Source organism: Macaca mulatta, chromosome 11 (assembly GCF_049350105.2).
Source record: "Macaca mulatta isolate MMU2019108-1 chromosome 11, T2T-MMU8v2.0, whole genome shotgun sequence".
Classification (NCBI taxonomy): domain Eukaryota; kingdom Metazoa; phylum Chordata; class Mammalia; order Primates; family Cercopithecidae; genus Macaca; species Macaca mulatta.
The window spans coordinates 21,360,887-21,848,473 of record NC_133416.1 but is presented as its reverse complement, the minus strand read 5'-3'; the positions used below and the strand labels follow the sequence as shown (position 1 = coordinate 21,848,473).

At 38.7% G+C, this 487,587-nt stretch overlaps 1 protein-coding gene and 2 pseudogenes across 13 annotated transcripts; 1 reads left to right on the top strand and 2 right to left on the bottom strand.

Annotated features, from left to right (window-relative positions):
* Positions 1–832: 832 nt before the first annotated feature.
* Positions 833–249,808, bottom strand: PLEKHA5 (pleckstrin homology domain containing A5). Of its 13 annotated transcripts, XM_028829288.2 has the most exons (31): positions 249,462–249,604; positions 249,219–249,298; positions 246,907–246,964; positions 122,294–122,377; positions 121,140–121,260; positions 118,776–118,880; positions 115,274–115,346; positions 109,001–109,101; positions 104,929–105,044; positions 99,930–100,397; positions 91,254–91,719; positions 87,433–87,516; positions 83,866–83,985; positions 82,962–83,015; positions 59,607–59,687; positions 54,432–54,467; positions 53,859–53,921; positions 52,536–52,616; positions 52,259–52,408; positions 38,383–38,484; positions 31,944–32,055; positions 29,196–29,242; positions 27,899–28,087; positions 26,555–26,675; positions 20,825–20,943; positions 16,516–16,725; positions 15,398–15,538; positions 13,896–14,008; positions 9,318–9,463; positions 7,443–7,548; positions 1,153–1,729 (listed from the first exon to the last, which is right to left on the bottom strand). In XM_028829288.2, exons 1-30 carry the CDS (start codon positions 249,548–249,550, stop codon positions 7,454–7,456), a joined length of 3,825 nt encoding a protein of 1,274 aa, XP_028685121.1. In that variant the 5' UTR covers positions 249,551–249,604; the 3' UTR covers positions 1,153–1,729; positions 7,443–7,453. The 13 variants fall into 13 exon arrangements, with proteins under 13 accessions (XP_028685126.1, XP_028685134.1, XP_077809260.1 ...); XM_028829293.2 differs by lacking the exons at positions 54,432–54,467; positions 59,607–59,687; positions 82,962–83,015; positions 83,866–83,985 and having other exon boundaries at positions 833–1,729; positions 249,462–249,808; XM_028829301.2 differs by lacking the exons at positions 27,899–28,087; positions 54,432–54,467; positions 59,607–59,687; positions 82,962–83,015; positions 83,866–83,985 and having other exon boundaries at positions 833–1,729; positions 249,462–249,808.
* LOC114670803 (serine/arginine-rich splicing factor 11-like) lies at positions 66,185–68,149 on the bottom strand (annotated as a pseudogene).
* A 21,371-nt stretch (positions 249,809–271,179) lies between the features above and the next one.
* LOC703523 (BLOC-1-related complex subunit 8 pseudogene) lies at positions 271,180–271,508 on the top strand (annotated as a pseudogene).
* The last annotated feature ends 216,079 nt before the right edge of the window (positions 271,509–487,587 follow it).

The window sequence follows — 487,587 nt, the reverse complement described above, 5'->3', positions numbered from 1 at the left end:
GTATGTGTAAACATATTACACATATGTACACGGACACAGAGAGGGGTCCATTTTCACTTCTGTTTTCTTTCATCTCCCAATATACATTGTATCTCTTTTCATTTCATTGTGTTTGGAGAAGAATTTTTATACATTTGCATTTTGAATTAAATCTAAATCCTCTTTAACATAGGATGGGGAGGAAAAAAAGACTGACTAATGCCAATTTAGTTTCAGCCATTTTATGCAGGAATCCAAAAGCATCAAATTTCCATGTACTCTGGGAACAATATATAGCATGAACAAAAGGTTACAGAGGGAAGAAAATGTAATTGATTCTGAAGAGCGTGAACATCTGCAAAGAATATATTGTGAGAGAAAATGATCTCTGAGGGTCCTACTTATGATGAAACAGTTTCTAGCTACCCATGTCAGACAAATAGCTGCCTTACACACCTCTCTCAAAGTCCAATCCCTAAGCAGAGCACGACAATTGATGCTTAAAGTAGTCTTACTTTTACTTTCTGAAACATGGAAGCAAATAGAAACATAGTGAAAGACTTCACAAAACTAAATTCCTCTAGTGGTAATGAGCTAATGTAATGTACTTAGAGGAAAAGTCAGAAAAAACTATAGTCTGGTCAAAATTCTGTCATTAAATTGTGGCCAAGTCAATTGATCTCTTTGAGCCTCAAGGTCCTCAACTTTGACATGGGAGGGCTGGACCGACAAGGGTCTTTTAGGATGTTGTCTAGGATTATCAGATTAACAGAGTACCTTTTCTTCTAGAACTCTCTTGAGTCTTAAGACTTTCAATTTTGGATGGAAAGAACAAAAATTCTAACACAACTGATTTAAGAACATCAACATTTATTTAACATGATAAAAAAGAAATGAGATATGAACATTTGCATTTAAACAATAGTAAGTAGCCTTTAATACATTACATGTGCTCATTGTATAATATATACACAATGAACATAATTACATTTGTACACAAACTAAGTACTGGATTTGAAAACCTGCTTATTGCTGTACACATGTATTCCAATGAAATATAAGCCCAGTACTTCAAAATACCTACACTTTGTTTTTTTTTTTTTTTTTAAGAAAAGGTAAGCGCTAACATTTGTGTTTAAGCTGACAGGAGTGTGGCAGTAACTGCTGACATTGCAATCTGACCGAGAAAGAATTATAGCAGAAAACAGGACATACTTCACTTAGCAATAAAATGGCACATTTTAAATATATATATATATATATATATAAATTTTTTACAAATCAAGTGTGAAACAAAAGCACTGCAGTAGCCAAAATGGGAAGAAAAAAAAAAAAAAAAAGAAAACAAGCTTCATTGGAAATAATAACTAACTGAAGAAAATGAAAAGCAAAAAAAAATATATATATATATAAATTCACCTAGACTTCAGAAACATCGAAATCTGGAAATCAGCAACTAAGTAAGCTCTGGCAATAGACTGCACATTAAAAAGCACCTTTACTTATGTGCTCTGAAATCATAGCAGCAAGCTGGTGTCAGAATAATAACCTTGAGATTACGGAGTGTACATATGGGCCATTAAAGCTGTTTTGGAATAAACATTTTCCAGAAGTGATAAAATGATGCTCTGTGACCAAAAGCATCAGAACTATGAATTTCATAGATTTAAAATATACTGTACAATATCTTCTTACACTGCTGAAGGTCCATGTCTTTAGCTTTGAATGGTTTCAACAGAAGTCAGTATAGCTGAAAAATAAGAAAGACGAAATTACTTTGACACCTGCAACGTTAATCAATTACCATTTCCCAAAGTAACTAAGGGTGACATTCTATAACAACAGAACTGACAAGCATGGCCATGAAAATCCTAAAACACAATGCAACCAAAGGATATTTTTCTTAATTTCCATAGCTTAATTAACAAAGCAAAGAAACATAATACAATTTTTTTTTTTTTTTTTGAGACAGGGTCTCACTCTGTTGCCTAGGCTGGGGTGCAGTGGTGCGATCCTGGCTCTCTGCAACCACTGCCTCCTGGGTTCAAGTGATTCTCCTGCCTCAGCCTCCCAACTAGCTGGGATTACAGGCATGTATCACCATGCCTGGCTAATTTTTGTATTTTTAGTAGAGACGGGGTTTCACCATGTTGGCCAGGCTGGTCTCGAACTCCTGGCCTCAAGTGATCTGCCTGCCTTGGCCTCCCAAAGTGCTGGGATTAAAAGCATGAGCCACTATACTCGGCCCCACAAGGAAACATAATGTAATGCAATTCTTCTTCCTCCTCCTCCTCCTCATTATTATTATTATTATTATTATTATTTTGGAGACGGAGTCTCACTCTGTTGCCCAGGGTGGAGTGCAGTGGCGCAATCTCGGCTCACTGCAACCTCTGCCTCCCGGGTTCCAGCAATTCTCTTGCCTCAGCCTCCTGAGTAGCTGGGACTACACGTGCACATTGCCACACCCAACTAATTTTTTGTGTTTTAGTAGAGATGGGGTTTCACTGTGTTGCCCAGGCTGGTCTCAAACTCTTGAACTCAGGCACTCCGCCCGCCTCAGCCTCCCAAAGTGCTAGGATTACAGGTGTGAGCCACTGCGCCCGGCCTTCTTATTATTTTTGAGATGGAGTCTCACTCTGTCACCAGGCTGGAGTGCAGTGGCGCGATCTTGGCTCACTGCAACTTCCACCTCTCGGGGTCAAGTGATTTTCCTGCCTCAGTCTCTAGAGTAGCTGAGACTACAGGTGCACGCCACCACACCCAGCTAATTTTTGTATTTTTAGTAGAGATGGAGTTTCACCATGTTGGCCACAATGGTCTCGATCTCCCGACCTTGTGTTCCGCCCGCCTCGGCCTCCCAAAGTGTTGGGATTACAGATGTGAGCCACTGTGCCTGGCCAACATAATGCAATTATAAATAGCAATACAGAATAAAAAATGTACCACTGGCAACGGCAACCCCCAACCCCCTTTGGGTCCCCTCCCATTTTATGGGAGCTCTGTTTTCACTCTATTAAATCTTGCAACTGCAAAAAAAAAAAAAAAAAAAAAAAAAAAAAAAAAAAATCCAAACTTGTAGCTGAATCCAAAAGATCAACAAAATGAGCAAACATCTGCATAACTCCACTAAAATATGTAATGATATATTGAGCTGCCTACATAGTAGTGTCATTTGTAAAGGTTTCCTAAATCCTGCCAAAACCGCTAGTTCAGAAAGATGGCATATGCATAATAGGAAGATATAAAATAATAACTACAAGTTTTCATGCCCTTTAGTTGTTTGTGGTGGCTGCATACCATGAGACTAGAAAATATCTGACAATAATTATCCCTCATTACAGAATGCCACTGCTCTTGGAATAAGAGGAAAACAAAATAAAATCCTATAACAATTTAAGGAACCTGGAAATATGCTTGAGTTTTAACTCAGAATATCCTTTATTATTGGAAGGATATGTGTACAGTCATAATCTGTTTATTGAATCAAAATATTATATGAATGGCTCTTAATGAATCAAATGAGTCCAATGTTTATTTTTCCTATGTTTTGTGTTGTTATGTCACCAGTAGCAACCGTCACTTTTTTTTTAATTTTATTTTTTGAGACAGAGTTTTGTTCTTGTTGCCCAGGCTGGAGTGCAATGGCACGACCTCGGCTCACTGCAACCTCTGACTCCGGGTTCAAGCGATTCTCCTGCCTCAGCCTCCCAAGTAGCTGGGATTACAGGCATGTGCCACCACGCCCAGCTAATTTTGTATTTTTAGTAGAGACTGGGTTTCTCCATGTTGGTCACGCTGGTCTTGAACTCTTGACCTCAGGTGACCTGCCTGCCTCGGCCTCCCAAAGTGTGGGATTACAGGTGTGAGCCACCATACCCAGATTTTCTTCTTTTTTTTTTTTTTGGGACAGTCTTGTTCTGTCATCCAGGCTGGAGTGCAGTGGTGTGATCTTGGCTCATTGCAACCTCTGCCTCCCAGGTTCAAGCAATTCTCCTGTCTCAGCCTCCCAGGTAGCTGGGATTACAGGTGCCCAACACCATGCCCAGCTAATTTTTGTATTTTTAAGTAGAGATGGGGTTTTACCATTTTGGCCAGGCTGGTCTAGAACTCCTGACCTCAAGTGATCCACCAGCCTTGGCCTCCCAAAGTGCTGGCATTACCGTGCCTGGCCTCAACAGTCACTTCTAAACGTATTAAATTAAAAGTTTAAACACAGCCAGGTGAGGTGGCTCAATCTTGTAATCTCAGTGCTTTGGGAAACTGAGGCAGGCAGCGCGCTTGAGCTCAGGAGTTTGAGACCAGCCTGGGCAACATGGTGAAACCCCTACTCTACAAAAAATACAAAAAATCAGCCAGGCTTGGTCGCACATGCCTGTGGTCCCAGCTACTTGGGAGGCTGTCATGGGAGGATCACTTAAGCCCAGGAGGACAAGGCTCCAAGATCTCACCATTGCATTCCAGCCTGGGCAACAGGGTGAGACCTGATCTAAAAAAAGGAAAAAACAAAACAAAACAAAACAAAAAAGGCTTAAACACAAGTGACAGAGGCAAAACACAGGTAATACTGTAACAATTAGGTTATTTGTAACTCTCCAGCAAGCACTTCAATCCTGCACAGACACCAACCAACAACAAACAACAGCCTCTTTGAGGTTCCAGGTAGACATAATCTCAAATAAAAGTTACAAATATGAAAAGACAACAAAAAACTTTGGGCTGAAAAAAAGGGCACAGATTATAGTTGCTACAAAAAGGTGTGAAAGGAAGTAGATTCGAGAAAACAGGATGGGAGGAAATATTTGCCAACTATGAATCCAACAAAGGACTAATATCTAGAATCTGGAAGGAACTCAAAACAAATCAGCAAGGAAAAAAACCAAATAATCCCATCAAAAAGTGGGCAAATGACAGGAATAGGCATTTTTCAAAAGAAGATACACAACGAGATGCCTCCTTATTCCTGCAAGAATGCCATAATTGGCCGGGTGCAGTGGGTCATGTCAGCACTTTGGGAGGCTGAGACGGGCGGATCACGAGGTAAAGTGATCGAGACCATACTGGCCAACACGGTGAAACCCCATCTCTACTAAAAATACAAAAATTAGCTGGGCGTGGTGGCATGCGCCTGTAGTCCCAGCTATTTGGGAGGCTGAGGCAGGAGAATGGCGTGAATCCGGGAGGCGGAGGTTGAAGTGAGCCAAGATTGTGCCACTGCACTCCGGCCTGGTGACAGAGAGAGAATCTCAAAAAAAAAAAAAAAAATAAATAAATAAAAAGAATGGCCACAATTTAAAAGTCAAAAAACAACAGACGTTGGTATGGATGTGGTGAGAAGGAAACACTTTTACACTGCCGGTGGAGATGTAAACTAGTACAACCACTATGGAAAACAGTGTGGAGATTCCTTAAAGAATGAAAAGTAGATCTACCATTTGATCCAGCAATCCCACTAACCCAAAAGAAAATGAGTTATTACTCATTTTCTTACATGCATGTTTATAGCAGCACAATTTGCAACTCCAAGGGTATGCAACCAACGTAAGTGTCCATCAACCAAGGAGTGGATAAAGAAAATGTGGTTTATATACACCATGGAATACTACTCAGTAATAAAAAGGAATACAATAATGTATTTTGCAGCAACTTGGATGGAGCTAGAGACCATTATTCGAAGTAAAGTAACTCAGGAAAGGAAAACCAAATATCGTATGTTTTCACTTATAAGTTGGAGCTATGCTATGGGTATGCAAAGGCATACAGTGTGGTATAATGGACTCTGGAGACTCACAAGGGAGAGGGTGGAAGGTCACACAAGGATAAAAAAAAACATATTGGCTACAACATACACTACTCGGGTAATGGGTGCACTAAAATCTCAGACTTCACCACTGTACAATTCTTCCATGTAACCCAAAACCACTTGTACCCAAAGCTAGTGAAATTTAAAACATACTTGAAAAGAAAGAAAAAAGGCTAGGTGTGGTGGCTCACACCTGTAATCTCAGCACTTTGGGAGGCTGAGGCAGACAGATCACTTGAGCTCAGGAGTTTGAGACCAGCCTGGGCAACATGGTGAAAACTCCATCTCTACAAAAAAATTAGCCTGGCATGGTGGCACACAACTGTAGTCCCAGCTACTCAGGGGGCTGAGGTGGGAGGACTGCTTGAGCCTGGGAGGTCAGCCTGCAGTGAACCACTGAGCCATGATATTGCGCCACTGCACTCCAGCCCGGGTGACAGAGTAAGACCCTGTCTCAAAAAAAAATAAAAATAAAAATAAAAAAATAAATAAAAGAAATATTTTCAGAATGTAAAAATCATAGAGGCTAGGCGCAGTGGTAGGTTAGCTTGAGTTCAGGAGCTTGAGACCAGCATGGGCAACTTAGTAAGACCGTCTCTACAAGAAAATCAAAATATTAGCCAGGTGTGGTGGCGTGCACTTGTGATCCCAGCTACTTGTAAGGCTGAGGCAGGAGGACTGCTTGAGTCCAGGACGTCAAGGCTGCAGTGAGCTCTGATTATGCCACTATACTCCAGCATGGGTGACATCTCTGAAAAAAGAAATAACGTGAAAAAAAACAAGAAAAAAAATAAATAAAAGAATATGTTAGTACTAATGCTTATAATTGTTCAGCAGAAACTGGTGGTAATCCTAAAGCACCAAACTTGACTAGATATGGTAGATGCTGTGAGAAAGAAAATGCAGAAAGAGGCATAACATTCTTACTCTATACCAGAGCTTTCATAAAAAGTTAAAAAACATTTAGAGTACTCTGTAAGTACTAAATTATGGGTTAAAATTAGCAATTGTCTAGAAAGTTTAAAAGGAAGAATTTAGGAAATTATTCTCAATTATAAATCTGTGCTCTAAGGAACACTGTTCAAGAAAGGATTCCTTCTTCTCCGATACCATCCCTGGTTTTAGTAACTACCTCCGTGACTTAATAGAATGCAATTACTTAGAAATAATATCAGATAGACATTAAAGATTTTAGTATTCTATCAAGTTGGCTGTACCATAAACATTTCATTGTCATTTACAATAATTAGCAAATTCCCAGTGGGCAGACACGTCACACTAACTGTAAAAAGCATTACACAGTCAACGTGTAATGACTTAAACAGAATTCTCAGGTCAGGCTATGGAAAGGAACATTAAGTAGAAGCACAGCTGTACAACACTGCAAGTCTTGGCACAGGCCATACTCTCCAAATTTTGTTGTTTTTCTGGATGATGAAATAAGAGACAAAGAAAATGCTGTCACGCAGCAAATCCTCGGAAGAGCCAACGTTAGCAATCTGTTACTGACCCTGGTTCCAAGATACGGCCTACTTGTTCTGCCAACTATCCCTATGCACAGTCCAGAACTAATCCCAGTTTTGATTCACTAAACCAACAGATGAGTCATAAAATACAAGTGAAAAACTCTAAAGCACAAATGCAAAGGGAAATGACATACTTCTCCTGGGACTACACACACATGAAATGTGAGCCTTCTGTGAGCTGCGGCTGAGTGGACGGAACTGGCGATGCCGAGGACTCAGGAGATGGGGACAGACTTTTCACTAAAACACACAAAGAAAATGGGAGAAGATAAAAATCTTTAAGACACATTTGGAGAAGTAAATCCTGATGTTGTAATCCCACAAAAATGAGAACATGTTTTGAGAAGTAAGTAATAGATGCATTTGGTTCTACCGTGATTTTTTCTTTTTAAATAATTAAAAACAAATTTTTATTAATCAAGATGCGGTCTATGTTGTCCAGGCTGGTCTCGAACTCTTGGCATCATGCGATACGCCCATCTTGGTCTCCCAAAGTGTTGGGATTATGTGCCCAGCCTGTTATTTTCTTCTTCTTCTTCTTCTTCTTTTTTTTTTAGATACAGAGTCTTGCATTGTTGCCCAGGCTGGAGTGCAGTGGCACGATCTTGGCTCACTGCAAGCTCCGCCTCCCGGGTTCACGCCATTCTCCTGCCTCAGCCTCCCGAGTAGCTGGGACTACAGGTGCCCGCCACCACGCCCGGCTAATTTCTTGTATTTTTAGTAGAGATGGGGTTTCACTGTGTTAACCAGGATGATCTCAATCTCCTGACTTTGTGATCTGCCCGCCTCGGCCTCCCAAAGTGCTGGGATTACAGGCGTGAGCCACCGGCCACCCAACCTGTTATTTTCTAATCTGCAATCTAATTATTCAGTATAAAATGTTTCCTGAAGACTATTTAATTTTGTTTTTGTTTTTTGTTTTTTTTTGGCTGGGTGTGGTGGCTCATGTCTGTAATCCCACCACTTTGGGAGGCCGAGGCTGGCGGATCATTTGAGGTCAGGAGTTCGAGACCAGCCTGGCCAACATGCTGAAACCCCGATTCTAGTAAAAATACAAAAATTAGTCAGACATGGTAGCTCGTGCATGTATTCCTAGCTACTCAGGAGGTCGGGGCAGGAGAAGTGCTTGAACCCAGGAGCCGGAAGCTGCAATGAGCTGAGATCGCACCTCTGTATTTTAGCCTGGGCAAGACAGCAAGACTTTGTTTCAAACAACAACAACAACAACAAAACCAAAAAAATATATATAATTTTTTTTTTTTTTTGCTTTGAGGTTAATTTTCTGTTGCCACTTTTCTAGTTTTATGCAGCTATATACTATAGATGATTTAAATGCTGTGGTTTTAATATTATCATACCACTTTGATCCAGACCTGCTACATACTAACCAAAACTGGCCAGTGACAATTTTTTTTTTAACAGTGAGACCTCCTGTGCACACTACCTTATTTATTTATTTATTTACAGACAGAGTTTCGCTCTTGTCATCCAGGGTGGAGTGCAGGGGCGTGATCTCGGCTCACTGCAACCTCTGCCTCCCAGGTTCAAGCAATTCTCTGCCTCAGCCTCCTGAGTAGCTGGTATTGGAGGTGCCTGCCACCATGCCCAGCTAATTTTTTGTATTTTTAGTAGAGATGGGGTTTCACCATCTTGGCCAGGCTGGTCTTGAACTCCTGACCTTGTGATCCACCTGCCTTGGCCTCCCAAAGTGCTGGATTATAGGCGTGAGCCACCGCGCCTGGCTGAAATATTTTATTAGAAAAAGTTTACTCTATATGTTAAAATTGAAAGGAAAAAGCAAAACCAAAACCAATGTGTTGATCCCTCTGCCAGGGTAGACTCTGGCAGGGACCGCATCCCTCCTGAAGGTACACTGGGGGAGGCAAACGTTGACTAATCTATAGTCAAGGTACTTAAGTGATTCCCTTCTTAGAATCTCCCCATGGAAAATAAATTTAGAAGTTCAGAGGAAGCACCAGGTAGAAAATTATGAAATGTATACTAGCTACCTGCCATTGTTTGATTTCCTCTAGAAACCTCAGGAGTTGATTCGTAAGAAATAACAGTTTCTTCCTGTTCGTCAGCATTGTTCTTTGTATTTTCTTCAGGATGGTCTTCTGGTTTATGATTTGTGATCTGTGTTTCATCTTGAGGGCTGATGAAAACAGATTGGTATTTAAAAATTTGTCACTATAGAATACAATTAATTTTTCTTCTTTTTTTTGTTATAAAAGATGCCACCACCTATGTTTAACAATTAACATTTTCTTACAAGTAATCTTTTCTTTTTTTTGAAAGTTTCAAACAAAGGAATTAGAGCAAATAATAAACCTGTATATTCATTTCAATAATTACTCAGTTTGCCAATCTTGCTTCATCTAAGCCCTAAAACCCTCGCTCCCTAAACCATTTAAAGCAGATTCTAGATATGATATTTAATCTGTAAGTACTTCAGTACATATTTTTAATATGTTAATGCCATCAAATATCCAGTCAGTGCTTAAATTTTCCTGGTGCCTCATAATGTTATTTTAGAATTAGAATCAGGATCCAAACAAAGTCCATATATTACCTGACAAATTCCTTAAAGTCTACTTTAATCCAAAACAAACTGCCCCAGATCCCTTTTACTCTTTGCCATTTATATGTAAAAGAACCTGGTCTATCTGTCCTATATAGTTTATCACATTCTGGATTCTGATGATTGTATCCCTCAAGATTCTCTATAAAGTTGTATTATTACTATTATTAATTTTTTTTTTTTTTTTTTGAGACAGAGTCTTGTTCTGTCGCCCAGGCTGGAGTGCAGTGGCGTGATGTAGGCTCACTGCAAGCTCCATCTCCCGGGTCCCTGCCATTCTCCTGCCTCAGCCTCCAGAGTAGCAGGGACTACAGGCACCTGCCACTACATCTGGCTAACTTTTCGTATTTTTAGCAGAGACGGGGTTTCACCGTATTAGTCAGGATGGTCTCGAAGTCCTGACTTCGTGATCCGCCCGCCTCAGCCTCCCAAAGTGCTGGGATTACAGGCGTGAGCCACCGCGCCTGGCCAAAGTTGTACGATTTTAAGGTTTATTCAAATTTAGGGTTTGGAGGGGCAAGTAACACTTCATTAGGTGGGTGTCATGAACTATCGCATTAACAGATTGTTTCTCCGTTTCTACTAAAAATACAAAAACTAGCTGGGCACAGTGGCAGGCGCCTGTAAACCCAGCTACTTGGGAGGCTGAGGCAGGAGAATTGCTTGAATCAGCGGGGGCGGAGGTTGCAGTGAGCCAAGATTGCACCACTGCACTCCAGCATGTGGGCCACAGAGTGAGACCCCATCCCCACCCCCGCCAAAAAAAGAAAAGATCAGTGAGTTCAGGGGTTATTGGGTTGACCCATTCACATAAAGCTCCTTGTCAGATTTTCAGCTGACAGCTTTGGCAGCCACTGAGGAATACTATTCAAATCCAATATTTCATTAGGGTTAGCAAAGCAATGACACTCTTTTTTTTGAGGCAGATTCTCACTCTGTCACCCAGGCTGGAGTACAGTGGCAGGATCTTGGCTCACTGTGACCTCCACCTACCTCCCTGGCTCAAGGAATTCTTGTGCCTCAGCCTCCCAAGCAGATGGGATGACAGGCATATGTCACTAGGCCCAGATAATTTTTGTATTTTTAGTAGAGACAGTGTTTCACCATATTATTGGCCAGGCTAGTTTCAAACTCCTGACCTCAATTGATCTGCCTGCCTCGGCCTCCCAAAGTGCTGGGATTTCAGGCATGAGCCACTGTGACCAGCCACAAAGCAATGATACTGACTCTTGCTTGAAATTCTTCTAAAAATAAAAGTTTCCTCAAACTATTTGGTTACAGTTTGTGGAAAAAACATGATAAATACTTGATCCTTTCCCTTAATGTAGCAAGTTTTGGAATAAAAGTTGATTCTCTAGCATCCTCTAAAATGGCCAACAATTTTTTTGTTGTTGTATCATTATGAACTCATCAATTTTTAATATACCGTGTGTTTTAATCCATGCTTCTTAATACAAAAATTCAGCAGAGATATTTTTCTTATCAGACATTGTCAAATACTTTTCAAATTCAATCTTGCTATTCATTTAAGAAATAAAGGCATTCCTAATCACATTAAACCACAGCATTTCTGTTTTCTTTTTTTTTTTTTTTTTTTTTTTTTGAGACAGAGTCTCGCTCTGTCGCCCAGGCTGGAGTGCAGTGGCCAGATCTCAGCTCACTGCAAGCTCCGCCTCCTGGGTTCACGCCATTCTCTTGCCTCAGCCTCCCAAGTAGCTGGGACTACAGGCGCCCGCCACCTCGCCCGGCTAGTTTTTTGTATTTTTTAGTAGAGACGGGGTTTCACTGTGTTAGCCAGGATGGGCTCGATCTCCTGACCTCGTGATCCACCCGTCTCGGCCTCCCAAAGTGCTGGGATTACAGGCTTGAGCCACCGTGCCCGGCAGCATTTCTGTTTTCTAGTGCTGGTAATATTTTTAACGGAAGGAAAGATTGAAGATATACTCTTAGGAAGGTCAGTTAAGGCTGAGTATGGTGGCTCATGTCTGTAATCGCAGCACTTTGGGAGGCTGAGGTGGGTGAATCACCCGAGGTCAGGAATTTGAGACCAGCCTGGCCAACATGCCCGTCCCGTCTCTACTAAAAAATACAAAAATTAGTTGGGCACGGTGGCATGCGCCTATAATCCCAGCTGCTTGGGAGGCTGAGGCAGGAGAATCGCTTGAACCCAGGAGGTGGAGGTTGCAGTGTGCCTAGATCGCACTACTGCACTCCAGCCCGGGTGACAGAGTGAGACTGTCTCAAAAAAAAAAAAAAAAAAAAAAAAAAAAAAAAGACAGCTAAAAGATGGCCAGGCACAATGGCTCATGCCTGTAATCCCAGCACTCTGGGAGGCCGAGGCGGGCGGATCATGAGGTCAGCTCAAGAGATCGAGACCATCCTGGCTAACATGGTGAAACCCCGTCTCTACTAAAAATACAAAAAAAAAAAATTAGCCGTGTGTGGTGGTGGGTGCCTGTAGTCCGAGCTACTTAGGAGGCTGAGGCAGAAGAATTGCCTGAACCTGGGAGGCAGAGGTTCCCCTCTGGGAACCAAGTGCAGTGAGCTGAGATTGCGCCACTGCACTCCGGCCATGGCGACAGAGCGAGACTCTGTCTCAAAAAAAAAAAAAAAAAAAAAAAAAACAAAGAAAGAAATATAGCTAAAAGGAAAAAGAAAATCACCATAATTTCTGGAACTCTTATGAGACAGCTTAGAATTTTGACCACTGTCAATCATTACCTGGGAAGATTGATTTCAGGACCCGCTACAGGTAGCAAAATCTGCAGATGCTCAAGTCCTTTATATCAAATGGCATAGTACAGTTGGCCCTCCATATCCATGGGTTCTGAGTCCATGGATATGGAGGGCCTACTGTATAGGCAGTGCTAAACTGCTTACTCTGCCACAGTTTATATGCCTTTTGACTTTTTTTTTTTAAGGTATTTATCTCTCTTTTAAAAAATTTTTTGAGACAGGGTCTTGCTCTGTTGCCCAGGCTAGAGTGCAGTGACGTGATTATGGCTCACTGTAGCCTTGCCCTCCCAGGTTCAAGCAATCCTCCCACCTCAGTTTCCTGAGTAGCTGCAACTACAGGCAGGCACCTGGAGTGAAGTATCATTTATTGAATACTTCCTGGGTGCTAAGCACAGTGTTAAGTGTTATACATGTATTTTCTTTTTTTTTTTTTTTTTTCCTTTTCTTTTGAGATGGAGTTTCACTCTGTCACCCAGGCTGGAATGCAGTGGTGTGATCTCAGCTCACTGCAACCTCTGCCTCCTGGGTTCAAGCATTTCTCCTGCCTCAGCCTCCCAAGTAGCTGGGACCACAGGCATGCACCACTATGTCTGGCTAATTTTTGTACTTTTAGTAGAGACAGGGTTTTACCATGTTGGCCAGGCTAGTCTCAAACTCCTGACTTCGAGTGATTGGCCCCCGTTGGCCTCCCAAAGTGCTGGGATTACAGGCATAAGCCACTGCTCCCTGCCACATGTGTTTTCATATTAATCTTTACAATATACCTGTCAGATACTGCTATTATGCCTTTTTTTTTTTTTTTTTTTTTGGAGATAGCGTCTCACTCTGTTGCCCAGGCTGGAGTGTACTGGCACAATGACGGGTCACTGCAGCCTCGAACTCCTAGGCTGAAGTGATCCTCTCACCTCAGCCTCCGAGTAGCCAGGACTACAGGCACATGCCACCATGCCTGGCTAATTTTTTTTTCAGAGATGAGGTCTAATTACATTGCCCAGGCTGGTCTTGAATTCCTGGGCTCAGGTGATCCTCCTGCCTTGGCCTTTCAAAGTGCTGGAATTATAGATGTGCACCAGTGCAGCCAGCCCTATTGCCATTTTTACAAGTGAGGAATGCGTAGTTTAAGAGGTTATATAACTTGCTCAAGATTCTATAGCTCTTAGCTAGCTAGCTAAGCTGGGGCTGAAATCCAGTACTTTTGACTCTAAAGTTCACCATTTTTAAGCAGTTATACAATTTTGTGAATGATTCCTTTGCTCTTCTTAAATATTACCTGAATGTAACATCCTCAGGCATTTTTTCTTTATCCATCATTTCCACAGAATTTACTCCATTTGGCTCAGGTTCAAAAAGCATTTCATATGAAATGTTTTCAGTTTTTTTTAACTATAGAATAAAAAGAAAAATTTTCTTTTCAAAGAATTCTTATCACATTAGATTAGCAAATCTAAAATAATTCCAAAATACAGTTTATTAAACAATCATACTCTATCAAATATTTAGTGATAATAAATTTAGGTTCAAGTATATTAAGAATATTAACATTCTTTACTACTAGGATGCAAAAAGTTATTTGTCTAAAGAGATGATGCAGGCCGGGCACAGTGGCTCACACCTGTAATCCCAGCACTTTGGGAGGCCGAGATGGGCAGATCACGAGGTCAGGAGTTCGAGACCAGCCTGGTCAACATGGTGAAACCCTGTCTCTACTAAAGATACAAAAAATTAGCTGGGCGTGGTGGCACATGCCTGTAATCCTAACTACTTGGGAGGCTAAGGCAGGAGAATCGCTTGAAGCTGGGAGGCGGAGGTTGCAGTGAGCCAAGATCACGCTGCTGCACTCCAGCCTGGGCGACAGGGTGAGATTTTGTCTCAAAAAAAAGAGATGATGCATAGTGCAACAGACCTAGCTGTTGGGATATAAGATTCTTTAACAGGGATTAATGATAATTTAATCTAGCCCTGACTGATTATGTTTTACATTTTCAGTTAATGCAGTTTTTTAAAAAAATTTTTCTTTTTTCTTTCTTTTTTTTCGGAGACGGAATCTCATTCTGTCCTCCAGGCTACAGGGCAGTGGCGCGATCTCGGCTCACTGCAACCTCCGACTCCCGGCTTCAAGCAATTCTCCTGCTTCAGCCTCCCAAGTAGGGATTACAGGCATGTGCCACCATGCCTGGCTAACTTTTGTATTTTTTAGTAGAGACAGGGTTTCACTATTTTGGCCAGGCTGATTTCGAACTCCGGGCCTCAAATGATCCACTCATCTCGGCCTCCAAAGTCCTGGGATTACAGGCGTGAGCCACTGTGCCAGGCCGCATTTTTTTTTTTTTTTTTTTTGAAACAGGATCTCACTCTGTGGCCCATTTCTACTCACTGCAACTTGAGCTCAGGTGATCCTCCCACCTCAGTTTCCCCAGTAGCAGTTGGGATTACAGATGCATGCCACCACACCTGGCTAATTTTTGTATTCTTAGTAGAGACAGGGTTTCACCATGTTGCCCAAGCTGGTCTCAAACTCCTGAGCTCAAGTGATCCGCCTGCCTCAGCTTCTCAAAGTGCTGGGATTATACACACGAGCCACTGTGTCTGGCCAATTAATGCATGCTTTGATGAGGCTGAATACATCAATCAAACTAAAGAAAGCTTATTTTTTCATTTAGCTCTATGGCCTCTGTGACTGAAAGAAATATACTTTATTTTCAACCTTACCATTTGATTTAATCTTCACTAATCTATTCCTTTGGAATACCTTTCATAAAATAATCTCGCTACCTCTTTGCTGAAGTCCACATTTTGGGGTTCAGTTTCTTTTAGTTGAACAATTTCTGCTGTGGGAGTTTCACGGTCTGGCTTTACATCATTTTCTCTAATGACAATGTCCAGTTCCTTAACGTTATCATCCTTCCTTCGAGTCTGCTCAAAAGACGTTATAGCATTTTTATATTCATACTGTGCATGCATGTATATTTTATAAATAGTGCCTGTTAATTCTGAAAATAGAACAAAGCTGGATCTTCACTCATGAAGTTTTCTTATGAAAACTAACAAAGAAAATTTATATATACAGCAGTATTCCACACATTTTTCTCAACTCTTTTAAAAAAAGCATTTATTTTGTAATTTGCAGAATGTGCCATAATTCAAACTGTTGCTTTGTTTAGTCTCCTTTAGCAATGCCTGCTCTTGATTAGATGGAAAGAGGGGATGTCCATTAGGACAGGAAAGCATGTTCAGCTGATGCATTCAGTTTATGCCATTATAGACAAACTTTTAAGATACTATTGCTAGGTGACAAGTGTCTACAAACAGGGACAGACCAGACAGAAGCTACTGAACAGGTTGACTAGGCTGCTATCTCTGAATTTATAAAGAGCGGCAAAAAAAAAAAAAAAAAAAAAAAAAAAAAGAAACAAAATGGCATCACTTTTTAAGCCTGAAGTTGAGAGGTGATGGACAGCACACTTGGAACTTTATTTAGAAGCTCTCTCCTGCTACAATTTAGGTCATGTTAAATTAGGACACAGAGCAATACACATTTTATTGAGAGGGGAATTGGGGACTATCTTGGTAACCTGCATAGCATTTTACATTTGTTGAAAACCCTTTTATTTTCTTAGTGTCTGGGCAGCTGTATTATCACTGTACAGTTGAAGACATTAAGTCCACAACTGGTCCACGGGCATCCAACATGTAGTTTAGCTCTGGTATCTTGAACTCAGGGTTATTTACATTTTACTTAGCTGTTTTAGCTTATTATTACAAGAATTAAATAATATAAAATAACTATCCATACTGCAGACCTTTTAAGACCTATCAATCATGTAACTCTGATTCCAAAATTCAGTGATATTAGATTTACACAAAAGAATAATCAAATGCAATTCATATACCTGAGTAGTCCTAAATGGATTATCCCTTAAATTTGAAGGGCTTTGTAAGGGTGACTGGTCTGAAGCACCAATAACATTTAATCCTTTTTTCTTTTCCCTCAGGCACGCTTGTTGATGTCTTCTTATTCTTTCCATTTGCTCTTCCACCGTCATCCTAGGTCGAGTACTTTCAGCCAAACAGAGCTGTTCCACCGCACTTCTTGGTCTTTCCTTCAATGTAAAAATGAACATATCAATACATAGATGAAAACTTTTGAAAAGTATGATGGAATAAAAAATTTTGTAAAGTGCATTTATTTATTTTGTTTTCAAAATCACAAGAAGAGGTTCTGAGTGTCATTCAGATATCACCAGAAAGGCACATGAAATTGCTACTTAATCCTTAACTGGTAATTGGTGAGGTATGGTCAATGACAGAAAGAAAAAGTGAGAAGATATATAAGGGAGGAGAGAGAAAAGAGGAACAAAAAGTTTTTTTTTTTTGTCTTAAAAAAAAAAAAGTATATGGGCCAGGAGCGGTGGCTCACACCTGTAATCCCAGCACTTTGGGAGCCTGAGGTGGGTGGACTGCTTTAGCCCAGGAGTTTGAGACCAGCCTGGGCAACGTGGTGAAAATCCATCTCTACCAAAAATACAAAAATTACCCAGGCAGGTGTGGTGGTATACACCTATAGTCCTAGCTACTTGGGAGGCTGAGGTAGAAGGATGGTTTGAGCCCAGGAGGTGGAGGTTGCAGTGAGCTGAGATCATGCTATTGCACTCCAGAATGGATGACAGAACCAGACCCCATCTCAAACAAACAAACAAACCCCCATAATTCAGTTCCAGAAAATCTGGGTAAAACAAAAAACACCACCATGCCCACCATAAAAGAGCAGGGCAGGCTGGGTGCAGTGGCTCATGCCTATAATCCCAGCACTTTGGGAGGCTGAGGCAGGTGGATCACTTGAGGTCAGGAGTTCAAGACCAGCCTGGCCAACATGGCGAAAACCCGTCTCTACAAAAGTACAAAAAAAATTAGCCAGGCATGGTGGCTCATGCCAGTAGTCCCAGCTACTCGGGAGGCTGAGGTGGGAGAATCGCTTGAACCCGGGAGGCAGAGGTTGCAGTGAACTGAGATTGTGCCAGCCTGGGCAATGAGTGAAAGTCTGTCTCAAAAAAAAAAAAAAAAAAAAAAAAAATACACACACACACACACACACACACACACACACACACACACACACACACAAAGAATATGGTAGCTCTGGAGTAAGCCAGTCCCATGACCCTGAAACGGAAAGCTGCATAAAACTCAAACGAGGAGAAAAGCAGGGGCACGTGTCTAAATATTACAGATTTCTTTTATTTTGATGAAAATGTAATGTTTTAAGTTATACATTTACCGTGAAAAGACAAATAGAGCAAACACCCCTAGATATTTTCTTTCTTATCAGTAATAAGACTATGAAAACACTTATTTTCTATAAATCAGTCATATTTGAAAATGCTTAATGAAGTATACATATACATACACACATACCTATATATATACATACACACACATATATACACACACATATACATACAGTTGTTCCTTGAACAACACAGGATTGAGCTGCAGAAGTCCATTTATATGAGGATTGTTTTCAATAAAGGTTACACTGAGTGTGCCTGCCTCTCCTTCTATTTCTACCTCTTTTGCCTCTGCCACTCCTGAGACAGTTAAGAACAACTCCATTGCTGGGCATGGCGGCTCACACCTGTAATCCCAGCACTTTCGGAGGCTGAGGCCGGCAGATCATTACGAGGTCAGGAGTTAGAGACCAGCCTGGCCAACATGGTGAAACCCTTTGTCCACTAAAAATATAGAAATTAGCCGGGCATGGTGGCAGGCGCCTGTAGTTCCAACTATTTGGGAGGCTGAGGCAAGAGAATCATTTGAACCCGGGAGGCAGAGGTTGCAGTAAGCCGAGATCGCGCCACTGCACTCCAGCCTGGGTAACAGGGAGACACTCCGTCTCCAAAAAAACAAAGAAACCCCCCCAAAAAAAACAACTCCCTCTTCTTCCATCTAGTCAATGTGAAGATGATGAGGACGAAGATCTTTATGATGAACTATTTCCACTTAATAAATGGTAAAATATATTTTCCCTTGTGATTTTAACTTTATTTATTTATTTTTTGAGACAGGCTGTCGCTCTGTTGCCCAGGTTGGGGTGCAGTGGGGCAATCATGGCTCACCTCACCCTCCCGGGCTCAAATCTCTTGAGTAGGTGAGACCATAGGTACTGGCCACTATGCCTGGCTAATTTTTTTTGGTAAGTTTTGTAGAGATGGGGTCTCCTTATGTTGCTCAGGCTAGTCTTGAATTCCTGGGCTCAAGCAATCCTCCAGACCTGGCCTCCCAAAGTGCTGGAATTATAGGTATGAGCTACTATGACTGGCCTAAACCTGCTAGTATCTTTCTGCTTGATTTTATATTTGTGTTTTTGTTTTTTTTGAGACAGAGTTTCACACTCTCTTGCCCAGGCTGGAGTACAGTGGTGCAATCTCAACTCACTGTGACCTCTGCCTCCTGGGTTCAACTGATTCTTATGCCTCAGCCTCCTGAGTAGCTGAGACTACAGGCGCCTGCCACCACGCTTACCTGATTTTTGGATTTTTAGTAGAGACAGGGTTTTACCATGTCGGCCAGGCTGGTCTTGAACTCCTGACTTCAAATGATCTGCCTGCCTGCCTCGGCCTCTCAAAGTGCTGGGATTACAGGTGTGAGCTACAGCACCTGGCCTCTGCTTGATTTTTTTTTTTTTTTTTGAGACGGAGTCTTGCTCTGTCACCCAGGCTGGAGTGCAGTGGCCGGATCTCAGCTCACTGCAAGCTCCGCCTCCCGGGTTTACGCCATTCTCCTGCCTCAGCCTCCCGAGTAGCTGGGACTACAGGCGCCCGCCACCTCGCCCGGCTATTTTTTTGTATTTTTTAGTAGAGACGGGGTTTCACCGTGTTAGCCAGGATCGTCTCTCGATCTCCTGACCTCGTGATCCGCCCGTCTCGGCCTCCCAAAGTGCTGGGATTACAGGCTTGAGCCACCGCGCCCGGCCCTCTGCTTGATTTTAAAATGCACTTTTTGTAGTCCTTTTTCTGTAGACTTGTTATTTTAGCTTTACCATTTCCAATGAAATCTTCCAATCTGTAAAAAATGCCTAACTCTCTGAACAAACAATAGTATTTCAGAATCATGACCATTAATGTTAATGCTGATACCTTATCTTTATTCCATGATAATTATTTCTATGGATCTTTATAATTTCGTACTAACTGAAAACATTACATTTCTTATATATAAATGCAGCCGAGTTTTTTGGCATATACTTTGTCGCTGTGCTTTAATATCTTTGAAGAATAGCTAGCCTGGGCAAGAGTGAGACCCCGTCACTACTAATACAAAAGAAAAAAAAATGAGCCAAGTATGGTGGTACATACTTATTGTCCCAGCTAGCCCGGAGGCTGGGGTGAGAGGATCCCTTGAGTCCAGGAGTTGGAGGCTGCAGTGAGCTATGATCATGCCACTGCACTTCAGCCCAGGAAACAGAGTGAAACCCTATCCATTAAAAAAAAAAAAAAAAAAAAAAAAAAGACTAGCCATATATCTTATATGTAGTACCTTTCAGTCTTGTCTTATAGCTTCAAATTATCTCATACCAAATAGGTAGAGTATTTACAAAGATAAAAAGTGGAAGTATTTTTGCAGCCCGAATTTCTAGAGGATACTTGAAGAAAAGGAGTTAAGTATTCTCAGCATTTTCCAAAGAACAAACAAGACTGGTTTAGAGTTCGAATTAAATGAATCTCAGATGAAAATGTAAAATATAGGACTTATTTTCCAATCCCAACTCACATTTCTCAGAGTAACCAGAGGATTGGCAAACTCTAAAGCTATTAATACCATAGCTAAAAGGCCCTGCAACCTCATGATAGCTAGAAAATCCGTTAACTTTTGGGTGGCCACAGGACACATCTATACCTGTCATCGAGAAAATTCTTAGAGGCATCGAGGAGTGTAGCACAGTGATTAGAGAATAGATTCCACAAATCGTGGACTATGACTATGCTCCACGTCTAGGCTGATCAAAAGAAACTTAAATTAGGTATTGACTAGGTCTGTCCTCTGACGTGCTAATATAAACGAAATTTTAAGAATAACTAAGATTACTAAGTTTTTCTTCGAGTATGCAAAAATAATTTTGATAAGACACTGAAAATGAAAACATGTAAAAAAGCAATAAATAGGTCTGAGAATCTTTCTAGACATTAATTTCCAGTTAAATACCGTTCTTAGATCCATCATCTTCTTTGTTTTCCTCAAGGTTACATATGAAGCTATTGTCGAAGATTCGGGTGTTGGTGATTTTGTTCTTGGAGGGACTACTCCAACAGGAAAGTGGGAACCTAAAAATTAAAACAGCAGTAAGTTCTACAAAACATCTTTTTTCCAGCATTGCTTTCTTTTAACTTACTTAATTTCTCACACTTTTTCAAATCAGAAAGCAAATTTATTTAAAAAGAGTCAGGCTGGGTGTGGTGACTCACGCCTGTAATCCCAGCACTTTGGGAGGCTGAGGCAGGCGGATCACCGGAAGCCAGGAGTTCGAGACCAGCTTAGCCAACATGGTGAAATGCTGTCTCTACTATAAAAAATACAAAAATTAGCCAGGCATGGTGTCAGGTGCCTGTAATCCCAGCAACTCAGGAGGCTGAGGCAGGAGAATTGCTCGAACCTAGGAGGTGCAGGTTGCAGTGAGCTGAGATCGTGCCCTTGCACTCCAGCCTGGGTGACAGAGAGGACTCTGCCTCATAAATAAATAAATAAATAAATAAATAAAAAATAAAAAGAGTCAAAGTCAGTCAATGATACCACCAGATAAATTTAGGGTTACATTTAAAAATAAAATTCTGTTCATGGCTGTAATCCTAGCATTTTGGGAGGCTGAGGCGGGAGGATCACTTGAGCTCAGGATTTTCATATCAGCCTGGGTAATATAGTGAGACCCTGCCTCCACAAAAATTGAAAAGAAAAAAAAAAAATTAGGTGGGTGTGGAGGTGCACACCTATAGTCCCAGCTACTCAGGAGGCTGAGGTGAGAGGATCACTGCAGAGGTTGCAGTGAGCTGAGACTGCATCATTGCACTCCAGCCTGGGCAACAAAGCAAGTAAGAACTTGTCTCCTTAAAACAAAAAAAAGAAAAAAGATAAGAAAAAATAGTACAGATTAACTGATGATATTTTTAAGAACATTAACTATAAAATGCCCTCTTTTGGTCAGGTGCCGTGGCTCATTGCCTATAATCCTAGCACTTTGGGAGGCTGAGATGGGAGGATCACTTCAGGCCAGGAGTTTGAGACCAGCCTGCTCAGACAGACCCATCTCTATTACACACACACACAAGCCTTCTTTGTCATCCTGATACATCTCTATCATCATCCTAACATGTTAGTTCAACCTAAATGTCCTTAATTTCTGCTTGGCTTTTAAAAATCATACAATATTGCCTCAAAGCATCCACGAACAATGTTAACAATAGCTAACTATAGGTGATCATTTTCACTTTCTCTTCTGTATTTTTCTTTTTTTTTTGAGATGGAATCTTGCTCTGTTGCCCAGGCTGGAGTGCAAATGGCACGACCTTGACTCACTGCAACCTCTGCCTACTGGGCTCAAGCGATCCTCCCACCTCAGCCTCCTGAGTAGGAGGGACTACTGGCATGCACTACCACGCCTGGTTAATTTATTTTTTTGTAGAGACAGGATCTTGCCACGTTGCCCAGGCTGGTCTTGAACTCCTGGGCTCAAGCAATCTTCTTGCCTCGGCTTCCCAAAGTGCTGGGATTACAAGCACGTGCCGCTAGGCCCAACTAGTCTTTTTTATTTTTTTATTTTTTGAGATGGAGTTTCGTTCTTGTTGCCCAGGTTGGAGTGCAATGGCACGATCTCGGCTCACTGTAATTTCTGCTTCCTGCGTTCAAGCGATTCTCCTGCCTCAGCCTCCTGAGTAACTGGGATTACGGGCATGCGCCACCACGCCTGGCTAATTTTGTATTTTTAGTAGAGACAGGGTTTCACCATGTTGGTCAGGCTGGTCTGGAACTCCTGACCTCAGGTGATCTGCCTGTCTTGGCCTCCCAAAGTGTTGGGATTACAGGTGGAAGCCACCGCGCCCGGCCTCGGCCAATCTTTTAAAGTGAAGCATTCAGTCCAATTATATTTGTTGTAATTGCCAATGTATTTAGATTTATTTGTAACAATGTATTTTTTTGCTTTGCATCTTCTCCAGTTTCTTTTCTTTTTTGGATTATCTTTCTCTCCTTCGAGAGTCTTGCTGTGTTGTTCAGGCTGAAGTGTAAGTGGTACGATCACAGCTCTCTGCAGCCTCGACAATTTCTTTTATCCTATACCCTAGCATGCATACTTAAACTTAAGAAAGTCTAAAGTTAATCAAGATCATTACCATGATTCAGAACAAAAGAAAGATGTTAAAGCATATTAATATTAATAAGCTTCCTCCTCATTTATATGCTATTGTTGTCAAATAGTTGTATGCTTTAAAAAAACCAGATACATTTTTACTTTATAAAACAGAGATGAGGTCTGGTTATGTTTACCAGGCTGGTCTTGAACTCCTGGGATCAAGCAATCCATCTGCTTTGGCCTCCCAAAGTGCTGAGATTACAGGTATGAGCCATTGCTCCCAGTCCATTTAAAGTCCTTGTTGTGGCCAGGTGTGGTGGCTCGTGCCTATAATCCCAACACTCTGGGAGGCTGAGGAAGGCAGATTGCTTGAGCCTAGGAGTTTGAGACAAGCCTGGGCAACATGGTGAAACCCTGTCTCTACAATAAATACAAAAATTAGCCAGGTGTGGTGGCACACGTGTGTAGTCTCAGCTACTTGGCAGCCTGAGGATGGAGGCTACAGTGAGCCATGATCGCACCACTGTACTCCAGCCTGGGCTGACAGTGAGATCCTGTCTCAAAAAAAAAAAAAAAAAAAAAAAAAGGAAAAGAAGAAAAAAAGACTTTGAATAAGGAGACAGGATTAGGATGACAGAGAAAAGGTGTATAAATATTAAATTTTCAAGATGCCAGTATTTTTAAATTAAAAAATGGCATTAGATAACCTAGAAAAATATTCCAACTATGAAAAAAGCTATGTGAACATTACTACCACTTCGGTGCTCTTTTTTTTTTTTTGAGACGGAGTCATTGTCCAGGCTGGAGTGCAGTGGCATGATCTTGACTCACTGCAACCTCCGCCTCCTGGTTCAAGCGGTTCTCCTGCCCCAGCCTCCTGAGTAGCTGGGATTACAAGTGCCTGCCACCACACCTGGCTAATTTTTCTATTTTTAGTAAAGATGGGGTTTTGCCATGTTGGCCATGCTGGTCTTGAACTCCTGACCTTGTGGTCCGCCCGCCTCGGCCTCCCAAAATGCTGGGATTATGGGCATGAGCCACTGTGCCTGGCTTCACTTAGGTGTTTTTCTTTCTTTCTTTTTTTTTTTTTGAGATGGAGTCTCGCTCTGTCACCCAGGCCAGATCTCAGCTCACTGCAAGCTCCGCCTCCCGGGTTTATGCCATTCTCCTGCCTCAGCCTCTGGAGTAGCTGGGACTACAGGCGCCCGCCACCTTGCCCGGCTAGATTTTGTATTTTTTAGTGGAGACGGGGTTTCACCGTGTTAGCCAGGATGGTCTCGATCTCCTGACCTTGTGATCCTCCCATCTCGGCCTCCCAAAGTGCTGGGATTACAGGCTTGAGTGCCCGGCCTCACTTAGGTGTTTTTCAAACTTTACTTAGTAAAGTTTGTAGCAGACTACAAAAATCAGTCCAGTGGGTTATGATAAGCATTTATTTTTCTAAAAAGTTTTACATTTTGTCACACTTGCATTATCTCTGCATAAATACATACACACTCTTTTTGGTGAATCTTTTAAAAGTGGCACATGCTTTTGTCCTAAGTGTTTCAGAATTCACATACTACATTCTACTACATAACCACAACATCACGATCACACTACTAGCTAATATCTAGAACATGTTTAAATTTCCATAATTGTCCTACTTTAGATATTCTTCTTTTAAACCATGGTCCAATCAAGTTTCAAACACTGCGATGTATCTATCCATTATTTTTGTGTGTGTGTGATGGAGTCTCACTCTGTCACCCAGGATGGAGTGCAATGGCACGATCTTGGCTCACTGCAACCTCCGCCTCCCGGGTTCAAGTGATTCTCCTGCCTCAGCCTCCTGAGTAGCTGGGACTACAGGTGTGTGTTACCCATGTGCGGCTAATTTTTTGTATTTTTAGTAGAGACAGGGTTCTTTTCTTTTTTTTTTTTGAGATGAAGTCTTACTCTGTCGCCCAGGCTGGAGTGCAGTAGCATGATCTCTGCTCACTGCAACCTCCGCCTCCCTGGTTCAAGCGATTCTCCTGCCTCAGCCTCCTGAGTAGCTGGGATTACAGGCGCAAGTAACCATGCCCAGCTAATTTTCTATTTTTAGTAGAGATGGGGTTTCATCATGTTGGTCAGGCTGGTCTTGAACTCCTGACCTCATGATCCGCCCGCCTTGGCCTCCCAAAGTGCTGGGATTATAGGCACAAGCCACCATGCCCAGCCAAACTTTTGTACTTAGTAGAGATGGGGTTTCACTATGTTGGCCAGACTGGCAGAGTTTCCATTTCCTGGGAGAGTTTTTTGTTTTTTTTTTCTGTTTCTGGTTGTTGTTGCTGTTGTTGTTGACCTCCTGACCTCAGGTGACCTGCCTGCCTCGGCCTCCCAAAGTGCTGGGACTGCAGGCGTGAGCCACCACACCCAGCCTATCTATCTTTTTAATCTAGGACAGTTCTCTCTCTACTCTTTTCTTTATGCAATTGCCTTCTAGAAAAATGACCAGCATTAAGAAAAAAATCAGAGTATACTTTACAGAAATATTATTTCAGAATTTACTTTGTAGAAATTGTGTAAAAATTTGTTTCAGCCATCAATGCCTTACGCATAATTTTAAACACACACACAGAAAAGACCCTGTCCAGGTGTGGTGGCACATGCTTGTAATCCTGAGGTGGAAGGACTGCTTGATCCTCTGAGTTCAAGACCAGCTTGGGCAACACAGCAACACCTTGTCTCTACAAATACTTAAAAAATTAGTTGGGTATGGTGGTGTGGGCCTGTGGTCCCAGCTACTTGGAAGGCTGAAGTGGGAGGATCACCGAGTCTGGGAGGTCAAGGTTACAGTGAGCCATGTTTGCTCCAGTACAGCAGCTCAGGTGACAGAGCGAGGAGACCCAATCACAAACAACAACAACAATAACAAGAACCACCACCACCACAACAACCAGAAACAGAAAACAACATCAACATCACCAGAAACAGAAAACAACAACAACAAGAACCACCACCACCACCACAACCAGAAACAGAAAACATCGACATCACCAGAAACAGAAAACAACAACAACAACAACAAAACTCTCCCAAGAAATGGAAAACTTTAAAGTTTGACATAAACTCATTTCTCAGTAAAACCTAATCTTATGTGATGTCTTTTATTTTTATTTATTTGAGATGAAGTCTCGCTCTGTTGTCCAGGTTGGAGTGCAGTGGTGTGATCTCGGCTCATTGTAGCCTCCACCTCCTGGGTTCCAGCGATTCTCCTGCCTCAGCCTCCTGGGTAGCTGGGATTACAGGCACCTGCCACCACGCCCAGCTAATGCTTTTATTTTTAGCATTTATTTATGCCACTTGGAATGAATATTGTAGAAATAGTGTTTAAAAAAAGGGTGCTGCCTCATACCTAGCTGAGATGACATATATCATTTATGGGCCATTTTATCTTTCAATATCTGAAAATTTCTTAATTTAGAAACTCATCAGAGTCCAAAGGTTTCAGATAAAGGGTTGGACTCATATGAGTCAACATGTAAATGGAATTTACTGCTATTTTAGCAGCAAATTGTCTTCAAAAACAAAAAAACAAGAGGTAAAACATATTACAAATGCTGACTGACCTTTAACAACTGAAGTTTCTATCTCTGAAACAGGTTCTGATTTTTCTTCTCCATTAGATTCATCAACTTCTGCCACTGTTGTTAACTCTGGTTCACTCTTGTAGAGTCTATAATCTGGACCCTTGAAAGGAAGACATGTAATTACTCCAAAAAACTGCTAACAGTTCTTTTAAAATGTTTACTGCTAAAGACACAAATCAAACTCTAAAAATTAGTAGCCCTAGTGAGCCATCTGGGATATAACACAAATAATACCTACGTCACAACTACATGGAAAGAAGAAATTTGAGAAATTTTAAAGTGGCAAAACTTTGTTTTAATATTAAGAATATTTCTGGCTGGGCGCAGTGGCTCACACCTGTAATCCCAGCACTTTGGGAGGCCAAGGTGGGGGTATCACCTGAGGCCAGGAGTTTGAGACCAGCCCAGTCAACATGGTGAAACCCTGTCTCTACCAAAAATACAAAATTAGCTGGTCATGGTGGTGTGTGCCTATAATCCCAGCCATTCCGAAGGCTGAGGCAGGAGAATCACTTGAACCCAGGAGGTGGAGCTTGCAGTGAGCCAAGATTGCTCCACTGCACTCCAGCCTGGGCAAGAGTAAGACTCTGTCTCAAAAAAAAAAAAAAAAAAAAAAAAAAGAGTATTTCTGTTTCTGTTTCTCTTAGGGACAAGTCACATTTTTACCATGGAATAATTGAGGGCTAAAAATAACTATATTAATTCAATAAATTTTCATTCACAAGGTGGTATAAGTAAGGCTCATCCCAGCACTAAAATTCCTGTCACAGACATGTTGTTGTTCTCAAATTAGCTCAATTCTTATTTCCTTATTCTCTTTGCTTATTATATCCTACATTATTTGCTTAACCCTAAACGTATTTCCCATTTTTAGGGGTCACATCTCTCCTTAGCAACATCCACATCTTTGAGTAGTTTTCCTAGACCAAAACGCCCACATCCCAGCTCCTTTACCATTCCTAGTAACGGTCTTTTCCTTATCCCTTCTTTCTGATCTGAAGGTATAATTTTGCCTCCAATACCCTGAAATGGTATATCTAAAATATGGCTGCTTCATCATGGCCAAAGATACCACTTTATGAAAATATGAAAAATGCTATGAAATTATAAAATATTAAAATTATAAAAATATTAAAAATGAGAATAGCAAAACCAAAACAGGAAAGACACAAATGATGAAGTTATATATAAATAAAAAACTGTGGGCTAAAAATGAGGTTATAAAGGTTATAATAAAAAAAAGTTTGAATGTAAAATACATTAATTTTCAAAAATGAGAGGACAGGTATGATTGGTTATTCTGTGGCTATTCCAGCCACTTACACAGTGAGATCCATTTCTTGGATATCCTTGAACTTGATACATCTTCTTTTCTTCAGGCAGATGAACTGGGCCCCTGCTATAACAGAGCAAGGAGCTGCTATCACTGGGCAGAGGGGGGATTATGGGAGGCTGCTCTGTAAAGTCATAGGACCAAGGAAGTGGAGGACGAGGTGGGACTACTTCCTCTTCCTAAAGATTGTAGAACAGTCACCTTATTTAGATAAGCAGATTGAATTAAGCATATCTAAATTCTTTGCAATGGTATATTAACTTAAATTTACTTTAAGATACTAAAAGGGACACTGCCAAGCCAAAAGTCTAATAATGAAAAGTAAAATCAAAAATTTTTATCATAGCCAATAATTGGAATTTAACATATAATTACATCTGATTCTTTCCCGTAACATATAGGTTAGCTTCACACTGAAGCTCAACATTGAAAGAGATTACTATTTAAAACTAATTACTGGGTTTCATTTTAAAACTAGAAGGAAAGAACTGATTTTAAAATCCTATTCTTATATATTCACAATTTATCTATTTATTTATTTGGTAGAGATGGGGTCTCGCTATATTGCAGTGATTTGATCATACATAGCTCATTGCACCCTTGAACTCCTGGGCTCAAGGGACCCTCCTGGCTCAGCCTCCCAAGTAGCTGGGACCAACAGGAACACCATGTCTGGCTAATTTTTTAATGTTTTATAGAGATGGGGGTCTTGCTCTGTTTACCAGGCTGGTCTCAAACTCCTGGACTCAATACATCCTCCTGCCTTGGCCTCCAAAGGTGCTGGGATTACAGGCATGAGCCACTGTATCTGGCCCCCCAATTTTTAAGAGAAGAAAAGAAAAGTTATCTCTTTGACTGGCTTTTATACAAAATTAAAAATAATAGATTCTTTTGGTTAGGTTGACAGTATCTCTTTGTAGTTGTAATTTCTTTATGCTATGCATGACACACAGCCAACTTATCTATCAATCATCCTATAAATTTTACATAGTATAAGAAACAATGATAAGTATTCAAACATTACTTAGATTAGAAAAAGTATGACAATGTTAAAATTCTAACATAGATAAAAAGCAGAGATTCCATTTTTTTGCATTAAAAAGGGAAGAAAAATAATGTATTAGAAGCACCAAATTACTGATCCAATAAAATTTCAAGATTAAAACAATATCTGTTCAATATATTTAAAAAATATTTTTGTTATTAAGATTAGAGAAGACAATTACTTCTAGTTCATGTCTTAAGCATTAAAAGTAATTTATAATTAGAAAAACAATCCAAACTTACCTCACTTTTGTACTTAACTGTTGAGAAAGGCTTTGATCCTACCATACCTAGAAATATTAGAAAACGTAACTATATTAAACATATCTTTCTAATACTATAGAAAAAAGAACAATTTCTTTTGTTGTTTTGAAATGAAGTCTTGTCCTGTTGACCAAGTTGGAGTGTAGTGGTGTGATCTCGGCTCACTGCAACCTCCGCCTCCTAGGTTCAAGCAATTCTTGTGCCTCAGCCTCTTGCAGCTGGGACTACAGGTGTGCGCCACCACGCCCAACTGATTTTTTTATTTTTAGTAGAGATGGGGTTTCACCATGTTGGTCAGGCTGGTCTTAAACTCCTGACCTTAAGTGATTCACCTGCCTCGGCCTCTGAAAGTGCTGGGATTACAGGCATGAGCCACCACGTCCAGCCAAAAAAAGAACAACTTCATTTCATGTATTTTATTTTTATTCTTATTTATTTATTTATTTATTTATTTGAGACAGAGTCTTGCTCTGTTGCCCAGGCTAGAGTGCAATGGCAAGATCTCGGCTCACTGCAACCTCTGCCTGCCAGGTTCAAGCGGTTCTTCTGTCTCAGCCTCCCGAGTAGCTGGGACTATAGGTGCATGCCACCATGCCTGACTAATTTTTGTATTTTTAGTAGAGATAGGGTTTCACCACATTGACCAGGCTGGTCTTGAACTCTTGACCTCATGATCTGCCCGTCTCTGCCTCCCAAAGTACTGGGATTAGAGGCGTGAGCCACCACGCCAGGCCTTTTTTTTTTTTTTTTTTTTTTTAATTGTTTTTCACTCTGTTGCCCAGGTTGGAGTGCAGTGGCATGACCTCAGCTTACTGCAACCTCCACTTCCCAGGTTCAAGTGATTCTCCTGCCTCAGCCTTCGAAGTAGCTGGGACTACAGGTGTGTACCACCACATCTGGCCAATTTTTTTTTTTTTTTAGTAGAGTCAGGGTTTTGTCATGTTGGCCAGGCTGGTCTTGAACTCCTGACCTCAAGTGATCCACCTGCCTCAGCCTCCCAAAGTGCTGGGATTACAGGCATGAGCCATCGCGCCTGGCCCATTTCACATATTTTAAATGAAGTCTTCAGTTTCTAATCATTCACTTATTGTTTTCAGAATTGGAAACCAATTACATTAAGAAAGCAACAAATATTTAAACAAGAGTATGGGCAAGTGGGTTTTCTCAGACATTACTGGTATTAACATAATTTAATCCTTCAGGAGGGCAATTTGGCTGCAGCTATCAAAATGGAAAATGTGTGCTTATTTCTCACCTTTTGAAATCTACTAAGCACTAACATAGGTGTTTAGTTGTATATATTAATAATGTTCATTACGGCATGGCTTATGACAGCAAAAATAAAAAACTCTGGAAACAACATACATTATCCATCAATATGGAAATGGATAAATAAATTATAGTTCCCTTATACAATGGATTCTTATATTATACTGTATCGTTACGGAGAAAAAAGCAAATTATTGAAAAATAGATATAGGAAGATCCCAGTTCTTGTGGGGATAAAACTTCTAAAGTGTAAACATTGTGGGTATTAATAATTATACTCACAAGACAGTAATTAGTTTTGTTTAGGTGTGGTTGACAGAGCTTTCGCTTTTTACTTTATAAACCTGTGCTCTGATAAGAGTGCCTGTTCAGAAAAGTGCATTAAAATAACAAAAGAAACTCAATTATATGTATCATTCCATTTAGACATTCAGTCATGTGCCATATACCAATGTTTTGGTCAGCAACAGACTACATATACGGCAGTGGTCCCATATGATTATAATGCAACTGAGAAATAACTTTTTTTTTTTTTTTTTTTTTTGAGACAGTCTCCCTCTGTTGCCCATGCTGGAATACAGTGGCATGATCTTGGCTCACTGCAACCTCCACCTCCCGGGTTCAAGTGATTCTCCTATCTAAGCTTTTTTTTTTTTTTTGAGACGGAGTCTTGCTGTGTCCCCCAGGCTGGAGTGCAGTGGCGCGATCTCGGCTCACTGCAAGCTTCGCCTCCCGGGTTCACGCCATTCTCCTGCCTCAGCCTCCTGAGTAGCTGGGACTACAGGCGCCCACTACCGTGCCCAGCTAATTTTTTGTATTTTTAGTAGAGACGGGGTTTCACCGTGGTCTTGATCTCCTAACCTTGTGATCCACCCGCCTCGGCCTCCCAAAGTGCTGGGATTACAGGCGTGAGCCACCGCGCCCTGCCTGTATCTAAGCTTTCTGAGTATTTGGGACTACAGGCATGCACCACCATGCTTGGCTAATTTTTTTTTTTTTTATTTTTAGTAGAGACAGGGTCTCACCACGTTGGCCAAGCTGGTCTTGAACTCCTGACCTCAGGTGATCTGCCCACCTCAGCCTCCCGAAGTGATGGGATTACAGGCGCGAGCCACTGCACCCAGCCAGAGGTGAGAAATATCTATTGCCTAGTTGTTGCCCTCATGTCATAGTATAACACATTACCTTTTCTGTTTGGATATACAAATAACATTGTGTTAGAACTGTCTACAGTATTCAGTACAGTCACATGCTGTGCAGGTTTGCAACCTGGGAGCAATAAGCTATACTACATAGCCTAGGTGCGTAGTAGGCCATACAACTAGGTTTGTTTCAGTACACTCTGATTGCACAACACAATCACCTAACAATGCATTTCTCAGAACATAATCTGTCACCAAGTGACACATGACTGTAACACTGTGGTCAGTCACAAAATAAAATGCAAAGCTAATTTACCTATTTCTGTAGTACCTCTTTGCTGCTTGTGTTTACTCAGCCCTTCCATGACATCTTGAATTCGCCAAAGTTCTTTCTGAATCTGTGCACGCTGAATTCCTGCTGATTCCGTCTATCAGTAAAAATGGATAGACCACATATAAGAAAGAAAATCATTTACTGAAGTTAAATGATTATATATTAATTATATAAATTCTATTTTAAAAATGCAAATTGCAGTGAATTAAGTGTTATGAATATTTAATATGACTGATGTGACTCTCCCAATTTTGCAATTCCAGTGGCAAATATAAAAGACTGAGCAGAGAAAGAAAAATATTTAATTTTCATACTTAAATATACTATTTTAAATCTTTCCAATAAGCTTTGTCTTGCATTATTTATGATCCCAGGAAGGCATATTGATTAAAAGGGACCAAAAATGGAAAATACAGAGAGAATGGAAACAGAGCAGAAACAAACCCCAAAAGAAAAAATAATTTCTGGGAGGGGAAAACATGGCGGGGTATTGGGGAACAGGTGAGAAATGGAAGGTATACTAACTTCCTAGGTTCTAGAACATAAAAACAACAACAAAGGGACAACTAACAAAATATATCAAGATGAGTTTTGACTGACAGAGTTTAAATGTATTTGTTTTTTTTTTTTTGAGACGGAGTCTTGCTCTGTCGCCCAGGCTGGAGTGCAGTGGCAAGCTCTCAGTTCACTGCAGCCTCTGCCTCCTGAGTAGCTGCGATTAGAGGCGAATGCCATAATTTTTGTATTTTGTACAATGGCACAATCTCAGCTCACTGCAACCTCCACCTCCCAGGTTCAAGTGATTGCCCTGTCTCAGTCTCCCGAGTAGCTGGGATTAGACATGCGCCACCACACCCGGCTAATTTTCTATTTTTAGTAGAGACGGGGTTTCACCATGTTGACCAGGCTGGTCTTGAATTCCTGACCTCAGGTGATCCGCTCACCTCGGCCTCCCAAAGTGCTGAGATTACAGGCATGAACCACCACGCCCAGACAATTTTCTTACTTTTAATATTCCATATCATGCCCTCAGGTTAAATACAGTAACTAACTGAAACCAAAATAAGATTACATTGGTTTTCTCTGAGATTCTATTAGAATTCTATGACTCTTATTCATAAATTGGGTAATAATAACACCATTCTATAATAATAAACACCATTCTAGGAATGTAACTTTATTTTTAAAAATAGGCAATGAGATACAAAAACTGTCACATTGCCCAGAACAGTATTTTTTCACTGAGTATCAGTTATTAATGACTATAGATAATAGAATACAATCAGTATTGCATCAATATGCTAAAAAAGTCCTCTAAGGGGGTAGAAATATGTTTTCAGCCAGGCACAGTGGCTCACATCTATAATCCCAGCACTTTGGGAGGTTGAGGTGGGCAGATTGCTTGAGCTCAGGAGTTCAAGACCTCCCTGGGCAACACAGAAAAACCCCATCTCTACCAAAAATACAAAAACTTAGCTGGACGGGGTGGTGTACGTCTGTGGTCCCAGCTACTTGGGAGGCTGAGGTGAGAGAATCACTTGGGCCTGGGGGAAGAGGTTGCAATGAGCTGAGATTGTGCCACTGTCCTCCAGCCTAGGTGACAGAGTGAGACTCCGTCACGGGGGGGGGAAAAAAAAGAAATATGTACCCGGTGAAACCCCATCTCTACTAAAAAATACAAAAAACTAGCCGGGCGAGGTGGCGGGCGCCTGTAGTCCCAGCTCGAGTGGGGAGGCTGAGGCAGGAGAATGGCGTGAACCCGGGAGGCGGAGCTTACAGTGAGCCGAGATCCGGCCACTGCACCCAGCCTGGGCAACAGAGCGAGACTCCGTCTCAAAAAAAAAAAAAAGAAATATGTTTTCAAAGTCTTCCAAGCACTTGGGGGTTGATCAAAAGATTAAACAAATTAAAAGAAAATGAAAAAGAAAAAACTCAAGCAAAAAGTTCTATAAGCCTAAAGACTATGAATTAATGCTGCTTCAAAAAGGCACTACATAACCGAAGTTATCTAGTTTTCCAAGCTACAGCCTGGAAGCATCAAAAAATTAAAAAAAAGAAAGTACCCATACAAGAGCCAAACACAATGATTGCCAAGCCAATCCCAGAGATGTAAATACTGACACAGAGGATGGGAAGATCACTATAAATAAATCCTTGCGCATCTATATACAACATGTATTACTTTTATAAAATTTAAAAGATATATGCTCATTGCAACCTCTGCCTCCTGGGTTCAAGCAATACTGCCTCAGCCTCCCAAGCAGCTGGAATTACAGGTGTGTGACACTATGCCCAGCTATTTTTCTTTGTATTTTAGTAGAGATGAGGTTTCGTCATGTTGGCCAGGCTGGTCTCGAACTCTTGACCTCAAGTGATCTGTCTGACTTGGACTCCCAAAGTGCTGGGATTTCAGGCATACACCACTGTGCTTGGCCAACTTTGAACTATTTTTCAAACACTTGTTAGTAATTTGAATTTTCCTATGATTAGTTACTCATGTTCTTTGTATCTTTTTCTAATGGACTATTTCTCCAAATCAAAAAAAAAAAAAAAAAAACAAAACTTCCTTGCAAATCTAGATAGTTATCCCTTGTTGAATTTCTGAGGTCAAACATATATCCTCCCAGTAGGTCATCTTTTTACTTTGTCTATGTTGCCTTCATTGAGGGTAAATCTTTAACTTTGATAAAGCCAAATGTTGTTCAACAATTCCCTCTCTTTCTCTCTCTGCTTTGTGGATATTCATGGTCTGCTGTTAAACTCTCTATTCTGTTCCATTGGTCTATTTTTTTCCTGTACCATGTTTAACACTATGGTTTTGCATTATGTTTCCTTGTTTATTTATTTAACAAACACTTATATAGTGTGCTTTATATGCCTGGTTTTATTCTACATGCTGCAAAAATACAAACATATTTATCCTCATAATAACCTAGTAGGAGTAGGTATTAGTTTATTTTATAGTTGCAGAAACTGAGACCCAGAGTTGTTATGTAACTGGTCGAAGGCTGTATATGCAATGTCACCATTCATAGAGTATGACTTTTAGTTCTTTTATTTTTTTAAAAATTTTTTAACTACTTGTGGTCTTTATTATACCTTAAAAATATCAGAACCATTTAAGAAATTTCTTTAGAAAATTCTACTGGAAATTTGGTTGGAATAAAATTGCATTATGGGAAGAATTTTCATTGTGATGATGTTAAATCAGACCATCCATGAATATAGTATACCAATTACACTTCTCCATTAATTCAGGTCTTCTCTTATATCCTATAATAAGGTTAAATTTTCATAATAAATATATTTTTTGGTAGGTTAAATCTGGGATTGGCAAATTTCTGTGGCCTGCAGCCTCTTTTGGTATGGCCTGTGAGTTAAGAACAAATTTTACATTTTTAAGAAGTTATAGCTGGGCACGGTGGCTCATGTCTGTAATCCCAGCACTTTGGGAGGCTGAGGCGGGCAGATCACCTGAGGTCAGGCGTTCAAGACCAGCCTGGCTAACATGGTGAAACCTTGTCTCTACTAAAAATACAAAAATTAGCCAGGTGTGGTGGCACTTGCCTGTAATCCTAGCTGCTAGGAAGGCTGAGGCAGGAGAATCACTTGAACCCGAGAGGTGGAGGTTGCAGTGAGCAGAGATCACGTCACTGCACACCAGCCTGGGCGACAAGAGTGAAACTCCATCTCAAAAAAAAAAAAAAAAAAAAAAAAAAAAAAAAAAAAGTTGTAAAAAAACAAAAAACATTAAATATGTGACAGTGACACATTTGACCTTTACAGAAAGTTTGCTGACCTCTAGTTACATCTTAGGTATTTATAGCTATTTTTCTAGTGTATTTAGTATCTCATTTATGTAGCTGATTTCTTTCTTCTTTTTTTTTTTGAGATGGACTTTTGCCCATCGCTCAGGCTGGAGCGCACTGGCACGATCTCGGATCACTGCAACCTCTGCCTCCCAGGTTCAGGTGATTCTCCTGCCACAGCCTCCCAAGTAGCTGGGACTACAGGCGCCTGCAGCTGGTTATCGTAGCCGATTACTGACAGTGTTACTTCAGTGTCCGATACAGAAGTCCCAGCCACACGTGGCCATTTAAATTTAGATAAACTGGGCTTGGTGACTCATGACTGTAATCCCAGCACTTTGTGTTTTTTTTTTGAGACAGAGTCTCCCGTTGTCGCCCAGGCTGGCATACAGTTGTGTGATCTCCACTCCACTGCAACCTCTGCCTCCCAGGTTCAAGCGATTCTCCTGCCTCAGCCTTAAGTAGCCAGGATGACAGGTGCCCAGCTAATTTTTGTATTTTTAATAGAGGTGGGATTTCACCGCGTTGGCCAGGCTGGTCTCAAACTTCTGGCCTCAACTGATCCTCCCACCATGGCCTCCCAAAGTGCTGGGATTATAGGCATGAGCCATTGTGCCCAGCTGATGATCCCAGCACTTTGGAAGGCTGAGGTAGGAGGATCACTTGGACCCAGGAGCTCAAGGTTTCACCTAGGATCATGCTACTGCACTCCAGCCTGGGTGACAGAACAAAACCCTGACTCAATAAATAAGTAAATAAATTTAGATAGTTAACATAAAAACAACTGAAAGTTCAGTTTTAGTTGTATAGTAACAATAGTCACATTTCATATGCCCAACAACTACTTGTGGCCAGTACTACGCTGGACAGCCCAGATAGAGGGCAGCTGAATTTCTGATTCAACCTTATTAATTTTTTTTTTTTTTTTTGAGATGGAGCTTCACCCTTGTTGCCCAGGCTGGAGTACAATGGTGCGATCTCAGCTCCCTGCAACCTCCACCTTCCAGGTTCAAGCAATTCTCCTGCCTCAGCCTCCCGAGTAGCTGGGATTACAGGTGCTTGCCACCAAACTCAGCTCATTTTGTATTTTTAGTAGAGATGGGGTTTCACAATCTTGGCCAGGCTAGTTTTGAGGTCCTGACCTTGTCATCCTGGCTAATTTTATAATTTTTTAGTAGAGATGGGGTTTCGCCATACTGGTCAGGCTGGTTGGTCTCAAACTTAACTAATCTTTTATTCATTGTCTGTTAAGTCCACGCATTTCCAACTAAAAGGATCAAATTTACATTGGTCATAAGCATGAAATAAGTTTTATTATTTTCTTAAACATATATTATCTGCATTCCTCAGAGAAACATTTTAAGATAAGTATTATTTCTTTTTCTTTCATTTTTTTTTTTTTTTGAGATAGAGTCTCGCTATGCTGCCCAGGCTGGAGTGCAGTCATGGGATCTCAGCTCACTGCAACCTCCACCTCCTGGGTTCAAGTGATTCTCCTGCCTCAGCCTCCTAAGTAGCTGGGATTACAGATGCCTGCCACTACATCTAATTTTTGTATTTATAGTAGAGACAAGGTTTCACCATGTTGGCCAGGCTGGTCTCGAACTCCTGACCTCAGGTGATCCACCCACCTCAGCCTCCAAAAGTGCTGGGACTATAGGTGTGAGCCACCATGCCCGGCCAAGTATTATTATTTCTATTTTATAGATAAGAAAACTAACCCTTGGAACTAGGTGTCAGATCTATTTGCTTATTAACTAGATTCTTTATAGCAAATGGTGCTGTATCTTCCCCTATTCCAATAATATGTCAGTGAAGTCAACAGGCCAAATGTAATTTCACAAAATGAGAGACATTTAATATAGAAAGGATTAGAATAATTTTATTAAAAAGATGAAATATTGGCTGGGCGCAGGGGCTCAAGCCTGTAATCCCAGCACTTTGGGAGGCCGACGCAGGTGGATCACCTGAGGTCAGGAGTTTGAGACCAGCCTGACCAACACAGAGAAACTCCGTCTCTACTAAAAAAAAAAGAAATACAAAATTAGCTTGGCTTGGTGGTACATGCCTGTGATCCCAGCTACTTGGGAGGCTGAGGCAGGAGAATCGCTTGAACCCGGGAGGCAGAGGTTGCAGTGAGCTGAGATTGCGCCACTGCTCTCCAGCCTGGGCAACAAGAGCAAAACTCCATCTCAAAAAAAAAAAAAAAAAATATATATATATATATATATATACACACACACACACACACATATAAAAATATTCATTATTTGATAAATCCATATAATTCAACATCTCAATACCAAGTGACACAGATGGACTTGTGAAAGGATATGAAACCATGTTTTTAGGAACTGCAGAGCTGAGACTGCTAGGAGCACAGAACACTCCGGGGCTCACCATGTGCCCAACAGAACAAAGAACTCTTAAACAAGTGGGGATGGTCTACTTTGTGAGATAGTAAGATTCCTGTCATTAAAAGTATTCAAATCCAGGTCTCAGGTAGCCAATAATGTAAAAACTGTTAAGGGTATGCAGAAATCTAACAAGGTGGATTGTATAGTACCAGTAAAAACAGTTAAAACAATATAAAGAATATTATATTTCTGTACCTGAACTTCACCAAGGTGATCTAGCTGCTCTTGCATCTGGTTCCTGGTAACAGTTACATCGTATTCTAACTTATCATATTCTCTCCATGCTCGTTCCAATTCCTAAAACCAAAAAGCGTTAATTACTTTAATGGGGAAAATGTGCTTTTACGGTGTTATCACTCCAATTGTAACTTTCTAGATTTTAGAAAGTCGCATAGTTTTTTACTTAGCAAAACAGGAATTTTTATAACCATTTTTGTCCCTTTTTAAAACTCAATTCAACAAAAATTTACTAGGCAACCTAAGTATTACTGTGCTGCTGTTTATTTCCTAAAATGCAGAAGTGGCATAAATAAAACATTTTCTTATCTGTCTTCATTAAAAGTTCTCCATCAATGAAAATACTTTGTATTTTAGCACATTGGAATTTCAATAACATCAGAGGCTTGACATGACTTTACTTACAATAAGCTTATAGTAATACAGTAAAGCAAATGAATTTAGCTAGCTATTTAAACAATTCAGTGAATCCCATCTGTGAAGACTCAATATAGACCCTATTATCCATCTGTACTTTTCTCCTTTGGAAAAAAATCACCCCCAAACCATAATATCACAGAGAAGACTTTGATGTTTGGTCTTTAACAGCTTGTCATTTGTTGAATATAGAATAATTCTAGAGGTGCTTAAAAATACATCATCTGCTGGGCGCAGTGGCTCACGTCTGTAACCTCAGCACTTTGGGAGGCTGACGGAAGCAGATCACTTGAGTTCAGTAGTTCGAGACCACCCTGGCCAACATGGTGAAACCCTGTCTCTACTGAAAACACAAAATTAGCTGGGCCTGATGACTTGTGCTTGTGGTCCTAGCTACTTGGGAGGCTGAGGAGGGAGAATCGTTTGAACCCAGGAAGCAGAGGTTGCAGTGAGCCGAGATTGCGCCTTGGGAGGCTGAGGCGGGCAGATCACGAGGTCAGGAGTTTGAAACCACCTGACCAACATAATGAAACCCTGTCTCTACTAAAAATACAAAAAAAATTAGCCTGTAATCCCAGCTGCTTAGGAGGCTAAGGCAGGAGAACTGTTTGAACGTGGGAGGCGGAGGTTGCAGTGAGCTGAGATTGCGCCATTGCACTCCACCCTGGGTGACAGTGCGAGACTCTGACTCAATAAATAAATAAATAAAGTAAAAGGGGAAAAAAAAAGAGCTATTTTATTTTGTATATTCTGTAACTAGTTTAAAATAACTTCAGGAAATTTAGGTGATTGGCTGGGTGTGGCAGCTCTCACATGTAATCCCAGCACTTTGGGAGGTTGAGGCAGGTGGATCACTTGAGCCCAGGAGTTCGAGACCAGCCTGGGCAACATAGAGAGACCCCATCTCTACGAAAAAATACAAAAATTTTCCAGGTGTGGTGGTGCTTGCCTGTGGTCCCAGCTACTTGGGGTAGGCCTGAGGTGGGAGGATCGCTTGAGCCCAGGAGGCCAAGGTTGCAGTAAGCCAAAATTGTGCCACTGCACTCCAGCCTGGGTGACAGATGAAGACCATGTCTCCAAAAAGAAAAGAAAAGAAAAAAAAAAAATGAAGCTATCTTGCCAGTCGTTTTTTTAAAATTAAAAAAAATCTTAGGCAAAGAAAAATTATTCAAACTGTACTGGGAAAAGAGATGTGTGCCACCATCCCTATGCCCGGCTAATATTTTGTGTATGTATGTATGCATGTGTCTGTGTATACACACACACACACACACACATATATATATACACATACACACATACATACCTATACACAATATTTTGTGTATATACACACACATATATATACACACATATATACACACACACATATATATACACATACACACATACATACCTATACACAATATTTTGTGTATATACACACACATATATATACACACATATATATACACACACACATATATACACACACACACACACACACATATATATGTATTTTGGTAGAGACAGGATTTTGCCATGTTGCCCAGGTTGGTCTCTAACTGCTGGGCTCAAGAGATTCCATCAGCCTTGGCCTGTCAAAGTGCTGAGATTACAGGTGTGAGCCACCATACCTGGTCAGCAAATTCTTTTTACATGAATAAATATGAAAATTAATTTCCTTTAACAAAAATTAATTCTAGCCATGTTTTAATTTGCGTGCACTACAAAAACTGCAAATTTAAATAGTGGGTCTTTGAAGGCTTTAGGGAGGATATATAAAGACAATGGATCCAATGACAGCCCAGTGGCTAAGAGGGTATTACAGGCTAACACCTATTCTCCCTTGTGGAAATGCCAGAGTTTAGGGCAGGCTTAACTGCACTGCAGAGGCATTTAAGCATAAGAACATTTCAGGATGGTAGGAATCCCTCTCTTTCTTAAAGAAACATGAAAAATACAGATTGAGAGCTAGACATTACTTTATCAATATTTTAGAAGTGAAGTGGCACAGTATACTTTCAATTTTCCTAACCTGGAGATCCTGCCACTGAACTGGTTCAAGTCCTATAATCCTGCTAGGCCTACCTGTTTCTGTCTTTACCTCAGCTCCTCAAACATGATTACCAGGTGGGCAGGAACACAAGACAACAGAGGACAGCAAGCAAAGGGCAGCAATGGCACAACACATTTCCTCCCAAAATCTGGTATTTCATTCAAGAATTTACTAGATTATATGAATACCATGCTAATAATCTTTAAATGTGACCTTACTTACTTCTTGTCAAGAAGCTAATATAGCAAGATAATTTAAAAGGGCTAATAATTTCCAAATATACAATTACCTTAAAATCCCAAGTACTTGCCAAAAATAGTGCTTCAATAAAAAGCAGAGAATGCCAGGCCATACAGTTAAAAGAATAAATGAAGGCTGGGTGTGGTGGCTTACGCTTGTAATCTCAGCATTTTGGGATGCTGAGGCAGGAGGATCATGAAGTCAGGTGGTCAAGACCAGCCTGTTAAACATAGTGAAGCCCCATCTCTACTAAAAATACAAAAAAATTATCTGGGCGTGGTGGTGGGCGCCTGTAGTCCCAGTTACTTGGGAGGCTGAAGCAGGAGAATCGCTTGAACCTTGGAGGTGGAGGCTGCAGTGAGCCGAGACGGTGCCACCGCACTCCAGCTCGGGCGACAGCGTGAGACTCCGTTTCAAACAAACAAACAAACAAACAAACAAACAAACAAAAAAAGAGAATGAATGAACTCTTTTTTTTTTTGAGACAGAGTCTTGTGCTGTCGCCTAGGCTGGAGTGCAGTGGCATGATCTTGGCTCACTGCAACCTCTGCCTCCCGGGTTCAAGTGATTCTTCTGCACTGGCCTTTCGAGTAGCTGGGATACTCAGGACTACAGGTGCGCACCACTATGCCTGGATAATTTTTTTGTATTTTTAGTAGAGACGAGGTTTCACCGTGTTAGCCAGGATGATCACGATCTCTTGACCTCATGATCTGCACACCTCAGCCTCCCAAAGTGCTGGGATTACAGCCATGAGCCACCCGTGGCCAGCCTTCTTATTTTTTTTGAGACGGAGTTTCACTCTTCTTGCCTAGGCTGGAGTGTAATGGTGCAACCTAGGCTCACCACAACCTCTGCCTCCCGGGTTCAAGCGACTCTCCTGCCTCAGGCTCCCGAGTAGCTGGGATTACAGGCATGTGCCACCACGCCCAGCTAATTTTTGTATTTTTAGTATAGACGAGGTTTCTCCATGTTGGACTGGCTGGTCTTGAACTCCTGACCTCAGATGATCTGCCCACTCCAGTCTCCCAAAGTGCTGGGATTACAGGCCTGAGCCACCATGCCCGGCCTGAATGAACTCTTTCAATCTGGAACTATATGGATGAACCTCATAAGTTAAACGAAGACAGGCAAAGAGTATATGGTTACACTTCATATAAAGTTCAAGGCTGAGTGCAGTGGCTCATGCCTGTAATCCCGGCACTTTAGCAGGCCGAAGTGGGTGGATCCCTTGAGCCCAGGAATCTGAGACCAGTTTGTGTAACATAGTAAAATCCCATCTCTGCAAAGTATACAGATATTAGCCAGGTATGGTGGTGCATGTCTGTAGTCCCAGTTACTTGGGAGGCTGAGGTGAGAGGATCGCTTGAGCCACGAGGTGGAGGTTGCAGTGAGCCAAGATTGTGCCATTGTACTCCAGCCTGTGTGAGAGACTTTGTCTCCAAAAAAGAAAGTTCAAAAATAGGTAAAACTCATCTATAGTTTAAACGGCAGGTGCTACACTATAGCTACTCAGGAGACTGGGCAGGGGTAGGATCACTTGAGACTAAGAGTTGGAGGCTGCAGTGTGCTATGACCGCACCCGTGAAGAGCCACTGCACTCCCATCTGGGCAATGTGGCAATACCCTGTCTCTAAAACAACTAAAAAAAAATTAAGGAAAAGAAAGAAGAAAAGAAAAAAGTCTAGTAGTGTTCCTTTTGGGAGAGGAGTCTCTGGCATGCTAGTAAAATTCAATGTCTCGATATAGATGTTGGCTAAACTCCTAAACAGCGTGCTTTTCTGAGAACATGTTATATTCCAAGAAAAGAAAAAAAAAGTGTGTGAGTTGGGGTGGAGGAGGGATTGCTGCAGAGTTTTCTAGAGACAGGGTTTTGCTCTGCTGCCCAGGCTACAGTGCAGTGGCATGATCATAATTCACTGCAGCCTTGAACTCCTGGGCTCAAGCGATCCTCCTGCCTCAGCCTCCCAAGTAGCTAGGACTACAGGTTTACACCACCATGCCCAAATAATTTTTTAATTTGGGGTTTCACCATGTTGCTCAGACCGGTCTTGAACTCCTGGGCTCAAGCAATCTTTCCAAAGAACTGGGATTACAGGTGTAAGCCTTGGTGCCAGGCCAGACTTTTTTCTCACACTGTCACCTGGGCTGGAGTGCAGTGGTGTGATCTCAGCTCACTGCAGCCTCAACTCCCCGGGCTCAAGCAATCCTCCCACCTTGGCCTCCTGAGTAGTACAGGTGCACGCCACCATGCTGGGGTATTGTTTTTTAATAGTTTGTAAACTCAAGGTCTCACTGTGTTGTCCAGGCTGGTCTTGAACCCCTAGGCTAAAGCAATCCTCCTGCCTCAGCCTCCCAAAGTGCTGGGATTACACGTAGGAGCCACCATGCCTGGCCAATATTTTTTTTAAAAAATTGTCTAAGTTTAGGGTATGGAACAAGTAAATTTTAATAGTGCTTACTTCTGTATAGTCTGTACTGAGACAACACTTGGCCACTGTGTGGGGGAGAAAGTGAAGTAGGTCTAAATACTTAAATGTAATGAAATTCCAGATTTCCAAAAATATCAGTTAAGGATTTTAATATTTGGCTAGATGGCTATATAGCAGATATATACTATGTCCTTTATTAAGAAAGGATTAATGGCTGGGCATGGTGGCTTACGCCTATAATTGCAGCAGTTTGGGAGGCCGACGTGGGAGAGTCTTTTGAGCTCAGGAGTTAAGACCAGCCTGGGCAACATAGGGAGATCTCATCTCTACAAAAAAATTCTATTAAAAAAAAAAATCAAAACTAATGATGCATTTCCAAGTTTTTAATATGAGGGAAACTTTCCTTTTCTTATCTAAAATCAATGGCAATTTACAACAAAGTCTACGCAAGGGAATGGTTATACAATACACTAGACACAAATCTCAAATTGTTTTCTCTGTATTTTACTGTCACACAGCCTCTCTCTTTAATAATCAAGTAAATATTGTAAGACTATAGGTGACTACAGTAAAAAAAAAAAAAAAAGAAAATAATTACTACTATTCTTGGAGCTAATAAACTGTTTTACCCTCTGGTTTGCTTCTCAATTAGGGTTTCTAAGTTTTAATTTAAGAAATGACAATTCATTTTTCTGCTTTTCATTAAAAAATAAAACCTGTAACTTTGGAAAAGTATTGACATAGATTTTTAATATCAAAATGAGGGAGAAGCAATAGATGCAGTGTAATTATTCATTAACTTCCTAATTTAAACTCAAACATCTCTTTCAAACTTTAAGTAATATTACAAATTAATGTGCACTACTATATCTTAGAAAATTAAAGCCTTATGATATTTAAATTAATTTTACTGGTATATTTCAAGGATCAGGCAAAAAAATTAAAATGTCAATTTTTTGGTCACTAATACCCCACCATAACAGTCCTGCCAACTGGTATTAGAAGTTGTTGATTTTTCAAGTCAATCAAAATAAAGTTATGTCTGATTTATTAATTTTTTCATTTTACCTTCAGGATGTAGAGATTTCCTGGCTCACATTTAAAGAATGTGCTTAATTATTTGAGGAGATTTTTTAAAAATAATTTTTTTTTTTTTTTACAAATTTATACTTGTCATGTAACTGCTTCTCAAATAAAATCCCTCTTACTATACTATCTAATGACTATACTGGCATACTGGCTTTTTTTAACCTAAGAAGATGTTTACGTTTTATTATTATTTTTTCACTTAGCCTTGACTTGAAACACACTAAAAAGATGTTTAAAAGGGCACCAGTTCAAACCGTATATAGTGAGGTTCTACTATCAGCCACAATTATAAAGCTATCTATATTTTAAATTTCTAGTTTATGACCACAATTGTAGTCATTCTATGTTTTAGCTATTTGTAATCTTTAACTCCTGTGTTTAGTTTCTTCTCTGATGTTTTCTATGAAACAAAACAATCTTCTCATCTCAAAGAAAGTGCTTGCTTTCTATTGTTAAAAATGCTAGATATAATAAAAACAGAAAGGCTAGCACACAGGGGAAGATTTAAATAAATAACTATTATTGCGCCAAACTTCCGTTGGCTTTTTTGTGGATTTTGTTTTGTTTTGTTTTTTTGAGACGGGGTCTCAGTTTGCTGTCTGGGACCTCGCTGGGCTCAGGTCATTCTGCTGCCTCAGCCTCCCAAGTAGTTGGCACTCCAGGCACACGCCACTGTGCTCTGCTAGTTTTTTTTTTTTTTTTGTAGAGAAGGAGTTTCACCATGTTGCTTAGGCTGGTCCCAAACTCCTGGGCTCAAGTAATCTGCCCACCTCAGCCTCCCAAAGTACTATGATTACAAGCATGAGCCACCACACCCAGTCTGGGGAAACCAAAAGTTGATTCTTTGAAAAGAAAAACAAGATTGACAGACTGTCAGCTAAAATAACAAAGAAAAAAAGAAGATCCAAATAAGCATAATGAGAAGCAACCAAGGTGACATTACAATGGATTCCACAGACATACAAAGGATTCCTAGAGACGATTACGAACACCACTATGAATACAAACTAGAAAATCTAGATGAAATAGAGAAATTCCTGGAAATATACAATCTCCCAAGATTGAGTCAGGAAGAAACTGATACACTGAACAGGCCAATATTGAGTTCTGAAATTGAATTTGTAATAAAAAACCTGCCAAACAAAAAAAGCCACAGATCAGATGGATTCACAGCTGATTTCTACCAGACACAAAGAGCTGGTACTAATTCTACTGAAGCTATTCCAAAAAAATAAGGAGGGTCTCCTCTTTAACTCATTCTATGAAGCCAGCATCACTCTGATACCAAAACTTGGTAAAGACACAAAGAAGAAAAAAAACGAAGGCCAATATCCCTGATGAACATAGATGTAAAAATCCTCAACAAAATACCAGCAAACCAAATTCAATGGCATATCAAAAAGTTAATTCACCATGATAAAGTATGCTTCATTTCTAAGATGCAAGATTTGTTCAACATATGCAAATCATAAATGTGAGTCACTAAACAGAATAAAAAACAAAAAATGTATGATCATCTCAGTAGACACGGAAAAGGCTTTTGATAAAATCCAGCATCTCTTCATGACAAAAACCCTCAAGAAATAATTCCATGTTGAAGGAATATGCCCTAAAATAGTAAGGGCCATCTATGACAAATATACAGTCAACACCACACTGAGACGGGCAAAAACTGGAAGCATTACCCTTGAGAGCTGGAAAAAGACAAGGATGCCCACTCTCACCACTCCTATTCAACGTAATACTGAAGTCCTAGTCAGAGCAATTAGGCAAGAGGAAGAAATAAAATGCATCCAAATAGGAAAAGAAGTCAAATTATCTCTCTTCACAGATGATGTGATCTATACCTAGAAAACCCTGAAGACCCTATCAAAAGGTTCCTACAACTGATAAATGACTTCAGGAAAGTTTCAGGACACAAAATCAACGTACAAAAATCACTGGCATTTCTATACACCAATAATGTTCAAGCTGAGAGCCAAATCAAGAAGGCAATCCCGTTTACGATACACACACACACACACACACACACTGCTAGGAATGCATCTAACCAAGGAGGTGAAAGATATAAGAACTACAAAATACTGTTGAAAGAAATCATAGATGACACAAACTAATGGAAAAACATTCTATGCTCATGGATTAGAAGAATCAATATTGTTAAAATGGTCATACTGCCCGAAGCAATCTACAGATTCAATGCCATTCCTATCAAACTATCATCATTTTTCACAGAACCAGAAAAATTCTTAAATTCATATTGAACCAAGAGTCCAAACAGACAAAGCAATCCTAAACAAAAACAAAGCCAGAGGCATTACGCTACCTGACTTCAAACTATACTATAAGGCTACAGACTAAAACATCATGGTACTGGTACAAAAACATACGCAGACCAAGGAAACAGAATATAAAACCCAGAAGTTAAGCCACACACCTATGGCCATCTGATATTTGACCAAATTCACAAAAATAAGCAATGGGGAAAGGGCTTCTTATCTTCTTATTCAATAAATGGTGCTGCAATAGCTGGCTAGCCATACGCAGAAGAATGAAACCGACCCGTTCCTTTCACCGCATACAAAAATTAACTCAAGAGGGATTAAAGAGTTAAGTGTCAGGCCTCAAACGATAAGAATCCTTTAGCCAGGCATGGTGGCTCATGCCTGTAATCCCAGTACTATGGGAGGCCGAGGTGGGAAGATCACATGAGGCTTGGAGTTTGACACCAGCCTGGCCAACATGGTGAAACCCTGTCTCTACTAAAAATACAAAAAGTAGCCAGGCTTGATAGGGGGCACTTATAATCCCAGCTACTTGGGAGGCCGAGGCATGAGAACTGCTTGAACCTGGGAGGTGGAGGTTGCAGTGAGCAAAGATCGTGCCACTGCACTCTAGCCTGGGCAACAGAGTGAGTCTCCGTCTCAAAAAAAAAAAAAAAAAAAAAAGTAATTGCAACAAAAACAAAAATTGACAAGTGGGACCTAATTAAAGAGCTTCTGTAAAGCAAAAGAAACTATCAATGGAATAAACAGCCTGCAGAATGAGAGAAAAGACTCACAAACTATGCATCCAACAAAGGTTGAATATCCAGAATCTATAAGGAGCTTAAGCAATTGAACAAGGAAAAAACAAAACAAATAACTCTTAAAAAATGGGCAAAAGACATGAACAGACACTTAAAGGAAGACATATAAGTGGCTAAAAAACATATAAAAAATGCTCCATATCACTAATCATCAGAGAAATACAAATTAAAATCACAATGAGATACCATCTCACATTCATCAGAATGGCTACTATTAAAAAGTAAAAAAAACCAAAAAACAAAAAACAGATGCTGGCAAGACTGCAGAGAAAAGGAAATGCTTATAACACAGTGAGAGGACATATAAATTAGTTCGGCCACTATGGACACTATGGATTTCTCAAAGAACTTAAATCAGAACTACCATTTGACCCAGCAATTGCATTACTGGGTATATATCCAAAAGAAAGCAAATCTTTCTACCAAACATACCCATGCACTTGCATGTTCACCACAGAACTATTTACAATAGCAAATACATGGAACCAACCTAGATGCCCATCAATGGTGGACTGGTTAAAGAAAATGTGGTACATATACACCACGGTACTACACAACGATAACAAAGAATGAAATTATGTCCTCTGCAGCATCATGGATGCAACCAGAGGCCATTATCCTAAGTAAATTAATGCAGGAAAAGAAAACCAAATACCGCATGTTCTCACAGGTGGAAGCTAAACGCTGGTACTCATGGACATAAAGATGGTTTAACAGTGAAACTGGGGACTACTGAGGGTGGGGAAAGAATGGGGATAAAGGTTGAAATTGGGTACTATGCTAGGTACCTGGGTGACGGGCTCATTCATACACCAAACCTCAGCATCACACAATAGACCCAGTTAACAAACCTGCACATGTACCCCCAAACCTAAAATAAAATAAAAATAAATAAAAAGTATAGGGAACACTGCTTTACACGTTTCCCTTGTGCTAATCCTAGTTTTGTGTACTTTGTGGCCTACCAGGTGAGGAGAAGAGTTCTCAGAATCACAGCTTTGATCTATAGAGGTGCTAATGTTACAAGCCTTCTGCTTGGGGCTTAGATTTGAACTAGTGCTATGAATTGACTGTGACAGATTCAGTGAAATCCTTTGAGATTCTGCCAGCAAAAATGTAATTCAAATTTAAATCTAATCAACATTCACTGAGTGCCAACCATATGCCCAGTATGATGTTACACACATGCTAACATTTGAAGCCTTAAGCTACAAATATAAATAAGTTTACATAAAGGCACAAATAACATAGTTTGTATTCTATGCAGTAAGACTTGTCTTAGAAGAATATATTCTGAGGGTTTGTCATAACCATGGATTATTGCTGAAGGCAAGGAAAAAGAAACCAGGAAAGTGATTACATAAGATAAAAACCAGAAAAGGGGATACTCAGAAGATCAATTTATTTTTATTTTATTTATTTTATTTTTTTCAGATGGAGTTTCGCTCTTGTTGCCCAGGCCAGAGTGCAATGGCGCGATCTCAGCTCACTGCAACCTCTGCCTCCCGGGTTCAAGTGGTTCTCCTGCCTCAGCCTCCTGAGTAGCTGGGATTACAGGCATCTGCCATCACGCCTGGCTAATTTTTGTATTTTTATTAGAGGCGGGGTTTCACCATGTCGGCCAGGCTGGTCTTGAACTCCTGACCTTGTGATCTGCCTGTCTTGGCCTCCCAAAGTGCTGGGATTACAGGCGTGAGCCACCATGCCTGGCCTTCTATTATTAACTATTTTGTTTTAGAGACAGTGAATCACTCTATCACCCAGGCTGGAGTGCAGTGGCATAATCACACAGCCTTGACGTCCTGGGCTCAAGAGATCCTCCCACCTCAGTCTCCTAAGTAGCTAGGATCACAGGTGTACAACACCATGCTCAGCTACTTTTTGTTTCTTGTAGAGATAGGGTCTCCCTCAGTTGCCCAGTTTGGTGGTCTCAAACTCCTGGGCCCAAGCAATCCTCCTGCCTCAGCCTCCCAAAGTACTGATTACAGGTGTGAGCCAGCACTCCTGGCAACATTCATTTCTGTTAAGACATTTTTAACATATTCCCATCTGAGCTAAAGTTAACCTTGAGATGGAGCAAATTCTGAGCCTACTGATGAGATTTAATTTATTAATCCCAGTTGATAAGGGATTTCCTAAAATTAGAATTTCAAGAGCAGACATCAAATCATTAAATAGTTTCCAACTAAATGTCTGTAGAACCTACCATTTTGATTTGACTCAAGTTGTCCTAGAGACCCTGAGCTTCTCATTAGCTTGGCATTGACAGCTTAACCCCATTTTCCCTTTCTAATCTCACATTTTCTATCCTCTCACAGGAATCCTCTATCCCACTCAGGCAGTTAGTTCTATTTCCTCCTTTTCCAAACATGTCTCCTACATTCTCATCTTTGCTGTGGCTTAAGGTGTTTTGTATTATTTGAATAAACCACTCTTCATTTCTCTTCTCGTTGTATTCAAATCCTACCTATCCTTGATTAGCTTAGTGACTACTTCCTTGTAGACAGTATTTCAGGTGCTTATATTTTCTTTATGACTATATTACAGAAATTCATATAGATCTAATTCTTCAGAACTGTAGTAAGAAGATCTGGATTTGAGTTTTAGGCATATTATTTGTTAGCTTTGTAACCTTGGGTAAGTCATTCAGCTCAATCATTCATCAAATGTGAATGAGACACAGTTTCTTATTTCAAGAAACTCACAATGGAAAGGATATTAAATTTTAAAAAAGCCTATAAACATGACAATATAATTAAGAGACTCAAATGAGACAACAGCAATAACAGTATTTTAAAAATGGAAATAGAAATATAATGTATTTAAGAATTTCTCAAATTAAGTTTTCAATGATATCAAAATCATGGTATATTCCTTTAAAAATAGCTCACGTTTGGAATTCAGGGTTCAGAATAGAAGCCAAGTTGAGATTCTGGGATCTTGCCAGCCTGGAAAGCCTCCTCTAAATTAAGCTATACTGTCTGTGGCCCTTCTTAAAAGATAGCTGCTCCTTAGCCCATTGAAGTGTAAGTACAGACAAAGGTTTGGGAGCAGTTTTATATAACATGGCAGATTTTGCTAAGATTTCTCTTTCAAAGAGCTGCTTGGACTGGTGCTCTTACTATGTTTATAGAGATGACCACATCATAGGATCTAAAGCCAGCTGTTTAAACTCATAAAACACTCAATTTATAAGCTGCAAGTTAAGACTTTTAGATTTCGTCATTCCAGGAGACTCACAGTCATAGTCATATGACTATGAGTTACAAGGTTCTGTTATGTATATTTCTTTCTTTTTTTTTTTTTAAAACAGGGTCTCACTCTGTTGCCCAGGGTGGAGTGCAGTGGCATGATCTTGGCTCACTGTAACCTCTGCCTCCTGGGTTCAAGCAATTCTCCTGCCTCAGCCTCCCAAGTAGCTGGGATTACAGGCACCTGCCACCACACCCAGCTAATTTTTGTATTTTAGTAGAGATGAGGTTTCACCATGTTGGCCAGGCTAGTCTCGAACTCTTGACCTCAAATGATCCACCTGCCTTAGCCTCCCAAAGTCCTGGGATTAGAGGCGTGAGCCACCACACCTAGCCTTGCTATTTATATTTCTATTGATTGATTGATTGAGACAGAGTTTCAGTCTTGTCGCCCAGGCTGGAGTGTAATGGCATGATCTTGGCTCACTGCAACCGCTGCCTCCCAGGCTCAGGTGATTTTCCCGCCTCAGCCCCCTGAGTAGCTGGGATTACAGGTGCGTGACACCACACCTGGCTAATTTTGTATATTTAGTAGAGATGGGGTTTCACCATGTTGGTCACTTCAGGTGATCCACCCACCTCGGCCTCCCAAAGTGCTAGGATTACAGATATGAGCCACCGTGTCTGGCCTATTTATTTTCTTAATGCAATAAATTTTCACATATTTCAGAATTTTTCATTTACATGATACATAAAAACAGGAGTATTTATCTCCCCTGTAAAACACTCATTTCACAAAGACAAAATGGTTGGCTGGGTGTGGTGGCTTACACCTGTAATTGCAGCACTTTGGGAGGCCAAGCCAGGAGAATCACTTGAGACCAGGAGTTTAAGACCAGCCTAGGCAACACAGTAAGGCCCCATCTCTATGCAAAAAAAAATAAAAAATAAAAAATAAAAAAAAAAATAAAAATCTAGCCAGGTGTAGTAGTGCCAGCCTGTAGTCCCAGCTACTTGAGAGGCCAAGGCTCTCACTTGAGTCCAAGAAATTCAGGCTACAAGTGAGTTATAGTCAAACTACTGTACTCCAGCCTGGGTGACAGAGTGAGAACTTGTCTCATAAGTAAGTAAATAAATAACAGAATGCCCACTAATTAAATAATCTTTTATTTTTATGTTCCTAAAGAGAAGCACACACTAATAACAAATTACTATTTTTTGCTATAATAATAATGAAGAATCCTAAAGAGAGCCCAGTATTTAAAAAAAAAAAGAGAGAGAAGAAAATAGAACTACATATTCAAGTTACTTCTATTAGGGGAAAAAAAAATCTACTTACGGCAGTGGCTCGAGAAAGTTCTCGACACGTACTAAGCAGTCCATTTTGTAAATCATCCCTTTGTAACACCACTGTCTGAATGGCTGCTGGGTTATCTGCATGCATTTCTATCTCTTGGCTGGCTGACAGCAAAGCTTGCTCAAGCGTATACTATTATAATAAAAAGAATTACATTTAACGTTCTGCATCATCGTATTAATTCTTTTTACTTATCAGTGTCCTGATAATAATCATATTAAGTAACATCAGTTGTAGACAATAAACATAACTGTCCTACTTTCTCCTTGTGGAGTTGCTGAAGTTTCTCTTCCAGAGCATGCACCACTTTATCTTGTTCACATAATCGGCTTAACTTGGCCTAGGTTATAAGAGAAGATGTCTTGTTAGCAATTTTTAAATTTTTTCTGTAATTGGAGGTAGGCAATCATTATCTGACCAAAAATCTTTATTTCAATCCATAAAATAAAAGCTAAAATATAGCTTATAAAGACAGAATGTCTAAAAAATAGGCATGTAAGCATTTTGCCTCTACAATCTGCTAAATAGGTTAAGTGATATATGCAGTCCTTAATTAAAATGCTTACTGGATTCTATTGTTACATATTTAAAAAATCATGCTCTTGGATTCTTAAGTCAGCTGGGCATGGTGGCGTGCTCCCGTAATCCCAGCTATATGGGTGTCTGAGGCATAAGAATCACTTGAACCCAGGAGGCAGAGGTTGCAGTGAGCTGAGATCGTGATACTGCACTCCAACCTGGGTAACAGGGAGAGACCCTGACTCAAAAAGAAAAAAAAAAAAAAAAAGAAAAGGGGGTATAACTCAAAAAACTCAATGAAATAAAACCAGGGGAAATAACGAGGGAAGTATGCATAAGAATGTATGGCAAATCAGCAATCTAAAATATGATTTAAAAGAAACTAAATTTAATTTAAAAAGGAGTAGTGATAAAATTTCTAAAGGCTGATACTTTATCTGAAAAACATAGCAATTCTTCTTTGTCTCCAGTCTTCCATAACTTTTTTTTGGTTTGTTTTGAGGCAAGGTCTCACTCCATAACCCAGGCTGCAGTGCAGTGGCATGATCTCAGCTCACTGCACCTCTCCCTTCTGGGTTCAAGAGATTCTCATGCGTCATCCTCCCGAGTAGCTGGGATTACAAGCGCGTACCACCATGCCCAGCTGATTTTTGTATTTTTAGTAGAGACAATTTTTGTATATTTAGTAATTTTTGTATTTTAGTATGCTACGTTGCCCAGGCTGGTCTCAAACTCCTGGCCTCAAGTGATCCGCCCACCTTGGCTTCCCAAAGTGCTGGGACTACAGGTATGAGCCACCGCGCCCAGTCAATCTGTAACTTCTAAAAATCAGAAATAGTTTTTACTTTAAGTGATGCTTCATATGTTGGACTACTAACAATAGGGAGTAGAGGGACGTAGAGGGCAGGAAACAATAATTTAGAGCACACACATAAAATATGAATTTATCTGATGTCATTTTGGACGACTTGGGAGAAAGAAGTTTTTTGGTTATGCTTATTTCCAGTGTTTTTGGCAGAGAATATAACAGAGTACTGACAATATATATCATACTAATACTTACATCAATATCTACTTCTTCAGGTCTGTATTTGTATAATGTGCCTCTACCTTCATCTTGTGACAGCTATAAGAAAAAAATCATATAGCAACTTAAAAATCTTAATTTAAAAATATATTTAGCCTATAATTAATACTTTGGATTTATATTAAATATATATAATATAACAAAGATGGATTTTAATGATTCTTATACTTTTAGAAGTTTAATTCAAACACTGATTAACAAAGTAGAAAAATACTTAACAGTGATATAATATGCAAGATACATAAGAATGATGTATGTAACAAGCTTGTTAAACATAATAATATGCTGGTCAAACAAAACTAATACAGTATCTTACATTCTTTCTTTTAAAGACACACATTATTTTAATAAAAAAATTGACAAATACCATCATTGCAACTGTATCAAATCAAATACTTAAATCAAGCAAAGTTCAACAGTCAAAACCATCCTTCACAGTATACACATCATCACACACTGTATATGTGTACACTCAAATGTCAACACATCTTATTTAACGAAAATCTATAACATATTGTATACATATACATAATATATAAACACACATACACAATATAGACTTATCTTGTTCTTCTGTCTTAAGAACTAAAAGATAATGAAGGAAAAGGATGGGTTTAATTGAAAAGAGGAAAATCATTCGAAACCTCATAAAACTGAAAGCCTATGTTACAAACTATGGGTAGTCAAATTTCATTAAAAAGTTTATGTGTGTTTGTTGACACCATTTGTGTTACTCTATTGTAAGGAATTATTTAGTGTACTTAAATATCCTTTCTTCAGCTTCTTCCCAGTATATTTTGGTTAAAAGATATTTTGTGGTTACTTCTGATTGTGCTTAGCAAGATTTCAATAGCCATCCCAGTCAGTTATATCACAGATAACATCATAGCCTCTGCAGGCAATACTTCACTATTTTTCTTGTCTTTTGATTTTTATATTGACTGTGAGAAAGTAACAAAAACATAGTAGAAAAAATTTAAATGGGGCTCATTGTATGCTTACTAAATTGCACAATTTTTTCAAGGTGGGGTTAGAAGTAATGTGTCCCAACTATATTCCAGTTTAGAAAATTAAATTTCATATATGCATTATACAAAAGAATGTATAAATGACAATTCTGTATGTTTTCTCTATGAAAGAAACTGCCTGACAGTTACAGCTTTAAAAGGAAGCATTAAATAATGATTTAAATAGGAGATAACTTTGAATTGATCTAGAAATGTGGGAATCAGGAGAAGGTTAAAAATATAAGCATTCCAAACATAAAATAAATCCTGGATTTACATTTCATTTCAAGACATTACTTTCACATACCTCATGCAAATGAATCTGTGACTATTTAAGGGTATGCACAGTGATTGTTAAACCACAAAACTTTCATAGAAATGAATATTACATGAAAAATGAATTTAATGACAAAAGTTAGAATACTCTTACACTATTCAAAATAAGTATCCTCAGGTGTGTCCTGAGAAGTGTCAATTGTCATTGTAAATTAAAGCACCTAGATCCAAGAAAATAATTTATATTCCTATCTGGAAAAAAATAATAAAAAGTAAGTTTTAAATAGGTAGATCTATGATAAAAAATGTAAGACAATGCCAAAATTACATTTTTCACATTTATAACAAATTAAAGATGAAAGGTCATAAGCTACTAAGATGTTCAAATATAGTTTCCTTAGTATTTATTTATTTATTTTTTGAGATGGAGTCTCGCTATTGCCCAGCCTGGAGTGCAGTGATGCAATCTTGGCTCACTGCAACCTCCGCCTCCCGGGTTCAAGTGATTCTTCTGCCTCAGCCTCCAGAGTAGCTTTGATTATATGTGCACCACCATGCCCAGCTAATTTTTGTATTTTTAGTAGAGACAGGGTTTCACCATGTTGGCCAGGCTGGTCTCGAACTCCTGACCTCAAGTGATCCTCCCATCTTGGCTTCCCAAAGTGCTGGGATTATAGGCATGAGCCACCACGCCCAGTCATAGTTTGCTTAATATTTAAAGTTAAATGCAAAACAGCTTTACTAGACTACAGAATCTGAATATAACTAGCGGACAGTGTTTCATCTGGATTAAAATATCAAATATACCCTACATCTCAGAGTCAACAGAAAAAAAGACTAGTATATTAAAGTGAAAACTTAGTAATTTATAGTAAATCTTTAGGATATTGACATACTATTTTTATTTGGGGAGTCTTATTGCAGATTTATTTTTACATCAGCTAGCATATCATAATAGAGAAAAATGTTTACTGTAGTTACGACTTTAGAGTGATATCTCCTTTATAGCCATATAAATATATTACACGTATCAATCCGATTTTTGTGGTATTTCTGTTTTCAGTACCACCGAAATTTTTCTTTAAATCTTTTAAGTTATTCAATAAAGATATTCAATAGACATCAACTAACCAAATCCTTAAACCTTTCCCCACACACTGCTTTTACGACAGAATAAAAGCATAAGAAAACAAAATTATTCCTTAAACAAATAAAAACACCTTCATATAATTGAAAAGGTTGCTATTTTGTTCTCAATATGAAAATCCTGACCCCTCATCCCAACCTCCGGTCTTACCAAAAAAAGAAGGAAAATGTAAATTTCATGAGCATTCTGCTTAACTCAAGTTTTGCATGGTTAAGTTCATGGTAACACTTTTTATCAGTTTTTTCAAATACACCTTTAGCAAAAAAAAGAAAAAAAAAAAAGGTTTGGTTTGAATACTTCATTTGAAGTACTTTACCAACACTAGAAAAGCAAATGAAAAAATGGGCTATGTAGTAATTACACAAATTTGTGCAGTGCTCCAACTTCAGGTTGAGGAGTGTATTATATAGATTTTATTAACTACATAAGGACATGTGTTATATTTTATTTAGGATGTTGGAACCTTTTAAAGTATCTGATAGCTTCTTTTTTTATAAAGCTGTCCTTGGCAGTAAAACAAAGTTACTTATGTTAATTAAAATTCAACTTCAATATCCCTTAGGTATGTGAACTATATATATTTTAGAGTATATGAACATAATACATAAACTCCAAAAAGGAGTTTTGGGGAAATATTTTAAAATTTGATAAAATTAGACATTATATCCATAGAGGGCAAAAAACGCCACCATGCCTGGCTAATTTTTTGTATTTTTAGTAGAGACGGGGTTTCACCGTGTTAGCCAGGATGGTCTCGATCTCCTGACCTTGTGATCCGCCTGCCTCAGCCTCCCAAAGTGCTGGGATTACAGGCGTGAGCCACTGCGCCTGGTGGAATACAGAATGCTTTAAAAACAAACAAACAAAAAGAGATAGTATCTCATTCTGTCACCCAGGCTGGAGCATAGTGGTGTAATCGTAATCACAGTTCATTGCAGCTTTGGACTCCTGTCTCAGTCTCCTGAGTAGCTAGGACTATTGGTGTGTGCCACCATGCCTGGCTAATTTTTTCGTATTTTGTAGAGACAGGGTCTTGCTTTGTTGCCCAGTCTAGTCTCAAACTCCTGGGCTCAAGTGATCCTTCAGCTTGGGCCTCACAAATTGCTGGGATTATAGGAATAAGCCACCTTGCCAGGCCTGGATTCAGTTTTAAGTCTTTTTTATTTGACCAATTTTAAGAAAATTACTGCCTAGATAATTTCTTGGGCGTCCTCCAAGGAAGAAAAATGCAAACATTTCCATAAACTGAGTGGCTATGATTCAGAATAAAATGGGTTATAAAACATTTTGCCATTGTATTTCTAGCTAAATATCAAGAACTTATTAATACAACATTGTCAATTAACTTCAGAAAAGCAAACTGTACCAGTACATTTTCCCTGGATAATAACATGATAAGGGAAACCTGGAGAAACAAAAAATATAATTTCAGTTTGTGCAAATTTATAAACACAGTTTAAAAAAATGTGTCAGGCTGTCACTTTAATCTATTAAGGATGTCCTGCAATAATTAAGTCCTTTAGTAGTGGCTGAATAAAAGTAAGACAGTCTGAAGACTCCCTAGCCTTAACAGCACTGAGAGTTAACACTGATTTCCTGGTAACTGGTGGCTCAGCCATGCCCAGGCAAGGCTGCTGACATTAGACATTCAGATCTTTCTGTTCTGTACAATTTTAGTTTTCTTTCACGTATTAATATGAAGAAATATTTATACAAATCTATTGCTCTTTCAGTATTCAAGGTCAGTGATGCTATACTGAGCCAGTCTCATATATCTTCACTTTTTTCTCCCCCTCTCAGCCCTTCCCATTTCAGATCTCCACATTTGGGAAAACCCCAATTAGAACTTTTAATGCAACTGAATAATTTAAACTATCAGACTTCCGCATCAATAACCCTGAATGTTGAGCATTATAAAAAAGAAAAACCAACCAAACTAAATAGGAAATCCAGGCTAAAACATGCAAAACGTGATAAAAACATAACCTATTATAACAAAATCTCTTTGATCTCATGTCAATTTAGCATTACATAGATGATATATTTTACTGACAGCTTCAGACACTGCAGAATGTATCAGTTTTGGAGTAAGTATTAAGACTCTCAGTGTGGTACTTTGGAATAGAGTACCAAGGTCTATAATCTGGTGACTTTAAGAATTGAAAGATTCCAGTTTCTTTTGATAAGTAAAGCTGTTTAACTTTAAATATTTAAGTTTGTTAATCTCTTTATTGCAAATTTAAGACCATTTTCAGTCATCTAAAAATATACTTTAAATACTTTGAAAACTGTGCTGAAATATAAGTCACCTTCTGATCAACTGTACCCATTCCTCAGTTACAGGGCCCTGTGATGCAGATCCCATGGCAACTGAACCAAATAGAGGCCTAAAAAGCCAGTGTGAGCTCAAAGTCCTTCTTTTTACTAGGTGCCTTATACATTTTAATCAAAATATATATTCATTTTTCATGTTAGTTAATTTTCTTCTTCTGCATGATTTTTAAAGATTATAAAGGTCATACGCCAGAGTAATTTGAGGGTGTTGAGGTGGAAGAAGCTGATGCTGAGAAACACATAGCTAGAAACATTTAGACCATGAAATACACAAAAATTTGATAGAAACATATATGACTTCTTTTGCAGATCTGCAGATTACTAAGGTTCCTAAGTTAAAGCCAGTCAACTCCATGACACACATTTTGAGTTTGGAAAAACAATAGGGCAACTTATGATAGTCTTGACGACTGCTTAAGAATGGTAAGAACACAGGGAGAAAATACCCCCAGTATGTTAAGAAGCGGCTATCTTTAAGTTTTACCATACCACAGTACAGAAACTAGATTTGAATAACGCCCATACAAATAGAATGTATTCTTAAAACACTAGGTTGGGGGAAGTTGTGAAGGGCTACCCCTGAAAGTAAATATTTTTACAAAGCCTTTTCCCTAAAAAAATAGGTATAATGCTTTTAAAGTTAATAAAACCATATGAAAATCTAGTAATTTTGCAAATGTACTGCAGACCTCCAAGTACATATCAATCAAATACTCTGCACAAAAACTTCAGGAAAATGGCACATTTAATATTCAACAGCAAAATGTTCAGCGAAGCCATGCTAAGAATACTGCAGCATCTTGAAAAGCATGGATGAATTGTGGTTTTCCAAATAAACATAAACAAAAAATAACATAAGAAAAACACTGATGTCATGAGTAAATCTGAGAATAAATCAAAACTGTCACTGAGGGATTTTGCAGATGATAAAGCAGTATCATTCACTGTCCAAGACCTTACTTGCTGGTACAGTTGGGGTCTTAGCGCCGAGTTCTCAATCATTGTGTGAACCATGGTGATAATAGGTTCATTTTCTTTCATCTATTTCAAATCAGGAGGAGCATACAGCAAACATCAGTTTACAGCATAGCTAGATTTGAAAGACGACACTGTAAATATAGCCTCTACTTTAATATCTTCCTAACAGTGCAGTTGTTTACATTTTACCCCATGGTTGTACAGATTTAAGTCATATAAACCATTTAAACAAGTATTAAATGCTGTGAAATACTTTCAAGAAAAAAACTACTAATTACAACACTGTCACAACTAGTTTTACTTCATACATATAATCATGATATAGTCAATTAATATTGCTACACATACTAAAATAGATGATAAATCATAATTCAAAGGATAAACTAAAGGGCAAGAACCTACACATTCAGGAGAAAAACGGTATAATTTAATTGATTATGAACTCAGTAATAAAGCTGAAAATGATATTCAGTTCTGTGTAAGGTTATAAAAAATTAGTTCTCTAAAAATATTAAAATATTATAATATATTGAATGTGTCACTTAATCACATATTTTGTTAAAGGTAATCTTGACATTTATAGACACTCTATTTTGGATTTTCTCACAGTATAATACCACATGGAGAATTACTCAAGGATATGCAAACTAAGACTTATTCGGCAAAGACTTGGTATGTTTCCTCAGCTCCTAAAAAGGTAGTCTGAAACCAAGCTTAACATTTCCAGCTATGTTATACTTAATTACTGCCTCTAGAAAAATATTTGTTTTAGCAGGCTCTGTACTTGAGTTAAAGCACTCAAAAGACAATTATGATGTATACAGTAAAAGGCCAAGAAAGCTTTATCATTTGTAAGCAGACAGGTCTGCTTATAATAGTAATTTGTAACGTTTACTTTATGTAATTTTCATCTTTCATATATAGAAAATAAGGATTTCTATTGTGGCTGACAAATGCTACTTACTGATTCAGCTAAGTCTACAACAAAAGTTCATTAATCTCAATATTAATAAATTTATTAATATAATGTAAGAAAAAACTAAACCTTAAAATTATTTTTCTAGACAATTATATTTTCAGTCTAACTGCCAATGTTTCACCCAATAAAATTTGTTTAGTTATCAAATTAAAAACCTCCTATGACTGGTTTAATCTACTTTTTAGTCAATTAAGTGATAATTAAACACACACTTGTCTTTTAACAATATCTCAACTAAAAGTTTCATTCAGACTAGACCATTTGTTTTTAAATCTCTGTGCCTACAACTGCTTTTTGGAAGTGAGGATACTGAAAAAAAAAAATCTTCACTGAAGAATAAATTGACAAATTTTAGTTGTACATCAATGACTTTTGACAAAAGTATTCACATATGTTAACAGTAAAAATATACAGACTGTTTCCATTTACCCAGGTAGTTCCCTCATGTTAGTTTACCACCAACCTGATTAATAAATTAATTTTATTTGTCAAACTTTTTAATTAAATGTAAAGGTAGTTGGAACAACCATCAGTTAAACAAAAAATTCTTACTGTTATGATCCGTTGCCCAGGTTGGAATGTGGTGGCCCTATCATGGCTCTCTGCAGCCCCAAACTCCTAGGCTTAGGCGATCCTCCCACCTCAGCCTCTCGCATAGCTAGGACTACAGACACATGCCACCATGCCCAGCTAATTTATTTTTTTGTAGAGACAGGGGCCTCACTATGTTGCCCAGGCTGGTCCTGAACTTCTGGGCTCAAGCAATCCTCCTGGCTCATCCTTTATAATAGTTTTGGGGGGAGCCAGGAACCTCGCTCATAAGAGACGGTAAAATCGATAAAGGTTGCGTGCTCTGTTTCACTGAGCGGCCGTTGTCCCATCTCTCTTCCTTTCCTTGGGCCTGCCTATTCCCCCAGACACAACAATATTGAAATTAGGCCAATTAATAACCCTACAATGGCTTCTAACAGTTCAAGTGAAAGGGAGAGTTGCATGCTTATCACTTTAAATCAAATGCTAGAAATGATTAAGGTTAGTGAGGAAGGCATGTCGAAAAGCTGAGGGGCCAAAAACTAGGCCCCTTGTGGTAAGCATTTACCCAAGTTGAGAAGTCAAAGAAATAAGTTGTTGAAGGAAATTGTAAGTGCTACTTCACTCAACATACAAATGATAAGAAAGCAAAATAGCCTTGTTGCTAATAGGGAGAAAGTTTTAGTGGTCTGAAGAGAAGATCAAACAGCCACAACATTCCCTTAAGCCAAAGCCTAATCCAGAGCAAGGCCCTAACTCTCTTCAATCCTATGAAGGTTGAGAGAGGTGAGGAAGCTGCAGAAGGAAAGTTGGAAGCTGGCAGAGTTTGGTTCATGAGGTGTATGGAAAGAAGTCATCTCCATAATATATAAGTGCAAGGTGAAGCAGCAGGTGCTGATGGAAAAGCTGCAGCAAGTTATTCAGAAGATCTAGCTAAGATAACTGAAGTTGTTGGCATTCAGTGATAGATTTTCAATGTAGACAAAACAGCCTTGTATGGGAATAAGATGCCACCTAGCACTTTCATAGCTAGAGAGGGAAAGTCAATGCCTGGCTCCAAAGCTTCAAATAGGATGACACTCTTGTTTGGGGCTAATGCAGCTGGTAGTTCAAGCTGAAGCCAATGCTCATTTACTATTGTGAAAATCCTGATGTTAAATCTACTCTGCTTACGCTCCAAAAATGGAACAACAAAGCCTGGATGATAGCACACCTATTTATAGCATGGTTTACTGAATATTTTAAACCCACTGTTGAGAACTACTGCTCAGAAAGATTTCTTTCAAAATATGACTGCCCATTGACAATGAATCTAGTTACCCCAAGAGCTCCAATGGAAACATATAAGGAGATTAATGTGGTTTTCACGACCATTAATACAACATCCATTCTGCAGCCCATGGATTGAGGAGTCATTTCAACTTTCAATTCTTATTATTTAGGAAATGCATTTCATAAGGCTCTAGCTGCTATAGACAGTGATTCTTCTGATGGATATGGGTGAATTAAAGAAGAAACTTCTGGAAAGAATTCACCATTCTACATACTAGATATTCGTGATTCAAGAGAGGAGGTCAAAATAGCAACATTAACAGAAGTTTGAAAACATCGGTTCCAACTCTCATGGATGAGTTTGAGGGGTTTAGAACTTCAGTGGAGGAAGGAACTGCAGATGTGGCAGAAAGAATCAGAAGTGAAGCCTGAAGACGTGAGTGAATTGCTTCAATCTCATACTAAAACTTCAGTGGACGAGAAACTGCATCTTATGGATGAGCAAAGAAAGTTTCTTGAGATAAAATCTACTCCTGGTGAAGATACTGTAACATTGTTGAAATGACAACAAAGCATTTAGAATATATAAACTTGGTTGATAAAGCAGCAGCAGGGTTTGAGAGGATTCTGTTCAATTTTATTATTATTATTACTTTTTAATTTTTTGAGACAGAGTTTCGCTCTGCTGCCCAGACTGGAGTGCAGTGGAGTAATCATAGCTCACCACAGCCTTAACCTCCTGGGCTCAAGCGATCCTGCCGCTTCAGCTTCCCAAGTAGCTGGGACTACAGATGTGTATTTTTAATCCTGGCTGATTAAATTTTTTTTTTTTTTTTTTCAGAGACAGGGTCTTGCTATGTTGCCAAGGCTGGTCTCAAACTCCTGGCCTCAAGCAATCCTCCCACCTTGTCCTTCCAAAGTGACAGGCATGAGCCACCATGCCCGACCCCATTCCAATTCTGAAAGAAGTTCTACCACTTGCAATATATTCTCAAACACCATTGCATGCTACAGATAAATGTTTTCGTGAAAAGAAGAGTCAATTGGTGTAGCAAACTTCATTGTTGTCTTATTTTAAGAAACTGCCACAGCTATCCCAATGTTCAGCAAGCACCACCCTGATCAGTTAGCAGGCATCAACATTGAGGCAAGATCTTCCACTAGCAAAAAGATTAGGACTTGCTGAACGCTCAGATGATCATTAGTGTTTTTCAGCAATACAAGATTTTTTTTCTTAGACATAATGCTATTGCACATTTAACAGACTACAGTATAGAGTAAGCATAACTTTTACAGGCACTGGGAAACAACAACAACAACAACAACAACAACAAACACGCCCAGCTAATTTTTGTAGGGATGGGGTTTCGCCATGTTTCCCAGGTTGGTCTTGAACTCCTGAGCTCAAAGTGGTCCACCCGCCTTGGCTTCCCAAAGTGCTGGGATTACAGGCGAGAGCTACTGTGCCCAGCCTGCTTAAGTTCTTTTGTTTTGTTTTGTTTTTGAGAGGGAGCCTCGCCCTTGTCACCCAGGCTGGAGTACAGATGGGGCCATTTTGGCTCATTGCAACCTCCACCTCCCGGGTTCAAGCAATTCTCCTGCCTCAGCCTTCTGAGTAGATGGAATTACAGGAGCCCACCACCACACTCAGCTAATTTTTGTATTTTTAATAGAGATGGGGTTTCACCATGTTGGTCAGGCTGGTCTCGAACTCCTGACCTCAGATGATTCACCTGCCTTGGCCTCCCAAAGTGCTGGGATTACAGGCATGAGCCACTGCGCCTGGCTTTCAAGTTCTTAAAGAAAAAAAAAAAAAGAATATACATAATTTGCTTCTGGTTTGAATATGACAATCCTAGAAACCATTTTAAGAGTGGTGTTAACAGTCTACATACTGTGATGTAAGGAATCAGAGGAAAGACTAAATAGTACATGTAGGATGTTTAAGAATTCACTTGAAATGAGTTTAATGTTTTGCTTCTTGCTTTAATTCCTTCTTTGAAGTAATAGGTAACATAGATTTACATTTCAGTTAATTGCTAAATTATAAAGCTAATATAAAAGGCAGATTATTTCATAATAATGAGAATGTATGATTCAGGCATTACACAATTTTCTTTTTTTTTAAGTTTAAGGGTTTTATTATCAAAGTATTATAAAATAATTTCAGAAATTGTACATCAACATGGCACAGACTGTAGCCTACTTTTTACCGCACAAAAGTGGAGCTTGAAATGCCTCTAACAAAGAAAAGAGTTGCCTAACTACTTTGCATATATAACATGAAATCACTGTGTGCATAAGAATACTACTGCAGTAACACAAATTTATCGGTTTTATACAACTTGAGATTTTATTTTATTTTTTGAGACAGAGTCTCACTCTGTTGCCGAGGCTGGGGTGCAGTGGCACAATCTAGGCTCACTGCAACCTCCACCTCCCGGGTTCAAGTGTTCTCCTGCCTCAGACTCCTGAGTAGCTGGGATTACAGGAGCCCACCAGTAATTTTTCTATTTTTAGTAGAGATGGGGTTTCACCATGTTGGGCAGGTTGATCTCGATCTCCTGACCTCAGGTGATCCACCTGCCTTGGCCTCCCAAAGTGTTGGGATTACAGGTGTGAGCCACTACGCCCAGTCAATTTGTCTTATTTTAAAAGCATATGAAGGACAATTTAAAATGCACTATCCCTTTTTTCCAACACTGAGCTTAAGACAAATTAATGGAAGAGTGGAAAATTCAAAATAAGGGCAAGAGATAAGTTTTTTCTTTGTTTAAGATGGACTCAGGATAGGTAGATAGCTTTCACTGATGTAGATGTGGAATAAATTATTTCAGGAAAAAAAATTCCCAAACATCTTATGAAAAAGTATACAACTCTACTTCAAAATATACTATTTACTCACTGCCAAAGACAGTTTTACTTGAAATCTTGTTTCTGTAATTAAACCCTAGTTAGCCATCAAAAAAGGTTAGTGCATAATAACCATTCAAAGTTAAACCAAAATGACAAAAATTTTGCCACAAGGCTTAAAGGATTATCTATTTCTTTTCTTTTCCTTCCTTCTTTCTTCTTCTTCTTTTTTTTTTTTTTTTTGAGATGGAGTCTCGCTGTGTCGCCTAGGCTGGAGTGCAGTAGCATGATCTCAGTTCCCTGCAATCTCTGCTTCCTGGGTTCAAGTGATTCTCCTGCCTCAGCCTCCGGAGTAGCTGGTATTACAGGCATGCACCACCATGCCTGGCTAATTTTTGTGTGTGTGTGTTTTAGTATAGACGAGGTTTCGCCATGTTAGCCAGGCTGGTCTGGAATTCCTCACCTCAGGTGATCTGCCCGCCTTGGCCTCCCAAAGTGCTAAAATTACAGGCGTGAGCCACTGTGCCCAGCCGGATTATCTATTTCAAATGCTCATTTCCAGATGGAACTATAAGAATGTTAATTTGTCACGTCAACAAACAAGACCATAAGTAGATCCATCATGTTGGAGGATTTTAATGACATTTAGGATATTCTTGCCACAATAACATGCAATCAGTGCATTTCCTACATGGCTCTATTAACCCGATGCATAACATTCTAGAAGTACTATGAGTGAACTTAATAAAGGAAATTATATGACATAAACAATCCATTCCTGCTGTAGGAGCATGCAGCTTTTCATTTCTGTTATGAAGCAGCACCAAGAGTAAAACTGTTTGGTTATTCCATCAGATGTCACCATGACAAGAATTGCTTACGTCATACCATTTTCTAAAAGCTTTTTGATGTAAATTAGTATCAATAACGGGAGCTTTATAGCCATTAATAACTCAGAGCTGTATACATCTAGGTTTGAGATGAACAAATATAGCATTCAGAAATCACACAAAGGAATGACACTGATGCATGTATACAGTTGGATTCCCATAGAGGCAATATTCAGTCACTCATACCCATGTCTTCTTCATGATGATCATTCCCATTCACTTTGGATTCTCTTAGTGAATCATCAGTTCCCTTTTCCACAGAACATTTCTTTGTTTTAGGGGAACCTGCTTCTATTGCTTTCTTCTCTTCTTTTTTCCTCTTTCTTACTGTCATAACCCGGTTCCTCTTCATCATAAACCCGTGTAACTTTTACATCTATATCACTCTCTGATTTTCTTTCCTGATCCTTTTCCTTATCTTTACTCTTCTTCTTGTTTGTTGATCATTCTCTTTCATCCCTACTATCTTTCTCCCTACTCTTTCATCCCTACTATCTTTTTTCTTCTTTTTATGTCTCCCAGGGGATGGTGAGGGAGACAATTTTCTTTTAGGAGACTGCGACTTTTTGGGAGATCTTGTTCCACTCCTGCTTCTTCATTGTCGTCTCTGTTTGTACTTCTACAATGTCTGGCTCTGCTGTTATTTTTTGGTGGTGTTTTAGAACGTTTCTTTCGTCTTCTTTCTTTCTGTCTCTCGTTTTTGATGTGCTCCTTGATCTTCTACCTCTCTCTCTGGAATGAGATCTTCTCTGTCTTGGGCTTTTGGATCAACGACTCCTAGACTTAGAATGTGATCGCTCTCTTGATCTGTTTCTTGACTGTCTGTGTTTAGAAGATGATCTTGAATGCCTTCTTTCTTCTTTGGTTCTATAGCAGCCGAAATTAGGGACTGTGCTTCTTGTACTCTTTACATAGCTTCCTCTATTTTTTTTTGAGACAGAGTTTTGCTCTTGTTGCCCAGGCTAGAGTGCAATGGCACGATCTCGGCTCACTGCAACCTCCACCTCCAGGGTTCAAGCACTTCTCCTGCCTCAGTCTCCTAAGTACTTGGCGTTACCGGGATGTGCCACCACACCCGGCTAATTCTGAATTTTTAGTAGAGACAAGGTTTCACCATGTTGGTCAGGTTGGTCTTGAACTCCTGACCTCAAGTGATCCACCCACCTCAGCCTCCCAAAGTGCTAGGATTACGGGTGTGAGCCACCACGCAGGGCCTCTTCCTCTATTTCTTTACTAGAGGTATCCGGTTTCAGACTTGGTGAAACAAGACCAGCAGCCACATGCTTCAACTTGGGATCAACAGTACTCATAAGCTTCAGCAACTGATCTGTGGCAACAGACTGAGTTCAACTTTGCTCCAGGAAGCCCAAGGGCAGCAAGGGCAGGACCAAGAGTAGGAGCCCCCAAAGCAGCCGGTGGAAGGGCGCCAGTCTGAGTAAGTGGGTTAGGAGTAGGCTGGAGCCCAACACCAGGCAGAAGACCTGCCACTGCATTAGCTGGTGCCAACAGAGACAGGCAAGCCTTAGCCTTATCAGGAATAACTCCTTCTGCATATGGTACATTATCAAAGCTCTGTCAAGGAACACAGTGTCAGATGTGGTGCCGCAACTGCTGAGTCTGGATCATGGAACTTAACAAGACTGAGATTGGCAAAGGTGAATGATCCAGCGGGAAGAGGTGTGGTTCGTCGATCTTGCCTAGGAAACCGAAGAGAGTCCGCATCTGCTCAGAGCTAGCGCTCGGGGAGATTAGTCATCTATTACCTCGGTGCCACAGCCTCCACCGCCGCCACCACCTCCGCTACTAGGCCCGCCGCTGGGGCCCGGACCCGCAGTGCTGGGGACGATGGTAGTGTTGCTCATGGCGCTGCTCGCATTCCCGCTCCTGCTTTAACACATCAAACACACAGCGAGGAAGGGAAAGAGGAACTGGTCCGTGGGAGGAGGGTGTCCGATGCTCCAGCCTCTGCTGCTCCAGCTGCCACCGCCACCGTTTCTCCACCCAGCCAGACGCCGCGGGGGAGGGGAAGCGAGCACGCTAGCTGGAGACCACGAGAAAACAAACGGCCGCCTCCACCTCGCCTCCAACCCCACAGTTTTCATAATTAACTCTAGCTGTAAATAAGAAAACATACGTGGCAACATCTTGGAAATACACTTAGGTAATAATGCCAGTGTATTTTTGTTCACAACAAAACATATTTTTACTTGGAATGTCTAAGTCCAAATGTTTAGAAAAACTATCTAGAAAATCTGATACTTAATCCTGGCTTCTTTAACAGTTTTGAGGTCTGTTGGGCAAATATGAATAACTTGATTTATTTTTTTAGACGGAGTCTGGGACTGTCGCCCGGGCTGGAGTGCAACAGGGCGAGCTCAGCTCACTGCAACCTCCGCCTACTGGGTTCAAGTGATTCTCCTGCCTCAGCCTCCCGAGGAGCTGGGATTACAGGCACCCGCCACCACGCCCAGCTAATTTTTTGTATTTTTAGTAGAGCCACAGCGCCCAGTCTTCAAATAGGTTGATTTTCTTTCTTTCTTTCTTTTTTTTTTGAGACGGAGTTTCGCTGTTGTTGCCCAGGCTGGAGACAATGGCGAGATCTCGGCTCACTGCAACCTCGGACTCCCGGGTTCAAGCGATTCTCCTGTCTCAGCCTCCCGAGTAGCTGGGACTACAGGCATGTGCCACAAAGCCCGGCTAATTTTTTGTATTGTTGGTAGAGATGGGTTTCTCCACGGTGGTCAGGCTGCTCTCAAACTCTTGACCTCAGGTGACCCACCCGCCTTGGCCTCCCAGAGTGCTGGGATTACAGGCCTCAGCCACTGCGCTGGGCTTTTTTTTTTTTTTTTTTTTTTGAGACGGAGTCTCGCTCTGTCACCCAGGCTGGAGTGCAGCGCGCCATCTTGGCTCACTATAACCTCTGCCTCCCAGGTTCAAGTGATTCTCCTGCCTCAGCCTCCTGAGTAGCTGGGATTACAGGTGCTCATCATCCCATCAGGGCAATTTTTGTACTTTTAGTAGAGACGGGGTTTCACCATGTTGGTCAGGCTGGTCTTGAACTCCTGACCCCGTGATCTGCCCGCCTTGGCCTCCCAAAGTGCTGGGATTACAGGTGTGAGTCACCATGCCCTGCCTACTGAATAACTTCATTTTAAAATCCCATCATCAAAAACCATTTATTCAATTGAATTATATGTAACTGTACCTGCTAGGATCTTGTGCGGAATTTCCCAATTGACACCCATGGGCTGGAAATGGGTTACAAGGTCAGCTTCAGAAGGCCTAGTAGGGTCCCTGCAGGGCTAAGGCTCTTGGCATCACCTCCTGCTTGTTTCAAGGTGCTGTACAAACATCACTTTCTATGTGTTCCACACATGAAGAAAGTTAGCACCAAGACAGTGCTTGTTTCAGAAAAACTAGACTTCTTTCTTTTTTTCATTTCTAACTAAAGAATTAAAAAAAAAAAAAAAAGAGAGAGAGAGAGAGAGAACAGGTTTCGCCATGTTGGCCAGGCTAGTCTCGAACTCCTGGGCTCAAGGCATCCACCCGTCTTGGCCTCCCAAAGTGCTAGGATTACAGGCATGAGCCATCACACCCAGTTGACTTTTCTCCTTTATTTGGTGTAGTTCTCATATCTGGCAAAAGAAAAAAAAAAAGCCACCCCAAAAACCCACCTATGGAGATTTAAAACCTGCACAGGTCTGGGCCCTGGCAATTCTTACTGGGGACTGGGGGAAAGACAGCCTTGAGTACTGTACTTTGTTTTTGTCTTTCTGAAGAGTCACTGTCAGTTCTGAGAAGTCAGACTTGTGAACCACGGTCCTATCCTGGCACCAATTCAAGTAAACATGACTGCCAAAGAATTTTTCAAGGTCCAGATAAGTTGATACCAGACATTGATCAAGGTAACTGCACAACTATCAAAGACAAAAAACTTCAAACTAAGTAAACACAAGTATTGGATCTAGATTATAATATTTTCTTGTTGTCTATGTATAAGATATAGTATTAAGAGATTTTAACCCCTTTTTAAAAGCTGGTGTGCAATGGCGCCACGTCAGCTCACTGCAACCTCCACCTCCCGGGTTCAAACAATTCTCTTGCCTCAGCCTCGTGAGTAGCTGGGATTACAGGTGCCCACCACCACGCCTGGCTAATTTTTGAATTTTTAGTAGAGACAGGGTTTCACCATGTTGGCCAGGCTGGTCTTGAACGCCTGACCTCAGGCTTCCCAAAGTGTTGGGATTACAGGTGTGACCCACCGTGCCCACCTAGTAATTCTTTTTCTTAAGAGATAGGGTCTCGGCCATGCGCGGTGGCTCACGCCTATAGTACCAGTACTTTGGGAGGCCGAGTTAGGAGTACTCACTTGAGGCCAGGAGTTCGAGACCCGCATGGGCAACATGGTGAAACTCCCTCTCTACAAAAAATTAGCTGGGCATGGTGGTGCAGGCCTGTGGTCCCAGTTACTTGGGAGGCTGAGGCAGAAGGATCGCTTCAAACCAGGAGGTTGAGGTTGCAGTGAGCCATGATTGCCACTGCACTCCAGCCTGGGTGACAAAGCCAGACCCTGTGTCAAAAAAAAAAAAAAAAAAAAAAAAGCTCAAAGAAAGGATACTAAGAAAGAAAGAAAGAAAGAAATGGGGTCTCACTATCTTGCCCAGGCTTGAGTGCAGTGCTTATTCCCAGATGTGATCCCACTACTGATCAGCACGGACGTTCTGACCTGCTGCATTCCCCTCTGGGCTGGCTCACCACTCCTCAGGCAGCCTAGTGGTCCCCCGTTCCCAGGAGGTTGCCATACTGATGCTGGACTTAGTGTGGACACCTGATCAGCATAGTGCACAAAAGCCCACAACTCCTGGACTCAAGTGATCTTTTTGCCTCAGTCTACTTGGTAGCTGGGACTACACAGCCTTGCGTCATTGTGCCAGCTACTTTAGTAGCTTTTAAATGTCTGTTTCAAATCTATCTCTGGAGAAATTAGACCAGCTCTGAAGGCAGAAAAAATAGGATATTCTAACTCATGAGGTAAAATGCCCCTGAATCATTTGGGGAGGGGGGAAAAAGATGAGTTGTGAGCAGAGCCAAGATGGTCATTCATATAATTCATCCTTAGAAAAAATTAATTCTCCATACTCCCTTTAAATACAACAAGTGATTAAGCAGTAACTTAACTGCTCTCTTAAAAGTTTATATAATAAATAATCTAGAGGTCGGGTGTGGTGGCTCATGTCTGTAATTCCAGCACTCTGGGAGGCTGAGGTGGGTGGATCACCTGAGGTCAGGAGTTCGAGATCAGCCTGGTCAACATGGTGAAACTCCATCTCTACTAAAAATACCAAAATCAGCTGGGCGCGGTGGCATGCGCCTGTAGTCCCAGTTACTCAGGAGGCTGAGAGAGGAGAATCAGTTGAACCCGGGAAATGGAGGTTGCAGTAAGCTGAGATTGTGCTGCTGCATTCCAGTCTGGGCAACAGAGCAAGACTCCGTCTCAAAAAAAAAAAAAAAAATTCATCTAGAACAGTGCTGTCCAACAGAACTTTCTGTGATGTTGGAAATGTTCCACATCTGTGTAGTTCAATATTGACTACTTGAAATGGGGCTAGCGTGACTGAGGAAATGTTTTTCTTTTATATATATGTAATTACAAATTTAAATAGCCACATGGCTAGTGGCTATCATATTAGATACCAGGTCTAAAAATTCTAGACCAGTAGGCCGGGGGCGGGGGCTCACATCTATGATCACAGCACTTTGGGAGGCCAAGATGGGAGGATCACTTGAGGTCAGGAGTTCAAGACCAGCCTGGCTAGCATGGTGAAACCCCATCTCTACTAAAAACTACCAAAATTAGCTGGGTGTGGTGGTGGGCGCCTGTAATCCTAGCTACTCAAGAGGCTGAGTCAGGAGAAGCACTTGAACCCAGGAGGTAGAGACTGCAGTGAGCCAAGATCGTGCCACTGCACTCCAGCCTGGGCGACAGAGGACCAGTGAAGTATGATTTCACCCATGATCTCCAACTCATTTGCAGAAGGGGAAACCTTTGCTCAAGCTGTCTTGTAACTTAGTTTACTTGAGTCTGAATTCTGTGCTAATAGTTCCTTTATCTTGAACAGTCCAGGTGGATACAGAGCAGAGCTTCTGTCCTTCACTGTTAACTAAGAGGACCCATCTCTTGCTGTCATTTTCCATTTAAGTGGAAAAGGGACTTTTTCCTGAGTTCTTAATGACTTCTTTGGAAAAGATTTTCTAAGTTGGGAATCTGTCTTAACAAAAGCAAAAAGCCCCATAGAGTAATCACAGAATACTCCATTTTCTCAAGAATGTCCTCCTGTGTGTACATCAATAAACTCTTAAGATGTGCAGCAAAACTAAAAAGCTAAAGAATTTGACATGCCCAGGGTGAGGCTTTAGGGAATGCGGGGGTCTTTATAAATAGGTCATTTAGATAATAACAATGTAAATTTGCCTTCCACTCTCTCTCCAGGCACATCTGAAAGTCCAAGATCCTGATTGAAGGGTATGCTACCCATTGAAATCACTCTTTGTTTAACAGGAAGCAGGGAAATGTGAAGTGACTTGAGTAATAGAAGAATGTAAATAAGTCTCTTTATAACTGAAGGGGTTATTGAGATTACTTCAGAAGTTTTAAAGTAATTTGAATAAATTATCTATATGTTTTTCCTATAAGTAAAATCTGAAAACATTACTATTGTTATATAGTCCTAAGAATCAATAATATTTTTAAATATATAGCTAGACTTTATAATATTTCCCCTTTTCTTCAAGGAAGATAGATTATGTACCTGTGGTATATTTGAAAGCAAACTTTGAAGGCCTGGGCTAGTGCCATTCCAAATAATTTACTTATGTTCGGCAATGGATAAATTTTACAGATCTGATTTTTTTTTTTACTTCAGTAGCTTAATATATTTTCCTTGTTTAATGGCCTTTTCCTAATCACTGTTCTTTTAATTTCAAGCAAGGCTACTACTATGTTTATTCCTGGCACCCACAGGAAACAGGAAATAGTAAAAGAACTCAAGATCAATTAAAAAAATCTTTTACTGCAAACATAAGGTTTGAAACTGTCACATTTTCTTCTTTCAAGTATTTTAAGGATACACTAAAATCTACCATTTTTAAGCAAAAGAAATTCCTGAAGTGAAAATCTTACATCTGTTAGTCAAAAAGGTACTTGTTCTTGCCATGGATAAATCTACTCTAAAATATATGAATTTTACTTTATATTTTTGAGATGGAGTTTCACTTTTGTTGCCCAGGCTGGAGTGCAACGGCACAATCTTGGCTCACCACAACCTCCGCCTCCTGGGTTCAAGAGATTCTCCTGCCTTAGGCTCCTGAGTAGCTGGGATTACAGGTATGTACCACCACGCCAGGCTAATTTTGTATTTTTTTTTTTTTAGTAGAGATGGGGTTTCTCTATGTTGGTCAGGCTGATCTTTAACTCCTAACCTCAGGTGATCCACCAGCCTTGGCCTCCCAAAGTGCTAGGATTACAGGTGTGAGCCACCACACCCAACCAAATTTTAAATCAAAGTTAAAATAACTTCTAGACACAAGGATCTGGATTTTATTAATGGTTAACTGTGTTCTTACGAGGTTACAAATGGCACTGAGTAGCTGAATTCCTACCATTAATTCAAAGATTTATCAGCTTATATTTCAACAACATATTGATACCTTTAGGTCAATTTTAGAAATGTTTTTGGTATTTATACTCAACCTTATTTCCTTCCAGGTTTTGAACAAGAATTCTACATTGTAGGCACTAGCGTCATGCCTTACACTGAGTTCCATACATCTTTGCAGAATGAATAAACTTGCTGAAAAATGTACATGAAATTAAGATAGAGGCAAAATCTACTGTAAAATTAAGACAGAAGCAAAGCCTGATATAATGAGCTACTTTTGTAATACTGTAATTGTAAAATAATATTTATAATATTTTGTAAATAAAAATAGAACTGTATAACTACTATGCATTTTAGAATAGGTAGGGAAATTTTGTTTTCACTTTGCTGTCTTGTTAGAGCCATGGCCAGAAGCTGATATTCCTCAGGTAACAAAGACAGCAGCCTGAAACTCTAAGAACAGAATGACCCATCAATTCTGAAGGAAGTTAAAATAGAATTTTTAAAAGATGAAAGAAAATCCATTAATACAAGGTTTTCATCCTAGCTTATGATTTTGGGCAAGTCATGGAATCTGATTAAATGGGGATATGCTGCAGAGCCTGCGTATGTGAAACAAGTGGGATGTTGTATAGGATGGTGCTTTGTGAACTGTAAAGTGATACAGAATAAGGTTGAACAGGCACTACACAGGTACACCATGCAGAGAAGGGAGTGCTTTGGAAGTATCTGAGAAATGGTGAGTCACTGGCTGGAGAAACGGGTTTATGGGGGAGGAATTATTTCACAAGTTGTGGCGTGGTGGTGGAAGACTGAACGCTTAAATGACAAAAAGAGACTTTTTTTTGTAGGGCAAAAGGAGTTTGTAAAACAATTTCCTGAGTTGGCTAAAAGACATAATGTGGCAGGAGCTTTAGGAAGAGCAACTGGACCTAATTTCAATTTCAGCAGTCACAGACTTCCCATTCACTGAGGGCTTACTAGTTCCTCTTACTGTGTTAAGAAGTTTATAGATATTACCTCAATTAATCCGCAACAACCCTTACAGGTTCACATTACTACTCTGTTACAAATGTGAGAGTGGAGGCTTACAGTTAAGGAACTTATTATCCAAAGCCAGGGAAATTAAGATGAGGAATATCCAAGACTATTATAAAATAAAATGGGATACACAATGAAATCTAGATGTGAGACCACGAATATTGCCATGTGCATGCAAAGATTCAGGAGAAGCATTACAGATATTTGCTGACTAAAGATTCAGGAGAAGCACTGCCAAGATTTGCTGACTAAATGGTAATAAGGGATCTCGCATATATAAGGCGTTATGGTAGCGTTTGTTCTCCTGAGCAAACACCATGCCAACTTGTAATCAGCTAAAAAAAATCTGTTCAGATAGTACTACAGAATCTCATGATTTTTCCATTTTCAGTGAAACTATTTTTAAAGTACTTTTAATTCCAGTTTAAAGTTATCAGTTTAACTTTAATACATGCTGATATTGGGCAGACAAGATTTTAGGAGAACATAATACAACTCCAGGCACTTGTCTGACTTAATTCTGCCTTTTTCACAAATATGAAAAATCTCCACCCTGACAGTGATGGAGCGGCAGGCAGGCTGCCAAGGAGGCTGGTCACACCTTAGGTCCTTCCAGGTAGCCTGCCACTTGTTTTTCTTCTTGTTGATCAGTCAGTCAGACTGTGAAAGGCTGGTGTCAGGCAGTCCCAGCCACAGCCTGTAGAGGAGACTCGGCCTCACTTTCTCTATGTGTTATCCTCTTTTCCGTTGGGGGTTTTAAGGTGCCAGCCTTAAGTTCCAGGTCTAAGCAAACAGTAAAGCAAGAGTGCTGATGGCTCTCAAAGTCCAGTGAGTTCCTTCTGAAGGAGGATGTATTCAATAAATGTTTGTGATATGACCAAAGTTAATCTAACTGATATTCTGAACCATTTTACTGTATTATAATTTTTTTTTTGCATTAGCTTTTTGGTCAGGGACTTGAGGGATAAAGATGACAAGTTTTGGGCCAGGCGTGGTGGCTCACACCTGTAATCCCAGCACTTTGGGAGGCCGAGGCGGGTGGATCACCTGAGAGCAGGAGTTTGAGACCCAGCCTGGCCAACATGGTGAAACCCCATCTCTACTAAAAATACAAAAATTAGCCGGGCATGGTGGTGGGTGCCTGTAATAACAGCTAGTAGGGAGGCTGAGGCAGGAGAATCGCTTGAACCCGGGAGGTGAAGGATGCAGTGAGCTGAGATTGTGCCACTGCACTCCAGCCTGGGAAACAGAGTGAGACTGTCTCAAAAAAAAAAAAAAAAAAAAAAAGACAAGCTTTGTTTTGGGTACACTGAGGATGCGCTGAAGGCAGAAATTTCTTTTTTTTTCCCTTTAGAATTATTTTATTAAATCATAAATGTACAACAGCTTCTTAACTCTACACACGCAATTAAATTTTTTAAAGGAAAAACGTTATGTCTTATTACACTACGATCCTGGCTAATAGCTTTTCAAAACATTGAGAAAAATCTTAAAAAAGGTTTCACATGTCACCTGAAACTTACAAATTTAACATTATCAAAGAAGGAATGCTTCTATACTCTTACAAAGACCACTAGAAAGCAACAACTAGGGATGAAACAGCTAGGGACGAAGCTCACACAGTGACAGCTAGTAAAATGATGAATAGATGAAGACGAATTCTCGGTTAAGAGAACACCAAGAGACGGAGATCTTTCCCACTTAGCACTGAGACAGGTAAAAAAAAAAAAAAAAAAAGCGAAAAAAATGGGACAGACAACTGCTAAGAACAGACCCATGATAATAATGTAAGAGGACGAGATAGGCCAATTTAAGAGACACATATTAAATTATAATCTAATCCATTATCCATTTAGTCTTAGATTTCTGCCATTATTATTATTTCATATCCTGGTAAAGAATTTTCTGAGTTTTATCTCTGTCCCTCCTGCACCTCTTCTTTTTTTGGAGATGGAGTCTCCCTCTGTTGCCTAGGCTAGAGTGCAGTGGTGAGATCTTGGTTCACTGCAAGCTCTGCCTCCCGGGTTCAAGCAATTCTCCTGCCTCAGCCTGCCGAGTAGCGGGTGGTATGCACCACTACGCCCAGCTAACTTTTTGCATTTTTAGTAGAGACGGGATTTCACCATGTTGGCCAGGCTATCTCAAACTCCTGACCTCAGGTGATCCACCCACCTTGGCCTCCCAAAGTGCTGGGATTACATTCGTAAGCCACTGTGCTCAGCCCAAAAATGATTTTCTTACTCTCCTCACAAGAAATTGATAATTGTTTTTTAAAAAATGTACTGAAAAAAGGACACATACATAGGTGCTGACTCTGTTGACAATCTACCCCCAGTCTACTGGATCTCTGAATAAACATGAAATGTTTTTCATTCTCAAGAAAAAAAAAAGTACTGATAAATTATAAAGAAGGATTTAGCTATTGACTCTCGTAAACCTTTAACATGTTCATGCAAAAAAGAATACGTAAGTATGCTTGAACTGCATTTTTTTTTTTAACTGTACTATGGCAAACTGATTTGTCATGAAAAACTTCCTGCTTTTCCATGACTTTGAGGATAAGGTCCTTTAGTTATCTGATATTAAAAGGAGAGGCTGGTTACTGCAGTAGTATATCAGGATTCTGGGAGGGTTCGTACATGTTTGGTTTACCCACAGTAGGAAGCATGCTTACCAAAGGCATGTGAAGCATTGCTCTAAGTCTCTGGATCCTTCTGCGCATCTCCACCTACATACCTTGTAGTCACAGTTCCTAATATCTCACCTTCTGTTATCATTGCCTACTTGAAAACCTGGCAGGAAAGTTATTAGGGAAAAGGAAAAGGGGAATATCATTTGAGTTCTCTCACAACCACTCTTCAAACACTAGTAGGGAATGTTAGAAAGAAAAAGAGAAACAAATGGAAGGAAAAGCTAAAATACAGGTGAGGAAAATGGAGGGAAATATGTTCTAACTTCCCCATTCCTATTAATACTGCTTTCATGTCTGTATCAAAAAAATGCTACCTCTTCATTCATGGAGAGTTTTTGCCTGCTTCCTCTCTTCAGTGCCTGGTCTGGTTTCTAAACGCCAAATTTCATTCTTTTGCTCAACCCAACCAGTCCTGGTCTAGGCTATGGGAGCCAAGAACTAGAAACTAGTGTAGGTCTACTAAGTGACAAGAGTGAGAAACTTCAAGACCCCACTCCCAATGTTAGATCTGCCAGAGAAGGCATACATGTGCCTAAGATCTGAGGTTCGCACATTGAATACATTTTTTTTTTTTTGAGATAGAGTCTTGCTCTATTACCCAGGCTGGGGTGCAGGGCATGATCTTGGCTTACTGCAACCGCTGCCTCCCCAGTTCAAGTGATTCTCGTTCCTCAGCCTCCCAAGTAGCTGGGATTACAGGCACACGCCATCAGGCCCGGATAATTTTTGTATTTTTAGTAGAGATGAGGTTTCACCATGTTGTCCCAAGCTGGTCTTGGAGTCCTGAACTCAGGTGATCCACCCACCTTGGCCTCCCAAAGTCTTGGGATTACAGGCGTGAGCCACGGTGCCTGGCCACACTGAATTTTTTTTTTTTTGAGACTGACTCTCACTCTGTCACCCAGGCTGTAGTGCAGTGGCGTGATCTTGGCTCACTGCAACCTCTGCCTCCACCTCCTAGGTTCGAGTGATTCTCCTGTCTCAGCCTCCTGAGAAGCTGAGATTACAGGTGACCACCACCATGCCTGGCTAATTTTCATATTTTTAGTAGAGATGAGGTTTCACTATATGTTGGCCAGGCTGGTCTCGAACTCCTGCCCTCAGGTGATATACCTGCCTTGGCCTTCCAAAGTGCTGGGATTACAGGTGTGAGCCACCGTGCCCAGCCACTGAATACATTTTTAAGAGAGAGATTTTCTTCATTGTGGTTAGGGTGTGTGATACTGTTAGTCTGGTCTTCAGATATAGCACAGGGTAAAATACTGTCTTTCATGGCCTGGCTTGGGAATCTAACCATCAGGGATACTATTAAGAATCCTTAATAACCAGTAGGGTACAGGAGCCAAAACAATCAGTGTGCTCCTTCTGTATCTTACAACCAAATATCATCAAATGGTTTGGCTACAATCAGCTCCTATGGAAACCTGTTACTCTAGTTTCAAACAAATGACTTATAGTTGGCTCTGTGGAACCTTTTAGGGACTCCTAATCATAAAATGATTGCTCAACAGCTCAGCTTATGCTTGATCTGCCCTGCTCTGATAAGAAAAAAATTTTTTTCAAAATTTTCTCTTTCCCTCATAAAATAAACACCAGCCACGATTGCACTTTCAAACAACTACAACAGGATACTTCATTCTCCAGGGGAGGAGACCCCATTTTAACTGCTGATAATCTGAAATTTACTTCCAACCTCCTGGCAAGTACACAGCAAGGGCAACACTTTACTTATGGCTTCCCCCCATCCCATTTATACACTGTTAGACAGAAAAATAAACATGGAAAAAGCTAACAAATGTTAAATCCATTCAGTAGATGCAGTTTAGGATGAAGCTGGCAAGTTTCACTTAAACTGTAACCAAAAGTGTCTCCAATATTCAGCAACAACTAAGCTGGATGAGAATAAAATGAGTTACTGATATATTATGTATTTATTCATTCTCTACATAGAACATGGATGAGGTACATAAAATATATAGTTGGGATTACTGTATGTATACAGGTTCTACTTTGGGCCTGTGCTATCTTAAGATTCACAAAAATGACAAATAAACCAGGGCTAGTATTATATAAATGTAGACTTCGAATAATACACTAACTGGGCTATGGAAGCATAAATAAACTGTAATACTGTACTTCATAATAAAACAAAAAACCGAAGAAAATTCTACCATGTAATTAGTAGAGCTATTGTTATTTTAAAACCACTTTAATACATGATTCATCCTCATAAACGGTGATAGTGAGAATCAAATTATATTGCTGAAGTTACAGGCACCAGAAGTCAAGATTTTTGGATTGCCTGTTAATATGTAAATCTGTAGACTTTCAGATAAGGCAATTTTATTTTTTATTTTTTATTAAACATTCCAGTAGCATCAGAAATGAGTTGACCTCTGAAGCAACTATGAGAATACTCTTTGGGTCTATTTTTTTTGTGAATAGTGACAGCTATTAACAGAATTTAAAGAAATTACAGTTTTGCTTTTGATTATTGCAATCCCTCACAAGCGGCAGGAGGAAAACTACATTTTGTTGCTGGTCTTGTGTTATTCTGATGATTTATTAGGGGAGGCAGAATAAGTGTTAGAGTGAGAATAGATGAGCACATGTTCATTTGTTATGATATATAGTATAAAATGTGACCAGAGCCTTTTCCTCTTTCAGATTTTATAATCTACTCTTGAATTTGTAGTTATATAAAACTGATGAATCAATTCATAAATCCAGGGAACCAATAATCCCTACAAAAACAACAGACCTGGTCATCTAAAATGTTATGTTACTGGCAGTAACAAGATTAAAAGCTGGAAATGTTTGAGCTGAATGAAAAATTGTATTAAAACGCAGTTATCTAAATCATAAATTTTTAATAAAATTATTTAAAGAGAGATTTGCTTTAGGAAACCTTAAAGATATATATATTTAAGTATATCTGAGTTTTGGGGCAAAGTCTCCACCATGTTTTCATATGCTGTCTAATTATTACCTAAAAATGGCCCAATTTTTGCTATCAAAATATTCTTACTTCAAACACAAAATATCATTCAAACAATTCTGTAATTCTTCTCATTATCACAAACTTTAAAAATTGAATAACTTTATTTCAGATAAATTACCAGAAAAGCTTTGGTGACATGTTGAGAGAATAGAGAAGATCAATAACACATTGGGATGTTTAGAAGTCACCTGTAGGACCACAGCATGGAGCAATAGAAAAGGTTCAACAAAGCTTTCTTCGAGACGAGTGATGGGAACGTGAGACTCAACAGGATCTAGGTCATTTAGGTAAAGGGATAAAACACAATTTCGATCTGGGAAAGTGATTGAGGATCAGCAAATGGTGGTGTTTTTGGTATATTTACCTGTCCTTCTCTAAAATTTTCTGAAGTTCTATGTCTCTGCAATTCCAGCTTTGATTCAATGAGGTCGGTAATAAGTTACAGCAAACCACAAGGTTTATTTTCTGAGATGCCGGATAACTTCAGATTCATGTTTATATCATTGTTTTTTAAACCTATTTTTTTTGCGGCTCTAAATACAAATGAGTTTTTTATTTCCCATGTATCTTAGCAGCTTTTTGGCAGTGCAGAATTTTGAAGGAAGATGGATTTTTCTATTTTATTAGCTAACACGTCTTTATTAGACTGCTTTCAAAGTACATAATATACACTGTGGTTAAATTTCAATAGCCTGAATCTCTGGATTGAAGATCTGAAATTTGGATACATGAAATGCTCATTTTAAAAGCATTCCAATGGCCAAAATGCTGATGAAAATGTTTTGTGAACAATATATAAATTTTATATTACCAAAAGTGTGTTACTTTTAAAAATTAAAATAAGAAATATGATTTAACACCTTTCAAAGGGTTATCCTAATGCAAAATCCCTCTTTAAATACAACTAATTTAAAGTAGCACATTACTGTTTTGTTTCAAATATGCAAATATAAATATGAACGCATTTGTCTTATTTTCCACAGTAACCTCTTTATTTGATAAAATAGTCAAGTTTGGACATTTTGAAACAAGCTAGAATAAGTTTTAGCTTGATTTATATAAAAAATGCATTCAATGAAATAAATTATGTCTAATAACAAAAAATTCCCAACAAATTAAAATTAAATATTAATGGAGCATTTTATAAAAACTGAGTCACTACTTGTTCAATGCCACTTTCCTTTTTTTTTCTGAGATGGAGTCTGGCTCTGTTGCCCAAGCTGGAGTGCAGTGGCACGATCTTGGTTCACTGCAATCTCCACCTCCAGGGCTCAAGCGATTCTCCTGCCTCAGCCTTCCAAGTAGTGGGGATTACAGGTGCGCACCACCACGCCTGGCTAATTTTTGTACTTTTAGTAGAGACAGGGTTTCGCCATGTTGGCTGGGCTGGTCTCAAATTCCTGACCTTAGTTGATCCACCCGCCTCAGCCTCCCAAAGTGCTGGGATTACAGGCGTGAGCCAACATGCCCGGCCCATTGCCACTTTCCCTTTTGATCATTCACCTCAATCAGCCACACCTGGTGCCACCACTGAGTTAATGCTAGGAACGTGAGCCTCCTATAAAACTGGCTCTATACACGTTGGCAAAGACCAAACACTGGAAGTACACAGCAAACAGGGAATAAGGACAGGCAACTAAAAATCACCTCCACTACACACTTCACCCATCTTCCTTCCTCCCTCCCTCTCTCTCTTTCTCTGTTTCTTTAAGACAGAGTCTTGAGCTATAGCCCATGCTGGAGTACAGTGGTGCACGATCTCAGCTCACTGCAACCTCCACCTCCTGGGTTCAAGCAATTCTTGTGCCTCAGCCTGCTGAGTAGCTGGGATTATAGACATTCACTGTGACGCCCGGCTAATTTTTGTACTTTTAGTAGAGGCAGGGTTTCTCCATGTTGGCCAGGCTGGTCTCGAACTCCTGGCCTTCAGTGAGCCACCTGCCTCGGCCTCCCGAAGTGCTGGGATTACAGGCATGAGCCATTGTATGCAGTCAACTTCACCCACCTTTAAACTCCCCTTTGTGAATACAGAGCACACTACATTCACCCTCCTTCTTGCCTTCTAACAAGACAATTCACAGCTTGGTGTCTGTTCCTTTAATTAGGTCAACTTCAAGCTGAGATAAGCCTCAAGGAGTAGGCGTTTTAATGGGATAAGAAGAAAGAAGTCTAGAGAATTTAGGCTGTCAATTTCAGCTGACCCAACATTTGTATCCCCCCTTTACTTCCACATCTGTCCTTTCTCCCTGTTTATTACGGAATTCCTGAATCCACCTGGTCAGGGATTTCATATTCTATCACTTGTAAAAGTCATGTTATTAATTCAAAGTGACTGAAATAGCTGAGTAGCCTGAAAAACTGTATTATATTTAAGAAGTTCTATTAAGTATTAAAAGTAAGAAAATCTCTATGAATCCCACCTGGTGATCCAAATATATGGTGTTCCTTTGGAGATGATGTGAAAGAATTTCATTCTAGTAGGCACCAATTAAGAAAAAAGGGACAGAGAAAGAGGATGTGGAATTCAAGAAAAGGTCAATTTTGGAATAAGAAAAACAGGTAATTTACTACAACCTATTATATCACAGTGCACGACAACTTTCACGCACATGCTCCCCTGTAAATGGTACCACTGACATATTAAATTATAAAATTATATTTTGTTTTGTAAGAAACTAAGTAGACATGCATATGAACAATGAACTATTAAGCAGAAAAATTCCTTAAAATAGCTCTAGCAAAAACTGACTGTTAGAACTTTTACATGTCAATTATTTCCTGTAATAAAGTACTACTTCTTTCAATAAGATGCTTCTTATATAACCAGAGCTATAAACCCTTTGAGAAATGGTTATGTGTTCATTGCTTTCATTAAAAATAAAAGACATTTTAAAATTAATTTTTAACATTTAAAAGGCAGTATTATTAAAGCTATAATGAATTTTCAATTCATTGTTTTACTGGAAATTATAGGACTTCTCAATATTTGTTTTACCAGGTGTGGAAGTCACAGTATTCAGTGAATAACAACATGAAGTTAATGCATACATGAAGTACTGTATGCATTTCCTTCCTCAAAACCAAAAGCCAGTGGGTGAGCGGGTGGGTAGAAGGCTAAAAAGAAATGCACCCTACCTGCATTTTCTTTCAGTCATGTATAAATAAGTTCGATTCTCAAAGGGTTAATAGGAGATTCTAATGTTGTCACTATAATGATGGTATGGGCTCATGCTCAATACTAATGACGCTGATCATATTGACTAATGAGTGGTTCAAAATAAGTGATGATGGCAGACGACACAGACAAATCTCTCCATAGCTGACCTTTGGGCTGTGGGCCTCAAGCTTTAGCTGCATGAGCTGTGCTAACGTATGCTCCCGGATACTACTCAGTTCAGCTTGCTGCCGTCTCAGCTTTATTAGCAGCAGCGTAAGCTCCTCTGGCTGAAGGAGTACAATTTAAGAATCCAAACAGTGGAAAACAGATTAATTGTTGTCTTAAGTGACAGATATTAAACCAAGATTTCTTGGCAAGTTTCCTCTTACGGTTGACATCAAACATAGTGCCTAGGCACTATGATGATAGGTCCTACATAAATGCATAGATATCTAGAGAAATAGAAGGAACAGTGTTACTTTAAAAGATACAGCAAAACAACAGTATATTAAGGCATTTTCTCAGAACTCATGAGAATATTTAAATGTTAAGTACAAAAAAGTACGTCAAAAAACCATTATAAAGGTTTGTACATAAGTGCTACTAAAAATTATTAAAAGATATTTTACTAAGATGTCTAAAAAAATTACACCTTTTTCCAGCAATAGTACAAATACCTACATGTCCAACTTTCTAACAGAAGGTATATAAAATAATTAAAATAAATGTAGGCCGGGCACAGTGACTCACGCCTTTAATTCCAGCACTTTGGGAGGCCGAGGCAGGAGATCACAAGGTCAGGAGTTTGAGACCAGCCTGGCCAACATGGTGAGGCCCTGTCTCTACTAAAGATACAAAAAATTAGCCAGGCATGGTGGCGTGCGACTGTAATCCCAGCTACCGGGGAGGCAGGAGAATCGCTTGAACCCAGGAGGCGGAGGTTGCAGTGAGCCGAGATCACGCCATTGCATTCCAGCCTGGGAAACAGGGCGAGACTCCATCTCAAAAATAAGTAAATAAATAAATAAATAGTAAGTAAATAAATAAATAAAATAAATAAATAAAATAAAATTGATGTAAAACTTGGATATCTTCACATTATTAAACTTGGGATCTGGGTTCTATTAATTATTTCCCAGTTATATTCTGAAATGTCACTGTTAGTGCTTTCATATAGCATTTTTTAGGAACAAAAGATCAGTTTTATTTTTTAAGAAAAAGAGAAAGTTTCCATGGGCACATAAACCTTCCTTCACTCTGGGAAAAGAAGAGAACCTTTTTTTGGTTCCTGATTGGTGACTGTGATCCAAAGGAAAACAAATTTTAAATACAGTAAGGTATGGGCACTGGCAGTCTTACAGCCCATAAAATATTACTTGGTATTTCTCAGAGCTTTGTTACAATTAACAACTGAAAGCGGGCTACAGGGAGACTCTCCTCACTTGAGTGCTGCAATGTAGTCTTAAAAATTCCAGGCTAAAAAGTATTCCTGAGATTGGTTTGTTTTGCCTACACCACACATTGCACTAGCTCTCTTCTGTTCTGTTTGTTATTGCTCTTTATTTTCCTACAATTCTTTTCAAAAACAGAAATCATTTTTAACCATTATCTGAAATTGTATTAAAAATTATTGCCTTCAGACAGAAAAAGTGTTAGTAGAAGTAAACTATAGTTACTATTGGATTCCTTAGATAAAACTAGGTATCTACAGGTGAGACAACAGTTTTTTACTGTATATTAAATGGTCAAAGAAGGTTTGGTGTGTGAGATTTAAATAAACCACATAAGAGAAAAAGAACAGTTGCTTTTGCTCTGATGCCAATTCTATCTTGTGACCTCATGATGCTAGAAAGGTCCGTGTTTTATGATCATCATCTCCAACACTTGCCAGGGAGAAGGTAAGGTGGGGTAAGGGATATAGATATTCTAAGAACCACAAGAAATCAGGCCGGGCGCGGTGGCTCAAGCCTGTAATCCCAGCACTTTGGGAGGCCGAGACGGGCGGATCACGAGGTCAGGAGATCAAGACCATCCTGGCTAACACGGTGAAACCCCACCTCTACTAAAAAATACAAAAAAAAACTAGCCGGGCGAGGTGGCGGGCGCCTGTAGTCCCAGCTACTCGGGAGGCTGAGGCAGGAGAATGGCGTAAACCCGGGAGGCGGAGCTTGCAGTGAGCTGAGATCCGGCCACTGCACTCCAGCCTGGGCGACAGAGCCAGACTCCCTCTCAAAAAAAAAAAAAAAAAAAAAAAAAAAAAAAAAAAAAAAAAAAGAAATCAGAGTGATACCACAAGAAATACTGAAACTCTGATTTATTATTTATGGATCTTAAAAGATTAAGAGATTTTCAAAAGGATGAAAGACACCAATAACTTTATTTAGATTTTGAGGCCAAATAAAGAGGCACGTTTGACCAAAGAAAGCAGGAGAAGTTGTAAATAAATTTTGTGCTAAATACCCACTAGAGGGAGCAAGGAATTAGAGAAACATTTGTGGTATGCTATTTAGCATTTACTTTGTCATTAATGACTATTCGTCAGGTCAACAATCTAATGTTTTAAAATTCTAACATTTTAAAGTTCTTAGTTTTAATTAAATAATCTTTGGCAAATAAACTGCAGGAAGTTTAAAGCAAGAAAATATTTCCTTTTATCTAAACGTATAAAAGATAAAACAATGTTTTTACAAAACACGTAAGATGAATTTGATTACTGCAGAAAGGGAATTTTAAATAATGAACAACGATATACACAGGTGCTAAAATCACATCTTTACAGAAACTGAGGCTATCTACTGACAATAAAGCCAGAGCCCCTGATAAAAGAACATTACCATTAAAATAAACTGAAGTGAGGAAAAGTCATCTTTTCTCTTCAACTAGAAGTATCCTGCTAATATAACACCTTTCCAATTAACATAACACTGACAATGAAATGATAATGGTAAGTACTTTCTTTGCTGGAATGTTTGTTACAGTCTTTCTTTTTCTGCTGATAAGCAAATCAGTTTCTTTTATTAACAGCTCTAAGGAAGTTAATCTAAAAATCCACACGAAAAACTTAATACACTGGCAGTTTGACTACAAATAGCTGCTTGCTGGATTTTTTCACTAATGAATTACTGCAATTTCTGTTTTAAGGATAAGGGAATTAACAAAGTAAAGAAACCCACTTAGCTTACACAATAAAGTTTCTTTCTTTTTTTTTTTGTGAGACATTCTCACTTTGTTGCCCAGGCTGCAGTGCAATGGCCGGATCTCGGCTCCCTGCAAACTCCACCTCCCGGGTTCAAGTGATTCTCTTGCCTCAGTCTCCCGAGTAGCTGGGATTACAGGCACGCACCACCATGCCCAGCTAATTTTGTATTTTCAGTAGTGATGGGGTTTCACCATGTTGGCCAGGCTGGTCTCGAACTCCTGACCTCAAGCAATCCGCCCACCTCGGCCTCCCAAAGTACTGGGATTACAGGCATGAGCCACCACACCCGGCTGTAAAGTCTCAAAATATAATCTTTTATTTGGCCAGTCAGGCACTTAGGAAACGGTATCCACTAAAACACCGAAATGGCTACATGATTCCAAATTCTTCTGATGAGCATCTCTTGCACAAAAGCAGTAATGCTTTTTCTTTGGGAGAACCTCTGAAAATTCAAACTTATAAACTATGTTAGATATGTACCTTCCTGTGTAGCACATAAATAAAACATGGTATGGTAAATAAAGATATTACTCACCGTTTTCCCTTGGAGGCTCTGGGGACTAACAGACTGTAAAGTCAGGCCAGCTGGCACTGACCTTCTGTCAGGCACATAGACATGCTAGGAAAGTAAAGGTACAATGTAATTCTGCAATAAAGTTTTTTTTTTCTTGTCAATGTCAGCAAGGAGAAATCTTAAATTCATATTATGAAATACCATTTAAAATTGCTATTAGTGCTTATGAAAGATGATAGAGACTAAAATTTCTTGTGTCATAAAATACTAATGTGGGGCTGGATGAGGTGGCTCACGCCTGTAATCCCAATGCTTTGAAAGGCCAGGGTGGACAGATCACTTGAGGTCAGGGGTTTGAGATCAGCCTAGCCAACATGGTGAAACCCTGTCCTTTCTCTACTAAAAATACAAAAAAATTAGCCAGGTATGGTGGCATGGGCCTATAATCCCAGCTACTCGGAAGGCTGACGTGGGAGAATTGCTGGAACCTGGGAGGTGGAGATTGCAGTGAGCCGAGATAGCGTCATTGCACTCCAGCCTGGGTGACACAGCGAGGCTCCATCTCAAAAAATACTGATGTGGATGAGCAGAGTAATTCTTTTTTTTAAGGCAGAATCTTGCTCTGTTGCCCAGGCTAGAGTGTATAGCGAGATCTCAGCTCACTGCAACCTCCACCTCCCGGGTTCAAGAGATTCTCCTACCGCAGCCTCTCAAGTAGCTGAGATTACAGGCGCATGCCACCACACCTGACTAATTTTTGTAGTTTTAGTAGAGACAGGGTTTCACCACGTTGGCCAGGCTGGTCTCTAACTCCTGGCCTCAATTAATCTGCCTACCTCGGCCTCCCAAAGTGCTAGGATTACAGGAGAGAGTCACTGTGCCCGGCCTGAACAGAGTAATTCTAAAATCTGGTTTAGAGGTTGTCAAAAACTCTCTGGCCTCAGGATCCCTTTATATTTTTAAAAAGAAAATTTAGTGGCAAGAGTGGCATTGTTTAACAGTTCTGCAAAACTTTAATGTCTGGCTGGATTCTTGTATCTGTTTCTGTATTTAATCTGTTGTGATAATCTCTTTAAGTGGAAGTATGTGAAGAAAATTTACCCTCAATATACACAGTTGGAGAAAAGGAAGAAAACTTTAATAGTTTTTCTTGATAATTATAGATGTTCATCTCTGACTTTGCGCTATAGCTCAAAAAAGTGGTATTTTTTTAAAGGTTAGTAACAGTGATATCTGAAACCTTATCAACGAACTTTTGATACTCTGTTACATTAATATGCACTGGTCTATTTGAACTTTAAATGAATCTTGTGATATTAAACACTGGTCATTTGGAAAATATTGGTTCAGTGAGTTATGCAATGTTCCAAATGTTGACATATGTCAGTATACAATATTAAAAAATCACCACTGTTAATATCACCACCAATCTTTAAGCACCGGAAAGCTGTCAAGTTCAGAGTGGCAGATACATGATTTCCAAAATTCTATTTTTTGCTTGAAAACTCAAACGTTGTCATCAGTGACAAATACTGTCAGTTGTTTTCCTTGAAGTGACAGGGTAGCATTCATTTTGAGAAAGTGTGTCTATCAAATACCACGTCTGAATATTGATAGTTGTCTTTTGTTCAAATAAAAATGCATTTCACAATAAAAGGAGCTAATTCAGCTTGCAACTCCGTCACGTGTTTTACTGGGAGATAACTGTTAGCACTTTGGTATGCCATAGAAGTGCTTTATGCATTTACCATTTCATCACAAGTAAACAGTAAAAGAATATGTAACAAAATGTTACAGTTCAATAAAATTATTTTCTATTGTTTCATGAATGAGATTTATAAGTGAACCTGATACTTCTATTTTTTTACTTCAAGTGTGTGGCAGTGAAGGCTACAATGACCACTAGTATAGTCTGGAGCCACTGTCTTGATTTATGCTAAGGTGCCAGAAATGTTACTCACCATCACTTCTGTACTACTAGCGCAAGTAGGAATACAATGAATAATGCCTTATTACGATTATAAAAATAGTTTTGACTCCCTGAAAGGGTCATGGGGAGGGAACCCCCACAGGGTTCCATGAACTACACTTTAAGAACCACTGATCTAGATCAAGGAAGAGGACAGGATAGTTTGAAAGAAAAATTTGGCAATTTTGGAGAAGTCTTTTAGGAGTAGCAGTAGTAGATGGTCGGGAATCGGGTAGAGAATATAGATTCATCTCATATTTGCTGTCAAAACAGATGATATATTCTGCCCAAAACCATGAAAAATATGATTAAGAACGACAGCATGTAATTTAGAGCCAATTGTTACACCAAACACATTAATTTGTCTTACATCAGATTTTTCTTATATATTATTACTATTTTTATATCAATCATGATTTAGTCTTTGGACAAAGTGAGGAAACACTGAACTTTGTTACAATGGAGTCCAAAGTGAGCCTTTTTTGTGAGGCAAATTAAAACTTTCTTCAAAGGAAAATTCCTGATTAATTTATTAATCTTAATAAATATTTATGGAAGTATCAAGCAAATGCTTTAGGTAATAATGCAGCTGAAGGATTCAGCCTGTCACAAGGGTAAGAAAAGAGCATTTTAAAATAGTATAAAGCAATAACTTATTACTATTTTTTGAGTCAGAGTCCTGCTCTGTCGCTCAGGCTGGGGTGCAGTGGCGCAATCACAGCTTACTACAGCCTCAACCTCCCAGGTTCAAGTGATCCTATGGCCTTGGCTCCCCAAAGTGTTGGGATTACAGGCGCGAGCCACTATGTCTGGCCAAAGAATTCTTTAGTATGAAAAAAAAAAAGCAATTTAGGATAGACATTAGGGAACTGGCTGTGTACTAGCTGACTAATCAAAGCCACTGCTTTAGCATTATGAAAAGCTGATTGATACAAAGCACTTTGAATTCACTTCAAGTAATCTATACTAAGCAATGCTTAAACCAACTTAATATACAAAGTAAAACATGATCTCCATTTTTTAAATGTATATATACCATTAAGCTCTAATATTAAATTGAGTGTTTAAGGAGTTATCTGAATATGCTATTATTGTTGGCTAGAAGATAAAGTTAACACTTTTATCCTCATGAACAACAGGATGAGCTTGATACAAAATTTCAGGTATGCCAGAAGACAGTAGGTGTAGAATTTGCAAGTGTGTAAAAAGCCAATAACAATGAATGTGGTCTAGGCCAGGCACAGTGGCTAACGCCTGCAATCTCAGCACTTTGAGAGGCCGAGGCCAGTGGATCACTTGAGATCAGGAGTTCAAGACCAGCCTGAGCATCATGGTGAAACCATGACTCTACTAAAAATACAAAAATTAGCCAGGTGTGGTGGTGCATGTCTATAATCCCAGCTACTCGGGAGGCTGAGGCAGGAGAATCACTTGAGTCCGGGAGGCAGAGGCTGCGGTGAGCTGAGATTATGCCTCTGCATTTCAGCCTGGGCAACAGAGTGAGACTTCGTCTCAAAACAAAACAACAACAACAACAACAACAACAAAACCAAAAACCACCAATGAAATGCACGTGGTGTTAACCTACATGGAGAACTGATGAGACATGGTATCAAGCAGAGAATACAGAATGCATCTGCTCAAAAGAACTGCTCCTGTGTTCCTGAGGGATGAAGTGTTGCAATTAGGTACTTTTTATACATGAGATCTTAATGGTGTAAAATATTTTTATTTATTTTTTAAAACAAAATAGAGAGCTGCCTTGCTTACTTTCTCCTCATTCTTTTGTCTCTCACATTTAAAATAGTATACTAGAAAGAAAACACAGCATTTATAAGGTAGTGAGTTAACATAAAATGAGCAGCTATTTTACCTTAGGGTGATGGGCCCTGTGTCTGCGGTCTATTGTCACATCTCCTCTCTGAATTGGTGAAGACACTTCCGATCTGTAAGTTCGTTGAGGGGAGTATCCCTGATAAGCAGCTATTGACCCGTGGGATGGTGATGTGGGAATAGAGTGCATTGTCTGGTCAGAAATATTTACCATGGTTTTGGGACTACTCAAAGTACTGTGTCGAGGGAGGGTGCTCTGTTTATTATAAAACTGACGCTGCTGCCATTCGTAGAGCTGCCACATTGTGTCATCTCTCATGGACCTCCGTTTCTCCTCCGCTCCGGGTCCTAACGTCTTGTCATGAGTGGAAGGGGCTACACTGCAGATACTTTCAGGCCTTGTCTTGCTGTTTCTTGGGAGTGTTCTATAACCTTCAGGGTAGCGGGCCATAATCTGGGCTCTGTGGCTTGGCATATTTCTTGGTAATGTTTGGTAAGAAATTACTCTAAAATAAAAAAATAATTAAAATGTAAACATGAAGAAGAGTTATTTTCCAAATTCTAAATTAGAGTACATTTCTTTTGTTTCAGTAAGTAAAACATATACTAGAATTTTTTTTTTTTGGAGATGGAGTCTCGCTCTGTCACCCAGGCTGGAGTGCAATGGTGCGATCTTGGCTCACTGCAACCTCCGCCTCCCAGGCTCAAGCGATTCTCCCGCCTCAGCCTCCGAAGTAACTGGGATTACAGGCATCCACCACCATGCCCGGCTGATCTTGAATTCCTGACCTCAGGTAATTCACCTGCCTTGGCCTCCCAAAGTGCTGGGATTACAGGCATGAGCCATCGTGCCCGGCTTAGAATGTATTTTTTTTAAAGATTGAAATATTATACAAGATATACACTATTAATAGATTTTAATCTTTTTATGAAATTCAATTTAACAAATTTAACACAGGATAAACAGCATCTATATCAATTACACAAAATATTATTAGTTCCACACAATGTACAGTTTGATTTAAAGATGAAAGACTATTATACTTCGTTTGAGAAATAAGAATGTTTAAAATCTAATCTCAATTCTGTCTCTGTATTTTATTTGTTCTTATATAAATAAAGTCTCATTTTCATACATCTCATCAGAGCACTAGGATTTCTATGTATGGACGAAGTATGAAGTGAGTTACACCCACAGAGCATAAAGACAGGAAAGAAATTACTGCAAGTATATGTTGACTATTCTGTTGGATGTTTTCTTTCAGGAAGTATGGTTATTTATGGGAGTAAATACATCAGTACATTTGGTTTGAAGGAATAACTTCCTTTCATAGCTTTTCCTAACTTGAAATATAAAAATGACTTGGAGTTGACGCTCAGAATTCTATTAAAGATAAAATACTTAAATATCACAATATTTCAGATATAAAACTGCAATCTCAGCAATTTTCTAATGTTTCCAGCACAGTAATTAATATTTCACTTCATAGATGGTGGAATATTTCTCAGGAGGCTTTTTAAAGCAATCTAAAAATGCTTCATGTACATTATGCATGCAAAGTATAGTTCTTTTAAAATGCTAATTTTGGGAATTGGATATGTAATTGCATATTACTAAGCACAGAATATTACCATTTCCAAAAATCAAAGAATACAATTTCAGTTTACTACTTTTAAAAAAACCACTTTGATAAACACACTATTTTGAATTTATAAAACTATCACAGTGCCAACTTCATACTAGGTGAAATTCATGATATAAAAAAGATTTTTAAAAGTTAGTTAGGGGAGGAGTGAGCCAGAAAAAAAGAGTCAATTAAAAACTCTATGTTAAGTTAACATTTGTGTTTCTCTATTATCTTTTTTTTTTGTAGATAGTGTTTTGCTCTGTTGCCCAGGCTGAAGTGCACTGGCACAATCTCAGCTCACTGCAACCTCCGCCTCCCAGGTTCAAGTGGTTCTCCTGCCTCCGCCCCCTGAGTAGCTGGGACTACAGGCACCAGCCACCAAGCCCAGCTAATTTTTTGTACTTTCATAGGTTTTGCCATGTTGCCTAGGGTCATCTCGAACTCCTGAGCTCAGGCAATCTGCCCGCCTCAGCCTCCCAAAGTACCAGGATTATAGGAGTGGGCGCCCGGCCTCCTATTTCCTTTAGATATAGAGGTGTAGGTATAATTCAAATTCTAAATACAAACATACTTTTTTTTTTTTGAGACGGGTTCTCACTCTGTCACCCAGGGTGGAGTGCAGTGGAGTACACTGCAGCCTCGTCCTCCTGGGCTCAAGTGATCTTCCTGCCTCAGCCTCCTAAATAGCTAGGAATACAGGTATATGCCACCATGCCTGGCTAATTTTTTATTTTTCCCAGACATAACCTTTTAACCACCACCACCACCACAAGAAACATCTAGATTAGAAAAAGCAAGATTAGGCTGGGTGCGGTGGCTCACACCTGTAATCCCAGTATTTTGGGAGGCTGAGGAGGCAGATTGCTTGAGGCCAGGAGTTCGAGACCAGCCTGGCCAACATGGTGAAACCCTGTCTCCACTAAAAATACAAAAATCAGCCAAGCATGGTGATGTATGCCTTAGTTCCAGCTACTCGGGAGGCTGAGGCAGGAGAATCACTTAAACCTGGGAGGTGGAGGTTGCAGTGAGCTGAGATCGTGTCACTGCACTCCAGCCTGGGTGATAAGACAGAGACTCTGTCTCCACAAAATAAATAAATAAAATAAAATAAAGAATATGAAAAAGCAAAATTAAATTACAAGTATTCATCTAATACTATCATCTCCATGGGCATAAATTTATATCCTAACATCAAAATCAACATAATTCAATGAACTAAGTGTGTAGAAGGGTTGGGACTCCACAAACTCAGGTTTCCTGATCTCTTCTTTCAATGTTTAGTTAACAACTTTTTCCTAGTATTACATGGGCCCTTACTGGTTGTGAAAATGTCAGAGATATTGGTAATTACATGGACCAGAAGGGATTAAAGATTTGATGGGAAAATTATTTGAACATACTCTTAATAATCTGGGAATCCTTCGCTGATAATCTGGATATAAGAGCTCTCTTTTGAGCCAAATACCTGTCAGCAACAATGCACAAATACTGCTATATTATAGTTACAAAAAGATTTCAGGCTGGGTGCAGTGGCTCACCCCTATAATCCCAGCACTTTGGGAGGCCATGGCGGGTGGATCACTCAGGAGTTCAACATAGCAAAATCCCATCTCTACAAAAACTACAAAATATTAGTCGGGCGTGGTGGCGTGCTCCTGCACTCCCAGCTACTTAGGAGGTTGAAGCAGGAGAATTGCTTGAACCCGGGAGGCAGAGTTTGCAGTTGCAGCGAGCTGAGATTGTGGCACTCCAGCCTGGCAACAGAGGGAGGGCTCTGTCTCCAAAAAAAAAAAAAAAAAAAAGAAAAAAAAAAAAGATTTCATTGTGATGAGGTGTAATGAATTGAGTGCACTGGACTATGAGGCACGCAATTAATAAACTGCCTGCATAATTGGTATCTATTGGGGTAGTAAAATTATGTTACCTTTATACTAAGAGAAAATCTCACGTTAAATATACCTTCTCTTTGTGGGTTAAAGCATCCAGAGGGGATATAGTGGGAAAACAGTAAAGCAGGAAAAGTGGTTGATCAAAAATCAAGACAGCCAAGTTTTGATTCCTGCTTTCCTATTAAGTACTTAGACCTTAGATAAGTTACATATTCTGGGGCCTTCAGAATATTGGGGGCAGGGTAGGGGAGTAGGGGAGAAAAGACCAAGAGATTTTATATATATATAAAACACTTTCCAAGCTAAGCACTGTACTAAGTATTGGGGATAAAAAGAAAAAAAAAAGTAAAAAGGTTATATAGCATGCTGGGGGATGTACACATGTCAACAAATCACGACAATACGTTGTATGAAGATTGTCTAATAGAAGCATATGAAAATTACCCTATGGATATTTCAGGATGTCAGTATAGCCAAATATATATATATATATATATATATATATATATATATATATATTTTTTTTTTTTTTTCCTGAGATGGAGTCTCTCTTTGTCATCCAGGCTGGAGTGCAGTGGCATGATCTCTGCTCACTGGACCTCTGTCTCCCGGGTTCAAATGATTCTCCTGCCTCAGTCTCCCAAGTAGCTGACAGGTGCCTGCTGCCATGCCCAACTAATTTTTCTATTTTTAGTAGAGACGAGGTTTCACCATGTTGGCCAGGCTGGTCTTGAACTCCATACCTCAGGTGATCCACCCACCTTGGCCTCCCAAAGTCCTAGGATTACAGGTGTGAGCCACCACGCTTGGTCCAAGAGATCATACTTGGGGTTACAGAAAGAGCTTGTGGGTTAAACAGAACTAAAATGCAGGTCTCCTACTTTCTAAAGCAGTACTCTTTTAACTATGCCAGCGATCCCTAAACTTTTGGATTAAAAAAAAAAAAATCCCTCTATTTTAAAATTTTGCCTAAGATATGAATATTATTTTAAAAAAATCATACTCATCTATTACAATGACTTAAACATAAAAAGGCATTAAAAATTAGGAAGGATATAATCTTATAGTACCAGAGAGCCCTTTATATGCTATTAAAATCTAGCCAATGGCCAACTGATACTGGGATCCTCTTTTTTCATCTAGAAGATGATTTCATCATAAACTTACTCCAGAGCTCTAAAATTCTATGCCTTATTTTTTAAAAAAATATTTCTAATTATTTCAACCATTTCTCCTAAACTAAATTTCCTTCCTCATGCTGGTTGTTCTTCAGGATTTCAATGTCTCTACTCAAAAACAGGTTGTTCAAAATTGAACAAAATGTCTCCAGACAAGAACCCCTGCATTCAGGCCAACCATCTGATGCCTTCAGGGGTGGAGAGAGGGAGAAAGGTACCCAATTGCTCTTATATAACCAGTATAAAGAGTTCAATTTCTTGAGGCTTTCCCTCCACGGGTATTTCCCATTTTGTTTCTGCTTGGTCTTCCTCCCCCTCTTCACCTTCTCTGATCACATTAAAGCCAGAAACTGGAAAACATCCAGAGCTGGCAACCCCATGACTATGTGCAAATATGTCAGCTAGGGAAAGCTGACTCCATCAAAGAGACTGCCCTAGTACAAAAGCAATTTACCCTGACACACCTTGGTTTATCTGGTCATTTACAAATTCAAGAAATACTACAGTAGGCTTAATATGCAAAAAGCTAGAGATTAAGCACTGAGCTATATCATAGAAACATGTAAGGAAGGGGACATACATTATCAATCTAAAACACACCCAAAATTCTTATAAGCTAATGTCGAAATTATAGTTCAAAAACATAATTACACTAAAACACTTCTGTCAAGCGCTCTGAAGTATTCATAATGTGTGGGTTGGGCCCTGTTGTAGAGATGTATATTGAACCTGAACTGTCAACTATCATATGATCATTAATAGCAAGATATGTATATTTTTAGTAAGCTTGGTTAATTAATGACATTAAAAGGCTCTTCTGTCATCTTTGGAACCACATTTGGGGAATTTTAATTAAAAATTAAATTATTATCAAGCAAATTTATTTTTATCCCATATATTTCTAGCACTTTGAGACCTGTTTTTCAAAACTACAATTCCCTTTAGTGACTTTTTTCCCCAAAGAAATTCAAATTAAGCAAAGTGTGATTTACTTTTAACTGAAAGCTTAAGAAATGAACACTCTAAGCTCCTGCATCAGATTTAGTGCCCTATTGACCAGCAGCTGCCTGTCAAGCACCATAAAAACCCTTTCCCTGTGATTCTGCCATGCAGAACAATGGCTTAAGGACCATGCATCTTAACAGTGCCTGCCACTCAGAATGAAACTTTAAAGCTTTGTTCACAGATGCAGGGATCTACTATTTGACTAAATATTAAACCTTTTTCTTCCTATCAGAACTTTAATAATAAAAGGCTTTCATAAAGCTTTTTAAAAAATGATTTAGATATTGAATTACAATTGTTTCTTTCCACCAATAAAAAATCATTTCATTATAAAACACAACTATTTTTATAATGAAGTTTATATCATAATGTAGATGATATTTTCTTATGATCCAAAGTAGACTCAAGCCATTTCAAAAGAACATCTAAATAACAGTATTTATAAAAACTGGCATAACAGTTAACCCAAAAATGTAGGAGGAACCCAGAGAAAACCTTAGCTCAAAATAACCTAAAACCAGCCTTCAGAAGCTGTTGGTCTATGTCCAAAAGAAAGAAGTCACAGAAAGACTTTACTGATATTAATTACTCATAAAGGAACCTAAAACCAGTATTTATACTTAACAATTTTTAAAAAATCCTCTAATTTCAAGATATCTGTTGACTCTCTACATACATTTTTAAACTTAAGAAAGTATGATTTTTGGGGAAAAGTGATTCTTCTTTGAAGTGAGATTTAACATGGTGAGCAGAGACTCAGCAATCTTCTGATTTAGATTTTTATTATTTTCCTGAAAGTCATTACTTTCCCAAGTACTTTCAAACATCCTTTCATTTTTTTCCCCCCAGAACTGCTTCCTGCTTCTGTCTAATCAAATTGTATTAATTTATTTTCCTGCTAGTAATATACGAGCTTATTCATGTTTGTCATTCCATCCAACATTAAGTAATCTAATTTTTATTCACCTGTGCCTTCATTAATTCATTTATTTATGATTTTGGTCAATCTGGTAAGTGAAAAATAACGCCTAATTGATTCTTTAATGTGCAATTGCCTGATTACTGCTAAATTCGAGCATTTGCCAGTTCTTTTTAAAGAAAATTGACAAATAAGATTGTACATATTTATGGTGAACAACATGCTTTGAAATATATGTATTGTGGAATGGCTAAATCAAGCTAATTAACATATGCATTACCTCACATAACCCATCCAACAACTATCTTCTCTTTTCCCAAATCTTTTCTTTGCAGTAAAAGGCACCAAATCACCCTAGTTGCCCAGGCCAAAAAGGCAGGGTGCCATTCTCGATTTCCCTCAAGAAACTTCCAGATTGGGGTGCAGTGGCACAATCCTGGCTCACTGCAACCTCTGCCTCCCGGGTTCAAGAGATTCTCCTGCCTCAGCCTCCCGAGTAGCTGAGATTACAGGTGAGCACCAAAATGTCTGGTTAATCTTTGTATTTTCAGTAGAGATGGGGTTTCACCATCTTGACCAGGCTGGTCTGGAAATCCTGGCCTCAATTGATCCACCTGCCTTGGCCTCCCAAAGTGCTGGGATTACAGATGCGAGCCACCTCGCCCGACACCAAACTTAATCTTGAGCAAGACGGGTTTGCAGTCAAGCACATCAAAGCAACCAACTAGACTTGTCAATTGTATCCTGAATACATCCTCTTCCTCTTCTCACTTCAATCACTTAAGTAACTTTTGAACTTTCTCCAATTTACTCTCCAGATTTCTGAGACACCAATCTGAATATATCTCTCCTAGCTTATGTCTCTAGCCTTGTTCTTCACTCATTGTTTCCCCAGTTACAACCAAGTCATACTAGATTTCTTTTGATTTTTCTGTTCTCTACTAACCCTGGAGCTTTGCATATTTAAGCCCTAACATGCATGTCATTCTTCGTATCACAGCTTGTGTTTTGCTTCCTCTACAAAGGTTTTCCTGGACTCTGAATCCTTAAGATTGTGTTGGTTATCCGAAATGTGTTCCTACAGCACCCTGGTCTGCCTTCATTGTATCTGTCATACTAAATTGCATCTACTTATTCAACTGTCTCCTCTAGTACAGAATTATCTTTGTGAGAACCTGGACTGTATCTTTTCATTATTTTACTTTGTGGTCTCACAATTAGCAAATAGCAATTGTACAATAAATATATTAAGAAAAAGTGCATGCAAAAATGAATAAATGCTCACATAAATACATTTACTTTTCATTTTTTTTAGAGTTGGGTTCTCACTGTGCTGTCAGACTGGAGTGCAGTGGCACAGCCATAGCTCACTGCAGCTCCCAACTCCTGGGCTCAAGCAATCCTTCTACTTCAACTTCCCCCAAGTAGTTGGTACTACAGGCATGCAACACTATGCTTGACTAATTTTTAAAAATGTTTTCAGAGATGGGGTCTTGCGAGGTTGCCCAGGCTGGACTCAAACTCCTGGCCTCAAATGATTCTCCTGCTTTGGCCTCCCAAAGTGCCAGGATTATAAGCACAAACAACTGCTTCTGGCCTTGTATTTAATAGTTATGTGCATTCTTATTTAAAGAAAGCCCAAGAATAAGACTGAAAATTAGGGAGCAGTAGGCCTTTGCTGCCTCCATATTACTTGTCTCAGAAGATCCTTACATTGCACCAAGCTGCAGAAACTGGTAATGGAGGACAGTCAGAGAAGAGGTGATAATGGCAGGGGACAAGACAGGGGTGAGTTGGGAGGATAGGGCTTGCTCCCTCCCTCTCCCAAATAAACTCGATCTCTACCTGTAACCCAAGCCTTTTCTTGTGCTTGAACAGGTAGGATGACTCCTTGTCACTAACAAAGTTGAGTGACAGAACATAAGAGACAGAGAATAAATACTTATATCTGATCATCATAAACAAAAGACATAGTAATGAAGCTGTAATAGCTAAAACACAATTTAAACCAATATTTTAATCAGTAGCTCAGAAACCAATCTCCACCAACACAGCATTAAAAAAACCTGGGTTCATAATAACAAGACATATACTTACCCCCTGGTTTCTTCTTCATGACCCCTCCCCTTCTGGATTTTAATCCACTGTTCCAACTGCTGCATTGAATTTGTTCTCTGTATGACTCGATCAGCCTCTGTGTATAAGGGCCCTGTACTGGGGCGATTTCCACCTCTAAGATCTGCCAGGCTAACATTGACTATTTTGTTCTCTGAACTATTCAAGTTGACTGGTCTGTAGTGTGCAGTTTGAGCAGGGCATGCTGACCCACTCTCATATTCAGATGGCAGAGAATTCAGCTTTACACTATTAATTTTTGTTAACGGTCTATCTTGACCATCCTTCTGAAATCCGTATTTTTCAGCTTCTAATGCCTTTTTTTCTTCAATTTTGCTCATTTCCTTGTTTTTTTGATTGTTTTGGATCTCTGGTTTAATTAGAACTCTATGGTTGGGAATGTTATTGCTTTCCTTAGTTGGTGCATTTTCAGATGTAATCTTGTCCACTCTGAAATCAGAGAAGAAAATCATAGTAAATCAGATGAAATAATGCACATATTACTTCTGGGATTCAATCTAGGAAAAATTCTACTTTATGGGGGTGGGGGCAAGGGGACTGGAAAGGGTTACAGTGGACAAGTCTACACAAACACTCAATGCTGTGATATTAACATTCAAGCACAACACCAGAATGTATAAACAGAAAGGGGGGAAAAAGAAAACATAAAAGAACTAGAGGGTAAAAAGTGATGTGTGCTCCCACCATTAGGAATCTGAAAATAAAGCAAATTAAGACTGCCTTAAGACAGTTAAACCACAAAATCTACACTCCTTGTTGACTCATGAGACAAACATGACTCTGGTTGTGGAAATGGCTGCAACAGGAAATTACAGTCTGATGCTATCAAAGATCTGAACCATATGATTAACTCCTTTTGTCTGTATTCAAGAGGAACTCAGTATGATTTTAGAGCTCTTGAAGTCTGACTGCACATGTCCGGCTTGCGACTCTGTTCTTACTAGCTGTGTCTTCAGGCAAAGTACAGAACACTTAAAGTGCCCTATGCTTCCTCTTTGGTAAATGGGTATGATCATGTCACCAAGATCAGAGGGTTCTTGTGAGAATCAGATGAGTTAATAAGTGGCTGGCACAGACCTTACTACCATGATAATTCTATCACATCAAGCAAACTTGGGTTAGAATCTGGCATCCCATGTCCACTGGCCACTGAAAGAATGAGCTAGTTAACAGCATGTGTCTAGGTCACTTGACAGTTGTACTGCTCACTAATCACTTCCAGACTCTGAAAAGATCAAGCTGAGTGTCTGAACCTGCACGAAACTGCCAAGATCATGCCACTCTAGGAGGCCTCTCAGGAGCCAGCCAACCCTCCATATTCCAATAAATAAAAATGCTTCTATCAGAAACTAGGTTTGGTAATGCTGTCAATGTTTATGATGTGTGGAAAAGATGTAGATCTACATACATATATCTGTAATCAACTATAGATGAAGATATCTAGAAAGTTTGGAATATGGTCACTGAGGCAAAAAAAAAAAAAAAAGTGACTATCTTTCTTGGAGTAAACTTATGAACCATCCATATCTTTAGGTTAGATATAAACCATAGCTTCTAGATTGGAGGCAATACTAGAATTGGGAAAATTTACTAAGATAGACTATGTGCTTCTTTCTCCTGAAAAATAAAAGTTGGCCAGCGGTGGCAGCTCATGCCTGTAATCCTAGCACTTTGGGAGGCCAAGATGGGTGGATCACCTGAGATCAGGTGTTTGAGACCAGCCGGGCCAAAATGGTGAAACCCAGTCTCTTTGAAAAATAAAAAATAAAAATTAGCCGGGCGTGGTGGTGGGCATCTGTAATCCCACCTACTCGGGAGGCTGAGGCAGGAGAATTGCTTGAACCTGGGAGGCAGATGTTGGAGTGAGCTGAGATTGTGCCACTGCACTCCAGCCTGGGCGACAGAGTGAGACTCCATCTCAAAACAAGAACAACACAAAGAAGGCATAGAAAATTTACCCTAAAAGCACGTGTATCCTTGCTATTTGGGAGGGCAGGAGTTTTAACATTAAACGTAAAATAACTGAAAAGATTTTTAAAACATAATTACTGTAGTCTATCTAAAGCTACTATTATTACTGCCATCATGATTATTATCATTATTATTTGAGACAAGGTTTCTTGCTCTATAACCCAGCGGGGAGTTCAGTGATGTGATCACAGCTCACTGCAACCTCAACTTTCTGAGTTCAAGTGATCCTTCCCTCTTAGCCTCCTGAGCAGCTGGGACTACAGGTACAAGCCACCACACCCAGCAAATTTTTAAATTTTTGGGGGGATGGGGTTTCGCTGGTTGCCTAGGTTGATCTTGAACTCCTGGGCTCAAGCAATCCTCCCACCTTGGCCTTCTAAATTGTTGGGGTTACAAGCGTGAGCCACCATGCTCAGCCTAAAGCTATTATTTTAAATTAAAACTGTGGTGCGCTTTTTTTCCTTTTTCCCCAAGATTTATCATTGAAAAAGTCATCAAAAAGACACATATGATGACTTTTCTCTAAATAGAATAAAGCTGACTCAGAAAAGTATGCTAAGGTACCATAAATAATGTAAAACTTGTGATCTAATTTTAAAAAGTGACACAAGTTATTGCAGAAAATGCACTGAGATATATAAAATGAAAATAATGGGCTTAGAGATGAAAATTATTCAGAGAATCCATATTATACTTAGATTTTTTTTTTTTAATTTTGGCCATCAATGATCTGCACACTAGGAGACTATGACATTGTAGTGAACAGGTGAAATACTTTATAAAGTTAGGGAAAATGAACTCTCAAGTTAAAAACTGGATGTTCTATTAGAGTGATATGCTCTAATAAATATTTTAAGTATTTGAGTCATACAGCAAAATGAGTGCATTAGCTTAAAACCCAGCAAACAAAATCTCTCTATACTGACTTTCACTTTGAATGACTAAATCTAATGGGGTGGGATAAAAATTCCAACAACTAGGAGTAGAAGAAAACATGTAATTTCTATAGGATAATGGATGCTAAGCTGGGCACACAGGTGGTATTAATAAACCTTGTCTGAGTAGATTACACTAACACAGACGGCTGAAAATTGTATAAGCACATAACCAGTGAACTATCAGGTTGCCAAAAGACAAGCCAAACAATTGTCATCTTTATCATCCCAAATTATGGGTAATTATTAGTTTTTAGAGTGGGAAATTTAATAAAATAAAGTAGAAACATGCTGAAATTTGGAGAAAAGTATAATATACAATATTGAAATTATTTGGACAGAAATATTTTAATTATTATACAGATTTCTGTATTCTAAACAATTCCTTAACAATTTTGCTTGGAAGTTAAAGTATTGAAGTTATATTTTTATTTTTTTTGAGAGGGTCTCACTCTGTTGCCTAAGCTGGAGTGCAATGGAACAGTCACAGCTCATAGCAGCCTCAACCTCCTGATTCAAGTGATCCTCATGCTGCAGCCTCCTGAGTATCAGGGACTACAGGAGTGTGGTACTATGCCTGGTTAATTTTTGTATTTTTGGTACAGATGGTGTTTCATCATGTTGCCCAGGCTGATCTCAAAATCCCGGATTCAATTGATCCCTCAACCTCCCAAAGTGCTAGAATTACAGGTGTGAGCCACCATGTCAGCCTGAAGATTTTAAATGAATTCTTTTCACCTACACATTTTCTCTTGTTATCAGTGCTAACCACCTCATCTTTATGCTACTCAGGTAATTTTTACACATGTAACTCCAAAAACAGATTTTCCTTCTATTTGCTCTCATCCTGGAATATGCATGTGGCAAAAGTGTTTTTTCTTAAAAATAGATGTCCTAGAGCTATATCCTAGACCCTCTTTTCTTTTCAGTTTTCCCCCAGTTCTAATTACTAGTGATTGGGTAACTTGATTTAGACTTGATATTTACAAAAATAGCACAAATACACAGCATCAACCTAAGTCTTTCAGCCAAAAAGCCAAGACTTTATTAAAATGCACACTAGAATAAGGAAAACAAAGGACTAGACGTATATTGTAACAATCCCTAATTTCCTGAGAAGAGGGAAAAAAGGCTAAACTTGCACAATAGCATCTTTCTTATATAAGATACGTGCTGAGCTGTCACTGACTGGAAGAAAAATTAACTTGCATCATAATTTTTTCTTCAAATTACAGGAATATATATATATATATATTTAAAAAGCACATTATACTACTTGTATTTATGTAGTCTGAGAATCAGATTTCCTCTAGCTAGATATATTGAAGAATATTAAAATGATTCATATCTTCAAGCAGGGAAAAACACATGGGTCAATTTTAACAGCACTTATCTATATTATTCAAGGAATCTAAGTAGTGGAGTTTCAATATAAAAAAGGCACAATTCATCAAGAAGTGGATTTATTTGGAACCAATCTAAATGCTTGATGAACTATTTTCTGGAGACATTCACTACAAAACAAAAATTAATCAGAAATGTTGAAAAAATGAAACTATCAAAATTTCTTACTGTAATTTATTACACTTTAGAAATATCAACACACTATTATAGAAAAACACAACTTAACTTCATAAAAATAAACTCTCTTCTAAGATTTAGAATCTTAAAAACACTATCTCAAAGGATAAAAATCTGTGTAGCTTTAAGGTAACAATTAAAAACGTACTTACCGGAAATTAAAGGTAATTCTGTAAGAAGAAAGAACATTCAGTTTGAATGTTAGGATTCTGCATTCACCCCAGTACACTGATAGGTGAAAATGAATAAAGAAGAAAAAGAAGAAAAGTGGAATAAAAATGTAGGTGGTATCGCAAACTAACAAAATGTGTATTAATTTAATTCAGAACAGGAATTGATCCCTGCTTTCTGAGGAAAAAATGATTTCATACCATGACTATTAAAATGATATGTACTATGACAGTGAAATACTTGCAAGGCATGGAATAAAACAGAAGTGGAAATAACCATCATTTTTTTCTACAAGCCTTTACCTTTTCACAGGTTCTGTCTGTACCAGGGCAGCATCTAACATGGCTTTCATCCACAACTCCATTTCCTTTCCTGTATCAGTGCAGAAATAATAGGTCCGCATGTTTGGATGGGCTGCCTGATTGAAAATGACACGATCATTTTAAATAAAAATATAGGATTCTGTAAAAGAAAAAGAAAAAAAGATAAGTGATTCCTGACATAGAACATTGCTATCAAATTTCAGAGTAAGTAGACTTATCTTTTATATGAGATATGGAAATCAATCAAGAAAAATATAGCTATTAACTTGAAAAATATATATTAATTTTCCCCCCTAACTTCACCCTTTTTCTTTTAGTTGTGTGCACACTCTAAAATTTAAAAAAAAAAAAAATGCATGGAAAGGAAAGGAGGTGAGAAATGAAGTACTTAGTGGTGCCTCTTCCATCTCCACATTTCTAACAACTTCCATTTACTGCAATTCACACCTCTTTTTTTTTGAGACAGAGTCTCATTCTATTGCCTAGGCTGGAGTGCAGTGGCACGATCTTGGCTCACTGCAACCTCTGCCTCCCTGGTTCAAGCAATTCTCCTGCCTCAGCATCCTGAGTAGCTGGAATTACAGGCATGTGCCACCATGCCCAACTAATTTTTGTATTTTAGTAGAGACGGAGTTTTGCCATGTTGGCCAGGCTGGTCTTGAACTTCTGACCTGAAGTGATTTGCCTGCCTCAGTCTCCCAAAGTGCTGGGATTACAGGTGTGAGCCACCATGCCCAGAATAAGAATATTCCCAGCAACCAGCAACAAAATTAATAGGAATGTACATGTTATGGCATTTCCCTCCTGTGTAACCAATTTCTTTAGGCGTCAAAAGGCACTGCTGTATTTTATAGGATCCTTTAAAGATATCTACACCCAAACACAAAAGATTTATAAGTGATCCAAAGTGGTGTTTCCTTTTTGAGCTGTTCCTTAATAAACTGCTCAAATGTTCTATGTTAAGATAATTAAAACCACCTACAAAGTGTTACTGGACCCTCTGAGTGGGGTTTTGGAAAAATAAAGACCACTGCCCATATTTGTGATCAATCTAAGGAACACTGGGGCTGGTGTCAAGACGATCCAGTTCCAGCCATGACTCAAGACACTAAGAGTCCCCACCCATGCTCGCCATCAGTCAAATGGAAATATTTACTAGATGATGTCAAAGTACGCAGTCTAGCTTTAAGTTCCATGCTTGTGTTCAATAATTGTCTATAAAGTTTCTACTTACCATTCTGATAAGCACTTGCATCAATGTCAACAAACTTAGCAGTGAAGCAGCTCACACATTCAGAGGAAACAATACCACAGAAGAGAGAAAGTGAAACAGCAATTACTATTCTTTTACAGATAAAATTAAAACTAAACCAAATAATTGCAGAGAAAATATACTTAACATGCATGGTCACTTTTATTGCTATTTTAGCATTGTAGTATTTTTTAAGAGTCTAAAAACGCAGAAAAAAGTCCTACAAATAGCACAAATTGATAAACATTTGCTAAACTGATAAGCAACAAAAAAATTTAAATTCATGGCCAAATAATAGTGCTACTATCATGCACCTCTACATGTGTACTTCATAAAGTTATAATTTTAAATTTTCAAAGTGTTAACCTTTGTTATAACATCACAAAATATTTAATTATGTTTCTCTGGTTTACACTGTTGATAAAAGTTTATTTTGATAGTTAATTTAAATATGAAAATACTCCCCTCTTATCCTCAGGTCTTTGCTCAAGTTACATTACCTTCTCATTGAGGCTGTCCATCACACAACCCCTTAACCTCACCACTATACCTTTCCTGTTCATACCCGGCTAATTTTGTATTTTTAGTAGAGACGGGGTTTTTCCATATTGGTCAAGCTGGTCTCGAACTCCTGACCTCAGGTGATCTACCCGCCTCAGCCTCCCAAAGTGCTGGGATTACAGGTATGAGCCACCGCACTTGGCTTTTTTTTTGGGGGGCAGCGGGGGTGGGGGCAGGGGTGGGGGTGGGGGTGGGGAGGGAGTCTTGCTCTGTCGGCCAGGCTGGAGTGCAGTGGTACGATCTCGGCTCACTGCAACCTCCGCCTCCCAGGTTCAAGCGATTCTCCCACCTCAGCCTCCCCAGTAGCTAGGACTATAGGCAAGCACCACAATGTCTGGTTAATTGTTGTATTTTTAGTAGAGACGAGGTTTCACCATGTTGGACAGGCTGGTCTCAAACTCCTGACCTCAGTTGATCCTGACCTGCCTCGGCCTCCCAAAGTGCTGGGATTACAGGCATGAGCCACTGCTCCCAGCCTGCTAATGTAACATATTAATTAGCAAAAGTTGTAAATCAGCCTCAGTATTCTTTAAAAGTGATGCGAATTTAAAATTGAATCAATTTTATAATGGTATAAACATTTTCATTCTTAACTAGCAGCAGTTCCCCCCTCTTTTCTCTTAAAATGAGATTTCTGCAAGAACCTTATAGTTCTTACTCTAAAACAGACTGAAAAACTAGGTGACCTCTGAAATTTATTTTAGCCATAATCATGAAGCAAAGAATGCAAAATGATTTTTGAAAACAAAAATCTCCAAAAATAGCACTGAAGACCTCTTACATGAGAGTGATCCACAAACCAGTACTATCACAAAGATTGGTGGGTACTGTTAATCAGGGGGATCTCAGGTCTGCTTGGATTTAATAACAGCAGATTTCAGATCTCAACTTCAGTGGTCTCTGTAAAGTACCTGATGATCACGATGTACTTAGACCCAAGAACATCTTGAACATCTTTGCCATTACTCTCTAACTTTTTCAATAAATGTACATATATGTACATTTACTAAAAAAAAAATTGTTGTCTCTTATAGTACTCTTCCTCCAAATTTATTATTAATAATAATTATTATTAATACAGGGTCTCACACTGTCACCCAGGCTGAACTATAGTGATGCAAATCTTGGTTCACTGCAACCTCTGCCTCCCGGGCTCAAGTGATCCTCCCACCTCAGCCTTTTGTGTAGCTGGGACTACAGGCACACGCCACCACACCTGGCTAATTTTTGTAATTTTAGTAGAGACGGGGTTTTACCATGTTGGCCAGCCTGGTCTTGAACTCCTGGGTTCAAGCTCTCTGTCCGACTTGGCCTCCTAAAGTGCTAGGATTAACAGGCATGAGCCACTGTGCCTATCCCATTAATAATTTTTTTTTGAGACAGGGTCTTACTGTATTGCCCAGGCTGGACTGCAGTGGCATGATCATGTCTCACTACAGCCTTGGCCTCCCAGGCCCAAGTGGTCCTGTCACCTCGGCCTCCTAAGTAGCTGGGACTAGCCACGACACCCGGCTAGTATGGTTTTTTTGTTTGTTTTTAGAGACAGGGTCTCACTATGTTCCCCAGGCTCAACTCCTGGACTCAAGTGATCCTCCCACTTCGGTCTCTGAAAGTGTTGGACATCCTGGCTAACACAATGAAACCCCGTCTCTACTAAAAATACAAAAAAAAATTAGCCGGGCGAGGTGGCGGGCGCCTGTAGTCCCAGCTACTCCGGAGGCTGAGGCAGGAGAATGGCGTAAACCCGGGAGGCGGAGCTTGCAGTGAGCCGAGATAGCGCCACTGCACTCCAGCCTGGGCGACAGAGCGAGATTCCGTCTCAAAAAAAAAAAAAAAAAAAAAAAGAAAGTGTTGGAATTACAGGTGTCAGCCACTGTGCCCAGACCCCAAATTTATTATTAAAAAAATTCAAACATAGCGTAACCTTGAAAGAATGCATAATAATCACCAGGACATCCATAATTATATTAATCAATTATTAGCATTCTGACATGTTCATTTTATCTAAAACCATTTGAAAGCACAGAGATGAAGACACTTGATCCCTAAATATTTTAGCACGTGCTTCCTAATTAGAGGGACATTCTTCTATATAACCATAAGACAATTAATTAATATATTTTAAATACAAAAATCACTATAACTAAGATAGCTTTTTGTAATAATCTATGGCTCAATATCCATTTTTAACCAACGCAAGTTTTGAACACAGAATTAAAAACTGTATTATTTCCTTACCTTAAAAGCATATTTGCGATTAATGTGATCTTCAGAGGTAAGCAAAGCTATTTGAAAACTAGGTAACAGTATGCTTCCCAGGATACCCTCTTCTTTCTCATCTAGGAGATTTAACATCTGATTAGAATTTTAAATGTTCTCATGAAGCAAAGTTTTTCAAGATCTATTTTTGCCAAATCGAAAGGTTCTTGTATATAAATGAACTATATTCATGTTTAGGCAGGACTTTATAAGGTTTTAAATGAAAATACCAAATAGCACAAGAATTTATACTTTGGTAAATATACTGCATTCTACAAATCCCCTTTACGTGTCATTCACTGAAAATATACTGGCATGTAAGTAATGGCATTAATCCACTCACATCTCTGATAGGATTTAAATGCTCAACCATTCTAACCCCAGACACATGGCTTTCTTGGTTACACCCTTCAGGCTTTGCTCAAAGGTCTCATCAATGAGGCCTTCCTTGACTACTGTATTCCTTGACTACTGATGTTAAAATGCTATTTATTTAACGTTTTCTCTGTTCTCCTTTGGGAATGTTAACATTTCCGACTCTCAATACCTCCGGCATACTATATGTTTCAGCTATTTATTTGCTTATTATCTTTTTCTCCATGCTAGAATGTAAGTTCTATAAAGACACTTGGAATGACAGTAGTAGATGCTCAAAAAATTTTGTTGAATAAATGAAGACACATGTGAATACATATTTAAACTATCCTATAAAAATTATATGCTTTTTAAAACATTTAACTTTGAAGGTTTGCTCTTACTATCATTCGGATACACAATAGTATGACTAAATTACAGGCCTACAAGGCAAGCACATAAAATATACCTAGGAAAATGATAAACATTAATCTTGACACAGTATAGATTCACATGCTTAACTTGTTGCTTGGGGGAAGAGATGTTTATGAAACTTGAAATATGCACTTCATTGTTATAGACCTATAAGACAAGTTAATAAAGCTGTGTCATCAGGCTAATAAACTCACCAAGGAGAAACCATAAATGGGAAATCTTTTTATTATGCTTGCTGTGTGTGCTTTTTTTTTTCCCCCTAATTATCAAAAACTTAACAAGGGATTTTATTTATTTCGTCCTCATTTCCAGAGTATCTGGTGAAACATCCAAAAGGGAAAAAGTTATATTAAATGGAGGCTTTTTTTCAGTAGCTTTTCTCATAGCAATGGAACAAAATTTTGTTTTTACTATTCTGTGCTCATTCAGGTACAAATCACTAATATGTAAAAGAATGAACGAAAGTATAGATTTAATCCAAAAGGTTAAAAAGAGTTGGAAAGCAGTCATGAATTACAGAGAATGTGACAATTTAAAAGAATAAGTCAAACCCTAATTTTGAATCCAATTTTATGTTTTATGTTTATATAAAGGGTATAGTCAGAAACAGTACATGAAGTCATCTTTATTAAAAAATCATTTTAACCAAATAATACATCCTTCTATGTTCCATAATAAAATAATCTTTCCTAAAATTGCTTCAGAATAGACAGAGGCACTAAAGCACAGGGTGATTTCCCTAGATTACCTGAGGCAGTTTTCCTGCTGCCCAGCACTAACTAGCTGTGAAATCCTAGCCAAGTTATTGATGCTTAGTATCTGTTTTAAGATCTATAAAACTGAGGACAATAGGACTTACCTCAAAAGATTGTTGAGGGTTAAATGAGTTAACACATATAAAAAACTCAGCACAGAGGGTGAAGCATTAAATAAATATTGCCATTATTATATAAAATTAAAGACAGTGCATATAAAAAAATCTTCGCCTGTCAAATGACTACCCTGAGTTCTTCAGCTTCTTAAACTGCTTCTAATCATGACCTTCTTCTGTTTAGTTCTATATCAATCCTGACTGAAGCACTGTCCTAGTTTCCATCACCTAGAGAGCCTCATAGACTGACAAAGAGTAAGTACTGAGTAATGTTTGTAGAATGAAAGAACTCTCCACAGGGTCAGCCAAGGCCTTTCTGAGATTGCATGGCAGCCCATTTTCTTTTGTCTCTGCCATTTCCTTCCTTCACTTTGCCACAGCTGATGGTTCCAAGAACAACACTCTCCAAAAAGCTTTCTACATATTAATCTCCATCACGGAGTTTGCTTCCTAGGGAACACAACCTGGGACAGGAGCCAGGAGAATCTCAACATTTTACTGGATACAAGTGACATTTTAGATTCCCCATTTCTACTTAGTTTTAAAGATATTTGGGAATAAGACAAAAAAATACATGCAATTACAACTGGGTAAATATCACTAATTATCATGTATAACCTGGAATACTCCAACACTCTGTTAACTGGTCTTTTGGCTTCTAATTACAGTGCTAGAAGTGATTTTCCTAAAATGTACTCCTGATCCTACTATTATTCTTGCACTCAACATAGAGTTCATTAGAATGGCAAACAAATGCCCTCTGTGCCTTAATCTTTCATTTTTTTTCTTAAGAGATGAAATCTATGCTGCCCAGGTTGGTCTTGAACTTTTGGGCTCCAGTGATACTCTTTACTCATCCTCCTGAGTAGCCGGGACTACAGGCAGGTACCACTACACCTAGCTCGATCCATCTTTTAAACCTAACCCCTGGTGGGTCTTCTAGCAATGTAAGTTCTATACATAGTTTTACAAATATGCCAAGCATTCTCATTCATGCTTTGCACGTGATTTAAGTCCTTTGCCCAGATCACTCTTCTTTCCTGATTGCTTTCTTGTACAGACCTGGCCAACACTCATTCAACATAACTGAGAACCTACTATGTCATTCTTCCCAGACTCCTTCAGCTAATCTGTGAGTTCCATAACCATAGGGGTTTATTGTATTCATTTTTGCATCTTTACCTAATAAGGCATCTGTTGTATCAAAAAAGCTCACTGCTAGCTGCCACCTTTGTCTAAGTCATTATCACCTCTATGTAATAACTCCTAGCTAGTCTCTCTGCTCATATCCTTCAACTTTACAATCCTTCCTTCAATAGTAGCTTGAGTGAGCTTTTAAAAATGTAAACCAAAGTGCATCATTCTTATGTTAAAAACATTCAATTGTTTCCTTATGACATTTGTAGTAGAATCCAAACTCCAATAGACTCCTACATGGTGTGATCTCTATTTCTCTATCCTTTCCTATTGCTAGCTGCCTCCAGCTCAGCAGACGGGTTTCTCCCTGTTCTTTCCACAATTCAAGCACTTTCTTACCTTACAGCCTTTGCACTACTCTCTCTCTTCGCCCGGAACACTCCACACCTCTGGCTCCCCTTTGTCATTTAGATCTTCCTATCTAAAAGACCTACTCAGAGTACGGATCCATAGAGATCTTTCCCTTATGCTCACCTTTCATATTATAACCTTGCTTTCCTAAAAAGCACTTATGGTCTTGCTTAATCATATGAGCTTATTTACTGTCTCCCTGATCTCTCTGGAATGTAAGATTTATGAGAGCTCTCTCTCACGTTGTTTTGGCAGCACCTGGAATGAAGCAGGTCCTGCTCAATAAATATTTAATATCTGTTGAATGAATTAAGTTCTATGGTAAGTTTAGTCAATAGACTGACTACAGAATAGAGCAGTCAAAGTGCTCTCTTTATAACAATGGGCTCACTATATGCCTAATATGTGGCAAAGAACAGTGGGAACTTGGGCTTTCATCTGGTATTGGCTGCTAACCTATTGTTAAAAAAAATAGCAAATCAGTTATTTATCTCTGTCTTAATTTCCATATCTGTAAAACATGGACTGATCTCCAAAAAATTCTGGTCAGTAGACTAGATGCTTTGAGAAATGGAGAAGAAATGAATGGGGCCACTGCCCTCAGCATTTGAGAGAAGAGAGGATATCTGAGTGGGGGCGAAAACTTGTGATCAAGAGAATAGAAATCAACAGTGTCAGCTCTGGAGTCAGAGTGCCTGAGTTCAAATCCTGCCTGTGCCACTTGCAAGTTGTGAGACCTGGGGTAAGCACTTTGTATATCAGTTCCCCCTTGTGTGCAACGAACATAAGATTCCCCACATTATCAGGTAGCTGTGAGGGTTAGATGAAATAGATCATCTATATAACTTGCTTAGCACAGTACTCAACAAATTGTAAATATGCAAAAAAATATATTCAGGCTATTATGATCATCTCACTAAAATCTGATTATTTTAATTTAAAACCTAACATTTCTTACTGACGAAATAGTAAAAATACATAATATCATATACTTCTTTCCAACAGTCTGCACAGCAGTCATCTGAAATGAGTTAAATGATATTTCTCTTGTTTCTACAGTTTCTTCTTTTTAATATTCCTCCTGTCTGGGAAACTACTAAAATTAATAAATACATTGCATATAAAATACAGGTAGTTAATAAGGAATCTCAGACTCAGCATGGCTTTTCTTTTTTCCAACTTCTATTGTAGGTTCAGGGGTACACATGTGGATTTGTTACAAAGGTAAATTGCATGATGCTGAGGTCTGGAGTACAAATGAATCAGTCTCCTAGACAGCACAGTACCGAATTGGTATTATGTATTCAGCCCTCCCCTCTCTTGTGCTCCCCAGTGTCTACTGTTCTTATCTTCACATCCATCAGCATGGCTTCTGATTCACTTTTACATTTTTCAAATATGATCAAAAGCTTTCCTATTATAGTAAAAGTGATGAGTCCCACCTTTCCCTGAGCAACAACAATAGCAAATTACAAGGAATTCAGTGGGGTTTTTTTTTTTTTGCAAATTAACATCAACAAATTCTTGGCTGGGCATGGTGGCTCACGCCTGTAAGCCCAGCACTTTGGGAGGCCAAGGCGGGTGGATCATTTAAGGTCAGGAGTCTGAGACCAGCCTGGACAACATGGTGAAACCCCGTCTCTACTAAAAATACACACAAAAAATTAGCCGAATGTGGTGGCGCACGCCTGTAATCCCAGCTACTTGGGAGGCTGAGGCACAATAATCACTTGAACTTGGGAGGCAGAGGTTGCAGTGAGCCGAGATTGCACCACTGTACTCCAGCCCAGGCAACAGAGCAAGAATCTGTCTCAAAAACAAAACAAAACAAAAAAACAAAAAAACCCCCAACAAATTCTTATATTAGAAATTTAAAATATTAGAAATAGTAAACATTTCTTGTTATAAGTAGTCCATAAATATACTGAAAAAGAGACGAAAAGAGAAATTATAAGCTTAAGGATAATGCCTGAAATACAACTCCTAACTTTCTGAAAGAATGGGAAAACCCCTAAGGAAAATTGTAGAGCAAGCTTAGCATTTAACTAAAGATAATACCACAATTGCAGCCTAAGGAACATCTCTAGGATAAAATGCAATTTTATAGGGTTGGTTAATTCTGACTCAGCAGTAATTCTCAACTACAGTTTTCAGATGGAAACGATTTAGTAATTCCAAATTTTGAAGGTTAATATGTATTATAATGCCTCAATACACAACTATAAATTTTGCCACAGGTATTTTGTGTAGTCAAAAAACGTAAAATCAGTTCTAAAACTCTGTTATATCTTTTAAGTTATACTTCTCAAGAAAAGTCATAAATTATTAATTATGGGTTGACAATCTAATTCTTTCATGATGGTTTACAACCAAAGTTTAAAGTAGAGAAGAAGGAGAGATTATCCAGATTCATGATTTTATACTGTAGCTGAGGCAGATTTCTCTGGAGAGCACCACCTAGGTATGCCTTTAATTGGCAGTAAAAAACTTTGTATTATCTTGTAGTATCTAAGAGATCCATGTGGCATATGAAAGAACTCTGGACTTTTACTTAAAACTGAACTAATAATTTACTAACCAGAGAAAGGGTATCAGTGTTTATTAAAGTTCAAAATGAAAGTATTTCTTTGTATTTTATTTTTTTCACTTGCTGTTACATAATAGTAGTCCCTAATATTCTAATATCATTTGCTGGAAAGCAGAATTGGGTGCCTGATGGACCCATAAGCTAGATCTGACAAAACTGACATGTGAAAAGAACCTCCTCAAACTAAGGATTGTATCTATTAAACATTGAATTCAAGTGTAGCATTATAGAGCAAAGATTCGGGAAGCTGACCAAACATGGTCTGAAGCACCATATTTATTCTATCATAACCTCAAAACTCAGAATGATATGTCAAAGAAGAAAAAATCTGTTTGATATTATTTGTTGATAATAAAATAGCACGCAGAATTACAATACTTTTTTTTAGAAAAGTATCTGATACTTATATTACATATCAATTACAAAATAATACACTAAGACAGTAGGGTAAACTTACCTCTATAATAAAAGAGGCAAAGGTCAGAAAGCACAAACCAGCGTTTCTTCCACAATTTCATGCCAGTACTGTCCTGGATTAAATCAGCATATTTAAGGATTATTTCTCAAACAACAAAAACTCACATGTTGTGCATTTATTTATTTATTTATTTATTTATTTATTTATTTATTATTTTTATTGTTTTGAGACGGAGTTTCGCTCTTGTTGCCTAGGCTGGAGTGCAATGGCGTAACCTCAGCTCACTGCAACCTCTGCCTCCTGGGTTCAAGCAATTCTCCTGCCTCAGTCTCCAGAGTAGCTGGGGTTACATGCACCTGCCACCAAGCCAGGTTAATTTTTTTGTATTTTTAGTAGAGACGAGGTTTTACCATGTTGGTCAGGCTGGTCTCTAACTCCTGACTCAGGTGATCCACCTGTCTTGGTCTCCCAAAGTGCTGGGATTATAGGCTTGAGCCACTGTTCCTGGACTTGTGCATTTATTTAAAGTAAACTTTTAGAACAAGGTATGTTTGATACATATGTAATATAACCTAACTAAAAGGCCAATTAAAATTTTGGAGGTAGTTTTCTAGGGCCTTAAGATATTCCCAACTAGACTGGTCTCTGAAAATACCATTATGCAAAGGGAACATATTAAGGCAATTTGATTTGGCTTCGTATTTGTAAGCAATTTGAAATTCACTCTTCTCAACATAAACATCTGCTAGGATAAGAATGATGTAACCATGCAGCAGTGCGTGCATTCTGGTAAACCAGATTTAATAAATATGTTAAACTTCAACAAGAAGAAAAATATGTGAATTGAAGTTATTCCAAAGGTAATGCAATTTAAAATGACTGTGAATAAAGAAACCTTAATATACAAATAGGTTTTATAAACATTTTTTTTCCTTACGTCTATAGTTTGGGATTTGCTCATCATGTAAAAAAGAGAGACTATTTGGCAGCTATTTCTAAGTAATTTAGTTCTTTAAAATATCAGGCTCAAACAAAATTAGAATTTTAATAAAAATTACTTTCCCATATCCAATGTAGCAAAATTGGAAGTAAAATTAAACAGATACCCAAAAAAAAAAAAAAAAAAAGAGGCCAGGTTGGATGTGCATTGATTAGAAATAAGTTTATTTCTAGCTGTGGGCAATGACTTTAAAATTACAGAAATTAACATGGGTGAAATCTTTCAAAATAAAAGATTTGACCTTAAAATTCACAGCTATACCAAAAAAGAGACCAAAAAAAATGGTAAATGATATCTTTTTTTTTTTTTTTCCTCGAGACAGTCTCACACTGTCACCCAGGATGGTGTGTAGAGACACAATCTCAGCTCACTGCAACCTCCACTTCCCGGATTCAAGTGATTCTCATGCCTCAGCCTCCCAAGTAGCTAGGATTATGGGCATGCACCACCACAGCTGGCTAATTTTTGCGTTTTTGGTAGAGATGGCGTTTCTCTACAAGACAGGCTGGTCTTGAACTCCTGTGCTAAGGTGATCCACCCACCTTGGCCTCCCAAAGTGTTAGAATAACAGGCATGAGCCACCACACCCAGCCATCTTCAATTTCTTAATTATATTCTTTCTTTAGTACGGCTAAGGGACACTGTAAACAAATATGTGTCACACACGTATTACAAAATAAACACTTTTTTTTGGAGACAGGGTCTTGCTGTGTCACCCAGGCTGGAGTGCACTGGCATGATCATACCTCACTGCAAGCTCAAATCCTGGGCTCAAGCGATCCTCAAGCGATCCTCCCACCTGAGCCTCCGGAGTAGCTGGGACTACAAGTGTGCACCACCACCACCACACCAGGTTAATCTTTGCTTTTGTTTTGTTTTTTTTTAAAGTAGAGATGAGGTCTCACTGTGTTGCCCAGGCTGATCTTGAACTCCTGGGCTCAAGTGATTCTCCGGCCTCGGCCTCCCAAAGTGCTGGGATTACAGGCGTGAACCACTGTGTTTGGCCCAAAATAAACACTTGTTAGAGAAGCTACTTGGTAATACTTTTGCAATGCTAAATTAACCAAGGGATCAAGAAATAAGAACAAGAGCTATTTTAAATAAGGAATGCCATTAGGCTATTAGGCTCAATTTTGCACTGAAATAGTTGATCATAATTTGGACTTATTAGAAAGGCTAGCTGGAAAATATGGAGAAAATTTTCTATTAGAAACTGGGCTGGGTGTGGTGGCTCAGGCCTGTAATCCCAGCACTTTGGGAGGCCAAGGTGGGTGGATCATTTGAGGAAAGGAATTCAAGGCCAGCCTGGCCAAGGTGGTGAAAACCTGTCTCTACTAAAAATACAAAAATTAGCTGGGCAGTAGTGGCACACTCCTGTAATCCCAGCTACTTGTGAAGCTGAGGCAGGAGAATTGCTTGAGCCTGGGAGGCGGAGGTTGTGGTGAGCTGAGATCATACTGCTGCCCTCCAGTCTGGGCAGGCCATAGAGTGCCACCCTGTCTCAAAAAAAAAAAGGGAAAAAAAAAGAAACTAAATGTGAAAACACCTTTTAGCCTGGATAAGCTTAAATGTCAGATGGTTTAAATATAGTCAACCATCTTTAAATAAAAATTATGACTATTAATAAATAAAAATCATTAAGTCACCTGAAAGCAATTAGCAATATTTAACAGAATAAATTGGCACCAATGAACTAATATTTAACTTGCTTTGTATCATCTGTACGAATATATAATCAGAAAGAAAGAAACAAGCCTTGAAGATTGAGGATGTCACCTCAGTTATTTACCAGTCACTTATCACCCAGTTGCAAACTGGAAAACAGCTTCTATGTAATTGAAATGATGTCAAAATCCAAGGAGTTAACGTACATACATCTTTACTAATTCCAAAACTAATAAGGTTTCAAAATAGCTTAGATAGCAAGTTCCCCAGTCAGTGCAACAATATAAACCCCAACTTATCAGGATGCCTGAGAGTAAACCCTATATGTGCAAATTAAAAAGAAAAGAAAAAGTAAAGAAAACATAACCAAAAAACGTAAGAGAAAGAAAGAGTAGTCTCATATTATAGAATCAAAAATCTGAAAAAACTCAGAGAAATCTGAAATAATTATAAAATCTCTGTATAAATAAAGGGGGGAAATACACAACTGTATATTTCTCTAACAACTTTCATATCAATAGAAAAATGAATAACACCCTTGTATTAAGAGTTATTTCAATTTTGGCTTTTAAAAATATTCCTGTCTAGATACTTTTACCATGCTATTTCTTATCATTTTCATACAGCATATATTTAATTTTAAATCTAGAAACACCCATAACAAACACACAAGCTCTGTTCTAAGTAATGTCCACTCCTTTTTCTGCCTTCACTGTTCCCTTGATATTCTTCAGGGGTAACAAGCAAAGAACCTGGGTGGCTTCTCCATAGTTCCTTGTTAATTTTATGATTTTATAGAATTGTCTTTGGTACATTCAGTTTAAAAGGTTCCTTCTAATTTTGTCTTTTGTTTCATATCAAATAAAAAAAAAATACCTGTTTATAAAGCCAACCTCGTCTGACCACGGGTGCATTAGGATTCCTTTTAATTGAATTTGACCTCTTTCCAAAATTATGAACTTTTTTTGAAGCTCGTGAAGTCTAAATAGAAAAAGAGCATGACAGAAAATGTATTAATGTCTAGAGATTTGAGCTTATTTTCCTCTTAAAATTTAATCTCTTTTCAGATTTTCCCAAGAACTGCAGGACTTAAATCTTTTCAGAAAAATTATTAAAATTCTACTTTTGCTGGGTTAGTTTTTTGAAGTGTAAGAATTCTGCACCAAATTTTTTTTCCCAGGATATCAAAAGTTTTACAATATTTCCTTTAAAATCCAGACGGGATATACAATTTTTAGAAACACAGAGTATGTGGCAGTATTTTGTCCTATCTGCTATATAAAATGAATAGATCTTGAATAAAAACTGTTAACGAATCTTTAAGAATAAACCAAACAACAGAACTTTTCCCTTTATATCTTCATTTAATAGTGCAGGTTCAATTAAAGAAAGTTAACAGCACTCAGTCCGAGGAGAAATATACAGAGATTAAATATAAACAAATATATCACATCAAGTCAAAACAAGACAGGAAGGATCTGCTTAATGTGATGTAGTGTTTTCTTTTTCATGGACAACTCTGAACTTAAACCAGACAGATGGGGTTTACTGGATTCTTCAATGTATACATAAAGATATACAATCTTTAAAAATACTGGTATGCTTACCATGAAGATTTATTTTGGCAGGAATCATAGTGGTGACCAACAAAAATGAAAACAATGAAGCTATAAAGTAACATAAAATTATCTCTTACTTTTCTACTTGTTTAGAATCTTTGGAAATCTAGCATACTTCATTAGAATTTTGTTTTGGGAAGCTTTTATTAGTATATAAGAAAATTTTAAGGCCCGATATCAACAAAATTTTTCCTAAAGCATGTTTTCTAGATAGACTTTAATTTACTTTCAAACAGATAATGCTTAAAAACAGTATAAAACTCAAATGACATAAAAAGATACACAAAGATCAATCTACTTCTCACTCTCGGGCTCCAGCACCCAGCTAACCCCACTCGCAACTGTGGGGCAACCAATATCACTGTTATGTGTGTGTCTGTCTATCTAAAATAACCGTTCTCATGATTAATGAATATTTTTCTGAAATGATCGCATATTTTAATATCCACTCTTCTGTTCCATTATTTCTTGGAGCTCACTATATAAACAGAATGCTTATTTACCCATACTGTTGTCAATGTGCTGTGTTATGAAACTTTCTGACCTTTGGAAATCTGTAAGTGAAAATGGTGTCTTTTTCTGGTTTTAATTAGTATTTTTCATATTATGGATGAGGCTGAGTATCTTTTTTCATATATTTAAGGGTAAATTCCATTTTCTTTTCTGAAAACTGATTTCATATAATTTGCCCATTTCCAAACTGGCACGTAAGCCCTTTTCTTATTGATTCACAGTACTTCTTTAATTATAAGGAAATTATTCTTTAATCGTTATATGAATTGCAGATACTCTGCATGGATAATAATTACATGTGGTTGAATTTCTCATTATTTTATATTGTTACTTCTGGGTTTTATGTCGTATTTAGAAAGCCCATCTACATTCTGATCTTTTTTTTTTTTTAATCTTCCATTGTTTTTTTCTAGTGCTTTTATAGTTTTGTTTTTAACATTTCAACAACTGATCCATCTAGAAAATTTTTGGTGTAAAGTATGAGGAACAGATTCAACTTTCTTTCAAGACAATGACCTAGTGGCTCTCAATCCATTCATCAATTTCACCAGATTTTAATTGAAATATACTCATAAAGCATTATGCTCAGTTAGCCTGTTGGACATATGTTACTTAATAATCAAAAATTATTTATATTATTTGAAAATTTACATTCATTTATAATCTCCTAACAAAATTTTATTTCTAAAACCTTAACAGGCATTTAAATACTATTATTATAATTATCTATTTCCTTACAATAAACATAATTTACTATTACAATGGTTTTGCTGAAAAATGTTTTCTCAATCTAAGCATTCTTATAGTCAGATAATTTGATTTCTAGGCTATTACATTAATCATCACCTTTAAAACTTTAGAGTGTCCATTTTCTCTCACAAATATCATTATATTTCTAAAACTATTCCAAACTTAAAAACTTAAGTCTTTGAATTACAATCTTATTACTTTATATTTCAGGCTGCAATTGCTTCTTCTATCAATCACCTCCAAATTCATGTAGTAATAAAAATGTAATGATTATTCTATAATTTTAAGTCCACTATGAGTAATGGTATAGATACTGTTTACTCCTTATCAATAATTAATATAAAGCAAAATAACTTACTCTGCCTACAGGGCTCATTGGATGCACTGCATAATCTGAAGTCACGTTATAGTTAGAAGCTTCATTTATCATACTTATAGGTCGTTCCTTCTTTTCTTCAGATGTCATGGTTGCAACAGTCCTGAAAATATATGTCAAAATGCTAGAACTTGCTGTATATGTAACCCACTTTACAATAACACTTCCCTACAGTTAACTATGCGAGTGTACTACTTTTCCACAGTACGTGGATCCTAGTTACTCTAGAATCAGGCCTTGATACTTACAACAACTTTAAATACAGCTAACACTTTTCCTAAGTCAAAAATACATTATTATCATGTTTATTTATTATTATGTTTTAAGACAGGAGTCTCACTCTGTTGCTTAGGCTGGAGTACAGTGGCGTGGTCTTGGTTCACTGGAGAATCTGCCTCCCAGGTTCAAGTGATTTTCCTGCCTCAGACTCCTCAGTAGCTAGGACTACAGGCACGCGCCACCATGTCCGGTTAATTTTCTATTTTTTAAGTACACTCAGGGTTTCACCATGTTGGCCAGGCTGGTCTCGAATGCCTGACCTCAAGTGATTTGCCCACCTTGGCCTCCCAAAGTGCTAGGATTACAGGCATGAGCCACCGCACCCGGCCTATCATGTTTATTTTTAATAGGCATTATTGCAGATATTCTACTTGGTCATCCAACTGAAAAACTAAAAATGAATTATATGATTATTCTAATTTAAAAAGCAATAACAATTTCAGTAACTAACTGTGAATAGCTCTATAGTATAATACATTCTTACACATATTTCATTTGATGCTTATAAAACTCTTGTGAAACAGTAATTATCACTATCTGATTTAAGGACGAGAAAACTGAGCTCAAATTACTTTAATAATCTAACCAAGTTTACATAGTTTCTCTATGCTTGCATCCCAGGCTCTTGAGCTTACTGTGTTTGAAGTACTATAAAAATAGCTTCTGAGATTACATTCCTCATGAAAAAATGTTTAAGTCAGGTTTCTATATGACACATCATGAACAGCTGGCATTCTGTTATTATACTTGACTACAAATGTCCAGATAAGAAAGCTGTTAAATTGAAATATAAATAACAGCAATTTCAATGCTAACCCAATTTTGAATACAGGCATTCCATGAAACTCTTTACTTACTGTTCATTCACTACAAAAATACAATTGTCCTGTGATGGTTGTCCTGTGACTGGATGTTTGCAGGTCACTTTCCTTTCATTATGGCTGAAAAAAGAATAAAAGAAAAACAGAACGTGTAGGTATTTAAAATGCCCATTTATTTATTGTAACATTAAAGTTAGTCTACAAAGGAAATGAAATTCAAACTCCCAGGCTTTTTGTTTGTTTGTTTGTTTTTGAGATGGAGTTTTACACTTGTCGCCCAGGCTGGAGTGCAACGGCATGATCTCAGCTCACTACAACCTCTGCCTTCTGGGTTCAAGCGATTCTCCTGCCTCAGCCTCCCGAGTAGCTCGGATTACAGGCGCCCACCATGACGCCCAGGTAATTTTTTGTATTTTTAGTAGAGACAAGGTTTCACCATGTTGGTCAGGTTGATCTTGAACTCCTGACCTCAGGTGAGCCACCCGCCTCGGCCTCCCAAAGTGCTGGGATTACAGGCATGAGACACGGTGCCTGGCCACCAGCCTTTTGAGATTCCTAAATATATCTTTCCTACTATCTATTGGGAGTGCCTGTGTGTGAAAATGTTACTTATATTTTTACAAAACAGTTAAATGCATCCCTTCTCAGTCTGGTCTCAATCCTTTTTCATTATTTTATAAACAAAAGTAAGTTGCAGGCCAGGTGCTGTGGCTCACGCCGGTAATCCCAACACTTTGGAGCGCCAAGGAAGGTGGATCACTTGAGGTCAGGCGTTCAAGACCAGCCTGACCAACATGGTGAAACCCCATCTCTACTAAAAACACAAAAATTAGCCGGGTGTGGTGGCGTGTTCCTGTAGTCCCAACTACTCAGGAGGCTGAGGCAGGAGAATTGCTTGAACCTGGGTGATGGAGGTTGCAGTGAGCTGAGATTGTGCCATTTCACTCCAGTCTGGGCAACAGAGAAAGACTGTCTCCCCCTTAACCCCCTCCCCTCAAAAAAGTTAAGTTGATTTGGCTGTTTGGCTCTTTACATTGCATTGTAAAATACAAAGATTACTGTATTTTATACTTCATAGGTGGGTCATGAAAAATAAGTATGAGTGTCTACCTACCTCCACTGTTTCATGGTCCAACATGGGTGCATTACAGAGTACTAATGCCAAATTCATAAATGGAAAGAAAACCTAACAGTACTACTATATGGGCACCAGTACCTTAACAAAATAGAAGGTTCTGAAACAGGAATACTTCACAGTGTTTCTGTTTTACAAAACAACCTTTATATAGATAATGTAATGAGATTAATTTTTTGACAATTGAGGAAGGTATGTTGTAGAAAAAAAAATAAATCTGAAGGAGAAGCAAAAATCTTAAGTAGACGAAATGTGGAAACAACAACAAAAACAAAGGAACATCTGTTATGTTTACTGAAAAAATTGCTTTGAATTAAGTTATGATTATTTTTGGAGAATTAGATGTTTGCCTAAGAAATAGTATTCTTTCTAGGTTGAGTGATAAGGTCTTCAACTGTTCTTGAATGAAAGAAGGAAAAAAAACCCTATTTATTTAAGCCAAAAATACTAGATGCTCGAAATAATATGCAACATACATTGATATATTAAATAGTCTATAATAATTTTCATTAGGTCATATACCATAAAGTAATCTGTAACAGAGACCTATCATTGACATGCCTGACATTAGAAAATTTACCTTGTAAGGTCTATATTGAATTTTAGTTTTTTTTGTTAATCTTAAAATATTAGTACATATGCTCTGTATGGTGAGAAGTCTATAACCACAACCTGCAAACTTCCAGGTAAATTTCATATGCTTAAGTTCTTTTTCCAAATCCTAATTTTCATATTTTTTTGGGTAACTCAATACCCTGAAACTTAATCCATTAAATAAAATTGAAACTATATAAAGATATAGATAAAGTTTTTTTAAAATTCCGTATTGACTATGGTAAAAGTAGAATCATTAATGAAACATAGTGTTTCTATTATTCCTTAATTCAAGTGGTCTAGGAAACACATAGAGCCAACTGTTAATATTTAGAAAAATTTTAATAGATACAGCACTTGACACCCTGGGAGGTAGCTGGCTCACTGTTAGGTCCTGACCATTGTCCTTGGCACAACGGAGGAGTGACTGCTGAGGACCACAGGAAGGGCAGGGAAGGGAAGATAATGATTCTAGCCTTTTCTCAATTCTACCAAAGTTTGTCCCCTGTATTATTACAAATTGTATGTTTTCATCTTAGATCTGCCATTCTTTTCCGCATTTCACAAGCTGTTGTTGTTGTTGTTTTGATGGGCCTCAAAATCCAGATCAAGAGAATCATCAGTTCTGCTACAATGCTTGCTGGAACTGTTTCAACATGATTTGTATGTTAAAGGAACAATTTGAGCATAATATGACTTTGCACTTGCTTATGCATGATTTTATTTGTGAGAGACTCTAGATGGATGCAAAAAACTGCACCTGACAAAACCCAGCCACACAGGAATACACAAAATGTATATCTGCACACACCTCAAACATGTAGCAGCTACTTCAGTTCATTGCCTGTTTTATGAAACACACTTATCCACATCTGGTAATACAACTTTTTTTTCTTTTCTTTTTTTTTTTTTTGAGACAAAGTTTTGCTCTGTTGCCCAGGCTGCAGTGAAGTGGCACAATCTCAGATCACTGCAACCTACGCCTCCTGGGTTCAAGCGATCCTCCTGCCTCAGCCTCCCAAGTTAGCTGGGATTACAAGCATGTGCCATCATGCCTGGCTAATTTTTTCCATTTTTAGTAGAGATGGGGTTTTGCCATGTTTGCCAGGCTTGTCTTGAACTCCTGGCCTCAAGTGATCCGTCAGCCTTGGCTTCCTAAAGTGCTGGGATTACAGGTGTGAGCCACCGCGCCGGGCCTACAGCTTTCAACTCAATTTCAGATAACCTTCCCCCCAAAACTTCCCAAAAATTCACGCTGAAACCCTTTCAACACCTAGTTACTTTTCAAGCAAACTGCAGGTCTTTTTCAAGGCCAAATGTCATATTTATTATGCTACCATTTTTATTCGGTTCCTGTATGTGTTGCTAATGAAGTCTGAGTGGTGTGCTCCTAAATCCATTCCCCCCCGCCAAGCCCTGAGTTTTTTTGTTTCCAGATTTTGCATGATGAGGTGATTTTTAGAGACACACATGCTATATTTTTGCAAAATATATTGCACTACTAAATTACAAACTACCATATCACTATCCTATTAAAAATGCATTAGAATTTTAACAGACACTGAGACAAGGTGTCATTTAAAAAAATTCTTCTCAGATATTTTATGCTTAATAAAAACTGAAAATAAAAAAATTTAAAACAATTTGTATTTCTAGAAGAATCCTTATAAAAAGGATAAAATTCACGTCTTTATTTTATTTTATTATTATTATTATTTTTGAGACGAGTTTCACTCTTGTTGCCCAGGCTTGAGTGCAATGGCGCAATCTCAGCTCACTGCAAGTTCTGCCTCCCAGGTTCAAGTGATTCTCTTGCCTCAGTCTCCCAAGTATTTGGGATTACAGGCATGCACCACCATGCCTGGCTAAAAAAATTTTGTAGTTTTAGTAGAGAGGGTTTCACCATGTTGGTCAGGCTGGTCTCAAACTCCTGTCCTCAGGTGATCCACCGGCCTCGGCCTTCCAAAGTGCTGGGATTACAGTTATGAGCCTCTGCGCCCGGCCAAATTCAGGTCTTGATATAAGACATACCTATGGTCACAGAACAAACTAATTCCCACCTTGTCTCTGTAGTCACTGTGGCCTAGTAGGAAGTCCAGACTTTTCTAAATACAATGCCAGTGTTTACCTACTCTTACTTCCAGACTTCCCTTGATGATGTTTTAATGTGTAGGTCTAGATAAGTGGTTCTCAATTGGGTGATTTTGCCTCCAGGGGAACATTTGGCAATCCCTGGTAACATTTTGAATGTCACAACTGGGGAAATGTTACTGGTGTCTAGTGCATAGAGGCCAGGGTGCTGCTAAACATTTTATAATGCAGAGTAGAGCCCTCCATGTCCAAATAAACCTCCAGAAACGTCAGCAATGCTGAGGGTGGGAAGCCCTGCATTAGGCTATCATAACCCTTAAAATAACTGACTCTACTGAATAAGAAAAGCAATATTTACTATTCGTGTCCCTGTATTTCTCTAAACACAACAGAGGTAGCAGAAAACAATGGTAGTTGAAAGCACAGTTTCTGAAATCAGACTACACAGGTTTGAATCTCAGCTCCTCCACTTAATAGCTAGGTGATCTTTCGCAACTTACTTTACCTCTCCGTGTCTCAACTGAATAAACGCAGCTATGTCACAGGTTATTTCTTCATTTAGTCAACATATACATATATACACACACAAACATTTTCATAAATATAACATCTATATAGACATATATTTATATATGATAGTCCTCCCTTATCTGTGGTTTTGCTTTCTATGGTTTCAGTTACCCTCAGTCAACTGCCGTCCAAAAATATTAAATAGAAAATCCCAAAAATAAACAATTCATAAGTTTTAAATTGTGAGCTGTTCTGAGTAGAGTGATGAAATCTCTCTCCATCCTGCTCTATCTCATCTATGATGTGAATCATCCCTTTGCCCAGTGTCTCTAAACTCTCGATGCTACCTGTCCCATTAGTTACTCAGTAGTTGGCCTGGTTCTCAGATTAACTGTTGAGGTACTGCAGTTTTTGTGTTCAAACAACCCTTATTTTAATTAATAATGACCCCTCCACACACACACCCAAAGTACAAGGCTTGTGATGCTGGCGTGCTGTTACACTTTTATTAGTTATTATAGTTAAGCTTTTACTGTGCCTAATTTTTTAAAAAACAGAGATGGGGTCTTGCTAGGTTGCCCAGTCTGGCCTCAAACTCCTGGGCTCAATGATCTTCCTACTATGCTTTCCCAAACTGCTGGGATTACAGGCATGAGTCAGCATGGCTGGCCCACTGTGCCTAATTTATAAATTAAAATGTATCATAAAGCAGTAAGAAAAACATAAAAAAATCCTTGCCCTCAAGGAACCTACTTTATAATGGAGATGTAGAAAATAATAAGCACTCTATAAATGTTATTTACAATTATTATGAACTGCAGGACATTGAGTATATGTCATCATTATATTAGTATTTGGTCAATTATTTAAAAGTTTAACTTCGTGCCCACCCAAATACAGTCACATGTCACTTAACTATGGTAATACATTTTGTTTGTTTGTTTCATCATACTCAACCCCAACTATGGTGACACATTCTAAAACATATTAGGTGATTTTAGTTGTGTGAACATCATAAAGTGTATATACACAAACCTAGTTGGTACTGCCTACCATAAAAATAGAAAATATACTTATGTATAAATCTAGGCTATATAGTATAGCTTATTGCTCCTAGGATAAAAGCAGGTATGACATGTTACTGTATTGAATACTATAGGCCACTGCAGTATAATGTTAAGTATTTGTGTATCTAAATATATCTAAACATAGAAAAGGTACATTAAAAAATATGGTATTATGCCTATAATCCCAGTACTTTGGGAGGCCCAGGAGGGTGGATCACTTGAGGCCAGGAGTTCGAGACCAGCCTGGCCAACATGGCGAAACCCTGTCTCTACTAAAAATACAGAAATTAGCCAGGCATAGTGGCGCACGCCTGTAATCCCAGCTACTCTGGTGGCTGCAGCATGAGAATTGCTTGACCTCAAGAGGCAGAGGCTGCAGTAAGCTGAGATAGCACCAATGTACTCAAGTCTGGGCAAAAAAGTATGGTATTAAAGATTAAACACTCTATCCCCCAGGCCATAATGCAGTGATGTGAACACAGCTCTCTGCAGCTTCAACCTCCCAAAGTTCATGCAATCCTCTTACCTCAGTCTCTTAAGTAGCTGGGACTACAGGTGCACACCACCACACCCACCTAATTTTTAAAATAGCTACTTGGGAGGCTGAAGCAGGAGAAATGTTTGAGCCCAGGAGTTTGAGGCTGCAGTGAGCTATGATTACCACTGCACTCCAGCGCGGGCAACAGAGCAAGACCTTGTCTCTCTCTCTCTTTTTTTTTTTAAAGTTAAATTTAAGTTAAATTAAGTTAAATTTTTAAGTTAAATTTAGTTAACTTTTTTTTAAGTTAAATTTAAATTAATTTAACTTAATTTTTTTTAAGGACTCCGTTAATCTAGAGCGTTCAGGGCTAAAGAAAACAGGTCATATTTACAAGCTCAACTTGCTGATTATGCTCTAAAGGTCAGTATAAAATGAATGAATGCCTCCACTGTCACCTTTTTTTTCTTTTAAAAAAAAAAGATACCAAGGAATTGATAAATAGCAACACAGTTTGCTTGTGCTTTGGCGTTATGTCTTTTTCCTATTTATTACCAGAGTTTTAATCATTTACTATAATCAGAAGAGTAAATGAAAGGCCTGATACTTTAAAGCTTCTATGAAACTATTATTTCAGTTAATAATAATTTGGTTGTGAAGGATTTTAAGATGACTAAATCAGTGTGCATATAAAATGGTATATATATTTCCATCAAATTGTATAACACTAAAATGACATGTCTACTGGAGATAAAATAGAAATTCATTAGTTTACCTAATTCCTTTTCCAATCTTATGTATTTTATAAACCAAATAATGAATTATGTAGGTAACTACTGGAACACCTGGGCTATGCTAAACTTTTAAGCAGACATCTTAGTTCTGAGCTTTCTGGAAGCTTAGATAAAAAGAGAAAGCTAAAGCACACAGCTCCTATGAACTAGTGACGGAAGGAAGAGCAATTTACCAGGTTTAAATCAACTTTAAGTGACAGGTTTCTTTTATATAAATAACTAAAACTGTATGACAGCACTCTGAAAATGGGGGAAGTTGGTGTTTGTCTCCCTTTCCAGGGTAATTAAAGGAAGATACTTTTCGTAGAGTCTACATTGCTATGGTTTTCCCTCCTCAGGAGACATATAAAGGAGGATGCCAATGGCATTCCTTAAAAAACATCATAACCACGCACACCTTCTCTCATGAAAATAAACACATAAAGTGTACATTTCAATATAAACCCCAATTAAAATATGCTATTAGAAAAAAAACTTGTTAATATAGTGTTTCATATTTCCAGTTAAAATAATAAAAATCCATAAAAGTGAGGGGACTATTTCATTCCTAATGGAGAGTTACTTCAAATTATACAAGGAAAGAAACTCTTCAAAGCAATTAAGTACTAACTGACAAAAGAAATTTGGTATTAAAATTCCTGTCATCTAATAAGACCAAAACCATGCAGAACTTCATTGAATGCAAACATCTTTTATCTGATACCTACAGGTAAAATACCCTTATTAGAAGTTATTTAAAAATCAGAATTTGATTTATGTAGAAATGAATCCAGTACTAAATGTACTAAATTTTTTTTTTTTTTTTTTTGGTCTCGCTTTGTTGCCTAGCTGGAGTGCAGTGGTGTGATATTGGCTAACTGCAACATCCGCCTCCCGGGTTCAAGCAGTTCCCTGCCTCAGCTTCCTGAGTAGCTGGGATTACAGGCGTCCACCACTACGCCTGGCTAATTTTTGTATTTTTAGTAAAGACGGGGTTTCACCATCATGGTCAGGCTGGTCTCGAACTCTTGACCTTGTGACCCACCCGCCTCAGCCTCCCAAAGTGCTGAGATTACAGGTGTGAGCCACCGTGCCCAGCTGTAAATGTACTAGATTTAAACATTTAAAAATTCCAGTAATGTTACATATATATAACAAAGCAGTAGGCTGGGCACTGTGGCTCACGAGGTCAAGAGTTCGAGACCATCATGGCTAACACAGTGAAATCCCATCCCTACTAAAAATACAAAAAATTAGCCGGGCGTGGTGGTGGATGCCCATAGTCCCAGTTACTCAGGAGGCTGAGGCAGGAGAATGGTGTGAACCCGGGAGGTGGAGCTTGTAGTGAGCTGAGATTGTGCCACTGCACTCCAGCCTGGGCAACAGAGTGAGACTCCGTCTCAGAAAAAAAAACAAAGCAGTAAATGAGATATATTTTTAAAATCATGTATGAAAAAGAACTATTCCTGATTTTAAAATAATACTTATGATTTCAAAGAGATGATGACTCAGGATTGCTTAATACTGCAGCACTGCCATCTTTACTGGGTTGCCCTATGCTTTTTAGTTAGGCAACCTCACAAGCCCAAGCTGCTGCTGTATCACAAAGTAATACTCTGAACCACAAAGTCTAGAGTTAAAAGGAAGGTTTTTTGTTTTTGTTTTTTGACACTTGTTGGCACCTGCCGACACGCCCGGCTAATTTTTGTATTTTTAGTAGAGATGGGGTTTCACCATGTTGGCCAGGCTGGTCTCGAACTCCTGACCTAGGGTGATTTGCCCGCTAAGTTTCCCAAAATCTCTCTGGCCATCTTTCTCAAGAATCTCACTAGTCAGAGATATGAGATTCCATGTCCAAGTCAACCAACGGCAAAATAAGTGGGACTACTATGGTGAGCGAGCTAACTCCAGTCAAGATGCACAACTTTGTCTGTGGCCCACCTAGAGGAAACTGAATAAAATGAGGTTATATTGTAACAGCAAGGAAAAAGGGGAAGGAAGAGGCTATTGGCTAAGAAATATTCTGTTTTCTTAGACAAAGCAACTTACATATGGTCCAAAGGAAACATGTGCGCTAGTATATTCAAAAGTAGATTTCTGTGTTTTATATGGTAAAAGAGGAAAATGGTTTTACTAATTTCTTGCTTTGGGAAGGTAAAAGGGTGATTTAACCTGAACTTCAGATCTTTAGAGATTTTGTTTCTACCTTCAGTAATATGTTTTAATGTTTTGGCTACACACTGACTACCTGTTATAATGCAGTTCTTCCTTGTGGGAGCATGTGTTTTTGGTGGGTTTTTAAAAAAATCTCTATTTCATGGGTAACCTCAGTGACAGAGCAGTTAAAAATCCACTCTGCTTTTTTTTTTTTTTTTTTTTTTTGTGAGACGGAGTCTCGCTCTGTCGCCCAGGCTGGAGTGCAGTGGCCGGATCTCAGCTCACTGCAAGCTCCGCCTCCCGGGTTCACGCCATTCTCCTGCCTCAGCCTCCCGAGTAGCTGGGACTACAGGCACCCGCCACCTCGCCCGGCTAGTTTTTTGTATTTTTTAGTAGAGACGGGGTTTCACTGTGTTAGCCAGGATGGTCTCGAACTCCTGACCTCGTGATCCGCCCGTCTCGGCCTCCCAAAGTGCTGGGATTACAGGCTTGAGCCACTGCGCCCGGCCCACTCTGCTTTTTAATCCAAAATCCACTATGCTTTTTAAAAAGAATACTGAAATTGCTATTAACATATTGCCAATAACAGCCAATACTATTCTTCTGAGTGATACATTACAGTCAGGCAAAGCAAGCTGTATTATGCAGTGTTTCATATGTGTAACCATGGTAACATCATTGAAAATGTATCTACTGTGCAAAACGAGTAATACGTATTTTAGAATCCCACAGAAGAGATTTCAGTTGTTTCTTGCTAAACTAAGATGTCAACCCATTTATATGATTTGCTCTGAATCATGTATTTCCCTTACGGGAAAGAGAGAAATATTTAATTTAGTTTAAGAAAAACAGAATAGCATATTGGTTTGGCAGCTGCCATTTGGCAATTCTTCTGCCAATCCTGGCAACAAAAGCCAGTATTATGACTTGGACTTTTATAAAGGCCCAACCCACAAAAGCTGCCACATATCCACAATAATGTTAGACTTGAGTGGGGCAGAAGAGGTGTGGAAACTATGGAAGCTATTGTATTCCTCTGTGAAGAAAACTACGCAGCAAAAAGCTCAGATGTGTGCTTTTAACTTGTGTTTTCAGTATCCTTCTAGTGAAACCAAAAAGAGTACTATAATTTTTAACTATAATTTACTACATTCTCAAGTTGGCCTTAGTTTCATTACTCTATAAAACAATTACACTCTCCAGCTTGTCTTAAAAGTGAAGAGCTTTCATCAATAGAAATCATGCAGTGTCTTGTAATTTTGCAACTCAAACAATCAAATCTTAATTAGGTTTAAAAAACATGTTTGTAGCAGCCATTTAGTTATTAAATCAATTCAGTCTATGCTAGTCAAGTAATTTAAAAATTATTATTAAATACAAAATTTCTTAATGTTTTACATAGCTAACTATTTTAATTTATTTTCATTGTAATAAAAAGGAGAAAAATGTCCTGTTGAAATCTAGCTGCTACAAAGACTGTTTCTGCAATTTATTTTTAAACTGAAAATATGCTGGCACAGAAAATTGTGCCTACAATTAAAGGCAATGTTTTAAGAACAAAAGAAAAACATTAAAAGTGCTCTGCCTTTCTTGAAACTGAATTCTTGCATCTTGGTTATGTGAAGAAATAACCACTGAGTTAGCAATCTCAAAGATTGTAATTTTTTTTGTGGGGTAAAACATGAAAAGTATATATTTCCTTTCCCCACATTTAGTTCTAAATGCCATTTGCCTTTAACTTAGAACTAACTGCTTCCAGACATCCTGCTCAAACCTCAATGTTTCATTTACCCACCATCTACAAATTCTTCTTAAGATCTTAACCCTTTATTTTCTATTCTTTCTCCTCTCATCATTTAGAAAATGGGTAACTTCCAATTTCTTGGGGGAAAAGAAGGGATTAATCAGGTGTGAAAACCTCACTCATCCTCACCTCCAGCAATAAGTAGTATGATCACCACCATAACAGCTACCACTTAAGCATGTCACTTAGTGCTACTCACATATTCAGCTGTCACACAATGGCCTTGACAATCCTCACAGAGCCCATTTGAGGTAGGTGTTATTATTTGCAGTTTATGAATACATAAACTGAGGCTCATAGCATTTAGAAAGTTGCCAGAAGTCATACTCCAAATAGGAGTGCCTCCAAGGCTTGAGCTGCTCTCCTTTTCAGATCCCAGCCTTTCAACAGCTGCCCCTTTCTCCAACTCTTCCACAGCCAACGAGACTTCTCAGTTCTGTCTTTCATCTTGTATTCAACGACACTAGAACAGAATAAAGCCATACTTTCCTTAGAGGCCCTTTCCTTCTTCCACTGACAGCAGATGTACCATGCACATGCTGCCTCCCTCACTGTTCCTCTTCCCTCCTCCTCTCATCTCACTGCCTACCATCACCCCAGGATCATTTCTATCTGAAGCACAGCAATGAAACCTTTCCCAATTCCAGTTTAATTTTAAACCCAATGCCTCTCATCCTTGGAAGTTTCACAATCATTTTCTACTCTTAGCTGTTCAGACAAAATTACCACCAAAACAGATTTAGAAATGTTACCTCACATTTCTACCACTACCGGTATCAAAGTATTTAAATACAAATAATAACAATTGTAAAGCATGTGTTGCACCGAACAGGAACTAAAAATCTTGCTTGACTCAGAGGAGATGACTTAAACCCCAGTGAGAAAATATGAGTATGATGTAACACTGTAAGTACAAAGCTAAAACCATTATTACAGACATTAAGAACATTAAGGTGGAAAAAATTAAATGTTCAAAACATAAAAGGCTCACATACCAACTCCCCTGTTTTAGAATTTGGTTTTTCACTGATAATTTCGAAGTTACCTTTCTTAAAAGCTCTCTTGAATAAAACCAGCATACACATTAAGGATCTACAAAATGGGCTGGGTGTGGTGGCTCATGCCTGTAATTCTAGCACTTTGGGAGGCTGAGGCAGGCGGATCACCTGAGGTCAGAAGTTTGAGACCACTCTGGCCAAAATGGTGAAACCCTGTGTCTACTAAAAATACAAAAATTAGCCAGGTACAGTGACGCACACCTGTAGTCCCAGCTACTAGGGAGACTGAGGTATGCATATTGCTTGAACCCAGGATGTGGAGGCTGCAGTGAGCCGAGATCACGCCACTTGACTCCAGCCTGGATGACAGACTGAGACTCTGTCTCAAAAAAGAAAAACAACAACAACACACACACACACAAACAAAACAAAACAAAAAAAACCAAAAAAACCCACCGGAATTTACAAAATGAGCACCTTTTAATGAGTTTAAAGCAATTCTGAAAGTAATGTAAGAATGATGCTAGTTAAAAACAAAATGTACCTATCACATCCATCCCAAGTATCATGGCACAGTTACATTTTAGATCACTTGATAAATTAAAAGCAAAAGTGCTTAACATAATTTAGATAATTCTTTCAACTGTAAGTCATTTGAGTGACTCTGAACTTAACCATTTAAGAAAATGGGAAGATTAACTGGTACTATATGGTTAAAAAAGAAATATGATTCTTAAAATGTACACACTAATTTGCCAAAGTAATTTTCTGCCAAGTATTCTAGAATTAAGTGATATTGACTGCTAATAACATCTCAGCCACTGTGCAGGCACATACGGTTCCAAGACTCTCTTTTTTAAAAAAAAAATATATTTATTTTTACAATTTATTTTTCTTTTCTTTTTTTTTCTTTAGACGGAGTGTCACTCTATTTCCCAGGCAGGCTGGAGTACAGTGGTGTGATTTCGGGCTCACTGCAACCTCTAACTCCCAGGTTCAAGTCATTCTCCTGCCTCAGCCTCCCAAGTAGATGGGATTACAGGCACCACCACCATGCCCAGAGAATTTGTGTATTTTTAGTAGAGACGGGTTTTATCATGTTGTCCAGGCTTGAACTCCTAGCCTCCAGTGATCGCCTGCCTCGGCTTCCCAAAGTGCTGGGATTACAGGCATGAGCCATCGCACCCAGTTATTTTTACAATTTATTTTTCAACTGAAAAATTAAGACAGTATGTATTTATCATGTACAACATAAGACTCTCTTAACAGCATCCCAATCCATCTCATTGTAACAAGACTTTTCACTATTGAGTTTATCATCCAAGCTGAGCTTCAACTTCTTTCTGTAGAACAGGAATCAAAACCAAAAAACCAAACCAAACTAACCATAAGCAGCACAATAAAACCCCTATCCCTTTAAAAGGATAAAGTATCTGGTTACATACCAAGGCATATTAGCTGGATCTAATAGAGCCCTCACCATAGAATAGCTGAACTTAAATGTGTCAGTCGAATCAGATTTCTTAAAAACAAGTAAATTATGTCACTTCCTTGCTTTAAATAATAGTGGGCTCTCTGCATCATCTTTAATGTGAAATATAATGGCTTGCATACAATTATAATTTAATGAATAAGGAACACTGATAATGTGATCCAAGGTTAAAGTTTACTGTTAAATGATACATGGAAAAAGCACTTATAATAAAGCCACATAACAGAATAAAAATGCTCACAGGTATATTTTAGTGGGTTAAAAGAATACTTACTCGAAAAGTTGCAAAGTCACTTGCATAAAAATATTGTGTCACAAAAGTCTTACTGACTTTTAAAACTGGGCAGAACCCCAACTCAGAAACATTTCAATAATCAGAAATATTCTCGTCATTTAAAAGCAATAACATGGCATTCAAAAATATACACAGCCTGTAATCCCAGCACTTTGGGAAGCCGAAGTGAGAGGACTGCTTGAGGCCAGGAGTTTGAGGCTAGCCTGGGCAATAAAGAAAGGCCCTGTCTCTACAAATAATAATAATAATAATAATAATAAAATAAAATAATAATAATATTAAAACTTAGCCAGGTGAGGCGGTGCATCCTTATAGTCCCAATTACTCAGGAAGCTGAGGTGGGAGGATCCCTTAAGCTTAGGAGTTCAAGGCTGCAGTGAGCTATGATGGTGCCATTACGCTCCAGCCTGGGCAACAGAGCAAGACCCTGTCTTTTAAAAAAAAAAATCTCCCTAATGAATGCTAATTTGTAGTATTTTATTGTTACATGCATTAAATAGAAGTTTATTATACCTTTGGGAAGGAAGCAAAAGGCAAATTAGTAAAAGTTTAAGAATCTACTCTTGTGTGTGTGGTCACACTCCACTTTAGAAAGTTAACCAAATTATACCCTACACATAAATTACCACACAATTTAAAGAGATCTAATTATTTTACTGTAGATAAAACACATTCTTTCCAATAGAGTCAAACTGACAGAGGAACAGTTCAGTTTAAATAGGAAAAAAATTGCTAATCACTTATTCTTTATCGTGCAATATTCATTTTCATATGCTGCATGAGCTTTATCTAAACAATTTCTTCAAGAATAAAAAAGTAGCTGACTCATAAGTCAAATGATATTCCTATGATACAAAAAGGTTTTGTAAAAAACGGTTGGCTTTCTTTCAAAAGAGCTATCTCGTAGCATAACAAATACCTTTATTCATTCTATATGTGGTAGGCACCGGTGACACAGCCTTAGTAATATTATAAATACAAATAAATAAACATGAAGACTCACATAACCATAAACAAAATACAAAGGGGAAACCGACTAGGGATTGATCTTGCTTAGAAAGGAAAAGAGCAGAGAGGGCATTATGGAAGTGGCTACCATTTGAATTGAGCCTGGTGGAATCAGCGGGATTAGTCAGATGTGGCTAGAGTTCAGTGCAGATTGAGGCTGGCTAGGGCACAAAGAAATGTGGTTGAAAATCTAGGCTTTAACTAACAATATGTTTATGTATATAAAATGCATTATATAAGTTTGAAACAACGTATCTGTTCCCCTCCTAGGTTTTCTTTTACTTCAATTCCAAAATAATATATTTTTTAAAACCCTGAAAAAGCCCAAATAGTAATGCACTTCATGTGATGCACACGGCACTTAATTTAGGCTCAGTTTAGTCAATAAATCATTATCCTCAACACTGAGAAATTTCTCACTTGCAGACGAGGCATGAGTGGGACAGAAATCCAACCCAGAATAGCAGGGTAAGTAACCCAATTCCTATAGCAGTGACATTGTGAGCAGAATGGGCAATAACTAGAGACATGGGGGAAATCCAATGGCCACTGCAGGACACTGTGATGGCACTATTTCACTCTGGAGACACATTTCCTTCCAGCAGAGTACAACGCAGGGCATGCTGTCAACAGGCTAGTTAACTGGCAGGTTTTGATCATCAGAGTGAAGATGGAGTCTCTACAATGCAAAGATCAAGATATCCTCCTCAGGTATTTAACTTGCTTTGCCAATTCATTTTCTTCCTGTTGAAATATTTAGTAAGCACCCGATATATACAAGGTTTTGTACTGTCTACCAAGAGGAAACAAAAATATAGTTTAAGACTATAAGGGCCTTAAGACCAATACTATTCCATCTGAGTTTACTAGGCTAAATTTCAAACAAAGAAGAGTAGCACAATTATACTTTTTCAAGCAGTCTATAGCATTGGTGGAAAGCGTTCCTCAAAGCATACCTTATCCACTGGAAAACAGACAAATGCTCTGTTTTACTGCTTTATTCTAGAGAAAAACTTTTATGTTAAATTTCAAGTTATCCCCACAGCTCTGCTCATTGCCCTCTTCTTTTACTTTTTTTTTTTTGCCAGATATAATTTCCTGTTCATACAAAAAAAAGTTGAAATAGTTTCTCCACACTTGAACTTTCGTAGCAACCCATGACCTATGATGTCATAATGTCTCAAAAACATCTTTGTTTAAAATGTATACTGAATATTCCAATTCATCATCACCACAGTAACTTACTGATTAAGTTTAAAATACAGACTTAAAGCCATGTTAAAACATTTTCAGTGGATTCAAGATAAATTTTTAAAGAGAATAGAAATATTCTTCTGTATACTTAAACTGGGTAGAATCTTAGTTGGAATCTGAAAATTCAGCAACTTAAGGAAAAAATTGTGGATCTTAAATTAAGACTTTCAAGTCAAATAGAGCAAACTTGAAGCCCTACTTCTACATTTCTATGTTTCTAAGTATAGATGTATAATATACTGGGAGTCATAATATGAAGCAGTTATTGTTAATTCCTAAAACTTGTTATTCCTTTCACATTCACATACAAAAAGCTGATTTAGATCACTTCAATACCTAACTATACTATTCACAAAAAATATGTACAGCAAGTCATTCTTCAACTGCTTCAGAAAACTGAAGTGAAAATATTTAACACATTTAGTAAGAATTTCCATATCATGTTTTCCTCATCTAGACTTGAAAACTAGAGTAGCAAACACACAAAAAACTACAGTAGCACAATTATAAGAAAAAAACTATTCTTTTTTTATTCTTAAGAAAAAACTTTGGAAATTCTTCTAACAGACCTTGAAATCACAAGGCTGCTGCCGAAAATGCAAGAAAACAATTATGCCAGAAATGGCAAAGTGTAAGACTTTATAGGCTTTAGTTTGTACAATATAAATAGAATGAAATTACAATGGTATCATGCATCCATATGAAACAGGGAAGAATTTATAAGCAAAATAGCTATGTCTAAAAACAAAATAAAAAACTTACCCAACATAACCTACTTCTTAAACTAATGCTTTTAAAACAACAAAAATCAATTTACATAGTACAATTCAAAGAAACATGAATTGATATTATTAATAAATCTTGCCTGGCCTCTACAATTAACAGCAGAACTCTTAATTTCTTTAAAAATTAAGAAATGTCTTTAAATGCTAAATAAAATGCTATCTGTAATATATAATCTCCTGCCATTATATCGCTCTTAAATTTTAAGTCAGTAAAGATTCCTATTTTGAATCATATCACTGAAATGGCCCAAATAACTGAAGAATTAAAGAAATAGCAGCTTCTATTAATAAGTTTAGACTAATATTGATATATCTTAAAAAAATTATATAATGTATAGTGTTAGTACCTCCACAGGAACATCTGAAGAATTATTCATCTAATTCTCTTTGGAGGTCTAGGGGCAAATCAAGCATCTTCTCTGAGTAAGTTAAAAGTAAGGTATAATAAGATTTTAAATACAAACCTTTAGGTTTTAAAGCAATTTGTGACTACTATGTATTCATGTAGCCTAAAGTTAAGGAGGGAGGAAGACGAAGATATTTCCAATGCTCAAATCTTAAAATGCTCAAGCATTTGAAAACCTAATGAATATATTTATATTTCTACAACAATATAATATTTATAGTATGTAAATCCTTTGCAGTAGACATTGTGCCTGGCACTAGAGCTACAAAGACTATTTGCCATAGGATCATTAACAGAGGAAAAGGACTACTGTTCACTTAGCCATTAGCTATTTATTATTAATACATAAAAGTAACAAGAATTACTCACCAGGCTTCACCAAAATCAATTCTTAAAAGGATATTCAATTACAGGCAAAAAGGACACCGGAGTAAAAATAAGACTCAACTCTTTTGTCTTCGAGCTGTTCTCAATGAGCACTATGGGGATGAAGCACTGAGGAAATATACTGTGGTTGTGAGGCTGGCCTGCCACTCTGGAAGTCTGACACCAGACTGACGTCACACTCAAACATGTCATTGCAGCCGCAAATTAAGGCAGCTCCTCCAGGAAGAATCTGTTGTGATTATGCATGCCTTCCAGCCATAAGAGTAAAATATGATTTCAATTCCCTTAAAATTGGCATATAGCATAGGATAAAACACCAAGATACATGGCTGCAAATAGTTACTGAAGAAAGCATTTACTGAGTATTAAAATAAACTTAGCTCTAAATAAATGGATACTTCTTGTTTAAACTGTAAGCACACCAACTAAAATGACTCTAAAAAACAGTTTTTCCTGTTCTTTCCAAGACGATACATATTTGTTTCAAAAATTCAAGCAATAAAAGGTATATAAAAGGCTAAAACTGCCTGGAATTTCACCACCCAGAAATGATGATGATGGTTGCTCAGTTTTATCGATCACTTACTATGTTAAGCACTTTACAAATTCATGTGAGCCTCACAACCCAACAAGATAGATTCTGTAATAGTGATCTCCATTTTACTGAAGTAACTAAGGCACAAAGTAGTTAAGTAATTTGCCCACAGTCACAATGCTAGTAAGTTAAACAGGATTCAACCCCGGGTAGAGTGCCTGCGCTGCCCAGACATTTGATTACCAAGGTATACTAACTAGCAGAAAAGATAAGAGTTGTTAACATTTTGGTGAACATCACTTCAAACCAGAGTTTGTAACATAAACATTATGGTACTTATTTAACAGAAGGAAATAGAACTATACATGTTGTTTTGCAACATGCTTTCTTTCACTCGATAATACGCTGTGGACAGGTTTCCATGTCAGCAATTACATTCCTAACTTTGCTTTTGTAATGACTGCTCAGACATCTTTGTGCTTTTCTGTGTTTAGCTATGTAGGATAATTCTCAGAAGCGGGATGGATAGGTCACAACATGTGCATGTTTTCAACATTTACACACACTATCCTCCAAAAAGAGGTAACAATGTATATTTGCACCTGGGTGCATTAAATTTCTCCTTTCCCTACATCTCAGCTCATACTGAATACTGACAATTATTTTTCTTCTTTGCAAGAAAAGTCATCACACTGTTTTAACTGTGCGTATGTTTCAATTTAAAGTGAGGTTAAACCTTTCTTCATATGCCTATTCACATAGAAGGCAGTACGGCTTAAAGGTCAAAAGCACATCAGCTGTGAAGTCAGATGACCCCAGTTCAAGCCCAGTTCCTTTTCTCAACAGTTTTTTGACCACAGGCAGGTTACTTAGCCTCCCCGTGACTCCATTTCCTTTCAGAAAATAAACAATAATGTAATCCTCATGAGATTTTTCTGATTATTGTATAAGAAAAACCATGTCAAGCAATTTGAACAGTGCTTACCACATAATACATGTTTCATTAAATGTTGACTGACATTTAGTGGCTGACTGTATTTCTTCTACAGTTCCTGCCCTTTACCCAAAATGGGGATTTTTAACCGTGTGTGGGCAAACCATTTTACAAAACATATTGTACGTACCTTGTTAGAATGCTACTGATATAAAAATTTTTAGATACCTCAATCTGAGTTGTCTTACAACTAAATCTAGCACGCAACATAACTGGTGCTAAAACAAATTCCTTTCACATGAAACTGCTGTAACAAAAATTAAAAATAGCATCTCAAGTTGAGAAAACAAAATTGTTTCATCATGTAATTTGAAATATAGATAAGCAAGCCAACACAGTTTGCTATAACCAGAAGGGTTTGCATATGTTTTAGAGAAGTAGTGATTCATGATATTTCTCATTTTTTTTCAGTGAAGGCTTTGTTAGTTTCAAATATGTTCAAGTTTAAGCTCCTCATACAATAGAAGAAAACAAATCCATTCTCAGAAACATGAAAAAGAAGTCAATGAAACAACTTTTCCACAGTTCTAAAAGCCAAGGACAGCCCCCTTTAAAAAACAAATCAGAGAAACTAAAATTAAAAAAAAAAAAGCTATAACCTATAAACACTGTATGAAGATTAAAATATCATAATATTACTATCCTTACCCCCAAATCAATTTGATCTTCTATTATATAATAAAGTCTTCACTGTTCTCTCATCAGACAACTGTAACAAAACACCTCTAAAAACTTACTAAGAAGGAATTTTGTATGATCCTGACAGAGCTGGTTTAGGTGTATTCACTGTTGTATATGCTATAAAATCACCCCATTTGCAGGCAGACATTTTTGTAATAAAATTGCAGCATGATGTCTGCATAATCACACAGTGGCATGGTGGTTCTGCATATGGCTGCCAGGAGAAAAACAATACAACGAATCAGCAGGGATGTGTCAAGAGACTCTGGAAGCTTATGAGGGATACTAAGAAGCATCAAGTCAACCAAGTGTTTGGTTTATGAAGTTACCAGTACCCTGCACAGCTTCTCTAGAACCTGTGAGGGTCAGGCCCTTTTATACAGTCACCTTTTACAGAAGGACTACCACAGGGAAAACACAGTTGTGAAGGGGGGAATAAGATAAGGTCCCTGCTCTCAAGGCCCTAACAGCCTGAAGTGACAGTTTAATAAGAAGGAGAAAGAGCTGTAAACAGATCATTATAACACAACCTCATTTGTAGAGCACAGAGGAGGAAATGGCTAAATGCCTGGGGGAATCTGGAAAAGGCTTAACAAACTGACAGCCGACCTGACTGTTTCAAGAGGCGATTTCAGTTACAGGTAGCAGTAGCTATAAAAGCGCAAATCTAAGATGCAATCTAAATTTTACATTTAAAAAGGATGCCCTGTTAAAGAGAAACTATTCATTCAAGGAAAACAATAGGTTACAAATAGGGCAATTCTCACAAGTTCCTTGTAAACTTCTGCCCAGTTTTCCCCAAATGTCACTGACGACAAGCTTAGCTTTCTCAATTCTGCCCAAACCACATTTTAGGAAAAGAAGCTTAGGAGGACTGTGGATCAATGCTCCACTACTTCGTGGGAGCTAATAACGTCTTTAAATCAAGGGGAATGCTAAATCTCAATTAATCCTGATTCTCTTTTCATGTTATCTCTATACTATAGGTCAGGAACAATGCTTCATTAAAAAGCCACAGAAAAAAATCCCATGAGGGCCTCCAAAGTATTCTCCACCAAATAACATGTTTCAGCACATTCCTCAGCAATATTTGTGATAATGACTAAAGATCTAATTGTGATATTTATAATTTTTCAGCCCTTATGTTACTCTACTTCTCAGTGCCATTTAAAACCTTGACCACTTTCTTCTTCCAAGTGCCAGCCTTGACCTTGACTTAACCTAGTTTCCCAGCATTCACTCTAGTAAACAGGCTTCTGTTCAAACAACTAAATCCAGCATGAGGTGTTCTGAATACCATAAATTGGTACCAATTTACTCATCACACATATTCAAAGTAGTTCTTTTAACGGGTAAGAAACAGATCTCCTACCAATCTCTTTTCCATAGAGTAAGTAATAGTGCTATACAACACGATGCATGCAAATGTTTCACCAGTTGACTACTGATTTTTATTGCCTAGGTTATTTAATACAAATTGTTCAGATCAGAAAAATACTAGTACAATGAGAAGAGTACAACCGCGTATTATATCCCAAGTTGAAACAGAGGCAAAAATTAAGAATAATGATAATCTCCTTTCCCTCTTTTCCCCAAATCTCCAAATTCATTTATTTTGGTGTAGCATGTACCATTTGTTCATGACTTAAAAAAAGAAAAACCAAAGTAACATAATTACAAAAGTAAATTTTAAAATAATTTGAAAATACGGTGTCTTTCTCTCTTTCATTTCCTCATTATCGTCTGCTATAAGTTGGTAATCAGGTAAGGAGTAAATCAGCTTACAGAAATTAAACCCTTACACCTAATGATTACCTGAGGTAGGCTTCAAATATCCCATGAACTTACAGCACAGGTAACCACTATAGAAAGTGAAGTAGAGTATAAGAATAAACTCTATGCCACCAAGGAAGACAATCGATGTGGGTGTGGGGCCAACAACTTCTAAACACAATGCTAGTCTCGTCATCCTCATTTGATACTAACATAAAAGTTCAGATATTTTTCATCCACTACCCAATACATGTTCAAGGGTTGCTCCATGCTATCATCTTGGTTTTCTTTTAGAGTTGAAATTTCACTACACAGCAACCCTTAGAAAAAGTAACTGGAAGAGTTGAATGATTTAAGAATCAAATGAATCCATAAACACCTGCTTAGGAAGAGACCAATAATAATGAAAAAGCCCTTCATACATTAGAATCTTCCTCCCCAGAGAGTGACAACCTCTAAAATACATTTGCTTACTAATGGGATTCAGAACCATGTAATTTGAAAATATCAGGTTCTCAACTTATCAATGACAAGTAAGGCCATTTTAATAAGAGACTAACTTAGACATTTTTTGTTCTCCTTATTTCTTCCAAATCCTTTCTAAATTCTTTCCACTTCTTGTATGAGATTAGTAGCCACAAGTTCCTTCTTCTGAACTGTCATAACTTGCATATCTCACTAATTTACATTATTCAGGTCCAGCTTAAATGTTAGAGAGATCTACCAGCTTAAATGTTAGAGAGATCTACCCCCATCTCCCTCACTCAGGTAGTTCCAGTACTACATATTAGGAACAATCAGCATAACAAACAAAATTTGGAGACATGGGTACTTCCATCTCAAATAATCTGTCAATATAAACCATTTTCACACCAGGTGGAGAGTATATACTCATGGAGACTGGACTAACATCTAATAAGTTCATTCATACAGCCAAATACAAACCAAAATGAGAAATACAATCTAAAAAGCAGCAACACTTTGAGCAATAAAACTAATCCTATTTCTTCCCTGTGTCCTTGTTTTCATATGGCATCTCAGCTTCTGAGCTATAGGAGAAATGTGTGGTTATATTTATACCTCCTTTGGCATATTTAAACTCTATCTTTGGGTGCTTGAAGACAATTTCTCTCAATGGAAAAAAACAGACTGAGTGGTGACTCTTTTAATGGACTCTGGAATCTACATTTTCAGCTTAATCACTACAGTTCTAGAAAAATTTCCAGTCAAAGAGTATGTATGCAACAAATGTATAAAAACTTAAATTTACTGATTTTATAATTAAATATACAGTGGTAATAAAAAATTACATTTGTAAAAATTTATGCTTTATGAAAGATAATCTTCAAATTCTAGCATAATAAATTATGATTCAAGAACACACTGATGAATATGAAATCACAAACATGAATATGAAATTAACTCAAGCTTTAAGAGTAAATATATATTTATATACACATATATATTATATATGTGTGTGTGTGTGTGTGTGTGAATTCAGTTGTAGTTTCCTTACCTAGGTCCTAAGTATAACCTTTTGGATGAATATACATTTTTCAAAATTGACAAAAATTGCATATATTTATGTGAATGTACACTTGTGAATAGCAGTTTGTGACTTACACTCTAACTGTATATAAAATGACTTTCACTCTGAAGGAAATAAAATCTAACTCGTTTTCTACAGAGCCTGATTTACCAACAATATATCTATTATTCAAGTACTAACAGTCAATTCTACACTTGTACCATCTGCTTGGAAGACACATGGTATGTTTTTGATGCAGGAATAGAATTAAACATATGATAGTGTTACCAGTTTCATTATCATAAAAAAAAAAAAAAGGCCTCAAAGAAACTCTTACAATGGTTGCTTTGTGTGTTAGCTTGATTTACTTATTAAGAAACTCCTGCTTACCCTTTTGTAGGGAAGCAAGAAAATACCCTGTTTTAAAAAAGTTTTATTACCACAGTACAGGACAGACTGTGTTATGGAGACTCATGATTAAGACACAGCCTTAGGACCTAAAAGACACTTCTATCTCTACAACGGACTCAATGAAAGGTGCTGAAAAAGTAACTGACTTCATAAGTTGTCCTTGACTCACCATGATATTGCATAACAGACACAGTCACGTGGTCTCATGTCAGCAACTCCAACCAAGACCATTTGCCTGCCAACATCAAGCTTTACTGGGGTATGGCTATTTTCCCTTAAAACCAAACAAAAAACAAACTAAATACTTCTCTGCTATGAGTAACTTAAAAAACAAAAACAAGTTTTAACTGGCCACACTTCTACATTCATATTCCTGACACTGGAGGGCAGATTTCTTTTTCCTTTTTTCACTTCATTTGTATAAATTCCTTTGTCAACAAGTTTTTTCTTTCCTTTTAAATGAAACCACTTATCCTTTATTTTGGAAATTTATTGAAAATGTTACACATACTGCTGTCTAGGGTTAAAAAAATCACATAAATGGTTTCAGATTTGATTACTTGGCTAATAATAGATTTTTCATTTATTTAGCAAATATCTAGAGTGTAATGCTTTTTCCATAAAATAAGCATTTTTCTTCTAGATCCTGTAGGAGAATTAAAAAATTAAAAGAAAAAAAGAGAATGTCTAAACTAGGTGTGGGTGGGTAAAGGGGCTAGATAAGCACAGAAGTAAAATACAAGTGAGAATATTAGATATGCTACTGCATAAATGAACTTTGGAGCCAGATATGCTACTGCACAAATGCACTTTGGTTGCCTAGATCAGAATTCTGGATCAGGTCTTAGGAAAACTATTGTACTTTTCTGTGCCTCAGTTCTTCCTTCATCTCTGAAATGCGTCTAATAACATCTTCCTCATACAGTTGTTACGATGAAACAAACGAAAACATTAAAGCCTTACAACAATAGTGTCTGACATTTAATTAGAGCTCATTATGCAATAGCTATCGTTCTAAAAGACATGCAGATCAGAAAAAACAGGGAAAAATATAAATGGGCTTTGAGTTTGAATCCTATAAAGGATAGGCAGGGTCTGGAGAGTAGAAAATAGGAAGTCATGATGCAAATATATTGGGGTAAAAATGAAACGGTTAGTTTGGCTTAGTTATAATGCAATGGCTTAGTAGGTTGTGAGTATTAGACAAAGGGACCTGGGTGTAACATAGTAGGCCACAGACAGCTACTAAAGAGAGAAGGGTTATAATCAAAGGAGATTTATCAGCAGAGGACCACAAGTCACATGGAGGGTTGACGAGGGTTTGCGTTTATCACAAATGCCCTTGGGAAAGCTGATTTTCCCATGAAGTAGTTTCACTTACTGTGAAGCAGAACTTACACTAAGGACCCACCACAACAATTAAAAGCACTAAGCTGGGATCTTAGTGGGCTCCTACTGTCCAGAGGTGATGCAGAAATGAATGCGAAAGAAAATGAGATGTGATATGAACTTGAAAACAAGTTTGACTTAGCTTATATTACTGTTTAGATTTCGAATGAAATGTTCTCTTACAAAGGCTTTTGCAAAACAGCTGCTACTGAACTCTAAACCTGGTTAATCTTCAACAAATGCTGCTGTGGCAGAGATTGGTCACTGCTATCCACTGCTCATTCTTTTTTTCTTGCTCAGCTTTATTTAGGGAAGGAATGCACCCTGCAAAAGTACTACATTTCCTGGCTTCCCTTGCAACTAGGTACAGGCATGTTAATTAGGCATGGCCAGTGAGGTGGGGGACCTTTTAGTTCATTTGCCCTTCGGATTTTTATACCTTCTGGACATAATGACAGCCATTTCAGAGCATGAATTAATCTTGAGAAAATCAGTCTCATCTAGGACAGTAAAGCAGGAAAATGGAAGGAACTCTGATTCCAACCCTAGAATACTTATCTCTGGGGCTGCTTTACATGAAAGAATAAACTACTCTGTGTTTAAACTGCTCACAGAAGCTCTTCAGCTTAAACCAATTACTGGCATGGGGAATAGGATTAACTCTACAAGAATAACTATTATTTAGACCCTGGGGCCAAGGAAGCTTACCTTACCAGAGCACATGAGAAAAAAGAAAAAAGAAAAAAAAAAAAAAGAAATCATTAGAACAAAATTAGGATCCTTTCCAATAGGAAGAAAGTTGGAAGGAAGAGTGGATAGCAATTTGGTAGGCACCAAGAATGGTCTATCACATTCTGCGACCCCCCAAAAAAGTACATTTAATCAATCAAAATGTAATTTAAATGAAAAAGCCAGTTCTGTGTATTAAGTAACTGAAAACATTAACAATGAGCAACAAAAGATTAAGCTGCCAAAACTTTAAGTTTTGCATAATAGAAAACATCACAAAAGAGGTACTGAACTGGAAACTGGAAGGATATAATCGACTTCCTTATACAGTAAAATTACTGTCAATCAAGTAAAAAACAACTTAAAAATTGCTATACAGAAAGATTCTCCAATTCTAAATAATCTGTATAACTCTTTGAGATTCCTAAATTGGCTAAATATTTAAAAAATGTTACCTACATATTAGATATAAAAGACAAAATGAGAAAGGAATAAGGCATAATAATTTAAATAACAGAGCAAATTCTGTTCTTAAACACTGTTCTTAAAAAGTACGTTCAGATGACTGAAGATCACTGACATAAAAAATTATGACTATCTAAACACAAACTTTAAAAATGGACCAGTTTCACAGCTTTTCTTTGAAAAATTTCATAACAATATATGCTAGTGTTACAAAAAATTCCAGATTGTTCATAATTTCTTCTGGAAGTCCAAGAGTCAGTTCAGGATCTCAGCATAAATATTTAGTATTGACAGGAATGTAAATGGTGCAGATGCTATGGAAAACAGTTTAGCTCAAAAAGTTGGACACAAAATTGCCATATGACCTAGCAATTCAACTCCCAGGTATACATACTCAAATAATTAAAAACAGGTATTCAAACAAATACTGGTACATAAATGTTCACAGCAGTACTATTCATGATAGCCACAAGGTGGAAAGAATCCATATGTCCAATCAACAAATGAATGGAAAAACAAAATGTAGCATTTACAAATGATGGAATAGTATTCAGCCATAAAAAGGAATGATATACTGATACATGTTACAACATGAATCACAAAACCATTATGCTAAGTGAAAAAAGCTAGACACAAAAGATCACATATTGTAGAATTCCATTTATAAGAAATGTCCCAAATAGTTAAATTCATAGAGACAGAAAGCAGATTAATCTTTGGAACTGGATAGAGGTGATGGTTACATTCCATTGTGAATGAATGTATTAAATACCAATGAACTGTACCTTTTAAAATGGTTACTTTCACATGACATGAATTTTATCACAGTTGAAAAATAACTAACGTAGTATTAATATGAAATATGTAAAGATCTGAAGGAAGATGTGCGTCGGAATTTAATCAGTTCTAGTTAGTAGTATTTTGACTTGCTTTAATCACACAATTTTCTACAATTTTTCTCCTGACTGAATATATCCTGGGACAAACTTCATTACTTCCAGACCTCTAAGAAGACTTAAAATGTGGGTCTACATTCAGATTAATCCCCACAGTGCAAATGGAATTGCCAAATTGCACATCCAACTTGTTCAGAAGACAAACAGGTTAAAAAGCATTCCGATCTAAACCACAAATGAAGGAGATTCTAATAATTTACAGTTATGAAGATCACTGAGGAAACTTTTTGGTAGTTTGAGACCCTCTAGCATCACCTTATAATGCTTTTGTTGCGTCTCATGAGAAAAATGAGATTAACAGATTGTTTCCTACTATCTTGTTCATCTACAAGGATCAGAGTGGTCCTCTATAGAAGGTAGACCACACAGCATAATGTAATGAGGGAAAATAATAAGCAAGACCTGCAAATTCTATACTAAAACTCCACAAATGCTAAAATTAAAACCCCATATTTTCTAGAAGTTTACTTGTTTGCAAATTTTCAATTAAAAAAGAGACAGAAAATTAAAATCCTGCCCTCAGATGTTTTAGGTGTAGTAAGCAAATTCTGTACTGGTCCACAATTTCTGCTCTGAGGAAAGTAATGAAAAGGGCTACATACTTCTCTCCTGTGAAATGGAAGCTGGATGTGGCTCTGACACAGGCAGTAGGCATTGGTTTATCATCTCTCCCCAAAGATGAGTAAAAAGAAGCAGTTTTGTGGCCCTGAAATATTGAGACTCTCACCTATGGGGAAGCAGACTGAAAGTAGCTATAAAAGGACAAGTACTGATGGGCACTTCCTACTGTATGGAATCAAGGGATCGCAAAAACCCTTTCCACTGGTATCTGTCCTTCATTGTCCTAAAACTGCCATCCCATTGTGGCTAACAGAAGAGATAACCCCAATTTTAACAGGTTCTTTTTTCCCTTTTCAATGGCGATGGGGTCTTGCTATGTTGCCCAGGCTGGAGTAGAGTGGCTATTCACAGTCACAATGATAGCACACTATAGCTTTGACCTCCTGGCCTCAAGTAATCCTCCCACTCCAGCCTCCTGTCAGCTGGGACTAAGGGTGCACATCATCATCCCTGGCTAAAACACTATTTTTTCCAAGTAAATGTCAAAAAATTTGCTTTTAGAACGTGTATATTGTATCTATATATTTAAAGCCATATACTTTTGAAATCATTATCTAATGAAATATTACTTTTATTTAATTAGAACACTGAATGATGGTCATTGAAAATGCTTTAAGCACAAAGAGACAGTTATTGAAGCAAATTGTCTAAAATTCTGTAACTTAGTCATATTTATTTAGAGAAGGCCATTTAAACTTAAACCATTTTATGCAACAATTTTTTTTTTAAGATGGAGTCTTGCTTTGTCGCCCAGGCTGGAGTGCAGTGGCGCAGTGTCCACTCACTGCAAGCTCTGCCTCCCGGGTTTACACCATTTTCCTGCCTCAGACTCCCGAGTAGCTGGGACTACAGGCGCCCGTCACCACGCCCAGCTAATTTTTTTTGGTATTTTTTTTAGTAGAGATGGGGTTTCACCGTGTTCACCAGGATGGTCTTGATCTCCTGAACTAGTGATCCGCCTGCCTCGGCCTCCCAAAGTGCTGGGATTACAGGCGTGAGCCACCGCGCCCGGCCGCAACAATTTTTTTAAAAAAAATTTTCATATGGCCTTATTTGGTTGTAAATAAGGTAGGTGTTCCTTGGGATAATGTTTTACTATGAAATGCAGGAAATTGGTTTACACTATGTAAGAGCAAAACCCACTGATAATGGGCAAGTCAGTGGGAAAAGAAGTTAACAGTAGAATTCTGTCCCAGAAAAAAAACAAAAACAAAACCAAAGTCATTCAATTAAACCAGACTTCCAAACTTCATCATTCCTGGACCTCGTTAAACTTCTGAGTGCCACATGTACTATTAACAATACTTAAGAGTTACTTTATTAAGAAAGCAACCTAGTCTCATCCTAAACAGTATCTGCAAAATTGCAGATTTTTATTTTAAAAAAGCTATATTTTTCTAACACACAATATTAAAATGAGAAAATTTCATCCACATACTACCTTGTTACACTGTAATTACCTTTAAAATACTTCAGTATCAACAGTGGAGGAAGACAGTTAGTTAATATATTAAATATCCTATCAATGATTCACATTCAAGGAAACCTAGACAATCACACCGGCACTACAAGTATCACCAATTCTGTATTAGAGGGTTCATTAATTAGCATAAGGGATGTTGGAAATATTTTTTCACAGTGAGATGAGTGATACTCAAAGTATGTGGTTGGTTCTCTAGTCTTTACATAAATAAGAAACAAGATCCCTGGCAATCCTGGGTAGCCAAACAACTTTGGAGCAGTGGTCCAGTAGAGAATTTTATTTGGCTCTTCCTCCCTCGCAGTGAAGGATTCTGCTGCTTGACCCCATTAACTGAGCTGATCCCTCTGCCAGAATATTATGTTTTGAGTTAATCTTTGATGTAAGGTGCTTGTTGCAATGCCTAAAAAGAACAGAGAGGGACTCTACTATTCTTATAGGAACAGTTTAAATGACCATTTTGATACCTATTACAAATGCCCAAATTGGTTTATCTCAGCTCACAACATACCTAAAAATCATTTTATATACTATCGGTGATATGTATACCATGCTTTGGGAAACATCAAATTAAACCTGTACAAAGAAAAAGTGAGAAATTCAAATCTAACAAAACAAACAAGTATGGCTGTGAATTAAAAGTCCCAGATTTCCCAGGTAAGTTACTGGTGTTCTAAAGTATTGGTATATGATCTCACAATGAAAACAACTATATAAACATTCCTAGAGTACCCTACTTAATTTACCCTAATACTTTTTTAAAAAACAAAAACATTTTAACAGCTGAAATTAGGAAGCTTCTTTCATATCTGATGGATTTTATGATCACTGTCCACCAGGCGGCAATTATGATATTGTTTGTATTACCCATGTATGCTTGAATAAAAGAGGTAGAGTGTGTGTTAATGTCTCGGCAACCCTAGAGACAAGAGCAGAGCACACATTTCCACTTAGGAGCCACTGGTTGTAGGGGGAGGTACTTGGCAACAGTCTGGATACAGGGATCAAAATTAGGCTAGGTTTGCCTAACTGCAAAGCGATCTGGATGGTATCAGGTTTGATGTCACGCAATAATGAAAAAAAAAAAAAAAAAGACAAAATTTCATTCACATGTATTGTTCCTCCTTTCTCCATAAAACAATCAAATGTTTACTTAATAATATCCCTTGGATTACATGAGTTGATTCACTGAGCAAAAATTTAGGCCAAAATTAAAGCAAACTGGCAGCTACCCCCAAGTGTGGTATCCAATCAAGGAATGTCTTTGGAAGGGTAAGCAGAGACTCCAGCACCTCCTACTATATCACACTTCACCGACTGCACATATTTACAGCATCTGCCCAGCTCTCAAAGGCATTTGAGCTTGTCATTCCAGAATTAAACAGTAGCTAAAAGAAAACCTGATGTGCTGACATTTCAAAAGTTATTTACACATCCCTGTGGGTCTGACTCAAACATGTATTTTCTCTGGTACTGACTTTCCATTTCCTCTTATTTATATATTATTAATTGACTGTCTTTTTATTATAGGCCATTTCAAAATCTTCATAGGAAGAGGTTGGTTATGACTAAGTTGCTATTTCAATCAATAATTATTGAGTATACATTGTAATAAAGGATGGTGAGTGTGAGGTGTCCACATGTGTGAGTGCACTCTGTAATTCCCAAAGCTGAGAACAAACAGATCATTAAATTAGGCTCTGCTTACATTTGCAAAAGGAAATTGTACCAAGATTTTTACAAAGCACAAAATTATTTGAAGCATAAAACAGAAATTGTAGACACTAGGAAATGAACACAAATGTTCCTAAATCCAACCCATCTAACTCCAAAGGATTAAAAAAAGGTAGCTTTGTTTGAGGATCTTTCTTTGATAATCTCAAAGAAAGCTGGACTGTGGGTGTGTGTGTATAAATATATGTAAGTATGTATACCAATATAAACATACATATTCATAAATATACATAAATATATATATATACACACATATATATATTTTAGAAATGGGGATCTCGCTATGTTGCTCAGGCTGTCAGGCTGGTCTCAAACTCCTAGGCTCAAGCAATCCTCCTAACCTCAGCCTCCTGGGTAGCTAGGACTTCAGGCACGTGTCACCATGCCTGGTAATATTTTTAAAAATTAACTGAAGTCAATTGTTTATTCAGATTCCCTTAGGCTTCACCCAATGCCTTTTTCTGTTGTAGGATACCACATTATGTTTAGTCATCATGTCTCCTTAGGCTTCTCTTGGCTATGATAGTTCCCCAGACTTTCTTGTTTTTGATTATCTTACTGAAATAAAGTATGTAGTTTCGTTTGTCTTTTGTCTTACAGACTCCCTCCATTTCCAAAGTTAATTAGGTGAGCACCTTTTTGCCCCATGACGTTCAGTGAGGTTGCGTCACACATTTGTAATAGCCTCCTTTGTCATAGTCTGCATTCTACCTTGGGATCTCCTTTGACATCCCCAAGGATTTTTTGCATACAGTCAGGTTTTACTTTTTGTGTTGTAAACGTCAATGGGTTTTGACAGACAGTGTCACATAAACATAATTACAGTATCATATAGAATAGTTTCACCACCCTGAAACTCTGCTGTGCTTCACCTACTTAACCGTTCCTCCCATCCCCTAAACCCCTGATCTTTCCACTCTATAGTTTTGCCATTTCCAGAATGTGTATGGGAATAACACAGTATGTAGAGTTTTCACATTGCCTTCTTTCACTTAGCAATATGCAATTTAAGACCCATTTATGTCATTTTTGTAGCTTGACAGCCCATTTCTTCTTACTGCTGAATAATATTCCATTATTTGGATATACCACAGTTTATTTATTCATTCACCCATTGAAAAACATCTTGGTTGCTTCCAGTTTCGGCAACTATGAATAAAGCTGCTATAAACATTCAAGTGCTGGTTTTTGTGTGGACATGTTTTCAACTGATTTGGGGAAATACCTAGGAGCATGACTGCAGAATCATATGGTGAGACTATGTTTAGCTTTAGTAAGGGACTGCCAAAATGTCTTCCAATTTTGCATTCCAACCGCAATGAATAAGAACTCCTGTTGATTCACAATCTTGCCAGCAGTTGGTATGGCCAGTTTTTTGAATTTTAGCCATTTTAATGGGTGTGTAGTAGTACTTCACCGTTATTTAATTTGCAATTCCCTAGAGACAAATGTGTTAAGCATTTTTTTGTATGTTCATTTGCCATCTGTGTGTTTTCTTTGGCAAAGTGTCTGTTCAAATCATTTGCTCATATTTTAATTGGGTTGTCTGTTTTCTTATTGAGTTCAGATATTTTTAATGAAGGAATTACGCTTTCTGTTAAAATTCAATCATTTGCTAGACAACAGATTACAAATAAATTTCAACAATTTGTCTAGGTCTGCATTTCATGTAGGAACCAATAATAAACTACTCAACTTTTCAGTTTTCTTTTTAAAAGCAGCACAAAAAATGGAATCAACCCAAAGGTCACAATCTCTTACGGAGAAGATATTAAAGATATGAAGGTACATTCATAGAAATAGTGCACACCATAGCTTTTAACATGCGCACTATAAATTCTGACCACATTTTGGCTTTATAAAACATGTAAAGTTGTATTGTTTAAAATGAGTCATGAATGACACAGCTTGTCCACTACCAGGGCTCTAGCTTACATCTATGTTTCATTTTCATACCTCTGTCAAACTTAATGACACAGAGTGCAAGCTAGTTGACGTCATTTAACTGACAACTTTTCTCAAAGTATTGGGCATTTCATCTGGAAATGTGGCTAACAACTATTTAAAGACAATTAACTTCATTTTATGTAGAAATTACAACTGCATTCCATGAACACATACGATTGATGAAAGCATTTACTCAAAAGTTAAAAAAAAAAAAAAGAAAAGAGAAAAAAGCAATTGGAGAGTTTCTTGGACTTTCTCTGTGTGAAATTCTTTCTTTTTCTTTTTTTTGGGGGTTGGGGGGAGAGATGGGAGCAGTTTCCAGCATTTTATTATGAAAAGTTTCAAATATAGTTAAAAGTTGAAAAGTTGAAATAATTGTACAGTTAACATCTATACTCATCATCTAGGTTTTATAATTACATAATATTGTATTTGTTTATCACACATCTATCAATCATTATTCTATCAACTCATCTTTTGTGTGAAATTGTTTTTTGAAAAAAGAAAATCATTTTGAAAGTATTAACTGTTGTTTTATGGTATGCTTGACAAAACCAGAAAGGTACTTCTATTGTTCCTATTTTTTAAATGACTCCCCCGTCCATACCCACATCAAAACCAATTATATAAAGATCTTTTATCAGTTATTTTTCTCTGAATGACACCAGAAATTGAGCCTATACATCAGGTACAGAGAATAACCTTCCCCTCTGAAAAATCCATGGGAAAAAAATTCAATTAAAGCCTAAGATTAAAAGCAATTTAACTGTATTTTAAAAATAAAAATAAAGGTATATGTAAAATGTTATATTAGCATGCTTTTAAAATAATAACAGGTAACCTGTAAGTATTCAATGTATAGTAAACAAGTCTCTCTAAATTATGAATGCCAAGTCAAGGGAAGAATTTGAAAAAAAAAAAAAAAAGAAGGGAAACAGGAGTATCTGGAATAGCATACATCCAAATAACTCACAAATCTTTTATAATTATTTCCCAAAACAACACACACACACACACACACAAATAAAAAATAAATAAAGTCCTACCAGATTAAAAATAGAAGTGTAATCAACAGAATTGTTACTAAAATATTTGATTCCATCCCCAATTTGGAAATATAATTTAAGTCTTATTCACATATACAGTCATCCCTCGGCATGCTCGGGAAATTGGTTTCAGGACCACCTGCTTATATCCAAATCACCACCCCCGTGTAAACCCAAATCAGTGCATATGCAAGTCCTTGCGGAGCCCATGTATATGAAAAGTCAGCCCTTAGTGTATGCAGATTTTGCATCCTGGGAATACTGTATTTTCAATCCTCTTTTGGTTGGAAAAAAAATCCACATATAAGGGGACCAGCACAGTTCAAACCTGTGTTGTTCAAAGGTCAACTGCAGTTTCTTTTTCAACAAATAATATTTATTTGTGGGCTTTTTTCTTTTTTAAAAATGTAATAACATATAGAGGAAAATGTAACAAAACTGATCCCATTGCCCAGGATAATCTGCTGATATATAAAGATAAATAAACACAATATATACATATAATTAGATAATTCAAAGTTATCGAGGCAACCTTTCTATTAACTGTTTTAGATATACAAATTATTGAAAACTCCTCCACTCCTTTTTACTGGAGCAAAATCAATCATACAATTTTAGGCATGTCTTTTACAAAGAAAATATTTTATGGAGAAACACTGTTATTCTACAGGATTTTGGGATATCGCTGCAAAGACCATGAATTTATAAATACAGATGAATATGTTCTTATCTCTTATTCTTGTTGCATCTAATGAAATTTAGGTTTCTTTCATAATTGAGAATAAAATGTTATCTATTCAAGTGTTTAGCATTCAAATATTTATCCTCTGTTCCTGCCAACTAGATATACGGCATTACGTTTTAAAAAATCACTGGCATCTTTGACTTTTTAAATTACACGGACAGTTAAGAGCTAGAAGTTGGGCAAAAATAACTCCGTTTTCTTATGTGACACTGGAGGAGAAAACATTTTGTGCAAACATTACCGGTAACCTGTTATAACTCTCTGTGGAGTGATGTCCCTGATGTATCCAAAACAATGCCATTTGACAATCCTATCCCTCTCTGATTTATGTCCCCCAGACACAGAGAAGTCACTGATTTTTCCACTGTTCTTAAGCTTCTAACAAGTCCTGGCAGATAATCTTACTTTCTAATTTACTGAAATAACTTAAATCATCTGACGTCTTCTCTCAACCACCTGTGGTAGCCAGCCCCCAAGATGGTATCCAACAATCTTGAGGCAGTCATTCAGCTAAACTGTAGCAATTTCCTGACCCACAGAAACATTTATTGTTGTTTTAAACACTGTATTTTGGAATATTTGTTATGCAGCAATAGGTAAGTTAATGTAATCCATTTAACTATTCTGAAAGCTTGTAAATATTGTTAAGTCCTCAAATTTAAAAAGCACACTTCTTCCCTCCACTCTTTCATCTTTCTCCTTCTGCCAAACTCCTCTAGAGAGTCCACACCAATTATGCTACTGAAACTGTTTTCTTAAAGGTCAATCAATATTCTCATCATTGCCACATTAACGATCTCTGTTTCTTTCTCATACTGTTGATGTCTACGCAGCTTTTGACAACTGGAAATCTTTACATTCTTGGCTTCCACAGCACTGAGTTCTCCTTAGCTCTGACCCAGGGAGAATTTTCCGACTTGGACTAATTTTCCAACTTCCTTCATGTGCTGTATTTTTATTCGTACCTGTTGAACGCTTTTATTCTGATTCGCATCCCTACCTTATCCCACAATTGGCCTAATGACAGCAACAAAAGCAACTGGCACAATTAAAATTTATTAAGCACTTATGTGCTAGGCCGTATGCTAAGCTCCTAACACATATATCATCCCGTACATATTTAGCCTTTCCATTAACTCCTTGGTGCCTAAGTATATTCTGCAATTCTCGGTAATCTACTGCTTTAGTCAACCTTTCCCTTTCTGGGAGTAAACGGCATTCCACACGTGTAATTCTCTTGTTTACTATCATATCAATCATCTCCCCAGCATATAGAATACTGCTTAACACATAGTAGGTGTTTATGAAGCACAGAGTAAAATATTTGTTGCATGACTGAAAAACCCCAAGTATCCCTTTTAATACTATGTTTATTGATTATAATACTTTTAAAAATCATAATTACAACATGGGGATGAATCCTTGGCGTTGCCATTTTGAAGGTCAAAACCTGTCTAATATTGGCCATTGCATTTACTTAATATAGACAATATTGTTGTAAAGTAGTCTCATTGCTATGACTATAAGACATAATCAAAATAACGACATCAGTAATTACAGTACTAAGAAAAGAAGCCATGGAGGACATTTTCTGGAGAGAGAGAGACAAGGAAAGAAGGATTAGAAGCATTCCAGATTATGTTTAACATATTAAGAGGTAACAGTAGCAGGCAGGCAATCAGTAGTAGATCTGGAAGATAGTAATCACATTTATAAGAAAATATGATAGGAAAAACCTATGTCTCACCTTCATTTTTTCCATGTCCTAATAACAGTTCTTAGCCCACAGCCACCTACACAGTGAATCCCTTAGGTAGTCTAGGCTCTGCCCTTAGCAGAACTTTTTTTTTTGTTTTGTTTTGTTTAGATGGATTCTCGCTCTGTCACCCAGGCTGGAGTGTGATCTTGGCTCACTGCAACCTCCGCCTCCCAGGTTCAAGCAATTCTCTTGCCTCAGCCTCCCGAGTAGGTGGGACTACAAGTGCCTGCCACCATGGCTGGCTAATTTTTGTATTTTTAGTAGAGATGGGGGGTTTCAGCACGTTGGCCAGGCTGGTCTCGAACTCCTGACCTCAAATGATCTGCCCACCTCGGCTTCCCAAAGTGCTGGGATTACAGGCATGAGCCACCGTGCCTGACCAACAGAACACTTAACCACTGGAAGGATCACATTAGTTTAGGACCTCTAAGAATCACCTATATTCAGATGAGTCCAATGTTACTCTCTTAGATTTTTTCCAAAGACAGCTGTAATGAAAAACCAAAGGAAGCCTGCCTATTTTGCTGCAAAAATTTTGTACAGCAAATTGTCTATTATACCACCCAGAGTTCCTAAATAAAAATCCACATGAGAAATTCTATTCAAGGAAAAACTGTCTCTCTGGATAAACCAAAGTGCCTCTTCTTTCTGATAGCATGGTAACTTATATTTCCCTGTTACAATGGAAACAGAGCTAAAACTGAAGTTCAACTACAGCAATGTTACTGACTTTCACGTTTAGCAAGTTTGTATTTTGTGATTTTCTTTACTTCGAAACTTACCTATATCTTATTGCTTATGCTTACCTTTTAAGTTTTCTAGGAAAAAAAACAATACAAATAAATGTAATTCATACCCAACTCAACATTATACAACCTTTTCTAATACATATTTTATAAGTTAGGGGCTGACGTGTTGTTAAATTATCATTTTACCTTTGGAGATACAAATTTACTCAGAAAGCCAAAAGTCAGTGCTTCTTCAAGCATGGTATTATATTTACCATGTTGGCAATTATTGAGTGCCCATGATAGCTCATGTTGGCTAGAACAATTTTTTAAAATTTGCTGAATTACTTGAGACTAAATTTAAAACTGCTAAAATTTGTAAAGGGGTCTCAGAGAGTAGAATAAGGCTCCTTATATAGCTTATTTTATGAAATGTTCTCAGAAGAATATGATTATATGATTTCACATATAAGAATGCTTTACAATTTTTAAAAAGCATACCTTGAAGTGCGATGGGATGCTGTTATCCAAACTACTATATGCACCGCCCCTTACCCCCACACACAAGGATAAAATGTTAGCTGTTAACATGTCAGAGGCCATATTTCCTTGGCCATTTCTGCATGCTAGAAAGCACTAAACACTCAATAAATAAGTTACTCGGCATCTGGATTCTATTATAGCTTCCGTATTATTTATAACTCATAACATACTTTTATATTTTACATTTAAAAAAAAACCTTTTAGCTAGCTGGCTAACCTAAACAAGCTTAAACTGACAAGGAAGTTCCAAGTATTGCAAAAGAAGAAATAGTTTTTAGTAAGCAGATACATTTTAGAGCAATTTTTTTTTTTTTTTTTTTTTTTGAGACGGAGTCTCACTCTGTCGTCCAGGATGGAGTGCGGTGGCACATTGATCTCGGCTCACTGCAACCTCTGCCTCTCAGGTTCAAGCGATTCTCCTGCCTCAGCCTCTGGAGTAGCTGGGATCACAGGCATGTGCCACCATGCCCAGCTAATTTTTGTATTTTTAGTAGAGACAGGGCTTCACCATGTTAGCCAGGGTGGTCTCGAACTCCTGACCTCAGGTGATCTGCCCACCTCGGCCTCCCAAAGTGCTGGTGGTACAGGCATGAGCCACTGCGCTCAGCCTTTTTTTTTTTTTTTTTAAGGAAAGAAATATGCTGCTTTCAAATGAAAGGCAGCATCTACCCATGCAGATTGATTGATGTGATGAACAACTCATGGTTTTCACTTTCAGATGGGTTCTTAACACCATCTGGCAGACAACTCTTTCATTTGCTTTCATTCTCCCTTTAGCAGCTCTTCTAAAATTTTTGTCACTCTCCTTAAGCCACTATCCTAATCACTCCCATGCCCCAAGCAAATATTTGTTGCCCTCAAATCTTAGGGTAGTTAAGCCCACCCTCCATCATACGTCCCTCGATCTGTTTTCTTCCCAACTTCCCTGGCACCTTGTCCTAACAATTGGTTCTTCTCTTCCCTCCATCTTTAACCTTTTCTCTCTACTGGCTCCTACGTACCAGCTGAAAAACACACTTTAGTCACTCCCATTCTTTGATGTTGTTGAAATTTCTCTTTTCCTTCTCAGTCAAACAGGCTATTTGCACTTCTTACTCCCTCCTTCCCACCTCTTTCCCTCCTCCATTAACTGTAATCTTAATTCTATTCTCCCTACTGCCCCAGCAAAGGTCACTGATGTTTCTTTAACTAACAAAGTCAAAGGGTGTTTCTTGGTCCTCATCTCAAAGGGCTGACGTGTAGCACCTGAGACAGTTAACACTCCCCTCTCCTGGTTTTCCTAATCTCAGTCCTCTCGTTGTTTTACGCTAATCACTTCTGCTAGGTCTGCTCTGCTGATTTATCATTCCTTTACCCAGCAGCTAGACATTTGTTTCTTTTATGGTTCTACCCCCAAACCTCCTTCATTTTACACACTCCATATCCTTAGGTGGTTCAATCCATTCCTTATTAATCTTCTTATCATTCAATAACAATATTGATGTTTTAACTAAACCTATACTTTCTAAATCTATTGCTCTGATAATATTAGTATTATCATAATAATTATTATTTTGTTGTGTAGAGCCCTATATCCACTTTTTGCTTCTCAACAAAAGGAATATCCTATCTATATTTCAAACTTAAGAGGTCCAATCTTTATTCCCAATTAAACCTGTTTTTCCCCTGAAAATGTCTCATCTCAAACACAATTCAAATGCCAGAGAGAATCATTCTCCCTCTCACATTCGCCTGCCATCCCAGTTTATCAAACCTAACATTCTATCCCTTAACTTACGTTGTATCGATCTATCTCTATTTCTGCTGCCACAGTTTAAAATCCTTGTCCCATTTTCAACTGTACTATTTCAAACATTAAGGAATCTATGCCCTATCTCCTCCTCCTTCAATTTGCCCTCCACACTGCTGCAAGTTTCTCTCTCTAATATGCAGTTTGTCCTGTTCTGCCCCCCACTGAAACCCTTAAAAATGACCCTCACCAAAGCCTGCAGGATTGTCTGTGTTCCTTAGCACGAGCACAGATGTGCCTTCCTCATCTGCCTGTGCTCCCTGCCCCTAAGCACCTCACACTGAATACTCTAGCAGCACTGAATGACCTGGTCCCTGAAGATATCTATAACCTTTTGGTCTTGCTGTTCACTCTTGTCTAGAGTGCCACGCATCCCTGCTTTTCTACTTAGCAATTTTTGTTCAAAGAAACCATGCTTAGCAAATGCTTACTCATCCTTCAAAACCCAACACAGACATAATCTGCTCTGAGAAGCCACCCACTCTCATATCCTTGGGCAGAAGAAATCATTCCCCATCCATGCCACTGCACACAATACACATACTTCTCTCTCACTGTACGCAGCACCTGCTCCAGAGGGATCAGTCACCGTCTTTGAAGATTTAGGTCACCTGGGTCTGGAATGTGTAAATAATCTCATGTTTATTTCACTATCTGACATAAATGATATTCTTATAGACCCTACTTCCCCTATGTGGTAGATTAGGAGTTGTCTGAATTCTTAGAAATCTAGTATAGGTACTGGAACAAGACTGAAAACAATTCTTCAGTTTAGAGATTAAGAATTTTGGAGTTACATAGATCTGGGCTTAAATTCTAACTCTGCCACTTTCAGTCTTCGTGAACTTGAAATTAAAAAAAGAAGAAAAAAACCCACTCTTCCCATGTATTCCTCTTTCTGAAATGGGAGTATCTTCCCTGTAGATGCTGTGAGGATATGTTTGATGAATTTATGAATATACTGGTCATGCAACATTTCAAAAGTTATAAATATTTAAGATTAAAACTAAACTAGTGAGCATGGATTGATTTTTCTTTTTTTTTTGTTTTCTTTCATTCGAGACAGGGTTTTGCTCTGTCGCTCAGGATGGAGTGCAGTGGCACAATCTTGGCTCACTGCTACCTCCGCCTCCTGGGTTCAAGCAATTTTTGTGCCTCAGCCTCCTGAGTAGCTGGGATTACAGGCACCCGTCACCATGCCTGGCTAATTTCTGTATTTTTAGCAGAGACGAGATATCACCATGTTGGCCAGACTGGTCTTGAACTCCTAGCCTCAGGTCATCAGCCTGCCTCAGCCTCTCAGTGTTGGGATTACAGGCGTGGGCCACCACATGCGGCTGATTAATTTTTCAAAACCTTACTTACATTTACTTGAAAGTAATGTTTTAACAGATGCCTTATATTTTTGTTTCTCTTTCGACTTTGGTTGATAGCTGCCCCATGTTTAAAATCTTTTTTTTTTTTTTTCAGATGGAATCTCTCTCTGTCTCCCAGGCTGGAGTGCAGTGGCATCATCTCAGCTCACTGCAACCTCTACCTCCTGGGTTCAAGCGATTATTCCACACGATCCCAACTGTGACAAAGACTTAGCAGATGTGACTGAATTACCAAAGTAACCAACGTTGTGGTAATTTGTTACAGTAGTCATAGCAAACTAATACAAGCCTCCGTTAAATAAAATTTATAGGAGGTCATTGATTTGAACTGAGCTCCTGCATTAGGCTCAACAGACCAAACCAAAATGGAGTTACTCATGCTGAAGTTCACACCACCAAGCTAAAACTAAGTTGTTTATCTGACCTTCCAAGAAATCAGGAGAGGAATGGAGATAATAGCCGAATCCCCAAACAGGTCAATTTTAGCCGGCATGATAAGGCAGTACCTCCTGCTTTGAACTTTATAAGGAAAGTAACTTTGGAACAACCAATCTGCTTTTTGTTCTCTGATTCAGCTTTCTTCAGCCTTTTTTTGTCAATAAAACCAACCTCCTCTGCTCAGTTCATCACAACACTCAATTCTATTTTATAGGATGAGGTCTTACCTGATTCTAGAATTGCAAACAAAAGCCAATTAAGATCTTTAAAATAAATTTTTTGTGACTAGGTCATTTGATATCTTCTATTGACTTAAAACAATAGAAATTTATTTTCTCTCAGCTCTAGAGGCCAGAAATCAGGCCAAAATCAGTTTTAATGGGTAGAAATTAAGGTATTGAGAGGGATTCCATAGACTGTAAAGGAGAATAAGTTCGCGTTTGCCTCTTCCAGCTTCTGCATGCCTTGGCTTGTGGTCCTATGACTCCATCTCTGCCTCAGGAGTCACACTGCTCTCTGAAATCTCCCTCTGTCCACCTCCCCTTCTAAGGACACTTGTGACTGCATTTGCCACTGCCCTCCCCACCAAGATCAAGGAAAACCTCATCTCAAAGTCCTTAATTTAATGACATCTGCTAAGTCTTTGCCACAGAAAGTAGCCTTCACAGGTTCTGGGATCAGATTATCACTACACACCCTGAAGTGGGGGAATATTATTCAACTTTGTGGGGGCAGGGTATGTGTCATAAAACCAAAGGACAAAGTGTAAGGGCAACTCTCTATCTTATTCATATCTTTGGTATATCTGTAATATTTTTACAATAATTATTTCATACTTTTTAAGTATTAAAAACAAGAAAAAGAATAAAATGTAATATTCCTCCATAAACCCTAGACAACACCCCCATAAGCCTTAAAAACCATGGCTAGGTTTCATGTTAATGTCTAGATTTACAGCAGCAACTCTACTGAACATCATTGTTAAAATTTATAAACAGACCAACTCTTCAAATAAAAAAAAAATGCTTCCTTATTAACTCTTTATAAAGTGGAGAAAAGGCAGTAAAAATGACAATGTCTCTGACCAACCAGGAAACATAAACACTGATTAAGTCTCCCAACATTCCCATCCTTTGCTCTGTAATTTCTACTTCTTATTAACCTTAGTAATCCATCTCCCAGATAAATTTGGCTGGCTAGATATTAACTACTGCACTTCTTCCTTTCCTGCCTCTGACAACCTGACCTCAAAGGAAAAACATGTTTTTGATATATACTTAAAAATCATACTTTCTTACTGACTTAAATGATAATTTCAGATATTTATTCTCAAGGAAAATGTATAGCTCCAAAAAAATTATGCATATATCTAAAACATACCTTTCTGACCAAAAAAAAAAAAAAAAAAAAATCATAGCTCATCTGGAATGGAAAATAACCCAAAGATGTGTGCTGGACAGCAGACAAGCTGTACACCAGACATCAAGAAGAATGGGAAAAGATCCCGACTCCTAAAATGCAGAACCTCTTTCACTGGAAATCACTCATGTTAAATGACAGCTAGGGGGAGAAGTTCCATTTGTATTAATAAGTCACAGGTCCTCTGTTCTGGATTTACAGTCTTTTATCTTTACAAAGTAGATTTCGGACTTACACTTTTAAAAATGTCAGAAATAAAAATCTCTGAATATGTGTAGCATTTTACTAAGACATACCAGGGGACTTCAAAAACTTGTGGAAAAATGAAACTAAAAGATAAATATTATAAACTAATCCTTAACATAAACTCCATTAAGGTTAAAACACTTCTATAAATGAGAATACCAGCCATTTAGTCCATCCCTAAATAACTGAGAGTCCTAAGAATTTAACCATGTCAATGTAGTCTTTTTCACATTATTAACTGAATACAAATGGACATCCTTTAAAATCTTTAAAGATTTTTTAACATTAGGAAACAAGAAGTCAGAAGAAGCCAAATCAGGATGATGAGATGGATGCCTCATGACTTTCCACAAAAACTCTCACAAAATTCCTTTGTTTGATGAGAGGAGTGAGCAAGAGCATTGCTGTGGTGGAGAACTCTGTGAAGATGATTTCTCAGACATTTCTACTAAAGCTTTGACTAACTTTCTCAAAGCGTTCTCATAATAAGCAGATGTTATTGTTCCTTGGCCCCTGAGAAAGTCATAACAAGCAAAACGCTGTGAGCATCTTTCAAAATTGTTGCTGTGACCTTTGCTTGTGACCAGTTCACTTTTGCTTTGACTAAACCACTTCCACTTCTTGGTAGCCATTGCTTTGATTGTACTTTGTTTTCAGGACCATACTGGTAAAGCCATATTTCATCTTCTGTTACAATACTGGTAAAGCCATATTTCATCTTCTGTTACAATTCTTCAAAGAAATGCTTCAGGATCTTGATCCCACTTGTTTAAAATTTCCACTGGAAGCTCTGCTCTTCTTGAGCTAATCTGGGTGCAACAGTTTTGGCACTCACTGAGTGGAAAGTTTGCTCAACTAATTTTTCAGTCAGATTTGTGTATGCTGAACCAATCAAACTGGCTGTGGTGGAGGTTCCTATTTCTGCTGTTAACTGTCAGTCTTCAATTAGGGCATAAACAAGATTTATTTTTTCCTTGAAAACTGATGTGGATGGTCTGCTGGTGCAAGCTTCATCTTTAACATTGTCTTGTCCCTTCCTAAAATGAGTTATCCATTTGTAAACTGCTGATTTCTTTGGAGTGTTGTCCCCATAAGCTTTTTGTGAATCATCGATGATTTTACCATTCTTCCACCCAAGCTTCACCATAAATATGATGTTTATTCTTGCTTCAATTTTAGCAGAATTCATGTCGCTCTGATAGGAGTTCTTTTCAAACTGATGTCTTATCCTTCTTAGTGCCTCAAACTAGGTCCTGTTCAGACATGCTACAACACATTCACAAAAGTTGGTATAAAAAAAATTTATGAAATCCATGCATAGTTTTAACACAATATCCATTTTCCAAAAATTTTTGAAGTCCCCTCATATTTTTCACTATTTCTCTCTGAATTGCATATTTAATTTCTCATACTTTATTTTGAGATAAATATGGCTACTAAACTACCAAAATATCAATTCTATACTAAGCTTAATGGAAACTCGATCTATCTTCATTCTCAGGGACAATCATATTGATGTCAAATATTTGAGGCCAACATTCGATCTGCAGAGTACCCTGGGATCAAGAAACCGGCCCAACTCAGGCTCTTAAGTAGCTAAGAATAGGAGGTCTTGCCCCTAGATGTATTAATATTTGTATCCTCTCTTTTTGTAATAAACAAGGATTTAAGAACATGTACAGTCACTAGGTTACAGCAAAGAAAACTGCTATTTAAATTAGGTTTCAAATTTCACTGGAGTGCCAAAAAATGAAAGTTTAGTTGGAAACTGAATCCAACTATCAGTATTTCAAAATACAATTTAAGAAAAAGTCCCCTAAAGTAGGTGGGTGGGCCAGTGGAGCCGACAATAGGTATTCTACTTCCATGACTATGGTGTGTTTCAATGAAGAGGCAGAAGGTTTAAATTCAAGTGAAAAGATAAACTTTTTTTTTTTTTTGAGACAAGAGTTTTTGTCCTATTGCCCAGGCTGGGGTGCAAATGGCATGATATCGGCTCACTGCAACCTCCGACTCCTGGGTTCAAGCGATTCTCCTCCTCAGCTTCCTGAGTAGCTGGGAGTACAGGCACCTGCCACTACGCACAGCCAATTTTTGTATTTTTTTAGTAGAGACAGGGTTTCACCATGTTGGCCAGGCTGGTCTCAAACTCTTGACCTCAAGTGATCCACCTATCTTGGCCTCCCAAAGTGCTAGGATTACAGGCATGAGCCACCGCACCTGCCTAGATAAACATTTATTGAATGCCTACTTTGTGACTAACACCATGCTAGGTTCTTTAACTTTAAGAGAATGAGTGGAAACTTGTGAGAATTATCAAAATCTTTACTCAGTTACTATTTTATTATAAATCTTTCATGTTGTATTCATTGCCTACACTCCTAGTGTAATGTACACTCCTAGTGGCTTTCAAAAATGCCATTTTAACTTACATATCTATGACACTCAACTTATCTACTAATTATACATTTTACATCTCATCACCCTGTAATTCTAAGATTACAAAATATAAGATAAAAAGCAAACTGACAATTTTTCCTTTATTTATCCAGATATTTTAATATAGAAATTCATAGTTAAAATTACTGAAATGCTTGCCAAATGTTTAATATTATGTATTACAGTTCTTCCTTTCAAAAGTAAACCATATGCCAGAAAAAATTAAGTTCCAGGGTGAGGTTCTGAATAAGATATTAAAGGGTAAGAAGTTCTGCTATGAACAGTCCTTTATGGTCTGTTATTCGCCAAACGTACTTGACCACAAAATCCATTTTCATCTACCACTACTTAGGATCTTTAAGCACTACTGAGATTCATCAAAATTAAGGAAATAAGTGTTCCTTAATGGGTAGATGTTAAGTTAAACGAGTAGATAAATTTAATGATTTGGAAATGAATAAGATATATAGGTATATGCTTAATATCTAGAAACCTGGCAAAGAGACCCTTGTCATCGGTAATTTTTCTTTCTGTATTCTTCTTACATTTTCCCAGTATTTCTCCACACATTTCTTTAACAGATCTTCTATTCATTATTTCTCTTCTATTGATTTATGAAGATTTATGATTAGAGTATCTGGGACTAAATAAGTAAGAGAAAATAGTATAAAATAATATAACAGTATAATCTTGCCATGAAAATTTTGTGACCATCCAGTCTGCAGTGAATATGGGAGAAAGAAGTTAAAACCACATCTGTCACCATTACATAATACACATGGAATATGTATTTCTGAGATTAGTTTCAAAGACTACAGAGGACTTTATAGATTTTATGCACTTGAGATATTTCAGTTAAAAAAATTTAATAGAATTTGGAAAAGCAATACTTGTTTGTTTTCTTCCCACAGTGGCTATTAGTGAATGACTTATCCCCTCATGAATCTTTGTCACAGTCTGTGAAATAATTTTATTACTTCAGAAACTATAAATGAACCACTTTATCGCCATGGTAAAGTATTATACTAAAAGTAGGTAGAAATAAATAAGGTAGGCATCATGTGCAAGGTCAAACAAGTGAGTCAGTATAAAGAACTGGGAATAGATTTCTTGAGTCCTGTCACCCAGTCCTCATCTCTAAACGCTAACCCTCCCTTTTCATGAATATATAAGCTTAAGTATACACCCACCTCCTTCACAAGTGCCAATCCTGGAAAATGGCATAGTGGGGGAAGTTCACAAAATGAAGATATTTCAGGAAAGCCTCACATAATTGCCTGGCATTTGAAGGTACTAAGCTTTCAATAGTCTCTTCCTATTGTTCCCACCCCCCACATCATTTGTCTAGACCTCTTTAAAGCACCTTATATGTCTCAAATTCTCTACCTGACATTTATGTGTACTAACAAACATGATTTTCCCTGAAGGAAATAAATATGGTAATTTTATGCTTTTTCTTCAAATCTTCAAAAAATATAATGTTGTACCTTCAGCAGAGTAATGCTATTTTAATCTCCAGGAGAAGACTCTGAATATTTGGTTGCCAAGTTTACCGATTATAAATACATAATCAAAATTGTATTCATCATGAAATAACAACATATAGATTTTAAATATTATATAACATTATAAGAGCATAATATGGAGAAAATGCACAAAAATATCCCCCTTTAACTTCATGGTAAAACATGAACACTTCGGTTTTTTTAAAAATCACAAAACATTTAAATAAGATTATCTTCCTATTGATCACTCATTGATAATATGAGCTCAGAGAAAGTAACAGCCTAAACTGGCAAAACTATTATCATGCAACACTTATGTAGCTAATTCAATAAATTAAGATAGAATTCTAAATATGAATACAGAATAACTGTAACACCTTATATTTTACAAAATGTTGTCAATTTCATTTCATTTTAGGATAGTTTAAATGATCAACTGTATTACAAAGCAAACTTTCATTTTTGAACCACCTTTTTAATAATATGTATACATATTACTGTAATACACCCTCTCATTTTCTTTAAAGAATTTTTTATCTTTCTTACCTATTACTTTGGTAGATACAGTATAGAAATGTGAAAGCAAAAACTGTAATTTCATTAAGATGTAAGAACAAAAATGCTAAACTGTCCAAAAAGACAAATCCTGAAGTATCTCGGCACATAATTCTGCCAGCATTATTCAGCACAAGTGAGCAAAGAAAATTTGTGGAGAACATGAGAAAGTATCATCATAGCAATTTATGAACTTGTCACCTCAGAAATGTACTGGAAATATTTCAGAAGAAAAAGATTTAGACTGCAGAAACAATTTTCTCCCAATCTCAGCTAAGTTACTTGCTACATAAAGCTTCAGCACAGTACAAAAAAGCAGCAGATATAAGTAAAGACATAGACTAGCTAGGAATAACTGACCGATTAGAGCAAAACAGAAGAAAACAGCCAATTAACTCACCAAATAGCCTTTTGCTAAAAATCTGCGTTCTTTTCTTTGTCTCAGGCTTCTGGTTTCTAAAGACAAATTACATGCTTTCTGACAGAATGATGACAAAGGGGCACACTGTGATCTCTTTTCTGCTCTTTCCACTATAAGAAAACTGAACCACACCGCAGTCTCCAAGAGTAAGTACTTCATATGAGCATGCTCAGTATCTAATTTAAATGACTTGGTATTTCATCTCAGCATGTGATGACCTACTTCCAAAGAAACTCAGAAAGCTGCAAATTTAATAAAGATCATTAACTGACAATACAGAACTACTAAATGATAACTGATTTGTTTTTAACCTCATAATTTTTGTGGTTCATTTAACTGGAAATGATTATTTCTACAAGTTTATTAAATAACAAGTCCTTAGGTTTCAATATAGAATTAACTATGTCAACATAAGAATCCCAAAATGCTAGAATGAATTGGAAGTTGCAAAACGTCCAAGATGTGATCCCAAAATGTAAATAGGACCATTGATAAATTAAACAAACTATAAACTACCCTTATTTCACTTTTCAATCTCTTATTCTGTCCTCTTGCCTGTTCACCAAGTAAAACAATCTGAAAACTATGCAGTGGTATTTTAATTTCTCCTTTGGAAACATTAATAAAGACTAATAAACTGAAATGTTCAATGTATTTATTAAAATGTTTGCTATCTTCAAACTATGGTGATAGGATTTTTATCTGTTGTTTACATATTAAATAATTGAGTTATAAATTATACGTCACCCAAATACTGATAAACCTATAAAAAAGTCTTTAAAGAATGTTGTATTTTTGAGAAACAGTTTTACAAAAATGCCACAAAAACCAACCAAATATTCTGTGTATGCATATTTATGCCATCAAATACATAATTCACCTAGTTTGTTAAGTAAATTGCTGCAAAGGCCATTAGTTTGGGATGATGAAAATATGGTCAAGAAGTTTTTTCCTCTGCTCCATTTTAATCTTCCTCCATAAATCTAGATCTAGTACAGCCCCACTAAAACCAGCTAGACAACTCTTTCACATCTACTTCCCACTTTCACCTTGGGTAGATGAGCAAAAATAGGAAGTGTCTGAACACTTGACATGCACCCCGCTCAGGATAGCAAGTCACTGACAGAATGGGGCTGACCCATCTTTAAATGGGCCCATATGCTAATCAGAGCTTTTCCCTTCTTCCCAAGCCTTCCTGGTCACCTCTTATTACTTCCCTATTGTAAATCACCCTTCTATATAAATGTCTCATTTTTGAGAACAGTAGCCTCACAGTCCTCTACCCTCCTGCCTCCTGACAGGTAGGGTGTGGGAAGGCAAGAAGACATAGGAGATAGGCATCCCATGGGAACAGCTAAGCTAAGGCCCTTCCTGAGACAAGGTTATCAAAAGGTCACAAAAATTAAAATGTGTCAATACGCATATGTTTTGTGTCTCTAAGTACTGTATGTATGTGGGGGTAGTTCTGTAGGAAGAATAAGTTACCTACAGGACTCAAAGAAAGCTCTATGATTCCTAAATGAGAAAGTGAAAACTCTTCACTAAAAAGAAACAAATAAAAAATCTAACTGTGATCTATAACTATTATTTGAGAACATGTTATATATGAGTTACGGTACACTGCAATGCACAATGGGAACAAAAATGAGTACAACTATCTCTGCTTTTAAAGAGTTCAACTAATAGGAATGACCAGGCAAGAGTACATATAACTAATCTAAGTATTACAGTAAAAGACAGTTGCTTTAGTGTCCTAGAGAACTTACAGGAAAGAGATGAAGCATTCTAAGGAAGGCAATTAGTAAGTTCTTTATGAGAGGGTGAACTTTCTGAAATGCCTAGATGAATACTAAGGATCTAGACTAGACAGGAGAGAGAAAGAGGAGGAAACAGCCAGGTCAAGGCTGAGATGTGGCACAGTGGAGGACCTGGGAACTGGTGGTGTGGAGACTGGAGACCTTGTGGTACTGACAATGTGAATACTAGAAAGTGACGGCTGTCAACACTGGGAAGAAAGAAAGAGATAAAAACTAATTATTCTGAGATGGAATCTGGAAGCAGATGGCAAGAAGTGTTCTAGACCCTGGAAAATAGAAGAGTGAGGGAGTCAACTCTAAGAAACAGATAGATACAAAAACAGGTAAATGAAGACAGGTAAAGAGGCAGTAATTCGAGTCACACTGGCATAGTACTTACTCATTTCAAATTCACTGTATGAATTCCTCCATATCACTAAAGTGCTCTCTAACATGCATTTCCTGTCTCCCATCCATCCAACTTCAGTGTTCTGATTTAAAATTGAGATCATCTTGTAATTACATATATCCCTTAAACCTGAGGCCTTCTTTTTAAAATCCTTATATATCACTTATTTTTAACTTACTGATTTACCCTTTCTCTACCAGCAAAACCTGATATAATGTTTCCCAAACACTACCCCAGTGAGAATGAATGTTTAAAAACTCAACCAAAGATATAACTTATTTCTATGACAACTGAGTATCCTCTGAAGACTTTATACAGTGTTAGTGCATTTGTCCCACTGCATGTACATACATGAGATGGGTGGATCTCGCTCATGACTTAAATGTATCTGCCTTCCATCTGATACCTAACCAAAGGGAGGGAATGGGAGGAGCAAGACTGGAAATGACTACATGAGCCTTGTACGGCAATTATCATTATCACATCGTTATCACCCAGAGACCACAGTTTGTTAGGGTTCACAATTGGTGTTTGTACATTCTATGGGCTGAGTCTTGCACTGCAATCTGTTGTTGTTTTGTTTACCATTGGGTTATAGCAGAATCATCTGCGAAGCTGGAGAACAAACACACACATGTACTTCCCAGGGTCCAGAAACCTTTCAACCTGACCCATCAGTGGAGCCAGTCTGTAAAACCTCCCTAAAGTTTGAGTTTGCTCTGATTAAGAGCCACTCCTCTAGATGCTCACCAGTTCACAGCCTTTCAACTTATGAGTCTTGTTTTAAGGTGATGAATGACAGCTAGCACTTATAGAATGTCTCAAATATATGGTTTCATTTAATATTCACAAATCCTCATGTAATAGATTTTATTAATATTCTACCTGGTAAACAAATCTGGACACAGAGACTCAGAGGCTTATTCTGTGTCACACAGATAAGTGAATAGAGTTGAAATTTGGACCCAGATTTTGGAATTTTTTTGTGGTGATAGAAACCCATGGTCTAAATGTGATCTAAAAGGCAGTGAACTCAGGAGGCAAAACTACTGAAAATAATTTTCAATAGTAAAGAAATATGGAAAGAGGTAGGGGAAGAGTGGGGAGTAACTGTGAAGGGAATAATTAAGAATGAACAAAAAGTAATGAACCCGAGGCAAGTGGTACTAACTCAGCTTTTTATTTAGTTTTATTGCAGTATAATTCACATTTCATTAAACCCACCTATGGTTAAGTGTACTGTTCAGTGACTTTTAGTGAATTTACAGAGTTGTGCAACTATTACCACATCCAGTTTTATAACATTTCTACCACCACAAAAAAATTCCCTCATGTCCCATTTACAGTCAATCTCCACATCCACCACCAGCCCTAGGCAACCGCTGATTTGTTTTGTCTCTATAATCTGTCTTTCTGGGAAATTCACAAAAATGGAGTTATACAATGTGTAGTCTCTGTGTCTGGCTCCTTAGCATCAAGGTTTTAAAATTCGGTCATCGTATACCATTTATCAGTCAATTGTTTTTTTTTTTATTGCTGGGTAGTTTTACTGCATTGATAGCACATTTTGTCTATCCATTCACAGTAGTTGACAGACATTTGCACTGTTAGGCGATTATGAATAACGCTATCAACATTTTAGTACAAATCTTTGTGTGGACATGTTTTCATTCTTCTTAAGATACTTAAGTAGTAGAATTGCTTGGTCAAATTTACAATTAATTTTTTCCAGAAACTGCCAATCTCTTCCCAAAGTGGTTGTAACATTTTATATTTCTATTACCAGTGTAACAGAGTTTGAGTTTTTCCACATCCTCTGCAATACTTGATATTGACAGTCTTTGATTATAGCCATTCTAGTGGGTTCCTCAGTGTGGTTTTAATTTGCAGTCTGCTAATGTTTAATGACGCTGAACATCTTTTCATGTGCTCACTGGCTATTTGAGTATATTCTCTTGTGAAATATATTTAAAATTTTCCCCCATTTAAAAAATTGAGCTGTTTGTCTTTTTATTATTGAGTTGTAAAAGTTCTTTATATATTCTGGCTATGAGTTATTTGACAAATATGTGATTTGCCTATATGTTCTCCCAGTCTGTGACTTGTCTTTTCATTCTCTTCAGTGTCCTACACAGATCTTGTAAAATTTCTAAATTTTGATGTAGTTTACCAATTTTTTCTTTTATAAATCTTTAATTACATCTAAGAAATCTTTGCCAGACCCAATGTCACAAACAATCTTTTTTCTAAAAGTTTTATACTTTTTGTTTTTACATTTAAATCAATAATCCACTTAATTTTTGTGCATATGATTACAAGGGCCTAAGGTTTTTAAAAATTTTTTATGCTTACATATAGCTATCTATCTAATTATCATAATATCATTTACTGAATCATTCATTCTCCCCCAATGAATTCCTTGGACACTTCTGTCAAAATTCCTTCCTTGGTTTTGGAAAGCAGAAATAGCAAGCAAGGAAAGGGTTAAGAAAAATGAATGAAGATACAGACAGATTTGGATTGAAGAGGAAGAAAAAGCTAATGAAGTTCATGGCTGATAGTTTCTATTTTCTTCTCCAAGGTATGATCTGCGAGGAATGAGGAAAAGAGGAGTGAGACAAGCATTCTGAAGTGAGTAATCAAAGATCTGGAACATTTGTTATGAGGAATAGGAAAGCTACTGGATAATGAAGACAATTAGTTTAGAATATGCTGTTTTGTCAACTAGTATTAGTCACCAAGAAGTGAAGCTAGTCATAGGCCTGCATACAGATACTGGAACTTCCATTAAATCTTCTATTCTCAGGAAGAATGAAAACGAAATCTATTCAGCTGGAAGGATAAAGGATTAAAAAAATTTTTTTTAATGTTTAAAATTTTTTTATTGGTACATAATATTTATGCATATTTAAGGGGGACAGGCGATACTTTTGTTGCCACATGGAAACTATAATGATCAACTCAGGTTATTTGGGGGGATCCATCACCTCAAGTACTAATCATTTTTCTGTGTTGGGAACATTTTAGGTCCTCTCTTCTAGCTATTCTGAAATGCATTTAATACATTGTTGCTAACTATAGTCACCCTACTCTGCTATCTAACATTTGAGCTTCTTCCTTCCATCTAACTGTATGTTTGTACCCACTAACTAACCTTTCTTCAGCTCCCCTTCCCCCTATATTGTCATCATTCTACTGTCGACCTCCATGATATTCATTTTTTTAGCTTCCACTTAAGAATGCAAACATGTGCTATTTGTCTTTCCGTTCCTGGCTTATTTCACTTAATGACCTCCAGTTCCATCCATGTTGATGCAAATGACATGATTTCATTCTCTTTTAGTGACTCTTTTCAAAAAGTTTGAGATTTCACCTAACTTAGAGAATAAAATATAGAATCAGTTACACACAGCTTCAGAAAAAAAGCTCAGGTCTTAGAATGTGCTTTTCCTCCATGGTATCTGTGGTCACCAGGTTTAATGCTACTTTTTGCTGGGACTTGGTATCTCAACAAAGAGCATCTTGCAGTACAAATATTTACATCAAACTTTCTAAGTGTGGTTGGCTTCTGAGCAACTGCAAGCTCCTAAGATCACACTGTCATGTATTCATGAAACAACTCTGAATTTTAACCAACCACTGGGAAGAAAAACCAGTGGCAACAGGATCTTGAAAATGAGAAATAAACCACAAGTTAGAAACAGATACTGCTATCACTGCCACCACTTCGTTCTTTGGGACAAACCAATGACACTTTTCAGTACAACACACTGACAGTCATGAAGTACTGACACTAGATGTTGCTGATAAAATATTTTAATTTATATTTTATTGCTTTCTCGCCCAGATATATCTACAGAAGGCATTTTTCCAAAAAAGAAAAAAAGCATTTTGAATTTTAAATATTCAATCGTTAGGAAGATCTCTACAAAATCAGGAGCAAACATTTGCAAGAGTCTTGGGCAGAGGTGTAAGTTTTACATAATAATTTGTTACTGTCTTACAAAAAAAGAATTGTAAATTTTAAATCATATTTCCATAAAATAAATGTAATGATCCAGTGACTTTTACTGCAGTGATAAATCCTTAGCACCTACTTAGCATGTGGCAAGATAATGAATAGATCTAATTAAACATTATTTTGGCATTCAAGCTGTCTTTTGCTATAGACAATGTTTAGACTATAAGAAAATCTGTCATGTCTTGCTACAAAAACAAAAAACAAAGCCATACATGAAATAATTTTGCTGCTGAATAATGGTCTTATAGAAAATTTTTAAAAATATTCACTACGTAAATAAAAAAATGGGGATGGCGTATAACTATTCCTGCATTCTGCTAAAAGATAGAAAAATAAATATTTCTTAGTGTTCCCTTCCCCAAAATCAAAACTCATTTTTTTCCAACTCTGCCTAAGGATATTGTTAATCAGATAGTTAATAACTTAAGTATTACAAAATTTGTAATTAAAAAAAATCTGCTCCCTTTGTTCATTCACACAATCATTCATTCCACAAATATCTACTAAGCATTAACTATGAACCAGACACTGTTCTATGTATTACACACAACAGCAGTAAAAAGGTCTATGCTCTCATGGAGCATACATTCTCAGGGGGGGATGAAACTCAATAAACAAAAGACTACATGAGATAGTGGAAAAGGGTTATGCAAAGAACTAAGACAGGTTCAATGACTCAGTGAATGGATTGTCAGGAAAAGCCCCGAGGGAGCAACGGTTAAGCACTGACTTAATGTCACAAAAAGGGGAAAAGAAATCCGGATAGAGAGAGTGGACGGTTAGTTTAAAGGCCTAAGCCTGGCATATCTGAAAGAGATGAAAGAAGGCCTCTGTGACTAGAGTATGATAGGATGAGAGGAAAACAGTTGTAGAAGTAGAAAAGTCAACTAGGGTTAGATTTATAAGTCAGATAATGAACTTTGGATTTTATTCTAAGTGCTATGGAAAGCCACTGGAAGACACTGACAGGATCTGAATTACATTTTTATACTTTAAGAAAATGAATCTAGCCAGTGTGGAGAATGGATTGTACAGGGTCAAGGGTGGACAAGCAGGAGAAAAGCAAAGAGGCTGCCACAGTTGTCTGAGTGAAAGATGATGGTGGCAAAGACGGGAGGTGTGGCAGAGATGGAGAGAAGAGAGCAGATTGGGGATACGTTTTGGAGGGAAGGAAGTGTCAACGGGGCTCACTGATGATAGACTGGAGGGGAGGTGGGGTATTGTTAAGTGAAGGAAAGAGAAAAACTGAGGATGATTGCAAAGGTGGCAAAGTTGTTTTTTCGGACTGTATATATTAGACACTATATGAAAAGTCAGTGAATGTGGAGATGAAGTGGAAAAAGAGGTGGAGATGAAGATTTATGGCTGACTGGCATACGGTGTACAAAGAGCCTTGGAAGTGAATGAGGCGACTTACACACACACACACACACACACACACACACACACACACACACCCCAGATAGACTCTGTGACTTCAATAATGCCAACTGTGTGCCTAGTCCTATGCTCGGTATATCTGTGGGAAAAACAGATCTTTGTTTTCAGGGAGCTTCTAGCAGAGAAGACAAGTGCAAACAAAATAAATAATGTAGTACATTAGAAGGTGGTAAGTGCTATGAAAGAAAAACTAGAGTGTGGCTCAGGAGTGTGGCTAGGGTAGTGAAATTAAACAGGGGTCAGGATAAGCATCATTCAAAAGGTGAGACATGAGCAAAAAGGGAACAAAAAGACAGGCAGAGGAAAAGGTCAGTGTTAAGAACCTGAGGTAGGAATACATAACATCTTCCAAAATAAGTATTGCCGACATATTTGAAAAATAGCCAGAACAGTATGGGAGACTGGTCTGAATGGGAGATCAGTAGGATCGGAGCAGTGAGAAAAGGGCCAGAAAAGGAACGGTCATGAAAGCAGCATGAAACCCAGAAGGGTATGATGTCATAGAAGTCAGGAGAAAAGGGTGTTAAGGTCCAACGATGCTGAATGCTGCCAAGAAGTAAAGGAAGATCTGAACAGAGAGGTCCCCAGTGTTGGAAGTGCAGTGTGGAGTCAGTGGGGAAGAGAGCTAACTCTACAGAACGGCAGAGAAGGAGGGACAGCTGGCAGGAGGTATATTCACTTCTAAACATAATAGGACAGGTTGGCTCTTGGGATTTAACTAAATTATTACTCTATCACAGCCAGTGAACAAGGATTTGAAAGTTTTAATTATGTCAACATGGTCAATCAGTGCTGGAATCCAAAAAAACTCATTTTATTTTCTCATTCAATTACAAACTATGAAAAAAAAATCACTTCTCTAAGCTATTTCTCTAAAAAGAAACAGAGAAAACAAGTTAAAAACTCATAAGCCAGAGTAGCAGCTTTGGCAGCAACACGATAGTAGCCACCATTTGTTGAGACCCACTCTGGGTGTTGTGGATACGTTAATCATCTTTTGTTTGCACAGGAATATTGTCACAGAGGTTTTACTATTCATACTGTGTATGAGCAAAGGTAAAACAGGGTTTCACTGCTAGGAAATGGCAGGAAGGGATTAGAAGGAGCTTATGCTTTTCCACTTTGCCACAGTATCCCTCTTTCATTCATACCTGCTTAGAATAAGAGATCACATAGGGGTAGGTTTTCTTCTTGCTTTGTAAGAGACACTCTTGCTAGCTAGATATGGTATTTTTTATTCTTTATGACATCAGGAATTATGTTAGTTACCTTAATGCTCTATCGGAAAAATTACAAATTACTTGTTGACAGTTTGTGGTTCAAATTTTTTCACTATATGCATTTAACATATACAAGATTTTACAGTCTAAACACCTATGAAAAATCTACTATTAAATTGTCTTTACATGTTAATTGAAAACATTTGATTGAAATAGTTAATCCTTAATCAGTACTGACATATAAAATATAATCTCTGTTGACAACTGAGAAAGGAAGATGACAGATTTTTCAAAAAGTCTAGAAAAGACTCACAAGATCTCAAGTTGTAGAAACAAAATACTCTTCAAGAAATCACTCAATAAAATACGGTTCAATGTCACAGAAAAAAACATAACTATTGCTTTTTGAAAACTGAAACTAGATAGATACACTTCAATCATCTCAATTAGTGTAGGTAACGCAAACACCAGATGCTCATTAAGCAAAGTTATATAAATAGCAACAAAGAGAAAGATGCCAAAGTAAACAGAATAATCAATAGAGAATGGCTTCACAAATTAAAGTTCATCTGTAGTATGGAACACATCATGCAGCTGTCAAAAATACACATACACACATACATATATACACACACACACACACATGCACACATATACATTGATATATACCTAAAAGGCAGGTAACACAACAGTATATGTTAATAGCCTAGATAAAGGCTACTTTTTTTTTTTTTTTTTTTGGAGACAGGGTCCCTCTCTCACCCAGGCTGGAGTGCAATGGTGCAATCTTGGCACACTGCTGCAGCCTCCACCTCCTGGGCTCAATCAATCTTCCCACCTCAGCTCCCAGAGTAGCTGAGACTACAGGTGTGTGCCACCACGCCCGGCTAAATTTTTGTATTTTTTTTGTAGAGACAGGGTCTCGCCATGTTGCCCAGGCTGGTCTCGAACTCTGGACTCAAGTGATCCGCCTGCCTTGGCCTTCCAAAGCGCTAGGATTACAGGAACGAGCTATCACTCACCCAGTCTCCTTACTTTATATCCTTTTGTGCTATATGAATTGCTCTGATAAGCATGTATTAGTTATGTAGTTAACAATTAAAAAGAAAGAAAAGAAATGGGGGAAAAAGAGGTTGTGGGAGGAAGGGAAAGGAAATAAAAAGGGAAACAACAGGAGCCAGGAATAAGATGACAGGTACACATGCTAGCAGTGTGGTATGGAGAGATCTGGAGTGTGATGATTCAGGTTCAAGTCCTAGTCCTGTTACTAATGTTGTGCAAGTTAAACTCCAAGGTTCAGAGGTTTCGTTTATTTAATAGTCTTACTACAGTAAGACTGTTTCTCACCCTACAGAATTATTGTGAACATCACCACGAGAAAATTTTTGAAATGTGACAAATACAGTGTCTGGTACAGTATAAATACCCAATAAATGGTAGCTATTTTATGTTTTGAAAAATGCTAAAGAAAACAGCTTTACCTGTAAATCATTTGCTTTCTATAACCTTAAAGTATATTTGATATAAACCCTTTTCATCAGTTTTAAAATGTAGGTAGTAATATGATCACAAAGCCAGTTCAGTAGAATATATGCTGGTGGTACTACTAGAAATGTATTTCATCTGAGATTTCCAATTCCAGCTTTACAAGTCCCTAGAGCACTTGTCCTTGTTCATACAACTCTGAATCTGAAAATCTGTGCCTCTGATCCAGAGATTTCAATATTCAATTTGTCTGTATAATAAAACTGGTAAATACCTGTACCTCCTGAAGTCACTCTGCAGTAGATAGGTAAAAGGGGGATATTAAGGAGGGGCACGTTCTCTAGACCATTCTTTCATATTTAAAAAAATCAGTTGGTAGGGATGTAAATTTGTACCACCTCTATGGAAATCAGTATGAAGATTTCTCAATGAACCAGAAATAGAACTACCAGGCAATCTAGCAATCCCACTACTGGGTATCTATCCAAAGGAAAAGAATTCATTATATAAAAAAGATACATGCATTTGTATGTTTATTGTAGCACCATTCACAATAGCAAAGATACGGAATCAATCTAACTATCCATCAATGGAGGACTGAATAGTTAATGTGCATATACACAATGGAATACTATTCGATCATGAAAAAGAATAAAATCATGTATTCTGCAGCAACATGGATGGAACTGGAGGTCATTATCTTAAGTGAAACAACTCAGACACAGAAAAGACAAATACTGCAGTTCTCACTTACAAGTGGGAGCTAACTAATGTGTACACATGGAAGCAGAGTATGGAATGAAGGACAATGGCGACTGACACGGTTTGGATATTTGTTCTACCCCAGTCTCATGCTGAAATGTAATCCCCAAAGTTGGAGGTGAAGCCTGGTGGGAGGTGTTTGGATCATGGCGGTGGATCCCTCATGGCTTGGTGCTGTAGTAGCAACAGCGAGTTCTCATGAGATCTGGTTGTTAAAAGTGTGAGGCACCTCTCTTCCTGCCATTCTTTCAAAGCTCCTGCTCTGGCTCTGTGACATGCCTGCTCCCGCTTTGCCTTCCGCCATGAGTAAAAGCTCTGTGAGGCCTACCCAGAAGCAGAGTAAATGCCAGCACCATGCTTGGACAGCCTTGCAGAACCATGAGCCAATTAAACTTCTTTTCTTTATGAATTATCCAGCCTCAGATATTTCTTTATAGCAATGCAAGAATGGTCTAATACAGGGCCTCAGATGGATGGGAGGGTAGGAGGAGGGTGGATAACAGGAGGTTGCTTGGTAAGTACAATGTGCTGGGAGGCTGTCTGGTGGGTACAATGTGCGTTGCTCCAGTGATAGATGCACGCTGAAGGCCCTGATTTTACCACAATGCAATACATATCAATGTAGTAAAACTGCACTTGTACCCTATGATTACATACAAATTAAAAAAATCAAAACTCTAAATCAGAATAAATGTCCAAGTATAAAATTCATACCTAACTTTCCATTTGAAGTAAGAAATTGATTAAAAAGTTAAACTGCCTTCTCACATCAACCTAATTTAATCAACATTGTTTGCTTTTAAAATCTTGGCTTCATGTGTTCCCAACATGGGGAATTACCTTAATAAGCATAAAGTATCTTAATAAACAAAGTCTTACCTAATGAAGCATCATTCTTGTGAATCTTACCATAATATACCCCTCTTCTAAGTATTAAGACTTTCCTTCTTTAAAAATCAAAACCACATTAATATTGTACCCTCTTACGTTTAAAGTTGACTTACACGCTACTGTCCTTGGATTTATGCACCTCATAAACACTCCAAAACCTAATCTACAATTTAAAAGTCTAATATCTGAAACAGGGGTCAACAAATTTATTATGTACAGGACCAGATAGTAAATATTTCAGGCCTTGTGGACTGAACAGTCTGTCAAAACTATCAACTTTGCTACAGTGAGAAAGTCGCCATAGACATTACATAAACAAACGAGTATGGCTACATTCCAACAAAGCTTTATTTACAAAAACAGGCAGCAGGCTGGATTGGGTCCACAAGCCACAGTTACTGACCCCTAATCTAAAGTATTAGTTAAGTAGAATGTCTATGATAGTCTTATCACTCCTTAAAAGTTTAGTACAAGACTCTGACCAATTATTTACTAGATCATTTCACTTATTAATGATTAGTATTACTAATTTTGTAAGAATAAATTCTTTTCTTTCTGTCTTTTTTTTTTTTGAGACACAGGGTCTGACTCTGTGGCCCATGCTGCAGTAGAGAGGTGCCATCTGAGCTCAATGCAACCCCTTCCACCTCCCAGGTTTAAGCAATTCTCCTGCCTCGGCCTCCTGAGTGGCTGGGACTACAGGCACATGCCACCACACCCGGCTAAATTTTTTTTGTATTTTGAGTAGAGACAGGGTTTCAACTATGTTGGCCAGGCTGGTCTTGAACTCCTGACCTCAAGTCATCTGCCTGCCTCGGCCTCCCAAAGTGCTGGGATTACAGGTGTGAGCCACTGTGCCAGGCGAAGAGTAAATTATTTTTTCTATTCTTATAATTTCATTAGGGTTCTCCTTAATATTTAATTTTTCATAATTCCACATTTCATTAACTAAAGTGAACTTCATCAGTCTTTCCTCATGAATCTCATTTTCTAAAAGTTGTCCTTTTTACATCTTTGACTTCTCTCCAAGTTTCCTATGAAAAGTAGAAATGTCAGCACTTCTCTGTAATTATCTGCTTTTATAAAATTTAAAAGTAAAGCAAGCATTTACATGTTTACTTTTTCCTTCATTAAAATTAAAAATAAAAATACTAAAAAATTTTTTTTTAATTCAAGTCAACTGTTAATAAAGATACCCTTTTAAAGTATGGTAGCTAGCCTCTAAGATGACCCTCAATGATCCCCAGCCTATACACGGACGATACAAGGGTATGCACACCCTTGTATAGTCCCCTCCTGCAATGAATCAAGACTGGCCTTTTTCACCAATAAAATATGACAGAAGTGACACCCAAAGCTAAGTCATAATGGCAGTGCAGCTTCTGCCTTGCTCTCTTGGGCATGGTCACTATGGACAAAGCCAACCACCATGTCATGGGTCACGCAGCCTTGTGCAGAAAAACCAACTACCCACCCTCAACTTGCCAGACACGTGATCCTCCAGCATGAGCTTTCAAGCTTCCAGAGACTAAAGTCTTAGGCTCATAGGCTCATAGAACCTCGTAAGAGAACCTGAGCCAGATCCTCCAGCATGAGTTTTCAAGCTTGCAGAGACTAAAGCGTTTGGCTCATAAGGTTCATACAATCTCATAAAAGAATCTCAGCCAGAACTACCTAACCAAGCAGCTTGAGAATTCCTGACTCACAGGAACAGGGAATGTTAATAAATGATTATAGCATTATGTTTGGAGGTAATCTGAGAAACAGTTGATATTCCTGTATCTAATTAGGTTACAACGTATCTTATTTTGTATAACTGAATATTTTGGTTCTTGGCAGCAGCAGTTGAAAAACAATCATCTATATTGCAATAAGATGAGTTTAGGGGACAAGACTGACAACAACAACCACCAATTAGGCTGCATGGTAGTGATGGATGCTAGGCTGTTCATTCAACAATACTCAACATTAACTCAAAGCATTCAGTGCAGGAAGCTGTGTGCCAGGCTATTAAAGTATTAACAGTTTGATTTCTACATACTGGTCTATGACTCACAGTTATATGCAAGAAACAATCCCTACTTCACTCCCATTCTTGCCCATGTAAATCTCACTGTTTCACAGGGCACTGTGTTTTTAAATCTTGGTCTGACCCATTAGTGGATAATGATATTTGCTACCAGTACTTTAAAATAACAAAACAGAAGAGAAGGTATAGGTGGCAAAGAGAAGAAAGTATTTTCATTTTAGTATTATATAAAGTGGATAGTGGATCATCCAATAATATTTATTTCTTATTGTGGGTAATGGTCAAAAAAAATTAAAATAAATGACATAAAATACCAAATATGTTTGTATCATAGGAAACTAATTAGTCACCACACTCATCCAGTTAGCCGCCAGCTCATTTTCCTTTTCCAACTTCTCTTTTGCCTGCCCTTTAAATAGCTGGGCTTCACTGCTCATTTTGTTTTCACACTGATATTTTTAAATTCCTGTGAAAACTGGCTCTGGCTCAGTTGCTTTTTTCCTAATCTCAGATCTGCTTATCTTGAGAGGGTTGAGAATAGGAAAGTCTCTTCTCCTTTGGGACATTCCATTTAAAACACACCTAATGGTTGTCTCACAAGAGTAAGGCAAGTAATAAAAGGAAGATCAGATAGGGAACTTGCAATAACACTGAGATAACTGAAATTTCTGGCTAAATGAATCATCTTCAGTTCTCCAACATGCTAGAAATAATTAGATATGCTGGGCTTTCAAGGTTAATTTTTAACTCTAGAATGTCCAAGCAATAATTGTATTTCCTACTACGACTTTTAGATTATTATCACCCACGTGCAGCACGTAAAGCTCTCTGATCTCGTGACGAGGGCCACAGATGTAGTACACATCTTGAATGCAGTAAATTATCTCCCAGCTTTGTCTCCTGCAGCACGTGGCACAGTGCTTTGCGTTAACCTGAATAAATGAGTATCTTTTAAAAAAATTATTTGGGGAATTGAAAGACCAAAAAAGGAAATATTTATCCAACTGATAATTCATTTACTTATTTGCAATGCTTCAAGAGAAAGGCATTATTATCCATAAGGAAGTTTTCCTAGCTTTAAACCAGTATTTCTATCACTGAAAATATAATTACCAGTAAATATAATAATATATTTCCTAAAACTTTTTAACAAGATGAAGGAGGATTTCAAGATTGGGTTTTTTCTATCAAAAGGTGAAGTGAAGCTGATACTAAAAGTAAGACTTCAAAGAGTAAGACTCAGCTGAATAATAACTTTCAAAATATACGACACAAGGAGGAAATGAAGATGCAACATGTTGTAAGCAGATTTTAACAATTAATAAAAAAAAGATTAATGTCTTTGGAAAAGCGTAGAAAAGCAAGTAACCAAATTCCACTAGAATGAGATCAAGAATAGAAAGGGGGGGCATTAAATCACAAAAGCTCTAATGTAAGGAAAATCCTGGCTGCTGTCAAAAGAGCCTTTTCCTAAGCAACATTCCCATTTTTATTAATTTTTCAGAAAGGAGTTATTTATGTCAATAAAATTTTAGCAGTTATGTCACCTAGTCCTATCACTGGTCTACACAAGACTCGAGAGCAGTCTGTTTAATGGTCTGAATAGCATGAATATGTTGGTAAGTGTCAAATTGATTTTCCTAACCCATTCCTGAGTTCCAGACTGGTATACCAAACTTCCTGCCTGAAATTTCCACTGCTTTTCCCACAACCATCTCAAACTTAACCTACCAAAACCGAATCTCTTGTTGATCTCCAACCTTCAATACACAACTCCTCCCTGACCCCCTGCCCTTTCCCCCAAAAGAACATTTTTTCCTATTTCTAAGCATCAAATCAGCTGCAACAATTCAGGGACAGTGCCTGTTTTATTCATCACTGTGACCCCAAAAGCTACCAGAGGTCTTGGTGCATAATAAAAACTCAATAAACATTGGTCATTGAAAGGCTTTCTTTTACATTTAATCCCGTTTACCGTTAAGTATATATAATGCCTTTATACATAAATTATAAATGCAAACAGACAATGACAAGGTAAAATAAAAAATGAATTTAATTTGAAAAAGGAATATAATATAAATCAACATAATATGTATTATAAATCTGTTCTTTTGGGATTACAAGTTTATTAATACAGTACTTTCATAAGTTGAATCTGCAAAATAAGACCTTAAAGGTAAACAAGCATCATGGTCTGTTACAGTTATTCCATTGAAATATTTACTCTAAGAAGGCCATTGCCAGAAGCATCAATAAAATTTCAGAAGTGGGAACATCATTTCTAATCTAATATGACTGAAATCTTTACATGAAAGACAGATTAATGAAATTTTAATATTTTAAATTGTTATCTTCCTGTATTTTTCTTTCTCATACATTCATTATACTAGAAGTATAATTTTTGTCTTTTCAAAGTAAAAATAACATGCTGACCTCAGATTTTATTTATGAAAAAAATGTATTAAGATAGGATGAAAGAAAGAGCAGGGAAATAACAATTTTGGGGGAAGATAAGAGCAGAGAGGATCGGTAATTTTAAATTGCCTTTGTAATTCTACTTCAAAGTCCTTATGTCCTTAATATTAAAGTAAAATTCTAGTCTGGACACTTCTTTACTCTCAACTCTATTTGTACCTGCTCTTGACAACCTAGTAATGTTCAAACCTGCATATGTGTGAAGTGGCCACACTTTGCTTACCACCCAATCAACTTCAATTTTTTTCTATTTTTCATAATGACCTTGATGAGAATGGCAATGTTCCAACAGGTGGCAGACCAAAAATGGTTTTCATTGCTTGAAGAAAAAAACACAAATATAAGTAATTTCTTAAAGAATCTTAGCAAGCAAGTAGTTGTTTCTGCGAAGCTTGGTCAGCCACCATTTACCAAGCACTTTATCTGAAGAAATGTTTCTCACCCAACTGGGAAAGAAACCTAAATTGAAACAGATCACATTAAAAAAAAATTAAAATGGTCTAGTTTCATTTTCATAAAAATATGTTCCTGTATGTTACCTTTATGGGTTCTACACCTCAGTAAGGTAGAAACACTCATTCATCTCCATTACCATTCTTTTCCCACTTCTCTAAGTGTTCCATTTAAAAGCATCAGACAGGAACACTGAGGACTTATCTATATTCTAGTCCCCTTCTACACTAAAAAGATCTGACTTTTATATCCAGTAGGATATTGCAGAACTGGCAAAACGACCTCTGAGCTAGGTCACTGAAGCCCTTTGGCTTCTCTTTGCTTTCTCTTGGGTCACTCACTAGGGGTAAAGCCAAGCACCATGACTGAAGAACTGAAGCCACCTGCCAATAACCTGGATCAACCTGGAAACGGTTCCTCTAGCCCCAGACAACCCTGCATCTCAACTGTAATTAAGACCAACATCTTAACTATAATCTCCTAAGAGAACCTGAGCCATAACCACCCAGCTAAGTCACTTCCATAATTCCTGACTCACAGAAACTGAGATATTAAATACTTACTGTTGACTAAGACACAATATTTCCTCAGTTTTCATTCATCATGTGTATCACCAATTTGAAGTTCAGTGTATCTAGAAATTTTAGATTTAGATAGGAAAACACTTTGCAATCCAAACCTGGAGTGCAAAAAGTCAGATCTAGACATAGCAAAAGTGGGCTTTTGGAACTCCATTTGTAAGACCTCGCATATGTTAACTTGCTTCTAATGGCCAGAATGCTACTAGACAAGGCACTTTAGAGTGCTGATAAAGACAGTCATACAGAAGATGCTCATTACATGCTTGATAAATCAGTGAACCAATAAATGTAGTTGGAATAAAAGAAACTATAATGCCATGGGTGGTTAGAGTCAGAGTACACACATCTTTGTAATTACTTATTTACGACATCTCTTTCAACCACCAGAGGGCAGAAACAGCATATTGTTATTCCTTGACCTTCTGATTTAACAAAGCATTTAGAAGGAATAAAATATAAATTCTGCACAAAAAGAGAGAGAAAGAAAGGCATCCTTCTTAATAAATAGGAACATATTAAAATCTGCATACAATGCCAAAAAAAGCTTATAGATGAAAGCTCAGTTAGAATATAGGACTTCAAGGGATAGACACAAATCATAAATGGTATTCTAAAAAAGGAAGAAAGCAAAAAACAAGAGGCTGAGAGCTTTGGGTCAGTTTCAAAAAAACATGACTAGAGGGAATGTAGACTAACCTCAATTTAAATCTAAACTTTTTACTCTTACTCTATTTCTTCTAGCTACTAATTAGAAAGCAGTTGGTATTATTCTATAGAAAAAAGTAAATTTGGTATACTAAATTCAAGCTCATTTTCAGCTATTCACATGTTATCACAATCCAACTTTCTTTTTCTATTTCATCAAAACGAACATCACTGTGAACCTGCCAGGAGCTACCATCTACTGCTAAGTGCAGTGCCCAGAAAGAAATAATCACCCTCACTGTGGCCAACCTAACTTAGACCTATTATCTGACTGCAGATGTGACAATGCCCTTTGATATTATATATCAAGTACTTCCCAACTGCTCTGTTATTTTTAATGGTACCGCCCAGCAAAGTTTATTGAATTATATTTCTATATATCGTCATTTTCTACTGAATTGAAAGCTTACTCCTAACAAAATTAGCACAGCCATTGTCTTTTTCCTTCAAGTTACCTAACTAAGCTAGAGCCAGGGACAACTAGCCTTATATTAGTATTTTATGGGACCGCTGGCAAATTATGTTGTATGTATGGGTTTATGGTCTGAGTCCTAAGATACATATGCAGTTGGCAAGTATATTTATAAGCCTAGAGAGATAGATAACAAATGAAATGCAATCCAATTATTTCACAAAGGATATTCTTATGAAAGACACTGAAGATAAATGTGTTAATTCTTGATTAATCTAAAAGGCATTAATAAAAATATCCCATCCCCTCAACTACAATAAATAACAAGATTTTATATGTATGTGTGTGTATTAACTAATGGCTATCCTTGGAACAACTTGATCTTTATTACTTTTTGGTTCATTGGGCCCCTACAGATATAGAGACTCCCAAATCATTTGCATTCTTTAAGATATGTTAAGTACACAGGCATTCTTCAGGGAAATGGGACTCTTCCAGCCTCAATCAATTTGTATCAGAAAATCCAATACAAATTAGCTTAAGCAAAAGGAGGGAATGTATTGGTTCAATTAATTTAAAAATTCAGGAGTAGATTCAGAAACAGTTAGACCCAGAGACTCAACTAATACGACCAAGTGTGTATCTATCTGTCTCTGTTCTTTACCTCCTACCCTTCTCCCTCCTCCTCCCAGGCCATCCCTACCCCACCTCTCTCTGTCTTTCTCTCTGTTATTGCCCCATGAGGACAGCTTTAGGCTGACATCTTTACAGCTTCAAATCCAGCATAAGACATTCTCAATCTCCAAAGCTTAAGGAAAGTCCCAGGATCTAGTCTTACTGGTCCAGCTTACATAATGTGCACACCCCTGGTCAATGACTAGGATCAGGAGGCATGGAACAAATACTGACCAGACCTGAGTATAATAACAAGTACTGGATAAGGAGTTTTTCTCCAAGGTAAATGTGAGTTAGATTCTCAGAAGAAACAGAAGATGGACAGGGCACAAAAGAAATGTATGCCATCTCTGTATCACAGTTTCAAAGAGGTCCATGAATCTCCTCTCCAAAGTGAAGAACCAATGTTTAAAAAAAAAAAAAAAAAAGTATAAAGAAGAATAAGTACATTTCTAAAATGTCGATTTAAGTCTAACACTGCACTATATTGCTTCAAATAACTATCAAATAGTCATTTCCAGGCTAAAAATTCTTTGAAAAATTCCATTCCCACATTTTTAAAAACCAAATGTAGATCTCAAAACCTACAGCCACACTCAAAATATTCAAAACAAACATCACTTATTCTTTTCAACAAAATCAGCCTTTCCTACCTCTCAGTCTATCTGTGAAATAATCTGATCATTCAGACATTCTGTCTTCCATGAAGACTTCGTTCCCCTCTCCTCACAAGATGGGAGTATGCTTTCACAGCACCCTATCACTGGCATAGTACTTATCCCATTTCATTGTGATGACTGGCTTACTTACTGAGCTCTTACACTAGAATATAAACTCACTAGCAAGGGCATAGCTGTATCTCACATGTACACCCTACATGCCAAGTACAAACAGCCAGGACATAAAAAGTCCCCAGCAAATGTTTAATGAGAAAGAGGAAGAGGGATTCATTTTTATGAAAGATCTGTCAGCCAAAAAACCAGATTTTTGGAGGTTTACTATTCAAATAGACTGTGACTTGGTAAATAAGGTCTAAGCAACAAGACTGCAACCAAAATTTACAAAGCAAAAAGTCAGGGAATAGAATGAAAATTTGAAAATCACTACTTTCTTCTTATCTTTTTCATAGCCATTCCCTGAGGGTTTTTTAAATTACTTTTTAAATAATAATGGTAGATATTAAACACTAGGAAACTCTGTTCCTCCAAAGGACTAAAAACAACAGTCCATCCATAGGCACCCGATGTGGTTTCTGTAGAGGCCTTAACAAATTTTTCCTTATAAGACCAGGCACTGTAAACTTGTTTTGTTCATCTGTGATGAAATGACAACAGCTTTGTTTTGTGGGACCTTTATAGGCTCATGCCTGTAATCCCAGCACTTTGGGAGGCCAAGGTGGGTGGATCACCTGAGGTCAGGAGTCCAAGACCAGCCTGGCCAACATGGTGAAACCCTGTCTCTATAAAAAAATGTAAAAATTAGCTGGGCGTGGTGGTGACACACCTGTGCTTCCAGCTACTTGGGAGGCTGAGGCAGGAGAACCGTTTGAACCTGGCAGGCAGAGGTTGCGGTGAGCCAAGATCGTGCTACTACACTCCAGCCTGGGCAAGACTCCATCTCAAAAAATAAAAAATAAAAAAAGAAGGAAAAAGAAAAAAATGTTTCCTTGTAAGTATCAATCATCCCAGCTGCTGTCCCTTGAAACACCAAGAGATGGCCTTTTGGGGCAGAGCAGACTGAGAACAACTAACTCAGTCACTGAAACCCAAACCACTTGCTTCTCCGTGACATGCCTCTTAACATTGAAGTGTCATTACAATCTGAATTTTGGTTTGAGAAATTCATTAGTATCAGTTTCTGTGACACTCAACATATTACTTAATATTCTAAATTTTCTCACTTGTAAAATGTTAATACTAATAATTATCCCACAGGGTTGCTGATAATAAGTGAACATGTAGGAAAAGGACCTAAAGCACAGCTGGTGCTCATGAGAGAGAATATATGATAACAGTGGCTCTCTGGAACTCATAGAGGAAACTAAAGTTTGCTGGCTTCACTGAGCTGACACCTCTTTCCAGAGTCAGCTGATAATGATAACAACTTTCTTTAATCTATACAAGGGAGATACTATTTATACTCATCTATCTATCTATCTATCTATCTATCTATCTATCTATCTATCTATGTAAAATACAATAATATTTCCTTTTCATGACTCAAGTTGTATATAATTTTAAACAAACTAGCACACTGAATTCATCCTTGCTGTTTCCCCCACTCTCCTTTTAATCTCCTTTAAGTCAATCATGTTTTGGTGTTTATTTTCACTAGTGGTTTTTAAACTTTAATTAGCAACAGCTCTGTTTCATTGCTCTTCAGAAATTCAACTCTCAAAAAACGTAAACTTGTTTTGTTCATCTGTGATGAAATGACAACAGCTTTGTTTTGTGAGACCTTGAAAATAAACATTATTGTCTTTGATTTTCTTCTTCAGACTGTTCACACTGACACCAAACAGTTGCAGTCTGTGTTGTTGTAGTACATTACACATAACCTTAGAAACTTTATCCTATTCAGTCTGGCATTTGACAGCAAATAAGAAAGTTAAATATGCTGTATTTCTAATATTTTACTTATACTTGTTGGGTTCAGTACTTATACTTATTTTTTCTTTGTTTATTTCCAAGCAGCAGACAAAATGTTTCTGGTATTTTATTTCTTCTCCATTACTTCTGTATAATTCTGATGGCAATAATGCAAGGCAACATTAATTCAATGTAAAGCAGGTACTAGAAATATGAAAAGGGGGAAGAGAAGGGTCTAGTCAATGCTACTTCATCTTGCTATTGTCAGAGTACTCAAATTAAGTTAAAAGTACATTTCAACTTCCATTTTTAACTATAAGCAAAATTACAAATAACACGGACATTTTCTTAAAACCACCTTGGTTCCATTAAATTTTGTCATTCATTTTAAAGTTCCCATATACAACATCTTTGCAAGAAACTGAAGCTCTTCCTTTAGGAAAGGATTGAAGGAAAGGATTAATCTATGAGAATACAGCACAATCAAAACATTAAAAATGCCAAAACTATTTGTCTCACTGGCAGTAATAAAAGAAAGTAATAGCTTGGATGGGAAAAAACAAACTGCTTCACAGCTCAAATTCTAGAAATGTAAAGAAAAAGTGCCCTCATCTGGCCAAACAAAAAACTTAAAATCTGAGGAGCATGTGTTAACTCTTGCTCAAGAGTAATCTTCTGGGCTTTAACTGGTATATAAATAGGTCTTTAAAAAAGTAAAAATAAATAATAATCCAACAACATAAATTTTTGCTGCCTTAAAAAACTGTTTGCTGCTAAAAATAACTACTTAAACCATAAGACAGAAAGCAAATTACGTAATATATAATATCTTGAGAGCAAGGAATATGTAGCAGTAATCATCTTTGGGCACACCCAGATCTAGACACAGAATCCTCAGTTTTATTTCTGATGAAGCTAATGAATGTAGTCGAACTATAGTTGAATACAAATTGTCCCAACCAGCACACATCCTTGACATTACCCATTACCTTACCTTAGTTGTCTTAGATAAATAATTTGTTCTCTAAAGGGCTTTTTTTTTTTTTTTTTTTCTTTTTGAGTCAGAGTCTCACTCTGTTTGTTGCCCAGGCTGGAGTGCAGTGGCGTGATCTCGGCCCACTGCAACCCCTGCCTCCCGGGTTCAAGCAATTCCCGAGTCTCAGACTCCTGAGCAGCTGGGATTACAGATGCCTGCAGCCACATCCGGCTAATTTTTTGTATTTTTAGTAGAGACGGAGTTTTACCATGTTGGCCAGACTGGTCTCAAACTCCTGACCTCAAGTGATCCACCTGCCTAGGCCTCCGAAATTGCTGAGATTACAGGCGTTAGCCACCACACCTGGCCCTAAAGGGCTTTTTAAAATATCAAAATAACAACCAATACAGCCACATTAATACTTTTCAGTATCATCTTTTATTATAGTGAGTTAGTGGTATATTAAGACTTCAGAATCTTTATTTCAATGTTATACAATTATTGTGCTTCATTCAACAAGAGATTTCAAAAACTTTAAAAGATAACACATTTTAGGTACTGTTGTTCTACTTCATTTAACCACATTCTTTTCCTTTAATAATCTTATCTTAGCGCTAAATTTAAGTTCCTTCACAATCTAAGCAGAATTCAATTCTAATTCATACCAGTATTGGTCTGTGGCTATCCACTGTGCTATAGTCTTCCATTTCGTTATACCTAGGTTCAGGTCATCTCAAGTAAATAGTGAAATGTTACTATAGAGTTCTTTTTAATCTGATATTTTCCATTATATTAGAGAATCAAAATTGATTTTTTTTTTTTTACAATTACTACAAGATAATTAGAAGATTTATATATGTGTTTTTTCAACTATCTGCCATAACTTCAACATATAAAACTTCAGAATGGTGGTTTTGAACCCTGACTGTGCACTGGGGAGTTCTTTAAAAATAGATCCCCAGGCTGCACACCAGAGCCGTCTGACTTGGTGGGTCTCAGGTGAGCTTAGGCCTGAAGCTGTGGCTGATGTTTCTTAGGAGCCATAGGTGAATATAAAGCACAGTCTGAGGAATCAGCTTTGGAATACAGTTAAAAAAAAAAACAAACTATAAATTTCAAAGATACATATTTTTAAAATATTTATATTACTTCTATAACAAATCATTCAATTTTAAAAACTCATATGACCAACATATTTTAAATCACCACTGTATTACATGGGTCTTTAAAAATATAATGGCAACAATCACTGTCTATTTTTTTTTTGGCCAAATAATCAGTCATCATATTGGTGAGTTTCTAAAATATACTTGCAGGTGTAAAATTATTTGTGCATCAAAAATAACAACAAGGTGCATTTTAAATACCATTAATCCACAGTATCTGACAAAATTGTTCCCTATCTGCTTATTGCCAATTTAGAACTTTCTGGATTCATCCACAAAACAAATCCCCCTACATTTTTATTATTTTTCTGGGTGAAGTAGCCCAGATTTCATATGCCTCAGCCCTGAGGATGACTCCCCTCATGGGTTAATAGAGGGGTTTTCTGCTGGGCCTGCAAAACAGTCTCGAGAATGAAAATACCCTTGATTATTGGTCAAATGACCTAGTCTTTCAGAGTAAAAATTTAAATCCCAATGGTGATTTAAAGTCTATATTGAGCTGTTAATCCCTTTTAGACTTAAAGAGCAGACACACACAATAAACCTCTAAGCTGACAGTTTGAGATTTGCTTACTACCTCTGGCATTTCCGTGCTCTAAAAAATAATCACAAGCATACTGCACCTTGACACAAGGTATGAAAACTAAGTATAACATTAATCATGTGTGTGTTTTGAGGGGAGCCTGAAAGACTTTTGTTTAGAAGTCTTTTCATATAAATTTATCCTGTTAGCCAGGTGTGGTAGTGCATGGCACATGATACTCAGGAAGTCCTAGCTACTCAGGAAGCTGAGACAGGATCTTGAGTCTAGGAGCTGAAGTCCAGCTGGGGGAATATAGCGAGACCCTCTCTCTTTAAAAAATATTTTTCTAATTTTTTTTTTCAGTATCTCTAATTTTTAGCTAAAAAAGGTTATTATTGTGAGTCCTCACAAATGAGATGCTAACTTGCAGCTACTTAATTAACTCACCTGTAATTACTGCAATAAACCCACCCCTCCCCCATATACCAGGGAAAAACTTACGCTCTAAACATTTATATTTAACTAACACTTCACTGTTTAGTTTTTTCTTTCCCGAGACGGAGTTTCTCTCTTGTTGCCCAGGCTGGAGTCCAATGGTGCAATCTTGGTTCTCTGCCTCCCGGGTTTAAGCGATTCTCCTGCCTCAGCCTCCCGAGGAGCTGAGATTACAAGTATGTGCCACCACGCCCGGCTAATTTTGTTATTTTTTAGTAAAGATGGGGTTTCTCCATGTTGGTAAGGCTGGTCTCAAACTCCTGACCTCAGGTGATCTGCCTGCCTTGGCCTCCCAAAGTGCTGGGATTATAGGAGTGAGCCACCGCACCCAGCCAACACTTCATTCTTTTGTTCAATTGTTTTTTCAGGTTCCCCTCCAGTCTCTAGCCTTATGCAGTGAGCCACAACTGTTTATTCTGTTTCAATATAAATACTACATACTGTTAAACAGAGGCCCTAACAATAATGTATACGATCAAAAATGGAATAATAAAAAGAGTATTAAACAATAGTTATATAAAACAGTCAATTTCACGTTTTAAAAAACTGCAACTAAAAAACTAATTTCCCAGTGCAAAGGAATTAAATGTCTCACATAAAAACGTAATGTAATCAAATATGACTCAGGAATTTCTGAAAAGACGTAATGTGTATCTGCAATTAAAATAAAACAAATGCAAAATCTCTCCTTTACCCTAAGCATTTGGTTTCTAATCCCAAGCACAATAAACCAACTAGGACATACATGATTTCTAGGTTTCAACAAATTAGACTAACGTATCTAACAGTGCTCCACCAACCACTATAAACATTTCTACTTCTACTACTTTGTGTTTTGAGGGTTTTTTGTTTTTAGTTTTGTTGTTGTTTTAAATAAATCAATCCACAAACATCACTGCATATTAGCCCACAACTCCTCTGTATTGATCAAGGAAACTGACACCCAGTAAGGCAGACTAAGGACACAATAAAAGCAATGAAGTCATGAGCTGAATCTCAGTTTTGCCATTTTCTGCCCAGGACAGATCTACATCAACCAGAAAAATCCTGGATCTCTCACTAAAAAGAGGTAAGCAGGTTCCCAAAAGCTACAGACTATTTTCATTCTATATTTTCCCAACACCATCATATTTTAATTTATTTCATTTTATCAACGTTGTTACTTCAATCATGAAAACTAAGAATAAAATTATCTACTTGGAAAACTGCACGCTCCACTTTGTGTAGCTGCAATGCTGCACCTGTCTCTCTAACTTGTGACTTCTTTTATTTTCTACAAAATTATGCTGGTATAATCCCAGAATATGCTACAGTCTTTAATGATGGGATCAGTTTGATGTTTCAGCTCTCTCTCCTGCATTTACCTAGGGAATAATGAATTCTGAACAAAATGTAATGTACAAGAGAAAAATCAAACCAATTTCTGTGTCGTACTGATTTATAAATATGTGGCTTGGTACCAGTGAATGCATCCTCAATTTTTTTCACATGACAGCACACAAAGGAAATGACAATACTTCGGCAGCACACTGGAATAACAGACCAAGGAGATTTCTGAAAGGTGGGTGGGGGTGAGTGCTCAATGCTTCCAGAAACCTAATCACGGCACACCAGGAGCCGTGGAAGCTGTGTGCAGGAGTATGATGATGATGATGCTAATATCACAGCCTCAACTGCTATAAGGAACGGTATGCTCACTTTCAAAGCCAGAGCTTGTATTTCCACAGTGAACTCACACAGGTATCCAATTAGTCACTCAGAAGCTGATCATCAGCACTGGCTACATCACAGAAAGGTAATAATGGGAGAAAATATTTCTACCACTAGAAAGCCAAATCAAGTATTTTTGAGTAGGGAAATCACCTCTTACTGATCCCTAGAATTAAAAATGCACCTATAAGTTATAACTTACCAAAGTAAATATATATATAGCACAGGTCTGATTATCCTCAACTATAAATTGGAAATGAGGTGTAAAGGAAACCACTACTTGGGCATGCCGTAGTTCAAACAGGCTCCAGGTCCACTCCTGGTGTGCTTTAAAATTACTACGATCATTTAAGCAATATTACCAAAAGAAGAGCACAAAACTTCCTTCCGAGGGACAACATGGTACTGTGGGTGTATTAGATGTGTTGCAGTGGGAACTGATCCAAGGGCTTTGACGCTTTCAAAATGAAGCTCGTCTACATAACAACTGCTTGGCCTCCCTCGCCCTTAGTTTCCTTATCAAATGAAATATCATCTTCCTTATAGGTTTTGTTATGAGGATTACAGATAATACATGAAATCTGGTTTCTCACATGTGTCTGGTAGTCATATGCACTCAAAAAGAGTGTAATCACTGTAATATTTTGTATTGTATTTTTGTTTAACACATCATTAACATATCTCTATGTTCAATATTTTTAAAAGCTACATAAATAACAATGTATTTTATTCTTGAAAACTGGTAAGAGGGATTTTAGGTATTCTTACCACAAAAACAAAAGATAAATATATGTACCCTGCATGGTGGCTCGTGCCTGTAATCCCACCCAGCATTTTGGGAGGCTGAGGCAGGGGGATCACAAAGACAGGAGATCGAGACTATCCTGGCCAACATGGTGAAACCTCGTCTCCACTAAAAATACAAAAATTAGCTGGGTGTGGTGGTGCATGCCTGTAATCCCAGCTACTCGGGAGGCTGAGGCAGGAGAATCGCTTGACCCAGGGAGTTGGAGGTTCCAGTGAGTTGAGATGGTGCCACTGCACTCCACCCTGGTGACAGAGACTCCGTCTCAAAAAAAAAAAAAAGAAAAAGAAAAAGATAAATATGTGAGGTAATGCATATGCTAATTAGCTTGATCTGGCCATTCCACAGTGTATACACATTTCAAAACATCATATAGCATATAATAAATATATACAATTATTATTTGTCAATTTAAGTAAATATATAATTTAAAAAATGCCCTATGTCTCAAAATAACAAGGTGATTTCCTCTTCAGTTTTCTTTCCTATACCTAAGCTTACATCAATGAGAACACTTCAGTTTGGTACAAGACTTAATACCTTTACAACGCTTGTGAGTCTTTATTAATGAAGAGAAAGGGTACCAGGCATGGTGGCTCACGCCTATAGTCCCAGCGACTTAGGAAGCTGAAGCTGGAGGACTGCCTGAGTTCAAAAATTCTGGGCTGTAGTGTGCTATGCTGATAGCGTATTCGTACTAAGTTTAGCATCAACATGCTGAACTCCTGGGAGCGGGAGACCACCAGACTGCTTAAGGAGTGGTGAACTGGCCCAGGCTGGAAACAGAGCAGGTCAAAACTCCTGTGCTGATCTGATCAGTAGAGGGATTGTGCCTGTGAACAGCACTGCACTCCAACCTGGGCATAGAATGAGGCTCCATCTTTAAAAAAAGAAAAGAAAAATTATTTATCTACTTTCTTGTTTATTTCAAATAATAGAGAAAGAAGAGACAGTCTGGAGAACTCCCTCCAAAGCTATGTAACATTCTATCTTGTCATCTCATGGTTGAATAAAATAAGTCAATTGTTAGACATTTGTGTTAAATTCACTTCCCACTATTTTGAAGATTTTTTATTTAATATTTTTAACATCTAGACCCAGAAACAGAATTACAAAATTCAAAAGGGATTACCTTATGGCTTTTAATACATATTTCTTAGGCAAACCTATCTTTCTGAATGAATACTGAGGTATGGGGTACAACCCGGAGCAGAATCCTACTGATTGCGAAACTTTGTTGGTTGACTCCCACTATACTTTAATTGAATCTCTTGGTAATAAATATGTTTGTTTTCTTTAAGAGAAATTAAATTATAAAGAAATCAAGAACAAACTTTCAAAATTATTTCAAAATAAGGGAAAGATTTCCTCAGTCACAGTTACTAAGCAAAAGAGTTTTAGCAATGTATATACACTTTACTGTTTCAAATTTTCTTAACAAAATTAACACATGTGTATAGTGCACATGTATAATTTTTTTCCCACAAACTACAAAGGATTTAAAATGTAGAAGAAAATCTCTTCTGCTTCATCCACATCAAAATCCAATAAAACATGGAAGTAATTATTGCTAACATTTTCTTTTCTGTCCTACCAGAATTTTTAAATAGAAAAGCATAAATAAATGAAAATTTTATTAGTATATAACGTGCTTTAAAACTTGCTTTTTTCATCTTAATATTAGATGTTAACACATACAAATCTATTGCTACATATATTCTACTGTTCCATAATTTATAAAACTAGTTTACTACTGAAAAAAGTCTGGTTAATTTCTATTTTTGCTATTTTGTATGTATTGTGTGTATAAACAACATTTCAATGGCCATCCTTATAAACAAAATGAAAGTTCAACCTAATATCAACACTATACTATTAAATTTGAAGGATAAATCTGCAGATATAGAACTGATGAATGAGCATTTTATATTTGACTATTTTCACAGTTTATACTCCTACTAGTAGTAAAAGAGAGTTAACTATTTCCCTCTGCCTTCACTAATACAGGGATATTCCCACACTGAAATCTTTGCCAATTTGATAGAGGAATAAGATACCTCATTCCAGTTGGCTTCTAAAAAACTGGCCATTTATGTTTCTTTTTGTCTGACTTTCACTGTTCCCATCTTTTATTCACATTTCATATTAGCTTGCTCATTATTTTCTTAATGGGAATCAACTATTTTAAAATGCTATATATGCAAATAAAATTTCTCTCACTACAAAACAGTTTTGAAGACTGGCTATAGTTTCCCTGTGTTGTATGAATTGCCTGTTTAGATTCTTGAACTTATTCATCTAAATCCAACAGAGATGACTGCATGGAAATTTATGTTTACATACATAATCTATTGTACAGATAAAAATATAACCTAGTGGCCCTCTAGTATGGAAGAGGCTAACAAAGATACCGCATCATGCAAACAATAAAAGGCCTGGGGTAAATCTAATTCTGGTCTCAGCTCTGCTACAATAAGCTGAATAACCTAGGTGTCACCTTAGCCCTCAAAGTATCAGCTCCTCAGTCAATAAAATGAAAAAGTTGGGCAGAAAGGTCCCTAAACCTGCTTCCAAGTGTAAATCCCACGACTCTAAGAGCTCGCAATGCTTTTCTTAGAGCATGAAACACCTATAGGACAAAATGAAATAATTGATTATTATGAAGTAAAAAATAAATAATAATATAACATTTAAATATATGTTAAAAATAAAACTCGAATCATAACAAGATTAGCAACATGATACTACCCATGTTTGCTTTTTTAAGTCCTCAGAATATTAAAAACTTGGGGAAATATACACATACACTGAATATATTCAAAGAATTAACTTACCACCTCCAGTGTGATTTTCTGACAATCATTTTAAGAGCAGTTTAGCAGGAACAACAACAAAAACCGAAACCTATTTAAGTACCCACTGCTAACAAAAGCTCCTTGTTGCCAGAATAATACCATGCCCCCTTACATTCATTTACATTGTTTTAATTTTTCAATCCTTGTATTAAATGAGATATATCTTAAAATTAGATTTGTAGTTGGGTTTTCATAGTTCTATTCATGATATTATTAAAAACAAATCACTCTTCTCCCATCTGAAGAATTATTTCTGTGCTATGATGCCTACGCTTATTCATTTTATAGTTTTAAAAATGTGTTTAAGAAAAAATGGTCTCAAACACAAATTATATGTAGGTGGAAAATCATTGCTATAGCAACAGTAGCTTCAGTCTATGAGACCTGAAAGGTAAAAACCTCCTAATTCCAATACTTAAAGCCTAATGTTTGATTTTTGATAGTGGCTCCTAATTTTTTATCATTACTATCATGAACTAGATATCTAGACCACTATCATCCCCATGAGACCTGGCCAAATTCAAATGCTTAAAGTATAAAAACACATGATGCCTTTTTAAATGATAAGGTTAATTACAAGATATCAAACATGATACCTCAAGCTATCCCCTAGGCTGTATTCCTTCTCTTAGTCATGTTCCCTGGAGCCAAAGGGGATTTGTGGAATAATGACAGCTTCAAATGGTGAGTGATTTGAGAATCTTTGAGGTCTTACTGCTAATAAGAAGTATTAGCACCATGTCATTGCTATAAGGCGGGGGGGCGGGGGGGGGGGAAGCACTGCCCCCAGCTAGCATTGGTTTCACCCCCACCCTCAACTGTGTCTGGCTCCAAGAATGGGGCACGTTTTTTTTGGAGAATCCTTTCTTTACTATTCTGATGGGCAGAGACTGAAAAACTGGCAACAGAAAGAAATTAAAGCTATACTTTTTCATAAACAGATGGCAAAATTTTATGTATATGGGTACACGCATACAAGAAAGGGAAATCAGTAGCAATTTTCTTTAAAAAAACCTTTTTTCCCATTCTACTGCTCAGGTGCAAAACATACCTGAGACACAAGGAGAATGATCACCACCACTACTTTAACACCTCAAAGGCACAGGACACCCTGAATATGGCAGAGTAATAAATACAGTGTTCATGAAATTCTGTGATATTTTCCTGGCTTTGCCATTTTCTAGCCATGTGACTGTAGCCAATTTGATTTATCTGTGCTTCAGGTGTATCATCTGAAAATAAGAATAATGATGGTGCTATCTTAAGGGTTACTGCAAAGATCAAATGAGTTAGTATATATAAGAGAACTGTGCCTGGTAAATGATAAGCACTTAAGCAAACAGCTGTCTCCATTGTTTTGTTTTGAACCATTCTAACAGGTATGCAATGTACATAACTGTGATTTTAATTTGCACTTCCCTAATGACTACTGATGTTGAGCAGATTTTCAAGTATGTATTAGAAACCTGTATATCTTCTTGGTGAAGAGACTGCTCAAATCTTTGGACCCCCCTGGGTTGTTTGTTTTCTTACTGGTGAGTTTTGAGAGTTCTTTATGTTATTTGGATATGATTTCTTTGCCAGATATATGATCTGCAAATATAGTCATGAACCACATAATGACAGTCTGGTCAACAACAGACAGCATAGATTAACAGTAGTCCCCTAAGATTATAATGGGGCGGGAAAATTCCTATCACCTAATTAAGTTGTAGCCATCATAATATCATACCACAATGCATTACTCAACTGTTTGTAGTGATGCTGATGTAGACAAACCTCCTGTGCTGCCAATCATATAAAAGTATAACACACACAATTATGTATAGTACCTAATACTGGGTAATGATAAATGACTGTTAATGGCTTATGTATTTACCAAACTTTTCTTTTTATTGTTATTTTAGAGTGTACTCCTTCTACTTATAAAAAAATGTTAACTGTGAACAGCCTCAGGCAGGTTCTTACAGAGGTATTCCCGAAGCAAGGCATTGTTATCACAAGAGATGATAGCTCCATGAGTGTTACTGCCCCTGAAGATCTTACAGTGGGACAAGATGTGGTGGTAGAATACAGTGATACTGATGATCTGACCCTGTGTAGGTCTAGGCTAATGTGTGTGTTTGTGCCTTAGTTTTTAACCAAAAAGTTTAATATAAAAAAGTATATAGAATAAGGATATAAAGAAAAAAACATTTTTGTGTAGTTGTGCAATGTGTTTTGTGTTTTAAGCTAATTGTTATTGCAAGAGTCAAGAATTTTCAAAAATTGTAAGAATTTTAAAACATTTTAAAGGGCCAGGCATGGTGGCTCATGCCTATAATTCCAGCATTCTGTGAGGCTAACGTGGGCTGATTATTTGAGGTCAGGAGTTCAAGACCAGCCTGGCTAATATGGTAAAATCCCCGTCTCTGTCGAGGTACTGCCACTGCACCCCAGCCTGGGCAACAAAGAAAAATCCCTCTCAAAAAAAAAAAAAAATTTAAATTAAAATTGTATATCAATATAAATACATTCACATAAATTTTAGAATAGCTAAATCAAGCTTTCTTAAGCTTGGTAAATCTATATTTACAGGTAGCTATTTTTACAGGGTATGAGTGTCTCTTCATTTTTATATTAAAAGAAACATTAAAATCTTCCCAGAGGCAGATGAAGAAACGAATTATCTTCATCTTCCTCAGTCCTTTCATCAAAGTCTTGTCACAGAATGTAAATGCTCACTCCCTCTCTCAACTGATTTCTTCTTAACAATCACAGTCTTTTCAGGAATAACTGGACATCACAGTCCTCAAGCTATTAATAAAGTAGTCTCTCTCTAGATGCCCCTCTGTAAGTCAAGTCAAGGTGTCTGGGGTTCTCTGAAGTAACGGACGGGAAAAAGCAAGGAGAAATATCTCTATCACAATTAATTACTATTGTCATTTTACATATAAAACTGCAGAAAAGTTTTCACTTGATTAAAGATTTTGTAAACTTCTTGCAATTGTCTTATTAGTCAAACACCAAAAGATACAATGGTAACAGACTACAACTATAAACAAGAGTGTTACAACTGTAGTTTAATAAATGTAAGGGCTGTGGCACAGTCATCCTCTCAAGTAATTCAACTACCCTGCCCTCTCAGCCAGGTGGGATGCTTACTTTGAACCAAAGTATGTAAGAAAAGACAGCAAGTTTCAAAGAAGTATGTCATCTCCAGAAATGAAGAATGGTAAGTCAGTTAATTATAAAATTATTAGAGGGGCTGGGTGCGGTGGTTCATGCCTGTAATCCCAGCAATTTGGGAGGCCGAGGCGGGGGGATCACGAGGTCAAGAGATCAAGACTCTCCTGGTCAACATGGTGAAACTTCATCTCTACTAAAAATACAAAAATTAGTTGGGTGTGCTGGCGGGCACCTGTAATCCCAGTTACTCCAGTGCAGGAGTATTGCTTAAACCCGGGAGGCGGAGGTTGCAGGAGTAGAAATGGCACCACTGCACTCCAGCCTGGGCAACAGAGGGAGACTCTGTCTCAAAAAAAAAAAAAAAGTCTTCTGAATTATTACACTCACAAGTCTCCCTCATACAATTAAAATTTTTCACCTCACCCATTCCTACACTTTCAATTCTTATTATTTATACACAAAATATCTGCAGAAATGTCAATACTCAAGTATAGTTACTATACAAGGTTTTTTAACTCAAAGAAAAAAAAAAATTCCATATAAGTGATCCACATATTTTTAGTCATACAGCAAAGGCCAGATATTTTGATTTTATCAACGAATGAAAATAGGTAAGAGAAGCATTTCCTGATACTGGGATTGGGGTTTCTACCCGATCTGGTTTAATACCTTATTTCCTGGTTTATATGTAGGCTGATTCCTAAAAATGGTTAACTCAGGGCTAGAGGTTACCAGGCAGCTCTAGGACAGTTAGACTACACATAATTAACAACAGATATTAAGTACTGACTAAACATAAATTTGTTTCTCTTATATATTGCCTTTTCTCTACAAATAGTGATTAACATTCATTTCTTAGTGCACACCATTTAGTTGGGAATGAGAAGAAAATGATAGAAACAGTTTACAAAAAAACATTGGAGAAAAGTTACACAAAGTAGATGAGAAAGAACTGCAGGTTATCGGTAACGGCCCAGAAAGATGCTCAATCCAAGTCTAAGAGACTGTGGCCCAATTAAATTTTGACCTGGTTTCTCCCCAGGCCATTTCCCAGAAGCCACTGATGGTTTGCAGGATAAAGAAGGAAGACAAGGTTTAGGAAGACCTTAATTGAATCAATACACACAAGGTCTAAAAAGACTTGTATGAGTTCTTCCAATCACATATTTCCTGAATATATGTATTTTGTTTAACATTTTAAATGTGTATGAAATTTGGCTCATTTTAGATTCAATGTGTGCATTTAATGTGGCAGCTTGTTCTCATAGACAAGATGGTATTAAATCACTAGTGGATCTTTCAATCAGTGTGTTAGGAGGCAATGTTAGAAACAAGCCTACCACTGGTGAGCAGAGCCAACTTAGCACTGTCCTAGAAGTGAAGAGCAGAAGATGCTGGAGGCTCTGCCAGTACTAGGCAGGGAGAAAGGGCTCAGACGCCTTTCACCGTCAGCGGAAGCCACCTAGGCAAGCAACACTAACTTAATTTATCTGTGTTGGCTTTAGTTTACAACTTTTTTTTTTCTTTTTAAACTTGATAACCTTTAAATAGCAATTAACAGACCTTTACTTAAATTCAAGGATTAAAATTCAACATTGTTCCTTAAGTTAGCCACCTGGGTCTACACTAACTATAATATTAGTAAATCTGCTAAGCCAACTGCTGATTTTTTCATTTTTCTTTAAGGGTAAAAATAAGGAAAATATGCCACTTGTTTTCTAGGACTACAAACAGAATAAAATAAATCAGTAATTTGTTTTCTTTGATAAATTATTTGAATATCCATCATGTGCCAGTAGCTTAAAGAGTATCACCCTAATTCTGTATGGTGCCTGATTAAGCTCACTTCACAGAAAAAGAGACAGAAACTCCAAGAGGGCTGGAATTCAAAGCTAAGCCTGGCTGATTCCAATGCCCAGTTCTTTTCACTTTACCCAGTTACCTCTAGCATATTGACTCATTATTTCACCATTATTCATTTACCTTTTACTGTGTTTCCACTATAACACATTCTTAGAAGGAATCTTATAACTCAGTATTATCCATTACTACTATACTCATTTGAAGAGCCCTTTCTTTTTCTTTTTTCTGAGACAGAGTTTCACTCTTGTCACCCAGGAGTGCAATGGTACGATCTCAGCTCACCGCAACCTCTGCCTCCCAGGTTCAAGCAATTCTCTTGCTTCAGCCTCCTGAATAGCTGGGATTACAGGCCTGCACCACCACACCTGTCTAATTCTGTATTTTCAGTAGAGACGGGGTTTCTCCATGTTGGTCAGGCTGGTCTTGAACTCCTGACCTCAGGTGATCCGCCTGCCCCAGCCTCCCAAAGTGCTGGGATTACAGGCGTGAGCCACCACGCCCGGCCTGAAGGGCCCTTTCTTATTACTGTTATTATTTGTAGTAAAGTATTATGAAAATCAGAATGTATACATGTGTTGCGGGTGTATATATGGGAGGGGGGAATGCATGGGAAGGTGCAGAATTTTAAGTGAATTTAATATTCAAACACAGGCAAAAATACTGTTAATCGTATCAAATTTATTTCTCCTACTCCCAAGTAACTGCTAGAGTTGGTTTTTGTTTGTTTGTTTGTTTTTTTAAAATCACTGCAATAAACTGCCTTCAACTTGGGGTCTTGTGGTTTCCACAAATGTATTGGCCACGAATGATTTGTTTCATCTGTAGCATAAATAAGATATAATTCACTTTGGTTATACAAACTCTGAAGCTTTATTTTGTATTAGAATAGCCTATTTATAGCATATTTATAGTCTATTATATTTATTCCACCAGCTGAATCCAAATACAGAATTTCAATAGAATCTCAAAAACTGTAAAGTCCACCAAAGAGAATACCTCAAAAGAAATACAGCAAAATGGCAGCCAGAAGGTGGTTCCTTCTGATTATCTAAGAATAGCTTAGATCTTAAAGCCAAGCTGAAGTTTATCTCTATTTAAAACCCACGGCTTTATGACTTGAAATCTATGTTTTGAAAGTAATCAAGAACTCCTTCTGGGGACAGGATGGGGATAGGAACGAACAGAAGCTCTCAACCAGTATCAAGTAGTTTTAGTCTCTCCACTAACCGATATATATATCATACTTTCAGACTAGAACAGTAACGCAGCCAGTGATTAAATATGGAATTATCAACCGACAGAAACTAGACTGATTCACATACTACCAGGGGTGCCTTATGGAAGGCTGAGGGAATTACGAAAACCTCCAGCCATCCAATGACAAGCAGAAGAGGGAAATATCAAGTGGTGTGTCACCTTCCCCAGCAGCATTTAGCTTCCCTGGATAGGGAGTCTGATCTAGGGTTGGGGGTTTCTGGGGGGTGTGTAGCAAAATGTAAAGGCATATGAGAAAACTGAGATCTGTAGAGTCGAGAAGATCAAAGAAACATGTACTAGACATGAACTGGGGAGGTTTACCACCTCGCAATTCTCTTAACTCATTGCATGACTCATATCAGAGTCCCAACAAACTATGCCTACGCTATTAGGTTGAAGCATGAGAAACTGATGTTTTTGTGGGGTCAAAAACAGTCCAAAACTAGCAAATTAATATGATTCAATTTGCTAAATATGGTGCTATCCTCCTATACATGAAGCAAATCAGATGATCTCTCTTGGGAATTGGAATGTGACTGAAGAAATGGTCAGAGCTGTCTTTTAACAGCAGCACTCTAGAGAGTACAGAAGCTCTCACTGCTCAAGGCCCCAGATCTCTGCCCTACCCCAAAATTTAGCTGAGCAGCAATTCCTTAAAGACTGCAAACTCTCCAAGAATCCTTCCAATAACTGATTTAATAAATGGCTTACTTTGATGAAGTTAGGGCTTAGTTTCTTTGTGACCAAAGGAACTTTAACAAATACACACTGTAAACCTGGGAGGACAGAAGGGGGTTCCATGGGATCCTTGGGTACCAGTCCAGCACCCAAGTTTTGTTTTTCTTTCTGTTGTTCACCAAACCTGAGCATGGCTGCTGATCAAGCAAAGCATAGCAAGCAAGCAAAAGAAGTTTGCTCCTTTTTCTTTCACAGTCCTTACAATTGCTACACATACACAGACTTGCTCAATGCATGTTACAGAAACTGAAGGAGAGATTTCTGTTAATAAAATGTCTAGCCAGGATTAAGGACTTTGGTTATTTTCAATAGTTTAAAAGTCACACATGTTAAATAAATTAAAATGATACACAACACATCAGAAAAACACAATCCTTGAAGTTGTCATGATCTCAGTTTCCATTAAAAGAATCTGTTTTAGCTTTAGCCAGCACTCACTCACACTGGCAGGTATACTCTTCTCAGTGTGAGACTGTACAAAGAGTACATGAAATAGCAGCCAAACAGAGCCTCATGCAAATTAGATTCTCTGCTTCAAATGACCCAGTAACTGTTACTTTCTACCTTATTGTACTCTAATCACTAATTATAAGGATAAAAACAGTTCTGAATCATTTTACATATGTTCATACAATTCTCTCTGTGTGTATGTATATGTGCGTGTGTGTATATGTGTGTGTTGGGTGGGTGTATATATGTATTTTAAAAACTAATGCTACCGGGACAACTAACCAACCATTTAGCAAAAAATAAAGTTAGATTCTATATGCAAAATTATTTCCAGAGGGACTAGAAATCTAAATATAAAAAATAAAAACAAACATAAGAGAAGGAAAACAGCTATTTTATAATCTAAGGGTAGATCCAAATATGACACTGAAGGCAGAAACCAAAAAACGAAGAGTTAAAAGATGTGACTACGTCAAAACAAAAACTTTTATGGCAATAAAGAAATGACAACCAAAATACAAATGAAATGCCTTACTTAAAATCAATTTTTAAAATGACTAACATGCCAAACAAAAATGAATACTGAAGATTTATCTGGAGACTAATTTGGAAAATGTATCAAAATCTTAAAAATGGGCAAACCTTTTGACTCATCAATTGTACTTCTAATAATTTCCCCTAAAAAAAGCAGTTTTCTTATCAAGGATGTTCACTGCAGCACTGTTAGTAACAAAAATCCAAACAAACAAGCCACCAGCACGAGCGCATTCAATTATATTCCATCTCATCTGTTCGATGAAATAATCTACTGCCACTAAAAACAGTAATGAGATTTATATTCACTGATGTGAAAAGACAGTCACAATGCATTAACATGTGTGAGAAAGAAACAGATAACAAAATAGCAAAAATAATGTGTATGCCAAAGACTACTGCCTAACAAAGTATGTTCTTCCTGAGCACACAGGTGGACTGTATTTCCAACCCCAACCCCTCCCCTCACATAGTCACACAGTATGATGTGGTCATGTGATTATGTTCTTTGCAATACAATATGGGCAGAAAGTGTGGCCTTAGAGTTACATTTTGAAGATTTCTAATGGAGATAATGTCCCAAGTTCCTGAAAGACTGCATGGAATAGAAACAGCTCTCCAATCTAGGCCCAGCCTGGAATATCTATCCTGGACTGTTACATGAGTGAAAAATAAACTTCTGTTGTGTTTCTGCCATTACATATTGGGCTTATATTCAGTAACTTGGCCTACCCTAACTAATATAATATAGTAGGATACCAGCAGTTTTACTTTTTTTGTTTTCTTGAGATGGAGTCTCGCTCTGTCGCCAGGCTAGAGTGCAGGGGCGCGATCTCGGCTCACTGCAACCTCCGCCTCCTGGGTTTAATAAATTCTCCTGCCTCAGCCTCCCAAGTAGCTGGGACTACAGGCACACGCCAGGAAGCAGTTTTACTTTTTAAAGAAATCTATAAGTGTATAAAAATATCTTAAAAGATGTGAAGATATATGCATCAAAACCTGTTTATGATACTTAACCACACTGTTAAATGCAGTTGTAGATTGTTTATTTCTCACTGTTAAAAAGTATTTCATTGTGTGAATATACTACAATTTATCTGCTACTTACAGGAATTTGGGTAGTTTCCAATTGTTTTCCTATTATTAATATAACTACCATGAACAGTCTTGTACATGTCTTTTAGTAAATAAAAATATGTATTTCTGTTAGGTACTTACTGAGAGAGGAATTACTGAGTCATAGGATATATATATACATATGTTCAGTTTTAGGACCAAACAGTATCTCAAAGTGCTAGTACCAATTTCCACTTCTACTAGCAGTGTATGAGAATTCTAGCTGCTCTGCTCCACATCTTTGTTAACAGTTCGAATTTTCTGTCTTCTTTATTGTAGCCATTCTGGTGGGTAAGCACCACACACTCTTCATTACTCTCATAACATACAATATTTTCTTACGTAAAATTAAAGGAAGTTTAGTCAATTACAGTGTAACTATAAAATGGAATATTATGATTTCAAGGTTACATATAAAATGTGATCTTGGTTATGCAAAGTAATATCTAGAAAATAGGTTAACACTGTGTAAAGTAAGTCAGTTGTAGACATTTGCAACTCGACCTTCTTTAACTAAAGTAAATTATTCTCTTGATATCTGTAATTCACCTGGAAATACAGCCTGGGCTCAGGAGTCTTGGGCTAGAATCCTGCCTCTGTGACTTATTGTGCAGTGTTGACCTTGGGTTCTATCTAAACTCTCTAACCATTTTCGACCTTTCACCACTTATAGGAATGGTTACAGGCTTTTATAGTAGAAGTAAACTGTCTGAGTTCAACCTGTGCTTTGCAATTTCTTTCTTTCTTTCTTTCTTTTTTGGAGATAGGATCTTGCTCTGTCACCCAGGCTGTAGTACAGTGGTACGATATCTGATCACTGCAACTTCCACCTCCCGGGTTCAAACGATTCTCATGCCTCACGCTCCCGAGTAGCTGGGATTACACGTGTATGCCACCATGCCTGGCTAACTTTTTTGTATTTTTAGTAAAGATGGAGTTTCGTCATGTTAGCCAGGCTGGTCTCCAACTCCTTGCCTCAAGTGATCCACCCACCTTAGCCTCCCAAAGTGCTGGGAGTACAGGCATGAGCCACCATGCCTGGCCACTCTGCAATTTCATAAAGTTTCATCCTCATCTTAAGTAGAGGAAATATAAGTTCCAACAGATCATAAGACTGTATGAGAAATCAATGAATGTATATATGGAGAGTACCCAGGATGGTGTCTGACATAAGTGTGCATCTGCTACTATGACTACAATGGCCACTTCTGCTGTTGCTGCTGCTACCACCACTACCACCATATCTAACAGAAGAGAAAGCCCCAAAATAATCAGAAATCAAGATGGCACATGTAACCTCAATTCCCCTAAGCTTATCCTTGAAGAATGACAGTCGATCATCTGAGACCGGGGGCAAGACAGCTAGGGGTCTCAGGTAACTTTTACCTTCACTTACTTCCAAGTAGATTTCATGGTTCTTTGCAAGGCAAATGGAAAGATGAGCCTCCACCATGCAAAACCCAAATACAAAGCACAAAGATGGTGAAATCTGAGCACCAATTTCTAACTGAAAATTGATTTAAATGATATTTGTAAGAACGTCCTAACTGACTTTCCTATATCCATTCAGGCTTCTAATCTCTTCTCACAGGGTGAGCTTTCCAGAACAGAAGTATGATCCTGGGCAACCTTCTGCTCTTATGATAAACATGAAAGAAAATCTTTAACATGGTCGTCTTCATGGTCCTGCTTGGTATGACCCCGTACCACTTGCCTCAACCTGCCCAGACTTCTCAGTCCTATGCACTGCAGACACACATTTGAGTTCCTCAAGCCCACCATGCTTCCTCCCTCCAGAGGATTTTTGGCAAACTATTGTATGCTTGGAATGACCTATCTTTCCTTTTTTGCCTACATAATTCCTGTTTATCCTCTGGATCTCAATGTAGTCAACTTCCTGCAGACATCTTATGACACTGCATTCTTCTCCTTCACCAAGCTTATCATAGTTGTAATTTTATGTTTATTTATATGACAGCTGTTTAATGACTACCTGTCCCACTAAAATGAAGACTCCATAAGTACAACGACCATGTCTATGTTCACTCACAACAAGAAAGCCCAGGAAAGAACACACCACCTGTGCAAAGTAGAGGCCAAATAATCATCTTTGGGTAGAGTGAAGGAAATTAATGAAATAAATGAGATGAAAAAAATGCGGATAACACAGGTCAAACCAATAGGGAAGAGATAGGATTTCAAAACGTGAAAGCTGTCAGCCTAAGAATCATGCACACACAAAATTATCCCAGCTCTACCTACAACCATGCTTCCGAAGCAAAAAAAAAAAAAAAAAAAAAAAAAATTAAGCCTCAGAAGACTTGCAGAGTGCTGTTAGCAAGTATGATGCCAACATTACAATCAAGGCTTCTTTCTGCATAGGTTCCTAAACCAAATAAGCAATTGCATCTGATGTCACTTTTATATATCATATAAGTAGGCTATGTTCAGTATCCCTTTTGAAACTGACATTCTTTTTAGCTCTCTGGCTCTATTCTTCTTAGCTCCCAGAAAAATCTGAGATCAGATTACTGCTCCAAGGTTACTTTGGAGATTGCTTTCATCACTTATCTATACAAAGTATGGATTGCAAAAAGGCAAACAATCTTAACAGATACAACAGGTAAATAACGAGGTGGGAAAGGTGGGGCATGGGTGTGTAAAGAGTAATAGTTTGCTAATGAAGTGTTAAGTCTACAGGGAGTAGTTATCAACTGTCTCGATGAATATATGCTTAGTGACTTCTTTAATTTTTTATGTTTTTGGTAGCAGAAAGATAATACTTAGTAGCTTTAAAACCAATGGCTAATTTGGAAAATTTGATAACTTAATTTAAACAAATATAAAGTGGACTATACATTAATAGGAGTCACAAAGATTGACAAATCAAAGGTCAGATGATTCACATAGGAAAAAATAAATTCATGCTGCCATGGTCATTACTACTTTCAAAGAGAAGGGGGGAAAAGAGAAATACATAAGGTCTTTAAAGTTCAGTTTATCATTATCTACGTTATTATAGTTACAAACATGGAAAGTTGATGCTTAACTAGTAAATTGCAGAGAGTAGAGAAATCATGATCTGGAACTCAGAGCTGGCAGCCACTGATCTTTGCATAGGTGCCAGGGAGAAAAGTTCCTGGATCATAGCCACTAGTCAGGTAAGGTATGAAAGGACAAATTTGGGATGTGGCAGATCACTTAGGCGTGATAATCATAACGTGTGAAAGATCAGTACGGGCACACAGAACCTATGGGAAAAGACAGCCACAGACACTCAAATAAAAAGAGGCAAAAGCAGAGATAATGAGGTAACACTGTTACCTTCTGCTATTTCATTAGGTAACATTAGATGCCAGATATTTAGAACCATGACACGCTTAAATAACTACAATATGTTTCGATGAGGTCAATATTACATGGAATAAGTCAGATAAAATTCAGTCAAGTGTTAAGTTTAAGTTGAACTTTCTTCAACCCTGCTCTAATTTAAGACTTTTTTTTCCCCTTTTATATAAAGAACTGTTACTATTTTAGAAGCCCACACACAGTTTATTGAAAAAAAGAACATTATGAGAGGCAGCATAATGTAGCTGAAGAACAGGGATTGAGAGCCAGATCCCAACTCTACCACTTACTGCCGGTCTGACCTTGGACAGTTACTGCCTTCTTTTTGCCTCAGTTGCCATCTATAAAATGAAATGAAGTACAATAAAATCACTTTTTTTTATCTACCTTGTCACAAAATGACAAGGAGGAAAACAAGGTTCAAGGACTTGCTGAATGTCCTTTTGCTTTAAGTTTCTAAGAACTTACTGACAACATTAAGTGAAGATGTACTATACTTTCCCTTTTGCGAACCTTCTTCAAACCTGCTCACTGTATAACTATGATGAAACTGTACCCCAAAAAGGGTCTGGCCATTTGAATAGTATGACCAAAATATAGAGGTTTTAGAGCATAAATGACAGTACAAACTACTAAGTGTAGGAAGTTCCCCCAAGTGAATCCTACCGAGAAACTTCCCAGTCTTGGTTAAAGCACAGGTAAAACAGGTATTATAGGTTTCTAGTTTAACTCTTTTCTGTACTTCAGACCTCACCTCTGAATGTCCAAGAGCCTATCACTGCCAATTTAAAACCGATTAAATAAACACTCTCTAAAAACCTGTAAAATGATGTCTAGGATGCTATAACATAAAAAGTTCCTATCCAGAAATAAGATTCTTTTGATCCAAAATATAATTCATAAATTAAACAAAACAGAACAAAACTAGAGTACACAGAAAAGAGGTGAGGTACTCATATCCTTGGTTTCTAAATAAAACAACAAATGTTTACTGAGCATCAGGCATGTATCAGGTGCAATGATGCATGTGTGTAAGCTTGACATAAATAGTGCTGTGATCATGAGACAGACAGTGTGTGTTTCTTACATAGACTACTAAACTGGAAAACCAAACATCATGTGCTTCTTTGAAGACCTGCAATATATCCACTGGTGGGATCACCATCTCCACCCCATCAAGAAAAGAAATTTTCCGCAGCTCCAAAACTCTAACTCTTAAGGTCTTCTACATAATTTGAGTGGGTGAGTATCCCAAAGACTGTGGTCTTCATGAAGGACAGAGCAGGGTATTTTTGCTATCGCTGTTTTATTTTGGGGAGGTTAGTTGGTTTGGTGAGCTTTGTTGAGGTTAGTTGGTTGGTTGCTTTTGAGGAGAAAAAAACAGAGGGGAAATGGAGGAGTTGAGGCGGGGCAAAAGGGCAGGGAGAAAGACTGTTTACTTTGGAATGTCTTCAACTGATAAGTCTATGACATCCGCAGGTAGAAATGGAAAAAAGGGGCCGGGCGCGTGGCTCACCCTGTAATCCCAGCACTTTGGGAGGCTGAGACAGGCGGATCACAAGGTCAAGAGATTGAGACCATCCTGGCCAACATGGTGAAACCCTGTCTCTACTAAAAAAAAATACAAAAATTAGCTGGGCGTGGTGGCGTGCACCTGTAGTCCCAGCTACTAGGGAGGCTGAGGCAGAAGAATTGCTTGAATTTGGGAGGCGGAGGTTGCAGTGAGCCGAGATTGCACAACTGCACTCCAGCCTGCCAATAGAGCGATACTCCATCTCAAAAAAACGAAATGGAAAAAAGGGTTTGAAGCTGGGGAAAGAAGACAGCCAGAGATAAAACTTTAGGAGGTATCAACTGTGGCTGTGGATGATATATATTGAGAGAACAAGGCCACTCAGGGAGAACAGATATCAAGAATAAGCACACCTCAAGGATATAAGCAAGCAAGGCCACCAGCATTTAACGTAGAAGATGAGCCAAGGGACAAGACTGAGTTGTCCTCAGAGAAGCATAGAGAGATTCCACTGAGAGCAGTGCTGAGTCAGGTAAAGAAGGGGATTTTAAAGGGTGGGCAATGGTGCCAAGAAAGAAAGATTAACATAATAGCCACATTCAAAAGGTGTCAATGAATCTGGCTATTAAAAAAAATAATCTGGAAAGGCCAGGAGCAGTGGCTCATGCCTGTAATCCCGGCACTTTGGGAAGCTGAGGCGAGTGGATCACTTGAGGTCAGGAGTTTGAGACCAGTTTGGCCAATGTGGTGAAACTCCGTCTCTATAAAAAATACAAAAATTAGCCAGGCGCGGTGACACATGCCTATAATCCCAGCTACTCGGGAGGCCGAGGCAGGAGAATCACTTGAACCCTGGAGGCGGAGGTTGCAGTGAGCAGAGTTCGCACCAGTGCACTCCACTCTGGGCAACAGAGACAGACTCCATCTCAAAATAAATAAATTAATTAAAATATGGAGAGCAACAAGTGGGGAAAATATCAAGAACGAGGGCAAGTTAAAAGAAGCCTTTTCAGAAAGGGGGTGGCTTAAGCAAGTTTTCTGATTTGAAGAAATAAAGTGAAAAGAGTGTTACCCAAGTAACATCCTAAAGAGCCTTGGTCAGGGGGTGGAAATCAATAGCAAAAGGGGAAGAAGAATTTCTCGAGAGAGAAGAATAATGGTTACCCCTTCAAACAGAAAGAATGGAAGTAAAAATGGAAGAAAATTCTGAGTTTGGTTGGTAGAAGGAAAAATTTGGAGAAAGAACATTCTTATCAGCCAGCTTTTCTCTATTGAGAGAGAAGGATGTGGTTGCATAACTTCTACAGAGGTGGTTAGGGGGTTAGGGGCCATTCAAAGAGCCATTGAGTGTTTACTGAGTCCTCAGGTGAAATGTGGAAATTAGAAACTTGTAATGGCCCCAAATGAGTTATTTTATTTTTCCCAAGAGAACAGGAAAAGAGGAGACAGATAGGAAGCCCACACTGAAAAACATTAGTAATAAAATCACAAACAAGAAGTTAAACATAGTTTTCCAGGACACCGAAACTTATCAGTGATGGACAGCAGCGATAACATTTGAAGGTACATAACCTTCATCTCAGACAAAACAGACTCTCAAGGCCTCCACAGTGTGGCAGAAAATATCAAATGAAAGTGAATTCAAATTCTGGATCCTGGTTAACCAGCCATGATGTTGAACTGGCTACTTTTTTGTGTCTTAAGTTTCTTATCTGCTTAAAAGGGGGAAGGGAGAATTTACGATACCTACCTTTGTCAAATTATTTTAAGTATTAAAGGAGACAATATATAAAAAGAGCCAGCAATGTTTCTTGACACTTAAAAGGCACTAAAAAAAATTAGGTTTTTTTTCTCTGCATAAAATGAAGATACTAGATGAGTCTAGAGTCCTAGCCTACTGTAAAATTCTGTCTTAGATTTAGTTGTGTTAGCCACACCTCACACACTTTAAATATTGTGAGTTACTTTCTACCACCACCATCACCGCTCATGATACCACTTTACTTTCATGGTCTCATTAGTCCTGACAACAACGCTCTTAGGTAGGCAGGGCACTTAGCTGTCACAGTCTATGAGGAAACTGAGAGGCAGGGAGATTGAATGACTTGTTCGATATCAATTTAATGTTCATTAGGTTATCTTTGTTCAGTAAAGTTGCTGAAGTTCATTAAAAAGAAAGATGGCCTGTCCTGGTAGCAGACTCTGCTACCCGGTAGCAGGCTCTCTGCCTTTTTTTTTTTTTTTTAAAGCTAACTTACTTCCAATTTCATTTATATCTTATTTTCATTGTGCTTTAATTTGTCAACCATTTCACATGTCTTTTTTAAAGGGTATAAAGTAAATGCTACCCATAAAATAGAGAATATCTAAAAATAGATAATGTATGTAAAATTAGCCAGATCAGTACCTAGCATAAAAAACGCCCAATAAATATTTGTCGATGTGCAAAACAGCTTGATTGAACCCTAAAAATTCTTAATAATTTAATACATATTATAATCTTTGCCTGCCTCCTATGTTTACATGTATATTTCATTGGGGGAAGGCACATTATTTCAGTGTTATCTCTCCTATCCACTGAAATAAATAATTTTTAGATGAAGACAGACCATAACATATATAAACCTAGTATTCCATGGAATCCAGAGGAATCAAAGGGGTCTAGAGATGAATTCAGAAAACACACTAAGTTGGGTAGAAAATAAATTTTCCTTTATCTTGACTATTCTCTAACTAAAATTTAGCATTTCCTTCCATTATGGATGGATGCAACAAGCCACACTTGTATTAGTGACCTCTGATTCATTACCAATAGAATTTAGATATTTCATATCAAATTACAGTTACTGCAGATACCCGCTTTAAAAAGAAATATCTAATTTGAATATAATCAAGATTATACTTCTTTCCCCTGAAGGAAAGAACATTCTCAGTTCTGTTTTGAAGTTGGCATTCATATGCTCAATCTTGGTTATTTCCCAGAACACGTATGTTACAGCAAATCTTCTTTCAACACCACAAAGTTTTTGCTCCTAGAAATGGTTTTTCTGGTTATCTTCTCAATCTATCAGTATCTCAATCTCTGCTAATCCTAGAGAGCACGAACGGCCAACACACATTTAGAAAGTGAAAGTCCTATTTTTAATCTATAGACATTTGGTTTTTACTTTGAGCAAAATTTTATCATTAAATCAGTTTAAAACGGTGGTTCGCACCCTTGGTTGGCTGCACACTGGGATCACCTGAGAAGCTGTAAATTATGATGGAATTCTGTGGGGATGCCCACAAAAATGAGGGTAGTGGAGACACGGAATTGGAGTGGGAGAGGGGTGTTGATTGTGAGGTTTAATAAGCAGCTAACTGGTAAATTTGTTAGTTCTTAATACACAAAGGGTTTTCTTACAAATTAGGTATTAATATTTTTAGAGAATGTATTTTGTTCAATTCAGATGGAAGTTTTATGACATTCACTAAAGTGTTTTTCCAGCGAAGAACCAATGATTAACTCAAATAAGCTGGTGGGGCGGGGGGCGGGGAGGGAGAACAAGCACTTGGGAGCACAAGTGAGGGCAATTGGCACATTTCATTTTCTCTTCCTTTAAAATAATGGAAGTAAAGAGTGGGAAAAAAACAAAAATACATAGTTTTCCTACTCCCTTTCTTCAGAGAATTGTCCTAATCCCTTTATTCAGAGAATGATCTGAATATTTCTAACTTAAAATATTAATACAGCTCTACTAAAAAGGGACATGAACTTCTAAAAACTCAAACGGATTTACAAAACAAAACAGTGTTGGATGTTTCAACAAAAGACTAAAAGACTAGTGTTTCTATAATAAATCTTTTGATTTAAATGAAAACAAAACCTTACTCTTTTGTTTTATAAATTTAAGCTTTTCCTATTACTTTTTTTTTTTTTGAGACAGAGTCTCGCTATGTCGCCCAGGGTGGAGTGCAGTGGCCGGATCTCGGCTCACTGCAAGCTCCGCCTCCCGGGTTCATGCCATTCTCCTGCCTCAGCCTCCCGAGTAGCCGGGACTACAGGCGCCCACCACCGCGCCCGGCTAGTTTTTTGTATTTTTTAGTAGAGACGGGGTTTCACCGTGTTAGCCAGGATGGTCTCGAACTCCTGACCTCGTGATCCGCCCGTCTCGGCCTCCCAAAGTGCTGGGATTACAGGCTTGAGCCACCGCGCCCAGCCTGCTTTTCCTATTACTAATACTGTTATTACTGATTCTATTTCCATATTTATCCATAAAATCCTTGAGTAACAAATATTCTTAGGACAATATTGAGATTGTAAGCCTCTACACCCCTACAAATTAAAATTTATATTAAAATGTCAAAAATCTAAAACTCACACATTGACACAACACTGTTTATTATTACATAAAAAAGTTTCATCAGTAGTTGACAAAAGAAGGCTGAAAAGGCAGGGGAATTACCATCGATATGTATAGTTTTTCTAATAATTACTAAAAAGATGTACATCAATATTTAATAGGAAATACTCAAGATACATTAAGTGAATCAAATTATGAATGAGTGTACTATAATCCCAATTCTCTTATTATATAAATGTATAGGAAGGAAACTGAAAGAATACATGTCGGTAGTTACATATACAGTGGCAGAGTACAGGTATTAATATTTTTTGGTGTGATATTCTATACTTCCCAATAGAAGCATACATTTCTTTATATTCAGAAAAAACATATTTTTTTTCACGGAGTATATTATTATGTCCCATTTGGTTGCAATATAACAACTTAAGATTAAAAAGTTTTTGGTTTAAAAAGAATGAAAGGAGTAATTTATGACCCAAGGTATAATTTCATACTGTAAGACAGATGATGATGATGAAGAAAATGACAGGAATGGGATGAGATGACTGTCAGTGTTCAGTAACATGAACTTTATCTTAAAAATAAGAACACTAGAATTCTATGAATACATGTCACAATAAATAATTTTAAGAGAAATAAAAGAAAAAACTAAAACACAAAGTTATTTACTTAATACAAACTAAAAAATAGATTTAACAGTGTAAAAGTCAGTCCACGGATGACAGATAAATAACAAGATGTTAACTAAAATGAGAGCTATATGGGGGTCCAATCAACAAATAAATCACAGAAGCCAACTATGCTCTACCACAAGTTCGTCTTAATTCCACCATCCACAAATTGACATATGAAGGACCCACACCAGCTTACTATAATCAACAGCTTACTGCTGCCAATTATACATAATTATGTATGACCATGCATTCCTGTATATACATAAAAAATGAATTCACTCATGCATTCCTAAAGGCCTTGCCTATCTTTAAGAAGGGCTTCAAATACTTTAAGTATTTATTTCAATTGTTCAAATTAAAGTTTTTACTTACCTATACCTGACATTCTTTGAACTGAAACCTGAAGACCTATGCTAATTTGTCTAGCATAAATGGCTTTAAGAGAATTTAAACATTTAATCAGTCTAGAAAAGACATTTTAAAGTTTAAAATGTATGTTGTTCATCACTGAAAGTAATATTATTTTGGAACTAAGTGAACTGTACACAATTTTAAATGAAACGTTTAATAACAGAATAAACAGAAAAACAGAATAGCAGAGGTTAATATTATGAGTCTATAGATGTGTAAGAAAATGTTACAGCAATCATCTACTGAGAAAAGCAGACTACTGAGTGGTATCTATATTATGGGTAAACTATATGAAAATGTTTGATGGTGAGATTGTGGGTAACTATTTTTAAAAATATTTAAGATTATGAATACATCATTGTTTCAACTGAAAAGGGCAATAAAAATTAAAGATAAGGCAACTTTTCTAAGCCTAAATGCCCAATTTACTTCTTTTGGGATCCAGATTTTAAGTAAAGGAATAAAGAATAAAATGGAATGCACAGCTGTTTGCTTCTAGGAATACAAACGGTAGGAAATAAACAGAGGGAGGCTAATGTCTTTGAGACTGGGCTAACTACTTCATTCCCAGCTGTGTTTTAATCTGTCTTACCAAACAATAACAAACTCTTTTTTTATGACAGAGGCAGAGAATTTCCATTTGTGCCCAGCAAAAGTTAAAAGCACATTAGAAAATATTTGAAATGTTAGATTCAGTAATGTGTCTGGTCTTATGTTCCAAGTTGCATAACATTAGTTGAATTATTCAGGAGTTAAACAATTTTAATTTTAATTCAGAGATGATGATAGAGATGTCTGATCACTTACAAGTTAAAAAATATATATACAAAATATGTATACATATACAAAGAATGAGCAAGTTAAAATCACACCCAATTTACTACAGTAAGAAAATTAAGTCACTAATAAAGCAAGCTGGTATATCCTGAGGTCAGCTTATGCCACTGAACTGTAACTACAAACAGATCTGTTCTCTACCCTTCAAAAACTACACAAGATTTCTACTACAGCCACAGAAGTCAGGTAGGCAGGGATACAGTCAGATGGTGGTAAGCCAATACTAAAGCAGGTGAAATGTCTTTTATAGCAAATTTTAGCTACTAGTTCTTTTTTGTTCTTTTAAATGGAAAACCATAATCAGTGGAAGTCTGACTATGGAACCTGAAGAAAAAAAAAAAAAATCAAGAAGAGGACATCCACGAAGTGTACTGAAAGCAGACGTTCTTCAAGCTACCAATTTTCAATGCTACCAGCATAATACAGCCACCTTTACACAGGACGCTTGATTGTAGGACATACACTAAGTTTAAATCTAAGTTTATAAACAAATTTTAAAAACTTGATTATAAACTTGAGCTAAGTTTATGGTGATAGCCGTATTCGTTGACATGAGTAGAGGTTTTTTAAAAAGCTGCCATAACAGATATCATATATGTTACATAAAATGATGACTAATTATTTCAGATTTAGGCATCACTTAAATCTTCCATGGCCTCTTTTACTATTCGGTGAATTTTTAATAATCTGATGACCTATTGTTTATGTTATACATAAAGCACAATTGCTAAAAAATCTTTTTGGGTAGGATGCCAGCCCACCTGATTCAAGCTTGAATCCCAGCCCTGCCAGCCCTGTAAGGTTTAGGGTCCTCATTTGTAAGATTAAATGGTTGCACAGTGACAGGTACATAAATGCTCAATAACTGACAGGTAGGTTGGTATGGTGCATGCAATAAATGACATATGCATATAAAAGACCCAGCACAGTGCCTGCAACACAGTTAAGTGTTCCATAAATGGAAGATAATACACAAAACAAGTGGACAATAATTTAAAATCAGTAAAAATAGTTTCTAATTTAAATAACTTTTCTCAAAATCTAAAAAAAAAAAACAAAACATTTATTAGCATGCGGTAGCTCTACCATCTACCACCATACCTAGAAAATACTAGATATTAGATAAATTTTGCTGCATTACTAAATAATAACTATCAACAAAATCAATCACGAAGTTCTAAGAATTTGTAGACTGCTTATTTCCTCTTCGTATCCCCAGTGCCTGGTAGATTATCTGACATAGAGTATTCATTTAATTTCATCTTTTCCCACTCAACCAAAAAGCAAATTTATTTGAATTTTTAAAACTTTTTCTTTGTAATTTTAAACTCAGCATGAGGGTTTTGTATTTACACTGTAATATACACAAGGGTAAGGGCCAGCTGTGTGTGTGTGTGTGTGTGTGTGCGCGTGTGTGTGTGCGTGCGTGTGCGTGTGTGTGCGTGTGCGTACGTGTGTGCGTGCGCGCGCGTGTGTGTGCGTGCGCGTTGCGTGCGTGTGTGTGCGTGCGTGTGTGTGCGTGCATGCGTGTGTGTGCGTGTGTGTGCGTGTCCGTGTGTGCGTGTGCGTGCGTGCGTGTGCGTGCGTGTGTGCGCGTGTGTGCGTGCGTGTGTGCGCGCGTGCGTGTGTGTGTGCGTGTGTGTGTGCGTGCGTGTGTATGTGTGTGTGTGTGTGTGTGTGTGTGTGTATACAAATATATATATACACAGAGACAGATTCTCACTCTGTCACCCAGGCTAAGTGCAGCAGCTCAATCTCAGGTCACTGCAACCTCTAGCTCCCGGGTTCAAGTGATTCTCCTGCCCTGGCCTCCCAGGTAGCTGGGATTACAGGAGTGCCACCACACCCAGCTATCTTTTTTTTTTTTTTTGGATCTTTTGTTAGTAGAGAGTTTTCACCATGTTGGGCAGGTTGGTCTCTAACTCCTGATCTCAAGTGATCCACCGGCCCTGGCCTCCCAAAGTGCTGGGATTACAGGCATGAGTCACCGTGCCAGACCTGTACAGTTTTTAAAACTACATTCCCAATATATAGTCAATGCCTAACCTAAATGTATGCATTTTTTCACGTTCTGTAAAAGGGGGAAATTCTTACGATGTCCACATCATAATCTCTTATCAGAGTTCATACGAAATACGTACACGATGACGCCATACAATGAAAAATTACTGCTGGGGAGCTCTATTTTAAGAAACAGTCTTAGATGTGACAAGTAGAAGCAGCAGCAGAGTAAGGTGATCACAGTAAAGGGACTAACATCAATGTCATTTTGGATCCTAGAAACATTTACGCTAAGTGGCATACTGAACTTGTGCCTGCTTTTGTACTAAAAATAAAACATGAAAAAAAAATCAGTGCCTCATATGTATATAATTTCACCAATAATACATGGGTTTCACCTGAGAAATACTCCATAAAATCAGTTTTCTAAAGTAAAAAGCCAACTTTTCACATTGCTCTATAAAAACCTCTTTAATTATTTCTTCCTGTGTCTCACAGAAGAAGAAATGACTGGCGTGGTCATTCCCTAAGGAGAAAAAAAAAAACCAACAAATCAAGGAAGTGCTCCTAACCTTTTGACCACCCCCAACAATTCAAGAACATACTCCAGGGCGCCCCTGCAATAAGAACTTGGCGCGATAACTGATACAGGAAAGCTCAAAAAGCAAGATCATAAAATGGAAACTACTTTTTAACACAAATAATTCTCTCAAAAAGCAAACAAAAATAACATCTAGCAATTATAAAAATTACCTTCTCTGAACTGCTGGGTTTGCCTGTTTAATCTATTACAGAAAAAGGGGCTACTCAATGTATACTTTTCAGGAATGTCCCTGAGGAAAAAGATCTTCAACCACAGATGAGTCATTTTCAGAGTCAGTGATATGAGTTATTTCTAGGGGTATGTGTACATACAGGACAGTAAGGTTTTATCATATTCAAGTTCCACAGAATCCTGAAATGGTCACTCTTCTTCCCCATGTGTTTGATTTATTATGAGGATTATGAGAAAAAAAATATATATCTATAATAAGAACCTTGTCACCTAAATGAAGGCCCTTGTAATCTTAGTGCAAAGTAGTTAACAAATTCAAGATAAAGACTAATAGGCCGGGCGCGGTGGCTCAAGCCTGTAATCCCAGCACTTTGGGAGGCCGAGACGGGCGGATCACGAGGTCAGGAGATCGAGACCATCCTGGCTAACACGGTGAAACCCCGTCTCTACTAAAAAATACAAAAAACTAGCCGGGCGCGGTGGCGGGCGCCTGTAGTCCCAACTACTCGGGAGGCTGAGGCAGGAGAATGGCGTGAACCCGGGAGGCGGAGCTTGCAGTGAGCTGAGATCCGGCCACTGCACTCCAGCCTGGGCGGCAGAGCGAGACTCCGTCTCAAAAAAAAAAAAAAAAAAAAAGACTAATAATATTTTATGTCCAAGACTATGGTTCACACCTTTAAAACTGTTATCTTCAATTGCAGAGGAAAACAGATTCCATTTGATTCAAAACAGCTCACATTTAAGGCCCTAATACTGATGATTCCTAGGCTTGTATAAAAATTCACAGTTCCTCAAACTGCACTAGAAATGGCTGAGTAAAGACTAAGCAAAATGCACACATATAAAAAAGGAATGTGAAGAAAAAACCAAGGTTTGGGGACTTAATAGAAAAATCTAGCTTTCTTCCATTCCCAGCAGGCTCCTTCTTACTAAATAAATGGACTTGAGTTCATGATTCGGAAGCATATAATAGAAGTGCTTTTATATAACCTCATGGTCAAAACAGGTTTAGGATTGTCTGAATTTACTTCTTGCCAGGTAAAGCAGTTGATATTATAAAAACATATGTATTTTACATAGAGCTTGTGAGGTCTTCCCAGTGATAGTGAGCTTCCTGATGAAGACTAAGAATTCCTATGTACATCTTTTGAATAATCTGCTTCAAAACAGGCAAGTGAAGGAAACTGTGAGTGGCGCTCTTCTCCACACGCACAACTCCTATGGTATTCCTTCCTACATTTCCGACTCCCTTATAGCTTCTCACCCTTTCCTCATTTTCTTTCTGATGCCTGAGCCCCACCAGTGTAAACCCAGAGGTTTGACCTAATACTGACACATACAGAAAGGTTTCTCAATCTTATCTCGCTTTAACTTAACATCAATAGACATTGCTGGGGCATAAGAAATCCTTCAGGGCAAGGCCTGTCATTTCTCTGTACTCACAAGACTCACAGACTGTAATTCAGAAGGCACTCGGTATTGTCTGATGCCTTCATAAAAGATAACATTTTATTTTAATTCACAAAAAGGCCAATATAAATATCAGTTACCTCTAGATTCCAGTTTTTAAATCTAAAAGACACACCAAACATTCTGCTTCCATCAATGAATACAAACAAGTAAACAGAAAAATTGAAAGGCATTATTAGCATATTTAACCATTCTCACTAATAAGAGATAAGTCACCTTTATTCCAATTACTTCTTCCAAAATTATGAAGGCCTTTTATTGGGCATTTTCCCGAATAAGTTCTCACTCAATTTGTGGTACATACTGAAATCTATTCCAGTTTCTTGTAAGTCAAAGATTGAGGGGAAAACTGATTATCCATTGCTAAGTATTTTGGTTGTATACAATTTTAAAACTATATAAGTTATCTTTTAAATAATCAACAAGAAAACAAGGAAGAGAAGGAAGAACAAAATAAGGCATAAATAAACTTAAATATACCAATAATCGTAAGTTGACTGTAAGTTAAAAAAAAAGTTTATAAAACTGAAAAAGATTCATTATATGCCATTTTAAAAAGACACATCCAAATATATGGAAAAACAGATTTTTTAAAAGATTAAAAAAAATAGAGCAGGTAATGTTAAATAAAAGAAAATTTATATATCAAAATCAGACAAAACAGATAAGGTCCCAAGTATTACTGGAGGTAGAGGTCCCCTCACGATAAAAATGTTGGCTTCATTCTGATGGCACATTCTACACTTAACAGAACATAACAATTCTATACTTAAATGCATCTGATAGTATAAATTCAGAATAAAAGGACAGAGCTACACAGAGAAAGCAAGAAGTCACTGCAGCATTTGAAAACTATACTATCCCTTTCTCAGTGATTGATTCTAAACTCACACAAACTCTTTCAGAGACAAAAAAGTAGAACACCTTCCAACTCATTTTCTGAGGCTGGACCAACCTTGCTATCGAAGCCAGACAATGACAGTCCAAGAGAAGAAAATTACAGGGCAATTTCACTTTATTATCATAAATATCAAAGTCTTAAACGAAGTATCAGCAAACCCAATAGAACGATGTACAGATGATTTTAGGGGGGTGAAACTATTCTGTATGATACTATGATGATGGATACATGCCATTTACACTTGTCAAAACCCAATGAACACACAACACCAAGAGTGAATCCTAACATACACTATGAACTTTGGGTGATAATAATGTGACCATGTAGGTACAATTTTAACAAATGTATCACTGCGGGGCAAGATGTCCACGGTGGGGGAAGGGGGAAGGGTGTGTGTGTGCGTGCGCCTAACAGAGAACTTTATGCATTTTCTACTAAATTTTGCCATGAACCTAAAAATGCTCTAAAAAATACAAACTTTATTAACTTGGAAAAAAGAGTACTTCATGACCAAGTCGGGTTTATCCCAACAATGTAAGGTTTACCATTAATGGTTTAGCATTAACAAGAGTATTAATGCAATTCAGGTAATTCACTGAATAAGAAAACTAAAAGAAAAAAATCATCTCAGTGAATGCAGAACAAACAGTTGATAAAATTCAATACTTAAACTCATAATAAAAGTTCTTACTAAACTAGAAATAGAGAATTTCCTTCACCTGGAAATGATACCTTCCAAAAATCTTCATCAGATATCATTCTTAGTGTTGAAAATTAGAAGCCTTCATTTTTATGTCAGAGCTGTAGTTGCTCCTATCACTGTACTGGCAATACTAGCCAGCAACATGAAGACATGTAAGGATTGGAATGGAAAAAGATTAAAGGACTGGAAAGGAATTAAAACAAACAAACAAACAAAAAACAACCTGTGATAATTTACAGAAGACTGACAAATAATTACATCAAAATTAAGAACTCTGTTCCTCTGTTCATCAAAAGATCTCTTGGAATGTGAAGGTAAGCTACAATGTAGGAGAGTAAACTTGCCACACATATTATGGGCAAAAGATTATAATAAACAAAGAAATTCCCAAAATCAAATGCACATACTTTACAACTTCAATTACACTCCTATTTACAGATCCTAGAGAAGCTCTTCGACATAAAAAAAAATTCTGTATTTTAAGCTGAGTATCACTTGCAGTGCTTATTCATCTTATTTTCCCTCATGTCTGACAAATGTTATACTCATTTGGCATTTAATTAAATTGTCATAATGAAAGAAATAAAACACACACTCAAAGATTTTCTTTTGGTTCTTACCATCACATATAAGTAGCATATAAGAAATATCATTTGACCCCAAGTTCATACTACTGCTACCTGCATAAAACAAACTGACTTGCATTGCACGGGCAATTTATATTATATAGATTATTTTAACCTGCCTCGCTCTTTCCAAAGAAACAAATCTGACCAAAGGACTAAAGACAAGAAAGTAATTGCTATTAATTATTCTTATCTATGAGCCTAAAGTCAAAAGCCTTTCCTAAATTATTTCCAGGTGGTTCTGGGAATTTGTAAAATCTTCCACTGCTGTTCTGCTTGCTTTGTTGCCTATTAGGCAACTTTGTGGTTTAAAGATTATGAAATTTTGGTCTGGTTCATCACACAGTTTGAACTTCCAAATGACTAACAGCAAAAAAGATTAAATATTTACATTAAAATATCTACTGTTAATACCAATGTAAAAAAAAAAAAAAACCTGTATGACTAAAAAACAGAAAATGCTAATCTGAAAATCTTGATCCTTAATTTTTTTTTTTAAGTCCAGGTTCCAGGCTTAGATCTTTGAATTTTAGACTTGACAATAGTATTACTTAAATTAATTAAATCACTGCCCTTTAGTATTTGCATATATCATTCATGTTTTACATCTTTAAAGAGTTTACATTTGGAAAATGTCATTTCTAATTTAAAAAATAGTTAAAATATTCTGAAAAACCATAATGAAAACATGGAAGCTGCTAAATGAGTATGTATCTGCTTAGTATGTAAGCTACTAAGAGTTCACAATCTGCCTACCCAATACCCTTTAAGGAGCACAGACAGAACCCAGAAATTCCTGGGCTATCCCCCACTCTTGGCCAAATGAGTCATGGCCTCTGTCTGTTAAGTCCCAGGGTCACCTTTCTTTCGGAGTCTACTGAAACTAAATTCAGCAAGCCTCTCAATGCCCAAGTTAACTTGATCTCCAATTCTTCTCTCAACCCATCTACTGACCTGGCATTAACCCGACAGTAAGTCTTTGTTTTCTCCATCCCTGACCTACTGTCTACAGTCCACCTCTATCTTACAAACTTAATTACCTATGGAAATGGTGCTCCATAATTAGCAAACTCCTCTATAACCTCTACCTCTTTTCAAAGCATTACCTCAGTACCTTGGCTGCTAAGGACTTTCCCCCATCAGTTGTCCGACTGCATTCTCTCAAGGAACAGATATTTACTCCCTATGCCCCCAAGGTCCTTCAACTACCTGAGTCATCCATTCTCTTAATCCCAGAACCTTGTCATACCCATAACCTGGCACGTCTAAAATCACGACTTCAATGATCACACTGCAACACCAAACTTCCAACCTTGCAGTATACATGTTTAACTACTTCCCTGTGGGAGTTCTCTGGTCTTGGAAGAATCTCTATCCCAATTTATCAGATCACTTTTTGCTCTACTTCCCTCCTTCCCAGCCTGAAGTCTAACAGTTCAACATTTCAACAAATCTATCATACCCTAAACTCTCCTGCTCATCTGCCTTTCACCGGATTAATCTAGAAAAACCCTTTGCGGCTTCAAGTTTTCATTTTCCCCGAGCTCCTACTGACCATGGGCCTCCCTCAAGATTCCATAAATACCCAACAAGTGTCTGCAATGCACCAGTGACACAGGATTTAAACACACTGTATTTTAACAAACTGCTGACTTGTTTATTACAAAATATTTATTACAAATGTTCGACAGATATTTACTGAGCATTTCCTAAGAACAGAAAGGCACTATTCTTAACTGCGAGAATTTAGCAGTAAAGAGGGTCTGAGGAGGTCCCCACTCTTGTGAGGCTCATATCACAAGGCAGAAAAAAAAAAAAACACGTAAGTGAACAAGAATTTGAATCAGTGATAAGTGCTACAGGGAAAACAAAACAGGGTAACATGACAGCAAGTGCTTGGTCAGTGGGTGTTGGGTGTGGGCAGAACAGGGGAGGTCATCTACTTGAAAGACTTCTCAGAAGTACACTGAGACCTAAGATACCTTCCTCCATCCCCCAAAACAAAAGCAGTCAGGTCTATTTTGGACCTTAAACTGACACAGCCCCAGTGAAAGTATCAAACCAACTAAACAGGGCATCAAAAGAAAAAAACATAATAACCCTATTCTACAGGAGTTAGGAATTAACAGTTTTAATAAAGAGGGTCATTGCACACATGTCCGCATAGATTTCTATATAATCTAAGGAGTACATGTGTGATCAGCAGTGTGTCCAGGATCAAGTGTAATCCCATATTAGAGACTGAAGAACTTAAACTTCAGCTAGGTTCAGTAATTTTTTTCAGCATGTACTTTACATGGATTACAAAAATGCCTCCATCTTCCACCTCTCCTTGTATCTACAACCTTGTACAATGTTAGTCTGCAACTCCTCCCATTCAAGGATGGAGTCCATTTCTCCACTTTTTGAATCTGAACTGATCTTGTGACTGTCTCTGGCCAAGAGAAAGCAGTAAAAGTGACACTGTCCCAGTTCTGAACCTAGGCCTCAAGAGACCCTTAGGTGCTTCTGCTCACTTGGGTGGATGCCTGTCTTCATCACACAGCAAGCTGGGCCTAGCAGAGGAAGCCGGAGCCTATTAGAGGAAGAGTCATTCCCATCATCCTAGATGAGGCCATCCTAGACCAGCCAAGATCAGCAAAGCCTCTTACCTGACTAGCTGATCTCAGATAAGAGCAGGCCCCACAGAAACTAGAGAAAAAAACAAACTAGAGAAACTGCCCAGCCAACCCAGGAAAAGTATGCACAATAATATATAGTTACTGTTTTAAGCCACTGAGTTTTTGAATGGTTTGTTATAGAGCAATAACTGATACAGCAAGATTATAATGATTTACCTCTGTTCAACTCTGATAATCTATCAATTGTCTCCATTAATGTTTTTGAGGAACTGAAACCAATAATTGCGAAATATTTCAACTTCAGGGTCATCTTCTACAATGAGGCTTAAATAGTGGGTCAGAAAGGAACTGTTATATACAGTAAAGACTCACAACTCCATCAAAGGACTTTACTTCTCCTACCAATAATAATGTTTGTTTCCTTTCTAGAGCTTCTTTTAGAGAACCTGCTGAGAAAGGAATAGCAGTCAGACTTTCATAAGAACAACGGAGGGGAGGATATTGAAAAAATCCAGATGACTAGGTGTGAAAGAACCTGAGATTCTTCTGTTAACAACAACAAAATAGTTGATTTCCTTTTATTTTCATCCTTCTTTTCTGATACACAATTTTTTCAGTGAACTATTTCTGAGAAATGCATCTACTTTTCCAAATTCTCAAAAGAATTTCATTTCTTTTTTTGCAGTCTTCCACCTTCTTCAAGAGTTTAAGTAATTACGTTTTTGAAAGTAGGTATCATACATGTTACCTCCTCTTCTCATTCACCTGGGTAAGCACAAAAAGTTTACTGACTTGAACCGAACCAGGCCTGTCCTGTTTGCTACTCTGTGGGGTTGTAAACCCTGTCTCTACTAAAGATACAAATGAGAAGAGAGGCTTCAGAAGGAACGTGACCTGCTAGGCCCATCACCCACACGTAATCCCAGCCTACTGAAGCTACTATATTGGTCATGGGCTCTGCCTGTGTCAGCCAGCAGTGTGTGCCTAAGCATGCCAATCTCCAGCACCTTTGCAGAGCCTGAATATTAATACATTTAAAATAACTTCACGGACATGGTGGCTCACACCTATAATCCCAGCACTTTGGGAGGCCGAGGCAGGCAGATCACTTGAGGTCAGGAGTTCGAGACCAGCCTGGCCAATATAGTGAGACCCTGTCTCTACTAAAGATACAAAAATTAGTCAGGCGTGGTGGTGGATGCATGTAATCCCAGCTACTCAGGAGGCTGAGGCAGGAGAATTGCTTGAACCTGGGAGGCAGATGTTGCAGTGAGCCAAGATTGTGCCACTGCACTCCAGCCTGGGCAACAGAATGAGACTCCGTCTCAAAATAAATAAATAAATAAAATAAAATAAAATAAAATACTTCAAAAGCTGGGTGCAGCTGCTCATGCCTATAATCCCAACACTTTGGGAGGCCAATGCAAGAAAATGGCTTGGGCCCAGGAGTTCAAGATCAACCTGGGCAACACAGTGAGACCCCATCTCTAAAAAAAAAAAAATTAGCTAGGCGTGGGGGCACATGCCTTGGTCCCAGCTACTCAGGAGGCTGAGGCAGAAGAATCACCTGAAGCCAGGAATTCAAAGCTAAGGTGAGCTCTGATCTCGCCACTGCACTCCAGCCTGGGCAACAGAGTGAGACCCTGTCTCTAAAAATAAAATGAAACATTTCAAACCTGTTTAATTATACAGTTGCAATCCCAATTTTCTTTTCTTTCTTTCTTTTTTTTCTTTTTGAGACAGAGTCTTGCTCTGTCCCCCAGGCTGGAGTGCAGTGGCACAATCTCGGCTCACTGCAAGCTCCACCTCCTGGGTTCACGCCATTCTCCTGCCTCAGCCTCCCGAGTAGCTGGGACAACAGGCACCAGCCACCACACCCGGCTAATTTTTTTGTATTTTTAGTAGAGACGGGGTTTCACCATGTTAGCCAGGATGGTCTCGATCTCCTGACCTCGTAATCCGCCCGCCTTGGCCTCCCAAAGTGCTGGGATTACAGGCCTGAGCCACCGCGCCGGGTGCAATCCCAATTTTCTTATTCCTTCTTATTAATGATGAGGCATTCATTTCTTTTACTTCTCTCTCCACTATTCCCCTTTACTGATAATAAGTCATTCTGCAGTTAAATTCATTCATTTCCAAAAAAAAAAAGAAACTACAAAATATGTTTTTCAAACAGCAGCAACAACTTCAACTTCATTCAAAGTTGTGCTTTCATAGTCACTCCTGGGTATACTATATCACATACTGCCTTTAGTATTGCCTCCTCATACTTCATTTCCACTCAGCTATGTAAGTGTCCCTAACGTTACCAACACCCTGAATTCTTCATTCCTGTAGAACATATTGAAGCTAAGTCCTGCCTTTTATCTGCAGCCCTAAACTTTCTCTTTAAGGAAACCTCTCCTTAGTACCATGGTCTAGGCATTTCACGAAGAAACTAATTTCTAATTCCTAAGTCACAAGGCTTTCTTAAATAGAAAAAAGAAATACATATATTATTAAGTGAATGCTATACTGTCAACAAATACTTATTGACTTATGTGTAACAGTTCCTACTTTCAAGAGGTGTAAAATCTATTTGAGAGGAAGATTAAATGATCACATTTCTAAACCACTATGAGCAGGCCATGCATTTTAAGTTGTTTTTCAGCATAAATGACATTGAGGCATATTCTCTTTGAATCCCAATGGCATAAACTTGGAAAACATATACCTACGTATTTTACTTCTTTACTTAATGTTTCACAGCTTTTCAAAGTTTGTTCATATAAATTAACTCACAGCATCATAAGTCTATAAAATGGTCAAGACAAGAATTATCCCCTCCATTTTATGTGAGAGAAAACTGGTATATAACAGTATCAATTTTATCAAAGTAATACAGCTAACTAAGGTAAGAGAGTCAAAGTCTAACCCATTGCTACTTTCCACTTCACAATTCTTAGTGCCCACAGGCTTGTGAAGATGTACTTTGTGGTCACAAAACAGAGAGCATATTCCTATTGGCAACTCTAACTGGTCGAAGGCATATTATGTTCTAACTGCCTAAGTGGGTGCACACTAACTCCTAACTGCCTAAGTGGGTGCACACTGGGCTTTCCACTGGGTTGCAGGAGAAAATATTTAGTACCTCTGTTTACACTTAGTTTTAAATAAAAATAAGAAAATACAGCTTTACTAATATGTAAGACACAGACTGACAGTAATACATGTATATAATTTCTAAACAAATACATGTATAATATTCATACTTGAGGGTGTATACTCAAAACCTTTTTATTTGTAGGAGTGCACAACCAAAATATTTTCGAGATGTCTACTAAGCTAACTGGCCTTAGACATCAAAAATACAAATAAATACCTAACATAAATCACTAAGAAAAATAACTCAATAGAAAAACACAGAAAATATATGAAACAGGAAATTTACAGAAGAGATTCAAATGGGCAATAAATATTGAAAAGGATGTCACGCATGGCTGAAATCAGGAGCATGTAAATTCAAACAAGAAGATACCATTTTTGCCCATTGTACTAGCCAAAACTTAACTACAGTAATACCAAGCGCTGGCAAGGAGACAAGTAAGGATAAATAAATAAGACTTTTTGGAAGAAAGTTGCCTAACAGTAAACCAAATAGGAAAACCAGAAATTAATCTGAATGTGATTGGCAAATGTCTCCCACGATTTGGCCAACCCTAATTCTCAAAGGAGTTTAAGAAGTGAATGTATTGTCATTTGGGGCTTTTTGAATCATTATGCAGTTTTGCACAATGTGTCATATTATTACTTCTGTAGGTTTTTTGCAGCTCTACAGACTTATTAAAAAATATTATTTTTCAATCTGACAATTATGCATTTAAGCATTTCCAATGTTTTGAACTCCACGTACGGGGTTTAGCAGGATCTTACTACAACTTACCAAAGCTAAACTATAAATACAGCCTATTTCAACAATTCTACATCTAACAGCTATTTTATAAAAATATTTGCATGTGACCACAAAGATTATGTTTAAATTTGTTCACTATCACACTTCTAGGAATTGGGTGGGGGTGGGGGGCGGAAATAGGAAAAAACCTCAATGTCCAACAACAGGAGTATAACAAAACCATTAAGGCACTTTTACAGTTATTGAAAGAATGGTACTGACCTTCAACCAGTACTATGAAAATACCTAAGATATTTATTATATAAAAAGTTAAAGAAGAGTACATATAGGACAATTCCATTCTTGTTAAAAAATTTACGTATATATAAGTATGTACATGCAAAGAAAGAAGAGTAGAAGAATGGACCCTAAACTACTGATACTTATTATAACCTCGTGGGGAGCAGAGTATGGGGTAGAAGGGAAAAATCATAAAAGAGGACTTTACGCTACTGCATCAAGGAGTAGGAATATCTTCCTATAAGTCCTCTTGGAAGGCAGAGGGCTATAGTGCTACTCTTATCCAAATACTGCCACTGATAATAACTCCTAATAATCATAGAGTTAATCCAAAAGTCAAATTGACAGTTCAGTCAAGCACATAAAATCTCTGTCTCTCTCCCTCCTCTCTCTCTCTCAGACACACCCTTCACACAAATACATACGTATGTGAGATATCTGTCTACACACTCATATAACCCAAGGCACTACTATCTTGATCACTAGCATAGGTACTTTGATCCTCATGTTTGAACTCTGCTACAGTTGTGTCATTCATCAGTGGGAAACAGCAGTCCTGGTGTAAAACATGGGTATTGTGCAAAGTAATCTAGTCTTAAGATACCAATTATTTATATCTTTTACTACCAACTATATTAACTGTCAATGTGAAACTGGGATAAACTGAAGAGTCAGTTTACTCAGGTATTCAAATGGTTTTAAAGTATTTGGGCTAGCATTCAAGTTCATGACTTCCTTTGATTTTCTAAGTTTGTGACTTTATGATAAAATTAACAGATATTAAATTAGTAATGGTAAATACACCAGTATATCCACTTCCTCACCTAAATCCCTGCATATGTCACTAGCTTATCACAATATGCTTTCCCACTGATCCAGAAGTTGGTCTCCAAATTCTTCTGAATACAGTACTTCAAACAGCTATCACTAAACAGAGTTGCAATGCTGGCTGAAACTTAATTTATCATTCTGGTTGTCCATTACATTATGTCCCACACTCCGTGTATTTGCACCCCTGTGCAGCTCTCCTCCCACTTCTGACTTTGACTTACATCAACCAGGACCACATGGGCAAGCATGATACAAGCAGAAGTTTTATAAGTGCCTGAAAACTGTGGTCTGTTCTCCTAGGATAATTCCTCTTAGAAGCCAACTGCCACGCCATAAAGAAAACTTGAGACAGACTAACTGATGAGAGGCCACGAGGAGAGACGCTGGTGTTTGTTCCAGACCCATGACCTCAGTTATATATACTGCATGGAACTGAAGACCAGTACAGCTGAGCCTAGTCAACTCAAAGAAAAGTGAGAAATTGGAAATCATCATTGTTTTAAGCCACTGAGTTCTGGGGTAGTTCTTTATGTAGACATGCATAACTGAAGGACTAATCTGTGTTTCAAACCATCTGAATCTCTAGTAATAATCCACACAGACTCTCTATCAGTTACCTTTTAAATTTCATCTATTCAATCAGAAGCACTTATTGCAGTTATGGAGAAATGAAGGCACTTTCATACATTCTCATATGTTCTCAAGTGAGAACAAATCTGCACAAATTTTCTAAAGGGCAATTTGGCAAATGTTAAGTAATGAACCATCTAAAAAGCTCATGTATTTTCTCAATTCCAATTCTATAAAATAGACATGCATTCAAGAGTATTCATATAAAAATTTTTCTCACAGCAAAAACTCATAAACAACAAAGCCACCTGGAAGTGGAGGACTAAATACCACGTATTCCTAAAACAGAACATCATAGTTATTAAAAATCTTCTACCGAATAAATATATAATAAGGATACTAATACAGCTAATGAAAATAGGATTTGACACAGTATTATTAATAGCAGTAAGACTCAAATCTTTAAAAATATATATACTTATAACTGTCAATGTGAAACATTATATATGCATAATATGCGCATATGTGCCGCATACATAATTGTGCATAATTGTATGTATAATTGTATATAATACATGCATATATTATGCATATACAATACATAATTATATATGCAGCATGTATGCATATAATTGTACACAATAAGGTTTGCATATGTAATTATGCAAACCTGCCAAAATATTAGTAGAAATTCTCTCTGCATAACAGGACTGTGAATGATTTTTATTTACTCCATCTTTATACTCCTTAGTATTTTCCAAATGTTCTATAATAAAAATGAATTGCTTCTATAAGAAAAAAAACAACATTATAAAACAGGTTAAAAAGAAGCATATACACTAAATGTACACTTTTATTATTTGATTTGGAATCATTCTGTGGTATTTCTTCACTAACTTTAAAAAAAATGCCATCAAGCAAGTGCCTGCAAGGTGCAGAAAAAAGGAAATCCTCGTACATTGTTGGTAGGAACAAAAAACAGTGCAGCCATTATGGCAAACAGTTTGGAGGTTCCTCAAGAAATTAAAAAGAGAACTACCATATATGATCTACAATCCCACTTCTGGGTGTATACCCAAAAGAAATGAAATTGCCACCTCATAGGAACATCTGCGCTCCCATGTTCACTGCAGCATTACTGGCAATAGCCAAAAGAAGGTAATAACCTACATGTCCATCAAGAGATGAATGGATAAAGAAAATATGATGGAATATTATTCATCATATTCTTGTAAAAAATAAGACCTTGCCTTTTGTGACAACATAGATAGAACTGGACGACATTACGTTAAGTGAAATAAACCAGAGAGAAAGAAAAATACTGCATGATCTTACATGTAGAAGCTAAAAAAAATTTTAAAGTAAAACACATAAAAACAAGAGTAGAAATGAGGGGGGATGGGAATATGGAGATCAAAATGAGTAGAGTTGCAGTTATAGAGGACGAATAAATTTAGAGACTACAGTAGAGACTGAGATAATGTATTGGATACTGGAAATTTGCTGATCGAGTAGATTATAGGTGGATATGTTAATGTGCTTGACTACTGTAACCATTTCATTACGTACATCAAAACATGTATACCTTACATATATACACTAAAAAGCTATTGCTATCAGACTATATCTATATTGTGATAGAACAGAATAGCTTTTTCAAAATAAATATGGAGGAATTTTCCACAGAGAAAAAATTCACATTAATTTTAACATGTTATATAATTTCTTTATACTGTGAAAATTGGGCAAGGACTTCTTTATTTCTTTTCAAAATTTTGTCATACTGCCCTATTTTACTGAGTTTTATATTTTATGTTGAATAACTTTGAAAAAAATTGTTTTAGAGATGGTGTCTCGCTCAGTTGCCCAGGCTGAAGTGCAGTGGCATGATCATAGCTCACCTCAGCTTTGAGTTCCTGGGCTCAAGCAATCCTTCTGCCTCACCCTCCTGGGTAACCAGGACTACAGGGGTACACCACCATGACCAGCTAATTTAAAAAAACATTGTTTTTTGGTAGAGATCAGGGGTCACACTATGTTGCGCAGGCTGGTCTTGAACTCCTGGCTTCAAAGAATCCTCCTGCCTCGGCCTCCCAAAGTGTTGGGATTACAGGTGTGAGCCACTGCACCTGGCCTTAACATTGAACAATATGCAACTTCAACCACTTTAGCAAAATTTGGAATTTTCACCTCAGAGGCAAACTTTTTTAGAGCATATCTATTCAAAGAAACAATATATGTAAAGAATCCAAGTTACTTGGAAGGGACAGGGAACAAAAACCACTCCCCAGGTAGACAGCATCATAGCAAGCAAGCATTGGCAACATTACTCAAGCAGTGACACTGTCTAGGAATTACTCTTCAAGTGGCCAGTAATTTCAGAAGCACCAACGAGAATCCCTGGCCTCACCTAGCAGGGTGAGGTTTCCACCATAGTGAAGTTCTACTGCCACTTGTGCTATATTGGTTTCTTCAAACTCACTTGCTCAGGACAGCCAATCTAAGACTGGCTTCTACTCATTCTTCCTCAAAATTCAGCACTTTCTCTTAATCCTCCCTGGTCCTGGCCTGAACCATCCTGAACAACTTCAACTATTCCTTCTGCAACGCAAGGCAAAAGGCTTCCTTGAATATCACTGGTACCATTACTTCTTTTCTCAGAAGTTTACTGATGCTCAGATTCATTGTCTCCCTGGCCTTTAGGCATTTTACACTGTATTATAAGAAGACCTCTGATCTTCAGTCTTTCATATCTTGACTTCCAGTGATGAACTGGGCCTTCCTCTCTAACTAGATGTTTCTGGATGGCTTGCCAATATTAGGGCCTTGGCTCTAGCTAAGGACAGACAAGGACTGAAGACCAGCAGGCCAGTATCTATTCTAGGAACAGGCATGTGATCCAAGGTAGTCAAAAGTCCTTGTCCAAGATTTTTTTATTTGCAACTAGAGAAAAAAAACTTACATTTTAGGTTAAAAAGCTAAACGGGTATAATTTGGGGCAGCATGTAACCATTTTTCTGGTTAAAGAGAAGCTTTCTGTGGGGGAAAAAAAAAAAGCAGGTGAGGAAGAGCCTTGAAGAATTTTCTTGCATCACTCTTGAAATTAGTGTGAAAACAGTTTCCTGGCTGGGCACGGTGGCTTATGCCTATAATATAATCCCAGCACTTTAGAAGGCCAAGGCAGGTGGATCACCTGAGGTCAGGAGTTGGAGACCAGCCTGGCCAAACACGGTGAAACTCCCATCTCTACTAAAAATACAAAAAAATTAGCCGGGCGTAGAGGCAGGCACCTGTAATCCCAGCTACTTGGGAGGCTGAAGCAGGAGAATCACTTGAACCCAGGAGGCAGAGGTTGCAGTGAACCGAGATTGAGTCATTGCACTCCAGCCTGGGCAACAGAGACTGTCTTCAAAAAAAAAAAAAAAGAGTTGTGACTAGATGACAAATGAGAAGAAAAAAATGCCCTGGGATGTTCAGATTTAGGTAAAGAGGCTTGCTTTTCTTACGATTTGTTTTAGAGCTTCATTTCAAACACTTGTCTATTACGTTCCAGGCACTGGAAGCATAAAGATGGCTACAGTATAAGACTATCTCTGCCTTCAGAGAACTAACAGTCCGAAAGATTCTCTTGGGTGTGGGTGGCTTCCTGGCCACTTTGGAGAATTCCTAAGTAGTTCAGAGGACATTCCTTAGTGGCCAAGATGTTCCCACAGTGGCTCTGAAATGTCTATCATCTGTACCTCATGAGGACCACTTTATTTCTTTTGGGTTTCTACTGGACCCACTGATTTCAGTATTTTAACATTTAGTCTATATTCACTTCTTGCACACTAATCACGATAGTACAGACTTCAGTAATATAGTATTTCCTTGTTTTCCTGAAAACAAAGTAGACTTTTTCCTTAGAGGATTTATGTGTAGTCTAACATACTATAAAATGTACTTATTTATTGTTTACTTTATCTGACATTCTCTCCCCCATCATTCCACTCCCCAGACGTGCAGAATTTTTTGGTTTATTTCATTTACTGATACATACTAATCACTAAGGCACACAACTATGAGTTCAAAATATATTCAAGAGAATTGAAAGAATACATGAGTGAGTGACTAATTGGAAGACCTTGCCACTGGGACTCAGAAAATCATTAAAATCAGTTGGCTAAACATTGTTATCTAGTGGATGATGAAGAGCAGCTTCTGCAGCAGCTTTCTCCTTTGTATAAATTGCCATACCATACCAACCCCTCCCCCAAGTCTCTCTCTAGATATGGCAATGCTTTCACTTAGGTTGTGGTCCAATCTCAAGACCAGGAGGCTATTTATTCTTCATCTTTCCAGTGACTTTACACTGCTCTATTCTGATCCACTCTGCAGGGGTTCAGAGCTTAACTGTGAGAAAGGCCTCTCCCAGTAACCCCCACAATGGGCTAAGGCCTTTCAATATATGTAGTCAAAACATTAGATATTCTTCATAGCATTTATGACAGTCTATCTTATATATTTGTATGATCATTGTATTACTAGCTCCCCCACTAATTCAACGATAAAGTTCTTAAGAGTAGTGTCCATGTCTGTTTCATTCATAAAGCTTAAAGCACTTGGCACACAGAAAATATTCAATAAGCATTTGTTGAATGAATAATTAGATGGATGAATATGAAATTCCCAGCCTGAATCTATAAATAGGTAGATAGTCATTTAGGTAGCTGAGATAGGATAAGGGAGTGGGTTGTGTTTGCTTTTTATGAGGGGAGTAAGAAGATAATGTCAGGAGTCCTTTGTGAAAGTCGGATTTTAGCCACCTAAAATACTATGTCCTCTCAAACAGCTCAAAAACCAAACCATCATTAACATGTCCACCTGGGGCTCCCCCTCCCACACCTACTCCTTTATTCCGGTCAAGGGTCTCATCATCATTCTTGTAGCCATTCAGACACAAAGGCTTTGAGTAGCTTTTGACCTCTTTTTTTCTGTTAACCTCCTTGCCCAGCAAGACTCCTAAGGCCTGTCAACTCCTCTTTAACATCTTTGATCAATGGCCTCTTTCCATTCCTGCTGCCACAAACTTGGTTCAAGTAACTACCCAATTATGGCAACAGACTCAGAAATGCTCCCCTTGATTCCCAGGTTTGCTCCTGTCCAATCCATGCTGCCTATATTAAAATCTCCCTAAAAACCTTCATGTTGTATAATTAACCCTATACTAAAATACATCTGCAAAGGCTTGCCCAGAAAATAAAAACCTCAGCCTGACATTCAAAGCCCAGACACAGTATGGTTCCAAATAGCATTCCTAGACTCACCTCCCATCATCCTAGCATTTTCTACAGAACCATCACTAACAAGCATAGTTAGCATTGCTCATTACACATATTCACATATTATACATGTGCCCACCCCCATGAATGTATCCTGCCAGTCTTATCAACCCATCTGAAAGTGAATCCCATCCATACCCTCAGGCCTAGCTCAACTCCCACCTCTTCAAGTCTTTCCAGGACAGCCCAGCCGAGGCTGCCTCTTCCTCCTCTGAATTCTCACAACTCAAACTAGCATCATTATTATTTTTTTGTTTTTTTTTTTGGTTTGTTTGTTTGACAGAGTCTTACTCTGTCACCGAGGCTGGAATGCAGTGGTGTGATCTCGGCTCACTGCAACCTCTGCCTCCTGGGTTCAAGCGATTCTCCTGCCTCAGTCTCCCAAGTAGCTGGGACTACAGGCACCCGCCACCACGCCTGCCTGATTTTTGTATTTTTAGTAGAGATGGGGTTTCACCACATTGGCCAGGTTGGTCTCAAACTCCTGACTTCAAGTGATCTGCCCGCCTTGGCCTCCCAAGGTGCTGGGATTACAGGCATGAGCCACTGCGCCCGGCCTAGTATCATTTTTTTACACCTTTAACTTTAACTTGCATATACACATAACTTTTCACCCTTAACTTCATCTTATATTTATCTGTTATTTAAAAAAATGAAATGGTCACAACAAAACAGCATCTGCTAACAAATACAAAGAAATTCCATCTTGTATAGGACAGACAGGTCCTACGTAAAGCCCTGTCTCCAGGCCATCAACTATTCAACTCTTCAAGACTTTCTGTCTTTTTGTATTGATCACATCCTCCTGCTTCCTAAATATAGTCCAGCTTTGAGAATAAGAAGAAGCGAAGGGGTCTATACAGATTAGGGAAGAAAAAAATCCCTTGACAAATCTAGAAAGTGTTCTTAAAATGCAACCACTTGAGTTGTGGGGATTCTTCTTTCTCCATCTTGATTAACTCCTTAAATAACCAGGAGCCAGCATCATTATCATCCCAGATACCACTTCTTTAGAGGCTGACTAGATGCTGGGCATTATACTATATCACAGGAAATACAAGGAGGAAATTGAGCAAACCTGGCCCTGAGCAGTGGTCCTGGGGCTAAAATAAAAAAGAATTCCACAACAAAGTTTACTGAGGCTGGAAGTCCTGACACCCCAACTTGAAAAGGAAAGAGACAACAACAACAACAAAAAAGCTACTGTGAGGATTATAGGAGTTTAATGCTATGCTGAAGTGCCTAGCACTAAATAAGTCTATGTTCCCCACACCACCTCCCTGTTTTAATATACTGCATATTTCTCTCTACACTACAAACTCCTTGAAAGCTGAGATCATAGTTCACAGTTGTTTTATACCTAATGAATCAGCATAAAGTGCTTCATACATGTAAGGAATCACATATTAACAGCCCAAACCTCTTTTGTTATAAATATGGAAAAGAAATATAATGCCCACAAAGTGTTCTAAAGCCTTATGTAGCTCTAGTAATCAAAATTTGGTTATATTATTACAGAAAGTACAAAACAGTTTTTGGCCAGGCGTAGTGGTAATCCCAGCACTTTGGGAGGCCGAGGTGGATGGATCACTTGACGTTAGGAGTTCGAGATCAGCCTGGCCAACATGGCGAAACCCTGTCTCCACTAAAAATACAAAAAATTAGCTGGGCGTGGTGGCGGGCACCTGTAATACCAGCTACTTGGGAGGCTGAGGCAGGAGAATTGCTTGAACCTGGGAGGTGGAGGTTGTAGTGAGCTGAGATCATGCCAGCCTGGGCAACAAGAGTGAAACTCCGTCTCCAAAAAAAAAAAAAAAAGTAAAGTATAAAACAACTTTAAGTATCAAATATATAGTTAATATATTCTAATGTTTTTTATGGTAGTTATGCTAGATTCCCCATCTTCATTCATATTCTGAATTGTGAAAATCTGAAGAAACAGATTTTTCTCCTCACTTGCAACCCTAGTTTTGGTAAGTTTGGAATTAGCATACATTAGATTCAGCTATTGCAGATATTGAAACAAAACCTCATGCTCTGTTTGCATATCTAAGTTCAATTTCCAGAACTTAGAATTTTAAGTTAAAAAAAGCAGTATGAAAACATAACCTTACAAAATTTGCATAGTTTTATACCCTGCAAATATTGTTTTGATCCCCAATCCTACAATGACCTTTAAATAATCAGAATAAAGTTTCTCACTATTCAGAGAGCCTTAAGATTTACTTGGCACTCTAAGTTAACCATACGAAAACTTTGAAGCACAAAGGAATAGTAAATAACACAACCATTTTAAGTTACCATGGCCTGTCATTACAGAATCATTAAGCAATATTTTCAAGGAGTAAGCAGAAAGCTTTATAACTCAAATGTGTAAGATTTTCTTCTGTGCTTTATGGGCTAAGTTATCTGCTTTCTAGTTAAGAATACGGAATATTTAAAGCCACACCTCATAAATTATAAAATTCACTTCATGTTAATTTTCAGCATTCTTCATAAAGATAACACCATAAATTAACTTATAAAAACAATACGGAAATTCAATAATCAAACTCAAACTGTCTGTATTTACACACACAAACACACAGTAACATAATTAAGAGGCTAGCTAGCTTAAGGTACACAGAAAAATTACTTTACTCAGAAAAAAAGAATTAAATATCTTTAAAGATAAAGATTTCTGGCCAGGTACCATGGCTCATGCCTGTAATTCCAACATTTTGGGGGACCAAGGCAGGAGGATTGCGTGAGCCTAGGAGTTCAAGATCATGCTGGGCAACATAGGAAGACCCTGTCTCAATCAATCAATCAGTCAGTCAGTAAAATTAGCCAGGCATGGTGGTAAACACTTGTGGTCCCAGTTACTCGGGAGGCTGAGGTGGGAGGATCACTTGAGCCCAGGAGGTCGAGGCTGTAGTGTGTTGTGATGGAGCCCCCGCACTCCAGCCTGGATGACAGAGTGAAACCCTCTCAAAAAAAAAAAAAAAAAAAAAACAAGTAAGATTTTTCATATTTTACTGTTTTTTGGCCAAATGGATGTAAAGGAAAATATATTCTCTATGTTACGTATTTTTTTATCTAGCTGCAAACTTGAATTAAAGAATGAATTTCAAAGTGTATAAAATAAACTGATTATCTAACTGAAACCTATACAACTCTTACTCGGATCAGGTCCCTTGCTGACAATAGCAATACTATCTGTTTACATGAAGATATGTATACAAACATTTTACAAGGAAACGTTTAAGCACAAAAAGCAGCAGAAGAAAGTACACACAACTCTGGCACTACATACTTCATACTTATCTGTAGTTGTCTACTCAAAGCTTAAAGAGAGAGGATAAAATAGTTAAGAAGGATAGAAAACCTAGCTTTCCATACTTCCAGCATCATTTCTTCTTGGCACTGTGAGTTCCCTGTTTTCCAGAATATTATAAATCCCAGAACAGGATAAAATTCAAAGAAATTTAGAAATGGAATTTAGAGGTTGTCTTTTCCAGGTAGCCTAATTTAAAGATGTGAAGACTGAGCTACAAAGTCGATAAGAAGGTAAGACCACAGTTCAGTTCCTATGACTTCCCCACTACAATCTTCTCCTTCTCTTACCACCTACAGAGATGCAATTGTCAATAGCAAAATATAATCCAGAGATAAATTCTTTCTGGTAACCTGCCATTTTTAACACCGACCAACATTTGTTCAGGAGAGGAATAATTTAAGAGTTACACGTATTTCACTTCAGAACGGAAGTAGAAACAACTCAAATTATTTAGGTCTCCCTTCTTGCTGTAAGAACTTTCCAGAACACAGGATCAGGAATAGTCAAAGGGCTGACATGTCTTTCATTGGCGTTCCTGTCTTTCCACTTCCCATGTGAACAAAATCCACCCCAATAACCCTGTAACCTCCTTTACATACAATATGATCAGTAACCACCTTTCTTCATCTGAGAAAGAAACGACAATGAAAAACTATAGCCACCAACACTAAGCACTTTGCTACCTTAGACTCCTATCTTTCCCTCCACTCTGAATATTCTAAATATAGTTTATGTTCCTGGGGTTTCTCATCCTGCTGTCTTTGCAAACTGTAAGTTCCAAAAGCATGTTTCTGCTGTTTTATTATGTGTGTGACAATGGAAGTAGTAATTCTGACTACTTCATGAATGAATAATGTATGAGAAGGTACTCTAAATTGTAAAGTTTAAGATAAAAGTAGTACCTCTATCCTATTAGAATGATAAGTAACAATACAAACAAGTAAAAAGTTTCTAGGAAATTACAGCGTACATTAGGTATTTAACTAATCTTAACAGAAATTAATCTTCTGACATAACCCAGAAAAATAAAGCAGTAGCACCTAACATTCAGTACATCATACATTTGTCAATGGTTATTTTTTTTTAAAGTTTAATGAGTGATATGCTACACTATGCTCAATTTTAGGAGAAATTACTTTCATAATATTATAAATTATTTATTGCTACTTTTGGACACAATTATTGCCTATGAATACCAAAATGATTAAAACCTACAAGTTTAAAAATGTCTTTAAAGTAAAATTATTACAGCTTTCTTAATACTGTCTTAATTTTCCAGATAAACCTACTTAGGCATTAGACATGGCACTCAAATAAATTTCTAATTTGTTTAAGTAAACATAAAAGAAAACCTAATCAAAACGGCTCGTAAAACAAAAGAAACTCACTCAATGTCTTCCTAACAGCTTAGTTCTAAATTAAAACATACATACTCAGCCCACACAGAGTAAGATTTTGTACTGTCAAATAAACATTCATCCAAGAATGCATGCAAAGAAATTAAAATTTTATTGAAAATTCAAATGTTACCTCTGTTTTTATAAGATGAGCTAGGCTTAATGTACAGTAGTCAAAATTACATTGCATAAATGACCTGAAATGAAAAAACTGTTTTTCTTCACAAATATCATACTACTAGCTTGACAAAAAAAAGCAGCATCCCTTTCCGTGGCAATACCAACTCACTTTAATTTAGGACGGAAATAACCAATAGAAAAATATGTGATGACTGCATTTCACTCAAGTATTTTTTTAGGCTTTCTAATAATGTATAGTATAATCTCCAAATAAAAGATTTCACCCAAAAATATTCACAGAAGGACTATACCATGAAACTATTCCATTCCTGTATCTTCTGCTTTCTCTATTTCTACATCCAAAAGCAAGCATTCCTAATACTTACAAAAAGCCCTTGATGTTTTATATAAGTATCTTTCTAAAAGATTAAAGAACCATACAGGTAATTATAATTTACTGGAAGTATATAACATGATCTTAAAAATGTCATAGTAAAAATAACTTTCTAGGCTCAATGAAATAAAAGCAACTTTAGCTAGGTATCTGTTATTGTTAATAAACAACCGAAATCTTAACCAAGTTTGGTATTTCAGTATTCTCTTTCACGTCTCAGTTTATTAAAATTAAACAACAAATAAGGTTAAACAAAAAAAGCTCTTAGGTAAACAGTTTCTAATATAAAAACAAAAAGACAAAAACCATCTACATTTTTCCTTGGGGGATTAAAATTTTTCCTACATGATGTTGACCTCCAGCTTTGTATTTGTCTCCAAGTAGTACTAAGTTATTAAGTTTGAACAGAGATTAGTTTAATATTCTAAAGAATTGGTTTTAAGGTTGGGACTGACTGGTCATTTTTTCTCTCAAGCTCTATTAAAAGCCTTTTTTAAACAAACATATCAATAAAACATCTTGACTTTAGACATATTTAAATAAACTGATGCAAAAATACAAACAATGCTCCAATATATGCTCATGAAATATTCAGTAATTATTTCTATTTTTACTCCCTGACCACCATTGTTTACCAAATTCTGCCTAGGTTTACATCACTTTTGCTGCCTGTAAACAGCCCTGGTTAAAATATATATTAACAATATGAACAAGGTTCACTTAAAAAAAAAAAGATGTTCATGTAACTCAAAGATTTTTTTTTGTTTGTTATCTTTTAGCACAGATAATCAAAGATCAAAACTTTAAGTACCACATAGCTAATGACCAAAGAGTATAATCCTCTATTACCCAGGAATATACACAGAAGCACCAAAAAAAAAAAAAAAAAAAGGTAATTGTAGTCATATTCTGATGAATCTGGACTATTCCAAAAGAAAAAAACTGAAAAAGATACAAAATGATTTTTTAAAGTGGCCATAAATGATCTAATTTCCAAATCAATGAATCGATGAATATTCCAGGCAAATAACATTAGAAAACTAACAGTGCCATTTTTTCTCTCAAAATTCCAATACTATACAAAATAAAGAATACAGTCACCATTATATGATAAACCTTAGAAAATCATGATCAAGACTGAGCATACAACTATTCAGCTGAGGAGTAATCACAGCATTCTACTTACGAAAGAAAAAATGAAAGTCAAAAAACTCACTTTATATAGTATCTTGCACCTTCAAAAGTATATGCTTCTTCCCAGCCAGTAGGCAAATCTAAAACAATACATATATTACAATTAGTATTACTTCAATGATAGCAAAATAAGTCTCAATCAATTTTATTCATTTTCATTTATTAGCTGTTTTAAGTAGATTACTAACAAAAAAAAAAGTGTTGAGCTGCCAATACAATAGTAGATATCATTTTTTGAAAAATAGCAATTCAAATTTAAAGCCATCAGAAAAATGTCCACAATATTAGAGATTATCTGACCTGAGTACACATTGTAATATATTAGGGTGGAGAGGAACTATGTTCTGGCATCCAAGAAAGCAAAGGGAGGCCTTCTAATCCCAGGTGAAACACTCATGAATGACTAACAAAAAACCAAAACTGTGCGTAACAGGCAACGCCTGCCTCTTCTTGGGTATACTGTGTCTACTTAAGACCATTTTTTTCAGTTACACAAATGAATCCATCTAGGAAGTGTCACCGAAGAGAATGCAGAACTTCCTAAGTACTTAATTAGTGGAAAAGAAATGGCACCGAATACTTCCGTGTTTGTTTCCAAAAATTTGACTAAGAGACGTGAAGTTTCAAGTAGTAAAGTTGGAAATAATTCAGGTGAACAATGGTATCATTATGTGCTACATATTACTTATTAATGACAAGTTGTTTGGATTTCATCAAAATACCTCTTGGAAGTAAAAACAACTGATGTGTGTACAAAACCACAGAGTCCAAGCAAAATAAACCAAACCAGAAAAAAAAAAAAATAAGTGAAATCACATAAGAGAATAAAATTTTTCTGTGGCGTGAATGTTATCAAATCTGTGAGGGTAACTAGGACATATATTTATATCACACATATTTCCATAGGGTAATTATTTAATCTCGTCTTTAATGAAATATCGTCTTTAATGAAATAAATCTGTTATTATCCATAAAAGCAAAGAGGCCATCAAAGTTGTAATATGCGTGTAAAACACCAGAAAGGTATATTGAAGCAAAAGCCTGCACCGGGGAATTGAGAAACATGACGGTGTATTAGTCAGAAATGCCTTAAAAATGTAACCTCATCATGCTTGCTACACCAGCCTTTCCTTTCTTCCTCCACCTTTTTGCAAATCTGGAGACATTAGTCACTTCAGTGAACTCCAGCATTTCACAGAGAAGCAGGTTTGTTCAATATCCTGGCAACTTTAACAGATTCGCGGAATGTCAGAGTGTATCCCAGAGACCAGCTCTGAGGACTGCTGAAACTGGCCTTGCCTTCGACCCAAACTGCTCTCAAACCTTTCCAATGACCAGCACTGGAGGCAGGCCAGTAAGAGAACACATGTTACATTTCAAAGACAAACAAGTTTCACAAATGTAAACAAAGAATGATAAAAGAAACCCAGACCAGCACAGAAACTACGAGGAGCCTTTTCCAGCTCCACTCACACTGAGCATTCAAACAAGCTCCCACAGCCATCCGAGAGAGCCGCTTCCCCACGGACCCCCTCCAAACAGGGCCCGGTGCCCACACACGGGACACCCCCTCGCAGGCCCACCGCCTCCTGGCAGTCTGTGCAACCTCCGTGCGGCTGGCGGGGACTTTAGATCCGGATCGCCAACAACTGAGGCTGCGAACGCCTCCTCCGGCTCCGGCTGCTCCTCCTGTGGCAGGAGGGAACGCGCCAAGCGTTTCCCGAGCCGCTCCCTGTCACAGAGCGGATCGCAGCACCCCCGAACTCCTCTCCTCCTCCTCCATCAGCCACCTACCCACAAGTCCCACCTAAGAGGAGGAGGAAGCTGCAGGGCAGGAGGCAGCGCTCCCGGGAGGAGGGGGAGGATGTGGTTACGTTATCCCGGCGGGCGAGCAGGGTCTGGGGCTGCAGGGAGGGGAGTGGGCAAGGACTGCCTAAAGGTTGCTGAGGGGCAAGACGGCAGCTGGGGGTGGCCGGGGAGTGAGTAGCGGCCGCGGAGGAAAAACTCAGGACTCCAGGTTTCAGGGATGGGAGCGTCGCCACTCCAGGGGCGCGAGGGTCGTCTAGGCTGGGATGGGGGAGAGGGCGCAGGAAGAGGGCGCCGTCTCCAAGTTATGATGAAAGGCTGAGGAGAAAGAGGCGCCCCGAGACTGGAGAGAACTCCCGGCGGCGGAGCCCCCGTGGCCCTTCTACCTGCGGCCGCCCCCTCCCGGCCTCCGCCCCGCCTCGCCGCCTCCCGCGGCCCGCGGCACCGGGCAGGTTGCTGGGAGCCGGGCGGCCCCGGCTCTGCCGCCTCCTCCAGGCGGAGCCCAACTCCGTTCGGGCCCGGTGTTACCTGTGCTCTGCCGCCGGTGTCCGGTGACCACGGCCTCGCCGGTGACGGGGTGCAGCCAGGTGGTGCTCTTGGCCTCCTCGCTGCAGGGGTGAGAGAAGGGGCAGACACGGAGCGTGAGAGTGGACGCGGCGGCGAGCCGAGGGGCTGCAGGGGCACAGACCCGGGCTCTCCCCCATCTCGCCAGCCGCCCGCCTCCTGCCCTCCCGCCCCCGCGGGGCCCCCGTGTCGTCCCCGGCTCTTTACTTGATGAAGAAGACTCGGCCGCCCCTGGTGATCCCGTAAGTCCAGGACCGGGGCAGGGAGATCCACTCCAGGTTCAGATCCGCCGCCATGTCTGATCCCCAGCCGCCGCCGCCGCCTTCTCCTGCTGCCGCCGCGGCTGCCGAGGGAGGAGGGAACGAGCGAGCGAAGGGAGCGCGGAGCGAGCGCGGCCGGAGCGCGCCTCCCCGGCCCGGCGCGCCCCCGCGCGCGCCCTACCCCCTCGGGCGGTGCCCGCCCCGCCGCCCCGCCGCCCCGGCAGGGTCCGGCCCCCGTCACCGCCCCTCCATCCCCGCGGCCGCCGGCCGGCTGCCCCGCCGCGCGCTCGGGGGATGGGCAAGCGGCGCCGCGCCCCAGACCCCTCCCTCGGGCCCCTCCCGCGTGCCCGCCCCCTCCGCCGCGCGAAGGTTCCGGGATCGATTAAAAAAAAAAAAAACGCGTCCTGCCCCCAGGGCTTTGCCCGAAGGCTTCCCATCCCAGGGCGCGATCAAAGGGAGCCTAATAATGTCCGCGCCCCTGATTTCTCTGTCTTTCAAACAAGAAAAACACAGCGTCCGAGCTTTGTTTTATAAGAGCTGTTGGAGAGCCAACAGATTTTTCCAATATATTTATCGTTTTAAAATGGAAAGCTGTTTTTATTAAAGCACACGAAAGGCTTTTCCTGTTTGTTTGTTGTGTGCCAGATATCAAAGGTTGGACGTGATACGTGGCCCCATGAAATATAACTGGATTTAGACCTGACAAAACAAGTTTTTTCTCTTCTTAGGCCCCTTAAGTCATATCTTATAAAATAAAAAATCTGCTTTTTCTGCTACTTCTTTTTAAAGATTCACTTATTATCAGTGTGGATTTTTACGTCCCCCTGTCTCCAATAGATTACAATAATAGCTTATTTTACGGAGTCCTTGTGACGGTGTACATTTTTAAATCTTCACAACAACTGTGTGTGTGTGTGTGTATATATATATATAAACAATCTATAAAAATCCCCATTTTACAGATAGGAAAAATGAAGTTTAAAAACACAGTAGTTTGCCCAGTCATACTAATAACTGCCAAAGCCTGGATTCAAACTGGCTGTAGGATTTCAAAAGTATATTTGTATAACCTCCTTGCTGTACAAGCCTACTTTGTTTTATTGTGATTCACTTTATTGCTGTTTGCAGATATTTCATGTCTTACACATCGAAGGTTTGTGGCAACTCTGCATTAAGCAAGTCCTAGCACCGTTTTTCAACAGCGTTTGCTCACTGCATGTCTTTGTGGCACATTTTGGTAATTCTCGCAATCTTCCAAACTTTTTCATTATTGTACCTGTTACAGTGATCTGTAATCAGTGATCTTTGATGTTACTGTTGGAATTGTTTTGAGGGCACCATGAACTGAGCCCATGTAAGACAGGGATCTTAATAAATGTGTGTGTTCTGACTGCTCCACCGACCACTGTTCCTCTGCCTCTCTGCTTCATCTTGGGCCTCCGTATTCCCTGAGATGAAACACTAATAATAATGGCCTAATATTGAAATTAGGCCAACCAGTAACCCTACAATGCCCTCTAAGTGACCAAGTGAGAGGAAGAGTTGCATATCCCTTACTTTAAATCAGAAGCTAGAAATGATTAAGCTTAGATGTATCAACAGCCAAGAGAGGCCAAAAGCTCAGCCTTGTGTCAAATAATTAGACAAGTTGGGAATGCAAAGGAAAAGTTCTTGAAGGAAATTGAAAATGCTACTCTAGTGAACACACGAATTATAAGAAAACAAAACAGCCTCATTGCAGATAGGGAGAAAATTTTAGTGGTCTGGGGAGAAGATCAACCCAGCTACAACATTCCCTTTAGCCAAAGCCTAATCCAGAGCAAGGCTCTAACTCTCTTCAATCTTATGAAAGTTGAGAGAGCTGAGGAAGCTGCCGAAGAAAAGGTTGAAGCTAGCAGGGATTTAAGGAAAGACACCATCTCCATAACGCAATAGTACAAGATGAAGCAGCAGATGATGATGTAGAAGCTGCAGCAAGTTATCCAGAAAATCTAGTTAAGATCATTGAAGGTGCCCACACTAAACATATTTTCAATGTAGACAAAACAGCCTACTATTGGAAGAAGATGCCATCTAGGACTTTCATTGCTAGAGAGGAAAAGTCAATGCCTGGCTTCAAAGGGCAGGCTGACTCTTTTGTTAGGAGATAATGCAGCTGGTGACTTTAGGTTGAAGCCAGTTCTCACTGACCATTCCAAAAATTCTAAGGCCCTTAAAAATTATGCTAAATATACTCTTCCTGTGCTCTATAAATGGAACAACAAAGCCTAGATGACAGCACATCTGTCATGACTTACCGAACATTTTAAGCCTGCTGTTGAGACCTACTGCTCAAAAAAAAAAAAAAAAAAGAAACGAAAAGAAAAGAAAAAGTGATTCCTTTCAAAATATTTCTGTTCATTGACAGTGTACTTGCTTACCCAAGAGTTCTCCTGGAGACATAAAAGGAGATTAATGTTGTTTTCATGCTAGCTAAGTCAACATGCATTCTGCAGTTCATGGATCAAGGAGTCATTGTGACTTTCAAGTCTTATTATGTAGAAAGTACATTTCATAAGGCTATAGCTGCCATAGATGCTAGGTCCTTGGATGGATGTGGAAAAAGTAAATTGAAAAAATTCATCATTCTGGATGCCATCAAGGACATTTGTGACTTAAGGGAGGAAGTCAAAAGATCAACATTATCAGGAGTTTGGAAGAAGTTGATTCTAACCCTCATGGATGAGTTTGAGGGGTTCAAGACTTCAGTGCAGGCAGTAACTAGAAATGTGGAAATAGCAAGAGAACTAGAATTAGAAGTAGAGCCTGAAGATGGGGCTGTATTGCCACAATCTCATTGTAAAATTTGAAGGGATGAGGAGTGATTTCTTGAGATGGAATCTATTCCTGGTGAAGATGCTGTAAACATTGTTGAAATGACAACAAATGGTTTAGAGTATTATATAAACTTAGTCAATAGAATACTGGCAGGGTTTGAAAGGATTGATTCCAATTTTGAAAGAAAATTATACTGTGTGTAAAATCCTGTCAAACAGTATCACATGCTACAGAGAAATCCTTCATGGAAGGAAGGGTCAATCAATGCAGCAAACTTCATTATTGTCTTTAAGAAACTGCAACAACCGCTCTTACCTGCATCGACACTAGCCTGACTGGTCAGCAGCCATCAACAACATTGAGGCAAGATCCACCAGCGAAAAGACTAAGACTTGCTGGAGACTCAGATGATCCATTAGCATTTTTTAACCATTAGATTTTTTTTTTTTTTTTTTTTTAAATGGAGTCTCACTCCTGCACTTGCCCAGGCTGGAGTGCAGTGATTTCAGCTTACTGCAACCTCGGTTTCCCGGGCTCAAGCAATTCTCCTGTCTCAGCCTCCCTAGTAGCTGGGATTACAGGTGCGCATCACTATGCCCAGCTAATTTTTGTTTCACCATGTTGGCCAGATTGATCTCGAACTCCTGACCTCAGGTGATCCACCCACATTGGCCTCTCAAAGTGCTAGGATTACAGGTGTGAGCCACCACGCCTGGCTAAAGTATTTTTAAAATGAAGGCATGTACATTTTTTAGCCATAATGCACACTTAATGGATTATAGTATAGTGTAAATATAACTAATACATGCACTAGGAAACCAAGAAAATTGTGTCACTCACTTTATTGCTATGTTCACTTTATTGTGGTGGTCTAGAAATGAACCAGCAGTATCTCCTAGGTATGCCTGTAGTTACAAAATAAGTCTTGTCGGCCGGGCGCGGAGGCTCACACTTGTAATCCTAGCACTTTGGAAGGCCGAGGCGGGTGGATCACGAGGTCAGGAGATGGAGACCATGCTGGCTAACATGGTGAAACCCCGTCTCCACTAAAAATACAAAAAATTTTTAGGGCGTGGTGGCGGGCGCCCTATAGTCCCAGCTACTCCGGAGGCTGAGGCAGAAGAATGGCGTGAGCCCGGGAGGCGGAGCTTGCAGTGAGCCAAGATCCTGCCACTGCACTCCAGCCTGGCAGACAGAGCGAGACTCTGTCTTAAAAAAATAAAAAATAAAAAATAAGTCTTGTCTCCCTTCTTCCTCTTTTGTTCGTTTAACAAGGGCAGATTTCACTGCGACTGGGATCTTCTCCCTTAACGCCATCTAAGAGTAACTGCCTCTTCTCATTGTCTCTGGTCTTTTACCACACTCGGAATCGCTTATGCATCTTTGCAGCAAGATGACTCATTCCAACAGGATGCACAGTTCAGTAATAATAGTACTACTTAGTATTCTTATAGCACCTAATTTTGTGACCAGTTTTGGGTGTTTCTGAAGCATGATCTCATTCATCTTCTCAGTAACTTAAAATGGTAAATAACTTTTTTCAACAGTTAAGGAAACTAAGGCACAGAAAGGGTAAATGACCTCGGACAAAGCCATATCCAGCAAGTCAGTTGGGGCCTGGATGAGAATGCAGTTTCACTGAACTTTTTCTCCCATGCTCTGATTCCCCAAGGCCATTCTGTCTTCAGTGAAAAAGAGTCTGCAATTACTGCTATAATTTTCCTGTCCATCTGCATACATAAGGGGGAAAAAATAACATCATTTTAATGTTTTCTCTTTTGGTTCCTTTGCATTCTCCTCTTTCATTTCACTACTTATTACTTCTTGACATCTTATCTCCTGCCCAGTCTCTGGGAAAAAAAAAATGACTCTTTTTTTTTTTTTTTTTTAATCAATGAATAACTAGCAGGAAATGTTCCACATTAGCGTCAGTGGTCACTGAATATAATATAGCAAGAAAATCAGGAGTTACTGACTTTGTATTATGCTGTCATTGCAAATAAAAAATCTAAAGTCAATCTTTTAATATGATTATAACTTTGCAATTCTAGTACCAGTTAGTCCAGCTATAGCGTTTGACTTTTTGACTGTGTACTACTGGGAAGCCTGTAAGTTAACCGTATGCAGCACTGGTATTCCTTTTGGCCCTAAATCTTTTGATATTACAAGATTCATTAGTGCAAGGCACATTTCAAAAAGCAATAGAAATTCACTTCATAAAAACGTGTATCTTAAGAAATCACATTCACAGTGCTTAAATGGCAGTCTAGAATCTTACGTACAATTCTATAATGTCCCCCCAAATTTAGGAAAAGCAGTAAATAAAAAACTTAGTGACACATATACAAAAAGAGGCATGCTTCTGATTTGGGGAAATAATTGCCCTTAGGACTTCCAAGAGCCAGTAAAAGCAGCCTCAATATTAGAAAGATGGGCGCTGTGAATAATTTCCATCCTTAATGAATAAAATTGTATTTTTGTTAAAATCATTCTAGAATGCCCTCTCTCTGTCACTATGTCTTTATCTAGTTCTGCTTTATCTTGTAGTTGTGTGTATACGTGAGTCTCCTTCACTGTAGTGAGGTAAGAATCATGCCCTTCCCATCACAGAATCTCCGCAACCTTGAGTCAGCACTAGAATGGTTACTGAATTTAATTTTCTTCCCAATGCTTCTACCTACCAACAGAGTTATTTCCCAACAACATATCCCCTTTTTTTTTTTATCACCCCATACCTCTTCAATAACTGATTCAGATACAAACTAATATCTAACCTCTGCTTTTTATTGTCTTTTTTTTTTTTTTCATATTTCCATCCTCTGAGACTATTCAATTTCTTATATCATGATCTGCCTTTTGGAGCAGCATTATCCGATGACTATCACAGCACAGCCAGAAAAAGAAGAGGTTTAACAAGTACTGAGCACTAAAAATAAATGTCCCTCGCTTCATATATGAAGGAAAATCCTTGTTCTAAAGAGCTTATAGTTCAAACAAAGCAGAAAAACACACATAATAATAAGAAAAACACAAAGTTAAGTTTCCTAAAATATGTGAAAGGAAAAAGAACAAGGTGACATCTGAGAAAGCAGCTAATCAATTTGTTTCCTTTTTTTAAAGGGAATGGGAAAAATTTCTGAGTTCTAGAAAATGGAGAAAGAGGCTCATGAGAGAGAAGATAATTCCTTCTAGTATTAAGAAGCATCTATCGTTCATATATATATTAATGTTTATTAAAATATACAAACAAACTTTTGTGACTTTTATGTGGTTGTCTTTCCAAATATATTTGTGATACCTCATGTATCACATTATTGCATAAAATACCTCATACATCACATGTTGCATTATTAATTCACAAAATAAGAATTTTTTTTTCTTTTTTTTGAGATGAGGTCTCACTCTGTTGCCCAGGCTGGAGTACAGTGGCATTATCTCTGCTCATTGCAACCTCCACGTCCCAGGCTCAAGTGATCCTTCCACCTAAGCTTCCAGAGTAGCTGGGACCACAGGTGCAAACCACCAGGCCTGGCTAACTTTTTGTATTTCTGGTTAGAGACGGGGTTTCACCACGTTGCCCAGACTGGTCTTGAACTCCTGAGCTCAGGCAATGCACCCACCCACCTCGGCCTCCCAAAGTTCTGGGATTACAGGTATGATGAGTCACCACACCCAGCTGACAATAAAGAATATTGTAAACAGTTTCTGTAACTTTTAACTAGTCAGCAGTAAGGTGTTATATACCATCAAAAGTCTACAGTGAAGGGCAAACTATGTGATCCAATTAGCTTAGTGGAAATCTAGGCAGAAAGACTGGAGACTGAGGGTCTAAGGCAGAGAAGAAAAATAAAAATCTGGCCGGGCGCGGTGGCTCAAGCCTGTAATCCCAGCACTTTGGGAGGCCGAGACGGGCGGATCACGAGGCCAGGAGATCGAGACCATCCTGGCTAACACAGTGAAACCCCGTCTCTACTAAAAAAATACAAAAAACTAGCCGGGCGAGGTGGCGGGCGCCTATAGTCCCAGCTACTCGGGTGGCTGAGGCAGGAGAATGATGTAAACCCGGGAGGCGGAGCTTGCAGTGAGCTGAGATCCGGCCACTGTACTCCAGCCCGGGCGACAGAGTGAGACTCCGTCTCAAAAAAAAAAAAAAAAAAAAAAAAAAAAAAAAAAAAGAAAAGAAAAATAAAAATCTGGAAATCAATTTATTAAAGCTTTTTTTTCTGTTAAGAACTGGATACAGAGAGATACAAATACAATTATTTCTTTCACTCATTCTTTCAACAACCATAGGCTGTATGGGGTCCCTACCGTTCTGCTGGGTGATAGCAACTAAAACACTCGGCTAACTTTGGGCAGCTTAGAAAGGGAGATGGATATGTAAGTATAGTGTGGGAAGTAGCATTCCCATCCCTGTCATGTACTATAAATCTTCTGTAACGGTTATTTTTCAAGGGTGTCCCATGAACCATTCAAGGTCTATCGTGAACTATGGTCTTTTAATGTTGATGTTTTGGAGTGCTCTTCGGTTATGAAAAGGGAGAATGGAAAGAAATATGTAATAGCACTAGTTATTTTGCTGCTGGCTGATCTCTTGACTACAGCAGGGATTCTAGACAAAGTTTAGGGCATCTGTTTGGAGGCATGGAGAATAAAAGGGAAGGAGATGGTTTAAAAGCTTGCATCTGAACCCCTGAACCTGTTCAAATTAAACACCTCTTCTTTACCTCAGTCAGGGAAACTGTAATTATCTACTCCTCTCTTTGCTATAAAAGAAAAAACAAAATTCCAACAGCAGAGAATTAAGAAGTATGTTATAATGCAGGAGCAGGGGGCAGGGTAGGGAAGGGGGACACTGAGTCAGGAGTCTGGCTGAATTTTATACTTGGCCTTGCCATTAATTAGTTGTGTGACTTTAGACAACTCTTTTAACCTCCACTTCCCACTCAGACCTCTGGATCCTCATGTGGAAAGTGAGACCATAGGTCTATTTAGGACATTAAATACGACACTTTTTCCCTCTAAAGTCCTGTGCACTCCAATGACTGAAGTTGGGGATGTTTTGTCACAGTGAACAGACACGAGTAAGATGCCTGATCTGTACAATTGTTTAGGATTTTCTGCCACTTAGATGGCTTGTTAATAAAAAAGTTTGGAAGAGCAATTTACACATTTTTTTTCCCCACACACACTTGTATTTCGCTTCTACAAAGGGCTCTATAACATAGACATTATAGCACGTTGTAAGCAAGAAAACGGGCTCCTCATAGATATCATATCCCGTAGCCATTAAGTGGCAGACTTAGGGCTTGAACCACCTTCTTCTGACATTAGGTTTTAAATTTCATCCACAAGACATTCCCTTCTGAACGAAGCTTCATTCATTGTGTCTATTTCCCCAGCCCCAGTCACTCTTCCACCCACTGCAGTTGTTATCTGCTCTCACCACTTCACTGTGCCTGCTCTTCCGGGTCACCAGTTGCCCTGCTGTAAGTTACCAAGTTCAGGGGATATTGCAGTTCTGAGCTTTTCCAACCTTCATACTGTATTGACGTAGTCGCCACTCCTACTCCTTGAAACTCTCCACTTTTTGGTTTTATGACACCACTTCCTGTAGCTCTCTTGCTCTTGTGGCAATATTTATCAAAGTGTGTTCTATAGATCATCTGCAGCTGAGTCACTGGAGATGCTTTTTAAAATTCATTCCTGAGCCCTTCCCCAGACCCATTCAACCAGACCTTCTGAGGGTTAGCCAAAGAAATTGGCATTTAGCAAACACTTTGGTGATTCTTATATATACTAATGTATGAGAACTACTGCCCAATAGGATTGTAATTCCTAAATCTATATTTCCACCCTAGACCTGTCTCCTAAGTTCTAGACCATATATCAAATTTTCTTCTAGACATGTTTCTTCTGGAACATTCCTTCTGGATGTTCCTTAAGTACTTCAAACTCAACATGCCAAAACAAATGACTTTTCCTTCAAATACTTGTAACACTCCATTTACCCTCTTAGTGAATGGTACCAGCATCCAACCAAATACCCACATCAGAAACTTCAAAATCATTTCCCCACAACTAGTCAGTTAATAAATTGTATTATCTGTCCATTAAATATATCATCACATGATTATCTCTTCCTTATTTCCACATCCTAATATGAGCACTCATCACTGCCACCCAAGTGATCTTTTCAAAAATACAAATCTAATTATGTTTCTTTCTTGCTTAAAATCTTCTCATGGCTCAAAACACAGGATAAAATCCCAAGCCTGTTGTTTGTCATTTGAGGCCCTTCCTGATCTAAGCCTTGCCAGCCTACATGTTAGCCATATGGAATGGCCCACTGATCTCTGAACCAGCCAGGTTCTTTCAAGCCTTTGCACATGCTACCCTCTCTCTCTCTAAAATGCCCTCTTTCCTGTTTATGTAACAAACTCCTACCAATGTTTAAATTCTTAGCCCAAAGCTACTTCTGGTATGAAACCATCCCTGATTCCTTTGGACCAATGTCATAACACCTTCTACCATACTCACATATCTTCACTACTGAAATATTATAGCTTATATCTTTTTCTCCTCCTTAAACTTCCTAAATGAAACATTTTATTTATCTTCATCATCTAGCATTCAATAAACATTATTTAAGTGAATGAAGAATTAATATTTAACATTTACATAATGCTGTATATTTTATAAAGCACTCCATATTTGATACTTATTTCTGCTTGTATTACTGTGACCTGCCAGTGAGTTATGGTTCTACCCTTTCTTAGATTTAACACTCCATTTAGCTTTTTATAGACTGTCCCATATAGAAGAGAAAAAGTGGCATGGGCCCAAGAGCAGCATAGCAGTGTATGAAAATAGCTGCTTTCCAGAGAGCTGTCTACCTGGCTTAAAAATTACTAAGGATTTATAGATATTTTGAGTAAGACACGGAAGGACAGAAGGAATTCAGCATTATCTTTAGTTTGTTAAAGGGACCTATGGTCCTTCCTTTATGTACAAATTCTTCCTAGAGAAAGTAGTATTGATAAAAGTAATGTGTAGTACTTAGAAGATAAAATAAAATTTAGCTACATTAACTGGAGGGGAAAATGTGTACATTTATAATTGCTGAAGATGTGTGTAGCTGTAAGTGACAATGGCTATCAGATCTCATGCCCTGAGCCCAAGGGATAAGTGAAAGAATGAAGGAGACGAATTTTCTCCCTCATCATTAACATTTTACACAGTGTGTGAGTACTCTTTAAGTAGACTCTAAATGGACTATTTTTATTTAAATATTTAAATAAATATTTAAATATATTTATTTAATATTTAATATTTTCTTGCTTAAAACAAGAAAATTTTTCCCATCTGGCAATTCATATCTTTTAATAGAAAATTATACACACACACACACACACACACACACACACACACACACACATACTTATTTGATTTTAACCAATTTCCCTGAATTTCCAATTCAATGTTTGATCCAGTTACATGTGGGATTATATAAATAAAATGCAATATCTTTAGTTAATTGTAATGTATTTTATAGCCCAAATTAAGGAAAATTTAATGCAAATTTGTGCATTATCATAGGCTTTGCCTTGTGCATAGTGTGTGCTCAACAAATGTTTAATAACTGACTGAATCATAAAATAACAGTGTACAGTGCTAGGGGAAAAAATGGAGATTTTTGAACAAACTCCTCTGTCTTGGATACATTTTTCCTTAAAACCAAGCAGTTGTAAATTCAGAAGTATCTTTATCAGTTGAATTTCTGATCTGAAGAACATATGTATCCGACCTAAGAAAATCAAGAAAAAGTTATGAATAACTACAATAAGAAATGTGAACAGATTTAAACTGAAAAGGGCTGAGAAAATGAATCATATCAGCTTAAATTTCTCTTTTTCTTTACAATGCCATGTGGGGTAACAGAGGGAAGAGGAGAGACTGAGCTGTGTGGAAACTGTTTTGGTGAAAGCCTTGCTGTCCACTGCAGACCTGCCCTACTGGGATGATGTGAGAGTGTAGACCTAGGAGACAACACTGGTTGGAGAGTCAACGTGTTATTCTATTTCAAATTATGTCACCCTGAGCCCAACGTTACCATTTACATAAAGTGGATAGGATTCGCTATTGGTGTTTTTACAGAGTATTTTAAGAGAGTTTTTTTCACAACCTTGATAAAAAAAAGATTTTAAAATATTTATAATTGTCTTAACATTCGTCATTGACAAAATGCAGGTAATCCTGTTTGCCAGCAATATTTAATATGTTCAGAAGATCAGATGATAGTCTTGATTTTGATGGAATTAAAATATTCTCTTATGTTCATAAGCAAAAAAATTTGGTGCTAAATATTTTGATAGCTGGAGGAGTTCTCTCTATACTATTACTGTACAAAACCTTTATGACATTTGAGTAGAGATTTTTTGTTTGCAATTTATTCAACCAATTTAAGTAATAAACACTTTTTGTGAATCTAATGTATGTTATACCTTAGGCTAGAGATACTGGAGATACAAAAAAATATAAATTCAGGCTTTAACTGAAGGCATTATAGTCAAGTTGAGGTAAGAAACAGTTAGGAAGAGAGAAATAGACAATTATTGTATCATCCATAAATGGCATGATAAATACTGCACGAGATGGGAGATGGAAGATAAAAGCTTGTAAAAAGGGCATCCATCCTTGACTGTGAGGAGAGGTAGTTAGGGAAATCTTCCTAGAAAAAGTGGTACCTGAGTTGTGTTGTTAACTATCATCGCCTTTATAGGTATTTCTTGAAATTCATAAATTACATTTTAAGTTAACTCTGCCCTCCTTCCTTCCTCCTCCAGTTCTGTTAGGATATGAGATACTAGAGGTCTGGGGCAATAAATGGCAAAAATTGCTAACATCAGTTCTTCCTTATTAGACCTCCACTCATTTTTAAATGGATCCATTGATGCCTGAACAAAATACATATTTCTTTACTAGGCTCCCAGTACCTAGATGTGAGCCCTAGGATTGGGTTCTGCTAAATGAGAACAGATAAATGTATGGCAGGTTATGGAAAATTTCCTTAAATTGTTGGCAAATAACTTGGTCCTGCTTCCTTCCTTCTTCCTTAACTGCTGCTTGGAATGTGTATAGGAAGTGTATAGCTCTGTCTTGGATGATGAAGACAAGGGCCACACCCTAGGAATGGCAGAGCAGACACCTGGATACAGCCTGGGTCCCTAAGGACTTCAGGCAGCAGAGCCAACATAACTGCTCTGGACTGCTTCCTTCAGACTTACAAATTAAAGACAAATCAAATTCTATCTTGATTAAGCTAATGCTATTTGGGGGGCAGTCACCACTCTCAGTGAAACTTAATCTTATCTGATATATCTATCTTGTTCACCAGGACTTAGCACAATTGCTGGTACATGTCAGGTATTCAATAATCTTTTTTGAATGAATGAATGAATGAATGAATGAATCCCCACACACGCATTCAAAATCACATACATAAAAGTGGCCACATTTCAGTAAGTCTTAGATAAACCAGATTTTCTCATTGCTTACCTTGTTTCCTGAAAGAGAGGCAAACACAGAAGCTGCTTTAACTCATTCTGGTAGACTCTCAACTTCTTTGATATCTGAATTTGAACTATAACAGTCAAAAGTTAGTTGACCTTCCAAATGTTCCTACTACTTTACTCTCTTTATAGACTACCCATTACAAATATATTATTGCAATCAGAAAGCAGACTTGACAGAAAACTTGAACCAAAATAGGTACCTTTGCCAACTATGCACTGACAGACATATGTTGTGATTAAATTCTGTCTACTCAGCTTTCAGTGAAAGTCTCAGAATATCAACAATGCCAATATTAACAAAATTCTCCCAAACACATACTCTGTAGAAAAGTACTATTAATAATAATAATGATTGGCCAGGTGTGGTGGCTCACGTCTGTAATCCCAGCACTTTGGGAAGCCGAAGCAGGTGGATCACAAGGTCAGGAGTTCAAGACCAGCCTGGCCAAGATGGTGAAACCCCATCTCTACTAAAAATACAAAAATTAGCCGGGCGCAGTGGCAGGCGCCTGTAATCCCAGCTATTCAGGAGGCTGAGGCAGGAGAATTGCTTGAACCTGGGCGGCAGAGGTTGCAGTGAGCCAAGATCACACCACTGCACTCCAGCCTGGGTGATCAAGTGAGACTCTGTCTCAAATAATAATAGTAATGATGATGATGATTAGGAATAAGACAAAATTGTCAAGAAGATTTAAATCATATGGTTTTTTCTATATATAATTAAGTCTAAAGAGTAAACAACAACAACAACAACAACAAAAAATTAAAAGCCTCCCAAATTGTTTCAATCCATTAGTTGGCCATGAGTTTTTATTAAACATTTCAAGATGCAACCAAGATCATTAGACAGAAAGATCTAAGCTTCATGCAACTTTGGTGCAAAATATTTTCACTTTGTATCTCTGTAAAATGGCAGCATGTTTGCCCTCCACGTTTCATTTTGTGTGTTGAAACAGATAACATCTTAAAATAGCTTGACCTGCTCAGATAGAAACGTTTTAAAATAGGCCAGGTGTGGTGGTTCACACCTGTAATCCTAGCACTTTGGGAGGCTGAGGCAGGCGGATCACCTGAGGTCAGGAGTTCAAGACTAGCTTGACCAACATGGTAAAACCTGTCTCTACTAAAAATACAAAAATTAGCTGGGTGTGATGGAGGGCGCCTGTAATCCCCAGCTACTTGGGACGCTGAGGCAGGGAGAATAGCTGAACCCGGGAGGCGGAGGTTACAGATGAGCCATTGCACTCCAGCCTGGGCAGCAAGAGCAAGAATCCAACAAGAAAGAGGAAGGGAAGGGAAGGGGAGGGGAGGGGAGGGAAGGGGAGGGGAGGGGAGGGGAGGGGAGGGGAGGGGAGGGGAGGGAAGGGAAGGGAAGGGAAGGGAAGGGAAGGGAAGGGGGAAGGAAGGAGGGAGTTTTAAAATAAAGATAGCATTTTTCTAGGTAGAGAAGAATAGATAATTGAGATTAGTAGTAATTTACATGCAGTTCCCATCTCTGGGCAGCTTGCTGTGTTTTTTTCCTCTATAGTTCATTACTTATTTTCAAAATGATTACTCAAGAATAAACTTGGAGCAGCATTTATTTCCTTCTTAAATGTTGTATATGAGAACTGTCCCCGATGAAATTATACTTAATTTGGGGATGGAAATGAGTTGCTTTTACAAACAGTTAAACAAAATAGAAAGGAACCACATTGTACTAACATTCTAATTATCTATGACTTGCTTAGAAGCTCAAAATGATCTTTCAAAGTCTTTCTCTTTTTCTGCTCAATACCTTCATTATAGGAAACTGTATTGGATAAATCTTTCTTTTCACACCAGAAGAATTTGTCATCAAAAGGAACTTTCTCTTTTCCAGTCCCTTCATACTTAAAGGTTAATGGTTGCAGTGCTGCAGGAGTAAGTATAATCCAATGCAATTATGAAGCAGAATTAGAAGGAACGGCTGAAGGAGACCACTTGATAGAGATGGGTTAAAGAAAAGGGCTGAGTATTTCACAGAATGAAGAATCTTCATCAAGCAATTAGAATGGCTCTCAAACTTGTTCCAAGATGTTTATGTACCTAAATTGTAGCCTCTTGGGTTGAATTCAGGAGAAACTCATAGAATCAAATTGCTGTGGTGTGAATTGGCCTCATTTTCTGTACTGTCATGCTTTATGGTTGAGGAAGTAGAGGCAGCGTCAGTTACATAATTTGCAGTGCACACTGCAATATGAAAACGCTGGGCTTCCTGCTCAAAAATTATTCAGCATTTCAAGAAGGCAACAGCAGAGAAGTAAATCAATCACAGGTCCCTCTGAGTACAGGGCCCTCTGTGACTGTTCAGGTTGAATGCCCATGAAACCAGTTCTGAGAAGAGGTCAGACAGGTTAAATTATTTGCCCTTAGTGATACAATGGCTTAGCAGCAGAGCTAGCCTCCTGATTCTTTGTTTAGTTTTTCTTTTTTTTCCTCTGCATTCTATTATTTCCCCATATCCACTTCATGTTTAGCTTAAAGAATGTTTATTATTCATTCATTCTCTTGAATAAATATTTCTTGAACATGGACTATGTGGCAGACACTATTAGGAATTAGGGAAACAGTCATGAGATACAATTCCTTAAGTACTGGGTGTAGAAAAAGAACTTGAGGGGGAAATGTATCCATTTTTATAGAGGTTGTGGGGAAGGTGGAACTCTCATATACTACTAATGGGAGTTAAAATAGATATTAATTTTTGGCCGGGTGCGGTGGCTCAAGCCTGTAATCCCAGCACTTTGGGAGGCTGAGACGGGTGGATCACGAGGTCAGGAGATCAAGACCATCCTGGCTAACCTGGTGAAATCCTGTCTCTACTAAAAAATACAAAAAACTAGCCAGGCAAGGTGGCGAGCACCTGTAGTCCCAGCTACTCGAGAGGCTGAGGCAGGAGAATGGCATAAACCCGGGAGGCGGAGCTTGCAGTGAGCTGAGATCTGGCCACTGCACTCCAGCCTGGGCGACAGAGCGGGACTCCGTCTCAAAACAAAAAACAAAACAAAAACAACCATATTAATTTTCTGGAAGGCAACTTGACCATATGAGACAAATGTCTAAAAATGTGTATACCCATTGGCCCAGAAATAATGCTTCCTGGAATTTATCCTAAGGATATCATAAGAGGTGTGGGCAAAGTGATATGTGAAGAGTTGTTCATCATAGTACTTTTTTTTCCCTTATAAATGCCCAGGAATTTGAGTTTTGTTAGGCACATTTTGGTATAACTAGGCTATTAAACTGCATGGCATTAAAAGTGTGGTTTTAGAAGACCGCAAACCTGGGAAAAGGTTCATAATGTATAATTAGTGAAAAAGAAAGACTTCAAATAATATGGATAACATGATACCTATTTTGGGGGACAAGTTAGAAAATACGTTTGTAATGAGGAAAGCAGAGGAGGACATATATCCAACTGTAAGCAGTGATTATTATTATTATTATTATTTCTGAGATGGAGTCTTGCTCTGTCGCCCAGGCTGGAGTGCAGTGGTGCGATCTCAGCTCACTGCAACCTCCGCCTCCCAGGTTCAAGGATTCCTCTGTCTCAGCCTCCCGAGTAGCTGGGACTACAGGTACATGCCACCCCACCCAGCTAATTTTTGTATTTTTAGTAGAGACGAGGTTTTGCCATGTTGGCCAGGCTGGTCTCAAACTCCTGTCCTCAAGTGATCCGGCTGCCTTGGTCTCCTAAAGTGCTGGGATTACAGGCGTGAGCCACCACATCTGACCAGTGATTAGCTTCTTGTAATAGTCTTTCTCTTTGTACTTACTTGTATTTTTCAATATTTCCTTATTGAGCATATTTTCTTTTTATAACAAAAAATTTTAAGTTCTATCTGTATCAAACTATGAAAATCTGTGTTGTCTCAAATGTCTAGAGAGGAAGGCCAGCAATTCTACATTTCACCATTGGAAAAAATTAGTGCTTAAGTTTCACATGTAAAAGCTCATGGTAGACTTAACTAAATATCTATCATGAACGAATGAATTAAAATATTCCCCATATAGTGGAAAGAATCCTTATCAGTCATATAATCTAATCTTCCAACTAAAGTATAATTTGGTTCTATAATATACTTGATAAGCGATCTAAGCTTACTAGATTTAGAGATAGATTCTTTTTATTCATGAAAAACTGGATCTTAGCTAAATTATAACCAATAGAAGCCAATTTGGAATCAGAGCATCAATATTCGGTAACTACACTGGTCATTTAGGTGTAATGGTGCATGGTAAAGGCAAGAGTGGGTTTTAGTGAATAGATGCTCTTTGAAAAATCATTCTTAAATTGAACAATTGCCTTTTGGCCACTGTATTTGCTCTTTACTATGGCCAGCGTCATCATTCACCAGAGGCTCTATTTTTATTTTTTTATTATTTAATTAAGTTAATGAATTTATTTTATTTCAGACAGCATCTCCCTCTGTCACCCAGGCTGGATTATGGCGATGCAATCACAGCTCACTATGGCCTCAGACCTCCTGGGCTCAGGTGATCCTCCTGCCTTAGCCTCCTGAGTAGCAGGGACTATTGGTGCATCCCTCCACATCTGGTTAATTTTATTTGTAAAGATGAGGTCTTATTTTGTTGCCCAGGCTGTTCTCAAACTCCTGGGCTCAAGTGATCCCCCTCTCCTCAACCTCCCAAAGTGTTGGGATTACAGGCGTGAGCCACCATGCCTAGACAAGAATCTATTTTGAAATGCATGGTGACATAGTTTGGATGTGTGTCCCCTCCATATCTCCTGTTGAAATGTGATCCCCTAGTGACAGATGCTTGGGTCATGGGGGCTGATTCCTCATGAATGATTTGGTGTTGTCCCCTTCGTAATGAGTGAATTCTCACTCTATTTGTTTATGTGAGACGTGGTTGTTTTAAAGAGCCTGGCATCTCCCTTGCTGCTCTCTTTCTTGCCATGTGACACACCTGCTTCTCCCCCACTTTCCACTAGAAGTCAAAGCTTCCTGAGGCCTCACCAGAAGCCAAGTGGATGCTCATGCCATTTTTGTGCAGCCTGAAGAACTGTAAGCCAAATAAACCTCTCTTCTTTATTACCCAGTCTCAGGCGTTCCTTTACAACAACAGAAAACCAACTAACTAACATGGACAGGAAAATTAGTAAGACTTCTTGCAGAGCACTTTTTGTAGGTTCTTATCTAACAAATCCTATCCATAAAAATACCTAGGACAATAGGTCCATTCAGAACCTCACTCAGTAACTTATCTTTACATTTGTAATTGTATAGATAAAAATTATTTTTATAATCATTACCCTTTGTGAAGTAAAAAGGTAACTTTCATTTTAATATGAAGTTAAAGAAGCCAGATACACACACACACACACACACACACATACACACATACATGGGTAGTCTGGTGCTATTTTAATCTCAATTTTATTAGCAAAATAATATGCAGAGAAAAATTTCTAGAAGGATTATAAGAAAATGTTAATATTAATTATCTTTAGGGGGAAACATAATGAAATTTCAGAATAATAATAAAAGATTTCTGAGATCTACAGATGACAATTCCTTTTGAGCAATATTGAATACAACACACTACCAGAAAGAAATTGGACAAACCGGCCGGGCGCGGTGGCTCAAGCCTGTAATCCCAGCACTTTGGGAGGCCGAGACGGGCGGATCACGAGGTCAGGAGATCGAGACCATCCTGACTAACACGGTGAAACCCCGTCTCTACTAAAAATACAAAAAAAAACTAGCCGGGCGAGGTGGCGGGCGCCTGTAGTCCCAGCTACTCAGGAGGCTGAGGCAGGAGAATGGCGCAAACCCGGGAGGCGGAGCTTGCAGTGAGCTGAGATCCGGCCACTGCACTCCAGCCCGGGCTACAGAGCAAGACTCCGTCTCAAAAAAAAAAAAAAAAAAAAAAAAGAAATTGGACAAACCACAGGAGTGTGCTGCCTAAAAGAGGACTTTTTTCATTAAACATGGTCATTCCTTTATTCTAAAATCCCATATTCTTTTCTTTCTTTCTTTCTTTCTTTTTTTTTTTTTTTTTTTTTTGAGACAGAGTCTCACTCTGTTGCCCAGGCTGGAGTACAGTAGCAAGATCTTGGCTCACTGCAAACTACGCCTCCCTGGTTCACTCTATTTTCCTGCCTCAGCCTCCTGAGTGGCTGGGACTACAGGCGCCCATCGTCATGCCCTGCTAATTTTTTTGTATTTTTAGTAGAGACGGGGTTTCACCGTGTTAGTCAGGATGGTCTCAATCTCCTGACCTTGTGATCAGCCCGCCTTGGCCTCCCAAAGTGCTGGGATTACAGGCCTGAGCCACCTCGCGGGGCTGCCTGGCTTATTTTTGTACTTTTTGTAGAGACAGGGTTTCACCATGTTACCCAGACTGATCTTGAACTCCTGGGCTCAACTCGCCTGTTACCCAGGCTGGTCTCAAACTCACCTCAGCCTCCCAAAGTGCTGAGGTCACAGGAGTGAGCCACCATGCCTGGTCCCATACTGTCTAATTCTAGAAAATATTCTGAAAATTTTTATTCACTACTGGTCTCCTGGGAATTCTTTGAAACCCACACAATTCCTATAGTATTTGTTTTAACAAGCTACTTGACTAACTTTGTTACAATACAGTTAGCATGAGCTTATGCCTTAGGAATTGTATCTGTGTTAGATTACTCTCCCTGTTTTCCCTGCCTGTCTGTCAAAAAGCAAAAACAAAACAAACAACAAAAAGTCCCTTTTTAGCATCAGTGTATCTTTCTTCTCCTCTCTCCCTAGCCATCAGAGCTCATGATCCTTTTGGACTGAGTATAGTTTTATCTCATCTCCAATTTTACTTTTTTTTTCCCTCGCTTTACTTCAGTACCAATGTAATCCTAAGGACTGCTGGTGAACTTTGCCAAATCCCCGTTTTAAACCACACATCTAGAGAATATAGAAGAAAAGAAATTTGCTTTAAAACTTGTTGCTGTTTTGTTTTGGAAGTGGCAGCTCAAAGTAGACTCAATAAATTAATGTTATTTTTCTACTTAAAATTAACTCAAGGAGAACTTTTTCAGGGATAAGTGATGCTCACTAAGTAGAAGATGATAAACAGAAAAGGGGCCTATAGAACAATGATCTATCCAATCATACAAAAACTTCAGAACCTTATGTTTATTTCAAATCTCTCTCTTTTTTTTTCCTTTTTTTTTATTTGGAGACAGGGTCTCACTTTGTCACCCAGACTGGAGTGCAGTGGTACGATCTCAGCTTACTGCAGCCTCAACCTCTCCGGCTCAAGCAATCCTTCTGCCTCAGTCCCTCAAGTAGCTGCAACTACAGGCATGCACCACCATGCCTTGCTAATTTTGTATTTTTTGCAGAGACAGGGTTTCATCATGTTGCCCAGGCTGGTCTCCAACCCCTGAGCTCAAACCATCCACCCACCTTGGCCTCCCAAAGAGCTAGGATTACAGGCATGAGCCACCGTACCTGGCCCGGATCTCATTATTAAGAGAACAGATTGAAAACATTGAGAGGTATTGGTAAGATTTTTAACAAATAGGCCTATGCAGCAATGGTAGCTAATTATATAAATAAAGACTATAATAAAAGTGTGAGAAAATGAAACACTGAAGATATAAACACTCAAAGAAATAATTTATTTAGCCTTATTCTTTGATAGGTAAGAACAAAGGAATAGTCATCAAAAGAGAAAATGGAAGACACATCAGGACCGTGGATTCTATGCCAGCATACCAACTTCAGAAAGTGACGTCAGGGAAAGATTTTACATTGATGCATGTTTGAAGTTGGGAGGAAGGAGAGCATGAGGAACAGATATATTCTTACTATCTTTGTTATCTCCTGGATGGAATGTTATTTGATTATAGCAATCTCCTCTTACCACATCCCAATCTTTAGCCCGAAATATTATGAAGAACCTGCTTTTTCCTGTAAAATGATTATGATTAACTAAAACTTATGCTACATTTTACATATTGATAGTATACATTCCTGCATAGCATAGCATAGCATAGCATAGCATAGCATAGCATAGCATAGCATAGCATAGCATAGCAGAATTCAGACTTTCTTAACTTAGCAATCAAGAAAAAGATTCTGTCACATAAAAAATAGGAACACATGCCAGGCATGACGGCACAAGCGTGTAGTCCCAGTTTTTTAGGAAGTTGAGGCGGGAGGATCACTTGAGCCCAGGAATTTGAGGCTGTAGTGAGCTATCATGGTGCTACTACACTTCAGCCTAGGCGACAGAGTGACTCTGTCTCTAAAAATAAAATACATAATAAAAACACTGGTTCTTCAAAAAGTTAAATATAGAATTACCACATGATCCAGCAATTTTGCTTTACTTCTAGGTGTATACCCAGAAGGACTGAAAACAGGGACTCAAACATACCTGTACATCAATGTTCAGAGCAGCATTATTCACAGCAGGCAAAAGGAAAACAACCCAAATGTCCACTGATAGACGAGTGGATAGACAAAATGTGATCTATACATAGAATAAAATGATATTCCATAGAATGGAATAGAATTCAGCCTTAAAAAGGAGTGAAATTGTGATACTTGCTACCACATGGATGAACCTTAAAAACATGATGCTGGCCGGGCGCAGTGGCTCACGCTTGTCACCCCAGCACTTTGGGAGGCCGAGGTGGGCGGATCACGAGGTCAGGAGATTAAGATCATCCTGGCTAACACCGTGAAACCTCGTCTCTACTAAAAACACAAAATAATTAGCCGGGTGTGGTGGCGGGCGCCTGTAGTCCCAGCTACTCGGAAGGCTGAGGCAGGAGAATGGCGTGAACCTGGGAGGCGGAGCTTGCAGTGAGCTGAGATCGCGCCACGGCACTCCAGCCTGGGCGACAGAGCGAGACTCCGTCTCAAAACAAACAAACAAACAAAACCAAAAAACAAAATACACACACACACAACCATGATGCTAAGTGAAATATGCAAGATTGTACGATTCCACTTATAAGAGGTAAATGGAATAGTCAAATTCATAGAGACAGAAAATATAATAGAGGTTAGCTGGGGCTGGAGAAGAGTGGAATGTGGAGTTACTGTTTGATGGGTAAAGTTTCTGTTTGGGATGATAAAAATACTTCTGGAAACGGTTGGTGGTGATGGTTGCACAACATGGCGAATGTACTTAATGCCGTTGAATTGAACACTTAAAAACGGTTGAAACAGAAATTTTGTGCTGTTTATTTTACCATGTTTAAAACATATATTAAAAAACAAAGAGGCCGCGGTCGCTATGGAGGAACCGGAGATGCAGCTCAAGGGGAAGAAAGTCACGGACACATTCACTGAGAGCATCTGCGTCCTGGCGAATGAGCCGTCGGTGGCCCTGTACCGGCTGCAGGAGCACGTGCGCCCCTCCCTCCCGGAGCTGGCTCGGCACAAGGCAGCCATGCAGCGTTGGGAGGTGCAGAGCCAGGGAGCCATCTACACCGCGGAGTACGACCGCAGCGCCGTGAAGAAGCTGGTGGACAGCAGCGTCTACTTCCGCAGCGTGGAAGTCTGCTCAAACAGGCCATCAGCATTCGAGACCATATGAATGCCAGTGCCCAGGGCCACCGGTAGCCGCTGGGACCGCCCGCCCCCGCTGCCACTCTCAGCCGCAGGGACTGTCTCTCAGCTGCGCTGGGAACCGCTGCTTCTCGCTTATTCGAAAACTCTTTCCTCTTGTCAAAAAAATTAATTTTAAAAAATAATAAAGATACGCCGGGCACGGTGGCTCATTTCTGTAATCCCAGCACTTTGGGAGGCCGAGGCAGGTGGATCGCTTGAAGTCAGGAGTTCGAGACCAGCCTGGCCAACATGGTGAAATCCTGTCTCTACTAAAATACAAAAATTAGCTGGGCTTGGTGGCAGGTGCCTGTAATCCTAGTTACTCGTGAGTTTGAGGCAGGAGAATCGCTTGAACCTGGGAGGCAGAGGTTGCAGTGAGCCAGAATCATGCGGCTACACTCCAGCCTGGGCAGCAGAGCAAGACTCCATCTCAAAAAATAAATAAATAAAAACACTAACAGTATTTAACCACCACAGAAATTTTTTAAAATGCCATAGCTTCATACCAGAAATTGCCCTTGTTTTCAAACGTGCATTATAGTTTATATTTCTAAGCATAAATTTAATTTTAGTTTTATGTGTTTTTTAAACTTTGAGATAGAGTGTTGAACACTCTGCAAGGGACAAATGTTTCATGCTGTTAACCAAATAAAGCTAAGCAGAGTTCTTATTAAGCTAATTTTTAAAAACTCTCCACTGTATAGCATACAGCCTTTTTCAAATGCAAATGACTCCAGACCTTTTAGTAATTCCTTGGTCCAGTGTTCCTCCGGACACTGTAGACTATTGTTAACCAGTCACCTTCACAATATAATTTGAGGATTCGCCACCATGACTGATTGATTGATAATCTTATTCCTTGTTGTTTGTTCATCATTTTATTCTTTCTATAATTTATGGATCAATCTAACATTTATTTATTGAGTACCAACATTGTGCTAATCACTATTCTATTCTAAGCGCCATTCAATGTCTTGGTGAGCTTCCTATGCCTAGACATGTGTAATCTAAAGTACCTTCTGTTTACTATTATCCCTGAGCTTGTCCAATCAAAGGCTTGCCCCATTTCACATGGATCCATCTCACCTTTTGTATAAAACACGTGGGAGGAGGGGCTTCTTAGTTGGGATTGGCAGGGTCTAGCTTTGGAAGGAATATCCTCTCTTCACCCACTGTTCGCAAACCTTTTCTCCTGGGCCCTCAAGCAATGGGGTGTTCGCTTTTTCAAGCAGCGCCACAGGTTCATACCACAAAACTCTCTCTACTTTCCATTTAAGTGGATCTGGGGCATCTGGGCCGGAAACGTGGGATATACTGTTCTTTGGGACTTCTCTCTCTCTGGAATCCTGTTTTCCCAAGAGAGGAATCTCCTTGGCTATTGTGACCCAGAGGCTTACTCATTTATTCACAGAAGTATACAGAGTATCTTCTAGAACCTGTACTTTTTCTTTTCTTTCTTTCTTTCTCTTTCTTTCTCTCTTTCTCTCTTTCTTTCTTTCTCTCTCTCTCTCTCTTTCTTTCTTTCTTTCTTTCTTTCTTTCTTTCTTTCTTTCTTTCTTTCTTTCTTTCTTTCTTTCTCTTTCTTTTTAGATGAGTCTTGGTCTGTCACCCAGGCTTGAGTGCGGGGGCATAATCTCAGCTCACAGCAACCTCCACCTCCTGGGTTCAAGTGATTCTCCTGCCTCAGCTATCCCAGTTGCTGAGATAACAGGTGCAGGCCACCACACCCAGCTAATTTTTGTATTTTTAGTAGAGACAAGGTTTCGCCATCTTGGCCAGGCTGGTCTTGAACTCCTGACCTCGTGATCCACCCCCCCACAGTCTCCCAAAGTGCTGGGATTACAGGCGTGAGCCACCTTGCTCAGCCTAGAACTTGTAATTTTTTTTTTTTTAACCAGGTCCTAGAAATATAAAAATGAATACAATTTTTTCCTTGACTAGAAAAACTAGGCACATATCAGCCTAACAAAAATTCACTGTGATAATAATATGCTATTAGCAACAGCTGAGTTACAGCAATTCCAAATACCTACTGAATGCTCATTATTTGCCAAAAATTGTTCTAAGTACATTACACGTGTTATCTTGTTATATATCCATAACACACTTATGAGATTGTTACTTACATTCTTCCATTTTATAGATAAAGGAACAGGGCGCAGGTCCACAGTTACACCACTAAGAAATGGCATAGCTGGGATTTGCACCCAAGCAGTTTGGCTCCAGAGTTGGCACTGTTAGTCACTATTCTATGATGCGTCTCTAGTGTTAGCATAAGGCAGTAGAGGAGAGGCCTCTCCTTTGAAAATCACAACATAAGTGCTACTTGAGCTGGGTCTTGATGGTTGAGTCATATTTCATTAAGTAGCAGGTAGACGTATGTATGAGGAGGGTGGAGGAGGAATGGAGGGAGGGATTGCTGCACATATGGTTGTATAAGTTGTGCACAATGATGCCCAGCTAAGAAAATGCAGACAGGGGGCTGGAATCTATAGCCCCTCTGCTCACTGGGCTGTGGATCCTGGGATGGCACTTCACCACCTGGGGGAAAGGATGCAATTTGCATAAAGGTACTATATATTGCTCTTTCCATCTGGGTTCTGGAGTCATCTTGTGGGATGGATAAACTGTAGAAAATGTAAACTAGAAAAATTGAATTTAAAGGCTTTTTTGTGTTTGTCTTCCAATTCTTGTCTCATAATTCTAGCACTTCAGTACCAAGTGTCATCAACGCTGCCTTCCTGTCATAACTGGGCCTGCCTGCCCTTTAAAATACCCCCCGTTTCAAAATTAATTCTTCCTTCTCCCTAACCATGAGAACATTTACACATTTTATTTATTTATTTTTATTAATTTTTTTTTTTTTTTTCCTCAGAGACAGGATCTCATTTGTGGCTCAGGCTGGAGTACCGCGGCACAATCATAGCTCACTGTAGTCTCAAAGTCCTGGGCTCAAGAGATCCTCCCACCTCAGCTTCCTGAGTAGCTGGGACTATAGGCACACACCCCTGGCTAACTTTTTTTTTTTTTCCGTAGATACAGGGTTCCTTTCGTTACGTTGCCCAGGCTGGTCTTGAACTCTTGTATTCAAGCCATTCTCCCACTTCTACCTCCTAAAGTGCTGGGATTACAGGCCTGAGCCACTGCTTCCAGCCTATTTATTTATCTTTGAGAGACCAGAGTCTCTGTGACTCAGGCTTGAATGCAGTGGTGCAATCATAGCTCACTATAGCCTTGAACTCCTGGACAACTTCTGCCTCAGCCTCCCAAATAGCTATGCTACTACACAACAGTCCCACGTTTTAAAATATAGCTTGGAACTGACTGGTTTCTTCATAGTTTATGTTAAGGTATGAATGACATAATTTTCCTTAAAATGCCAAAAAGAGATGGTTTAATGAATAAAAAGAACATCCAGGTAGTAAAGTTTTAGGCAGGGGAAGATGTTTTTGGAGAGAAGGAACAATTAGCTTGTGGGTAAAATTCAAATGCCCAGCTACCTGTGTTCTGTTTAGGTTCGAGAACCTTGCAATGTAGTTCTCTTACTTGGCCTCTCCTTACAACTAACCTTGGAAATACACTACCAAGTGTATGTTTTAGATCGTCTCTCTTGCCCCTCCTTCAGGTCCCCTGTCAGTTCTGTTTCTTTGTTGTTCTGGGGGTTGGGCCATTGCTCCGTTGACAATGACAACTGTCCCTAGCTTACATATCCATGGATCCTTTCCCTAGATCCACACCAGTTAAAGTCATCTCCAGGCCTAGCCATGTCCCAGTTTGGGTAGATGGACCCAGACCACAATGATTTCTTGAATACTCACCATGATGACCTGTCTCACCCAATGAGCTAATATTAATTTAATGTAAACACCACATTAAATAGGGTTGTGTGTAGGTTGCTGTCCATAGCAATATAGTAAGGTGGTTGTTCTGGGAAGCCCAGAAATATTCTGTTGGCTTCCTCTCTCTTAAAGGTCTTCTTTTAAAATGCAAATACTACAAGTGTGAATAGCACTTTCAAGTAGTTTACAGTGAGGTGTTAGTGACTTTTTTGATGGCCTTTTTTTTCCTCTGGAGGAATTTAGCCAGGGAGATTAGAGAATGGGACAAGGGAGATAAAAGAAAAGGAGAAAGAAAGAGACAAGGAAAAGGAAGAAGAGGAATAAACATTATTGAAATTGAATTATGCCTAATGTCTAACTTTATCCTGTGGATACTTTTTACTTTGGGGACAACATTTTAGAATAACACCTAGGGAATGTACATTACTCGTTAACTATACTTCTAAGGAAACCAAGGAGACCTATGCAGGTTTCCAAATATACAATGTCAGAAGTACTGATCCAGACATCTCATTGTATTTGAGGCAAACTTTCCTACTTGGTAAATAAGAAACAAGTTTCCTATTCATCTATTTCACAGACCCTGTGAATTCTTTAAAATTTACAAAAAATAAAAACTTTTTCTCGAAGCGTGACAACATTATATATGCCTTTGGACATGCTTGATATGAGAAATGTATTTCCGCTGAGCTATCTAAAGAAAAAAAAAATCTCTTATAAAAACAGGCAAGGTATCTCACAGAACTCAAGGGCAAGAAATGCAGCCACATTCCTCAAGGGACTGGAACTAAGGACTGAAAAGTTGTCAGTGACTGAGGCAACACTTGGGATATTTTTCCTTTTCCTGAAACTTCCCCACTTCCCCACTACACTTTCACCATAGTTGTTAATTTTTGTTATCTCTATGTTTCTACTCCTTTTTGCAGAATAGCTTTCTTAACTCCACTTTTATATGGCGCATCATGTATGGTTGCCAGATTTAGCAAGCAAAAATACAGCAGGCCTGTATTTTATTTGGCAACTCTAAAATCATGCCAATCCAGAGCCCTCATTTCCTGAGTCTTGCTGACCCATAACCCAGAGCTCATTTACAAGACTCTCTGTTTCCTTATTCAAAAGGCAGGAGGATTAATCTAATTACTCTAGCTTGGGCCACTGTCCAGCCCTGATCACAAATTATGTTGCTGGAATTAGTGACAATGAGAGTTACAGGGCCCATCTCTTAGGTGGGAAGCATTCTTGGAAAAGGGAAAAGTGCTGATAATTCAGCTCAAAATGTTGCTGACTACATATAAATGTAGGCCCTAAATAAACATTGCTATACATACAGAAGTTGCTTTTGCAAGCTTCTTGAAGTCACAGACTATTGGTCTTTGTATGTCCTGGTGCCTGGCATCTGGTGCTCTATACCTATTGGTGAAATGCATTAAACAGGACAAATTTCAAAAATTATTCTATTAATCTGAATATCTGAAAATGGGGAGGGAAACCAAGGCAACTTACCAGAAGTGGTGTTCTAAGTGGCTGACCATGTTGCTTTTAGTGAATAGTACAATAAGGAATCAAATGGGGACCTGCCATCAAGAGTCACTGAAAAGCTCAGTGACTTAAAAATAGCTTAAATATTTTATCCTCAGCCCATTTTACCAAACAGATATCTTTTAGAAGATAAAAACATTACTCCAGCAAGATTAATGTATTAGCCAATCACTAAGAGGATAATTATTTTATTAAAATTTCAGATTAAATGCTCCTCTCTTAATAAACATTTAAAAAAAAAAACCTTTTATAATGGGCCATTGCTCTTTTATTTTCTTTCTTCTTTTTAGGCTGTTCATAACATTCTTTACATAATGATTAATGCTTTCTTTCAGGTTCCTTAATGCATAGTAGTAGCTAGTGACTTTTTACTTATTACCTATTACTTGTATGATGCTAAGTAAAGATGAGATAAAGCAGTTTGTCATGCCGGGCACGGTGGCTCACGCCTGTAATCCCAGCACTTTGGGAGGCCGAGGCGGGTGGATCACGAGGTCAGGAGACCGAGACCATCCTGGCTAACATGATGAAACCCCGTCTCTACTAAAAAATACAAAAAATTAGCCGGGCGTGGTGGCAGGCGCCTATAGTCCCAGCTTCTTGGGAGGCTGAGGCAGGAGAATGGTGTGAACCCAGGAACCAGAGCTTGCAGTGAGCCGAGATTGCGCCACTGCACTCCAGCCTGGGCGACAGAGCAAGACTCTCTCTCAAAAAAAACAAAAAACAAAAAAACCGTTTGTCTTAGCAACATCTACAGCAGTGATGGCTAAAAGTCATGGCACCATAATTTACTTGTTATGGGAGACAGAACATGGAAAGAAGAAGTTAAAGTAGGGTCACATGATCTGGGCTTGAAGACACATGATTTAGGTTTAAATCTCAGCTCTACTTGTAACTCACTGTGATGTCTTAGGTATTTCACAACCTCTCTGAGTCTTGGTTTCTACAAAGCAAAGATAAGTATGGCTGCACAGGCCACCTGCCAGGGTCATTAATCAAATGAGATAATGTAGGTGAAAGTGTTTTGTAAACTATAAAACACTTCACAGACAAGGTTTTCCTTATTGTTATTGTCCAATAAAAGATGCTTATAAGTCATATTAAGTTCTAAGAAAAAATAGCATTACTACATTGATGGCTACTATGAGCTAGAGGTACAAGCTATAAAGATAGAATTATTCAAAGAAAAATAAATATGTACTATCTTTTTTTTTTTTTTGAGACAGAGTCTCGCTCTATCGCCCAGGCTGGAGTGCAGTGGAGTGATCTTGGCTCACTGCAGCTTCTTCTCCCAGGTTCAAGTGATTCTCCTGCCTCAGCCTCCTGAGTAGCTGGGATTACAGGTGCATGCCACCATGCCCAGCTAATTTTTGTATTTTTTGTAGAGATGGGGTTTCACCATGTTGGCCAGGTTAGTCTTGAACTCCTGACCTCAGTTGATCTGCCCACCTTGGCCTCCCAAAGTGTTGGGATTACAGGTGTGAGCCACTGCACCCAGCCTGTACTATCTTTAAGGACAAAATTTTCCTACTGCTTATTATTTTTTAATGTATAAAATGAACAGAGAGCACACTAGGCTTGAGAGAAACATGAGCCCCTAAAACAACAAAAAATGTGGGTAACAAAGCCTAAATGATTTTGGGCTTTAACAACGGTCTGCATTGATAAGGGTAGGAGTCTTCGAAACCTCCCCTGTTTAATTTATATGCCTGTGCCACTGTCTCATCCCATATCCTCATTTTTGTTGGAATCTCCAGACAGAAGGCAGGGCATAGGTGTTTGTACATCCTCTGCCCTACATAGAAATATCAGTATCTACTTTCTTCTTATTTCATTTTTCTCCGTGATCTTAAGCCTCCCTACTTAGAGAAAATAAGAACTAGCTCTTCCTCACAAACGATGGGAGACCGGTGGGAAAGCAAAGGTTTCTCTACTGCTGAAAGCTCCTTTCTTCTTATAATGAGTGTGGAACATATTGGTTTTGTCTGTGGTGATTTTCAGACCCTAACTTGGCCTGGTACACATTGGTGCCCAATAAACAATTATTGAATAAACAAATTGATTGACCATCACTTGCCTGAATTATTATATTCTCAAGATGGGATATCAATATCTTTTTGCTAATTAATCCATTTAACTATATAAAGAGGATATTACCAGGACTTTGACCTTGGAGTTGCCTATGGATGCAATTCCTCAATATACACTAGTTGTGGAACAGAATACTATTATTAAATCAAATACTTATGACTTGCCTTACTTGGGAAACACTTGTAAATATCCATTTTGAATATTGATAAGGCAATGTCTTTTGTATTACAGGTTTTATTATTTTTTATCATTTAAAACGTTAAAGTCAGTTGAATTCATGTCTAACCAAACTGAACTGAATTTCAAGTCTATGCTGTTAAGTATGATTAATATTTACAAAGGAAAAGAAAGCAGGCTCTTTCCAGGCAAGTTTTATGTTTACAAGTTGTGGAAAGATTGCCTATTTTAACCAGTGGAATTGATCTTGGTGTGATGAACTTTTAAAACAAGATGGACTATGGCCAGTTAGACCCAGAGACACAGAAAATGAATTATAAAAACAAAATATAGGAAAGATAGAGTTGCATTGATGGGCGGCTTTTAATAAAAAATTTAAGCACTAATATTTTTCTATTAATTTTGTTAGATTCATGCATGAATTTTGTACTTGGAGCATTTGAACGAGTTAATATATCAGGTTTGTTCATCTACTTACTGCAGAAGCTGTAATTGCTTGTCATTTTATAGTGCTTTATTTGTTTCACGCTATTGTTTACCATCGCTATCAAGGTTTATAGAATTCTGCCCTTGTTTATAGTGTCCATTTTCTTTCCTTATTCTTGCCAGAAAAACAATTAGCTGCACCTTGTTGCTGTCCTCTGTGCCTTTTCTCTTGCTTACGTCCCAAGTTTCTGCCTAACTGGTTGGGGGAATACTTCTGGGCTTGCCACTGTAATTTGTTTAATCAGGTCCAGGTCATGGGAACAGAGCAATGATTCTGAGAATGATTTGCCCTCAGCTGAGGTCTGGCCACCCTAGAGAACAGACTTCACGTTATGGGAACAACAGCATCCTGTTTCAAAGCAGGGGACACGTAGCCCTGAGAAATCATTTGGGGAAAATAATTTGAAAATTAACCTGAAAATGGGGGATGCTGGAACAGAATACCTGCTATGCCTGAATGGCAATTGCCATTGGTCATATACTTTGCCTCAATTGTCTGGCCTTAGTTAAAATGATTATTTTTTTTGTTGCTTCTATTTCATAAGCAAGCACATTCATACATCAGTCAAATCTTTCCTTTTGGATACCACTGAAACTTTTCCTGTATTATAATTAAATTATAATTATTAATTCATTTATCAAAATACAATTTCTCTAGTAGAGAACTAGATATAACAATTACAAAAAGTTATATTATAGGCCAGACATGGTGGCCCATGCCTGTAATCCCGGCCCTCTGGGATGCCGAGGTGGGCGAATTACTTGAGCTCAGGGGTTCGAGACCAGCCTGGGCAACATGGCAAAAACTGGTCTCCACAAAAACTACAAAAATTACCTAGGCATGGTGGCACATGCCTGTAGTCCCAGCTACTTGTGGGGCTAAGGCAGGAGGATGGCTTAAGCCCGGGAGGTCAAGGCTGCAGTGAGCTGCGATTGTGCCACTGCACTTCAGCCAGGGTGACAAAGTAAGACCCTGTCTCCAAAAAAATAAAATAAAAATTTAAAAATGTTGTCTTATCAACCCGCCTTATTAATCAGAAGAAAAAGAAAGAAAAAAATGTTATAATAAGTGGAACATTTTGACATTCTCTAAAGATGTCCCGGGGTAGTAAAGGCAGACCACTAGAATAATGGTACAGTAACATAATAGCTCTATTCTCATTCTACCCCCATGTTTGCTCACATATAGAGTAGACTTAGTAATTGCATAAATGTCTTTAGCCTCAACGTGCTACAAGGGTTTTGTAAAATTATATCTGAGAAGCACTTTTGTTCCATTTGGAACTTTCCCATGGAAAGTAATTAAAGTTTCCTTTTTTCCCCCACAAACTTTTTCTGAAAGTATTATTTGCTGACCCCAAAAGGATTTGGGAAACAATAATGGATATTTACTTAAAGTGAATGCTGTGGAACATGTGAATAAAAACAAACTGTTGGGCTATGGTAATATGCTTTGGATATTACAATTTTAAATATGCTTCTGTTGGGCACAGTGGTTCACATCTGTAATCCCAGCATTTTGGGAGGATGAAGGGAGAAGATGGTTTGAGTCCAGGAGCTGGCAAGCAGCCTGGGCAACATAGTGAGCCCTCCATCTCTACAAAAAAAAATTTTTTTTAATTAACCAGATAGGCTGGGTACGGTGGCTCACGCCTGTAATCTCAGCACTCTGGGAGGCCGAGGCGGGCGGATCACGAGGTCAAGAGATCGAGACTATACTGGTGAATATGGTGAAACCCCGTCTCTACTAAAAATACAAAAATTAGCTGGGCGTGGTGGTGCACACCTCTAGTCCCAGCTACTCGGGAGGTTGAGGCAAGAGAATCGCTTGAACCTGGGAGGTGGAGGTTGCAGTGAGCCCAGGTCATACCACTGCACTCCAGCTTGATGACAGAGCAAGACTCTGTCTCAAAAGAAAAAAAAGAAAAAAAATTAGCCAGGTGTGGTGGCACTCACCTGTAGTCCCAGCTCTTGGGAGGCTGAGATAAGAGGATCCTTGAGCCCAGGAGTCCAAGGTTACAGTGAGCTATGATTGTGCCATTGTACTCCAGCCTGGGTGACAGAGCAAGACCTTGTCTGGAAAACAAACAAACAAACAAAAAAGCTGCTTATTTTCAGTTCAAAATACTATTAAAATAAACTTTGTGGCCAGGTGAGGTGGCTCACGCCTGTAATTCCAGCACTTTGGGAGGCTGAGGTGGGCGGATCACGGGGTCAGGAGATCGAGACCATCCTGGCAACATGGTGAAACCCTGTCTCTACTAAAATACAAAAAAATTAAACAGATGTGATGGCACGCACCTACAGTCCCAGCTACATGGGAGGGTGAGGCAGGAGAATTGCTTGAACCTGGGAGGTGGAGGTTGCAGTGAGCTGAGATCGTGCCACTGCACTCCAGCCTGGGCGACAGAGCAAGACCCCATCTCAAAACAAAAAACAAAAACAAAAACAAAAAACAAAAAACTTTGCCATATGCACAGGATTCCTAATGATTGACTTATGATTGTTGCAAATCCAGCTAGAACATAATATTTGGGAAAATCTGATCTTTATTGGGCAATCCAGTCAAGGGTGGGGGTTGGTATGGTAGGACATGAGGTTCTCATAACATTCTCATGAAAGTACAGTGGCCAGAGGAAAACAAAATAAGTCTTTTGTGTCCTTATCATGTTTGCGTAAAAAGAAAAAAGCTGCTCTAAAAAATTGCATAATAGAAAGTACTCATAGTTAGAACTTTAAAAGATTGCAATACACGGGACATGCATGTCATTTAATTATGCACTGATTTACCTGTTCAGACATGTCTTTGCTGTCCCTAGGTATTCATTAGAAGTTCAAATAGAATTACAATGAAGATTTTAAGTACTTAGCAACATACATATACAGCATTTGTATAATTACATGCAACAGCAAAGTTTGTTTTAGAGTTAGATACGTGCATATAAAACAAATGACATTTCCTAAGATTATGGTTCCACGTGTTAATTTTCAGCGGAAAAAAAGGCATAACTTTCCCAGTAAAAATCTATTCTTTCCCACCAGTGCTGAAATTTAGTGTATTAGGTAATGGAATTTTATCAGAATGCATGCATGTCAACTGTTGTTTAACTTGGGGAACACACATAAACTCTTAGGCAGATTTAAAATATGATAAGTGTATTGAGACAGTATCCAAACTGTTTGCCCTCCTTTGGCAATCTTTCAAAGGCTATATATATGTATATAATTACATATATACACACACACACATATATATATAAAGTCCCCTCTCTTCCTTCAACTCTTACTGAATTGGTTAAGGTTCCCAATATTACAGAATTTGTAGTATACAAAGAAAGTAGACCAAACAATTAAATACTAGCTCTGTATTGCAGGAACAACCAGAATTCAAGATAAGAATAGAGAAACTTTTAGGAGTCTTTTTTTTTCTTTATGAGTAAGTCTACCACACCCATAAGAAGATGACAAAGTTCAATGGGTGAATAAGTACAAGCTTCCCTTGAAACAATGGTTCGCAGATTTTTTTCAGTGACTCTTTGACCAGCAAAATGCCACATATCCTCTACTCTTTTTCCTGGTAATCAGTGCTTTTCTTTTCTTTTTTTTGAGACAGGATCTCACTCTGTCAACCAGGTTGGAGTGCAGTGGTGCCATTACGGCTCACTGCAACCTCAAACTCCCAGGCTCACATGATCCTCCCACCTCACTCTCCTGAATAGCTGAGACTGCAGGTGCATGACATCACGTCCAGGTAATTTTTTAATTTTTATTTTTAGTAGAGACGAGGTCTTGCTATATTGCACAGGCTGATCTTGAAACCCTGGACTTGGCCGGGAGCAGTGGCTCACACTTGTAATCCCAGCACTTTGGGACGCCGAGGTGGGCTGATCAGGAGGTCAGGAGATCAAGACCACGGTGAAACCCCATCTCTACCAACAATACAAAAAATTAGCCGGGCATGGTGGCGGGCGCCTGTAGTCCCAGCTACTTGGGAGGCTGAGGTTGGAGAATGGCGTGAACCCGGGAGGCGGAGCTTGCAGTAAACCGAGATTGCGCCACTGCACTCCAGCCTGGGAGAGAGAGCGAGACTCCCTCTCAAAAAAGAAAGAAAAGAAAAGAAAAGAAAAGAAAAGAAAAGAAAAGAAAAGAAAAGAAAAGAAAAGGAAAGAAAGAAGGAAGGAAGGAAGGAAGGAAGGAAGGAAAGAAGGAAGGAAAGAAAGAAAGAAAGAAAGAAAGAAACCCTGGGCTCAACTGTTCCTCTGGCCTCCCAAAGTGAAAGAAAGAAAGAAAGAAAGAAAGAAAGAAAGAAAGAAAGAAAGAAAGAAAGAAAGAAAGAAAGAAAGAGAGAGAGAGAGAGAGAGAGAGAGAGAGAGAAAGAAAGAAAGAAAGAAAGAAAGAAAGAAAGAAAGAAAGAAAGAAAGAAAGAAAGAAAGAAAGAAAGAAAGAAAGAAAGAAAGAAAACCCTGGGCTCAACTGTTCCTCTGGCCTCCCAAAGTGTTGGAATTACAGGCCTGAGCCACCATGCCTGGCAATAAGCACTGTTCTGAAGGCTACTTCTGAAGTGGTTCATAAGCCAATCCCTTACTAGCTTAATACCTCCCGAATTTAACAGCAGTTTAATGCTCCAAGAATACAAACATGAAGGCTCTCAGGAATAAGCCAATAAATTTAATTGTGCTAGCATAGTGCTTGAATTCAAGAACATAGGGAAATACAAGCCTTTAATGCCTTTCTGTCTGCAGAAGGGAAAACTCATGTAGAAATAGTTATGCTTTAAAAATGTTAATAATGCCATTGTGGTGGTAATCTAGGACTATGGGTCCTGATAGAAATTCTTGATGGTTGGAAAAGGAGATGAAATATTCTAAACCACCAAGCATTCCTCCCTGCAACTCCTTCACAAATGGTGGGAAGGTGTATTTGTCTTGGAGTTTACCACCTTCCTTTGTTTAGAGAGGACTCACATTTCATGAGCGAAGTATTTGTAAATTAATTAAGTAAACAGCAATTTTTAAAGGTGGGTATTTGTAATTGAAGTGCCCACAATTACCTTTGGGGAAGCCCATTGATAAAGTCATCCCCCAATATATGCCAAGTCTGCCGAATTCTTTTGGGGGTAACTGTCTCTTGGAAGAGACTTTGGTTACATGACCTGGCTCTGCCTCTTCTAGCTGAGCCAGAGACGGGGCTTGGGGATATGTTATTTGGGAGAGGAGAGAGAGAAAAGAAGACCTTTTATCTTGAGAATGTTAAATGGTTTCTGTGAAGGTGCCAGAATCCTGGAGCCCAAAGAAAGAGTCTGCCTGAAGAGTCCTTCCGAAATGGCATGCCAATAGTCTCTAGGTTCTAGGATGAACATCTCATCTCCATATTCATATTTTCCTTTTCTTTATTATAATCCCTTGCAGTTTCTTCAAGCCTTAGTAAAATATGCTAAAATGTTGGTTAGCAGTATTTTCTGAATTCAAGGTGTGGGGGGATCCATTTCTTTCTTTTTTTTTTTTTGAAAAGGAGCCTCACTCTGTTGCTCAGGCTGGAGTGCAGTGGTGCGATCTCAGCTCACTGCAACCTCCGTCTCCTAGGTTCAAACGATTCTCCTGCCTCAGCCTCCTGAGCAGCTGGGACTACAGGGGCACACCACCACGCCCGGCTAAGTTTTGTATTTTCAGTAGAGATGGGGTTTTGCCATATTGACCAGGCTGGTCTGGGGGGATCGATTTCTATGTTTTGGGGGGGAATCTGTGTCTATATTCTGGGGAGACTAAATAGCCTCCAGCCAGCATAATCAGTGGAGAAATCTGATGTAGCAGCCCAGAGGGAGTTGACCCAAGACACCCATGATGGATTTGTGAAATATGAGAATTTACTATCTTCATAAAATCTAGGGGAGGGACTAGACTCCCTGCATTCCCTTGGATGAAGGCTTTTATCCTTTTTATTTAGCAATTATAGAGAAAAGTGACCCACATAGGCTAGTGAAGTTGTGTTATGTAATTCATTTTGTAAAAATGTATGAAATTTAGTCAGGCATGGTGGTGCACACCTGTAGTCACAGCTACTCAGGAGCCTGTGGTGGGAGGATCACCTGAGCCCAGGAGCTCAAGGTTACAGTGAGCTATGATTGTGCCACTGTGCTCCAGCCTGGGTGACAGAGGAAGTCCCCATCCTTAAAAACAACAACAAAAAAGGATGTAAGAAATAAAATCCTATGTCACTCTGATGGACCAGTATCTGGGCAGTAAAGTAAGAGGATCATGTAGACAATTCCAGAACAACTTGGAGGATGCAAAAAGGAAGCTTTAAATATAAAAGTCTATTATCTCTCTGCTAAATGCGATACTTTACTATTGTGTAAGAACATATGCAAAAAATACACAGGCACACCAAAAGAATAATTTTAAGTGCATATTAATAAAACATCATAAAAGGACTACAGTTTGCTCATTATGGTCGGAAATGCACACACGCAAAGCTAGGAAACACATTCCTGCCCTTGAGAATTTTACCATTATAAAATCCAATTTGCATTACAAATTGAGAGACACAAATAACAGACCAAAGAAAGCATATGCAGAAATCTGTATCTGTTTTCCAGACAGGACATACCACTCTTGACTGCAATGACGAAGAAGGCATAGAATGAGGTGACTACTCTGAAACCAGATTTGGGACAAGTAAGAGGAGCTGGCGGTGGCAGTTCTTCAGAAGAACAGTTGAGATTATCAGTGGGCCCTCTACTTTGTCAGATGTGTTTGTTTCTCCTAAGCAGGGAGGAGAATGGAGCAGTCCACTAAGGGAGGGACTGTTTAGTACAGAAGTCTAGAGCAGAAACTCTAAAGCCATACTACCTGATTTCCAACTTAGGTAAGTGACTTCATTAATCCACCTATTTTTCTCAAGAGATCCCCTTATTTTCAAGGACAAGAATCAATCTAGATGAATCACTAAAGTGGTGATGTTTTATGACTTGCTTTAAATATTTCCACCCAGGTGTAGATGAGGTCTTAGGTGATGATTCTGGATGCAATTGGTTTCTGCCTACTCTGGATTCATTTTGAAATTAAAATTAATCTTGGTTGGGAGCAATGGAATTATAGTAAGGTGGCTTCTTTTCCTATAATTGAGTTTAGGCCTGTGTCTTTCTAGATCTAGGATACAGATGGACTCAGGGGCCATTTCCAGGTTGATTAGGAGCAAATATGTTGGCTATAGACTTGTAGTGCCATTAGAATGATTTCTTTTGCCTCTTTGGTGTTTCTGCTGTAGCCTACCATCCAGTAGCATGGCACTCTCATAGAGTGAAGGGAGCAATGGCAGAAGAAGAGCCAACATGGTATAATTGGTATGAGACAGAAACTGTGTTGTCTGGTTATTGAGCAGCTTTATAGGGCCATGTTGGTTTGAAAATACTAACAGCAAAATTCTGCAACACTAAAGGCATTCTCTTGAGATCCTAAACAACCTTAAAAAAAAAGTGATGTGGCCGGGCGCGGTGGCTCATGCCTGTAATCCCAGCACTTTGGAAGGCCGAGGCGGGCGGATCACAAGGTCAGGAGATCGAGACCATGGTGAAACCCCGTCTCTACTAAAAATAGAAAAAAATTAGCCGGGCGCAGTGGCGGGCGCCTGTAGTCCCAGCTACTCGGGAGGCTGAGGCCGGAGAATGGCGTGAACCCGGGAGGCGGAGCTTGCAGTGAGCTGAGATCCGGCCACTGCACTCCAGCCTGGGTGACAGAGCGAGACTCCGTCTCAAAAAAAAAAAAAAAAAAAAAAAAAAGTGATGTGCTATTAAAAATTGTAGCAAATACATTACACTTAATTTCCTTCTTTTTTTTAAAAAAAAATTAAAAGACAGGGTCTTGATCTGTTATCCAGGCTGGAGTGCAGTGGTGTAATCATAGCTTACTGAAGCCTCAAACTCAATTCTCCTGTTTTAGCCTCCTGAGTAGCTGGGATTATAGGTGCAAGCCCCCACACCTGGCTTAATTTCTGCCCTTTAAAAAGAAAAAGAATGGCAGTGACATTGTTCTGTACTACATAAACTTTGTTTAACAATAGTCAGTTTTTTCTGTAATATAGCACTTTTCTGAGCTGATGTTAAAGCGTGAACTAAAGACTAGGAAAAGAAAGGTAGGAGAAAGGTGGATAATAAAAAACAAACAATACTGCACAGGAAAGGGATGGATATAAAAATATGCTCCAAATACTTTTAACAAAGTGTAGTTGTTGTTGTTGTTTTGTTTTGTTTTTTTGAGACAGGGTCTCACTCTGTCACTCAGGTTAGAGTGCGGTGGTGTGATCTTGGCTTACTGTAACCTCTGCCTCCTGGGTTCAAGTGATTCTCCTGCCTCAGCCTCCCAAGTAATTGAGATTACAGGTGCCCACCACCACGCCCAGCTACTTTTGTATTTCTTTTAGTAGAGACAGGGTTTTACCATGTTGGCCAGGCTGGTCTCAAACTCGTGACCTGAAGTGATCCACCCACTTCAGTCTCCCAAAATGCTAGGATTACAGGTGTGAGTCACCGCACTGGCCAAAGTATAGTTTTTATACTTGCAATATTTCAGGTTAGAGTTCCAGAAACTACACAAAGATTCAATGAGTCATTGTTCAACTTTTCTTGAAGATAGCACTATCCTTAGTTTTATAGATGGACAATCTAAACTACACATTACAAAAGAAAATAATTGCAGGTAACAAAGTCAGGGCTCCTAACTCTTGGTTCCTGCTTCAGCCACTCACTCCTCTGAAAAAGTTCCAATTGTCTGGAAACTTTGATCTAGAATCTTCGCTCTAGACGTTTCCAGAAAGAAGTTATCCTTAGTATTGTGCATTTATCATGGCTAGGATAAAAATCTGCTTTTGCATTCTGTCACTTTTATTTGAGATGGGCATGTGAGATATTGCAAAATTCTGAAATTTGCCAATAGTGGCGGTTCAGTTACCTGGTTTCGTTTGAAGTGTCTTTCTTTCCCATATACAGAGTCTGTACTGTACTCAAAACTTCTTAATTTCTCATTTCTTTGAGCCCCTTAGAGCCAAGAAACTAGTTTGCTAGGAAGTTTCTCCCTCATATGTAATTACCACATCCTGAGCAAACTTGAGGTCAAGTGGTTGGGGATGACCTGAGCCCATGGACAAACCACATGATGTCAAGATTAGGTCCTCCAGAGTTCCCTTCCTTCTCAGCCCAAATACTGAATGGAGTATGGAGCAGCAGATTTCTTAAATTAGCAGCGGATTATTTGAAGTTAGAGTCACTTTAGTGCTCAGTGGACACAAGGTACTCCTTTGGCTAATTTAAAGTCTTAGGCCTGGCTGAGATAAGAAGTAAAAACAGCAAATTTGTTTTATCCCTTAATATCTGAAAGGTCTGGCTGGAAACAGTGGCTCATGCCTGTAATCCCAGCACTTTGGGAGACCGAGGGAGGTAGATCACTTGAGACCAGGGGTTCAAGACCAGCTTGACCAACATGGCAAAACCCTGTCTACTAAAAATACAAAAATTAGCTGGGCATGATGTTGCATGCCTGTAATCCCAGTTACGTGGGAGGCTGAGGCATGGGAATCGCTTGAACCTGGGAGGCAGAGGTTGCAATGAGCCAAGATCGTGCCACTGCCCTCCAGCCTGGGCAACAGAGAAAGACTCCATCTAAAAAAAAAACAAACAAAAAACAAAACTCAAAGGTCTGCACCCTAAGGTTCTTTCTCCTCAGTTGAATGTTTCCTTGGCCTGAACAAGGAAAACTGTAACTAAGTAGTAAATCGTAGCAGTCTGCATCTTGTGGCTGCTTTTACTCTTGCAGAGATCCACCTGGCCAGCACATTTGATTACGGATCGACATTGGTGAGTCTTGCACGGTTATGCAAGGCTCAGTTGGTCCCTGAACTTTAGCTGAGTGGTCCAAGTGGTCAAGAGATGCCTCCTGGAAGCCACATACAAGTACATACAAGTAGAGTCCTTGCTTCTATAGAAACATGTGCTTATCTCAGGACAAAGCTGCCAGAAATTATAGTCACCCTTCTACATGACTGAAAACTCAAGGCTTCACTCCCATGCTATAGCAGGCAAAAGCCATCTGCCCACCTGTTAAATCTGCGTGGCTAATATAAGCCTCTACAAACCACTGAGGTGAAAATGCCTTGCCATAAGCTGAAGTCTAAGTCCCTCGACCACCTGTTCTTACCCTGCCAAAAGCCACTCCTGCATGCTTTTTTCCTTCTCCTAATTCCACCACATATTCTCTTTGATTTATCAATGTTAATAGCCAGTTCATCAAACTTTGGGGTCTCTATAGAGGTCCACCCAACAGTGTCCTTCTTTTCCTTCTGGCTTCTGAACCAATTGAGAAATAAGGTACAAGAATAAGATAAAAATGTCCAAACTTTGCCATTACCCATAAAGCCTTAATATAAGAACAAAATGGACTTCTTCATACTTAACCCAATTCCACAATGAAAGTCATAACCATGCTGGACTTGGAGACCACATGGAGTATTTTACTTGGCCACATTTGTTGGAGGTGAAGAAGGCAGCAGTACCAGTTCAGATTAGCCTTATCGTGTTGTACTGTTTCGTAATTCAAAGAAATCTCATTGTGTTGAGTGATTTGGGATTCAGCAGGAATTCAACAGTACCCGTTGTCTAGAATAATAATATAAATCAAAGGAATCTCTCCTTTACCCTCTCTTATGAAGCTTAGTGTGTAACAACTGCTTTCTGTTCATTACAGCTTTGTTTCATTTTTCCAGAAACACTGGTTAGATCTGTTTTAAATCAGCCGCCAATCAGCTTAGCTACAACTGGTAAACAACAATATTGTTCTGCTGAGGTCTGGTTAGACTTCTAGAGGAAGATGAGTGGCATCTCAGCTTGGAAGAACTGGTTTTTATTGTTGTTTTGTCATTGTAATTGTTATTGGTGTTCATGGTGTGTGTTTTTGTATGTGTAGGTATGGCAGTGAGGACTGAAGAATTTTATAAGAAATACCGTTTTTTCTTTTTTGAGACAGAGTTTCCCTCTGTCACCCAGGCTGGAGTGCAATGGCATTATCTCAGATCATTGCAACCTCTGCTTTCTGGGTTCAAGCAATTCTCCTGCCTCAACCTCCCGAGTAGCTGGGATTACAGGTGCCCACCACCATGCCTAGCTAATTTTTGTATTTGTAGTAGAGATGGGGTTTCACCACATTGACCATGCTGGTCTTGAACTCATGACTTCAGGGAGGTCATGAGGCTGCTCACCGCAGCCTCCCAAAGTACTGGGATTACAGGGGTGAGCCACTGCGCCCAGCCAGAAATACCTTTTTTTAAGTAGTGAGAGCATATCTTTGGTCATGGAAATGTGCCTTTGGCTAGCAAACGTGAGATAATTAAAGGCATGGGCTGAAGTTCACTAGGGAAACTAGGAGAAGTATAAGAATATTGGAGAAAAAGAATACTCTGAAATAGAAGAATGCATATGGAAAAACAAATGTCTAACACTGAAAATTTGTCATTTGCTAAGAAAATGTGACCCAACCTTTTTTAAACATAGAGAAAAGAAACTAAGAAAGAGTAAAGATTGATTTAGAAATATGGTTTAGAAATATGGTATCATATCTTATGGTCATAAGGAAAGAAACCTGCAAATAATTGAGCAATAAAATCCATATTCAACTTACATAAAGGCTGAATTAGAATTTTTTTGTTTCACCGTGAATGACCTAAGGAATTTTGTGCAACTATGTAATTTAAAAAGACAGCTTTTTTTTTTTTTAACTTGCAAAAACACATTATGATAGAGATTGTAAAGTTTATTATTATTTTTATTTTCAGTAAATACTTTTCTATCCAGATGTAAGTCTTTATTTTAAGTGAAGTCACATTAATTCACAATCAATAATTATACCTAATAATAGAAAAACATATGGTAAAACCAAATGCCGTTAATTTATAACATGTTCCTTTAAAAGGTCATCCTCTCAAGTTTGTTTTAGAATTAAAATAGGATTGCAAAGGAAAGGCCAAAAAGAAATATTCAAAGTTGAAACTCAGGCCTGGCACTGTGGCTCATGCCTATAATCCCAGCACTTTGGGAGGCCAAGGTGGGAGGATGGTTTGAGCCCAGGAGCCTGAGACAAGCCCAGGCAACAACATAGTGAGACCCTGTTGCTACAAAGAATTAAAAAAAAGTAGCTAGGCATTGGAGTGCATGCCTATGGTCCCAACTACTCGGGAGACTCTGAGGTGGGAGGTTTGCTTGAACCTGGGAGGTCAAGGCTGCAGTAAGCCATGATTGTATCACTGCACTCCAGCCTGGGTGACGGAGCAAGACCCTGTCTCAAAAAATAAAATAAAATAAAATATAAAGAAAAGAAACTCAATGAAAGCTTTTGTCTTCATTGATAACACTTTGCAAGAACCACTTTTAGAAAAATATTGGCAATTTAATGTTTGAATTTGTGGAAATCCATTCATTATGCAATTAAATATTTTTGACTTTTCAAAAAATGTTTTTCACTACAAAGTTTGCATTCTCTGTGGGAAATAAATCATATGTATTTGAAATTCATAGATTATCAAAACCAGTAATTTTAATTTTCTTTCATATGAAATCTTTAGAAAAATAAATTGAAAACATTTAATTTAAAACTTACTTTCTTATCTAACCCTGTAGCGTTGTCATAAAATTAAAAGAGATAATGCATTATCAACCCAAGTGTTTTACTCAGGTTGATAATAAATTGTACTGAACAAGAAAAGTTGTGGTTAAATAAATTAGGGAAATTTTGGATTGAGTAAAATTAAACAGGCTTTTCTTTTTAAAATATTGCAGAGGTTTTAAAATGCTAATAGACAGTAAATGAATATCTAAGAGATAAACAAAACATATTTCCCAATGGGTGTTATTTGATTATAGAATATTTATTCTCAGAGTATCTATCAGGTCTAGCACCATATGCATATTATATAGCTTTTTTTTTTTTTTAATTTAGAAATCTGTGAACAAGAAAAAAGGGACGTAGGTGACATACAAACTGTTAAATACATAATGATTGTCAAGCGTGGTAGTCCTTAGTGCCACTTATAAATATCCAGTTCTCTTCTCTCTCCTGAGATATCAAATACTGAATTTCCTAGCTGATGAGTTTTGAGTGGAAGTCATGTGAGTCACTTCTGACTGTAGCATTTACATGCCAAGGCAAACTCCTTAGAGCTCATTTTCCCTTGACCACCACTTTTGGTGGTGATACTCCAGGTGGTGGCTACTTTTCAACCTGGGTCCCAGAGTGAGGAGAGCAGATCACCACAGCTGACTCTTAACTGGCATACAGTAGAAACAAAAGAGAAATCTTGATTGTTTTAAGTGCTGAGTTTTGGGGCTCTTTGTTATCATAGCATAACCCAACTTATACTGACAGCTATGCCAAATGTATTTTTAAAACTGGAAAATAAAGTTTTCACTGCTTAGTAGAAAGAGAACTAGGTCAGCACCAGAGCCTAGTTAGTGGTTAGACATGTCAGAGCAGAGAAGGCAAGGATCCAGAGGCTGGGCAGATACACCAAGTTGGCACAGATGGTCAGGGAGGTGTGAGCTACAGAATGAGTCACCAGAAAAGTCATGAAACAGCCTCAGTAATTGAGACTTAATGGTAAGGAGGCCTGATGTGACCTAGTCTTTAAAGACAGGCCTTAAACCTGGGTATGTGGTCATAAAGAACCATGCTTATTTTCTAGAACAATGCTTGCTCATTGTCCAAGCAGATTAGATGATAAACTCACTGGCACAGAGCTTATTAAATAATCTCTGACTAGGGATATCTTTAATTTTGGATTTGGGGTGGGGCTGAATCTACAGATGAAAAATAAATGGCTCAAAATAAGAATAGTGGAAGGGAGCCAAGTGAGTCATTACAAATGTAAGATTTTGTGAATGGCTCTAGGGAATAGAAGAATAGATTTTGAAATAAATGTTAGAACACTGAGTTTCTATTGGTTTTACACCTGCTAACTCTAAGACAGAAATGATTTGGCTTTGACATGGTTGTGCTTCTTTCTTAACCTGTAGGGTACTTGGTCATATGTTCTGGCTAGAGGTCTCTTCATGAGCTCTAGTTGCACTCCTACGCACTTGATGGAATTGGGCTGACTTGACAAAACAAGGCTATTTATGGAGCGGTTGTGAAGGCATATGTATTCGTTTTCTAGGGCTGCCTTAACGGAGTACTACAAATGAATTGGCTTAGACAAAAGAATTTTATTGTCTCCCAGTTCTGGAGGCTAGCAGCCCAAGATCAAGTTGTCAATAGGGTGTTGAGGACTATCTGAGGATTGTGAGAAAGAATCTGTTTCATGCCTTTCCTCTATCTTCTGTTTTTCTTCTGGTAATTGTTAGTGTTCTTTATCTTGTAGAAGCATCACGCTGATCTCTGCCTTTTTCTTCACGTGGCTTTCTCACTGTGTTTATGTGTCCCCAAGTTTCCCCTTTTTAGAAGAACACCCATCACATTGGATTAGGGCTACATTCTATTCCAGTATGATCTCATATTAATGAATTACATGTTCAGTTATCCTATTACTAAATAAGGTCACATGCTAGAGTACTGAGAGTTAGGATTTCAATGCATGAATTTTAGGGGAACACAATTTAACCAATACCATCATGCATTAAAGGAGAAGTCGTTTCTCTCACCATACCTATCTGTTCCCATTTTTTTTCTTTTACCTGGCCTCTTACAGAAGTATTTACAGACTTTCCTGGGCTGTAAGCTTTTTTGAGGTCAAATACTACACTTTTAAAATCTGTCCAGCTCTTAGCCGGGTGCAGTGGCTCATGCCTGTAATCCCAGCACTTTGGGAGGCCAAAGCAGGTGGATCACCTGAGGTTGGGAGTTCGAGACCAGCCTGACTAACATGGAGAAACCCCGTCTCTACTAAAAATACAAAATTAGCCGGGCATGGTGGTGCACTCCTGTAATCCCAGCTTCCCAGCTACTGAGGAGGCTGAGGCAGGAGAATCGCTTGAACCTGGGAGGCGGAGGTTGCAGTGAACCAAAATTGCGCCATTGCACTCCAGCCTGGGCAACAAGAGCAAAACTCTGTCTCAAAAAAAAAAAAAAAAAAAAAAAAGAAAGAAAAATCTGTCCAGCTCCTGATAGGAGGAACTGTTACAAAGTAAGGTCATCATATCTCACCTGAACTGGTGACTGCAATAGCTTTCTGACTTCTCTCTCTGCTTCCTCCATTTTTGATTTACCCATTGTGATTCATCCTGAACAAAAGTTTTCCCTCTTTAAAAAATGCCCTTCACCAAGTGGTCCACCTGGAAAGCTCACATTCACCCTTCTACTCTCAGATCAAGCACTACTATCTCCAATGCTTTCGATGACATTCCCAGGCAAAATCATGTAACTGATTCCTCTTTGCTCCCATGTAATACTGTGCATGCCCTGTGGCAACCGGTAGGCACTCAATAAATGTCGGAATGAGTATCTGAATTAATGAAAGGAATAATTTATAAGGCAAATCCTGTAAAGTAATTTTAGGGAATATTTTCCTCTTTCTGTTTATACTGCTAAATTAAACGGGTCATGCTTTAGAATAATCTTCTCATGTTTGTATCACTTGTAACTCTGAAGAAGTACCCATACATTTTAAAAAATGTAATTCATAAACAACACTGCAGCAATATAAAATGTACAACTTTTTATCAGGCTAAGAAAAAAAAACTATAGGGTCCTCGAATCTTCTTTAAAATAATGATGGGTCTTCTACTACCGTTATCAATTTATCTACCCAGAAATGCTATCAGCATCACTTGACAAATCAGAAAACTTCATCTCCAGAGAAAGGCCCTGGAATGTAACCACTCCTTAACAATCTAGGCCATGACGATCAGGCGTCAGCTCTTTGGGTTAGGCACATGAAAGGAGGTGGATGACAATCAAATTGACAGAGTGGACTAGGACAGTGAGTGGAGCAATTCAAGGACGTGCTGAAAGCAATTTGAAAAACTCTCTATAGCAGAGTCATTAGGGACAAGGAGGAAACTATTGTTGCCAGCAGAGTCAAATTGCAGATCTTGAGGTTTAGACGGTGAAAAAGTGGATTATCTCACCTATGAGAAATACTGACGCAACGTCCAGGGGCAGCCAAGTCTTCCACCCTCTAGCTGTCACCCAGTCTTATGCCATTGCTTTTCATACACGCTTCTCCAACACATCATCTCCATGTGCAGTTCACATTTTCGATTCCCTTTTACTTTCTTTCATTCCACTTCAGTCTGCTTTCCATCACAACAATGAAACTGAAAGTGTTTTTCTAGGCTACTGCTGGCCTCTTACCTGCCAGAACTCACAATGCTTTTCTGTCTTTAACTCACTCTTCTGTTGTGGTCCATATTGATGATGAAGCTAGAAACTCTTTCTCTACCAGTTCTGGTGGCTCACGCCTGTGATCCCAGCAATCTGGGAGGCTGAGGTGGGCGGATCACATAAGATCAGGAGTTCAAGACCACCCTGGCCAAATGGTGAAACCCTGTCTCTACTAAAAATATAAAAATTGGCCGGGCATAGTGGCAGGTGCCTGTAATCTCAGGTACTCAGGAGGCTGAGGCAGGAGAATCGCTTGAACTCAGGAGGCACAGGTTGCAGTGAGCCGAGATTGTGCCACTGCACTCCAGCCTGGGCGACAGAGTGAGACTCTGTCTCAAAAAAAAAAAAAAAAAAAAAAAAAAAGGAACTCTTTCTTTCTCAGTGTCTCATAGTCCTTTACCATTCTCCATTTCCATCAAGGGTTTCTGTCTTTCTGCTGATGCTATAAATGTTGGTGGCCCCACCAAATCTACTGGTCTTCTCACTCTCGTTATCCCACCCCTTCCTGGGTAGTTATATCAGCACCAATTTCTGCTATTATACCTGCTCATGACTTCTCCAAATTTCAGAGTTTATATCCTATTGATAGTCTTTACCTGAAAGTTTGATAGGCACCTGAAACTCAACTTGTCTAAAATAAACTCCATACTCTCATCTATGATTTAATTGGTTGGTGACATTAACAGTCTTCCAGTCATCCATACCAAGGGCTTGGGAATCACCTTGGACTACCTCTTTCTCAGTCTCTCAATCTCATCACTCACCAGTGCTACTGATTGTAATTTCTAAACTTTTCTTGAATTTGTCCCGCCTCTTGTCTAGCATCACTGACTTAATTCAGGCCTTCATCCTCTGTGATCTGAAATTCTGAAAAGCTTTTCAATCCTTCCTCTTGTTTCCAGTTTTATCTTTTTAAATTGATCCTTCACAGAGAGGCCAGTTATCTAACTAAAACACAAGTCCAAACATGTTGTGTCCTGCTTGCTCCCCACTGGGGGCTTAAATTCCTACTTGGGAATCCTTGAGGGTTGAGCAGCCAGAGCATCCAAGGAAGACTCAAGGGCTCAAGAAATGACTACTAGCTATTTCACTATTCTAGTAACCTGTGCAGTTGTACTGGTAGATACCTGCTATGCAGAGTATAATGTTTCTCACCTGCACTTTTACTTATGCTCTGCTCCAACTGCAGCCTGACTAACTTCTAGGCATCCTTTAAAATAAACTCAGGGGTCTCTTCCTCCGGGAAATCCTCCTGTCACTTCCCCCAAATACCTTGTCTCTATATCTTCTAAATACTGAATGAAAGTATCTATCTGTCTTTGCATTTGCCACATTAGTTCCACTTCTTGTGGACAGGGACTATGGCACAAAGCCAAGCTGTACAGAATCAAGGCTCTGATGTAGTAAAACCTTGACACATGCATGCTGAAGGTTATTGTGAAGGGGGTCATTGGTTGAGTGCTTGGAAGTATCTGGAACCTAGATAAGTAATTCTTTATTTTCACGACCTCATGTTCCATTGCAATTTTTTCATATATATATGAAAGCAAAAGAAAGGAAGAAAGTCACAAAGGGCTGCCTGAGGCACACGATTAGGAAGAGTTAAAAGGAAAATCCATTCTTTTGCTTTGGGAGACCTCTCAAGCTAAAGTAAATGAGCCTTTAGAAGCCAAACATGCAGCTAACAAAGGTGAGCTTGTGGAGAGGCCTATGGACAGTTGTTGGTCCTGTGGGTCCACAGCCAAGTGTCTGGGACCACTGTTAGCAAGCAAGACTGAACTAGAGGAGAAGTATGCCTATGGGCAGCAGCGATGGTGCTGAGGGAGAAGGAGGAGGAGAAATGAACAAGTAAGAGTTTCATTTAGGAAGATCAAGAGATGACAGCCTTCTTAGGTATCTAAGCAAATAGCCCCAAAAGAGAATATAAAACATTAGATTTTAAGGGCTAGAGAGTGTTTTTGGCAAAATAATTAAACCACACACACACACACGCGCACACACACACACACACACACACAGAAGAAAGAAGGAAAGAAAAATCCTCTTGAGGATTGCCTATCTTGCGATCATGTGTACATCTCTTTTTTTTTTTTTTTTTGGAGACAAGGTCTCACTCTGTCGCTCAGGCTGGAGTGCAGTGGCATGATCTTGGCTCACTGCAATCTCCGCCTCCTGGGTTCAAGCAATTCTCCTGCCTCAGCCTCCCAAGTAACTAGGATTAGGAGTGTGCTCCACCACACCTGACTGGCTAATGTTTGTATTTTTAGTAGAGATGGGGTTTCACCATGTTGGCCAGGATGGTGTTGAACTCCTGACCCCAACTGGTCTGCCCGCCTTGACCTCCCAAAGTGCTGGGATTACAGCTGTGGGCCACCATGCCCGGCCTAAATGGGCCTTTGAAATATGTAGAAGCTTCTACAAGATCACCTCTTTCTTCCCATTAAATTATATCCCCCTAAATAATATAGATGATTTACTACCTCATGGGAGCGGTATGTATGAATGTCCCAGATTGTATGAATGTATGTACGAGTGAATGATTCCCTCAGAGATTGCCCTGCCTCTAAGAAGTGTTGGATCTTGTGTTGGAATTCTTGGATAAAGCTCTTAATATTCAAGATATGCATTAGATTTCTTTTTAAAATTAAAATTAAAATTTTTTATTTTTAAAATTTATTTTTTATTTTAATAGGTTTTTGGGGAATAGCTGTTGTTTAGTTATATGAATAAGTTCTTTAGTGGTGATTTCTGAGATTTTGGTGCACCCATCACCCAAGTAGTATACACTGTACCCAATGTGTAGTCTTTTATCCCTCACCCTCCTCCCACCGAGATATTTGTTTATTTATTTATTTATTTCCTGGCTTATTCTGCAGAAGATTTGAGGCTGATTACAATAAGAATACATAAAATAATAATAAAATATAAACAGAAATGGAAGGATTAAAGAAAAGAATACATCTATGAAAATAATAAAGGCCAACCAAGTTGCTTTACTGATTCATTCAATCTTTCATTCTTTCACTCATCTACCAAATAGTTAGTGTGTATCTATTACTAGCCATTCAATGGGTTCTATTGGCTTTGAGCTTTTTGGGAAGCCAAGTTAACAAGGGAAATATGATCAATTGCATAATTTTTATTATTAGACAGGAGGAAACATAATTTCCTTGAAGAAAATAAAACTTTATTACTAAATTTTGAAAAAAAAATACATGGCATTTGGTGTCATTGAAAATGAGTCAGAAGGCAATGCCCTCAACAGACTAATAGTAGTAAGTGTAGATTAGTTATAACACATGTACTCGGTAAAGGTGGCTCTTTGGGCTGGTTCTAACAGACCAGAGACTGATAGTTGTATGACAGTTATATATACCTAATGAATACATTTAGTGGTAGTTTAGTGCAAAGAATAGCACTGTTCCAGGCTTACCAATAATGGAATAAATTACTTATATCTCTTGTGTCTTAATTATAAATTGATCATCACTATACTCATACTATTCCACCATTTGCAGAGTTGCTATAAGAAGTAAACAGAAGGCCGGCGCGGTGGCTCAAGCCTGTAATCCCAGCACTTTGGGAGGCCGAGACGGGCGGATCACGAGGTCAGGAGATCGAGACCATCCTGGCTAACACGGTGAAACCCCGTCTCTACTAAAAAATACAAAAAACTAGCCGGGCGCGGTGGCGGGCGCCTGTAGTCCCAGCTACTCAGGAGGCTGAGGCAGGAGAATGGTGTGAACCCGGGAGGCGGAGCTTGCAGTGAGCTGAGATCCGGCCACTGCACTCCAGCCTGGGCGGCAGAGCGAGACTCCGTCTCAAAAAAAAAAAAAAAAAAAAAAAAAAAAAAAAAAAAGTAAACAGAAAGTGCCTTCTAAGTTGCTATACAAATACTATTTAAAATGATGAACCATTTGATGATAAGAACTATATCTTATTTATCTCTAAACTCCAACATCCCATCTCCTCACCACAGGAGTAGGCAAGCAACATGTGCTTATTAAGAAAGCAGGAAAAATTATAAAGGCAGAACAGATCCTCATCTCATGCCCCTGGAGATTATTTGACTACTTAAATTTTACTAAATTATTAAACATTTAGTTTCCTGAGTATCAAAGCTAGATCTGTCTAAAGAGCCAAAAGGTAATGAAAAGCGTAAAGGTGCTGCAACTTGTTTTACGTGGAGGCTGGAAGATCTCTCCTGGGTGGTGAATAGTTCCATTCAATAAGACACAGGCTTAGCCTGCCGGGTGCGGTGGTTCACGCCTGTAACCCCAGAACTTTGGGAGGCCAAGACGGGTGGATCACGAGGTCAGGAGATCGAGACCATCCTGGGTAACACGGTGAAACCCCATCTCTACTAAAAATACAAAAAATTAGCCGGGCGTAGTGGTGGCGGGCACCTGTAGTCCCAGCTACTGGGGAGGCTGAGGCAGGAGAATGGAGTGAACCCGGGAGGTGGAGCTTGCAGTGAGCCAAGATGGCGCCACAGCACTCCAGCCTGGGCAACAGAGCGAGACTCCGTCTCAAAAAAATAAAAAATAAAAAAAAGACACTGGTTTAGCCTGAAGTCGGCCTTTTCTTCATGGAAAAACTCAACTGAGAAAACCCAGTGTGCAGTTTAAGTAGCAAACTAGTGTAAAGGTAGTTTAAAAAATCGTGTCTTCTTTTCTGCATATAAAACAAAAACTAGTTATTCTGGAAAATTTGGACTATATAAAAAAGAAGAAAATTTTAAAAATTAAAATCATCCAGAACTTGAACATTTAGAGGTTGTCATTTTAGACATTTTGATGATTATCTTCCCGTGGTATTTTTTTTGTAAGAATAAATGCATGCACAAATCTGGCATCATCATGAATACGCTATTTTGTAACCTTAGTCTCCATATGATTAAGGATTTTTTAATAAAATGATTTTTAATGGCTCCCAAACAACTCAATTAAATCAACAAGAATATTAGTTGCTAAGATCTACTGAGCCCTTGCTGTGTAGTAGAGCTATAAATACTTAAAATACTTGGTTAATCTTCACAATAACTCTGCAAGGTTATTTTAACATGAGGAAGCTGAGACTTAGAAAATTTAAATAACTTTCTCACTGTCATATAGGTAATATGTGGCTTGAACCCAAATTTAGGTCACTACGAATACTGAGATTTTAGTCACTATGTTCTACTTGTTCGTGTATGGGCATAATACAGTTTATTTAACTAGTTGTACACTCTTGGGCATTTAGATGGTTGCGAATTTGGTGATATTAAAAAATACTGTGATTTCTAGTAAAATTTATATACACAAGAAGATTGTTTCTTTAAGCTAAATTGCTAGAAGTAAAATTGTTCCATCGAAAGAAGTGGACGAGGCCAGGCCAGTGACTCAGGTCTGTAATCCCAGCACTTTGGCAGGCCGAAGCAGGCGGATCACGAGGTCAGGAGTTCGAGACCATCCTGGCTAACATGGTGAAACCCCGTCTCTACTAAAAATACAAAACATTAGCTGGGTGTGGCGGCACGCGCTTGTAGTCCCAGCTACTCGGGAGGCTGAGGCAGGAGAATGGCGGAAACCCGGGAGGCGGAAAAAAAAAAAAGAACTGGACGATTTGAAAAACCTATTTTATACTTATTGCCAAGTTGCCCCCCAGAACTGTTGTAACAACTTACAATACCTAGTTTCCTGAAACCTCCTCAACACTAGATATTGTCTCTTCTTCAGTCTTTGGCATAAAGTTTTCAAAGCGTGCCCAGGGAAGTAATAATTCTATAGTTTTAAAGGAGTAGAAGAAGATTGTCCTTTTTGAAAATTGGGAAGACTAGATCTTGATTATATCTACGTGATATTGTATCTGAGAAATTAAATCAGTAAGTAGTTTCGTGAGAGTCAGAGCCATAAAATCAAAATAGACTTTGAAAATTTATGTCAGCAAGAGTTCTTTACTGTGATTTATTTAACTTAAGTAAGAACTTAAAGCTGCTAAAGACACCAAGAGGAGGATTGGCTCCATGTTGGCTGAAGGGAATGTTAATGGCAATGCATTCTCTTTGTAGTATTTCATGTTATTCTGTGAGATTATATGTGTGCGTGTATGCGTGCACAAACTTGTTAGGAAAATTCAGTTATTTTTAGTTCTAGGAGGTGTATATTATAAGAACAAGAATTACTGTTTTTTTTTTTTTTTTTTTTGAGACAGGGTCTCACTCTGTCACCCAGGCTGGAGTGCAGTGGTGCGATCTCAGCTCACTGCAACCTCCGCCTCCCAGGTTCAAGTGATCTTCCTACTTCTGCCCATTCACAGGAAACTATGCAAATGAATGCACAGTCTGTCACTAAAGAAATGACAAGCAAGACAAACCACATCTAACTGGCCTGCTTTTGTTCACTACGTAATCATCAATGATACTGCCCTAAGTGACCAATTTCTGTATCTCCTCTTAAGACTGCATATGGGTCGGGCGCGGTGGCTCACGCCTGTAATCCCAGCACTTTGGAAGGCCGAGGCGGGCGGATCACAAGGTCAGGAGATCGAGACCATGGTGAAACCCCGTCTCTACTAAAAATAGAAAAATTTAGCCGGGCGCAGTGGCGGGCGCCTGTAGTCCCAGCTACTCGGGAGGCTGAGGCAGGAGAATGGCGTGAACCTGGGAGGCGGAGCTTGCAGTGAGCCAAGATTGCGCCACTGCACTCCAGCTTGGGCGACAGAGCAAGACTCCGTCTCAAAAAAAAAAAAAAAAAAAAAAAAAAAAAAAAAAGACTGCATATGGCAGTGTATTTAAATAGTTATTTTTTGTTTTGTATGATTGTTACCTTATCTTTGTAATAAAGTTGTTAACATGTTTTGATGCTTTGTGTTTAACTTTTATGTGTGTATATATATATTAGATGAGGTAGAACAATTATCTCTGCAACTACAAATGGATTGCTGGTTAAAAGCAGGACATTTAAAAAGCAAATGTGAAGATGGAAATTGTAATATCGATCAGGCTTACATTTTAAGAGAGACATGCTGTATTGATCAAGCCCAGGATAAAACAAGTCGTACTATAAAGTACTAAATGTGTCTTTAAATTTTATCGACCAAACTGACAGGGGTATGCAAAATGAAAGCCATATGCAGAAAATTCTCTTCAAAGTCCCTGTGAGGCAAGTTCACTTTTGTTTGGCAATTCAGGGGCCCAGTGGATTACAGCTACAGATTAAAGTATCAGGAAAAAAATGAAAATGTAAAAGCATAGTAATTTTTAAGAAAGCATGATTTACTTTTGGGATTTGCTTTTGTGGTAGTAAGAATGACCAAATCTCCAATGTGATTGCTTTGCAGGATACTTCTGTTCTATGGTGAGTTATAACACCTTTTTTTTTTTTTTTTTTTTTTTGCAAAAATATCACAATTTATTGCATTTAGAAGGTAAGGCATTTATAATATTTTAATGTTTTTAATCTAGCTTTTTTATTATTATACTTTAAGTTCTAGGGTACATGTGCACAACATACAGGTTTGTTACATATGTATACATGTGCCACGTTGGTGTGCTGCAGCCATTAACTTGTCATTTACATTAGGTATATCTCTTAATGCTATCCCTTCTCCCTCCCTCCACCCCACGACAGGCCCTGGTGTGTGATGTTCCCCTTCCTGTGTCCAAGTGTTCTCATTGTTCAATTCCCACCTATGAGTGAGAACATGCAATATTTGGTTTTTGTCCTTGCGATAGTTTTCTGAGAATGATGGTTTCCAGCTTCATCCATGTCCCTACAGAGGATATGAACTCATCCTTTTTTATGGCTGCATGGTATTCCATGGTGTATATATGCCACATTTTCTTAATCCAGTCTATCATTGATGGACATCTGGGTTGGTTCCAAGTCTTTGCTATTGTGAATAGTGCCGCAATAAACACACATGTGCATGTGTCTTTATAGCAGCATGATTTATAATCCTTTGGGTACACACCCAGTAATGGGATGGCTGGGTCAAATGATATTTCTAGTTCTAGATCCTTGAGGGATTGCCACACTGTCTTCCACAATGGTTGAACTAGTTTACATTCCCACCAACAGTGTAAAAGTGTTCCCATTTCTCCACATCCTCTCCAGTATCTGTTGTTTCCTGACTTTTTAATGATCGCCATTCTAGCTGGTATAACACCATTTTGAAATAAAATTTTGTGAATCTAAAAATAAGGATTCCAGATTCTTTCATCAATATCTTGCAGCTCCTCCCTTCAAGAGGTGGAGTCTATTTTCCCACTCCTTGAATCTGGTCTTGCCTTGTAATTTGCTGTGACTAATAATATGTTGCTGAAGTTATATTGTGTAAATACTAGACCTTCAGTGGAGTGTCTACCTTTCCTTCTTGTAATGCTTTGATCACTATGTAAAGCCACCTAACTACTGAATGATGAGAAACCACACAAAAAGAATGGCTTAGCTAACAGCCAGCACCAAGGCCCAAGACATATGTGTGAATCCATTTTAGATCCTCTGGCCCCAGGCAAGCCACCTGATCAATGCAAACACAGGAGTAATCTCGGGCAAAACTAGCAGAAGAACAGCTCAGCTAACCTACAAAATTATTAAAAATAATAAGTTGCCGTCTTAAGTCACTGATCTTTGGGGGTGGATTGTTATACAGCAATAGATAACTGATACGACATAGTAATAAATACGGGTGAAGGTCAGTAACATTGTCTAATAACATATTCTGAAGAGGATTTAAGAATGCATCTAAAGAACTTGATGTCCTGGTTAGAAATCTGAGATGATATGAAATCTTTACAAAGATTTCATGCCTGAAATCTTTACATCAGACATGAGCCACTGAACCTAGCATGTTATATGCCTTCTTATGCACAACTGATGATACTGCAACTGATGATACTGCAAATGCTTTTTATTTTTGTTTAGTTTATGGTATATTCCGTTATGCAGATATGAAGAAGTTCTGTTAAACAGATGACTCATAGTAACCAGAAAGCAATGATAACAGTTAAAATCAGTTTGCAAATACTACTAATGTAGGAATGTCTTCAATGATTGTGTAAGGTAGAGGGGAAAAGCACCAAAGGATTGGTGGCTTATGGAAAAGTTGTTGCCAAAATGTATTTAATTAGTCATCATGTGAAGTATAAGACAAGCTCTAGCGATTATGAAGATTCTAACATCTTTGCACACAGTATTAGATAATGCTATACAAATTTCAATTTTATTAAAGGTTAAACTTTCAATCACAGGCTTTTCTGGATAATTTGTAGTGATATAGGCACCAAATTTTAGAACCTAAACAAGCTTATGTTTGTTTGGAATTCAAGGTACAAATGAGTTACAGCTATAAATTAAAGTGCCAATAAGGAAATGAAAACAAAGTTTAGACTCAATATACAAAATAACATAAATCTCATTTTTTTGAAAATTTCAGAAAAATATCTGACAAAATGATTCCTCAGGCATGTGGGATTTTAAAAAAGAAACCACTTAACATGCCATAATTTAATAATATATGTTTGAAAATTATTTTTCCCACCAAACAAGGGCAACCTGAAGAATCTGTTTACTGATTATCTCCACACTGAACACATAAATTAATGTTTGTGGATATTATTACTTATTAAATATCAAAATGCCATTTTTCTTTCAAATGCCTTTTTTGCTTTCTTCCAATGTGGTAACTTATCTTTAAGTGGGCCACCATCAATTTGTTCAACTCCAGGGATACTTGAACCTAGGCAGGCATTCGTGACTTGTTTAATTAATAGAGAATGTTGAAAAGCATCTTCAGAGCTTCTGAAGCTAGGTTATAAGAAGACTTGTAGCTTCTGCGTAGGCCTCCTGAAACACTCACTCTTGGACCCCTGAGCCACCATGCAAGAAAGTTTAGTCCCTGCTGGAGTGACCTCATGGAGAGGCTCTGAGTCTGTATGAAGAGGGAGACAGGCCTAGCTGAGCCTACCTACTCCCTGTGCCCACCAAAGCATCAGGCATGTGAGTATGGTCATGTTGACCACCCCTGACCAGGTCATCTGTCAGTTGAGTACCATTGAAGAGTGACGCCAGTTACAGCCACATTGACCAAAAGGATCAACCAGCCAGATTTTGCCTCAATTCCTGAATTTCAGAAATTATCATTTGAAGCCACTAAGTTTTAAGGTGGTTTGTTACATTGTAATAGATAATTAGAACACTGAAGAATAATCTGAGATTACAAGGTAAGCTGTTAGAAAATTATTACCACTTCCAACTATTTATCTTGTGAATCAGTCAACAGTTGCAATGAATGAGAGAGATCAAGAATAAATGGTGTAAGGAATCACTTTCTTTCAGTTTATAAACATAAAAGGAAAATTTCAAATGCTCTGGTACTCATGGCAAAGGCAGTTCGTTGTGATACTGTCATATTTCCAGACAAATTGAGTCTATGAGTTCTATTTAAAACTGTAAAAGCCACTGGCCATAGAAATAACTTGGCTTCTGATCTTAAGTACATAGAGTCATATTGTAGTATAAATATGAGTTAAGCATTTGTAATTTTTTTTTTTTTGAGACAGAGTCTCGCTCTATCGCCCAGGCTGGAGTGCTGTGGCGTGATCTCGGCTCACTGCAAGCTCCACCTCCTGGGTTCACGCCATTCTCCTGCCTTAGCCTCCCGAGTAGCTGGGACTACAGGCGCCTGCCACCATGCCTGGCTAATTTTTTGTATTTTTAGTAGAGACAGAGTTTCACCGTGTTAGCCAGGATGGTCTTGATCTCCTGACCTCGTGATCTGCCCGCCTCGGCCTCCCAGAGTGCTGGGATTACAGGTGTGAGCCATGGTGCCAGGCCTTTTTTTTTTTTAAAGACAGAGTCTCACTCTGTTGCCCAGGCTGGAGTACAGTGGCGTGATCTCAGCTCACTACAACCTCCGCCTCCCGGATTCAAGTCATTCTCCTGCCTCAGCCTCCTAAGTACCTGGGACTGCAGGCACCTGCCACCATGTCTGGCTAATTTTTGTATTTTTAGTAGAGACAGGATTTCACCAATTTGGCTAGGCTGGTCTTGAACTCCTGACATCAGGTGTTCCACCTGCCTCGGCCTCACAAAGTGCTAGGGTTATGGGCATGAGCCACTGCGCCCAGCCAAGCATTCGTATCTTTAAGTCACTTTAGTGGTACTGAAATGTTGGTAATCTGCTGGTTTAATGCTACAGTGAATTATAGTGATAATTTTTGGGTTGAAAACCATAGCTTGTAGTTCTCAATGCCTAACATCCTGAGAAATTTAAAGAGAGTCTGTAGAGGATGTACATTAGTCAGCTAATGCTGGATGACAAACAATCACAAAATCTAGTGGCATAAAACCATAAGTATTTATTCCTTGTTCATTCATTTGTGTGTCAGTTCCAGTTCAGCTTCTTCAAGCTCTGGCTGAGGGTTGAGCTTGAGTCTCCTTCATGCATGCTTCTTTTGGGACTTGGTCCCAGAAGTTGCACACAATTCTTTTGCTTATGTCTTATTGGCCAGAAATTATTCACATAATTACACTAGCAAAGGAAGTTAGAAACTTCGACTGTATTCTTGAAGTCTCCAGGTATCTATATTTGCTGTCAAAAATAATGGATTTTATAATGTTAATATACTGTTAGAGAAGAACAGCTGTTGGTATAAACAATTGATAGTCTTTGCCACAAATTCCGAAGAAACTACATTCTTAGCACTACCTAGCCTTTCAATGAGATATTTTATTCCTTCTTCTAAGTTCTTACTTTAAAAATATGATTGTTAATAAAGACACCATAGATATCATCCCTTAAATTAAAGTTCTGAGTTATTTTTATTTACAGCTGGCAAGCTGCCAAAAGGAAAAAAGGGAGAGGGAATGAAGTTTCTAATACGGATGTTAGTTCTCAGTGGAATTATCCAGCTCCACTACCTTCCAAGTTGATCGTGAGAATGGATTCCAGGGACAGCCATCACTTTATTTTTACTACTGTAATATGTTAATTTCAGTACATGAGCTCTTGAAAGACTTCAGAGAATAGAACATTTCCTGTTATGAATAAATGGTTCCAATTTGAATTAACCCACAGACATTGATGGATCACTGCTTTTTGTCATGATCATTAACCTGTAATCAAGGTTATCCAAGATCTGTTCCCAATATACCTTTCTAGGTCTATCTCCCACTACTCTTTTTCATGTATCTTTATAAAATTTATAACATGCTGAAGAAAGGTCAAGTATTATAGATGACTTTCTCAAACAAACTAGATTTATTGTGCCACCCAAATATATCCTGTATCTTACTTTTTTGCCTATGATTGAGTCATCTCAGTAGAGTGACCCTCGTCATACCCACTATAAGCTTATCCATTAGTTTAAGACTTAAACCAAAATCTTTCTTCAGAAAGTCTCTCTAGAATCCCACAATCAGAAGTGATTTCTTTCAAAAGTCCAATACAACTGTATATTATATTCCCTCCTTCCTTTATTCATTCATAATTAGTATTTATTGAAGCCTATTATGTGTCACCATGCTAGGTTTCATTTATAGCATTTATAGTCTAGTAAAGGCATTAATCTAATAATATATTCCTTATGTATAGACTATGACCTATCTCACAGTATATTGCCATTGTTCATCTTGCTTATTTCCCCAAGCACTGAAAACAAATGGAAAAGCTGTGTCTTATGATGTGAGTACCCTTCTGATACCTAGTAATATGCCTTGCACTGTTAGTTAAATGTTCAGCAGCAATAGTCGATAAATACTTCATTTTTTGCCTTACTCTTCACCCCGGGAGAAGCAATTCAGAGGACGTATGTTACCATTAACTGCTGTAGAAAAATTCATTTGAAATTGAAACACGCATTTAAAAATATATACATGTATCTTCATAACTGGAGTGTTGAGGATGGAGAAGAACCTATAAGATGAAAATCCAGCATGTTTGCCTTATTAGAAATGCAAATGTGTACTAATATATGGTTATGAGAATATGAAGTGTCCGGTATCCAGACATGCAAAAATCACAGAGATAAAAGCAAATCTCTATCTAATCTTTCTTTGCTTTGTGTGATTAAAAGACAGAAAGCAAACTATAAATAAATGATAGTCAGGCATTTTTAGAAATGTTTGCCTCCTGCTACAATCACTGCTATAATATGTTTTCTAGGATCTGCAGCCTTTTCCTTGTTTCCTACTTATTCAGGCTTCAGATCTGTGGAGTGGCTCATAATTAGGAATCTACTGGTTCTTTCCCCAACTCTCATTCAATTAGCCATATGTTACAGGCAGCAAACACAGTGGCTGTCAAACTTTAGCAATTACCAAGCGGGGGGTGGGGGGGATGAAAGTTTGTGGGGTCAAAACTATGAACTTATAAAAAGCTTTTGAAGTAAAGGCAAATCTTAATTGTGGAGCGTTAATCAGAATTTTGTCTGGCCATTCATTCATCATCTCACACGGAGCAGCTCTGGAAATAACAGCCTTTCATACACCTGGGACAGAAGTGTTGAGCTCTCAGAGCAAAGCTATCAGAACAGGCAATGAGTAAATATGCAATTCTGTTTACATTCTTCATCCCCACAATGAAGAAAAATCAATAGGCTTACAGAAGATGGCAATTGTCCTTTGAAATGAAGGCTCTCTGAAAGGTAATTTTTCTAGCTCGTAAGGGCTGATTCCAAATAAATGATTTAGTCTTTGTAGAGTACTACATGCTTAATGAGGGCTGTGCTGGGTCAGACTGGAAGTGGAAAATCCTTGGAGGGTCACTGTTAAATTCATTTTATCGAAAAGGCAGAACGTTCAAATTTAAACATTTGAGATTCAAAACTGTGTTAGTTCAGAACTTCTCTGTTACATGCTGATTTGTTAGAGAAAGGGGGTTGGAAGTCCTGAGGTATTATTTAAAAAAATAGTTGAAAGAAAATGAGCACTGAAGCATGTCGTTCTTGAGGAGAAACTCACATAATTAGGTAGGCTTTGTGAAGAAATCTACTGCTTTAAAAAGAAAAAACCTATTAATTTTTTGGCTAACCTACCCATTCATGCTCTTCTCCATAGAAGGAGGAACTGAGTTACAATACAGCCACACTCCATTTAAAATAACATTTATTCAATAGCAGGGCTGCCTCGTAGGCTTACCTCCTCGTAGAAAAGGACTATTATAAATCCCAGTAATTTTCCCATGAGTTCTACAAAGAGTGTTTCTTCGTGGTGGGTTTGAGTATTTTATCCACTATAATTTAAATGTCTCAAATGATGTCACTTCAAACTGTTTCCCTCAGGAGATTACTCTAGTCTGAAAAATATCTTCATTAAGATATTTCTCTAGTATTTAACCTGGAATGTAAAAACTCTGCTTTATCTGTCATCAGAAACAGGTCCTTTCCCCACCAGCTTCAACCACTGAACTTTGTTCAAGAAGCGAGTGTGCTCTAGCACGAGAAAGGTTGTTATCTTTTCTTGATAAAATAAGTGACTTTTAGCTCAACTGTATTGAGTGTATTAAAATTCCCATCTGATTTATTTTGCTCTAGGTATGTATCCATGTCTACGGACACTAGTTGAGATTTTGGTCCAGGAAAAGACGAGGTTTGGTTGGGGGAGGGTGAAGGTGAGTGGAGAGGATTTTAAAGTGTAAACTTTTACTCTGTCATATCAAATAGAAATTTTAAAAAAATACTGAGAGGGTAAACATTCATCTGGTGGAATAGAAAGTGAGGAAATCAATGAAGCTGCAGAATATAGGTGTGACCTTTAGATTTTTTTCTTTTTGAGGTTAACAAAGTGGAAAAGCATTTTGCTAAGAAGTCAGGGTACAAATTTCTGACCGCTTTAAGAACATCTCCCATAACACTTTAGCTTTAAGTACTTCTACTTATTTATTTATTTAGAGACAGGGTCTTACCCTGTCACCCAGACTGGAGTGTGGTGGCACTATCATGGCTTACTGCAGCAAACTCCTGGGCTCAAGTGATCCTCCTGCCTCAGCCTCTCTGGTAGCTCAGACTACAGGCATATGTCATCACTCCTGGCTAATTAAAAAAACAATTTTTTTTTAAATTTATTTTTATTTTTTTGAGACACGGCCTCTCGGAGTTACCCAGGATGGTCTTGAACTCCTGGGCTAAATGCTTCTTCCTCCTCAGCCTCCCGAGTAGCTAGGACTTCTGCATTAATTTTAATAGCTTAATTGGCATGACAAAGGAGGTGAGGGTTGCCGGAGCCAACATGTTAAATGCCTGTCTTGGGTGGCAGGCAGCTCCATGGTGAAGAGAGAACTCACTGGGCTCCAGGGCTCCTTCCTGTGATGGGCTGCTACACCGGGTGAGGATCTTTGCTGCTAAATCTCTCATCTGTTTCAAGTGTGTACACACTGACAGTTCTCCTAAGGAAAGCAGAGCACTCCTACAGAGGTCCTAGAGGGTACGTACAGCAGCTGATGATAAAGGTTTTTTTTGTTTTTTCTGCTAGGAGAGTTTTAATTAAAACTACATGTGGTTTGAAATGTTTGCTGTTCTTTCTCTTTTGAAAATCCTTACAATTCATTTTGCATAAAAATAAAACATTCTAAAGTCTTTCATTTAAATAGTAAGATGATAGCTTCAGTAAGAATTGCAGGCCGAGAGCGGTGGCTCAAACCTGTAATCCCAGCACTTTGGGAGGCCGAGACGGGCAGATCACGAGGTCAGGAGATCGAGACCATCCCACGGTGAAACCCCGTCTCTACTAAAAAAATACAAAAAAACTAGCCGGGCAAGGTGGTGGGCGCCTGTAGTCCCAGCTACTCGGGAGGCTGAGGCAGGAGAATGGCGTGAACCCGGGAGGCGGAGCTTGCAGTGAGCTGAGATCCGGTCACTGCACTCCAGCCTGGGCGACAGAGCGAGACTCTGTCTCAAAAAAAAAAAAAAAAAAAAAAAAAGAATTGCGGTGTTGGGCTTTCATATATGATTATTGAAGGCACAATGCAAAGGCCAGGGCTGAATTTAACAGGCCATTTTCAGCAAGTAGCAGTGTCACTGGATACCACCAATAAGTTCATGTTGAAGGTTTTTTTTTTTTTTAAAAAAAGCTTTTAAATTTTGCAATTAAAACATATACAGGCTGGGCACAGTGGCTCATGCCTGTAATCCCAGCACTTTTTGGAGGCCAAGGTGGGTGGATCATTTCAGTTCAGGAGTTTGAGACCAGCCTGGCCAACATGGTGAAACCCCACCTCTACTAAAAATACAAAAATTAGCTGGGCGTGGTGGCAGGTGCCTGTAGTCCTAGCTACTCGGAAGGCTGAGGCAGGAGGATCACTTGAACAAAGGAGGTGGAGGTTGCAGTGAGCTGAGATCATGCCACTGCACTCCAGCATGGGTGACAGAGTGGGACTCCATCTCAAAACAAACAAACAAATACCCCAAAAAACGAAAAATGTGTGGCCTAATAATTTATCATAAGGCGTGTAACCACCACCCAGATCAAGAAATAAAATCTTCATTGCAGCACTATTCACAATAGGAAGGACATGGACTCAATCTAAATGCCCATCAATGACAGACTGGATAAAGAAAAATGTGGTACATATACACCATGGAATACTATGCAGCCATAAAAAAGAACAAGATCCACTTTGAGAGGCTGAGGTAAGCAGATCACAAGGTCAAGAGATCGAGACCATCCTGGCCAACATGGTGAAACCCCATCTTTCCTAAAAATACAAAAAGTAGCTGGGCATGGTGGCAGGCGCCTGTAGTCCCAGCTACTTGGGAGGCTGAAGCAGGAGAATCACTTGACCCTGGAAGCAGAGGTTGCAGTGGGCCAAGATCACGCCACTGTACTATAGCCTGGATGACAGAGGGAGACTCCGTATAAAAAGAAAGAAAGAAAGAAAGAAAGAAAGAAAAAGAAAGAGAGAGAACAAGATCATGTCTTTTGTAGGAACATGGGTGTGGAGCTGGAGGCTATTATCCTTAGCAAACTAACACAGGAACAGAAAACCAAATACCACATGTTCTCATTTATAAGTGGGAGCTAAATGATAAGAACTCATGAACACAAAGAAGAAAACAATAGACACTGGGGTCTACTTGAGGGAGGAGGTGAGAGGAAGGAGAGGAGCAGAAAAGATCACTGTTGGGTACTGAGCTTAATACCTGGGTGATGAAATAATATGTACAACAAACTCTCACAACACATGTTTACCTGTGTAACAAACCTTCACATGTACCCCCAAATCTAAAATAGAAGTTAAAAAAAAAAGAATCCTGCCAGCACCCGGAAGTCCAACTTACCTTCCCTTCATCTTCCCTTGGCTATTATTGTAATCACCTCCTGGCTTGCTTTATAGATTTATCTCTAGGCATGTGTTGCTAAACTCTATGGTTTAGTTTTGTCTGTTTTGAATTTTATAGTAAGAAACTACACATTATAAATGCTTTCATGGCTGGCTTCTTTTGCTCAATGTATTTGTTAAATTTACCCAGGATTTTATTTTAACTGTAATTTTTATTTTTCAGTATCTTTAAATCTTCCATTATAGAATTACACCTACAATTGATTTATCAGTTTTACTGTTAATGGGCATTGGGGTATTTTTAGTTTGAGGCAAGAACAAATAATACTGCTAAGAACATGCTTCTACACGGCGCTTGGTGCATGTATGTACACATTTCTGTTATATCTGTCCTAGGAATGGAAGTGCTGGATCCTTCAGCGTGCTTGTATTCAATCCTTAGATACTACCCAACTCTCTGCTAAGCAGATTGCACTAATTGTATATGCTAAACAATACTGAATGCCTCAATGATTGGTATTTTCAGTCTTAAGTTTTGGCCACATTGATGGGTTTGTAGCGGTACTTTATCTACTTTTAGTTTACATTTTCCCTGAGTTTTTTTTTTTTTTTTTTTTTCTTTTTTTTTTGAGACGGAGTCTCGCTCTGTCACCCAGGCTGGAGTGCAGTGGCCGGATCTCAGCTTACCGCAAGCTCCGCCTCCCGGGTTTACGCCTTTCTCCTGCCTCAGCCTCCCGAGTAGCTGGGACTACAGGCGCCTGCCACCTCGCCCGGCTAAGTTTTTTGTATTTTTTTAGTAGAGACGGGGTTTCACTGTGTTAGCCAGGATGGTCTCGATCTCCTGACCTCGTGATCCGTCCGTCTCGGCCTCCCAAAGTGCTGGGATTACAGGCTTGAGCCACCGCGCCCGGCCTTTCCCTGAGTTTACATTAACCAATGAGTTCAGTACCTTTCACATGTTCATACTTTCATTGACTATTTGAATATCATCTTTTGTGAGTTGGCTGTTCAAATCTCTTGCACATTTTTCTATTTGGTTGTTCACCTTTATTATTATTATTGGTTTGTAGAATTGTTCATATATACTAAAAATATTGTCTCCTACTCATGGCTTACTTTTTACTGTCTTATTGGTGTCTCAATAAACTTGATATAGAAGCATTAATTAATCTTTTTGTGATCTTGGTTTTGATGCCCTGTTTATGAAGTCTTTTCCAATTCTATCTAGGTCATGAAGAAATACTACTAATATCTTCTAGAAGCTTCAGAATTTTGTTTTTTCATACTTAAATTTGCAATCTCTCTGGCATTGTTTTCTCTGAATGGCGTGTGATTGAGTTTAAAGTCCATTTTTTTTCACCTATGGGGATATCCAATGTTGTCAGCAACATTTATTGTAAAGTTATGCTTTCCCTACTATTCTGAAGTGCCATGTTAATTGTAATTCAGGATCTAGATACGAACAGGTCTATTTCTGGAATTTTGTTTTCATTTCATTGTTTTATTGTCTGTCCTTTAATCAACACCATATTGTCTTAATTATTTTTATATTTAGGGTGTATCAATGTCCTGTAGAGTAAGTCCTCACATCATGTACTTCTTCAAGAATATCCTCACTATTCTGAGTCTATTGCATTTCTATATATTTTCATTTTGGAACCAGACTGGCGCAATTGCATTTTGATGCATTTTCATTTTAGGACCAGTTTTTCCAGTTCCATGAAAACAACAACAAGACAAATATACATACACATAAATATAAACACACACATAACATATATAAACACACATTTATAAAACAAATTTTAAAATGGGCTAAGATTTTAGCTGGGATTGTACTGACTCTATACAGCAGTTTGAAAAAAATTGACGTTACATTATTGAGTCTTCAAACTCATGAACATGGTATGTCTCTCGTTTTGTTTTAGTCTTCTTTAATGTCTCTCAGTGTTTCATAGCTTTCTGTATAGAGGTCTTACATGTCTTTTGTTAGATTTAATATTTAATAATTGAGCATTTTGGTTTATAATAAAGAGTATCATTTAAAAATTTTATTTTCTGTTTATTGCTGGCATAAAGTAATACATTTAGGAGCTTCTGGAGCTTCTAGAAGATAACAGGAGAATATTCTTCCTGACTTGAAGTAGGAAAAGGAATGCTTTATTCATTATGTAGCAACTTTGATGAACTGTCTTGTTAATGCTAATTTTCTGTCATTCTTTTGGCACTTCTGTGAACACATGCACATATCATCTGGGTTTTATTTCTTATTTCTTTCTTTCTAGTCTTTCCCCCCATTCTCCATTTTCTTTCCCTTTTGTTTTTCTGTATTAGCTGGGCTCCCTTTCTGCACTGGTGACTACCTTCTTCCAATATTGAAAGGAAGTGGTGACGACAGACATACCCATCTTTTTCCAGATCTCAGTAGAAAGCTTTCACCATTTCACCACTAAGCATAAAGCTTGCTGTATCTTTCCTTTTCATACTCTTTAAAAAATAAGAAAATTACCTTCTATTCCTAGTATGATGAGAATTTTTATAATGAATATGTTTTGAATTTTATCACAGTATTTATTTATTTAAATGATCATATGAATTTTCTCTTTTCCACTAATGTGATAAATTGCACTGACTGATTTTTAAATCTTTGACCAATCTTACACTCTTGGAATGAACTCAGATTTTTATATTTTGCTAAATTTGATTTGTTAGAATTTTGTTTAGGATTTTTTCAGTTTGTGCTCTGAGTGATATTGACTTAGACTTTTTCTTTCTTAAAGCATTTTTGTCATGGTTTGATATCAACATTAACATAATAACTTCAAAAATAAAGAGAAATAGTGCCTCATTTGCTGTTCTCTAGAAAAGTCTGTTTAAACGTTTGGTAGAATTTACCAGCAAACCATCTGGGCCTGTCATTTTCTCTGTGGGAAGGAATTAAATTGAGAATCCAATATCTTCAACAGGACATTTAGACTTTTTATTCTTGTCTTAGTTTTGGTAGCTTGTGCTTTGTCCATGTCATCTAAATTTTATTTTATTTATTTATTTATTTTTGAGATGGAGTCTCACTCTGTTGCCCCGGCTGGAGTGCAGTGACATGATCTCAGCTCATGGAAACCTCAGCCTCCCAGGTTCAAGAGATTCTTGTGCCTCAGCTTCCCAACTAGCTGGGATTACAGGTGTGTACCACCATGCCCAGCTAATTTTTGTGTTTTTAGTAGAGACGGGGTTTTTCCAGGTTGCCCAGGCTGGTTTCAAACTCCTGGACTTAAGTGATCTGCCTGCTTCAGCCTCCCAAAGTGCTGGATTTCTGGCGTTAGCCACCATGCCCAGCCATGTCATCTAAATTTTAAAGTTTATTGACATGAAATTTAAAAAATAATACATTCTTTTTTCTTTTGTAGAGATGAGTCTCACCATGCTGCCCAGACTGGTCTTGAACTCTTGTGTTCAAGTAATCCTCCTGCCTTGGCCTCCCAAAGTGCTGGGATTACAGGCATGAGCCACTGTGGCCGGCTTATAATACCTTGTTATGATCATTTTAATATCCATATGATCTAAAGCAGGAGTTGGCAAACTATACTTCTCAGGCCAACCTGGCTCATGGCCTGTTTTTGTTTGGGCCAGTGAGCTAAGAATGGTTTTTATATTTTGAAAGAGTTATTAAAAACAGAACAACAACCAAAACACAAGAATATGTAACAGACCCCAATTTCTGCTCTTTCGTAAGTTTAAATTTGTGATTTAATTTCCTATTCTTTTTTTAGCTTCTTGAGAACCCAATTTTAATAAATACTATATTCTGTATGTAGTAGAAAAGGACAAGTTTGCTATGCTGTTATTCAAATCTTCTATATCCTTACTGATTTTTTGTCTTTTTATTCTATTGGTTAGTAAGAGTTGTGTTAAAATCTGCCTCTTTTATTGTGGATTCACAAATTTCTTTTTGTAGTTCTGAAATGAATTACTCTTTTTGAGGTCATCGCATTAGACACAAATAAATTTAGAGTTGTTGTAACTCCCTGGTGAATAAAATCTTTTATCATTATTAATTGGGATGGAAGGGAAGTACATTTTAAGCAGTGGCAACATTCTAACAAAGATAAAAGAAAATGTAAAATGTATTTTGGAAGAGGAAATAATATGATTTAATTATATTGAGAGGTCTACTTAGGGGAATAGAAAAAAGGAGACTATAAAAATGGTGGGGGGGGGGCTTTATTTTGGTTTGCTTCAAGCATCAGAGTGAGAAGTTTGTATTTAAGCCAACCATGCATTTTCGAATCCAGTTTTTTTCACCTAAATTCAAGTTTGTCACAATCGTAAACAATAAGACTTTGGCTTAAGGCTTTATACATCTTTATATATCTTTACCTGAAATAAGTAATCTTAACCATTTATTGTCAAACATCCAATTTTAGTAATTATTCTACCATCTTATTTCATTTTTCTCAAGAAAGGAAAGTAGATTTTTATAAACAAAAATAATGAATGAGTGCTTGTTTATTATCCTTTCCCGAAAATATTCATGCTAGCTTTCCTTTGTTTTCTTCTGAACAATGACCTTTGAAAGAAAATAACTGGTGGAAAAACAAAGTGAAAACCTTGCCTCAGAATTTGGCTCAGTGTCAGAGTGATGTATGCTCCAGTTTTACCTTAGAGACAGAGAGTGGCAGAGGCCGATTTGGTGGGTGGGTGGGCTAGGTTAGGGTTCATTACCCATTCAGCTGAGCCGAAGTTGCAAGCCACGCTGGGCTTGAAGCTGGCTGAAGGCAGGAATGGTGGGAGGTGCAGCAGAGCAGGCTTTAGAGCACACGGCTGTTCATCTAATGGCCAGAAACTGCTCTGCCCTTTAGACTAGCCTCAACTTCTGTCTCACCTCACAGCCATCAAATCCACAACCACCATGTCAGCAATGATTTGTCAGAGACTGAACTGTTAATTTTTATTTCTCTGAATAGGACCTTCCATCTTCCCAACCTTCTATTAGTTGGTACTAAGGATTCAGCAAAAGGCAGGTCCTAGCTGGGATGGGATGCTGATGTCCTTATCTGACAGGAGAGGTATCTATTACATGACTGGCTCTGTTCCCTGCCTAACCACTTACGTGTAGTGAGGCCATAGATAAATTACTTTATCTGTCTCTGCTTTCGTTTCTATATCTGTAATCTGAAGATAATAGAGTTATAGCTACTCCTTACACACTTTAGTGACACACTTGTGAAGATAAATTGAGGTTGAATTGTAATGTGTCTGCAAAGTCCCAAGAGCTTTGGGAATAAAGGCTATCTATAAATAAAAATGTATTATGAATGCTTGAATTTTAATAAAAGCTTTTATATTTTACCCTCATGGCACTTTAGAAAGTCATAACTGTTGAATATTGAACAGATCTTTTTTTTCCTCTCTCCACCCTGCCTGAAATAACACTTTCTAAACTAAGTTAGATCCTGAGAGATATCCATAAAGGAGATAAAGTTTGTTTCTGTGCTTCCAGGTTCCCCATTTTGCCCTGTTTTCCTTCTCAGGATGATACACTTATACTACTATTCCAAATGGGTTCAGGACTTTCAATGACTTTTTTACCCCCATTAAAATACACTCTTAGTCAAAAATTTAATAAACTTATCCATCGAGGCATAACTGACTGACAAGCCTAATGTGTTATATTTCAGTATTTTTAATCTTTTAAACCAGGACATTCTTTAGCCAAAGGATTTAATCTGGAGTGGGAAGTTTGGGTTTCAATCTAAGTATGGAGCGGAGGCGTTGATGATGTTGATGGTGACAAGGAAAGAAGGCAAGTAAGTTGGAGCTTCTTTTTTTCTTTTTTCTTTCCTTTTTTTTTTTTTTTTTTGAGATGGAGTCTCGCTCTATTGCCCAGGCTGGAGTGCAGTGGTGACATTTCAGCTCACTGCAGCCTCTGCCTCCCGGGTTCCAGTGATTCTCCTGCCTCAGCCTCCCGGATAGCTGGGATTACAGGCATGTGCCACCATGCCCAGCCACTTTTTGTATTTTTAGTAGAGACAGGGTTTCACCATGTTGGCCAGGCTGGTCTCAAACTCCTGACCTCAGATGATCTGCCCACCTCGGTCTCCCAAAGTGCTGGGATTACAGGCATGAGCCACTGTGCCCAACCATAATTTGGAGCTTCTGAAATCTTACCAGATAGGTACAGGCATTAAAAAACAACTCCAATATCAAACACTTTATATAGAATCGGCCATAATTAAGAACACTAAGGAAGGCATCCCTCACTGAAGTAGATATTATTTGCTCCATTTTATAGATGAGGATACTGAGGCTTGAAGAAATTAAATAACTGTGAGATCACACACCTAGAAAGCAGCTGATCTGAGCACAAACAAGTTTGCTTGATTCCAAAGTAGTTTTCTCGCCATGTAGAATAACAAAACAAATCATAAATATGTAGAACTATGATGGGGATTAACTCTGGACTCAACTTCTTTCGTTCCTTTGATGCTAGTCAAGCACACTTTTTTTTTGGTGCTAGCAGGCTCCATGTCTCTGAATGTAATTATTATTATTATTATTATTATTATTTTGGATGGAGTTTCACTCTTGTTGGCTAGGCTGGAGTGCAATGGCGTGATCTCGGCTCACTGCAACCTCCGTCTTCTGGATTCAAGCGATTCTCCTGCCTCAGTCTCCCAAGTAGCTGGGATTACAGGCGTGCACCACCACGCTCAGCTAATTTTGTATTTTTAGTAGAGACGGGGTTTCATCATGTTGGTCAGGCTGGTCTTGAACTCGTGACCTCAAGTGATCCACCCGCCTCGACCTTCCAAAGTGCTGGGATTATATAGAAATGAGCCACCGCGCCTGGTCCTCGACTGTAATTTTTGCCACTAAAATAGACATCCCTGTTCTCTGGAAATAATTATATTGCAGTAAAATGTCAAAATAGATCTTTGGTATATTCCAAATGCTTTTCAATATATTACCAAGTTTAGTAATACATGTGTTTTAATTAAAAATCAGAAAAACGTTGCTAATGCTGCAATAATGCATTTACGCAGAACCCAATCTGGAGGCCCTTTCTTTATCAGTTTGATGTGTGCAGCATTTCTCTGGAATCTCTCTCTCTCTTGAATAGTGCATTTTCTTAGTTCCCTTGATACTTCTTTAGCCAGTTTCCCTGATATTTTTTTTGCTGCTTCTTCTTTCTCTTTAGCGTGTGTGTCTCTCAGAACTCTTGTATCAGAATTCTGCTATTTTTTTTCTATTCTCAGTACTCCTTAAGCATGCATCATTTCTTACAGTCTCAACTACAGTCTTTATGTTGGTTTTCATTTCTCTCCAGCATGAATCTTGATTCAGGCAATTCAAGCATAGATTTCCATTCATTCGTCTTGCTTTTCTGTATACTTATGCTCAACACACATGCACGTGTGCGTGCACGCACACACACACACACTCACCCATTCAGTCCAAGCTCTGTGTTGCTCATGATATGGGACATTACTATGACACAGAATTCTTCATCTTTGCATTTTTTCCCTATCATATCAAAAAATTAAAATGGCAGAGATATACATGAAAAGTAATCTCCTGATAAAGTTAGTGATACATACATACTAAAGTTTATCAGTAAAAATTAATAACTAGCATTAACTAAGTGGAGCCATTATCAAGCTATGAGAGTATCATTCAGTTTTTTTAAGCTGTTTTCTCCTACCCATGGGTTCTCTCTACTCATTTACAGTTTTTCGTTCACTGTCATTTAATGACTCAGCTGCCTGTCAACAAGAGTATTAATTGGAGCCATTGATGACATGTCCTCTTGTCATATCTGCTCACTCCACTGCCATTACTCTAGTCATTCAATCTTTGATCCAGCATTCTCCCTAATCTAGATAAATTTTATAATTTTTCAGGCTTTACGCTGTCAAGTTTAAAATCTCTGGTATTATCTATTAATATCCTTTCCCCTAACTCTGTCCTAAAGTGGAGGGACAGTCCTCACATCATTAACTGCCTATTTTTCTTTTAAAATTTGATGGCTTCCATTTTCCCAGGACATACTGAAATTATTTAAAAGAGAAAATAGTTTAAAATATGTTTCATTACAAGTTGTGTGGTCTATTTTTCCACATAGCAAAAACCTTATCAAATTTTCCCTTCACAAGTAGTTTTGTGGCAATAAAAAATAGTTTGCAAATGATCTTTCGTAGTCTCACTTTCATCTCTAGAGTATTCTACCAGTTACCCTAATTGTGATCAACAGAAACTGACTACTGTTAGCTTAAACCAAAGTATATTTATTTAGGACATTGGTGGCAGGGGAAGGGATGGATATGGTGCTTGCGTACGTGAGGATAACAGGCTAACAGGCTACAAGGCAAGGCTTGGGAACAGAGAGGAGCAAAAGGGGATTTAGAAAACCAGGAAGCGGGAAGAACAGAACCATCTCATGGCAAAACTTGTCTGGTTAGCATACCTCTTCCCTTTTATTGCCACTGAACTGAAATCACCTCTACAATATTTTCTTCATTCTTGTGTTATTTGCTCAATATTCATAGTCCCAGAAGAAAGATAACTGATTGGCTGGAGTTAAGTCACACAATTGACCCTTGGGACTACCAGAAAAAGGATCTGGAACACTTGGTTTCCCAAGACGGGCAATTGCCTTCACCGCCATGACCACACACAATGAGGAAGGGACATTTTCCCAGAAGGAAATCCGGGGAAGGTGAATGGATTGGGCAACCAGTGAAGACCAATGTCCAGGAAGGAACTAATATTTTTTGGTTGAGTTTTTCACCAGTTGAGATATTGTAGGGAAGGAGCGTCTAAAGAAAACTTTACAAATCACAGGAAAGAATACTTTGTTTTTTTTTTGTTTTTTTGTTTTTTTTTTTTTTGAGACAATGTCTTGCTCTGTCATTTAGGCTGGAGTTCAGCGGTGCCTCCATGTCTTGCTGTGGCCTCAAACTCCTGGGCTCAAACCATCCTCCCCACTCAGCCTACCAATCAAGCCCAGCTAGTTTTCCTTTTCTTTAAGATTTTTGTACAGATGGTTTTGCTATGTTGCCCAGGTTGGGTTTAAACTCCTGGCCTCAAGCAATTCCCCAAATCCTGGGATTCCAGGTGTCAGCCACTGCCTCTGGCTTTGAGGAAATAATCAAGGAAATGATTTTAAGTCACAGTATGTCTGCCCAACAATACTTTACAATAGTATACACAAACAACTAATTCCCAAGTGACCATGAGAGATAGTCTCTTTGTTTTTTCATTGTCTTTTACATTACATATAGGGTGCTGCTGAGATGTAGAAAAGGAGGAGAGAGGAGAGGGAATAAATTTGAATGGTCTAATTCTAGTTTTGTGGGAAGTTAGAATTGCTTCTCTTTTCTTTTTTTTTGAAATGGAGTCTCGCTCTGTCACCCAGGCTGGAGTGCAGTGGCATGATCTCGGCTCACCGCAAACTCCACCTCCCAGGTTCACGCTGTTCTCCTGCCTCAGCCTCCTGATAGCTGGGACTACAGGCGCCCGCCACCGCGCCCGGATAATTTTTGTATTTTTAGTAGAGACGGGGTTTCACCGTGTTAGCCAGGATGGTCTCGATCTCTTGACCTTGTGATCTGCCTGCCTTGGCCTCTCAAAGTGCTGGGATTACAGGCATGAGCCACCACCCCTGGCCTCTAGAATTGCTTTTCAAACCTTTCAGAGCATCAGCTTTACCTTTCCTCTGTCCAACTTCCATCTTTCTCTCTAGCAGCTAGGGTATTCTGCATATTGGTTCAAGCATTCAAACTGGTGAAAAAGCCACATATTTTTACTCTCCACTCTTCTCTTAAGCAATTTTTCTCCCCGTCAGAGCCAGTTAGTGCATGCTGCTCATGGGCTCCAATGGTAATAAAGATTCATTTTTCATAAGGGAACATCAAAATTAAGAGAATTGTAAAACCATTCAGCATCCATCATTCTTTTTTATAATTAGCAAGAATGGGCTGAGGGCAAGATAAAGCATATGTATTTCTGACATCTTTTCTTTAGATTCTTTTTTTTTGGACACAGATGACAAGGCAGATTTGGCTGTTTCTTGTCTAATTTGACAAGCTGAATATTGTCAGGCAGATGTCTTCATTAAGTCTGTGTAGGAAGAGGGAAGAGAATCAAAAGGAAGAAGTAGTGAGCTTCCCTTCTGGTACTCCGGATAGGGGTCTGGTATCTTGCAGGGTGATCAGTGAGTACAAGGGTAGTGTATAGTGTTTCGTGTAAAATATTTTTTTTAGGATTAAGAACACCCGTGGCAATCATCTTTTGGGTCCTAACACCTCATTTTGTAGTCTTGGAATATGTAGTGTTATGATCCACTTCAGGAATCAGTAACAATTGCAGTATTCAGGTCATGAAGCATAGCAGAGGGGTATATGGTGAGGTTACTCAGGGTTGGGGGAGGCTGAAAATGAGCTGGTGTAAGATCGTCACCTGTAGTGAGGTTTGATCTAAAAAGTGTCTACCAGTTAAGTCATTTCTGTAAATAATATATGTTTAATTTCAACCTCGTTCATTCCATGCAGAGGAGAAAACTATCTGATGGTGAACTCTTTTGCCATTTAGTATTCCTCTTTTCCTTTCTTCTATTTCTACTCTCAGTTGGAAGCACAGCAAAATCTTCCCTCTGTAATTTCATTATTTTTTATTTATTTTTATTTTCGAGACCAAGTCTCACTCTGTCGCTCAGGCTGGAGTGCAGTGGCGCAATCTCAGCTCACTGCAAGCTCCACCTCCCGGGTTCACATCATTCTCCTGCCTCAGCCTCCCTAGTAGCTGGGACTACAGGCGCCTGACACCACGCCTGGCTAATTTTTTTTTCCTTTTTTTTTTTTTTTTTGTATTTTTAGTAGAGACAGGGTTTCACCATGTTAGCCTGGATGGTCTCAATCTCCTGACCTTGTGATCCACCTGCCTCGGTCTCCCAAAGTGCTGGGATTACAGGCGTAAGCCACCACGCCCGGCCTCCTCTGTAATTTCTTATATTTGCTTCTTTCATGTTCCTAAAAGCTTTCAAATCCCCCTTGTCAGGATTTATTCTTATTTTTGATTCTTTGGTTTTTTTCAACTTATCTCACATCCCTCACATAGATCATATTATAACGATTCTTTAAGCAGCAAAGCATCTTAGCAACTCCTGAGTCAGTTTTCTTGCTGTAAGCAAGTAGGTTACCTCAGCCAGACTGGGTGAGAAAATGGCATCACAGTAAGAAGCTTATATTGTGCTAGTTAAGTACTAGCAATGACCAGTAGCATGCAATCAGAGACTGGAGATGAAACCACAGTGCAGCTACTTTGGACAAATTTCTGCTCTATTAATTCAGTTACACATTGTGATATCTAATACGCATCCTTGACCATTGACAGCAGGTGATCAAATTATGCCTCTCAATCATCATGATAATCTAAGACATTATAAAAGCAGCAGCTATAAAATGCCATGTGCTACCTGAGTAACAAGAGAATCAGGGTGAAGAAAATAGTGCTGCCAGGAAGAGCCAGTGTTCTTTTCTTTCCTCCTTTCTTCTATGTTTTAACTGTTAGTTCCTTCCCAAACTATTAGAAAAATGCCTACTGTACATTCTGAGCACTGTGCATCTGACCCTTCTTCCCCTCCCCAGATCGCATGAATCTTGAGAAATGAAGTAGAGAAAATGGCATAACACTTTGGAATAGCACAAAGATATGGATCAGGGAGCATTGTCACATTTAAAAATGAATGGACAGATAGGAGGGGGTATGAGGGAGGGAAGGACGTAATGGACAATGACCACTCATGTTAAAATACAGCACATACAAATATGGGACAAAATAAATGTAAAGGGTTTTCACTTAAAATTACTTGTAATATGTCAGAAAACATTTATCAGTTTGTCAAACAAAAGATTAAAGGTAATGCACTTATTAATGCATTTAATCAAAAAGAATTTATCGAACGTTCATATGCCAGGTACTGCTTTAGTTGCTGGGAGATACAGCAGTGGACAAAGCAAAGTTTTTACTCTTATGGTGCCTATATTGCAGTGATAGTAAGAAAAAACCATAAAGAAATAAGTAAGGGCTGGATGCAGTGGCTCACGCCTGTAATCCCAACACTTTGGGAGACCAAGGTCGGCGGATCGCCTGAAGTTGGGAGTTCGAGACCAGCCTGACCAACATGGAGAAACCCTGTCTCTACTAAAAATACAAAATTAGCTGGGTATGGTGCTGCATGCCTGTAATCCCAGCTACTCGGGAGGCTGAGGCAGGAGAACTGCTTGAACCTCGGAGGCGGGAAGTGGAGGTTGCAGTGAGCTGAGATTGTGCCATTGCACTCCAGCCTGGGCAACAAGAGTGAAACTCTGTCTCAAAAAAAAAAAAAAAAAAAAAAAAAGAAAAGAAACAAGTAAATAGATAGCATGTTAGTTGGTGAGGAATACTACAGAGAAATAAATCAAGGAGGGACAAAAGGAGCAATTATAGTGGTGAAAAGCTAGCTATTTTACATAGAATTCTTCAAATGAACCCCTAATGAGAAGATGGCGTTTGAGCAGAGATCTGAAGGAAGTGACGGAGCTGTCTATGTAGATATGTGGGCAAAGAGTGTGCAGGCAGAGGAACCAGCAAGTGCAAAATCCCCAGGGAAAGATCATGCTTGGTGTATTTGAGGAAAAGCAAAGAGATGCTGTGGCTGAGCCTGAGGAATGTAAAGGAGAGTGATAGGGGATGATGTCGATAGATAGGTGGGTGGGTGAAGCAGGGCAGGTCAGATCATGTAAGTATTCATGTAGAACTTGATGCTTTAGAAAATCTTCTGGCACATATACACCATGGAATACTATGCAGCTATAAAAAGGATGAGTTCATGTCCTTCCAGGGCCATGGATGAAGCTGGAAACCATCATTCTCAGCAAACTAACACAAGAACAGAAAACCAAACACCGCATGTTCTCACTCATAAGTGGGAGTTGAACAATGAGAACACATGGACACAGGGAGGGGAACGTCACATGCCGGGGCCTGTTGGTGGGTGGGGGGCTAGAGGAGGGATCGCATTAGGAGAAATATCTAATGTAGATGACAGGTTGACGGGTGCAGCAAACCACCATGGCACGTGTATGCCTATGTAACAAACCTGCACGTTCTGCACATGTACCTCAGAACTTAAAGTATAACAAGAAAAAAAAGAAAAAAAAAGAAAAAAAAAGTCTTGGCTGCTATTTTGAGATTACACTGTTGGGGCTGGGAACAGGACAGAAGTAGGAAGATAGTATAATAATTAAAGCTAGAGATGATGTAATTTGAACTAGATGTCACATCAGCCGAGGTAGTGGAAAGTGGTTGGCTGTAATAAATGAAATTACTGTGAACAAGTCTTTGTAAGAACATAGGCTTATGTTTCTCTTGGGTAAACACTCTGGAGTAGAATGGCTGGATCACATGGTAAGTGTATATTCAAGATTTTAAGAAATTGCCAAATGGTTTCCAAAGTGATTGATCCAGGTTACATTCTCACTACTAGTGTGTGAGAGTTCTAGTAGCGTCGCATCCTTACTTTCACTTCTTACAGTCTTTTTTATTTTGGCAGTTCTAATAGGTATGTAGTGGTATCTCATTGTGGCTTTAATTTTCATTTCTCTAGTGACTAATGATGTGGAGTGTTATTCCATGTGCTTTTTTGTCATCATACATCTTCTTTGGTGAAATGCTGTTTAAATCTTTTGCCCATTAAGAAAAATTGGGTTGTTTGTTTTCTTATTGTTACTTTGTGAGAGTTCTTTGTATAATCTGGATACACATCCTTATTAGATGTGCAATTTACAAACATTTTCTTTCTCTCAGTCTTTTGCTTTTTTAAAATTTATTTATTTATTTTTATTTTATTTATTATTACTATTATTATTATTATTATTATTTGAGACAAAGTCTCACTCTTGTCGCCCAGGCTGCAGTGCAATGGCACAAACTCAGCTCACTGCAACCTCCACCTCCTCGGTTCAAGCGATTCTCCTGCCTCAGCCTCCTGAGTAGCTGGGATTACAGGTGCCCACCACCATGCCTGGCTAATTTTTGTATTTTTAGTAGAAACGGGGTTTCACCATGTTGGCCAGGCTGGTCACGAACTCCTGACCTCAGGCTATCTGCCCACTTCAGCCTCCCAAAGTGCTGGGATTACAGGCGTGAGCCACCAAGCCCGGCCTAAAAAAATATTTAAACAGTGACTTTTGAGGAGCCATAGTTTTAAATTTTGAAATAAAAATTTAAAAAGAAAAAATTGGGTACTGAGCTTAATACCTGAGTGATGTAGTCATATGTACAGCAAACTCCCATGACACATGCTTATTTATGTAACAAACCTTCACATGTACCCTCAAACCTAAAATAGAAATTTAAAAAAAGAAAAAACTTAAAAAAAAAAAGAAGAAAATATCTGGGTCCAGTACCCAGTCTAGGATCATATGCTGTACTTAGTTGTCACATTTCTTCAGTCCCATTTTATCTGGAATAATTCTTCAATCTGCAGTAGTCACTCATGTCCTTGACATTTTAAAAGAATACAGGCCAGTTATTTTGTAGAATGTTTCTCAGTTTGGGTTTAATGATGTTTCCTTATGATTAGATTTGGGTTATGCATTTTTGGCTGGAATACTATAATACAAAAGTGATAGTGTTTACTTCTCAGTGCATTGTATCATGAGACACATGAATTTGATTCATCTTAATACTGGTGATGTTAACTTTGATTAGTCAGTGAAAGCGTTCTCCATTGCAAAGTTTCCATTTTTCTCCTTTTAATTAGCAAGTATTTTCTGGGGAGATAGTATACTGTAGGACTGTGTAGATCTCTGATTCATCCACTAGTTTAAGTATCATTGATGACTTTTGCCTAAGTCATCGATCAGATTTGCCATATAAAAGCTTTTTTTTCTTTTTCTTTTTTTTGAGACAAAGTCTTACTCCATGACTTACAGAGTCATGGAGTGCAGTGGCACAAACATGTCTCACTGAAGTCTTGACCTCCTGGGTTCAAGCAACACTCTCACCTCAGCCTCTCAAGTAGCTGGGACCACAGGCATGCACTACTACACCCGAGTAATTTAATTTTTTTTTTTTTTTTTTTGTAGAGACAGAGTCTCACTGTGTTGCCCAGGCTCTTCCTGTATTTTCTGTATTAGTATGAATTCATGCATTTGTATTTCCTTTAATGGGCTTTCATTTAATATAATTATTTTCCTGCTGAAATTTTTCCAGATTTGGACACATAAGACATTTTCAAATTGGCTCCTGTGGGTTTTTTTTTTTTTTTCACATTCTCATCATTTTTGAACCAATTGCTTACTTTCTGCCATAATAAGATATGGTTCATTTTATACTTTCTGAGTCCCAGGCTGGCATTAGTCATTCCTCCAAAGAACCCGTGTTCTTTTCAGTGAAAATTGTAGTTAGAAGTTAAAATCTGGGCACATTTTCATTGCTTTTGGGAAGTGATTACTTCTAGGATTTCTCAGAATACAGTGCTGAGAAATATGTATGTATGCACACATATGCACACCCATACCCTTAATCTATGTCTTTACCTCTCTCCCTCTTTTAAAATATATACATTAAATATCATACGTTAATTATGCTCATTTTCTTTAGAATGAAAGTATAGTGTCAAAATGCCATGTTAAAAAGTTGTAAGTATATCTTGGAGATATTGCAGGTTTGGTTCCAGAACCACCACAATAAAATGAATATCACAATACAGTGAGTCTTATAAAGTTTTTGTTTTCCCAGTGCATGTAAAAGTTATGTTTACACTATACTGTAGTCTATTAAGTGTGTAATAACATCATGTCCAAAAAAACCTAATGCAAATATTTTCATTAAAAAACACTTTATTGGTCGAGCATGGTGGCTTATGCCTGTAATCCCGGTACTTTGGGAGGCCGAGGTAGGCGGATCACTTGAGGTCAGGAGTTTAAGCCAGCCTGGCCAATGTGGTGAAACCCCATTTCTACTAAAAATACAAAAATTAACTAGCTGTGGTGGCATGCAGTTGTAATCCCAGCTACTCGGGAGGCCGAGGCAGGAGAATCACTGGAACCCAGGAGGTGGAGGTTGCAGTGAGCCGAGATTGTGCTACTGCACTCCAGCCTTGGTGACACAGCAAGATTCTGTCTCAGAAAACAAGAAACAAACAAACAAACAAACAAAAACTTTTTATTGCTAAAAAATGCTGGTAATCATCTGAACCTTCAGCAAGTCATAGTCTTTTGTTGGATGAGGGTCTTGCCTCAACGTTGATGGCTGCTAACTGATCAGGGTGGTGGTTGCTGAAGATTGGGGTGGCTTTGGCAATATCTTAAAACAGGACAACAATGAAGTTTGCCACATTGATTGACTGTTTTTTTCATGAAAGGAAAACACCTTGCTCCTGTTTTATCAGCTAAGTTCATGTAATCTTCTAAACCTTTTATTGTCATTTCAATAATGTTCACACATCTTCACCAGGAGTAGATCCATCTCAAGAAGTCATTTTCTTTGCTCATTCATAAGAATCAACTCCTCATCCATTCAAGTTTTATCATGAAATTGTAATAATTCAGTTACATCTCTGACTCCACTTCTAATTCTAGTTATCCTGCTATTTCCACCACATCTGTAGTTACTTCCTCCGCTTGTCTTGAATACCTCAAACTCATCTATGAGGATTGGAATAAACTTCTTCTAAACTCCTTTTAATGTTGATTTTTTTGACTTTCTTCCTTGCATCACGAATGTTGTTAATGGCATCCTAGAATGATGAATCCTTTCCAAAATGCTTTCAATTTACTTTGTCCAGATCCATTAGAGGAATCACTAATCTATGGCAGCTATGGGCTTACGAAATGTATGTCCTTCTTTTTTAAAAAAATTTCCAACTTTTATTTTAAGTTCAGGGGTACATGAGCAGGACGTGCAGGTTTGTTACATAGGTAAACCTGTGCTGTGGCGGTTTGCTGCACAAATTATCCCATCACCTAGGTATTAAGCTCAGCATCCAGTAGCTATTCTTCCTGATGCTCTCCCTTCTCCTGCCACCCTCAGACAGGCCCCAGTGTGTGTTGTTTCCCCCATGTGTCCATGTGTTCTCATCATTCAGCTCCTACTTACAAGTGAGAACCTGAGATATTTGATTTTCTATTCCTGCGTTAGTTTGTTAAGGATAATGGCTTTCGACTCCATCCATGTTTCTTCAAAGGACACTATCTTCTTCCTTTGTATGGCTGCATAGGATTCCGTGGTTTATCGTACCACATTTTCTTTATCCAGTCTGTCATTAATGAGTGTTTAGGTTGATTCATGTCTTTGCTATTGTGAATAGTGCTGCAATGAACAAAGACATGCATGTACCTTTATAATAGAATAATTTATATTCCTTTGGGTATGTATTCAGTAACAGGATTGCTGGGTCAAATGGTATTTCTGCCTCCAGGTTTTTGAGAACTTGCCATACTGTCTTCCAGAATGGTTGAGCTAATTTACACTCCCACCAACAGTATAAATGCATTCCTATTTCTCCACAACCTCACCAGCATCTTTTTTTTTTTTTTTTTGACTTTTTAATAATAGCCATTCTGACTGGTGTGAGATGGTATCTCATTGTGGTTTTGATTTGCATTCCTCTAATGATCAGTGATGTTGAGCTTTTTCTCATGACATATATTTCTTGAATATCAAAACTCGAAAGTCACAATGACTTCTTGATCCATGGACTGCAGAATGGATGTTGGGTTAGCCAGCATGGAAACATTAATCTCCGTGTATGTCTCCATGAGAGCTCTTGGGTAACCAGGTGTATTGTCAACGAACAGTAATATTTTGAAAGAAGACTCTTTCTGAGCAGCAGGTCTCAACAACGGACTTAAATATTCAGTAAACCATGCTGTAGACAGATGTGCTGTCATCCAGACTTTGTTGTTCCATTTACAAGAGTAATTCTTAAGGATTTCCAGAATGATAAACGAACATTGGCTGCAACTTAAAGTCATCAGCTGCTTTATCTCCTAACAAGAGTCAGCCTGTCTTTTGAAGCTTTGAAGCCAGGCATTGATATCCCTCTGTCTATGAAAGTCCTAGATGGCATCTTCTTCCAACAGAAGGCTGTTTCATCTACATTGAAAAGGCTGTTGTTGGCCGGGCATGGTGGCTCAAGCCTGTAGTCCCAGCACTTTGGGAGGCCGAGACGGGCAGATCACGAGGTCAGGAGATCGAGACCATCCTGGCTAACATGGTGAAACCCCGTCTCTACTAAAAAATACAAAAAACTAGCTGGGCGAGGTGGCGGGTGCCTGTAGTCCCAGCTACTTGGGAGGCTGAGGCAGGAGAATGGCGTAAACCTGGGAGGTGGAGCTTGCAGTGAGCTGAGATCCGGCCACTGCACTCCAGCCTGGGCGACAGAGCGAGACTCCGTCTCAAAAAAAAAAAAAAGAGAAAAAAAAAAAAAGAAAAAAAGCTGTTGTTGAGTGTAGCCTCCTTCATCAATGATCTCAGCTAGATCTTCTGGATAACTTGCTGTAGCTTCTCCCTCAGCACTTTCTGCTTTACATTGTACTATTATGTTATGAAGATGGCTTCTTTTTTAAAAAACTCATAAACCAACATCTGCTAGCTTCAAACTTTCCTTCCGGAGCTTCCTCACTTCTCTCAGCCTTCATGGAATTAAAGAGAGTTGGGGCCTGGCCCTGGATTAGGCTTTGGTTTAAGGGAATGTTTTGACTGATTTGATCTTCTCTCCAGACCACTAAAACTTTCTCCATTTCAATAAGGTTGCTTCGTTTTCTTATCATTCATGTGTTCACTGGAGTAGTACTTTTAATTTTCTTCAAGAATTTTTCCTTTGCATTCCCAGCTTGGCTAGCTGTTTGCACAAGAGGCCGAGCATTTGGCCTGTCTCGACTTTTGACAGGCCTTCCTCACTAAGCTTAACCATTTCTAGCTTTTGATTTAAAGAAAGAGACATGGGACTCTTCCTTTCATTTGAGCACTTGGAGGCCGTAGTAGGGTTATTACTTGGCCTAGTTTCAATATTGTCCTGTCTCAGGGAGTAGGGAGGCCTGAGGGGATGGGGAAAGACAGGGAACAGCTGATCAGTGGAGCAGTGAAAACACATATGACATTTATTGATTAAGTTCACTGTATTATATGGGCACAGCTCATGGTGCCCCCAAACCACTATAGTAGTTACATCAAAGGTTACTGATCACAGCTCACCACAGATACAGTAATACTGAAGAATTTTGAAATATTGCAAGAGTTTCTGAAATGGGCTACAGGAACATAAGGTGAGTACATGGTGTTGGAAAAACGGTGCTGGATAGACTTGCTTGACGCAGGGTTGCCACAAACCTTCTATTTGTAAAGAACACAGTATCTGCAAGTGCAATAAAGGGAAGCACAATAGAATGAAGTATGCCTGTACTTGAATTGCCCTTTCCTGCCCCTACGCCCTCCTGTGTGTTTGTGTTATTCTTTTGAAATATAATAAGGTTCATTTGTTTTCGTTCGCATTCCCCCTTAGGAATAAAATGTATTCATTGTTATTTTATAAATATTAAAACATGAACATGGTATAATTGTCCAAGTGATAAAAATGATAGGGAAGTATCACTTCTCCCAAATTTTCCATCTTCTTTCTATCTCAGGAGTATTTTTTTTTAAGGTTTAAATCTGACTGTGCTCCCCTTTGTTTAAAAAGCTGTTATCACTTATCTGAAATCCTGGAAGTGTCTGCATGATGTGACCTGCCTGACTTCTAGCCTTGTCCTGTGCCCATTGCGTACACAAACTTTCTTTTAGTTCTTTGAATGATTCTACTCTTTGCTTTCTTATGACCTTCTCACATACTATACTCTCTACCTGTAATACCTGTTTCTTCCTCTTATTAACTGTGTTAATAGCAAGTCATACTTTAGGCCCAAATTAAATGCCATTTTCCCAAGGAAACCTTCTCTGTCCTTGTCTCTTCTTGCCCCAGTGAAAAATAAAGTAGATTAGATCTCCCTGTTATTTTATCCTCACAATGTTTCCTGCAAAACACAGATCACAGTTTGCCATTATAATGTTTATTTGTTTGATTACTTTTTATTTTTTTTGAGACAGAGTCTTGCTCTGTTACCCAGGCTGGAGTGCAGAGGTGAGATCTCGGCTCACTGTAACCTCTGCCTCCTGGGTTCAAGCAATTCTCCTGCCTCAGCCTTCTGAGTAGCTGGGATTACAGACACATTACAGGCTAATTTTTGTATTTTTCATGGAGATAGGGTTTCATCATGTGGGCCATGGCTGGTCTCGAACTCCTGACCTCCAGTGATCCTCCTGCCTCAGGCTCCCAAAGTGCTGGGATTACAGGCATGAGTCACTGTGCCTGGACTATTTGAGTACTTGAATCATGGCTATCTGGTCCACCATGCTGTAGGATCCATGTACAGCAAATATTTATTGAATTAATAAATGAGGAGTAGAAAAACCTGTGAAGTTTAAGTTAGTATGTAGTTTCAGAAAATAGATGACTTCTTATCTATAGATATTTGAACTGATTCACAGATATTTTAGTTTTGTTCACAAATTTGTATTTATTTTTCCCATCATGGTTGTACAACATTTTTGTGGCCTTGCATAATCCATAGTGGAAAGTTGAGGTCTGATGGGCACATTCTAAACCATACCTTTTACATAAAAAATTATAGGAAAAAGAGATACTTAAGAACAGAGGGGTAGATAAGTGAAATAATTACAGTATTTTCTTATTGCTAAGTATAGGGAGCAGACAGAACAAAGTGAGAAGAAAGCCATTGACATAACACAAATCAGCTAGTTTGCTATATGACTGAAATTCCTTTTCATTGTTTTTTTTTCCATGTTTTCCAATATGTTTGCAAATATGCTCATAAATTTAGTTTTTGTTTTTGCTTTCTTTTGAGGTGGAGTCTTGCTCTTGTTACCCAGACTAGAGGGCAATGGCGCAATCTTGGCTCACTGCAACCTCCGCCTCGTGGGTCCAAGCTATTCTCCTGCCTCAGCCTCCTGAGTAGATGGGATTACAGGCGTCCACCACCACTCCAGGCTAATTTTTTGTATTTTTAGTAGAGATGGGGTGTCACCCTGTTGGCCAGGCTGTTCTTGAACTCCTGACCTCAGGGGATCTGCCCGCCTTGGCTGCCTAAAGTGCTGCGATTACAGGCGTGATTACGGGCCACCGTGCCCGGCCCTAATAGATGTTAAGACAGAATAAATGCCTTTAATTTATATGATTAACATGTATGATTTAATCCATGAAAAATCAAAGCAATCGTTCCATTTTAAAAGATCAAGTTAGGTTAAGTGCAGAAGAACTTACTGAGAAGCTGCAGGAGCTTACAGATTCATGGCCCTTCTTTCCACGGCTCATTCGAAAGTCCCGGGAAGGGCCCTAGCAAGATGTTCACACAACCATCTAATTTTGTAAAACTTGCAAACTTTCAGCTGCAATTGGTTAAGATTGCTGCCTCGCTCAGACTTTCCCTCCTCACGCTTATCCTTGTGTCTGGCATTTGGGGGATGCAGTTGGCAGCCACTTCTGTGTGTAATGAGGCATTTCTTTGAAAGAATCGCTTCTAGAAAACTTCTGCTCTTCACTTGGCATTGTGACACACAGGGGCAAGACCAAAAATCATGTTGTGATATGAGTGTGTTCCAAAGCACCCAGCACTGAAGTATGTGCGCAGTAGAAAAGAAAAAATGGTTTTAAAAGTATGAAGCCAGAAAGCAGTCTGTGGAAAATTCTTCTAATCTTCAGAATTGTGGAATTAGAAGCAGAGAATTCCCTTATCATGACCTAATCAAAATGGCTATTCTCTCCTATCAGGAATATACTTAATAATGCAGATTGTACAGAGGTAAATACACCATATTTTTTACTTTGGTGAATAAGAATCATGCAAGATAAAATTTACCTAATTCCTGTGTTTATATATTACAAACCTTAGGAGTATTACGAATAGTGATCATGTCTCTTGGCATACTGCAGAGTGCATCCCAGGATGTCAGATCACTGTAAGTGTCTGACATATTGTGTCCTTATAAAGCTGAGTGGTTATTAGCCAGGTACAGTGACTTAAGCCTCTAATTCCAGTTACTCAGGAGGCTGAGGCTGGAGGACTGTAGCCCAGCAGTTGCTAGCCTGGGCAACATAGAGAGACCCTATCTCGATAATAAAATCAAAAATAATATAAAATAAAGATGAGTGGCTCTAGATGAAACAGCACACAAAACTGCTAACAATGCAGCAATACACTGAAAATAAGTGCTTAACTGACATAATTCTTACATATACCCATCAACTCAGTCAATATGTGTAGTATAGGAGTAGTTTGGTTATACATTGATGTAGCTCGATATAATATGGCAATAATTTAAAACTGTATTTGAATTCCTCTTGTGTTACACTTAATTTTGGATGTTTTTCCAGTGTATGAAGCCAAAAAATGGGAAAAACGCATCTATTAGAGAGGTTTATTGGGCAATTAATAAAATATTATGCTATTTTTCTGTCTTAAGTGATGCTTAATGTATGTATTGGTTTTTTAAATTGTATTTTGTTGCAACTTATTTTCTCTTTCCAAACATATATTCATTTTTGTTCCTAATTTTTGATATGTAACTTTTTGTTGTTTTTCTTAAAGGGTGCCTCTTTAAATTGGCCCATTTCAGGCCCCATAAAACTTGACTCCCTGTGGTTAAATTAAACATTTTCTGTCCTGTGGAAGCTGGGCATAGTGAGCCACCTTTTTCAAAGTACTCAAACAAAGAAATGGTTTTTCTGTTAATTATCAAGATAATTAAACACACACACAAACACACACACACACACACACGCTGCCCTTCCTCAACTTTGTTCTCCAATATTTACCAGATAATTCTATCCATTTTGTGTGTGAATTCAGCTTCCATTTATGTTGTATATGTTTGAATTATAAATGAACAGAAATTGAACTATAACAAAAAGGAAGAACTTTTAACCACCCCATCCTTCCGTGATGGGTCTTCCGAAATTTCCATTGCCAAAGGTAGGCAGCATCCTCTAGAAGAGAAGTCAGAGCTTTAAGCCAGCTCAGAAAAACAGGGAGATGGAGCAGGATCGAGGACTCAAACAGAATAAGTGAACGTTGGGAGAATCCTACATTATAGAAATAGATAACTCTCAGTATTGGTTTTAAAAATATAGCTAGATAACACCGTGCCTGTAGGATATCAAAGGCAAATACATAGCTAGAGCTTATCAGATGCCTGGGAATAATCCATTTAATACAAAAAAGCAAAAAAAAAAAAAAAAATTCACTGACTTTAGTTTGAGAAATTATGAGAGCCAGAGGCTTAAGCATCTATGTAAAATAAACAAAAGAGGCCGGGCTTGGTGGCTCAAGCCTGTAATCCCAGCACTTTGGGAGGCCGAGACGGGCGGATCACGAGGTCAGGAGATCAAGACCATCCTGGCTATCACGGTGAAACCCTGTCTCTACTAAAAAATACAAAAAACTAGCCGGGCGAGGTGGCGGGCGCCTGTAGTCCCAGCTACTCGGGAGGCTGAGGCAGGAGAATGGCCTAAACCGGGGAGGCGGAGCTTGCAGTGAGCCGAGATCGCACCACTGCACTCCAGCCTGGGCGACAGAGGGAGACTCTGTCTCAAAATAAATAAATAAATAAATAAATAAACAAAAAAATAAAAAGAATAGAAGACAAAAGATGAACTGAATGGAGGGCATATTATTAGGTGGGAAGCTCTTTTGAAATTATTTGAAAAGAACAATTGATTCTCTCCTGACAAACGTGCCATGGGAAGCCAAGGCCTCTGGTACTGCTCCTGCTTTTCTCTAGCCTGAGATTTTGGTCTCCCTGCCACGATGCTCGTGCATCTAGTGAGAAGAACACATTGTTCTTCCATAATTCCCCCAGAGGCTTTGCCATTGGATCTCTTTGAGGCTACCAGCCACCTCTCCTTTTGAGGCTTATTTATTTCTGCTTAGGTAGAGCTGGGAGTTGCAATTTCCAACTGGCAGCTCAAGTGTCTAAAACTCTTTGATGTTTTCACCATTGCAGAAAAATTAAACGAATCTACAGATTATGAAATGCATTCTAGAAGAGCACTTGGGAGAAAAGATAAAGAAAAATCCCCAAATTGAGAACAGAGTACAAAGTGCTAAAGTAGTCAAGTGTTGTTGAGAACTTCAAAACAGCATAAAAGTCTACCAAATAAAAACTCCTGAAACTTCATCATTCACTCTTCTACATCTTTTTACCATCCTTCGGAACTTAAAAAATAATACAATTGTTTAGCATTTTACAGCCACCAAGTGAACAGAATACAATCTAAAACTAGCATTTCAAAAAATTGATAATTCTGAGCTGCATTAAGAAAGAAAGTATTTTAGCAAAACATCCCAAAGTCTCTGCTCTACAAGTTACCTCCTCTGGAGAGCTGTGATAACATGACCTGTTTTGTTGAGTGTCACGTGATGCTTGTTTTGAAAACATTTTGAACTTCTTAGATGAAGGGCACGCTTTAACACTTCAGATTATAATAACATGGAGTTACATTTCAGCTACTTCAAGTCACATCAGTCTCACAATTTGGCAGAAACATTTTTTATCCAATCTACATTTGTTCTGGTCACCCTGAGAATTCTATTTTTAGAAAAAGGTCTTTAGAAAGGAAGCATAAACACAGAGTTTTAAAAGATATTATCTTGAAACCTATTAATGTTTTTCAGATTTCTGTCCTATGAGATGCTAGTTAATTTTTACGGAGGGTCCTGTCTTGCCTGAACTGGAAAAGCAAAAAGGGAAACAAAAGAAAAAGCAGTATAGACCAGTAAACTCAGGGAAATCTTTTCTCCTCTAACTCTTTTCTTTCAGGAGTAGAGAAAAAGTAAGGGTGGAGAATTATTTGTAGGATTATATTTCATATTTTGATTTAAATTTTACACATGTACTTAGAGGCCTGTTTATAGAGAAAGAATAAGAAAGGCCCTGACAACCCAGAGATGCTTATTAAATCTTACAGCACACCTGCTACAGATTAAATGCCAGTAGCTCCTTGACTCATAACACTTTTGACATCCCAATATCTCTCTGCACCGAAGTGTATCACTTTTATTGCAGGAAATCAGACAAACATGGGAGTTAGACACACAGGTTGGTTAAAAGCAAACAAACCTAAACAATTAAATATTGAGAAGACACTTTGAGCTTGCAAAGCTTACGACACTTGTCATAAAACACAACCCTGATTCTTTTGATAACTGCGTGCATCTGTGCTTAAAGAGCACTGGAACGGTACTTTCAGTGGAATTTAAAAAAAGAAATTCTACATTGTGATCTCAAAAGAGTAAGAAAGCCCTCTTTTGCTAAAGGGAAGGTCTTCCAGACAGATACTTTACCATGGTAAGGTATTTATTGGAGTTTGTTTTTATGAATCCAGCAGCCTCAGCTCAGAGGCATTTTTGGAGAGACTAGAAGAGGGCCCAGTTAAGGACTCCGACCTGAGGCAGAGGGGAGACTAGTGAGGGAATCAGCAGCTGAAGGTGCAGCCGCTGGTGGAAAGGAGCCCTATTTGGGAGGGCACTGCTCTCCTGGGAGGACAATCTGCCTTGTAGTGAATGACTGTGGAATTTAGAGGCTTGTGAATGTGGGCGGGCATCGAGGCAGGTTTTAGAAAAAGGCTCCAGTCCTGTCATAAATGGAGGGAAAAGGGAACCCTGAAACTGTAGGCAGAACTTGGCCCTGGACAACAGTGCTGTAGTGGGCAAGTCTGTGGTCTAGCGGCCTGGGACGTGCCAGGCAGAGGACATCAAACTTAGAGCAGGAAGATTCATTTCACACTCTGCTGCCTGGTGCATCTGAGCCAAGCCTAGTTCTATATAGAACCTGCTCAGGCTAGATTTATCTCTGGAACTTTCGTTGTTGGTGTCAGGGCCTGCAACTGAGAAACTGGAGGAAGTTGCTGATAAATCCACTTGTTTCTTCTCTCTCTATCCACTTCTGTATTAGTCTGATCTATTTTTCACCAAGAAGTCAGAGAGGTCCTTCAAAATATGCCTCGTCATTTGACCCCGAACCTGTTCAAATTCTGTCAATGTATTCCTTAGGACTTTAGGCTAACACCAAACCTTAACATGGCCTACCAATCTCTATATGATTGAGCTTTCTTAATCCATGTGGCCACTCTCCCTGTTAATTTCTGCCCTTCAGCCATAGTGGCCTTTTCCTAGCTGTTTAGTGCCCATGCTGCAGCTGTACAGTGTCTACTCTGCCTGAATTTCTTTCCCCCATTCATTTGCAGAAGAAGAAACTTGTCCTGCAGCTCGCAAGCCAAAAGTCACTTGCTTATGGAAGTGGAGACTGGGTGAAGAAACATTTCTTTCATTTTCAAAGCAGTTATCACAACAGTGATCAAATAATTAAGTGTATAATTAGTTGCTTAATGTTTGTCTCCCCTGCTAAGACTGATAGATAGCTCTACTAGACTAAGACCACTTTGATGTTGCATTCCACTGTATACTCAATGCCTACCGATTAAAGACCTTTTGCAAAATAGGTGCTTAGAAAATAGTTACTGAAAAATTGAGTGCATGAAGTAAGGGATGAGCATCTCACCATCACATCTTAAATCACAATGGGATCCTCTCTGCACATTTACAAGGCCGGCCCACTGTAAGGATCAGTCTTGGCCAAGCATTCTATCACATGACATTACAACAAAGAGTATAGCATAACAACAAAATAAACCATATCGATGGCTTGCTTCATTTACTAAATTTATTTTTCCCAAATTCTTTTCTTAGAGTTGGACTAAAATATTATTTTTAGAGAATGAAGGAGAGAAAACAAAAGAGGCAACAAAATACCACATCAGTCTTCAGGAATGGATAAATCAAATTGAAACCAGCCCAGTTTCCCATAGAGTTGATATTTTTGGATTTTTTGAATCAACGTAGAAATTGGTCCTCCAGGTCTTAAAACATGACACTTATATTTGTCTTATCTGAGTTCCATCCTCAGGAAACCAACCCTCAGGCAAGGGACTGAAACCCACCAGAACGCTGCATCCAGACAATGAGATGCACGACCCCCCATTAGTCAGGATTGCCTCCTTTCCCCTTCCTAATTCCTGTTTTCCAGCACATACTTACATTCCTCCCCCTAATACATAAAGCCCTCAATTTCAGTTGGTAGGAGAGACAGATTTGAGACTGATCTCCCATTTTCCTTGGCTGACATCACGTGAATAAAAAGCCTTCTTCCCTGGCAATCCTCGTCTCAGTGATTGGCTTTCTGTGTGGCAAGCAACGACCTAACCCCTGGTACACTCTGTGTTGGTGACTTTTTCCATGTTCAATCATGAGCTGCTAAATTTAAAGCAGCTTTCCACAAAATCACATCAGTCAACAAACTGTTCCTCTCATCATCCTAGAAGCTTTGGAATGTTACAAGAGGCCCTTATCTCACCTCCCTGTGGTAATATTGGAGTTGACATGCAACAGCTGACATTACACCAGTCCACAAATGGAAAACGAAACTGTGTGCAGGGTTTCCTGACAACTCTGCTCAAACACTGTCAAAAACTACTGCATGTATTGTAGGAATTGTAAATAGCTATCAATTCAAACTCTAAAATATCTCCTAAATCTGTTCTCTCTTCCTACTTCTGTTCATATCCCTACTTTCACTACCTTGATTTGGACCCTTTGTCATTCCTTGTCTGGGCTTTTTTTTTTTTTTTTTTTTTTTTTTTTTAATTTAGATGGAGTTTCGCTTTGTTGCCCAGGCTGGAGTGCAGGGGCACAATCTTGGCTCACTGCAACCTCCACCTCCCAGGTTCAAGCGATCCTCCTGCCTCAGCCTCCCAAGCAGCTAGGATTACAGGCGCATGCCACCACACCCAGCTAATTTTTATATTTTTAGTAGAGATGGGGTTTCACCATATTGGCCAGGCTTCTCTCGAACTCCTGACCTTGTGATCCACCCTCCTCTGCCTCCCAAAGTGCTGGGATTACAGGCATGAGCCACCGTGCCCGGCCTGTCTGGGCTATTTTTAACAGTCGTATGTTTTTTCTACCTTTTGTGTTTTCGTTCTCTAATCTTTTCCCTACCTTGCAGCCAGAATTAGCTTTCTAAAATATAAGTACAGTCATTTAACTTTCTTAAAAAAAGTTTAGGACTCTCGTTTACATGAGTGATTTTAAAACTAAAAAATAACAACTAAGCTCTGCTTCCAAGTTAAAAATCTAAAAGAGATACATAAGAGAGATGAAGTGCAGGGAGGTGGAATAGAGGGGGCCAGAGACTTGACCTATTGACCTACCCTGTGCTTCCATTAGGACACTTTTGGGAACCTAAAGGCCTATTGAATGAAAAATAACTGGCCTCATAAAAGCCAGTCTCTTTGGACAAGCCTCCATGAGTCTTCACTATCTGACCACACTTTATTCTTCCAGCATAACCTCTCACTAGGGGTTACATAATCCACCCACTCATAATTCTCCAATACTCTAATACTCCATGTGTTTGCATTCATTTCTACTTGGCATATTCTGTTAGTGCTGCTTGGAAAGGTTATACTCTGTTGGACAATTTCAGACTTAGTTTGAATGAAATCCCTTCTGGAAGTCTTTTCAGACTTCCCCAATCAGAACTGGGCTCTCTCCACCACTTAACATTGGCTCTGTACTTAACCCCATCACAGCACTTAGCACATTGTATTATCTGTCTTCCTACTTGATGTCAGAAAATATTTTGATTCATCTTGATAAAACTAGTGTCTTCCTAACACAATGCCTGGCTTACAGTTACACATTTGCTGAATGCAAGTTGATTTTATCAGCCTTTCTTAGGAAATAAAATTCCTGGGGGTGGATTCAACATAACTTTTTCCTCATCACCATGTCCTTCCCTATCACAAAACATACCTACACACTTAAGATACTGTTTTTCTTTTCTCCCTGATTTTAAGTGTGATATTGTGGTTTATAATAAGAAGTATATACTTGGTCTTTGTAGCTTCCTGGCACACAGCTCCTATGAGTCTTGGAATTTGTGAAGTGTTTGGTGTCTTTTTGTGTGCTAATGAGATGGCTGGTGGCTGGGGCTCCTGGAAAGTGTCCAGCGGGGGCTGGTTGCCAGGGTGAACCAACCACGTGATTACAGGGTTGAAACTCTAAGCTCCACCTCCTAACCTAAGGGAGGTGAGCAGAACTGGAAGTTGATTTAATAGTCAATGGCCAATGATTTAATTAATGATGCCCAATGAATCCTCCCCAAAACCTCAAAAGGAGAAGATTTGGTGAGCTTCCAGGTAGGTAAACACATAAAAGTGCTGAAAGGGTGGCACATCCAGAGGGGGCATGGAAGTTCCACATCCCTTCCCACATACCTGAGCCTATGCATCTCTTCTATTTGGCTTCCTGAGTTGGATCCTTTTATAATAAATGGGTAACAGTAAGTAAAGTGCTTTCCTGAGTTCTGTGAGCCACTATAGCAAATAATCAAATCTGAGGAAGGGGTCGTGGGAACCTCTGATTTACAGCCAGTTGGTCAAATTACAGGTGATAACTTGGAGTATCAAATGGTGGTGAGGGGCAGTCTTGTGGGAGTATTGTGGTAGATTGTAACAGAAGTTAAACTGTAGGACACCAGTTGGGTCTGCAGAGAGTTGGAGTATTGCTTGGAAAACCCCACTCATCTGTTGTCAGAAGTGAAGAGAGTTTTTTCTATAAAACAGACATTTGAATATGATTATTAGGTATCAATTTTAAAAAGACACACTTTCTGAAAAGACATAGATGTTTTAGAAGATGATGTGGTTTGGCTTTGTGTCCCCACCCAAATCTCATCTCGAATTGTAATCCCCACGTGTTGAGGGAGGAATCTGGTGGGAGGTGACTGAATAATGGAGTGGTTTTCCTTGTGCTGTTCTCATGATAGCAAGTGAGTTCTCATGAGATCTGATAGTTTAAAGTGTTTGGCAGCTTCCCCTTCCCCCTGCTGCCATGTAAGACGTGCTTGCTTCCCCCTTGCCTTCCACCATGATTGTAAGTTTCTTGAGGCCTCCTCAGCCATGTGGAAGTGTGAGTCAATTAACCTCTTTTCTTTATAGTTTACCCAGTCTCAAGTAGGTCTTTACAGCAGTGTAAAAATGGACTCGTACAGAAAATTGGTACTGAGAGAAGTGGGGCACTGCTATAAAGATATCTGAAAATGTGGAAGTGACTTTGGAACTGGGTAATGGGCAGAGGTTGGAACAGTTTGGAGGGCTCAGAAGATGACAGGAAGATGTAGGATAGTTTGGAACTTCCTAGAAACTTGTTGAATGGTTTTGACCAAAATTCTGATAGTGATATGGACAATGAAGTCCAGGCTGAGGTGGTCTCAGATGGCATATTCGTCCTTTTTTTTGCACTGCTATAAAGAAATACCCAAGACTGGGTGATTTATAAAGAAAAGAAGTTTAATTGACTCACAGTTCCACACGGCTGGGGAGGCCTCAGGAGACTTACAATCATGGGAGAAGCAAAAGCAGACATGTCTCACATGGTGGCAGGTGAGAGAAGTGAAATGTAAGCACAAGAAAAGCTGCCACTTTTAAAACCATCAGATCTTGTGAGACTCACTCACTATCACAAGAACAGCATGAGGGAAACTACCCCCACAATCCAAAAACCTTCCATCAGGTTTCTCCCTTGACACATGGGGATTACAATTCCAGATGAGGTTTGTGTGAGGACACAGAGCCAAACCATATCAGAGGGAGATGAGGAATTTATTGGAACTGGAGCAAAGGTTACTTTTGCTATGCTTTAGCAAAGAGACTGATGACATTTTGCCTTAGAGATCTGTGGAACTTTGAACTTGAGAGAGATGATTTAGGGTATCTGGTAGAATAAATTTCTAAACAGTAGAGATTCAAGATGTGACCTGGCTGTTCCTAAAAGCATTAAATCATATGTGTTCACAAGGAGATGTTCTGGAATTAGAACTTATGTATAAAAGGGAAGCAGAGCATAAAAGTTTGGAAAATTTGCAACCTGATCATATGATAGAAAAGAAAAATTCATTTGTGTTTGGCAGTTCCTCACACCACCTCCTGCAGCCATGTGAGATGTGCTTGCTTCCCCTTTGCCTTCCCCTATGATTGTAAGTCTCCAAATTTAATGTCCCTCTTTCTCATTAAATTCTGAGATCCTTCAAGGGAGTCTAGCACATAGGAGGTATTTCACAAACATTTATGAAACATACTACGAGAGCTGTAGCTGCAATTTCTTTAGCACTTTTTTATTGTACTTGGAAGATGAATGACAAAATATGAACTGAGTTCATTGCAGTTGAATTTAAATTTTAGTTCTGCACATCACAGTTGTCAGAGCAAAAAAGGAAGACTGCGTTTACATTTTCTAGTACAATTATTCCCCTTTGCCACCCCCAGGGGAGGAGTGCCCCCATTAGGTCCTGCCATCTTGTTCTCCTGCTCCTGATTTAATGATCTAACTGTTTTAGTGTTTTAAGAGTTTCTATTGTATGGATGCCTCAATCTCTTTTGGAAATTGATACTTTATAAATAATAAATAGCCTAAACCAGCTTATTGCTTCTTTTCCCAAGAGGCTTTACTTGTAAAACACTAGTTACCTTCTCTTCTTTGAGACTTTAAATATTGTTTAAAAAATAAAAGGCCAGGCCAGGTGCTATGGCTCACGCCTGTAATCCCAGCACTTTGGGAGGCCGAGGTGGCGGATCACCTGAGGTCAGGAATTCAAGACCAGCCTGGCTAACATGGTGAAAAGCCGTTTCTACTAAAAATACAAAAATTAGCCAGGCATGGTGGCGGGCGCCTGTAATCCCAGCTACTCAGGAGGCTTTGGCGGGAGAATCGCTTGAACCCGGGAGGCGGAGGTTACAGTGAGTCGAGATCATGCCACTGCACTCCAGCCTGGGTGACACAGCGAGACTCCATCTCAAAAAAATAAAATAAAATAAAGTAAAATAAAATGTCAGAAAAATATACTTAAAGGGAGAATGAATACAAACTACCACCTTCTTCTGACTTTCCCAGATCCCACCTTTTTCCCATGATGGAGATTCATTGTAGGGTGGACTCTAGAAGTTAGATGAAGTAGTATCAGGTAGGCTCTTTCTTGAAATTATTCCTCACTCGACACCAGGCTTTCATAGTGAGAACCAAATTGATCTCCAGCTTCTGAGCTCTGAAGAAATTGATGCCTTTCCACCCCACAGCCCTGGGCAGTGGATTTCTCCCTGCTGTCCAGATCATCACTGCAGCAGCTGTGTGGGATAGCGACTTCCGGAGCTCTGCTTCATGTTTTTTCTCAGACTCTGATTTCCAACAGTCAGGCTGAGTTTTCTTCAATTTCACGAGAAGTTTACACTTCAGAAAGTCTCTTGCTGCTTCTTTTACTTCCCAGATATTAGTGATTTTTGGTGTCAGTTGTCTTTTCTTCAAATTCAAGTTAAAGTTTCAGTCCTTTGTTAGTCGGTTCTTAAGGCAACAGCTGTGCAAACTGAGCCTTTTCTTTGTTAGGGACAGCATTTGCAACGGAGAGGGAGAAGCTGTCAACTACTTTATTAAGGCAGATTCTTAATAAAGTAGTCTGTTTATTTTAGGGAGCCATTCAATCTCTTTGTATGATTTTTTTTTTTCTTTTAAAGTTCTCAGGTTATTGGATTCAGTGAGCTTTCAAAATCTTTGTTAATCCCAACATCTACCTCCTAATCTTTTCAAAAGGTTTGTTATGAGGATAGGTCACCTGAGAAACCAGGAACAAATGCAAACTATGGCAGGGCACTGCCATAGAATTCTTTTATGTAGCGATCCTAAGACCTTCTTTTCCTTTGCTGGTAGGTATGCTGGATAAAGCTTTTCTCTTAAAACAAGACTGAATGGAAGCAATACAAACTACCTAACAAAGCAAAATAGCAGCAACAAAAAAGACTTCTTTTTATAGTTTCCAGAAAAAAAAATGCCAAAGCTTCTGAGAGAATATTGGAGTCTATTATTTTTCATCTGTTGTGGTCAAAGTTGATAGTAACCAGTTTCTCCCCAATTCAAGTTGTACAATCTCTCTATTCAGGATCACCCTGAGAAACAATAAAAAGCAGTCTCATGGCTGGGTGAATAATAATCAAAGGGAACTTGACATTTAGTATGCTTTTGGTTAATTATTACTCTAAGATGAAACATGAAGTTAAAGTTTTCGTTCAAATTTATTTCTTCAGCCTGGGTAACAGTAGTGATACCCTATTTCTACAAAAAATAATTTTAAAAAAATTAGCCAGGTGTAGTGGTGCACACCTGTAGTCTCGGCTACTTGAGAGGCTGAGGTCAGAGGATCTCTTGAGCCCAGGAGTCTGGGGTTAACATGATCTGTGATCACACTACTGAACTCCAGTCTGCAGGAAGAGTGAGATTTGGTTTCTAAAAAAACCATTTTCAGTCAGGCTCTGCTGGTATTTCACAAACTGCTTCTTTTGGTATTAGTTTTTCCTGTGAACTGAAATTTAAGTCCTTATAGAGAGAAAGAAAAGCAATTAACTTAATGCAACACCCTGTAAATGGTACTTTTATTGGATATAAGTAAAGTTGGTAAATAGTTTCGTGTTCCTTGTATTGTTACGTAATTTAGTGCTGAGAGAAAAAAAATTGCTTTGGGCAGAACTCTGTAAATCTTTTCTTTCTCCTGCTCAAAGGGAGATTCAATAGGTGGGGTAACAAAAGCCACACAGATGGCCTCATGCAAAGGCCAAGCAGAATCAAGATCACGTTTGCAGAAATAACACAATGCAACAATGAAGGTGGCAGTAATGAGGGACGGGATTGTCTATGTTAAAAAGTAAACTGAGGCCAGGCGCGGTGGCTCAAACCTGTAATCCCAGCACTCTGGGAGGCCGAGACGGGTGGATCACAAGGTCAGGAGATGGAGACCATCCTGGCTAACATGGTGAAACACCGTCTCTACTAAAAAATACAAAAAACTAGCTGGGCGAGGTGGCGGGTGCCTGTAGTCCCAGCTACTCGGGAGGCTGAGGCAGGAGAATGGTGTAAACCTGTGAGGCGGAGCTTGCAGTGAGCTGAGATTCGGCCACTGCACTCCAGCCTGGGCGACAGAGCGAGACTCCGTCTCAAAAAAAAAAAAAAAAAGTAAACTGAGAAACAATAACGTTTCATAGAATTTATTTGAACAAGCAGTGATTCATGAATTGGGCAGCCCCAAACCAGAAGTGGTTCAGAAACTCCACTGAGGGAATGCAAAGGAGAGGCTTTTGTCTGAGACAGCAAAGTAAAGCAAATAAAACATTTGATTGGTACAATCATCCAGTTGCCTTACAGTAATCCCCCTTATCTTTGGAGGATACATTCCAAGACCCCCAGTAGATGTCTGAAACCATGGATGTACTAAAACCAATATATACTCTGTTTTTTCCTACATATACATACCTACAATAAAGTTCAATTTATAAATTAGGCACAATAAGAGATTAGCAACAACAATAAGACACAACAATTATAACAATATACTGTAATAAAAATTATGTGAGTGTGGTTTGTCTCTCGAAATATCTTATTGTGCTCTACTCATTTATTTTTGGACTATGAAACTGAAATTGTTGAATGCAAAGCTGACGATAAAGGGGAATACTATATTTTATTTATCCTTTTGGGAAATTTCTAGTTACATAATTTTAAGTTTGTTGGCTGTTTCTGATTGGTTGAGCTTACATTCTCTTTTTCTTTAGTATAGGCATTTAAAAGAAATAGCTCAAGTTAAGTTTTGCTTATGTTTGCAAATCAAGCAAGGCTTACCTCACTTATGAGGCCTATCTGGCTTTATCTGCTCAGGGATTTTTTCAGTCTGTCCCTTTTAATGTACTTTAACATCTGTAAGGTCAAGGTAAGGGTTCAGCTGTTTCTGGCCAGGTATTAGGCTCTTTTCTATTCTAGTCTTCTAAAAAAGGAGAGAGAAGGAAAGTTTATTTATATATACAATGAAAATTTCATGCACATTATAAAATATTTGCTATTTTCCTTAGAATCAGACCAGTGTCATCAGATAGAATAAACTTTCCCTTTTACTCATGAGAAATGAAATAATTATTACCATCTAATGGGTATCTACCATGTGCTTGGTACATGGATAGGTACCATATATATATTACCTGATTTAAACTTCATAATTTATATTAATTTCATTTTATAAAAGAGAAAATGATCTCAGTGAAATTATAAAACTTGCCTAATGTGGTGCAGCTAATTAAAAGTGTTCACATCCCCTCAACATACACTGTAGATTGAAATGCTCTTTTATATGACCTGAATGTAGCAATAAATCTTGTATTTCCTCCACTTGAGAACCAGTTGTTGAAGAGAATAGGCATTTTAAACTAAGGGATACATGTAATCCTTGTAGACTCCAAAGGAAAAAACAAATTGTTTTTTCTCTCTTCTTTTACACTCAACATACAGAATCCTTCTGTGAAATGTGTTGCAGTTCCCCTCACTGCCCACCAAGCAATTCTTCCGAGGAAACCAGTTGAATGTCCTATCATCCGGTTCAATTCTGACACTATCTACCTGGACATAGCATCTGATCCCGTAGAATAAGCGCATAAGCTCACAAGATCACATGTCCCGGCACCTCCACATGTTCGGCAACTTGGCAGCTCATCAAATCTTGTTCAAGAGTCTTTATAGAACTTGAGCTCCCCAGCTTCCACCTCCATTTCGCAGAGGTTGGGAGATGGAGCTGGAAGTTCTAGTCCTCTAATCACTTGGTCTTTCTGGTGACCAGCCCCTTCCTGAGGCTATTTAGGGGAAGCACCTGAAGTGATTTCATTAGCATAAACTCAGGTCTGATCAAAAAGGGCTCATTATTGTAACAAATCTCCTATCACTTAGGAAATTCCCCAGGTTTTAAGTGCTCTGTGACAGGAACAAGGGACAAAGACCAAAATACCTGTTATATTATACTACTCAGGCCCAACATTCTTTCAACTTAATCATTATTTATCGAGTGTCTACTATGTTCTGCTCTGTAAAAACAGGTGCTAAGGATATAGCAGTTAATAATAACTAATAAACTGCACAGTTTTGTCAAATAGTCCTGAAAAATTATTGCGTTACGCACAATGCAATGACATTTGACTTTATAAACTTACTTTCTGAACAGAATAAACAAAGGGTCTTCAAATTGTTATCTACTCAGTTGCATTTCACATTACATTTCAAATCCAGAATGTATAAGAATGATACCATCTAAGAATGACCTTGATATATACTTATCTCAGATTATGTGTACATTTTCACAAGATTTCTTCTTTTGGCATTTAGTAGTAGACCACCAAAGTAAAAATATAGAAAGTTGATGTAAAAAAAATAAAAAGCATTATTAAGGAGAAAACATTTTCCTTTCGCCTTTTACATTTGGTTCTTGGGGGCCTGCAAATTACACTGTCAAAAAGCCAGATTAACAAGAGAAAAAATACTTAATTCTGTAAGATAGTTCACAAAGAAATGTGACTCTGTGGCCAGGGGTGGTGGTTCACCCCTGTAATCCCAGCACTTTGGGAGGCTGAGGTGGGTGGATCACCTGAGGTCATGAGTTTGATACCAGCCTGGCCAACATAGCGAAACCGCCTCTCTACTAAAAACTAAAAAAATTAGCCAGGTGTGGTGGTGCACACCTGTAGTCCCAGCTACTTGGGAGGCCGAGGCAGGAGAATTGCTTGAACCTGGGAGGCGGAGGTTGCAGTGAGCCAAGATTGTGCCACTGTACTCCAGCTTGGGCAGCAGAGAGACTCCGTTTAAAAAAAAAAAAGAGAAGTATAACTGTGAGCTGTTTACAATTTGGGACTTATATTCCATCTTAACAAGAAACGAGGAGGGGAAGAGGGGCACTTCTGGAAGAACAGATGACTTTTAGGATATATAAATGATATAAATGGGTCCTTAGGAGACTAGATTGGAGATACGGTAGTTTTATGCCAATGTCTGTTTGGGTGATTTCATACTCAGGTGCTGTCTTCTCATCTTCGTGTAGCCTTTGATGATAAGAGTCTTCTGTGGCTGTGAAACTCCTAGTGGGCGGGGGGTGGTGAGCATTTATGACAGTTGGGGAGGCTTTGCTTTTAGCAAGTTAAGGGGAGTTCAGAAAAAGCCTCTTCCCGCAGCTGTTGATTCTTGAATGTCTTTAGCTTAAAATGATCCTTATGTCACTGTGGTATATTCTGGACCCCTTCAGTGTATATATTAGTCACCTTAAACACTGCTCTTAGTAAAGGATTTGCAAAAGAGTCTAAGTACTTATTTATTAGCGAATTCAGTCTAATGATAAATAAATTTTTGTTTGTTTTGTAATGATAGGTCAGATTTTAAGTCTGCATGGAAAATAAAACTTTTTAATGAATTTGCTACAGCTTCGCTAGTGCCCTTTTCCTTTGTTGGTACCACAGTACAAAAAAGATGACCTTTTCTAGTGATGTTTTGCATCAGCAAACAACACCAAATCTTTTGGAAGTGAGATTGTTTTTAACATGTAAAAGATTTTGAATTATTGCAGAGAATGCAAGAACTGAAGCAGAGAGAAGTTTTTAATTGATAATATACCCAGTGGGGAGCCTATCCTTTTAAGTATAACACTTCGGAAGCTATTGGCAGGGGGCAGGGAGGGGAGTTTGGGAGAGGAAAGAATGCTTTTAAATTTTTGAGTACTTAGTTGAAAAATGATGTCATATATTTGGTTGTATTGAAGCCGTTCTCACATGGTTAAGAAGAATTTTGAACAGAAATATAGTTATATTAAACATTAACCAGGTTGCACTTGACCCACTTCCTTGTAACCAAAAGTCATGTTGCACTAGACACTGACCGTTTGCATTCCCATGGTTCCTATAGACAGAATTTCTGACATTAGAATCAGAGGCTTTTACTTAACATAGATAGAATTTCTGATGTTAGAATCATAAGGGCTTTGTTTAAGAATTGCATAAAAGGTTTTTTAGATCCCGAATTCCAAGGAAAAAGCTGACACCAACCAATTTGAAGACCTCCACAGAGGAAGGGAAATAGAATGAGAATACAGTTTGTTCATCTCCCTGTCTAGGATTTCCATCTGCGATATTTGACCAATCAAGAATCTCTGCTCTTCAGCCCACTCCAAAATCCTTAACAACCTTAGCCCCAGACTCCTAGGGGAGATGGAATACGGGTTTCCTCCCATCTGCTCGATCTGCAGCTCTATGATCTGCTGTAACCCAGTGCCTCAGTGCATTGACTTGCCATGCATATTGGACAATGGACCTATTACGGTTCCAGTGTGTCTCATATGTCTTCTTGGATCTGTTTTTAAAATGAGACAATGTACGATATAAATTTGGAATAATTTTACAACTTATTGAAGTCAGATAAGAAACAGACAAGATACAGGGAATTAAAACTTATCATAAAGGCTCATTTTGTTTTTGTTTTTTTTGCTAGACTAGGGGACTTCTCCAAAATGTATTTGAAAATCATTAAGAACTCAACTGAGACAGTGAATTCAATTATTCAGTGAATCAAAGAGGCCACAGTGATTAGCTTTAACTAATTTTTTGTTTAGATCAAATTGAACAAGCAGCCTTCCTATGCAGTTTGATAGTGGACTATTTTTTTTTTCAGTGTAGGAATGCAGAATAATCAATATCTACTATTTAATTTATAAGAACTGCTTGAGAAAATTGAATATTAAAGGAAAGACCTTTGGAATTTGAAGAGCTATGCCACTAACAATAGACATACATAGAGTTGTTCATTTAGAAAAGTATACCACATGGATGCTACATTTGGGAGAAATTTTGATGGGTGCATTACAATGTCTGACTAAAAGCCATACATGTTTGTGGTGATGTTAGTTCTTTTAATCATTCCTGATTGGTCATCCATATCTTCCTACATCCACATGTCCAATGCAGAGGAGAAAAGATTATTTTTCTCACCCATTGCTAGGTTCATTGCTGAGACCCCTGTAACAAAAGACAGACTAACAAGTGGAAAGCATGCAAATATAAGATTTATATGATACGGGCATTTTCAGAAATGAACGATAACTCGAAGAAACAGAAAAAACTGTGTATTTGTATGAACAGTCATGCAGAAGTGTGATTGGAAGATAAAAGGATATGATCTAATGGTAATAAACTGCAGGAACAAGCAAGGCCTGTTTTTCAGTTTCTTCTTGATATTTCTGTGCCTTTGAGGACAAGGATGTTTTTCTCTTTGCGGCATAGGGAGGACCCCTCTAGAATGAAGGTCTTGTAACCTACTTTAGGGAAAGACCAGAGAATTTCTGCCTCAGTGAAGAAGGAGCAAGAGGAAGGTGAGCATGATCTTCCTGCCTCTGCTTTGTCTTCAAATGCCAAGGTATCACATTTTTGGGTAGCATGTCTCTAACCCTGTCACTGATAAAGAAGGCTATTATTGATTTAACGACCATTTGAATCAAATTGTAGGACATTCTGCCATTTAGTAACTTTTTAAGAGCCCCAGTAGTATCACAAGCAAATACATACATTAACATATATTACTTAAACAATAATACGTACATCCCATCCTACTATTTTCCTTTACTTTGAGTTCCAGCGCTACCTAAAATGAAAAAGTTTTTAATGCATTTTAGGAGCCGAAACAGAATTCTGTTTCCTGTGTGATATAGAAAAATAAGAGCAAAATTGAGCTTTTGATGCTGCAGGCAATCATAGATTAATGAGAATGTGAGTTCTTGGCACTAGGAAGGAGCTCTGTATTTAATATTATCTCTCATATTTGAAGATGATGCTTGACAGCTTGACCACGGTGCCAAATAAAAAAGAAGCTTTCCTGTTTGTAGAGACTATTTGTGTTCATTAGGGTACTAGCTAAGTGGCTATAACTTGAAGACCTCAAATAAAGTGGTATAAACTAGAAAAAAGTTTATTTTTCTCTTACTTGATAGTCCAGAGGTAGGTGAGCTGTCCAGGGCAAGTAGACAGCTCCTGTCATCCAGGGACCCAGGGACCCAGGCTCCTCCCATCTTTAGGTTCTTTCATCCTTTAGGATGTCTCATGGCCACCATGTTTAAGTTCCAACCACTAGAAGGGGAAAGAAGGACAGGGCAAGCAGATTCCTTTTAAGGTTATGACAATGTTGAACTTTACCTGAGCCCTGTGATCTTGGAAAACAGCTATGATTAAAGAAATCCTGCCACCCATTGTGTTCTGGGAAACAGCAGCTTACTGCAAAGAATCTCCTTACCTATGACTTTGATAAGAATCAAGGTTGCCCTATATGGTTTGGATTTGTGTCCCTGCCCAAATCTCATGTTGAATTGTAATCCTCATTGTTGAAGGAGGGGCTTGGTGGGAGGTGATTGGATCTGGGGGTGGATTTCCCTCTTGTTGTTACTGGGATGGTGAATTCTCACAAGATCTGGTTGTTTAAAAATGTGTAGCACCTCCCACTTCTCTCTCTACCTCCTGCTTCAGCCATGTAAGATGTGCCTGCTTCCCCTTCGCCTTCTGCCATGATTGTAAGTTTCCTGAGGCCTCCCAGCCATGCTTCTTGTAGAGCCTGCAAAAACTGTGAGCCAATTATGCCTCTTTTCTTTATAAATTACTCAGTTTTAGGTTATTTCTTTATAGCAGTATGAGAACAGACTAATACAATGTCCCTCTTGTTTACCTATGACAAGGCCAGACACAGACCTTCCAAATTCCTATTCTTTGCCTTTGAAATGATCAGCTGAACTGTTTTCTCACCACAGATCAGCAGAAACAAAAAACTTACTAACCAAACCTTTGTTAAGATTTTCTCCTGCCTCTAGTCCCCTGAACTCTTGCCTGCTTTAAGCCTGAGTCAGCCATATAACCCTTCCTTAAGGATCTCTGCCAGAAAAATAGGAGTCAGGGTAAAACATTCCTGGATGTACTATCTGATCCTTCCATACTTTCATCCTACTTCTCTACATCTACAGCTTTCTGGTCTTTTTTACTTCTCTTTAGACAAGAAAGACCTTTTTTGCCTAAAGCTTGCAGATCTTATAGTCAAAATGTTCTCCTTATTGCAATAGTCCCTCTCTTACTCTTTGCAAAGTCCTTTTGAATAAAGTTCAGATTAGTTTTTAATTTGACAGATACAAACTAGAAGTTCCATTGGTTGGAACCTGGCTACAAAGGGGCCTGGGAAGAACATTGTCTAGCTGGACAGCTAAATCCAGCTAAAACTCAAGACTTCTATTATTAAACAAAAGAATCAGGTAATATATATTAGAAGACAATTACCAGTATCTGCCACTCACTTCTCACAGTAAGATACTGTTTGTAGTTCTACATTTCTTCTCTCATACTGGTACTTTTGGACAAAACAGGCAACTCAGAATCTAGCTGTCCCTTGTCACTTCGGTCTTCTTGTCAGTTTCCTTGCACTTGACTACTCTGCTATGTTTCTGAAAATGTGTCAAAATGGTCTTTCTTCCAAGCAAAATGCTTAGGGCTTCTCAAATTCAGCTTAGGACTTAGGGCTTCTAAACTTCTGTTTAAAACCTAATCGAACTTTGGAAAATGTGTTTTTTTTGTGTGTGTGGAAACAGCTGGGCTTTAGCAGGACTATTGTATATAATTATGGAGGCTGAGCAACCCTGCCAGGCAGCCCTGGTTTTTAGAGATGGATGGCTCTGGTATCAAATCCTGGCTCTGCCAGGTACTAGCTGAAGAGTCTTAAGTGTTGTATATAACCTCATGAAGGTTTGTTTTCTTCTCTATAAGAGTACTGAAATCTATATTGTAGATTTATTGCAAGAATTAGAGATAACATTTAAAAAATGTCCGGTATAATGCCTGGCCTTGGCATATGCTAAAAAAAAATGGAAGATGCTATTTTAACTATTAGATACAACTTTTCTTTAGAATTTTTCCATTACATATCTTCCAGGTGCCCCATCATTGTGTATTACTTTCCCTCATCTGATTCTACACCCACATTTCATATTTCTAGACGTCATGCTTTGCAGTTCTCAGCAGTTTTGCTTGTCCTCATCTCTGCTATCAAAATTACCTAATTTGGGTTTAATTCTTTCAAGGTTCTAATTTCTGATTTTAGATATACAATTTATTTTAAAAAAGTAATTCTGCCAGGCTGGGCAACATGGCAAGATCTCATCTCTACAAAACTGAATAAATTAGCTGGGTGTTGTGGCATGCACCTGTAATCCCAGCTACTTGGGAGGCTGAGGCAGGAGGATCCTTTGAATTCAGGATGTTGAGGCTGCAGTGAGTCATTTTCACACCACTGCACTCTAGCTTGGGCAACAGAGTGAGATCTTGTCTCTAAAAACAAACAAACAAACAAACAAAAATTCAATTCTGGAATTCTGGGACTACAGCAAATAGGAAGGATGAGTTGGATCTTTGGTTGTTTTTGAATTGCATCATGCTGGGCTTCTGGCCATTAAAATCACCCAGTGATATTTTCTAAAGAATCCACTTATCTATTTTCTGCACATATTAGGAGCAGTAGAATTTCATTGCTCCGGCTTATTGAGAAAATCCCCACAAAGATGTTTAAATGGTCAAAATTCATTGCATATCTTGGTGGCATGCATTTTGATGGAATATGCACAAAGTAGTGATTGATATTAGTTGCAGAATCCACTCCCCGAAAGGGAGAAAAATGGAATCACTTACATTCTTTCACAGTGCTGAGATAGTATCTGTGAGTGAATGCGCAAGATTCTTATTTCAGGTATACGTGGCTTTAAATTTATATCTACATAGTCACAGTGTGGACTTCCTTTTGTGTTCGTTTGGTATAGATTATTAAAAGTTTTTTTTTTTTTTTTTTGAGACGGAGTCTCGCTCGGTTGCCCAGGCTGGAGTGCAGTAGCCGGATCTCGGCTCACTGCAGGCTCCACCTCCCGGGTTTACGCCACTCTCCTGCCTCGCCCGCCACCTCGCCCGGCTAGTTTTTTTGTATTTTTTTGGTAGAGACGGGGTTTCACCGTGTTAGCCGGGATGGTCTCCATCTTCTGACCTTGTGATCCGCCCGTCTCGGCCTCCCAAAATGCTGGGATTATTAAAAGTTTTAAAGTCCAGTCAGTGAACTTGTTTTTCTAAGAATAACCCTTAATATTTGAGTTCTTGCCAAATTCAGTCTTAATCATTATGCAACAAAACATTCTATGTCATCTGTTGGTATTGTTTACAAGGGAATGAGCGTAAGCACATATGTATTTACAATCAAAAAGTTAACCTTAAAAAAAGTCACTGTAAGTTATGGGGAATTCTTGAAGCTTCCAAGTAAGCCAAAAAACAAATTTCATATAAGGAGGTTCAGTAATTTTTGTCGCATTTGATGAGAATAAAACAAGACTTCACATGTTACTAGCAGCTCAGCTTGGTGCTAAAACCAAAGTTTTCCTGATGATGGAGCATTTTTGCCTTTCCCTAAGTCTTAGTGCAGGATTTGAGGACTAGGAATATAAATAAGAAAACGTGTTGAGTAACTTTCTGAGATGGAGGAGAAGGTTGCAAGAGAGTAACGGAATGGTTATCAGACAATATTTAAGGTCAATGTCTAAAAGTCACTCCTCTGCCACATTCCCTTTTGGGGAGCCTACAGGCTAACTGGTGATAGTTCCAGGAGTGAATACATTCAGGAGTAAGTTTATTTCAACCACAAAAAAACACTCCTTTCCTCCAGTCAATATCTTAGTATCTTGATGAGATTAATTTTTTTTTTTTTTTTTTTTTTTTTTGAGACAGTTTCACTTTGTCGCCCAAGCTGGAATGCAGTGGTGTGATCTCGGCTCACTGCAGCCTTGACCTCCTGTGCTCAAATGATCCTTTGGCCTCAGCCTCCAAAGTAGCCGGGACTATAGGCTCATGTCACTATGCTCAGCTAATTTTGTGTATTTTTTGTGGAGATGGGATTTCGCCTGATGGCCAGGCTGGTCTTGAACTCCTGAGCTCAAGTGATCTGCCTGCCTTAGTCTCCCAAAGTGCTGAGATTATAGGCGTGAGCCACAATTCCTGGATGAGATTTGATTTTTAAAATCTTTATAGTATGCTTAAAATTATTCCTTTTCTCCATCACCCTTGTCACTAAGTCACCATCATCTCCGGCTTGGATTACTGCAATGGCTTCTTAACTTGTCTATCCCCTTTTGTATCTTTCCAAATTATCACAAGATAGCCAGTCATTTCCTAGAAACAGAAATCAAATCATGACACTCTTCTTTTTAAAACCCCTCAATGGTTTCTCACTGAACTTAGAGGAAAATCCAAACTTTGTCCCATGTCCTACAAGACTGAAAGTTCTGGCTTCTGAAGGTCTTTCAGCCTTGGCAGCGTTTCTTACTGAGCATTGCTCCAGACCCTTGGGTCCTTCATCGCTGTGAGTTTGCTGAGTGCTTTCCTGCTCCACCTCTGCTCTCTGCTTTCTCCCAGTCTTCACAGGGCATTTTCCTCATTGCAGTTTAAACATGAGCTCCTCAAGGAGGCCTTTTCTGATTACCCCATCTAAAGTAGGCTTTCCTTTCTCTGGTGTTCTTAATCATAGCACCCTGTCTCCTTCATAGATTTCATCATTATTTGTAATTACATACTGATTTATTTGTTTATCATATGTCTCCCCTACAAACATGTAAGCTCCCTAACATGCAAAGGCCATATGTAACTTACTCACCACTCATTATTCAACCCTTGGAACATGCCAAGAACATAGTAGGTGCTCAATAAGTAGTTGTTGAATGAATGGAATGAACAATAATTACATGAACGAATAGCTATTGGATCTTTATTATGTGTTGGGCACTTGGCCTACCATGATAATAACCTTTATGAGAAGCCTGTGAAAGAGATACTGACATCTCTGGTTTAGCGATGAAGAACTGGAGGTTTAGAGAATAATTTGTCTAAAGTTTCACAGCTAATAGGTGACAGAGATAGGACTCAAACTTAGTTCAAGCTTAAGATTCATGATACTGTGTTAACTACTACTGTCTATTATTTATTTTGCAAACATTTATTGAGGATATAAAGTGAATAAAACTACTGGGAAATAAGGAGCAGCAGTAGTAATAGTTATGTGCTAACTGGCATTTGAAACACACTTATATGGACCGGGCACAGTGGTTCACACCTGTAATCCCAGCACTTTGGGATGCCGAGGTGGGCGAATCACCTGAGGTCAGGAGTTCAAGACCAGCCTGGCCGACATGGTGAAACCCCTTCTCTACTAAAAATACAAAAAATTAGCTGGGTATGGTGGTGAGTGCCTATAATCCCAGCTACTCTGGAGGCTGAGGCAGGAGAATTGCTTGGACCTGGGAGGTGGAGGTTGCACTGAGCCGAGAATGCATCATTGCACTCCAGCCTGGGCAACAAGAGCAAAACTCCGTCTCAAAAAAAAAAAAAAAAAAAAAGAAACACACTTTTAGATGAAATCACCAGATACTTGCAAAGCAACCTGGAATCAAGCACAGCACTACAGTGTACCATACAGAGGAATTACAGAGTCAATACACAATTGAGAGCGTCCAGTGACTGATAGAAGGCTCTGCCACGAACGAAGAGTTGTGGATGTGGTTTGGAGACGTCTCTGACTGAGCCTGACCTGCTACTAGAGAGAAGACAATGGTGCATCTTAACAAACGACAGTGCTGCTTCTGGTGCGATAGCAGCAGACTCAAATCACGTTTTCAATCTACTTTTAAGGAAACGAATGGTAATGTATACCTTATAAATGCTTGCAGCCTTGGTGGATAAAATGTCCTTTCAAGCCATTTGAAAGTGTTCCACAGATCTATGTTGTTATAGTGATGCAATGGAGCAGCTGTAGAATAAGATTTGTAAAGAGAAAACAAAATCCAATTCTTAAGGCTTACAGTCTGTCCTAGCCTAATTTATTTCTCTTTGAAAACATGGGGGGGATTCTTGGGGAGTTAGAAAATGTGAAAACATTGGGAAGTTGCTCTAGCCTTTAGAAAGCCACGGGGCAGACTATACCAATACACAATCAGATTAAAGCACGAAGATCCCTTCTAAATTTATCAGTATTAAAGAGGCAGCTTCAGAGTTTCTCTAAGAAAGAGCCACATACTAATTAAACAGCAGAAAGTTTTGCTTGAGCCAAAGGTTAAGATGCTTAACTATATACTTTTCCATATATCTCTAAAAATATACATTAAAATAATTATTGTTGGTGTCAATCATTTATTTGCTCTTAAATTCCTTATATTACATTTAGGTTGAGAAATGCTTCATACAAAAGCACATTTCAATTAAGTTTACTTGAACACCTCCATTTAGGTGTTTATTTGTAAATAGAAGTAGGACATTTCAGACACTGATTGGACTGATTAATGGTGCTCATCAGGAAGAACCAAGGGATCATAATTAAACACCCAAAGTACATGGTCTGATGGTTTTATGTTGTATAAATTATGCATGTGTTTGGCATTTATATTTCATGGAAAAATTACAGTGCTGTTTCCTCAATGCATTGTCTACATAAAGAATATTATATGTGTGTGAATATGAATATGAATCTACAATCCCTGATGTACTTTTTAAAAACTAATCAAAAATTTCAAGCAAAGATTCAATAGTTTCAGCTCAAGGATGCAGGAGGTTCCACTTCTCCCTACTGGATGCTCTACACTATTCACCCTTTCAGAATAGTCAACTATTTAACAAAGGAATGAATCTAGACACTGTTACCTTTAGAGGCAGTTGCTCCTGGAGTTGTGGATTTCACAGAATATAAAAAGACAGCCAAAGTCAGGTGAAAATAGCCACTTTTGGAGTGCAATAGAGTAGCTACCTTTTTATTTTTCTAGATACGAATATGGAAAATAAAACCAACTGTTATTACTGATATTTCATGTAAAGACATAACTATAAAATTCAAAATGGAATATACTTCCCCTTATTAAGAACTCTCTACATTGTGCTCATTTTTCTTATCTCACCTCCAAACTCTAAAACTTATTATTCATAGCATGACACCAACCTGTGGGCCAGCCTTTGGAAGTGATTGCTTCACAGGTCATTAGCCTTTACTTCCTAGGTAATATTTACTTACCATTGGCAATTGGTAACACCAGGGTCATACCACTTTTATGCCCAGTCTCTTAGGACAAAGGCTCTAGGTTAGCTATTAAAAACTTGAGACCTGTCTCAAGGTCTCCTTTATATGACTCTCCTACTTACTAACCAGACCCAAGCCACAGTGGCCTGCTTTCAACTCTTTGAATGTGTAAGACCTCCATGCTTCAGAGTCTCAGATACTGTTCCTTCTGTCCATACCATTCTTTCCAGCGTTTTTCTCCTGGTGAATACCTCTTTATTCTTTAGGACTCAGTTTAAATGTTTCATAGAGACCATCCCAGACAACCCATGTCAAATAGTTTTCCCTGTTAGGCTTTCTAACAAAACCTGTAGCTTTGCTCTGCTAAACCTACCATTAGTAGACTTTAAGAGCCCGGAAAGCATAGTGCTGGATAGGCTTGTCTTTGTATTCCCACCACCTACGGTATGCTTGTCACATAGCTGATGCTCCATAAACACTTGATGAATGATTAATAATTATAACAAATTGGTAATAACAATTGCTATTACCATTTATTGAATGCAGACTTTATTTCAGGTACTTTATATGGAATCATTGTTTTTAACTTATTTATTTATTTATTTAGAAACGGTGTCTCTCTCTGTCGCCCACTCTGGAGTGCAGTGGCGCGATCTCGACTCACTGCAAGCTCCGCTGGGACTACAGGCGCCCGCCACCGCGCCCGGCTAATTTTTTTTTTTTTTTTTTTTTTGTATTTTTAGTAGAGACGAGGTTTCACCGTGTGAGCCAGGATGGTCTCCATCTCCTGACCTTTTGATCCGCCCGCCTTGGCCTCCCAAAGTGCTGGGATTCCAGGCGTGAGCCACCGCGCCTGGCCGGGAATCATTGTTTTTAATCTTCACAATAAGTCTGAGAGGTAGTTCTTTCTATGCTTACTGTATGAATGAGCAAACTGTGGTTCACGGGTTGGGATTTTTGTCCATGGTTGCCCAGACAGTAAACAACAGTGCTAGAGGTTTTGTTTGTTTGTTTGTTTTCTAAGTAGTGTTTGACTGGGCATGGTGGCTCACACCTGTAATCCCAGCACGTTGGGAGGCTGAGGGGGGTGGATTGCTTTTGAGCTCAGGAGGTTGAGACCAGCCTGGGCAACATGGCGAAACCCTGTCTCTACAAAAATATGAAAATTACCCGGGCGTGGTGGTGCACGCCTGTAGTCCCAACTGCGAAGGAGGCTGAGGCAGGAGGGTCACCTGAGCCTAGGAGGTCAAGGCTGCAGGGAGTGGTGATGGTGCCACTGTGCTCCAGCTTGGGCTACAGACTGAGACCTCCTCTTCAAAACAAAACAAAACAAAACAAAAGTATTATATGTATAAATTTAAGGGGTACAGTATAAGTGTAGTTTTGTTGCATGGATATGTTGTGTAGCGGTAAAGTCTGGGCTTTTAGTGTAATCATCACCTGAATAAAGTACATTTTACCCATTAAGTAATTTATTATCCCACCCTCCGAAGTGGAGTCTCCAGTGTCTATTATTCCAAACTCTATGTCCATGTATATACACTGTTTGAGAGCTAGAGTTTTAACCTAACTATGTCTTGTTTCAGAGCCGATGATCTTGGCTGTATCATGCTAATATTTTTTATTTTTTACTGAAGAACAAGGAATTATTAACACAAAAAAAATTTCTTAATTTCCAGCTAATTACTATAAAAAGCATCTATTGATTGTTTTGGTTCTCCATTGCTACATTAAAAAATAACCAATTAGCATTTTAAAATAGCAAAAGTAATGTATTTGTTTTTAAATCTGCAATTTGAAGGGGGCTTGATGGGACAGTTCATTTCTGCCTCACATGACATCAGTTCTGGAAGCTTGATTGTGTCTAAGGATCTAGTTCCAGAAGGTTCACTCATATGGCTAAAGTTGGTGCTTGCCAGGACTAAGCTGGGCTGTTATGCAGGGTCTTCGTGGCCCTCAAGAAGGCCTCTCTGCGTGGCTAGGGTGGGCTTTTCACAACAGGGTCTCTGGTTTTCAAGAGGAAATGTTTCAAGAACAAGCATTGTAAAAGGACAAGCCCCGATGTGCAGGTCTCTATTTTCATTATGCCAACGAATGTACTGTTGGCCAAAGCCAATCAAATGGTCAATCCCAAAGTCAAGGTCGGAAGGGACTATCCAGGAAGGTATGGTTCACTTGGGGCAAGAGGTACCAAAGGAACAATCTGCCACATTGCTCGTCAAAGCAGAATGGTAGAAACAAAGCTCTTTTGGTCTCACTTGTTTTTAGTATTTTTAGTCTTTGTTTATTAAAATATGAGGTGATAGCTGACTCACAGGTGATCACTTCCCCAATTAATATTCTTTTGAGAAAAAACACAACTGAAACTGGAGAGTTTCTTTATCCTCCTGCAGGACGTGCGACAGGGATGTGCACGCTTACTTCTTCGATTGCCCTACTGCGCAAACTCCTAGGGGGAGCACGCAGGGAGGCAAGTGCAGAGGCCATGGGGAACGCTTTTGGGCTCCGGCCCCACGGCAGCGTCTAGGGGTGGGTGTCTGAGACTCCTGAAGCCCAAGAAAGCCTGTGCTTTTTCAGCTTTGCAGGCTGCAGACGGCTTGGGTTAATCAGCTCAGTAGACCCTCTGCATTATGGCAAGGGCAGAGGGCCAGTGTGACAGCTTTCTGTATTCTGAGTGCTTGCCCAGTGTACCGGAAGAATTGGATCACGTGAGAGCTTAAAGGATGAGTGCAAGGTTTTATTGAATGGTAGAGGAGGCTCTCAGCAAGATGGATGGGGAACCGGAAGTGGGGGTATGGAGTGGGAAGGTGGTCTTCCCCTGGAGTTCGGCTGTTCTCGTGGATATTGAGACGCCTCCTCCCTTCTTTGCTGCAGGGCCTCCCTGCCACTCACCACTGCTCTCTGCCGCTCTGTTCCTCTGCTCCTCTGGTCATACTGAATAGGAATGGGTCTCTAATCTAATATGACTGGTTTCCTTATGAAAAGGAGAAATTTGAACACAGATATGCATACAGGAAGAATACTATGTGAAGATGAAGACAGAGATCACGGTGATGCAGCAGAAGCCACAGAATGCCAGGTTGCCAGCATGCCACCAGAAACTAGGAGAGCAGCGTGGAGCAAAGTTCCCTTCACAATCCTCTGAAGAAACCAACCCTGCTGACTCTTTGATCTTCAGAGGTGTGAGACAATACAGTTCTGTTATCTGAGCCACCCAGTTTCTGGTACTTTGTTACAGCAGTCTGAGTAAACTAATGCAAGCACTAACGACTGTCACAATCTCTAGCATCTCTTCTATTTTCTTTTAAAAATACTTTTTCTTCTTTTAAGTTTTCCTTTTTGTTTTCATCCTGCACATATTGTATACTTGAGCATTAGGATTAGAGACAACCTATCTTTTTTCCAATTTAAGACTGAAGTTATTCACAACTCCTTTTCTTTTCCCTTCTAATTAGATCCAATTTCTGCAAATATTTCCTTATAACATCTCTTGCATTCTCTAACTTTTCTCTCTTTTGTTATTTAAGCCTGTCTCCTCTTACTTGGCAGAGTGACAAGTTTCTACTTCGTTTCTTGGTCTCAAGTCATGCCCTGCTACTATTCATTTTACATATTCTTTTCAAAACAGCCTACTTCAAATACCAGTCTCTATACATCACTTCTCTACTTGATTCTCCTATGTCTTATTATTTTCTAGACCATTTTTCCTATCTCTGGGTTTATTACCTGTCTTCTTCTCTCCTTCCATACCTCTTTCTACCTCTTTCTGAATTTTCATTATGATTGGGCGTGGCTTGTCTGACCTAGCCGAAAATACCTGATGGTTGCCCATTACTATGCTCATCTTAGTAATTTTTCCTTGGTCCTTTCGCATGATTTTCTTATACAGAATGTTTTCTCTAATAATTTCTTTAACGGTCATCTTAGAAATCCTTTTTCCAGGAAACTTAATGGATAACACCATCCATACTACTCTTAACCCTCTCAGCAATTATTTAGTTTACATCATTATTATTCTTAATATGAGCCAGGCATTGTGCTAAATGGTCTATATGAATAATTTAATATACTTCCCTTGCCAGTACAGTAAATTAGATAGTATTACTCATATTTAAAAGATAAAAGTTCAGTGAGGTTAAACCAATTGAATCTTTTATAGCTGGTGAGAGTGATGATGATTTTAAAGAAAACTAACTTTGGGTATAATATATTTTAAAAAGTGCACCAATTTTAAGAGTCCTCGAGGAACTTTGACATATATACATATGTGTGTGTGTCTGTGCACATGTATGTATATATAATCTCCCTATAATCATCATCCCAACAAGATATGGGATATTTTTATAACACCAAAAGCTTTTCCATGCCTCTTTACAGTAAGTCCTCCACTCACAGGCTCAATGACCCGATTTCTGTCACTACAGATTAGTTTTTCTTGTTTTAAAATTTTGCATAGGCCAGACGCGGTGGCTCACACCTGTAATCCTAGCACTTTGGGAGGCTGAGGCAGGTGGATCATGTGAGGTCAGGAGTTTGAGACCAGCCTGGTCAACATGGTGAAACCCCCATCTCTACTAAAAATAAAAAAAATTAGCTGGGCGTGGTGGTGCGTGCCTGTAATCCCAGCTATTTGGGAGGCTGAGACAGGAGAATCACTTGAACCTGGGAAGCAGAGGTTGCAGTGAGCCCAGATTGCGCCATTGTACTCCAGCCTGGGCAACAAGAGTGAAATTCCATCTCAAACAAATAAAATAAGATAAGATAAGATAAGATAAAATAAAATAGGCCAGGCGCGGTGGCTCACGCCTGTAATCCCAGCACTTTGGGAGACCGAGACGGGCGGATCACGAGGTCAGGAGATCGAGACCATCCTGGCTAACACGGTGAAACCCCGTCTCTACTAAAAATACAAAAAAATTAGCCAGATGTGGTGGTGGGAGCCTGTAGTCCCAGCTACTCGGGAGGCTGAGGCAGGAGAATGGTGTGAACCTGGGAGGCGGAGCTTGCAGTGAGCCGAGATCGCACCACTGCACTCCAACCTGGGTGACGGAGCAAGACTCCGTCTCAAAAAACAAACAAACAAAAAAAGAATAAATAAAATAAAATAAAATAAAATTAAATTAAATTAAATTAAATTTTGTGTAAATGGAACTGTCAGGCCTCTGAGCCCAAGCTAAGCCATCGTATCCCCTGGGACCTGCACGTATACTTCCAGATGGCCTGAAGCAAGTGAAGAATCACAAAAGAAGTGAAAACGGCGGGTTCCTCCCTTAACTGATGACATTTCACCATTGTGATTTGTTCCTGCCCCACCTTAACTGAGAGATTAACCTTGTGAAATTCCTTCTCCTGGCTCGGAAGCTCCCCCACTGAGCACCTTGTGACCCCCGCTTCTGCCTGTAAGAGAAAAACCCCCTTTGATTGTAATTTTCCACTATCCACCCAAATCCTACAAAACGACCCCACCCCATCTCCCTTCCCTGACTCTCTTTTCGGACTCAGCCTGCCTGCACCCAGGTGATTAAAAAGCTTTATTACTCACACAAAGCCTGTTTGGTTGTCTCTTCACACGGACACACGTGAAAGGAACCCTATGGTATGTTCACTTTGGTTTCTGGCTTTTTTTGCTCAGCATCATGGTTTTGAGATTTATTCATGCAGCATGTACATTAGGAGTTCTTTCCTTTTAATGCTAAATAGTATTCCATTATATGGATATAGCACAATTTGTCTACCTATTCACCTTTTGATGTTCTTTGGTTTCCATTGTTGGGCTATTTTTTTTTTTTTTTTGAGACGGAGTCTCGCTCTGTTGCCCAGGCTGGAGTGCAGTGGCACAATCTCGGCTCAGTGCAAGCTCTGCCTTCCAGGTTCACGCCATTCTCCTGCCTCAGCCTCCCGAGTAGCTGGGACTACAGGCGCCCGCCACCACGCCCGGCTAATTTTTTGCATTTTTAGTAGAGACGCGGTTTCTCCGTGTTAGCCAGGATGGTCTCGACCTCCTGACCTCGTGATCCACCCACCTCAACCTCCCAAAGTGCTGGGATTACAGGCGTGAGCCACTGCGCCCGGCCCTGTTGGGCTATTTTGAATAAGGCTGCTATAAAAAATTTTGTAGAAGCTTACATGTTTACATACATTTTTATTTCTCTTGGGAAAATGCCTAGGAGTAGAAATTCTGAGTCATACGGTAAGTATACACTTAACCCCCATAAGAAACCACCAAATTAGTTTTCTAAGTAAGTATACCATTTCACAGTTCCATCAAAAATTTATCAAAGTTCCTGTTGCTTCACTTTCTTGCCAACATATGGTATTGTCAGTCTTTTCAATTTTAGTCATTGTAGGGAAATGTAGTTCTAGTTCACTATGGTTTATTTTTCATTTCCTTGATGGTTAATGATGTAGGGAATATTTTCATGTGCTTCTTAGGCATTCTTACAACTTTTTGTAAGTTTTTATTTAAATATTCAGCCCATTAAAAAAATTAAGTTGTTTGACTTCATGTTGAGCTGGAAGTGTTCTTTATACATTCTGGGTTCAAGTGCTTTGTGAGACATGTCAGTGATGAATATTTTCTCCTAGTCTGTGGCTTGCCCTCTTGTTTTCTTTTTTTTTTTTTTTTTTTTTTTGAGACGGAGTCTTGCTCTGTCACCCAGGCTGGAGTGCAGTGGCCGGATCTCAGCTCACTGCAAGCTCCGCCTCCCGGGTTTACGCCACCTCTTGTTTTCTTGATGATGTTTTTCAAATAGCAAAAATCATAATTTTTTAAAGTCTAATTTATTTATTTTTCCTCTTCAGGGCAGTGTTTTTTGTGACCTGTTCAAGAAAGATCTGCCTTTCCCAATATCATGAAGAAATTTGGTAGACTGTATCTTTCAAGAAGTTTGTTGATTTCATGTAATTTGTCTAATGTATTGGCATACATTGGCTAATAATATACCCTTAAAATTGTCAAGAATGTGAAGGGCTGAGATTTTACACTAGTTGCCACTTTAGTTTATCTGCTATAGTTTCATGGATGCTGCAGAAGACACAATACTCTCAGTCCGAGATGGAGAGTTCTTACTCATAGCAATAGCAGTAATTAGAGTATCAGCATTTTTTTCAGCAGTTCCCCAAACTCTAGGTACCACAGGGTGACACTAAGAGGGCCAATAACACCTGCATATGCAGGAGGTTGTATTACAGAAGGGAACACTAATTCTTAGGAAAACCTAGAATTTCAAAATGATCAGTAATCATACCTTCCCTTTGTTCTACGTGGAGTCACTATCAGTATCTTACAAGGCTGTAAGAAAACCTGATATTACTATCAGAATCATTGCTAGAGAGTTCACTAATTAGGATAAAGGTTGCTTATTTAATATATTTAGAAATACTCATAGAACACTTATTATGTGCCAGACCCCAATCTAAGCAATTTGCAAATATCATCTCATTTAATTCTTATAACTCTACAAGGTAGGCATAGTTATGATTCCTACTTTACTGATGAGAGAAAAGAGGCATGGAGAGTTTAAATAACTTGTTCAAGATTATGTGGCTAGTGAGTGGTGCAGACAGATTTGAATCCAGACAGCCTAACTGCCGAGCCTATATTCTTTATCATCATACCATGCTGCTTCTGTTAGAAATCATTGTTTGTTGGTAAAATAAGTGATATTTAAAATATGACCCAAATCATATGTAGACACCTTTATAAATGTTGCATAACAATATTGCATCATAATATTACATATTAATAAGAACTAAGGAACTCATTGGCCTAAAGCTCTGTGAAGAAGCACTTGGGCCAAGGATTCCATTTAATCCATCTAACACTTAATGGAAAATGCTGTTGTCTAATCCAAGTAGGAGATTAGCTGATTCTAATGCTAAGATATTTCCACATTCTTGCAAGACAGATGTTTGAGGGCCTAACATCTGAGATAGGACTACACCAACCTTAGAGGTTGTATGGCATTTTTAATGCCTGCTTCCTAATAAAAATTTGTATTTGCCACAATATTTAGTCTGAGATTTGCCTTTATTATAACATCCTGTCTGTTGGTAGGACTGTGGATAGCATTATCATCTACTATTAAGTGCCAGAGATCACAGACATTTACCAAAAAGAACCAGAGAATTCTGAAAGGCTTAATTGGCTTAGGTCAGTTAACAGTGTCATGTCTGACTCTAAAGGTCTATGCTTTTGTTCAGGTTACAACTAGGTTTTAATAATCCTCCATTTTGTACTTTAGAAAAATACAACTCAATTATTTTTTTTTTTCTTGAAAGAGCATGGCAAAAAAGTTCCAATTGTGCAAATGGCTAAGAGTGAAAAGAAAGTTTCACATCTACCCCTGTCTTAAAGTCCTCCTCTGCAGACAAAACCACTGTATTTACAAATTCTTCCAGAAGGATTTTATGTGCATATAAACATATGTTTTTAATCTATTTTAATTGTCTTTTATGTGTCATCTCATATCCCCAAATATATTTTGTGTTCATTGAGGGAACATTGTTTATTCCATTTTTTTATTTCTCTACACTGCTCGATGTAGTTTCTCAAAAAAAGAACTCTCAATAAATGTGTTTTGCTGTTTTCAGTTTGGGTAGGATGAATAATCAAGAAAGGAGAGATTTGTATCAAATTAAAGGTGATATTCTGGCATCCAAATACCTGAAAACTTCAGACTTAAGTGAAATTGTACACAGTCTAATTCTAACCAATTAGAATGGTTACCTTTGAATCAGAAGTGCTTTCATTTACGTATTTATGACTATATTCTAAATATCCCCAAATTTCTGCGGCTTTAGTTACAAATGAGGTCATGTTAGCATATATCTTTATTTTGTTAGCTGGCTGATTACCACTTGTACAACCTGTAAAACTCCCTAGCTATTCCTGGGATTCACATGTGTTCACAAACTCACTCTAGCCCTGTTGCATTTAAGTCTTTTTGAGAGCTGCCGGGCGCAAGCTGCCTTAGGGTGACCTCTGTGCAAATGCAACTTCTGTATCCAGCATACTTTCTGACAGTGCTCCCCAAGCTGCAAAATCTCCACATTGCCGAAGACCACTGGATTCCTCTCCATTTGTACTGCAACACTGGCGCTGTGCTATGTTGTTTGCAGAAATGATAAAATACCCTTTCCTCCGCTCTGCCTTGAAGATTGTTAATATGGTGCTAACCTCACGAAGTTCTTTGTGTAAACAGCCGCTTCAACCTTTCTCTGTAGCCTTTTTTCTGTATTATCGTTCAGAATGAGTCCCTGGGGCAGGATATTAAATGAACTAGATACTGTGCTTTGCGTTTGTTTGTTTTTTTTTTTGGACCCAAGCATCCACACATAAAACTGTTGTTTTCTGTCCCTATTTGGCCCCTATAAATGGTTGCTGAAGGAGGGATGGGTGTTGGCAACCAGACAAATCCAAATCTCAACTGTGTAACACTTACCCTAGTTGGTTTATCTAGTGGAAATATAGAACATGGTTTACCAAAATGCCTGGTATAATGTAAGGCTTTATATCCTATTTGATGACATTTAGAACTCTATATTTTGGACTGTCTCTAAAACATCAGCATTTTTCTTAATCTTCTCAACTGAGGAAGCTTTGAGCACTGGGTTGTAAATAAGTGTGTTTTGGTAGTTCACATATAAAGCATTATGCTGAAATCAATGGGCACACACTCTGAATACTGATTTGATAGAAATGCTTCATTGATTTTACTACAGCTAAGCCAAATTCATTAACAACTTAGACTCATTAGGAAGGCACCATTAATTCAAGGAAAAATGATTAAATTCTTTTACTGTATTTTACAAAGCATTACACATTAATTAGAATTTAGTATATTTGGTTTTTAGACTCTTTCCATTTCTTCTACGGATCTTTACAGAGAACATATTTGTTAGTTTGCTTATCAAATATTTATTTGTGTTAGTCACTATGTTAAATTTTGTGAGACTATGTGAATTGCAGGATGGGTTTTTAAAATCCTTAATCCTCTTGAGTGAAGCGCTTACTCTCCCTTCCTGGAGTTCTGATTTATTCCAAATTTGGACAGCAGAAAAATGGTAAATTGGAGATAAGAGACTGAGTTTCCTTAGAATAATGCATCAGCACTATGCAGTCAGATGAAGATGCTTCATCTGGTTCTGAGCAGAGAAAAGCAGCTTCCCTTTGTCCCTTCTTTCTGCAAAGCAGACACTGGCTGAGAGGAGTGAGAAGTGGAGCGAGGGCGAAGAGGGCAAGTGGGTAAGAGAACCGTGAGAGAAAGAAAGAAAGGGAGAAGGAGACAAAGAGGAGAGCCTGACATCCCTTTGAGCTGGGCTCAATAGGGACTGGCAGTGCCTCTAGGAAAACAAAAAAGGCTCCTTTTACCATCTTTGGAAGCTAGATTTACCCCTGGTCTTCTCTTAATAAAATTTACTTTTGGGCAATGGGCTGTCCAGTTGAGGCAGTGCTAAGAGATCTAGGGTTTTTGTAGCCCCCAAAATCTTCATCAGAATCCCAAAACCACCCACATAGCCCAAGTGAAAATGGTATGCTAACCATGCCATTGTCTTTTAAATGAAATCTCCAAGGCCTTCCCGTCCCCCGAGCCAGATTTCCACCTCTAAACCCCTTCTTAGAAGAAATTTTGGAGCCCAGTGCCCTTCCAGCATTTAATGGCACAGTCAAAGGATTATCCTGTATGCATAACGCACCATCCCTTTCTTTTTAGAGCATACACTTTTGAAAAAAAGAAAAGGCATTACACAAATCACTAAAATAAAATCAGGAAACACCCTTTTCAGGAACAGTGTTAGAAAAGAAGACAGAGATTTGAAAGATATTGTGAATTTGACTGATTTGAAGTAGGGGTCAAAGGAGGAAGAATGAAAGCCACTCTGCAGTTTTGTGTCAGATTGACTGGAAAGTTAGTATATCATTAACAGAAATAAATCATGTGGGTTGGGTGTCTGAGGAGAGAATAAGAAGATTCCCACTAGGGAAATGTCGAGTCAAAGGAGGAGAGGGGACGGATGGGGGGAGAAATAAGGTGGGCACGCAAATATTTGGATCTGGATATTAAGAGTGTTCTCGGCTAGAGACAGATTTGGTGCCATTTGGATGCAGGCAAAACCTGAAGCTCTAATAGGATAATTTGTTTAGCTGGTTAAGGGAGAAAGAAAAGATACAAATGAAACACAAAAGAACAAGGATAGTAAAACTTTATCAAAGCCAAAGGAGAAGAGAGAGAAAGAAGGAGGAAGGAATCAGTTGTAGAAAATGTGGCTGAGAAATTAAAAAGGTTGAGCTCTGAGTAAAGTCCAGAAGTGGTCATAAGTGACGATAAGGAGGCTATTGGATAGGAAAAGCCAGTTTGTGTTGGAATAAGGAGTGAGTAAAGAGGAAGTAGAGGCAGTGACTGCTAATTTCTAAACGACTGAACAAATGCCTTGCATGAATCAGTGTATTTAAAAGTTTGCGTGATTTATATTTCAAAGCTCATCAATGGTGAACAAGATGAGACATTTAAAAGGTTTTCAGGCCAGGCGCGGTTGCTCACACCTGTAATCCCAGCACTTTGGGAGGCCGAGACGGGCAGATCACGAGGTCAGGAGATCGAGACCATCCTGGCTAACACTGTGAAACCCCGTCTCTACTAAAAAAATACAAAAAAACTAGCCGGGCGAGGTGGCGGGCGCCTGTAGTCCCAGCTACTCAGGAGGCTGAGGCAGGAGAATGGTGTGAACCCGGGAGGCGGAGCTTGCAGTGAGCTGAGATCCGGCCACTGCACCCCAGCCTGGGCCACAGAGCGAGACTCCGTCTCAAAAACAAAAAACAAAAAATAAAAAATAAAAGGTTTTCGGATTCAGTGAAACAATAATTATTCAAAGGTTTTCAGATGTAGTGAGATAATAATTTGTCTATGAGAGGATAGTTGGTGTCAGAATTCTTTTTGTGGTGAGAGAAAAGTTAAATCACCTATAAAAGGTTAAGCAATAATCAATATATGAAGAACTTTTTTTAAAATGAGGCAATGGTCTCTATCCTGTGTGTGCACTATTTAGATTTCTCTGAAATCCCTAAGATATAGCTTATATCTTTAGAGGAAAGTAATTTTATATGATTTTATAACAGGGTTTTAAAAAAGATAGTTTTTATTTCTAGTTCCTTAATACAAAATTAGCTAACTATATAATTTATTTTTCAGTATCATCTTTTAGAGAGTAGGTTTCCAAGGTCCTAATACTTATTAAATAATAGACCTTAGTATAAATGAGGATTTGCAAACATCTTAGATTTCTGGAAACAATCAGAAGATTAACGTAAATGAAACTTAATTAAAAAAGAAAAAAGTTCTACACGTTTAGCTGCTCTTCTGTGTCTTTGAGTTGAATTGCAAATATACCATGATGAGAAGAATTGAATTTCTCATAATTAGAAGACATTCAACATAGCTCTAGGAAAAATATAAACTATTTTAAAGTACAAGAACATATCAACCTTATGCAGAGGGAATCTTGATTTTAGTGAAATCTCTTTGGTGTGTTTTAAATCCTTCTCTTGAGTATCACACTATCTAATGTGTCCTGCAATCAAGGACACATTAAGAATTGCAGAGAGCAGGATTATTTTTCCAGCCAGACATCACATGGATAGACAACCTAGCTGGAAACAATATGAAAATTCTTTTAAAAGAATTTAAAGCAAAAATAGTCTCACTATTGATCTTTGTAGCATGTGGGAAAGCTATAGTGCTCATCTTAATCTTTTTTTAATCTAAGGTATAATTCAAAATACTGAATAGATATGAAAAATGTCATTTCCCATGCATACATTGAATAGGATCTACAGGATTTCGAGTGTACTAAGTTAGGAAAAATTTTCTTTGGCTGAAAGATATCTGAAAACACCAATTACTTAGTTATTTTTTGAGTAATTACTAATTTTATTAATAATACTGGCACATTTTTTTACAATTGTTGACCGAACCTCCCGCTAATACAGAACACATAGCCTTAGATGATTTGGGGGAAGCACAGTAACTTGATCAACTGAATCCAGTGCTCTCCAAGCTGGGGTCTATTTTTACAGGAGGCAAGTATTAGCTTTCTCCTTCAATATGGCACACAGGGGCAGGAAACAGTGAAGGCATCAGATTTGTTTGTATCCCAACTCCCCTCTTTACTACTATGTGACCTGGCAAGGTTTTTTTTAACCATCAGTTTCTACATGTAAAAAATGAGGAAATACGTACCTTACAGGATTATTGAGAGGATTCAATGACAGATGTATAGCTCCTGACTCAAAGTAATTATCTTTTTGGTGATGTTTCATGCATTTCATTCTTTTTTCTTTCCTTTTTTTTTTTTTTTTTTTTTTTTGAGACAGAGTCTTGCTCAGTCGCCCCAGGCTGGAGTGCAGTGGCGCGATCTCAGTTCACTGGAACCTCCACCTCCCAGGTTCAAGTGATTCTCCTGTCTCAGCCTCCTGAGTAGCTGGGATTACAGGCACCCGCCATCATGGCTGGCTAATTTTTGTATTTTAGTAGAGATGGGGTTTCATCATGTTGGCCAGGCTGGTCTTGAACTCCTGACCTCAGGTGATCTGCCCGCCTTGGCCTCCCAAAGTGCTGGGATTGCAGGTGTGAGCCACCACACCCAGCTGGCATTTATCTCTTTTTTAAGTAAATAACTGAAAACAGAGAGTGCTATACAACTTTGTGTCAGGCACTGGAACTTAGTGTATGGTTTTCTACTTTAAAACATTTTTTTATTTTTATTTTAGACCGAGTTTCTCTCTTTCTGCCACCCAGGCTGGTGTGCAGTGGCACAATCTTGGCTCACTGCAGTCTTGACCTCCTGAGCTCAAGTGATCCTCCCACCACAGCCTCCAGAATAGCAGGGACTACAGGTGCACAACACCATACTCAGCTAATTTCTGTATTTTTTGTAGAGACGGGGGTCTCACTATGTTCGCCAGGCTGGTCTTGAACTCCTGGGCTCCAGCACTCTGCTCACCTTGGCTTCCCAAAGTGCTGGGATTACAGGTGTGAGCCACTGCACCTGGCCACGGGTTTCTACTTCTAATGTGCCCCATTGCTGCAGAGTCCATCCTTGCTTTTTCATGTACAAAAGAGACTCACTTAGCTATTGGGTTGGACCATATAAAATTCCTGATATTCAACATTTTTGACCTATAAAAATGACGTAAGATTTCATATAATTCAACCTAATAAATTCTATTTAAACCATAAAGTCCAACTCAGATCCTAACATCCAATGTGAGACTGAAGATGAATAGTTTCCAGGATCCAATAACCGTTCTTCTTTTCCTGTCACATTTCCTGTCCTATTTATTCTGACGTTTCTTGCATACTATTTTGTACTGTTGGCAGTATTGTCCTATGAATGTGTCTTGCCTTTTCAACTACTTTGTACACTCCTTGAGGCAGCCGTTGTCTGTTCTCCATTGTGGTGCCAGGCACAGTGTTGCATATAATACTTGCTGGGTAAATTTTTTAAATGATGCTAATGATACTTAATTAATTCATAACTATTGACCTGACTGCTCTGAGGATTAAACATTTATACTGTGTTTTCTTTTAACATTTAACCTTTTCTTCTATGTGTCTAACACCAAAAAAGGAAGGTTCTTTCATTTTGAGGAATCTTCTGTTGCTAATGTATGCAATGATAATGCTGTTCTTGGTCTACATAAAGGATGCTACTGATTAGTAATTCAGCATGACTCAGGTTATTGTTCCACTAAAGGTCCTGGAATTCCAGTAATCATTATGCTCTCTCCTTAGGTTCCACTTGGATAAAGAACTAGAAGAGTTGGGCTGGGCATGGTGGCTCACGCCTGTAATCCCAGCACTTTGGGAGGTCGAGGCGGGCAGATCAGTAGGTCAGGAGTTTGAGACCAGCCTGGCCAACATGGTGAAACCCGGTCTCTACTAAAAATACAAAAATTAGCTGGGCCTGGTGGCGTGCACCTGTAATCCCAGCTACTCGGGAAGCTGAGGCAGGAGAATCACTTGAACTCAGGAGGCAGAGGCTGCAGTGAGCTGAGATTGTGCCACTGCACTCCAGCCTGGGCAACAGAGCGAGACTCAATCTCAAAAAAAAAAAAAAAAAAAAAAAAAGAAAGAAAAAAGAAAAAGAAAAACAAAGAACTAGAAGAGTTAGGAGGTTAGCCAAGGTGAGTAGAACAAAGTTAAATTAACCAGTCCGTATGGGGACAGGTCCTTTGTTGTTGGTATGATGTATATTGTATATTGAATCAACCCCAACCTCCAAACACAAGCACCAAACACAGCTTATTTGGGAAACAAAAATAATATTTTCCTTTGGAATTCTGATCACATATCTTCAGTCAGAAATAAGGGAGGAGGAATCAGGGTTAGTGTATGTCACAAAGGGCTGGAGCGGGCAGAAGGACTATGTTACACAGGGTTACGTTTGGTAAAACTAAGGACACATGTTGAAATCAAGAGCCTCATAAGAGCTTCAAAGTCAAAGGAAACTGCCTAAGTGAGTCACCAAAATAAGGAGCAAGACTCAAGCCAGGGCATTGTTGAAGCTTGAGGTGGCCAATTAATCACACATCTTTTGACTCTGGGTTTATTTTATTAATAGGTATGAATTTGAAATGTGCCTTATGCCTAAGGCCTAAGTAGATTCCTGCTTTCTCTCCCAGGGAATCAGACTGATTTAGCCTGTGATAGGCAGAGAAGCTGGGCATCTACAGGGCAATCTGTGAACATCATGGAGGGGAGAAGGTCTACAGATGACAGAACAAAAGCCACAGAGGATAGGCTGCCTGCTTCGAACAGCTCTTCTCTGAGGCTGGGCCATGAGTGATGCCACTTCTCTTCCTACGTGGAGAGGCCAGTGAGAAGTATAGAGAAGGGAAGATGTTTCTCCTTAAAATTCAGCCAATGTCACAACTTCTAGTTTCAAGCCTGGGAAAAATTCAGGGCTAGGCAGAGAAGCCCCTGCCCTCTCCTCCCAACCTAGTGAGAAGGATCTTGAAGGTCTGAGGAAGAAGGTTGAATGTAAAACTGGCAAACAGTCTGGACAAATGCCAGAGAGGAGTGCTTGGCTGAAGCCAGCACTTAAGGGCTTCCTGAGGAATGAGTGTGGACTGACTGGCCTCAGAATAAAGGACTGAGACAAAGCAGATGCCAGAAGTCTATTGAATTTTCACTTTGTTGTTTCAGCATCCTGTTATGCTTAATGTCTTCAGTCTTCTGCTTCTGGCTATGATGAGGTTACTGATACAAGGCTAGCCTCATGCCGTCAACAACCATGAAACTGAACAAGATACATATGGCAACGCTTTCCAGACTGTGGAAAACAGGCAATGTAAGAAAGATCCCTGAAAGAAGGAAAACTCACAAGGTAAGACCCATAACTGACCTGAATGCACCTGGGAAACATTCCCCAGCCACAGCACTGGGGGCTAGAATTCACATGGTGATGCTCTGCTTGAAGAGATTGAGGTTGGAGTTCAGGACAGCAGAAGCAGTTGGGACAGGTGGGTACTGAAGAGGAAGAAGCTATGTACAGCTACAGAAGTTGGTACGGTGGTTCCGCACCAGTCCTGATTGAGGACTAAGCTGGATATGGGCTGGGTGACACTACTCAAGGCTTATCAGGGAGCTGAGGCTTGAGGTTGTAGGATTGAGGGACTAGAGATACTGGTGCTGGGGACTTGGAGTTCCAGCCCAGCCATAGGAGAGAAATCCAGTTAACATTTCACTAATACTTATTTATTTGTTTATTTATTTATTTATTTTTATGTTTGAGACAGAGTCTCACTCACTCTGTTGCCCAGGCTGGAGTGCAGTGGTGTGATCTTGTCTCACTGCAAGCTCTGCCTCCTGGGTTCAAGTGATTCTTGTGCCTCAGCCTCCCAAGTAGCTGGGACTACAGGTGTGCACCACCATGCTGGCTAATTTTTTTTTGTATTTTTAGTAGAGATGGGATTTCATCATGTTGTTCAGGCTGGTCTTGAACTCCTGGTCTCAAGTAATCTGCCTACCTCGGCCTCCCAAAGTGCTGGGATTACAGGTGTGAACTACCACACCCAGCCGTTTCACTAATATTTATTACAATCCAGCTAAGACCTCAGAAAGGCCTCTAAGAACCCATCCTAGAGTACAGCCTAGAGTACACCTGGCATAATAAAGTCAGTCTTTGACCAAGCCCTGATAAGATCAGGAAGATAGCACTGGAAGTTGAATTCTTCCAAGTTAGAAGGACTTGGAAAAAACATCTTTCACTTCCCACAGATCCTTTGCAACTGAGCATACATCAGCTCATCAAGCCCATCATACATCAGATCATCAAGTAATTGAGTTGCCTTAGAAAATGCATCAATTTTTCGAAGGAAGTTAACAGAATCCATAGTCTGTATAATGGTTTATCTGCACTATCTAGTCTAAAAAAAGTTACTAATACAGCTTTAAAGACAGGACCATGTCATTCAAAATCAAGAGCCAATTTGAAAATGACCCATATTTTGAATTCAGCAGGCAATGGTTTTAAATGGACTATTATATATAAGTTCAAAGAATGAAAAGAAAACAGATAAGATATATTAGCAAGGAATTTTAAACTATCATAAAGAACCAAACAGAAATTCTAGATCTGGAAGCTAAATCAGTGCAATGCAAAATTCACTAGATGTTGTTAACAGCAGATTGGGGGTGGCAGTAGAATATTTAAAGACTTCAGAATGAACGTTCAGCCAAATCACTTTTGGGGTCTAAATTTTCTCAGTGACCTATGCTGAAAAATTTGGAATCATTTAGGAGATAATTTGCTCTTTTATTGGTTATGCTCACTAAATCAGTAGGACCTATTGATCTTCTCTTCCAAATATTTTTCATATAGTGTTTTTGTCTCCATTTCCATTTCTACTTCTCTAGTTCAAGGTGTTCCCCTTTTGTGCTTAGATGACTGCTGCAGACTAGCATTTCAATCTTGAATCCTTTCAATTCATTTTTGGATTTAGCTAATCCTGGACAGTGCTGTAATTATTTATTCGTTCAACAAATGTTTATAAATCACCCACTCTGTTTATGATTAATGTCTCTATTATGTTCTGAAATATTTAATAGCTCCATTTTTCCTTAAATACAAAGCTAAATTCTTCTGTTTGGATATCTGTATCAATTTCCTTGACTCTCCAGTAATTATTCCAGTCGTATGTTCATTTGTCATAGACACTGCAGTAGACTTTTGGCCATCCAACAGTGGAACTCTCTTCTTATCTATGGGGAATCTCCAGCCTTCTGAAGCAGAGCTACCCTCCCGCTGTAGAGGCTGCAGATACCAGATAGTCACTTTTCCTGCCTCCCTTGCAGTGCCATCATGTGTCATAGCACATGATCTAGACTCTCCTTCAGACATACTTCTAGACTCTCCTAAGACAGAGATAGAAAATGAAAGGATGCCACAAAATGCAAAGTGAACTTGAGGTGATAGTGGCAATACCCACCCACTTTCCAGAGGCATCAGTGACAGTACTTTGGGGTCAACAATGCAAACTCATGTGTCTATGCATCGACAGCTACAGTAGACCCTTCACTAGACCTGTTTTGCATTACGATTTTGATCATTGACTCTGGCTGCTTAGCCTCTAAACCTGGCCCTATGTTTCTCCTGAAGATTTTGTAAACTATCCAAGTCCTTAAATTAGCCAGAGCCTTCTGTTGTACACAGCTAAGGATCCTGACTGAACACATACATACATTCCCTACCCTAGACAGGCCAATCAATCTTCTTGTCCCAAGAGCATGCCAGGCTCATCCTGGAATATCTGCTTGGCCAGGGTCATGTTAATCATTCAAAATTCTTCCTTTTTCCTGTGTCTCTATTCAAATCTTGCATACCTTCAAGCTCTGTTGCTTCAGAGAGACTTTTGTGACTTTTCTGGACCTTAACTGTCATTCTGTCATCTATACTTTAAACCTTAACATTAAGTAATATATAAGCCAGGCATGGTGGCATATGTCTGTAGTCCCAGCTACTGAGGAGGCTGAGGCAAGAGCATCACTTGAGCCCAGGAATCTGAGACCAGCCTGGGCAACATAGAGAGACCATGTCTCTATAAAGAAGAAGATGAAAAAAGCCAGGCATGATGTTGTATACCTACAGTCCCAGCTACTCAGGAGGATGAGGTGGGAGGATTGTTTGGGCTCAGGAGTTCAAGGCTGCTGTGAGCTATGGTTGCACCATTGCACTCCAGCCTGAGTGACAGAGTGAGACCCCCCTCTCTAAAAAAGGAAAGAAAATAAAAGAAAAGCAAAACTCTAAAACAGTGGGTAATACAGTCTTCTGCATTCACTAATTTCCCTCTGTCTTGAATGGGTTGACTGGAGTGATTGCTGAGCCGGCCCTAGGTGCTTGTGTCCCTCACCATGCTTAGCACTGTGTTCAGAACATTGTAATTGTTCATGTATACTAAAAGAGGATACGTGTTTACGAAAGACTTTGCTTTTATTTAGTATTTCATGAGTAGAGGTAAAATCGTGATAATGTTAAAGCATGTCAGCCTTTGGAAAGGAAGCCGGCGCTATTAACTGATACCGTCTGACATAAGTTCTTTCCCTTTTTTCTCTCCTCATCTGAATATTTCCTTAAGGCTAATGAATCCTTCTCTTCATTATTGCTTTCTAAAGGTAACCTTTGGCGCTCTTTCAAATATTTTGAAATCTTGCTCTATTAATCTTTTTCTCTCCCGTAATCTTTCTCTCTTGTTACTACTTCCCTGTATTAAGGCGATAACAACATCTCTCACAATCGGTTTCTCTCTTCTCTTTTTAAAAATTTTCTTTTGGAGAGACCTGGTCTCTCTATGTTGCCCAGGCTGGTGTCAAACTCCTGGCCTCAAGTGATCCTCCTGCCTCATCCTCCCGATGTGCTGGGATTACAGGTGTGAGCCATCACACCTGGTCTATTTCTGTCTTCTGTTACCTTCAAAGTTGCTGAATTCTTTTCATCTGTTTAAGACTGGATTAATCACACAGTGATCTTGCTGAATACATAACCTTTTCCCCCATCCTATCACTTCAAACCTTGCAAGACAGACTTTTTCCTCATCTCTTTGGTGAAGCTGCTGTCCTGATGTTTATCAAAAATTCTCCTCTATTAGTCAACATGGGCTTGATTTTAGCCAGAATCTCAACCGCTGAAAATCTCAAAGGTGTGCTTCTCATGCATATTGTATATACGAGTTGTATATTTGACTACTGCAACATTGCAGGTGGGCTGGGGGCTCATCTTCGCTCTGAGACCCAGGCTGATGAAGCAGCCCACATTTGGAACATGGCAGGTTGCCTTGGCAAAGGAAAAGGGAATTCTGCCAAGTTTTGCACCAGAAAAGCATATTTTCTGGCCTGGAAATGTGACAGGTAATTTGTGCTCAAACTCATTGGCCAGGACCAGTCACACAGCCCCATCTGGCCAATGGGGCCAGTTGAGGTAGTATAAACCTACCACATGCCCAGAGGAAAAATAACAAAAATACATTTGTTGAAATACCAAGTCTCCTTATGATCAAATCAGATAGATTTTTGTCTCCTTTCATTCTTCATTATTCTTTTGCAATGTTTGATATTATTGACTTATTTCTTTTACAACTAATAGCACGCTGTATGAATCCAGCTGAGTGTTTTCCCAATACTTCAAACTCAGCATATACACCCACAAATTCAGCAGCATCATCTGCCTTCCGACCTCTTCCTGGTTAATTCTAAGTCTTTCATTCTATTCCCTATTTCTGTTTATGGTGCTACCATTTTCCCTGTCACTACATTTTGAAACTTCATGTATTTTTTATTTCCCTTCCTTCAATAGTTTCTTCCATCTGGTCAGTTTCCAAGTCCTATCTATTTCCATTTCCCCAGTATTTCCTGAATCTGTTTCTATTCTCCTTGACCCTGGAATACAGGATACCAAGCAAGTGTCATTTTGGCTGCTTTTATCCACACCCCCCTGTCTTCACTGTGTCCTACATCCTCTGGCCAGCTTAGCCCCTCAGTGTTCTGACAAGGTTATTTGCTGTATTAAAATTCTTTTGTTTCTTACAAGATAAAACTTATTATTTAGTATTCAAAGTCTTCTAGTATCTGATTATAACCTATTTTTTTTTAGAATTTTCTCTCAATTTTTCCCATAACTTTCAGACCACATTTCACTTTTTTCATAAGGTCATCTTGATTATATTAGCTAAACATGAACTTTCTGTCCTTTGTAAGACTCTGATGCTTTTTAGATTTCATGACGCTTACCGTACATCATATTATGTCTTCTAATTACTTCTTGCTTATATTGTAGTTTCCTTTTTACACATCTCAACCTTAATATTAGGCTTTATTTCTTTTTTTTTTTTTTTTTTTTTTTTTTTTTTTGAGACAGAGTCTCACGCTGTTGCCCAGGCTGGAGTGCAGTGGCGCGATCTCGGCTCACTGCAAGCTCCGCCTCCCGGGTTCCCGCCATTCTCCTGCCTCAGCCTCCTGAGTAGCTGGGACTACAGGCGCCCACCACCGCGCCCGGCTAATTTTTTGTATTTTTAGTAGAGACGGGGTTTCACTGTGGTCTCGATCTCCTGACCTTGTGATCCGCCCGCCTCGGCCTCCCAAAGTGCTGGGATTACAGGCTTGAGCCACCGCGCCCGGCCTAGGCTTTATTTCTTTGTGGGGAAGGACGTCTCCTGAAATTGGATGTCAGGTTGTAAGCTGCTCTACCCATCTTAATTTTCTTTATACCTGTCAGTTGCCTAGGACATTACTGTGCACACTGGTAGATGTGGGATGTTTATTGATGAATGAATCACTTACAAGTTTTTTTCTTTTCTCTAAGCAATGGTGGTGACTTTCCCTGAACTTCCCACACTTGTTCTCTTAATATTCCCTTGAGCTCACTGGTGTGGTTTTTCACATGGCCGGCTGGGTTTAAGAGTTTAGTCTGCATCTGTGGAATGGTGGTTTTGTCTAAATGAAGTTAATTGGCTCATGCAGAGATCGAATCCACAACCTTGGCCTCATTAGCGCCTTACTCTAATCAGTTGAGCTTTCTGGTCTGATGCTATGAAATATCCACAAAAGACATAAATATAGATATGATTTTACCAGCCTCCTGCTTTTCCCTGTGTACTATGGCGGATGTGAAAATTAGCTGCCTATTGAGCTTGGACAACTGGTTTAAACTGAATAGTGGAATTAAGAAATATAATTTTGAATGAATGAATGAATTTAATTGGGTCAGTGTAGGCTAATTAAAAGCAAGGGAGCAGATTGGGCCTTTGAAATACTAAGGAAGACAATTTCATGTGATGTTTTGCACCTTGCTGACTTCTGAAAAAATGTCAGACAACTACCCAGTGGGGCTTCCAAACTTTTGAAGAAACATGCCTAAATGCCAAAAAGTGGTCCAGCACAGCAAGAAGCTTCTCAAAAGCCCTAGCTTGCCAGCTGTTTGTTGGAGCAAACTTGAAAGCAGGTGCAGGTTGGTAATCTTGGGTCAGGGCCAATCTTGAGATATAACCATGGAGAGCAGCTTTGATGGGGTCCTTTGTTATGCTCGCATGGTGGTGGTGCTTTAAAGTTGAGTGCTTGCTATATCAAAAGTACCTTAGGAAAATAAAACATTACAGAACAAAGTTGACTGCTCATGCTCTGGGGTAGGAATGGTACCCGATGGGGAGAGCTAGGGCCAATTTGTCTACAAGCTATGCTTCATCTACTCATGGCAGACAGCCCGGGACAGTTGAAGGGCCAGATCTCAATTTAATGCCAAAATTAGGGGTAGGAGCCCACATAAGGAATCAGGCATCTGGGGTCTGATGAAATGGATTTTTAAAAGCCATACTATTATTTACGTGTCTGCTACATGTTTAAAACTGTGTTTACATTGTAGCTTCCTGAAAACAGTTTATTAACTAATATTCTAAATTGGAATTTTCAGTATTTAGCATGGGCACAGTAGTTTATCTGTGTGCCACCTTGTTACGGATTTAGGGTGGAATTAAACACATCTATATTTGATGCTGAATTAATTTTGCTTTAAGACAATAATTGCCAATTTTCCCCTCATGTACTTAAAATATTGAAAATTGATGTGTTTTAAGTAGTTTTATTCCGAATCTGGAGCTCTGAGGGCAGCACTGCTATCTCTGAAGTATCAGCTTATGTATTTGAGGACCCTTTTAACAAGTCTAAGAGGTTTGTGATGGAAAAATGTTCATTAAGCCCAGGCCCTGGGGGAAAAGGTCAGTCCATGTTATTCAGAGAAAACGTTTAAAAGGGATCATGCAATCTTAATGAAATAAAAGGAATTGTCAGAAAGTACTTTTAAACAGAAGGATAAAGTTTTGGTGAAAATGTTGAAATACAGCAAGGAAGATGAATGTCTTTCCTTGCTTCTTACAATGAGTAGATTACGTAACTAAGGAACAGTTTGATAACCACACTCCCTCAAATGTAATTTCTTTTAATTAGTTTATTTTTTCTGATTATAAAAGCAACCAATGTACACTGTAGGAAAATCAGACGTCCTAATATAATTTCAAATAAAATGCTGATACATTTAAAACGAAAATGGAATAAGACCAAAGTTAATGGATTTTACTGTATCCTTTATACTAAATGCATCAAAAGATTCTTACGAAGAAAGCTTATGCTTCAAACGGAAAGTAGCAAAATCTGACCATACCAGACCTTACTTCCAGAACTCTCTATTGATTCAGTTTAGAAGTGGAGAATAACAATCACAGGTAGCTGGACCTGAGAACTAATTTATGGATATTGGCTTTCTGTCTTCATGTGATTCTCATAAGAATTTCTTTCTATTTCGACTGCTCCAGACTGTTCTTTCTGGGCAGAAGACAGGCAGAGCTCTGCATTCACAACCATTTCCCCTGTTAAGAGACTGCAGAGTCATCCACTTCGTGTGCACTTGAATGTTCTCCTTCAAAAGAACCAGACAGTCACTGCTTTTAAAGTGGGCCCGATGTTCTATAGCCACAAAGGAGTTTCTTCTGAGCTGTGCTATTTGATGGACCAATCTTATTTTTAAATCTACCCAGTGGATTAGATGCTGGAAAGAAGCAGCAAAGCATTTTCTATCCAAAAGAATCTTGCAGCAATTAAACACATCTCTAAACCAATAGTCTACATAGAATGAGGATAGCATGAATAAAATCTATTTTCATTGAACTATAAATAGTAGGAAGTCTTGTAAAGGACCAGAGGTCAGGCTAAGGATTTTTTTAAAATGCTATGTTTTTAGAACTGGTAGATATTTTGTTGAAAGCTTTGTCTCTAACACTTAATCTAATTATAAGTTAATTGAGACTAAAACGACTTTCAGTCTTAAAGGGGTTTAGATTAAAAGGCTTTGCCTGAGCAGTATTTTTCACTGAAAATAGGGAAGTCTTTGTCTTTAGTTTTCTTAGAACTCACTTCTAAATTGGAGTGAGACACTACTAATATACTTGTATTTTCAATGAGATGTTATAGCTCAGTGTCAGAAGAGTAAGATAAAATAAGAATAATATTGTTCTGTGGGGAGCAAGTGCAAATGAACCAGTTTATTAGCTAATCAGTGTTGCTTAAGAGAATGTCAGGAGTGGATTGTTCCTGTGACTTTAATGGTAATTCATCTTTGAGACACTTTCAAGTAGTGAAACTATGACTTCTTTATTTTGAGATAAAAATAAAACAAAAATAGGCAGATTCCATGTAGTATGTATTTGCTTTATCTAGTTAATGAAAGGAGCTATTGAATGTTTTCTCTTTACTTTGAGGTAGCTTTGGTAAGTATTTAGAAGTTTAGAATGAAATCCTGTCATGACAAAGTAGGAATGATTTATATGATGAAAATGTTTGTTCTAGAGTAATCCTTTTAGCAAGACTTCTACACAATCAGAAACTCTTAGACTACAGCTCATGTCCAGCTGTAGTCTAAGTGTCAAACTATTCTAGAGTAGAGTTGGCCCTTTGTATTTGTGGGCTTTGTATCTGTGGATTCAACCAACCTTGGATTGAAAATATTTGGGGGGAAAAAAAAGGATGGTTATGTCTCTGCTGAACATGAATAGACGTTTTTCTTGTCATTATCCCCTAAACAATGCAGTATAACAACTATTTACAAAGCATTTACATTGCATGAGAAATTACAAATAATCTAGAAATAATGTATATAGGGCTATATGCATAGGTTATCTGCAAATACTACACCATTTTATATATGGGACTTGAACATCCATAGATTTTGGAAGCCTGCGGGGTCCTGAACTAATTCCTCACGTATCTTGACAGATGACTGTGTAACTTAAGGGGCTAAGTCAGGCGTGGTTGATGATTTACACTTCTTTTAAATACATGTCGAGCAAATATTGACTTCACTTGGGAATCAAGATTGGTCAGATTCCCAGCACATAGCCGATTGTAATCAATTTCCAGCTCTTTGTATTAAGGAAGAAACTTTGCTGTTTTTGTTTACCTAAGTAGCTGGCTTCCTGTTTATAGAAGGCCAAGTTTAAAAATCATAGCTTGGGCCAGGCGCGGTGGCTCACGCCTGTAATCCCAGCAATTTGGGAGGCCGAGGCAGGTGGATCACGAGGTCAGGAGATCCAGACCATCCTGGCTAACACGGTGAAACCCCGTCTCTACTAAAAATACAAAAAAATTAGCCGGGTATGGTGGCGGGCGCCTGTAGTCTCAGCTACTCGGGAGGCTGAGGCAGGAGAATGGCGTGAACCCGGAAGGCGGAGCTTGCAGTGAGCCAAGATGGCGCCACTACACTCCAGCCTGGGCGACAGAGCGAGACTCCGCCTCAAAAAAAAAAAAAAAAAAAAAAAAATTCACAGCTTGTATCTGGCTGGAATTTATTTGGATGAAAAACAATGTGTGTACATGATGAATAATCTGAAATGGCACAAACAAGATCACTGGAGTCTGATGATTAGCTCCCCAATTGGTTTTTACAAATGCAGTAATAGAGAGCAACTTTAGACTGATAAACATAAATAGGTATACAAAACATCAAAGGCAAAAACAAATAAGCATCTGTAAAGCAGATAGCAAGCAGGTCTGTGTGTAATAAGACACAGAGCAATGGTTTACAGCATAATTATCAGACAGTCACATTTTAAAGGTTTCTAGTGAGAAATATCTCACTTTAAAATAGTTCATAACGTTTGACTGAAATGTATAGGAATTTCAGAAAAGGTAACACTATGCAATTAGCATAATCTACCCTGGTGGTAAACTCTTCAGTGGCCCAGCAAAGTGTACTCTACAGGATGAAGTCCACACTGGTTTTCATAACCAAAAGGGTTCTGCCTGATCTGGCCTCAGGCTTACCATTTTGGTTTTGGTTTTTTTGCTTCTAAAGAACTTCCCTTAAACTCGTTTTTTTTTTTTTTTTTTTTTTTTTTTTTTTTTTTTTGGTCCAGATAAAATCCTACACTTTCCTTAAGAGATTTCACAAATCTACTCCTCTGGGAATTGTCCCCTTGTCTTTTTCCAACTATAAATCACAAAATTCAGCCATTGCATTGATTACTAAATTTTCTAGGGCCCGGCACAGTGGCTCACCCCTGTAATCCCAACAAGTTAGGAGGCTGAGGTGAGGCAGGAGGGTTACAAAGAAAGTTAAAAATCAGTGGGGTCTGGTAGCTTGCACCTGTGGTCTTAGCTACTTAGGAGGCTGATGGGGGAGGTTCGCTTGAGCCCAGGAGTTCCAGGTTATAGTGAGCTATGATTGCACCAGTGCACCCCAGCCTGGGAGATAGAGTAAGACCTTGTATCTAAAAGAAATAAAAGAAATAATAACAATAAAAAAGGTGGGGTTTTTAGATGGTGATTAGGCATGAGGGCTCTGCTCTTATGGAAAGAACTAATGCACTTAAAAAAGGACTGGAGGCAACCAAGTAGGTCCTTTTGCCCTTCTATCCCTTTCATCATGTGAGAGCACAGTGTCTGTCACCTCTGGAGGACGCAGCAACAAGGCACCCTCTCAGAAGCAGAGAGCAAGCCTTCAGACCTGAATCAAATCTGCCAGCACTTCGATCTTAGACTTTCCAGCCTCCAGAACTGTGAGAAATACATTTCCATTATTTATAAATTATCCATTCTATAGTATTTTGTTACAGGAGCAGGAACAGATTTAGACAAAATGACAATAAACACTTCTGAACAACTTTTGTTAGATATGTAGACCAGCATCTTAAAGTTTCTTTTAGAGTGGTGTATTAGAAACCCGATTGATTCAGCCTTTTTTTTTTTTAGTACTCTCACCAGAATTTAATGAAAACTTGACTAGAATGGTGAATAACTGCAAGGTTATGTTTATTTTTCACTAAGAACTGAGTAACTTTGTGATCTCATTTTTTCCCTTCCATTTCTTTTGGAACACATAGGCCTATTTCCATAAATTTTCCTCTCCATTTTAATGTTAAACAATTTTTCCAATATTGTAAAATTCTTTGTAAATCCTCAATAGGAAACTCTGTTGTTTACACTGTTCCTATTTTGCCATTAAAGGCTCGTGCACAAAAAGATATCCGGATTACTGCTTTCATATTTATTCAGTAGTTCAAGAGGGAGGTATATATCCATATCACTCTTACCTGTTTTTGCTATTTAGCCATAAACGTTCACAGCACTAAAAAACAAAACATTGATTTTCCCCCTCTGTTTTTGGGAGGGGGTTGGAGGCTGAAGGAGGAGAGGGAGCAAGTGGCCTTCTGAAGCAAGTTCAATCAATGAAGACTTTCAGGAAGCAGGTTTTTCCTATATGCTTTTAAACCTTCTCATGTAATATTCAAATCCCTTTTAGAGGGAGGGGAATACATGATTTGAAATTCTGTTAAAACTGCGTGGAAAGCTAGATGAGGGGGCCAAAGACAAAAAGCGTATACTTCTATTCTTTCATTTATGGCCTTTAATGTTGTGAAAAAAATGACAATTATAATACACTATATTTACAGCGCCAGTTCTTTGCAAAGCACTTTGACTTATCTGATCTTCAGAAGAAAGTTAGGAAAATTCATGTGATATATTTTCTTAGTCTAAGGGAGTTTTCTGGTTGTCTTTTCTCAAACAGAAATGAAACTAAGATTGCTAAGGTTCTTTCCAGTTGAAAGATGTAGAAATCTACAAAATTAGGATTGAGGTGAGGTTCATATTGAGTTGTTCATCAAGGCAATTCTCATTTTAAAAATATTTATTTGATTACTTAAAATTTTTTTTTTTGTGTGGATATGAGGTCTCTCTATGTTGTCCAGGCTGGACTTATACTCCTGAGCTCAAGTGATCCTCCTGCCCCAGCCTCCCAGGTAGCTGGGATTACAGGTATATGCCATTGTGCCTGGCAACAGCGAATGGGCTCTCCCTAGATACCAAATCTGCTGAAATCTTGATCTTGGACGTCACAGCTTCCAGAACTATAAAAAATACATTTCTGTTACTAATAAATTACCCAGTATGTGGTATTTTGTTATAGGAGCAGAAATATTTTGTGTCTGGTGTGAGGTACGACTCCAATGTATGTAGTACGTATAATGTATGTACTAGTTTACCTATCCACTAACAGCGTACAAGGGTTCTCTTTTGTCCACATCCTCTCCAACACTTGCTATCTTTTGTGCTTTTGATAATAGCCATTCTAATAGATGTGAGGTGAGATCAGATATATGGTTGGTTTCTGGTGAGGGCCTCATGATGTGTCACAACATGGCAGAAGACATCACAGGGCAAGAGGGCTGAGTATGCTAGATCAGGTCTCTCTTTCTAAAGAGAAGGCCACTAATGCCACTAATATAAAGCCAGTGATGCTCTACCCTTGTGACCTAATTCCTCTTAATTACATTGCAAAGGTCCCACCTCTTAAATACCACAGTCAGATTTCCCACCCTTTTAATACTGCTACAAGGGAGATTAAGTTTCAACATGAGTATCAGAGGGGACAAACATCAAACCATAGCATATGTATGCATTGCAGAATGGCTAAATCAAGTTCATTAATATATAAATTACTTCACATACTTATCACTTTCTTTGTGGTGAGAACACTCAAAATACTCTCAGCAATTTGCCAGTACACAATGTGTTGTTGTTAACCTGTAGTCACCATGTACGATAGATCTCTTGAATTTATTCCTCCCGTCTAACCAAAATTTTGTATCTTTGGACAAGCCTCCTTTCCACAGCCTCTGATGACCCCCATTCTAATTCTCTGCTGCTATGAGTTACACTTTTTAGATTACACATATAACTGAGGTCATGCGGTATTTACCTTTCTGTGCCTGGCTTGTTTCACTTAACATAATGTCCTCCAGGTTTATCCATGATGTTGCAAATGACAAAATTGCCTTTTTTAAAAAGTCTGAATATTATTCCCTTGTGTGTGTATACCAAATATCTTTATCCATTTATCTGTTGATGGATACTTAGATTGAATCCACATCTTGGCTTTTGTGAATAACACTGCAATGAACATGGGAGTGCAGATGTTGCTTTGACATATTGATTTCATTTCCTTTGGAAATATACCCAGTAGAAGGATTGCTGGATCATATGGCAGTTTTATTTTTAATTTTTCGAGGAACCTCAATACCGTTTTCCACAATGTATGTACTAATTTACATATCCACTAACAGTGTACAAGGGTTCCCTTTTCTCCACATCCTCTCCAACACTTGCTATCTTTTGTATTTTTGATAATGGCCATTCTAATAGATATGAGGTGATATCTCATTGTAGTTTTAATTTGTGTTTTCTCTTTTGATTACTGATGTTGAGAGCATTCTTCATATACCTGTTGGCTATTTGTACCTCATCTTTTGAGAAATGTTTATTCAGGTCCTTTGCTCATTTTAAAATCTTCTTGTCTGTTATTGAGCTGTTTGAGTTTCTTACATATTTTAGAATTAACGCTTTACCAGATGTACGGTTTGTGAGTCAATTTTTGTGTCTGGTGTGAGGTAGGGCTCCAACTTCATTGTTTTTCATATGGCTATCTAGTTGTCCCAGCACCATTTGTTAAAAGGACTATTTTCCTACTGAATTTTCTTGGCAGCTTATTGAAATCAACTGACCATAATGTCACGGTATATTTCTGGACTCTCAATTCTGTTTAATTTGTCTATATGGCTATCCTTATGCCAGTAGACCATTGATAATTTGCCATCTTAAAGACTTATTAGCATATTTGTTTCATATTCAGTTTGGAGTCTAACAATTTTGTATCCTTCTGTGAGATGAATTTTTGAAAATGCTATTCTAAGTAAATTGGATTATGAAAGAAAAAATTTTTAATACAATAATTTGTGGTTATTTTCATACCCCAATTGCTCCAACATGTTAAAAATATAAGGGAATGTCCTTAGGGAAGGAGCATCAAGTCTAAAGTAAACATATCAAAATATTATTTTTTCTCATAAGAGTTTTAAAATCTATGGTTTTATTTGCAGCTAATAAAAACATATAGGTCACTTGTTTAAATGTATGTGTTCCCTGGAAACAATAAATATATTTTTAGACTGGTTTTGTCAGTATTCAAAGAATTTAAAATTCTAAAAAGTAATGATTTACATTCAAGGACTATTTCATACTCAAGGAGCTGAAGCAGATATTTTGTAGGGAAATTTGTAGAATACTATTGTTAGAGTAGGTAGTTAGGCAGATGTGAGCAGGGCAGCAGAGGCCGCCCCCCCAAACCCCGTCAGGTGATGGTCAGGCAGTTGTTAAACTAAATCTCTAAAATAATAATTGGTCACAGTCAGCACCAGGGAAAGGCAGTCTCCCTATAGATAGAAAACACCTGAAGCTGGTAATCAGCAACTTCCTAATAGGATCTCAGGATTTGGGTGATTGGGCTCACGCATGCACACTAAGAGGCAAAATGGTGGAGTTTAACTGGTATATGACCTTCCTCTAGGAACACTTGACTAGTAAGGGAAAATGTCTCAAAGGAGCATGTGCACAACTTTAGTAAATACACTGTGCATGCAGCCCCTCCTAAGTGCTGGCAGGCCACCACACATGTGAACATCCCACCCCAAGGGAAGAATCAGGGGAGAAAAAACACAAACCCGAGAATCATGCCAATGTAAAAAAACCCAAGTCAAGGATCAGATGGGACACATCAAGTCACCTGCCTGGCCCTCTTCCAAGTATACTTTACCTCCTTTCATTCCTGCACTAAAACTTTTTAATAAACTCCCACTCCTCTCTAAAACTTGCTTTGGTCTCTTACACTCCTATGCCCCTTGGCTGAATTCTTTCCTCTGTGGAGGCAAGGATCAAGTTATTGCAGGCCCATACAAATTCACCACTGCTAACTTCTCTGGTGGGAATTATACTCCTGTTTTACTTCATTTATTCTTTAGCTACATATTAAGGACTTAGTACTTACTGAGCACTGATTACCAAGGCCCAGTTTTTGACCTTGTGGTCTTAATGATTAGCATGGAGAGATTGATATGCATTGGAATGGTTTATTTTTAAATGCTCTGCTATTAGTATATGTTTTATATTATGAGAAAAAATTTGAAAGACTTTAAAATGGGCAAAATTGTGTGTTCACTTGCTAAAAAAAGTGTTCTCATTGGCATACTCAATTTATTTAGAATTTGACATTTTGTTTTGTAGAGCTTTGGGATTTTTTTTAACTGTCCATCCGTCTGTCCATCCGTTCATGCATCCATGCTTTCATCCATGCATGCATGCATGTATCCATCCATCCATCCATCCATCCATGCATGCATCAATCCATCCATCCATCCATGCATCCATCCATCCATCCATCCATCCATCCATCCATCCATCCATCCACCCATCCATCCATATATCCATCTGTCCATTCATCCGTCCACGCATCCATCTATCCATCCATCCATGCATCCATCCATCCATCCCTCCATCCAAATTGAGCATTTTGCATGTGCTAGGCACTGCTCTGAGTCCTAATGACACAAACAGTGAGTAAAACTGATAAAAAACCGTGTTCCTGTGGAGCTCATATTCTGGTGGATAAGGCCTTAAAAAACAAAGCAAAACAAAATAAATATGTGAAATATATAGAACATTACATAATAATGTGTGTAAAGAAGAAAAACCCCACAAGGAATAAGGTTAGTGGCAGGGTTCAGAACACACTACCCCACAATATGGCGCTTTGGCACATTGAATATCTTGAGCTGAAGAAATGTGGGAAAGACTCTCTTACTTTGCCTTCTCTTCTGAAGCTGTCTTAAGACCCTCCTGTGAGAGTGCCTTCCCTGGACCTGAAGGAAAGGAGAATCCCTATCTCTGAAGAAGGAGGAATGCTGAAAGGAATATGAATGAACAGATCTTGCTAAATTTCCTACAGCTCACTATCCTGAAAGTCATACCCTTCTGTCCTATCATGTTTTTCCACAATGTTCCACTCTTCATCAAACCTGGTATAAAAATGCTTAGGCTTAACCATATAGTTGGGTCTTCATTTCCTTGTGAAGGTTCCAGTGTCATGTAAAACTTATATTAAATAAATTTGTATGCTTTCTCTTGTGAACCTGTCTTTTGTTAGTCTTATTTACAGATTCCCAGCCAGACAACCTAGGAAGGTAGGAGAAAAAGGTATTTTTTTCCCTTCCTTACATAAGGAAGTGTGTATGTGTGAGTATGCAAATGTGTGTTCAGGTGGACTGTGGTTGGTGAAATATTTTGATAAGGTGACTGGAGAAGGCCTCACCTAGCAAGTGACATTAACTGTCCAGTCAGTCTTGAGGTCTAGACCTCTTCTGGTCCTCCCTCTTCTGCTTGTCGTTTCTGTCCTTTTGGAGACAGGTGTTCTATGGATACTCATTTCACCAAATAAGGTGCTCAGAGTTCTTCAAACATGATTTTAAAATATTTTAGAGAGAATTTGCTATTTTCGAATTCTTTTTACATTTTGAAACATTGTTTTGACACCTTGGAAAAATTATTACTCAATTTTTAGTAAAACTGAGTGACTATAACTTGGACCTCAGCCTCAACTTTTTTTTTGTTTTTCTTTAAGCTTTAAAAAACCTGCCAATCTAGAAACCTCATAGCTTTCTGGGGGCAATTTGAATTCAGCTTAAAGCTGAATTTTACCTTGAAAAGGTAAACTGCTCTTTTGTTTTGGGAAAATCTCTTAACTAAGGCTTTTAGATATGCAATTGAAAGCTTCTTTCAAATGTTATCCTTTGTTTTACACCTTTACAGTTGGAGAAGGCCTAAAGGTGGTGAGGTAGGTGGAAGCAGATGTTTCAGATGGAGATCATATTCTGTATAGTCATGAAATTGAGTAAATCCTTCATGTTTTCTTTAGAGAATTTGTTTTCCCCTCCAAATATAGATCCTATAGTCTCTGAAAATGATTGTTTGTTCTTGTGGCGATTGCATGTGTACTCTTGATACAGGGGTTAAGAATAAATTACTTAGGCAGATAGTGAGGGTACTGGAGTTCTCGGTAAGGTTTTCCTTTTTAATGAAAAGCAGCGCCAAATCATTTCTAACAAAGAGCAGCCTGTAAAATCGAGCTGCAGACGTAGATGCTGGCAGTTGTGCCAGTCATATTCAAAATGGCGGCTCCAATTTCCCTTTTCTCTTTGCCATCCATGTGTACAGTGGAGCAGACAAGATGGTGCTGGTTAAGTGGAAAGTCCATTTGCATAATAAGATTAGGGTGGGGTGGCCTGCCTTCCCAGAGCTATGTAAACATCATGCCTGATTGAACCAATCTGTGTGCCCTACATACCTCAAACACCACCTCCTCAAGCCTGCCTATAAAATCCAGTGAACTCTGCTCGGCCTTTTCCTCTCAGGAGCCCCTCTTTCTCACTAGAGAGAGAGAGATCTGTTCCCCCTTCTCTTTTCTTTTGCCTATCAAACCTTCACTCATAAACTCCTTGTGTGTGTCCGTGTCCTAAATTTTCTTGGCGTGAGACAACAAACCCTGGATATTTACCTAGAAAACGAAGCTGCTTCACTCTCACTCATGCCATGGTCCAAGTACTTGTCAAAGATTAGGAGAGATACCACTTCAGTAGGAAGAATGCACAGGCAAATGGATACCTCGAATTTGGGGAGGGGACTCTAAGAGGGATTTGACTGAGATTGTTAAAGTTTACTTTTTTTTTTTGAGATGGGGTCTCGCTCTGTCGCCCAGGCTGGAGAGCAGTGGCCGGATCTCAGCTCACTGCAAGCTCTGCCTCCCGGGTTTACGCCATTCTCCTGCCTCAGCCTCCCAAGTAGCTGGGACTACAGGCGCCTGCCACCTCGCCCGGCTAGTTTTTTGTATTTTTTAGTAGAGACGGGGTTTCACCGTGTTAGCCAGGATGGTCTCGATCTCCTGACCTCGTGATCCGCCTGTCTCGGCCTCCCAAAGTGCTGGGATTACAGGCTTGAGCCACCGTGCCCGGCCTAAAGTTTACTTTTCTAAACTGTTCTGTTGAAAGACCACAAATAATTGTATTAAAAATCGAATATCATAGACTTTAGGAAAATGTACAATTATTGAATAATAATGGATTGTCCTTTTACAACTCTTAGGGCAAGACTAACTTCCAGTGGGTTGGAGATGGACTATCTCTTATAAATTTCTGTTGCAAGAGATCAGTTCTGGGGCAGAGAAATAAAAATTTTTGGAGGCAAATATTTAGTTTCTATTCTCTTTGAGTGAGGCAACAGTTCTGCTTATAGACAGGTACCTGAACCTCCTCTGTAGTGGAAAAGATGAGCAGGCCTCTGCACCTGGAGAAATTATGGAAATTGTCAGAAGTGTTTGAGCCAGAGCAATTCCATCTTGGATAGGGGCTGGGTAAAATAAGGCTGAGACCTACTGGGTTGTATTCCCAGGAGGTTAGGCATTCTTAGTCACAGGATGAGATAGGAGGTCAGCACAAGACACAGGTCACAAAGACCTTGCTGATAACACAAGTTGCAGTAAAGAAGCTGGCCAAAATCTACCAAAACCAAGATGGCAACAAAAGTGACCTCTGGTTGTCCCCACTGCTCATTATACACTAATTATAATACCTAAACACGCTAAAAGACACTCCCACCAGTACCACGACAGTTTACATATGCCATGGCAACCTCAGGAAGTTACCCTATATAGTCTAAAAGTGGGAGGAACCCTCAGTTCTGGGAATTGCTCACCCGTTTCCCGGATAACTCATGAATAATCCACCCCTTGTTTAGCATATATTCAAGAAATAACTATTAATATAAGTATAATCAGTGAGCAGCTCAAGCCGCTGCTCTGCCTATGGAGTAACCATTCTTTATTCTTTACTTTCTTAATAAACTTGCTTTCACTCTATAGATTTGCCTCCAATGTTTTCTTGTGCGAGATCCAAGAAGCCTCTCTTGGGGTCTAGATCCGGACCCCTTTCTGGTAACAAAACCAGGCAAGAGTTCTGAAATTGAATCTGTGTTTTAGAGTCTAAGAGTGACCACTTCAAATGCAGTTGTTGGGGAAAAAAAACAAAAAAACAAAAAAAACTTTCTCTACCTTTTTAGGTTCTATTCTTGGAGGCCTGTACATTAAACTGACAAAAGACAGATCAGCAAGAGAAAAGAGATTTTTATGCAGAAGTTCACAGAAAAATATGACTCAAGGTGGTGATTAGAATTTGGGGCTCATATACCAACTTAAACAGAGATGGGGAAGGGCAAAGGGACACTTGGGAGAAAAGATGACTTTTTAGGTGAGGGGGTGTGGAAAAAGGGCATTTGTGAAAAGAAAAATGACTTTTTCGAAAGATGAATGGGTCTTAGAATAGATGGGAGATAGGATAGTTTTGTAACAATGTCTATTTGGGTGTGGTACCAACTTCTCAACTCCCTTTTAAGGAAAGATTAGAGTTGCTCTCAGAAAGGGTATTTATGGGCCGGGGCGCGGTGGCTAAAGCCTGTAATCCCAGCACTTTGGGAGGCCGAGATGGGCAGATCACGAGGTCAGGAGATCGAGACCATCCTGGCTAACACGGTGAAACCCCGTCTCTACTAAAAAATACAAAAAATCAGCCGGGCCTGGTGGCAGGCACCTGTAGTCCCAGTCACTTAGGAGGCTGAGGCAGGAGAATGGCATGAACCCGGGAGGTGGAGCTTGCAGTGAGCTGAGATCCAGCCACTGCACTCCAGCCCAGGCAACAGAGCAAGACTCCGTCTCAAAAAAAAAAAGAAAAAAAAGAAAGGATATTTATGAAAATCGAGTTGTTTGGGGATCCTGCTTTTAGGCAGAACAGGAATTTCAGTAACTTAAATGCCATCAGCTCAAAATAATTTTTTATGCCACAGTAGACCCCATTCACAGTTCAAGCTACTCTGTTTTGTTTGTCCCTTCGTTATCCTCATGTCTCTGTTAGAAATGCTGGTCTGCCTTTAAGCTGTGAAGAACTGGGGACAGAACTCCCCGTGCTGAGGAAGTAGGAATGCAATTGTCATGCAGGCACAATAGGAACTAGGTGTGCACAGCAGAGAGTTTTCTCAAAAAGGAACTGGCATTAATAATTGACAAAATATGGTGGGGATTTAATTTCTGAAATGAAGACCAGCAGGAGTCTGAGCTATTATTTGACATTTTAAAAAGTTTCCTTATTTTGGTATCTGGGTTTGTGAGATCTATGACATATTTATTTATTCAACAAATATTTATTGAAGTCTTAATATATGCCAGGTATGGTTTTGTGTTTAAGATATATCAATGAGCAGAGTAGAACCTCAAGGAGTATACATTCTAATGCAGGAAGATGGACAATAAAAAATTATTCAGTATGTTGGAAGGTGATTGGTACTATGGGAAAAAGCTAGAGCAGGTAAGATAGGGGAGAAATAGGATGATGAAAATGGGGTGAGGAGTTGCTGATTATGGCCTAATATGGTTTGGCTGTGTCCCCACCCAAATCTCATCTTGAATTGTAGCTCCCATAATTCCCATGTGTTGTGGGAGGAACCCAGGGGGAGACAACTGATTCATGGGGGTGGTTCCCCAATCCTGTTCTCATGGTAGTGAATAAGTGTCATGAGATTTGATGGTTTTATAAGGGGGTTCCCCTTTCTCTTGGGTCTCATTTCTCTCTTGTCTCCCACCATGTAAGATGTGCCTTTGCCTTCCACCATGATTGTGAGGCCTCCCCAGCCACGTGGAACTGTGAGTCCATTAAACCTCTTTTTCTTTATAAATTACCCAGCCTCGGGTATGTCTTTATTAGCAGCATGAAAACAGACGAATACATCACCATTTGAAATAGGGTAGTCAGGGTTGGCCTCATTGAGAAGGTATCACCTGAGTGAAAACTTGAAGGAATTGAGGGAATCAGCCACATGGATATCTAGGAATATTCCATGCAGAGGGAATAGCCAATGCAAAGGGCCTGAGGTGGATATGATAGACTGAATAATGACCTCCCAAAATATGTTCATTGCTTAATGTCCAGAACCTGTGAATGTTACTTAATATGACAAAAGGGACTTTGCAGATGTGATCAAATTAAAGATTTTGATATGGAAGATTATCTGGATTATTGAAGTGAGTGCAAGGTAATCTAACTTTCCTTATAAGAAGGAGTGTACAGGAAAAGCCAGAATCAGGAGACGTAAATGTGGTGATAGAAGCAAGGGTTGGAGTGATGTACTCTGAAGATAGAGGAAGGGGCCCTGAGCCAAGGAATACAGGAGGCCACCAGAAGCTGAAAAAGGCAGGGGAATGGACCTTCCCTCGGAGCCTCTAGAAGGAACCATCCCTGCTGGAGCCTTGGCTTTAGTCCAGTGAAACTGATTGCAGACTTCTAACCTCCAGACTGTAAGAGAATACCTTTGTGTTGTTTTAAGCTACAGAGGTTGTGGTAAGTTGTTACAATGATAATAGGAAATTAGTACACTCTGACTGTGTCCAAAATTGTTCAAGCAATGGAAAGTCTAGTGAGACTAGGGGAGAGAGTGGTACCAGAAGAGGTCAGAGAAATAAAAGGCGTGGAGAGGCTCTTCTGAATTCAGTTGAGATTGTTGTGCAGAGGAGTGAAATGAGCTGACTTTTACAATTCACTGTGTGTGTGTGTGTGTGTGTGTGTGTGTGTGTTTTGAGGGAGGATTTGGCAGGAGCCATAGGTGGTAGAAGAGAGGTAGTTTAGAAACCTATTTCAGTAATCACATATAGAGATGATGGTAAACCAGATCAGGCAGGTAGCGGTGGAGGTTGTGAGATATACTTTAAAATAAGGCCAACAGTATGTCCTGATGACTTGGATATGGTATCTGAGAGAAAGAGAAGAGTCAAGAATGGCTCCAACGTATTTGGCCTGAGCAATTGAAAGGATACAGTTGCCAGTCAACGAAACTGAAGAAGACTACAGGTGGAATGTAGATCTAAAGTTTAAAATATGTATTAGATATCCAAGTGGAAATCCAATTAGGAAGTCCTATAGGTTGGGAGTTCAGAGGAGGTTCTGGAATGGAGATACAAATATAGCAGTTGTTGACAATATAGATGCTTTTTAGGTAAGAGATTGGATGAGATCACAGAAAGGGTAATTGTAGAAATAGAAAAGAACAAGAAGGCCTAAGCCTTGGGACATTCCATCATTCAGAGGTTAGGGGTAGACGAAGGATTGATAAAGAAAATCAAGAAGGAGCAACCAGTGGTGTAGAAAGAAAAACAACCACTTTCTTATCCAAGTGACACAACAAACACTTGGACTCTGAAAGGAAACACACAACACTCTAGAGCCCAAAGAGGAAGGTCACTGTTGGGAGCCACCTCTCTGTGTGTCTCTTGTTTTTGCACATCTGTGGGCAGAGCACAGACAGCCTTTATTCCAGATTATCTCTTTAAGAATATTTGTGTAGTGAATAGCCTTGAAAGATAGAGATAGTGTTTCCCTCTGTAGCAGCGAGCAGATTTCTTTATTGCCCAGTATAATGAAGATAATGCCTTCCTCCACAGCAAAGTTCAGGCTGGTTTGCTAACTCTTATGATAAAAGATTGGAGATTCCAATGCTTGTGTTTCATTAGATGTGACATAAACCCACCTGGGCCCCTCTGCATGGCCCTTGAAGGACTTTGGGGTGGAAAGGGAACTGACAAATATGAATCTCATGCTTCTTCCTGTGCTGTGAGTAAAAAAGTCCTTTGTCTCTGACCCAGGAGTCTCATGTCTTCTGCCAGCATCTATGAAACTGTGGCAGACTAACTTATTAGCTTGCAAGTAGAGTAACATCCTTTCACAGTTCTTGAGAGTCATAGTTCTTTGATTATCTGGATGTGTTGAAAATTGTCCTGTTGCACAGCAATATAAAAAACACTAAAAAATGGTGTATTAGCAATTTTCAAGGATAGCCTTTCTAGAATTTTCCACGTACCTTCCCATTTTCTAAAAGAGAAAAGTTCTGAAATAATTTTTGATGTTTCTGGGCTTGATGTGTGGTTGGGCCCCAAAGGCCCACTGGGTCACACAGAGTTGTCAGTGTCTTTGTGATTCTCAAACTGTCCTTTATGTAAGAATCACCTAAAATGCTTATGAAAACTGTGCTTTTCTGGGCCACAACCTTAAATATTCTAATATGCAGCTCAGAACCTTACCTTTTAACCTTTTAAACAAATCACCAGGTGATTCTAATATAAGTGCTTTAGGCCCACACTTTGAGAAATTCTCTATATAAAATGACTCTGGATTAGCAAGGGCCTGACTTCTTTTGGTTGTATTTTACAGCTGTCTACCCCTTTTCTTACTGTCATTTGTAAATTATTTTTGTTAAATAATTTCTAGCAGTTTCTTATCCTGTTTCATATTTCTGTGCCCTAAGAAACACAATAGCCAAACCTGTTAGAATAGTGTCCAAATAAAATAGCTTTAAATGAAGATAGAGAAATTCCATTGGTGCAACATGTGTGACCTTTGGTGCAAAGATTTTGTAACTAGATTTGAGCATTTTAGAGTAATTTTATTTTACTTTTTTGATTATTAACTGTGTTTCAGAGATCTATGCTGCCATATAACTGCTATCTGGACAATTGATTGAATTGATTCCAATCCTTTCCTCAAAAGAATTTAAAATAGCTTTTACAATATTTACGGATAACCAGTAGAATTTACTGATAACCCTTTCCCCAAAATAATTTAAAGTATCTTTTATAATGTTAATAAAAAGTAATAAAATAGATATAGAAAATCAGATCTATGGAAAAATGGAGAATGCAAAATGATGACATGTGGGATAAGTCACTGCCATACTGAACTTCTTACTTGCTTGTGAGATTCCTAGCAGTCAGTGCAAAAGCGGGAATACAGTAAGTTGCATGCTTCTTATTTAAAAGCAGGAAGCACAGGTCTTGGAAAAGATGGAGCTTTTTTTTTCCTGGCAATATATCCTAGAATACATTTGTCTGAGGGGCTTTTCTTTTTCTTAAAATTTCTTTCTTTCTTTTTTTTTTTTTTTTTACTTATCTGTTGTGATCTTTGGGAAGGGGTTTTTCTTTATAGAAGGTATTGAGTGATAGGTTCGATAATCTACCCAACTATTTTTTTAAGCAGCAAACGCAAAGGCAAATGTCTTTTGACTGTTTCTTATAGCAACATTTCATGCAAGCTTAAGGTATCGTTAAAACATAGCTTGACTGAAGCAATGCTATGAGGGGCTGAACTCCTGTGGTCCCAGTATGTATCATTTTCATAATTTAATGAAGTGAGGTATAACTATGTTTAATTTTTGCAGGAAAAAAATGCTTGCAGAGAAAATGTTCACATTTCTCTCTTGGGATGAATGACTGATGTAATATTTCTCAATGAGACAGTTTAACTATGATACATAATGTGCCTACTGCTTTGACCCACTGGGTTTGTTCGTACATCCTACATTACGTTGCCTTTCTTACAGGAATCTGCAAATACTTTATGTGAATCCTAGCTGGTTGGGGTTTTTTCTTTGTAGACTGTTGTTCTGCTCACCAAATTGATTAAAACCTGCTTACTTTAAACCCAAGTCTTAAAACTTTAGGGTACTCTTGCACTATTATCATTTGTGCTTGTGCTATCTATTTTGAACACATCATTCATCACACGGTCCTTTGAGGCACCACATACAATTACCGCTTTGACTATAAGACAATATGTTAGCCAACTGTGACTAAAAAGGTGTTTAGATACCAGCTGTCAGCATGGCTTGAAATACCCACCTAAATATGGAAATTGTGGGAACAGCAAAAAATCCAACATGCCTCTAAACACAATGTTAAAGAAATACTGACTGCCAATATTGGTCAAAACAGAACAATTTTAGAAAGAGAAGAACCAGTGTATAGAAATTGGTAGTAAGTGGAAAAAAGGTAGGCATGTGTCTTTATTTTTAAGTATCTTGCTTACATTGGAAATAGACAATTGGTTACATATAACTTTATGATGTGTTATATCAAAATAAAAATTTTTGCTAGTTTCAGACTTTTACTGCTATAGGTAGAAATGAACTCTTCTGTCCATAGTAAATTTTTGTTGTTGTTGTTATTATTGTTGTTAAATATATCTTAAAAATAATTTCCTATAGTTCTTTTAAAAGTCACCAACCAACTTCTTTTTAGGGTGTGCAGTTTTTTTTTTAATAGGTAGAATAATATTTGTGTTTTTAACTGGATGACGAGTACAAATTATCTCATATTTCTACTTGAGCGAGGTTTTCTATGTTATCTTAATATGCTTTTTACCATTCACCAGCAAGCAGCATAGCAACCAAGATAATTATATAAACACTCTATGTAAAAATATTCTATCTAAATCTGTGTAATTATATAATAACATAATATATAAGCTATATTTTCAGACTACCTCTCAGAGAGATATTGCAAAGCTCTTATACAGATGTGTTCTGGAACATATAGGAATCTGAAGGCAAGAGGGGATTTAAAAATTGATGGCAGGGTTGAAAATAGTCTGTGTTTCCAGATTTATCAATTGTTGCCTTGAATATGAAAATGTCATGACAAGAAAAACAAGGTATTTGCCAATTCTCAAGAAAATTTTATATGCCCCGGTATGATCATCTGAATCAAGTGATTAAACATTCTCATCATAAATTCTTACCCTCTGAGTGAACAGGTTGGATATTTTCTAGGATGCTTGACTGGGCATTAAAGAACATTTTGGGGTTGTCATGAGTGGGCAAAGTGAGGACTTAACAGTGGTGGTGAGCATAGCTTTCAGCAGCTAAACACATGCTTCTACATGAGTCTTTGCTAATTCTTAGAAGCCAGGTCAATTGGAAAAGAACCCCAAAAGGCCAGAGAAAAGTAGAGAATCAAAGTAATTAATAGACATAATGGTTTTATAGGTGACTATGATTGAATGATGAATAAAACCCAATATAACGGGTAGAAAAGCAAGCTGCTTTTCTTTTTTCGGTTTTTGGGATATATTGATCCTGTCATTAGTTGTGGTTCATGAACTGAAAAAGGAAAGGGTGAAGGTTAAAAAACAAAAGCCCTTGGTATTTAAACAGGAGATTCAAACAGTTGGGAAGAGTTATGACTCAGCTTGATTTTCCTTCCTCTGGCAGATTGGTGTTGTCTTTGTTTTTCCCTATTGACTTTGTATAAAAGTAATAGGGACTCTTTAAAGCCAAATTATGCTTAAAAATACATAAAATTGCCATTTATTGAGCACTGCTATATGTATTTTTAATGAAGACCACATCACACATTGTACTTGAGCAATTTTCTATGTTATCTTGATATGCTTTCCACCATTCATAGAAATGGAGAAAAACATAAAAAACAATGTGTACAAATAAAGTTTTAAGCAAAAGTGTACACTCTACCTTGTATCCTATTATCGCTGTTGGATGGGCATCCTAGTCTGTCCCCTGCCCCAGCTACTCAGATTGATAAAACTGAGGGTAAGTGGGTTTAAGAGGCTTGCTCAAGTTCACATGGCTATTAACTATAGTGTGGAGATCCACACCCAGGTTTGTGTCTAAATGGGGGATTTAAACCCAAATCCCAAGGCAGGAATTCTTTCCATGAATTTCCTAAATAATGATCTCATACAGCTTTAGCTTGATTGATTATCTTGGAATCAGGCAGAATGACTTCATCACAGAGCACTTACAAAAAGAAAAGTAGTCAAAGAGACTGGTTTCATCAGAAGCATTTAGAAGAAATCAGATTTACTCCAAAGGAAAGTTCAAAGGGTTGAAAAGTTCAGAGATCCACAGGAAGGAGGCTTTCCTTCAAAAGGAAGGATTTATGTTTGGGACAGACGTTGCTGTAGGGCAGTGTTTCCTAAATTTACCTTATTATAAGGCTCCCTCGGGGTGCTTGTTGAAGAATATAGAGTGTTAGACTTCTCGCTGAGAGAATCTGGTTCAGTAGGATTTATGCAGTGGGACCCAGAAATCTATATTTTAACAAGCGACCCTTCTTCCCCATCCCCCAAGGTTGTTTTATGATTAGGCAAGTTTGGAAAACATGCTTAAAAAGGATAGCTGCATATTCTGAACGCCCAGAATCTAACAGAGATAGGTCTTTTAAATAGAAGTTAGAAAAAGAGTACAAGTATAACAAAGGTTCATCAAGATTGTGTTTAAAGGTAGCTGTTAACAGCTAGCTCTGTGAAAAAAAAAGAAGTCAGAGTAAATGGGATTCCAGTAAAATAAAAGATAGTATACATATTATTCAGCACTCTTTCAGATGCATGTGGTCAAAGAGTGGCTCATTGAAAACCAGTTTAAGCAAAAAGAACGGTATGGGTGTAGGGTGGGATATATTGGTTCACAAATGCGGGAAAGATCTAAAGGTTTAAATAATGTGTGGGTTTGGCTTCTTGATTGCTGTGCCATCTTCAGGGAAGGTTGTGATTGGTCAGCGTGAGTCATCTGCCCACCCCTATACTGCGTATGGACTATGATTGACAGTTATGTGCACCACATGGAGAGAAGAGCAGAGTTCTTCAAAGAGCACACTATAAGAGAAGGAATGAGGGATGAGATCTAGGGCTGTGGTATTAAAAAAACAACCAAACCAAACAGCTGCTACTCTTCACACATGTCATTATTACTTTCCCTTTATTTTGTGAAATATTTAAGTATTTTTATAAACTGTGATATTAGCTGCTTAAAGTATTGTAAATAAAATTAAATATTGTAATTAAAGATGTATATGTAACTCCCAAGGTGGCATTTTGCTGTACATTTCCTACAGCCCAGCTTGAATTGACTTTGCTACTCATTTTTCCATTACCATGGAATAGAGAAAGACTATGGCCTACAGGGCAACTAATGAGCCTCTTCAGGACTTGCCCAACTCCCAAATAATAAATACATCATTATTTCATTCCTTTTTACTTCCAAACTTCCTTAAATGACCTGTTTAAAATGATAAATTATCTCTGAAAATTGATTTCTTTCCAAAATTAAAAGCATCAATTTTGTTAGAGATTTCCAGCGATGCTTCAAAAAAAAAAAATTCTGTGACTTTCCTTCCTTGCCTATGCATTAAGTCTTCCTCCCAAAAAAGGTTTCATTCTCAGTAGTTGCAATAATCAAGCAATAAAATAATGTCTGAACACCTTTTACTGAAAAGTTGAGATTTAAATATTTTAGCATACTAAAAAATATTGGATTATGTTGGCATCTTTTTAAAGGAGAATATCCTCCTTCGAAATCAAAGATGAAAGAGACAATGAAGGGGAAACCATGAATTCATCCACTTAACAAACCTTAAATAAAAAGCCCACTATGTGGCACATTATAATAAGCAGTTTCATTTTGGGAGTCTTGGTACATGTTTCTCATTATCTGGGGTTCGATAAGTGTGTCTACAATATTGATTCTCTAAGTCTCTCAGAAATTGGTTGCACAGCAACTTTTTGCTCAATAAATTTTGGAGACTCCTGGGATTGTTGCCTTATCAGAAACATAGGTAGGCAAAGTTGATCTTTTGCACCAGCTCAGCCATTTTTTGGCACTTTTTCCTTGCCTTCTGTTCCATTTCCCTCCGATCTAGTCCTTGCAAACCTTGCACCCGGAGTGCTGTCCCTCTGGTCCTTCGAAGGACCTGACCACTAGCACTCTGTCTAGTCCTACTCTCCTACATTGTCCTATCTTCCAGAGTTACCCCTTGTTACCAGTTGTGATAAATTTTGATTGGTGTTGTAAAATGGCATTACGGTTAGGAACATAGAAATACATGAATCCTATCAGGTTTTCAGGTATTTTTTTTTCTCTGCATTCCTAAAGGGTTTGTAGACATTGGGAACAACAACAAAAAAAAAATCAAGAAATTGCGTTGCTCACTGTGCTAGGAGGAAGCTCTGGTGAGCTTAGCAGGTCTTGCTGGCTCAGGTTGGAGGACCAAGGAGCTTCTTTCTTCTCCAACCTAAACTAGAACCTTGAATATTGCTCCTACATCATAAAAGACCTCTATTAGTTAGGGTTCTTCAGAGACATTCTTTGTGATGATGGTGGCTGAGAAGTCTCACAAGTTGCTATCTGCAAGCTGGAGGCCCAGGAAAGCCCATGTTGTAGTTTTAGTCCAAGCTTGGAGGGTAGAGAATCAGAGGGGCCAAGATGTTAGTTTTGGTTTGAGTCCAAAGACCCAAGAACCAGAAGCACCATTGTTTGAAGGCAGGAGAAGATAAATGTTCCGTCTCCAGAAGAGAAAGCAAATTTGCCCTTTCTTAGCCTTTGTGTTCTATTCAGGCCCTCAAAGGATTGGAAGATGCCCACCTCCACTGGTAAGGGTGGATCTTCTTTACTTGGTATACTGATTCAAATGCAAATATCTTCTGGAAACACCCTCACAGACACCCCCAGAAATGTTTTACCAGCCATCTGGGCATCCCTCAGCCCAGTCAAGTTCATGCATAAAATTAACCATCATGAGGCCCATTTAGCACACCTCCACTAGGTCCGGGAAGATGGAGCCAGAAGAGACAGATGGATTTCTGGTCTCCCAGGAGGGCCTGCCTGCCTGTCTTGTGGGATAACAAATCCTTAAATGTGCCTCTAAGATTTGTCTCCTCTCCAAGAACATGTTTTAGAAATGGTTTTGAACGTGGAGCCTCTCCTAATAACCATGAACTGTTCTGTGCTAGCTTTTTCTTCACACTGCACAAACCAGTATCAGTGGGTTAGACTTCACTTCTGAAGTGCTGGTTGTAGGCATTTGTATGACACTCTTCAACTCTCCTCTAACTGTGGTGCAGTACGGAGGGATGAAGCTGGAAGGCAGACAATACATCTAGTTCCCCTCTGCTCCACACTGCCCCTTGACTATAGGCAATTCACTTAGATTCTCTGAAACTCAGTTATCTGCTTTAATCTAAGAACACTACTACTGAAATATCCTTCTGAAGGCAAGATAAGCTCTTAAAGTACCTACCATCTACAAACTCCTAAACCTCTTATGTAGGCTTTTCAGGACCCCAACGTGTGAGGACTTCTTTTTTTTTAATCTATTTACTTAAAAGGGATTGAAAATAAAGGCAGAGGCTTCACCTGCTTCTAAAACTTCAGAACAGACCTCCCCAAGAGGCTCACTTATATCACACTCTCCAGGCTTCCTGGGAGAACAAATGGAAAGAGCTCTCAGACATGAAGCACGTGCCCTTGGGATCGCAGGATGGAGACATCATAACCAGAAGACACTGACTGTGGTCCCAGTTTCTGAAAGCAGTGTCTCAGGTGGCAAGTAGCTTTAAGAGGGTCAAGGTACTCAGTATCTGCCTGTAGATGTGGTTTGGCAGGAACAGTGTTTTGGGAACCATGAAGGGTTTCTCAGGAAGCAAAAGGCAAACAAAATGAAGCTCAGTGGAGGAAATTCCTTCCTGACTGAAAGTTCATCTGATATAAAATTCTATCTGCATAAATCTGTTTTGGAGTACCTTCTTGATCACCTTGAGAATTAGTGGGGGCTTAGAGAGTTAACTACTCCTGTTCATAAACTCATTGACTGTTTGGAGAAAGAAAAATTGCAGAAGAAAAAATATTTCTTAGAATATTCATAATTTGGAAAAACCCCAGTAAAAACATGCCTTTGAAACTTTCATAGAGAGGTCTTGTTTAGTTTCTAACAAGCAAGGCATTGGTAACAGAGCTGAGAAAGACAGTCCCATCATTACCAATGCAACCCATGTTCCCCGGGCCTCACCTGTCTATGCACAGACAGGTTCATAGTGGTGGCAATACCCACATTTCTCTGACTCTTGCCTTCATCTGTTCATGTCTATGTGTCTCTGGTTCTTCTCTTCTTATCATTCAGTTATTTCTGGCCATATCCAGTGTGTCTCACTTGTGCTTATGATAAATTCTACTGGCTAAAGGCAATGTCAACTCTGCCACATTCTGCCTTCCCTCTCTGGTCCTCTTGGTCCCTGTGACCACCCTAGGGGTCACTGCTGCCTGCCTACTGTGGCTTGAATCAGCGAGACTATTCCAAGGGTACTCAGCGGGAGTTGTCTGATGCTCCCAAAGTGCTCACCCTGAGGTCTCCAAGCAGCAAGGTTAGAAATGGGGAGGAGGTTTTTGTCCCTTTCTCGGGGTCACATTGTTAGCCATTGTTACCTGTTACCTGGATACCAAATGCAGTCTGCTGGCTCTACCCTGTGAGTTTTAGAATCTCTCATTTTGCCTGGGTCTACAGTCTGTCTCTATAAAATGGCTTAGTATGAGGCCTTGGGGCAAGACCCGGGAATTGGAGAGATGACAGATGTTGCCTCTTCTCCTCTCCCGCTTCCTCCTCCTCTGTATATGTCTTTTTTTCCCCCATGTAAGCCTTTGTTTTTCAAATAGATGCTTGTTGGCCAACTGCCCCATTTTCTCATATATATGTCTTAAGGAGTAAAATCCTGAAATTTGGGACCCCCACTTTGCTAATTTATTTATTAATAAATAATTATTAATAATTATTAATAATAAATTATTAATATTATTAATAATTAAATTTATTTATTTATTTATTGCTATATTCATTTCTGTAAGCTCTCTTTATTTAGCGTTGCCAGGTAAAATGCAGGATGCCCAGGGAAATTTGATTTCAGATAAATAATGAATCACTTTCTGAATAAATGTGTACCATGTGTTGCACAGAACATACTTATACTGAAAAAATTGTTATTTATCTGAAATTCATATCAAACTAGGTGTTCTGTATTTTTCTCTGCTAAATCTAACAACTCTAGTTTTTATCACTCTGTCTTAGTGATTTAAAAATATTTAAAAAGCTTTCTATGATCATCTGGATGTAAGTTTTAGAATCCATTTTTTTTTTTCCTATAAGCTTTTCTTCAGCCATAAATTCCTGTACCAGAGGGATTTTAGAAATCTAAGCCCAAAGGTTGGAAAGTTGGCTGTCATAATCAAATTTTTTCACAGAGTTGAGAACCTTGGCTTGGAAAGCAGTGATCATAAAATTAGAGAGGGAGGGAGACATTTAATCAAGCATGCGGAGGCTATGAGGCCTGGGTTCCAACAGCTTGAGGAGGGTGATTTGAGGAGCTTGGAGGTCTTGGGTATTTTCCAACAGAGCTTTGGAAGGCAGAGACCTTTGGGGTCATCACTCATGCCCTTGGTTATTGTTCAAAGCAGGTGTGACCTGACCAGAAAGAGTTGCCCAAAGTTAGAGAACAATATACACAGGACATCAGTGAGAGGAGCACACTGGCAATTCTGATAACAGCTACAGCTCCCAAGTTTTAATATTCTGTGTTGGAAAATTCTGAACAAAGACTCTATGGATATATATAAAATGACAGAAAATACTTATCCCTTAGAGAGAGATGAAAATAGAAATTGTGTCTTGAAAACCTTAACCTAAGAAATACAGTCTTTATTCATCTGAATTGCTAATGCAAAAATATTGTGTGTTTTTTTTTAAATCTCTATGTCTCTGCCTTAAAAGTTTTCATAAATATTATAGCAGAATATTAGTTTTCATTATTTATGAATCTGTTGAACTTTGCAAAGATTTTCTGTCAGTTAAAGGATAACAATTTTAAGGATAGTTCATTTTACATCATAAATAACCTAAAAGGTCATTCAGTATTTTACAATAATATCCAAAGAAAGTAGATATTGAGAGTAAGTATTAGAAGCTAGATGGAGGAGGCAGAGCAAGATGGCTGAATAGAAGCCTCTACCAATCATCCTTCCTGCATGAACATCAAATTTAACAACTGTCTACACAAATAAAGCACCTTCATAAGAGCCAAAAATCAGGTAAGAGATCACAGTACATGGTTTTTAACTTCATATCACTGAAAGGAGCACTGAAGAGTGTGGAAAGGCAGTCTTAAATTGCTGACACCACCCCTCCCTCATCTCCTGACAGCAGCCATATGGTGCAGAGAGAGAATCTGTGTGCTTGAGGGAGGGAGAGCACAGCTATTATGAGACTTTGCATTGGAACCTAGTACTGCCAACACTGGGCAGAACTCAGTTGATGCCCATGGAGGGAGCATTCAGACCAGCTCCAGTTGGAGAGCAACTGCCCGTCTCAGTGGTCAGAACCTGAGTTTCAGCAAACCTTGCCAAAGTGAGCTAAAGGGCTCTGGATTCTAAATAAACTTGAAAGGCAGTCTAAACCACAAGGACTGCAGCCCTTAGGCAAGTCCTAGTGCTGTACTTGCCTCAAACTTGGGGGGCACATAACCTAGTGAGACAGCAGCTGGGGTGGGTAAGAGAGTGCTTGTGCCACCCCTTCCAGGGAGCACAGCTCGCAGCTCTGAAAGAGACCCCTTACTTCTGCTTGAGGAGAGGAGAGAAGAGAAGAAAGAGGACTTTGTCTTGCAACTAGGACACCAGCTCAGCCACAGTAGAATAGGGCAATGGGTAGAGTCATGAGGCTCCCATTCCATGCCTTAGCTCCAAGACAACATTTCTAGATATACCCTGGGCTAGAAGGGAACCTGTTGCCTTGAAGGGAAGGACTCAGTCCTGGAAGGAGTAATCACCTGCTGACTAAAGAGCTCTTGGGCACTGAATAATCAGTAGTAGTAATCAGGTAGTGTACACTGTGGGTCTTGGGTGACACTCTAAGACTTTCTGGTTGTAGGTGTGACCCAGTGTATTCAAAGCTGTGATGGCTACAAAGAGAGACTTCTTGAGAAAGCATAGGAAAAAGTAAAGGGGACTTTGTCTTTCAACTTAGTTAGCAGCTCGGCCACAATGGAGAAGAACATTAAGTAGGCTCTTGGTGTCTCTAATTCTAGGCTTTGGCTCTTGGCCAGCTTCTGGGTCTACTCTGGGCCAGAGGGGAGACCACTGCCGTGAAGACTGAGTCCCAGGCTTAGAAGCATTTGCCCCAAGCTGACTGAAGTGCCCTTGGGCCTTAAATGAACACTGGCAGTAGCCTGGCAGTACTCTCTGTGGGCATGTGGCAGTAGTTGTCATGGGGACAGAATCTTCTGCCTGGAGAAAGGGGAAGGGAGAGTGGGAAGAACTTTGTCTTCTGGTTTGGGTGCCATCTCAGCTGCAGTAGAATACAGCACCAGGTACATTTCTAAGGTGGTGGACTCCTGGCCCTGGTTCCTGCATGGCATCTCTGGACCTGTCTGGGGTCTGGGGAAGCTTGCCATCCTGAAGGGAAGAACACAAGCCTGACTTACTTTGTCACCTACTGATTGTAGAACCCTAGGGCCTTGAAAAAACATAGGTGATAGCCAGGTAGTGGTTATAGTAGGTCTTGGGTGAGACCCTGTTCTATGCTGGCTTCACGTCTGACACAGCAGAGACCCAGTGGTAGTGGCTCAGGGGTGCTTGTGTCACTCCTTCCCCAGCTCCAGGCAGCTCAGCATAGACAGGGAGAGACTCTATTTGTTTGGGAGAAAGTAAGGGAGGAGAACAAAAGTCTATCCTTGGTAATCCAGAGAATTCTTCTGTATATTCTCCAAGACCACCAATGTGGTACCTCTGCAAGTCTGAAAGAACCATAGCATTACTAGGCTTGGGGTACTCCCTAATGCCCATATGGCTGCAGTAACCAAAAACTTAGATCACAACACCCAAGTCCTTTTGAATACCTGGAAAGGCTTTCCAAGAAGGATGGGTACAAACAAGCCCAGACTGTGATGACTACAGTAAATACCTAACTCCTCAATGCCAGACACTGATGAACATTCATAAGCATTAAGACTATCTAGGAAAACATGACATCACCAAACTAACCAAATAAGGCAGCAGAGACCAATCCCAGAGAGACAGATATATAAGACCTTTCAGACAGAGAATACAAAAATAGCTGTTTTGAGGAAATTCAAAGAAAATCAAGATAACATGGAGAAGGAATTCAGAATTCTATTGGATAAATTTAACAAAGATATTGAAATAGTTAAAAAGAATCAAGCAGAAACCCCAGAGCTGAAAAGTGCAATAGACATACTGAAGAGTGAATCAGAGTCTCTCACCAGCAGAACTGATCAAACAGCAGAAATAATTAGTGAGCTTGAAGACAGGCTATTTGAAAATACACAGTCAGAGGAGAGGGAAGGAAAAATAATAAAAAAGAGTGAAGCATGCCTACAAGATCTAGATCTAATAGCCCCAAAAGGCCAAATCTAAGAGTTATTGGCATTAAAGAGGAGGCAGAAAGAGAGAGAGAGAGTTAGAAAGTTTATTCAAAGGGATAACAACAGGGAATTTCCCAAACCCAGAGGAAGATATCAATATTCAACTACAAGAACACTATAGAACACCCAGCAGATTTAATCCAGAGAAGACTTCCTCAAGGCATGTAATAATCAAACTCCCAAAGATCGAGGATAAAGAAAGAATCCTAAAAGCAGCAAGAGAAAATGAACAAATAACATACAATGGAGCGCCAATGTGTCTGGCAGCAGACTTTTCAGTGTATATCTTATAGGCCAGGAGAGAATGGCAGGTCGTATATAAAGTGCTGAAGGAAAAAAAAAAACAAAACAAACCTTTACCCAAAAACTGGATATCCAGTGAAAATATCCTTCAAATATGAAGGAGAAATAAAGACCTTCCCAGACAAACAAAAGCTGGGAGATATTATCAACACCAGAACTGTCCGACAAGAAATACTAAAGGAAATAATCTGAAAGAAAAGCATGTTAGTGAACAATAAGAAATCATCTGAAGGTACAAAACTCACTAGTAATAGTAAGTACACAGACAAGCACAGAATATTATAACACTATAATTGTGGTGTGTAAATGACTCATGTCTCAAGTAGAAAAATGAAAAGGTGAACTGATCAAAAAGAATAGCTATAACAACTTCTCAACACACAGTAAAATAAGATATAAATAGAAACAACAAAGAGTTAAAAAGCAGGGAGACAAAGTTAAAATGTAGAGTTTCTATTAGTTTTATTTTGCTTGTTGTTTATATAATCAGTATTAAATTATCACTTTAAAGTAATGAGTTATAAGAGTATTTGCAAGCTTTATGGTAACTTCAAATCTAAAACGTACAATGGGTACACAAAAGATAAAAAGCAAGAAATTAAAACGTACCACCAGAGAAAAATCACCTTCACTAAATAGTAGACAAGAAGGAAGGAAAAAAGGAATATAAGATCATAAAACAACCAGAAAACAAATGACAAACTGGCAGGAGTAAGTCCTTACTTATCAATAGTAACATTGAATATAAATGGAGCAAACTCTCCAACCAAAAGACACAGAGTAGCTGAATGTATACAAAACAAGACCCAACAATCTGTGACCTACAAAAAACACACTTAACCAATAAAGACACACAGAGGCTGAAAATAAAGGGATAGAAAAAGATATCCCAAGCAAATGGAAACCAAAAAAGGCCAGAAGTATCTATACTTATATCAGACGAAATAGATTTCAAGACAAAAACTATAAAAAAGACAAAGAAGGTCATTATATAATGATAAAGCAGTCAATTCAGCAAAAGGATATAACAATTATAAATATATATGCATTAAACACTGGAGCAACCAGATATATAAAGCAAGTATTATTAGTGCTAGAGAGAGAGATAGACCCCAGTGTAGTAACAGTGGGAGACTTCAACACCCCACTTTCAACATTGGACAGATTATCCAGGCACAAAATCAGCAGAGACTTTGGACTTAATCTGTACTATAGACCAAAGGGACCTAAGAGATATTTACAGAACATTTCATTCAGTGGCTGCAGAATACACATTCTTCTCCTTAGTACATGAATCACTTGCAAGGATAGACCATATGTTAGGCCACAAAACAAGTCTTAAAACATTAAAAAAAATTGAAATAATATCAAGTATCTTCTCTAACAACAATGGAAGAAAACTAGAAATCAATAAGAGAAATTTCAGAAACTATACAAACATATGGAAATTAAACAATATGCTCCTGAATGAACAATGGGTCAATGAAGAAATTAAGAAGAAAATTGAAAAATTTATTGGACCAAATGATGGTGGAACCGCAACATGCCAAAACCTATGGGGTACAGTGAAAGCAGTACTAAGAGGGAATTTTAGAACTGTAAGTTCCCACATAAAAAAGTAGAAAAACTTCAAATAAGCAACCTAATGATGTAATTCTTACATCATTGCATGGGATTTGCTCCATTGACTTTACATCTATTCTTTTTTTTTTTTTTTTTTTTTTTGAGACGGAGTCTCACTCTGTCGCCCAGGCTGTAGTACAGTGGCCAGATCTCAGCTCACTGCAAGCTCCGCCTCCCAGGTTCATGCCATTCTCCTGCCTCAGCCTCCCCAATAGCTGGGACTACAGGCGCTCGCCACCTCCCCCGGCTAGTTTTTTGTATTTTTTAGTAGTGACGGGGTTTCACTGTGTTAGCCAGGATGGTCTTGATCTCCTGACCTCGTGATCTGCCCGTCTCAGCCTCCCAAAGTGCTGGGATTACAGACTTGAGCCACCGTGCCCGGCTACATCTATAATTCTAATAAAGAATTAGAACAGCAGGAGCGAATCAAACCCAAAGTTAGTAGAATAAAATAAAGGTCAGAGCAGAAATAAATAAAATTGAAATGAAGAAAACAATACTAATGATCAGTGAAACAAAAAATTGGATTTGATGAGACAAACAAAATTGACAAGAGCTTAGCCAGACTAAGAAAAAAAGAGAGAAGATCCAAATAAATAAAACCAGCAATTAAAAAGGGAACATTACTACTGATACCACAGAAATTCAAAGGATCATTAGTGGCCACTACAAGCAACTATATGCCAATACATTGGAAAACCTAGAAGAGATGGATAATTTCCTAGACACAAACAACCTACCAAGATTGAACTATGAAGAAATCTAAAACCTGAACAGACTAATAACAATTAATGAAATCAAAGCTGTAATGAAAAGAATCTCAGCAAAGAAAAGCCTGGGACTCAATGGCTTCACTGCTGAATACTATCAAACATTTAAAGAAGACCTAATATTTATCCTACTCAAAGTATTCAGAAAAACAGAGGAGGAGAAATACTCCAAAATCATTCTGTGAGGCCAGTATTGGCCTATACCAAAACCAGACAAAGGCATACCAAAAAAAAAAGGAAATTATAGGCTTATATCTCTGATGAACATTGATGCAAAAATCTCCACCAAAATACTAGCAAACCAAATTTAACAATACATTAGATCACTACATTACATTAGATCATTTACACTACATTAGATCCTTTCATTACAATACATTAGATCATTACATTAGATCATTTAACAATATGTAAGATCATTCATCATGACCAAGTGGCATTTATCCCAGAGATGCAAGGATGGTTCAACATATGCAAATCAATCAATGTGATACACTGTATCAACCACATGAAAGATAAAAACCATATGATAATTTCAACTGATGCTGAGAAAGCACTTTATAAAATTCAACATGCCTTCGTGATAAAGCCCTCAAAAAACTGGGTATAGAAGGAATTACCTCAATGTAATAAAAGCCATATATGACAGGCCCACAGCTAGCATCATACCAAATAGGAAGAAACTGGAAGCCTTTCCTCTAAGATCTGGAACAGGACAAGGATGTCCACTTTCACCACAGTTATTCAACATAGTACTGGAAGTCCTAGCTAGAGTAAGCAGACAGGAAAGAAAGGCTGGGTGCAGTGCCTCACGCCTGTAATCCCAGCACTTTGGGAGGCCAAGGCAGGCAGATCACGAGATCAGGAGATTGAGACCATCCTGGCTAACACAGTGAAACCCCATCTCTACTAAAAATACAAAAAATTAGCCGGGTGCAGTGGTGGACACCTGTAGTCCCAGCTGCTCGGGAGGCTGAGGCAGGAGAATGGCATGAACCCGGGAGGTGGAGCTTGCAGTGGGCCGAGATCACGCCACTGCACTCCAGCCTGGGCGACAGAGCGAGACTCCATCTCAACAACAACAACAACAACAACAACAACAACAACAACAACAAAAATAAAACAGACAGGAAAGAAAAAGAAATATAGGAAATCCAAGCTGGAAAGGAAGAAGTCAAATTATCCTTGTTTGCAGATGATATGGTCTTATATTTGGAGAAAGCTAAGGGCTCCTTAAAAAACTATTAGAAATGATAAATCTAGTAAAGTTGTAGGATACAAAATCAACATACAAATATTAGTAGCATTTCTATATGCCAATAGTGAACAGTCTGAAAAAGAAATCAAGGGAGTAATCCCATTTATAATAGCCACAAATAAAATTAAACACCTAGAAAATAACCAAAGAAGTGAAGGATCTCTACATTGAAAACTGTAAAACACTGATGCAAGAAATTGAAGAGGGCATAGAAAATGGGAAGTTACTTCATGTTCATAAAGTGGAAGAATCAATATTGAATTGGAAGATTCAATGCAATTCCTATCAAAATATCAGTGACATTCTTCCCAGAAATAGAAAAAACAATTCTAAAATTTATATTTTACAACCATTTATATATCTAAAATTTATATATTTGCAACCACAAAAGAGCCAGAATAGCCAAAACTATCTTATGCAAAAAGAACAAAACTAGAGGAATTGCATTACCTGACTTCAAATTATTCTATAGAGCTATAGTAAACATAATGATACAGGCATAAAAACAGACATGTAGACCAATAGAACAGAATACAGAAACCAAAAAGAAATCTATGCATCTACAGTGCACTTATTTTTGATGAAGGTGCCAAGAACATACATTGGGGAATGGACAGTCTCCTCAATAAATGGTGCTGTGAAAACTATATCCACATGCAGAAGAAGTAAACTAGATCCATATCCCTCACCGTACACAAAAATCAAATCAAAATGGATTGAAGACTTTAAGACCTCAAACTATGAAACTAGTAAAATAAAACATTGGGGAAACTCTCTGGGACATTAGAGTGGGGAAAGATTTCCTGAGTAACACCCCACAAGCACAGACAACCAAAGCACAGATGGACAAATGAGCTCACATCAAGTTAAAAAACTTCTTCACAGCAAAGGAAACAACCGACAAAGTGAAGAGACACCCCACAGAATGGGAGAAAATATTTGCAAACTACCCATCTGACAAGGGATTAATAACCAGAATATAAGAGGAGCTCAAAAAACTCTATGGGGAAAAATATCTAATCATCTAATGAAAAGATGGGCAAAAAATCTGAATAGACATTTCTGAAAAGAAGACAGACGAATGGCAAACAGGTATATAAAAAGGTGCTTAACATCAGTGATCATCAGAGAAATGCAAATCAAAACTACAGTGAGATATCATCTGACTCCAGTTAAAATGGCTTTTATCTAAAAGACAGGCAATAACAAATGCTGGCAAGACTGTGGAGAAAAGGGAACCCTTGCACACTTTTTTTTTTTTTTTTTTTTGAGACGGAGTCTCACTCTGTCGCCCAGGCTGGAGTGCAGTGGCGCGATCTCGGCTCACTGCAAGCCCCGCCTCCTGGGTTCACGCCATTCTCTTGACTCAGCCTCCCGAGTAGCTGGTACTACAGGCTCCCGCCACCACGCTAGGCTATTTTTTTTTTGTATTTTTAGTAGAGACGGGTTTCAGGGGGTTAGCCAGGACGGAGTCTTACTCTGTTGCTCAGGCTGGAGTGCAGTGGCACGATCTTGACTCACTGCAACCTTGGTCCCCCGGGTTCAGGCGATTCTCCTGCGTCAGCCTCTTGACTAGCTGGGATTACAGGTGCCTGCCACCACACCCGGCTAATTTTTGTATTTTTAGTAGAGACGGGGTTTCACCATGTTGGCCAGACTGCGAACTCCTGACCTCAGGTGATCCGCCTGCCTTGGACTCCCAAAATGCTGGGATTACAGGTGTGAGCCACCTCGCCCAGCCCCCTTGCACACTGTTGATGAGAATGTCAATTAGTTAAACCACTATGGAGAACAGTTTGGAGGTTCTTCAAAAATCTAAAAATAGAGCTACCATATGATCTAGCAATTCCACTGCTAGGTGTATACCCAAAAGAAAGTAAATCACTATATCAAAGAGATATCTGTACTCCCACATATATTGCAGCATAATTTACAATAGCCAAGATTTGTAAGCAACCTAAGTGTCCATTAACAGATGAAGGAATGAAGGAAATGTGGTACACATACACAATGGAGTGCTACTCAGCCATAAAAAAGGATGAGATCCTGTCATTTGCAACAACATGGATGGAACTGAAGGTCATTTTGTTAACTGAAATAAGCCAGGCACAATAAGAGAGACCTCACATGTTTTCCTTTTTTTTTTTTTTCCAGTGGGAACTAAAAATTAAAACAATTGAACTCATTGAGATAGAAAGTAGAATGATAGTTAAGTTAGCAGAGGCTGGGAAGGGTAGTGGGGGAGTTGAGTGAGAAAAATTGTTAGAATTCATAAGAGCTAGTATTTGATAGCACAACAGAGTGACTATAGTCAATAATAATTTAATTGTACATTTAAAAATAACTAAAAGAATATAATTTGATTGTTTGTAACACAAAGGATAATGCTTGAAGTGATGGATACCTCATTTATCCTGATAAGATTATTACACATTGTATGCTAGTAACAAAATATCTTATATACCCCATAAATATATATGCCTACTGTGTACCTGCAGAAGTTAAAAATTAAAAAAAAAATAAGTTAGAAGAATTGAAAATTACTTTAAAAATAGTCCATTGATTAAAAAAAGTTGGAAGTAAAAACCTGAAATCTAATTAGGGTTAATATGTATTGAAAAATGGATTGAAAAGTGGTTAGTTTTAGTTATTTCCAAATTTCTCCTTATTTTGGCATAATACTTCCTTTTTTTCAAGGAATTTTTTTGTTTCTTTATAGTAATGTATTAATGAGGGTCGAGGCCAGGCTGCTGTAGCAAAAAGACTCAAAATTAAAGTGGCTTAAAAAATTATAATGGCTTAAACAAAATAGCGATTTCTGTTGGTTTTTCTTTCTCACATATAAACCTAAATGTCTTGGATCAGTAGGTCGCTTTACTTTTCTCAGCCTATAGCCTTCATATGTGAGTGCAAGCCGGCTGCCTGTCTTAGCCAGTGGCCTGTGCAAAGGTACCCAGGGACTCCTGCTCAAATGTTTTGAGGGCAAGATCCATTACTTTTGCTTATATCCCACTGAATGGAACTTAATCAAATGGTCACAAGTAGACGCATGGAGCACTGGGATTTATCTGGGGTCATTTCAAAGTACTATTCCCCCAGTTTCTGGGAGATTGAAACTAACAACAAAGTTAGTTTCTGCTTAAACAATCTCTGTTTCACTCTGTTGCCCAGAGTGGAGAGCAGTGGCATTATCTCGGCTCACTGCAACCTCCATCTCCCAGGCTCAAGTGATTCTCCCACCCTAAGCCTCTTGAGTGCACCACCACACCTGGCTACTTTTTGTATTTTTTTGTAGAGACAGGGTTTCGCCATGTTTCCCAGGCTGGTCTCAAACTCCTGGCCTCAAGTGATCCACCCGCCTTGGCCTCCCAAAATGCTGGGATTATGGGCATGAGCCACCATGCCCAGCCAAAACTAATTTTTAATAACTTTTGCTTTCTGATAAAATAAATTTATTTTGATTAACTTTCATTTAAGATAAAAATAAACTTAATTCACCTTATATAACATTGTAAATAGTATTTGTTCATCAGGAAATTTTTGAAATAATCATGAACTCAAAGTAGGATACGGTTAGAAAAGTAAAATTATCACCATACATGGAAAATAAGCTAATATCTAGGTTTAATCTTAGATGGGGGTTTTGCATGCCTACGTGTCTATTGGATTTGCAATTTAATGCAGTTTTTTTTTTCAGAAGAATGGTATACTGAAAGTGGTTTTCAAATATTATGTCAACTAAAGCATTTGTTTTGACTTTTTACTCCGAAAACACTGACTTAATAGAAACACCTCTTATGAACGACTATTTCTTTATACTCCTAAATTACATAATTTGGCTTGTATCATAGACATTTGGTGACATGCAAGTTGCACTGTTGAATATGGTGGCTAAGATGAAGGGTTTTCGGTACCTCTGGAAGCTGGATGACAAGGTACTGCTCAAGCCAGCGACAGGGCATGCCACCAAATTGATTAGAGACCAGGAGATTCAATGGAGAATAATGAACAAGAACTTTGACATCTCCTGTGCTGTTTCCCTAGCCTCCTTGAAGATAGGAATTACCAGGGGCGCTTATTAAATATTTAACTTTACAGACCCCTCACTTGAAGATTCTGATGCAGCGGTTTTAGGTGGAGTTTGAGAATTTGCGTGTTTAACAAGTACCCCAAGGAAGTTTAAAACACTGTGCAGTGATAGACTTTATCCACTGTGCTGAAGGGATAAAGGGACTCCTCTGCTGCAAGTGATGGGGTGGCAAGCTGAGTGTCACTATCCTGTGCCTTCTGAGGCTCTTCCTCTGGCACAGGAGAGCCACTGTCCACTATATGCACTACAAGAGGCACACCTCTGGTCTTTGACGCTGAGTCATAAGATGGCATATAAATGTTTCTTCTCTGGTCCAAGATCCGCTATCTGAGAGGAAATAGTTTTGTGACTATGGATGCAGTCCTAGCTGCCTTACTTCCACTACAATCCTGAAATAGAGTGACAGTCATTAGCAATAATGGGAGGTTCACAGATGATTCACTCTATTGGTGATGACTACTGTATTTTTAAAAAATAATTCTTTAATCTCTAGATTTCTTGGTAACCAGAGTATTTTCCTTTTCTTTCTTTTTCACTAATAGAAGCAGGAAAAATAATGGTTTACCCATTGAAACTTTCCAGCTTTTCTCTGGGCTTTGAATAGTTCAAGATAAAGCTAGAGCCCGTGCTAGGATAAAAATAGCTGGAACCTTGGATAAGCAGATTTGTGAGGATCTTTGTTGTTGTTGTTGTTGTAATCTGAACTGAAAAACTCTTGCTGCTTTAAGGTTCTGTATCCTTGATCACCAAGATGAGGCACTGTTTAGAATCTGATTCTAAGCAGGGGTTATTACATAAATATTTACAGTTTTGCTCTCCCAGTTCCAGCATATATATGTTTCATGTAGTTTTGGGTATAGCTCCACAGAGTAGGTTAGCCATAAGCTTTCTAGTTTATTCTAAATGGAACGGTGCAACTGTACCATGAATAAAGAGCCTAGAGTTAATAGTGAGAATTTTTTCTAAAAACAGCAGAATTTAGCAATAGTCTGTAGTTACATGGGATAATAAGTGGCTCTAAAAACACACCAATATTCTTGGAATATATGCTTGAGGCCACTCAATGGACACATTTTCTGTTCAGTGTGGCCTGAGTACCAATTTTGCATGATATAATAGCAAACTAAATATCAGGAGGGACAGAAGGGGTTGTTTTTAAACCTGTTATAAAGCAGTCACTTATATATAGTAAATTACTGGAAATAACAAGTACGATTTTACAGACTGCAAAATGAATAACCATGAGTTCCATGGAAGCAGGAGTCGTACCCATTGTGTTAATTGTTGTATCCCTAGTTCCTGGTACATAATTGGTGCCTAATAACTTTTTCTTGCATAAATCAGGAAATGAATGAATATGCATTCTTGTTATATTAGAGGCTTATATGCAAATACTGTCCTTAAAAAGGAGCCAAAGGGTCTTGTATTGAAATTCCCGTATAGTCTGTCTTGGCCCACTTTCTGGGGGACTGAAAACTATTGTCATTTATAGTAATGATGGCCACATTTTTTTCTGGAGAAACAGTGGCCATTCAATAAGTATAGAGCAATAGTCTGCTTTAATTCTCCTTTCTGCCATTCCTAAAGCTTGACTTTCTTCTCATTTCGCCTGCAAATTGCAGAGAAAGAAATAACAGAGTCATAGGAGCTCATAGGTTTGAAAGGATCCTAACAGCTATCTAGTAGTCCAAACATCTTTGGATTACTGGAGTCCAAATGCTGGAGAAATTTTACATCCCACTAAGTTGCCTGGCTGATATTTATCTTGCCCTAGGGATTGGCAGAAGCTTCCCATCTCTTGAGACGAATCATTCTCATCTCGTGTAGCCTAGATTGTTTAATCGATTTTCTATAGACTATGCTGAAAATCTTTCTTCTAAGTTCTACCCATAAAGACCATACAGAACAAATCTTTCTTCCATATGACCGTCCTTTATACATTTGCATACAACATTCAAGTCCCCACATGGGTCTTTTCATAACAATTATGATAGTTGCCATTTATAATACATCAGGTCCTATGCTAAGCACTTTACAGGCATCATTTCATTTAGCCTGCACAATAAACCCACACTGTAGTAGGTACCACCATGATCTTCACTTTGTAGTCTTTTTTTTTTTTTTTTTTTTTTGAGACGGAGTCTCGCTCTGTCGCCCGGGCTGGAGTGCAGTGGCCCGAGTGCAGTGGCCGGATCTCAGCTCACTGCAAGCTCCGCCTCCCGGGTTCACGCCATTCTCCTGCCTCAGCCTCCCGAGTAGCTGGGACTACAGCCGCCACCCACTTTGTAGTCTTAGAGAAGTTAAGTAATTGCCCAAAAGTCATAGAGATAGGAAGCTGCAAAACTGAGATTTGAACATGTTTAGATTAGAATTTAGTTTCAGGTCTACTTAACAATGAATTTCCCACTATTTGTTTGAGAAGCCCGGGTTGCTTTCTGTTATCGATGACTAAATCAGTCCTAACAAATACACTCGCCAGTTTGCATTTTGCTGCATCCAGCTTCTTTTTGCATTTGGAAACAGTGTTTTTTTTTTTTTTCCTGTCTCCAGTTTCATAGTCTTTTTCCTTTTCCCCTAGATTCTTAAAGATCACTGAATGTGGTTTCAACTACTTCTTACGGGAATGAACTGTGTCTACAAAGCAGAACAAGTAAATTCCCACTCTGCCAGGCTGCTAGCTAGCATTTCAGGGTGGCATGCAGCCATTACTCTACCAACTCCTTCTTTCACTAAATATAAAATGTATATACTGCCCCACAGGGAGAGGGGAAATAGTTGGCAAGGTGAGAAAGGGAATGCATTTCCTTTTAGTTGTATCATCTTACATGAATTCATTCTCTTGTGGTTTAGAAAACAGACTTATTAGAGTCTATTTTCTGAGCCATTTTTGGGGTTTCTGAGACTATTGTTTGAGTATTTTACAACTCTGTGTAGATTTGATATGGACAGATCATCCCAATGTTTCATTAGAGAAAGTATAATACTCCAGCTGACTTCCGTTACATAAACAAAGACAAATTATCTGAGAACATGGGAACAATGAGAGATCCTAGACATGGGGAAAGAGGAAGCGTATTGAGCCACAGGAGTTAAAAAAAATTCAAGCACACACATACACAACAACTACATCTTTAAAATAAAAAATGTGGGACCCCAAAGATATCTATAATTCCTCTTTCTCCAGGATTTTCAAGCCTAGTCAGAAAGTAGCCCATAGGCTACATTAAGCATGATGATATTTTCCTGGTTTTTATCTACTCCGATTCACCTCTGATCTCATGCATACGCAGACTCAGGTTCTTTCAGCTTCCTTGTGATGTTCAATTCCTTTCCTTTTTTTCTACACTGGCTGTTCTCATTGATATCTGATATAACATTATAAATAGTACGCCGAGGTATTGGCTGCCCACCAAGCTGAACAAGGTGGACTGGCTGTGACTGCCAGTGCCTGACATCCAGGGAAGTAGTAACACTGCTCCGTGGTACCAGTCACCTTGCTACCCTCTTCCTGGGCCCCAATCAGGCCAACACGTACCTTAGAAAAAGCACAATTTAGGGTCAAGTTGGATTTCCCTCCTCCTCCAGGGACTGTAAAGAAATAAGAAAAAGGGCATATTGAGATTGAGCCAACTCTCATTACTGCATTGGAGAGCAGGTTTGTATATCAATTATAATTCTCCCGCTATCATCATCCAATCATTTCTTGCTTATTATTCTTACCAATTTTGCCAATGGGTTAGCATGGTCAGGAGGAGAAATTGGAAATCCAACTGATTTTCTTAGCAAATGGTGGAGAAAAATCTTGAAAGTAAACTACTGGTTACACAGAGATTTTACAATTATCCATGGGCTTTGCTTATCTGTGCCCTCCCGATCACGTACTACCCCAGATAATTGAAAATGTACGGTATATGCATAACCATGTCAGTATGCAGCAAGATGACAGAGTGAAACAGCAGGTTTGGGTGATGCGGTAGACTGGTTGAAAACAATGCGATAAAGTCAGATAGCTGAAAACAAATTCAAAAACAAAAAGATAAAGTTACTGAACAAAACAGAATGCAAAATTAGTTTGGAAACATAATGGAAATAAATCCTTGTGTTTAATATTCAGTGTACAGACCCATAAAAAGTCAATTAAAGGTTTAAAATTTCAGCACTGATTCATATGTCACTGCATGTGTTCTTCGGTCCTGGTGCAGAAATGAGTTTTTTTTATTTTTTATTTATTTATTTATTTATTTTAATAATAATCCTTTATTCATGAGGTCCCTTAGGCCTGCCATGCTCATGAGTCCATCAGTCAATGGAAAAGAACTGTTAGAAATATCGTAATAGTCCACCAGATCTGAGAGATGCAACACAAAAATGTGTTACAGCCAATACAATTAGTATAATTATTTTTAGCTCCAAAAATTATGGACTTCTTTCTACCATGGTTTATTTGCAGTCTCTTGAGATAGATCGCAACCTGTAATTTTATGCATTAGTTTTCCACCCCTCCCAAGGGAAAAAAAAAAGTTAAATGCTAGGAAGCTGACATGATAAAGATAGCACAGAGGTTAGAGGGTTCACTCCAGCAGGAAATAGCACTTAACTGAGAGGCTACATGCAAAATTATTTCAACTCTAAATTCAGATTTTGTTTAAAGTAGAAAGTGTTATTTCCTTCCTTCCCTGGGGGTTGGGGTAAAGGGGAGGTTGGACAGTTGATGACTGTTTCACACATTCTGGGCAATGAAAGCAGAGCTTGAAGGCTCCAGCCACTCCCTAGGGGATGTCTGAAAACCCACCTCTGTTGTCCCCTCTTTGCCTCTCTTAGCTGTGCCAGGGCAGAAAAGGGGGGCAAGAGCAGCCATGCTGATACTTTCCTTCCCCAAACTGAGACCCCTGTCTTTACCCTGGTTCTTTGCTTTCTCAGCATGCTAGGAGAAAGGAGGGGGACAATGATGCAACTTGAGGTCATTCCGTGAGACAGAAATTCCAAAAGGAGTGGAAGGGGCTTCTGAACAGCAGTCACTCACAGTGTCATGTCTCAGTTCATTATTATTTTAAAGAGGACAAGAGCATGGTAGGACTGGGAGACCATGCAAGATTATAAGGGGTGAGAAGTGCCAGGTGAGGTCAGCTCACAGGATTATAAAATGATAAGCTTGGAAAGACGTAAGGGAGGCATTTTCTGTGAGCTGTTTTGCTGATGAAAAATTTGTTTGTGGCTAAAGAATTTTCTTGGAGGCTATGACTTTTTTGATGTTTCAGGAAAGTAAGATTGAATATTTATGGATAGGTTTTGATGTTATGAGAACAGGTGCCAGCCCTTTCTGTTTTTGTTTGGACTTAGAAAGGCATGCTAACAGGTGAGGAGAGTGTTGGGTGTGTCTGCTGTCTCCATCACCATGAAGCATTGTGGGAGTTTTGATAGATCCTTCTTGGGCATCCAACCAGGGTAATATCTTGACGCTAGATCTTATTTAAACAATAACCTTTCTACTACTTAGAGCTTTAATTTTGGGACAGACTGAAAGAAAGCTCCCTGAGCTTCAATTCCTGTTTGCATTAGTGCATTACTATAGATACATGTGGCAGGCTTACTCTGGAAAGCAAAAATGCCACCTCACACTGCCCAAACAGTAGGATAACTCTGCGTTTCTGCATTCTCCTACCCTAGTTCCCTAGGAGAGATTTAGAGGGAGGTGGTGGTAAAGGCATTAAGCATCCATCTTTTCAAACTGCCAGTTTTCCCTTAGTCCCATGGTTCTGTATATAATTGGAAGAGTTCCTAGAGCAAACGAGGGCCGGGGTAGTAACTCAATCATCCCTGAATTTTATTAGTCAGACCATTACAGTTCTGTCTATCACGCTGAGATTACAAAAGCTCCAGGGCCTGGACTAGGTCTTCTCTTCTGTCTTATATAATATTAAACTAAAAACAGGCCCTTGAGAAATCACAAATATAAATAAAATGAATATAATTTAATATAAATGTCATTTGACTACTATATATAGATAACAATAATGGAAAATTTAAGGAAACTCTTAGTTAAATCTGTAAGTGAATTTCAGATTGAAACAGAAAAATAAAATATCTCCCATGGATTTCTCATTTTAAATTAGTGTGACATTTCAGTAAAATACTGAACAGGATCCAACTGATCTTTTAATTAACTCTTGTGTGGGCTTTACTAGGGGCCATGCTTGGGAGTGAATCCCAGTCATAGCTTAGCTCAGTATAAAATGTGGCAATAGCTTCTAGAATTTGACCAAAACCTATCATTTGACACCTGTGTCCAATTAGTTCTCAAAATCTGTAGCTTCTTACATTGTATTCCTGGTATTTATTCCTTTCTGTTTAAAAAGAAATCAATCATTGTCACCTAGGTCTAGAATTCTAGGGCCTGGCAGGTGCAGGAAGCCGTAAGTATCATTTAAAATTTTACAATAATTAAAAATGTTTTTATATTATATTCATTATATTTAATAGAACTTCCAACTGTTTATACCATTTATTCATGGCTGCATGAAACTCGTATGGTGTCTACATCATATTATAGTACCAGGTCTTTCAAAAGACATATTTTTAACAACAGTTAAGGGAAATTTTATTCATTAGTTTTTATTTTATTCATAAAATAAATGGCAGTTTTTTTCCTTGATGCCTGTTTTTTAGGTTGTGTATGAAACTCTAAAGAGTTTCATGTGGCTTTAAGGCAATTAATTGGTCTCCAAAGCAATCCAGATAGCCCTACTTGTCCTTAATTACCCTTTACTCCTCAATTTTAATTGTCTCAGTGCTCTTAGTCTTTCATAAAGACAATTAACTACTCCTGCTCCATTCTCCTTGGTTTACTTTTAAAAATTCCTTTTAGGTGACCCTTTTTCCTCCTATGCCCAACTGGATCCTTTAATTAACCCTTGTGTGGGCTTAACTAGGGGCCATGCTTTGGAGTGAATCCTAGTCATAGCCACTTCTGAACACAGTGCTAAATTTTCTCTGCCCTTGACCAGGATGTAAGTCTTTTTTTTTTTTTTTAATTTCAATAGTTTTTGGGGCACAAGTGGGTTCTGGTTATCTGGATGAATGCTATGGTAGTGAATTCTGAGATTTAGTGCACCTGTCACCCAAGTAGTGTACATGGTACCCAATTTGCAGTTTTTTATCCCTTACCCCTCTCTCATCCTCTCCCTTCTGAGTCTCCAATGTCCATTATACATATATATATATATACACACACACACACACACACACATAGATATATACACTATACATCTTTGTGTTCTCATAGCTTAGCTCACACTTATAAGTGAGAACATATGGTATTTGGTTTTCCATTCCTGAGTTACTTCACTTAGAATAATGGCCTCCAGTTCCATTCAAGTTGCTGTAAAAGACACTATTTCATTCTTTTTTTATGGCTGAGTAGTATTCCATGGTGTATATATACCACAGTTTCCTTATTCACTCATTGATTGATGGGCACTTAAGTTGGTTCCATTTCTTTGCAATTGGAAATTGTGCTGCTCTAAACATAAGTGTGCATGTGTCTTTTTCATATAATGATTTTTTTCCTTTGGGTAGACCCAGTAGTGGGATTGCTGGATCAAATGGTAGTTCTACTTTTAGTTCTTTAAGAAATCTCCTTACTTTTTTCCATAGAAGTTGTACTAATTTACATTCCTACCAGCACAGTGTAAGTGTCGAGATGTAGGTCTTCATTTTTTTCTTTTCTTTCTTTTTTTCTATAAAGACAAGGTTTTACTGTGCTCTTCACGCTGGCCTCAGGTGATCCTCCCATATTGGCCTCCCAGAGCATTGAATTACAGACACGAGCTACTGTACCTGGCTGACCCATTTCTTATTAAACTTGAGACACCCGCCATCCACCTTTAATGACCTTGAGTAATTAATTCCATTGCATGCATCTGATTCAGGCAAAGCCATGTACGTTGACATGAACATTTGTATAGTACTTAGACCAGGATCTGGTATCTTTTTAACTGCTATGCAATTGCTAAATGCATAAAAAAGTCACTTGTGCCCTATACGTACTTGGTGTTCCAGACCAGATTGTGACTTGCTTATATTCATCTTACCCTAACTAAGGCCCTTGCTAAGGGCCATAGCTAGAGGGTGCTGAAGCTGGCTTGCACTGGCTTACCAGTCACTAGTTAACTTTTCAGGAGTTTTGTGAGCTGGTTGTAAAACATTGCCATAATTAAAAATTAAATTATATGAACTTGTAATTAAACAACTTATTTTGAAAAAAGAGGTAATAAATACTCAAAGCTTATCACTTCTTAATGGTTTTACTACATTCTAATGTTATCTATGTGCTTGAGGTTATGTCTATTGTATCTACCATGGATAGCACACAGCCACAGGGCAGCTTACTGCCATGGTTCGTTCTTTCTTTCTTTCTTTTTTTTTTTTGAGACGGAGTCTCGCTTTGTCGCCCAGGCTGGAGCACAGTGGCCGGATCTCAGCTCACTGCAAGCTCTGCCTCCCGGGTTTACACCATTCTCCTGCCTCAGCCTCCCGAGTAGCTGGGACTACAGGCGCCTGCCACCTCGCCTGGCTAGTTTTTTGTATTTTTTAGTAGAGATGGGGTTTCACCGGGTTAGCCAGGATGGTCTTGATCTCCTGACCTTGTGATCCACCCGTCTCGGCTTCCCAAAGTGCTGGGATTACAGGCATGAGCCACCGCGCCCAGCCGATTGTTTCTTTCAATGGCTGTTCTTTACTAGATAGAAGGTGGAAACCTCATGATGCTTTATGTATTACTCTATATCAAAAATGCTTTTCTAACCAATACCATTGATTTTTTTTTAAATTGCTTGATGTATTATACATACGAAAAATGCATAAACATATGGGTATAGTTAATAACTATTATGTAGTAAATATCAATGAAACCACTATCTAGGGCAAAAAATAGAACACAATTAGAAACCGCTTGGTATCTCTCCCCACATAGAGGCAACCACTCTCTGGACTTTGTAATAATCTCTTACTTGTATTTCTTTATGGTTTTGCCACTCATTTCCATATAATTTCTCACCATAATTTATTTCTGCTTTAGAATTTTATGTTACTGAAATACAGTGTGTGTATATCTGGCCTTTTTCTTTTCAAATTTTTGTTACGTGCTTCAGACATGCTGTCATTTGTACTGAAAAAAAAATCCTTTAAACCTTGTGACAAGTGGGCATTTGATCAATTTCAATGAACTCATACAGCTAAGTGCAGACGAAATTTAATGGAGATGGTGGACAGAGGGGCCCACATCCATCTCAGCTATATATTTTTTAAACCCCAAATTGCCCTCAGGCCCCTTCCATTTTTTCTTCTGGAAGCCAGGCCACCAGAGCTCAAGCACTCAGCCACTTTGTGCAGCAGCTACATTACCTGTATATTTGCTCTTCCCTCATTTCCTCTGAGCTCTGAGATCCAAAGTCCTACAGAGATATGGATCCCACTGCAATCTTCCAAGGGTCACACCTGGCTGGTGGGAGTTGGCCATATCTTTAGGGGGACCAAGTAAGCACTTGGCATTTCCTTGAAGGCTGCCAGGATTGCTGCCCGGGATGCCTCCCTCCCCCACATAGTGGGGACAGACCTGCTCTGACTGGGCATATGTAGCATGGAAGCAGCATGTAAAAGCCATGATGGGTGTGGGTGGCAGGTCAGCATGCTGGTCAGTGTGAGCACGGCCTCCTGGTGGGGCCAATCCCAAACTCCTTGAGCCAGATTTCTATAGTTCTTGAAGGGAGTCTATGTACAGGAGATGGAAATTTGGGGAGTTGATGTGCATAGGTACTCAGTCATCAAAAAGGAGTCCTCCTTTAGCATGAGAACAGAGCCCTGGAATCCCTCTGGTGTTCCAGGAATAACTCTTTAGCTTCTAAATTGAGGAAACGTTCTGATGTTCTCAGGGAAGTTGCTGGGCAGCTTCAGCGAAGCCGACATGTTGTGTAGCCCTCAGCGGAGTTATGACAATGGCCTTTTCCAATGATTAAGGAAGTAACTCAGTATTTTATCATTGTTTCAACTGTACTCTTGTGCAATGGACAAATACTAGTCCTGGGTGTATGTGTGTGTGGTGAGGGACAGAATCCATGTACTCTAAGGACTCTTAATTCCTTCTACTGGCTTTCAAAAATGCACAAATCTTTCCTGTTACGGGTGAAAAAATCAAACAAAACAAATTAACTTGACTCGGTTACAATTTCTAGCTACCATTTTATTTTTCTACCATTGTTCACAGAGAAACTGCACAAATAAAAGATCCAAATTTATAGCCTCAATCTTCTTACTATCGGCATCCTTCTCAATCCACTTTAATCTGCTTACTTTCCCAAAAAAGTCAAGAAGGCACTGAAACTAAGAATAGGACACCATAGGATGGGAGCTATTGAAGAACAAGTAGAAGTTCCTGGTAAGTACAGATAAGACTGATGAAATAAAGGTGAATTAAGACAAACGGAGAATCCACCCATGAGCTTCTGCACACATCTTAAAAGGAGTACCAAAAGTGCAAATTGAGAAAAAAGAAGATTAAAAAAAAATTAATATTTTTTTCTCAGAATGGACAAAATATATAAATGATAAGATTGAAAGGGACTATGAAGTGCCATGTTGAACAACATTTTTTGACATCTTACACCAACTATATCCCTGATGAATTTCAGAAGATGATGAATACAAAGAACAAAAAGTGATTCAAAGGAAAAAGTTCTTACCTATAAAGGAAAAGAAATTATATTGGTTTTAGACTTCCCATCAACATCACTTGATACAAAAAATAACAGTTTAGACCCGGCGGGGTGGCTCACGCCTGTAATCCCAGCACTTTGGGAGGCCGAGGCGGACGGATCACGAGGTCAGGAGATTGAGACCATCCTGGCTAACACGGTGAAACCCCATCTCTAGTAAAAATGCAAAAAATTAGCTGGGCGTGGCGGCGGGCGCCTGTAGTCCCAGCTACTTGGGAGGCTGAGGCAGGAGAATGGCTGAACCCAGAGGCAGAGCTTGCAGTGAACAGAGATTGCGCCACTGCACTCCAGCCTGGGCGACAGAGTAAGACTCCGTCTCAAGGAAAAAAAAAAAAAAAAAAAAAAAAAAAAAAAAAAAAAAAAATTAACAGTTTATTTACTCTAAGTTATAAAGGGAAAGATTTGATCCTAAAATTCTGTTCCAGTCTCCCATTTGTCTCCCATTTATCCTTTATGAAAAATTTATTTGAGAATATATCTAAAGAAATAAAAATAGATCTATGAGAAAAGAAGGTATGGAATCCAAGAAACATTAAAACTTGTCTAGTAATATAATAAAGTGCTAGGATGATCCAAATTATAGCATGAAGCCCAACGTTGCACAAAGAATGTCTTTAAAAAGAAAGTAGATTGTATTACAAAATTGTATTGTCAGGGCCAGGCGAAGTGGCTCGTGCTTGTAATCCCAGCACTTTGGGAGGCCGAGGTGGGTGGATCACTTGAAGTTAGGAGTTTGAGACCAGCCTGGCCAAAATGGTGAAGCCTGGTCTCTACTAAAAATACAGAAAAAAAATTAGCCAGGTGTGGTGGCAGGATCCTGTAATCCCTGCTACTCAGGAGGCTGAGGCATGAGAATAGTTTGAGCTCAGGAGGCAGAGGCCACAGTGACCCCAGATCACACTACTGTACTCCAACCTGGATGGAGCAGTGAGGCTCCATATAAAAAAAAAAAAATTGTTGTGAAGAAATTGTGTGATCTTCAGTGAGATACGGTCTCACACCAGTTAGAATGGTGATCATTAAGTCAGGAAACAACAGGTGCTGGAGAGGATGTGGAGAAATAGGAATGCTTTTACAGTGTTGGTGGGAGTGAAAATTAGTTCAACCATTGTGGAAGACAGTGTGGTGATTCCTCAAGGATCTAGAACCAGAAATACCATTTGACCCAGTAATCCCATTGCTGGGTATATACCCAGAGGATTATAAATCATTCTGATAAAGACACATGCACACATATGTTTATTGCAGCACTATTTACAATAATAAAGACTTGGAACCAAGCCAAATGCCTACCAGTGATAGACTGGATAAAGAAAATGTGGCACATATACACCATGGAATACTATGCAGCCATTAAAAAGAATGAGTTCATGTCCTTTGCAGGGACATGGATGAAGCTGGAAACCATCATTTTCAGCAAACTAACACAGGAACAGAAAACCAAACACCACATGTTCTCACTCATAAGTGAGAGCTGAACAATGAGAACACATGGACACAGGGAGGGGAACATCACATACTGGGGTCTGTCGGGGCATGGGGGACAAGGGGAAGGAGAGCATTAGGATAAATGCCTAATGCATATGGGGCTTAAAACCTAGATGACGGGTTGATAGGTGTGGCAAACCACCACGACACATGTATACCTATGTAACAAACCTGCATGTTCAGCACATGTATCCCAGAACTTAAAGTATAATAAAATAACATAAAATAAAAAATTAAAAAAGTAAAAAGAATCATGTGATCTTATTGATAAGATAATGATTTGTTTTACTAATCACTGGAAAGAGGGCAATAAGAAGGCCTGGGAAAAGTGACTCTTAAAAAAAATCATAATCCCAATGTTCAGCAAAGTAAAATGTGACATGAATTTGAGTAACTGATGGATTGTCAGACAAGCAATCTTATTGGATGTTGATGTTTGGGACATTTTCTTTCCACACAGCTGACAGTTAGGCTTACTGGGAAGTTCCAATGTGATAACGTTTGAAGGCACCCAACACGACACCTTGTATATAGTAACTGCTCAAAGGTTAGTTCCTTCTTTATTATTCCTGCCTTACCTTCTAGCACTTCCAACTGCTTTTGGCCAAAACTTGTATTTTAAATAAGTATGTAAGACTTCCAAACTTTGTAAATGATGTTTCAATCATTAAAAAAATTGTTTAATTTCTCTTTAGGAAGAAGTGACAGCAGCTTGGCCAGTTATAAGGAAATCAGATGACTATTTTGGATTGCAAATGAAGTTCTAAAGATTAAATAATACTCAGAAATTTTTGGGGGGTGAAATTCTTGATACTCTCAATACCTTAAAAGAATAATGTAGTGACTGAAAATACAATATTAGGACACAAACACCTGTTCTCTCTGAAGGAAAAGCAGTATATTATAACAGATCAAAGTGATACATTTATGATTGCTTTACTCTTTTTCTCCTTTCTTTACAGCAAAGCATATATTCCCACTGCTCTGTAGCTATAGACATTTCAAGGAGATTGGTGTGTTTCAATAGGTTTCCTGTCCTTCCTTCAAAAGAAGCCGAGTGCATGAAAAATTCTAGGCAGATCATTAAAATTGTAATAATATCCCAATGTGGAAGATGAAAGGGAAGAACTCTGCCTCATGCTGGATTTATTTTTAGTGCCCAATGGGTGTTTTTTTTGTCTGGTACTCGGATCAGGTCACCCCAGAAGGAAACGATCACATTAACATTGGTGTTTGCTGTGAGATATATTATTTAGTGGGACTGTAACCTTTGAAACATAGATGAAAATGAATGGAGATGATCCTGCATCAAATTCCATTTATTGAAACCAGCTATTTTGGCTAGTGATGTGCCTGACAATTCAAAGTAAACTCATCTCTTTTGAAACAATTTATTGCCCAATTTCAGATAGCAATCTATTGCCTGATGCACGCTGGACCACATGCAAAGTGTCTGTCACTGGCCCGAGAGTCTTAGAGTCATATTTTATTTGCTTCCACATCAATAGAGCCCTAATCTCACTTCAGAATTTTCTACAAAGGCAAAGTCAATAGGGATTGATATCGTATCTGTTAATGAGAAGCAGGTCGGTTATTGATGACTGTTATTCTGAGAGAATCCCAGAGCTGCCCCTCCTCCTGGCTTCTGCCTCACTTTTCCATTCTTTCATTTCATTAGAGCCTCAGCAGAGTGAGATTTGAGGAACACGTAGGTGGCAAAATGCAGGGAAGCTAATTTTAATACTTCAGGAGCTTTGGGAAAAGATTTATGGGGAGGAAGTTATCTAGAAACTAGAAATCTTCATTTGATTTCACCAAGTGACTTCGAATGATTGTCTTTGAATGTTCACATAAGAACAGTATTTTCACAATAACCATTAAAAAAACCCACACAACCCAAACATGTTAACAGGCAATATTCTTTTTGCTAACTTTGCAATTTTGGGAAAGATACTTAACCTCATTCAGCTTTAGTCTCATTTATAAAAATAGCTGGGAAGTAATAGCTTCTACATCATTGGGTGATGGGGAACATTAATTGAGATGAGTTAACATATGATAGCTGTGCATATTAAATATAAATTTAATATTATATATTATAGGATCTAAACATTCATAGGATTAGTGAAGAATAACAAAAATGTGGGATCTTTTGAATCAACAAAAACATGTGGAATTTTTCTGTTGTCAGATTTTAAAGATTTGTGAAGTGCTCCAAGTTTGAAGTTAGGCCATTTACAATTTTAGTAGAACACAAAGTTTCACCAGATTTCTTTCTGGAACTGTTGCATAAAATGCTAAAGCGGCTTTGATGTCATTTACACTTCCCTTTGTCTTTTCTGTCCGTCTATAACCACTCTTCCCTCTGGGGAAGAAACCTATTGATAGGTGCCCATTGCAGGTTTTGACTATGAGGCCTTTAAATCCATCACATATTTGTACAATACATTTTGGAGGAAAACCCAAAGCACCTCTTGGGATTGCCGATCCTATTTAATCTAAAAATACTAGAATTCTATTAAGTAATTTTTTTTCTTTTTTAATTTTTCTTTTTTTAAATTTTTTTAGGCGGAGTCTCCCTCTGTCACCCAGGCTGGAGTGCAGTGGTGCAATCTCGGCTCACTGCAACCTCTGCTTCCCAGGTTCAAGAGTTTCCTACCTCAACCTCCCAGGTAGCTGGGATTACAGGCATACGCTACCACGCCTGGCTAATTTTTGTATTTTTAGTAGAGATGGAGTTTGACCATGTGATCCGCCTGCCTCGGCCTCCCAAAGTACTGGGATTACAGGCGTGAGCCACTGCGCCCGGCCTCCATTAGGTAATTTTTAGAATCGACTTCGAAAGTCACGGAGAATGATCTCTGAAAAAATGTGAAATGCTCCTCATCTGATGTATTGCATGTTTAAAGCTTTAAAGCATGTGACTATATATCTTAATTGACAAATTTTTCGAAGGCTTTTATTTTTTTTTAATTTAATTAATTTATTATTATTTTTTGAGATGGAATCTCGCTCTGTTGCCCACGCTGGAGTGCAATGGCCTGATCTAAGCTCACTGCAAACTCTGCCTCCTGGGTTCATGCGATTCTCCTGCCTTAGCCTCTCAAGTAGATGAGATTACAGCCGTGCACCATCACCCCTGGCTAATTTTTGTATTTTCAGTGGAGTCGGGATATCACCATTTTGGCCAGACTGGTCTCAAACTCCTGACCTCAGGTGATCCGTCTGCCTCGGCCTCCCAAGTGCTGGGATTATAGGCATGAGTCACCACACCCGGCCTCAAAGGATTTTATTTCTGTAATTAATTTCACTAGATTATTTTCTAGATCAGGCACAGTATTTTTAATTGTTCTCTGTTTCTCCTGGAATTTTAATTAGAATCATCTTGGTCCTCATTATTCGAGTTCTCATATGTCTTAACAGGTTCATATTTTGCATGTCTCTGTCCTCTCTACTCCTTTCTAGGTCATTTGTGTGTGGGCCTGCGTGTACTAGTTCATCAATTCTCTCTTCGGCTGGGCTTTATTTTCCGTTTAGCCCATTGATTGAGATTTTAATTTCAACATTTGATGTTTCCTTTGTATGAGTTTTATTTCAAATATAACTTTCAAATTTTAAATAATTTCTTTTTGATGGGTGATCTCTGATTTTATCATCTATTTTAATTGTTTTGTAGATAGTCATGCTGTATTCTACAGCTGCAGTTACAGTCTCTGCAGCCCCTGGATCTGTTGTTTCCTCTCCCTTTCTCAGTCAATAGTGGTGTGTTTTCAAGTATGTTTGGCCGATATATTTTGTGAGTTTCTTGCTTAATCTTCATTGATGACTGTTCTTTGTGCCTAAACCCAACACTTGAGCAGTCTTTGTGTAGATTTCCTTTTTTTTTTTTTTCCTTTGGGTGGCATCATCCACGTGGGACTACCACGTTCTACATGTCAGAACCAGGCTGTTGTTCTGCGACTCTTATTGGTCCAAGGCTGGCTAATAGCTCAGTTTCCAGACAGCACTGCTTCCCTCCATGAATTCTGCTCGTCCTGGATGTCTGCTGTCTGTTCTGGCCCAAGTGACTTTCTTTAAAGAGAGTATGTTCTTGGAAAATGTTCCCATTTCTATGTGACTAGCAATATTTCGAATGGTATGTTACTTCCGAACTTTAGTTATTCTGTGGAGGGATATCCCCTTGAACCTCCTAACCAGGCATACTGTTGGAAGCAGAAATCTGTTATATGCCATATATATACACACACACACACACACACACACACACACTTTACAAGCGATCTGAGCATGCTATACCTTACGTGAGTAGTTTTTTGAGTGAGTACATTTCAGATAAATGACATCTCTCTCTCTTGAACTCACCATTTTATTAACTGTTAATTATAATACTCCGTGCTAAATCTGGAATGAAATCAGATTTTTCCAAATAAAAAGATACTTAATATTTGTTTATTATTTTACTTCATAACATGTATATATATTCTTTTGTATATACCAAGTTTTTCATTTATCTGAAAAGAGATCGATACACAGGATCAAAAAGTAGACGTGGAAAGAATTGGTTGCCAGTTACCTCACAAACTACCTAACATGAGGATGAGTATGTATTAGATAAAATGACATAGATAACAATAATAAGAAAAAAAGAACATGTGGAAATAGGAAGATTACTGGATGAAATAGGATCATATTAAGGCTTGGGCTATTTCTATAAAATGGAGAAATAAAACCAGGTGTCTTTCCAAGGCATCAGGCTACCCAACTAACTGGGAAAGTTCAACAATATAGATTAGCTATGAGGCCCACCTGGGGTAGGGGCAGCATCCTCAGAGTGATCCAGGGTTTGTGGGGCTGCATAAACAGGTAGTGAACTTTTTCCCAAGAATCAAATCAGCTCATATTAAATGGCAGATTGAAAACTTCAGTAAAACTACTAAAACATTTTATGTTTGAAAGTTTACAATATCACCATTCCCTATAAAATACTCATCTCCACAAGCTATAAATATAAAAAATCATCTTTTGGGCTGGGCGTGGTGCCTCATGCCTGTAATTCTAGTACTTTGGGAGGCTGACGTGGGAGGATCACTTGAGGCCAGAAGTTTGAGACCAGCCTGGGTAACACAGTGAGACCCCATCTTCTTTTGGCTGAAATTAACTTTCCTGTTATACTCATTAATTCTGTGCTATGCTTCAGGGTGGCACAAGCTCATGTTCTGAGAGGGCTGCCTTTTATTTTTAAGTACATAAAAATCCCAGCAAAATGGTGCTTTGGTATAAAAAGGGAGAGCTCATAATCTAGGGGTCCAAATTTGGCGCTTTTTCTTTCTTCCCAAACAAGTTCTCAAAATATATCAAGGTCTTAATTCATGAGAAGGATTATGGTGCAATTTGCAAGAAGTTGTCTTTCCAAAATGCTAATCATCATTCTGTAACTGTTCTTTAAAAAATTTTTTAATGGATCTAATTTTCACTAGACAATGTCGGTTGTATAAGTACCATGTGCTATGTCCCAAGGGACTCCCAGGCAAATAGGACGCGCATCCTCTGCCTGTAGTTTGCCTATAGTCTACAAATCATAGAGAAGCAATTAAGCTGCAAGTTTTATGACACATGAGGGGCAAAGAAAGGGCTATGTGATTTGTATTTGTGCATTGGACAAGATAAGACCCAGTTAATTGGCATACATGTAGATATGCTTATAAAGCCTGCATATTAGTAAAGTTTGAAAGGATATGCAAAAGTATTAACCATGAGTGGTAATTTGTGGGTGGTAGGATGATGTATGAGCTTTACTTTCTTCATTTTTGTCTGTTTGAAACATTTTCTGTAATAATCACAAATTACCTGTTAATCCTTAAAATGATTGGTGTTCAAGCATTCGATGAGAAAATTGCAATGACCCTTATAGGTAGAGATTAAAGTGTTGTCTTTTAAATTGTGGCTCTCAGACTGCATGCTTTTTGCTGTGGGTAAAATGGTGAGTAAATTACCACCAGTCAACAACCTTAGTAGAGCTTAAGGCAATGTAATGAACAGTTACAAGTGTGATAAGTACTGCACTATAATAGGAAAAGTGCAGACTTTATGACAGTAATAATAAGAATAACAGCTTCATGTTAAGTATTTTTAAAAAATATAACCTTCACAATAAGTCTATTAAGAATGCCTAATTATCACTTACTTCCCTGTTTTTTACATATGAGAAAACCAAGACTTAGAGAGGCTGAATTAACTTACTCAAGATTACACGGTTATGTGTTTAAGCGTCATGAGATCTAAAGCCTATTTTCAGATGGTTTGCCTAAAGGGCAGTGTGTGTGTGCACATCTGTATCTATGTCTCTACATAATATCAGTGGCAAGTTACTGTGCTAATTGTGTTTTTCTTTTTTCTTTTTTTTTTTTTTGAGACAGAGTCTCGCTCTGTCGCCCAGGCTGGAGTGCAGTGGCGCGATCTCGGCTCACTGCAAGCTCCGCCTCCCGGGTTCACGCCATTCTCCTGCCTCAGCCTCCGGAGTAGCTGGGACTACAGGCGCCCGCCACCTTGCCCTGCTATTTTTTTGTATTTTTTAGTAGAGACGGGGTTTCACCGTGTTAGCCAGGATGGTCTTGAACTTGTGACCTCGTGATCCGCCCGTCTGGGCCTCCCAAAGTGCTGGGATTACAGGCTTGAGCCACCGCGCCCGGCCCTAATTGTGTTTTTCTTTCAGATTTACTGTTAGGTTAAATATTTCAAAATTAAAAGAAAGGTTACCCAACTGGGAAGAGTTGGGATTCAAATAGGAATCTAACACTGAAACTCACATACTTAACAACTTTGCTGCAGTCATTTTGTTACAAGTAATCTCTCAGTTCTTCAGGCATATGTATCATTTTATATGAGGGAATAGGAACAACATATTAATATATGGTGAAATATTAAGTATGTAAACCTGCTTTAAAAGGCCCAATTTTCTTGTAGCCTCAATTGACTATTTCAAAAGATAGTATACCTAATTTGGACCCTTGGAGCATTGGACTGCTAAAACCTATTTTGTATCTCTTTTCTGAAGTGTGTGCAATTTGACTGATTGATTTGTCATTTGAGAAGTATTTATTAATCACCTACCATATACTCAGTCCTAGGGTAGATGTGGCTGATATAGAAGAATTCCAGTTCAAAATATTCTACCTTTTAAAGCATTTACAGCCTTGCCAAGTAGACATAATACATGTAAAACAAGAACGAACAACACCAACACAATTATATAAGCAGAATTTTTGATATAGACTAAGTTCTTAAAAAAGTAAAAAGACAAGTCAATGTGGTCTGGAGCAATCAAAGAATGCTTCATGAAGAAGGCAATCTTAGAATTGCTTTGAAAGCTGGTTAAGACTGAAAAGTTTAGAAAAGGGTATTCCAGATAGAAAAAATATAATCAATGGCACAGGGGTATGTTGTGTTCATGGAGCGATGATATAGCCTTACAAAGAGGGTCTCTGATAGTGGGATGAGTTGGTTGAAACACATTCATTCTAAGCTGAGGGGTCTATTCTTGTTATTATAGGAAGAACAAACAAGCAATTGAAGGTTATACTTATCAGAGTGTGGCATGATGAAGCTTTCTGTTTGGAAATCCCCATTTTCTACTTTTATTGTTGAGGCTCTGTCAGAATCACTTTCATGGAGTTGGGTTCTTGTGTTACAATCACAACTTTCAATAAGAAATCTGCACGAATCGGTCTGTCAACTTGTTACTGCATTCACTATGGGGATGCTGTCAAATGCCTCCTCATCTGCTACATCTCTCGGGGCCTCTGTGTTGGGGACAAGGAGCTTCTCTCCCATGTTTTTGATTGGATGTGGAGAAAGTCCTGCAGTGCATCACTCCTCATATCTTTTGGCCTCTCACTCATATTTCTCCCGTGGGTAGGAGTGAGTTAATCATATTGGTGATTTTGGAAGAAGGACTGGGCAAGGATAGCTCCTTCCCTGTCTCTCTTCTTTTTGGACATGATTCTCCCCACAAACAGAGTATGTACCCAACTGCCCTCTGCCATTCTGGAAGCTTAGTGGTAAAGGATCGGGCCCTGCTTCCATTGGAAGCCCCTGGGCAGGGAAGACTGAGAAAGTCTGTCTAATTCTGCGTTCTGTGTTTACGCCCACCTGAGTGCATACATAAGTTACATTCTAACATCAGCTTTATCAGGGATTATGTTGTTTTAGTTTCATTGGCTTATTCCTTTACTCCTTTTGTCTTATTTTTCAGTTGCAATAAACCCTGGGTAGGAAAGAGGATTACTACTTATTGAGCCTCCTCAACGTCCCATCATCTTACAAAAACAATGTCCATATTTTGAACATTAACAACTATGGAATCTATGTCTTACATTTTATTTACTCTCTCTGATTGTTCAAAACCAAATTTTTACTGAAGTAGAAACACTGTATATGATTTTAGAGTCTACATATCTGTGTTTTATTCCTTCCTGATATTGTGTTTGCATTCTAACATATTTTCTGTAGCTCTGATTTTTAAGTCCATAGTGAACTTTTTTATTATATGTACTTTCTATATGCCATTCAAATATTTTTGTGGAATGAGGCCAAGTTTAAATAATATGGTGCTTCCATGATATAGTGACAGGCCTGAGAGATTCGCAGCTGGATATAGAAAAGGAAGGAGAGAAGTTTATTAAAAGTGATTGAAAGTCTCATGTAAGTGACTATAAGAAGAAGGTATCACAGTGAGATGGTGAGACAAATGGCAGGTGATGGGGCTCTAGAGAGGAGCTCAGGAAAATGAAAAAATGAAACAAAGTGCTAAAGAATGAAGAGAGAGAGAGAGAGAGGATAACCATATGTAACCATACGTAGCTTCAGAGGAATTTCCATAGTTGATGTAAAGAAACAAGTGAAACCAGAAAATAAAATGAAAAAGAATCAGACAAAAGGGGAAGAGAAAGGAGAGAAAGTAATGTCCCTGAAACCGTGGGAAGATTCAGGTAGTAAAATGCAAATGCCACATGGTTTGAAAACTGCAAAACCAAGTTTCAGGAGAGCGATGGCTCTAAGTGTTTTACTAGGCAACAGGTTCTTCGAAGCATTTATCTTTCAATAATTTTCTGATTCCAGAAATATTTATATGACACTCATTATAATACCATGTAACTTGTGCTTTACATATGATAAGCAATATAAAGGACTTGATTGATGAATCTTGGTAGCTGCTATGTCGTGTAAGGTTGTATCCCTGAAGATTTCCGCTATATTGTAAGGCTGACTGTGAGTGCACAGAATGTGGGTGCACATACACAGCTGCGAGTGTGTGAGCAGGGAGAATATAATCAAGCTGGCGCCTCTCCCTCCTTACTAAAGAAGAAGCACTTAATTCTGTGGTATGCACATTCATGCTAGGAACTCTGACACTCTTGGGCATATTGTGCAGTTTGTTTAGAGAGCATTTCTTTGATTTTAGGCTGGGGGAAAATGTTCCTACTGCTAGTCACTTTGCCCATGTGGGCGTGTAGGCGGGTGGGTGGGGGTGGGCTGACTGTGCAGCTGCTCTGCAGACAGTCCTCTGATTGATCGCCTGATTTCTACCCCTTTCCCACTCTGATTCTGAGCGTGGAGTTTTGCTTGAGCTGTGCTGGAAAGAATGGCTTCTTCCTCCCCTGCAACCTTCTCCTCTGCTTGTTCTTGACAGCAGCCTGCCCCACTCCCCACTTTCCATCTGCACAATTCCACCTGCGTTCTATTTTCTAGAAATCATTCAAACTCCCAGTCTGCTAAATGATCACTCCTTCCTCTTGGGGCTGCTATGAATTTATTTTCTTCTTTGTTTTAAACCACTGTCATTTCAATGAGATCTTTGGAGGGAGGGGCTATAAATGTTTACGTGTTTAATCTACCACCTTAAACTGCAAGTCAGTGCTCAACCTCATTTGCCAGGACCCCCACTTGTCACTGTTCCTAGTAGACTTTTGAAATATTTTTATTTCTCAAATTGCATTTATGATAAATTATGATGATAAATACATATATTTTCCCTTTAAAAGCTCATTATGAAAGGCCAAGCAAAGCTTCTGATCAGCATGAGGTAAAGTACGATATCAAGCTGAATTGACACGATTCCAGCAAAAGACAAGAAATTTGATGTTTTCATTTTCTAACGTGGGTATTGTGCCTGAAAATATATTATTGATGTCAAGAGCTGGTTCAGATTCCCCACATATTTATCAAACAGTAGTTATGTTTCATGCATGCTGCTAGACTCTGGCTACATTCATGGACAAAATAGATGTCTGCCCTCATGGTGTTTATAGATTAGTGGACAGAAAGGCACTGAAGACATCCAAGTATAAATTAAATTGTGATAAGCCCTTTAAAGGAAAAGTGTAGGTTACTACAAGGAAGAATAATAGGGGAAGCCCAATTGAGTTTGGAGGATCAGGAAAAATCATCATTTAGGGAAGTGATGTTTAAAGAGAAACCTAAGGGTCTAGCTAGGCAGAATTGCAGTGGAGGTATTGGAGGTAATGCAAGAGAAGCTCAGATGCCCAGTGTGGTAGAATTGGACCAAGAACAGCAGAGGAGTGGCTGGAGAGATAGATGGAGACCAGATTCAAATCATGCAGGGTCTTGGATTATATCCTAAGAGCTTTCGAAAGGTTTTACTTTTGGCATTTACTTTATCTGGTTTGTACTTCGAGATATTTTCTGTCTTCAGCTTTGTGAAGAACAAATTGGTAGGTGTTACTATTGCAGTAGTACAGGTGAGAGATGATGGTGGCATGGCTAGAAATGGTAATAGATACTGAAAGAGGTGAATGAATTTGAGATATATATTGTATGCTGAAATGACAAGACAGTAATGGTTGTGGTGGGTTTAGGAAGGGAAATGGTCGTAGATGACTTCTAGATTTCTGATTTTGGCAGCTGGTGAGATTGAGGTGCCATTTACTGAGATGAAGAATATAGAATAAGAATGAGTTTTGGGGAGAAAAATTAAGAGTTCAGCTTCTAATTTTTACTTGTGAGGAAGACAGATCCAAGTGGAAATGTCAAGTAGTGAGTTGGATGTGTGGATTCGGATCTGAGAAAAGAGATCTTGGCTAGAGATGTAAATTTGTAAATTGTCACCACATATATGTTATGTATGGTGGTATTACATACCTGGAGAAAGATGAGAAAGAGAGGCGGGCCCAAGACCAAGCTCTGAGGAATCCCCAAACTAAGAGGCTGAAGAGATAAAGAGAAGCTCGTCTGAGAATTTGAAAAGATCCAGAGAGGTAGGAGTCAAGTTTTCCAAGAGAAGAGAGTATTAAAAAAAAAGGAGAAATAAAAGATAACCTCCTTAAAATACTCCTAAGGGGTCTTCAGAGTTTAAGGATCCACATTACAGTTTTCCTTTAAAAGGGTAAGGCAGGGGGGAAATTGCATTCTGATACCAGAAGGAGAAATTCTGGGAGTAGCTGGGCAGATGGTAGTCGGTCTTGGGATTGTTTGTCACCAGTTAATAGGAGGGCAAGCAAAATATATGTGTTCCAATGATCTGACTTACCCAGTACCTTTTCTCTCTTAAACATCTTTGCATCATCATTTCAACAACGATTATGCTAACATATTACTGGAAAAATCGTTGTGAAGGCAACACCATTGGAAAATTTCTCAAAGAAAATAATTTCTCCTCCTATTCCTGTCCAGATATGATGCTCTGGACCAAGGACATCAGCTTGAGAACAATAGGAATAGTGAATTCAAGTAGTTTTTGGGGAAAATAAAGCATTTTAAACTCAATTTTTCTGAGTAATTATCTATATTATGCGAATTACTCAGGTAAGAACTTTGGTCTTTGACCATGTGGAATTGAACTTTAATTGAAAATGGAGTGTCAACTTGTGCTGAGTCCTTCTTCCTCTGCCAGCTTCATGTGCTTAGGGAGATGAGATCATAAAGTATTGTGACCATTTTTCTGCACACAGCTTTTTTCAGATCAGCATTATGACCAAAGATTACATTTCTAAGTGTTTTGAAGTTGTGCAACTATGAGAGAAAATATTAGGTTGAACCACAAAAATTTGTTTTGTAAAAAATGATCAAACATAGGCAATTTCATGTGAGTTAACCTAATGCTTGATATGTGATGACTGGTTTATTCCAGAAATGGCTTATTGTTGTTGTTGTTCAAATAGTCTTTCTTAGGGACTGTGAGCAGTGACAAATTAACTTGCGCTAAATTTAATTTTGTAGTACTGAACATACTATTGTGAATTTTTATCTCCCTACGTACTTTGTTTGTTAAATGGCTCCAGACAGCTCCAAGGAAAGAACTTAATCCAGAATATAGTGAAAAGTTTTCAAATTTTACTTGCCCTCTTCTAGTTCTTTTCTTATACCTAGGATTTAAGTGGATGGGATTTAACAGAAGCTCATCTTGTGCCTCAGAGTTATTTTCCACTATGCTTCTGAGGAGTGGAAGAAGCAGCTTGGAAAGATTCCCTTGGCTGTCTTGAAGGCTAGTAGCTATCCTTTTATTACCCGTCTCAGACCAGATGATCTTTAGCTATTTTATGAGGAATTTCATAAAAGAACAAATTTCCAGGGCTTAATGGTGGCCTACTATAGGGTCTTTCATTCTTGGACAGAATCAGCTGTCATACAGTTTATTTTTAAACTCAACTGATGCTGGAATTGTTTTTATAGCTGCCAGGTTAGTAAAGTTTTTTTTTATTATGAATAGATTCAATATTCATTAAATTAGATCTTTCTGTTTGTAGGTATATACACATGAAAGAAATGATTCGGAGTTTTATTATTGGTATAAATGAGTAAGTGGTATTCTAATTCACAGAGTTTGACTCATTTTTTCTTGTGTGACATGTCTTACATCTGAAAGACTATCATTGGAAAATAAATGAAAAATCAAGTGAATAAGGCCTATGAGTTCTTTGCTCTTATATACAGGCAAAACATTAGAAAAAACAGATTTAGAGTCCTAGGACTGCTTTGTAATCTATGGATTCTAAAATGAGGTACACGCTTGTGTTTTCTTAAGTTAATATGTGTGGTATCTTTTAGAAGTTTGGGAAAACATAGACAAGAATAAAGACAATCAACACCTCCATAATTTTGCCAACAAGAAATAAGACCTATTAATGGTTTTGTGTGTCTTGTTTTCACACATGTAACCAAATGTGACCATTTAGAGTGGCTCTATCGATTTGTATTTTCTTTCCTTTTTTTTTTTTTTTTTTTTTTTTGAGATGGAGTCTTGCTCTGTCACCAGGCTGGAGTGCAGGGGCACGATCATGGCTCACTGCAACCTCCACCTCCCGGGTTCAAGCGATTCCCCTACCTCAGCCTCCCGAGTAGCTGGGACTACAAGTGAGCACCACCATGCCCAGCTAATTTTTGTATTTTGGTAGAGATGGGGTGTCACAGTGTTAGCCAGGATGGTCTCGATCTCCTGACCTTGTGATCCACCAGACTCGGCCTCCCAAAGTGCTGGGATTGCAGGCGTGAGCCACCACGCCCAGCCTAGCATGTCTCTGTTTTTTCTTTGCTTTGCTACTAGTGAAGGATAGTACACAAATATTTCTTCTTACCTTCTGGAAGGGGTTGAGGATGAAACTTTCCTTATACTCAAGAAAAGGAAAGTTATTTAAAGAAATTGCTAAAGTTATGGATTATGGACTTACAGGACTTCACAGTTTATTATAAAAGAGTAAAAGATTAAGAGAAGGGTAATTTTTAGGGAGGTATGGAGTACCATGGGAGGAAGCCAGGCAAGAGTAGGATGGGCTGGGGAGTGTGTGGTGTGGAGTAATGGAGGAGAAGTGAGGAAGAATCACAGGAGAGTATCTGGTAAGATGAGAGGTGATTGAGAAAAGTTTGTCCAAGAAAGGAGAGGGCTTCATTCCTGGGAAGTACCAGATGAGTGGAGTGGACAAAGAGATTACTGGGGGCAACAAAGATTCATGGCAGAGGTCTGACCTACCTCTTCATATAACTTGATTACGACTTCCGGATTAGGTCGCCCAATCTGGATCTATTACACGGCAGGTCATGTAATAGAACTGAGTGTCTGCTCATTGATAGCTCAGCCTCCCCTAGCTTCCCATAGCCCACAGCAAGGTTGTAGTCTCCGGCTTTTTCCAGTGGGACCAGAGAGAGGCCTGCATTCTGTTTGCATTTAGCATATTACTTATTGACCGTCCCCCAAAAGTGATCTTGTCCACACCATAACAGTTTACTTGGTCCCTGTTTGCGTGTCCCCTCCTGCCAACAATGTTCTGGGAATCTTTCTTAGTTTGATTTCTCCTAGAAATAAACCTTGAGATGAAGAATAGAGTGTAAGTCATTTTTTTGGGGGATACTCCTAGGATACCCTGGTAAGGGGATAGGAAGGTGAAGCAGAGGAGAGATGACAGTCAATAAAGGGATCATGATCAGACAAGTTCCTATGCATTACTGGAACCCACTGAGAAATGCTGGGACTGTGCAGAACATGTCCCTCAGAGTTATCCCCACCGACAAAGGAGCTGTGCAATTTATACCCCCATTCCATTCAGTCATTGGTTGAATGCTGCATCTAGAGGGCATTAGTTCTCAGCCCCTTCTGACCTGCCATGTGGCTGGGCAGAGGCTCTGACCCCCATCGCACAATTGGAAATCAGCTTTGTGCACTACAATGGTTAAGTGTGAATGTATGAGTGGGGCACTGGCAACATCTACTACAGTCTGCCCCTTGCACTGCTCAGATCCACTCATACCCCATGGCAAGTTTATTCTATGCTGCCATTGATACTTCAAAGTGGTGGCCAGTCACAAATTCTGAAAAAAACCGCACACATATGTAGGTATGCATAAATACATATACATTGTTTGCAACAGACACCCTACAAATTCCCTGAGTTCCAGACATAATTTCCCCTACCTCTATTACACATAAGAAATTCTATCTCCCTATTGGATCAGTTACTCTTGCTGAAATAATAACTTTTTTTGCCTGCTGGCATATTAGCCTTCATGCTAATATAAATATAACTGGGAGCTAATATAAATAACTGGGAGTGAGTTCTAACTTTACCCTTAGTGGACTCCTTCTCTATCTCTTACAGTATTTCCACTGACCTAGGAACTAGGATCTCTAGTGCAGCTGGTCCTAAATTTGCAGAAACATGAAGCACAAACTCTTCAGATAATTTACTGGGATTAATGGAGAGAGGGCCACTTATACTCTCATTCCTTGGTGCCAAGAGCCACCTTAATTCTAGCTATTGAGAAGCAATTATAGTTATTGGTTTCAGGTACATATTGCACCCCAACCTCATAGAGCAACATCTGCTAGCTAACACCTGGGTTCTGTCTTTAAGATGTTGTTCAAACATACTATGAGCTTCTGGCATGCAGTAGATGGCGGCACCAGTGGATCCCATGGCCATGCACTCATTATCACACATCTTTCACCATAAAGTGCCTAAGAAGTGTTTATACAGGATCTTATTATAATACATTGAGACTTTGAGAGCTCCTCGAGTGATGTTGCCTGAGGCACTATAAGCTGGGAAGGCAAATCTATTCCTGGGATATTTATCAAACTCAGAAGACATATTGCTTGCTCCTCCAAAATAGAAGAAATCTGTTGTTACTAAGCAATTGGTTGGTGTGTTAGTCCATTTGCATTGCCACAGAGAAGTACCTGAGACTGAGTAATTGGTAAAGAAAATAGGTTTACTTGAGTCGTGGTGCTTCAGGCTGTACAGGAAGCACGGCACTGGCATCTGCTTCTGGTGAGGCCTCTGGAAGCTTCCAAGCATGGAACAAGGCAAAGGTGAACCAGCGTATCACAAGGCAAAAGTGGGAGCAGATGCTAGTGCCATGCTTCCCATATAGCCTGCAGAACCGTGAACCAATTAAACCTATTTTCTTTATAAATTACCCAGGCTCAGTTACTTCTTTATGGCAACACAAATAGCTAACACTGAAAATTTGTACCAGGAGTGGGGTCTGGAGGATGGTGGCCCTCTTCTCACAGCTCCACTAGGCAGTGCCCCAGTGGGAACTTTGTACAGGGCCTCCAATCCTGCATTTCCCCTCAGTACTGCCCTAGTAGACTCTCTCTGTGGGGACTCTGCCCCTGCAGCAGGCTTCTGCCTGCAGACTTTCTAAAACATCCTCTGAAATCTAGGTGGAAGCTGCCAAGCTTCTTCTCCTCCTGCTCTTGGACATCAGACTCCAGGTCCTTCAGTCTTTGGACACTGAGACTTGTACCAGGGGCCTTCTGGGGGGTCTTGGGCCTTTGGCCTCAGACTGGGGGCTGCACTGTTGGTTTTCCGGCTTTGAGGCTTTTGGACTTGGACTGAGCCACTACTCTCATTCCTCAGCTTCCAGACAGCCTATTGTGGGAATTTGCCTTGTAATCGTGTGAGCCAATTCTCCCCAATAAACTCCCTTTTAAATATACACTTATCTTATTGGTTCTGTCCCTCTGGAGAACCCTAATATAGTTAATCTCCTCAAAAGATGGTACTGTGTAGAAGTTTTAGCATTAGTTTCTGCTGTGTGTAGGCTGACCATTCATCAATGATAGTAGGCAGGTTAGCCTCCTTGAGATACAGCCCAGGCTGCTGGGTGCATGTACAGCCTCCATTCCTGCTACATGTTTCCTGTCTTCAGGGGCCCATTCTATATCCATTGAGGTGTCTTGGTGACAGATTCTGGCTGATCTCTACTGGATAAGTTATTCTATACACCTGGTTGTTTACAGCCTCTTTTAAGATGAATGCTTTCCTATGGGCATTCTTTGCACACCAGATCTGCACATTTTTTGCTTACTCTTGCGAGTGTACCCTCATTCTCCTTCCCCAGACCTCTATGCCTCCAATCTTGCTTCTTTAGCTAATCAGTTGAGCCCCTGGCTAATGCCCTGATAATCCACGTTTATCCAACCTTAGGTCACTCTCTTCCCATAGCTAGGTGATAACTGGGTATACTGTTACCCCTGGGGAGATTTTGCATTAACATTTTCTTTTAAGATTACCCCTGAGTAGGGTTATAGTACAGCAGCTATCCATTTTCTGCTCAAATTAACAGCTGTTTCATTCATGAACCAAGCCCAGGATTTTCTTTCTTTGCCAGCTGCTCTTGGGGAACCCTCCATGAAGCAATCATAGGTATCTGTGCAACAAAGATTCACGGCAGAGGTCTGACCTACACTCTTCATATAACTTGATTATGACTTCCAGATTAGCATCACCCAATCTGGAATGTACCATTTCCTTTGCATGATAGGCTGCTAATATGCCCAGCAGAACTTGTGATTTGGAGAGTTAGACAATACATAGCTCATGATAGGCATCTTGGGTTATGAGCTATTTGATACCCATGGTTAGGTACCGAGTCTCTACGAAAGCCCAGAAACATGCTAGAAGCTACTTTTGGAAGAGCGAATAGTTCTCTGCTGTGAAGTTCTTCTGCCTAGCTCTAGAATCCAAGGTGTTAGCATTGTGAATCTTTAAAGAGCTTTCCAGAGAACCTACCATGAAATACAGCTCTATGGGATCTGCCAGGTAATATGTTCCATATGGCAAGGCTGCTAGTACGAGTCTGAACCTGTTGCAGAGTTGTCTTTTGTCCTGGGCTTCAGCTGAGAATGGCAGTTTTCCAAGTCATCTGATAAACACATTGGAGTCATATTCCTAAGTATAGTTTGTATTGTCTCCAAAATCCAAAGGAACTTACCAAATGTTGTGGCTCTTCCCTAATAATGGTAGTGAAAGTGCGGCAATTGTCTTTCATCTTGGGTGTGTGGGTGTAGGGAAATGTCTCAGCATGCCTGATATGGTTTGGCTGTGTCCCCACCCAAATCTCATCTTGAATTATACTCCCATAATTCCCATGTGTAATGGGAGGGACCTGGTGGGAGATAATTTGAACCATGCTGGCAGTGTCCCCCATACTGTTCTCATGGTAGTAAATAAGTCTCATGAGATCTAATGGGTTTATCAGGGTTTCCACTTTTGCATCTTCCTTGTTTTTCTCTTGCTGCCACCATGTAAGAAGTGCCTTTTACCTCCTGCCATGATTCTGAGGCCTCCCCAGCCATGTGGAACTATAAGTCCAATTAAACTTCTTTTTCTTCCCAGTCTCAGGTATGTCTTTATCAGCAGCATGAAAACAAACTAATACAATGCCCCAGACTTCTAAACCCCTGAAATATTTGCCAGTGTACCAGGCCACTGAATCTGCCTTCTAATGCCCCTGTCCTATCAGGACCACTTCCTTCTCCCCAGGTTCATTTAACATAATATCAGCAATACAGTGGATTAGCATGATGTTCTATAAAATGCTCAGATGATCAATGTCCTTTTGGTCTTTATCAGTACAGGGAGCAGGGGCATTAACAGAGTCCTGGGGCAAGGCCATGAATATGTGCTGCTGTCTAACCCAAGTGAACATAAGCTGCTTCTGGTGGGAAAATGAGAAGAACTTCTGCAAATGAATAGCTGCATGCTATATTCTGGAGACTGTTAATTTCTTAATATGGTATCTTAATTAAAGATACCACGTCCCACACAGCTGCAATGACTAAGGCTACCATTTAGTTAAGTTTACTGAAATCCACTATCATTTCCTATGACCCATATGGGTTTTGTAGGGACTAGACTGGTAAAGTAAAGAGGAATTTACTGGGGACCAACCAGCCATCTTGCATTCCTTAAGATGTTGAGGGTGACACCAAACTCCCATTCCTCCCAGGAAGTAGTATTACTTTGATTTACAGTGTTGTATGGGGAAGGGGTAGATTAGAAGCATACAGGTTGCCTTTCTTACCATTATGGCTCTTATTTCATGGGTTAGAGAACAAAGGATAAATGCTAAATGCATTTATCCTAATTATGCACTCAAAGATTCAGGAAATGACTACAAGAGGGTTCATGGCCTGTAGGAAGGTCTTGGTCCCGACCTCCATTTGCTACCTTGCCTCTGTAGACTCTCCTTCTAATAGTGGGGCTATGATGGTGCTTTGAATCTCCTAATAGTATCATAGGAGATACTGCAGCCAATAGTATTTACATAGTCTGGGCATTGTCTTTATTCTATCAAATATCCATAGGTCTCCTTGGAGAAGAACTGGGAAACTTGTTAGTCTTTATACTTGCGATAGTGTCACAGTGTCCTTCCTCAAGGGGGTTGAGAATCTTCTTCCATCAGTGGACTTTGGGTCTGAGAATCAGCTCAGGTCTAGAAACTATCTCACTCAAAGGAACACCATGATCTTTTAGCCATTGCCACAGATCTTTGTGAGCTGGGGTTCTCTGATGCCATTTTAGCCTTGTTGTTGTTACAGTTATTACATCTACCTTGCCTCTGATGATTAAATATTGCCATCTGGCTGTTGCAATTCCAGATCCTATCATGCCCATTAATACCAGGGAGCCCAGGTGCATAGCATCATTATTACCATCAATTCTAGCATACAGAGAACAGCCAGCACTGAACTTTTCAATAATGCCCATGGACCTGTCACTGGCTCACTCATTATTTGTTTAGTGAAGGGACTGTCCTCTAACTTTCTGAGGGACATAAAGGTGAACCGCAGCTGGTTGGTTCTCCGATGTTACATAATGCATACATTCTAGCGTGTTCACCTTCTGAGCCTTGACTCTTTCCTCAATCTTCTGCCAAGATAGTTCTGGTATCACATGTCATTTACTGTAGGACTATCTTTTTTTCCTAGCTTCAAGGAATTATTCTAGCAAGAGTTAGGACCAATTCCAGGTGTCTTTTCCAGGATGCTCAATTCTGAGTCAAATTGCGCATCCTGGAAAAAAATTTCTTTATCCAACATTTTATTCTACCTCCTTTGGTTCAGTACTCTCAAGATTTGTTCCCAGGCATGTTCTTCTAGTTTTTTCCATTATTTAGTAGGCAGGTCCTGCATAGCGAGCAGGTGTTGATAGATAATTATTTTCCCCTCATAGCAGGAACACTTGTCTGATCATGCTAAGACTTTGCCCTAATTATTGGCCTGGAAGCAATCAGGAGAAGTGGGGGCAATTCTTGAGGCAAGAATTATCTGCTCTGGGTGAAGCATCTCTTACAGGTGAGGATTTTGCATGATCTGTAGACAAAAGAAGGCAGGGGGATTGGATGATTTCTGCTGGCCTAGAGGGTTTAAGGGAACCTGGGGACTCGTGTTTCAAGTGCATCTAACCATGTGTCCACATCCCAGTTTTCTGAATCCCATTCCTTTTCTATCAGAGGGCTTTCCTAGACTTACAAGGATTCTGAATTCAGAATTTTATTATAATTGCTAATCTCACTTTCAGGATCTGGGCTTAATATTCAGCGGTTGACCTTTTAGCTGCAGGATTTGAGTCTCTAAATGTTATTATAGAGGCTTTCCTTTCAGTTTTCGCATTGTCTTCTGATTGGATGACCTGAGCTTCAGTGTTTTTCCTTTAGTGCATCAATGGTATTTAATGACACCAACTAATCAAATATGTCACAGTCCTTGTAATATCTCCCAAACTCTACTCGTATTGCATAAACTACTGTATCCCTTTTCATCTTAGTCCGACCCTAATATATAATAGTTGAGGGTCTTTGTAATTATGATGCCACAGCTAACCACAAGCTATCACTCTCCACCATTTCTAATTCCAGAATCCATTAGAAGATCTACTTCCTAGAACCATTTCTGCTGCCAACTGTCTCAGTAGGGGTTTCCACAGAAGCCCCCCAAGACAAAGACTTGGTGCGACTAGTTGTTGGGATTTCAGGCAACTTCAATCAAGGTTGAGTTATCAAGACAGCTTTGTGGGTAACTGAAATTTAATTCTAGGGGGGATACAAGCAGTAGGTACAGAATATATGTCTCAGAGTTATCTTATTGAAGGAGCAAGAAAGTTGGAATATTTATACGACAATGCTGGTAAGGCATTGTGTGAAGACTGATAGGAATGGCAATTTTACCTGCTGTGCAGTCCTAGCCTGCTGTAGGCGCAGAGATGCCAGAGAAAGTCCTAAGGTACTTGGTAGTCAAGTAGTGTACGCTGCAGTTGTAAGACTTGATGAGACACGGTAGGGCATTGACGGTGTCTGCTCCAGGATGCAGAAACTCAGCAGAGGACCCTGGGTGCCTCCTGGGCTTATAGGTCACATGCACTCTGGAGATACCTGAATTGAACATGTTTGAGAACCCCAAACTGGGGTATGGCTAGATTGTATTACATATACAGGTCCCATGTACAGTTTTGTACCTTTTCTTCTCACTTAACACTATATAGTAAGTGTAACTGTATATTAAATATTATTTTTTTTTAGGTCATTAGAAGTTTTATCTTCAGGCTGTGCCCAGTGGGACACACCTGTAATCTAAGCACTCTGGGAGGCTGAGGTGGAAGAATCACTTAAGGTCAGGAGTTTGAGACCAGCCTGGGCAACATAGGGGCATCCTGTCTTTACAAAAACAAACAAAAAAAGAGGTTTCTTAAGTTTTATCTTCAAATTAGAAGGCAAGTTATACTCCTATAGTGACAATTTTTAGAAATTAAAAAGCATTAAAAATGTTGAACCGATAAACTTATAGTGTGTAAAAAATGTAAAATAAAAACTGAAGTCCCCATGAAATACACATGTAACTTCATATCGAGGTGCATTGACTTTATCATCCCGCTATGTTCTCAGCTTGCTCTCCTGCTGCTAACGGAGACGCCATCTGCGTGAGTGCTTCTGATGGACAAATTGCTTCCCATTGCAGGCCCCAATTGCCTGTATGAGTAGTACTTAGGAAGTAATTGCTTGGGGGATCTCAAAGCACTCAGCCCTAATGAATTCTTCTGGCATCTTCTGAAGTAGTCACAGGACTTGCGACTGTGAGGCACCAAAAAATTGGCTTAAAATGTAGGAAGTAAAAATATATGACTAGGGCAGGATCAAGAAATGCATGAGTTTTGTGATCCTGAACACGATATAGCAGATGACATATTCACTGGGTGTGCATAACTGAGAGTTTCTCATTCCTGGCTTGTGGAGGTAGGGTGGGGTGGGATTGCCAGGTAGCTATGGGCAAGGTTAGGGGAGGGGATTGTAGGATAAATAGTTCACAGCATATGTGACATTGCAGAACTCTTAATGTATGCTATGTACTACATGAACTTGCCTCAGACAGGACAAGCATAAAGTATTCATTTTAGAAATGTATGTTATACAGGCTCAGGGACTATACCCTGTTTCTGGTTCCTGCATGGTGTTTCAAGCAGGTTTCAGAGTTTTTAGCTACTTTTAAATAAATCAATAATCTCCTTGTTTTAGCATTAAAATCCCCGTTTGAGGGTCGTGGGGGAGGTGGATGTGGAGGTGGAGGTGGAGGTGGAGGTGGGTGTTCACAGGTACAAAAATGTGGTTAGATAGAATGAATAGATCTAGTATTTGATAGCATAACAGAGTGACTACAGTCAACAATAACTTATTGTACATTTAAAAATAACTAGAAGAGTATAGTTGGAATGTATAAGTTATCCACAGGAAATGGATAAATGCATGAGGTGATGGGTACCACATTTAGCCTGATGTGATCATTACACATTATATGTCTGTATCAAAATATCTTATGTACCCCATAAATATATACACCTACTATGTACCCATAGAAAAAAATCTCAGTTTGGTCTAATCACGTAATTCCTGTCTAGTCCAGTGCTGGGTGAAATCTCCCAGTGTATTTCAACTTGATCCTTCAGAGCTCAATTCTGCTTTAGGCTTGGAAGCCTGCAGCGGGAGGGGTGGCAGTGGCCAGCTTCTTGCTCCTGGTGATGAACGTCCTTTGCCTGGAAAGCGGCTGTCCTTGGCCTCTCCAGGGCTGGCCCAGTCAGTGAACAGATCAGGAGGAAAGGATCAATTTGGTGTGGCTTGTGCAGCTGCAACCTGGGGTTGTTTCCCTTTGGATTTTGTTCCTTTGGTATTGCTGGCTCTTTCTCTCTTCCCTCTGTGGCTCTCTTCCTGCAGCTCCTGGGATGTGAGTATGACTGGAAACAGTGGGCTCCCCCCCGCCATTGGATTCTGGTGTGCTGCAATGCACAGACCCTTTCTACTGTTGAAGCCTTTGTCCTTCCAAGCGTCCAGAGGCAAATCCTTTAAAAATGACCACAGGTCTGCTCCCTGCAACAGCAGAGTCCACGTAGAGTATCCCGAAAACATGACCCCCTTTCTACATCAATAGTGGAGCTGTTCGCTCCCAATGCGGTGCCTTCTCTCCAAACTGCTATTTTTTTTTCTTTTAGTTTTTCCTGATAGGAGTGAATTGCAGTTTTTATTTTTCAAAGTTGAACTATTGGATATCTACCCGAAGGAAAAGAAAAAAATTATATCAAGAAGATACTTGTACTCACATGTTTACAGCAGCACAATTCACAATAGCAAAGATACGGAATCAATGTAAGTGTCCATCAACAGACGATTGGCTCAGGTAAAGGAAATGTGATATATATCTCTCTATATATAGATATATATCAGCCATTAGAAGGAATGGAATCACATTTTTTTTTGCAGCAACATAGATGGAAGTGAAGGCCATTATCTTAAGTGAAATAACTCAAAAACGGAAAGACAAATACTGCATGTTCTCACTTACGAGTGGGGGCTAAATAATGTGTACACGAGGACACACCTTGTGGAATGATAGACAATGGAGACTCCAAAAGGGAAGGGTGTGAGAGGAGGGTAAGGGATGAGAAATTACACACTGGGCACAATATTCATTATTTGGGTGACAGTTCCACTAAAAGCCCAGACTTCACTACTATGCAATGTATCTACGTAACAGAACTGCACTTGTACCCCTTAAATTTATACAAATAAAAGATTAAGGCAAATGTGAGCAGGCTTTATTAAAACAAAACAAAAAAAAAAAGGAGGGGACACATGCCACATTTTTCGAGTGTCCCCATGAAATTTAAGGTAGCAGGGATTCACCCTGCTCCTCACTCCCAAGGAAGGGAGAGGAACGATGCCATGCAAGCCCGACAGCTGTCTCTAAAGAAAGCATTTGCTCTAAACTCTTGAGTGTGAGATGGCTAACTCAGACAGAACTGGTTTGATGCTATCTTGATATGCTCTGCCTTGGTGCTCAGGAACCCCACTTTAGGTTTTGGGTGGTACTTGGCCCTTACGTGGTTCTTGATCTTTGGGTAACTTGGCCACAGCCGAGAAGTGTCTAATTTTACTACCCCATTTCCTGTGCTCTGGTGTCAGAAGGGTGCAGGCTCTCCTGCCTGTGACTGAGCAACCTCAGGCAAGCAACTTCAACTCTTGCAGCCTCAGTTCTTCTGTCAAAGTGGAAAAAATGCCTCTCAGGTATGGATTTGTTGTGAGGCTGCTTAGTGCGTAGAATACTGGAAATGCTCCACATGTGATATGCAGCAAATGAAAGTAATGAAAATGATACTGATGCTGATGGTGGTGATGTTCTTTTGGTTCCTGAGCATCTTATCACCTCCACCTATTGACAACCATTGATTAGATTTCCTGCCTGAAATAATTCCCCAGTCCCCCACTTTTAGCGGCAGAGCAGTGGGATGCCAGACATTGGCAAGGTGGCACTCCTAAGCATTCTCACCCCTCAGAAGAATCCTGGGGAGACGTGAAGAGCAATAAGAGTTGGCCATAGTCTATTATTCATTCCTCTGATTATTCGTGCCCTATGTCCATTGAAACTGAAGTGTTGGAAGAATTAGCTCTACTGTCTCCTCTCCCAGGTCATCCATTTTCTTTTTAGCCTTCTTTACCAACCAGGAAGGGGAAAACAAGGAAAGGTTTCCAACAAGGAAAATTGGCTGATGGCGAGGTGCCAGGCAGTCCCTGCTTGCAGGGAAATTGGATGTGACAGCTATAACTTATTGTCCTTGCAGTCACCCTGCATATGCCAGAGAAAAGAGCTTTGTAAATAAGTGTGAGGGAGCTGATAGCAAAAATCTGAGACTGCACTGCAATGCTTCTAACACCATTATGGGGCACTGATTTAGTATTGGCTTGCAGCAACCAAGGCTACCTCGAGTACTGAATTACCACATCCCCAGGGCATTCTTTGGCATTCAACCCAGGCGGTTAACCAAGTCCTCCATGCTTCATTTATAGGATCTGACACTATCACACACTCCAGCAGTATAGTTGCAGGCTCTAGTAAATTCCTAAATTAAAAGTCAACCCAGTCAAGGGTATTTTGATGTCCAGGGATTTGTATGCAGCTCCCATTAGGATTAGTGCCCAAGTAACTTCTGACTTCCTGAAATAAATGCAGATCCTTCTATCTTAGCTTCACATTTTTGTACAGAAATTTTTAAAGCTGAGATGAGATTTCCATGTAGGTCAATCACAGTAAGAATGCTTCATTTTCTGTGCGGGAGGCATATTGCATATGTACGGCACTCGTCTGCAGAAAGCATAAAAATACTACACTGAAAATAAACTATTCTTTTCGGTTTTGTGCTTTATACTCCATGTTCTCACAGAGTCCGGCTAACACATAACCATTGAGGAACAGGGAGAAGGAAAATGTGTTAACGAAGCAGTGATGAACAAAATGGAGGTTGCCAGAGGGGCCTTTTTTTCCAGCTTTTTAGTTCATAGGTGTTTGGATGGCTGATCAGAAGCCACCAAACATTTAATCGCAGTGTATTTTGGTGGTACAAATTGTATTATGCCAACCTGTTGGCAAGATGTTCTTAATAATGTGCTTTTCTGAGCAATGCAACCAACTAAAGTTTTTATTGGTTCATTTTTTCAATCCTCGTCCATGACATGCAATTGAGAGTGGAGTATTGTCCCAGTTACTCAGCAGTGATGTGTAATCAATGTGCCCAGCAGCCTTTCAGTCATGTGTGAGAAAACTGCATCCAGAGGCTTTGATCTCACAAAATTTGGTCAGCCAGCAATTTACAGACACAGTAAGAAGAAAAACAAAACAAAACAAAAACCACAAAAACCAAAATAGAAGTAGACCTTCTGAAAAAACAACAAACCCAAATTTTCATTTTTTGTTGGCATTTTCCATATGCCAAATTCTTTGCTTATACTGTGTTGCACTTAGAAAAGGTAAATGATTCGAAAATGTGACTTAGCAAAAGTTCTGTTGTTTAAAATTTGATCTGTAGGAGAAGCAAGTCATTTCTTTTTACTCTTCTCTGTTACTGCAAATTATGGCATATGATGAAAAAAAATTCCAGTTGTTTGTAACATAATCACAAAGGAAGTATTTTTAGGAGAAATGGGCACAGTGCTAAGGAAAATCCCAAATATGAGGTTTAACACTGAACCAGGAAACCTTAGAACTGGAAAGAATCTTAGAGAACATCTATGTGAAACTTCTTATCTTCGTTACCATTCTGTCACTACCGAGACCCAGAGATGTAGTGGCTGTCTCAGTTCACAGCGCAAAGTGGTAGAGCACTATCTGATGTCTATGGCTTTCTGATTCATTTTATCTAATGATAGAATTTTAGGACTGTGATAAGCCAAGCCAGTATAAAAATATTCTGCGGGACAGGGGACAGGGTGGGATGAAGAGGGGGCACATTGGTTTTGAAGTACTTGTGTGGAACTAAATAAAATGCTAAGAAACCTTGAAAAAGAAGGGCAATGGTGGTGTAAAGGAAGACAAAGAAGAATTAATCCCCCGAGATGTGAAAATATAAACCTTTAATAAATAAAATATGTGGTACTCGTTCACAGACTTATAAAGCCATGGAACACACTGGAGCCAGATATATAGAAATTTAGTATATGATAAAGGAATCTCCAATAAGTGAGGAAAAAGTAGCCTTATTATAAATGATGTTAGAACAATTGGTCAGCAATCTGAAAAGTAATGAAGGATGATGAATGCCGTTAGAACCTCGGTATGGAGAAGTGCTTTCTAACTATGATGCAAAATCTGGAGGCGTAAAAGGAAAGACTGATAAATCCAAATATATAAAAATAAAGACATTTTCCATTGTGGGGGCACTATTGAGAGAGTTAAAAGACAAATAAAAAATTGGGGAAAATATTAGTATTCCATTTCACAGATAAATGACTGATTTCTCGGATATGTAAGAACTCCTGTATGACACAAAAAGACCAACTCAATAGAAAAATAGTTAAAAGATGTGACTAGGAATTATAAAATAAAGGAAATAAAAATGACATAAACATATTAAAAAGAGGGTCTATGCCATTCGTGTTCAGTGAGATGAAAATTATACATCCACTGAAACCGTTTTGTAATTTACTGAATTGATACATATTCCAAAGTTCATTAACACATTTGCGTTGAGGAAGCTGTGAGAAAACAAGCATTCTCCAAACAAATAACATTACTCGGCTGATACTGGAAAATTTAGGAAGATCTCTCACAATCACAAATGCATATGCTTTGTGCCCCTTTGAGTCATTCCACCTTGTGTTCTTCTATGCATACTCTTGCTCAAAGTATATGATTTTTATCCATGAATCACCATGTATAACATGTTTCTATCTATCTATCTATCTATCTATCTATCTATCTATCTATCTATCTATCTATCATCTATCTATCTGTATCTTATCTATCTAATCTATCATCTATCTATCTCTATCATCTGTCTGTATCTATCTACCTATCTATCTACGATCGATCTATCTATCTATCTATCTATCTATCTATCTATCTATCTATCTATCTATCTAAATGTTTTTAAAGGATTCCACCCGTGGGTAATAGCAAAACTGTTGAAATAAGCCAAATGTCCACCAATAGGTAACTGGTTAAATAAATCATGGTATGGATATGAAATAGAGCTGAGAAAAAAGCATGAAGAAGCTCTTTGTATAATGAAATGAAAAACTCTTAAGAGTCAGGAAAAAAGCAGAGTGCAGATCACTGTACATAGTGGGCTACCTTTGTTCTGTTTTGTAAATTGGGGGGAAAGAATATATATCTGTATTGATTTGCTTATGCACAAAGAAACTTTGGAATTACTCACAAGGAAGTAATTCTAGTGGTTATCTATGATGGGTGGTGGTGAATTAGAAGCTGCGAGAATGGGGAAGAGTAGAAATAAATCTTTTCACTGTATTGCCATATAAATATAAAGAACGTGGGAATATATCACCTTTTCAAATAAATATAATTAAAAGATAAAATATTAGAATGAAAAATGAATACCATTGACTCTGTGTATCACGCAGAGTTCCAGCAGAGAAATAGAACTGTAAGATGTATGCAAAGAGTTTTATTGCCGCAACATTGGCTTATGTGACTGTGGGGGCTGGCTAGCCAAGTCCAAAGTCTATAGGGCAGACTGTTAGGAAGGGCTGGCTGGAAAATCTGTGGCAAGCTTATGCTACAGAATTTTTTCTTCCTCAGGGAAACCTCAATTCTGCTCTTAAAGCCTTTCAACGGATTAGTCAGGCCCACCCAGATCACGGAGGAGAATCTCCTTTACTTAAAATCAACCGATTATGGATCGAACCATATCTAAAAGTAACTTCACAGTGATTTCTAGATTAGTGTTTGATTGAATAAGTGGGGACTGAAGCCTAGCCAGTTTGACACATAAAACTGACCATCTCACCTTTCCTCTGAAATCCAGTTTGTTATTAGAGAAATGACGGGGTTTGGGAATAAAGGCAACATATATCGAATGTGACAGAAAAACAAATCACTTCTCCTGAATTTTCTGAGATATTTCTGGGGTCAAAAATATTTTATTGAATCTAAGATGACATCGATTGTAAGATACACCATTATTTTTTGTGCTACTAATAAAGAAAAAAATGCCACCAGTTAAACACACATGCTATTGATCATAAGACATATCTTTATTTTGGTGATATTACAATAATTATGTGTGCTAGCCAGAGAAACACAACCAATATGCTGAACACTGGCATACTGGCTTTTCCCACTTCTTCCTATTAGATACATAGGGAGAAGGGAGAGTTGTTTTTTTTTTTTTTAAATATTGTGCAATGACAATTTTATTTAATTAAGTTAGTTAATTTTTAAATTTCCAGCGTTTAAGTTCATGGGTACATGTGCATGATGTGAAGGTTCGTTACATAGGTAAATGTGTGCCATGGTGGCTTGTGGCACAGATCATCCCATCACCCAGGTATTAAGCCCAGCATCCATTAGCCATTCTTCCTGATCCTCTCCCTCCTCCCACCCCTCCGTCCTCTGACAGGTCCCAGTGTGTGTTGTTCCCGTCCATGTGTTCAGGTGTTCCCATCATTTAGCTCCCACCTGTAAGTGAGAACATGTGGTATTTGGTTTTCTGTTCCTGTGTTAGTTTGCTAAAGATAATGACTTCCAGTACCATCCATGTCCCTGCAAAGAACATGATCTCATTCTGTTTTAATGGCTGCATAGTATTGCATGGTGTATATGTACCACATTTTCTTTATCCAGTCTATCATTGAGGGGCATTTAGGTTGATTCCATGTCTTTGCTATTGTGAATAGTGCTGCAATTAACATACATGTGCATGTGTGTTTATAATAGAACAATTTATATTTGGGTATATACCCAGTAATGGGATTGCTGGGTTGGTGTTTCTGCCTCTAGGTCACTGAGGAATCACCACACTGTCTTCCACAATGGTTATACTAATTTGCACGCCCACCAACAGTGTAAAAACATTCCTTTTCTGCACAACCTCTCCAGCACCTGTTGTTTTTTGACTTTTTAATAACAGCCATTCTGACTGGCATGAGATAGTATCTCATTTTAGTTTTGAGTGCATTTCTCTAATGATCAGTGATGTTGAGCTTTTTTTCATATGTTTCTTGGCCAAATGTATGTCTTCTTCTGACAAGTGTCTGTTCATGTCCTTTGCCTACTTTTTAATGGTTTTTTTTTTTTTTTTTTTTTTTTTGTAAATTTGTTTAAATTCCTTAGAGATGCTGGGTATCAGACCTTTGTCAGATGCATAGTTTGCAAAAATTTCCTCCCATTCTGCAGGTTGTCAGTTTACTCTGTTGATAGTTTCTTTTGCTGTGCAGAGGCTCTTCAAGTTTAATTAGATCCCATTTGTCAATTTTTTCCTTTGTTGCAATTGTTTTTGCCATCTTCATCATGAAATCTTTGCCCATGCTTATGTCCTGAATCGTATTGTCTAGGTTTTCTTCTAGGGTTTTTAATAGCTTTGGGTTTCACATTTGTATCTTTAATCCATTGTGAGTTGATTTTTGTATATGGTATAAGGAAGGGGTCCATTTTCCATTTCTGTATATGGTTACCCAGTGGGAGAGATTTTTTTTTTTTTAAGGAATTGGCTCACATGATTATGGAGGCTGAGAAATCTCACAAGCTTCCCTTGCAAGCTGGAGGCTCAGGAAAGCCAGTGATATAGTTCCAGTTCATGCTTGAAGTCCTGAGAAACAGAACAGCCAAAGATGTAAGTTGTGGTCTGAATCTGAAGGCCCAAGAACCAGGAGCACTGATGTCTGAGGGCAAGAGAAGATGGATATCCCAGCTTAAATAGCAAGAGCAAATTCATCTTTCTTCCTCCTTTTGGTTCTGTTTCCTTTCTCAGTGGACTGGATGATTCCCACGCACACTGGTGAAGGCAGTGTTCTTGAAGAATGCAAATGCTAATGTCTTCTGGAAACACCTCACAGACACACCTAGAAATGATGTTTTTCTAGCTAGCTGGGCATTTCTTTGCCCCAGCAGATTGACGCATAAAATTAATCATCACAGTATGTGTGTCTTAGAATTGACTAAAATAGTCTATTTTATGCTCCTACTAGACCATGTACAGCTAGACCAATGTGTCAGACTTGCATGTTCGAATTTTGATTCCAAAAATATGAACATATTACACATGACACATGTTTTTGAATTGTCTGCCCCACAGTCTGGCTCAAGAGCTGAACATTAGCCATGTCTAGAGTCCATAGAAGTGTCACCAAAGAATCCCAATAAAAGACACATTTCTAATCTTCCAGTCAAATACTGGGTGTGGTGGGCTTTTTGAATGGAGAGTAGAGGTTGAGAGGAGAGTCAGTTTTCATGACTTCTTCCTGTCCTCCCTCCATCTCCCAACCCTAAGCAGGCAGGATTACAACAGGAGTCTGTGGCATTGTTTGTCTGTCAGGCAGGGGATAATTCTAGTTGATCACTGGCATACTGGCTTTTCCTGCTTTTTCCTCTTTGATACCGAGAGAGTGCAGGGAGAGGCCAACCCGATATATTTCACATGCTGAGCCTAAATATTAAAAGATTACTTTCATATCATGATAACCACAGGAATATATAAATTTCATTCAATGGTTTTTGAAGTATACTAGCTCCTAATTTAGTTTAACTTTAGGACATAAGGGAAACAAAGCCTCCCTGCTGTCCAATTTAGAGTTACAGAAAAAGAAAAGTTGGGTGCCATGATTTTAGACAGTGAGAGAAGAAAATGACATCTGGAACCCAACTGAGTCATCATAGTGGGTTACAGTGACCTACAAGCTGCAAAGGAGTGGGTGGCTGGCCCTTCCATTTGCTACGGCCAAATTTTCAATTGCTTTTTATGAATTGGAGCTGTTACACATAGCCAATGTTTGAACCTCATCTCATTGAGTTTAGCCAACTGTTGGTAGGAAACTGGTTCTGATTCCTAACTTCAAAGAAGCCAAAAGGGTGTATCAGAACCATGCTTTGTTCAGCATAACTCACTAATCTTGCTGTACCTACTTTACTATATTTTAGGGAGTCCACAGAAAAAATCTTATTTTTGATACAATGGGCTCAACAAAGTAAAAAATAGTGCAGTCTGACTTTTTAAATGCCTGAGTCATAGAAATGTAAGCTTAAAAACTATCATCTGCTTTTATTCAAGCTGATAGTAAAAATATTAGACTTAGAAGGTACTTAAGTTGTTTAAGTAGATGACATTATTAACTCTGTGCTTTGAAATTTGCCTCTTTATTGATTTTTTTTCCCTGAAAAACAAACCATAAACAATTTTAGTTCTGAATTCCTTTCTAATTTATCAACCATTGGAGGTATTATTTTGGATACAATGTCAAAAGAAGAAAACAAAATCCTATAAAAATCAGGAAAAAGTGCACCCCATACAGTGAGTGCTTTTGAGGACTGCTGTTAACACCTATTGTGCTGAAAATCTATTTGAAATGTGCATGTATATACAATAGAACCACAGCGTCCCAAGGAACCCTTTTGTGTCTAACATGCAAGTCATCTGAATGCATAAAGAACAGCATTGTGCCCCCAAAATACATTTTATTTTAAAAGTATTTGGAAAAAAAGAGAAAATAATAGCTATAGGTTCAGTTTCTTCTTTATAAAAGAGGTCAAAGTCATTTAGATGAAAGCCTAGGAACTGCTGAACTTTGACACTTATTTTCATTATTATTTTACAAAATCCTACCATTATGCCTCCGATTCCATTGTGAAATCTTATTTTCACCCTATCTTCAAAAATATACTTCTGAAATATGTACAACACAGTATATAAATTTAAGAGTAGGCTCTTTAAATTTAGTCAGTCACTTGAAAAGGCAGAGTGTTTATTCAGTTAAAACATTTATTGAGCATCTTCTATGTATAAGGCATCGACTCTGAGCTGTGGAAAATGCAAAGATGAATAAGGCATAGTTCCTATCATTGCAAAGCTTACAGAAGACAAAAGAGAGAATACTGTAAAACAATTGGAAAATATATTGAGAGTCAGTCATACAAGTGATTGCAGTGAGATGTAATCCTTCCTTATGAATTCAGCTCCTTCCTCTTAAAGGCCTGAAAGCTGGCCACAAACCTTATCTCCTCACTGTAGCCTCTCACACTGTGAATGCAATGCTTATTGTTCTGGAGCCCTGCATTTGCAGAATCTGGATTCTGTCATATACTGGCTTATTTCTACCAGTTTCCAGCAGTGCTTTGAGAACAAATGAATGGATTTCTAGTTACATGAATGTATTAGAAGAGCTCTCTTTATCTTCCCTCTTGAGCAATTATTTTCAACAAAAGTTATTGGTACTGTTTTCTTCTCTAATAAGAAGGGATGCCAATATATTGCATCCATTACAATTTCACTATATCCACGGCTGTAGAAACCACATTAGGTTTTGACTCTAGGAGGCTTTTAAAAAACATAAAAGCTGAAGAAGTCATGGGTAATTAATTTCTCTAAATTAGTTTATTAGCGGTTATTCAACTAATGTTGTTACCAGTTAATGGCACCAAGCATAAGATGGCTAAGTTTTGGTCTAAACACCAGGGGAGGCCCAGGGCAGTGACTCACACCTGTAATCCCAGCTTGGGAGGCTGAGGCAGGAGGATCACTTGAGGTCAGGAGTTTAAGACCAGACCTGCCAACATGGCAAAACCCTGTCTCTACTAAAAATACGAAAATTAGCCTGGTGTGGTGGTGTGTGCCTGTAGTTCCAGCTACTTGGGAGGCTGAGTCAGGAGAATTGCTTGAACCTGGGAATTTGAGGTTGCAGTGAGCTGAGATCATGCCACTGCACTCCAGCCTGGGTGACAGAGCAAGACTCTGTTTCAACAAACAACAAACAAACAAACAAACAAAAAACCCCAAACAGCCAACCAACAAACAAAACAAAAACATCCAGGGGAGGGAGAAGAGGGGTCAGCACAGGGCCACAGGATGTGGGATGTGTCAGGGCTCCATGGGGAGACCATAGACTCTACAGTCAGACTTATTGGATTGAAGCTCATGTCCTTGCATAATTAGTTGTGCTGCCTTGGACACTAAAGTTCTTTAAGCCTCAGTTTCTTAATATGTAAAACTGGTTTGATAACTCATAGATTTTGGGAGTGTTAAGTGAGATATCATTTAGAACAGGTTACTTATGTGTTTCATGGTGTTTGCTGCATGAGTATTCGGTAAATGTTAATTCCTCTCTCAGGGCAGAGAGATAGAGAGACCACTGGAAAGAAAAAGGGAGAAGGACAAGGAAAGGAAAAGGAAGGAAAGAAAAGAATGGAGGATGAAGTCTATAGCATGACTGAAGGTGACTCTGATTTTGAGTATCTATTGACCACAGAAACCTGGTATTGCCTAGGAAAATAATAAGCCTTTTTCCAGGCACACAAGTAGAAAGACTATTGAATTAGGATTTAGGAGGCTTGTGTTTTAGGATCAGCTCTTCCAACAAGTAACATTTAGATTGAATTTAGATGATCTCTTCATGTCCTAAAATTCTTAATGAAGTATTTAAGATGAAAATAACTGAGAATCACTTCATGTACTTCATATAAATTTAAGTTGTTAACTTGTAATGAATGGAAATGGGTTTGAGGAAATTTTTACAAAGGCACTGTTTACAAGGGTGCAGTGTTAATACCGTAAAAACAGTGGAGTAGTTACTACCGCTAGGCCTGAAGATGGGGAAGAAAAAGAAAGAGGCTTGTGGAGGCCTCTGAGAGGAGCCATGACCATGGGTTATGGACATAGCCAGTCATAGGATACTTTACAAGGAAGGAGCCAGGGAAATGAATCACCTCATCTTACACTTTTTCTTTTTGAAATTCTGCTGTGTCTTTCCACTGTTATTCTACATCCAACTGGAAGCCTCAAGACCAAAGGGCCAAATCATGTAGCCTCTACCTGTTAGGTCCTGAAACAGTAAGAAGGGTAGTAGAATGGAAGGAAGATATGGCTGGGAATAGAAGACATATATCAGGGGACTAGATTTCTTTCTTCCTTTTTATTTTAAATTAAAAATTTATAATTGTATAAACTTACAGGGCATATTAGTTTATAAATACAATGTGGAAAAATTAAATCAAGCTAGTTAACATGTCCATCACCCCAAAAACTTACCATTTTTTGTTATGAGAATGTCTGAAATTTACTCTTAGCAATTTTGAAATATACAATATTATTAACTATATTCACCAGAGTGTGCAAATGAAACTCAAAAAAAAGAAACAAAACATACTCATTCTGCCTGATATTTTGTACCCTTCAACTATCTGGCATTCCCCCTACCACATATGAGTGAGAACATGTGGTATTTGTCTTTCTGTATCTGACTTATTTCTTTCTTTCTTTTTTTTTTTTTTCTTAATGGAAAGGTTTATTATTAACTACTTATCCATTTTCTTTTTATTATTATTATTATTATTATACTTTAAGTTCTAGGGTACCTGTGCACAACGTGCAGGTTTGTTGCATACGTATCCATGTGCCATGTTGGTGTGCTGCGCCCATTAACTCATCATTTACATTAGGTATATCTCCTAATGCTATCCCTCCCCTCTCCCCCGATCCCACAACAGGCCCCGGTGTGTGATGTTCCCCACCCTGGGTCCAAGTGTTCTCATTGTTCAATTCCCACCTATGAGTGAGAACATGCGGTGTTTGGTTTTCTGTTCTTGCGATAGTTTGCTCAGAATGATGGTTTCCAGCTTCATCCATGTCCCTGCAAAGGACATGAACTCATCTTTTTTTTTATGGCTGCATAGTATTCCATGGTGTATATGTGCCACATTTTCTTAATCCAGTCTATCATTGATGGAAATTTGGGTTGTTTATAAGTCTTTGCTATTATGAACAGTGCCACAATAAACATATGTGTTCATGTGTCTTTACAGCAGCATGATTTATAATCCTTTGGGTATATACCCAGGAATGGGATTACTGGGTCAAATGGTATTTCTAGTTCTAGATCCTTGAGGAATCGCCACACTGTCTTCCAAAATGGTTGAACTCGTTTACAGTCCCACCAACATTGTAAAAGCGTTCCTATTTCTCCACATCCTCTCCAGCACTTGTTGTTTCCTGATTTTTTAATGATCACCATTCTAACTGGTGTGAGATGGTATCTTATTGTGGTTTTGGTTTGCATTTCTCTGATGGCCAGTGATGATGAGCATTTTTTCATGTGTCTGTTGGCTGCATAAATATCTTCTTTTGAGAAGTGTCTGTTCATATCCTTTGCCCACTTTTTGATGGGGTTGTTTGATTTTTTTCTTGTAAATTTGTTTAAGTTCTTTGTAGATTGTGGATATTAGACCTTTGTCAGATGGGTAGATTGTAAAAATTTTCTCCCATTCTGTAGGTTGTCTGTTCACTCTGATGGTAGTTTCTTTTGCTGTGCAGAAGCTCTTTAGTTTAATTAGATCCCATTTGTCTATTTTGGGTTTTGTTGCCATTGCTTTTGGTGTTTTAGTCATGAAGTCCTTGCCCATGCCTATGGCCTGAGTGGTATTGCCTAGGTTTTCTTCTAGGGTTTTTATGGTTTTAGGTCTAACATTTAAGTCTTTAATCCATCTTGAATTAATTTTTGTATAAGGTGTAAGGAAGGGATCCAGTTTCAGCTTTCTACATATGGTTAGCCAGTTTTCCTAGCACCATTTATTAAATAGGGAATCCTTTCCCCATTGCTTGTTTTTGTCAGGTTTGTCAAAGATCAGATGGTTGTAGATGTGTGGTATTATTTCTGAGGGTTCTGTTGTGTTCCATTGGTCTGTATCTCTGTTTTGATACCAGTACCATGCTCTTTTGGTTACTGTAGCCTTGTAGTATAGTTTGAAGTCAGGTAGCGTGATGTCTCCAGCTTTGTTCTTTTGGCTTAGGATTGTCTTGGCTATGTGGGTTCTTTTTCAGTTCCATATGAACTTTAAAGTAGTTTTTTCCAATTCTATGAGGAAAGTCATTGGTAGCTTGATGGGGATGGCACTGGATCTATAAATTACCTTGGGCAGTATGGCCATTTTCACAATATTGATTCTTCCTATCCATGAGCATGGAATGTTCTTCCATTTGTTTGTGTCCTTTTTTATTTCGTTGAGCAGTGGTTTGTAGTTCTCCTTGAAGAGTTCCTTCACATCCTTTGTAAGTTGTATTCCTAGGTATTTTATTCTCTTTGAAGCAATTGTGAATGGGAGTTTACTCATGATTTGGCTCTCTGTTTGTCTGTTATTGGTGTATAGGAATGCTTGTGATTTACCTAGGTCTTATATTAGGGATACAGAGCTTACCAGACTGCATTGAGAGTTCCACTTAAATTGTGTACAAACTAAGTAAGGCAGATATTTTGCCTCCAGCAAATTAAATTTTATCCTGATGCTTTGTATCCTCAGGGTACTTTTGATTATCTTCTAGAATAATGAATACGGCCATGCACTGCATAATGGCATTTCAGTCAGTGATGGATTGCATATAGGATGGTGGTCCCATAAGATAATAATGGAGGAGGTGAAAAATTTCTATCACCTAGAGACATCATAGCCATCATAATATTATAGCTCAATTACTGAATTTTAAAATAATTTTTGTGTAGCCTAAGTTTATAGTGTTTTAAAAGTCTGCAGTAATATACGGTTACGTCCTAGGCTTTCACAGTCACTCATCACTCACTCATTGACTCACCCCAGAGCTACTTCTAGTCCTTTGAGCACCATTCATGATGAGTGCCCTATACAGGAGTGCCATTTTCATCTTTTACACTATTTTTGCTGTACCTTTTTATGTTTAGATACACTTACCATTGTGTTACAATTGCCTACAGTATCCAGTGTAGTAATGTGCTGTATAGGCTTGTAGCCGAGGAGCAATAGGCTATACCATCTAGCTTTGTGTAAGTACACTCTATGATGTTCTCACAGCCGTGAAATCACCTAACAATGCATTTCTTAGAACATATCCCTGTTGTTAAGCGACTCATGACTGTAATTACCAATAATCGAGGGCTTTCTATGTGCCAGACTTTGTATATACTTCACACACAAAATGAGATAAAATTATTCCAGTTCCTTCTAAATTCTGGGAGTAGGGCTAGCAAAACTCCATGAGTTTATTTTTCTTATTAATTAAGACATTTGAAAATATATGAATATCTGTTTGTTTTCTCTTGCTCTGAAGGAAAGGGTAAAAGGAAAATTTGCATAGAGAGCTCAGTAGATTTTCTTGAGGAAAGGGGTGTGAAGCTCTTCTTTCAGAGATCTGAAATTATGAAAATGGGTTGTTAAGTCTTGTTATCAAGAAAAGGCCCCCACATTCATGTTTATTTGGAACTTCAGAATGTAACCTTGTTAGAAAATAAGGTGGGCAGGTGTAATTAGTTAAGATGAAGTTATAGTCATTTAATGGATGGGCCTTAAATCCAATGACTGGTGTCCTTATAAGAAGAAGGGAAGACTCCTGGCATTACCCAGAATGAAGAAAACAGGTGAAAAAGAAAATCGAGATTGGAGTGATGCAGCTACAAGCCAAGGAATGCCAAAGATTGCTGGGAGCCACCAGACGCTGGGAGGCGTGAGAGTTTTTCCCAACCTCCAAAAGAAACCAGCTCTGCTGACACCTTGATTTTAGACTTCTGCTTTCCTGGACTGTGAGAGAAGATATTTCTGTGTTTTAAACCAATCAGTTTGTGGTAATTTGTTATGACAACTCTAGGAAACTAACATAAGCCCCCAGGCCTTGAAAGGGAGCTCTGGGCAGAACCTGGTTGCTGAGTTAGTGCACAGGACTCCAACCTAAGAGTCTGAGGAGGTGCCGGCTGCAGCAGAGCAATGGCTGTTACCTGAGAACCCAAAAGTGAGGCACCCTGTGTCTCTCAGACACCCTGGGCACACATTGGAGCCAGCAAAGGCATTACTGGTGCAGTGAGCAGGCATTCGTCAGAGAGCAGAGGAATAGCCTTCATGCTTCTGTGTGCAGAAACTGGGTCTGTGAACTGACCAGCAGCTCCAGTTCTCTCTCCGACTTACCTAGATTTGACCTTTTCAGATGGAATGAATCTTCAGAATTCTTGGACTAATTGGCATTAGGCTTCAAGAGGGAGATATGGAACATCCTGTTGTTAAAGATACCTGGATGCTTGAGTTGTTAACCAAAAATCAGAAGAGACTATATCATGTGTTTATGCTCAGTTGGTGAAACTGGCTATGCTGCTTGTATCTTTATAACTTAGGTTAGGCGCATTTATCATCTTTCCATAGGTTTAGAAACTGAGGCTGGTAGAGGTTAGGTAACTTGCTTACTGTAACACAGTCTAGATTGGAATTCAGGTCTGGGTTCAAAGCTTGCACTTTCAATAATTTCAATAATTCAAAGCTTTCCTAGTACTAGGAAGCTACTAGATCTTCATAATCTCACAGAAACTTTGTCCAGCAGACCAATGGTAGAACTGGTAGTTTATATTCTGAGCCACAGGCAGAGTCTGAATGTGGGCATGAGCAGGGAGGAAGCTGGGAAAGGTTAAATGGGACTGGAAAGCAGGTGTGAGGTGGGCTAGACTCAAAGTCATCTCAGGAGCCACGACAGGTTGAAACCACAGGGTGGGGTACCCGAGGAGGAAGCTGGGAAAGGTTAAATGGGGCTGGAAGGCAGGTGTGAGGTGGGCTAGACTCACACTCGTCTCAAGAGTCACGACAAATTGAAACCATAGGGTGGGGTGCCCGGACGAATCTAAATGCAGCAGCCAGACAGCAAGCATGGCTCCAATAGAATGGGGTTGTCATGGAAACAGACACAGATCCAAAGGCCAGAACCTGGAATCTAAACCAGGTCAGAGTAAGACAATGTCTGAAGCCACAGCTGGAGCAAAAGGGGTGCACACACAGGGCCTGGGCAGGCAGATTTCTTTTGAGTGCCTGGCTGCTGCTCTGGCTGGCTCTGCTTCCCGCTCACTGTGCATGGGGAGCTCTGTCTCTGGAGTGCCTTCAAGGCTCTCTCATTCTTCTGACAAGTAAAGAGCCCTTCTACAACCTCCCTTTACCTGGTTTGCTGGTCCCTTCTCGAATACATTCAGCAACAATGTTCTGAGGGAATGTTTATCTTTAAACAGTGTAATTGGCCGGGCGCGGTGGCTCAAGCCTGTAATCCCAGCACTTTGGGAGGCCGAGGCGGGCGGATCACAAGGTCAGGAGATCGAGACCACAGTGAAACCCCGTCTCTACTAAAAATACAAAAAATTAGCCGGGCGCGGTGGCGGGCGCCTGTAGTCCCAGCTACTCAGGAGGCTGAGGCAGGAGAATGGCGGGAACCCGGGAGGCGGAGCTTGCAGTGAGCCGAGATCCGGCCACTGCACTCCAGACTGGGCAACAGCGTGAGACTCCGTCTCAAAAAAAACAAAAAACAAAAAACAAAAAACAACAACAACAACAGTGTAATTATAATATGTTTTTTCTTATATGGGACTAAAACCTGATCCTGAATCAACAGAGTGTTTCCTCTTTCTCCTGGGTGTCAGCCCTTAAACGTTTAGTCACAGAGACTGGCTGGAGAAGATCTTCAAAATCTCAAGGCTTAAACAGCAAACATTCTGATTCGCTAAGTCAGAGACAGGGCCAGAAAAATCCGCATTTTAAAAAGTTCCCAAGGTGCCTCTGACGTGCAGCTAGAGTTGGAAACCATTCATTCAGCTTCCTCAAGACTCTCATTTAAATCCTGTGGATTCTACCCGCTAACTATTTCCACAAACAGCTAGGAAGGGTTGCCCTACTTCCCATGCTTGCCATGTTAGCGTAGCTTTCATCGTTGTTTACCTTCGTTATTACAAAGACTTCTCACCGGTCTTCAGCTCCAGTCTTTGGCCTTTTAATCCATCCTCCTTATGGTTGCCAAAGTGATTTTTGAAACTGCACATAAACATCTGGGCATGCCACTTTTTACTTCCAATTCTCCGCTCACTTTCTATTGCAGCGATAAATGAGATAATAATAAAGTGAGTAGACAACCAATGGCGTATACTAGGCCTTTGAGAGCTAGGCCTCTGCCTGCCACCCCTTCTCCTGTGCCCTGGTCATGCCACACCACTTCAGGGTCTCTGACACCTCCTCCTTTCTTGGCATCGTGACTTTACATTTGCTTTTCCTTCAGCCAAGAATATTCCTTTCCTTGCTTGATTAATTTTCCATTTCTCCTTCTACACTCAGCTCTGGCATGGCCTTCACAAGCGTGCTATCCAAGACTCTTCTGGATCACATAATTTGTTATATGATACTTTGATTTGGCTGTTTTGGTAATTTTTACCCTGAGGACATTTTGATTCCAGAAACATTTTTATGCATCATCATTTGATCTGAGTTCACTTTGATGGATAAAATAATGAACCATTACATTTTCAACCCAGAAAGAAAATCTTAAGGAATTATTAAAACATTTATTCTTATTCTGTTGCTGACCTTTACAGCATTGCTGACCACTCCTCTGTGGGTGGAGAGAGACAGGGGATGTGGTTCAGGAATGAGGTGAGGGGAGAGTGAGTTCTGCAGTGGAGTCAGAGGTGGAAGAAGGATCCATGATGGGGTGAGTATTAGGCCCAGGGTGGAGGGTCAGAGGCTCCTGCTGGCATGGGAGTAGAAATTTTGTTGCACTTGCTGCTTAGATAGTAACAAAAAGAAAAAAAAAAGACATCTGGACATGATTATTTCAAATAAGCCATATATTGTGGATTGAATTTTGTCCCCCCAAAAGGTATTAAAATCCTAACCCCTAGGACCTGTGAATGTGACTTTATTTGGAAATGGGGTCTTTGCAGATGATCCCCTAGGGTGGGCCCTAATCCAATGTGACTTTGTTCTTATATATAATAAAAAAGGAAATTTGGCCACAGAGACAGACGTACACAGAGGAAAGACTGTGTGACGAGATGCAGGGAGCAAACCATGTGCAGATGAAGACACAGATCATGGTGATGCATCATGAAGCCAAGGAACGCAAAAGATTGCCAGCAAACCACCAGAAGCCAGGACAGCAGCTTGGAACAGATTCTCCCTTACAGGCCTGGGGAGGAACCAACCCTGCTGACACCTTGATCTCAGACTTCTAGCCTCCAGAACTGTAAGACAGTAAATGTCTCTCGTTTAAGCCATCTAGTTTGTGGTACTTTGTTACAGCAACCTTAGCAAACTAATATACCACATAAAAAGATTGTATCAAAAAAGCTGGTCAAAATGCCCTGTTTTAAGATGAGTTACCCATCCTCTAAGCTCCCAGAACATCATTCCCAGGACATCATTACTCTGTGTATTAATGGTCTGAAACTCGTCTGTATTAGGCACAAGACTATAAGCTCTTCAAGGTCCAAAGTTTTGCTCTTTATTTCTATGTTCTCAGTACCCAGCTTATTGAGTCTAGATAACTTAGGGATAAACAAATCATGTAGGCTTAAGGTTCTGAGAGTTTGGCTGGTTAAGTGGTTGCCCTAGTTTTAAGAGTACTACGGTTGAGACTGAACTCTGCTCTGGTCTCCAGGCTCAGCACACTTTCCATTACATCATGAAGAGCTCTATCAAATTCACCTGTAGTGCCTTCCTCTTCAGGCTAAATTTCCTCTGTTCGTCTATCCATTCATTACATGCACAGGTTTCCAAAGCTCTCATTATTCTGGTAACTCTCTTTCTCTGGATAGACTTGTTATTAAATAGTGGCTTCTAAACTGAACACAATCTTCCATCACCATCACTTTTCTTGATAAAGACCCTAGCCTGGTAGCAATGCTGATTAAGACTGTTGGAAAATTCTGGCATCTTATGGATTGCAATCTACATTCTGTGCAATGCCTTTTGATGCAGAAAGTTCATCCAACTCCCTCTCAGTCTGCGCTCAAGTTCTATGAATTTTGAACTAAAATCCATGACTTTATATTTATCTCAGTTAAATTTTACTTGGGTTTCCTCTAATGTTCTGGTTTATTGAAATAATTTCATATCTCCACTTATTGTCTTAATGATATTAGCTCTCTCATCCCATTTTGGGGCAATTAAAAATACGGTAAGAGAATTGTTTATGTTTTCAAATCACTGCTAAGCGTGTTGAAAAGTTTACCTAGCACAGCGTAGCTGAGTGATCATCAACCCTCTGTTTTATTTTCTTTCTTTGTGGCCTTGGAACAAATCAGTACAAAGCTGGTAAGCAGAACAAAGCCTTTTCAATATGATGCCAGGCAAGTAGATATTTGTTCACACAACCACATGGGTACTAGGTAGTTGACAGTAAGGTTTCTGTGAGTTACAGATTCCTCCTCACCCAACCATTCATCCAGTCTTAGCTAGACGCGTCTGGTTACAGCAATCTGGGAGAAGCCTCCTCCCCACCTAGCTGCTTCAGTGGGGTCTGGCAGAGTGACATGTATCTATTTTCAAATTTTCCATTTGAAGGAAATCTACAACTGCCCGTTTACTTTCTTATCTCTTTTAAAAATCCTATTGATGAGAATTTTAAATAGTAAATTGACCAACTTTTTTCAAACTGCTGCCATCACAGATTCCACCTAATTAGTGGGACACAATGTGAACTTGGGCCATAACATGATACAGTAATTAAGAGTGAGGACTGTGGAATTCATCTTTGGTCTGATTTTGCCTTTGCCACAAGACTGTGTGGCCCTAGCCAAGTTGTTTGATCTCTTTGTGGTTTAGTTTTCTCCTCTGTTAAAAGAAAATGTCAATTCTGTTATTACTAATGAGTATTAAGCTGAATCACTCTGTGGTAAGTGCTTATCATGGGGGCTGGCACACAGTAGGTATTTCATAAACATTACCATCTTCATTATTATTTAAACACAAAGCATTTAAATATTTTAAAACCACAAAGACTAAGGTGACTATGTATGAAATACTTGAATTGCACTTATATCTGCTGACATAAGAGTTTAATGCCCATATCAATCTTGGCATGAAAATGAACTTTATTGAAATTATTTCACACATCTAAGGATTGTCTGTAAATAAGTTGAATGGTTCACCTAATTACCCAAGTCCTTTCACTTTGAGTAGGATTGATTCACCCTTCTAATATGCCCTGGAGAGGGATGAAATCCGAAAAACAAGCAATTTCAACAGAAAGCAGTCCACACTTTCCTAAAACTGAAGCTTTTCAGCCTATAAAAAACCAACAGAATCCTCCAAAGAGTGGAGACTAATTCTGATGAGGTCTATCATGCACTATTAACTAAATAGGAATGTTCCTTTAACATTGTACATTTGACCAACACACTTATTTAAGGTAGTAAAGAAATTGTTCTTCCACGGAATTGACTTCAATAGTACAGTTTTTATTTTTTCATCTTGCCTACTTGCTTTTCCTCCTTTTATTTTCTTCTCTTGACAAGGTGGTTTCTCTTGTCAGATTAAGAAGGGGTAGCAGTACAGATTGGTATGTCCTTATGCACCCTGTGATATGAGAATTGCTATAATAATGACTGAAGTCAACAATAGAAATTCGATTCACTTCAGTAAGCATTTGTTGTGTAGCTTTTTATGTGCAGGAGCCATGCTAGGACCTGTAGGAGATACAAGGATGACTAAATCTTGGTTTTGGTCCACAAAACAATTAAAAGAGAAGAGGCACAATTGCAGGAGGAATTTTGTAAGTAATGACCTGAGGGAGGAAGTGAGGCTTTGGGAGATGCTCAAAGAATAGTGGCTAGAGGAAATGACTTGTTTTGGGAAGAAAGAAGTTGGAAAAGGAAGATAGGAACTTGATAGTAAGGGCTTGACTGTAACTATTTTGCACACGATTTTCTGTCTCATAATTGGTCTAATATACCAAGTGTCAGTTTTCATTGAACAAAACACTGAAATAATGGCACTTAAATAAGATGAAGTCAGTGTTAATAGCTTTTGAAAAGTGTATCTGTTAGTTTTCTCAGTATTAAATTTGCTTGTCTGACACATCATTATTTGTTAATTAGTGATGAAAGCACTCTAAAACTTCGAAGGAAAACCTTCACAGATTGACAAATCAGAAGTCAGGCATTCCTTCATTTCTAAGTTTTAAGTGTCCCCTACCCCACCCCGTATTATTTGATTCACACCTGCAAATCTTCAGCCAGTTCAAAGTAGTTGTACTATGTCATATTCTCTCAGTTGGAGGGGACCTAGAAGGAGTGGTGTGATCACAGAAAGTACATAAAGGCAACACTGAACCCTGATGTTTTTGCAATAATATTCAGTATTTGGTAGTTACTAAGAATTTGAGAGATAGATAACCCACTAGGCAAAATAAATTCTTTATTAAAAAGGCAGCATAAATGTTATTCCAAGGTCCAACCTGGGGCACCCTTTGTGATTCAACATTTATTTGCTTTTCCAAACTTCCTTCTCCTAAAGATGGCAATCACTGGTTCTGTAGGTTGTCTGGTAATCTGAATATAGTCCCTGGCAGCTTTTAGGGTAAGTGGCTTTCAAGCATCAGGTACTGCATTAAACTTCTGTGGTTTGAATGTGTTATCTCTAAAATGGGGAGGTGCCAATGTGATAGTATTAAGATGTAGGGGCCTTTAAGAGGAAATTAGCTCATGAGGAGTCCTTCCTCCTGAGTGGGGTTAGGTAAACAGCTTGATGGAGGGAGTTTATCATTTTTTGCCCTTCCATCTTATATCATGTGAAGACACAGCATTCCTCTCCTCTGAAAGATGCAGTGTTCAAGGCGCTATCTTGGAAGCAGAGACCTGACTCTCACCAGATGATGAACCTACTGGTGCTTTGGTCTTGGACTTCCCCACCTCCAGAACTGTAAGAAACACATTTCTATTGTTTGTAAAGTACCCAGCCTCAGGCATTTTGTTATAGCAACAATAATTGGACTAAGACAGGCATTTACCCTAAGATCAGAGCTAACACCATCATATCTGCAGGATCTCCCTGATGGCATACACATTTTCCTTTTCTCTCAAGGCAGACAAAAATAAATGATGAGAAGTAAAATAGGCCCTCCTTTTCTAATGTCTTCATAAGTCTTGACCTAGTCCATATTCTTTCCTTTTTCTAATGAGTATAGTTTTTTAATTGTAAACTCTGGTATATAAGGATTGAGACATTTCTTTTTTTCCCCATAAATCAACTTAAATCTGCCTTTGAGTTCCCATCCTGTAGGGCTGGTAGCAAATTTAATTAGAGATGAAGTCTTGTTTTGTCACTGAGGCTGAAGTGTAGTGGTGTGATCATAGCTCACCGCTGTCTTGAACTCCTGGGTTTCAGCCATCCTCCCCAGCCTCTTGAGTAGCTGGGAAGACAGGAACGAGCCACCATGCCCAGCAGCAAATTTAATCTTTAAAATCTTCTTCCCTCTGCTCCACCAGATTGTCAAAATTCTGAGACATTTTAGGCTGCACCAAAATAACAAGGAGACTCCTCTTAAATTACTGATAAGCTCTGCGATGCCTATTGTCAATGCTCCTTCCCAGTCTGGCAACTGTGCTGCTTTTGTTTTAGGCTTGGGACATAGAAATTATTACTTTTGACTGGGGTCCAGTGTTCCTGAGTGACCACATAGTAATGCCCTGACTTTAGCTAACTTATCAGGTTAGTGGTACAGAGCAGGGCCATTCTTTGCACAGGTGTGCCTCTGTTATTGGTATACTTCCCTTTACTTTGTTCTCAAGTTATGGGTCTTTTTCGTTTTCTCCCTACCCTCTAAACACTGGCATGGTGTCCTCTATGAAGTTGGTATTTTGCTGTTTGCATAGCACAATACTTGAATTGGGAAATTCAAAGGATCTGGCTACCTGTTTGGTAAGGTGGAAAGAAAATGGAAGAGAGGATGGCTATGAATTAAATCTCAGTAAATGATCCTGCCTCATTCCCACTGCAGGAAGTAGGATTCTTAGTGAGACCAACTTTCTCTTCTAAATTTTTTTCCTACTAGATTGCCTTATCTTCAAATTTTTACACATTCCAGGGGTTTTATGTTTTTATTTTTATTTTTTTTTTTGAGACAGCATCACTCTCTGTCACTCAGGCTGGAGTGCAGTGCTGTGATCTTGGTTCACTGCAGCCTTGATCTTGCAGGATCAGTGAATCTTCCCACCTCAGCCTCTTGAATAGCTGGGACTACAGGTGTGCACTCCCATTCTCAGCTAATTCTTTTAATTTTTTTTTTGTAGACCTGTGGTCTCACTATGTTGCCCAGGCTGGTCTTAAACACCTGGGCGTAAGTGATCCTCCTGCCTTGTCCTCCCAAAGTGCTGGGATTGCAAGCATAAACCACCTTGCCCCAACAGTTTTTAACATTTTAAAGGTACTCTGCTAAAAATACTGTTGTCCTTTCTCCCCCTAAATATCTTTAACCTTTTAAAATAATCATAATTGCACACTTGCACAGTTATAGTATAACTCCTCAGTTGTGTGTGTATGTGCAATGTATTACTAGAAAGAAAACAGTTGTACATTCAGTTGGTCATAAACACATATGGAGTCCAGAGAATGAAGATGAGCAAACATTTCTTTAGTTCTTTCCTTTTCCTGTTGAGTTGCCACTTTGTACTCATGGGGTTAGGCTTTTTTGGGTTTCTGCAAATTCTTTTCCTCCCTGGTGTCTCTATTTTATACCAATCCCAGCTCTGCTAGTGCACAGAGAGGTCAAGGTCATGATAACCTTTGTTCTGGGCTCTATCAATTCATATGGTTCTTGCGGTAGCCATTAGTGCTGTTTTGTCTTGATACTGGCACATAGTAGGATTACACTTTGTCAACAACTTTGTAGTTAGGCGTGACCATGAGACTTGCTTTGATCAATAAAACGAGCTGAAGTGATGTGTTTCACTTCTAAGGGTAACTTCCTGAGCTAATGGGTAATTTTTTGCTGTTTCATTCCATGTTGTGGTTCATCAAGGAAGCCTGTATTAAGAAGATGCCCTGTCTTCTGAACCCCCCCCCTTTAGCCGCAGTCCTTGAATGACCACAATGAACAAAATCCAATGTCAACTCGCCTTGGGCATGTAGAGGAAGTGAGAAATGGATGTGCTGTATTTAGCCACCGGGATTTTGGGATTGATTTTTACTGTAGGATAACTAATCCCATACTGACTATGCAGTCTTTTTTCGGAGTAGACTAGTTATTCCAGATATTCTCAAGTCAAGTAGCTAAAAGACACAAAATAAATGTCTTCGTCTTAGTAATATTTACTATCACATTGACATTTTTAAAAAAGTTACGATGTCTCTGCCTCTTTTCTGTTCTTCTAATGATCCCTTTATGTCTGAGTGAGTGCAATGGATTAGAAAGAAGAGATTGATTGGTGTGACTACTCCCTTGTGGCACAATAGATCTGGGCACTAGTAGTTTTCATTTTTTCCAAAGCTTCATATTTCTCAAATGATCTGTACATAATAAACACCTATACTTTACTTCTATCTGTTTTTTGCTAAGTCATTTCATTGTTCCAAGCTAGAACCCCCAGGAATTCCAAAGATGCAACAGCAAAAAGCAAGACAGCATTTTTCCATGCTGATGTGAGAGCTCTACCTGTGTTAAACACAGAAACTGCAGATCTTGCACAGACACATGCTCAGTGTGCTTTTCATTCAGTCTTTAAATCTTTTTAAAATTAATTGATTTTTATTTTTATTTTTTGAGACAAGCGCTCAGCTCTGTTGCCCAGGCTGGAGTGCATAATTAGTGGCACAATCATGGCTCACTGCAGCCTCGACCTCCCACTGGGTGCAAGTGACCTCAGCTTCCTGAGGAGCTGGGACTACAGGCATGTGCCACCACACCCAGCTAATTTTAATATTTTTTGTAGAGACAAGGTCTCACCATGTTGCCCAGGATGGTCTCAAACTCCTGGGCTGAAGCAATCCACTCACCTTGGCCTTCCAAAGTGCTGGGATTACAGGCATTAGCTACAGCGCTTACCCTCATTCAGACTTATAAACTGATTATTGATGGCCCACTAGGTACTAGGGGCATTTATAATTATTATTAGCAATACTTGTTCTGAATACAAATTGCAAGAAAGTATAAAGGCATATATTAGGTAGAACTGATCTATTTGAAGGTATCAGGAAGCTGTTCTTGAGGAAGCAACATTTGAGTTGAGAGTTGAAAGATGAGTTGCAGTTGGCCGGCAAAATGACGGGAAGGGAGTGAGATTGGGATGGGGTGGAGAGGGAAGAGTAAACAGCAAAGTAAACAGCATTTGCAAGGAATCTGAGGCTGGAGAATCATGATACAATGGAGAAGGCAAAAAAAAAAAAAAAAAAAAAAGAAGACTTGTATAGGCTGGAGCACAAGTGTTTATAAGTGGCATATGATGAGGCTGAGCAAGTAGCCACAGCCAGAGCCAGATTTTAACCAGTTCTTGCAGGCCATATTGATTTGGTTGTTTTGAAGGTTACAGGAATCTATTGAAAGATGAATACTTTAGGCTTGCTATTGACACTGTAAGATTTGGATTAAAGACTAGATTTAAGGCCTTTCATTCATTCAGCTTTCATATGGGGATTACATAATAGGGTGTTGCATTAACTGGGGTCACCTTTACTGAAGTCAGAGAAAAGGTTAGGGAAATTGCCTAAAACAAGCTTAATTGTCTGTAGCTTGCTTTGATGTGGCAGCCAGAGTGTAGGGCATGTGATGAATTTTGTACGAGGGCTAGGATGGATAAGAGTGGGCCTAGTCCTTTTAATATATTGTTCCAGGGACAGTCTCCATCCTAAAAGACAGATTCAATAAGCCATAACAAAGCAGTTTTACCTTGTCTTATTACCAAGATTTTACTTTCATAAGACCAATCACAAGTAGGAAATATGTTAGATGTGGAAGGTAGTACAGTTTACAGAAGGAGGTCACTAGTTCATATCAAAGCATATTGTCCAGGACTCCTACAAGCTCTCCTTGATGTTTGGTAGCAGCTGAGTCATATTTTAAGATAGTCTGAACTCAGCCTCTGAGGTTTTATGGTAGGGAGCAATTCTGCATTGGCAGGAAGCTGAACTGAATGCCCTATAGATCATTTCCACACATGAGTTTCCATTGTACAAAACAAATCCATATTCATCCCAATGATTCCCCCTTTATTCTTTTCAAACTCCCAAATAGAAGAGATTAGATTCGAGACTCCTCTCATAAATTACACAGTTTTAATTCAGTAAATTTGCATAAGCTCCAAACACCAAACTCCCTACAAATAGTTGAAATAAATATAGCAGTTATGGATCACATCTAGTCGTAGATTATCCAATGATAAATTATCTAGCTTTTGTAGAATATGACTATGAGAAAGGTCAGATTCAGTCCCCATAGCAAAGATGCAGCCAAAGGGATGTGCTGCTTTATGAGCCCAAGGTCCATAAACTGGAGTCCAAAAAAAGATTAGGAGAGTTGAAGAACAAAATAGAAACCCAGAACACCTAAATTTAAGATGAAACGAACATTTGGAGCAGTATCTTGACATAAAGACTTGTGTTAAGCACAAGATTCCAAGCCATCAGCATGTGTTTACCCCATACTAAGACTGATGTTTGATATTCTGAATTGCTGATAAAGTCCTCTAAAAGACTCCAAGGGGGCTTCCCTGGAGACTGGATGACTCAGTGGCATTTGGTTGTCCCTGACAGAGTGAAGATATGTTTATAGTTCCCATATTCTGACCTTCGCTTTATTGCACTTCATTGTTTCCGCTCATCAAATCGTCTCATTCTTCTCCTCCTTGTGCTTATCATTTCTCCCTTAAATTTAAATTAATGGCCTTATTGTCTTTATTCAGTCAATTTCATCTTCCGAAATAACATGTCTCCATACCTCCTGACTAGACCACACTCATCCTTCTTGGACCTTCTTGAATTCTTCCTCCTTCAGGAAGCCTTTAATGTGTGTTATTTAGATTTTTTTTCCCCTTTTTTCCTTTTCTCTGGATATCTATTGTTCTTATAATCAACACAATGCAATTTCATGCCTGTTTTCAAAACTTTTAGTGAAGTTTGTTGCATCTCTTCAATGCTTCTTTATGACAGGGGCTGTGTCTGGCACTTTTTTAACCACTTGAAACAGGCCTCAGCTGGGCACAGAGCAGGTACTAAAATTCTGTTGACTCATTATGTTGCTTTCCATTCTCTTCTGTCAAGATTGTGCTGTATTATTTGAGGTTTTTAGTTTAGCTGCTTTTGGAATAATTTCACTGTAATGCCGTGGCTCTTGCCAAGAACATTAAAATATAATACTGTGCAAATATAAGTTCTTAGAAATATGCCAGGTGAATTCTAAATTTTATAGATCATCAGTTTCCTAAGTATTCAATGCGCTTATGTGAAATCACACCAGTTACTATCTATATCTATAATATATGTATATATTCTAGATATGTATATATTATAGATATATATTATGTATGTATGTGTATATATTATAGATATATAATAGATAAAATCTATGTATATATTTATACATATAAAATATATGTATATATTTATATAAAATGTATATATACACACGTGTGTATATATATAGGATATATGTAAATTTCATGTTTATTAACAGTGCAGGTTAAGAACACTTCTATAATGTACTATAACTGAAGAATTGTCCTACATTTACAAAAAAAGTTGCTTTAAAAGCGAATCTAAGCAAGATTAATTCTTAGTTATATAAGATGTTTAGGTTTTGATGTATTATGATACACCCATAATAACTACTAAATTAATAAATTATTATTGTCTGTTTCAACATTTACTTTATTTCCAGATTGTATTGACAAATTCCATAAAATTACTGACTTATATTAAGTAAAATATTAGTATATTGATCATGATCAGAACAAACTGGAGTTTCTTAAAATTTTTGATGGTTTGGATTTGGGGATGTAAAAAATATGACATTAATTTAGTCCCTTTAAATAGGATGATAGTTGTTTGATTACTTAGAATGCTCTAAAATACATTTTCCAAACAATATGTGTTCATTGTAGAAAATAAAAAATATCAGGGCGGGGCCAAGATGGCCAATTAGAAGCAGCAGCGATCAGAGCCTCCCACTGAAGAATCATAATAGCGTGTGAATCCTGCACTGGCAACCAAGGTATGCAAGTTCTCTCATCAGAACTGACTAGGCGGCTGGTGTGATCCAAGGAGAGGAAGAAGAGCAATGTGGTGGGGTGGCCCACCTGAGCACCAACCACACGGGGCAGGAGAGCCCCCATCCCCCAGCCAAGGGAGCTGCTGAGTTAGAGTGTTACCGAGATGAGAGAAACAGTGCTTTTTCCACAGAACTGTGCAACCCACAGATGGGAAGATTCCACTTGCAAACCCACGCCACTGGGGCCTAGGATCCCGATCCCTGAGCCGTGCAGATTCTCAACAGCCTCTCAGGCCCTGCAGATTCTCAACAGCCTCTCAGCTAGAATCTGCCAAGGCTGCTGAGTTCCCAGAGGGAGGGACTACGAGCACCACAGCTGTGGCGGCCTGCTGCCTTAAGCCCTTTGAGCTCATTGGGGGAGGGGCAGCAGCCAGCACTGGGACTGATGACTGCCTAACAGGCTGAGTTCCCTGGGTGGGGGAAGGGCGGCAGCCATCTCTGTAGCTCTAGGCCATACTTTTTTCCGGCTGGGGCCAGGGAGGCTGGGCAGCTTGGTCCCTAGAAGTATCCCCCACAGCCCAACACACTGGCTGTGGCAGACTCAGGCCAGAGCATCTCTTCAGGCCTGGCCCTGACCCATCCTTCCATACTGGGTGGAGCCTACCTTCAGGAACTCCAACAACTCCAGCCAGGGGCTCAGGGACAGAAACCTGATCTCCCTGGGCCTGAGCCCCTAATGGGAGGGGTGGCTGCAGTCTCTGTACATCAGCAGACGTAGCCTTTCCTCTGGGTAGTTCTGAGGAATCCGGGCAGCCCAGACGAATGGGATGACCTCCAGTGAAGGACACCCCCTCCACCAAGGGACAGTCAAAGTGCTTCATTAAATGGGTCCCGGTCCCCGTGCCACCCAACTGGGTGAGACCCTCCAACAGGGGTTTTCGGACACCCTATCAGGAGTGACCCTATTGGCATCAGGTTGGTGCCCCTCGAGGTCAGAGATCCCAGAGAATGAGCAGGCACCTATCTTTGCTGTTCTCCATCCTCCTTGACTGACATCTCCAGGCATGAGAGCAAAGCAGATGAATATAGCCTGAAGTGAACCCCCAGCAAGCTGCAGCAGCCCTATGGAAGAGGGAACTGACCATTGAAAGAAAAACAGAAAGCAACAACAACAGCATCAGCAAAAACAAAAAGTCCCCCCAAAAACCCCATCCAAGGGTCAGCAGCCTCAAAGATCAAAACTAGACAAACTCATAAAGATGAGAAAGAATCAACAAAAAAATGCTGAAAACCTAAAAGGCCAGAGTACCTCTTCTCCTCCAAATGATCAGAATGCCTCTCCAGCAAGGGCACAGAACTAAATGGAGGATGAGATGGACAAATTGGCAGAATTAGGCTTCAGAAGATGGGTAATAAAAAACTCCGCTGAGCTAAAGGAGCATGTTCTAACCCAATGTAAAGAAGCTAAGAACCTTGATAAAGGTTAGAGGAGCTGCTAACTAGAATAAGCGATTTAGAGAGGAACATAAATGACCTGATGGAGCTGGAAAATACAACACGTGAACTTTGTGAAGCATACACAAGTATCAATAGCCGAATTGACCAAGCAGAAGAAAGGATATCAGAGTTTGAAGACCACCTTGCTGAAATAAGGCATTCAGACAAGATTAGAGAAAAAAGTATGAAGAGGAATGAACAAAGCCTCCAAGAAATATGGGACTATGTAAAAAGACTGAACCTGTGATTGATTGGAGTACCTGAAGGAGACTGGGAGAATAGAAACAAGCCAGAAAACACGCTACAGATATTATCCAGAACTTCCCCAATCTGGAAAGATAGACCAACATGCAAATTCAGGAAACACAGAGAACACCGCTAAGATACTCATGGAGCGTATCAACCCCAAGACACATAAGCATCAGATTCTCCAAGGTCGAAATGAAGGAAAAAATGTTAAGGGCAGCCAGAGAAAGGCCAGGTCACCTACAAAGGGGAGCCCATCAGACTAACAGCAGACCTCTCAGCAGAAAGTCTGTAAGCCAGAAGAGAGTGGGGACCAATATTCAACATTCTTAAACAAAAGGATTTTCAACCCAGAATTTCATATCCAACCAAACTAACCTTCATAAATGAAGGAGAAATAAAATCCTTTCCAGACAAGCAAGTGCTGAGGGATTTTTGTCACCACTAGGCCTACCTTGTAAGAGCTCCTGAAGAAACACTAAATATGGAAAGGAAAACTGATACCAGCCACTGCAGAAACATACCAAAATATAAAGACCAATGACACGATGAAGAAACTGCAACTAGTGTGCAAAATAACCAAATGGCATCATGATGACAGGATCAAATTCACATATAACAATACTAACTTTAAATGTAAATGGGCTAAATGCTCCAATTAAAAGACACAGACTGGCAAATTGGATAAACAGTCAAGGCCCGTCGGTGTGCTGTATTCAGAAGACCCATCGCACATGCAAAGACACACATAGGCTCAAAATAAAGGGATGGAAGAAAATTCATCAAGCAAATGGAAAGAAAAAAAAAAAAGCACAGGGGTTGCAATTCCAGTCTCTGACAAAACAGACTTTAAACCAACGAGGATAAAAGACAAAGAACAACATTACATAATAATAAAGGGATCAATTCAACAAGAAGAGCTGACTATCCTAAATATATATGTACCAATACAGGAGCACCCAGATTCATAAAACAAGTTCTTAGAAACCTACAAAGAGACTTAGATTCCCATACAATAATAGTGGGAGACTTTAACACCCCACTGTCAATATTAGACAGATCAATGAGACAAAAAATTAACAAGGTTATTCAGGGCTTGAACTCAGCTCTGGATCAAGTGGACCTAATAGACATCTACAGAACTCTCCACCCCAAATCAACAGAATATACATTCTTCTCAGCACCACACCACACTTTTTCTAAACTCGACCACATAATTGGAAGTAAAATACTCAGCAAATGAAAAATAACCGAAATCATAACAGTCTCTCAGACCACAGTGCAATTGAATTAGAACTGAGGATTAAGAAACTCACTCAAAACCACACAATTACATAGAAATTGAACAACCTGCTCCTGAATGACTGCTGGGTAAACAATGAAACTGAGGCAGAAATCAAGAAGTTCTTTGAAACCATGGAGAACAAAGAGACAACATACCAGAATCTCTGGGACACAGCTAAAACAGTGTTAAGAGGGAAATTTATTGCACTAAATGCCCACAACAGAAAGCTAGAAAGATCTGAAGCTGACACACTAAACTCACAATTAAAAGTGCTAGAGAAGGAAGAGCAAAGTAATCCAAAAGCTAGCAGAAGACAAGAAATAATTAAAATCAGAGCAGAAATGAAGGAGATAGAGACATAAAAAACCCTCCAAAAAATCAATGAATCTAGAAGCTGGTTTTTTAAAAAATTAACATTAATAGATAGACTGCTAGCAAGACTGATAAAAAAGAAAGACAAGAATCAGATGGACATAATAAAAAATGATAAAGGTGATATCACCGCTGACCTGACAGAAATACAAACTACCATCAGAGAATAGTATAAACACCTCTATG

Bases quoted from the DNA above. Each gene is read 5' to 3' on its own strand.
- PLEKHA5 (XM_028829288.2), bottom strand. From the start codon at position 249,550: ATGGCGGCGGATCTGAACCTGGAGTGGATCTCCCTGCCCCGGTCCTGG. The intron at 246,965-249,218 runs GTAACACCGGGC...GTATTGTTTTAG, and splicing joins ACACCGGCGGCAGAGCACAG to ATTTGCCTACTGGCTGGGAA. The intron at 109,102-115,273 runs GTAAGTTTACCC...TAAATCTCCTAG, and splicing joins TTGCCTCTTTTATTATAGAG to ATGAGAAAGAAGAGGGTATC.